This window comes from Erythrolamprus reginae, chromosome 4 (assembly GCF_031021105.1).
Source record: "Erythrolamprus reginae isolate rEryReg1 chromosome 4, rEryReg1.hap1, whole genome shotgun sequence".
Classification (NCBI taxonomy): domain Eukaryota; kingdom Metazoa; phylum Chordata; class Lepidosauria; order Squamata; family Dipsadidae; genus Erythrolamprus; species Erythrolamprus reginae.
Window position 1 is genome coordinate 47696297 of NC_091953.1, and position 492787 is coordinate 48189083.

Here is a 492787-nt window from a genome sequence, read left to right on the forward strand (position 1 = left end):
TCTACTTTTGTTTCTTTGATGACGCTTCTGTCTTTAAACTTGTTTTGCAACCCTTTTTGTTGTTTTTTTAAATAAATGATTTTGATGCTTCTTTTGAAACAGTATTAGAATGATTGTATCTCCCAATTGAGTAATTGCCTCTCCCCTGTGTTACATCCCCTCTGTTAGAAAATGAGGACCCAGATTGTTGTCGGCAATGTGCTGACTCTGTAGACTGCTTAGATAGGATTGTGAAGTGGTATATAAGTCTAAATGCTATTTCTATTGCTACCCACTCATGAGCTTTCACAGGAAACTAATTTGATGGATCCTGTTCCACTAAGGACCTTTTCAACAACAATCAGGCTATTAGTCCTTTTTGCTATGAATCCTTTTCTTTAGAATCTCATTTCCCCCAGAACTTAGATTGGCAATTATGCTTCTGGCCTTTCGGAAGGATTTGAAGACTTGACTTTGTCATCTTGCCTAAAGATCTTGTAGTTCACCCAGCTAAATGGCTATAACACAGGTAAATTGGATTACACACTCGGGAGGGGAGGACAGGGTGGGAGGGGCGGGTGGGACTCATGGAGTGCAGGACAAGGTGCAGGACAGGGTGGGAGGGGTGGGAGGGACTCATGGAGATCGGGAGGGGAGGGGGGTATGGGACAGGGTGGGAAAAAACGGGAGGGACTCAAGTCTCAAGGTGGGGCATCCCAGTGGCTGGCGGCAGGTTCGTAAGGTGAAAAAAGTTCGTAAGAAGAGGCAAAAAAAATTCGAACTCTGGGTTCCTATCTCGAAAAGTTCGTATGATGAGGGGTTCGTATCATGAGGTACCACTGTATTATATATATATATATCGTATATATTCTCTCTGTATCTCTTATATCATATATATCCTCTTCTTTTTTACTTTCTATCTTTATATATATTACTTAATGTCTATTCTCTTCCATATGTATTGTATATTGGACAAAGAATAAATAAATAAATAAATAAAATAAAGAGTATTTTTTATATAATGTGTGATTTCAATAGCTTTTATTGTTTTTAATGGTTGACTCAGCCTTTCACCTTCCCGAAGTCAGTAAAATGAGGACCCAGATTGTGGGAGAAATATGATGACTCTGTAAACCATTTAGACATCGCTATAAAGCACTGTGAACCAGATATAAGTCTTGCATTATTTTGATTATTTATTGAGTGCTTTAACTCTGTAAACTATACAATCACATCAGTCACTGAAGAAAGAAGCAAACAAATAAAGACATAGAGAAGGACAGTTTTAATTATTTACAGTATTTAGTTATTTGAATGGATCACTTTCTTAATATTTAGTAATTAGGTTTATGTACTGCCCTATAAAGCTTACAGCACTCGCTAGGTGGTTTATAATGTAGAAGCAGATTGCATATTGCCCTCAACAATCTTGATCCTCATTTTATTGATCTTGGCAGATTAGAAGGCTGAGTCCCATCAGGATCAAACTTAAAAGGTTGGAACCTTGAGCCCTGTCAGAATCAAACTCCAGTCTGTTAGCAGAGTTTACTCTCAATACTGCACTTTAATTAATGCACCAATAGTCTTTCTTGCTCTCACTTGATAATGAGGTATTTTGTAACAAAAGTAAAATTAGTAAAATTTGTAACTTTTATTGACAATTAAATTACTATTACCAATAAAGGAGGGGGGGAAATGTAGTTTAATGTTGAAATTTAGGGTCCTTGATGCTCTCTGAGAATGGTTGTTTTCTTGCAGATGCTTCATTACCCAAACTAGGTAACATCATTATCATCATTATCTAGTCATTACCTAGTTTGATAATGAAACATCTGCAAGAAAACAACCAAACTTAGAGAGCATCAAGGACCTCTCAGTTAAATTACTGACTTAAAATATAATATTTAAATAAGGATTTTTTTTTCTTCATCCTATTTCGCCCTTTCTATAAGCATTAGTATCAAATTAAGGCATATATTTATTTTTCTTTTCCACTTTTCAATATAACTTGCAATTCTGTAGGGCCAGAATTTGAATTCACAACAAGTCAACCACAATATTATAAAGGATTGTGAAAAAAAATCCTACAAGTTGCTTTCTGGAAAACTAGAAATGTGATTAGGAATTTTGTAAATTAGCTATAATAGGTTGTAAAAATCTAAATGTGGCTATTAGCAAAAAAACTTTCAGATTTTTTAAATAATAGTTTTACAGCTCTTTAGAGCTCTTTATTTATTCAAATAAATAAATTAAAATTAAAATTCCTCTGAGATTAGATAATACATAGTCTTCTTTTCAAATAGTGTCTCTACAGAAAAGCATTATGTGAAGGACATTGAAATATTTAATTTGTTATTGGCAGTAAAAATCTCATATATGATAAACAATAATTTCTACCACTAAAAGGATTAAGGAGGTTGATATGGGACATTATGAAACTGCAACAAATCATACTTTTTAATACATTATGAGACTTTTATATTTCCTTAAAGAAGAAAAATTCTTGTGCAATTCTCCCATCCCAGCATCGATTTGACTATTCTATGATATTATGTATTATGACTTAAAGATAACTCTTTAACCTTCTTAAGGCAGAAAAATGGCTTGAGAAGAACCATTTTTATCATCTCTGTTGAGAATCAGGAGAAAATAATAATGGGAATGAAAGCCTTTAAATAAGACCCTGTGGGAGAATCAGGGCTATGGAAAATAAATAAGAACAGTGGATACAAGCCCCAGTTGTGCCAGTCTTAATGGACATTTGCTTCATTAATCTCCAGGTGACAGAAACTATAGGTGACAGCAAAAAAAGTGACTTTAAGCAACTCAAGGAAAGATGACAACACTTCAGAAAGAAGATGAGAAGTGACAGGAAAGAACTAAGGAAAAATGGAAAGAGGGGGTGGAAACATGAATAGCAAAAGATGCAAATAGGAACTGACAGCAAAGTACTGCTTGAGATTTTAAATGAGCAAAGTAAAAAGAGAAGAACATTCATTGAGCTGGAACCACTGAATTATGGAATTAAGCCTCAGAACTCATAATAGCAATAGTAGATCAGGTCTCCATTTCATACTTTGCATACAATTCTGTGCCTCTCCTTGTAGGACCCTTGTTGTGGATGCTCACAGAAAAATTACCCACTTTTTGCTCCTTGTCTCTTGCTCTGTATCAAATTAGTGAGAAAATGTGAAAGTTTTCTTTTCTTGTCTACCTTCTTACTGACTTGATGACATACTTGGTGGTAATAGTGAGAAGATTTAATTCTTCAGTGTTCTCCTGTTGCCTTGGAAGCTGGTGGCCTTTTACAGGTGTTAATGTATTCTCTTTTATGCAAGTAATCAAACTCCAGCACGATTGCTTCCAATTGCGGCGCAGGCGGAGTAATAGTCGGACACAAGGTGTGGGTATAACGGGGTCACTTTTATTCAACAACTTAATTCTTAACTTATTAACTTATTTAAAACATTAACCCCACATGACCTGCAGGGTGCAAAATCAAATGGGGGCGGAATAACATGCCCAATTCAGACAGCAACCCTGGGGCGAAAACTCCTTGAAACTGGGTGCGGGTCATGTTGAACTACACCTACCCCCTGCACCCTTACTACGCCCCACCTGGCGTGTGGGATGGCTCGCTGCTGGTCTACGTTAAACTCCAGCCAGCGAGCCACAGGAGCGACTCACTCCCCGGACCCAGGCCGGTCGAGCCCTGTAATCCAAGAAGGAGCTCGCCCCTCACCTCAGTAGAGGTGCCCCAAAAGGAGCTCACCAGTTGCTATTTATTTTATTTTCCGCCCCCTATCGGCCCCCCCTCCCCCCCCAGTGACCCTAAGGGGGGGGGCACTAGATGGTGGGGCCACCCCCTAACCACACTCCCACGCACAGAGTGGAGTAGGCGAAAAAACAATCGCAGCTCGTCCAATTCTGCTGCGACTGCAAAAAATTCCTACTCGGCCCCCCGGAGGGCGACCCATCATATGCACCCTGTAACAGAGGGAGGGTGGGTGGGTGCCTCACGATGCTCCGGGCGAGACTGCTGCGCCACAAGGCAGCCCCCTCTTATAGGGCTGCCTCCACTCGCCCGGCCAATCGGTGCCCACGCACCGCACCACGTGGTCACGGCACCCGACGTGGGTGCCGTGACTCCGCCCCCAACATGGCGGCCTCCATCCCCCGCCGATCGCCGCAAACCCCACCGGCCGGTAAGTCGGCTGTGGGAATTGCGGCGCAGGCGGAGTAATAGTCGGACACAAGGTGTGGGTATAACGGGGTCACTTTTATTCAACAACTTAATTCTTAACTTATTAACTTATTTAAAACATTAACCCCACATGACATGCAGGGTGCAAAATCAAATGGGGGCGGAATAACATGCCCAATTCAGACAGCAACCCTGGGGCGAAAACTCCTTGAAACTGGGTGCGGGTCATGTTGAACTACACCTACCCCCTGCACCCTTACTACGCCCCACCTGGCGTGTGGGATGGCTCGCTGCTGGTCTACGTTAAACTCCAGCCAGCGAGCCACAGGAGCGACTCACTCCCCGGACCCAGGCCGGTCGAGCCCTGTAATCCAAGAAGGAGCTCGCCCCTCACCTCAGTAGAGGTGCCCCAAAAGGAGCTCACCAGTTGCTATTTATTTTATTTTCCGCCCCCTATCGGCCACAGCAGGGGGTGAAATTTTAATTTATTCCCCCTGCTCCCCCCCCTGCACATAAATGTGCAGGCACCTCTGCAGGTCGGCTATAAATCTATCGTTCCCACTATCGGTCAAGTGAACACCGTCCTGCCTGTACAAATCTATGAGGGATGCCCTGATGTCTGGATGGTCTATCACTCCACCCCCAGCCTGAATCACCCACTTCCTAACCGCTCTGTTTACCCTCTTTCTAGCCTTGTCCACTGCGCTAGGACTTCTAGCCTGCCGCCAACTCCTCCTGGGCAGGATGTTGGACCACCACACACACGTATCCGGCCACCGCTCCCAGATCACCTGTAAACTCTCCCAGATGTGCCACAGCAGCTCTACACCTGTCATCGCCCCTAGATCATTCCCACCAACGTGCAATACCAAACAGCCCGGCACCCCTCGCACCCTTCCACTGTCGAACAACAGCGGAAGAACTTCCCGCCAACGTAGGCCTCGTCGGCCCAACCACTGAACCACCGCTCGATCGATCTCCAAACTCGTGCCGGGCATCGTCTCACGGGCCCTCCGCTCGGCCCAGTACACCATGCTGTGGCCACATATCAGGATCCTGCGGCGCCGGTCAAGTCGTCGGGCTAGAGAAAGGGAGGAAGCAGAGCAGCATCAGACTGGCGGCCCGGCGCCTCCCCCCCCGCCCCGCCCCACTCACCTAGGGGCGGATGTACGTCCGGAAGGCCCCAGATCTCCAGCGGCCCACTGTCTTTATATCCAGCCTGCTGAAACCTTCGACTGCTGCCAACGACGCTGCACCTATTCTGAATGAGTGAGTCCCGTAACGTCTGGGGTCCAAGCCCAGCCTTGCCAGCGCCTTGGACGTGACAGCCCAGAACTGGTACCTGGTCAGGGGTTCCCCGGACACATGACAAAACAAAAAACCCGGCTCTACACCCCTGTGGGCCCAATACGCCGCCATAGCTGCCACCGGGCACACCCGCCGGTTGTTAGCCCGGGAAAGTTGGACCGTCACACCTCTACCCCTCTGGTCGGTCTTGGACCGTCGAAGCCTCAAGGACACCGAGCTACGACCTAACTTGATATCCCTAGTGGTGAACGCCTGGCCGGAGCTATCGGCCCTGGAAGCTGCTAGAACCTCGCTGACCCGAAAAGCCCCGAAAAACAAGGTCACCGCCGCGGCGTGGTACAATGACGCCTCATAAGCAGAGCGGCAGAGCCGACCCCACAGCTCGTAAAGCCCCATCAAGTGGGTGAGCTTGAGGGGACGCCTGCTGTCACCCCGGGCCTGACCTTTCTCCCTGATCCAACCCTCTAATGTCTTTCTAATCCTGAAATCCCCTGTGGTGTCCGCAAAGCCCCGAGACTTGGCGACGAAGGCCAGGCCTGCCAACTTGCCCCTAATCGTCCGGGCAGACAACCCACGGCGGCGGTCAAGCGCGCAAAATTCAAGTAGGTGTTCGACCGGGGCCGGCCAGAGCTGATCGTATCTCCTATCATGACGAAAAGCCCAAAATTCCCTACCTGCCCGCTGGTACGCTCTCCTGGTGCTGGGAGCTATGGACAAATCCATGGCCTTGCTTACGTCGGCCCTCCAATCAGCCACAGATGCTGTGGGGCTGCTTCCGGGTACTCCTCGGCCTGTGGGGCAAGCAGCCGGAACCTAGCCAACTGCCCCCTGGACAGAGCGTCAGCCACCCCGTTTCTCACCCCCGGAACATGATGTGCCCGGAAAAGCATATTGTTGGCTAGGCATCTCCTAACCATGTGCCGGACCAAACCCATAACCCGCTCGTTCCTAGACGAAAGAGTATTCACTACATGCACCACCGCCATATTGTCGCACCAGAAGTGGACTGTCCTACCGGCAAAACTGGATGCCCACAACTCAATGGCCACGACTATTGGGAATAACTCCAAAAATGTCAAATCCCTACAGATAGCCCCACCGAGCCACTCCCGTGGCCAGTCAGCCCGGAACCATTTGCTTTGCCACACCACTCCAAAGCCGGTCGTGCCCGCCGCATCGGACTTCACTTGGAAGTCCGCTTTCAGCAGCATATCCTGCCTCCACAATGACACACCGTTGTATCCGTCCAGAAACCCTTGCCACACCACGAGGTCCTCCCTAACACTCTTCGATAACCTGATCCTGTGGTGCGGTTTTGACACTCCAACCGTTGCCCTGTACAGTCTAAACATAAAGGCCCTTCCTGGCGCGATCACCCGACAAGCAAAATTTAACAGGCCAGCCAGCTCCTGCACCTGTTTCAAAGTCACCTTCTTTGCGGCTCGTGCGGCCCTCACCGCCTCCTTGAGTCTAGTCAGTTTGTCATCGGGTAGCCTACACGTTTGTGCAACGGAGTCCACCTCGATGCCTAAAAATGTCAGTTTGGTTGAAGGCCCCTCGGTCTTTTCGTGAGCCAAAGGTACACCTAAATCCGCGCATAAAGCCTGGAAACCCATCATTCCCTGCTGACAATCGACGGCGCCCGCCGGCCCCGCGAATAGAAAATCATCCAAATAATGTACGACAGACGCAAAGCCCGTACTCTTAACATGTGCCCACTCCAAAAATGAACTAAACTTCTCAAACAACGAGCAGGATATAGAACAACCCATTGGCAAGGCTCTATCAACAAAGAACCCGCCCTCGAACTGGAAACCCAACAAGTCGAAATCCCCCGGGTGAATGGGCAAAAGCCGGAAGGCCGATTTGATATCACACTTCCCCATCAGCGCCCCCACTCCGCACGCCCGGACCATCGCGACCGCCGTCTCGAATGGCGTGTAGCGCACCGAGCAGAGCTCCTCGGGAATGTGGTCGTTCACCGATTCACCAGGGGGGAACGACAGGTGATGTATAAGCCTAAACTCACCCGCGGCCCTCTTGGGCACCACACCGAGTGGGGACACCTGCAGGGAGGGCAGGGGGGGGCTCCGCAAAGGGGCCCAAAACCCGGCCCTCGCGCACCTCCTTCATAATTTTGTCCCGCACCACGTGGCCCATTCCTGCCACAGACCTCAAATTGTCCGCCACGCATGCCCTGCGCGGCCCCCCATACGGGATCCTGAAACCCGCGGTAAACCCTGCGAGCAGGAAATCCGCCCCCTTCTTGGGGCGGTAGCCGGTGAGCCAATGCTGCAACCTGTCCAATCTAACGGGGGTTGGGCCCCTTACCTTGAGCCCCCCCAGGCTGGGGTTTGGCGGGGGTCCCAGCGTCCTTGGAGCCGGCCCCACCGCGCCCCCTGTAACAAGCGGAGGTCGGGTGTCTGCCACTACACAATGAGCAGGTGTGGCGAAAACGACAATATGCCCTGGAACAGGCCCCTCTAGCGCCGTACTCGTAACAGTACGGCTGACCTCGAAAGGACGACCCAGCCGTGCTGCGTTGGCCGGAGGCCGGGGTCCCCGTCCCCACCGCCGGGCGGGGAAGAGTAGCCTCCTTGCCAGTGGTTAACAGTAAATGACCTGTGGGTGTTCGCCCACTGGCCGGAGTTGACGCTTGCTGCGTGGCCTGAAGCCACAAATCGTTATGCCGCATATCCCACGGCCAGTGCCTGTTGTGGGCGGCGAACCTGCGAAAATCCTCGTCATATCGCTTCCAAGCCTCCCCCCCAAACTCCTGATACGCTCTCAGAATCATGTTCATGTACAAGATGAGCTCATGTGTCTTATGGACATCATCTTCTACCACCACAGAGTGGTAGGCCAAAAATGCATACGCCCACGACAGAATTCCCTTGTCCATTTTGGTACCTTTTGGGTCCTCCGACCCCTTCTTGCCCTCTTTATCCTTCTCCTTCTTTGACTTAGGCGGTAGCAAAATCTGAAACATGTCCACGTAAGCGCCCCGCCAAATTTTACGTTTGAGGGACTGGGACATGTGCATACTGAGCGGAGTGTCTGGTAGGCCCGGCGCAAAAGGATTATCGCTGTCAAAAGAAGTACTGGTAGACCCCGAGGTAGTTGACCCAGAGCTGTCCCTCGAGGTATCCCTCTTCCGTTTGTGCCTCCTAGCCACCGTCTTTCTACGCCCCCGCCTCCAGACCTGCGCAGCTGTGCGGGGAGCGCCAGGTCCTCTGACCCCCATGTGTCGTGCGTTTTGAAGCCCGTAGCCGGCCACGAGGCCCTCTTGGGAGGGACCACCGGTGCCTAGGCACAGGGCACTCACCCCAGTGAGAGGAGTCGTCATCCGCCTCCTCAGAGCCGGATACCATCCTGCTGGCCTTCCTCCGCTTGGTCTTTGACTGCGCATGCCGGTCCTCATGGGATCTCTGCGGGCTCCCAGCCGACTCCGATGAGCTCCGAGCCCCATCCGCGCCGGCAGCTGGCGTGGCCCGGCCCCGACGAGACCTGCCCCGCTTCTTTGGCCTCTCTTCCAGTTTCTCGAGTAATGAAGACAGTATACGTGAAGAAACAGAAAGCGAATCCCTCGCCCCCTGCCCCCTTCTGGCAGGCCGTGAAGCAGAAGCCTCTGCCTCAGAGAAACCTGATTCCCTACCACTGAGAGGCCCCTCCTCAGCGCTGGAAAACTCCTCTGGGGCCCCCAGTGGGTCCACGGGCGGGGCCCGGCCCTGGCGGGGCCCCCTCGCCCCCACTGCCGCTCCCCTACGGCCCCTCGAGCGCCCCCTGGGGGTCGCCACCCCCCCTGGGGCCATCCTCGTTATCCTGCCTCCCGGCAGACCCTGCCCTTGGGGCCTCGCTCCACGCCCGCTTGGGCGCCCTCCTTCTTCCGGTGCGGCGGGGCTCCGTGGGGGGGGGCCCCCGGCCCTCCGGCCTGCCCCCCCGAGGCCCGCCGCCGTGCCCCCGCGCGACCACGTCCGCCCCCCGCCATGCCCCCCTGATCCAATGCGCCTCCAAACCCTGTGGGGGGTGTCGCCGAAGCGAACTAAGGCTCCAGCCGCCGCTCGCGGCTCTTCCGGCCTCGAAGGCCTGACGCTCCGGCGCTCCTCGGCTGCGCACCAGGCCTTCAGGCCTGTGACGCAGCTCGCTGGGGGGAAAGACAGCAGCAGCCTCGCCTCACGATGCTCCGGGCGAGACTGCTGCGCCACAAGGCAGCCCCCTCTTATAGGGCTGCCTCCACTCGCCCGGCCAATCGGTGCCCACGCACCGCACCACGTGGTCACGGCACCCGACGTGGGTGCCGTGACTCCGCCCCCCAACATGGCGGCCTCCATCCCCCGCCGATCGCCGCAAACCCCACCGGCCGGTAAGTCGGCTGTGGGAATAGTTCCTGCCTAGTTCTTACAAAATTTAAAAACAAATACCACTGAAAGTATATCAATGATTTCACATAAATCTCTGCCAGACTCAATGTATTACTACGTAAATGTGTCCAGCGAAGAACCATAAAAAATCACTGAAGGAACACACGGTTGAGATGGAGCTCGGTATTTTAGTAGTAATAAAAATAAGAAGCATATGTATAAACGCCCTTGAACATGAACAAAGAAGATGGCTATTATCAATTGAATACTTGGAGTCTCAACTTCTACCAATTTATTTTATGTTAAAGCTGATTTCAGTCACATAAATACAAACAAGAATGCTTAATGCTCATAATTCTTTCACAATGTACAATTATACTTATTTTTTTAATCTTGACATTTCTTAAAAGTGAAGAAATTCATTAGGTCTGCATCTTACATAATTGACTGAAACATATATTCCACTGCAATAAAAGCAACATGCCACTAAGCAGGCTCCCATAGTGCTGAATAGTTAACTGGATTTGTCAATTGTTGTTGAAATAAATTTAAGTCACATTAACAAAATATGGTTTATTTCCTATGCTACACTGCTAAAAAAAATAAAAGGAACACTCAAATAAGACATCCTAGATCTGAATGAATGAAATATTCTCATGGAATACTTTGTTCTGTACAAATTTGAATATGCTGACAACAAAATGAAATTGATTGTCAATCAGTGTTGCTTCCTAAGTGGACAGTTTGATTTCATAGAAGTTTGATTTACTTGGAGTTATATTCTGTTTAAGTATTCCCTTTATTTTTTTGAGCAGTATATATCAACTCTTATCTCATATTTTACTTTTAGAAATAGCAAGTTATTCAGAAGCTATGGGATAGTTTGATTTCTAGGAATATCATGCACTGATTTCTTTTTAACCAGTTGTTTTATGTACTGCTAACTATCAAGTAGATGCATTTTCAAAGGATCTATTTTTTGTTGTTGTTTATAATAAAATATAAAGTAAATATGAAGATTAGAAGCAAAAGATATTAAATCTATCTTGTGAATCAAAAGGTTAAATAAAATATTTGAATCTCTTTAGTGATTTGACAGATTTTCTGATTTTTTTGTGTCAGCATTAGTGCTTTGTTGTCCTGTAGCAAAGTTAAAGATAGGTTTGTTTGTTTGTTTATTTATTTATCTATTTATTTATTTATTTACTTATTTACTTATTTATTTATTTATTTATTTATTTATTCATTTATTTATTTATTAGATTTTTATGCCACCCTTCTCCTTAGACTCAGGGCGGCTTACAACATGTTAGCAATAGCACTTTTTTAAACACAGCTAGGCTATTGCCCCCACAATCCAGGTCCTCATTTTACCTACCTTGGAAGGATGGAAGGCTGAGTCAACCTTGAGCTGGTGCCTGCAGTACAGCACTCTACCTGCTGCGCCACCCCGGCTCATGAGGATGATATAATGAGCCTCTGATAGTGACATGGGTAGTTGTCAATGAATGTTATTATCTCTGTAGATCCCAACAATTTAGAAGAGCAAGGGGCAGTTCTACTCTTTTCTTGATATCTCACTATCCTTTTACAGTTTGGTATTTAATTTTTAATGTCAAGCTAACATCAGAAATGAATTTCAAAAATCCAGATAACCAGAAAATAGTAATAAAGGTTTTCTAAACTGACATTTATTTATTGTCTGAATTCTTGCACTCTTGATGTGGCATTTCTCATTTTGGGAAATATTTTATTTTGATGGTATAATTACACATTTATTAACCAGCTCATCATTTTTATATTAGTTTTTAAATGAATAATAAGATATCAGGCCATAAGAGTTTTAATTTATTAATTTAGCAATTCTATGTATATATCTTGTAAGTAGTGAACCCCACTGAATTAAATGAAACTGACTTCTAAGTAAGTAATGTATCTCTATGAGAGTTAACTTGAAAGTGAAACATATTCAACAACATTCTGGATAAATAATATGCTTATAATGGAATTTCACAAGCAGCTCACGTGTATATAGTAATGGCTTTTTACTGGACCTTTTTTAGTATGCAGCATAATGTTTTGCTACTGCTGCATATTTTTTAAGTATGAGAGCTTTCATTGAGATGACAGATAGTAGGAGTCTTTTGTGAGATCTGCCCTTGGATTAAAGGTTTCATATTTGTTCACAGTGATGTGATAAATGATAATGGTTATTGAATAACTGCTATTGTTTATTGTGTCTGCTGAGAATCTTTCCTTTGCAATCACTTTTATAACAAACACATATTAAATCACTACTGCAAGTTTTACTATAAACATATTAAGATTCAAAAGTATTTCTTCTTTGTTTCTTGAGTTTTTCCTGTAGTGGATGTTGCAGTTACATTACAACCAGTGAAGGGCTGCAATTTTTTTTTACTACCACATTGTGGGCATGGCTTATTTTGTGGGTGTGGCTTGCCAGCCATGTGACCAGGTGAGATTGGCTTGATGATCATGTGACCAGGGATGGCTTAAAGGTCATGTGATTGGCTTTAAGGTGACCGTAACTCACGTCAAGGGTTTGGGTAAGGATCAAGGTGCCTGGCCTCTCCTTGCCTCAAAGAGATACAATATCTATTTACTATTACTGAACATCCAAAATATACTATTTGATTCTATGTATATATGCCATATGTGTACATACATATTACACACAGGCACACAAAAATATACGTTATCTACTATATAAACTGTATGCTTATATATATATACACACAGCTGTTCTAAAATTATACACAGTCAACCTCATTTACTGTGATAGGAAAAACATACCTACACAGAAAGGGGAGCAAATCCAACAAATAAACAAATAAACAAACAAACAAACAAACAAATAAATAAATAAATAAATAAATAAATACCCAGAGCCCGGAAGGGGAAAAAAAGAAACAATTCAAAATTTTTCTACCAGTTCTGCGTATCTGACCATACCCATAGGAGCCATCACTGATTACAACATTTTAAACTGAATTCAGAACACAGATAACCAGTAGAGTATTGGTTAATGTGTTGGCTCCAGACCATGGAGATTCAGTTTCAAATCAAAACATACAACATACTGGATAACTTGGGGCTTTACATTCTCTCTCTCTCTCCCTTCCTCCCCCTCTTTCCCTATTCAACCTATTTTATTGAATTACCATTGAGAACATTAAGGAAATGCAATTCTAATATATTCCACTTTGGGAAGGAAGGAAGGAAAGAAGGAAGGAAGGAAGGAAGGAAGGAAGGAAGGAAGGAAGACCTGATTCATAATAAAATCTAATGCATCCTAGGTGCATGGTGAAAATTCACTAAACCGAATGTAAACTAGATGCTAATATCTACTGGAAGCTCATTAAAAAACTTTCTTCAACTGTTATTCTCAAGCATCCCATGTTTAAATTAAATGGCAATAATTCAGTAAATAGTATACTATCATTAAGCTTAGCTACTGACTACTTGATCCTCTACAAAGGTAAATAATCTTCAAACCATTTGAATTTATGATCAACCCCACATAGGATAGCAGCTAATAACATAAATTAAAATATATGCGGTGCAGAGAAGTAGTGTTTATTTGCCTCAATTCTGTATCCTGAGCTCCAATTATATGGTGAGCCTTAATTTATTTTTTAAAAAATATCTCTGCTAATGATATTGATATCTTTATCTTGTTCTCCTATATCTACCTTCACTAAACAAAGCATAAATTTTCCTGATAGACTTTTCTACATATTTCTTAGCTCTATTGTACAATAACCTTTTGTGGGGATAGGGTGATGCCCGCTACAAACAGCAATCTAAGGACCGGCAGGCCTGATATTTATTGTTCATATCTAATTTACATGTGCTTCTGTTGACATACCTAGGGTTTTGCAAGCAGTTTTGAGATGTTGGATCAGCTAAGATCTAATCTATTTTGGAAACTGAGATCTGATGGTATTGATTTGACATTCAGTATTCATCAAGTATATGGGTGAGATCCAGATTTGGTTTTAGTCAAATTGTTATAGCAAAGCCTATTATACTATTCAATTTCCCTATTGCTTGGTTCTGTATATGGAAGAATATCTGGTACACTGTTGCCAACATAAAATCTCAAATAAAAAAAATTGAATAAGTTAAGATAGCTTTTAATCAATCCATGGGACTTCAAATCAGTTCATTGTTTTAAAAATACAAATATTTGTCACCATCCTTTTGATATAATAAAAATGGTTCTAGAATAATTGTGTAGTAGTATCTAGCACTATGAAATAAACAAATCTACACAAATTACAACTGGGCAACCACAATTAGTGAGTCAACAATGACTTTTATCAATTAAGTTTGTTGAATACCATAGACCTTTGGGGGTAAAACATGGGGGGGTTAAAATTGTTGCTATGCACCCCTTTTTCTTTTTTCTCTGTTATTACCCAATGGAGGGGGGAGGAAGGGGAGAGAGAGAGAGAACTATTATTCAGTTATTTCTGCCAGTCTACCTTTCTCCACAATCATATATTATTAATGTGTGCCTGTGTAGTTTAGATCAGTTAACTCTCCCCCTCTCTCCATTTCATTGTCTTTTATTTTTCCGATTTATACTCATTTAAAACAGAACAAATGTATTCTTTCTTGTTTCAAATGTATGGTTCAGTATGTGTAATTAACTGTGAGGTACTGGGTTTAAGGTCAGATGATTGGCGCTTATTTTTAACATGCAAAATCCAAGTTCAGATTAGCTTATTGGATACATACATACATACATACATACATACATACATACATACATACAAACAAACATACATACATACATACATATATGAGAGAGACAAAAAGGAAGCTGTGATGCTCCTTCAATATATCAGGTTGACTCGACAAAAAATCACACATAACCCTTCCCTGGTACAAGCTGATGCAGGAGATGAGCCTGTAGTCTAATGGCTAAGGTCTCTGCCTTACAAGGCAGAGGCCCCAGGTTCAAATCCCAGTAAGGGTGTGGCTACCTGATGAAGGCAAATAAGCCCGAAATAGATCTATAGTAGTTTCCCTTCCTTTTCATTATCAGCCAAATATGTTACACACAAATACACACACACGTGCATAGGGAACTGAAGGCACTGGGGAGTTTGGTGCTATGTAGTGTTTCCTCTAAGGTGCATGGCCATGTGGCCGCGCATGCAAAAACAACCAACCACGTGGCCTTTTCCAAGGCTGTGCAATGGGGCGGGGCATTGGAGTTGGGTGCGGGGAGCGACAAGGAAGTGTGGAGGCCTGCTAAGGTTTTTCTTGTTAAGTATGTCATGTGTGCTTGTGCGCACACTCCCCATCCCCCTGCCAGTTCACCAGGGTGGGAGCAGGGAGGCCACAACTGAGAGGCTCGGCACTGGCCCAACCGCGGCAGGGGGGAGCAGCTCCCTTTCCTTCTCCAACCACCTATATCTACCACCAGCGCCTTCCGCCAAGCCAGTGGCCATCGCCGCGGGTTGCTTGGGTGGGAGCTGCCACTGGTGGGAGAAGGAAAGGGACTGGTGGGAGAAGGAAAGGGAGCTGCTGCCCCCTGCCGCAGTCTGGGAAGCGGTCTGGGAAGCCCAGCCAGGTGGCTGTAGAAAGTAAAGAGATTATTGCCGCCACGTCTGCCTCCACTCAGGGAGCCACCATGGTCAAGCTGAGCGAGCAATTATAGGGTGATAATTTGTACAAATGAAACATTAGATAAGTAATGATAAAAAGTAACAAAAGAAGACAATAGGACAGGGACGGTAGGCACAGTGGTGCACTTATGCACGCCCCTTACAGACTTCTTAGAAAGGGGGAGAAGTCAATTGTAGATAGTCTAAGGTTAAAGGTTTTGGGGTTAGAAGTTGAAACCACAGAATCAGGTAGTGCATTCCAGGCCTTGATTACTCTGTTGCTGAAGTCGTATTTTTTGCAGTCAAGTTTGGAGCGGTTGACATTTAGTTTAAATCGATTTTGTGTTCGTGTGTTGTTGCGGTTGAAGGTGAAGTAGTCGTTAACAGGTAGGATATTTTGGTATATGATTTTATGAACTATAATTAAGTTGGAATGGAGACAATGGAGTTGTAAGTTGTCTAAACCAAGAATTTCAAGTCTGGTGGAGTAAGGTATTTTGTTGTGAGAAGAGGAATGAAGGACTCTTCTTGTGAAATATTTCTGGACTCTCTCAATTGTGTTGATGTCAGATATGCAATGTGGGTTCCATACAGGTGAGCTGTATTCTAGGATTGGTCTGACAAATGTTTTGTAAGCTCTTGTTAGCAGGGTTTATAATGTTTGTTTGGGCTGTTCCTTCTTCTGTATCCACCCTCCTGCCATTCCGTATTTGCCTCCACCACTGATAGCCTGCTGTCACTAGCTTGTTCTCCTTTCTCTATGTTTCCTACTGAATGCCATGATAGCCATTGTAGGTATAAGTGGGTGTGCCAATAGTGTCCTTCTTATTTTCAAGCTACAGTATAACTAAGAAAAGGAAGTTGACATCATTGGTGACCCTTTCACAGATCAGACAAAATAATTGGTACCCAATGGCTTCCTGAAGACATTTGGAGAATTTCCTGCATCATTTGTTGGGGAAACTGCTGATGTGTGAAATATAGAGGTAGTCAGGATGGAACTGTTGATTCTTTGCACTTTCTTCCTTATGCTCCTCACTCTGGGAGTAATGTAAAAGAAAATGCAATGACAATTAAAGCACTAGTAGAAAAACTCTTGGTAGAAATCAGATTGTATATGGATTGAGTTCCATCTGAAGGCCACCTTCTTACAGTAGGAGAAGTCACTGAGAAGGCCCCCTTTTTTGCCTGTGCTCCATACGCACAAAAATTGTTTTAGTGGCTAGGAACTGTTGCAACACTGTTTTTTTCATTACTTCTCCTGAGAAATTTTCTGAGGATGTAACCATTTATTCAACTGAGTCCAGAATTCCCTTATTCCTTCCTTAGCATACATCAACATTTCCTAATCTCTGCCTGTATATATTGTCTAGTCTGTTGCATAATATTGAAGAAAAAGTATGTTTTGAATTCCTCTAAATGAGCCTCCTTTTCTGTTCTCTCATGCTCTAATCTCTCCTGTCTCACAGCTCTTTCCAACTTCTGTCTTCTTTCTGTAGTATTATTAGCCGGTACATTTTTATCCAGGGCACAGAGTGTTTCTCTTTTGATTTCTCTTTTCTTTTCTTAGTTCTAATTGAGGGATTCTGTTCACCTTCAGGCCCTTCTATCTCTGCAGGGATTTCTAATTTCTGTTCAACTTTCTGGATGTATTCTCCTAATGCTACAGTGATGTTTTGAACAGTCATTAGAGTTCTGGGTCCAATTTTTTTTATTTAACTGCGCAAATTACTTCTCTTCCTTATATGTATTATGAACCAAGCATAAATGTCTGGGCCTATTTAAAATCCCACTACCACTCCATGTGCTGGAGGGTGGAAAAAGCTTTCTATGCATGTAGACAGCTCCCCCCCCTATTTCTAGTGGTTTTAATGTGTGTGTGAGTGCACGCGCGTGCGCGTGTGCATGCACGCGTGCACATCAGTATTGGGTTCCAGTATGGGCCACTCTGTGTACCTGTAAAAAAACCATGATGCATGCATTTCAGTGAAATTTTCTCTGCATGCACAAGAAGCAAAATCTTGTGCAAGGTCACACGTGAGATTTCAACAAGTTTGTGCCCGCGCATGCTTGGAAGCCAAAAATTTCCAAAATCTCTCTTGTGCATGCGTCCTCTCACAAGATTTTGCCTCCTACACATGCACAGAAGCAAAATTTCACTGGGATGCACACACACACACACGCTAGTCATTTGGAGCTGCACACATCACATCGGTAGCGGTGGTGAGTAGAACCCCCGCCTGGTGCATGTGTGTGCTTGTATATGTTTGCAAATATGTATATGCATATTTTAAATTATAATTTCACTTCTGCATTCAATTCAGCCTGAATGAGGAGAAGAAAAAGAGGAATAAACAATTTGTTTCTGGGCATTTGAGTTTCTAGTCCTTTTATCATGCTGCTCTCACAGACCCAGGTGTAAGCCCGACCCTAAACAGTGGGTGGTGGTGGCAAGGGAGCTCATAGGCTAGGTCCGGTGGCTCTGCCGGGCATGCACGTGCAACCGGCACTTCCCTGGACCTACGCCTGCCCTGTCATGCCACAAGCACTGCCTTCCCCCCACAAGCCCTTTCCCTGGTGCAAGCCCTTTCTTCCCCTGCTGCGAGTGCTGCCTTTCCCCACTGCAATCCCCTCACTCGCCTCTCGCACTGGCTCCCCCCATCACCTGTGATTCTGTCATTCGCCATTCACCCCAAGAGCGAGAGACGAGTGGGCCGAACAGAGGTGAATGGTGGCAAGCGGGTGGGGGAAAAGCTGCCGCATGAGGTGAATGGTGGCAAGTGGACGGTGGGGGGCAAACAGCAGTGGGCAGCAGGCAGCAGCAAGCGGGCACTTACCTCTTTGCCCATTTCCAGGTTCTTTTCACTTCTGTGCATGTGCAGAAGCTGAATCCCATGCATGCATGCATGTATGGCGTGCGTGCCCCCGCACAGAGGGGGAAAGCAGGGGCACACTCGTGGCCCATTCCAGTAGGGCCAGGAATGGTAGCCCGCCGCTGCACAGACCTCTAGTCTATTTCTTTCCACCAGCCAGTTGACTTGATGGATCTTTCTCTTGGTTTCTGCTTGTTCCTGCTGGGTATCTACATAATCTGACCAATCTATGCCATACAATAATTCCAGTAATACCTCCATATCCCTTATGTAAACATCTACCATTTTCTATTTAGAAGGCAGACATGTCTGTATCAAGAGGACTCATTACAAACAGTTTCTTTATGCCACTAAATCTGATTTTAATCCCTGGAAAAATATCTTTAACCCTGAAACAATTCCATCATCCAATTCCATTAGGGCAATTCGCTCTGTCCAGTAAAGATGTGAGAACTGCTTTATATTGATAGAAGCTCTTTTTCTATTGTGATATTATAATTTAACTAACAATATGTAAATTTGGAATATTTGTCCTAGTTCACTTCACTATGCACAGGTTAGATAGAATGAATTGCATCAGTGTTTTCTACTTTGAAAATATTATCTAGATAATGGTGATTGGTACAGATTATTTTCTTAGATTCTAGATTCTACTTAGGGCTAACCTTTACATTTTAATGTACCCAATGTTGCTTATCTACCTTTAAAAATAAGATAAGATACATTTAAACCAATGTTTGTTATATTGTTTAAAAATGTAGATTTATATGGTAATTTCAAATCTGATAAGATGGGAGTAGCATAATAAAGCAATCACAGTCCTGACACATTGAGAAAATTAAATGCACTCTTGCTTCAAAACTGAAAAAAAACCTTCTGAGTATGGAAAATATGCAATATGGAAAACATTTCAACCAGCTATTATTTACTTGATACAGAGTACTATTAGTTTGTAATTCTGAAAAACACTCATCATGTATTTGTTGCTCATACTACCGACATTCTTTATAAGCCTAAGAATTGCTATAAGAATTGCTATGTTTTATTATCACTAGCATATGAGAATACATAAATAATATGGTTCATTCCCTATGTTTTAAAATTAATAAGACTTTTATTTTACCACATTACTTTTACCGCAGAATAAACAACATGTTAACATCATTATCAAAATTGTCAGACTTTACTGGACAGTCTCTAACTTAGCAAAAGCTTCTTTGAAACTTAACACAGTTAATTAAAAATGAATCTTTATTGTAACTAAAGCCATTTCCCTTATTTGTTTATCTCTAACAGTTAAGATTGTCCTACCACGTAACCTCTTGGCTTTAGTCAGTATCATTTTTCCCATATCTTCCGTGATTTAACAGTAATCCTGTTTTATGATTCCCATAGACTATGATAAAGGGAACAGCCGCTTCTTTTGAAAATTTTTGAATTCCGGTACAGGGAATTCTAGCATTTATCACAATCGTCAACAAAAATAATTCCATAGTTATTTAAATAGTTTATAAACTATTATCAGACTTCCAAAATGGAGTCTTCAAATATATACAATATATACAATTCCCTCAGTCTGTAGCATTATTATTGGACTAGGTAGAAGACCTCCAATGTCCCTTCCAACTATCTATCTATCTATCTATCTATCTATCTATCTATCTATCCATCTATCTATCCATCCATCCATCCCTCCCATATCTTCTGGGACTGTGTACTGGGACCAACGCTCTTCATTCTCTACATCAATGACCTTTGCAATTACATCAAAAGCAACTGTGTCTTCTTCGCCGACGATGAAAAACTCTTCAACACCACTAATAACACAACTACTTTCCAAAAGGTCTGAATTCTGTTTCTGAGTGGTCTGACACATGGCAACTCCAAATCTCAACTAGCAAATGTTCTGTCCTACACGTTGGGAAAAAGAATCTGAACTCCACATACGAACTGAATAAATTATCACAGATAACCCCACTCGGTTAAAGACCTCGATATACTAATAACAAAAAATTTACGTGCCAAAGCTCACTACAATAACAAAACCAAGAAGGCTTCAAGAGTTGTAAACCTAATCCTACGTAGCTTCTGCTCTGGCAATCTCTCACTACTTGCCAGAGCTTACAAAACTTTTGCCAGACCCATCCTCGAATACAGCTCATCTGTTTGGAACCCATATCGCATCTCACACATTAACAACCTTGAAAATGTCCAAAGATACTTCACCAGAAGAGCCCTTCACTCCTCCACTTGAAACAGAATACCCTATGTCACTAGAGTTTCAATCCTAGGCCTAGAAAGCTTAGAACTAAAATGCCTTAAACATGATCTAAGTATTGCCGACAAGATCATATGCTGCAAGATTCCTAAGAGGTCAGTAAGGGGCAAGTACAAGTGCACTAGAGTGCCTTCTGTTGCCTGTCCTATTGCTCTCCTATATCTCCTGTACCTTTCTTCTATTCCTATATCTCTTCTTCTATTCTTTCATTGGTATGTTTTATTCCTATATCTTCTCTTTTATTCTTTCTTAGATATATTTTACTACGAGTATATCCTCTATAACCTTCATTATATATTTTACCATATGTATACCCACTAAAACCCTCATTGTGTATTGGACAAAATCAATCAATAAACTTAAAATATCCAGAAAATTTACAAGAAAAAATTGCTGCACTGTTGGATAATTAGTATATATATTCTACTTCCTTTATGTTCTCTCTTTTGATCTAGCATATACTCCTGTATGGTACATTTAAATTAAGGTTTTGGGGTTTTTTTTAGATTTTTATCTCATCTTTTTTTTTTTCAAAATCAAGGTGGCAAACATACCAGTAATCCTTCTTCCTTCTATTTAACCCACAATAACAATTCTGTGAAATGAGTTGGGCTGAGAGAGAGAGTGACTATGTTTTTCATGTCTAAGGCAGAATTTTAAAATATAGTCCCCTGGTTTCTATTCCAGTATCCTGGCTGCTTCACCCAGAAGTACCACATGAATGGTTTTGTCCTTTATTTGGATCTTTCAAATATGAGAAAGCCAGCTAAAGTATATATTTTATTTTATTTTATTTGTTTGTTTGTTTTATCCAAAAACATAATGAAGGTTACAGAGGATATGCTCATAGTAAAATATATCAATGAAAGAGTAGAAATAAAGATATATGAATAGGAGAGAGATATAGCAAAAATTAAAACATTACAATTGGAGTTTACTACAGGCCCCCAAACCAAACAGATACAATGGACAACCTCTTTACAACCCAACTATCAGCAATATGCAACAAGCGCAGCACAATAATAATGGGGGACTTTAACTACCTGGCATTAACTGGAAAACAAACTCAGCACCAAGTGGAAAGTCGGACAGATTTCTCACTAGCCTCACCGATAACTTTCTAACTCAAAAAGTGGAAACAGCAACCAGAGGGACTGCAATACTAGACCTAATTTTAACAAACAGGGAAGAAATGATTGAAGGAATAGAAGGAGAAGGGACGCTAGGTGAGAGTGACCATACCACCCTAAAATTCAACATTGTGCAATCACTAACTACAACACCCAACTCAACTACAGTCCCAGACTTCAGAAAAGCAGACTTTAACAAGCTAAGAATGAACCTGAAGAATAAACCCTGGAAGGAACTTCTAAAGAGTAAATCCACACAGGATTCCTGGGAAGCCCTAAAAAACACTATCATTGAGGCCCAAAACAATTCAATCCCCACAAAAAAGAAAAGCAGAAAAACTAAAATGAAACCAGCATGGCTAAACAAGGACCTCGCAGACAACGCCCCAAGTCTGCGGAGAGGGGCGGCATACAAATCTGATTAATAAAACATAAAAGAAAAAAAAGCCAAATACAACAAATGGAAAGAAGGACTCATAACCAATGTTCCCTCTAATTTTTTTCGGTGGAAAAGTATAGTGTCTGACCGGCAATCCCTTTGGGACTGCATATAAGTATAAATAAATAAACAAACAAACAAACAAACAAACAAACAAATAAATAAATAAATAAGGAACAATTCCCTTCCTTTTTATTAAAAGAAATTAATAATAAAACAAAACCAAAATCTATTATTATTACTATCTTCTCCTCTTTTTCCATCCCTGTCTCCTCCCCCCTTGTGTTTGTGTGTATGTGTGTATGTGTGAACTCTTGAACCATTTCCAATAACAGGTGAGCTATTGGAAATGGTTCAAGAGTTCACACACACACACACACACACAAACGGCTGGGGGGTTTTTTCTCTGTTATTATTTGGGTGCTTTTTACCATATGCTTTAAATCAAGAGTCATTTGTCTCTCTTTATCTCTCTTTCTCTCTCCCCCTCTTGCTCTCTCTCTCTTTTTCTCCCTCTCCCTCTCTCCCTCTCTCTCTCTCTCCCTCTTGCTCTCTCTCTCTCTTTCTCTTTCTCTCTTGTTTTCTTTCTCTGTCTATATTGCTTTCTCTCTCACTCACTCTTTCTATCTCTCTTGCTTTCTTTCTTTTCTCTCTCTTGCTAACGCTCTCTCCCCCTTTCTCTCTCTCTCTCTTTCTCACTTTCTCTCTCCCTCTCTCTTCCCCCCCCTCTCTCTCTGTCAGCGAGGGGGCTGCGAGAGCGCTTTTTCAGAGCGCTTCGGATCCAAGCAACTACAGACCTATTAGCCTGACTTCAATACCTGGAAAAATACTGGAGAAAAATAATTAAAAAAACAGCTGTGGAGGACAGAGCATTTGCTGGTTGAGATTTGGAGCTGCCAGGTGTTAGACCAATCAGACACAGAGTCAAGGTTTTTTTGAAGAATGGCTCTGTTATCACTGGTGTTGAAGAGTTTTACATCATCGGCGAAGAGAACACAGTTGCTTGAGATGTGATCGCAAAGGTCATTGATATAGAGAATGAAGAGTGTGGGTCTCAGTACGCTATCTTGGGGAACACTGCTTTTAACAGGGATGGGGATGGATGCGGTGCTTCCTATTTTGACCACTTGTTGTCTGTTTGAAAGGAATGCTGTAATCCAGTTGTGGAGGGATCCTGAGATGCCGTAGGATTTGAGTTTTAGGAGTAGTTTGTCGTGGACCACTGAATCAAAGGCTTTACAGAAGTCGATGTAATTTGCATCTATGGATCTTCCTTGATCCAGATGAGTTGCCCATATGCTTTTGCAGTGGAGGAGTTGCAGGGTGCAGGATAGTTTTTTTTCCTGAATCCAAATTGTTTGTTATAAAGCAGATTATTAGTTTCAAGGTGGAGAGTAATTGAATATAATTGATTCCATGACTTTGCATGGGACTCAGCATAGTGATATAGGGCTGTATTTATCAATGAGACAGGGGTCTTCAAACTCTACATCAGGAACTAAACTCACAAATATTTACCTTTTAGATCAATTTTTACAGTGCATTAACTTTAGAGTTAGGATTAAGTTTATGTGTTAAATTGTTGCAGAATTGGATATTTAGAACCTATCAGGATACTGTATACAGTCCACTTTCATTTAAGATATAAGTATATTTATTCTTTCAGACAGAAAGATACAGAAGTTTGTCATATCATGTTTTCTTGTACAGCGTTTTTAAACAAGATATATGATGTTAAATATTTCTGAAAATTCTACAGAAAATTAAAACCAATATATGAGATTTACAGTATCTAGAGTATTAGAAAAACAAGAGAAGCTTTATAAGATTACCATAAAATATAGTGCATTATAACTACAATTAGGCAAGTCTGTGAACCAGTGGGTTTGAGAAATGTAGTGCAGTCTGGTGTGACCAGAATGAACAATAAATTTTAGACTGACAATTTTTTTACCTCTTTTAATCATATAAGAAGAATATATATTATAAATATATATCTTGTATATATATTATTTGAAATGTATTGGGCAACAAACTTTAATAATAGGACAATATTTCCTTATCTGAACAGAGAAACAGAAAGACCATGCACAGTCAAAAAGCAATGGAACTAAGAGTAGCTTCTGACTTCCTGCCAGCTTTCCCAATTACTTTGTTTCTACAAAATGGACGGGAAACATCAGAAATCATGATCATATGACTGCAGAGATGTGGCAATGCCAAAATTTCATGAATAGTACTAGCTTGAATAACAAGGGAGAATCATAGAGTCATAGGTTCTGGGATTTTCACACATTCTTAGATTAACAGATTTTAGACATCTTGATTCAAAATCAAAATATTAAAAAAATCAAAATTTGTCACGGTATAGTACACTAAGAGTAACATGTAGCATGTAGCCTACTCTTTCACTAAATTGACACTTCAGATGAAGATTTGGTATAAATAAAACCATTTCTTAAAATAAATTTCATATTTAGGAAGAAACATCAAAGCAGTATACTGCAAATGGAATATATAAGGGAGAATAGTCTTGTAAAGTATTGAAATGTTTAATTTTTCATTTGTTTTATTTCTAAATTTCAGTATATGTATTTGTGGTCTTGGCATCCTAGAAAAAACAAGATGCAAATAAAGGAAAAATGCTCTTTCCAGTTTGCCCAAAGTATCCTTCATCTACGTTTCAATTGATCATTTATTTGAATTCAGGCATGACCTAATTCCAAAAATGAACTAACCGATACATACTAATTTTAAAACATTTTTATTTATATTATATTTGTTGCTTTATAGATATTAAAGATAAAAATCTTCCAGAAAAAGGATTCACCACCTTAAACATAATTTAAGCAAGTAGAAAGGAATTCAAATTCTTACTTTTAAGAATAAATTAAAAATCTTTATTTTTAATTATTTTTAAATCTTGCATCTAGCTAGAAATCTTGCTAAGTTGGTAGGAATAAACTAATAAACAAACTGAAAAAAATCTCATAATATCGAACTATTCTGCATAACATTCAGTTAATTATCTGGAGTCTGGTTTTAAAAAAACTGGATTTGAGTAGAATGTATATTCTGTATATGCATAACCATAATATTTAAAATCTATGTACTATTAATAGGAACAGAAATAGCAATACCCTATGTCCCTTTGTGTCTGTATGAAGATACATACACAAAAACACATACACACACATACACAGACACAAGAGATGGAGAATAAGAAAAAGGGTGAGTAATAAAAGTTATTTCCACTTTATTGGCTAAAATATTAGGGAAACCGGCTTCCAAAACAAGAAATAAAACACATATTATTTTCCGTATGTTTCCATAATTATGACTATGTCTTCTTCATGGTATGCTCATTATAATGGAATAATTAGCTTCTATGTATCATGAAATGTGTAGCAAATGCCAAGTACTCTGGTTTTGTTAGCACATTCCTTTCTCTCTGTCAGCAAACATTCGTCTTAAATATATTTGTGTTCTTTGTGTATTTTCAGTATAAAGATTATCACTCAATATAGTTAATTAAGAAACTAACAATTCACTATTCTTCCATTTTTAACTCATAGTCAAGACAGAGAAAGTTTTGCTTGGCAATTATTTTGTAATTGAATGTCTTTTCATATATATTTCCTAGCACTCACAAGTTTAGCATGCAACTTCTCAAAAAGTTGTGTGCCTCATTATAGGACAAGCGATGAGTTCTTCATACAATAAAATAAAAAACCCACGTTTTGCAAGATGTTTTCCTGTGCTCTGAATTTTCATTAGGAAAAGAAAACCTCCACATTATTATTATTTTTTCATTAAGATTGTGTTGTAATGCAATACAACTTATAATTTAAATAACTTCAGATAAAGAACTTTATATATATATATATATATATTATTATGGGGTCCAATTAAGCATTGAATCATTTCATTGGTTTATCTAGTCAGTTTGGTCCAAGGGGTGGGCTACTGCACGGATGGGGGGGGAATGCAGTGGGCTAGCGAAAATGGAGCTGCACCCCTGAGCACCCAATTTGCACTGAAATATGTTGAAAGAAAATGCATAAGCCACGCCCACAGTGTGGTAGTAAAAATTTTGGTAGCTCTTCACTGGTTTGGTCTATGTACTTGGATAGGACTTTAGGGTCCCTTATAGCTTCATTCATTGTTTCAATCCTTGATTTGGCTGTACAGTAATACCTCGTCTTACGAACCTAATTGGTTCCCGGGGGAGGTTCGTAAGACGAAAAGTTCGTAAGACGAAACATTGTTTCCCATAGGAAACAATGTAAAATCAATTAATCCGTGCAAGGAAAAAAAACGCAAAAAACCCACCACTGCCTGGCTGTCACCTTTTAAAACAGCCGGGGGGCTCCTCAGTGGCCTCACGAACCTGAACTTTTGCAGAACTTCCAGGTTCAGGGTTCGGGAGGCCGCTGAGTAGCCCCGCCGCCCGGCTGTCACCTTTTGAAGCAGCCGGGGGGCTTCTCGGAGGCCTCCCGAACGCCGAACCTGGAAGTTTGGGTTTGGCGTTCAGGCTCAGGAGGACGCTGGGAAGCCCCCTCTCTGTTTCAAAAAGCGACAGCCGGGCGGCGGTGGGTTCGTAAGAATAAAAAAGTTCGTAAGAAAAGGCAAAAAATTTCTGAACCCCGGGTTTGTATCTCGGGTTGTTCATAAGACGAGGGGTTCGTAACATGAGGTACCACTGTATCCTTAAAAGCTTAAATCCTGATATGTAGTGCATATAGTTCATCATTAATCTATTTTTTTCTTATAAAATGACCTTATTTGTTTGAACTGTAATCAATGTTACCTTTGCATTCTATGAACAATAATTTAAGAATTTGGGTCATTAATATGAGAGAAAATAAGGCAATGAGTAATTGCAGGTCATTAACCATTAATTAATTTTCCGAGATCAAAACCTTTAATTAATTTTTTGAGGTTCTAATTGCAGAATCATCCTCATGGCCAGGTTTCAAATGTTCAAGATGGATATTCAAAATGTTTTTGAAGGCTCTTTTTCTAAAGAGCACTGCTGCTTTATGTCATATGGTTCCTACTCTTCTTTCAGCTAATATGAGCAACAACTTTTAAATGAATATAATCATAATCTATGTCTACTAGTAGAGTAGAAGGAACATTAGACTATGAATATGCAAGCAGAAAGCAGCAGGAAACCTTATACAAATATGACATTTCAGAGAAGAAACTGTGAATGTTATGAATCTAGCAGCAAAAATAAACAATGCAATATTAACATATACCAGATAAAAAGAGAAACAAAATATTGGAGCTCTAAGAAACATAAGTTTTAAACTATTTAAGCCATTGTGTACAATAAAATAGATATGATGTGTTAGCTGCCCATTATTCTGAAATAGTTATATGAATATTGGGATTGTATCTGCTTCTTTTTTTCTTTATCTCTTTTTTCATTTTTCTATTTTATTTTTCTCTTTACAGTTTTAAGATTTCATGAATATAGCAACATTATAGTGCAGTTATGTGATAATGAACACAAACCAAGAAGCAAAAATACTATAAAATTACAGTAATTCTTTAAAACTGTTTTAACTTGAAAGTTAGTAAATAATAATAATAATAATAATAGCCCAGTCAAATTAATAGCTGAATAAAAAAAATCAGCCTCATTTTTTTTTTGTAAGATATCAGATATTGTAATTTTGACTGAATGAGAAAAAACAAGAGATAGTCTTGGCACACTTTATTTTGCCATATATATTGTTTATAATTGCAGGAAGGTATGGTATTATTATTACTATTGACATAAACTTCAAAACATCTTACCGAGTGCCTTATATCTTTGAAATATAATGAAATTTTATCCTCAGGTTAAGAAATATAATAACTTTACTAATTCACTAATTTATCTTTGAGGCTAGTGCCAACTTTGAAAATTATATGGTGGGTGTGTAGTATGACAACATATATAATTTTCTCTCGTTCAATATAACACAACAGAATATTAGAAATGAATTGTGCAATGTGGCTGCATCTAAATATAAACTCTCTGGTGCTAAGAAGGCTAATTGAAAATGCATCAGAATACAGGGAAAATGTAAGGTCTGATTTGTTGTAGATTGGAGATGAATGATTTTTCCAGGATATTAAATTGGACTAATCTCAAGGAGGATTTAGGCATATTCAGTTCTGGCTAAGATTATCTTCTCTGGGGAAAAAAATCATAACATAGTTGTGTTATGTTTTAATAGCATGTATGTGACAGTTTGATGTTAAATGTTTACTTTTTAAGATAATTTTTAAATTAACTATTCTATTAATTGGCTTAGAAATATTTTATATGTTGTATCTTTTTTATCAAAATGTTGTAAACCGCCCCAAGTCCATGGAGAGGGGTGGCATATAAGTCCAATAAATAAATAAATAAAAAAAATAAAATAATGTAATTTTTAAAAAAGAAAAAAAATTACAACATAGAATTTGAATAAAATAAACTTTTACTAGGAAAGCTTTAAAAGACCATTTATCATTCATATAAACACTTGTTTCTGCTTAAATTTCTATACTGAGATCATTATCATATTATTATTATTATTGTTGTTATTATTGTTATTAATAATAATAATAATAATAATAATAATATCTGTCTGATTGTGTTCTGCATCATGTACTCATAAGTAATTTACCTTGAGTATAATAGATGGTAATTGCAGAGATAAAGAAATATCTATGAAAAAGAAAACATTGTATCGCTTAATATCATTTTTAGAGAAATACAGTATTAGTTGATTTCTTTTTGTTAAATATATATTTATTAATTTTTTCCTTTTTTTAAAAAAGTACAGAGTCATATTTACAGATGAATCTACATCGTATATACATTCCTATCGACATTGTCTTCTAATTACTTTTAGATTTCTTGATGTTTTATTCCATTGCTTCTTTTAAGTTTCTTTTTTTTGTCCATTGGTACCATTTTGTCCAGGTTTCATAATAGTCCGATTCTTTTCGATTATCTTCATCTCTTGTTTCTATGATGTTTTGGAATCTCAGAAAATAAGATGCCCTATCCATTTCTAAATTTATTAATTGATATTCGAGATCTTTTTGAGCTTTAATTGTTCCTTGTTCTATTTTTTCTAATTTTTTTTCATTACATTCTGTCTTGAATTCTACCGTTTAATTTGATCCTCATGTTTCTTAATATCTCCTCTCATCAATTCCATACTGGTATTTAACTTCAAAATATCTGATTTTAGATCGGTATGGTTCTGCATCATCATTTCCTGTAGTTTAACCATTGTTTCTTGTACCGTATTTAATGTTAAATTCATAGTTTGTAATAATGTTGTATTCTCGCTTTTCCCTGCTTTCTCTGATTTAAATATCTCCTCAATAGATTTTTGACTTGCTGGAGATGCACCTCCAGTGGCCCCTGTTATTTGCTGTTTTTTACCTCCTTTTGTAGCCATTGTGGTTGTATTGGTGGTTGACATTTCCTTCAATATTTTATTTTGCTTTTCTAATATATCATATATTCTATCCCAAACCACCATTCATCAAATCGTCTACACAATATTCTATTATTTTTTCAGCTTATAGCTATTAATATGACTAAACAATTTCTAAAATTATTTCTAATATAGTTTCTTCTTATAGTTGATTTCTAAAAGAACACTGAATTGCATTTTAAGATAGGAAATTGTGGAACACTCCAACCTCATCTAACTTATAAGATCCCAACTCATTGCTTCATAATTTTCCAAATCTATTAAAAAACAATAGTTGCAGTTGCCACAAAAATCAATATTTTGAATCTTATTTCAGCAATCTGTTGTTTATCCATTCTTTTCTTATGTCAAAATAAAATCCCTTATAAAAAAGATCAGTGATTCTTCCCGATTTACATTTTAGTTATCATGAAAATATCCTTTTAATAGATACTAGTAAAATTAATAACACATTGTTTTTTAAAAAATAATAGTTGGTGCCAAGGTTAAGCCAGATTGTGGAGATTGTGCCAATGGCCAGTTTTAGTATTTTGCAGCACATTGGAAGTTCTAAGAGCTGGATTAAGAGATGGTCTTCAATTCATTTTTCTCATTTGATTAGAATGTAGCTTGGAACAGAAACTGAATGTGGTACCTTGAACTCATTTCCTTGATAGGCCTGCTACTCTCCGGTGTGTTGTCTGTACTATCTACGTATTTTGTCCCTCAGACTAGCAGTTGGATGTCGAGATTACTGGCTGCCTTGGTTGTGTAGAGGAGTTGTGATACATGAATCAGCTATGGTGCTCTGAGTAGCATCTGGCCACATGGCAATGGAAGGGCAGGTGAGCAACACTAAAGTTTTTCATATAACTGGCATGGAAACAGTGAGCTTCAATGTATGTGCTTGAGTTTCCCAGGACCAAGGTTTTTCGTCTTTGATCTGGAGTAAGGTAACACTACTTCAGATATATCTGGTGCACAATTTAGGGATCCTCTTGGACTCACAGGTCATGCTGGGAGACCAAGTAGTAAATGTGCCTAAGTGGCCTTTGTGCATCTTCAGGCTGTGTGCCAGTTGTGTCCATTCCTGGTTTGAGAAGCTCTGTTTCCAATCATTCATGCCATTGTGACATCCTGCTCATACTAATGCAATACTCTTTACAGAATTACATTACAGAATGCAACTGCACAAGTTGTAAATGGTGTTGACTATGGAGGCTGCTTTGGCTGTCAGGTGTGATTCTAGATGAAATTCAAGGTGCTGGTTGACAGATTAACTGAGAGGCTGTCTTCTTCCAGTTGTTTCTACACCACAATCTTCTCTGGCAGTGTGGGTATTCCTTGGGGCTCTGTCAATCAAGGGATGTTATTTGGCAGGGACCAGGAAACATGCGTTATCTGCTGTAGCCCATGTCCTTGGGAAAATTCTCTTCCCAGATATCAGGATGACCCTGACCTTGCTGGCCTATTGGAAGGTTTTGAAAACCTGGCTTTGTGCCCGGGCCTGGGGTCCTGAGTATGTGAAGGGTTTTCTTTCCTGATTATGTTGACACTGACCTATTATAGATCCTCTTCGTTCCTGTCTATATTTAATTTCTTTTTTGCACTGTGTTTTAACTGACTTGTTTTTAATGATTGTTTGCCACAACTGAGACTGGTTTTAAAAGGGCAGATATACAAATTAAATAAATAAACATTAACAAAACTTTACTTGTTATTTTTACCTGCAATGTGGATGGACCTGACCCATAGAATGGTCAATAATCAGACACAGCTGAATCATCGTTATCAATTGTAATAATTGCTTCATTCATCTTAAATTTTATTTTATTAGAAATATTCCTAATAGTTTTAATTGTTGAAACGGCCTCAAGGCTCTTATCTGTGTGAGAAAGTCAATATATAAAAATGATCAATAAAAAGAATAAAGACATGACCTCTATCTTTTCTGTCTTTCTCCCTGCCAATTATATTCTTTCATAGCTTAACTAAAGGCCTGCTATGCCTAATATACAGGGGAAATATAATTATAACAAGGTAGGAAATTCTCCTTCCTACATGGATCTCTTTAAAAGTAGCATAAGAATAGAGTTAATTAGCCACCTTTTTAACCAAATGAGACATATTTTATTGTTAAGAGATATATCCAGCTAGAACTGCAGTAACAATGTAAAAGGGCCTACATATTTTATAAGCTAACATTTTTATCTTAAAGTTCAAAATTTTCATAAAGATGCTATTTTTAGGCTTTGCTAACTATTAAAATATTCCAATTTTGTGCTCAATGTGCAACCTTGTACAGCTGAAGCTGTATGAGAGTAAATGATGGGTGCTGATGCACTTTGCAACCGAGAGATGTATGAGATGATTGAATAATCGGTTGTACACAAACCACATAACCAATTTATAGGATTAAGAAAAACTGAACAAACTCCTAATTTTGACACTTAGAGAAATAAAAATTCAAGAACACTTCTTAAGGGAACACCCCCACCCAATATTAATTATAAATTAAGCCAATATTCCTATATAAGAACTAAACTTTGCTTCCTTTCCAAATTTCTAATATTTCATGTCTAAATTAGTTTCAAGCTTTTAATTGTACTGCTTTATTTTAAATAATTTCTTTTTAAAAAAATAACCAGTCACTATTTAACTATATTTTTTAACACCTTGAGTGGAATTCAGTTTGACTTTTTTATGACTAGCCACTTGTTGGATCTTAATTTCTGGAGATACAGTGATCCCCCGATTATCGCGAGGGTTCCGTTCCAAGACCCCTCGCGATAATCGATTTCTCACGATGTAGTGGTGCGGAAGTAAAAACACCATCTGCGCATGCGCGCCCCTTTTTCCATGGCCGCACATGCGCTGCCGCGCTGCGGAGCAGATCAGCTGTTGGGCGGCCGAAGGAACCTTCCCTGGGTCTTCCCGCCACCCAGGCAAAGGGGAAACCCCAAGATCGCTTGTAGCTTGACCGTTCGCCCGCCCGCCCGGCTGCTCGCTTGCCGCTCGAGAGCAAGAGGGGGAGAGATAGAGAAAGAAAGAGAAGGAAAGAAAGAGATGAGAGAGGGAGGAAGAGAGTGTGAGAGAGGAAGAAGCAAGATAGAGAAAGAGAGAGAGAAAGAAAGATGAGAAAGGAAGGGAGTGACGTCATCGGGTGGAAAAATCGCGATATAGCGTTTCGCAATGATCGAGATCGCGAAACTCGGGGGATCACTGTAGTTCCTTACCTAAGCAGAGGAACAGAATGAGCTTGATTGGACCAAAAATCAATGGAATTGAGATCAATTTCTGACTTTTTGTTGGCTCCTCCACAGAATTTGCTCTTAAGAAGCTGGCAGAGAAAATTGGATATAATGATCACATGACTGCAGGGAAGGTGCAATGGCTGTAACTAAAACAGATGTTATATTATAATACAGAAGTAGAGCATAATTCACCCATCTGAAGTATTGAAGAATTTTGCATTTCTGTAATTGAAAATCAAAAGTATGTTTCAGACATTCTGGAATATATGTCGAAGAAATGTAAACAAAGTGTTTAGCCTCAGAAAAATTATGCCATTAAATTCACTTGTGAAGGAATGATGAAATTAGAAAAATCTTGAATGGGACCTATTTGATAGCTATTTATTGAGAAAAGTGTTGCAGTTCAGTGAAAATGTCTATTCATTATGTAGTTGTGATATTATTGCATTTCAGATTGGAGATAACTAGTAAGATATTTGAAATAAAGCTGCCAGTCTCATTTGCCTGTATACACATGCCTTGTTCAGGGGTGAGTTCTGATTTCCTTTGCTGGTTAAAAAAGTTCTTTAAAAAGTTTCTGCACATGCACAAAAGCAAAAAACCCAGGAGGATGGCACCTAGAAGATCACCAGGATAACTGGATCGAGGGTGTGGCAGGCCTGGGACTCTGCCAGTTCTCTACCAGGCCACCAAGTTAATACCGGTTCTATAGTACATATACTGTGTAGTATATAATAGTGTAGGTAGTACTATAAATTAACTTCCAAATAAATACAGTACTACTTGAGAAGTCCCCACAGTCCCATCAAGGAATCAAATAAACAATGGAAGAAAATTTCCTTTATGGAAAATTAAAATGTTTTAGACTTTTTGCTCATAAAAATATACTAGGAATAAAAGGTATTTATAGCAAAGAGTTTCTCATCTCTGCCTCCCTTTTCCCTTTAAAGGGAAGGCGGCCCTACCACCTTCCTTTAAAGGGATTAGTGCGCCTTCTGCCGCACAAATCCCAGCGGCCGATCAGGTCGCACAGAGTTGGCCTTCTCCAGGTCCCGTCGACTAAACAGTGTTGTTTGGCGGGACCAAGGGGAAGAGCCTTCTCTGTGGCAGCCCCGGCCCTCTGGAAACAACTTCCTCCAGAGATTTGAACTGCCCCCACCCTCCTCATCTTCCACAAGACTCTGAAGACCTATCTATGTCGCCAGGCATGGGATAATTGATATATCCCATTTGTCTAATAAGATTAATGTGTGGTTATGATTGGGTAATATTGACTGTTTTTAATGATAGTGGGTTTTTAAACTATAGTTTTAATTATTCAATTTGTAGCATACTGTTTATTGTTGTTGTGAGCCGCCCCAAGTCTTCGGAGAGGGGCGGCATACAAATCTAATAAATTATTATTATTATTATTATTATTATTATTATTATTATTATTATTATTGGAAAAATTGAATTATGCAGCTAAATTGTTTATAGGAAATATGAATGATGAAATAAAATATTTTAATATAAAAAAATAAAAAAGTCAGATGGTAGAATCTTGTCAAGATGGCGATTTAGACATATGCTTAGTAAGAGAGTGGGAATCCAAGTTTGAAGAAAAACACTAAAAACATTGAAATCCCGGTGTTAGATTTACCTGATCACCATTAATTAGTTAGACAGATCTTTTTTAGTACCATTTAACTGATTCAACTATATCCAGAACCTACAAACAAACAAAAACCGTCCAGACATGAGGAATCTGAGACCTTCTGGACAAAGGTAAGACATCCTAAAAAGTCTGATATATCAGGACTCCAAAGACTCCACAGACCATAAGTGATCGATCCCTACTGCCCATCGTTTCCAACCCCAGCAAACTAATTTCTTATATTTAAACAGCCTAAAACTCACTGTAAGGCCATCCCAAATCTTCCAATTCAATGCCATCAGCCTCATTCCCTGCCAAGCCAAGCCTATCCAATCTCCTTCTGAACTGCCATTCCATGCTGGAACCACAACGGAGCCTGGCCGGATCCTCTGCCAAGCAAAGACTGATCCCCCTGGTGTGCCGGCTCAGGCATCCCTAGTTGAACGTTCCTTTGTAGAGCTCACGGAGATGGCGGAGGCATCCAGCCCAGTCATCTGAAGCCAGAAGCTGCAGCAGAGGCTACTGGCAGCTAAAGCTCCATAGGATCCATCCCCTGCTGTGCTCAGCAGAATACAAGGAGCAATCCAGCCAGTCATCCCCGATTACTAGAGGTGAGCCAGTCGACGAAACAAAGCCATTGACTAGGACTGGTGAGAGAGCCCAGTAGCTTTGCTGCTTTCCAGCTGATAAGTGCTAAAGCTCCACTGCTTTCCAGTTAACAGGCACTTCTAGCTAAAAGCAAAAGGAATTGGTAGGAGTGTGTCACAAGGGATAGGGCAAGGGCATGGGGTGAGTTATCATCAGTATGCCGATGATACCCAGTTAAACATCTCCACCCCATGTCCAGTCAACGAAGCAGTGGAAGTGATGTGCTGGTGCCTGGAGGCCGTTGGGGTCTGGATGGCTGTCAACAAGCTCAAACTCAACCCAGACAAGACAGAGTGACTGTGGGTCTTGCCTCCCTAGGACAATTCCATCTGTCCATCCATTACCCTGGAGGGGGGAATTATTGACCCCCTCAGAGAGGGTTTGCAACTTGGGCGTCCTCCTCGATGCACAGCTCATATTAGAGAACCATCTTTTAGCTGTTGCTCCAAATCATGGGGGAAGGGGCTTTTCTGAGCAAAATAACCAAATAAGCATCAATTTTTTCAGTTCAATTTTCATATCATTATGTTCAGAAATGTTCAAACTAGCAATCCAATCCAAAAGGATTTCAAAAAAATTGGAACTGGCAGGCTAAGAAAATGTAAAATGGCAATGATTGCACACAGCTGAAATGTGGTTTGGGCTTTCTGAGTGAAATAAAAATATTAGCAACAATTAGAAATCTTAGGGAATATTTTTCTGATGATCAGCAATGTTCAATGTAGTAAATCAATGCCTAGGGTGTTAAATATATTTCGGATTTGGATGCTTTAAAAAAAGTAAAGTGAAACTGATTGCACATAGCTGGGGGGGCTATTTCTGAGCAAAATAAACAAATAAGCATCACTTTTTTCAGTTCAATTTTCACATCATTATGTTCAGAAATGTTCAAACTAGTAATTCAATGCAAAACGTTTTAATAATATTTTGATTTTGGACCCGGAAATATATATAAATTGAAAAAATTGCACACAGCGGAGCGGGAGGACTTTTATGAGCAAAATAAACAAATAAGCATCTATTTTTTCATATCATTATGTTCAGAAAAGTTCAAATTACTATCCCAGTGAAAAACGTTTTCAAAAAAGTTGAAACTGGCAGGCTAAAAAAAAATTAAAGTGAAAATGATTGCACACAGCTGTGGGGGGAGGCCCTATTTATGAGCAAAAAACCCCAATAAGCATAACTTTTTTCAGTTCATTTCTATTTTTCTAATGATCAGGGATGTTCAAAATAGTGATCCAATGCAAAAAGGTAAAAAAAGTTTGAACTGGCAGCCTGAACTAGAAAAAAATGAACAAAATTGCACAAATATTCTTGGGGCGGGCTTTTACAAGCAAAATAAACAAATAAGCATTAATTTTTCCATCTCAATTTTACTTTCATTGTATTCAGAAAAGTTCAAATTAGTATCCCAGGTGAAAAAAGCTTTCAAAAAGACCAAATTTAAGTACCTAAATTAAACCTGTTTTGGTTTATACGACCAGAACAGAACAAGTGTGACTTTTTTGCCCAGCAAATCTAAGGCTCCCCCACCCCAAAAAATACTCATAGAAAGAACCCCTCAAATGATGCAAAGTTATGAAATTTCAAGTTTCAGATATGCAGGGAAATTTTTTTACAGGGTCTCAAACTTGGCTTCGGATCACATAAGACCGAAACAGAACAGCAGTTAAACATGATACAAGTATTGCCCACAAGATCATATGCTGCAACATCCTGCCTGTCAATGACTACTTCAGCTTCAACCATAACGAAACAAGAGCACACAACAGATACAAGCTTAATATTAACCGCTCCAAATTGGACTGTAAAAAATACAGTTGTCGAAGTGTGGAACTCGTTACTGAACTCTGTAGTATCTTCTCCTAACCCCCAACATTTTACCCTTAGACACAATTGACCTCTCCAGATTCCTAAGAGGTCAGTAAGGGGCATGTATAAGTGCACTAGCGTGCCTCCCATCCCCTGTCCTATTGTCTCTCCTATATCTCATATATCGTATCTACTATTCTTCTTTTACTACTCTCATAATATTCTTCTACTCTCTTATTGATATATTCTATTCCAATATTTTCACTTCTATTCTTTCTCTAATATATTTTACTCATGTATATCCTCTATAACCTTCATTGTGTATATTGTGCATTGGACAAAATAAATAAATAAAAATAAAATAAATAAATTCGTCACCAAAAGATAAAGAAATGACAACCATATTGGCATATTAGAAAATATGATTAAACTCACCAGTAGATGATTAAATTCTTGATGTGGTGCTAAGTATTAACAGTAACAAAGAAAGGTCTATTAAGTCCTTACTAGAACAAGTTGAGTTCTGAAAAATAATAATATGTTCACCCCTTTCCTTGTACAAAAATAGTTAGACTGAGAACTAATTTTGCTTCAACACTTCCTATAAGTATTAGCTTACTGCAAAATCTAACTGAAAGCATTTGATACACTTTGCTGTCCCTTCCAACATTTTGCTTTTGACATTCAGCATCTGTCAATTGAGGTGGCTCTTTATGTAATGGTAAGGCTTGCCCTCTCCTATTTATGCACTACCCTTGGTCACTTTGGGAAAGAAATGCTGGACTAGACAGGCCTGGCTTCAATCTAGGATAGCTCTTGTTAATGTCCAGCATTTTTGTTACTAGTTCAGTTGTGCTGCACTTCCATATCTCAGTATTATGTTTGACCTTTCAAATGTGACAGAGGCTCCATGTTTATTTAATTTGATACTCATACATAATGTCAAAAGGAGCCCTTAGAACCTTTTAATAATACAAAAGGCAATCTCCATTTTTGCTAACCTGCATTTTGCAATAAAAAAATAGAATGGAGTAAAATTAATTCTAAATCCAGTATTTTAGTGTATTTGAAACCATGATCCTAGGCAACCTTTTAATAGAAATACTGAAGGTTAAAGACACTGTACGGGAAAAAGGGACAAGTTAATCAAAATTTCAAGATGAAAAACTACTGATCCTAAGAAAAAGAAAGAAGAAAATATAATAAGCTTTAGTTCCTCTGCGGTTGGCCAATGAGTTTTCTATTTAATTTTCTTAAGCTTCACAAACAAGCTAACTACACTACTGATGTGGGCAACCTCTTACCAACATCCTCTTATATTTCTTGGCGATTTAAATCTACCACATATTAACTGGTCCCTAAACGAATGCACAACTGAACCCATCCACTTAACCCTCTACAATGCTATCACTAGTCTAGGACTAGTGCAACTAGTTACAGACAACACCAGACTCAACAATTGCCTAGACCTCATCTTCTGCAACAGTTTACACTCAAAGTAAGAGAACCCTTTTCCAACAACGACCACAGCACAATTGACTTTTGCCTTAATGTACTTCCTCAAATAAACAACCCCAAGAGCAAGACAACCAATTTCAACTTTAAAAAGGCCAACTATGAAAACATAGAATCTTATCTCTCATCTCTTGACTGGACCACAATATTCTCCGGATGTATCACTTTATATGACTATTACAATATATTTTTGCACAAAATCCAAAGAGTCATAAAATTATATATACCTCTAATATTCACCAAAACCAAGAAAAATAAATTACCCATAAAAATAAGAAAGCTACAATCCCCCCAAAAATATTACTCTGGCATAAAAATAAAACAGGCCATGTTGCAAACTTTAAAAACCAGTATAAAAATTTATGTCATCAAATAAAGACTGAATGTACCAACTTTAATCAAGAAGAAAATCTCCTACATACAAAATCAACTCATGCCTTCTATAACTTTGTAAACAATAAACTCAAAGACTCTTGATCCATCCCACCCTTTAAAGGACCTAATGATAAAGAGTATAACAATGACACAATTAAAGCCAACCTCTTTAACACCTTCTTCAGCTCTGTCTTGTTAACAGCAACGGCTCATGCCCAGCATTTCCGAGTTTGAATTTACAGAGAAAAATGTTAAAAAATTATTACACAACCTAAAACCTTCTCTTTCTATCGGACCAGACGGACTATGTGCATACTTCTTAAAAAAGCTCTCCTCAACTCTGGCTGAACCCCTAAGCATAATTTTCAAAATATCTTCTACAACTAGCTCCCTACCTAAACTCTGGTCTCTAGCCACAGTCATCCCTATCTTCAAAAAAGGTGACCCAAGCAACGTTGAAAACTACAGACCAATCTCCCTCACTTGTGTCACTTGCAAAGTCATGGAATCCATCATAAACCAATCCATTACACTTTATCTTGAAACTAATAACCTACTTTCCAACAAACAATTCTGTTTCAGAAAAAAATTATCCTGCAATCTGCAACTCTTACACTGTAAAAACATATGGACTACCCAACTTGATCAGGGTAAATCAATAGATGCAATCTATATAGACTTTTGCAAAGCCTTTGATTCAGTAGTTCATGACAAACTTCTTCTGAAACTAAAATCCTATGGCATCTCTGGACCTCTGCATGATTGGATTTCAGCATTCCTGTCCAACAGTCAACAAGTGGTCAAAATAGGTAATGCCATATCTAATCCTGCTCCAGTTAACAGTGGTGTCCCACAAGGCAGTGTTTTAGGACCTACTCTCTTTATACTCTACATAAACAATCTCTGTGACAATATCACAAGCAATTGTATTCTCTTTGCTGATGATGTTAAACTATTTAATACCACTGACAATACTTCTACCCTTCAAAAGGACCTTGACCATGTAGCTGAATGGTCTAACAACTGGAAACTTCAAATCTCTACCAACAAATGCTCCGTCCTACACATTGGTAAAAAGAATCCAAATACTAAATTCATACTTGGTAAAACTGAACTAACAGAGGACCCTCACTCAGTCAAAGACCTTGGAGTACTCATTTCCAATTACCTAAGTGCTAGAGCCCACTGTAACAGCATTGCCAAAAAGGCATTAAGAATTGTAAACCTAATCTTACGTAGCTTCTTCTCTAGAAACACTGATTTATTAACCAGAGCATACAAAACATTCGTCAGACCTATTCTAGAATATAGCTCACCTGTGTGGAATCCACACTGCATATCAGATATTAATACAATCGAAGGAGTCCAGAAATACTTCACAAGAAGAGTCCTTCACTCCTCCTCACGTAACAAATTACCCTACTCCTCCAGACTTCAAATACTAAATCTAGAAAATTTACAACTACGTCGTCTCCAAACTGATTTAACTGTTGTTCACAAAATCATACATCATAATGTACTCCCTGTCAGTGACTACTTCACCTTTAAAAACAACAACACAAGAGCATGTAATAGATACAAACTGAATGTAAATCGCTCCAAACTTGACTGCAGAAAATACGATTTCAGCAATAGAGTGCTCACTGCCTGGAACTCATTACCTTACTCTGTTGTTGCTTCCCCCAACCCCAAAATCTTCAACCTTACATTATCAACAATTGACCTCTCCCCTTTTCTAAGAGGTCTGTAAGGGGCGTGCATAAGTGCACTTTTGTGCCTAATGTCCCTGTCCTATTGTCTTATTATCCTTTCTATTACTACATTCTACTTATGTTTTGTTTTGTTATGTTAATATGTACTATAATACTATACTTGTTTGACAAATACATAAATAAATAAAATAAATAAACAAAGGTGGTCAAGGAAGAGAGGTTTTTTTTTAATTTAAGGCTGTCTTGTAGCCATGCTATTTGAACTATTTGGAAAGCTGTATTGTAACTGTGGAAGTATTTAGTATTTCTCTATTAGATTTCTCTTCAGCAATGTAGCTTTGTAACAGACCTTTCATAAAAACAGAGCCATTTAGCACGTTGCAGAAGGCAAGGGGCAAGCTGTGCCTTCAGCTGCTCATTCACACAGTCTTACCAGTACAATCAATGTAAGGTAATTTGTGCTGTGCTCTTGGGAAGGACATAGATCATGAAGGTATCTGAAATTAGTGCCATTTGGGTCAATTATCTCAGTAAATAGTTTCCAGAGACTGCTGCAGGGCATATACATCTGTTTCATGAGAGAATTGCTACTGAATCACATGAGAAATAATTTATTCTAACAGCAAATTTATTTCTGAATGTGAACATTTATATAAACAAAGTGCTTTTGTACACATATAGCATACTTGTAAAGACTCAAACTCAAAAATAAAACAAAATGTTTGTTCCTATGGGTACATTATAGGAACATTTGTATGTATGTATTTATGTATATATGTATGTATGTATGTATGTACAGTATGTATGTATGTATGTATGTATGTATGCATGCATGCAAGTATGTATGTATATTACTGGATATTAAGTATGCTGATTGGTTACAAACTGCTAATTTGATGTTGATAATGATGAAAAAGCTAGAGGTATAACAAGTAGGAAGAAGGAGATTATGATCCCGCTATATAGAGTGCTGGTGAGACCACATTTGGAATACTGTGTTCAGTTCTGGAGACCTCACCTACAAAAAGATATTGACAAAATTGAACGGGTCCAAAGACGGGCTACAAGAATGGTGGAAGGTCTTAAGCATAAAATGTATGAGGAAAGACTTAATGAACTCAATCTGTATAGTCAAGAGGACAGGAGGAAAAGGGAGGACATTATCGAAACATGTTAAAGGGTTAAATAAGGTCCAGGAGGGAAGTGTTTTTAATAGGAAAGTGAACACAAGAACAAGGGGACACAATCTGAAGTTAGTTGGGGAAAAGATCAAAAGCAATATGAGAAAATATTATTTTACTGAAAGAGTAGTAGATCCTTGGAACAAACTTCCAGCAGACGTGGTAGATAAATCCACAGTAACTGAATTTAAACATGCCTGGGATAAACATATATCCATCCTAAGAAAAAATACAGAAAATAGTATAAGGGCAGACTAGATGGACTGCTGCCAAACTTCTATGTTTCTATGATTGGTGGAAGTGGACTATCTGGAAAACAAGCCAAGATTGTCTGTGTTGCACTCTTTTTTCTTTTTTCCTTTCCTTTCCTTTCCTTTTACAATTCCAATCTTGAAATTGGTTTTAAAATTAAGAATATCTGTAACCTTAAAATGCAAGATCACAGGGACTTTCTAGAACAAATATGCAAGAGCACATCTATAGGTTAATCTGTGTTTTTAAAATATGGGATGCTTCAAAATGGTCAATAACATTCTCCATATTTTGTATTTTTTATAGAAAGAAAAAAAAGAAACTAAAGTATATAAAATATATATTATTCAAAGGGTGGGTAGTTTGGGTATCAAACACAACAATTGCTGCATAAAATTTCTTTGAGTAAGGCTGGGAAATTGCACAAGGAATTCTGGACGTTTCCTTGTGTAAAATTCCTTTATTTATATAATGTTGATATTATATTTTTCCCAGTTTTTTTGCAATAATGCATGGTAAAGCACTTGAATAAGCTTGCCATTCTGTTATGAATTGTTCTACAAATAGACTGAAGCTGGGTGTCTGTGATTCACATTAGCTTTCTTTCCCTCATCAGTGTCTGCAACAAAATTTATAAACATTGAAATAAAATTTCGTGTAATGGTTTAATTGTGCTAATGCACAATTATGTGCTTTCATCAGGATAGCTTATGAAAATATGCATCTTAGCATTTGTGTGATTATGTAATCACGCGGATGTTCTTTTCTCCTTCTTCCCCAGATTCCATGCTCTCTGCCCAAAATGTAAGTGAGATGGATTAAATCTACTGTTTTATAATAAAAATTTCACAAGCAAACTTCTTTATTGTCATGCCTACTTAGAAACATGAAAGGCAAGGCATCAATACTTGTTAGCTGATTATTATATACTATATGGGATCAAAGCAATGTGTGCTCTCTCTCATGGGTATGCCTATGTAATAATTAGAACAACAACAATAAGAACAACATACTTATTGTTAATGTTTTGCTTCCAAGTATATTAATTTTATTGATTGATTGATTTTGTCCAATACACAATGAGGGTTTTAGAGTGTATACACATAGTAAAATACATAATGAAGGTTATAGAGGATATACTCATAGTAAAGTATATCTAAGAAAGAAGAGAAGAGAAGATATAGGAATAAAACATATCAATGAAAGAATAGAAGAAGAGATATAGGAATAGAAGAAAGGTATAGGAGCTATAGGAGAACAATAGGACAGGGGACGGAAGGCACTCTAGTGCACTTGTACTCGCCCCTTACTGACTTCTTAGGAATCTGGATAGGTCAACCATGGATAATCTAAGGGTAAAGTGTTGGGGATTTGGGGATGACACTATGGAGTCTGGTAATGAGTTCCACGCTTCGACAACTCGGTTACTGAAGTCATATTTTTTACAGTCAAGTTTGGAGCAGTTAATATTAAGTTTAAATCTGTTGTGTGCTCTTGTGTTGTTGTGGTTGAAGCTGAAATAGTCACTGACAGGCAGGTCGTTGCAGCATATGATCTTGTGGGCAATACTTAGATCATGTTTAAGGCGTCTTAGTTCTAAGCTTTCTAGGTCCAGGATTGAAAGTCTAATCTCGTAGGGTATTCTGTTTCAAGTGGAGGAGTGAAGGGCTCTTCTGGTGAAGTATCTTTGGATATCTTGGTTTCTAGTAGAAATATGTGACTTCTATCATTAATCACATTGAGGTATGAGACAATACGATGGCTACAGTTAAAGAGTTTAAGTTCATTTTCTAGTGCAGCAACATTTCAAGCTGATAATCAAGAAAATGAGAGAAACTCTAAATAATTCCAGATTAGCTTGGTGAATGGACAGGTACAAGGAAGGAAGGAAGAAAAAAGGACTCTAAATTCTAAATTTTTCATCTTTCTAAGCTATATTTACCTTTTGTCAACATATTGATTTGTACTCCAGTTTGCATGCTAAAATATTATGGCTTGATTATTGGATACTCATAATGCCAGCTGAATAATAAGTCTTCTTTTTGATGTATGCCATTACCTTAACCAATCATAGTCACATTGACCTTAACCAATCATATTTACTTCTCAACACCTTTTTTTTTCCTTTTTAACTGTTACATATATAGTACCTGTCTGTGCTGACCCAGCTCCCCTAACACAGCAAATCCTCTTACGTGAACTCAAAAGATACCTTCATTAGGAAGGTCAGTAGTTCTGGCAAGAAGTTTATCTTATAGGCCAACAAGTCCAGCCTTTTATCCCCAGACCTAGGGTGGGGACTTGTTAGCAGCAGCGGCTCTTCCTTCCCCAGGATCAGCCCATGGCTTTCCACTACATTTCCCTTCTCAGCCTACTGTGCAGCTGTGCATCAGGCACTACACCTAGCTTATCCTCTTCTTCTTCTTCTTCTTCAACCACCTCCAAATCTGGAGGCTGTTGACTCTCCATTTGAGGGCTAGTGGATGACTCAGTTTCCACCTGCTTCCCTCTCTCTCTCTCTCTCTCTCTCTCTCTCTCTCTCTCCTTCCAGCTCTATTCCCTCTTTCCCCTCAGAGCTTCCAGGTCGCCCTGATACTAACTCTGACTCCCCCTCCCCGTCCCCCTCCTCCTCTGATCCAGCTGCTGGAGACATCGGTAGCTGACAGGCCACAACACTGTCATATGTCAAAATGATCCTTTTAATGTTCACATATTGTAATTTAGAACCATTGGAGCTAAGATAAGAACAAAATGTGCAGAAAAGCTGTACTGAGAATCACCGAGGCTTAGAGGCCTAGTGGCAGGCTGTGCCACCAGCCCTCTTACCTTGCTGCGTCACCCGTCTCGGCAGTCGGCAGCAACCTCCTCCCACCGAGGTTAGAGGCCTGATTTTCTTACCTTACCTGACGTCAGCTAAACAACCGTTTGGCTGCCGGAGGGCGGGGAGGAGAAAATCCAGGATTTAAGGGGCGGGGAAGAAAGCGGGCCTGCGATTGGCCACTTTGCACTTTGTTTCCTGCCTTTGCTTAAGGAACTGTTGCTGCCCTATGTTGTACAGCAGCAACCGTTCTGATTTCAAATTCCAGCGCGGAGGTCGGTCCTCTGCGCTAAATTTGAAATTCCCGGGCCGACGAGTAGAAACCTCTGCGCTATAGCGCACTGCGCAGCTTACAGGGAACTATGCTGAGAATCAGGTTTGACCGAATATATCTGTGGTTAAAAGTATCATTTGGGCCCATTTGGAGGCACTAAATACCCCTTTATAAATGTCTAGGTTAGTCTCTGCAAAAATATTTTGCCACTGTCACTCTGAGTAATGATTCTTTGTCAGCATTTTGCATAGAGTGAGGGAGATACAATCAAAGGCAACTGGGAGTAGACCCTGAAATGCAGGAGTTAACCTATTAAATAACTTACTAAATGTAGTGGGACAATGGGAATTAATTCAAGCCATCATTAGGGATAGGGAAACTTTTGTACACCTGCCTGCCTAAATGTAGCTCGCATCTCAAATCATATACAGTATATGAAAATAGGAGGGAATATGGAATGCATGTATTCAAAATAATAGTAAATCCTTCATCTGTGGAAGCTGATGATGTAATACACTATTTGAAATAAATGCTGCCATTATAGATTAGTTAATTTAACTTTTGTAATCAGGGATTTTACTATCCTGTAAGAGGTCAATGGGCAAATTTTATTCTGGAGTGAATTTAAATTTAATAAGAGACATAGGATAGGCGCTACTGAATTAGTTTCAATAATATTTTACTGACTTAATACAATCTCTAAGGAATTTTTAATAGAAGCGATGAGTCTTTTTCATGATTCATATCAGGCTAAACTTTTGTTCTTCTGATTCACAACTTTTAACATTATAAAAATATCTTTTTTCATATAGCTATTTCTGGGTTGTTGAAATAGGAACTGAAGATGATTTAAAAGCATTGACTTCAATTTACCCTGAATAAACTTAATCTGATATTACCATAAAGAAGCTACAGCCTTATTCTACTTGAAGACAAACTTTCACAGATATTTAATACATTAGATCAGTGTTTTTCAACCAGTGTGCCGTGGCACACTAGTGTGCCGCGAGACATGGTCAGGTGTGCCGCGAAGCTCAGAGAGAGAAAGAAAACAAGAGAGAGAGAAAGAAAGAGAAAGAGAGAAAGAAAGAAAGAGCAAGAGAGAGAGAAAGAAAACAAGAGAGAAAGCAAGCAAGAGAAAGAAAGAAAGAGAGAGAGAGAACAAGAGAGAAAGAAAGCAAGAGAGAGAGCAAGAGAGAGAAAGAAAGAGAGGGAGGGAAGGTGGGAGAGAGAAAGACATAGAGGGAAGTAGGGAGGGAGAGAGAAAGAGAGCAAAAAAGAGGAAAGAAGGAAGAGAGAAAGAAAGAGGGATGGAGAGAGAAAAAAAGAGGGAGAGAAAGAGGGAGAGAGAAATAGAGCGAAAGGGACGAAGAGAGAGAATTTTTTTGTCCAAACTTTTTTTAGCCCCCCCCCCCCGCCCCCCCTCAATGTGCCCCATGGTTTTGTAGATGTAAAAAATGTGCCACGGCTCCAAAAAGGTTGAAAATCACTGCATTAGATCACACAATTCTACCTTTTTTCTTTTTATATTACCAGTAACCTTCTAAATTAAATCATTTGTAGTAAATATAGCAATTAATGCTGAATGCTTAGTTAGTAACTATCTTTGTCTGCAAATCTCCCCTCCCCCAATGTATTATAAATTAGTGTCACAAATTTGGGTTGCAGCTGTGCTACCACTTTTGTCCTTTTTCTTCCTTCACTAATTATTACAGAGCTTTTCCAATTGTAGTACTTCAGCTCTTACTATTGTGTCCCTGCTGTTTCTCTCAGGACTTGAAAGCAAGAAGATCTTAAATTATCAAGCAGCTGGTAAGATTTTAAAAAAAATGCTGAAATGATGAAACACCAATAATAATTACCACTTTATAGTTATAATTGATTTTCCTCAAGGTGGTATAGAGTTCATTGGTTATTGAGTCCAGTGTCAACTTTTGGAACACTGATTGATTCTCAGCTTCCAGCATTAGCAGTTAAGACCTAAACTGAATGTTTTTTAAAAGACAGTTTTGTTGTAGAAACTCTATTTGGATGGTAACAATTGAATAGAACTAAAATATTAACTATATTAATTAAAACGTGAACATTTTGTAGCAATAAATTCTCTTCTTCCTCTCTGTCTTATTTTCCCTCAATCAGTGACCACAACCTAGATGTTTGTACTTTATATTAAATGTTAAATATCATTAGTATCCATTTAAACCCTTTTATCATTTTGATTGGTCTCAAGGCTTCCCCTCCCCATAAAAACATATTTCAAAAGTCTAAATTTGTCCTGTGCAAATACAGGGATCACTCTTGTTTTATTTAGATTAATTTATAAAGATTTAGATTTATTTAGATTAATAAAAAAACCTCTTGTTTTATTTATCTTGATTTATTTAGATTAATACAATAGATGTATAATGTCAAATTTGCTATTTCTGCACATTCCCCAAAATTGTTTTCCCAATCTCATATTGTTGGCAAAATTTCCAATGTTGTGCCAAATGTGTACCTGTCAGTCTATATCTTAAATTGTGATATTTCCCACTTATATTTTCAAAATTATACCTGATAAAATCTTTGTGGTTTCAATTAGAACTTTTAACCTTTATGAATATCTTTATGTATTTTCCCCATCTTTTTGAGGTGGTTTTATGTAGTCACTACATAAATTATCTAAATTTCAAGTACCATTGTGTTTAACACTTCAAAAAAGATCTGGAAAGCACTAACATGAATATAATGAATATAATGTTAAACTTCAGGAACCAACAATAAATATTCATGTTGGCAAATGAATGTCATTTGTTATGTTGTTGCTGCTGCTGTTGTTACTGTTACTGCTTAAACAAAAAAGCTGCATGTAGTCCTTGCATAGTGACCCTAACTGGGACCAGAATTTTGTTATTAATAAGCAATTTCTTAATCAACTCTCCTCATCAGAAACCTGCTGTGAAGTATACAAATGGCAATGACATGACTGTCAGGTATTGTGTTGGTTTAAATGGGAGGAATGGTTGCAATGTTACTTTTTCAGTGGTATCATAATTTCAAATGGTTACTAAGCAGGGCAGTTGTTAAATGAGGACTACCTATATACTATTGATGTTTTTATGGTCATCGTGTTGCAATGTTGGCCTTATGCAATTTTGATGGTTCACTTATATTTGACCCTATATTCATGAATTCTGATGTCCAGCAGCCACCACATTTTGAAATGCATTTTTAGGAAGCAAGGGGAAAAAGGCTTCCCCTCAAATAACACTCATGATGAAATTCACTGTTTAAAATTGGCATTTCTATAGCAGAAAAATCGGACCAGGATAGTTTTCGGAGAGGGGTGGCATACAAATCTAAATAATAATAATAATAATAATAATAATAATAATAATAATAATAATAATAATACAGTGTTCCATCGATTTTCGCGGGTTCGAACTTTGCGAAAAGTCTATACTACGGTTTTTCAAAAATACTTCGCTGTTTTTCCCCCTATACCATGGGTTTTCCCGCCCGATGATGTCATATATCATCGCTAAAATTTTGTCTGCCTTTAATAAATATTTTTTAATAAACTTTAATAAATAAACATGGTGAGTTATAATCTAAATAGTTACTAAGGGAATGGGAAATGGTAATTTAGGGGTTTAAAGTGTTAAGGGATGGCTTGTGATACTGTCCATAGCCAAAAATAGTGTATTTACTTCCGCATCTCTACTTCGCGGAAATTCAACTTTCGTGGGTGGTCTCGGAATGCATCCCCTGCGAAAGTCGAGGGAACACTGTAATATTATTATTATTATTATTATTATTATTATTATTATTATTATTATTCCAGAAATGGTACTGTTAAATAATAGAGATTTCAGTTCCACGATCAGTTTACAGTCCCATATAAAAGTAGCCAGCTTCATACGTCTGTTGGTTATAATGTTCACATCAGGATATGACAATTATTAGGGATAATAGTGCTATGCATAAAGCACTTCACTTTGGAAATCTCTTTGTTTTAACCAAATGGATGTCTACTTTGAAATTTTCACCAAATGCCAAATGAAGTCTCTGTTATTCCCTTAGGTGATTGCCTAATGGTTGAACAGCTATGTGTTGCGGCTGTCACCTTTCTTTTCCTGGGAAAAACACTCAGTGACCCATGTGATCAGCATGCTACTACCTGCAGTCTTTCCTTCTGCTTTGTTAGACAGCCTGATGAGAGTTGCCTATTGAATTTCTTCCTTTTCAGCATCAAAGAGACCATCCGTACCCTCCAATTTTTTAATAGATTCTATTATAGTGGAGACCACCAATTCATTTCACCAGAGATAGCTAGTCATTGTAAAGAGCAATTACATATAATGAGAATCTCATGGTTTGCAGTCATTCTTTTTAAAGAGACACACAGTGTTGGGCTTATCAAGACAAGTGAAAGAACTAATATATTGATAATAAAGCACAGTGCCCTTGAGGATAGTTGTGCTACCCATTTATACTTTATGAAGTTAATCAGCTTTCAGAAAGGTTCAGGAGTTTCTGTTATATTGTATTTAGAGAAGTTCAGAATATTGTCTGGTATTCATTGAATGTGGGAAAAGAATCTATGAAAATTCATTTCAGTTCTACTCACAACCTGAAGATGCTGTCTTGATCATTTCATCTGCAATTAGCCATTCTTTAATCTATAATAAGCAAGTTTATTATGAAAATACAGTGGTCCCTCGATCATCGCGAGGGTTCCGTTCCAGGACCCCTCGCGATGATCGATTTGTCGCGAAGTAGCGGTGCGGAAGTAAAAACACCATCTGCGCATGCGCAGATGGTGTTTTTATTTCCACCGCAGCAGCGAGGAGCCGAAGATTGGGTTTCCCCGCCGCCTCGCTGCTGCTGCTTGTCCGCGCGCGTGCCGCCCGCCCCCCCCCCGCTGTTGCTGGGGCCGCTTCTCAGCTGAGAAGCGGCCCTGGGGTTTCCCCGCGCGCGCGCGTGCCGCCCGCCCCCCCGCGCTGTTGCTGGGGCCGCTTCTCAGCTGAGAAGCAGCCCTGGGGTTTCCCCCCGCGCGCGCGTGCCGCCCGCCCCCCCGCGCTGTTGCTGGGGCCGCTTCTCAGCTGAGAAGCAGCCCTGGGGTTTCCCCCCGCGCGCGCGTGCCGCCCGCCCCCCCGCGCTGTTGCTGGGGCCGCTTCTCAGCTGAGAAGCGGCCCTGGGGTTTCCCCGCGCGCGCGCGTGCCGCCCGCCCCCCCCGCGCTGTTGCTGGGGCCGCTTCTCAGCTGAGAAGCGGCCCTGGGGTTTCCCCGCGCGCGCGCGTGCCGCCCGCCCCCCCGCGCTGTTGCTGGGGCCGCTTCTCAGCTGAGAAGCAGCCCTGGGGTTTCCCCCCGCGCGCGCGTGCCGCCCGCCCCCCCCGCGCTGTTGCTGGGGCCGCTTCTCAGCTGAGAAGCAGCCCTGGGGTTTCCCCGCGCGCGCGCGTGCCGCCCGCCCCCCCCCCCGCGCTGTTGCTGGGGCCGCTTCTCAGCTGAGAAGCGGCCCTGGGGTTTCCCCGCGCGCGGCGCGTGCCGCCCGCCCCCCCGCGCTGTTGCTGGGGCCGCTTCTCAGCTGAGAAGCAGCCCTGGGGTTTCCCCGCGCGCGCGCGTGCCGCTCGCCCCCCCCGCGCTGTTGCTGGGGCCGCTTCTCAGCTGAGAAGCAGCCCTGGGGTTTCCCCGCGCGCGCGCGTGCCGCCCGCCCCCCCCCGCGCTGTTGCTGGGGCCGCTTCTCAGCTGAGAAGCAGCCCTGGGGTTTCCCCGCGCGCGCGTGTGCCGCCCGCCCCCCCCGCGCTGTTGCTGGGGCCGCTTCTCAGCTGAGAAGCAGCCCTGGGGTTTCCCCGCGCGCGCGCGTGCCGCCCGCCCCCCCACGCTGTTGCTGGGGCCGCTTCTCAGCTAAGAAGCAGCCCTGGGGTTTCCCCCGCGCGCGCGCGTGCCGCCCGCCCCCCCGCGCTGTTGCTGGGGCCGCTTCTCAGCTGAGAAGCAGCCCTGGGGTTTCCCCGCGCGCGCGCGTGCCGCCCGCCCCCCCCGCGCTGTTGCTGGGGCCGCTTCTCAGCTGAGAAGCAGCCCTGGGGTTTCCCCCCGCGCGCGCGTGCCGCCCGCCCCCCGCGCTGTTGCTGGGGCCGCTTCTCAGCTGAGAAGCGGCCCTGGGGTTTCCCCGCGCGTGTGCCGCCCACCCGCCCACGCCGTTGCTCGCGCCTTACCGGGGCAAGAGGGGGAAGACCCAGGGAAGCCTCTGCCCGGCGGGGAAACTCCACCATCTACGCATGCGTGGAAGGGCACGCATGCGCAGATGGTGGAGTTTACTTCCGGGTTGAAAACTCGCGATATAGCGTTTCGCGAAGATCGAGATCGCGAAACTCGAGGGACCACTGTACTTTTCGTATTCTATCCTTCTCATTTTAGTCCTATATTACGTACTTCTATATTTCCTAAGTATTAGGAAATACTTAATAAATAAATATTATTTATCTGCCACCAGTTTGGCATGGGCTTCTGAAATTACTGCTGCATTTCCGCTGTTTATAATCGGTATAGCTTTTCTTGCCAAGGCATTTCCTGTACCTATAGATCTAGACAATTATTTATTATTTATGTACAGTGAACCCTCGATCATCGCGAGGGTTCCGTTCCAGGACCCCACGCGATGATCGATTTTTAGCGAAGTAGCGGTGCGGAAGTAAAAACACCATCTGCGCGTGCGCAGATGGTGTTTTTGCTTCCACTGCCGCCCGCCCTTCGCCCGCCCACCCCGTTGCTCGCGCCTGGGGTGCGCGCGCGTTTGGGGACTCCCTAGATCCGCTCCCCAGCTGGGGAGCGGATCTAGGGAGTCCCCAAACGCGCGCGCTTTCCCCAGCAACGCGCGCGCGGTGGGGACTCCCTAGATCCGCTCCCCAGCTGGGGAGCGGATCTAGGGAGTCCCCACCGCGCGCGCGTTGCTGGGGAAAGCGCGCGCGTTGCTGGGGAAAGCGCGTGCGTTTGGGGACTCCCTAGATCCGCTCCCCAGCTGGGGAGCGGATCTAGGGAGTCCCCACCGCGCGCGCGTTGCTGGGGAAAGCGCGCACGTTGCTGGGGAAAGCGCGCGCGTTGCTGGGGAAAGCGCGCGCGTTTGGGGACTCCCTAGATCCGCTCCCCAGCTGGGGAGCGGATCTAGGGAGTCCCCACCGCGCGCGCGTTGCTGGGGAAAGCGCGCGCGTTGCTGGGGAAAGCGCGCGCGTTGCTGGGGAAAGCGCGCGCGTTGCTGGGGAAAGCGCGCGCGTTTGGGGACTCCCTAGATCCGCTCCCCAGCTGGGGAGCGGATCTAGGGAGTCCCCACCGCGCGTGCGTTGCTGGGGGAAAGCGCGCGCGTTGCTGGGGAAAGCGCGCGCGTTTGGGGACTCCCTAGATCCGCTCCCCAGCTGGGGAGCGGATCTAGGGAGTCCCCACCGCGCGCGCGTTGCTGGGGAAAGCGCGCGCGTTGCTGGGGAAAGCGCGCGCGTTTGGGGGACTCCCTAGATCCGCTCCCCAGCTGGGGAGCGGATCTAGGGAGTCCCCACCGCACGCGCGTTGCTGGGGAAAGCGCGCGCGTTGCTGGGGAAAGCGCGCGCATTTGGGGGACTCCCTAGATCCACTCCCCAGCTGGGGAGCGGATCTAGGGAGTCCCCACCGCGCGCGCGTTGCTGGGGAAAGCGCGCACGTTGCTGGGGAAAGCGCGCGTGTTTGGGGAGCGGATCTAGGGAGTCCCCACCGCGCGCGTGTTGCTGGGGAAAGCGCGCGCGTTTGGGGACTCCCTAGATCCTTTCCCCAGCTGGGGAGCGGAGCTGGGATGTCCCCAAGCGCGTGCCGCCCGCCCGCCCACGCCGTTGCTCGCGCCGCCGCTGGGGTCTTACGGGGGCAAGAGGGGGAAGACCCAGGGAAGCCTCTGCCCGGCGGGGAAACTCCACCATCTATGCATGCGTGGAAGGGCACGCATGCGCAGATGGTGGAGTTTACTTCCTGGTTGAAAACTCGCGAAATAGCCCTTTCGCGATACTTGAACACGCGAAACTCGAGGGTTCACTGTATTTATTTCTAACCATGTGTTGGGCACTTTTCTTCCTAGCATAAGCTTTCCATACTTTCTTAAATAATGATCTAAATGATTAGAAAACCCAATAACACATTTCAATATTTTCGGTGAGATCATATTTATCTGCCTGTGATAATAGTATAGCACTACCAAAAATTTGGGAATGGAGTTTACTAAAAATGACTAATGGAGATCATAGTTCCCTCTAAGATGAGCAGTGAGCAATCGCTCACTTAAAAATCATCAACTCAGAGTTTTCCAAACCTGCCCAGAAGCCGAGAGGGAAAGAGTGAGAGGGAAGGAGAGAGAGAGGAAGAGAGGAAGAGAGAGAAACAGATAGAAAAAAGAGAGGAAGGAAAATAGAAAGAAAAAGAAAAAGAATGGGAGTAAGGAAGAGAGAAAGAAAATCAAAATCTAGTTTGAAACTAGCTCAACTATTTAAGTGGCATTTTGATATTGATAGAGTTGCCCTATTATGAGTGGCATTTTGATATTGATAGAGTTGCCCTATTATGAGCTCACTGTTATAGACACACAGTACAGTATTTTATTTTGAAATTCTCTGAGGCAAAACAGGGTGGGTTTTTTATTTATTTGTTTGTTTGTTTATTTATTTATTTATTATTTCTGTGCTGCCCAGTCCCGAAGGGACTGCCGCTCAGACATTATACTTTTCCGCCCCCCCCAAAAAAAAATTAGAGGGAACACTGATGGAGATACACTAAGACTAATATAGCTAGTTACTTACAGTAATTAACATCCTTTTTTGTTTTACCCTCAAAAATATGATTATCACATCATGCTCTCTATTTACATTTGATATATCATTTTGTGTAAACAGTTACAATTTATTTTTCTGTATGACTTAGAATACATTGTGAATCCTAATACTCTGCTGATTCAACCAATTATAGTTCAGAATGATAAATGCCTGTGACATTAAATCTGTGATAATCCATTGATGCATGCAAGTGGTCATTGTGTCCTATCATTATCAAGCATTGAACATGCCAAGGTAAGATCATTTTAGATAAAATGAGTCTGCTAGGAGTCCGCTAGAAAAAAGGCAGCCTATAAATTCGAAAATAAAATAAATAAAAGCAGATACTTGAATTATGTAATATATTTATGAATAACTGGTCAAGTTTTATTTATTTAATACAGTACAGTATATTCAAATACTAAATTTATTTTTCAGTAACATAAATTACTCCCATGTAGATAGGAATAATATTATATTTAATTGGTCACTGCTTTAAATGTGTAATAATAACAGAAGAAATGTTGGAAGACAAACTTTTATTTGAATAGAACACTCTAACTTTTATTTTAATGAAAAAAACAATCTTATGAAATTGTGGGGGGGGGGATCTCTCCAGTACTAGCAGGTATTTGGTTTCAAATATAGATGTTGCATGAATTATCCAATAGTAATACGTCATACAAGCAATGAGCATAAGAGATCCAATGTGCAGAGTTTTCCTCTAGAACAATATGCACCACCTTATTAGCAAACACCATTTTTGTGGATATACCTTTTAAATTCAAAAATTTAAGAAACTCAGCATACTCTTCAAATTCAACTAAAATTATCACAATCGGGTACTTTGAAAGCCACAAATGGAGCTATCCTGTCAGTAGTCAAAACAATGTTGTTATTTTCCACAGAAAAAGTTCCTGTGGTCAATGGAAAACCACTAAGCAATGATTTGTCATGCTGTGCAATTGAATGATATGGGTATAACAACTATTGTAACTTACAGTTTCAAATGGCTAGTGCATTAAACAGTACCATATGGTTGAATAGGGAAAAACAGTCTTTCAGCAGTTTTTCACCCATTATTTTGCAGTATAAAGGGCAAAAGTTTAAAAAAAAGACTATTAATAGTGATATAAAAGAATATTAATAGTGATACATATGCTTAGGATGCCTATGTGTAAGCAGCCTTTGACAAATAAAATGTTTTCCAATTTGTGTACATAAAATTTTGTATATGAAAATGTGGATATGAACTCAAGATTTTTATTAAGCTAAAATCCCAATTATAGCAATAGCAGCAGTAAGCTTAGAAAGAAAATGTCAAATGTGTTGCTGTTTTATTTCCACGAAATTATGAATTCCACACATATATCTCCCCCCAAAATTTCCTAAAAGAAAGCATTTAACAGTACTTAATAATGCCTTGCTACAAATGAAAGTGAGTAATATTAATACATTATATTTGATTGATTACTTCTGAATTGTATGTTCAAATCAGAGCTCCCTTTTAAGCTAAAGAAGATTGAAAAATTATTGCAATTATTTCATTTAATAATAAATGTAAATTTGATTTAGACTTGGTCTTTGTCACTGAATAGCACTTTCATGTCATGCCCTGTTTATCATTCTAAAGGACAAAAATATGTTAATATATTTTCTAGGAACCAGAAAATATGTCCAACTCCAGTTGGCAAGAAATTCTTTGGTGGTATTTTGTTGACGGGATGCTGTTTTCTGTGGATAAATGAGACTTACTAATTCCTCACTGCGATAACTGCCTTTGAAAAGAATATCTGGAAAATAAATGTATTAATTTTATTTTATTTATGCAGCCACTTCTAGCACAAAAATATTAGGGTTCCCACACAACCTTCTGAGGTACCTTGTAGGAATAAACCTTCCTACAATCCTTTTTTAATTGTTCTCCTAAGTTTGGAAATATACAACTTTTGAACTCCTGGGCAGAGATGTCTATAAGCTTTGCTGTATTTTTTCTTATTGCTTTCATTAACCGTATTTGCCTTGTTGGCCTTTCCCTTTAAGTAGGTAGGTAGCCCGATAGCTAGCTAAATTTTCTCTAACAGGAAACAAAGAAAGAACACAGTTGAAGGGCAATATTCGTCATTAAGTTTTTGCTGAGAGAAAGTATCTTTTCTCTCATTTACTTTTACTGCCTCAGATGTTCACACAGTTTTTAACTTTTTATATTTTTAAAAAAATAAAGGAGCTACTTATAATAGTATAAACATGGATTAATTCTCTTGCACATAAAAGCAAAATGAAACAAAAAACAACCAGTACTTTTTATCACATCTATAAAGTCAAGCTTTGAGAGAATTAGATCATATGATTGAGAAATTCATCTTACCATCACTATTTTAAGGCCTTTAATGAAATTAGTCATAGTGGCACAGTTAAGAATCACACTGTTTTTGTGTAAGTAAAATTTACAAATTGCTTGCACTAATATACAGCTAGAAAATATACCTGTAAAAATTGCCTATTTTTCGTAGCTATCAATGTAAGATAGTTCATACCAAAAATGAAATACGCAACAATATACAGATTATAAGATCTTGAGCTAAACATCTTTTATATATTATTTTTAATCATTATTTTTATGTACTTCAATATCTTTTGCTCATCTAATTATATTTATCCAATGACCACTTCAGGAATTCAGATGGAAATACAGAATACTCTTCAGCCTAAAAATCTAACAATTGGCAAAAATCCAACTGCTTCATAATTTGTTCAAATTAACAGTTTGAATAAATATTTTCCACCACTTATATTATAATGAACTTTTAAGAATATTCATGTCAGCTACTTGAATTTACCAGTAATCTTAGAAATTTCTTCACAGTTTCTCCACTATATCAATGCAGTGTCGGCTGACAATGAGTCAGTCAAGATGGCAGGGGCCCATGCTAACCCACCTGTGCGGGGTTAGTTTGATCTGGTGACACCTCATAAAGTGGACAAGGCCATTGGAGCTGTGAGTTCCACCCCTTGTATGTTGGACCCGTGTCCCTCCTGGTTGGTCTCAGCCTGCAGGGAGGTGACACAGAGCTGGGTCCAGGAGATTGTCAATGCTTCTTTGGGGAAAGGTTGTTCCCGGCTCCCTACAAGGAGACACTTGTGCACCCCTCCTCAAGAAGCCTTCCCTGGAGTCAGCTGTACTTAATAACTATCATCTGGTCTCCAACCTTCCCTTTATGGGGAAGGTTGTCGAGAAGGTGGTGTCGCTCCAGCTCCAGTGGTCCTTGGAAGTAGCTGATTATCCAGGCCCTTAGCAGTCAGGATTCAGGCCTGGCTACAGTATGAAAACTGCTTTGGTCCCGCTGATGGATAATCTCTGGCAGGCCTGGGATAGTAGTTTATCCTCTATCCTGGTGCTTCTTGACCTCTCAGCTGCTTTCAATACCATCAACCATAGTATCCTTCTGCGCCGACTGGAAGGGTTGGGAGTGGAAGGCACTGTTTTGCAGTGGTTCTCCTTCTACCTCTCCGGTCAGTTGCAGTCGGTATTAGTGGGGGGCCAGAGGTTGACCCCTAGGTTTCTCCCTTGTGGAGTTCTGCTGGAGTTGGTTCTCTCCCCCTTACTGTTTAATATCTACATGAAACCGCTGGTTGACATGGGGTGAGTTGTCATCAGCACACTGATGACACCCAGTTATATATCTCCACCCTGTGCCCACTCTTTGAAGCAGTAGAAGTGATGTGACGGTGCCTGGAGGCTGTTAGGATCCGGATGGGTGCCAACAGACTCAAACTTAACCCCAACAAGATAGAGTGGCTGTGGGTTTTGCCTCCCAAAGACAATTCCATCTGTCCATCCATTATTGACCCCCTCAGACAGGGTTCACAACTTTGATGTCCTTCTCAATCCACAGCTGACATCAGAACACCATATTTCAGCTGTGGCGAGGGAGGCATCAGCCCAGGTTCACCTGGTGCACAGTCGCAAAGAGTGTTTGGAAACTTCAAATCATGCAGAATGCAGCTGCATGAATGGTCATGGTCTTCCCAGGTACACCCATGTTTCTCCAACACTCTGCGGACTGCATTGATTGCCAATTGGTTTCTGGACACAATTCAAAGTGTTGGTGATGACCTATAAAGCCCTACATGACATCGGACCAGATTACTTATGGGACCGCCTTCTGCCGCATGAATCCCAGCAACAGGTTAGGTCCCACAGAGTTGGCCTTCTCTGGGCCCCGTTGGCCAGACAATGTCGTCTGGTGGGGCCTAGGGGAAGAGCCTTCTCTGTGACAGTCCCAGACCTCTGGAATCAGCTCCCTCCAGAGATTCACACTGCCCCCACCCTCCTTGCCTTTCGCAAGAGTGCTGTTCTGTTCGGGTCTGTGAGACCCAAAATCAAGGTTTGAGACCCTGTAAAAAAATTTCCCTGCATATCTGAAACTTGAAATTTCATGACTTTTCATCATTTCAGGGGTTCTCTCTATGAGAATTTGTTTGGGGGGGGTTGGGGGGTTTCTTTCTTGCTGGAAAAAAAGTCACACTTGTACTGTTCCCGGGTCACCCTGACCCAGACCAAAAACTCTTCATTTGAAGTGCTTATGTTTGGTCAATTTGAAAACCTTTTTCACTTGGAACGTAGTCTGAACATTTCTGCACACAATGATATGAAAATTGAACGGAAAAAATTATGCATATTGCTTAATTTTAATTATAAAAGGCAGACCCCCCCTTTATTTGTGAACATTTTTTCAATTTATAGATAGTTTAGCTTGCAAAATGTGTTCAATTTTTCTGAAGTTGGTGTGGGATTGGTAGTTTGAACATTTCTGAATATAAGAAAAATAGAAATGAACTGAAAGAAATTATTCTTATTGGTTTTTTAAAATCAGAAATAAGGCCTCCCCCCCCCCTTGGCTGCTTGCAACCATTTTCACTTTATATTTTTTTAGGCTACAAATCTCTAAGCAATTTTCCCCCAAAAGTTTTGATATACTAAATTGAACAATCCTGATCATAAGAAAAATAGAAATGAACTGAAGAAAAAAAAAGTTTCTTATTTGTTTATTTTTGGCCACAAAAGGGCCACCCCTCCCCCTTGGCCTTGCTGTGTGCCATTATTTTCACTTTTCACAAAAACGGGGTGGGTGGTGCACATTTTATCAGCAAAATAAACTAATAAGTATTAATTTTTTCATTTCAATTTTCATTTCAATGTGTGCAGACATGTTCAAACTTGTTTCCAAGTGAAAAAAGCTTTCAAATTGACCAAACATAAGCACTTCAAATGAAGAGTTTTTGGTCCGGGTCAGGGTGACCCGGGAACATAACATTAGGGAGTTTTATTGAACAGAACAGCAGGGTTAAGAATCATTTACGTTACAAGGCATGGGGAAATTAGATCAAGGCCCCCCCTCATTTAATAAATGAAATGTGTGGTTGTGAATGAATTGGTTGATTGATATTATTGTATTGGGTTTTTAGTTTGTTAATTTTTAATTGATTAGATTTGTTGCTGTATTGTTTACATTATATCCCGTGAGCCACCCTGAGTCTTCAGAGAAGGGCGGCATACAAATCTAATTAATAATAATAATAATAATAATAATAATAATAATTAATAATCCTCTCTTCCTTGTTGCTAAAAAGAAACTACTAAGCAAGTCTGACTTTTATGAGATGAATGATGCTAAAAATATTTTTACTGAACATTTTTCTCCCGTCTATGTATTTGGAGAAAAGAATTAAACACACATATTCCTACATCCATGTTTCCCAAATATATGTATTTCGTTTGCATTTTCTTATGCATAATTTATATTTGCAAGCAGCATTTCTATATTAAAATGTAATTTTATATATACTCTTCTCCAGTATCAACATTTTCTCTGGTGTATTTTCCCTAGTGGATGCATTTTCTGGATTGCCCTATTTTTAGAGTATAAGACGCATCTTTATAACGCCCCCAAAAGAAGGTGAAAATTAGGTGCATCTTATACACCAAATGTAACCCCACCCTTTGGCCTTTGCCTTCCAACAATTTACTTCCTTGCAGCAAACAATGCAGAGCCTGATTAGCAAAAGCATTTCATCCTCCTGATCCTCTGCTGTTTTTCGCACAGGCAGACCATGTGCTAGAACTAAAAGTGAAAACTAGCTGCAAGGTGGCAAATTACTGCAATATTGTACAGCTGAAACTGCAAGGAGGTAAGTGAATAAGTATAAATGTCTAGGGAATGTTCAAATTATTAGACTTATTTTTTAAAGACTGCTTTATTATTGTTCTAGACAACTTAACAAAATGAAGAAGCTTTTAAAAAATAAATGCTTCATCTGAAGAGGCCCATTGCCATTGTATTTTCTTTTAAAAAGCAGAGAATAACTATACTTCCAGAAAGCCACATCAAATTTAAAGATCTGTAAAAGTATAACCTGAAATGCAACAGTGTCCAGTTTAATAAGATAAGGCAGCTGACTTAAACCCTGACTTAGTCATATTTAAATAATTGGGAGAAGTTAGTGTGACTACATTTAAGAAAACTTTCTGGCATTAATATACTGCTATAATGTACATTTCTTCAATTCTTTGCTATTTCTATGAGTCTGACACATGTGCACAGAATTACAAAGCAAACAGTGTATATTATCTGTACTGTTTACTGTTTTTCAAATTGCTGGAAGGCAATTTCCTTGTTTCTTCCCCTAAAAATAAGGCATCCCCGCCTTATACTCCGGTGCGTGTTATACTCGAAAAATATGGTATATTTTATTGAAAAGTAAGCATTTGAAAAACTATTTGAAATGTATATTTTAACATGCACCTATGTATAAAGACATTCTTGTAAATATTTGGATTGTTAAAATCAATTTACTAATATAAACTTTCTATGAATTACTTTTCAAAAATTGTGAAGAGATGTAGTTTTAAAAGCCTTTCTACAGATAACTTTAAGTAACTTAGAAGTTTTTCAAAGGAATAATAATACTATTTACTTACTTAATATATCAATTAATAAATAATACTAAAGTGAGAACAATTGGTGTAATTTTTAAAGAGCTGGCCCAGAAACCTAGAAACTATGATTTTTAGGTTTTCTGTAGACATGAAAGGCAACATCTTTCAGCTGTGGCGAGGGGGGGCGTTTGCCCAGGTTCGCCTGGTGCACCAGTTGCGGCCCTACTTGGACCGGGAGTCATTGCTCACAGTCACTCATGCCCTCATCACCTTGAGGTTCGACTACTGTAACGCTCTCTACATGGGGCTACCTTTGAAAAGTGTTCGGAAACTTCAGATCGTGCAGAATGCAGCTGCAAGAGCAATTATGGGCTTCTCTAAGTATGCCCATATCACTCCAACACTCCGCAGTCTGCATTGGTTGCCGATCAGTTTCCGGTCACAATTCAAAGTGTTGGTGATGACCTATAAAGCCCTTCATGGCACCGGACCAGAATATCTCCGGGACTGCCTTCTGCCGCACGAATCCCAGCAACCGGTTCAGTCCCACAGAGTTGGCCTTCTCCAGGTCCCGTCGACTAAACAATGTCATATGGCGGGACCCAGGGGAAGAGCCTTCTCTGTGGTGGCTCCGACCCTATGGAATCAGCTCCCCCCTGAGATTAGGATTGCCCCCACCCTCCTTGCCTTTCGCAAACTTCTTAAAACCCACCTTTGCCATCAGGCATGGGGGAACTGAAACATCTCCCCCTTGCCCATGTTGTTTTGGTGTTAGATTGATTGTATGCGTGTTTTTTTAATATTCTGGGGCTGTTTTTTATGAATTTTTTAGTTTAAAATTGTAATTGGATTGGTGGGTATTGGATTTGTTATTATGTACTGTTTTTACCCTGTTGTGAGCCGCCCCGAGTTTGCGGAGAGGGGCGGCATATAAATCCAATAAATCTAATCTAATCTAATCTAAGTAGATGACTTTGGGCCACTTGGTCTCTCTCAATCCAATTCAGCTGACAAGGTGATTTTTCTAAGGAAGGTAAAAGGCCAGGGTATTAGATATGTTTGACATTCTGAGTTGAGCCTATATGGATTAAAATGTTATAACACATATTAAGAAATGATATGATGCATCTACTGCCTTAGAGGTCTGAAAGTTGTAGTATAGCTTTATGAAAAATATTGATTTATTTAATGTTAGTCATCTTGAGTAGTTACTAGGAAGGCAGGAAGGCAGGCACTCAGTCAGTCAGTCAGTCAGTCAATCAATCAATCAATCAATCAATCACTCAAACAAATAACAACCCATTTCATCAGATGAGATCCACAAGTGCTCATGCAAAAACAAATTAATCTTAAAGATGTCACAGTACTCTAGTGCAGTGTTTCCCAACCGGTGTGCCGCGGCACACTAGTGTGCCGCAAGACAAGGTCAGGTGTGCCGCAAAGCTCCTAGGGAAGCTCCAGCTGGGCGGGATGCTGCCGGCGCCCCTGCCTGAGTGTCGGCCTGTGGATGGTCTTGGGCTTCACAGTCGCTTCCTGGTTCCCTCTCCTCCCACTGCCTGTGTCTCCCGCCGTCACCTCCCACCAAGCCGGCAGCTGTTGCCGTGGGTTCCTCGAGTGGGAGCTGCCGCTTCCCTCCGGCCAGCCCAGCCACGCTGCGGTAGAAAGCACAGAGGTTATTGCCACTGCTTCTGCCTCCACTCAGGGAGCCACCGTGGTCACCGCGCCTTTTCCTCTCGCTCAGCTCAACCACGATGGCTCCCTGAGTGGAGGCGGCGGCAATAACCTCTGCACTTTCTACGGCAGCGTGGCTGGGCTGCCTGGAAGGAAGCGGCAGCTCCGGCCCGAGGAATGAGGCGCTGGCGGTAGACACAGGCGGTGGGAGAGGGAACCAGGAAGCAATCCCAAGACCAGCCACAGGACAACCTTCAGCCAGGGGCGCCGTGACTGCGCACAGCCATGGTGGGAGTAGCGTGAGAAAGAGAGGATTCCATCCCACGAGGAGACGCCCACCGAGCTGCAGGTCCCACTGCCGTCGCCTTCTTTCCCTCCGACTCTTTCTCCTCATGCAGCCTGAGCCCACCTTTGCGAGTCCACCTGGCTTTCACTTTGCCCCATGATTTCCCCGCAATTTCATCCAGGCCACCTCTTGCCTCCTTTTGAACTGTGGGAAAATCTGCGGGCGAAGCAAAAGCCAGGGCGGGAGAGAAGCGTGGGGGTGGGGAAGGAGGAGAGCCCCTCAGCGCTTCCCCTCCGCCAAGCTGCCTGCTTGTCCTCGCGCCTCATTGCTACCTCCTGCCTTTTTCCAGGGGCCTTTGGAAGGTACCCAGGGAAGGGGGGGGTTGGGGGTGGCTGCAGCGGCTTCTCGTCCTCCTCATCCAGCTGCTAACGCCCGCCCGGCCCCTCTTGCAGTCCCTTCACCGAGCGCTTTTTTCTTCTCACAACTGAGGCAGGATTTGGAATGTCGGGTGTGTGTGCATGAGGGCTCCGCATCCCCCTGCCACCCGGAACATTTAAAATAAGAAAAATCTTCGCCGGCCTCCGCAGAGAAGAAAGGAAGAGAGAGAAAGAGAGACAGAGAAAGAGAGGCAGAGAGAGAGAGAGAGAGAAAGAGAGACATAGCAAGAGAGACAGAGAGAGAGAGAAAGAGAGACAGAGAAAGAGAAAGAGAAAGAAAGCTAGCAAGAGAGAGAGAAAGAGAGACAGAGAAAGAGAGACAGAGAGAGAGAAAGAGATAGCAAGAGAGACAGAGAAAGAGAGAGAAAGAGAGAGAAAGAGAGAGAGAGAATGAAAGAGAGATAGCAAGAGAGGCAGAGAGAGCAAGGGAGAGAGAAAGACATATAGGGAGGGAAGGACGGAGAGAGAAAGAGAGCAAAAAAGAGAGGAAGAAAGAAAGAGGGATGGAGAGAGAGAGAAAGAAGGGAAGGAAGGAAGAGAGAGAAAGAGTGAGGGAGAAATAGAGCGAAATGGAGGAAGATTTTTTTTGTCAAAACTTTTCTTTAGCCACCCCCCCCGCCCCCCGTTCAGTGTTCCCCAGGATTTTGAAAATATGAATAATGTGCCGCGGCTCAAAAAAGGTTGGGAAACACTGCTCTAGTGTCTGCTGTAAAAGAATAATGTCACTAATTTTGAAACTAATCTTTTTATAGTATCTTTATGGGCAAAGTCAAGCATGAAATAAATAATCAGTAAACATTCCAATTAAGTATTTAAAATATCATAGCATCAGTTTAAACAATATAACATCTAGAATATTTTAAATTAAGCAAATATGCTTAATTGTTGGCCTATATGAAATGGTCAAATATAGGGATATCTATGAAAGCATTTTTAAACATTAATGACAGGCAATCTAAAATATCTTTATAACCTATTTAAGAGAGTAGCATCTCTTAAGCAGCTCAAAGTATGAAAAAATTGGTATGGATGCCAAAAGCAATACACATAATCTGATTAAAAATAGGTTTTGGTTTTAAAATCAAAAGCATCTCTGAACTTAACTCAAAAATGAATAAACTATCATTGTGAACGGTACCGTAAATATACAGTGGCCAAGAGTAAAAAAAAAATACCAGGAAACTATAAGCAAAAAAATGAAATGGAATGTGTTACTTTAATTTACCAAATATATTAAATTTTGCTTCCAATGTCCAGCTAATAACCAGCTGCAAACATAGATACATATTATCATTCATCTCTTGTTTTAGTTCATTCTTGCAGAAAGAATTCCATCTCTGCCCTCCAAATGTCTAAATAGGAAAAGGCTGAAGAAAGGTAAAGAACTGATTACAGCAGAAACAATAGAAAAGCACAAACAGAGTGAAACAGAACAAGGATGAACTATAATGGAAAGTATCTATAAGAGAAGGGAATTGAATTGCAGCAAAGGGAAAGAAAATGAAGAATTATAAAATTCTGTTTAGCTGCTGTGAAACCAACAAGGAGGTAAAGTGAGCAAGCAAGGGAGAGATGACACTTCAGATAATATGGAGCAAGAAGATGAACCTGAATAAAATGTAGAAATTAGGCTATTTCCACCCAACTTTTATGCCTTGCTCCTCCGGTCGATCTTGCACAATTCAAAAATTATTCTATTAAAATATATCTGTAATGACTGCAAAGCATGAGGAATATTGAGAACTATAGAGTGAATGCCTCTTCAATAGTGATGGGCGAACCCAATGGTGTTCAGGTTTGGCAAGTTCAGCCGAATTTTACGCAAAATTCGGCCGAACACGAACTCGAACCCGAACGGGGAATCCCTCCCATGAAGAGATTCCGGGGACAGAGTTTTGACGTCACCAGCAGGTTGCTAAGGATGCCAAGGTGATCACTTCCTGGATTCCATGGAATCCAGGAAGTGATCATCTTGGCGTTCTTAGCAACCTGCTGGTGACGTCAAAGCTCTAAACGCCGAACACGACCCCGAACTTTGCCCGAACTTTGGAAAAACTTCATGTTCGTGTTCGGCATACCGAACACCGCAAAATTCGGTACGGACCCGAATTGTGCGGGTTCAGTTCGCCCATCACTACTCTTCAAGAGCAAAGTAATATAGGTTATATACTACAAAACCTGCAATATTTCTGCAGGGGACAGGATTCTTTCCAAAGACACATAATAAAGGCTGAATTTTCTAATATTCTGTCATCTAGAATAATGGTGACTAAATCAATACATTTTGTACATAAAATAAGGTATTGCAGAGAAGCAGTTTATCTGTTTTTCCCTTTTTCCAGTGAGATGTACAGGTTTTTAGATTGTATAATCTTCAGCTTTCAAGAAACTTTAATCATATAATTAGAGTTTTGAAAGCTGGAATGGGGAAATGGAGGAAGAGTTTACTATATTTTTGGAATATAAGACACACCCTTTCCCTCTCTAAGATAGAATGAAAATTTGGGTGCATCTTATACTCTGAATGTAGCTTTTTTTGAAGTTTCTTTTTTCATAGCTCTAACTAGGTGCTAACAATCTTCCCAGCTCTTATCTTGCAGGCACTTTTATTGTTACTCTCTGCAATGAATGTTTTCCAACGCTAAGTCTTTGCAGGGTTTTTTCATTGCTCTTTTTGCTCTGAATGTTTCTATCCAGCCCTAACAAGGTGCTAACGATGTTCACAGCTCTTACCCGCTTTCAAGCTCTTTCATTGTTATTTTCTGCAAAGAATGTTTTTCCAGTCCTAAATCTTTGCAGGTTTTTTTCCCAATTGCTCTACTTGCTCCAAATAGATTTATTTCCAGTCCTAACCATGTGCTAACAATATTCCCAGCTCTTACCGGCTTGCAAGCTCTTTCATTGTTGCTTTCTGCTAATATGTTTTTTTAAGCCATAACCAAGGGATAAAATAATGTGCCGAAGCTGACCAGACTAAGTATGCTAGCCAGATGAATATCTGGAAGGCAGATTTCCCCCCCCCCTCTATTTTCCTCCCCCAAAACCTAAGGTGTGTCTTATACTACAGTGCGTCTTATACTCCAAAAACGTGATATATCTCTTCACTTCTTGGGTTGAAGGTGGGGTCTTTGACTTCCAAATTTGGGAGGGGGATGTGTGGTACTTTAGCTTTTCCATCTTTATATCTTTAAAACAGTTAAATCTATTTTGGAGACATATCAATTTATAATGTAAACTCTTAAAATAGTCCATTGTAAACACAACTTATTAAGACTGTCAGAATGTATGTATACTGCTCAAAAAACAAATAAATGGAACATTTAAACAACACAATATAACTCCAAATAAATCAAACTTCCATGAACTCAAACTGTCCACTAAGGAAGCAACATTGATTGACACATTCAACTTTGTACAGAACAAATATTCAATGAGAATATTTTATTTATTCAGATCTAGGATGTGTTATTTGAGTGTTCCCTTTATTTTTTGAGCAGCATCTATATATGTACACATGTATAAAATAGTTACAGTATGTATGTAATGTTTAATAATATTTAATTGTGGAAAGTAAACTAAAGTATAGTGTTTTCCATAAGTATGTAAGATCAGAAGAAAATGATATATCTGACTCCTAAGTAAAAGTACATAGGATAGAAACCAGGTTATGCAAAACTAAACAACCCTGAAAAAGGAAACACTTGCACATTATAATTATGAATACATGTAAAATCCCAAAGGTTCAGTTTTTTTCCTCTTCATATGACAAATTTCCCATTAAATATAAACATACAGCATAACCAACATTGATGAAATTTAAAATTTGTATTTTAGTAATCTATTAATGTCAATGAAACTAAATCATAAGATTGGAAGCTAATCTCACATTTTAAACTTTTATTCTGAAGGGATAGACTGCCATTCCAATATGAGAAGGTATAATAGGCTACATAACTTTCTCTCTTTATACAATTGTTTTTTCTTTCAGAAATTGTTTGAAATAGTAGCAATGGAATATAAACTATATCAGCTGGTCTGTTTTGGAGTATACCTGGTATTTGGCTAACAAGATACTGGATTGATCTATCTACCTTATAGGTTTCCTTTCCCTTCTGTTCTGAGCCTTCATTAGTCTTTATTTTTCCATATTTGGAAGGGTTTTTTTTAAAAAAAGCAAAGCACTGTTTTATCCTTATTTCACACTACAATTAGGTTTACTTTATAATATTTACTGTACTGTATGTTGCTTTTATTATAAGTTGTATAATAGAGTAACTATCTGAACATTTAAACAAAAGTCAGAAAAAAATAAAATAAAACTTAAAGACACTGCATTTTTGAGGTGGGGAAATTTTAAGTTTTAAGAAGGAAGTTTCATAATGTTTTTTTTAAAAGTAACAATTGCAATAATTTTATTGAACTTATTTTTTTTTTTACAAATAACTTCTGGTTTTTGAAATTTCTAAGAATGTAATATAAGATGTTGTGGTTGGCTCTGGCCCAGCTCTTGCCCCAAGGAATGTGGAGGTGGATGTGGGGGAAACATCCACATGCCACAGGCCTGTTTCGCTCCCGATAGAATCTCCCGACAAAGTCTCCTCTGACGAAGGAAGCGTGAATGGCAGGGAAGAGGGGAATTTGGCAGACAGCCCAGGAGGAGATTAATTATCCTTATCACCCCTGGATTCTGAACAAGAACTTATGACAAGAACTTATGATGCATAGGAGAGAACAACTGAAGAATTATTACAGGAGATAAGTGAGGCCACCTGTGGTTGGGTGGGGCTGCTGTAATTAGTGCTAAATAGAGCAGCGTGTTGGTTTAGCCTCATGGAAGTTTATCTGATTCACAGTTTCATCAAGATTGTGGTTTTGCTGTTTCCCTGTTCAAGACTGTGTGTGGCCTTTCTGGACTTTGGAATTGGACTCAATTTCCCAATTACTGGGTGAGAAATTGGATTGCATTTAACCTGTGCCTTGTGTGTACCAGAAAATACCTTTGACATTTATAAAGGGAGTTTTTTCTGCTTTTCTGTTGATAAAGACTTTTGGTTTTCCTTCTATTGTGTGGTGTGTGTCTTTTTGGACCAATTACCCTGTAATTACAGGTGGTTGGGACATGCCAGCAGAACAATAAGGTAATATGTAAAAAGTGTGTGTGGAAAGGAAAAGTATTTCTCTAATACATAACTTGTTCTTTATTTCCTAAATACAAAATATTTCATTTTTCTTCATTAAATTGGAAAAAAATGAGTATTTCAACAGCAAAATACCTACACATGAAGGTGATTTCATACACCTCTGCTTGGCTAGGTTTCTCTGAGGATAGGCTGTATGTCTTCTCCAAATGAATAATAGAAAGCTTTAGATTGGCTTTTACTGACTTACTAACTTTAAATTTTTCCTTCAATTCTCAGAGCAATTTAAGAGCCCCTTAAGCACTTGAAAAGACATGATTTGCATAGAGTGTAAAGCAGAAGTCTGAGAGAAGATATGACTAAAAGTGGGGTATACAAAGCTATATAGATAGCATTTTAAAAAAAAAGTAGGAAAAATTCTTAACAATGTTTATTAAGGAATAAAACAATCTGCCAAGAACAGTGATGGACTGTATCTCTGGAACCTTTCCAGTAGAGGTTCGATTGGAACCTTTTCGAGAAAATTCAGTGTATCTTTGCACTGAGCTGTGAATCATTTCTTTCCATCTAATAGAATCTCTTCTTCTGTGTACATCTAAGGACAGAAATTGCTGAAGCTTGTATATAATAAATGAGTGTATAGACTCATGAGTTCCTAGGGTTGTTGACAAGCTTAGTGTTCAAATCATATTTGCATATCATTGAAGAATCTATGAAACTGCTGCAGCATCACAATGTATTGCGGGTCCTGTCTTGGCAGAAATTAGTAGATGTTCTGAAAATTTGGGGTCCATTTAATATCTAGGGATACAATTTCTAACCTTTAAGATTAATATTGACTTGCCCTTTAATATGTTTAATGTGGAATATTTATGGAATCTGAATGTAAAATACCCACTTCAACAAGTATAACACTTTGCGGCTGATTCAGAGGATGGGTACATTTTGTTATGAAATGGGCAGATTCTTCTTAATACAAACATGTACCTTATATGCATGAGCAAAACTGTCCTTGAGCAGAGAGAGAAACAATGCTTGCTCCTATTTGTATGGATGAAACTTCTGAAATCTAGTACAGTGTTCCCTCGATTTTCGCGGGGGATGCGTTCCGAGACCGCCCGCGAAAGTTGAATTTCCACGAAGTAGAGATGCGGAAGTGAATACACTATTTTTAGCTATAAACAGTATCACAAGCCATCCCTTAACACTTTAAACCCCTAAATTGCAATTTCCCATTCCCTTAGCAACCATTTAGATTATTACTCACCATGTTTATTTTTTAAAGTTTATTTCAAAAAATATTTATTAAAGGCGGATGAAAGTTTGGCGATGACATATGATGTCATCGGGTGGGAAAAACCATGGTATAGGGGAAAAAACCATGAAGTATAGACTTTTCTTTTAATTAATATTTTTGAAAAACCGTGGTATAGACTTTTCGCGAAGTTTGAACCCGCGAAAATCGAGGGAACACTGTATAAGTAAATAGAAGCATAGGAGCTACTAACTAGAGCAAAATTTGCCTCACTTGTTGGATTAGCTGCGCTTGTTGATTGTTTATCCAGATCAGTTCTGTACTTCATGTTTTATTGACAATTTGATGCTGAATTTTAGCTGTAGTTTTCATACTACATTTTTCTTATTTTCCAGCTATGGTACCAAACCTGTATCCTTTTTTTCTTACTTGCCTTTATAATTGTTTTTGATCTTTCCCCCCCTTTTTTGTCTGTTTTTTAATTCAATTAGCTAATAAAGATATTTTTTTAAAAATAGAAGCATGCAGTCATGAGTTTAGCAATAAATGACTCAAGGGTGATCAGGCAAGTTGCATTTATTGCAGCTGTGATAAGGGGCCTTATAATTTAATACTCAGCTATTTGTATGACATACATATCACTTTGTATGACATGCATATTTGTATGTCACCTTTAATATTAATATTTTAACATACAGATTTGTAGGTCACTTACATCTCTTTATTCTATCGTTAAATGATAATAAACTTTCTGATACTAATTTGTGCACCATGGATTTGGAGAGTACCTTTTTTTGAGGGCGGGGAGAGTTATTCCTTCAGATCTATTAAAGTGTATGCTCCACTGGAGCATATAAATTGGGGGAAATCAGTTCAAACAGTACTTTGAAGACTATCATAATCAGAACAACATAAGAAACATACAGTTGGAAGTTGCCATGTAGACAATCAAATGCAATCTTCCATTCTGTATAGGAAATCAAGATGGAACAGCTCAAATAGAAGGCTGTCTAGTCTGTAGTTTAATGCATCCAGAATAAAACAATCAATACTTAGAAACATGTGCATGCAATTAATAACTATGATATATAAGCATAATTTTGAAAACAAAATTTGTGAGAACATTTATAAATAGCAATTCAGTTCAAACTGAGAAGAAGAGAAAGTTTCAAATGTTATAAGGGAAATCTTCCTGTCAGATTAGTAGAAATTGAATTGGATATTTTGTTGACATTCTTACTCATATAAGTGTTTCCTACAAGACTGTAACTACAAGGGGGTAGCTTTTTCAAAGGGCTTATTCCTAAAAGGATGTAAATATTGATTATATTGATGCCTGGTTAAAACTTTTTTATTTACTCATGTCTTTTAGTTTAAGTTATTTTAGTTTCACACACACACACAACACCAATCACAACTACACACATGGATATATATAGTTATGTGGGGCAGTACACTGTTTATCACTCTGAAAATTATTGGATAAATTGTAATGTGAAAATTGTTTCAACAAAATGAAGACATGGGGAAAAAGATAACTAACTCACCAGTATTTATTTCACCAGTATTTTTTTCTTCTCTTAAAATGTAATATGTCCTATTTAGAGGTAGGTCATTACCGGTAGCCCTTCCCAAATGTATTATGTAGAATTTGCTGCTATTTACCAAATAAGTTATTTATTTCAGGAATTCAGCTCTACACAGTAAGGCATTCATTTTCCTAAAGCTGCAAACAAAACATGTTGACAGCATCTTAGGAATGAATATTGGAGTCACCAAGCAATGATGCATGAGGTTATGTTTTATAGAGTTGAAAAACAAAATAATTTTATCATGCACAATATGGATGGTTATCATAAAGCAAAGATAAGCTTTTACATCCCTTAAATTTATGCAGTGCTTTTCATATGTAAAGAGTGTAATATATGAAATTCACAAGTATTTTCAAAGTACAACTTATATATAGATCATACCACATGGAATATAATGCATTGAAAACAAACAAGAAAAGTTTATAAGATGTAGAAGCAAAAATTAATATAACAGTTTGAATACATTTGCCACAATTTCTTGGAAAATAACTTACCTTGTACAACTGGTGATAACTTAGAGATAACTAATCATATCAACTCTCTGCTCTTGTTTCAAGTCCTAGGTCCTTCACCTTAGTGGAAGAACAGAAAATAATAAACTAACACAAAGAAAAACAAAATCCTACACAGTACCTGGGGCAATCCTATTCTTGGAGTGCTGTTCTAACCCTTCTTCATCCAACGGTTAAAAGACCAAATTGATTTTTACTTTTGGTTTTCTACAACATAGCTAAATTAAGGTAGATAACTAAAATTACCTCCCGGACTCTTGGAGATCTGAAAGTTAATCCTGTCCCTGAAATGACTTTATTTCAGAGTTCATAATATATAATGGACGTTTAAATGATCCAGTTCAATATGTTGGGCAAGTGAGTTTGTCAGATTAAATTTAGATTGGTATCACTCCTTTGCCTAATCTTCACCTTCCTGTGATGTTTACTAAGGAATAGGATATCATGTGAGAAAGTCAAACAACTGCCTGCAACTTCAGATACAGAAGGTTTTGTGTGAGATTCACTTTTGGTTATATTTATTTCTTAGGTAGATGAGGTAGCTATAACTCCTATATGAAAAGTCATGAGATTAAATTTGAGATTAAATTCAGGAAAAATAGTAGCAGTTTTAAGTCCTCATTAAACAATAAACTTAACAATAAGAATTATGACCATTCCAAAAAAGTACAATAATTCCTAATATAGTTAGTAGGAAGTGTTGATATTATACACCAATTAATTGATACTAACTTTTAAATACTAAGTTAATGCCATTCCATTAAAAGAATATTGACCAGAAAGTCTCTTTGAGCAGTACAATTCTGTGATCTTATCCACATTAGAACAAAACTGGAGAAGTGGCTTTTTTGAGCCTTTTTTTCTCTCTTTGTTGTTCAAAAGGAGTTTCTGTTGTTTCTATAAGAACTGTATGCAGAGATAACTAGGAGACGCAACTTAAAGCTATTTCCCTGGAAGATGCCATTTTAACTCCTAGTTAAGCTTCCCAAGAAAGTCCACAAACCCTGGTGACTTCTGCCTGAGTTGTTATCTAAATATTGTTGGTACTAATCTTGCGTCTAAATCAGTGTTCATGACATTTCTATCCAATACTGTTTGAAGTAATTATGGCAGTTACAGCATAATACATTCTCAGATATATCAAAAAATGCATACAACTCTTATTCCTACTCCCCATTTTTCTTTCCTTTTTGACTGAAGCAAAATATAGATCTAATAATACATATTCAAATTAGAATATTATTTAAAATGGCAGTGGCACCGAACCATTTGAGCATCAGGAAATAGTTCAGTGGACATTTTTCTGCAGACCAGAGGGGCATGGTTTTCCATGCTGCCTGCACCCCACAGATGGGGCTTTGCTTGTTTGTGTGACCCAGTTGCTGGCATACTATAGACTGGTGTCAGTCTATGGACTGGTGGTTGGGGATCCCTGCTGTATGGGGCACATATATAAATTCCAATTGTAATTTGCAGAGATTTTGTTTTTCTTAAAATTGTTTTGATAAGCTGATTGGTATTCTAATATATCATATTCTTGATCAAATATTGTATCTTCTAGTTTCAGAGTTCTAGCTGGTTAAGTTTAGGATCAAAAACGTTAGAGCTTTTATTTCTCCTTTACCCAGATTTTTTTCTCAATAGGTTGGAAGCAAATTAAAGTTGTCATAGTTTTCCTGTTTCAAATGTGCATGTATCCATCCATTCTCTCATCATCCCTCTTTAGCTTCTGCTGGAAAGCAAGCACTGGTATTTAATCTGATTTGATTTAAAATTCTCTTGTTAAGTAATCCCTTGATTTAAATACAAATATATATATATCTGGCATCTTGTCAAATTTATCCAATGTCTATGGAAGTATTTTTGGGATATTCCACTTCTGAGGTTAAGCTATAATTATTGAATGTTTCATATTTATATATTATATACTGATTTAAGAGATATTTTCATGGCCAGAACTGTGATATTTTACCTGTGCTTGTTTGAGCTGGCACAGCTACAAAATCTTGTGTATTAAACCTGAAGTTGCCTACATAAACCTGAAGTTACACAGGCAACTCTGAAATGAGACACTTTTTGTGGCCTGATCTGCTTCCTGATGGATGGATGAGGGGTGGATGGATCATCTTTGTTTGCAGTCTCCTTTCTGTAAGGCTTGCACCTCTTGCACTATTATCCAATTGATATTTCAGTATGTGCATTAAGGCTCTTAGTTAAGTATATTGGACAAGCCATTTCATTGTACTTCTTTATGAGAGATGCCTGAAACATTTTTATTGGGAAAGGTTCAACCTTTCTAATATTTGCTAATATCTATTCAATACATTTTGTGTTCTTCACATTTGCCAATATGCGCTCTGATAATATTCCATATTAAATTCAAGAATTCCAAAATATATCAAATGAATAGACACTTTAGTAATGTCCAACAGATAACTAAAATTGAAATTTTATTCATTTTAATAATATTCAGACAATTCTCTGACAAGACTTTACTGAAATATGAAGTGCAAATGGGAACCCTGTAGAATGTTGATAAAAATTGTACATGACATTTTAAGCGCCACAAAGTACACACTGAAAACTCTGAAAGTATATAAGCATAGCAACATGCAAGTGTCATGTACTTAACATTACAATATGCATTTTGTTCAGTAAAAATTATGAAATAATGAGAAACTGTGCTTCCATTGTCAGTGCTGCATTCTTAATTCCTCTGTATAGAATTAAGTGATGTAGTGTCCAAAACATAGCTGAAATTGCATGTCAATTACACTGTAGTTCTTAGGCCACTGTAGTCACTTTTCAGTTAGCTACCAACCTGGGGAAAGAGCTTACCAGTCCCATTGGTCTAGCAGTCCTGGATCAGATAGGACAGAAAATATTTTATGTGTTATAACAATGAACACTTATAAGTGGATTCCCCAAAGTTGAAAGCCTAAAATTGAAACGAATGGGGAATACTTTATAACTTGGCAGTTGTGGACCTCTTTCAGTAGGGCAATTGGAATCCATGAGCACCACCTTATTTACTCATAAAACACCTTTTCAGATTTGTTTTGGTTTTTTTAAGAAGAGATTGAAAGAAGGAAGAGATAATTGCAAAAGACTTTGAACATCCCAACTTTTGGTGAAACTATAAAGTGCATTTTGAATTGAAAATGCTGGGAAACTATATAGTGCATAGAGTTGTTGTTTTAATAGTGCTGCTTTCTCACCTATAAAATTGTAAGGCTGGTTATATAAAATGAGGATATGCTGAATTTGTACAAATTGTCTCAAAAGAAAGCAGTCCTTTGGCATGTCTGTATATGTATGCATGCACTTTATAGTATGCAAATGCAGAAAATATATAAAATATAATTAAAGTATATACATATTATTGCTAAATTAATCAGATGCTTACAGAAAGTGTATAATTAGATTATCTATGTTTCTAGAGTAAAAAAAATACTATATTTTACTTATCATGCATCATTATTTTATAAATATTTTTTCTAATGAAGACATATTTTCAGTTGAAAAACTATAAAGAAATATTAATGTATAGTGCATTTGGGATCAGTACAATTATTGTAAATGTGATAAAATAAAATCTTTTTGGAAAACGTTTATTTCTGGTCCTATTTGTTAATTGGGCAGTTTGTCTACATTCTAAAAAAAGAAAGGTAAAATAATTTATCTGAAAAGTTTATATAGCTGTGTTATGATATATTCAACTGGAATTTTCCAGGTTGGCTTCAGCTAACTTAAAGGATTGGGGCCAGAACTACCAGTGGTTCCATAAGGAATTCTCTTCTTTCATTCAGGTTTGAGCATATTTTGCAGGGAAATTATATGGAGATATGTTTATTGCATGAATCACTGCACATTGGATTGGAAAAATTGCCTTTCTTGCTGTGTTCTGTGTATTTCCACATATAATTTTTGAAAACTAGAATAATGCTCAAAATGAATATGTAACAATTTGTCACATATTACAGCCTTGAGATAGAAATAGTTTTGACAAGTGACTATTGTAGCATCAGTATCAATAATTATGGGATATTTTTAAAGTAAACAATTAAGTAATTATAACTACATATTTTATCTATTCTAAGATTAGGAAAACTACTTTATTTCTCTGGAGTTTCTTTGCTACCCTGTTTTTGTTCCTGATGCCTATGAATTATTATTCCTACCTTTCCCAAAACATTTCTATGCATTTTGGGCTCCTGAAAATGCTGTACAAAATGAAGCACATTAATAGTAATGAGTCGATGCACAGAAGCGGATTACTTGGAGATGGGTTTGCATGTTCAAATGCAGTTTGGACTGCAAATCTCTTGAGTATAATTGATATGTAGTCCATACTGAGCATACTTAACATTTTGATGTCCTTTCAGCTTTCTCTTTTCCACTTAGCTTGCCCAAGCATTTGTGCATCCAGCTGCTAATTACCTCTTTCCTATAGGATAATAAATAAGATAAAATTGGCCATTAGGAAGATTTACATAATATCTGCAGCAAAAATTGAACCTGTGGCTCTAATAATGTATTTTTAGCCTGCAGAATACATCTATACTATCTACTTTCATGCAGAACTTCGTATATGTATAATGAAGACAGTCAAGCAAGACTTTGTCTGACTTAGCAACGAATTCACTGTATGTAACTATAGAAGACTGTTATCTGTATAAATGGAGATGGGCTACAAATGTTCTAAGGGACAGAAAAGCTACACATTTTGCTTAACTGGCTCCTTTAGTAAAACTTCTTGTAAAGGGAATTGACAAAGAAAACCTAATGATACTTGAAATATCTGAAACCATTCAGTCATAGCATTTATTTATTTTTTTACAAAAGTGTAGTCGTATTTAGAGTATCACAGTTTGTGGTTGATACCTGCTTTAAAATTAACCAAAAGGAGGTGATTTGATAGACAATATTATTTTTTACTTTTTTCCTAATTTTTTTAGAACCCCACAAGGCAATGGGGCAATTGCTTGCCCGTCTTCCTTACAGTAGAAAATATTCCATTAACATTTTAAAAATGCTATTTATTTAGGAAAATTTTTGTTGGAAGTAACTTCCATTACTACTATTAGGTAATTATCAGAATGAAGAAACTAGCAGATAGCAGCCTAAGCTTTCAGTGTTGACCCTTAAAGCAGCTAATTTGTAATTTGCAATGCTTTATAGTGCAGTTAGCTGAGCAGCTCTCATCTGAAAGTAAAATGTATATGTATATATTATTTTAACAAATATAACCTTAATATTTTGTTTAAAATAATGGCACAACACATTACCTCAGTTGGCTCAATTGTGAAAAGTGAGGTGATTCAATGCAATCCTCTTGAGCAATCTGGAGACCCAAAGTGCATCAGTGCCATCAAATGATTCATGCTAAGATTATGGTATCTGGATAACCCAATATGGGATCCTTTGCATGTAAATTAGTCAGAAATCTCCATTATACAAACTATAGCACAATCATTCTGTCCTACAAGCACAGCAGATACATATACACTTACTGCAGCCTGATGTCTACAAAGTCAAAATCTTCAGATGATTAAAGAATCTCAAGATGGCAATAGAAGTACAGTTAAAAAAAACAAATTAAAACACCATCATTAATAGAAATAATAATAAATTTAAACCTCTGATTTATTTTAGGAATGTATTACAACTGACCAACAGAAACTAGGTTAAGTGATTCAGTAATGATAGTGCATCAGAGGACGACAGCTATGGCTGAAGTTTGGAAGCTTTACAAGGTTCAATTTCACAATATTTATCTTTGTGATTTTTTTTTATCTCACTACTTTAAATGCTTTTGGAAGCTCATGTTAGAAAAATGATGAAATTAAAAGAATTAATATTATATAAATTTGCATTTGTGGGGAAAAATAATGTAATGAGAAAAGACATTCTCTGCTGTTTTACGGAAGCATCTTGTACGCACTATGTAAGATTATTTGGGGTTATTAGGAAATAAACAGCAGAAGTTCCAGGTGAGATATTTCATTGAAATAGGGTTCAGGATATTTCTTTGGCTGTCTTTCCACTGCTCACGCTAAAAATACTAGAGCAAATGGCAACATTTCAGCATCTAGGAATGCAAGGTTCCTTCAAGGAAGACAAAGAGAACTAACTACCAGGTTTGGGTTAGATACAGATTTCTAAGCACTTCTGAGACCTTTCTGGCAGCAAAGGTATTAGTAGATAGAGGTCTTCACTCAAAAAAGTATTTAAAAGGAATCTGATTACATCCAAATAAAAAGGAAAAAGACCAAATGGATTGATGGTTAGGTTTTTAAAAATAACTCACAGTAAATTAAAGAATTAGGTTAATATGCATATTTAAAGATGACAGTTTTGCATGTATTGTAATAATTCATGATTGTAACTGAAAGCGTTTATCTTCTCTCTTATAAAATAATCAAAATTCATATTATAAACACATGTGTTTCCAATATCCATACAGAGAAAGCACAAGATACTTACATGTAAGTACAATGTAGTCACCTATATTTTTGCATAGTTTTAGCATGTACTTTGTGCCACTTAACTGAAAGCATTACTTGGATAATTTCTATTTCAAGTTTAGTCACATAATTTCTTAGTAGCTAATTTATTATTGTATAGGTGTTCACATTTATTATAAATCACTCTCTATAATGATTAAGAAGATATGATTTAAGAACATTTTGGAGAAAACTAGTGTGACCATGATGGTTCTTTATAATTGCATGTTTTGTTTTCAGTTGACTAGAATTGCCACTATTCAATTGAATAATAAAAGTAAGAGTTTTATATTCCTCTTGGTAACACTTTATAATAAGTGACACTAAATTACACAGTAACTGCAATGTTACATGGAAGCACATGTAACATATGTGATGATCAAAATGCCTAATGTATGTATAAATACATAGTAAGCAATGCTTTTACAGTAAAACATTATATAAGCTCTCATTGTTTCTTTTCACTGAGAGGTTCATCACAAATAGGTAGCCTACATTGGGAATAATTAATTCATAATGTCCAATTCTCTGGAATAATTTGTAATATGATTTTTCATATTTAGTTTTAATAACAGGAAATTTCAGAGTAAGATGGTTTTCCTTGTGAAAAACAGGTAAGTGGTTAGGGTTAGGGATAGGATGGCTCTAGAAACTATTAAATTTGTAAATGGCATTCCAGAATGAAAGATAACGGACCCATATATTCTGAAATGCCATCTTCTACTTTTATTTTAAAAACATAACAAATTATAATGATCGGAAAAGAGTAATCAGTAACAACTTGGTGTGCTGGATTGATGACAAAAATACATTCTTGGTGACAACTATTTTGGTTCAAATTTCATTAGTAGCTGTCTTCAGATCATGATTATTTATACCTGTCTTCTATGATAAAGCAGGCAATTAGATTATCATAAAATTTTAGCATCTTATTCTAATGTATTAGTCTAAACCCTGGATTTCCCAAACCTGGATTTAGTATGATATAATTATCTTTTTTTTATTATTCCTACAAGATGTTGAACACATGCATTTCTTCCTGGATGAGTAAAGCTTGTAAATGTATATGTCCCTCTTATTCATCCTATTACACTGAACATTCAGTTTGGAAAAGGCCATCTTCTAACTCGTCGAGTCTGCCAGATACATTGGCCTACAGCTTCCATCACCCTGACAACATGACTCTGCTATGCAGCAATCAGGAAATTGGTTAAGAAAAGAAAGGTTTATATTGAAGCTTTAGTACCTTAAGTACCCAAGAGCAAATATCTTGGCCAACATGAAATCTACCATGTCCTTTCACTACCTGGCTTTTCTGAACTGTACTGGTAGAAAAGGCACTGAAATAGGAAGCAGAATTATTTGGGATCTGCTCAAGTGCTAGTGCAAAATCAACATAATTGAAGGACACTGATTAAAATGAGGCAGCATTACTAGAATTATAGCTCCAAGTATAAGAGCTTTTACATGAGATAAGTAAATTCGGTTGGGTTCCATGCTGTATAATCAAATAATGGTAAAAAAAAATTGTCAGCATTATTTTTCAAAATAGTCTGATCTAATATTGCTATTTTATCTAAATGGGACTGAATACATTAAAATAGAAAAAAAGTGGAGAAAGATTAAGAGCCAAAAGAATTAGATTAAAGTTTTCTCATTTACAGAATGTATCATTTTAAATAAAGTATATTTTTTATTGTTCCAAAAACTTCCTTTGCTCTCAAATAAAAGATTGAGCGCGACTAATTTAACTGGGTGCTAGAAAGTGATATGCTAGCAGATTTTTTATTTTAGTGGACTTTCTCATTGCCCTTTAGCCTGCTGTACATTTCAATGTGCAAGGAAAGATTTATTTTTAATCTACTACAAGAAAAGCTTAACAGTTTAATTCCTATCTCTGTTGCAGAATTCCAGTGTTTTATGTATCCTACAGTGACTAAACATTTTGAAATGCTTATATTGAAAGATGCCTAAAGAAATCTTACTTCATAGGGATGAATAAGTAGGTAAGGTATTTCTATATAATTTAAACAAATAGAATTGAGAAAACGTATGAATGTGTAAATATAACACCAGTAGGTATATAATTTTAGTAAACATAATCCTAATGCAGCAAGGCACCTCAACACATGTTTTAGTGCATTGCTGGCTTTTACCTTAGTTCTACAAATCAGTTTTTGAAAACATGACTATGTTATAAACCTATACTAGCTTCAATGTGTCTAGTACTTCTACCTGATTCTCTCAAATTACCATACTAGATTATCATATTATTGCATTTTTTCCACAGATTTTTGAATGAACTGTAAAAAACAAGCATGCAATCACATCAATGCAGACGTACTTCTTTAAAATATCATACTGTATATGATTTATTATGTTAACACTCAACCACATCATATTATTTATGTTCTGTATACTTTGAAAAAGTGCTGCTTGATTGATGGTCTCTCTCTCGCTCGTTCGCTCTTTTTTTTGTTCATTGAAATTAACAAAGTATTTTTTCCTTTCTAACAAAAACAATTTAAAAACTACTATTGTCCTTAAAAGGTGTATAGCCTTCGGATAAATAATCTGACACAATACCTTTGATTTCCATTGACTGTGACACATGATGCCATATTCAAATGTTACCCACCCTCCTTTCATTCCCCACACAAAAAATAAACCCCAGGACTTAATTCTTTACAATAGGCCATTATGCTTTTAGACTTCACCAGTAATAGTTTCTATATAGAAATGTATTCCTCTTTTTTGTCTCATTTTTTTTAAAGTTTGCAGTGTTTTGGAGATAAATAAGAATTTCTACAATTTTAGTCAATTATTTACATGGAACCAGGAATTAAGAGCTTATCTGCTTATTTTCATTTATTTTTCTTTATTTGTTGTTGCCTTTTTTGGTCTGTAAGAGGAATATTTTATTTGGATTATACTTTTTTTTAAAAAAAATTATTATTATTCTAAGCTGTCCTTTTGCCCCACATTCAACATAATATCAAAGAGAGATTTTTTTACTGTGGAGCTAAAAGCATGGCATATATTCTTGATCATTCACCGTGACATAAGTTTGTACCTCACAAAATGCATAGACAGAAATTTAATATAAAGGATTAGTCATTTACCATATACACAAAACATAGAGAGTTGTTGTAGTAACATTTTCTGTTTGGGGTTTGGCAAATCCAACATTGATAAGCAGCTCTGGAACTGCCAAATTATATATTGAATTTTTTAGTAACTTAATATTTAATCATTAATGTGGTTGTAAGACAAAACCTGAGGCTGTGCACTGGTTGTTAGCTTAAAACTACTTTTCCATATAACATTGTGCTTCCATTGTATAACAAAGAGAAATTAACTGGAACTAGAAAAATTTGTTGCTGAACAGTGCTAGGACATACAGACAAAAAATACTAATACATGTTATCTACTCAGAATATTAATTTAAGTTATATCTAAAGGGATATAATGGACATTAGAAAATGCTTACTTGTGACTGACTTACCTACAGCCCCAAAAGTTAAATATGTATCAAATAATGTTTAATTGGATTTATTATATGCACTATATACAGATATTAAAATGCCTTGCAGTTTTGCCCCATGAACACGTTCAATTTGAGTAGGCAGATAGACCCACATGAAGCAAATAAATTAAAAGGAATACAAATTATAGAAATATATATGGAAGTCTTTACGATTCTAGGAGCAGTAAAAGAGCTGGACAACCATTTTCAAAATGGAGCTACATAATCCATCACCTTGGATTCTGTGTAGACAGGAATGTACGGTGTTGATTACCACACAGAAGTTGCTTTTAATACCAGTATTTCATTAAATAAAAGTTCTGTTCATACTCCTTTGCTGCCATTTGCAAACACACAAGAAATTATAGTAGAATGATTTCATTAGTGTTTCTTAGGGCATAATGTTTCAATGCTCGGCTGATTTTGAATTACAGACGATATATAAAACATTCTTTGTAAACCTCTAATCTTACTTGTAATGGTTTATGTAAGTACATTTAGGTCCTCACCTAAGAACATTTGCTATGAAAATGATCTGATGCAATATAGGTAAGGACCATATTAATAGAAAAGAAAAGGAACACTTTCTTTAAAATGTAGAAGAACCAAATGTGAACAGATGATGATTAAATTTGTTAAGGCTGTATATTCAAGCACTGTATGTTAAAAGAGCAATGTGTATGATGATTAGGCAATAAGAAATGTCCTGCATTATGAATGGTATCATAATTAAAGAAAAATTATGTTCATGGCTGATTGTTGGTACAAACTGGCAACTGAGAGCAATTATGCACTTTAACAAGGGTAGAAAGGAGACATGATAAATTAATTCATAGAGATGAGAGCCAGTTTTCTCCAAGAGTCAGCCTTGTGAGTAGTGGTGTTCAAAGAATCTAAGTCTGCATCTATATGAAATATTCTTTCTTCTCTTCTGCATTAACTTGGCTGCCTTCTGCATTGATAATGGCTGTATCCGCATCAGGTGCATCTTCAGCTCCCTTAGCTTCGTTTGTTAAATACGTTCCTGTAGGAAACAGTGTGATCAAAAGACAAAGGTTAGAAATGCAGGCAATTTTGATATTGCTTTATAGATGGGATTTTCTTACAGAAAATTAATTGGTCTGGCTGGGTGTAGAACAGGTTAAAGTCTATAGAGCATTCTATCATGAATTTTTCTAAAATTCAGTAATGAACCTCCTTATCATGAATCTGAATAGTATGCATGTTAAAGTAGTAGTAATTGTATAGTCCTGCTATCATGATAACTATCTATCAATTTCACAGAAAGGGTCTGTTGTACTATAAGCTGACAAAATTTCATTAACCAGAAGCTTTGGAGGAAAGGGCTTAATTAGTTTTGGATGCATTGTGATACAAAACATGGAACGTTTCTTCATTCCCTTCAGTCAATCAATCAATCAATCAATCAATCAATCAATCAATCAGCATGTCCTGCAATTTCAAAATTAGCACTTTTGCAGTTCTATTCCTTTAGCAAAAATGTTAATTGCACATAATAATTAATGCATCATTTAAAAGCAGCTACACTTTAGCCATATTCTTAGTGCCAATTGCATTGGAAATATTTAGATAAATATATTTATTGATATATGTGCCAGCATTTTTGCTGTAACCTATTTTGTTCTGTTACACAGAACTATCTCTATTATGTGGATTTATTTGCCAGTTTACCATATACACAACAGTAACATATTTATTTTTATTGAGGTTTGAAACAAGTCAGTTTCAATTAATGGGAAAGGCTGCTTGGTTTGGTAATTGGAACATGTGTTTTGTCCTCGTAAAAATTGAGACACTTAGATGTCTCACTAGACTTGTCATATAGCTAGAAACATAGAAACATAGAAGACTGATGGCAGAAAAAGACCTCATGATCCATCTAGTCTGCACTTATACTATTTTTTGTATTTTATCTTAGGATGGAAATATGTTTATCCCAGGCATGTTTAAATTCAGTTACTGTGGATTTAACAACCACGTCTGCTGGAAGTTTGTTCCAAGGATCTACTACTCTTTCAGTAAAATAATATTTTCTCATGTTGCTTTTGATCTTCCCCCCAACTAACTTCAGATTGTTTGCCTTGTTCTTGTGTTCACTTTCCTATTAAAAACACTTCCCTCCTGAACCTTATTTAACCCTTTGACATATTTAAATGTTTCGATCATGTCCCCGCTTTTCCTTCTGTCCTCCAGACTATACAGATTGAGTTCATTAAGTCTTTCCTGATACGTTTTATGCTTAAGACTTTCCACCATTCTTGTAGCCCGTCTTTGGTGCCAGTGTTCCCTCTAATTTTTTTGGGAGGTGGGCGGAAAAGTATAGTGTCTGAGCGGCAGTCCCTTCGGGCCTGGGCGGCACAGAAATAATAAACAAACAAACAAAAACAAATAAATAAAAAACCCACCCTGTTTTGCCTCGGAGACTTTCAAAATAAAATACTGTACTGTGTGTCTATAACAGTGAGCCGCCCCGAGTCTTCGGAGAGGGGCGGCATACAAATCCAAATAATAAATAAAATAAATAATAAATAAATAAATAAATAAATAAATAATAGGGCAACTCTATCAATATCAAAGTGCCACTTAAATAGTTGAGCTAGTTTCAAACTAGATTTTGATTTTCTTTCTCTCTTCCTTACTCCCATTCTTTTTCTTTCTCTTTTCCTTCCTCTCTTTTTTCTATCTGTTTCTCTCTCTTCCTCTCTCTCTCCTTCCCTCTCACTCTTTCCCTCTCGGCTTCTGGGCAGGTTTGGAAAACTCTGAGTTGATGATGATTTTTAAGTGAGCGATTGCTCACTGCTCAGCTTAGAGGGAACTATGTTTGGTGCTGTTTAATTTTGTCAATATCTTTTTGTAGGTGAGGTCTCCAGAACTGAACACAGTACTCCAAATGTGGTCTCACCAGCATTCTATATAGCGGGATCACAATCTCCCTCTTCCTGCTTGCTATACCTCTAGCTATGCAGCCAAGCATCCTACTTGGTTTTCCTACCGCCCGACCACACTGCTCACCCATTTTGAGACTGTCAGAAATCACTATCCCTAAATCCTTCTCTTCTGAAGTTTTTGCTAACACAGAGCTGCCAATACAATACTCCGATTGAGGATTCCTTTTCCCCAAGTGCATTTACATTTGGAAACATTAAACTGCAGTATCCATTGCTTTGACCATTTATCTAGTAAAGCTAAACCATTTACCATATTACAGATGCCTCCAGGAATATCAACCCTATTGCACATTTTAGAGTCATCGGCAAATAGGCAAACCTTCCCTACCAAACCTTCCCCTATGTCACTCACAAACATATTAAAAAGAATAGGCAATGGGTCCAGATGGCATCCACCCCAGAGTTCTTAAAGAACTCAGATTTGTCATTGCTACCCCCCCTGACTGATTTGTTTAACCAATCCCTGTTAACAGGAGATGTTCCTGAGGATTGGAGAATGGCCAGTGTTGTGCCTATCCACAAGATTTATTTATTTTTAATCATTCAAGTTCTTCTAAGACATCGACTTCTAAGATCACTGGAGCTGAATCTGTACAGCTGGAAGCAATGCTATATCCATCTATAGTATTATATTGTAAAGTGTCTTTTGAGAAAACTGAACAGAAGTAGCTATTGAAATGGTGAGCGATCTCCTTATTCCCATCAATGCATGTATTATTCCTGGTACTAAGTTCTGTGATGCTGCAGTTTTTCTTCTTCCTATCACTAATATATCTAAAGAAGGTTTTATCCCCCTTCTTTACAGATTTGGCAATTTCTTCCTCTTTTGAGGCTTTAGCAGCATATATTATCTGTTTCACCTCCTTCTGCCTCATTTTATACACCTCTCTATCAGCTATACTTCCAGACTCTTTATACCTCCTATAGGCAGCCTTTTTTTCATTGACTATAGCCCTTACATCATTGCTAAACCATAGCTGTTTCTTCTTCCTTTTACCTTTAGTTATTTGCCTTACATACAGTTCAGTGGCTTTTAAGATGGCCTTTTTTAATACAGTCCACTGGGTGCTTGCTCCTGCCATTTTATCCCTCCCCTTTAATTCATTATTTAAATATTCCCCCATTGCATTAAAATTTGTTTTTCTGAAATCCAATACTTTGGTTGCAGTATAGGATTGCTCACAATCAGTTTTTACATCAAACCACAAACATAGATGGTCACTGCAACCTAAATTTTCTCCCACCTTAACCTCTGAAACCCAATTCCCATTCATAAAGACTAAATCTAGAATATTCTCCCCTCTAGTCGGTGTCTTAACCAACTATGCCAGAGCTGTCCTGTAAAGGCCTGTATGTAAGGGCACTGGGAATATTCCAGTCAACATCAGGCATGTTGAAATCACCCATAATCACAATATCTCCCTTTACTGCCATTTGGGTAATTTCATCCACCATCTTGTTGTCATATTCCTCAGATTGCCCTGGAGGCGTTTAGATCACCCCAATTCTAATGACAGAACCTTCTTTATTTTGCATGCAAACCCAGAGTCTCCAGATCTTTACATGTATTTTGAATTAGTGTTGTTTTTAGACTTTCCTTAACATAAATGGCTACTCCACCCTTCTCTCTATTCTATCCTTCCTATACAGTGTATATCCTGGTATGGATATTTCCCATTCATTAGAATCCTTAAACCATGTCTCAGTTATGGCAACAAGATCCAAATTATCTCTAGATATTATGGCCATTAACTCACAGAGCTTGTTGCTCAAGCTTCGAGCATTCGTGCACATTACCCGAAGAACATTGTTTTCATTATTAGTTTGCCCCTTATCATCAACAACTACCGTATTTTTCGCTCTATAAGACGCACCTGCTGATAAGACGCACCTAGATTTTAGAGGAGGAAAATAGAAAAAAAATATTTTGAGCCAAAAAGGGGAGAGGAAGAGAGGAAAGAGTGAAAGAAGGGAGGGAGGGAGGAAAGAAGGGAGGAAGGAAAAGGAAAGCAAGAAATGGAGGGAGGAAAGGAAGGAAGGAAGGAAAGAAAGAAAGGGGCGAAGGGACAGGAACTGAGGAAGGAAGCAAGGAAACTTATGAAAGGGGAGAGTAAGAGAGGAAGGACTGAAGGGAGGGAGGGAGGGAAGAAGGGAGGAAGGAGAAAGAAAAGAAGAAATAGAGGAAGGGAAGGTAAAAGAGAGAAAGAAAAAGAGCAAGAAAGAAAGCAAGCAAGCAAGAAAGAAAGAAAATGAAAGAGAAATAAAAATAGAGAGGGGGAATGAAAGAAATGGAAGGAGGGAAGGAAGGAGAGAAAGCAAGAGAAAGAAAGAAAGCAAGAGAAAGAAAAAAGAATGAAAGAGCAAGAGAGCAAGAGAGAAAAAGAAAGAAAGAGAGAAAGAAAGAAAGAAAGGCAACTTCAAAGAAAGGCTCACTGAGCATCTCTCACTCTCTCTCTCTTTCTTTCTTTCTCTTCCTTTATCTCTCTCCTCTTCCTTTATTTCCTCTCTCTCCCTCCCTCTCTCTTTCTCTCCCCCTCTCTCCCCCTTTCCCTCTCTCTTTCTCTCTCTCCCTCTCTTGCTATCTCTCCCCCTCTCCCTCTCTCTTTCTCTCCCCCCTCTCCCCCCTTTCCCTCTCTCTTTCTCTCTCTCCCTCTCTTGCTATCTCTCCCCCCTCTCCCACTCTCTTTCTCCCTCCCCCTCTCTTTCTCTCTCTCCCCCTCTCTCTTTCTCTCTCTCTCCCCCTCTTTCTCTCTCTTCTTCTAACTTTCTCTCTCTTGTTTTCTTTCTGTCTCTTTCTGTCCCGGGCTCTCAGCAAGGGGGTTGCAGGAGAGGCGGGGCCGGCGAAGGTGATATTCAATGTCGGGGGCGCTCGGGCGGTTGCGCGCGCTCCCTATCTCCCTGCTAGCCCACTCGGAATATTCAAAATAAAAAAAACCTTCGCTGGCAAAGGCTTTTCTTATTTTGAATATTCCGAGTGGGCTAGCAGGGAGATAGGGAGCGCGCGCAACCGCCCGTGCGCCCCCGACATTGAAGACCTCCGCTGAGAAAAACCTTTGCCGGCATTTCCTCTCGGCGTCAAGGAGGCGCAGCGGCGGGCGGAGAGAGGGAAGGGGGGGCAGCGGCATCCCTCCTGGTCTTGGCGGGCCGCCCGACCCTCCCCACCTCCTGCAAATGCGGCGGGCGGCGGGGGGAGAGTGAGGAGCCGGTTCTGGCGGGCGCGAGGCTTGGCTGGCTGGCGGGGGGAGCGCCGCTGGTGGTGCGGAGGGAGACCCTCCTCCGGGAGGGAGGGGGCCAGGCAGCAGCTAGCCAGCCAGCCGGTGGGATGGCGCTTCCGAGTTCGCAGCCTCCCCCCCCCTCCCTGTCTGCATCTTCGCTCCATAAGACGGGGCTGATTTTTCTTCCTACTTTGGGAGGGAAAAAACTGCGTCTTATTGAGCGAAAAATACGGTATATCTATTTTATTTGCAGCTCCCTTTTCATAAGCTTCCAGAAACTGATTTATCCTTATCGGTCAGGGACAGAAATCATGCACATCAGTTACATCTCTGTCTCCTTTACATAGTAAATGCCTGTCCAAAAAAGTTATGAACTCCTCACCGAGCACCTGGGCACCTCTATATGATGGATGCAAACCATCCGTCTTAAACAACTCCCTATTAGACCACCTACTGACATCATGACTTACATAACCAAAACCTTCAGATTTACACCACTGCCTTAACCACACATTAAACTCTCTGATACAAGTTGTTTTATCCTCCTGGCCACAAACCGGTAACACCTCTGAGAAAGTCACTGAATCAGTTATTTTGCCCAGCTCCACGCTTAGACATTGGAAATCTCTTTTTACTACATTAACATTTCTCTGGGACAAATCATTTGTGCCAAGATGCACTACCACATCAACGTTATTACCTTTACTCACAGCCTTGACAATATTTGTAATCCGCCTCCTGTCCCTGCTGGCAGTGGCCCCTGGGAGACACCTCATCAGCTTCACTACATCCTTACTCTGTTCGAAATCAACACCTCTAACAGTCGAGTCACCCACAAGAAAATGTGTCCTCTTTTTATTTCTACTAACTGCACTTGATGGTTTGGTGACACTACGCACTTCAATTACAACAACTTCCCCTTGGAACATCCCCTCATTCTCTGTCTGAGGGGCCTCGCTAATATCTACAACATCCTTACCATTTAAATCCGCAAGAACATTATAGGATTTCGATACAGAGAGACCAAACTTGCTATGTTTTTGCTCCACTGCACGTAATCTTCCTGAACCAACAGTTGTCCACACAGCCCTCCTCTTCGGGGGGCGCTGTGGAAGTGGAGGCTGCACACATGGCTGCATTACAGCATGTGGCTGGGACAATCTTTCCACTTCTGACTGCAAGCTACAAACTAAGGACTGCAATCTAGAGATCTCACCATATAAACTAGACGTCCTTATGCAAAGAGGGCAGCACCCCAATTTCCACAAGGTACTATGGAACACAATAGCCAAACAAGTGTTTCACTACACCAAGCAAGACATCTTAACAATTTATTGAAATACAAGTACTTAGCAAGAAAATCAACAGCCTTTATCGCTACAAAACTTTGCTGATTTTGGTTTATAGTTATATGATTTGTGCACCATTAGGTGCGTGGGCCACTACCTTTCTCTCCTCCTTCTCTGTGATCTGAAAATGCAATTTAAAATGGCTTTTCCCTCCTTTTTATCCTTCCCAATCTAGTCCTGCCCCAGCCTAATCTGTGAGTGGTCTGTGCTTGAACTCAAACTGCCAATAAAGTTGTCCCTTACAGCCAGTAATATCTGCCCAACCTCCTTGAATTATACTTTTAGCTTATACTTTTAGTTTATTAAACTATTATCTGGAAGCTTATTTAAGTTATATAGACAATCCCTTCGAAAACCTGTGCCAGGAGTTTTGTTAATCTTCTAATCTTCTGAATTTCAAATAAATCAGGAATATTTATTCTAAAGGAAATAGATATTTCTACTTACAATGCAGATGGAAAGTAATATCTGTTTGGTAACATTTAATAGGCACTAGAATGTTCTTGAAAAAAGACTTGAAATTAAGTTAAATATATTTCAGTTTTGCAAGCTGATATTTTAAGCATGCTGTACATGCCAGTATAGTCTTAATAGCTGATAAAATTAGACATGGAGATTTTGTATATGCACATTGCAAATACATTCCCATATAAGACAGAAAGCATATACTATTATTTAAATAATGAACAAAGAAGTTGTCATCACAATTGCTTACTCCCTGTATATCTTATTGTAATTAGTGTCTTTGAGAACACAGAACACAACTTTTGGATGAGGCTGACAGACTACACCTAGACACAATGTGGTAAAAACAAAACTAATCACTATGATTTAGCGAGATCCACATAGCCGAATGTGGACTAGACATTTTCTATCATGTTTGATCTCTTTAAATATACAGTGGTACCTCTACTTAACAATGCCTCTACTTAAGAACTTTTCTAGATGAGAACTGGGTGTTCCAGATTTTTTTTTGCATCTTCTTAAGAACCTTTTTCTACTTAAGAACCCGAGCACGGAATAATTTCCCAGGAAATTTGAGAGCGGTACAAAGGCCCGGCCAGTTTCCTGCCATTTCCTCTTTAATCTTGGCCATCTCAGGCTTCTCTGGGCTGCCAGAGGAGCCTTTTGGTGGTGCTTAAGGAGGTTTTGGCAGCCCAGAGCGAATGAAGCATTTTCCTTTCTCTGGAATCTTGGAGAGGGAATAAACCTCTGCCAGCGTCCAGAGAAAAGAAACGCTCCCTTCACTCTGGACAGCCGCCTTTCAGTCAAAGGAGTGGGAGGTTACCCCCTCTCACCTGCCTGGGTTTCTCTCTCTGGCTCAATGTATGGGAGGCAGCCTTGTGCTGGGTATATGGGAGGCACGTGCTCCTCCTCGTCGCCTCAGAGTCCCTATTATTTTTAAGCCTTAAAGTTTTGGATTTCTTTTTATTCCCCTCCCCTCCCCTTCTTCCTTTGGCAGCGACTGTCGTCCCACCCAAATTCCAAGCTTTTATTTCTTTCCTAATGGGTTTACACACATTATTTGCTTTTACATTGATTTCTATGGGAAAAATTGCTTCTACTTAAAAATGTTTCTACTTAAGTACCTGGTCAAGGAACGAATTAAGTTCTTAAGTAAAAGTACCACTGTACTCATGAATCTGCATGTCTGTTTACCAGCCTTTGTTATGGCTACTTTAATATTATAGCATGAACCACATTTGAGAAGTGAATAAAGTGCTAATAATGCTTTAGTATTCATGACAGACATAGCATAAATTGGAAATATTAAAAATAAATAATAATAACTAAATCTAAAAAAATGAGATTATTATTTTCTCAGATAGCTTTCTCTAATCTGCTGTCACACAAATGTGTAGATTAATTTCCATCATCCTGCAGCAAATAGTTTAGTTTAGTTGTGGATGATAGAAATTGTAGTAGAAAAAGAACCCTTCTACTTGGCACCATCTCAAAGAAAGCTACTGTAACTAAATTAAGCTGATTTAGTTTTTCCAAGATGAAGATGTTCCTTATGATTCATTCATTCATTCATTCATTCATTCATTCATTCATTCATTCATTCATTCATTCATCTGACTTAAATGACACCCTTCTCCAAAGCCTCAGGGTGGCTCACAACATATAAAAGCAATGCAAAAAACAATTCTAAAGTCCAATTATAAAACTAATCTAAAAACCCTAAGGTATAAAACCATATAGCCACACTCATTCACCTCACAATCATACTACTGGCCAGAGCAGAGTGCTAGAGCTCAACAGCAATGATAATCTCAACAAGTAGAGAATCAAAATAATGATAAAGATAATGATAACATCATCATCAACAACAACAACAACAACATTTTGTTCTTGAACCATTGCAGCAATTAAGGGAATTGTCATCTTCCCACTGATTTCAGACTAGCTGTTTAAAGGTTATTAATTTGTCTGATTTGCTTATTAAAAATTAAAAGCTGCATTCCAGTTTTCTGATTGAATTTATGCTCTTGTAAAGAGGTCTAGCTGATTTAAATGGATTACTATCATGACAGAAAAGCAATGTTGCCTTTGTTTCATTCTTCCATTAAAATGTTAGATAAAATACACTAAACATCCATAATACAATTCTATAGCAGATGAAAATCACTATCAAGCATTCAAATGAATTTACTCTTAAGTTGGCATTAATGGCATACAATATTAATAGCCTCAAACCATATTTTGAATGTAAGTATCTACATCTAGATCTATTATATAATCATACAAAAGTGCAATAGAAAGCTGTTTGGTTGAATTTTGTATAAAACTTTCTGACCTTGGTTTTAAGAAACCCCTAAATATCTAAAAGAGGGAGGGGATCAAAAGATGTAAAATACCTTTTAGATAAAACTAAAAAAAGAATAATCTTTTTGATCAATGTAAATAAAAGTTGAATTGTTTGATGATCTGAATTTGCTAAACCATCTGTCAACTGAAATGACCAAGTTCATTCATTCATATTCACATATCTCTGAATGATAGTATATTTTTCCTGGAAATATTAAAAAGTGTAATGATTTTGAAATTATAATCAGTATTTTTGTCATTATGAGTTTTTGAACACATATTTCACGACACCAATTTATGATTGCTAGTGGGTTTTTAGGTGTTTATATACTTCATAAAGAAGATTGATATAACACAAAAGAAAGAAAACAAGTAAATATACAAACATGAAGGTCTGTGCATTGCACAAACCAATATCTCTACTGCCATTTCACTTGTCAGATCCTCTGAGTCACTGACTTCCAGCATGACCTTGAACAAGTTACTAGATATTATTTGCCACAAATAATCCATCTGTAAAATTAATGGATTTTGTAGACACCACAAGGATAAAAACAAGGAGCCTTTCTACAAACAAACAAATTCTAATGCTTCCTTATCAATGCTGAGTTTTCATGGGACCAAGAAAAGAAGATAAAGGTTAACTTCAGTTTGATTAAATCCATCCTACCTTTATGTCTTGCCAGATATCGACCAAGAAGAATTATAGAGCATAATGTGACAAAGACAACAACAGCTACTATCCCTCCTATAACAGCATGATCTGGTACATTTCTTCCAGCCAAAGTATTGGGATCTAGTGGGGGAAAAGTGACAAAAAGGTAGATTATTCATGAGGGTATGAAATGACCCAAGTATCAACACTGAAATTTAAAAGAACATGAGGAATTTTCTTTGTATGTATGTGGAAATGGAATATGGCATTTTAAGAATTCACAGAGGAGTTATTTCCCCATTCTTTTCTTATCACCAATACAGAAGTGCTTGTAGTCCCAGACTGATACAGCCCTCTGGACATCACAATACAAAAAGCAGGACAAAAAGAAAAAGAAGAGAAATCTGTATCAGAAGTTAGTAAATGGAAAGGTTTCTAGTTTTGTCTTCAGTCCTCTATAACTGAATATCTATCCATGGTTATTTATAGAAGCAAAAATAAGGAGCTGAGAATTGGAGATCAGATAAAATCAGTAGAATAGACTCTACATAATACATAATTTATAGGAATGAGTCTCAGAGGGAATTCTTTATATATTCCTTTTGTCATCTTTATCCTCTTTCTCTAGAAATAAAAAAGAGGAGAGTATAGCTGAGCAAGTCCCAGAGTTGACTGAATCTGCATGAATTGAACCAGATAAATGTAAATGCAGCCCTAAAGAATATGGTTCATTCTCAACTTTTGAATTTAAAACAGGCTTCTGATTTATGCGGGAACAAACTCAAATAGCTGTTAATAATCCATCAGTTATTTTACATTCAAAAACTTGCCACATCGACCATTTATTTTTGAGTACCTTGTTCTCAAGTACTAAAACTAGTATTTTGTCTATTAGTCTTAAAGGAAGCTTTCTACACTTGGCATTTCTTAGATATGTTGCATCTCCATTGCCAGAATTCCCAGCCAGGAGGATGCTATGTTGGAGATGATATCTATGAATATTGAAGTGAAAAAAGCAGATGATGTAAATGTTAAAATGTATTTGTTTGTACTGAAACAAAACTTCAACTCTGTAATGATACTGTTAAAATATACTGACATTATGCTAATGGTTACATGCATGGAATTAATGTTAGTAATTAGTTTGTAAATTTCTATGTATATTTTGTAACATCTGAGTATTGCAATCAAAGATTGTCTTTAATCCTTAAATTCTGCATATGGACCAACCATATTGGTTGGTTCCCATCAATCAAACCGAAATACATGCATGTTAGTTTCATCTTTTTTATAGCTCCATATCTTATCTCCTGTTCCTTACCTCCTATTTTATTGAATGTAACATAGATATTTGTATCAGCCAGGACTGCATTTTATCAAGGATATGCATTATGCAGGGACCATTACTTGTATTAAAGCAGATGGCAGTAAAACATCCTTTCAAATGTGGCATCAGAACACTAGGTGGGGGGAGGGGAGCTGAATGAGCATGATGAGAAGAATAGCAAATCAATTATGGAATTGTCTGGGGTGGAGGATTCCTCCGACCTTACACTATTCATATTCCATTTATGTGACAATATATATTAAACCTATTATTCAAAGTTGAAAAGAAAGAATCATAATAACTTTTCCATCATGGTTTTTTAAGATTCCCGTTCATTTTAATAATGATTTGGTTAATGCATGCCTTTATTTGTACTTTTTACTTGGACTAATCCAAAGAATATATGGGAGACGCCATGTGGAATTCATGTCATAAATAACAGTATATGAAATCATATTTTTGAAGCCAGAACTAACACAGCTAAGGGAACTTCTGCATAGTCACTATATTATAGGTTACATAGGTTACACTATAGGTTACAAAACCCTGACAACTGTTCTTGCCATGACCATTCTGCCATTTCATAATCTGTTTATAAATCAACTGACCCGCCCTCCACTCCCCCACCAGTTATCCCTAGAGAACACAGATATAGGAATCTGGCTGCTAGAATGTCAATTGTTCTTGTCCTAATTCCACCCTGTATTTGGTTTTGCTGCTGTTGTTACAGTTCAAAGAATACTAAGCCCAACTGAGAGGAAGGAGAGCCAAGAATATAAGACACAAATTCCTGCCAATAGAAGCTGCCTGGCTCTAAGCTCTAGGTCTTGTGTTCCAGAATTGAATTTCAACAATACCTCTTCTATTCTTGCTTCACAAGAAAGTCATTTACTAATACAACATGTTTGTTGTCAGTTCTTTTTTTACAACATTACAAGATGATCAATGTGTCTAAAATGCCCCAGTAATTTAGCTGGTATAATTATTTTATTATTCTAGTTGTTATTGTCATTATTAGCAATATTATATATGTCTGATTCTACAATAGAACACAGAAAAGCAACAAGAAAATAATCTGATAAAGCAAAAGTTAATAAGGTAATCTATCTTCTCAAAGGCAATTAAAACAAATATAAAATGTCATTAAATACTGTATGCATACTAATAGGATTTAAATACATGGTATAAAAACAAAGTTCTCTTCAAAAATGGTCTACAGATACAATCTCATAAATGCCTGGATAAACAATAATGTTTAAGTAGCTGTTTAAAACAAGAAAATACGATGCACAAGTGTATTTATTCTAGGACAGCTCTGAAAATTGGACACTGCTAATAGGACAATTTTATTCCTATTCAAAATACTACAAGCCTGATAGGTGGAACAAGAATCAGAGTATCTCCATATTAAAATATGGTTGGATGGTATTGGAGAAAGTGTCTTTTGTAATACTTGCAATGAAAGTTGTTTGGATTTTATAGACTCTAAGGAATACTGTGGAAAAGGCTAAGGATGTATTTTGAAAATAGGTACCAAGACATTGAATTTACCTGAAGGTAAACACACACTATACCAGCTGCAACATCTATGCTATATTTAACAGAGGTGAGTTCCTACTGGTTTGGACCAATTCACCTGAACTAGTAGTGACCGCTGGTGATGTCACAGTGATGTTACAAAAACAGTTTGGTCAGTACTGGCCCATGGGCACCACCATCATGGCTTTAATTTTTTTTTAAAAAAAATATCCGCCCACTACGGAGACTGAAGTTATTAATATCTAGGGGCCTGAGGTTATACATTCCTGGGCAAGTATGGTTACAGCTAATCCCCAAGCAGAAACTGGTATTGACCTACTTTTGCTGCCTATGAAGAATCAAACAAAGTCCCAGAATTATATGAAGAATCAAACAAAACCCCAAGAGTTATAAAACTCTCATTTTGAGATAAATACAACACATTATTCTTCGGTCTGAGAGCACATCCAATTCAATTATAATCACTATAAAACATAGGGATTTACACAGTTAAAATTAACTATTACTATTTATATTATTTTAGTACGGTACCTTCAAAAATATGAACTGAAACTGAGGCTTTTGTCATCTAAAAAAAGCTTTACAAATAATATGTGGCAAGTTAAAACACAATCACTGTTGTCAAACCATTAAGTATACAGGAATGTATTATGTACAGAACAATGTGTTATCTTGTTGCAGTTTTCTGATAAAAGACTAATCCCTTGAGTGAGTTACAAAAAGTAAATGCAGTTTTGGTTATCTGTTATCTTATACAATTAGTACTTTCCTGTTATGTTCTTCAGGGTGAACTAAAGATAGATTTTGATTTGCTTCACTCTCAATAGATTTGAAATAGTTTACATACATTTCTAAACATTTCTGAGCATCATTTAGACATAGGCAACATTGACACTATTACCAATGAAACATTTCCCCCCAAGTTCAGATAACAGAAAAAGAAAATTGAAAATGCTTCTTTTTTCGTACAGCAAATGAAAACCCCCTCCCCCAAAGTATATAAATACATATAGAAAAATATAGAATAGACTTTATAGAGTGATACCGATGAATATATACATAGATATAGATAATATAAATATAGTGATACCGATGAATATATACATAGATATAGATAATATAAATATTATAGACGATAAAGATGCAGAGATAGGTCCATTATGAATACATATATTCTTTACTGTCAAATGATAGATTGATATAGAGAACACAAAAACAAAGTTTCCTATATAATTTTCAAAAGTTTGCAAAGAAGAGTCTTCCTCCCTACAGTCATGCAATTTCAGAGATCAGTTTTTCAAGTAGAATGAATGAAGCTTGTTTCTTTCAAACAATGAATTCAAGTTTATAATCTTTTCAGGAACCTGAACATTTTAATTGATGCAGATTCTGGTATTATTTCGTATAATAAAGTTTAATAAACTTTACTAAGTTTATTAATATACTAATTTTGTGAAACAAAATTTATTATCAGTTTATCTCCTCCTATTTTCATGCTATTTTATTTTATTCTTGACTTTGCATTTTTTTTTCACAGATGTAAAGTCAGATATTATTTCCCCTAACCTTTATATTTAGTAGGTTAATAAACTTAATATACTACAGGAAACAAACATTATTATCAGTTTATTTCTTCATGTTTTTACATTAGCATTATATTCTGTTCTTTGTATGTGATACTTAGTAAATATATTCATGAAGTTTTTCTATCACAATATTTTTTTACCTAGCAGCTTCGGAGAGTTGCTAGAAACTATTTCTCTCAAATAGTTCTCTCTTTGAGGGGCAGTGAAGTAATATATTTATGCCAAAATGAAAAATACTTCTTTTATAGAAATGGAGGCCTCAGACACAACCTATTCCCCATTTTCATCCAACTTTTTCATCAGTCTTCAGGAAAATTAAGACCACTTGACAGGTTCAGCAGGAAACTACCCTTAACAACCCACCTAGGAGGATTTTCACTGATTAAATCACTCAGATCCGGGTGGACCTCGACTCCAATTGGATAACAGAGTCGACTGACAACGAATCAGTCGAGGTGACTGGGGCCCATACTTGCCCACCTGTCTGGGAAGAGTTTGATCTGGTGACACCTGATGAAGTGGACAAGGCCATTGGAGCTGTGAGTTCCGCTACCTGCTTACTGGATCCGTGTCCCTCCTGGCTGGTCTCGGCCAGCAGGGAGGTGACATGGAGCTGGGTCCAGGAGATTGTCAACGCTTCTTTGGGGAGGGGGTCCTTTCCGGATCCCTACAAGGAGGCACCTCCTCCTCAAGAAGCCTTCCCTGGACTCAGCCATTCTTAACAACTATCGGCCCGTCTCCAACCTTCCCTTGATAGGGAAGGTTGCTGAGAAGGTGGTGGTGCTCTAGCACCAGCGGTCCTTGGAAGAAGCTGATTATCTAGGCCCTCAGCAGTCAGGATTCAGGCCCAGCTACACCACGGAAACTGCTTTGGTCGCATTGATGGATGATCTCTGGCCGGCCCGGGACAGGGATTTATCCTCTGTCCTGGTGCTTCTTGACCTCTCAGCGGCTTTTGATACCATCGACCATGGTATCCTTCTGAGCTGGCTGGAAAGGTTGGGAGTGGGAGGCACTGTCTTTCAGTGGTTCTCCTCCTACCTCTCCAGTCGACTGCAGTCGGTGTTAGTGGGGGGTAAGAGGTCGACTTCTAGGTTACTCCCTTGTGGGGTGTCTCAGGGGTCAGTCCTCTCCCCCCTGCTATTCATTATCTACATGAAACCGCTGGGTGAGATCATCCATGGACATGGGGTGAGGTATCATCAGTACGCTGATGATACCCAGCTGTACATCTCCACCCCATGTCCAGTCAGCAAAGCAGTGGAAGTGATATGCCGGTGCCTGGAGGCTGTTAGGGTCTGGATGGGTGTCAACCGACTCAAACTCAACCCTGATTAGATGGAGTGGCTGTGGGTTTTGCCTCCCAGGGACAATTACATCTGTCCATCCATAACCCCGGGGGGATTATTGACCCCCTCAGAGAGGATGCGCAACTTGGGCGTCCTCCTCGATCTACAGCTCACATTAGAGAACCATCTTTCAGCTGTGGCAAGGGGGGCATTTGCCCAGGTTCACCTGGTGCACCAGTTGCGGCCCTATCTGGACCGAGACTCACTGCTCACAGTCACTCATGCCCTCATCACCTCGAGGTTCAACTACTGTAATGCTCTCTACATGGGGCTACCTCTGAAGAATGTTCGGAAACTTCAGATCGTGCAGAATGCAGCTGCGAGAGCAATCATGGGCTTCCCTAGGTATACCCATGTTACACCAACACTCTGTAATCTGCATTGGTTGCCGATCGGTTTCCGGTCACAATTCTTCCAGAAGTTTAATTACCCAAACTAGGTAATATCAGTGCTATTGCTTGCATCATCATCATCAGTGCTTTCTAATACAATCTATCATATACAATTGGAAATAAGAACAATTAAATGTCATCAGTATAAGGTAAAGTAACCAATTTAAAGATTTAAATCATAGTTTAGCAGAATAGCTATTGGCCTCAAACATCTTCAGTGTCCTTCAATATTTAAGTTTATTTTATTTATCAATCTACTTATCTTTAGATCATATACCTGAGAAGAGGTATAATGTATTTCTTAATTTAAGAAAAAATACTGTATTTTTCCGAATATAAAATGTTCCAGAGTATAAGATGCACATTAGTTTTTGGGAAGGAAAACAAGAAAAAACCCCCTCTCCTTCTGCCTACAAACATCCATAGGTATTCATTCATTAGTGTCCTTGCAGCAAACACCAGTTTGGTCAGCTTCAGCATGTCATCACAGTCCCGATGATTCAGCCCCGAGCAGCTTATTAGCAATTGGATTGGCCTCCTGGAATACCACCAATTAGCTGTTCCAGGTTGCAGGGATCACAACACCCCATCATCACCAACACGTCATGTTTTTGGCTTCTGCACGCTCTATTTTAGACCCATTCCAGGCTGCTGAGCACACCATACCACATCACTGCCAATCATTATTTCCACACATCACATATTTGGCTTCCATACATCACATTTTTGGCTACTTCCAGGTGGTGGGTGGGTGGGGTTTCAGCAGGAGCATTCCCAGCACTACTGGAATGGGTATGCCCGACGGCAATGGAGCAAAGCTACACACTCCATTTCAGCCACTGGAATGGTGTTCCCACTGTTCTGGCTTGTAACCAGTCCCTGGGTTTTGGAAACATTTGCTATATAAGATGCATAACATTTATAACCCCTCTAATTTTTTGGGGGGGAGTATATCTTATACTATGAAAAATATGGTATGTCTTGGGCCATTTTTCACATTATACTTTATATGTCAATTGGAGCCATACTCCAAACTAGTATCAGATATATCTCTGTTTCACTTATATTACACATAGATTATGACACTCTATTAAAGTATTTTTTAAAGGTTGTGGCATAGAAATGCATTTTGGTTTAAAGGTTCTCTGGACAAAAACCCAGCTTCTTCACAAGTATTTGAAATTCTTTTCCTAATTAGAGCATAACACAATTCTATTTTTTATCAATATAATGTAATTTTACTCTGAAAACATACGTTTTAATGCTTTAAAGTGGTCAGCTCATTGCCTGACTTTTATAATTGACAAAAGGATATTTCTGTGGAAACTATCTTGCTTTCATCTCTTGTTTTCTAATGTGTGGAAATAACTAAAAATATAATGCACATAAATTATATCCTGTGCTGTTTGTCACAATCCTCTGTGGATTCACAAGTATTATTAAACTATTTATAATTCACAAACAGACAAGGAAACAATTATAGTGGCAACAGAGGATTAAAATAGATTTGGTTAGACCTGGGTGGGAACTAAGTAATGAAATTGAAATAAAATAATGAGCAATTGAAGGTATCATGACCAAGATACAGATAGAGATCTATCCAGAAATATGGCACTTAGTCCCTTCCATAAATTTTAAGCTATAGATCCCACAATCTCTTGTCATAGCTAAGGTATCTGAGATTGACTTAAAATTTAAATGAAAAACTTCTGAAGAATATCTAAGCCATGGTATTTCCAGAAAAAAACGGAATAATTACCAATAAAAGAAAAGCAGATCATTCCTTGGGGTATGAGCAATGAAGAATATGTTTTCTCTACAGAACGAGACAGTACTCTGAGACTTCAACTAGATATAGGTCATGCCCCTGTTGGAGTCTGAATTTGCGGGGGAAGATGATGCTGGAACAAGAACTGAAAGTGATTGAGAGAGCAGCTCCATTGGCCTCGGAGGAAACTGGGGAAGGGCAGAGTCAGTCCAGGCAAGCGTTTTCAGAATTAGTACGGCCTGTAGGCAGGGACGAACAGAAGCAGGATGAAAATGAGAGGCAAAGCTCAGATGGGGAGTAAAAACCACCCCCTCCTGATGCAAGGGCTCATAAAGTGCAGAGAAGGCGTGATCAGTGCATAAGGAGCAGGCTACCTGCAAGGAGAGCATCATACCCATCTTCACCAGGTACATTGTGGGGAATGAAACTTAAGGAGAAACTGTGAGGAAGGGTATTTGTTGGGAACAAATGCTGAGTTCCTGAACTGTTGCGCGCCAATGTTTAAACTTGCATTCCTGTTGATGTTCTGGACTAATTACCTGAATAATTTGCTCTCTGAACTCCTTGATTTGCTTTTGTTTTGCCAAATATATTTAGGATTTATTGCTGTGCAGACTTGGTACTGACAGCTCTGGGCTGGGCTAATTGCAGGCAAAGGCTGGTTGAGGTTTGTGTGGGGCTTTATCACTGTGCTCTGGGACTTGATAAAAACATGGGAGCCTTCTCCGGGTCCCGTCAACTAAACAATGTCGTTTGCCGAACCAGCTCCCCCCAGAGATTAGAACTGCACCTACCCTCCTTGCCTTTCGTAAACTCCTTAAAACCCACCTTTGTCATCAGGCATGGGGGAACTGAGATATCTCCCCCGGGCCTATAAAATTTATGTATGGTATGTTTGTACATATGTCTGCTTAATAATGGGATTTTTAAAATATTTTAAATTTTTAAATTATTAGATTTGTTATGAACTGTTTTATTGTGTTGTGAGCCGCACCGAGTCTACGGAGGGGGGCGGCATACAAATCTAATAAATAAATAAATAAATAAATAAATAAATAAATAAATAAATAAATAAATAAATAAATAAATAAATAAATAAATGAATGAATGAATGCATGAATAAATAAATAAATAAATTTGTGGATATTTGGAGCAACACAGGGGCAGTTTGAACTGCCAGATGTGTCCTGGATCATCACGATATGCTTAATGCATACTATATATCTTGCCCCCCTTTTAAATTTTATTCACAAGCATTCAGAGTCATATTAGATCGATAGCAATAGCGCTTAGACTCCATAGTGCTTAATAACGAAGGATGGCCCAGGTGGCAAAATGGTGGGAATGCCATTCTGGTGGCAGAAATGCAGTGCGTAGCCTAGCTTCATTGCCTCCAGGTGTGTATGCACCATGCACATGCAACTGGCACAATTCTGGTAAAAAATTACTATTTTTTTTTGCTTCTGCAGATGCACAGAGGCAAAGAAATTGGCAATTTTTGTCCAAATCTTGCTGGCACAAGGATATCCACATGAGATTTTGGGGTGGCATGCAAAGGAGATGAACTTACTTAAGAATATTTTATATCAGTATCTTAGTTTTGTTTAATATAATCCTTTGCACGAGTTATATTCTCATGTTTTACTACTCAATTTTAGCTTATTATACTGCATTTTAACTTATTATTTATTCAAATTCCCTCTATTTTAGCCAATTTTACTGTATTTTAACCAGTCACAGTTTTATGATGACCGATGTGGTCCTTTTTCTTGCTTTGATATGGTCGATTGACTAATCAAATAAAGTTGATATTGATTGATTGATTGATTGGTGGGAATGCCATTCTGGTGGCAGAAATGCAGTGCGTAGCCTAGCTTCATTGCCTCCAGGTGTGTATGCACCATGCACATGCAACTGGCACAATTCTGGTAAAAAATTACTATTTTTTTTTGCTTCTGCAGATGCACAGAGGCAAAGAAATTGGCAATTTTTGTCCAAATCTTGCTGGCACAAGGATATCCACATGAGATTTTGGCTGCTGCACATTTGCAGCAGCCCAATCTCACTGTGGCACCTAAAGCAGCAGCTGTGGTCAGCAGCAACAGCGGTCCGGCCAAGCTCCAGCTACGTGGCCTGCTCTATGCTCTCCCACGCCGCAGGCATCTCTCATCTCCTGAAGGCCATAACTTGCTCAGGCCACCATCACCATGCCAAGAGATGCCTGAGGCATGGGAGAGCATTGAGTAAGCCACATTCCAGTAGCACCAGGAATGGAGGTCCTCCACTGTTTATAGCAATTTACAAGTCAGTATATTGCACCCAAGAATCTGATTTCTCATTTTACTGATCTTGGGAGGACGGAAAGCTGATTCTAAATCTTGAGTCAGTCAGGATCAAACTTCTGGCAGTTGGCAGAATCAAGCTGCAATATTCCATTCTATCCACTGTGCCACTATGGCTCAAAGCCACCGCATGAGAGAAAATAAGTTTCCCTTATTATTTTTAAATAGAAATTTCCACTGATGCCAGTGGTTGCCATTTAAAATATTGGTTTATGCATGTGGGGTGGATGGGAATCACAAGGATAAGAAAGGATAAATTAATTATACTCCTGCAGCAATAATCAAATTTTAATCAAATTATTTTTCCCTGTTCTAATAAAATTATATTTATTCCCCCCCCAATAAATTGTATATTATTTTTGGTCTTTCAACATTTATATTGTGAGCATTTGCTTTCTGAATTTTATATATCCATACAATATTATTAACAATATTTTTTTAAAAAAATAATTACCCTCCATTATCATTTCATTTTCAATACATCTCTCACATTTCTTTTCCTCTTAATACCTGTCCTTAGTCTTTCCCCCCTTTTATTTTATCTCTATTTTAATTTCAGCAAACAAAGATGTTGCCATTTCCCAACTTACGTATTTCTAATATTAGTATATTTTACTTCACTTATTTCCTAAAAAATAATTTTAAAAATTAACTTATAATTTCTTTATCCTCTTTTCCATCTCATTACTTTATCTATACAAAATATATTTTAAAATTGCATATTTCAATCTTTATATTTTCTTCTATTTTTCAATCTTCATCCTTTATTGTTATTTTATAACTTCACTTCTACATGTTATTCATTCATGTATTTTATCTTTATTATAATGAACAATTTATTCATACTAATGTAATATGAGTGTCAAGGCACTCCAGAAGTTGGTGATAAATTAAAGGCTTGCTACACTATCTATACAAGACCTGATGTTTGTGGGAGCTTGGGAGTGGTGAATTCCAGGAGAGAACAGATGCAACTACAAAGCATTATTTTGATTGCATAACACTAGGGCACAAGTAAAGAAAAGTCTGGCCATGCTGGCACAATCTGTATAGACAATGTGACAAGTTTGTGGGTGAGGGACAAGGGATGTGAACTTTCAACTGAGTAAGAAGTTCAGATGCAGGTTTCTCTATGTAGGTGCCAGCATGGCTCCAAAAATAAATTGGAACTCTGAGGAATGCTCTGACATGGATGTTGATTTAGTTCAGATATTATCTGGAACCTTGACAATGAGTAAATTGGTTAAACTTACACATTAACACTAATTTTTATCTCTTATAACCCAACACATATAATGTCATTTCTACATGTTTTCTCTATCATCAAACTTACATTCAAAAATATTACTTTTGTTTTCCCCCATATAAAACATATTTAAAAATTGCATATTTGTAATCTTCAGCTTTTCTATTATCAAACTTAGTCAAAAATATATTGCACATTTCAATCTTTATATTTTCTTCTATTTTCCCATCTTCAAATTTTCTTATATTATTTTATAACTTCATTTCTACATGTTATTCATACTTATATTTTAACCTTATTACAATGAATTTTTTTCATACTTATGTAATACAGTAATACCTTGTCTTACGAACCTAATTGGTTTCGGAAGTAGGTTCGTAAGGCGAAATGTTTCCCATAGGAAACAATGTAAAAGCAATTAATCCGTGAAAAAAAAATTCCCAAAATGGGCACCGCCACCTTTTAAAACAGCCAGGGGGCTTCTCGGCGTTCTCCCGAACCAGAACCCGAACTTCGGGAGGCTGCCGGGTTTGGGAGGCCGCCGAGAAGCGCCGCTGCCCAGCTGTCACCTTCTGAAACAGCCGGGGGGCTTCTCGGAGTTCTCCCGAACGCCGAAACTGAACTTCCAGGTTTGGTGTTCGGGAGAATGCCGAGAAGCCCCCCAGCTGTTTCAGAAGGTGACAGCTGGGCAGCAGTGCTTCTCGGCGGCCTCCCGAACCTGAACCCGAAAAGTTCGGGTTCGGGTTTGGGAGAATGCCGAGAAGCCCCCCGGCTGTTTTAAAAGGTGACAGCCGGGCGGCGGCGCCCGGTGGACCACCATTTTGTGATCTGCAGTGGGTTTGTAAGCCGAAAAAAGTTCATAAGAGGCAAAAAATTTCCGAACCCCAGGTTCGTATCCCGAGGGGTTCGTATCCCGAGGGGTTCGTATCCTGAGGGGTTCGTATCATGAGGTACCACTGTACTATCCCAACACCTATAACTTCCTTTCTATACACTTCTTCTATCATCAAACGTATATTCAAAAATAATTACTTTTCTTTTTTACCATACAAAACATATACTGCATAAAAGTTACATGTTTTCAATCTTCATATTTTCTATTATCAGGCTTATATTCAAAAATATTTATACTAATTTACATCTTTTTTAAAAATCACTTCTCTTTTACCCTGCTATTTAATCTTTTCTTTTTCTTTTTTGGTTGCCTTCCCCATATTTCTTTTAGTTCTCTTTTTTTATAGCTTTAACTCTTTTTTGAATATCGTCTCCATCTTTCTCTCTTCCCCTTTTTCCTATTTGTTATCGGATATTGATTTAATTTTTTCTATTTTTTTATTTCTTTCCCCTTTTAGCTTTCTTTTCCTTCCTTATCTTGCCCATACCAGAGAACTTCCTCTTTGTTTTGCTACCTTTTTCACCCTCTGTATTTCAATTATCTCTTTGTTGTTCTTTCTTGTTTCTTCTGTTTCTTTCACTCTTTTCATCTTTGTCTGAACTACATTTTTTTGCATTATATTTTCCAGTTTCAGTTCTATATGATCCATAAGTTGAAATATTTCTTCCATTCCCACACACTGCTTGTTTACAATAGTCTTAATATTCTGGGGTACACTTTGTACATCTTTATTTCCACTTCGTATCATTTTTGCAGCAAAGTTTAATCCACGTTATTTGTCCAACAAAAATAAAAGTTCCAAGATTTATTCCCTCTCTTTCCCCGAATGACATTCCTGCTTCAAATCAGAAATTCCTCTTCATTGTTGTGTGCTCTCAGTTCATTATTTTATATTTATAAATCCAGTATATATAATAGTCAATTTATATTAAGGTAAAGACAGCTTCCAATTCGAATATCGATGTTTTTTTCCATAAAATAGGGTATAATTCCACATCTTTTAAAAAATATCCTTTTAGTTTTCTTCCTAGTTCCCAAGCGTCCTTCCTCCCAATTTTAGCATGCTCGACATTTCATTTTTTTTACTTCTCCTCTTTGTTTTGGCGAGATTGTTTAAAAAAGCAAATAGTCCATTTTATCCCAGATTGTAAATCACTCACTTCTCCTACAGCTCAGTCTTTGTCTCCTTCAGCTTTATGGCAGCCATATTTACTGCCACAGCACCGCTCAATTGGCTTAGGGGCTTGCCAGTTCCGGGAGGGGAGATGGCTCCCCTCTACCCTCCTGGTGATCCACCTTTGCTTTGCCACCTCTATGGGGGTGGAGAAGGGAGCTTACCTCTGATTTCCAACCCTTAGGTGTGGAATGTTTGCAGGCAGTTGTGGAGGTCGCACTCCCAGCTTCCAATCTCACTGAAGGAGGAACTGGAAGTCACATTGATTTGTTTTAAGCATTAAATTCATAGTTTAACATATATTTTCCAGATAATCTGTAATAATTTCAGAATTATATTTAATTGTAGCCTATTTATAGTAATTTCTGTTAACTAAATTAAAGCAAGATGTTGATAAATTTAATCCTTCCTCCCTCCCTCCCTCCCTTCCTTGTTCTACCTTACTATTCAATATTAGAACAACTAAATGAACTTCAAATAATGTTAATTTGATTTAGGAGCTTTTCAAGATTGAGTGTGGTTTTCTAAAAGACTTTTATATGTATAATAATAAGCAACTTAGTTATTGGTTCGTGCCATTTCCTTACCCTCTCAGTGTTTCTTTCTCAGCAGGATTAATTATCCCTGTCTCATAATACTACTTGGAAAAAAATATCAGGATTAGTATTACCAGGTTGCATCTACATTAGGGTGCCACTGACAGATTCATTCCTGCTTTCTCTGGAGACAGTAATCAAGGTTTAAATGAAAAGGTTCAATGTAATTACTATGTATATTTCAGATTGAATAAATGTGATAAAAGCTACCATCTGGCAATTGATCAAATGTGCAAAGGGAAGCTGGTTTTCAATCACATATTAGAATATGTCATTTATAACAGTCTGTAATGTTATCCTGTGAACTACTTAACATTTGAGCTTGCTTGACTAAGGCATACAAATATATTACTTTCTTCTTAAATAGGAGAAAGTGAAATGTTGTCCAATCTTAAAGTGATTAGCCAAGACATTACAAAATAACGCAGCGGATTAATTTTACTAAATTACAATTCTACCAAAACAAGTTGAAGTATGTAAACACAATTGTGTCCTGAGCTGCAGTTTGAAGGTTACCAACATACTAAACAATGTCGCTTGGCGTGACCCAGGGGAAGAGCCTTCTCTGTGGTGGCCCCGGCCCTCTGGAACAAACTTCCCTCAGAGATTAAAATTGCCCCCACCCTCCTTGCCTTTCGCAAGCTACTTAAAACCCACCTCTGCTGTCAGGCATGGGGGAATTGAGATCCTCTTTCCCCCTAGGCCTTTACAATTCCATGCATGGTATGTATGTATGTATGTATGTTTGGTTTTTATATTAATGGGTTTTTTTAATCGTTTTTAGTATTAGATTACTATTGTACACTGTCTTATTGTTAGTGTTAGCTGCTCCGAGTCTCCGGAGAGGGGCGGCATACAAATCCAATCAATCATTCAATCAATCAATCAATCAATCAATCAATCAATCAATAAAAATCAGATTTACCCAGAGTGGGCTGCTAAGGTGGAACGGTGATGTGTGCTCACCCCCGTAACTCTGAGTGCTAGCGGAGTCCTGAACAATTATGCTACTGCACCTGGGCAGGTAGCAAAATCGTGCACGGACATCCACCTTAGCAGCCCACCTCTGGATTGACCATTCACATAACCTTTTGTAGGCTCCACTATTATGAATGCTTTCTATTTGCATCATAAATTTCAGGAATTCTCTATTTAGCATGATTAACACTAATAATTTTGGAAACTTGAAATCCATTCATCTAGAGGGCACTATGCCTGGAGAATTTAAAATATTCACAGCCATGGGATTATACACATACAGACAAATAAGCACACACCATTGACTCCAACATACCTGCCATGCCACTAAGTTAACTTTTATTCTTCATATATTCAACATGCTTCATTAGGAACAGATTCTAAAGGGGTAACAGAATTTGGAATATGCACTATTAAAATTACCATATTTTCCGGAGTATAAAACACATCGGAGTAGAAGACGCACATTAGTCTTTAAGGAAGAAAACAGGGGGATTCTGCCTACTATCCTTAGCCTGGTCAGCTTCAGCACAGTAGTTCATTCATGGTTTTGAGGTCGAAGATGACATAAGCTTCAGCACGTAGAATATAATTTTTTAGAATAGAATGACCAAGTGTGATTGGATACTCAAGGAATTTGTCTTAGTGCACATGCTCGCAGTGTACATAAAAGAAATGTCCACAGAGAGGGGCAGCATTAAATAAATAAATAAAAAATAAACAAATAAACAAATAAATAATAAATGATAAATTAAATGATAAATTAAATAAATAATAAATAAATAAAAGATAAATTCTCCAAGAATCATAAGTACAATACTCAATGATAGTCCAGGTACATATAAGTAATCAAATCGTATTAGGTACCAGTACATTTTCTTGTGTCTAATTGTTCAGGTATGCAGTGCTCTATAGCATCATTTTGAGGATAGAAGTTGAAGCAGTTTGTGTCCAGGATGGGAGGTGCTTGTAAATATTTTCACAGCCCCCTTTTTGACTCATGCAGTATACAGGTCCTCATTGGAAGGTAGGTTGGTATTGATTCTTCTTTCTGCAGTTTGCTCACTAGTTTTGGGGTTGGGGATGGTGGGGGCTATGCTTAAAAAGCACAGCTAATTGTTGGAGGGAGCAGCAATTAGAAAACAGGCAAAGCATAGAATATCGCTTAGCTCGCGTTTGTGTGAAAAACAGCTTCAAAAGCATAGCTGATCCTCAGAGAAAGCTCCAGTGACGCAAAGTGGGAAGGGATAAGGGAATAACATTTGGAAGCTGAAAATGCAATGCGGAAAAACACAGGCCATTCTCAGTGGCAATCTCTGCAGCCAAGAAGAGGATACATGGAGGCCGAAGGGTAGAGGGCAGCAAGTGGGCAGGGTTGTATTTAGAGTATGAGACACACATAAATTTCCATCCTCTTTTAGGAGGGAAAAGTGTGTCTTATACTCCAAAAAGTATGGTAGTTCATGTTTCCCAATATAGCCTTAGATATATTGAACTACAGTGATCCCCCGGTTATTGCGTCCCCGACCATTGCGAACGGGCTACATCGCGATTTTTCAACCCGGAAGTAAAAAACACCATCTGCGCATGTGCGCCCTTTTCCTATGGCCACGCATGCGTAGATGGTGTTCCCCGCCGGGCAGATCAGCTGCTGGGCGGCTTCCCTGGGTCTTCCCCTCTTGCTGGCGGGAGGGCGAGAAGCCCCCCCCAGCACGCGCTCGCCCGCCCTTCGCCCGCCCTTCGCCCGGCCACCCGCCATTTGCTCGCTGCTCGCCCGGCCACCCGGGTTCGTTTGGCTTCGGGACTCAGTTGGGAAGCAGCACGGGTGTTTTAAAAGGTCTCCGCCGGCATGGGGGGCTTCTTAGCACCCCCCAAACCCGGGTTGGGGGTTCGGGGGGGTGGTAGGAAGCCCCCCATGCCGGCGGAGACCTTTTAAAACACCCGTGCCGCTTCCCAGCTGAGTCCTCAAGCCAAGCGCAGAAGTTAGCCTTGAATCCCTTTGAATCCCGCCGCTTCTGCTGGATACGGGCGATGGGCGGGGCGAGCTGCCACAGCCCCTGGCTTCCGCGCCGCTCGTCCCACCCACCGCCCGTATCCAGCAGAAGCTGCTGGATTCAAAGTGCTGGGGTGGGGGGCTGCTGGGACACCCCCCCACCCCAGCACTTTGAATCCCGCCGCTTCTGCTGGATACGGGCGATGGGGGGGCGAGCTGCCACAGCCCCTGGCTTCCGCGCCGCTCGTCCCACCCACCGCCCGTATCCAGCAGAAGCTGCTGGATTCAAAGTGCTGGGGTGGGGGGCTGTCGGGACAAGCCGCGCACAAAGGCTGAGCAGGAGGAGAAGCCAACCAGCGAGGCGGTGGGCTGGGAGCCGCAGGCGAAAGGAGCTCGGGCATCGGAGCGCGGCGCCAGGCATTGTTCTCCGGACCCCGCCCGCTCAGCCCCGCGGCGGCCCTTTCCCTCTCCAGGCTGCGGGCGGGGTCCGGAGAACAATGCCCGAGCTCCTTTCGCCTGCGGCTCCCAGCCCACCGCCTGTCTCCTGCTGCCCGGTTTAGCCAGGACACGAGCGGCGAAATGACTTGGAGGAATGTGAAGCTGAAACCAGGTGGTTTCAGCTTCACATTCCTCCAAGTCATTTCGCCGCTCGTGTCCTGGCTAAACCGGGCAGCAGGAGACAGGCTTTGAGTTTTTGACTGCGGGGGGAGAAGTAGGACTTTCCTAACTCCCTCGCCCCGCAGCCAAAACTCAAAGCCTGTCTCCTGCTGCCCGGTTTAGCCAGGACACGAGCGGCGAAATGACTTGGAGGAATGTGAAGCTGAAACCGCCCGGTTTCAGCTTCACATTCCTCCAAGTCATTTCGCCGCTCGTGTCCTGGCTAAACCGGGCAGCAGGAGACAGGCTTTGAGTTTTTGACTGCGGGGGGAGAAGTAGGACTTTCCTAACTCCCTCGCCCCGCAGCCAAAACTCAAAGCCTGTCTCCTGCTGCCCGGTTTAGCCAGGACACGAGCGGCGAAATGACTTGGAGGAATGTGAAGCTGAAACCGCCCGGTTTCAGCTTCACATTCCTCCAAGTCATTTCGCCGCTCGTGTCCTTGCTAAACCGGGCAGCAGGAGACAGGCTTTGAGTTTTTGACTGCGGGGGGAGAAGTAGGACTTTCCTAACTCCCTCGCCCCGTAGCCAAAACTCAAAGCCTGTCTCCTGCTGCCTGGTTTAGCCAGGACACGAGCGGCGAAATGACTTGGAGGAATGTGAAGCTGAAACCGCCCGGTTTCAGCTTCACATTCCTCCAAGTCATTTCGCCGCTCGTGTCCTCGCTAAACCGGGCAGCAGGAGACAGGCTTTGAGTTTTTGACTGCGGGGGGAGAAGTAGGACTTTCCTAACTCCCTCGCCCCGCAGCCAAAACTCAAAGCCTGTCGGTGGCGGCGGAGAAGAAGAAGCGAAGGAAGCGCCGGAGTTTTGGTGTGGGGTTTTTTGGTCCCTTTCTCGAGGCGGAGCGGCAAAGAAGTGAGTGGGGGGGGCAGGGCAACCCTCTAGCCTGCCCCCTCCCCCGCCGGCTTCCTCGCTGCCGCCTCTCCCTTCAGCTCATGAATAAAAAGAAGCTTGGGAAGGGGGCTGGCTAGAGGCTGGACACACACACACACCCCTTTTCCCCTGGGGAAGAAAGCCGAAAAGCTCTCCGGCCCGGCCCGGGATTCCTTGGACAAGAATGCGCCGCCCGTTCTTTTTCTCCCTTTCCCGAGTTTCTTGCCTCCACAAAGCGGTTCCTTAAAATGCCGCTTCGGCCAGGGAGGGTGGGGGGACGCCGCATCCTCCCCCCTCTTCATGGGAACGAAAATTTCCCCGGACTTGCAACCCCAACCAACGAAGGAACCAAAAGTGGGGAAGGGGAGGAGCGCCCCGATTCAGCGGCTGGCACTGGGGCGCACACGCTGCCGCGGATTTCTCCTTCTCTCCCTTTGCCCCGGCTCGTCTCCTTTGGATTTTGTGCTACTTTGGGGGGTGGACATGGGAGGAAGGGAGGCTGCTAGGAAGGCGAAAAAAAGTGTGGTGGAGAGAGAGAAAATGAAAAACAACAACAATCCAGGGAACTTTCAGTCAGGCTGGGCGTGTTAAGGGAGCCCGTCCGGAGCTCGCCTCGCCTTTCTCTGCGCTCCCCACCCCACCCCGCCAGCCCCTTCCCAAGCTTCTTTTTAATCATGAGCTGAAGGGAGAGGCGGCAGCGAGGAAGCCGGCGGGGGAGGGGGCAGGCTAGAAGGACCCCCCCCTCCATTCCCTCCCTCCCCGTTTGCGCCTTCTCCTTCTTTTTTGCAAGGGCTCACCCCGAGAGATCGCGATCTCTCTCTCGCCTGGGGGGGGTGTCTCCCCCCGGTTTATCCCCGTCGCCCGGCTTCTTCTGGCGAAGTTGAGGTGGGGGGCGCCTTCCTTCCCTCCCACCCCGCCCCTCCCTCTCCCAAAGCCCGGGGTGTGGGGGAAAGGAAAAATCAGGAAGAGGCCGACGTCTGCTTTCCACCCCCGGGTGAAGTTCGCCTTTGGGAAACCCCATCTTCCGCTCCTTGCTGCTGCTGCGCTACCGAGCAGATCAGCTGCTCGGCGGCAGAAGGAACCTTCCTGGGGTCTTCCCCGCCGCCTACACGCAAACCCCACCATCTGCGCATGTGCGGCCATGAAAAAAGGGCGCACATGCGCAGATGGTGTTTTTACTTCCGCAGCGCTACTTCGCGAAAACCCGCTCGTTGCGAGGGGTCCTGGAACGGAACCCTCGCAATAATCGGGGGATCACTGTATTAGTATTAAAATTCCCAGTCAAAATCATGGGGTTCTGGTTATCCAATGTAATTAAAACATATACAAGCAATTTTTTTAAAAAATAATGCAAATTCTTTTTCATTTTAGATCATTTTTTATCTCTAAACCAGCACATTAGTTTTATTGAAGGGCTACCAAAATTTTTACTACCACACTGTAGCCGTGGCCCTGCATTTTCTTTCAACATCTTTCAGTGCAAATTGGGTGCTCTGGGGTGGAGCTCTGTGCCACTGCATCCCACCCACCCCTCATTTCTATCACAACCTTTGATTATTTTATAGAAATCATCAAAATCTATTCTCAGAATTTATAAATACACTAAATTTATATGATCTATTTGTTAATTGCACTGGATCATTCTAGTTGGCTCTTCCCCCCAATACATATCCATCATCTTTAAATCATTTTCAGCATAATTGTCTCTGAGTGAAAAGGCTATAGGTGCAGTGCTATATGTATGTCACCTAATCACAATAACTTTACTTAAACTAAGGCTATGTCTACATAGTCAGTGGAATGAAATGGTAGAATAGATTGCAGGATTTATAAAGTAAACCCAGGGCAAAACACAAATTTTCTTCCAGCATTTCTTTTAAAGAGTCACATTTATTTTTGATTGTTTGCTTGCTTTTCCTTTAAAACAAAACCAGCTCATGTCTCATTCATTATATTTAAATAATGTCACCTGATGGACTAGTGCAGGGGTAGGCAACGTTGGCTCTTCTATGACATGTGGACTTTAACTCCCAGAATTCCTGAGCTAGCATGATTGGCTCAGGAATTCTGGGAGTTGAACTCCACAAGTCATAGAAGAGCCATCTTTGCCTACCCCAGGACTGGTGCATTCCACGTATACCCCATAACTGATAGGTTGTATAAAAATCCTCTCTTAATAAAAAGATATGAACATAGTTGGAATAAAACTCCACCCCATGTCCAGCCAACGAAGCAGTGGAAGTGATGGGCCGGTGCCTGGAGGATGTTAGGGCCTGGATGAGTGTCAACAAGCTCAAACTCAACCCAGACAAGACGGAGTGGCTGTGGATCTTACCTCCCAACTCCATCTGTCCATCCATTACCCTGGGGGGAGAATCACTGGCCCCCTCAGAGAACGTTCGCAACTTGGGCGTCCTCCTCGATCCACAGCTGACATTAGAGAAACATCTTTCAGCTGTGGCAAGGGGGACGTTTGCCCAGGTTCGCCTTGTGCACCAGTTGCGACCCTACTTGGACCGGGAGTCACTGCTCACAGTCACTCATGCCCTCATCACCTCGAGGCTTGACTACTGTAACGCTCTCTACATGGGGCTACCTTTGAAAAGTGTTCGGAAACTTCAGATCGTGCAGAATGCAGCTGCGAGAGCAATCATGGGCTTTCCCAAATATGCCCATGTTACACCAACACTCCGCAGTCTGCATTGGTTGTCGATCAGTTTCCGGTCACAATTCAAAGTGTTGGTTATGACCTATAAAGCCCTTCATGGCACCGGACCAGATTACCTCAGGGACCACCTTCTGCTGCATGAATCCCAGCGACCAGTTAGGTCCCACAGAGTGGATCTTCTCCGGGTCCTGTCAACTAAGCAATGTCGCCTGGCGGGACCCAGTGGAAGAGCCTTCTCTGTGGCGGCCCCAACCCTCTGGAACCAACTCCCCCCAGAGATTAGAACTGCCCCCACCCTCCTTGCCTTTCCTAAACAACTTAAAACCCACCTCTGCTGCCAGGCATGGGGGAATTGAGATCCTCTTTCCCCCTAGGCCTTTACAATTCTATGCATGGTATGTATGTATGTATGTTTGGTTTTTATATTAATTGATTTTTAATCATCAATACCAAATTACTATTGTACACTGTTTTATTGTCGCTGTTAGCCGCCCCGAGTCTCTGGAGAGGGGCGGCATACAAATCAAATAAATAAATAAATAAATAAATAAATAAATAAATAAATAAATAAATAAATAAATAAATAAATAAATAAATAAATAAATAAATAAGTAAGTAAAACATGACACTGGTTGCTAAAAACATCTGTAGTTTTTCTTTAGGAGGTCAATTACAATGGAAAATGGATGGCTAAGATTTTCATCTAGTTTACTCATTCTTTATGCCACTAAAATTAAGATTAAAGCAGAGCAATTCTAATGGAAATAAATAATTGTTTTGGAAGTAGGTGAAAAGGAGCTTTCAGCTGGCTGAATGGAATTAACAATAAAAACATGAAATGATGTGTAATGAAACTGAAATGAGGGAATGCTGGAAATACAGTTTTAGAAATTTGTATGATAATTGCAATGACGAAGAGTAGAATTAAAACGAATTCTATATTTTTCTAAGTAAAAAACTAATAATGAAAAGAAAGTCATAAATGATATCTGCATGCTTAAAAATAATATGTTGCAGGTATATTGTACAAATTAGCATAGAATGTGGTTGTCTGATTTGTTTAACATGTGATAGAACCATAGAAGATTGACGGCAGAAAAAGATCTCACGATCCATCTAGTCTGCCCTTAAACCATTTCCTGTATTTTATCTTAGGATGGATATAAGTTTATCCCAGGCATACTTAAATTCAGTTACTTTGGATTTACCAACCACATCTGCTGGAATTTTATTCCAAGCATCTACTACTCTTTCAGTAAAATCATATTTTCTCATGTTGCTTCTGATCTTTTCCCCAACAAACCTCAGATTGTGCTTCCTTTTTCTTGTGTTCACTTTCCTATTAAAAACACTTCCCCCCTGAACCTTATTTTAATGTTTCGATCATGTCCCCCTTTCCTTTCTGTCCTCCAGACTATACAGATTGAGTTCATGAAGTCTTTCCTGATAAGTTTTATGTTTAAGACCTTCCACCATTTTTGTAGCCCATCTTTGGACCCGTTCAATTTTATCAATATCATTTTGTAGGTGAGGTCTCCAGAACTGAACACAGTATTCCAAACATGGTCTCACCAGCGCTCTATACAGCGGGATCACAATCTCCCTCCTCCTGTTTGTTATACCTCTAGCTATGTAGCCAAGCCTTCTATAGGCTTTCCCTACTTCCTCACTGCACTGTTCACCCATTTTGAGACTGTCATAAATCACTACCCCTAAATCCTTGATGGCACATACAGTATATACAAGAAAAAGTACAAATGCTACAGGAGAGATTAAACTACTTGGCGGACTTCTAGTCAACGGGATAGGGAAGGTAACAAGGAACCTTTGTAAAATACAGTAGTACCTCTACTTAAGAACTTAATTCGTTTTATGGCCAGGTTCTTAAATAGAAAAGTTCTTAAGTAGAAGCAATTTTTCCCATAGGAATCAATGTAAAAGCAAATAATGTGTGCAAACCCATTAGGAAAGAAATAAAAGCTCAGAATTTGGGTGGGAGGAGAAGGAAGAAGAGGCGGAGGACCGTCACTGCTGAAGGAAGAAGGTGAGGGGAAATTTTAAAAATCCAAAACTTTAAGGCTTAAAAGGCAGACTCCCATACACTGTGCCAGAGAGAGAAACCCAGGCAGGCGAGAGGGGGGAACCTCCCGCTCATTTGATCGAAAGGCGGCTGCTGCTGCTACCTGCTGTCTTTTCCATCTCATGCTGAAGGGCTCCCCTCTCCTCTCGCTCACTCGCTTTGTAGCCGGTGCCTTTCCTTCACAGTGGTGACTCCTCAGTTTGGCTGAAGCCAAGTTGATCTGGCCGGGGCCAAGCGCCCCCTTTTGCCTTTCAACATGCAGACACTCCGGGAGGCAACATCATGCCGGGTGTTTGGGAGGCAGTGCTAGGGAGTCACCACAGCGAAGTGGTTTATTCCCTCTGCAAGTGCCCATAGAAAGGAAAATGCTTTGTTCGCTCTGGGCTGCCAAAGCCTCCTTAAGCACCACTGAAGGGCTCCTCTGGCAGCCCAGAAAAGACCGAGATGGCCGGGATTAAAGGGGAAATGGCAGGATACTGGCCGGGCTTTAGTGCCGCTCTCAAATTTCGTAGAAAATTTTTCTTGGCTTGGGTTCTTAAGTAAAAAATGGTTCTTAAGAAGAGGCAAAAAAATCTTGAACACCCGGTTCTTATCTAGAAAAGTTCTTAAGTAGAGGCATTCTTAAGTAAAGGTATCATTGTTCTATGTGGATTCATGTCAACAGATGCATAGAGTTTTGGTCTTGAACAAGACATTGATAAATGCATCAGATAAATTTTACAATACAGTGATCTCTCGGTTAGCGCGGGGGTTACGTTCCAAGACCTCCCGCGCTAACCGATTTCCGCGTTATACTGGATGCGGAAGTAAAAACCACCATCTGCGCATGTGCGCCATTTTTTTCATGGCCGCACATGCGCAGATGGTGGAGTTTGCGTGTGGGCGGCGGGGAAGACCAAGGGAAAGTTCCTTCAGCCGCCCAACAGCTGATCTGCTCCGCAGCGCGGAAGCAGCGAGGAGCCGAAGATGGGATAAAGGCAAAGGGGAAACCCCATCTTCGGCTCCTCGCTGCTGCCGCGCTGCGGAGCGGATCAGGTGTTGGGCGGCTGAAGGAACCTTCCCTTGGTCTTCCCGCCGCCCAGGCAAAGGGGAATCCCCAAGATCGCTTGCCGCTTTGCAGCTTGGAGCCTTGCTTCGCCTCCTTCGCTGCAATAGGCAAGCGGCAAGCGATCTTGAGAAAGAGAGAGAAAGGAGGGCGACTTGCCAGTCCACGCCCCCCTGGATGAACAGCCTCGCATGGCCCCAGCGCCGGGCTCCGCTGTTGCCTCCGCCCCCATTCGGCTCTGCAGCTGAGAGGCCTTCCTGGCAGAGCCCTCCCCAACAGCTCCCGCTGCCAGCGCAAAAAAGAAAAGAAAAAAAAATCCCCAAAAGAGGCAGGCACAAAGCGGGGGCACAAGGGGAGCTGCCCGGCAGAGGTTGCTTTTTTTCTTCTTGCGGGCAAGTGGAGGGGGGGAGAGAGAAGGGAGGAAGAGAGTGTGAGAGAGGAAGAAAGAGAGAGAGAAATGATAGAAAAAAGGGGAGAAAAAAGAGAAATGAGAAAATGATTGAAGCATAGTGACAGGAAAGAAAGAGAAAGAGACAGAGAAGTGACTCTTGGTGATGACGTATGATGTCATCGGGTGGGAAAAACCGTGGTATAGCAAAAAAACCGCGGACTTATTTTTTAATTAATATTTTTTGAAAAACCGCGTTGCAGCGTTTCGCACTAATCGAGACCGTGCTAATCGAGGGATCACTGTAAAATTAATAGAACTAAATTATGTAAAGTTTTGTGAAGACGAGGAACTGAAAGTTAGTTGCTGAATACAGTACACAATGGAAACATAAAATGCTTGATGATTCATAGAATACTTAAAATGTTTCAGCATTGATCAGGGTGTAAAAGAAAGGATGAACAATGTCCCCTTACAAATTCTATGTAAATCTGTAAAGACTGCTTGTGGTGACATTAGCCTTGTTTAATTAAGAAAAATGTCAGAAAAATGATACTGTGTACACTTTTATTTTTTCAGAGTATTTATTGTAAAAGCACCTAGATTATTTCTAAAATAGGTAAGACATACTGTATGAGCTGTGGTGGTACAGTGGTTAGAATACAGTACTGCAGGCTGCTTCTGCTGACTGCAATTTAGCAGTTTGAATCTTCCCAGGCTCAAGGTTGACTCAGACTTCCATCCTTCTGAGGTGGGAAAAATGAGGACCCAGATTGTGGGGGTGATATTGCTGACTCTTTAAACCACTTAGAGAGGGCTATAAAAGCACATAAAGCAGTATATAAGCCTAAGTACTATTGCCACAAGCAAACCAAGGTTAGGATTCTGAAAATTGATGTATCAAAGATTTAACTTGGCATAGGTGATAGTAGTGAATATCTGTACCTTGACTGTAGGATGAAGCTGGAAACTCATTCTGAGCTAGTGGTTGGTTTTGAATATTTCATTCATTCATTCATTCATTCATTCATTCATTCATTCATTCATTCATTCATTCATTCATTCATTTATTGTTAGAGTTGAAAGCGACCATGAAGGCCATCAAGTTCAACCCCCTGCCCAAGCAGGAACTCTATAGCACACCAGTCAAGTGGCAGTTCAATCTTCTCTTAAAAATGTCCAGAGTGTTGGAGTTCACAACGTCTGCTGGTAGGTTGTTCCATTGGTTGATCGCTCTGACTGTCAGGAAGTTCCTCCTTATCTCCTTATTTCCTAAATTCCCATGAAGATGTTACCTAACCTGGTAATGAAACATTCAGAAATCTACGCATAAGCTCAGAGAATGAACATCCACCTTCATATTTGGTTTGGTTTACAGAATGCATCAAATAATTGAAGTTTGAACAACCGCAATAGGAACTGGAAAAATCATCATTAAATGGCATGATTACTAAGGAAGATATTACATGATTGAGACTTGTGACCTATCAACTTCCCCATTGACTGCTTTTCATAAATTACGTGGCAAGATTGCAAATAGCAATCATGTGGCTGTAGGATGTCACAACTGCTATAAATGTGAGACTGAGCATTTGGATTGCAATAGAGATGCATAGAGTTTTGGCTTTGAACAAGACATTGATAAATGCATCAGATAAATGTTACAATAAAATTAATAGATTTAATAATCTATCTGGAGTCTACAGAGAGTGCGGCATACAAATCTAATTAATAATAATAATAATAATAATAATAATAATAATAATAATAATAATAATCATCATCATCATCTCATGACTATGGGGATACTGCAATGAACTGGTAATAAGTTACTTTTTCCAGTACTGTCATAACATTGAATGGTTACTAAATGTGTTGTGGATTATCAAGGATTATCTGCATAAAAGGTAAAAATTAGAGCATGCAGATGAATTTCTTTATTTTAATAAAAGGTAAAGTATCTTATTTTCTGGCATTTAATTTCTTTTGCTTTCAATTTTTTTACTCCCTCCACTACTTTATATAAGGGGGCTTACTCCTTATTGATTGATTGATTGATTGATTGATTGGATTTGTATGCTGCCCCTCTCCAAGGAATTGGGATGGCTCACAACATATCAAAACAATATACAATATACATATCTAAAAAATCCAATTAATATAACTAAAAAAAATTAAAAACTCTAATAACATTTAAAACCATTCATTCCCATTCACACAATAAGACATACTACACTCATCTGCCAGGGGGGTAGGGTCTAATGGCCCCAAGCCTGGTGGCAGAGATAGGTCTTAAAATTTTTATGGAAGGTGATAAGGGTGGGGGCAATGCGAATCTCTGAGGGGAGCTGATTCCAGAAGGCTGGGGCCCCTATAGAGGAGGTTCTTCCCCTAGGTCCCGCCAAACAACATTATCTAGTTGACAGCACCTGGAAAAGGCCGACTCTGTGAGACCTAACCAGCTGCTGGGACTCATGAGGCAGAAGGCGGTCCTGGAGGTAATCTGGTCTGATGCCATGTGGGGATTTATAGGTCATAACCAACACTTTGAATTGCATCCAGAAACCAATCGGCAACCAATGCAGTCCGCGGAGTGCTGGAGAAAGAGGGGTATGCCTTAGAAGGCCCATAACCGCTATAGTCCATTTATTTATTATTAAACTTATATTATATGCATATACAGTATGCTAGTCCTACAGTTGGTGAATCTAGGATATTGGTCGAGCATCATGTTGCTTAGTTACTTAAAAATTGTGTGTTTGTGTGTGTGTGTGTGTGTGTGTGTATGTGTAAAGGGAGCTCCAATGATGTGGATAGGGAGCTGTCTGAAATGTCTATAAAATATGGTTGGATTTCTGCTTCTCTTGACTTAATTGGGCAACTAAGGAGAAATAATTTCCTAGATCTTGAAGATGATTAATCCTTCATTAATACTACCAGTGGCTTTGAAAGAAAAAATGATTTATGTTTTTTGATAGGGTGGCATTAACCTTGTAGGATTTGGTTATAACTTCAGTTCTTTTGAACTCATAGTTCTTGCTAGAACAGCAGCTAAAAGCTGTGGTTGGAGAGCTTTCTGCACCAACTGTGACCCTACTTAGAATGAGAAAACCATGTTACAATGACTGATGACCTTGTCATCACCCATTGAAAGTGCTGTAAGTAGAATTACCATAAATGTTCAAATCAAAATATGCTTTCAGACAGTTCCAGAAAAACCTGAAGTTTTCAAAGATTTGAAAATGGAAAAGTAAGAATTTTTGATACAGCATATGTGAAATGATGATAAGCACAACTACTACTGTAAATCAGAAAAACCAAATTACTTTCAATGGAAATAACTACTTAACATAATATTTCAAAATGTCATACATCTAAATGAAAAGGATTATATTATATATTATCTGGGAAACAAGCTATCTTATTTTGTTATAGTTTTTGAACTTCAAATTTATTATAGTGATCATTCAACACTGAAATTGTATTGACAAAGACACCGTTTCTTAACAGAAAAACTTTTTTCTCTTTCTGATATTCATAATTTTAGAATTAGTCTTAACACTTTATATGGAACATTTCATGCAAGATGAAGATAGCAACACTTTTTATTTTATTTTACATAATGCAGTTGACAGAAAGCTAAAAATAGTTATTTGATTCTTTAGTTCTTTATTTCTAGTATTTATCATATAAAAAGCTTGTAATATTTTAGAACATGAATGTGTTCTTTCTAAAATTCTTTGTTTTTTACTCAGAAACAGGAAGAGAGAAGGTATACTTACAGTATACATATATTTTCAATACGGTTAATTTGAAAATACAGTGTTCCCTCGATTTTTGCGGGTTCGAACTTCGCAAAAAGTCTATACCACAGTTTTTCAAAAATATTAATTAAAAAAAATAGTTCGCTGTTTTTCCCCCTATACCACGATTTTTCCCACCCGATGACATCATATGTCATTGCCAAACTTTCATCCATCTTTAATAAATATTTTTTAAATAAACTTTAATAAATAAACATGGTGAGTAATAATCTAAATGGTTTCTAAGGGAATGGGAAATTATAATTTAGGAGTTTAAAGTGTGAAGGGAAGGTTTGTGATATTATCCATAGCAAAAAATAGTGTATTTACTTCCGCATCTCTACTTCGCGGAATTCGACTTTCGCGGGCAGTCTCGGAACGCATCGCCCGCGAAAATCGAGGGAACAGTGTAATGTTTTTTCTTGAACATGTTCAGCAATGCTGAAAAGCACTCTTTTCCTTTATTAATTGCTCTTAAAAATGCAATGGAATGTTAATCAAGAGTTCCACTGCATGAATATGTAACAATTATTCTGATGCTCTTTTCCTCAAAATGAATTCTCTTCAATCAGATTGAAATATCAGAACTGAAAGATCCACTGTCATCATGCTCTATTTGAATTTTTGGGCAGTCCATAATATTTCCCATTTTTCAGGCATGATGAACTGCAAATCAGATTTTTAATGATTGATTGGAATATACATTTCTAATTATTATGTTAGAATATATAGTTTATTTCCAGTAAATGTAGCATGACCATAGAATTGAAAAACTGTTTGTTTTTATTTTAATTGAATACTGTATACAATTCTTTCCTTTCTGACTTTCCTATTTACAGGAGTTGTATAATGATATTGGACAGATTCCAGTTATACTCTTATTCAGGACAATGCATTACAATTGTGTGCAAGATTGTGAATAATTTATGAAAATAATGTTTTAAATAGTTTTAATATAAAGACATGATAGTGAGAAAAATGGGTGAACTTCAGTGTATAATCCAACATCTTGTGCTTTCTTGAATACAGCTGTATGTATATATATAAAATAATATAAAATGAAACTAGTCTTTAGCAGTTGGTATTATTCTTTTCATAATTTAACTTCACATAATTTATTTTCTGTTACAAACATTGATATTTATCTGTCATGTAGGATTGTCTAATGTGTGAGCATTTAGTATATAAAGTGAAAAATGCATATTTGAGTAATGGAAGCAAACAAAACAGACTACCTTAAATTTTTTAAAAAACCATTCCTTCCTTCCTTTTTACATGCATATTAAAAGCATGACAGCTGAACCAAACCACAAACATATGAATAATAAATTACTTGAATGTGGCCATAAACAGATGCTTTAAATCCCTAGTTAAGTAGTATTCAAATTTAAAAGTGAACCACCAGTTAATTTCTTCACAGCATGAATCATTACTTGAAAAATCTAAAAAAAATTCTCATTACTGGAGAAATGTAAAAAAAATATTCAACATTAAAAAGGAAGGCCATATGCTTATTTGTGTAGCCAACATCTTCTGTTCTTGTCACTGGAATCGATCCAGCATTCAGTTTTTGCCTGAAGCATGCAGTAGGTGTTCTTCAAATATAATGTGAAAATGCACCTATTTCTACTCAATTTTCTAAAAATATTCATAGTCTTTTCTTTATTATATAATATAAATGTTCACAATACCTTTGTGTGTAATATGGATTCAGTTAGGCTACCTAAATTCAAACTATAGAAGAGACTTGTGTTTTACCCAGACATTTGTTCTGTGGGATGGTTTCTACCCAATTAGCCCGGTATGATCAAAACAAATCTATGGGTTATGAAGAATAAGGCAGAATGGATTGAAATCAACAAGGTACATCTAAGAAGGATTACCATAGATAATTGTTAGAAAAAAAATAAAAATCTCAAAACTGTTATAATAGCTAAAAATATGCCTTCAAGATATGGTAGAAGATACAGCTGTAGATGCTGTATTGAAAATGACTGCAAATGTTCTGTAACCATGTCAGCAGCAGAAATGTTAAAGCTTTTATAATATAAAAGAAAGTGCATTTTAAATTAAATATCAATTATCCATAAGCTTTTGGGAAATTAAGGGTATGCCCATGTATATGTATATGCATATGCAATATGCAATATGTATGTTGATAGATAGATAGATATTTTATTCATTCATTCATTCATTTATTTTGTCCAATACAAATTGAAAGTTAAAGAGAATAAAAACGTGTAGTAGTAAATATCAGGGAAGGGATAGAAGAAGAGATATGAGAATTGAATACATCAATGAAGAGTAGAGGAAGGATATATGGATGGGAGAAAATATATATAAAATGTAGGAGAGACAATTGGACAGGGGACGGAAGGCACACTAGTGCACTTATGCTCGCTCCTTACTGACCTCTAAGGAATCTGGAGAAGTCAACCATGGAAAGTCTAAGGGAAAAATGTTGGGGGTTGACACCACGGAATCTGGTAATGAGATAGATAGATAGATAGATAGATAGATAGATAGATAGATAGATAGATAGATAGATGATAGACAGACAGATAGAGTGAGACATATAAAAGATTTGCCCAGTAGAAAAAATAAAATAAAATTTGGCAATTAAAAGTAACTTTTAGAAACACCTTTTATATTCCAAAAATGTGGAACTAGTTTTAAAAAATAGTAAATGATATTATCATTGTAACAGGGATGCACATAATGAACAGGTATATTTTATGATTTTATTTATTTCCAACATAGTGAAAAAGCTTAGATGAATACTCAATTTAGATCGCTTCAAGCAATCTTTATAGTTCCCGAATTCCCAATTGCTCTGACATAGAACCCACATGCAATTTACAGGAGACTTAAGAGCTTTAAAGTGTCTGTGGCCTTTGGGACCCATTAAAGCAGCTAGAGAAAAGTCAAAGCTTGGCAATTCCTTGAGTATTTCACTTATGTTATAGCCAAGCTCTTTACTGGAGTTATTATGGCAAGCAGAGGTCAGTATATAGAAACTGGAAAGCTTAGCTTCACCGATATAAGCATCCACAAATCTTGACAAATACTTCAGTAAATTACTTGCTAATAAAATCTGAAAATTTCCTTTTCTTTTAGGCATAACTTTTGTGTAAAGATTTATTGTAAAGGTATCAGGCCTGCTTTGTCCAGTTTGGTTATTCAGGCAGCTTCCTTCATAAACAGAATCTGTAGCACTATGAAAACTTGAGAGATGAAAAATGATGTAATTCTTATAAACTACAGTATTTATTTTGACAGAAACTACTGGAAATCTAGAATGTATGCTGTTCTTCTGTAGAAAAAGCAAGATATCAGAGTGCATATTAAGGAAAAAAAATATCTCTCTCCTTCCCCCTTCCTCTCTCTTGCCTCTGTCCATTATTCACAAAAATATTTGGACAAATCAGTGATTTTTTAAAAAAAATAGCAATGACATTTAACAGCTAATCCCTATTATCTGTTTTTCACAATGCAACAAGGAATATTATATCAGTTTTCAAGAAAAAAAGTTAAGTTCGAAATTTTTGTTTTCAATTCAGACCTTGCCCTCAAAGTATTTTATATGTTATCACTTATTTGTGTAGTTGATTATTAACACACATCACAATATTTTTGAGGTACACTGTTTCAGAACTTTTAAACATTTTGCAAATAATAATTCATATTTTTCATATGAATATAGGGAAATATAATTTTATAACTTCAAAGAGATTATTATTTTGGGCAACAAAAAAATGGACTTATATAAATCATCGCTGTACCTACCTAGCCTCAACATGAAATAACTTAAATAGGTAGTTTTCATTTCTTTCGCTGCAACATTCACAGTCACAATCTACAATAATTTTTGCAACAGTAAAAAAACTGTTTACTGTTATTAAGTGGGAATATAATAAATATAATAAAAATTACTAGCAAGCCATTATAGTGATTGGAGTTCAGTCAATTACACCTTAGGAACTTACTTTAATAAAACAATTCACCTTTGTTACTGAAGGAAATAACATTAAAAGTCAATATTTAGGTGACATAAAAGCTTTATTTCCATTTAAAAATTGCAGTTTTTCAGACCTTGGGTATGTAGGCAAAGTTTCTAGTTCTGTTTTTTACTGTTACTGACTTTGATAGCTAAAAAAAAGAAGAAAATACTTCTGTCCACGTTATTTTCAATGTAAAAAATGTTGCTTGTTTGGGTCTGTTGTGTTTGGGCCTGGGCCAGCCGTTGCTCCCACAGATGTGAGAGCCTGGCTGACAGCCAGGAAGATGTGGCAGACAGCCAGGAAGATGTAGCAGACAGCCAGGAAGATGCGGTAGAGACAGCCAGGAGGATTCAGCAGACAGCCCAGGGGATTTGGCCTGCAGTCCCTCGGACAGTTTGTCCTCGCTCAGTTCGTCTGCAAAGCAATATATTGATTTACGTAACCGAAGAGCTATGCAACAAAGGGATCGCTTTAAGAAGTATTATAAGTCATTATAGGAGCACCTGGGCTGGGTGTGGTTCCCTTAATGAGGGCTAAAGGGATAAAAAGGGAACAGGGGCCAAGGCAAACTGTGGCTGTTTGTCTGTGTTGTTTTGTGGTTCCTGCTTCGAAGTTTCTGTGCCATTGGAGTTTTCAACCCAGCTTTGTCAGACAAGTGGGAGGTGAACTCTGGGACTTGCTGTTCGCTTCCAAAGATTCAACAGGACTCCTGAAACATCTTTGTTCATTCCAGGTTGTCTTTGTTTGTTTTTCCCTGTGGTTTTTTTGTATGCAGCTGAAGTAAGCCTTGCATTGTTTTTCGGACATTAAGAACTGTTTTTTGAGTAAGCTATTTTTGTTTATCTAATACAAGTTTGCTGCTTAGCAAAGCACGTGTGTGTTTGATTTCTTTTCATTGGACTATTACGCATTGCTGAGCCAGTCAGGCAGAACAGGGTCCAATATATGTAAGAACATAAACAAACTGAAGTTGGTGATTAAGGCACCAGGCTAGAAACCAAGAGACCATGAGTTCTTATCGTGCCATAAATAATAAAGCCAGCAGGGTGACCTTGAGCCAATCACTCTCACAGCCATTGGAAGGCAAACTATATCCAAAATGTTACCAAGAAAACTTCAGGGACTTATCCAAGCAGCTGCCAGGAGCCAAAAATGATACAAAGATACCAAACAAAGAAACATTCCTGAGTCAATAATGTTTAACTAATTTGCAAGTGTAGTCACATTAGGAAAAACAAGATAGGATCAGAACTGTCCTTCAACTAGCCTTGCAAAAGTGAACAGTTCTAGTCATCATTTTAAGTAGTGAAATATTTTAATATACTTAGCAATAGTTCAAATGCATTACTACTGCTAGGTTATTTATGTTTCTTCTTCATTTTGACAAATTTAGTGTTAGAGTCAGATTTTCCTCATAGGTTCAGCACCTCTCAATTTATTTGGTTCTTTTGAAAGAATGCCATTTTATTATGCCAGGAAATAAAGCACTCATGTTTCTGTTTTCTTCCACAATTTGGCACTAATTTAAGCTTGGTCATAAGAATACTGACTAAATATGCAATTGTTACTTTGATCCATTAATGAAGCATTCTCTCTAGCGCAGGGGTCTCCAACCTTGCCAACTTTAACACTTGTAGACTTCAACTCCCAGAATGCGTCAGCCAGCTTTGGAGTTTGGAGGCCCCTGCTCTAGAGAGACCCACATACACACACTTTCTTCAGGAGGTGATTCTACCATGTCAGAGCTATTTCTGAATGCACTTTCCTGAATGTCATATGATAGAAAGAACACCAGCTTTTCTATCAGTCTTCTATAACATTCCATCCCAAATTAAATCCACCGATAGCTCAGTAGGACAAAAGCGTGGCATAGTGGCTCAGTAGGACAAGATGGGTGACAAACTAAATTTCATTGAGGGCTGCATCAGGGTTGTGTTTGACTTCAGAGGGCTGGAGGGTCATGACCAGGTGGGTGTGTCCAGGTGAACATGGCCAGCTCGAAGTCCATTTTGGTGGTGATGGCCTCCTGCAGTCCTTCGCCAGAATAAATAGAACTTAGGAGGAATGAGCACTCCTGAACTGTTTTTGCTGGCAGAGGGCTGCAGGAGGCCATTGCTGGTGGAAACGAAGCTCAGAATGGCCATGTGCAACCCTCCCAAGCTCTGTTTTCACTGGCAGAGCCACATAGGCTGTCCTTTATTGTTTCCAAGTCAGCCCCATGGGCCAGATCTAAGCACCCGGTGGGCCAGATCCAGTCCATGGGCCTTGAGTTTGATACCCCTGATTTTCAGGGTCAACTTGCAATTCCATATTGTTAAATAGGCTATATTTGGTCAGAGATTTACCAGTCTTAGAGCAAGTGGGTAGACAGTTCTGGTGTTATTACTGTTAGTTGGGTTAAAAAGATAACCAGCATTAACTCTTACAAATTTCACTTCAATATCTCAGTTCAATTAAATATGGAAACGAATGCTGGAAGGAAGTAGACATAGCATCAGCCATAACACTAAACCACAAAATACTCAAAATGGCATTAGATTAGGAAAAAAAGTTATTGCCTTAATAATAATAACAACAAAAAAGTTAGAAGAAACCCAACACTACTTCAGACAAATGGTTATCCAACATCTTCTTAAAAACTTCCAGTGTTGGAACATTCACAACTTCTGGGGGCAAGCCGTTCCACTGATGAATTGTTCTAACTGTCAGAAATTTGCTCCTTAGTTCTAAGTTGCTTCTCTCCTGGATTAGTTTCCACCCATTGCTTCTTGTCCTACCCTCAGATGCTTTGGAGAATAGCCTGACCCCTTCTTCATGGCCTTGATGTAGGAATTTCTCCACAGAAGGAAAACTAGCAGCTCAAGAAAAATCATAACTAAGCTGAATAATGGAAAATGCTCACAATAGCATACATTACCTAATGTTTTATTTTTATTTATTTTTTCAAGTACATATTGGTAGTATACAAAGAAACAAGTCTGTTTATATACATGATATTGGTACTAATAAGAGAAACACTTAGGACAGGGATGGTAGGCACGCTCATGCACTTATGCATGCTTCTTACTGACCTCTTAGGAATCAGGTGAGGTCAATAGTGGATAGTCTAAGGGTAAAGTTTTGAGCATTTGGTGATGAAACAACAGGGTCTGGTAGTTAGTTCCATGCATCAACTACTCGGTTACTAAAGTCATATTTCCTGCAGTTGAGTTTAGAGTGGTTTATTTTAAGTTTGTATGTGTTGTATGCTTTTGTGTTGTTGTGGTTGAAGCTGAAGTAGCCATTGACAGGAAGGACGTTGTAGCAGATGATTTCAAGGGCTATGCTTAGATCGTGTTTAAGGCGACGAAGCTCCAAGCATTCTAACCCTTGGATTTTAAATCTGGTTGCATATGGTATTCTGTTGTGAATAGAGGAGTGGAGAACTCTTCTCGTAAAGTATCTCTGGACACTTTCTAATGTATTTATATCCGAAATGTCCGTAGATGGACTGCTTATAATTAAATTAAACACTGCTTACAGATAGCATAACAGGTATCTCCTACTCCCAGAACTCAGTAAACTTCATTACTGATGTGGAACAAGAAAAGATGTGTGGAAGATATTGTCTATTTATGTCTTCAATAAAAGGTTATTGGGGCATCTTTGCTCTGGGAAAAAAGGAAATGAGGCCGAACTCTTAACTACATTTAACAATTAGAAAATTTGTTTCCTAAGATGTTGTTGCCAGAAATTCAATGATCACATCAGTTACAAGAGATTTGTTATGTAGCCAAAGCCCTTAAAGTCTTTAAATGCTCTCGTAAAATATTTGGCAGAATAACTAGTATTGTGGCAGAGATACAGCACTGATGACAATACATGATTCACTTATGTTTAGTTTGCAAGACACTCAAAATATTGTAATCAGATGTTTTAAAATAAACCAAGAACAAGAGATTTCAAATATTTTATTTCTTGAAAATACAGGTTCAGCAAATAAGATGCTACTATAATCTTAAAAGTCAATTATGTGTTTTGAATGTTCTGAGATGTCATGCACTATGTGATGGCCTATACAGTGGAATGTTCTAATATGAGCTATAAACAGCAAATAAACAAATGTAGGGTTGTAATAAGAACAATGAGAATCTTTTCATAATTGATTGAATCTGCACTTAACAAGAACAACGTTCATTTGCACGGATAGAATAAATGAATATTGTCTCTCTAACTCCCCCTTTTTTAGTGCAGGGACAGTTGCACTGAATGGCTAGCTGTATATCCTTTTGTTGAGGGAGGAATTTTTGCCAATTACCTGAATTTTGCTGGTAAAGTTGTCACATTGGCACAGTACATTGGGTTTGGATGGGGGTGGGGATCAGATTTTGGCTCAATCATCACAAAACTTGGTAGAGATGTCTGTTTGGGTTATTAACGTTTTCATCATTTATATTGGATGTTCTTCTTTATTCTTTATTCCATATTGAAGACTAGTACACAATTTAGATGAGTTTCTGGACTTGTAGTTCCAAGTCAAAAAAACAGATGCATAGGACTTTATGACAATTTTACCCTTTCCTTGACAAAAAATGCTCCTCAAACAATTGTTCATACCCTAGTTACATCACAACTGGAGTATTATAATGTAATCTACATGGCTCTGCATCTTCAATATGTTTGCAGAGTGAACTCACTCTAAGTCCTCTTACCTTGCAGGAACAAGGAAGCGTGCATTTTTTGTTGCCACTCGAGATATGAATGTCCTTGGTCCTTAAAATCTGGTTCTATTTTGAAGACTGAGATAAATGTATTTATTGATGAATTTGTGGGACCCTTATATTATTATTTATTTTGGTTATTTATTTCTGATTTCTTAATCATTTTTTATTGTTTGGGGAAATTGTAAGCCATACAGAATTTCATAAAATGTCATAGTGGTCACAAGAAATGCATGAATTAAATTGACATGAATTAAAAATATAGTATCTAATAAAATATTGGCTTGTTATAAATACGTAGTCTTTATCATTAAAACAAACGGGATTGTTAATGGTGTGTGTGTGTGTGAGAGAGAGATAGAGATACAGAGAGAGGTTAAAACTAGTGCCTTACAGGCAGACTACCCAGGTTCCAATTCCAGTAAGTATATGGCTAGCTGATGAGAGTAAAATAGCTTGAAATAGATCTATACTCGTCTCCCTTCCTTTTCATTATCAGCAAAAATATGTTACACACACATATATACCTCTCAGTGGTCTTCGATACCATTGACCATGGTATCCTTCTGTGACAATTGAAGGGGTTGGGAGTGGGAGGCACCATTTTACAGTGGTTCTCCTCCTATCTCTCCAGTCTCTCATAGTCGGTGTTAGTGGAGAGGGGCAGATATCTACCCCTCGGCCCCTACTTTTATATAACATTTATATGAAGCCATTGGGTGAGATCATCCAACAGCATGGGGTGAGGTATCATCAGTATGATACCCAGCTATACATCTCCACCTCATGCCAATTTAGTGAAGTGGTTGATGTGATGTGCCGGTGCCTGGAAGCTGTAAGGATGTAAGCCAACAGGCTCAAGCTCAACCCAGACAAGCCTGAGTGGCTCTGGGCATTCCCTCCAAAGAACTGCTCCATCTGTCCATCCATTGTTCTGGGGAGGGGAGACTCTGACCCCCTCAGACAAGGTCTGTAATGTGGGTATCCTCCTGGATCCATAGCTGAACCTTGAATACCATCTCTCATCTCTGGCCAGGGGGACCTTTGCCCAGGTTACAGCCCTATTTAGACCAGGAGGCCTTGTGCACAGTCACTCAGGCCCTCATCATATCCTATCTTGATTATTGCAATGTGCTCTAGATGGGGTTACCCTTGAAGAATGTCCAGACACTGCAGATAGTCCAGAATGCAGCCATGCAAGCTATTATGGATGTACCTCGGTATGCCCATATAACACCAACACATCGCGTGCTGCACTTGCTACCGATTCGTCTCTAGTCACAATTCAAGATGTTGGTTATCACCAATAAAGCCCTACATGGCTTAGGGCCTGACTATTTAGGGACTGTCTCCTGCCACATACCTCCCAGAGACCAATAAGATCACACAGATTTGGCCTTTTCTGGGTTCCATTGACTAAGCAATGTAGGTTGGCGGCACCGCGGGGGGTGGGGGAGCTTCTCTGTAGCTGCCCCAGCTCAATGGAATCAACTCCTCCTTGATAACCATACTACGCCCTGTCTACTGGTCTTCCAAATGGTGGTCAAGACCTGGCTTTGCTGGCAGGCCCGGGGGTCATGGATTTTAACATCTGACACAGCCAAGTCATGTTTGATTGGTATGCATATTGTTGATAGATTGGATTTATGGTTTTACAAGGGGGGATTAGAATATGGGTTTTATAATTGCGTTTTTAATAGTTTATTACTGATATTTGACTTCTTTTTATTACTGTATTATATTTGTATTGTTGCAAGCCACCCTGAGTCCTATGGGTTTGAGCGGCATAGAAATTGAATAAACAACAAACAAACAAACAAACATACACACAGATACACACACTATATTTTTCAGAGTATAAGAAGCACATCCCCCCCCCCAAAAGGAGAAAATCTGGGTTCATCTTGTACTCCGAATGTAGCCCCACATAGCCTATCAAATGTAAGGTTGATTTAATTGAATGTGGCTGTATAAAGACATTCTAAATGCTTTTTGAAGACATTCCAAAAAGGTCAAAATTCTTTTTTAAAAAAAAACTAGTGCTGTTCAATTAGAAAACTCACTGTTAAACCTATATATATAATCTCTTAAACTCAATGCTCAGTCAGACATTTAGAGAATGGCAGGGAAAAGAGCTGCCCAAAACATCTTGCTCTGTGCCTTTCTGAAAGAATACAAAGCCCCTGAAAATTATTTCTTGAGAACTGGAGAACCTGCAGAGTAGAGCAGATTATAAAATAGCATATAATGCAATGCTCCTTTTTCAAAGATATCTCTACCAAATTTTTGATTTTGCCTCTTCTAACTTAATCCTTGGTACCAAAGGCCATTTCAGTGTCATTCAAGTGTTGTGATGAAATGAATACAGATAGTCTTCAACTTACAACACAGGTGTCAAAGTTGCGGCATTAGGTTTCTATCACGTGATGTTTCGTGATGTTTTTTCCGTTTGTGGAGCTGCAGCGGTTGTGACCTGTGACAGACCCATGGGCTGTCAGTTTGACACCCCTGACTTGAAACTACAACTAATCCCAAGATTTCATTGTTAAGTGAATTTTGGCCCATTTTATAATCTTTCTTGTGCACGGTTGTTCAGTGAATCACCTCAATTACTAAGTTTGTAACACAGTTGTTAAGTGAATCTGGCTCCCCCAAATGATTTTGCTTGTCAGAAGGACACACAGCAACTGTCATAAATATGAATGAATTGCCAAGCGTCTGAATTTTGTTCACATTTCCTGGGGATGCTGCAATGGTCATAAGCATAAAAAATGGTTGTAAGTCACTTTCGCAGTGCTGTTGTAACTTAAAATGGCCACTAAATGAACTGTTATAAATCAAGCACTATCTGTACTTGCAATGGAATTTTTGTTTTTATTCAACTTAATTAGCTGAAATCATGAATTCAACTGTAAAATTGTAAAGTGTATTTAGAACTTAAATGTATATAACAACATAAGTTTGAGGTAAAGCAAGTGAGGGAAAGGGGAATGTGGCAGATTTCCTTTATATACTACATTTACTTTCCAATAATTTTCTAACATAAAATACATAAAATGTAAAGTAAATCCTCCAGCGAAGGTGGGAAATTATTGAACAATTCCAGAATAAGAAGTCCTATCATTTTGTTCAATAAACAAAATTATTAAGAAATTATACTAAAATCATTAATGAAACAGTTCTAAATAAATATATGGTTAAATACAAATATTTTGTACAAAGACAATATATTAGCAATAGAACACATATCCTCTAAAGAGATAGTGTTAATTTAAAATTAAGTAGGTTTGCTTCTAACACAAGTTTAATATGATAATCTTTAAGGAAGCAATTAATTAGGAAAGCAGTTAAAACACCCACCCACATTCATAAATGTCATTAGAGAAAATGCTGTTGAATCATTCACAGCTATGTTAATTGCAGGCAACCAAACTGGACTTCTTTCTTATCAAAACTAAAATGTGCACAGAAATGTCATTTTTCCTTTACCATTTTGATCAGTCTTTTAAGGCTTCTAGCCCTGTGAAAGGCTATTTATACTGTGATTTTCTGGCCATAACAAAGAAGTATACTGTACCTCCGGTGTTGATGGCTGTTGCCGATGTGACTGTGCCTATGCCTGTTAAGGCTACAGTGGCTGTGACTGTTGCAGTGGTAAGGGAGGGGATGACATTGGTGGGAAGCAAAATGTTGGAAACATCTGGTGAGTGGAAAAAAATATAACATAAAATCATATCATGCAAACAGAGAGAAGCAGCATAACAATGATTCAGCTTGTCAATACACATGTAGAAAATGTATCAATTAAAACATGCTTAGCACAGATCAACAAAGGTAAGATAACATACTTTGAAATTCTTGACATTAGATCTCTCATGTTCTCTTTCTTTCTCTCTCTTTTTCGAATGCTCAAATAGACTGAATTTTGGACCAACCAACAAAGGGATTTGTTCAAAAGAAAAGCTTTACAGTCAGAGAGTAAATCTTTATGACAAGAATTCATTTCTTTGCTAAGCCATTTTAAATGTCTTGTACGGTATAAAAGCAAATATGAATGGTATAACATGCTGTGTCAGCGTGGGAGATGACAAAACAACATCATCATGCTAAAATAAATACACGTGTTAAGTGATGGTTGTATGTTAAAACACCTACTTTTAGAATGGGAAAAAAATGTGAGCAAACGTCTACTAACTCTAAAAGCTGCTGGTTTTGGTTTGCTTGGCTTCTTCCACATTTTGTTAGAGACACAGTCATCTGCTAAGACCCAGAGCAGAAAACACATAAAAACCCCTTAACTTTTATAGGGTTCACTATCAGTCAACAGCGTTGGTGAATATTAAATGTATAACATAAAGAAATAGTTTATTAACCTTTTTTTATTTAGTGGGGTGGGGCAGTTTCAGGAGCTATTCACATCAATGTGCTAATTAAAAGAGAGATCTATAGAGGACACTTACCAGAAGAGAAACAAACAAGCATTATCAGCATTCAGATCATATTCTAAACCAAGAGCTGCTGCATGTCAGTCTAAATGTAATACTGATAATCATACCATAAATTTCCTGTTCCAATTGCATGTGTGCATATGCATGTATGGAAAGTATATATGAAATAGATACTTTAATTCTGAAAGTGAAATAAACAGACATGGGGGATGGACTTCATTGCCTAAAATATAAAATCTTCACTGCCTGAAGCAAAGATTGGGGGGGGGGGGACTTGTAAACAGAGTAAAAGAAACATTGAAGAAAACCATTGAAAATGTTCAGAAACTTGGCTTTAAGTGCTGGGTATCTAGGAAACCAGCCACATAGACAGAGTTAAAAACATCATTAGTTCAGGAATAGCTAATGATATCTGTGGAGGATAATACAAGTCAGAAATACAGCTTTCATTTTCTTTGAAAACTAATATCAGAGCAATATTTCTGTGGATACATGGTAAATAAATCAGCAGCATCCTATAGGAGGATTATTTTCAAAGCACAGAATCCTGAGGTTTAGAATATTTTATGTATACCAGCACCCTCCATTCACAGCTAATTATTCCATTAGACTTTTGGATTTTAGACCTATTCCTAATGTTCGTGCATTTCAAATTATATTGCCATTTCAAAAGACTGCATGTCTTTTCTCTAGTTAAGTCATTTGAGATATCCGAAAATGTCACTCTCCCATTCCCAATTAATTAGAGCAAATATTATTATTCTCTAACATTTGCTTTTGCAAAAATTTCACATAGGTATCTATATAACTCTGCATACATCCTTAACATTTAAAGCACTTCCTCAATAAGAGATAACCCTGGCTATCAAAATTAAGGCAGGCTTTTCAAAATTTAATGTTGCCACATTAATCACAAGGACAAACTACAACATTGCCTGGAGAGCCACTGCCATAACTATTAAACAGAACTGACATTAATCAACATTAATCATGAATGCTCTTTTTTTAAAAAAAAACCTTGTGCATTTCTTAGCATTATTATGTAAACCGCATAATTCATTTAAAAATGGATAGGTTAGCAATCATGCAAGAAAAAAAGGCTAGTATTTCAGAGTATTTTGCCTTACAATAAATATTTTACAAATTTATAATGTAAACGGGAAGAGTAATCACTGAAAACCAAGTGTAGATTCCTTGTCTTTGATAATATTTATTTATTTATTTATTCAATTTTTATGCCGCCCTTCTCCTTAGACTCAGGGCGGCTTACAACATGTTAGCAGAGCTAGGCTATTGTCCCCACAATCCGGGTCCTCATTTTACCCACCTCGGAAGGATGGAAGACTGAGTCAACCTTGAGCCGGTGATGAGATCTGAACCGCTGACCTTCAGATCTACAGTCAGCTTCAGTGGCCTGCAGTACAGCACTCTACCTGCTGCGCCACCCTGGCTCAATTTATATGGGACAAGACTAAGAAAAACAAAACAAAACAAAACAAAACAAAACAAACCCTGTACCATGAGTTATTTCTCTGGTTTGGGGAACAGTTGTTTTATGTTGATAAAAGTTTTCTCAACATAGCTATAATGCATGTACACTGTACTTAATCTTATTTCATAAAAAAAATACAACTTGGAAATGCTGTTATTTCAAATGGAAATGAAAAAACAATCAGCAACAGTGCAATAACTTTTTTTGGAGTGGGGAGAATAAAGTCTAACACTTGGCACTGATTTGGCACTGAAATTTGCTTGGATGTCCTGATAAATGAATTTTGTCAAGTGAGGTCTAAGAAAGTTATAATTTTATTCATTCTATTTAAACTCCTGGCCATGAAATCTACTCAAGCAAATTCCATGTGGTGGAATAAAAGTGTTTTCCCTTGGGAGGTTTTTTTTTTCTCTTTGATACATGACAATTGATTTTTTTTTTTTAAAACCTTCCTTCATGCTCTTTAATATCTTCAACCTCAGTTTTATGTAGGTCATGAACTGTAGTCTTCCTTGGAAAAGAATGGCCATGCTGCAAGATAATCTATAAATTGGATTAATGCACTGCATTTAGGGATGCAATTGAAAAAAAGATGCTTGCAGGTTCCAATCTTGGAAGGGCTCAGTAGTTCAACCCCAATTAATTTGTAAAAATGGAGCTATTTCACATCAACTACTTATAAGATGTCCTTCTCTCATACCATCCTTATTTTGCATTAACATCTTCAATAACCTAAGAAAAAAGTATCTTGACTTATTGTACTAATGTTATTTTCATTTCAGCACTAAATTTGTATACATATTCGATTTATAATTTATTTCTTTTTTATTAGCTGGTTGAATACTCTTATGCCTGTTATTTTATAAATAATGTAACAAATTATTATATAGCTCTGATGTGGTTTCATTTAAATTCAGCAGAAATCATCATAACTTGGATACGTAAAACTGTAAAATTGAGTTTACTTTGTAGAATAATCCTATTTCCACTTTCTCACTGGAATCAAATACAGTGATCCCTTGATTTTCGCGATCTCGATCTTCGCGAAACGCTATATTGCGATTTTTTAAAAAAATATTAATTAAAAAAAAAACCACTTCCGCGTTTGGCTTCGGGAGTCAGCTGGGAAGCGGCGCGGCTGTTTTAAAAGGTCGCAGCCGGCCTGGGGGGCTTCCCAGCACCCCCCCGACCCCCCAACCTGGGTTCGGGTGTGTGTGCTGGGAAGCCCCCCAGGCTGGCTGTGACCTTTTAAAACAGCCGCGCTGCTTCCCAGCTGAGTCCTGAAGCCAAACACGGAAGTTTGCCTTTGGCGTTTGGCTTCAGGACTCAGCTGGGAAGCAGCACGGCTGTTTTAAAAGGTCGCAGCCGGCCTGGGGGGATTCCCAGCACCCCCCCGAACCCAGGTTGGGGGTTCGGGGGGGTGCTGGGAAGCCCCCCAGGCTGGCTGCGACCTTTTAAAACAGCCGCGCCGCTTCCCAGCTGACTCCTGAAGCCAAACGCGGAAGTTCGCCTTTGGCGTTTGGCTTCAGGACTCAGCTGGGAAGCGGTGCGGATGTTTTAAAAGGTCGCAGCCGGCCTGGGGGGCTTCCCAGCACCCCCCGAACCCAGGTTGGGGGTTCGGGGGGGTGCTGGAAAGCCCCCAAGGCCGGCTGCGACCTTTTAAAACAGCCGCGCCGCTTCCCAGCTGACTCCTGAAGCCAAACGCGGAAGTTCGCCTTTGGCGTTTGGCTTCAGGACTCAGCTGGGAAGCAGCGCGGCTGTTTTAAAAGGTCGCAGCCGGCCTGGGGGGCTTCCCAGCACCCCCCCGAACCCGGGTGGCCGGGCGAGCAGCGAGCGAACTGTGGGTGGCCGGGCGAAGGGCGGGCGAAGGGAGGGCGAGCGGCGAACAGCGGGCGAGCGGGTGCTGGGGGGGCCGAGGCAGCCGACATTCAAAGCAATGTTGGCTTCCGCACTTTCGTCGCTCCCCACCTCCACCATCTGCGCATGCGCGGCCATGAAAAAAAAGGGCGCGCATGCGCAGATGGTGTTTTTACTTCCGCAACCCTACATTGCGAGAAATCGATTATCGCGAGGGGTCTTGGAACGGAACCCTCGCGATAATCAAGGGATCACTGTACATCTGTAGATATTCTTGAAGCTTGCAGACTTTTTCCAGAAGCTGGTGGTCTTGGAAAAGTAGAAATCTAAGACTTCATTTTGCCTGTCCCAGTTACAACAATTTAAGTCTGTTCTGCTGAATCCTGGCACGAGCCTTCAATTAAATGTAAAAGTAGCAAAAACAGACACACACACAGAACAAGGCAACAATAGTTTCTTTATCCAAAGAAAAAAGTCTATTAACTTATTGTACTAATGTTATTTTCATTTCAGCACTAAATTTGTATACATATTCAATTTATAATTTATTTCTTTTTTTATTAGCTGGTTGAATACTCTTATGCCTGTTATTTTGTAAATAATGTAATGAATTATTATATAGCTCTAAGTAATCCAGGATTATTTCAAAAATGTTCTAAACATAGACATGTTCTGATGTGGTTTAATTTAAATTCAGCAGAAATTATTATAACTTGGATACGTAAAACTGTGAAATTGAGTTTACTTCATAGAATAATCCTATTTCCACTTTCTCACTGGAATCAAATACATCTGTAGATATTCTTGAAGCTTGCAGACTTTTTCCAGAAGCTGGTGGTCTTGGAAAAGTAGAAATCTGAGACTTCATTTCGCCTGTCCCAGTTACAACAATTTAAGTCTGTTCTGCCGGCTCCTGGCACGAGTCTTCAATTAAATGTAAAAGTAGCAAAAACAGACACACACACAGGACAAGGCAATAGTTTCTTTATCCAAAGAAAAATAGAAGAAAAACCCTCTTTTGAATTCAAAGGGCTCACTTGTAAAAACAAACAAACTTGAATGCAGTGAAATAACAAAAACAACAAACTCAAGTCAATTAACCAGTAGCTGTGAATTCGTCACAGCTACTCCTCTTCAGACGTTGTAAACTCACTATGATTTATGGTCAGAGTCCTGAAATCCAAACACAAGGTCCTGGGAAAATCTGGAACGGCAATGCAAACTCCACAAGCATGATCAGATAATCTTCCGCACTGCAAGGCCAGCAAGCAGCCCATTTAACAGCAGCCCTAATTACTTGAACCCCACCCAACCACAGGTGGACTCCATTATCTCCTGTAATACCTGCGAAGCTGTTCTCTTCTATGCATAGCTCTACACGTGGGTCTATCACAGCGTCCTCATCAGAGTCTATCAAAGATAAGGAAGATGATGACTGGCTTCTTCCTGGGCTGCCTGCCAGGCCCCCCTCTGAAGGTCCCATCACACGATCACTCCCTTCTTCAGAGGATAATTCGCTGTCCGAAGCTGTCGGCAGCAAAACAGGCCTGTGACATTTGGATGTTTCACCCACATCCACTCCCACAGTCCTTGGGGCAGGAGCTGGGCCAGAGCTAACCACAACAAAGTCAGGCATATGTTTTCTAATGGTAGAGTTGCTGGTTGCTTTTAGTTGCTAGATGTTGTCTCTGACACACGATACGTTCCATTATAATTAATGTTGCTATTACTATTTTTTTTCTTTGATTGCCACCTTGAGTTGCTCATTGACTTTTGTGGCTATATAAATTGATCACAATAACACAAACCAAAAAGAAACTATTCAAAAGAGTTATGTCTATTTACTAATGCATTCTGCATTAATTTCTCGTTGCTACATTTAAACATGTTGTCATGTTGGACACACCAAATAAAAATCCTACACTTGTGTTCATTAAAAAAAAAGGAAAGGAAAGGAAATCCACAAAACTCTATAGAATAGAAACATAAGAGTTAGAATCCAGTTTCTCCAAGCAATAAAGAGACCTTGATGGATATAACACTGAAATGAAATGAATCAATTTTCATGCGTCCTTCTACACATTTTCTGTGATATAAGTCATTGACATGTACTTCCCAAATATCCTGTGATGAAATAAAGCAATAGGTTATCTAGTATTTAGGATGGCTTTACAGTACCTATATAAATAGTGGCATAAATAATTAAAACAAAATAGTTTAAACGCTAGACAAATAATGACTAATCGATTATATCCATATTTTTTGGAGTATAAGATGCACCTATCCCCTCCTAAAAGAGGGTGGAAATGTGAGTGTGTCTTATACACAGAATATAGCCATTTTTGCCTTCTCGAAGCCCTGACGCTGTGTCTCATTTTTGCGAACAATGGGCCTATTTTTCACAAAAATGCAGTGGGCAGAGGGTTTGGGAGGCTTGCAGAGTGCTCTTGGAGAATGGGGAAAAGCAAAATAATTTGCAAAAAATGGGTGAAAAATGGACCATTTTTTGCAAAAAAAAAGAGAGGGATATTTTTGTCTCTCCCTAGCCCCTAGGAGCACCCTGCAGGCCTCCCAAACACTTTGTACCCCCCACCTTTGCAAAAAATCCCAAAAACAAACGCCAGGTGAAAAACTAGCCTTTTTTTTTTTTTTTTTTTTGCAAAAATTGAGGCATTTTTGCCTTTCCTCAGCCCCTAGAGGCACTCTACAGGCTTCCTAAACTTTCTGCATTTCCAGGTTTTTGCAAAAATAGGTGAAAAATGGAGGGCTTGCAGAAAGGCAAAAACATGGTGAGGAAAGGCAAAAACATCCCCATTTTTGCAAAAAATAATGGGTAAAAAATCGGCAAAAAACAGGTGATTTTTTGCAGTAACAAGGACGTTTTTGCCTTCCCTCAGCCCCTAGGAGGCTCCTCAAGAAGCCTTCCCTGGGTCCAGCTAATTTGAAAAACTATCATCCAGTGTGTGGATGATAGTTTTTGGGTGTGGGTACTCACACATGTGCCATAGCGCACACCCATGCTCTTTTGGCATTAGAACACCTCTCAGCTGTGGCTAGGAGGACTTTTGCACAGGTTCGCCTAGTGCACCAGTTGCAGTCCTATCTGGATTGGGATTGGATTCTCACAATCACTCATGCCCTTATCAACTTTCAGCTTGACTACTGCAATGCACTCTACATGGGGCTACCCTTGAAAAGTGTTTGGACACTACAATTAGTCCAGAATGCAGCTGCATGAGCTGTTGTGGCTGTGCGTAGGTACACCCACATTACACCAACACTCTATGAGCTGCACTGGTTTTCAATCGGTCTCCAGATGCAATTTAAGGTGTTAGTTATCAGCTATAAAGCCCTACATGGCTTACGCCCCGTCTTCTGTCACATACTTCCCAGCGACCACAGTTGGCCTTCTTTGGATCCCATAAGCCAAACAAGGCCAACTTGTGGGACTGTGTGGAGGTCCTTCTTTGTGGAGGCTCCAGCTGTCTGAAACCAAGTACCCCCAGAGGCTCATACAACCCCCACCCTCCTGGCCTTCCAGAAAGGCCTTTTGGCCTTCCAGAAAACTTTGAAAACCTGGCTCTGCCCGCAAGCCTGGAGCCATTAACTGATACCCTCTAATTCCTGCCTAGAAGTAATGAATGCTTTTATCTGAGGGGTTTAAAATTGTTGTTGTTATTTTATTTTACTTGTTATATGCTGCTCAGAGTCCACAAGGAGTTGAGCAGCTTATAAATTAATTAAATTAAATTAAATTAAATTATTTGCACATCTTCTATGACCTATAAGTTTTATTTGCGTAAGAAGCAAGGGTTAGGGCAGCATGATTTTCCACTGGCTTCAGAATGGAAAGGAGTATAGAAAAAGAGCTGAGAGACACTGATTCTTCATAGGAGCTCCAAAGCAGAGTAGCTCTGGTCTTCTTATTGTTTATTTAAGTCCACTTATCAAAACACTTCTTTTTATTTGAAATCAATATTCCATAAGTTATAGTACAGACAATAAAAATTAAGAAACAAAAACATTTTAGAAACATCAAAGTAGAAAACAGAACAAAATGTAGTTTGCTTTTAAACTTTTTGGCTAAAGCAACTCCATTTTAACTTTTCATGAACTCTGGGAGAAAAGAAGCAGTGATAGTTAAAATAATAAGCAAGTGAAATCTGAAAATATATTTTATTTCTTGAAAACAGGATAATGGGGTCAGTAGCTGGGTATTTTTAGGTCATCTAGTGATTCATGGAATTGGTAAGCAATTCATCAAGATCAGACAGGGACTGGAAAACAGCAACTGGATATAAAAAAGTGAACAGTTAGCTGCCACATAACAAGTCACATTTGGCTTAGTAACCTTAACAGGACAACAAAAGGAAAAGGTGATGTCAAAAAGAAAATGTGATTGACCTGCTGGAGAAGACAGATTTCTGTTGGAAGTCTTCATTGTCTGAATCTCTATCAATCCTAGGCAGTTGTCTTCTTCAACAATCCAGGTCAAGTTTAATCAACTCAGTCATAGAAAGAAGCATATTTTTATATGAATGAGTGATTGTTATTCCACTCTTTTCTCCTTATAAAGCTTTATTATTCCCGAATCTCAATGTCTTGTGTTGGTCATTAGATAAGATTAAACTTTTCCAGAGATGGCAATCAACCACCCATTTACATTGGTAAGTCATAAGCCATTAACCATATATATATATAAAACAAATAGAGTAGTGCCTCTATTTACAAACTTAATTCGTTCCGTGACCAGATTCTTAAGTAGAAAAGTTTGTAAAAAGAAGCAATTTTTCCCATAAGAATCATTGTAAAAGAAAATAATGCATGTGCTTGGGAAAACCACAGGCAGGGTGGAGGCCCTGTTTCTTCCCAGGAGATTCCTAGAGAGGCCCCACGGAAGCTTCTCCCTGCCTTTTCCGGTTACAGTTTCAGAGGTTCGGGCTTGTAAGTGGAAAATGGTTCTTGAGAAGAGGCAAAAAAAATCTTGAACACCTGGTTCTTATCTAGAAAAGTTCTTTAGTAGAGGCATTCTTAGGTAGAGGTACCACCGCATTGACTCATAATAACAGATGAATTTACAATACCATTAGCATATTATTTCTTCATGTAAACACAAGCAGGAGTTAGCTTCATTTCAGCAGAGCAGTACAGAGAATACAGAGTAGAAGGAGCCACATCCAGCCTTAAGCTTAAGTTTTAGTTTTGATTTTCTGCACAGACTCAGAAGTGGCTAGCTCCCATTGGCTGACGTATTTGCTATGCCTATTCATTGGCTAACCTTGTTAACATGGCTCTCCCAGTTCATGAATATCTTAACAAATAGTTCAGGAAAAAATGCAGTGCTCCAAGCAGACCATAATATAGCCACAAATTACTTGTTCTCTGCTCCAAAAAGATTAGTTAGAAGTTTCAACTTATTATTACAGTGTAAAAGAAAATAATAGTGTAAATTGGATATCTTGACAGATAAAAAGATGAATACAACTGTAAGGTTTCTTATTTAATTTTATAAGTTGTACAGAGGAATAAAACTATTACACTTGTACAATTCAGAAAAAGTAAATAAATCTAGCGCAAATGGTTTTTTTAGAAATAGCTGCTACTTGACGTAGATGCTTCTCTATTTCCTGAACTTTCCCTTTGCTTGTGATTTCAAAATTTAATCTGAAGCTACTGGGAATATGAGATAAACTGTTCTTTTCCAGCTTTGGTTCAGCAACTTCTCCTGGAGATCTATTCTTTATTTTTAAAACTCTCTCACTTCCTAGCCTAGCTACCAGTTCTATCTGCCTTTATGTACAAAACAGAACATCTTTCCCTCAGGGGAATGTACATTCTGTATCTGGCCAGCAGCATGTATTACTGTAATGTCTGACAAGTACACACATCTAAAAGTCAACTATTGCAAGTTTTTTTTACAGAAAAAATAGTTGAAACATCTTATAGCATTAATATAATAATTGATCTGTGTCCCATATTCAGTGTTCAAATCTTCCATTTTCCCAGTTGGAAAAAATGTACAATATTTTAGCTAGGTAATACAACTTTAAGTATACTAATTATCTAGAACTGATAAATGACAATTTCCTAGATTTCAGTTTATATCTTTAGACGATTTCATTGATTACTTTATGCCAATGTGGAAGCATGATTTTAAATGTTGCACTATATAGAAAGTTTCTGTGAACCCGTTTTAATAATATAAACGCAAATCTTGACACCAGATATTTGGTTTTTGTAATTCTGTAAGTTATTTAATGGTTGTATCCCACTTTTATTATTTTTACAAATAACTCAAGGCAGTAAACATGTCTAGCATACTTTCCTCTTCCTATATTCCCAAAACAATAACCCTGTGAGACGAATTGGCTTAGAGAGAGTGACTGTTCCAGGGCCAACCAGCTGGTTTTCATGGCTAAGGTAGGACTAGAGGTCAGGGTGATAACCTTGTGCCTTAACGATTACAGTGATCTCTCGGTTAGCGCGGGGGTTACGTTCCAAGACCTCCCGCGCTAACCGATTTCCGCGTTATATTGGATGCGGAAGTAAAACCACCATCTGCGCATGTGCGCCATTTTTTTCATGGCCGCACATGCGCAGATGGTGGAGTTTGCGTGTGGGCGGCGGGGAAGACCAAGGGGAGGTTCCTTCAGCCGCCCAACAGCTGATCTGCTCCGCAGCGCGGAAGCAGCGAGGAGCCGAAGATGGGGTAAAGGCAAAGGGGAAACCCCATCTTCGGCTCCTCGCTGCTGCCGTGCTGCGGAGCGGATCAGGTGTTGGGCGGCTGAAGGAACTGAATGTCCCTTGGTCTTCCCGCTTGCCGCTTGCCAGTCCACACACGCCCCCCTGGATGAGCCGGCCACAGGGGCGAGGGGTGGGGATGAAGGGGCAGGACTTCCCGGGCGGAAGGCATGCTCGGCTCTGCCGCTCCAGCCCCTTTCGGCCGAGCAGCCAGGGAAGTCGAGCCAGGCGTGGCGGCGGCCTGCGCCGATGTTCCCCGCTGCGACGGAAGGCAGTCGCTTGGCTAGGGAGGCTCGGCCGAAAGCGGCTGGAGCGGCAGAGCCGAGCACGCCTTCCGCCCAGGAAGTCCTGCCCCTTCATCCCCACCCCTCGCCCCTGTGGTCGGCGGGAATGAAAGGGCAGGACTCCCTGGGTGGAAGGCGTGCTCGCTCCAGCCGCTTTCGGCCGAGCCTCCCTAGCCAAGCGACTGCCTTCCGTCGCAGCGGGGAACATCGGCGCAGGCCGCCGCCACGCCTGGCTCGACTTCCCTGGCTGCTTGGCCGGGGAGGCTCGGCCGAAAGCGGCTGGAGCGGCAGAGCCGAGCACGCCTTCCACCCAGCGATTGTTCCGCTGCCGCCAGCATGGCCTGGCTGGCAGCGGAAAATGTAACGGAGCCCACGGGGGATTCGCCTTCCTCCCACCCGCAGCCGAGACTGATTGTGGGCTCCTTCGCAACCTCGGAGAGCTTCCGGGGCAGGGAGGAAAGCGAATGCCACGGGGCTGGGCTCGGCTCCCCCCTCGGCTCCCCCCCTTACCAGCCCCGCCGCGGAAGGCTCCATTCTGTTCCCTGCCGGCCCGATTGAGCGGCCGGCAGTCTCCATTCAGGGAACAGAATTAAAAAAAAATTTTTTTTTTAAAAATTTTTTTTAAAAAAAAATTTTTTTTTTTAAATAATATTTTAATATTTTATTTTTTAAATAATATTTTTTGAAAAACCGCGTTGCAGCGTTTCGCGCTAATCGAGAACGCGCAAGTCGAGGGACCACTGTAGACCAAACTGATATGTTCACAAATAAAATACACAGATTATTTTTTCCAAAGTTCAGTTCCAGTTGCTTACACAACTGGATTTTGTCTTTTGTGATTGAATAAACTTCTCAGACATTCCCTGCTGTTGTTTCATCATCTTCATCATTGTTAGAACCTCAGTTTCAAAATAACTTATCAAGTAGTTTCTTAAATGAGAATGGTGTAAAATGTAACCTATACAATAGAATTAAAAATAATTTTAAAACTAATCCTTCGAGATGCAATGAGACAAATTTTAAAGGGTTCTCTATGCTCCTAACATGCTTATTACCTATCAGGAATAAATTAAAATATTTTTAAAATATATAATATTTCTATGTAAAATCTTTACAATCACAAATTGGAAAGTAACATTCATTTACTTTCAATTCAGTAAAACAATTCAGTAAAAATGCAAATTTCTCCATATCAAAACTAATTTCCACTAATTTGATGAAACTGGCTATGCTTCATATATAGTGTTAATGAAACAGTAACATACTTGATTCAAAAAGATGTAACATAGATGCATTTCATAGTGCTATCCATATTTTAAAATGAATATGTATCTTCTGCTATCCAAAAAGAGAAAAAGTGGGGAAATAGTGTGTGTGAGAGAAAATAATTAAATTATTTTTTTTAAAAAAGAAAATGTTTATAAATCTTCCAAATGTTTGGAAAACTGAAATATAAAACTTATATCTGAGCCAGGGATTTGGAAAACTTTTTTTTCTTAAAAAATAAATTCTCCAAGGGAAATAGCATTTGGAAGCCTAGATTTGCTTCAGATAACTTTTTTTTCCATTTGCAAATATTTCTAAAGACTCTTTAGCATAGTTTTATTCTAGAAGAATTGTTTTATCCTCTTATAAATTGAGTTGACTTATCATTAATTATAACATTAGAACTGTTCAAGATGCTTACAACAAGGGTTGATTCAATGCAAAAATAATATTTTAAAAGACACAGGGCTATTCAATATTAAATTAACTAGTTAGCAATTTTTTCTCTTACTCAGACTACAAGTTGAATTACCATCTGACTTTCAACCGTAAATCTGAAGTGTTTTACAATTTAAAGTGAGAAAGAACTCAAGTGAGTGAAAAGCACAAATATACTTTTGTGAAAGCTCCAAACACCACTATTTCCTAGTCCACTAAATCTAGCAATCTTTTTCTTCTCAGTTTGGAAGTGAGACAGATTGATAGATCGCTAGCCAGCCAGCCAGCCAGAGGGACTGACACATTTGTGTATGTGCATATATGATCTGTCACGGTTACTTTTATATTCCACATTTTAAAAAATCACATCATGAGATGCTAGAAAAACAAAATAAATATACACATACATTATGAATGGATATATTTTTCATTTAAACTCATAAGATTTCAATTCATTGTATACTGAGATGATAAACTAAGCCAATGGAAGGTTTACAGTTATTTTTCAAGTTTTCAAATTTCTAAAATCAAGGACAGAAATTAAGAACAGAAAAGGAACTAGTGAGAATGATGCTAATATTTAAGCCCTAACGGCTTCAATTTTTACCAATGTTTTACCAAACATTTTTACCAATGTTTTATTCTTTTATAGAAACAGATTGAGGCATAACTCATAATCATGTCACATGAATAACTGGAGAAAAGTAAAATGAAATGAAGTGTGTAGTCACTATTCTGCTGAGTTCCTATAAAAGTACTTAGCATATTTTGGAAGGAAACTATCTTCTTTTGGTTCTGTGCTTGGTATTCTTAAACTGAACTGTTATAGAGAGAAATGATTATCACAAATTGCCTTATCCAACTATAGTGCTTATTAACTCTATAATGGAAGAATGTATTAAATGATAGATACTTTTTTGTGCAAAATGAAGATAGTGGTATGTCCTCTATTAAAAGTCAAAAAGTTTTTCCCATGTTCACAATACAAAGACAAAAAAAGTCCTATCTGAAGCAGCCCACAAACTTATACTTATACTGTAATCTTACTGCTCAAAAACAAGATAAGAATAAGATATTGTCCATCTGTAACATCAAACTGTACTGAAAAAACATTTGACCACAAACACTGTTAAATAATGGAACTTTTAAAAACTCGGAAATAGCAGGAAAATCTTATTTTGTTTCCGATCACTCTAGAATTGCTAAACTAACACCCTTTCTTCCTCATCACAAACTGCAATTATCCTCTGTAATTCTAAATCTATATTTGCAGAAATTTAATTAGGGTTTTTTAGTAAAAAAAAAAATCTCAATTATCCACTACAGAAAGTGTCAGCAAGGTCAATACTCAGCTACATAATATGAAAGACTACCAAATTACAGAATGTGTCAGCAACTAGGCAATGATAAACATTTATCATTAAAAGGTAATCTTTATAATGACACTTTTTTTCTGATTCCCATTGAGCTAGATAATCAGATCAACAGGGTACAAACAATTAACTAGTAGCGAAAGGAAAATGATTTAATAAACAGTAATGCACACATATTTCTATACACCTATCATGCTATGGTACTAAAAAACCCCCAAAATATATTATAGGTTCTGAAAATTTCCTGGCCATTTTAATGGCAGGAATTACCGTATATGAACGGAAGCTTGTATGAAGGAATGTGTATTTATTTGTTCACTGATAATTTTTTTTCTGTATGATGAATAGTGACCAAGCCAAGGTCACTGGTACATGTGTTCTGATGGGTGGGGAGGGGAGTAGTGTGTGTGTATGTATAAACTTTACATTAAAATCAAAGACTTTTGAAAATCATTGGGTTGCTATTCCAAATTTTCTTACATAGTAGTTGTGTTTATATAGGTTGATCACCATAATCTTTAAGAAACATTAAAGAATTGCTTCACGCCACAGACATTGGATTAATGATAAAGTGTGATCCCATTAATTTCTTTGTAATTTTGAAGTACTATGTTAGCTATTGCCTCCTTGCTTCATTTTTTGTGATCACTCTTTTGTATTTTTTTTAATACTTGTTTATCTCTTGTAAGATATTCAGAATCATTGGTGAGCGGGCGGCCCTAGAAATGTCCCAAATATATCAACTAACTAACTAACTAACTAACTAACTAACTAACTAACTAACTAACTAACTAACTAACTAACTAACTACAAAATGTACATTTTCCAGAAAATAATCAGTTGAATTAGGTCCCTGGTTTTCTATCTAATTCATTATATGTTGTCAAACTTTTTCTAGATGTCATAATCACCTTATATATTTGAAGAACTATAATGGATTATATTCCCAAAGAGTATCATATGCCTGGTACCTCTTACTTTTTATATATTAGTCAAATGGACTTCGATGAAGCTAAGAGCCGACATAATATTTTATATATTACTTGTTCAGGGAGGGAGGACTTTCACGCTAGAGAACAATTATTAAAATTTGCTTTAAAAATCAAGGAAACATAAATAACTGAAACTTTTTGAAAATACTAGAACAACAACTGATCTATACACATAATCTCTACATCCCATATATCAATACCTTTGACACTAACTTAATGCAAATGTTGATCCCTGGGAAGATTCTGAAAATTGTAGTTCAACAACACAACTACAAATGTCTAATTAAATTAATGTTTATGTACCTATACCTATATATACAATGTAGCTAATAATCTTGAATCAACTGATGCAATAACTTTTCATAAAATTGATTCCATACCTTTACTAAACACATAAAGTTATTCCGAAAAATAAAGACTGCACATTAGTCTGCAGTGACTGCACATTAGTCTGCAGTGCATGAAAATCATTCATTTCATACATATCGCTTGTTCTTCATACCTCTTTTTCTAAATACAGAAACATTGTTTTATGGGGATATAAATTGTTTTTTAAATTTTAGATGGGACCTGATTAAATAGAATTTGGAACGTTCAGGTATAAATCATAATTTCATAGGTAAGCAAACAGATTCCATCATCATTTTCCATATAAAACTCCTCATCAATAAACAACACTTTTGCAGTTTTGAAAAACCTTTTCCTTTGCCATTTGAAGACATTCCACTTGAAACACTAATTTATATTTTGTTCAGAAGTTACAATTAGGTCTCCTTCACTGGCCCTGTTTAAGCACCCACTAGACAGTCATTTATCTTGAATACTTGTATTTGGATTTCTGCAGTCAATGATGCAGAACCTGAGAGCCTAAATGGCAAATTCTGTTTATGATTTCTCTCTCAACTTAGATGAAAACAACTTAGATCAACAATATATTCTACCCCTCTCTCTGTTACATATACATATGCTCTTCAACTCAAAACAACATTTAATACTTTTCCAAGTTTATAAATATTTTATAAATAAAATGTTTTAAAGCAGATGTAAATATGCAGTATCATATCAGTAATAAAGTACTCACCATGTATAATAAGAACATACTCTGCACTGTTTAGGCCAATAGAGTTTTCTGCTTCACATCTGTAAGTACCATTGTCCGTTCTATTTAGGGGATTAATGTGTAGCTCCCTACCATTGATAACCATTCTTTCTGGATCTGGTAATTCTCCACCATCCTTTGTCCATAATACTGGATCTGGTCTATAAACAAATAGGGAGGAACAATATTATTATTATTATTATTATTATTATTATTATTATTATTATCATCACTTTTATTCATTAAACATGAAAATCAATCAAATGAATATTTTAAAATGTATTACAAATTATTATTATTATTGTTACTGTTGTTGTTTAAGTTAATGTTTTTATTTATTTATCATAGATGATACAGTTGTTAAGATGCTGGCATTAGTACCACCTTAGGCATGAAAGCTCTCATCTGGTTGACCTCAACTAAATATTTATTAAATATATACTGAACTAACCCAAGAGAGATTCTTTATGCAGCAAGTGTAAGATCAAAGAGAGACTCATTCTGAGTAGTAGTTAAGGCACCCAGAAAGAAACAAGGTACAAAGCCAGCTCGATTGCTTAAAGCTAGTCATTCTATTTTGACAAAATAATCCAAATATCCTCAGCTATAGAATGTTTGGTAAAATGATTGTGCATCTATCTTTAAGACCAGTTGAATCCTGAAAGCTTGATAGACACAAAGCACCCATTTCAGTACCCTTTTTAATCACTGAAAGCACAAGGGCAGATTTCATTGATAGACTTAAATTTTGCTTATATATCTTATAGCAGGCCAATACCTCCCCCATTGTTCTCATTATTTGCTCTGCATATGAAAAACTTAGAAATTTTAAGTAAATAACAATCCTAAAACTAGGTTGTATTAAGGCACCTGATTTGATGTATAACTACAAAAATTTAGAAGTAAAATAACTGGTTCTATGTGTATCTATATCCTTAAACCAATCATGTTATATACAAATATGATGCAGAAATTTCTGATTGTGTACACACATACACACATAAGGTAATTAGGGAAAATGTGATATTAGAAGATTAATAGCATTCAAGATTTCTTGAAAATCATTTTTTTTCAAATATGAAAAAAATATTTTAAAACAGAGTGCAAAATTCATTCCGAGAAAAAAAAATACATTCCAAATATAACAGTGTTTCAAACTGCAAAGAAACATTTTCTTAATAAAGTGTTTCAATGCTTCATTTATTATTTTACCTATGCTGAGGTTGATTCTTCCGTCCTCTGGCTAACCTCCAAACCCAAAGCTAGAGGCTCAAGGGAAATTCTTATCTAGCAAACAGATGAGCTTTGAAGCCAATTTTGCACATGTAATTTAGCAGAAAACATTTATGTGCTTTTCTGCTAAAATGCTGACTTAACTTATTTCTTTTAAAGTATTGAAGAATGGGTGCTAAATTTAGCAGACAAAAATCTCTAATGATTTAAAACCAACTTTGTAAGATACATATTTTCTCATCTTAATGGCTCCTTTGCACATTTCAATGAGTTCTCCAAAGAAATATATAGGTTAATTTATCAAATATATCATAGGTTGTGAATACTGAATAATGGAAAGACAAACTATTTTAGAACTGCAAGCAATGTCCTGCATTATTTTTAAGTATTATACATATTTTCTTTCTTCTTTTCCTGGAAAAAGTTGAAAAAGGTGGCACTGATATGATATAGAAAATTGTGACATGACTACAAATAGCAGTTGAGGTGTCTGCAATTTTATAGTGCAGTTTTATCTTACAAAATTGTTCAGAGCTTAGATAGAAAAAGAATGAGAACACTGATGAGGTAAGATTCAAGAAAGAAAATAAAGGTGTCTTTTCCTGATATCCAACTATATTATGATATCCCTTCGTCTGCAGAAGCAGAATTATTGAACAAGAATTGAACATTTTAATATTCCCCTGTATTTAATTAGCATTAACAATGAGGATGTCAATTAATTTCAATAATTTGTAACCACCATTTGATGCATTCGCTTAAATGTTTCATTAGCTTGACACAGCTTACATTTGCATGTCTTGGAACATATATGCTAATAGCTTTAGTAAACATTATTCACATATTTTAAAAACAAAAACTTTATAATCCTATAGAATTTTTAATAAATATAAAAGGAAGGCCTTTATTGCTACATATTGTATGTCCTTTAAGGAACTGGTATGCTTGCAAACGAAATAGTAACTTAAAATTTAAAGTATAACTGCCCCTTTATTCCTCCTGGTTATATTGCAAAATGCTTTTAAATGTGAGGATAATTAAAAAGCTGACTAGCTAGTTCAAATGCAATGTGGGGAAAGGAACTACCATTCAGGGATGACAAGTTATGTCAAAGTGCCAATTCATCCTATATAAATAGCCGCATTGTCTCCCCTGCCGCCCCCCCCCCTCCAGAGCTCTTCTGGAGGCCAGAAACAACCCATTTCCCAACTTCTGGTGGGCCAGGTAGGCTTTTTTTCATCCTCCCCAGGTTCCAGAAGCTTCCCTGGAGCCTGGAGAGGGCAAAAAATGCCCTCCCTATCCCCCGGAGGCCCTCCGGAAACAAAAAAAAAAAAGCCCTTCCAGAGCCTCCGTGGAAGCCGAAAATCAGCTGGTCAGCATGCATATGCGTGCTGGAGCTGAGCTAGGGCAATAGCTTGTGTGCTGGCAGTTATGGCTCTCTGTGCCACCTGTGGCACCCGTGCCATAGTTTCACCATCACTGGTCTATACTATAAGCCAACCAAACAGAGGAAGTAGATGAACTTTTTGCTCATCAGTTAACTAAGGTATGTAGGAAGCATATCGCAATAGTAATTGGAGATTTTAATTACCTTGACATCAACAAACCTAGCAGACAAATTTGTTATCCAAAAAAGGAGACAGGAACAAGGGGATCAGCCATATTGGACTTAATTCTCACTAACAGAGATGAAATGATAAAAGGTGTTGAAGCTACAGGAACATTGGGGGCAAGTGATCATGCAATTTTGGAATTCAACATTATGCAAAAACAAACAGCAAAATAAAGTCAAACTAGAGTCTTGGACTTTAAGAGAGCTAATTTCAGCCTATCAAAAATAGCATTACAAAAAACCTATTAGGAACACAAGTTAAAACAGAGAAGAAAATGGTAAGGGAACACCTGTCTACCCTAGACAAATTCAAATTACCAGGATCAGATGGATTACACCCCAAGGTTCTGAAGGAACTGGCAGATAAGATCTTAGAACCACTGAAATATATCTTTCAAAGATCCTGGCACACCGGGGAACTGTCTGAGGACTGGAAAAGAACTGATGTAGTTCCCATCTTCAAAAAAGGGAGAAAAAAAACAGATCCAGGAAACTACAGACCTATCAGCCTGACCTCAATACCAGGGAAGATTTTAGAAAAGATAATCAAGCAACAAATCAATGAACCAACAAAATAATAATGTCAAACCAATATGGGTTTGTCAAAAACAGATCATGCCAGATCATTGCATTGTTTGACAACATGACAAAATTAATGGACCAAGGAATTTATTTATTTATTTATTATTTGGATTTGTATGCCGCCCCTCTCCGAAGACTCGGGGCGGCTCACAAAAAGTGAAAAACAATCCAATACAATCCAATTAATTAAAATATTATAAATTTAAGAAAATCCCCTATACTAACATACACACATACAGGCATACCATATATAACTTCAACGTGCCCAGGGGGAGATGTTTAGTTTCCCCATGCCTGACGGCAAAGGTGGGTTTTGAGGAGTTTACGGAAGGCAGGAAGAGTAGGGGCAGTTCTGATCTCCGGGGGGAGTTGGTTCCAGAGGGCCGGTGCCGCCACAGAGAAGGCTCTCCCCTTGGGGCCCGCCAACCGGCATTGTTTAGTTGACGGGACCCGGAGGAGGCCCACTCTGTGGGACCGAATCGGTCGCTGGGATTCGTGCGGCAGAAGGCGGTCTCGGAGATATTCTGGTCCAGTGCCATGAAGGGCTTTAAAGGTCATAACCAACACTTTGAATTGGGACCGGAAACTGATCGGCAGCCAATGCAGACTGCGGAGTGATGGTGAAACATGGGCATACCTGGGTAAGCCCATGACTGCTCTCGCAGCTGCATTCTGCACGATCTGAAGTTTCCGAACACTTTTCAAAGGTAGCCCCATGTAGAGAGCATTACAGTAGTCGAACCTCGAGGTGATGAGGGCATGAGTGACTGTGAGTAATGAGTCCTGGTCCAGATAGGGCCGCAACTGGTGCACCAGGCGAACCTGGGCAAATGCCCCCCTCGCCACAGCTGAAAGGTGGTTCTCTAATGTGAGCTGTGGATCGAGGAGGACGCCCAAGTTGCGGACCCTCTCTGAGGGGGTCAATGATTCCCCCCCCAGGGTAATGGACGGACAGATGGGATTGTCCTTGGGAGGCAAAACCCACAGCCACTCCGTCTTATCCGGGTTGAGCTTGAATGCTGTCAATGTGGTTTACTTGGCTTCAGTAAGGATTTTGACAAAGTAGATCATAACCTACTACTAGATAAAGTAGAAAAAATGTGGGATGGACAGCAACACCACCAGATGGATTCAAAACTCACTAACCAACTGTACTCAATATGCAGTGCCTAATGGAATTGCATCTACATGGAAGGATATATGCAGTAGAGTAACCCAAGACTCTATTTTAGGCTCAGTATTCTTCAACATCTTCATCAATGACTTGGATGAGGGGATAGATGGGGAACTCATCAAATTTTCAGATGACACCAAAGTGGCAGGAATAGCCAACACTCCAAAAGAGAGGTGGAACATATAGAAGGATCTTGACAAACTTGAACAATGGGCATTATCTAACAAAATGAAATTTAATGGTGAAAAAATAAGGTTCTACATTAAGGCAAGAAAAACAAAATGTACAGGTACAGAATATGTGGTACATTGCTCAATGGTAGTAACTCTGAGAGGGATCTTGAAATCCTAGTGGACAACCATTTAAATATGACTCAGCAGTGTGCAGCAGCTGCCAAAAAGCCAACACAGTTTATTTTTATTTTATTATTTATTTTATAAATTAGATACCCGAGTCTTCGGAGAGGGGCGGCATACAAATCTAAATAATAAATAAATAAATAAATAAATAAATAAATATGCCACCCTTCTCCTGGGACTCAGGGCAGTTCACAAGTAAATACTCTAAGAAACTTCAATACTAAAACATGTAAGGCAAATTCTAAAACCCCAATATTTTTTTTTTAAAAAAACCAATCATCCACATTTATCTTAACATTCAGTCATAGGACCGGGTAGATGTTAAAATTAACTGGTCCCGGCCTGCCAGCAGAGATGCATTTTAAAGCCCTTACAAAAGACTGGGAGGGTGGGGGCAGTATGAATCTCTAGGGGGAGCTGATTTCAAAAGGCTGGGGTCGCCATAGAGAAGTCTCTTCCCCTAGACTCTGTCAAATGGCATTGCCTAGTTGACAGGACCTGGAGAAGGCCAACTCTGTGGGATCTGGCCAGGTGCTGGGATGCATGAGGCAGAAGATGGTCCCATAGGTAATCTGGTCCAATGTCATGCAGGGCTTTATAGGTCATAACCAACACTTTGAATTGCATTTGGAGACCAGCTAATGAAGCTCACAAAGTGCTTGAGAAACATGGGTGTATCTGGGAAGGCCCATGACTGCTCGTGTGGCTGCATTTTGCACCACCTGTACTCTTTGAACATTCTTAAAACCAATGCAGTCTGCAGAGTATTGGAGAAACATGGGCATGTCTAGGAAGGCCCATGACCGCTCATTCAGCAACATTTTGCACAATTTGAAGTTTCTGAACACTCTTCAAAGGTAGCCCCATGTAGACAACATTGCAGTAGTCGAACCTCAATGTGATAAGGGCATGAGTGATTATGAGAAGAGACTCCTTGTCCCAATTTTCCTTGGTAAATACAGCCTGTCAATGTCACTGCGGGGGTGTAGTGCAAGATGGATCATCATTAATTTTCTGGTTTTCCTGTCCAGGTTGTCCAGCTCTGCTTGAGTCCACTTCACTATGCCAGCTGTGTATCTAATGACAGGTATGGCCCACGTTATTATAGCCTTGATAGGGTTGTCACCATTCAGTTTGCTCTTCAAATTTTTTCTGGTCCTCTGGATGTACTCTTTGCTGATCACAGTTTTCACGTGGCCATGCTTGATATTATCCAGTTGCAATATGCCCAAGTATCTGTAAACTTCTGGCTGGTGGCACTTGATGGTTTGACCATTTGGCATTTCAATGCCCTCACTTTCAGTGATTTTCCCCTTTTTCAGTGCCACTGTGGCACATTTATCCAGGCCAAACTCCATTTATTTATTTATTATTTAGATTTGTATGCCGCCCCTCTCCGTGAACTCGGGGCGGCTCACAACAGGCATAAACAAATCGTACAAATCCAAATAGATTCAAATAAATTTAAATATTTAAAAAAGTTTTAAAAAGAACCCCAATATACTAACAAGCACACACACAAACATACCATACATAAATTGTACGTGCCCGGGGGAGATGTTTCAGTTCCCCCATGCCTGACGACAAAGGTCAGGCATGGTCCATGCTGATGTCATTGCTGAAGATTCTCACAGTGTTGGTTAGTGACTGTATCTCAGTTTCTGATTTTCCGTACAATTTCAGGTCATCCATATACAGCAGGTTTGAAATTTTTGGTGAATTCCTAGCAGTTTGGTAGCCTAGGTTTGTTTTCTGTAGGATGAATGACAGCGGGATTATAGCAATGATGAATAGCAATGGGGACAAAGAGTCCCCCTGGAAGATGCCTTCTGATGTTGATCAGTCCATAGCTTTCATTCCCAACAAAAAAGCTCAGTCTTCCAATATTTCATCGCCTTTTCTATGAATTTCCTGGTGATGATGATGTTGTTGTTGTTGTTGTTGTTATTATTATTATTATTATTATTATTATTATTATTATTATTATTATTACAATTACACTCTTCCTGCATTTTGTGTTTGAAGCCTTTTATATTCCAACATAAGACTGATTCATCTATCAATTTTAAAAGATTTTATTTTTTAAATCTTCTTAATTTTCTGAAGATAAATGCTAAAGATCCAAAAATAGCAAAACCCAGACAAACAACCCAGTATACCAAATGAATCATGATTGAGATGAAGCTGACTTAAGTGTCAGATCAAAAAGATAAATCAGTGGCATATTGCATAGGAAGTGTACCAGGAAATCTGGAAATTAGCCAACAGTCCAAAAAACAGAAAATTCAAGCAAGATAAGCCAGGAACTTAGTCCAAAGTTAAAACAAGTCATACACTAATTTTGATCAGTAAATTCAAGGATGTCTGAATTTCTTACATGCTACAGTATGGGAATATTTTAATGCAATAGTCATAAATTATTAAGCTTTTTTTAAAGACCTCATCAATTTTATGCAAGCCTGGAAAGTAGATTGAAAGGGAAGGAATATGATTTGGTGTGACTGTGGTAAAGCCTTTTTTAGTCATAGTTTGAAGATACTACGTAAGTAGAAGATCCAGTTCTTAAATGATTTATTCATTTTCTTATCCATCTATATCTCTCACCAGGATTGATTTGCAGTCAGGAACAATGGATGAAGTCCACCTAGCCCCTGATAAAGAATGTTGTCCCCAATTTCTACTTCTCAGGAAATGAGAAGGCATTCTAATAGCAAGTGCATATGCTTTATCCTTCTTATTTTTGATCTTACATTAAACCCATGCTCATTCACATCGCCTCCTTTTAAGTAAACATGAATAGGAATGTTATCACTACCAGTTTATTTTCCTCTAGTTGTCATGGTTACCTGGGTCTTACTTCTTTATTGTCTTGAGTATTAATTGTTGTTGAAACAAAAGCAGAGTTTCACTAAAGCAAATGACAAATAACAAAGCATTTAGGAATAATTTCCTTGGGAAAAAAAATCCTGCATCATGGTCACAACAATCTGGATAGCACAAAAACACATTTTGCCTTTCTTTCTCATGTATTATTTTCAAATCCAAACCATTTTAACATGGGATATAGTTTGGCATAGTGGTAAGATGCTGGCCTTGAAATAAAAATCTAGTAATAGCAACATTTTAAGTGTTACTGGAAATTATTAAATCAGCATCATCCCCAGCATATATATGAGACATATTTAAAACACAGAAAGTGTTGATGTATAATTTCTGTATCTTAGGTATTACCATACAAATGCAACTATATGCTGTCTATAAAACATTCTGTAACATTTTTAAAGTTATAATGTTTAAAGTTATAATTTGATATAAAATACAGTGGTACCTCTACTTATGAACTTAATTGGTTCCAAGATCTGGTTCGTAAGTAGAAGCAATTTTTCCCATAGAAATCAATGTAAAAGCGAATAATGCATGCAAACCCATCCCAAAATTCACCCCCTTTGCCTTATTACCACTGGCATTCTGATCCTTGTTTGGGGGCGGGTGGAGGAGGCGGGGGGGAAGACAGCAGAGACTGGCCAGAGGGAAACGGCGACCCTTCCATAGAACCATCCTCTCGCAATGAAAACAGCCTTCTCCGCAGTTGATTCAAGTGCTGGCCGGGAAGAAACAGCAACCTTTCCATGGGACTGTCCTCTCGCAATGAAATCAGCCTTCATGCCATCCCTTTCCCACCTCCCACTTTTCCCTCATTCAGTCGGCTAAGAAATAGGTGGGGTTGCCTTTTCTTCCTGGCCAGCGCTTGGATCAACTCCAGTGAAGGCTGTTTTCATTGTGAGAGGACGGTCCCATGAAAAAGTCACCATTTCTTTCCCGCCAGCACTTCCCCTACCCTCCTCTCGTCTCTACTCTGTACATTTTCCCCACAGTTGATCCAAGCGCTGGCAGGGAAGAAACAGTGACCCTTCTATGGGACCATCCTCTTGCAATGAAAACAGCCTTCAAACTGTCCCTTCCCCCTCCCACTTTTCTCTCATTCAGTCAGTTCAGAAGCAGGTGGGAGTCACTGTTTCTTCCCCGCCAGTGCTTGGATCAACTGCGGGGAAGGCTGTTTTCATTGTGAGAAGACGGTCCCATGGAAGGGTCGCCATTTCTTCCCCATCAGCGCTTGGATCAACTGCAGGGAAAATGTACAGAGTAGAGCTGAGAGGATGGTAGGAGAGCCGGTCACCCCTCGCCGTTCCTTGCGCGAGAGGGAGCCGTAAAGAAATGGGGGGGGAAGAGAAAATGAGAAGGCTGGGAGAGCTGGTAATTAAACTTCCTTATGAAGTTTTCAGCGCTGCAGAAACTAAACAATTGTGCATCCCCAAACCAGATGGAAGAAACGCACTCCACCACCACCCTCAGAGCCCGCAATGCTCCAGTTTTGCTCCTCTTTAGTCTCTATCACCTGCACTTCGCTGAGGACCGGAGCTCAGCAGCTCAATCCCCTTAAGCGAAGGGGAAGGAAAGGAGACTCCCCCGGTTCCCTACCAGCATTCAGGGACCCCCACACACAACACCCAAAAAAAGATCCAGCCACACTGGCCAAGTGGAAAGCGGTCTGGATTCCTGCCTTTGTGGAGTGGACTCCTCATGCGGGCCCTTCTGATGTCCCTCACAACTTTTCCTCTCTCTTCTTCCTCAGCAGTTGGCAGGGAGGCATCAGGAAGGGTCCATGGAGATGAAAGGTGGGAGGAATATAAGTCAGCTGCTTTGGGCACCTTGAAGGAACTCCCCTGGAGGAAGCAGGTGCCAGACGCAAAGTGAGAGCCAGGGAGCCTTGTCTGAGGTCGAAGCGCTGGTCCTTGCCACAGCTGGGATTCCCTGTCTCCGGACTGCTGGTACAAGCAAAAGGAGATGGGGAAGCCCATCGGCAGCGGCAAGCAAAAGGGAAATCCCGCCATCGGCAGTTACAAGTCGGGGGAATTCCTGCAGCAGTAAGAAAGTGCATGCGCAGTAAGAGAGCGCACATACCTGGGCTTGGGTTTGTAAGTAGAAAATGGTTTGTAAGTAGAGGCAAAGAAATCTTAAACACCGGGTTTGTATCTGGAAATGTTTGTCAGTAGAGGAGTTCATAAGTAGAGCTACCACTGTATACAGTGGGTACAATAGAGTCTAGATGCAAAGCAACAACCTCTGGGGCCCAGGAAACCTATATGTGTGTCCCTCATTGGTTGAAGCTGAGGCCTCCACACAGGCCTACTCTCAAGTGGCAGCTTTATCATGCAGCTTGTCCAATGCCTTATGCTGACATGGCTCATCACTGCTGACCGTCTTGGAGGTCATGGAAGATGATGCCTCCTTCCTTGCAGCCTTGGATGGGCAGTCCAAGCCTCCAGATTCATGACAGCCCTTGTGACCCTTTTTAAAATCAGAACTTGCCAAGGTTGAGCTCCTGGATGCCATGATTAATGTTGAACAATAAAAAAGGGTTGCTGTCTGTGCCAAGGAATTAGGCAAACATCACGGGAAGGTTGGGACCAATGAGAACGTCACGGTTAATGTCCTGAGGTAGCCTGACTGACGAGATGCAGTAATTTGTAATGTCTTGCTTGGAATAGCATGGCTGCAGGCTAGAACCTTCTGCCATGCTCTGATGGAGTGTGGCCAACTGTGACTCATGCTGTGCTCTGGTGAATCATGGCACTATAATTTGCCTGCCTTGCTCTTGTGGAGCATGGCCTAGCTGTTATTGCCCATTCTGTGGCCTGGTGAGGCATGGCAAACTGCTAACCGTGAAGCTCCATTCAGCTCTAATTAGCAGCAGACCTGGGGCTTCTGGGAGGGGCTTATTTACCACTACCCACTCCCTCTCAGCAATGTGCACTCAGCACTCAGCATGCAAGAAGAGGAAGAATAATAGCTCCCTAGGCAGCTTAAAAGTCTTTTGAAGGCTCTATGAGGTATAGTAGAATATTAAAAATAAATGGCAATGCTCTCCTTTAAACAGATGCTCTTAAAATGGACACTGTCCCTTCCAAAATGGCCACTGCAGCTGCTGATCCTCTGCATGGGAAGATCACAGAGCCAACAACCTATCAGCTGTCAGAACGGGCAGAAGTCTTTGACTTGTGTTAAAAGCTGATCGGTTCAGGAGATGGTAATTTAAAAGTCCATTCCAGCAAACTCCAGTGCTAACTCTAACTAGAACAGCTCTCACAGACAGGCAATGATGTAATTCTGCCTGAGGTAGCTGGAGCCAAAGCTCAAGGCACTAGAGAACGTCCCCAATGTATTAAAGTTTGTTGCAGAAAAGTAAATTTTCAGAAGCACACACAAATGACTGTTTCAGTTGGAGTCATAAACTTCTTTATAAGCATAATAACAGAGGGATTTACAATACCATCAGCAGAGTTCTTTCTTCAAGTAAACACAAATAGGAGTTTGTTTCATTTCAGCAGAACAGACAAGCACAGAGAGTACAGAGTGGACAGAGAGCAGAGTGGATTTGAAGCCACGCCCGGCCTTAAGTTTAAGCTTTTAGTTTTGATTCTCTGCACAGACTCAGAAATGTTTAACTCCCATTGGCTGTCTCAGTTGCTATGACTATTCATTGGCTGACTTAGTTGCCATTGGCTGTCCCAGGTCCTGAATATTTAACACAATGTGATTTACAGTTTGCAGTCTCCCGATGGTAAATAATGGAACAAATGCACTCACACATTTCTCAGAGAATTATGACAGAAGCTGTACAGGTGAAACAGCAAACAGGAATAACTGAATTGTCACAGGAGGAATGGCTGGCACAACCATCCTTGCTGAGCGACTGTGTCAAAAAGCTATCAAAGCAGCAAGGGCGGGACCTGACCAGTTTTGACAGCTCAGTCCAATCAGCAAGCACATGGAGTTAACCCATTCCTGGATGCTATATCCACCATGAAGGAGAAGAGTATAATACACTCTGAGATTGTACTTGTGTTGAGTGTTCAATTGCCTGCCAGGTTGAACTAAGTCACCTAAGCTTGGAAAATATCAGATCTTCAATTTGTGTAAAATTTACTGGATGACAATCATCTGTATGTTTAACAAATACTGTAGTAGGTTTCACAATCATAACTGTAATCATACAATAATAACAATAACATTGTACATAGTTACTTGAGAAAAAGCAGGGTAAAGAATATAAAAGATTTATAAACTATAATCTTTAACAATTGGTTCCAAAATCTCTTCCAATAACTATTTTTATTTTTTAAAATAACTTTTTGCATTATAAGACTAAGCTCTGGAATGAAAAATTGGTTTTATAAATATATTCAAATTTAATGTATTTGTATGTTTCCCTAAAAACCGAATGCCTAAAGTTACCTTTGGTTATAATTCATAATTTTTCATTTCTCATGGAAGAGAAAGTAACTTATTGCACAGAATGTCACCATAGACATTATAATGTACTAAATGTAATAAATATAAAATGTATGTAGGTCCTTTATATTTTGCCTTATGTTTTATGTCTGCTTTTAATATTTGTTTATATTAAAATGATAATTTGTTAATCATATTAAAAATAAACAGATTCCTTCTCCTTGACTTGAGTTCTTGATTCCAGAATACTTTTTTCTCATTTTTGCCCTTCATATTAACCTTTAGATGGGGAAACTTTTGATTTTTGTATCTAGTTTAAAATCAAATGAAACAATGAAAAATCTATATGGAAGTCTTTCTACAGAAGATGCAATTAACACCTACCCTGTTAACAGTTAGCATGAAGAAAATATATTTTTGTACTAATGTTTTTTATATGCCAAATTGTAACCACTTTTTTTGAGTGATTTTATGTATCCTGTTATCTCCAGAATCTCCTTGGCTTATAAATTTGATACACTGGCATGAAAGATGTAAAAGTTGGAGAAGGCATTTGAACTTCCTGCCAACACTCTCCATTACGATGGATAAGAAGTCTATATATTGGCATTAGAACTCTTGAAATCATTAATGTTTAATGTCCTTCTGTTCCTTAATTAAATTACTTAGCAACACTGTATGACATTAGTTGGCCATTAAGAAGACTGAAATTTTGAATGTCCTTAAAAAGATGTACTGTGTAATCAACCTAAATTTAGGGTCGTATGTAGAGGTTATTATTTCTTTTAATTAGATATTTCATTTGAAAATCACTTTATTTTGCTTGGATTTTTTTTCTAAGATTAGAGAATATTAAAACTCATAATTTATAGGCAGTTATTTAGTAAAGTTCTCCAGTGTTGAATTAATGTGATATTTCAGAAGGTCAAGCTGTATATTTCAAGACTTCTGAGCAAAATGAAGTGGGCTAGAATATACAGACTGTCTCTAAGTTTGCATTTTGTTCTCTGGAACTCAAGATGATTTCAAAAGTAAGGAGATATCATATAAATAGCTGTTATCTAGTTCAGTGTTTTTCAACCAGTGTGCCGCGGCACACTAGTGTGCCATGAGACATGGTCAGGTGTGCCGTGGGGAAATTAAACATGGGTCCCCAAACTACAGCCCGCGTGCCGGATCTGGCCCACAGAGGCCATTTATCCGGCCCACCTCCATCCGCCTCCATCTGAACATAAACATTCCCCTCACAATCCCTCCAGCTAGAGTGGAGGCACAGGAAATGCTCACTGACCAATCACCTTCTAGGATTCATCCTGACCACTAGCGATGAACCAATAGCAGGCCGCCTCTCATCCACACCCAGGAAGGTCCCCGCTCGGGCTGCCATGCACTTGTGTGGCTGCAGTGAGTAATTGAAGCTGCTACTCCTCCCCATGGTCCCGATTTCTTATCCTGGTCAGGACTGGAGGTAAATGTTGCCACCACTAGATGAACCCTCAGCCCAGGTTTCACACTGAGTATAAATACATTTAGAAACTATATTATTAACTATATGTATAATATGTACTGTGTTAGAGTGTAATTTTGTGTCATTTTGGTTGGTGGTGTGCTCCAGGATTTTGTAAATGTAAAAAATGTGCTATGGCTCAAAAAAGCTTGAAAATCACTATCTAGTTTCCCAATGTCATGAAGTTCTTCCAGCAGTTGACCTCAGAGGCAGAATGAGATATTTTAGTGTAGTCCTTGATAGCTTACAGGCAACTAAAGACAAACTAACTATATTGTATTATATCTGAACCTGGCAAACAGATATTTCATTGATATGTCATGGAATCCAAGAAATCTGGACAACTATTTGATTAATCCTTTTTGATGAAATTTCAAAAGAACCAGTTCTGATTATCCTTGAACTAGGTTGCTGACGGTTCTTTGCATGGGTAGATTTCTAACTGGTCTATTTTTAAATATTTCATAGCTTGTCTTTGAACTAAAAATCTGTGAGATGTTCTTGCTGATGAAACTGATGAAGACACTTTTTGATTAGTTATGACCAGTATATACTTAGTGTGGTATAAAGTTGGGAACCATGTTTTATTGATTTTCAAACTGTCCTTTCTGTTGAATTTTTAAAATGTTTATAGAACTGTGTCTATGTAGTTACACCTGGTAATGGCTTTTAGATTATTTCTCTACCAGTATTCCAATAAGGTCTGTAAGATCTCCATGTAGGGTATAAACACATTTCTTGTTAAAAAATAGTTTATTTATTTTATTTATTTATTTATTGGATTTGTATGCCGCCCCTCTCCTTTGTCTTTCAATGCATTTTTATTATAGCTAGATTACATATGCATCTGATCTCATTAGCTTGTACAGCATTACAAATTCCAGAATAGTATCTTTCAAAAGAGTTATTGGTGAACTATAAGTAAACCATACAATTCAAAAATATCAGATTTCAAATAAAACTATTTTAGATTCCAAATCTACTTGCAAAGGTTAGGAACTTTTTCCCTGCTTTCTTTTCTTTTTGCATTTACTCAGATGATGATTATAGAGGCAGGGAGGGGGAGACAACATTAACCCTATCTTCTTTGCACTTCCACTGTTACATTGTATTTATGTACTAAATGGTAAAACTTCCATTGTGATCTTGCAACATGTGAGACCTTTCAAACCAGGCCAAACCAAGAAAAAATATTGTAGGAACTCCTGCAACTTGATTTTATTGTTAAAGCAGGGGTGGGTTCCTCCCAGTTTGGACTGGATCGCCTCAACTGGTAGTGACTCACTGGTGATGTCACGCTGACATCAGAGATCCAGTTTGGTAGGTGCTGGTCTGTGGGTGCCACCATCTTTTATTTGGATTTTTTTCCTAATTCTTTACAGTTTGGAAGTTTTTTTGCTTTGCTGCTACTTGAAAAAGGGCCCACCTGCCCCGAGGTTTATACTTACCTTTATTACTTCCCCAAAGCACAGATGATCAGCTTCTCAGCTGTGTTTCGGGCTGACGCTAGCTACTGAGCATAGGGGGAAGCAGAATTGCACAAAGGGCCACATGAGTGGAGCAAGCATGCATGTAAAAAATGTCGCGATGAGAACTGGTGGTGAAGGTAAGTGGAACTCACCCATGTGTTGTTGGGTGTAATAATAGGAAGCTTGGAAACTTGTAGAGATTTACTCTGCCTATACCAGTAATACAGAATCAAGACTTGGTTATTTTGATCAGGACTGAGATATTTACTGTCTGTTATCTGCTTATGCAAAGGCTTCTCCATTCCCTTGCTAGGTTATCTCTGCCTTTCTCTAAGCCACACTTTTATCATTTTAATGAAACTTCTGTACATGCCCATGATCTAGATGTCAAGGAGGTCCTTTCCAATGTTTTGCAACAGCATAGGTCAAGGTCAATACATCTTTATCTTATCATCTTTCCAGTGTCCATCTCAATTTCTTTTCTTTTCTTTTCCCAGATGCTAAATCAGAACCACAGAAAATACCCTATAGTTTTGGAGTTTTATGATTAACTCATTGCCTTTTTCTTATAACTTCACAATTAAAAAACAATATTATGGTAGTTTGCCTTAAAAGGTCACTGTGATAATTACATCTCAAAATTACAATTAAAAGATTTTGCCCCCATAGGAATTAGGTCTGAACTTGGCTTGACTTGTTTTGAGGACTTTTAAAATTATAGATATTATGTTGTGGCTGTTTTCAGAATTAACCAATCACATTCAAAGTGATTGTAGATCATATCAATATTCATCTGCCATCAATTAAACTGACTGATGACGGCTGTGTCAGCTGTGACAGCTCAGATATTATAGTAGGAGTTTTTGATATTTACTCTATTGCCTCTTACAGAAAAGCTATAGTCTGCAAAGAGCTTACAAAGCATCAAAGGTATCTCATTGTTGGAAATTATTATTCAACAGAAGAGTACAAAACTATTTCTGAGGCATTGGATATACAATAGAATACAGTGAAACAATCAACACATGGAGAAAAAAAATTACACAACAGTGACATTGCCAAGAACTGGATGTTTCTCTAAAATTGGTGAAAATACAAAAAGAGAACTGTTTCCGAAGACTTCCAAGATGTGTATAGCAACATTAAAGGATCTGCAGAAATTTCTGCCAAGTACTAGTTGTGTATTACATGGGGTGACAATCTTCCATATTCTTCATACGTCTGGGTTGTGAGGTAAGGTGGCAGGATGGAAGCCTTTTCTTATAACATCCAAGCCACGTTACATTTTGCAAAAGTGTACGTCAAGTCTGACAAAATCATTGGAAAAAATGTTTTATGGTCTCATGAGGCCAAGGATGAACTTTTTGGACACAATTCTAAAAAGTATGTTTGCACAAAAATAACACTGTGCATCACGAAAAGCACACTATATCCAAAGTGAAGCAGGGTGGTGACAACATTATGCTTTGGGGTTGCTTTTCTTCAGCTAGAACTGCTGTTTTAGTTCCAAATATTAATTAATTTTGCCCAAATCTTCAGGCTTTTGTTAATCTGATGAAGATGAAGAGAAATTTCACTTCAATACCACAATGACCCAATCAAAGAAAAGAATGATTTCACCAGAAGACGAGCAAGGTTTTGGAATGGTTTAGGCAGAGGCAGGATGCAAATGCAATTGTAAATCTGTGGGATAACCTGCAGAGGCTGTGCAGAGGAGATGCCCTTGCAATCTGACAGATTTGGAGTGCTTTTGCAAGGAAGAGTGGGCAAGGATTCACAAGGCAAGATGTGCCATACTCATAGGCTTCTTCACCAAAAGATTTAATGCTATCATAAAATCAAAAGATGTTTCATAAAAAATAGTTTAAGGGTTATGCAACCATATTATTTTAAGCTTTTTAATTCTTATTTCCCCACTGATGTTGTATTAAAGATATACAAAATTGTAAAGTAAGTTATCTTGGTCTGTTTTTTTAAAGCATCTCAAAAACCTGGCATTTTAACAGAGGTATGTAGACTTTTTATTTCCATTGTATGGAGCTTTTACATTAAAAAACTAGCACTTAGAGGTGTACCTGACAAATCAATGCAAAGCTTTCAGCACTGGTATTATGTGAAAATCTGAATAAATAAATCTAATAAATAAACTGCAGGTTCTAAGTTGCCTTTAAAGAGCCCCCCAAGAAAGTATATTGTGGTAATGTAATTGGCTATAAAATTATTGTTGCTGCTGTTGCTTTTTTGTCTTCTTATTGAATTACGGTAAATAGACCACTTTCTGAGTGAGAAAATCTGGACTGCAAATACCCTATTCTTTAGAAAAATAGCCAGGATGTATAGATGTCTTCCTAACACTTACAGTGAATTCTTCCATCCAAATTTCAAGATTGGTTACTCCATCGATATTATTTGTAAAAATACAAGTCCCCAACATGGCAGCATGTTGCCTGATGTGTAGTATGCAGGCATAACTAAATAAATTAAAAATTATGTGTGTTGAAAGCATCTAACATAAAACTGAGAAGTAGAACGTGATTCCATGGTAGGTGGATATAATAATGGTAGGTGGATATAATAATGTTCATATTTACTTAGTAGTAAATTATACATAAATTTTAAAATATATTCAAAAATAATTTAACATTTGTTGGTAAAAAAAATAAACATTCCTAATTAATTTCAAACATATTCATCTTCAGTCCCTTAATGCCATTTTAAAATTGGGATAGTTGAAAAGATATTTACATACATCACTAAATTTCCAATTACCATGTAAATGACAATTGAAAGAAGCAGGAGTTCAATGCTTTAGTTTAAAAAGTGTTGATTTTAAAAGCTTTTTTATCAGATGTGAGACTTTACTTTGAGAATATGTACCTATCATCAGTCTGATGATATGAACAGCAAATAAGCCTGCAATTTTTTCAGGTTGAAATAGCTTTCTTTAAAAAAAAATGCACAGCAGGAATCCTTTCCCAAGACTAAAATAAATTACAAAGTAAAAGACCAGTCTTCCATAGGCATTTAATGAAGACATGCTTCAAGGGATTTTCTGTAGTAGAGATCATTTTACACCCCAGGAAAAAAGAAAAACAGTACAGCTTTGCAGTCAGTAGCTGCAATCAAAGGAGAATAAAGAAAATAACAAAAACATATCGCTTGTTAAATCACTTACAATGGCTTTCCTTTGGATTCACAAATCAAAGTTATAGATAGTCCTTCTTCTGGCCACAGTGTGGAAGGTGTTATTTTAACTGAAGGAATATCTGGAAAAATAATATTTATAAAATAAGATTAAAATTGTATACACATTGTCCTGTGCAAATTATGAAAGCAATATCAGAATTCACTTGTGGATGAGTTAAACTTAGAATTTATTCAAGTTTATTCAGGTGGTTGTATGAATCTGTGCACTGTACATATTTTTAACATTGAACAGCACATGGGATCTCAATGCCATTACAATAAGATGATAAGATATATAGAGAAAAATATGGTCTAAAATAGATCTTACAGAATATCTTATATTCACAAGGCAGGGAGCGATGCAACAGTAAATTTGACCTGATGACAAGTAAGAATATTTGAAAAATTACACATGAACAGTCTTAGCCCTGTTGTGTCAGTTAAAATTATTTCCTGCATCATCTTTCTTCCTGCGGAAATTTTGCTGTTTGGTTCAAAACTAGTGGACTTTCATTAGTACATTGTGCATGAAATTTCAAAACCACAAATGACAAACATATCACATAGCTTAATTGCAGCATTAGTAATCTATGAAAAAAAAACTTTTAGATTGTTAGTGTAATTGTTATTTTGATTTTGTATTTGATTTTCATTTTTTTAAATTTAGGGATATAAATACTTTCATATGGAAGCACAACTTTAATTAGTTCTTTGCACTAATGATTGTAGTAAAATCCACTTCTTGCAATGACCTTGCTTTGACCTGTTTACCAACTAAAGTACAAAAAACAGTACTTAATTAGCCCATCAGTTTATGTTCTTATACACATGACTGCCTTTATTAGAGAAATCTATAACCAAAATGCCTGATGCCAGTCACTCAGAAATAGCTGCTCCATCCATTCCTAGTAGCCCTTTCATGAATATTTTATTCACGCCTGAAAAAGGCTTGATGCTTGAATGTAGCCCTTGCATTTTTATTATGTAAAGGACTGGGAGTGGAAAATGGTAAAATCTTAGAGTAGAATCTAAAATAAAATACTGAAAATATTCTTTTTTAGTAGGCTAATAGTGCTAAGTACATTTTTGAGAATATGAAAAGAGTTTAGACAAACTGTTCATCAAATGCAAACATATTGAATAAACAATTTGTAAAGAAGTTTAGATAAATGGCATTTTTGTTATGCAGTATGGAAAAAAGAATGGAACCTATGCAGAAGCAAGGCATGCAACACTACATTCATATCTTTTTGTCTTTTCTTTCTTAACCTATATCTCATACCATCATAGATTATATGGATTTCCATAGAATGCCCAGCAGGATTGGCTTTGCATTAGACAAGATATGGTAAAGTCCTAAGCTTCAAGGAATGGAGACAAAATATCTAATCATTCTTATCTTTCTGAGTGGATAACTTTATGTTGATAGTTGAACTAGAGGAATGGCCTGTTGATCAAGTCATGTTATATAAATGCATTGCAAACAGTACTCTTAAGCCTTCAAACAAGTTGAGATCCTACATGTATTCTGTACTGGTAGCATGGTGCTCATGCTGCTATTTTGGTGATTTGGTAACAAGCTGCATTGGAGAATTTGTTTCAGAATATAAATCAATATTTTGAGTTATGTCTATCAGGCTGAAGGGACACAAACATTATTCATTTTAAGTGGTCATATTTGTCATCATACTCTGTAACCTCATAGTACTTATAGAAGTTATTCATATAACTCCTATACCATAAGGAGAACCATACATTGTCTTGAAACCGTGCAATTAATTTGAGATTTAACAGTAGTTTATATATGAAATGAATGCAACCAGCATTCTAGTCCTGAATCAATTAACTTGGAACAGTTATAACTGTGGTAGGATGTAGCCATATGATAAATGATTTAAACCAAATACTGTAAGTGAATGATCCTGGAAAAACGAAGAAAGAATACTGAAAGATGGAAGAATAACCAATACAGTACAATTATACTGTTACATATGGAGACTAGAGCACATAGGCTCCAGTCAAGTCCGCTATTCTGGTGAGACGATACTCAAAGCTGAATGGTCGAGCAGTCTGACAGCTCCCTATAAAAAGGCTAACTCTCAGATAGATAGCTGCTGGATTGTACACAGTTGCCTTGATAAAGAGCTGTTATTGTTACTGAGCCTGATGTCTGCCTCATCCATTCACCCTATCTTACACTGGCGACAAAGATGGGATAAGAAGGCAGATAACGAAAAGAGCTGACAATTGCAATTTAGCCCAGGGCAGTAGGTATTCCACAGAGTGAACAACAAGAATCCCCACTTGACCAGAATGACAATGCACACACCACCAAGACACTATAACCCAGCATAGGAGCAATGAGACTCCTACATGACCAGATTTGAATGCTTCATGGAGGCAAGCAATCTTCTCGGCTTATCAGGCAACAAGAGAAGAGCTCTATTCCTAAACTACTGTGGGTCTGATTTTAATTTCCGGAACAGACAAAAAGCAGATTTTTCAGTGACTTAGTATTTTGCTAAGCAGAATTAGAGCTAAGCGCCTCTGTTTGAAAGAATAAAAATATCAAATTGGGGTGCCATGAATTGGGTTCTTAGGGTACATGGTAGATGGCTCTGAGATCCACCCCACAAATTCAAAAATTAAGACCATTCAGGATTCCCCCACTCCCTACAACCAGACTAAACTGCAGGAGTTCCTCAAACTCCTTAACTTTTGCAGCATTTTTCTATATCAGAAGGCGACTTTAACCAAGTCATTGCACAGAGTGCTTAGAAAGAAAGCAAAATGGACTTAGGACAGAACTGAAACAGTCAAGCAACTGCTATCAGCAGACAGCCTCCTGGTAAAGTACAACCATACACTTCCTTTAGTGTTGACCTGTGACACATCACCTTTCAATATAGGGGCAGTCCTCAGTCATTGTTTGCCTTACAGAACTAAAGCCCCAATCAATTATTACTCTAGGACCCTGACATCTGCAGTATGGAACTATAGCCAGTTGAACAGGGAAGCACTGGCTGCAGTGGCAGGAGTCAAGCTGTTCCATGACTATTTGTACAGTTTATTATTTATTAATTCAACTTCTATGCCACCAAATCCCGAAGGACTCAGGATTGGACTTGGAATTTTGACTTAATGATCACAAACAACTGCTTGGCTCTTGCCAGGGGATTGCCTGCATCTCTTTCACTATGAATAATTTGCTTGGCTATGACTACTGTTCTGCCGGGCTCTTTGGTATGAGTCTCCCGAAAATTTAAGGGTACAAATTTCAGACACACACACGTTTGAAAATTCAAAACAATGTTTCTTATCACAAAATTCAAAAGAAACAAAGCACCCTTTTTGTATTGCAAAGAGCACTCGTCCCAAAACAACCTTGTAGGCTGTACAATTCCCTTAATCAGTCTTTAAATACTTAGCTAGCAGCTAAGTGAAGAAACGTCATAGCCCTCCTTCTTCCAATGAAGTGAGACACACACACTTCGCTCCGCTTTGGTTTCAAAGGCATGAAAAATCAACAAACAAAGTCCAGAAAACAGCAAGGCAGGGTCCTAAAGAACTGTGATCAGATAATCTTCCACAACGGCCAAACCAACACGCTGCTATTTGTATCAGCAGCTCTAATTACTAGAGCCCTACCCAAACACAGGTGGCCTCTCTTATCTCCTGTAATATGTCCTCAATTGGTCTCTTCTACGCCTGTATGGGTCCAAGATTTCTGCATCCGAATCAACTGAAGATAATGGAGATTGGCTTCCTGGGCTGTGTGCCAAGCCCCCCTCTTCCAAATCACTCCCACCTTCTTCTTCGTCTGAGGAAACTGCACTACCAGCCTCTGTTGGCAATAAAACAGGCCTATGACATGTTGATGTTTCCCCTGTATCCACCCCCACATTCCTTGGGGCAGGAGCTGGGCCAGAGCCAACCACAACAGCTACCAGCTAATATATCACCCCCAGAAAGACTCTGGGCAATGCTGATGCTCTCAGCAGGTGCCTCCTGCCTGAACTCTTGGGTGATACTACACCTAAGATGCCTATTTTCCTAATTGACTGCCTTGAATCAGGGCCAGTGATGTCAAAAAAGCCACAGCTAAGGACAAACCATTGTCCAGGTTCTGCACTGGGTGTTGAGGGAGTGGCCCAAGGAACAGTTGGAATTCAAATTCAAATGTAATTCAGAGAATTCAAATCATATGAAACTAAGCAAAATGAGCTATCTGTATTAATGGGATGTCTTCTATGGGAGTGGGGGGACTGGGTGATTGTTCTACTCAAATTGCTTGTTGCAATATTAGAGGCTTTACATGTGGGGAATCTGGGGATTGTCTGGATGAAGGTTTTGGCCTGAAGTTATGTGTGGCGGCCTAATATGGATGGGAAAATCACTGAATGGGTGATAACCTGCAATCTATCCCAGGAATCCTGACCAGCTCCCCCAAAGCACTCTGGTCCAGGAAGCACATTGATTTTGAAGGCCCCACACATGGGGATAGTTGTGGATGCCTACATGAAATGGCTTGAGGTAGTTCTCATGAACACTACAATGGCAGAAGAGGTTGTCAAGGTACTATGGAGACTTTTCTCCCCGACGTCTTGGTTTCTGACAATGGGCCTCAACTCATGGCCATTAATTTTGAAACCTTCCTAACAGAGCAGGTAATCAGACATGCCCTTTGTTAGTCTTTCCATCCAGCCAGTAATGGCTAAGTTGAAAGAATGGTAAGATCAGCCAAGGAAGCAGTAACTAGAATGGGGCCAAGCTATTGGCAAACCTGCATATAAATTCAATCAATCAATCAATCAATAAATAAATAAATAAATAAACAAACAAATTGACAATTTTTTCCTTGTGAAACATATCAGGCCTAGAGCCACCACTGGTAGAAGCCCCTATAATGGGTTGCCAGCTAAAGTCCCCCGGGATTGGTTACATCCAAACTACTACTCTGTGAACTCCAACAATTTAGCATAGGGGACCACAACTGTGCTGGGAGTGGTCTCTGAGTTCCTGTCACAATTTTAGAAATCACCAGCTTTCGATCCTACAGACTAGACCTCGAGGACGATAGAAGCTGGAGAAGGCATATTGACCAACTTCAAGGCAGACTCAGCTGCTCCATGTTTAGGCAACCAGAAATAATGTTGTAACAAGAATGCCAAAAGAAGTAATCTCTCACTCCAAGATAGAAAACTCAAGCCTGAAAGAACCAGACGACTTACCTAGAAACGCCATTACCAGGGGGCGAGCTCTGAGCAAACTTATTCTTAGAGCTCCAGCCACATCCTGGGGAGGTTTCCAGACACTTCCACTGGTCAAGGCTGGGAGATACAAAGACTCAACCAACCTGACCATTAACTAAGCTCTAACTGAGCTGTGTGTCTGAAAGAAACATTAAATGTCCCGCCTACTTGTGTGACTATGTCACACATTGGATTGGCCCAACTAAGAGGGGAGGGGTGTTACATACAGAGACTAGAGCACATAGGCTCCAGTCAGGTGTGCCATTCTGGCAGGAAGATACTCAAAGTTTATTTATTTATATATATTTATTATTTAGATTTGTATGCCGCCCCTCTCCGAAGATTGAGCAATCTGACAGCTCCCTCTGTCTCCCTGTCAGATAGAGAAGCTGCAGGGTTGTACATAGTTGCCTTAATAAAGAACTGTTATTGTCACTGAGCCTGATGTCTGCCTCATCAGTTCAACCTATCTAACATATACATTTTTTAAAAAAATCTTGTTTTGTGCATTCTAATCTTCACACGAAAATCTTGCTTATTGTTAAACAGTATGAGTGCACATTATAAAAACTAAATTTAGTTCTTAGAAATAATATGAATTGGTGAATTCAATTAAATACTTTCAAAAAGGTAATATCTTTAATCTCTTTGTTATCAGCTTTCCAAATATTAACTTGAATGCTGAAAATGGTTAGCTATATTTCTGTTCTCTCTCCTATGCAGCCTTTGAGTATGAAAGCTTAGATCTATAGACATTGATGAAGTGTAGTTGTGTGAAGAGACAAAGAGAGAGAAGGAAGGGACATTTTCTTGTATATGATCTGAAAAATCTCCCCAAGCTTTCAAAAGCTGTGGGAGGAGAAGTGTTGAACAAGAATAACTGAGCTTAATTGGATGTATTCTGCAGAATTCCAACATAAATGTCCTTAAAAGTTCACACAGAGATCTATCTTTTTCTGTGGATTATAAATAAACTAATTAAACGAACACCCTAAAATAGTTTATAAATACATAGAGCAGTTCAGAAGAGCCTTGGTAGTTAAGATTTGGTCTTCAGATGCCTAATAATTTAATGAATTGGGATGAGCTAATAATTTAATTGATTGTTTGTATTTGATTTCATGTATATTGTGATAATTATGATATATTAATATGAGCCATTTTGGAGTATGCAGGTAAGGTAATAAGATGTAATAAGGCAATAAGATATAACAAGATAGATAGATAGATAGGTAGATAGGTAGGTAGGTAGGTAGATGGATGGAGAAAATAGATAGATGATAGATTATTTACATACTTTTCCTGTAAAAAATATTTCTCTTATTTTAGAAACTTAGATATGCATATTTTTCATATTGCTTAAAACTAGCAAATGTGTGAGGATATAACTTTTTATCAAAAGCTAGAAAGCTATGAAAGAGTAATTTTCATTAATATATAATAAGCATCACACAGAATAGTTTATTAACATTATGCTATGAAATCTTGAGAGTAAATGCTCTCCTATGAATGGGAGATAACATCTGCTAAATTGTTTCCCACACATGCTATGTATAAGTTGAGAGTTTGCCTAGGTGAATGATGGCTAACATTCCCCCCCCTCATGTGCTAAAAAAATGTGCATGCGCAAACAGTATGTGTGTGCATGCCACCCCCTAATGCAATTCACTCCCACACATGTGTAGATGACCCCCCGTACTCCCCCATCCCTCACACATTTACAGACGACTCCTCCCTAAAGCCCATTTTACTGCTAGAAGACTCAGGAGGCTTCAATGAGGCCTGCTAACACCAAAACGAGAGGAGACAATCCCCAATATCCCCATTGCTTTCCCCATCGCACTCTGGATTCCTCCCTCCTGTGCCTTCTCTGATCTCTCCAATTACTTTCCCCATCCCTGTTGGTTTCCTCCTGGCTTCCTCCCTCCTGTGCCTTCTCTGATCCCCCCAATTGCTTTCCCCATCACATGCTGACTTTCTCTTTGATTCCTCCCTCCTGTGCCTTCTACTATCTCCTCAATTTTTTCCCCTAGTGTGTGTTAGTTTCTTCCTGGATTCCTCCCTCCTGTGCCTTCTGCAATCCCCCCAATTGCTCTCCCCAGTGCAGCATGTGGAAATGCCCCACCCCTGTGCATGGACATGGAGACCAGCTGGCTGGCAGGAGGCATTAACATGAGATGACTCTGTGTGCCACCTGTGGCACAGGTGCCACAGGTTCGTCATCATGGTCCTAGGTCATTCTAGGTATCAATATTGCATTTTTTAAAGTTATGAAAAAGAAGACCAAACTTAGGCTATCTGACAGAGTCAACTCAAGTAGTTCAATGGAGACGTCAGGAGACGACATAATCATCTATTTAATTCATTTAAAATCATTGCCAGGAAATATGGCAAAATATCTCACTAGAATTATGTATGATTTGGGGAGCATAGTTTGGTTTGGTTCCAAACCAGGGTCCTGTTGTTATATTTTCTTAAAAACTACTTCACAATTTTCATAGTTATACATAAAGAACTATTATTTTGATTTATGGTTTGTGACATATCATGTGTTTACTAGTCTGATGTTTCATCTAATAAAAATAATGCTTCTTTCATCCAAATGAAGTTTAAACAATAAGGACTAGGTGGATTGTATAATGGGGCTACCTTTGAAAAATGTTCGGAAACTTCAGATTGTGCAGAATCCAGCTGCTAGAGCAATCATGGGCTTTCCCAAATATGCCCATGTTACACCAACACTCCGCAGTCTCCATTGGTTGCCGATCAGTTTCCGGTCACAATTCAAAGTGTTGGTTATGACCTATAAAGTCCTTCATGGCACCGGACCAGATTATCTCCGAGACCGCCTTCTGCCGCACGAATCCCAGCGACCGGTTAGGTCCCACAGAGTGGATCTTCTCCGGGTCCCGTCAACTAAGCAATGTCGCCTGGCGGGACCCAGGGGAAGAGCCTTCTCTGTGGCGGCCCCAGCCCTCTGGAACCAACTCCCCCCAGAGATTAGAACTGCCCCCACCCTCCTTGCCTTTCGTAAACAACTTAAAACCCACCTCTGCCGCCAGGCATGGGGGAATTGAGATCCTCTTTCCCCCTAGGCCTTTACAATTCTATGCATGGTATGTATGTATGTATGTTTGGTTTTTATATTAATTGATTTTTAATCATCAGTACCAAATTACTATTGTACACTGTTTTATTGTCGCTGTTAGCCGCCCCGAGTCTCTGGAGAGGGGCGGCATACAAATCAAATCAAATCAAATCAAATCAAATCAAATCAAATCAAATCAAATAAATAAATAACAAACTGGAAATATTTCTTCTCCTTTTTTTTTAAAAAAAGGCAAACTTTTAACACCTGCAACTCCCTTAAGAAACTAAATGTTTTAGACAGAGCATACTAATGTACCAAGTGCTTGTTGTGACTAAGATTTTAAAAATAATTTTCACAGCATTTCATATCCAGGAGTGCACCTGGTGTAATCTTGCCTTGCTAAACTCATTTGCCAATATATTTACATTCCTATTTAATTTTTGAAGACTATCAGCAATTCTTCTCTGTATGTATCTCAGAGTGTTTAGTATATTTTATTCTTCACATGGGGTGGGGGTGTTGCCAATATTTTATTCAAAAACCAAATTGAAAATAATTTTATAGCTTTATGATATAATAATTTATACATATTTAAAGTGTTAATATAGTTCAGTTTTTTCACAAAAATAAATGTTTCTGAACCACAACTCCAGAATATATCTTGAAAATAAAAAGAGCAACAAATTTCACATGACAGTAACATTATAGAATCAGTCTTGTTTTTCACTGGTTTCTTTCTTAATTTTTTGGACCGTATTAAAAATATATAATGTATGATATTCAAAGATCAACATAGAATTAATTATATATTATGTATTATGTACTGTACTGTTTTTTATTATTGTTGTGAGCCGCCCCGAGTTTGCGGAGAGGGGCGGCATATAAATCCAATAAACCATATAAATCCAATAAACCATATTATGCATAAAATGTTTTCAATACAAAATAACACTTTAGTTTTTGAAATTTGTATGAAATAAACCTGTAAAATTGATATTATTTTGGTTATATGAGAGTGATGGATTCTAAATCCCATCACTACCTGTTTGCGCGCGTGCTCGCACGCATGATGCTTTCACCCACATCCAGGTGGGTGGGCAGACTCTCCCGCCATTGCCACTACAGGTTCATAGAACCGTACCATACCAGTAGCAATCCACTGCTGTTATATTAACAAAGCCATAAAGAGATATAGCTAAGAATATGTTGCAGAGAAAATAAAGGACTGCTAGGTATTGCACTTTTAATAGGAAATCTCTATTCTGAAATAAGTATTATTTCTGCAAAGTTTATCACAATAGTTATTAGGCAATCTTTACCAGGCAATTACTAGGTATTTTTAGGTTATTTACTTTTCTATATGGTAATAACTAAATTTACCTTATTATTTGTTTTAATATCTATATCTTAAGAAATTTGAATATAGCAATGAATTCATTAGTTATGCTTTAAAAAATCCAACATTTTAAATAAGATACTTCTAAATTAGTTTTATGCCTTCAAACAATATGTTTCAAGTCACTGATTCCCTTTTAAATTACTTTAGTTATATTATTATGCTTAATTAAAAGAACCAGTATAATGTATATAGTAAAGAAGAAATCGTGGTTCATTCTAGTTCATGCATTGTGCCTTTGCTATAACAGATGCCTTCTCCTTTTTTTAGTATTAAAGTAAATGCAGTGAGCAGTGAAAACTAAGTAAAACCCACTGATTTTTCATGAAATGTGTGACATTGCCTGGAGGTGAACAGTATCTTCTATCATCCATAAAACAGAGCTAGAATTGATATCATTACTTTGCGCAGTGTTATCTCTTCTGAGACTTGGTAAAGTTCTGTGCTAAAACCACTTTTGTTTCCGCAATAAATGCAGTTTCTATGACCTCGATGACTTTAATATCAGTAAAGGTTAGCTAATGAATAAGAGCAATCATGATTTAAATTTAACTTACAGAAGAAAAATCAAGGAATAAATTGAAACACACATTTCTGGAAAATGATTGAGAAGTTTAATTTGAGAGATAGGGCAGAAATAATCCTTTCTCTGACTTATTCCATCCAAACTTGACAATTTCTATTTCTGCTCAGATGAAATAAATTAATGAAGAACCCGAGAAAAAAATGTGGTATATAAGACTATATATTCCTTCACCATCTGCTGCATCTCTGTACATAGGCTCCTTCATTATTCTATCATTATCACTTCTGTAACCTTCTCAATATATGTAAACACAAAATTGAAATAGCAAATACATGGGAAATTATTTTTGTAGCCCTTCAAAATGCAGAATTATACACAATGGTGCAGGAAAGTCTAGAATAGATTTTAGCCTCCTCAGAAATCGAAAATAAAATGTAAGATTAATATGAATCCACTGTACATTCTTTGCTATGAGATATAGAAAAAAGAGACCACTGTAACATTTTCTTTATAAGCTACTAACAATGTTCTTTTGCCAATATATCCCAGTGTCCGGTTAGATCCCACAGAGTTGATCTCCTCAGGGTCCCATCAACCGGACAATGCTGGCTGGCGGGGCCTAGGAAAAAAGCTTTCTCCGTGGGAGCCCTGGCCCTCTGGAATCAACTCCTCCCAGAGATTCGCACTGCCCCCACCCTCCTTGCCTTCCATAAGAATTTGAAAACACATTTATGTCGCCAGGCTTGGGGTCATTAGGCCCCAGGTTCTGCCCAATGAATGTATCTGGTGTGACAGTAGGTGTGTGACTTTTTGATTTTAAATGTTTAGTTTTAAGAATTTTTTTAAAAGTTATTATCCTATTAATTGGGCCAGAATGTTTTATCTATTGTATTTTTTATTAAAATGTTGTAAAATGTTGTAAGCTGCCCCGAGTCCACAGAGAGGGGTGGCATATAAATCCAATAAATAAATAAATAATAAATAAATAAATCTATATTATATTTTGTAGTGCTATTATTTCTAAAAAAATAAAAATAAAATTATTGAAAATAATCACACTGCTAAATTTGCTAATGGTTTTTCAAATTCTATTACAAAAATTATATCAATATCATGAATAAAAGCTGTATCAAATGCTTAAACCATAAGGATTATTTGGACCAGGTGTTTTATAACCAATCATTAAGTTTGTCTATAAACTTCAGGAAAGGGAGGACCAGTTACTGTATGCTTTAGTTTATAGCACAATCTTATGGATTTGTACTGTTATAATTTTGATAGTTTGAATACCGGTATATAAGATATAAGGTAATAAAATAACATGATTTTTATTTTAAAATAATTAAATATAACAGGTGTAAAAAGAATAGACATTTTAAAACAATAAATGTTTTTATAAGTAAATAATAAATGTCTATTAAATGTTTTATTTTTGAAAAGATAAGAAAGAAGTATAGAAATGTTAATGAGTTTTACATCAAGTTTTATTCCATTTTCTGAAACTCTATAAATATTGTGCCATATTTTACTACTTTATTTCAATCAAAATGTAATTTTGGTGGCCTTGGATTCATGACTTCAATATATAACTTGTTGGTTATTTAAAGGATGGATAAACCAAGTAGACATATTTTGTCAGGACTCATGAAATGTTCAAATTTAGGTATCTGAATATACAAGCATCAATATGATTTCTAGGTATCACAGTCACATGGAACTAATTTGCTTTTAACTGTATGAGTCCATACATACATAACTTCTATGGACATCTATGAGTCAACTGATAACTGTAGAAATGGCAAGATATGGACAATATTGTGATAGCTATTTAATATTAAATCCCCATTGTGTTACACACATTTTAAATATTTTTAAAAATTATTGCTATACAAGGAAAATGTAATTTGCTAAAATTCCAAATAATGAATGAAAACTCAAATAATAAATAATATTAATAATAGTTCATCATCCATACAACTCAGATACATAATACTTACAGTGTATTTCTAGGAGTTGCATTGCTATCTGAGGTGTAGAGTTCAACGATTCATGATCTACTCTGCAACTTACAACTGCACCATCATCAGAACGGTCTGCTCTGTAATTCATTGTGCTGCTAACGGTGAATGTTTTCCGATTTGCATCCTCTTCTTTTAAATATTTAACATCTGTTAAAATAAAGTTTGCTATAATTTAGCATTAAGGGCTGGCAATAAAAGGCTACAGAACATGAAATCATTTTAAAATACCAAATAAAAAAATGTACCTTTCATCATGTTTGCTTATTTTATCAAGGCAAACAAGTTCTATTTCCAGGCATTCCTTTGTCTTACAGAGCTACCCATGTTGTCATTCCCAAATGTACACAGACACAGATGGGAAATGCAATTTCAATAAGAACCAAAAGACAGAACTGTCAGAATGAGATTCTGCTACTCATTATCTTTAATATAATTAGATTGCAATCCAAATATTTTCCCATAAGACTATTTTCTTTCCTCACGCCTTTTTCTCTCTCCCTTTATCTATTGGTATTTTAATCATTGTCAAATTCCCTTTGTTTATCTTTCCTTTTCCTTTTCAGAATGCACAAACAATATTAAGTAACAAAACAGTGGAGATCTTAAAACTAAATAATCAGCTTCAAACTAAAACCTTTATTGTACCAAAAATACTTTGATGTAACTTGCACCAGTTTTTCCATGTTACTTTCAATTCTTGATGAAAAATCCAAATAATTTTACACTTATTAATAAGGACATTTGAAACTATTAAGATTATTTAACATTTCTTTCTTTTTTGCATACTTATTGATAAACATTACAGTGTTAACAATTTTGAATGAACACTGTATAAATACCATTACAATCCTCCATTATGAGCACAATTAAGCCCAAAGTTTTATTGCTCAGTGAGCCAGTTGTTAAATAAGTTTTTTACAACATACTTGTTCGGTTGTTAGGTGAATCACTGCAGTTGTTAATAACACTATTGTTAGTGCAGAGTTGTTAGATTGTTAAATGACTTATTGCAGAAGTTAGTAACACAGTGTGGGAAGAAATATCCATCTGGTTCAGCTCCAAGTTGGGAGAAAGATACTGGATACATGGAGGCTGATTGGAAAGATGGTTTAATGATGAAGCAGAACCACATGGGTTATGGGCAGCTGACAAAATGGAGTGGAGGGTTTCTATACCTTCTTTGAATCTTGTATATGAGCTTCCTGTTCCTGTTCAAGAATATGTATTCTATTGGCTGTTGACAGATTACCAGGGGCCATGTAGGGGTCATAGCTGGCTCTATAGGCAAAGTACAAATCCTATGTGTTTGTCTGAGTTAAGTTTGGTTGAAGTTTGGACTGCTCTGAGATGATGCAATGAAGGACTTGTGTTCTGAAAGGGTGTTGGGCAATTCCTATTGTGTCTTAATGGCTTTTGTTCTGTTTTGACTCTTGAGTGGTGGTATTTGCTTATTAATAAAGCTATCTAGATACTTGTCTTCTTTCAATCAGCTGTTTATCTCTTAAGTGCTGACATCTGCTATGGGATATTAAGAAAAGTATGGGTTGATTTATGCCTGTAAAAAACACGATTCTCCATTTGTCCCTTTGGGAAATATGTTAATCTGTCTTTTTAAATATTTCTCAAAATATTTTATTCTTCAAGGAGGGTGGGTGCTCACTTTTTACAACAGTTAAGTGAATTTGGCTTTGCTTATCAGAAAGTCACAAAAGGTGATCACATGACTCCAAGACACTGCAACCACCATAAAGATGACTCAGTTGCCATGTCTGAATTTTGATTACGTGACCATAGGAATGCTGCAATGTTATGAGAAAAATGTGAGAAGTAGGATTTTAGAAATCTACTAATTTGAAAAAGGTTTATTGAAAAAGCTATTTATTTTTCATTTGTAATTATACCTACGAAGCATTGCCTTATTTGTTTTCATGACAAGCAAACTACATGAGGAAATTAAAAGGAAAATAAATTGGAGAAAGACCATAAAAGAAAAAGAGATTTACAGTGATCTCTCGGTTAGCGCGGGGGTTACGTTCCAAGACCTCCCGCGCTAACCGATTTCCGCGTTATACTGGATGCGGAAGTAAAAACCACCATCTGCGCATGTGCGCCATTTTTTTCATGGCCGCACATGCGCAGATGGTGGAGTTTGCGTGTGGGCGGCGGGGAAGACCAAGGGAAGATTCCTTCAGCCGCCCAACAGCTGATCTGCTCCGCAGCGCGGAGAGCAGCGAGGAGCCGAAGATGGGGTAAAGGCAAAGGGGAAACCCCATCTTCGGCTCCTTGCTGCTGCCGTGCTGCGGAGCGGATCAGGTGTTGGGCGGCTGAAGGAACCTTCCCTTGGTCTTCCTGCCGCCCAGGCAAAGGGGAAACTCCAAGATCGCTTGCCGCTTGCCGCTTTGCAGCTTGGAGCCTTGCTTCGCCTCCTTCACTGCAATAGGCAAGCGGCAAGAGGCAAGCGATCTTGAGAAAGAGAGAGAAAGGAGGGCGACTTGCCAGTCCACGCCCCCCTGGATGAACAGCCTCGCATGGCCCCAGCGCCGGGCTCCGCTGTTGCCTCCGCCCCCATTCGGCTCTGCAGCTGAGAGGCCTTCCCGGCAGAGCCCTCCCCAACAGCTCCCGCTGCCAGCGCAAAAAAGAAAAGAAAAAGAAATCCCCAAAAGAGGCAGGCACAAAGCGGGGGCACAAGGGGAGCTGCCCGGCAGAGGTTGCTTTTTTTCTTCTCGTGGGCAAGTGGAGGGGGGGAGAGAGAAGGGAGGAAGAGAGTGTGAGAGAGGAAGAAAGAGAGAGAGAAATGATAGAAAAAAGGGGAGAAAAAAGAGAAATGAGAAAATGATTGAAGCATAGTGACAGGAAAGAAAGAGAAAGAGACAGAGAAGTGACTCTTGGTGATGACGTATGACGTCATCGGGTGGGAAAAACCGTGGTATAGCAAAAAAACCGTGGAGTATTTTTTTATTAATATTTTTTGAAAAACGGCGTTGCAGCGTTTCGCACTAATCGAGACCGTGCTAATCGAGGGATCACTGTAACTACATCAGCACTATTCACTATATTTTCCATACAATTTTATTCTTATATTTTATCCTACCTATCTATTCATAGAGGTTCGTAGATTACCTTTTGTTCAGTGGTGGGATTCAATTTTTTTTTACTACCAGTTCTGTGGCCATTGCTTTGTGTGTGTGTGGCATGGCTTGATGGGTGCGATTTGGTGGGCATGTCTGGGGAAGGATACTGTAAAGTCTCCATTCCCACCCCATTCCAAGGGAAGGATACTGTAAAATCTCCATTCCCTCTCCATTCCAGGGGAAAGTTATTGCAAAATTCCTATTTCCGCCCAATCAACTGGGATTCAAAAGGCAGAGAATAGATGAGGGCTGGGCCAGTCAGAGTGGTATTTACTGCTTCTCTGAACTACTCAAAATTTCTGCTACCGGTTTTCCAGAACTGGTCAAAACCTGATGAATATCTCCTCTGCTTTTGTTCTGTAAAGATATTTTTTATTTTGTAAATAATAACGAGGGAGAAGGAATCTCATCCAACCCACAATTTTTCTGTCTTTTTTCCCTCTTCTTTTAATCGCATATTAATAGAATGCATGAAGGCTAAATATTTTATATTTAATTTACACAAGATAGAGGTGATTCTGATAAATAATTTATGGAAAAATCAGTCTGTTTGAAATGGGACAATTCCTGCATAACATACTTATATTTTAATTGTATATATGGTAAAGAATTCAATATTTTCTTTGGTATTCAAGAGTTAATATGGCTTTAGAGAGTAGAGATGAAAAAATTCTTAAATTTTATAGTAATGTGCTTTTCTCTCTAACACTAGACCTCTGAAGTCCTAGAAGCACTTAATTTGAGATAATGCACTTAGTTAAATTTTAATCCTCCTTGGAATGCATGGCAATTAAAACCAAATGGGTATATTTTATAAAACCAGCTTGATTCCATGCTATTTTGAATTTTTTCATTGACAAGATTAATGTGAGAATCATTCATTCCATGGTTCACTGGCTATTGTCTCAGTCAGTTTACACCAAGTGAAGTGACATGACCCTTTTTTACTCTGTGATTATAATAAAAACAACTTCCGCAGTTATGTGCTGCTCTTTTGAATCTATCTGAGATAGGCAGTGTTCTGTATTATGTATTTCTTTGCTGCCATAAAAATGCATCTGGATCTGTAAAATCCAGATGATAAAGCAAAGACTATTGAAACCAAGATGTGGTATAATTGTTTAGTATAGGACAGAGCCAAAGGACATGTTAATGAATATTAGAAAATTGAAATGATAAAACCAATACAGAAATATCATTTCCTACTGAAACTCATCTTGTGATAGGAAAGGGAGACTAATAACTGTTGTGACATCAATACCAGTGGTGGGTTCAGTGATGGGCCACTACCAGAATGTTCAGGCACTCTGCTCAGGTAGCAATTTTTGGGATGTGCCCCTACATGAGATTTGGCTTCTGCGCATGCTTAGCAAGCGAAATGTCATGTGAAGATGCTCACATGAGTGCAGAAGCAAAAATATTGGCAAAAAATCACTGAAATCTCACTCACATGTGCATCCTCATGAGATTTCACTTGCTGCACATGCACAGAAGCCAAATCTTGCACCAATGGGCACAGACCACCTGACGCACGTGTACCCGCGATGGGGTATGGATAGCACCAAAGACGGCTGTCTTTTGCTGGGTGGGTTGCTACTGGTTCATCCCAGTTCGGGCAAATTAGTAGCAGCAGGAAGCTCCAGTCATCCACCTAGAGATCACCACAGAAATGCCACCTGTGCATGCACATTCACAGTTACGAACCGGTAGCGAAACCCACCACTGACCCAGTTCAGTGCCATGTTTCAGTTTCATAACCTATAAATCTATCATGATTGTGAAACAATAATTTAGGAAAATATAGACATTCTATTATACAGAATTCTAGATAATTCTTTCTGATATTTCATTGAATACTTGGCTAATTTACTAAAACACACACCATTCACAGTTTCTCTGAAATAAAACAGAACACTTATTCTATCAGAGGCACTACTGCTGCTTGCAAAAATCCATGAATTGATTTAGTAAAAAAAACAAACCATAAAAATTCATGGAATGCATTAATATTGAAATGAAAATTCTCAAGAGGAAATATAGTAGGAAAAAAGATGTGAGAAAAAAAAATCACCAAAGTCTAGATCAGTGTTTTTAAACCAGTGTGCCGCGGCACACTAGTGTGCCGTGACACATAGTCAGGTGTGCCGTGGGGAAATTAAACATGGGTCCCCAAACTACCATTCCTGCCAGGATATCCCTTTTGTGTTCATTGAAAAAGGCCCAGGTTTCACACTAAGTGAGTATAAATACATTTAGAAACTATATTATTAACTATATGTATAATATGTACTGCATTAGAGTGTCATTTTGTGTAATTTTGCTTGGTGGTGTGCCCCAGGATTTTGTAAATGTAAAAAATGTGCCGCGGCTCAAAAAACATTGAAAATCACTGGTCTAGATTACCTACTATATTACCAAAAGTTTTGCTGCTTCCAAAAATCCAGATTACTTATTGCTTCTTTGACATTGAAAGCCCTTTACTAATTTATACTACAATAAGTAAGTCAGATTTAGAATATTTTTAATACCTGCCTTTTCCAAGAAGATTCTTCTCTGTTAATTATTCATAACTATGGTAAAGTATGATACTATTTAAATTACAGAAAGTCATATAAGGCAGAAAAGGAGTTAGAAATGATAAAACAAATAAATTAAAATCATGAAATGAGAAAAAGTAAAGGCATCATAGCTCTCTAAATTATTCTATCCTTGTAAACCAGTTTTACTTCACTATTTTATACACAGCTTTCAATATTCTTTCGTTGTTGTTCTTTAAACCTCTCAGTGGTATCTATTTCAAGAACTCATCAAATCTGTCCAACTATAGCTTTTTAGGGTTCCTTTTTTCTATCAACATAATAATTTGTTCTTTATATAATCTTTCTGCATTTTCTCTATCAAAACATTGTATGCACTTGTTTTATTTAATTATATCTTTACTCAGTTTATATATATTTAGCAACCAAACATTCTTGACTTTGTTCTTGTTACATCATAGACACTACAACATACCTCATGATCCTGGCTATCCACTTCTCTATATCCTACTAAATCTATTAGATATATTAAAATCTATTCTACAAGTAGTTCTATCATCTTTTAAAATTACATTATACTGTACTGTTTTTAGTCTAGATTATAGTTTTTTCCCCTATGTATTTTGTTTAATTTTTATTTTCAACTACTTCCATGGTTATTCCTTTCTAAGCTGTCCATGTTCTTCAGCTCTTCATGAGATATGATTACTTAAGATTACTTGTGTGGCTTCATTTGACTGTTAAGGGATGGAAAGTTGGTGTTTCTTCCAGGAATGTAGTGTAGTTCATCCGTAGTGGTGGTGGTGATGATGATGATGTCTTAACTGCTGCTGCTGCTACTTTCTTTCTTCTGCTTGGCTCTTTGACATTCAGCTTATAACTGGTAAATTTCTTAATTACTTCTGTGGATTGGCTATGCAGTAAAATAGCCATCACTAGGCTGCTGCAGATTGTGTGAGTGAATAGATAATTAGATTAGTTCTTCAGTTCTGGAGACCTCACCTACAAAAAGATATTGACAAAATTGAACGGGTCCAAAGACGGGCTACAAGAATGGTGGAAGGTCTTAAGTATAAAACATATCAGGAAAGACTTAATGAACTCAATCTGTATAGTCTGGAAGACAGAAGGAAAAGGGGGGACATGATCGAAACATTTAAATATGTTAAAGGGTTAAATAGGGTTCAGGAGGGAAGTGTTTTTAACAGGAAAGTGAACACAAGAACAAGGGGACACAATCTGAAGTTAGTTGGGGGAAAGATCAAAGGCAACATGAGAAAATATTATTTCACTGAAAGAGTAGTAGATCCTTGGAACAAACTTCCAGCAGACGTGGTTGGTAAATCCACAGTAACCGAATTTAAACATGCCTGGGATAAACATATATCCATTGTAAGATAAAATACAGGAAATAGTATAAGGGCAGACTAGATGGACCATGAGGTCTTTTTCTGCCATCAGTCTTCTATGGTTCTATGTTTCTAGATCTAGTGAGACATTTTTATTGTTCCATTGAAGCTTTCAACACCTTCTTTTCAATCCACAAACCATTTGGCATCCCAGTTCAGCTTCTTGCCACTAATATATTATTTGCAGCACTTTGTTGATTCTGTTCATGTGACCCACTTATTCACACTGGGGTTTCTTGCTCCTGTCATTAGATCTAATTTCTTGATCCTTCCCTCTTATAATTTCTTGGCAACTCATCTTTTCATTTCTTCTTGGCCCTTCCTTAGTTCTTTTCTCTCCTTCAGGATCCACACTTCTTCTTTTCTTCACAACCCACACAATTTCTTTAACTGGACTCCTGTTTAAAAGGTCAACACAATACATAAGGGATAGGTAGAGCCTTAAAAAGAAATCAGAGAGGGAGGAGCATAGATGTTCTTTTGATTTTGTCTCCTTCCTTTCACAACTAACAGTTTCACATATTAAAATTCATTTATTACTTTATTGTTAGCAGATGCTATATCAAGAAACACAAATTTATCTACTTAATTTAGTTTTTTCCACTATTTATATATGATTTATATTTTACCTATCAAACATAGCTACTTTGAACTGAGATACAGGAAGTTTCAAATACATGCTGCTTTTATCATACAGTCTATTTCTTGGCTACCAACAGATTATTTGTTTTTAATGTACACTTGCATTTACATTTATGTCCTAAATGACAACTTTAATGCTACCACAGTCATTTATTGTTCATTTATTCTTAACTATATAAATAAATGAAAGTAATTTACACACTTTTCCTTAGTCTATTAATGCCAAGTTCACTAATGCTTATTGTTTATTCTTGTGAATTCTTTAGTTTCATTATATACTGTTCTATTGAATTGAGCAAGCGTTCTATTATATATGCATACAAAATATGAAATACAAGATTTAATTTCTATAAATAAACATATTTCTTCAGCAACATTCTTGCCAACACAGAGTTTCATTATAGTTTCTACAATTTGTTCATTGTTACCTCTTATACACTTAATCAGAATTCTGGTAATTATAAAAAAAATGAGCTTGACTGGCTTCAAAAAAGAGTTGGACCAATGAAGGAAACTCAAGAAGATCTAGTAGGTTCATCCCTGCTGAACTGATGAACCAGGAGTTTGATACAACAGGACACTGCTTATTTTCTTATGTTTCTGCTATTTTTGTCAAATATTAACCCTGTTGCACCATTCCTTTATACTTTCCACCCTTTGGAATTTGGAATAACTATAGATATGCCAAAGAGATGTGAGGGTGCAACAGTGTGATGATGTTTCCAACAGATACACCAGTCCATAAGCAAAACAGTTCTATGTTTTCAACCGACACACCAGTCCAAAAGTAAATTAGTTCTATATAACACAGCAATGATGTTTTCAACAGATACACTATTACACAAGCAAACAGTTCTATAGCAAATCAGTTGTATAACATTTTTCAAGTTGTATAATTTAGCTCTCAGCCTTACAATAATATTCTTATAATATCTTCTTTTTCATCATTTTTCTCATTAGTCTAAACAGTTTACAATTTGATATAAAATATTATTTCTAACAAATTATTTCACCATATTTTGTTTCTAAATCTATTCAGATTGTTGATAGTCTTTATCCAGTTCCAAAACATTTTCTTAATCTTAAATGTTAATTTCTGGTTTTGACTATAGTCTTTCCAAATATATTTTTCTCATTCTCAATTTTAGCACCAACCAATCATTTACTTGCTTTTCTCCTTCTGTCTACAGTCTTCTTCACTTCAGCTTTCCATCAAAGATCTTTCCCAATAACATAATTTTTGATGGAACCCTGAAACATAGTATTTTCAAACTGTTCCAAGTAGATTCTACATTATTTATTATCTCCAGTGTCCATTCGTCCAGTAGGGAATCATATTTTTTTTATAAAGGACTTACACTTTTTTCTTGCAGTCATTGCAATTTCAGTCATTTTTTTTCACTTTTCCCCATTTACATCCTCCCTCTCAACCACTATTGTCAATAGCAAAACATAATATATCCTATATTTAGAACTTCATATTACTCTTCTATCCTTCACTAGCCTGACTTTCATTTAAAACAATAACAAAATCATGTCTTACAAACATATTCATTCTAACCCAGCTCAATCTCTTAAATGATCAACTGTAGAACGCCTATAATATTATTAAATTGCCAAACATATAACAAACAACTATGAAGTATTCAAGTTTATTTAAGCAGTAGGTTTGAATTTTGAACTTGTTTCTTCTCTATATGCTTCTTTTTATTTTTATACAAGTAGATATTTTCCCCCAAACTAGAAACAATGTATTTATTTTCACATTTTCGCTACATTTTTCTCAAAAAGCAAAAAAACCCCAAAAAACCTTGAAAACTGAATTTCATTTTATTCATTAATTTAAATGACTGATTCTTTTTCACACTTGCTGCAAGTTAAGTATATCTTCAGTCTTTTCCATTGCCATTTGATCATAAGACTAGACTAAGGATATTCATTTTAATGAGATTCCTCTTTTAATGCCATACTCTGATTCAAATTTTTAAAATTTCTTATGGCAGTCGAGGTGACTGGGGCACGTACTTGTCCACCTGTCTGGGAAGAGTTTGATCTGGTGACACCTGATGAAGTGGACAAGGCCATTGGAGCTGTGAGTTCCGCCACCTGTTTACTGGATCCGTGTCCCTCCTGGTTGGTTTCGGCCAGCAGGGAGGTGACACGGAGCTGGGCCCAGGAGATTACCAACGCTTCCTTGGGGAGGGGAGTTTTTCCATCACTCTATAAAGAAGCGCTTGTGCGCCCCCTCCTCAAGAAGCCCTCCCTGGACCCAGCTGTGCTTAATAACTACCGTCCAGTCTCCAACCTTCCCTTTATGGGGAAGGTTGTTGAGAAGGTGGTGGCACTCCAGCTCCAGCGGTCCTTGGAAGAAGCCGATTATCTAGGTCCCCAGCAGTCGGGTTTCAGGCCCGGTTACAGCACGGAAACCGCTTTGGTCGCGTTGATGGATGATCTCTGGCGGGCCCGGGACAGGGGTTTATCCTCTGTCCTGGTGCTCCTTGACCTCTCAGCGGCTTTCGATACCATCGACCATGGTATCCTTCTGCACCGGCTGGAGGGGTTGGGAGTGGGAGGCACTGTTCTTCAGTGGTTCTCCTCCTACCTCTCTGGCCGGTCGCAGTCGGTGTTAGTGGGGGGACAGAGGTCGACTCCTAGGTCTCTCCCTTGTGGGGTGCCTCAGGGGTCGGTCCTCTCCCCCCTGCTATTCAACATCTACATGAAACCGCTGGGCGAGATCATCCAAGGACATGGGGTGAGGTATCATCAATATGCGGATGATACCCAGCTTTACATCTCCACCCCATGCCCAGTCAACGAAGCGGTGGAAGTGATGTGCCGGTGCCTGGAGGCTGTTGGGGCCTGGATGGGTGTCAACAGACTCAAGCTCAACCCGGATAAGACGGAGTGGCTGTGGGTTTTGCCTCCCAAGGACAACTCCATCTGTCCGTCCATTACCCTGGGGGGGGAATTATTGACCCCCTCAGAGAGGGTCCGCAACTTGGGCGTCCTCCTCGATCCACAGCTCACATTAGAACAACATCTCTCAGCTGTGGCGAGGGGGGCGTTTGCCCAGGTTCGCCTGGTGCACCAGTTGCGGCCCTATCTGGACCGGGACTCATTGCTCACAGTCACTCATGCCCTCATCACCTCGAGGTTCGACTACTGTAATGCTCTCTACATGGGGCTACCTTTGAAAAGTGTTCGGAAACTTCAGATCGTGCAAAATGCAGCTGCGAGAGCAGTCATGGGCTTACCTAGGTATGCCCATGTTTCTCCATCACTCCGCAGTCTGCATTGGCTGCCGATCAGTTTCCGGTCACAATTCAAAGTGTTGGTTATGGCCTTTAAAGCCCTTCATGGCACTGGACCAGAATATCTCCGAGACCGCCTCCTGCCGCACGAATCCCAGCGACCAATTAGGTCCCACAGAGTGGGCCTTCTCCGGGTCCCGTCAACTAAGCAATGTCGGTTGGCGGGCCCCAGGGGAAGAGCCTTCTCTGTGGCGGCACCGGCCCTCTGGAACCAACTCCCCCCGGAGATTAGAACTGCCCCTACTCTTCCTGCCTTCCGTAAACTTCTTAAAACCCACCTTTGCCGTCAGGCATGGGGGAATTGAAACATCTCCCCCTGGGCACGTTTAATTTATGCATGGTATGTCTGTGTGTGTGTCTGTTAGTATATGGGGTTTTTTAAATCTTTAAAATTTTAAATTGTTTGATTACTTATGATTTGTTTTTACATGTTGTGAGCCGCCCCGAGTCTTCGGAGAGGGGCGGCATACAAATCCAAGTAATAAATAAATAAATAAATAAAAATGGAGCATTAAACATAAAATGAAACATAAAATTTCTTATGTTAATTTTAGAAAAGAAAATGAGCATTTTTTCACATCAACTGCAAAGCAATCACAATTAAAATTTTATGTTTGCTTTTCTTAAAGTTTATTTGAAAGGTAGCCAAAAATTCTAGTAGTAAAGCAACATAAACACTTGTCTCTGATCAAACATCAAGTAAATCAAAACAATATTATACATACATACATAATTGACCTCTCCCGATTCCTAAAAGATCAGTAAGGGGTGTGCATAAATGTACCAGCATGCCTTCCGTTCCCTGTCCTAATGTTTCTCTTTTATTGGTATCATGTATATAAACATTGTTATATCTTTATATACCACCAAGACGTACTTGACAAAACAAACAAATAAAAATAAATAAACATACATACATATAAATATTTGAGGTGATTATCGAGGGAGAGATATTGCTAATTCGAATATGTATTATTATTTATCCTTTACTCTAATTTAGATAATTATTAATAAATTTAACCCAACCCATTTTACTGCCTAAAGAGAAACATGACAACTTTTTTACTATTTTAGCCTAAAGTATACAATGCTATCCAGATAAGTTTTCAATCAAGTTCGTATATTTTGGCTTTAGTTTTTAATCAAGTTCGTATATTTTGGCTTATGAATCATAAAATCATCCAAACTATTGCTGGAGAGACGGAGTAACGACACGGACACAAGAGCTGGATTTAAAATGGGTCATTTTTATTAACATAAATTTGCATAATTTGTTCATTAAATTTTCATATATTAGCATAATCAACTATGACCCGGAACTGGACCTGCAGGGTCAAACAAATACTTCCGGGGCGGAAATGACGTTAGGGCAAAAAACTTCCTGGGCAACTCATGGGCGTATCTCGATGCAAGTCCAGGTGAGGGACCACTCCATCACCTGCGACCCTGTCATGCTTTGCATGAGGGGGGTCCCACCGGCTAACCCTAATCCGGGAATTTAAAGGTGCAGGACCCAAAGACAGGTTCCCCCCAGCTGCTCAGGCAGTCGCTCCTTCCATGAGCTTGCAGAGAACCTGTCAATCATCCCCAAAGATGCCCAAGGGAGAACGCGTGGTTGCTAAACCACCCCCCAGTTTTCCGCCCCTAACCTGCCTACCCAAATGACCAAAGGTAAGCCAATTAACCTAATAAAATGCAAGCACCCCCTAACCGCACATCCATCTCCCCAGTGTGGAATGGGTGAAAAAACAGCCCGGCTAAGAGGCAGAACTGCAAAAAATTCCCATTCGGCCCCCTAAGGGCGACCCCTAAGCACACTGCAAAATAGGGAGGGCGGGCGGGTGTCTGCTCGTGCTGCTGTCCGGGCGAGAAGGCTGAGCCTCGGGCCTGCTCGCCCTTATATAGGGCAAGCTGGCCCGCCCGGACCAATCAGCAGCCGGGCCATTCAGGCCCGAAAATCCCGAGTGAAGTCTCATCACGCGAGACTTCGCTCAGGATCCAAGATGGCGGCCGCCATGAGGGTCCGGTGTCTCCCGGTCCCTCCAGCAAAGCCTGCTGCCGGGTAAGTCCGGCGCCGTCATTCTTTTTGTTGTTAGCGATATTGGTAACAAAATCCATCATTGATAAACAGAATGATTAACAATTCAAAATCAAACTTTCATAAAACATTTCAATATACAGACACATTGCTACGTCTCTAATTAGCATAAATAGTTAACAGTTTGCCTTTATAGCTTTATCTATTCCTAATTCTAAATCACATTTATTTGAAGCAATATTTAATCTGGTGGTATTATAAAAGGGCCGTAAAATTCACTTTACTGTCTGATTCTGCTCTTGCCAGCTATCTTAGTCAGTTGGAGTCAGCAAACCATTGGAAAGCATTTTTGCTTGCACGGCCATCCACTATGGCAAGTATAAAAATATATTATTGACTGAAAGACTCTGTTCCTGTGGTTCAGCAGAAATGGGAGACCATTGCTCACATACTCTATGTTCCTTATGTACAGAGATGAAAAAAAAAAATGCTTCCAATAATTGCTAGGTATCCTGGTTGTTCCAAAACTGCTTATTTCCAGTGGCTGCTTAAGGATGAATGGTCTGAAATTACAATGCAGGTGGCTAGATTCTGCACAGCAGCACAGGGGATTCATTGGAAACACATGTCTAATACACCATAGCTATTTTATACAATAAAGATTGCAAACCCTTTGCACTGGCTTATTCCTTTTCCTTTTAGCATTAAACTGACTTGGGCCACATAGTTTACGGATTATAACTTTATTATTTATTTATTTATTACTTAGATTTGTATGCCGCCCCTCTCCGAAGACTCGGGGCGGCTCACAACATGTAGAAACAAATCATAAGCAATCAGACAAATTTAAAATATTTAACTATTTAAAAACCCCGTATGCTAACAGACACACACACAGACATACCATGCATAAATTAAACGTGCCCAGGGGGAGATGTTTCAGTTCCCCCATGCCTGACGGCAAAGGTGGGTTTTAAGGAGTTTACGGAAGGCAGGAAGAGTAGGGGCAGTTCTAATCTCCGGGGGGAGTTGGTTCCAGAGGGCCGGTGCCGCCACAGAGAAGGCTCTTCCCCTGGGGCCCGCCAACCGACATTGTTTAGTTGACGGGACCCGGAGAAGGCCCACTCTGTGGGACCTAATCGGTCGCTGGGATTCGTGCGGCAGGAGGCGGTCTCGGAGATATATACCCCTAAATATACCCCCAAGTCTTTCAACAATCTTCTGGTAGATGTTATCATATGGGTATGGAAACACTTTGAGTGCCTGAAGAACTATAATTGCCCCAAGCTTCTACTAACACATTGAGAATTATATGGAGAGGGCTAACATAATATCTGTTGCACTTGTCTCTATATGTCCCTTCTATCTTTGTCTCCCTCTCCCACTCTCTCTCCCTCTCCTCCCCTGCCCCCTCTATGTGTGTGTATGTTTGTATGTAATGTATGTGTGTATGTAATAATGGAATGGAGTAGGCTGCAGCAAAGCAGAGCAGTAGTATACTGTATATAATTTTCATTTGGCAAATTGAACTGAATATTACTATTATTTGAGGGGTCTTTGGTGGTCTTTGATATTCTCTGAGCTTGGTTGTTTTCTTGCAGACATTTTACTACTCAAACTAGGTAAACAACAGCCGTGCACTGCACACTGCATTGATTATATTAGTTTGGGTAATGAAACGTGTGCAAAAAAACAACCATGCTCAGAAAGCACCAAGGACCCCTCATTTCAATTCTGAGCTAAAACATTCTCCTTTGTTAATATTAATTTTGTATAAAACTATTTTGCTACTGAGAAAGAAGCAAATATTTTGAAAAAAACCCCAAAGCGTTCAAGTACTAATTGGGATGGGTAAGGGTAGAACAAATATATTTTGATTTTTCAGGAAAAAGTAGAAGGCAAGAATGGGTTAATGGTTCCATTTAAGAGTGGAGAATGTCACTGTGTCACTTGTATATAGAACAAACAACAACAACAACAAATAATGTTGATATGCACAGTCTTTCCTGATTAGTTAACAGTTGTTTATTATAAATCAATTATATAATTCCAAACAATACCTTTCACTTCTTTGTCATTTTTGAACCATCTAATATCAGCAGCTGGCTTACTACCGGATGTTTTGCAATTAAGTTCCATCCAATCTCCTTCCATAATTGGTGAAATAAATCCACTAATTTGAGGAGTCTCTGGAACACCTAACAAAAGGCAAACAAATGAATTACAGTTTTGCTAATTTTTTTTTTCAAAAACTGGAGAAAGTAAAATGCTAGTAATCAACAGAACAATTGCTTTAGTAATAAAGTGTGTATTAACACAGTAGGGAAAGAATAATAAATGCATTATTTTATATATCAATTATAGGTTTATTACATAACTTATTCTCCCAAATCAAATACAGAAGATGAACTTTGAAAATATATAGGAGTGAAAACTAAACTTTTTTTTTCAGTTTTGAACCAATTATTCAATTTCAGTATTTAAGCAATTCATGCTGTGAAGATAACATATTCATTGAAACATTTTTCTTCAGTAAAATAACTGTTTGAACAGAAATTGTAAACGGAATGGAAATAATATTTTTAACAATGAGAAAAGAGCCATTGATAAAACCAAATTATATTTATTCCAATTAACCAGTTAATATTAAAACTGAATAATAAATTTCCCCATATCACTTAGTCTTTTCTTTAGACCACAGTGTTATTTTTGATTAAACCACATGGCCATCACTAGTGTTGGGTGAACCGAACTTGCATAGTTCGGGTCCGTGCCGAACTTTGCGGTGTTCGCCATATCGAACCTGAACCCGGACTTTTTCAGAAGTCCGGGTTCAGGTTCGGCGTTTGCTCTAAAACCGTGGTGGGCAGAAGGGGGAGGCAGGGAGGGTTCTGACTCAGCGAAGCTAGCTGAGGAACTCTGGGAGTTGAAGTCCACAAGTCTTAAAAGTTGCCAAGGTTGGACTAAACAAATAAGGAAGTTAAGGCCACGACACCGCCTTGCTCGTCTTGCAACCCAGAGCAATACTGATTGGCTGCTGAGCAGTAAAAAAACCCCAAAGTCTGCACAAATAGCCTGTTGCGCTCATTGCCCAGGGTAGCCTTAGCTCACCCAGTGCTCTTTGGAAAGGGGAGGAGGGCAGGTTCTGTGTTGACATGGGCCCCACCCTCCTGTCTTCCACCAAAGCAGCCTGCAGCCACCTGTCAGACAAAACCTTCGGGCGGCGCAGGCCCAGAAGCCACATGCGTGCCGATCTCCTTTTATTTCTTATGCAAAAGGCTCGGACGCCACAGCCGCATCTCCTCCTTTAATTTATTTTGCCACCGCGCGCATGATCATGTCAGTGAAAAAGCAGAAGATGGAGTCGGTGCTGGAGCATTGGTGGCCAATGATTGTGGTGGCTGACTCAGAGCCCTCCCTCCTCCCCCTCCCACCCACCACCTGCTTGAAGCTGCCGGCCAGGATCCTGAAGCACTGGGGGAGGTGTCAGGCTCCATCAAGCGGGCGATGGAGCGGGCGATGGCTGGTTCCAGTGCTTTGCCTCCACCGGGCAAGAGAGCTCAGGAGGCAGGTTGGCTGGCAGCTTCAAGTGGGCGATGGCCGGGAGGGGCGGGGAGCACTTGGAGGCTCAAGCCAGAGCCCTCCCCACCTCCCCTCCCAGCCATTGCCTGCTTGAAGCTGCTGGCTGGGATCCTGAATAGCCGACCAGCAGAACCTGCTTCCCAAGTCTGACACCCCCCTCCAGTGTTTCCCTCTCGCCAGGCAAGAGGGCTCAGGAGACAGGCTATGCCAACTGGCTATTCAGGATCCCGGCCGGCAGCTTCAAGTGGGTGATGGCCGGGAGGGGAGGGGAGCACTCAGAGGCTCAAGCCAGAGCCCTCCCCACCTCCCCCTCCCATCCACCGCCCATTTGAAGCCCGCCAGGCCAGAGGGGTTGGGGTTCGGGTTCGGCGAACCTACCCAAACTCCAAAGTCGAGTTGTCTGAGCCTGCCGAACCCAAACTTCAGCGGGTTCTCCCAACACTAGTCATCAGTTATATAATTTATCCTATGTAAATTATAAATTAATGGGAAATCAATTCACTATATTAAATTGAAGCCACAGTACATTTGCAGACCTGAACTTTTTGTATTAGAGTAGACAGTGAAGTTCAGAAAGTAGATGAGGTGCTGGTCTTAGTGCAGGAAACAACACACACCAGGCACAGTCCAGCAATTTCACTTTTTCACTTTGTCAACAATTACAATTATAATAAAATTCATCCTTTGCCCTCTTCCAATTGAGTTCTAGGCATCTCTTGATGGTTCACCACTCTCCATTTAATCTGTTTGCAGATTAGTTGGCTGTTTTGTAATGTATGTCTGTGGTGTAACATCCTGGGTTCTGGTTTGACTCCAAGTTTGTGATCTGGCTAATCTGCAAACATCAACTAAAACAACTACACAGGATGTCACCCCTAATCTGCAAACATCAACTAATCTGCAAACATCAACTGCATCAACTACTCAAGGTGTTATCCATCAACTAATCAAGATGTTACAATACAACCAACCAACCTGCTTACAGCAATTAAACCAGCACTCCCCAAAGCGCCATCAATATTTATAGAAAGACAGCAGCTCTGGTGAGGCTTTGTTCGCCTTAGCACGAAGCTGAAAATACAAGCCTGAAAATGACGAGTGGGATATATATTTTTTTGTTGGATCACCCTGGTATATTGAAAGAACGTCACAGCTCCTTTTTGTCTCTAGACCCAACCCAGGGCCGTTTCAAAGCAGTTAATTTATTCATAGCCAACAAACTATGTTCTGTATGTATCAAAAATATGTGATACATATGCGATACATATACATACATACATATATGTGTGTGTGTGTGTATTTACACACACACACACACACACACACACACACACACACACACATTCTTTAGTGAATTTATCAAACATATTTTGGCTCTTCTTCAGGTTTGTTTTTAAACCAAATAGTTCTGCTTTGTGCAACTATTGTATGTATCTTAGTAGCTCTTTTGGATGTTATGGGAAGAAAACAACTTCATCTGCAAATTTTAAGTGATTTAACTAAGTGTCATTGATTTTTATCCCGCTTTTGCCCAGTTTAGTTTGTGAAATGCTTCTTTAAGGCAAGCTGAGAAAAGGATAGATGATATTGTATTGCCTTGTCATACACTTCATTCTATGTTGATTTCTACTACTAATTTAAAACATACTTCGAAATAATGAATTATTCAAATTCTCTTTACATTTTGATTTTCCCACTTAAAAATATCCATATTGCAAAGAATTTAAGATATTATGCTATCCTAGATTTAATTTTTAAACATCTACCTATATCAACACCTAAAAAAGTGAAATATGAATTGGAAACAAATAAAAATAAATAAACAGAAATAACTATGAATTTGAAATAAGGAAATTAAAGATGAAAAATAGTTTTAGTGGTTCTGAGTTAAGGAAGCAAAATTAAGAGTTTGGAAAGGAAAGAAGTTAAAAAACTGAAGGAGACTTAATAACATAAAACAGTACTATTTTTTTTCTTAGTTCTGGAAATAGTTAGAAAAATTTGCCTCAACATGTAGAAATGACTGTCAGCTTCTATTTTGCATGACACACACATACGCACACACACATATCTCTGTGTGTGCATGTGTATGTGTGATGTTCTCTCATTCCAGAAAACTAGTATTATATACAGTAATACCTCATGATACGAACTTAATTGGTGCAAGGAGGAGGTTCGTAAGACGAAAAGTTCGCAAGACGAAACATTGTTTCCCATAGGAAACAATGTAAAGTCAATTAATCCGTGCAACCAAAAATCCCCCCGCAAAAAACGGCTTTCCGGCTGTTTTAAAAGGTGACAGCCGGCCTGGGGGGCTTCCCAGCACCCCCCCGAACCCGGGTTCGGGGGGTGCTGGCAAGCCCCCCAGGCCGGCTGCGACCTTTTAAAACACCCGTGCCGCTTCGCAGCTGTCTCCTGAAGCCGAACGTGGAAGTTCGGCTTTGCCGTTCGGCTTCAGGAGACAGCTGCGAAGCGGCGCGGCTCTTTTAAAAGGTCACAGCCGGCCTGGGGGGCTTGCCAGCACCCCCCGAACCCGGGTTCGGGGTTTGGGGGGGTTCTGGCAAGCCCCCCAGGCCGGCTGCGACCTTTTAAAACACCCGCCCCACTTCCCATCTGTCTCCTGAAGCCGAACAGCAAAGCCGAACTTCCGCGTTCGGCTTCAGGAGACAGATGGGAAGCGGCGTGGGTGTTTTAAAAGGTCGCAGCCGGCCTGGGGGGCTTGCCAGCACCCCCCGAACCCCGAACCCAGGTTCGGGGGGGTGCTGGCAAGCCCCCCAGGCAGGCTGCAACCTTTTAAAACACCCGCGCCGCTTCGTAGCTGTCTCCTGAAGCCGAACGCTAAAGCCGAACTTCCGCGTTCGGCTTCGGGAGACAGCTACGAAGCGGCGAGGGTGTTTTAAAAGGTCGCAGCTGGCCTGGGGGGCTTGCCAGCACCCCCCGAACCCGGGTTTGGGGGGGTGCTGGCAAGCCCCCCAGGCCGACTGCGACCTTTTAAAAGAGCCGCGCCGCTTCGCAGCTGTCTCCTGAAGCCGAACGGCAAAGCCGAACTTCCGCGTTCGGCTTCAGGAGACAGCTGCGAAGCGGCGCGGGTGTTTTAAAAGGTCGCAGCCGGCCTGGGGGGCTTGCCAGTAACCTCCCGAACCGAACCCGGGGTTCAGCCAAATTTTGCCTCTTCTTACGAACTTTGTTCGCGTTACGAACCGGCGTTCGGGAGGCTTATGGGAAGCCCCGCCGCCCGGCTGTTACCTTTTAAAACAGCCGCGCGGCTTCCCAGCTGTCTCCGAACGCAGATTCGTAACTCGAAAAAAGTTCGTAAGAAGAGGCAAAATTTTGCTGAACCCCGGGTTTGTATCACGAGTTGTTCGTAAGACGAGGGGTTCGTATCTTGAGGTACCACTGTATTCTAATGTTTTTGATTTAAAGAAAATCAATTGTCTCGATATTCATAATTCACTAATTAATCAAGGCATTTTTTCATTAAGTTGATCCTTATGAATTCTTCATTTTAAACACAACCAACTTCATACATTATATTTCATCATTTATCATCATCAAATCTATATTCAAAAGCCAGCTGTTGCACATTATGGCCAACAGCTCCCACTGAAAGGGCAGACTTAAGTAAGTATACTGAATTATGTGAAGCTATTGCTTATTGACTTTCATTTCAAACATAGGACAGATTATGTGTTATGCATTGTTATAACAAATAATGTTGGACATCTGCTTCAACAATTTCCAAACCACGGCTTAGAATATGCTAGTTAATTATGCTGGACTATTTCTTTGTAGGTTTCTTATTTTTGTAGTAAATCTGGCAGCAATTTTGCAAATGCATTGCTTATTGAAAAATTAAATGGCTAGAGTGAAGCAAAAGAATGAAAATCAGTTCCATCATGAGAGATGGAAAGAGAAAATGTTATTTATGGAGTGAATAAAGATGTGCCTAACATATAGCAGAAGGAAGCTCATAAAATGGAGGGCTAAATGGAAAGAACTAGAAAACAAAATGATTTTAATGATTAATATAGATGGAAAGTTAAATAGGACAGATTTGAAAGGAGAAGAAATAATTTACACATATAAGGCAAATCTTAGTGTGTAAAATTCAAACCTAGTCATGCCTTTTTAAGATATAAAACATGTAATATACAATACAGTGGAAGTCATGATAATAATTCAACTACAAAAAAATATTACACCATAATTATCAATTAAATTATTTAAAAGTTTTAAAAACATTAAAATATGCAATTTGGTACAACATTATGCTTGCCATAGCATAAATCTTGTTTATTCAATAGGATTTATTTCTAAATAAATATACTAAATGAAGGTCAGGTGGTTAAGCCAGATAGTTAAGATAGGAAGTTTGAAACTGGGAGATGGATGACTTCTATTCCAACCTTAAGCACAAAGCTAGCTAGATGATCTTGGGCCATTTACTCTCCCTCAGCTCTGGGAAGGAGCAAATAGTAAACCACTTTTGAAACTTTGCCAGGAAAACTACAGATGTGTCCAGACACTTGCCAGGAATCAACATTGATTCAAAGACACAAAAACAACAAAGAGCATACTGAATACAGTGATACCGTGTCTTACAAACTTAATTGGTTCTGGAACGAGGTTCTTAAGGTGAAAGGTTTGTAAGACGAAACAATGTTTCCCATAGGAATCAATGGAAAAGCGATTAATACGTGCAAGCCCAAAATTCACCCCTTTTGCCAGCCGAATCGCCCATTTTTGTGCTGCTGGGATTCCCCTGAGGTTCCCCTCCATGGGAAATCCCATCTCCGGACTTCTGTGTTTTTGCGATGCTGCAGGGGAATCCCAGCATCCCAAAAATGAGTGCTTCACTGGCAATGGAAATCCGGAGGTGGGGTTTCACAGCGAAGGGAACATCAATGAAATCGCAGCATCGCAAAAACACCAAATTCCTCGAAACCCCACCTCCGGACCACTGTGTTTTTACGATGCTGCAATTTCACTGAGGCTCCCCTCGTTGGGAAACCCCACCTCCGGACTTCTGTTGCCAGTGAAGCAATCATTTTTGCACTGCTGGGATTCCCCTGAGGCTCCCCTCTATGGGAACCCCCCCGGACCTCTGTGTTTTTGCAATGCTGCAATTTCACTGAGGCTCCCCTCACTGGGAAATCCCACCTCCGGACTTCCGTTGCCAGCAAAGCGCCCGTTATTGCACTGCTGGGATTCCCCTGCTGGGATTCCCCTGCAGTATCACAAAAACACGGAAGTCTGGAGGTGGAGTTTCCCATGTAGGGGAGCCTCTAGGGAATCCCAACAGTGCAAAAATGGGCGCTTCACTGGCAATGGAAGTCCAGAGGCGGGGCATCCCAGTGGCGGCGGTGGGTTGTAAGATGAAAATAGTTTGGAAGAAGAGGCAAAAAAATCTTAAACCCCGGGTTTGTATCTCGAAAAGTTTGTATGATGAGGCGTTTGTAAGACGAGGTATCACTGTATTATTATATACTGTAATCTAAAGAAGGAGGTGGCATACTTTTTACAATATTTTCAACTAGGGTAATGAGTTGATGTTTTTAGAATTCTGATATACATGCATTTTTATTATTAGACAAAGGATGAATATTATTTGACACAATATACTCATAAATAAATCTTTATAATAAAGATGAGTTAACACTTTGCATTATCAGAAGGACATGCAAATGTTGAACTTAACAATGTTGCAATTAATATTAATATTAACATATAATAATCTGAAATAAATTAAGGCATTATTCATTTCTAAGCCATTTAAATACTTCATGGATGATTTACAGTTATAATACCAAATATAAAATGAGTTGCTACATAGCTCCTGCATATTATTATAGACACTTTCTAGAAATATAATACATTACACTGAATTAAAAAAACCTAATTTTTAAAACATTTTTTAAAAAATTTAGATTAAAAACCAACTTGCATTTGTCTTTATCCCAGAAACTCTGTTTTCAGATGTTCCCTCTCCCTTTCAACATTAAACTGGTAAAATAGTCTCAGTGGAACTAGCAGAGGCACATATTTCATATCCTAGGCACAAAAGCAATTCTCTTGGTGGATTAAGTTTAATATTACTAGCACACAGAACATTTTACATCAGCCTTATTAAATTCAACTCTCACCTTATGGACAAATAAGAAAAGGCAAGGGAATGTGCCAAATTTTGTCAGTGAGCCTCTCAGAACACGATATACTTATGAACAATAACAGCTTACATAAAAGTTGCCATGTACAAAATTCTTCCCGTTACCACAATCACAGACAAAGTTCTGTATGAACACCGAAGAGAGAGGTCCCTATAGTTGATTTTCCATTCCATATAAACGATCACTCTCATTCTGGAAAAGTATTTGCATAGATACATAGACACATACACACAAATACATACAAAAAAAGTGATACCTAGAAAAGTAGTTCCTAAAAAAAGTTTGATATTTTATGGGATAGGGGAAAGAGAAGGGAGAAAGGGTAGGGGATAAGGAAGGAAAAGGAGCAGGAGCAGGAGATAGAAGAGGAGAGATGCTCAACAGTGTATGAATATAGAGCAGATTCCAAAATGGAGTCCTGACTGGAGAAATGTGCCAAATTTATGATCAACAAGGGGGAAATAATGAAAACTCAATGTGCCCTATGAAATCAAAGTGCGCAAGGGAAATAACTACAAGAGTCAGTATGAAGAAATATCTGAGAATCCTTCAGGCTGACAATATCAATATGCTGAAGTCAAGAAGAAGATTAGCAGTGAATACTGTATATCATGAGAGATTTTTAAAAATCGTAACATTCAATCACAATGATAGAAATATCTATACCTATAAAGTCCTTCATGGCATTGGACCAGAATATCTCCGGGACCACCTTTTGCCGCACGAATCCCAGCGACCAGTTAGGTCCCACAGAGTTGGCCTTCTCCGGGTCCCGTCGACTAAACAATGTCATTTGGTGGTAGCCAGGAGAAGAGCCTTTTTTGTGGCGGCCCCGACCCTCTGGAACCAGCTCCCCCCAGATATCAGAGTTTCCCCCACCATCCTTGCCTTTCGCAAGCTCCTTAAAACCCACCTCTGTCGTCAGGCATGGGGGAATTGAAATTTTTTCCCTTCCCCCTAGGCTTATAGAATTTATACATGGTATGCTTGTTTGTATGATTGGTCTCTTAAATTGGGTTTTTTTAGATTATTGTTTAATATTATATTTGTTACATTGTTTTCTTTATTGTTGTTAGCCGCCCCGAGTCTTCGGAGAGGGACGGCATACAAATCTAATAAATAAATAAATAAATAAATAAATAAATAAATAAATAAATAAATAAATATCATAAAGGCAATTAACAGGGCAGATTCAATTATTAGACATATTCAGCTGTAATATACAGACTGGACTCAACCAGAACTAAAAGCTCCGCATAGAAAGACCCAAAAAATAATGAAAAGGAATCATCCGCTTCATCCAATAAGTGATGTTGACAGACCCCATGAAGAAGCATAGGAAGGCATGGAATGTTTTTAAGTACACAAGACAATTGAAGAATTAAAAAGGGTAATATCTGAAGGACAGTGAGGAAGATTGGCTGAAGCCAGTACGCTATGAAATCTTACTGAATACCAAACCTGATGTTTAAGAAAAGCCAAATGAAAAATAGAAAAGATCATGGCCAATACATAAAAAAGGTCCTACTAGTAGACACAGCATATAAACATAAGACCTGGCAAAGGCTAAGAGAAAAAGATGGAGGGACTAATTCTGACTTCAGAAAATCAAACCTTAAAAGCAAGTGCATATAAAGCCAGACTTGAGAAGACAACAATCAGCAGCAAATGGCATCTCTGCAAAGAAGTTGAAGAAACAGTGGAACACCTAGTTAGCTGCTGCAAGAAGATTGCACAGACTGACTACAAATAACAGCATGACAAAGTAGCAGCAATGGCATGTTGGCAAATCTGCAATAAATGCCATTTGCTTCAAGAACTGTGGGGAATATAAAATTGAAAAAAATAATAGAAAGGGAATATTTTAAACTCTCTGGAACTTCAGGATTAAAGTAGGAAAGTATTTGAACATAACAAATCAGACTTAACTATGGTTGATAAGAAAGACAAATAATGCCGGGAGTACCAGGAGACAGCAGAATAGAAGGGGAAGAACTGGAGCAATGCACAAAATTTGAAGCTGTGCAAATAGAATGACTATAAAGGAAGCATATATGGTACGAATAGTAATAGTTTCTTGGGTGCAATACCAAAGCAACTGGAGCACCAATGTACACTGTCAGCACTGACAAAATCACCATCAGTGAATTGCAAAATGTAGATTTATTTAAAGCCACTTATATGAATGATGGAGAATCTATGGCACACATGCCAAAAGTGGCATGCAGAACCATATCTGCCAGCATGGGAGCCATTGTGGTAGATCAGCTCCACTGTATATGTGTGCTGGCCAGCTGATTTTCTATGAGTCTCCATGCAGCAACTTTGAGGTAAGAAAAGGCGGAGGCTTTGGGAGGGTGTTTCTGGCCCTCAGAGGGCCTTGTGGGGGGAAGCCGTTTTTACCCTTCTCAGGCCTCTGAAGCCTTGGGAAGACTGAAAGTCTCTGAAGCCTGGGAAGGATGAAAAATGGGCCTACTGTGCCCATTGTGCCATCACATGACAAAAGCAGGAGGAGAGGAAAGGGTCACATGCACATTCACAGAGATACACATTAAATTTATTTATTTATTTGTTGTTTATTTATTTATTTATTTGATTTTTATGCCGCCCTTCTACTTAGACTTAGGGCAGCTTACTACATGTTAGCAATAGCACTTTTTAACAGAGTCAGCCTATTGCCCCCACAATCCGGGTCCTCATTTTACCCACCTCGGAAGGATGGAAGGCTGAGTCAACCTTGAGCCGGTGATGAGATTTGAACCGCTGCCCTATAGATCTACAGTCACCTTCAGTGGCCTGCAGTACAGCACTCTACCTGCTGTGCCACCCTGACTTATTATGGATGTGGGCACCCACATGTATGACCTTTTCCCACAGTCCATCAGCTTTTGGCATGTGACCAAAAGATTAGCCACCACTGGCTTATATCCTGAAATGATATCTCTAATGCAATCAAACATCTGCCTTTTCCACTCAATAGGTGAACAAAATGCCAAATCCAGTTTAAACGTCTGATTGACTCTGTGATCAAAAATAATTTCTTAAATTACTGTTGCAGTCACAGAGAATCTGGGTGGCTTACAAACCAAACATTAAAAAAGAGAGAGAGAAATGGGGTGGTGGTGGTGGTGGTGGCAAGAATCAGAAATCTAGATAGGAAAAGGATCCACAAAAATTATCCTCCCTTCAGATGGCCTTCTTTTTCTTTGACATCCTAATAGATAGAATTTGGGTAGGAACAACAATAAACACACATTCCTGATCTGAGATTTGTATTTGAGATTTAGGTCTCAAGTACTTTTGAAAGTACAACAGTATTATTACTTGCTTCTTAATAACTGCGTAAATTTTGTGAAAAACAGCAGAATATTTAAAGAATCAACCATCCTCATAGAAATATTCAGAAGATATGACACAGTGGAATAAAGCAAATAAATATATGTAAGTTCTTTCACCATTTGATTCATGCACCAATGAATCCTACTGTCTTCTGGGGAAAAAAGCTTTTTAGAAATTGTGCATACTGTATACCTAAAAATAACTCCTGCTTCTTTGTGTTGTATAATGTACCACGGCCTTGACGAACATTTAGAAATGAACACATCTGTCAACTTCTATTTTGTTCAGTCTCTCATTATATAATCTTACAATTAATATTTCAGCAGTTATATTTGTTATATTGTTATGCTTATTTCTATTAATAAGTGATCTTTGGTAGAATTTATTATTAAATTAAATATGTATGCAACACTTTCATATGATTTTTATAGTATACAAAATTCTTATCAGTAAATTAATGTAAATTGTTTGTTTTCATATGCAGTATATATTTTTCTATAGATATAATCTATCATGTTAAAATTGGAATAAGTACAAATGTCAGAATATAATGTCCAAATTCAAAGTTTTATTTATTTTATTTATTTATTTATTTTATTAAATTTGTAGGCCACCCTTCTCCAAATAAACTCAGGGTGGCATACAACAATAAAAATATAAATAACAAAAATGCACTTAAAACCCCGATATAAACATTCATATATCAGTCATTCATAGCTACAGGGCGCAACACAGTATAACGCTCAACACCTTCCGGCCTGCTGGCAAAGCCATGTTTTTAAGGCCTTTTGAAAGGCCATGAGGGTGGGACCATGTGAATCTCTGGGGGAGAGTTGGTGCCAGGGGCTGCCACAGAGAAGGCCCTTCCCACAAGCCCGCCAGCCGACATTGTTTGCCTGATGGGGCTTGTAGAAGGCCAACTCTGTGGGCTCTGATCAGTTCCTGGGATGTGTGATGCAGGAGACAGTCTCACAAGTAATCTGGTCCTAAGCCATGTAGGGCTTTATAGGTAATAACCAACACCTTGAATTGAGTTCAGAGATCAATTGGAAGCCAGTGCAGCACACAGAATGATGGTGTTACATGGGTGTATTTAGGTACACCCATGACTGCTCGTGTGGCTACATTCTGGATAAGCTGAAGTCTCCAAACATTCTTCAAGAGTAGCCAGTGATGGGCTACCAAAAGTTTTACTACCACACTGTGGGCATGGCTTATGCATTTTGTTTCAACATCTTTTAGTGCAAATTGAGTGCTCTGGGGTGGAGCTCCATTTTCACTACCACATTGCATTCCCTCCCCATTACATATAAAATGTATGTACACACACGCACAGCTCTTCTAAAAGTATACACATTCAACCTCATTTACTGTGATAGGAAAACATACCCAGAGCCCAGAAGGGAAAAAAAGAAAAAACAATCAAATTTTTGCTGCCGATACTGTGTACCTGACCAAAATTTTACTACCGGTACTGCGTATCTGACCGTACCTGTTGGACCCTATCACTGAGAGTAGCCCCATGTTGAGCACATTGCAGTAATTGAGCATCTAGGTGATGAGTGCATGAAAAACTGTGAGAAGAGACTCCCTAGCCAATGTCTTATGTCCTACAACATTGCTGATGTTCTCCGTAAGTGTGGAGTAAGTATATTACTGCAAGAACTCTTGTGGAGTGTTAGCGAGTCTATTAGAAACTTTATTCCTTTCAAAGTATTTTTCAGTTTAGTCCAATATTTTCAGATTTTGATTAATAGCAACATTATAGTTTATTGGGGAAATATTTATATTATGCTATATATTGTTCTAATTAATAACAATAATGATAGTAATAAATAATATATTTATATTATATTTATAATAATTATATAAATATTTTTATAATAATATGATAAAATAAACCCAGTCTTGTAAATTTAGTTCAGTTTTTTCCCTCTGTATGAAATTTCTTCAAAATCCCATCATTCCTGTTTTGTGAGCAGAAATTTTCTTCATGTCTACAAAATTTAGAAATTTACTTTCTGTATTGTCTAGTAACCAGGAAAGTATATGCAGCACTCATAAAACTATTATTTAACACAACAAAAAGTCAACGATGGACATAGTGAATTCTGATACATAAAGCTAATAAAAATGTCAATTGGGATATATCTTCCTTATATATTTATTTGCTTGCATTCAACCCTGCTCGTTATACTCCCAAAATATTAGTATTTGTATTTGATATAGATTTTAGCACAATGCTTCCTTATTTCTCCCATCTTATACACCCTCTCTTTACCTTTGACTTTTCACACTTGAATACATCGAACAATTCAGTTCATGGTTTTTAAAAACCATATGTTAGCAAGTTCAGCCTAGATGACTTGTAATTAATTTCAATTATGAAGAGTGGAAACAAGCCAACTTTGAAACCACATTTTATGAAATGGATATGCTGTATTTTATCCCCTTTAATCACAGTTTGCTTATTAGGAGATAAATTGAATTAACAATTAAACTAACTGAAGTAGAACAAAAGATACAATTTCCATTTTAGTGATGACTGGAACTAAAAATGAAAGGGAAGGTCAAAGGGTAAATGAAGTTTCATCCTGGGGCTGAGTGCTATATCGATCTACAAGTATTTTTTGTTTTTAGGAAGTATTAGTAACCACGGAATATGTTCTTCCAACTTGCATTATGTTCAGTATGATATACTTACCTAGAACAGTAAGAAAAGCCTTAGATGTCTTGACAGGCATAGTAAATAAAGAGCAGGTATATTGCCCTTCATCTGATAATGAAACATCGGTGACTCTAATTGTCAGTTCATGCCATGAAGCTCGAAGCAGTTCAATCCTATTGTCCCTCAAGGCTGTAAAAAAAAAAGATAGAAATATTTATTTATAAATATATATGCATTTAAAATGGACAGTTTTAATTTGGAGATAGAAGCCTATCCTATGTGCAGTATAGTTTAACTTAAAAAAATGAATGTTGTTAACAAGCATAGCGTGCTATTCATGTAGACAATGTTTTATAAAAGACAATTTGAAAAATGAATCAATGTTCTAATACAAAAGTGGAAAGAAAAAGAAAAAAATAAGTTTTAATTTAGTTTTGTAAATAATATTTTTTGCAAGGCAGTGCATTGCTAAAATAAAAAAAAGCCTAGTCACTGTGAAGAAAGATAAAATACAAAGCTAATGTTCATTCCATTTTAATGTTATATTGTAGTCTTTTTTGAAGTATATGTATTTAAACTGCTTGCTGTTTATAATAACAATAATCTGGATTTTTTTTTTCAAAATAGAAAAGTCTTTCATTTCTTCAACAGGCGCAACTGCATGAAGCACTTGTGGATGAGCACAAGTCCTCTGTTTGTCTAGAGAAGAATCAGTCTACTGACCAGCTTCTTATTTCACTTTATCCCATTCTTTAAATGCGGCCATCTTCAATTCAGTCTTTGTTCCCTGGAAGTCAATATTTCATATACAGATAGTCCTCAACTTACAACCATTTGTTTAGTGACTGTTCAAAGTCAATAGAGCACTAAAAAAAATGACTTATAACAGTTTTTAATACTTGCAATCAATGCAGCATCCTTCATGGTAAGGTTCCTCCTGGTTCAGACCAGATCACCTGAACTGTTAACAACCCGCTGGTAAGATAATTTTGGCATCACAGATCCGGTTCTATCTATGCTGGTCCATGCTCACTGCCATTTCCCCCCTGTGAATTTTTGGCCAAATTCACTGTGTTTGGGTGGCTTCTCCTCATTCTGTGCTGTGAAAGAAACCCCCCTGCCTGCCTTTGGGTTTATTTATTTATTTATTTAGATTTATAAGCTGCCCCCCTCCTGATGGACTCAGGGTAACATACAATGACAAGATCAATTACAGAATTTTTTTAAAAAACAGAACAGCATACAACAGTAAAAAAAAAAAAGAATACAAAAGTTAAAACCTCAATGTAAAAGAAACATACAACAATCAATCATTTATACTATTGGCCAGAGCAGAAGGTTATTGCTCAATGGCCCCAGGCCTACCAGCACAACCATGTTTTTAAAGCCTTTCAGATGGCCAGGAGGGTGGTGGGCAGTGCGAATCATTGGGGGGAGTTGGTTCCAAAGGACCAGAGCTGCAACAGAGAAGGCCCTTCCCCATGGTCCCAACAGCCAGCATTGCTTGGTTGATGGGACCCAGAGAAGGCCAACTCTGCGCACTATGATTGGTCACTGGGACATGTGTGGCAGAAGACGATCCCGTAAATAATCTGTAAATAATCCTAAAACATGTAGGGTTTTATAGGTGATAACCAATACCTTAAATTTCATTCAGAGACAGATTGGAAGCCAGCAGCTCATGGAGTGACGGAGTTATATGGGTGTATCTATGTACACCCATTTATTTATTTATTATTTAGATTTGTATGCCGCCCCTCTCCGCAGACTCACATGGCTGCGTTCTGTACTAATTAAAGTCTCTTTAAATGTAGCCCCAAATAGAGCGCATTACAGTAATCAAGACTTGAGGTGAGGAGGGCATGAGGAAATGTGAGAAGAGACTCCCTATCCAAATAGGGCCGCAATTGGTACACAAGACAAACCTATGCAAAAGTCCCCACAGCTGAGAGATATTGCTCTAGCCTCAGCTGTGGGTATAAGAGGATTCCCAAGTTGAGACCCTCTTTGAGAGGGTCAACATTTCCCCTCCCAGAGTAATGGGTGGACAGATAGAATAATCCTTGGGAGGCAGAACCCACAGACACTCTGTTTTGTGGTGATTGAGCTTGAGTCTGTTGACACCCATCCAGACCCTCACAGCCTCCAGACACCAGGACATCCCTTCCACTGCTTCAGTGAATTGACACAGGGTGGAAATGTACGTCTTAGTGTCATCAGTGTACTGTTGGAAACTCACCTTGTGCCATCGGATGATCTCACCCAGAGGTTTCATGTAGATGTTGAACAGTAGAGGGAAGAGAACTGATCCCTGAGATACCCCATAAAGGAGGGGACTAGGAGCCAATCTCTCTCCCCCCACACACACTAACACTGGTTGCGACTGACCAGAGAGGTAAGAGGAGAACAACTGTAGAATAGTTCCTTTCATTCCCAGTCCCTTCAGTCAGCACAGAAGGATAATGGTATCAAAATGGTATCATGGTAATGGTAATATAATGGTAATGATAATGGTATCACAGAAGGTCAATGGTATCAAGAGCACCAGGTCAAGAAGCACCAGGATAGAGGAATAGTCAGTATGACCAAAGCAGTTTCAGGGCTATAGACAGACCTGAAACCAGACTGATAATTATCTTGCTTCATCCAAGGACTGCAGTTAGAGTGCCATCACCTTCTCAACAACTTTCCCTAAAAAGGGACGATTGAAGATGGGACAATAGTTATTTATTAAAATAGCTGGATTCAGGGAAGACTTCTTGAGGAAAGGGTGCACATCAATATCCTTTAAAGGAAGTGGGAAGGATGCCCCCACCCTCAAAGAAGCATTGATCACTGCCTGAATCCAGCATTGTGTCACCTCCCTGCTGGCTGAAACCAGCCAGGAGGGACATGGGTCCAATAAACAGGTGGAGGAACTCACAGCTCCAATGGCCTTGTTCACTTCATCAGGCATCACCAGTTCAAACTGATCCCTCACAATCGTACTAAGACTTGCCCCAGTCCTCTCAGTCGATACTGCCCAGTCAGAGTCCTGGTCTGTCTGAATCTGAATAACTTTATCCACAAGAAACTGATTAAACTCCTCAGCTCTACCCTGTAGGGCTTGTCCATTTCCCCCATATCAAGGAGGGCGCTGGTCACCCTAAACATGGCTCTGGTTGAGATTCCACAGATGCAATCAGGGTGGAAAGATGCAAACATTTTGCTGTTTTGATAGCCACTAGATAACTCCTAATGTAGGACATTAACAGTGTCTAGTCAGATTCAGATTTACTGTTCCTCCAATACTGCTCCAGATGTCTCTTCTGGTGTTTCATCTCCCAGAGCTCCTCAGTAAACCATGGAGCCTTCTTGTATCTACTGCCACAGAGAGGTCACAAAGGCACAATCCAGTCTAGAGCCCCCATTGAGGCCTTATTCCAGGCTGTTACCAGGGACTCTTCCGGACTGTGTATAAGCGAGTCCAGTATTTCCCCAAGCACACTCTGAAACCCTTCTGGGTCCATTGGGCATCTGGGAACCACCTAATCGGTTCTGCCTCTATGTGGTGGAGGATTGGAGCCATGAAGTCAAGCCATAGCAGGAAATGGGTCAATACTGACCTTTATTTCTTCATCCGAAGCACAGCTTATCAGCTGTGTTTTGGGCTGAAGGGAAAGCACGTGAAATGTCACAATGTGAACTGGTGGCAAGGGTAAGTGGAACTGGCATGTATTTATACAGTTTGGGATTATATAGTCACCTTGTGTGATCTGACAATAATCTTGTTACTAATTTAACAACTGCAGTGATTCATTTGCCAACTGTGGCAAGAAAGGTCATAAAATGGGGCAAAACTCCAAATAGCAACTGCCTTGCTTAGCAATGAAAATTTGGGATTTAGTTTTGGTCATAAGTCAAGAACTACTTGTATTTTTCAAATAGAAACCTTTACCTTAGTTCTCTGCTAAAAATATGTTAATAGTATCTTGAATGTTACATATTCTTCTTCCTTATTCTGAATCATGTTTGCCTGTGCAAGCTTATAAAACAAATCCTTTTCTTTACCCTAAAAGTTTTTTTTAAAAAAATAATAAAAATAAAAAATAAATGTGAGAAGAGTCATTAAAACTGCAAATCTAAAAGAGACTGGTAAAAGGCTCTTAAATACAAAACTTATCAGTGGGCATACTAAGTAAATTAATAATTAAATGAATCATTTATTATGGTTGTAGACCAACATAAATGAGTAAGCACACACTTGATTATTTGAGATTTATCAAGAAAACACAATTAAACCAATATCAGCAAAAACATATACTATAATCAATATTAGCAAAATAGTAGCAAAATTCTAGGAAATCCAGAGGATGATACCATGGTCTTTGGAGACTGAAGGATGCCAATGCAATGCAATTGGAAAAATATCACCAAAAATATATATCTAACCAATATCAGCAAAAGTGAAGGTAATTTCATATTTTAAAAACAGCATTAAAAAAGACACAGCAGAAAAGATTGCTCAGTAGAATTTATTCACATTGATTGCATTTATAACCTCCTCCTTTTGCCCTGGAACTATTCTACAATGCATGTAGGATATAATCAACATTATTTCCACAGTAACAATGAGGGAGATTGTAGTGAAAGTAAATGATAACTTCTTAATTGTTCCAAGATGAGAGTCTCAGTGAGTATTCTAATAAGGACTTCCTTGCAGCAGTCCAATAATTTAACTACTATGTTATATTTAATTCTTGGTCTTCAATTATCTGAATTGTGTCTGTGAAAGTGTAAAATATATGTAAATATGTAAATATTTCCAAAGCTGCAACGTGTAGGAGTGTGAAGAAAGCACCTTTTTTATATTAAGGCTTATAAAAAGGGCTGATTTTTGCAAGTTTCACAGAACATCTGCAAAAGCTGTTTATGTCTCTCTTTACATGAATGTTCATGTGCAGACAATACTTTCACAAGAACCACTAATGAAGTGAATATTCAGTTGCTATACAAACATAAAAACAGTTCCTGAAATATGTGCGTAAGTCTCATAAAAACCTGAACGCTTTAACATAATGGCAAATTGTACCTTCATGTTCTTTGCACAGGACAATAGAGTGCCATAATCCCAGTTTTATTAGCTACATAATCCTTTCTGTTTACTTTACCAAACATGTAGTGTCTTGTATTGCATTAAGAACGAAGCTATTTTAATAGGATGTATATTTTATTTGTTGACTGTGTTGCCTAAAGAGATTCATTATTTTTATAAAATAGTCTGCAATGAAGTTGGTACTTCCAAAATATTAAATAAGATTTGAAATTTAATCGGTAAATGTTAATCCAACAGTGTTAGTTAAGAATGCATATATGCTCTTTTATGCCTTGCTATTAATAAAGAAATAGAATGAAGAAAGATGAAGAAAATGTTAGGTAAAATAAAGAAGGAAATAATCCAATTTGCTGGCATATTTGCTTAGAACTGATTTCTCTTCTTTGCTTGCAGCATTTCTGTGGATACTCTTTCAAATCCGAGAATCGTCTGATTTAATAATGACCAGTGCTTATCTAAATTTATCCTGTAGTACTAGACGCTTTTCATCTTTGTATCAGTTACTATTTGCCAGTTGGTTCCTTCAGTGTACCAATTTAAGGTTGGAACCCACATCTCAATTTTTCAGACATTTTTGAAGACTTTAAAAAAATGCCCTGCTCTTTTCCATAATTAATGTCATTATATATGTCATTGTAATATTTCCTCTTGTCCATTTTAACAGCTCTCTGAAACACTTTGTTAAGTTATTTTCTGGTTAGTTTTTCTTGGATTTGGCTTCTCTCTTGTTCTTAAAATTCCATGGTTGGTTTTAACAGTTGAATTTGCTTGTTCTAAGTTTCTTCATCTTTCACAGTTATTTTTCACATTCATTTTTCTGTTTAAGTTCATTCTACAATTCTTCTGAGTCAGGTTTTCCATGGATGCCCTTACATTTTTCTTAAGTAGGGCATTTGTTATGACATTCATATTATGGAAATTGATTCAATTTCTTATTATTTAGTTTAGCTGAACACAAACAATTAATGTGTTCTGAAACCAGCATTTGACCATGTTAAATAAGACTTCTAGGTATTTAATCTGGTAGTATCCATGCATATAATTATAATTTTGGTTGTTTCAAGACAGCTTCCAATTACAAGTAGCACAGCTGCATTGCAATTTAACCTGACCATAAAACACATCAAACCTCTTCGGAATTGATGGTTGGAGCATAAAAATAGATGATTATCATATTAAATGAGTGTTTACAATATCTTAATAAATATTATTTGGTCATTGAGTCAAGTACAGTTTCTGTTATAAACATCCTAATTATAAGTACTGCTATTCTTTGTTTATAATAAACAATGTGATATTGTGGCTGTGCATCTCATTCACAGATACTTTAAATGTTGCTTTATATTTTCTAGTCTTTAGATTTTTCATTCTTGTGATTGCCTTGGTAAAAACAAGAGTGGTTAAAGTATTGCCTTTTCCTGTGCAGAATGGATGGATGCTATTCCCATTGTTAAAAAAAAAGACCCTTATAATCTTCATCCATATATAACTGCTGCCCATGTAGGTGCTTATTTTTTTTAGTTGGCAGCAAGGGTGACCTTCACACCTGGATGAATTGATGGAAATTTACACTGTTGGCATACATTCTTGATGTTCTTTATTTATCTCTTCTAGGCAAACATCCCACCACCACCATACAGGACTTGAATGCCATTGGAAGCTAATAAATTATCCACCTCAAAGTCAGGAAACTATGAGATGGTTGTTTATTGGGTGTTTGGGGTTTCCATAAATTTTATAAATCAAATGAAAGGAAATGTATTAAAATAAAATTATAATCAGTGAATTGAATTAGGATTAACCTTGTAAATGAAGACTCAATCATTCAGGCAAAAGGTATCTCAAAAGGTTAAATCATGACAACTCTACCAAATTTTATTAAAACTGAGATGTTTCATTACTCATTCAAGTAACTTCTTCAGTAAAAATGAAAATTTTGGATACATAGGGAATTAAAGAGTTGTGGGAATGAATAATCTCTTGCCCTATAGACTGCAGAGGATTTCTCCTAAAAATGAAAAGCAACATGTAAGTGAAGAGTCAATTTTAATAAACTTTGGCCATATTGCTAAGTTGCCATGATTTAAACTTTTTAGATATTTAGGATGAACCATAACTTATAATGTAGAGACACAAGAAAGGAAATGAGTTTTTACTAGGAATACATAGGCAGTTGACATAATTTTGTTATTTTAGTTACAGTTGCTTAACACTCTCTATGAAAACAAGTACCATTTTATTTAAGCTGCAACCTTTGGTTTTATTTCATTAACTTTAAAAGAGCAAAATTATTTTGTTCAGAATAACACAGTAAATAAACCCATCAAAGCCAGGCCAAAATTTCAGAAAGTGATCATAGGTCCAGATAGTAATATTACAACAATTTGAAATAGCCCAACAACAACAAAACATCCAAAGAGGTATGTACTTAGACCGGGCACTAGCAACATTGTGATCATCTAATATCTTGAATCAAAATAGAAATTTAAAGTTTTAAAAAAGAATGTTTAATTTTTAACCATGTGTATATAACAGAATTATAGAACTATAATTCCATTCAATAATAATAGTACCATTCAATAAAAAAACATTCACAATTATCTTGGATGTTTTTTTATCTCAACTATGTATTTTAAGTATATAAGAGGAAGGGAGATATGTACTTGTGTGCATACTGGAAAGTTTGTTAATAATGTAATGAATTCATTGCAAATCACTCTTACCAGCTATCTAAAACAATTTTAGAAAATTATTATTTGCAGTAACTATCTGGAATTAACAATATACAATATAATAAATAGTAGCTTGAAGGTAGGTAAGTAAATAAATAAGAAGGTGGATAGACTGATAGACAAAATCTTTAAAGACAAGCAGCATCCCAAAGCAAACTTGACAGACTTGACTGATGACATAATACCCTCTTCTTTTTATGATGGTGACATAAAAATGCCTAAGGACACAAAGCTGTCAGTCTCGTTGTTTATTTCCTATCTTAGACTAATAAAAGAATGTGTGTGATTGACAGGAGGTAGACACGGGCATGGTCTCAGGCACACAGTGTGCACTTATGTTTGAAAAAAGATATTGATGGTTTCAGGGTTTTGTTATTTATTATTGGCTTTTCAAATCTTAACTTTGCTTTCCTATTTCAACAACTTTTAGAGGCAACTTTATTGATTTTTTAAAATCCTGAAATAATCAGATTTTATTAACAATAGTGGTGTCTGAGCAATACAAAGATAATATTGCATTATGACAAGCTTGATATAATAATCCTTTTCTTTTCTTTTAATTCATTTGACTTATAAAGAATTGCTTTGGTAAAATGGGCACAGAAGTTGAATAAACAAATAAACTGTTTTTGCCGTTAATGGAATCACTAAGACTAAATTAAAATGCAATCATATAATTTATCTGTGATACTACCTTTATAAAGTTTCATACAACTTTGAGCCAAGAGCCTTAAAGAGTTGGGCAGCCTTCTAAATCAAATAAATAAAAATAAATAAGTAAGTAAGTAAGTAAGTAAGTAAGTAAGTAAGTAAGTAAGTAAGTAAGTGGGTGGGTGGATCAGAATGAGAGATGGATACAGAACTGGTAGTAACTTGGCGGCCTGGGTTGCTGGAACCGGCAGGAACCCAGGCCTGCTATGCCCCTGAGCTGGTTCTCTTGATGGTACCATCTTGTTTTTTGCTTCTGTGCATGCACAGAAGCTTTGTTTTAGCACTAAGCATGCACTTGCACCCATGTAGAATGTCCCTGAGTGAACCAGCAATGAAGAAAACTGAAACCCACCCCTGATCAGAATAAATGTGCACTGAAAAAAATCCATATAGTTTATTTATTATTTATTTATTAATCAGATTTGTATGCCGCCCCTCTCCACAGACTCGGGGCGGCTAACAGCAATAATAATACAATGTAAACAAATCTAATATTTAAGTTAATTTAAAAACCCCAATTTAGAAACCAATCATACATAGTGACATACCATGCATAAATTTTATAAGCCTAGGGGGAGGGAAAGTCTCAATTCCCCCATGCCTGACGACAGAGGTGGGTTTTAAGGAGCTTACGAAAGGCTAGGAGGGTGGGGGCAACTCTGATATCTGGGGAGAGTTGGTTCCAAAGGGTCGGGGCCGCCACAGAGAAGGCTCTTCCCCTGGGTCCCATCAAATGACACTGTTTAGTTGATGGGACCCGGAGAAGGCCAACTCTGTGGGACCTAACTGGTCGCTGGGATTCGTGCGGCAGAAGGCGGTCCTGGAGATATTCTGGTCCGGTGCCATGAAGGGTCATAACCAACACTTATAGGTCATAACCAACACTTTGAATTGTGACCGGAAACTGATCGGCAACCAATGCAGACTGTGGAGTTGTTGGCTTCCCTGGTCAAATTATGCTTCAGTGAATCTCTGAATGAACAAAATGAATTTCTTATATGCAGTTGTCTACAAATTAAAAATAAAAAAGGATATCCTCCTAATTACTACTTCGTAATATTTCTTTGACATGCATTTTTACAGAAACCAAATTTGGACTATTGCTAGAATAACAATGTGCTGGATAATTTCCAGTGAATATGGAGGTATATACAGCCAGTGAATATGGAGCTATATATGTAGTATATAAGTCCATACATAATAATTATTGTGTGTGTGTATTCAAATCCCAGCAAGGGTATGGCTAGCTGACAAGAGCAAATAAGCTTGAAATAGATTTAGTCTCCCTTCCTTTTCGTTATCAGCAAAAATATATTACATACACACACACACGGACACGCATATGCACATGCACACGTGCACACACACCCATATATGCACATGCACGCACGCACACACACACATATTGATATATAAGTAGTCCACTTTACGTCCAATTATCAAAGCTCAAAATCTGACTTATTCTTACACTATATATTCAAATTGTGATGTTGATGAGTAATCAGATTGTATGATCTGTCATTATATTTACTAAACCCCATCTTGAAGAGATGTGAGATCATCTCAAACATTATACAGAACATATTTTTAAAGCTGTGTTTACGAAAATAGCATATAACTGAGAACTGCAAACTATTAAAATCATATGACTTTTTTTAGTGGTATTTTAAATCCTGTCTCCAGGCAAAACTCCATTTAATTTGAAATAAAGGCAGCAAGAGACAGAATCCTGCTTGAAATGTGAGTCACTGTCACACATTCACTTATCCTACCCCTCCCCTGCAGAGAATGTTTAACTCCAGAAGGAAAATTCCCTGGCTGTGAAATGAGAATATTTGCTTTATGCCCAAGGGTACCACACAATTTAATTGACTAATGCCTTTTTGCATAGGTGAGATTAAGTGCTGAATCTGTAAAAGATGCTGAAATGGAATGACATGAAAAAGTATGAGGTAGTCACACAAACGCACACGTATGTTAGGCAAATGCAAGGAAATAACCCAAACTCAATAATGTTCTTTTGGAATACTGGAGTTGTGCTAAATGTATTAGTTCCCCTTGCTGTATGAATTCGTATTTTTAGAAATGAATTAAAAGTATTGAAAGGCTGTAAATAAATCATGCATGGTGTCAGCACTGATTATTTTAAAGATTTCATATCTCTTCCCGTTTTTAGTATGATGACGCATGAAAATAAAACCAAGCTTCTCTGAAAGAAATCAATAAAGTGATAGCAACAAATAAAAGGAGCATAATCTGAAAAACACACACACACACAAACAGACAGACCATAAATGTCTAAAATTGAAGCTTCTTTCAAACAGATATGGAACAGGAATTTCAAAATATCCAAATCAGTATCATATAAAAACAATTATTACAAAATGTTCTCGATATGGTATTTGACTCTGACATGATTGGCAAAGATATAACCAATTTGAATCCGACTTGCTGGCAATGTAAAAACGTTTAGGCACCTTCTTTCACATGTGGTGGTTGTGCCCTGACACCAAAAGATTTTGGATTAAAATGCACAAATGGTTGCAAAAGACCACACAATTTCAAATTGAATATACAGTGAAACTCCTTCTTTTAGGAATATTTTTTAAAAACCTTATCCTAAGAATATCAGATATATGATACTTCATATTACCATAGTGGCTAGAATCGCCTTTGCCCAATTCTGGAAAGATTCAGAAATTCCCCCAGAAAATACAATAATTAGAAAAATATATGAATGCGCAGAGATGGATAGATTAATGATCAATTTGCGAGGCTGAAAAATTTAGAACTTTGGAATTTGGGACAAATGGTATCAATGGATTCAGCATAGGAAAACAAAATGAAAAGAAAGAGCTAAAATTGGAGCACATTATGTAAATATATATACATGGAAATGCATAACATATAAGTATAATAGTATATAGAAGAGTACAACGTATAAGTATACAAATATTCAGCATAATAGTATGAAATATAAGTATATTATATATTTTATTTAAAAAATATTAAGTGTAGTGCAATTAAATGTATACAGTGGTACCTCGGTACTCGAACGCTTTGGTTCTCGTACATTTTGGATAACGAACAAAATTTTTGGCAAAAATTTGCTTCGGTATCTGAACAAAAATTCAGATACCGAACAGCCAGAGAAAATTTTGTTCATTATCCGAAATGTTACCGCCAGGGGCTGCTGCAATCTCAGCAGCTTCAGTGGGCTGAGGAACTCTCTAAGAGCTCCAAGCTGCAGGAAGGGTGGGGGCTGCTGCAATCCCGGCATATTCGGGGGGCTCCTTTCCTCATTGCTTCTTCTTATTACCTGTAAGCAGCTGCAAAAACTTTCTCCTTCCCGGCAGCGGCTTCCCTTCGAGTAGCAACAGCACTGGGAACGTCACGTGATGAAGGGAAGCCGCTGGAGCCATCTCAGCAGTGCCGCCGCTCCAGCAGCTTCCCTTCATTATGTGACATTCCCGGCGCTGTTGTTCCTCGAAGGGAAGCAGCCACCGGGAAGGAGAAAGTTTTTGCAGCTGCTTACAGGTAATAAGAGGAAGCAATGAAGAAAGGAGACCCCCGAAGCTGCCGGGATTGCAGCAGCCCCCACCCTTCCTGGAGATCTTATAGAGTTCCTCAGCCCCCTGAAGCTGCTGGGATTGTAGCAGCCCCCACCCTTCCTGCAGCTTGGAGTACCGAATTTATTTATCCCATTGGAAATAAAGAAAATAGATTTAATTGGTTCCCAGCGAGTTAACAGGGGCTGGGAACCAATTAAATCCATTTCCATTATTTCTTATGGGATAAATAAATTCGGTACTCGACCAAATCGGTTCTCAACCACACTTCTGGAACGAATTGTGGTCGAGTACCGAGGTACCACTGTATAAGTTTACACAATGTAATGAAGCTCAAAAGAAAAATATGCAATAATGTACCAATGCAGAACTACTTACTATATTTATTATGATTTTGTTTTGTTTTTTAATGAAAAATTAATAAACTTAATTTTTTTTAAAAAATTGGAGCTTCTTTTAACTTAAAGACCAAAGCCAAATGCCTCTTTACTGAACCTGGTCCTAAATAGAAGGTTAAAAATTATAAAAGGAGTTCAGAATGCATTATTTTAGTTTAGTTCTACAACAGTCTCAGATATATGTTACTAATAACGCAGAAAGAAAATGCATGTTGGTCAAAAATATTGTTTCCTTTAAAAACAAAATAAAACAAGCAGACAACTATTGATTTCTCTTTCCAGAGTTATTTTTATCCAGCTACCAAGCTCAAAAATTGACAATTTTTGTTTTGATAATGTCTAAGTTCTGGGCAGAGAGCCAATAACTTATGCATACTTAACAAATGATCAATAATCATATGAGCAAATTTGCAGATTGTTAGTAACATGCCAATTACTGAGTTGTATTCCAGGCTGCAAGAACTGTCATTGTTCCTTTAAATATTACCTGGGCCAACATATAGGAAGCATTTGTAATAAGCTATAATGCAAGGTGTTTTATTGAAGTTTATGGAAAATTCTTTTTAAATTCTTTAAAAACAATAACCCCTTGCAGATTTACTGTGACATAATCCTCAAGCACATTAAGTAATCACAATGTCAGTTTTCTATTAATAGAGATTTTTGAGTGAAGGAGCCGCTCTTCCATTGTAGAACTGCAGAAACAGCAAGATCACATTGTTAGTATCACAAATGCTTGATCCAAATAAACTATAAAAAAGCACTTTGAAATAAAATATTATTTTTTAAAAAATCTGAATTTTTTTTTAAAAAACAGTTTCCTAAAATTTGAATCAATTGATTTGATTCATTTTATTACATTTATATGCCGCCTGTCTCCTCACAGGCTCAGGGCGGTGAACGATAATAAAATACAATACTAAAAGTTAAACCCCATAGTAAAAAACATTCATCTCACAATCATACAACAGTCAGGCTGGAGCAAGATGTTGGTGCTCAACAGTCTTCCTAGGCCTGCCGGCAGAGCCATGTTTTTAGGGCTTTTCAGAATGCCAGGAGAGTGGGGGTCAGTACAAATCTCCAGAGGAAACTGGTTCCAGAGTGCTAGAGCCACCACAGAGAAGACCCTCCCCCATGGTCCCACAAACCAGCATTGTTTGGCTGAAGGGACCTGGAGGAGGCTGATTCTATGGGATCTGATTAGTCACTGGGATTTGTGAGGCAGAAGGTGGTCCCATAAGTAACCTGGTTCTAAGCCATGTAGGGCTTTATAGGTGATAATCAACACCTTGGATTGCATTCAGAGATTGACTGGAAGCCAGTGCAGCTTGCAGAGTGTTGGAGTAACATGTGTTCCTTAGGTTCTGCTATGCTGGCCACCATTTTCAGTATACAGCCCCCCATTCAGGCTGGTATCAGGCCCATGGATATTCACAAAGATCATAGCCATGCTGGAAGCTTATCTGAGGTCATTGCCTATCTGCATCCAATGCTATCTCAACTACCTCCTGATTCAGGCATCCTCCCACCTTCAGGTGGAACAGAACTTGGACACCACAATCCAGGTCCTTAAGGACCACAGGTTTTCTGTGAACTTAGGCAAGTACCACTTGGTTCCATATATAAGGCTAGTGTATCTAGGAGCACTTATTGACACTATGACCAGACAAATCTTCCTATCCCAGGAGTGGCTGGACAATATCAAGAGTCTCAAGATTTTCAGAGATGGAGTTGCTACCTTACTGTCTCTGTCCAACTTGTGGAAAAGTTGATCTCCTGCATCGACACTGTACCTTGGGAAAGCTTCCATGCAAGACCACTCCAGTGGTTTATGATCAGAGGCTGGATTGCAGCATTTCACAGACATGGGTGCTTATGCCATTGGAAGTGCTCCATTCTCTTCACTGATGTGTGTGTGGGTTCCGGACCATGTTGCAGGGCTGCTCTTTCAAGGAGCAAGACAGACTGATGATAACTACCGATGCTAGTCAATTTGGCTGGGGGGAGGGGCCTCATTTGGGCTCCAGGGTGGCCCAGGGTCAGTGGACCTGACAGGTGCTCCAGCACAACATCAACTGGCTGGAGTTTTAGACAGCCTGGCTTGCACTCAGAGCCTTCAGTGAGAAGGCTGCAGGTCAGCACCCCCCCCCCCCCCCTGCTCACAGACAATGTGACTACCATGGCACATGTGAATAGACAAAGGTGGACCAGGTCGTGGGCCCTAATGGTGGAAGTGGAGTTTCTGTGAAGGTGGGAAGAAACTCATTTATTGTCAATCAGGACAGCTCATTTGCAGGAACCTCCAACATACAGGCAGAATTTCTGGGCAAAGCCACAGTGGACCAGAGGGAGTGGCAGCTTCATCCCCGCTTGTTCCAGGACATGTTTTACCAGTTCGGGCATCCTAACCTAGACCTCTTAGCTTCTCTATTGAATGCCCATGTTCCCAGCTTTTTCTCAAAATTTCTGATCCTGGGGGAAGATGGTGTGGATGCTCTGCAATGCCCCTGCCCGAAGAGACTCTTGTATGCATTCCATCTTCTTCCCATTTCCATCTCGGGGGTGGTGAGGAAAGTTTTGTCGGAGAGGGCAGAGGTACTGCTGGTGACTTCCCATCAGCTGTGGTTTTCCGACCTGGTTGGCCTGTCCGTCACCAGATCAATGAAGATTTCCCCAGATAGAGTCTCCGTCAGCCAAGGTCCAGTAATACATCCAGAGCCTCAGTGGCTCCAGCTGACTATTTGGAGGTTAATCAGAGGTTCCTGAGGTGGGAGAAATTCTCTACAATGATAAAGGCAGCCAAGTGGCCTATGACGAGGCACATCCATAATGAGACATGGAAGACTTTCATGGACTGGTGCATCACAGTCTGCTTGGACCCCAAGGGAGGGGGGGCAGTGGAAGACATTCTAGAATTTATTATAGGAAAGGTTGTACAAGGGTTGTCTCCTAACACCTTGCAATGCCAGGTTGCCGCATTGTCCTTGGTATTGCAGATAGGAGAGTTAGCCTCCGTATCCCATCATCCCAAGGTAAAAGTCTTCCTGCAGGGCATCCAACCTCCTGTTATCCACTATTATCTCATTTGTGACTTGACTAGGGTTTTATAGGCCTTTACAAAAAATCCTTTTGAACTGCGGAAAGCCAGCTTCCATCTTCTTTCATGCAAGGTGATATTCCTGGTGGCTATCACATCTGCCCAACGTATTTCAGAGTTGGTGGCTTTATTGGTGCGAAAGTACCTATGATTCACTCGAACAGGGTAGTTCTGAGGTTGGACTCTGCCTTTCTTCCAAAGGTCAATTCCTTGTTTCACCAGGCACAGGAGTTAATCTTCCCAGATTTCTGTCCTAGGCATCGGCATCCCGTATGGAATAATTTGTTAGACTATTAGGTCTCTATTTTCTAGGTAAGTGGATAAAGAATCCTTTTATACTTCACAATTATAAGAATAATGGTCACCATCTATATTTCTGAACTATATATGAACAAGAAAACATGAAAATATTGAAATCCTATATTATTAGGGCTAGTGAATCAAACCAACAATCTATTTTCTCCTCAATCCTTCCAAACTCTTCTAATTGTTACCCTGTAAGAATTGTATATTATCTCTAAAATATTATTTTGGCAGATATGTCCTCAAGGAACCTATCAACCCCTTCAAAAACCATTGTCATTCTCAAAGGCTGTTAAAAATATATACAAACAGATATTTAGAGATGTATTCTAATAACACATACTTCAACTTGGTTTTTTAATTGTTTAACAAAGATAGACAAACCCCCGGCATCGAAATTTCCACCAAAACTTTAGATAAAATTTTGATAGGACAGGTGGATAGACAGATTACTAAAATTTACCAACAATTCCTTGAACAAGACAGAATGGAAGACATAGTCAAAAATCCTATGATAGCTTGGGCTAAAAATATCCAACACAATATACATTTAGCGGATTGGGATAGATCATGGAACACAATCTCTAAAATCACACTTTCAGCAACACATAAGGAAAATTTTTATAAACTTTTCTATAGATGGTACATGCCCCCATCAAGGTTAGCAAAGATCTACCCGAGACTACAAGACACCTGCTGGAAATGTAAAAAACAAAAAGGTTCCTTTTTTCATATGTGATGGTCCTGCCCTATACAGTGATCCCTCGATTATCGCGACGGTTCCGTTCCAAGACCTATCGCGATAATCGATTTTTCACGATATAGCGGTGTGGAAGTAAAAACACCATCTGCGCATGCGCACCCTTTTTCCATGGCCGCGCATGCGCAGATGGTGGAGCGACGAAAGTTCGGAGGCTGGCAATGGTTGTTTTTCATGCCAGCCACTCCCCCCAGCGCCTCCGGGCTCCTCGCCGCTACCCCCCGCCCGCCTGATTCGCCCCTCTCACCGGCTTTCTTGGGGCACGAGTCCTCCTTCAGCAGCGCTTGTGGCAACGGCTTCTCGGCTTTTAGAATGCCCGCCTCCTTCCCTCCCTCCCTCCTTCCCTCCCTCCTTCCCTCCCTCCTTCCTTCCCTCCTTCCTTCCCTCCTTCCTTCCCTCCTTCCTTCCCTCCCTCCTTCCCTCCCTCCCTCCTTCCCTTCTCTCCTTCCCTCCCTCCTTCCCTCCTTCCTTCCTTCCCTTCTCTCCTTCCCTCCCTCCTTCCTTCCCTCCCTCCTTCCCTCCTTCCTTCCCTTCTCTCCTTCCCTCCCTCCTTCCCTCCTTCCTTCCTTCCCTCCTTCCTTCCCTTCTCTCCTTCCCTCCCTCCTTCCCTCCTTCCTTCCCTTCTCTCCTTCCCTCCTTCCCTCCCTCCCTCCTTCCTTCCCTTCTCTCCTTCCCTCCCTCCTTCCCTCCTTCCTTCCTTCCCTTCTCTCCTTCCCTCCCTCCTTCCTTCCCTCCCTCCTTCCCTCCTTCCTTCCCTTCTCTCCTTCCCTCCCTCCTTCCCTCCTTCCTTCCTTCCCTCCCTCCTTCCCTCCTTCCTTCCCTTCTCTCCTTCCCTCCCTCCTTCCCTCCTTCCTTCCTTCCTCTCCTTCCCTCCCTCCTTCCTTCCCTCCCTCCTTCCCTCCTTCCTTCCCTTCTCTCCTTCCCTCCCTCCTTCCCTCCTTCCTTCCTTCCCTCCCTCCTTCCCTTCTCTCCTTCCCTCCCTCCTTCCCTCCTTCCCTTCTCTCCTTCCCTCCTTCCTTCCTTCCCTCCTTCCTTCCCTTCTCTCCTTCCCTCCCTCCTTCCTTCCCTCCCTCCTTCCCTTCTCTCCTTCCTTCCCTCCTTCCTTCATTTCGTAAAAAGCACTTAAACAATGACAGAATAAAAACCCCAAGCCCTCACCTGTGTTTGAATTTCATTCACTCAGTCATTCATTCATTCTTCTGTATGCCACTCAGTCCCAACACTTTCAACCCACAAATTACCATTTCCCATCCCCTTAATTACTGTGCTGTACCTCTACCTGTACCTGTACTGTACACATTGAATAACACACTTAGTCATCCTGATAGAAATAATAACAATATTTATTTACATTTTTACATTTTTTGGGGGGGGGTTAGCATAACTAGGATAACTCGGCATCTTCTTCTATCACCATGTCTACAATTGATGCTGCAGGTGATGGTGTGACAGACCTCTTGGTTTTTGTGACAAACATAGTTATGGGCAGTTGTTGGCGCAGTTTCTTTTTCTGTGCTAACATGGCTCTGTATGGTGCAAAGGTGTTGTCAAGGGAGGCCTTAAATTGTATAGAGCGAGTCATGTTGGGATCCCAAAGTTCCACCATGCGTTGTACATTTGCAGCAGCTCTGTTCAGTTCTGCAAGCCGCTCAAGCGTTAGGCCAACATCTTCTTCTTCCTCAGCTTGTGTTCAGCTTCTGCTTCCTCCTCTTCTTCACTCGCTGACCTGGTCAGCTCCTCCGGATCTTTGTCTGTCAGCGGTAGGCCATGCTCATCAAGCAAACCATTGACTTCCTCTGGTGTCATGTCAATGAAGCCTTCTCCACCCAGTGCCTGTGCCAGCTTCACAGAGTTCTGGACTGCAGCATCTTGAATTTCTTCGGGAGCAAATCCCTTGTAATCATGCACCACTTCTGGCCACAATTTCCTCCAGCAGGCATTCATTGTCTGTGACTTCATATCCATTAAGGCATTCTGAATGTTCTTCAGACAAGATGCAATTGTGTACTGACGCCAGTAGGCCTTCAATGTGAAGTTTTCATCAGCATCCATTGCTTCCACGATGCTTCCAAGAGAATTGCGCGTGTACAGTGCCTTAAATGCGCGGATAACACCTTGATCCATCGGCTGGATAAGCGATGTGGTGTTTGGTGGCAAGAATTCGACTTGCACCCCATTATGTTCATGTGCCAGGTCATCATGGCCTCCAGCATTGTCCATTAGGAGAAGCACTTTGAAATTGAGTCCTTTGCCAGCCAAATAAACCTGCACCTGTGGGATGAAGCACTGATGAAACCAGTCCCGCGTGAGGGGTTTTGTAATCCATGCTTTAGGATTATGCATCCAGTACACTGGCAATGCATTCTTATTTCTGTTCTTGAGGGCTCTTGGATTTCGTGACTTATAAATTAGCAATGGCTTCATCAAAAAGCCTGCTGCATTCCCACACATGATCAAAGTCACCAGATCTTTCATGGCCTTAAAGCCAGGGGCTTTGGCTTCATCTTGCATCAAGAAAGTCCGTGAAGGCATCCTCTTCCAGAACAGGCCTGTTTCGTCCATGTTGAACACCTGTTCTGGAAGGTAGCCCCCTTCTGCAATTAGGTCTTTAAACGTGCGCTGGACGAAGTTTTCGGCTGCACCTGTATCTGCTGAGGCAGCTTCTCCATGCAATGACACACTCTTCAGGCCATAACGCTGTTGAAATTTCTCAAACCACCCTTTGCTTGCTGTGAATGTGGCTGGGGCTGAAGAAGCAGAAGATGTTGATGGCTGGGGGTCTTCAGAGTCACCAGCACCTTCATCTACAGAGAATGACAGGAAAGGGAGAGAGAAGTGACTTGAATGAAAGCATACAGTCCTTCCTTCCCTCCCTCCTTCCTTCCCTTCTCTCCTTCCCTCCCTCCTTCCCTCCCTCCCTCCTTCCTTCCCTTCCTCCTTCCTTCCCTTCCTCCTTCCTTCTTTCCCTCCTTCCCTCCCTCCTTCCTTCCTTCCCTCCTTCCCTCCCTCCTTCCTTCCCTCCTTCCCTCCCTTCCCTCCTTCCTTCCCTCCTTCCTTCCTTAAAAAGCACTTAAATAATGACAGAATAAAAAACCCCAGCCCTCACCTGGGTTTCCCTCATCTGCATCACCTCCTTCTGTGTTTCCAAGACGGTTGTACAGTTGCTGCGCCTTGGTTTGTATAGTGTTCGTATCCAAAGCAATGCTCTTTTTGCGGCAGTCTTGTACCCACACGGACAAAGCAGCTTCCATCTTCATAAGGCGTTTGTTTCTAGGCATCACCATTCTTTTTGCAGCATTGTTGAATGTTATCTGAGAAGTTTGCCTTATCTTCTTCTCCTCTTTCCTAATGTATCGCACAGTCGATTCGTTGATCCCATAATGCCGACCAACATCTACATTAGAACGTCCCGCTTTCAGCATGTCCAAAAGATCAATTTTCTCCTTAATTGTCAGCATCTTCCTGCTCTTTTTAGCGTCGCCGCCTCCACTCCGTGTGCAACGTTTAGGAACCATCTTCCAACAAGTCTTAACAAGTTCCAACAGTTCCAAAAGTTTCAAAGCACGCTGAGCAAACAAAGCTGATTGGCCGAGATTTCGGCCAACCAGCAATGGCAGACGTCAGTTTGGTGATGACGTGTGACGTCATCGGGCGGGAAAAACCGTGGTGTAGAAAAAAACCCGTGCACGTATTTTTAATTTATTATTTTTTGAAAAATCGCGATATAGCATTTCGCGAAGATCGAGCGCGAAAATCGAGGGATCACTGTAATTCAAAAAGTATGAAAATCAATCCACAGATGGCTTACAAAAATTATAAAATACCAGAGGGTATGCTCTTAGGAATTTGGAAAAGACATTACTCCAAGCAAACACTTTTTCTTATGACACACATAATCACCGCAGTTAGAATATCACTGGCACAAATGTGGAAAAATGTTCAGACCCCATCGGAAAGCTTAATTATTGATAAACTATATAGATGTGTAGAGATGGACAAAATGACAAACTCAATCAAGGGAATAAAATATAAAGAATCTAAAGAATTATGGCACAAAGTAACAATACAAAGTATCAGTATATATAGAAATAAAAATAAATACCTCGTAATATTAATGGAAATGAAATAAAAACATGGGATGAATGACTACTCTATTACAGAAACTTAAAAAAATGTATACTTACTAATATCTCTTTTCCTTTCCCACCCTCTTTTAATATTATGCTTTACACATGATATCTATATTTGAATGTACATAATTTAACAAAGTATATAAAGAAATGAATGATATATTTAAATTGTAACAGAAACGGATTAAGATCTGTAAAAACAGAACAAAACATATGAGAAATATTCTTTTTAAAATCAATAAACTTTTTAAAAAAATGTTTAAATGTCAACCTTCTAAGTAATGCTCTCATTATAGACAGAACTTCGAGGCAGGTTGGTTCCTCAAAGAACAGGTTTATTGGGAAATATCATCTTGGCACACAGCTGGTGGAAAGCCAAATCTAAATGTTCTGTTGCTTTCCACCACATTAAAAGTAAAACTGTTCTGCTTTTCCAAAACAATGAACCACATTGCCCAATCCGAATACTAGCTTATTGCCTGGTTATGTCTCTCTGCCTCATCTGGCCAGCCAGTGGAATATCCTTGATGTATTGCAGAGCTATGTTGTTTGGCTACAAACCCACACCTACCTTTACCCCACACCTTCAGCTCCAGGTTGTGTCAGCCTGAAGCTGTTCCAACCTAGGCTTCCTGATTAAATAAGACAGCACAAACGGCATCCCACAAACCCCTTTTATTTGTAATGGCTGATAATTATTTTTATTATCAGCTGTATTAAGTCAAAACAAAGGAAAACAAGTCCAACTACACTCTTTCAGGGCAAGGCAGATAACGCACACAAAACTTGCTCTTCTTTGGCAAACTTCCCAGGACTTATTTGCAGGAAAACTTAGCAAGTCAAAACAGAAACAGAAACAGAGTCCGAGATGCATAGATGAGAGCTAGTGACAAACTGTGTTGCTTCCTGCAATGCACTCTTTCATTTTCTCCATTCATTTATGTACGTGTTTGTTTGTTTGTTTATTGATTGATTGATTTATTGGTTGATTGGATTTTTATGCCGCCCCTCTCCGGAGACTTGGGGTGGCTAACAGCAATAACAAGACAGTGTACAATAATAATCCAATACTAAAAACGATTAAAAACCCATTAATATAAAAACCAAACATACGTACAGACATACCATGCATAAAATTGTAAAGGCCTAGGGGGAAAGAGTATTTCAATTCCCCCATGCCTGGCGGCAGAGGTGGGTTTTAAGTAGCTTACGAAAGGCAAGGAGGGTGGAGGCAATTCTAATTTCTGGGGGGAGTTGGTTCCAGAGGGCCGGGGCCGCCACAGAGAAGGCTCTTCCCCTGGGTCCCGCCAAGCGGCATTGTTTAGTTGACGGGACCCGGAGAAGACCCACACTGTGGGACCTAACTGGTTGCTGGGATATATAGCCTATGGAAGGGGCCAATTATCTCAAAGCCTTACTACTGAGTAGTCCTGCTCCTCTGTAACTGTTTTGGCCTTCTGGCACCTCTGTGCATGCGTGCATTGAGAATAGGCTCTCCCTGTTCCTCTCCTCTCTCAGGTCAGCCACTAGTGGTTCTAGAGGCAGGACAGACCTTCCTAATTGCCCTAGCTGGATCCCTGACTCTGGCACCAGGCCTTCTCACAGACTCCAGACCTAGCCCAGGTTCCTCCCCAGCCTCATCACTGTCCAACTCTGCTTCCAGCCCTGCAGGCCACTGGTGGACCATAACAGAAACTTTTGGGTTAAGAAAAGAAAGGACAGGAAAAAAGACTCACCCCCACATAGAAAAGAAAATGGGCCAGTCAAAAATGGGCAAGTCGATTTCAGACTTGACATATATTATCTGATATATATGCAAATTAACCATGTTTTGTGATGTCTTGATGTTTAATTCAAACATTTCTGCAATAAAGAGACATAGAATGCTGCCCAATTATGAAGCATTTGTTTTTTGCAGGCCAGACAAATATTGGAAAACAAATTATCCAAAGCAGATCTGGACTTTTGCTTTCCTGTCAGTAGCTAATTCTCTAAAAGCAGAAAAGAGGTGGACTAAATTTGGTCCTCTGAATAAAACTAACAAAAGAAAAGTAAGGTTGAAAATTGTCAAATGCAACTAAGAAATTGAATAGAAAAATGTTTAGGTAAATATTGGAAAAAAATAAATAATTGGTTGTGTCAAATAACAAATACAAAAATAGAATATACGCCAGAGTTTTTTCTACTGGGTATTATGAGAGGTACCTATTCTAAAAATGTAAAATATTTAAGCTTGCATATTACAACAGCTGCAAGGATTGTATTTGCACAGAACTGGAAAAATCTGCAAATACCTGAAGACAATGAGATCATCAAGAAAATATACGACTGCGCAGAGATGGACAGATTGAAAATGGAACTTAATAATTGAAAAGAATCGGACTATTATGAAACCTGGACAAAATGGTACCAATGGACAAAAAAAGAAACTTTAAAGAAGCATTGAAATAAAATATCAAGAAATCAAAAAGCAATTAAAAGACAATGTTGATAGGAATGTATGTATGATGTAGATTCATCTGTAAATATGATTATGTACAGTAGTCCCTCGCTATATCGCGCTTCACCTGCCGCGGCTTCACTTCATCGCAGGTCAGCTTCATTTGAATGATTTTACCACACAAACAAGCGCTAGAATCCCCCAGCGGGACTCCCAAATGATGAGCGGGGCGGGGACTAGGCTCCGGCGGAGGCCCGTCCCCTCGTTCAATCCCCCTCGCCAGTGCCCAAAGGAAAAAAAAGAAAGGAACGCGACGCGGCGGGGATTTCCAGACTGGGCTCGAGGATGGAAGAGGAAGTGCTCGAGGGCGGAAGAGAGAGAGAGAAAAAAAGAAACAGCCGGGGCAGCTCACCAGGGACTTTACAGCCGGGGCAAGGCAAAAAACACAACATTTGGCCGAACTGCTGCAAAGAACAGAGTAAGTAGTAGTGGGGGGGAAAGGTTAGCCGGCCGTTGCTCGCCTCCAGGCATCCGGAGCTGGTGGGAAGGAGGATAAATTCCCCATCGCGGATTTCACCTATCGCCGCAAGGTCTGGAACGTAACTCCCACGATAGGTGAGGGTTTACTGTACTCTTTTTTTAAAAATGGAAAAATTTAATAAATATATATTCAAACAAAAAAGGAAAATGTTTAGGAAAAACATATAACACAGTAGGGTGGCAACTCTAAACTTATCTCCTCGTGGTCACATAATCAGAACAATGCATATGGGTGTGTGTTGTGAATACACACACACACACACACCATGTTTTTCAATATGCATATATGTATAGAACAAGAAGGGACGCCATATGCACAAATGCATCAACTAATTCATTACTCAGAAGAAAATACATCCAACGGGAGTCTGAACATTATTTAGTTAGCTACCTAAAATATTTATAGTGCATTCAGAAAGTATGAGTGAACCTTTTTCACTTCGCTGCAGCCTGATTCTACATTGTTGATAAAAAAAATTTTCCCCCTCATTAACATACACTCAGTAACCCATAATGACAAAATGAAAACAGAATTTTAGAAAGGTCTGTAAATTTATTAAAAAGAGAAAAAAATGAAATATCACATCGGCATAAGTATTCAGACCCTTTGAAACAATACTTGAAATTGGTGCCTCCTATTTCTCTTGATCATTGCTGACATGTTTCTATGCCTTGATTTGAGTCCATCTGTTGTAAATTAAATTAATTGGACATGATTTGGAAAGACACACAACCCTCTCTAAAGAAAGTCTCACAGCTGACAATTCATTCTGCAGCAGAGTAAAAGCCAAGATGCCAAAGAAACTGACTGCAGAGCTCAGACATTATTACAAGGCACAGATCTGGGAAGGGTTACAATAAAAAATTCTGACGCACTGAAGCTTCCTAAGCTCAGTGGCCTCCATAATTTTCAAATGGAAGAAGTTTGGCACAACCAGGATTCTTCCAAGAGCTGGTAGTCCAGTCAAACTGAGCAATCAGGGGAGAAGGGCCTTACTAAAGGAGGTGACCAAGAGTCCGATGGTCATTCTGACTGAGCTCTAGAGATAGAATAGAGTTTCAGAAAGACACCATCATTAGAACCCTCCACTGGTCCAGGCTTTATGACAGAGGGGCTAGACAGAAGCTTCTTCTCAGTGCAAAACACATAAAAGTCTGCATGGAATTTTGCAAGAAAAATATCTGAAAGACTCTCAAACTGTGAAGAAAAAGATTATCTGGTCTGATGAAACAAAGATTGATCTGTTTGGCCTTAATTCTAAACATACATTTATGTATGTATGCACTCTGTGTGTGTGTGTGCGCGCGCGTGCGTATGTATGTATGTAAATTTGTATGTCGCCCCAACATCCTAAGGACTCTAGTTAAACAATTAGAGGAAACCAGGCATCACCCATCACCTGCCCAATATTATCCCAACCCATGAAGCATGGTGGTGGCAGCATCATGTTGTGGGAGTGTTTTTCAGTAGAAGGGACTGGAAGACTCCTCAGGCTTGAGGGAAAGCTGAATGGAGCAAAAAATAGGGATAACCTTAGCAAAAACCTGTTCCACAGCACCTCAGCCTCGGCCAAATGTTCATTTTCCAACTATCCTGAGCCCACAGCCAAGATCACACAAAGAGTAGCTTAGAGACAATTCTGTGAATATCTATAATAATAATAATAATAATAATAATAATAATAATAATAATAATAATAATAATAATAATAATAATTATTATTATTATTATTATTTATTGGATTTGTATGCCGCCCCTCTCCGTAGACTCGGAGCGGCTAACAACAATAATAAACACAACATGTACAATCCAATAATAAAAGACAACTAAAAACCCCTATTATAAAACCAAACATACACACAAATATACCATGCATAACTTGTAATGGCCTAGGGGGAAGAGCTATCTCAACTCCCCCATGCCTGGTGGTATAAATGAATCTTCAGTAGTTTACGAAAGACAGGGAGGGTGGTGGCAGTTCTAATCTCCGGGGGGAGTTGGTTCCAGAGGGCTGGGGCCGCCGCAGAGAAGGCTCTTCCCCTGGGGCCCGCCAAACGACATTGTTTAGTCGACGGGGCCCAGAGAAGACCAATTATCGTGGTCCTGCCAGAGCTCTGACTTGAACCTTATTGAACATCTCTGGAGGGACCTGAAAATGGCTGCCTACTGATGGTCACCATAAAACCTGACTGAGTTTGAGAGGATTTGCAAGGGAGGATGGCAGAAAGTCCCCTAATCCAGGTGTCTAAAGCTTATCACATACCCAAAAACACTCAAGGCTGTAATTGATACCAAAGGTGTTTCAGTAAAGTACTGAATTGACTGTCCAAATACTTATGCCAATGTGATATTTCAGTTTGTTCTTTTTAATAAATTTACAGACATTTCTAAAATTCTGTTTCACTTTGTTATTATGAGATATTGAGTATAGAATAATGAGAAAAAATGAATTTCAACAACTGTAGAAACAGTTGACAAAAATGAAGGGGGTCTGAATACTTTCTGAATGGTTGCCCAATTCAGTGAACATGACTCAATTTAACTCAACTCAAAAAATGTGGCATAGGGAAAAAACAAAAATAGAAAATTAAATGAACAATGCAAATCAAACATACCATTAAAATTAACTAAAGAAATGGTAAATATGGAGGAAATCTACTATAACTTCAAAGAATGAGGACACCCACACATCATCTCTACTCTGTAAAATGCACAGTTTCCCAGTAGGTATTTAGATGCAATTAATGGTGATAAATTATCACCTACATGGCATAGGATCATGTTACCACATTCTCCTAAGTATATTTACACATTCCACATGTGTGGTCACATTCAGGTCCTTCAGGTCCCTTCCTGAAAACCTAGTGAAGAGCCACATCCTGCAGGATCAAAGCCAGATGCATGTCATGATAAAGATAATTTCAAAAGGTAGCTCACATCTTCTGTGTCTCACAATTTGACATTGTTTCAAGGGACCTGAAGAACTGAATATGTCCTTCTATCAACATGTGTGATGGATCAATATTCTTAGGAGAATGTGGTAATTTGATTTTATGCCTATAGGTGATAATCTGCACCTTGATTTCATCCAATTGCCTACTGGGAGAGAGTACAGCCTACTGAGTAGAGATGTCATATGGGTATAATAAAAATACCCATAACTATTTCAGTCCCTGAATTCAGCCTAGGGATGATCTTGTAGAACAAGTAGAAGTGGTTCAATTAAGAAGTGAATCCAGGAACAGTTGAAATTGGTACACCAAATAATGTAATGAAAATTCCTCCCCCTCCCCTTCAGTCCTGGGGCCCAATTTAGTCTCAATCTAGCCAGTTAATGACATTTTTTGAAAGTTGTGTTGAGATGAAGTATAATCATTTTTGTCTATAGTCCACCATTGTGGTGTAGTGGTTAGAATGCAGCATTACAAGCTAACTCTATTCATTGTCAGGAGTTCAATCCCGACTGACTCAAGGTTGACTCAGCCTTCCATCCTTCCAAGATTGGTAAAATGAGGGCCCAGATTGTTGGGTGCAGTATGATGACTCTATAAGCCACTTACAGCTGAAAAGCCTTATAAAGTGGCATATGTGAAAGCCCCAGATCTATGAAACGAGCTCCCCCCAGGGAATCGTACTGACCCCACTCTGTCTGCCTTCCATAAAGCTTTAAAGACCCATTTCTGCCAGCAGGCTTGGGCCATTGAAACTTTGATATCTCGCTCTGCCCTATGAATCAATGTAGGATGTAAGAGCTTTGGTGGTGCAGTGGTTAGAGTGCAGTACTGCAAGCTACTTCTGCTGATCATCGACTGCCAGCAGTTTGGCAAATCAAATCTCAGCAGGCTCAAGGTTGACTCAGCCTTTTATCCTTCCAAGATCAGTAAAATGAGGACCCAGATTGTTGGGGGCAATATGCTGACTCTCTGTAAACGGCTTAGAGAGGGCTGTAAAGCACTGTGAAGCGGTATATAAGTCTAAATGCTATTGCTATAGTAATGTATGAGGTATGAATCTGTTTGTCTAAATTTTAACTATGGGGGATTTTAGAAGGTAATTTTATTTTGATTTCTAACATGTTGTAAGCAGCCCTGAGTCTCAGGAGAAGTGCGGCATAGAGATCAAATAAATAAATAAACAAACAAACAAATACCACATACATTAAAAATGTAGATATAACGTAATAACAAAAATGCTTCTATATCAGAAACTGTATTGGATAGAGCAAAACTAAGCATATTTTTGAAATCAGCACATCAAACTCCATAAAACACACATATTACCTTTTTTTGTGTTGACCAGTGTAATTTGCCTCACCAATAATTTTCTGAGAGGGAAATAAACTCTACATCAAAGAAAATATAAATGATATATTTAAAAAAAAATCCTATTCCAATCAGGCTCTGACATCACCCAATTGTTGATGGCAGCTCTCAAATATGCCATGAATTTTTTTTAAAAAAATTTCACCCTTAAGCCAAAAGAAGTGCAAAGATTCATTAATTGGTGAATAGCTGTAAAGCATAAGAAAAACTTAATGTTAATATCTGATGTGCTGGAACCTGTTCTATTGATATTTGCTGCTTCTTTCTCCTTTTCTACTGTTATTTATTTATTTTTTTTAATTTGTTTTCTTTACCTTGCCACATTGTTCCACTTTATTCTCCTGTTTCCTATTCATTCTCTCCAAAAGAATCCCCTCTTCATAACATTATTGTGTATTTAATAGTTTATTTTCTGTTTTCTCCCTCCTTCCTTTACTTCTTCTCAGTCAACCTGGAGAGAAATATATTATAGGTAACATCTCCTGCTGGGGACCTATTTAGTTTGGTTTCATATCCTCTTTTAGGTCTTTCATTACTTTACAAGTTTAAAGCTCCCACTGTTTTCAGCAATTGCATTTTTCTCTATAACAAGCTCTCTCTTGAGAGGATTCTGTTGTTCTCTGCAGAAAGGAGATTGAAAAACCTTTCCACCTTTCTAAGAGTTAGTTTTATGATCCTTCACATTTGATCACATTATACCTAGTCAGATATAGTTTTATGATCCATGTTTAGAGAGAATGGGGGACAATTTAAAGGAATACTCTAGAACGATTGAAATTTTTTGCAGTGATAAATTGACAAAAGCAGCACTGCTGAGAAAAAAAGTTTCTTGGAAAGCATATATTGAAACAGAGGGAAGAGCAGGGGTGATATTCCCTACTGGTTCGCAAATGTGAGCATATGTATGAGTACACACGCACCACCTCCGCGTATGCGCACAGCCTTTGCACATGCACACAGCCTCCAAAATGAGGATAAATGGGACATCATTATGTCTGAGTAGGTGGGTGAGTAAGTGGGTGGCTGAGTGGGTGTGCCCACTCACAGTCAGCACCAGTGGTAGACAGATAGAACCAGATAAATACCACCTCTGGGAAAAAGCATATATGCATACATACAGACACACACAAAGTATATATGCTATATATATACAGTGATACCTCGTCTTACAAACGCCTCGTCATACAAACCTTTCGAGATACAAACCCAGGGTTTAAGATTTCCCCCCCTCTTCTTACAAACTATTTTCACCTTACAAACCCACCGCCGTCACTGGGATGCCCCACCTCCGGACTTCCATTGCCAGCGAAGCACCTGTTTTTGCACTGCTGGGATTCCCCTTAGGCTCTCCTCCATGGGAAACCCCACCTCCGGACTTCCGTGTTTTTGTGATGCTGCAGGGGAATCCCAGCAGCGCAAAAATAGGCGCTTCGCTGGCAATGGAAGTTTGGAGGTGGACTTTCCCAGCGAGGGGAGCCTCAGTGAAATCACAGCATCACAAAAACACAGAGGTCCGGAGGTGGGGTTTCGAGGACTTCTGTGTTTTTGCGATGCTGCGATTTCACTGATGCTCCCTTCGCTGGGAAACCCCACCTCCTGACTTCCATTGCCAGCAAAGAGCTCATTTTTGCGATGCTGGGATTCCTCTGCTGGGATTCTCTTGCAGCATCGCAAAAACACAGAAGTCCATAGGTGGGGTTTCCCATGGAGGGGAGGCTAAGGGGAATCCCAGCAGCACAAAAATGGGGGCTTTGGCTGGCAAAAGGGGTGAATTTTGGGCTTGCACGCATTAATCGCTTTTCCATTGATTCCTATGGGAAACATTGTTTCATCTTACAAACTTTTCACCTTAAGAACCTCATCCCGGAACCAATTAAGTTTGTAACACAAGGTATCACTGTATATAATTTATTTATAAATCAAGTTCAAACAGGCTAACACAGAATGTGAACTGTGAGTTACAGTAAGTTAACAATAAATATAAAAGAGGAGAAAAAAAGAAAGTAAATCTTATATGGACTGTTCTGATTAGGCTCAGTGTCTTCTAATTATGACTGCAATTTGACAAAAATTTAATTATCAAACATTTCCACTAATAGAATCTTGTTTAGGCATTTAAGAGCCGTGCTGGCGCAGTTATTAGAATGCAGTACTGCAGGTCATTTCTGCCGCCTGCAATTTGGCATTTGAAATCTCACTAGGCTCAAGATTAACTCAGCCTTCCATCCCTCTGTGGTGGGTAAAATGAGGACCCAGATTGTCAGGGGCAATATGCTGACTCTGTAAACCACTTAAGAGAGGGCTGTAAAGCACTGTGAAGCAGTATATAAGTCTAAGTACTATTGATATTGAATAAATAACAGCTGAAAAATCCATTAGCAACTAAAATCAGAAATGTGGACTAAATTGACTCTAACTCATATGGACTTTTGTATGTGCAGAGTTCCTAGAGAAACCAACTATTAATCTGCTAATCATTACAAGCCAATTGCTGTATAATCCTAAGGACCTTTATTATGATTTTCTTGTTTGGATGGTGCAAGTGGAACAGCTAACCCCAGGAATGCTTCCATTTCAGTTTCACTGATTTGACTCAATTCCTTAATACAGGATATGGATGAAATTAGTCGACTGGTTTACTGATTACTGCCTCTTGCAGCTGATAAGGAGTCTCTGTAGGTAATACTTTTAATGCATGTCAAATGCTCATATGACAGCAACCGCTAGACCATATTCCCATTTTCCAAGAAGTAAGTGAGCTACGTTTTGTCCCTTATATAATAAAATAATATTTTATTATTTTATTAAAATATTTTATTATTTTATTTTAGAAGTAAAATAATAATTTCACTTTTATGGCGAGAATATCAAATATGTTCTCACCAAATTAGATTGCTATTGATTGATTTATCATAGCATTCTTTGTTGTTGGGCCCCTGTTGTTGGGTTTTGAGTTTGTTATTTACAAAGTTATAGAAGGTGTGGGTGGATTTGGTGTGCGGGAGGTTTGCCTCTTGTTTCCCGTGATAATTGAAGCATTCTGTCTTTAATAATAATAATAATAATAATAATAATAATAATAATAATAATAGTAATAATAATAGTAATAATAATAATTTATTAGATTTGTATGCCGCCCCTCTCCGAAGACTTGGGATGGCATATATTTTTATGGTGGGCTTTGAAGTTGGCTACATAGCCTGTTTTGTTTTTTAATCAGAAGGATTTTTTTGGGGGGGGGGGGTTATAGTTTCCTTATTGATATGGGTAGTTTATTTTTCTTGGTTTGTTTGTTTGTTTACTCATTCGTTCATGCATTCATTCATTCATTTATTAGATTTCTATGCCGACCTTCTCCTGAGACTCAGGGTGGCTTACAATATAATTGGTAGTTGTTAGTGGTACATGAGGTCCAGTGATGGGTTACCAAAATTTTTACTACCACACTGTGGGCATGGCTTATACATTTTGTTTCAACATCTTTCAGTGCAAATTGGGTGCTCTGGAGTGGAGCTTCAAATTTTGCTACTGGAACTGCATTCCTGACCGTTCCTGTAGAAGCCCACCACTGGTGTAGTCTAACAGTTCTTTTGACTTCAACCAAAAATATGTTGTAGAAGTCACTGGAAGTGTTACAGCTAGAGAATAGAATTTGCCAGTCAATAATTGAGATATCAGCATCTATGGGTTCATAGTTGGCTTTTTTAAAGTTATACTTGGGTGTCCATTGGTGATTCTTGCAATGGTATAGATTGAGGCTAAAGTCAATCATACTGTGGTCGCTGTTGGAAAAGGCTATTTTATTTCTAGTCCATAAATTGCACTTTTGCTGTTGCAGAATATGCGGTCTAGGCAGTTGTTGAGTCTAATATTGTTCGTCATTAGTCGGTCAAGTCCCAGATTGGTAATAATGATGTAAAGGTTTGTATGGGTGGGTTCAGTTGTGTATTCGTTTAGGGTCCAGTTGATGTTTGATAGGTTGAGGTCACCAAGAAAGATAATAGGGTATGGGCAGGAGGCTGATCACCTTAGTAGTGAGGTTAATTTGTTTGCATGGGTGATGTCGTAGTCAGAGGCTCTGTAACAAAGTAGCCATGTTTTACAGACAAAGGTAATGTTGAAGGTGTTGGTGTTGAGTAGTAGTAGGAATTCAGACATCTTGTTAATTATGCTTCTTGTATTGAATGGTTTGCATTTGAGATTAGTATTTGAGTAACAGGTGTGCTTTCCTAGTCTTGGCTGATAGTGCATGAGATGTTGACTTATTTGGGCAGGCAGGTCAGTTGGATGATGTAGGACAGTGATGGTGAACCTATGGCATGGGTGCCATAGGTGGCACACGAGCAATATCTGCTGGTACACAAGCTGTTGTCCTAGCTCAGCTCCAATGTGCATGTGAGTGCTGGTCAGCTTATTTTTGGATCACATGGACACTTTGGTAGGGCGTTTTTGGCTTCCAGAGAGCCTCTGGTGGGTGGGGAAGGGCATTTTTACCCTCCCCCGGCTCTAGGGAAACCTTTGGAGCCTGGGTAGGGCAAAACATAAGCCTAATGGGCCCAGCAGAAGTTGGGAAACAGGCCATTTCCAGTCTCCAGAGGGCCTCCAGGGGCCAGGGGAAGCTGTTGTTGCCCTCCCAAGGCATTGAATTGTGGGTGTGGGCACTCACACATATGTGATAGCACATGCCCATGCTTTATTAGCACCCGAGGGAAAAAAGGTTCACCATCACTGATGTAGGATGTGTTGCGGGTCTTGTTTTTGATGCATTCAGCATCAAATGTATAAGTTTGTTTTTCCTAGATCCAGTCGTCTCTTGGGTTCCGTATGGAGTTCACGGGAGCAGATTCGTTGTAATAAAGATAGATCTGGTCTGGATCTATCTATTTGAAAACATTCTATCTATTCTATTACATTCAACCTATCTATTTTAAAACATTCTACAGAAGGAAGCTGAGTTTTGCTCAGACAAGATAGTTGATGAATCATGTACTGATGTTAATAATTGCTTAATTATTGCTTCTAGGAGATATCGGGCTGATCTCAGGATTTTCACTGAAAACAGGCAATGTTTTTGAATGCAAATTGATTGAAATTAAGAATTTACATTCTAAAGGTTTAGTACTGGTTCAGATTGAACTTGAGATTTTCATATTGTAATTCCAGGGCATTTTATTTTCAAGTGTACTCTAAAATAGACTTGGGCATTTGTGTAGTGGTTAAGGCACAAGGCTAGAAAGTGGGAGATGGTAAAGTCCTATCTTAGCCAACTTTTGGCTAGTCCCTCTCTCTCAGTCCAACCCATCTAACACAGAGATGGGTTCCTCCCAGTTCCTCCCAGTCACATGACTGCAAAGCCACTCCCTCTTAGTCTCATTACTGCCAAATAACTCCCATACAGTCACATGCCCTTGTCACATGTCAATCAAGTCATACTTACAAAATAAGCCATGCCCTCAGAACGGAAGGGGAAAAAATTGGAACCCACCCTTGATCTCACAGGGTTGTTGTGAGTAAAATAAAAGGAGGAAAAGTTTTTCATGTGGTTGCCACCTTGAGTTATTTATAAAATAATGAAGACGAGATACAAATAAAAATAACTGCCTTGCTGCTTTAAAGTATGAAATTTTGCTAGAAAAACTGAGGTTTAGACCCTGTAAGATTATTTAAGAAGTGTTTGTTTCTCAGCAAACATGTGATTGTGAGTTTTTGTCCTTAGAACACTCTGGAAAAAGAATTGTAAGCAAAAAAAATAAAAATAAACAACAACTTATTTTATTCAATAAATGTGCACATTTTATCTAGGCATATTATTATATGACATACAGTGAACCCTCGAGTTTCGCGTCCTCGAGCATCACGAAAGAGCTATTTCGTGAGTTTTCAACCCGGAAGTAAACTCCACCATCTGCGCATGCGTGCCTTTTTTCTATGGCCACGCATGCGTAGATGGTGGAGTTCCCCAGCTGGGAAGCTGGGCGGCTTCCCTGGGTCTTCCCCCTCTTGCCCCGGTAAGACCCCAGCGGCAGCGCGAGCAACGGCGTGGGCGGGCGGGTGGCACACGCGGGGACACCCCAGCTCCGCTCCCCAGCTGGGAAGCGGCCCCAGCAACAGTGTGGGTGGGCGGAGCGCGCGCGCTTGGGGAAACCCCAGCTCCGCTCCCCAGCTGGGAAGCAGCCCCAGCAACGCGCGCGCGCTTGGGGAAACCCCAGCTCCGCTCCCCAGCTGGGAAGCGGCCCCAGCAACAGGGCGGGCGGGCGGTGCGCGCGCGCTTGGGGACACCCCAGCTCCGCTCCCCAGCTGGGAAGCGGCCCCAGCAACACGCGCGCGCTTGGGGAAACCCCAGCTCCGCTCCCCAGCTGGGAAGCGGCCCCAGCAACAGCGTGGGCGGGCGGTACGTGCGCGCTTGGGGACACCCCAGCTCCGCTCCCCAGCTGGGAAGCGGCCCCAGCAACGCGCGCGCGCTTGGGAAAACCCCAGCTCCACTCCCCAGCTGGGAAGCGGCCCCAGCAACAGCGTGGGCGGGCGGGCGGTGCGCGCGCGCTTGGGGACACCCCAGCTCCGCTCCCCAGCTGGGAAGCGGCCCCAGCAACAGCGTGGGCGGGCGGGCGGCACGCGCGCGGGGAAACTCCAGTCGCGAGCAATGGGGTGGGCGGGCGAAGGGCGGGCGGCGGTGGAAGTAAAAACACCATCTGCGCATGCGCAGATGGTGTTTTTACTTCCGCACCGCTACTTCGCGAAAAATCGATCATCGCTTGGGGTCCTGGAACGGAACCCTCGCGATGATCGAGGGACCACTGTACTATCATAAATATATCCAAATCATTATTAGTCTGGTTTAATCCGAAATTAAATAAATGAATGAAATAGAGTGAATAATGATATACAGTGATCCCTCGATTATTGCGAGGGTTCCGTTCCAAGACCCCTCGTGATAATCGATTTTCCGCGATATAGTGATGTGGAAGTAAAAACACCATCTGCGCATGCGCGACCTTTTTTTTCATGGCCGCGCATGCGCAGATGGTGGAGTTTGCATGGGCGGTGGGAAGACCCAGGGAAGGTTCCTTCGGCCGCCCAGCAGCTGATCTGCTCGGCAGCGCCGCAGCAGTGAGGAGCCGAAGATCGGGGTTTTCCCGCCGCCCACGCAAAGGGGAAACCCCGATCTTCAGCTCCTCGCTGCTGCGGCGCTGCCAAGCAGATCAGCTGCTGGGCGGCCGAAGGAACCTTCCCTGGGTCTTCCCCGCCGCCCACGCAAAGGGGAAACCCCGATCTTCGGCTCCTTGCTGCTGCCCGCCCGCTGCTCGCCCGCCCGCCGCTTGAGAGCAAGAGGGGGAGAGATAGAGAAAGAGAGAGAAGGAAAGAAAGAGATGAGAGAGGGAGGAAGAGAGTGTGAGAGAGGAAGAAGCAAGATAGAGAAAGAGAGAGAGAAAGAAAGATGAGAAAGGAAGAGAGTGACATCATCGGGTGGGAAAATATTTTTAATTAATATTTTTTGAAAAATCGCGATATAGCGTTTCGCGAAGATCGAGATCGCGAAAATCGAGGGATCACTGTATCTGAAAGAGGAGTTTGCACAATAATAATCCACAAATCAAAGAAATAACAACATTCGGTGTAGAGAGTATGGGAGCTGACCTTTACAAAGATATGCAAAAAATTGTTACAAAGGGAAAGAGAGCTGAAATATTTTTAATACCTAGGAAGAAAGGTTATGTAGTGACTCAGACAAGCCAAATGTCTCCCTGATTAATTGTGGTATAAGGATAGCAAGTAAAGCACAATCATACTTGCAAAATTATACTATTATAATGTAACTCTATAAAGTTTTTTCTATTATTATTTATTTAGATTAAATTTTTAAATTCATGATTCAGGGAGACTAACAAAAGTCAAAAATATCACATAATGCATATCTTTAAAAAAACCCCAACATACCCATAATCAGCAGCCAAAACTCAACAAACTGAAACACCAACAAAATAGATAGATAGATAGATAGATAGATAGATAGATAGATAGATAGATAGATAGATAGATAGATAGATAAAACCTTTGCATGGGCTCTTCCACACATCTAGACCTCCAAGCTGAGTGACAAAGTTTTGTCTTTAAGGGCTTATGTGAAAGGCTGGGGCAATTCAATTTTTGAAGTGTTGATATACCAAAGGGCAGGCACCATTACCGAAATCAGGGGGCCTACCTGATAACATGAGCCATCCCGAATCTACGGAGAGGGGTGGCATTCAAATCAAATCAAATCAAATCAAATATAAACAAACAAACATTCCATAATAGATGTATCGAGAACCTGACTCACCTGCCAGTCCTAATGGGATGAGTAAATATGAATGGAGAAAAGCAGTCCCTCAAATAGCACAGCTCTATGCAATGAAATGCTTTACAGTGATCCCTCGAGTATCGCGAGGGTTCCGTTCCAAGACCCCTCGCAATAATCGATTTTTCACGATGTAGGGTTGCGGAAGTAAAAACACCATCTGCGCTTTTTTTCATGGCCGCACATGCGCAGATGGTGGAGTTTGCGTGGGCGGCGGGCGGCACCCAGGGAAGGTTCCTTCGGCCGCCCAGCAGCTGATCTGCTCCGCAGCGCAGCAGCAGCGAGGAGCCGAAGATGGGGTTTCCCCGTTGCCCAGGCAAAGGGGAAACCCCATCTTCGGCTCCTCGCTGCTGCCGCGCTGCGGAGCAGATCAGCTTCTGGGCGGCCGAAGGAACCTTCCCTGGGTCTTCCCGCCGCCCAGGCAAAGGGGAAACCCCAAGATCGCTTGCCGCTTGCCCGTCACCCGCCCGCTCACTTGCCGCTTGCCTGTTCACCCGCCCGCCCGGCTGCTCGCTTGCCGCTTGCCCGTCACCCGCCCGCCCGCTCGCTTGCCGCTTGCCTGTTCACCCGCCCTCCCGGCTGCTCGCTTGCTGCTTGCCCGTCACCCGCCCACCCAGCCACTCGCTTGCCGCTTGCCCGTTCACCTGCCCGCCCGGCTGCTCGCTTGCCGCTCGAGAGCAAGAGGGGGAGAGATAGAGAAAGAGAGAGAAGGAAAGAAAGAGATGAGAGAGGGAGGAAGAGAGTGTGAGAGAGGAAGAAGCAAGATAGAGAAAGAGAGAAAGAAAGATGAGAAAGGAAAGGAGTGACGTCATCGGGTGGAAAAATCGCGATATAGCGTTTCGCGAAGATTGAGATCGCGAAAATCGAGGGATCACTGTATATCACTACCAACAGTATAAACTGAATATGGAAGCATATTGGCACAGTGCTTGAGGCTTGGCTTGGCAGCATGCTGCTCTCCACTGAGTTTGGACAATGGATGTCTCGTGGCTGCTCTTAGTGCTGCTTGGAGGGTAAGGGGAACAGAGCTCTCTGCTGAGCGAGAACTTCTGTCCTCCTCATCTACTTTGGCACAGTTAAGTGGCGCACAAAAGGTGGCACACATGAGATTTGGCTTTTGCACATGCACGGGAAGCTGAAGTGTACACATTAAAACACTGCCGCTGGGAGCAGTCCGGTAGCACTGGCGAGTGACAGCCTGTCACTGCGTACACATATGGCATATACTGTATTTTTCGGATTATAAGACAAACTGGAATATAAGATGCACCTTAGTTTGTGGGGAGGGAAATAGGGAAAAGAATCTGCTTGCCAGGTATTCATCTAGCTAGCGTCCTTAGTCTGGTCAGCTTCAGCACATTATTTTATCCCCTGGTTAAAGGCTTAATTTTTTTTTAATTCTGAGAGGGTAACAATGAAAGAGCTTGCAAGCCAGTAAGAGCTGGGAACATCATTAGCACTTGGAAAGAAACAGTTTGAGCGAGTAGACCAATGGAAAAAACCTGCAAAGACTTAAGGCTTGGAAAACATTCTTCTTTGCAGAGAATAACAATGAAAGAGCTGATAAGAGCTGGGAACATTGTTAGCACCTGGTTAGGGCTGGAAAGAAACATTTGGAGCAAGTTAGACTAATGGGGAAAATCTGCAAAGACTTAGGGCTTGGAAAACATTCTTAGCAGAGAGTAACAATTGAAGAGCTTGGGTACATTAATAGCACCTGGTTAGCGCTAGAAAGAAATATCTTGAGCATGTAAAGCAATGAAAAAAACCCTATAAAGACAGGGTTTGGAGTACATTCTTGGAAGAAAGTAACAATGAAAGAGCTTGCAAGCCAGTAAGAGCTGGGAACATTGTTAGCACCTGGTTAGGGCTGGAAACAAACTTACTCAGATCAAATTAGAGTAATGAAACAAACCCTGCAAAGACTAAGGGCCTGGAAAACATTCTTCACAGAGAGAAACAATGAAAGAGCCTGCAAGGTAAGAGCTTGCAAGATAAGAACTGGTAAGATCGTTAGGGCTGGGGGGGGGAAATCTACATTCAGAGTATAAGATGCACCCTAAGTATCAGCCTCTTTTAGGCAGGAAAAAGGTGCGTCTTACACACTGAAAAATACGGTATATATAGGATTAAATAGCATATTTTGGATGTTCAGTACTAGGAAATAGACAGGGAAATTTTTTCTTGTTGTGGCCTTTGAGGCAAGGAGAGGGCAGGCACCCTAACTCTAGCCCCTGATGTGAATGAAGTTGGCCATGCTCACCCAGTCACATGACCACAAAGCCACTCCCATCCAGTTACATGACCAAACCTCTCCCACCACTTTACATGACCATGAAGCCATGCCCACCATCACATGGCAATCAAACCATACCCACAGAGTAGTAGTAAAAAAAATTGGAACCTACCCTTTTTAGTTTGTAACACAAAGTTGTGCAAAGGTCCTTCTAATCATGGCTGCCACCTGTTTCTCAAAGAGGAGCTAGAATCTAGGAAGACTCCTAAGCTCTTCACAAGTTCCCTTTGTGATAAAGTTACACCATCAAAAACAATAAATGGAAATTTCCCAGAACCAGTGGACCCAAATGCCCAAATCCCTCAGGCATGCTATGGCTAAGCTGAAACCCATTGTTCGCCACTCAAACCACCACACCCTCTAGGATAACATCTATACATCATTATTTGATTATTTAGGAATGTGTATAGAATTCTGTATATCACAAATGGTACTTTATTCTGTGTTTTGGATAACTTCACCTACCAGCTTCATAAATATTTGGAACAGGAGCATACAATAGATTAAGACTAATGAAACTTCACAGAGCAGGGGCTGAGATTGTAGCTCTCCCTCCCATCAGCACTAACTGGAAATGTCCTAGAGAAAGAAAGAGTAGAACTAGCACAGGTGTGCTACTCATTTCCAGCTCCCAGAGGCATTTCAAAAAATAGGACAAATTGTGCTATAAACAGCTGCCAATACCAGGATGAGCAAACAATTCTTCCTTTCCTGTGAAAATCATTTTATGGTTTGGTTTGCCCAGTGGGTTGATATCATTGCATTTTCAATGTGTACAAAATATAGAATTATTTTTATTTTGCATGGCTGTGTTAATACATTTATTATGATATAATTATATTTAAGTCATACATATCTTACTCTTTAACAACATTTATTATAAATTTTGAATATAAATTGTATAAATAAACATACAGAGTTATAGACATATCATTTCTTTCTATTTCACATTGTCACTGAAAACCTCAGAGAAATGATAGTTTTGAATCCAAAGTTAAGTATGACTGCCCTTAACTAGATCTAATGTAACTGAATTAGCAGTTAAAGGTATATCTGGGAATGCAATCAGAATCAGACTAAGTTAAATTACTACACCAACAGTAGTAAAGTCAGAGAACTTTGAATTTGGAAGCTAAAAAATAATATGCATTTTCTTTTATCAAGAACAACTGGGTTGCTAACAGCTGGAAAAACAATTTACTGGTGGTCTGAAAAACCATCAAGTTTTAAAAACTTAGTTTCATTTTTAAAAATGAAAATTTAGCTCGCTTTAATTTTATTGATAATTAACATGATATAAAAATTGTAAAACAAAATTAATATAATGAAGGCAATTTGTTGAAGGTACCAAATAACTAAACACACACACACACACACACACACGCATGCATGCATACAAGATATAGAGGAACAATGTATTCTGGACATTTAGGCATATGTTGGGCATTTTCAGTCTGGCTCAGATATTACTGTTCTCTTAATGTCAGCTGTGTCCAGGTGATGAGCCAATATATTCCTGGCATTGTTTCTATGCATAATGAAATCCTAGCCAAAGTCATATTTTCTTGAAAAGGCTGCAGAGCCTATGGGCAGTATATTTCCCCAAAAGTAAAGCCTCTTGTTTTATTCCATTCCCTTTTCACCACTGGCGAGAACTCTTGCATCAACCCATTTCTTGGTTCTTTTCATTCACTATAACTTTTTATCCATATTTTGAAATCAAACTATACCGATAATTATAGGTTTGCCTTTTAATGCTTGTTACAGTTCTGTGACTGGAAACATTGATGAAAATACTGTGAATGAGCTTACAAAAGGCTCATTCAATTTCATTGCACACATGTTGTGCATTGACAATAAAATTTTGATCTGATTTGACGTGCTCTTCTTTTCAAGATCATTTGTTATGTATGTGTATAACATTTTTAACAAAGAGAAAAAAGAATAAATGATATAATAACACTATTTTTACTGTGAAATAAGGTTTTATAGAGAACTCAAATAGTCTCTATCTGAGGTCTCAATCAATATATATTTTTTCACAATTGCTTAGAAGTTTAAACCTACCAGAAAATAGCCATAAAAATCATATGGTTTATTAATTTCAAAATTAATAATCAGAAACACCTAACTTTTAATATTTCTTCCAACAAAGTTACACATTTCTTAATATGTCTATGGAGAGTCTCAGTCATTCAGGTCATGGTTATCTCAAAGTTGTTTTTTTTTAAAAAAAGCAAATGGATTTTCTTGTTTTTCCTTGAAAATGTTTTGCTTATCATGTAAAAAGTTGCTTTCTGACTGAATGGTGGAGAATGGAAAGAGTTATAGTCCTTGCAGTAGGAAGGGTTCTGGATTGTTACTACTGGTTCTCTCAGGGATGCAAAGGCATCCACAGTACTAAAAAAGGACTTCTGCGCATGCACAGAAGCAAAAAAACAGGCACTGTGGAGACAACCAGCATGGCAGGCCAGGATCGCTGCTGCTTCCAGCAACCAAAGCCAAGTTATACTCCCTATTCTATAGAACTGGTCTGAAATTGTAGGAACCCACCTCTGCCTTACAGTCATCTGGTTGTTAGCACTTCTTCTGAAAGACGGTGAGGCCACTTTGAGTTTTATCTGTGCCGTCAGAGTCATCTGAATAGTGCAAATGAGTGTGGAACCTTCTAGGAATTGCTGAAATCACTGCAATATAAATAAGAGATAAATGGTCATTTCTTAATATGTTTATGTTGTGGTTCAGCCTGAGTCAGATGAAAGACCAGCTGCGCCTCTGCTGGCTCCATGCCCGGGGGAGGATGAGAGCGAAGAGGAGAGTTCTGGGCAGTCGGACAGGGGAGATTACAGTCAGGAACGTGACGAGGAAGAAAGGCCTGGGAGCCCTCTCTCAAGCCAGTAGCTTGGAGTCTCTGGAGTCATTGGATGACGAAGCACAAGCTATCATTAGTATGCGACAGAGACGCATAGATCAAAGGAGGAATCAATTGAAGAAATATTATCAGCGTTGAATGAGGAACACCAGGGGGTTGGGTGTGGTCCTCATTAGCAGGGAAGGGTTTATAAGGCAGGCAAACTCTTTTGGCAGCGTGCTGTTATCAGAGTGGAGTTGCTGTTATCTGCATTGTCTCTCAGCGTTTCTGTTCCTGGCTCGTGGCCCAGCAGTCTTGAAGACCCGTGGGAGGTGTATGTCTGTTATCTCATCAGCCTCGTCTTGGCATTAAGGATTCTGTGTTTTTGTATGAACAATTGCCTTCATGTATCTATTTGGAGTTTTCCTGATTTGTAAGGACATTTTCTGTTGGCTTCTTTTCTCTTTACCATTATAAAACTGTGTTTGGATTCTACCGGTGTGTCTGGATTATCTTTTTGGGTTGGTCATAGCTTCCGGAGTGACCCAGACAGAACAGTTTATAATGTCTTTTATCCTCAACAACTGTTGTCATTTACTAAATTGTTTCACCTAATTAATACCATCTATATCAGGGATCTCCAAGTGTAGCCACTTTAAGACTTCTGTACTTCAACAGCTTGCTGGCTGGGGAATTCTGGGAGTTGAAGTTCACAAGTCTTAAAGTGACCGAGTTTGGAGACCCCTGATCTATATAGTGAATCCAATTGTGCTAAAATGCACTGGATGAAGTGATTTCAAGTTTCAGGAGTGGTAATACATATACAAATATATCAGGAAATCTACAGCAATATTCTGACAGTTATAGATCTGGTTCAATTCTTGGTTCGAGTTAGCATCATTTCCAGTGCTGTAAATAAAACCATAGCTTAGAACTATTATATCAAAATATAAATGGAATAAAGCATAACATTATCTTGAGGTGCAAGCCATCTATTCCGCCCTTTCATTTAAGGGGCTTTTGAAAATAAAATTATATCATAATTCAAATGTGCCAAACCATAATTTCCACAAGGAATGGTGGATAGATTTTAAAACATGTGAAACTCTTCAGATTTGAATTGAATGTTGTATTTGTCCAAGCGTGAATATACACCCCTAAAAATTGTCTCCATTTGCAGATTTATGAAACTGATTAACCTTAATGAAAGTTAAGTTAATGTACTGCTCTAAAAAAATAAAGAGAACACTTAAATAACACATCCTAGATCTGAATGAATGAAATATTCTCATTGATTACTTTGTTTTGTGCTAAGTTGAATGCAGAACAGCATGTGAAATTAATTGTCGACCAGTGCTGCTTCCTAAGTGGACAGTTTGATTTCACAGAAGTTTGATTTACTTGGAGTTATATTGTGTTGTTTAAGTGTTCCCTTTATTTTTTGACCAGTGTATTTAACTGAGTTTCACCCTGATTTTTGAGTAATAAAATAGCTGAGAAATATATCTAAGGCAAAACAGAGGCAAATAGCTCTACTATCTGTGTTTTGCCAAGTGTCAGGGTAGTGATCAGCCACCCAGTTAATTACCATAGTTCTTTTGAATCCAGAGACAATGAATACCCCAGTAAATAAATTCATTTAAACATTTATTATCAGTTCAAACAAATATAATAAATAAATAAATAAATATAGCAAAGTTCTTCTGCATTGCCACTGCAATATGTCTGCCTGCCTGTCTACCTGCTTATCATCTATGGCTTTAAAAACAAAAATACAGAAAATGAGGTTAGGATAAACCTTTTTTTTAAAAAAAAAATCTATATACCGTGTTTCCCCGATAGTAAGGCAGTGTCTTACTATCTTTTTACCCCCAAAAGCCCCACTGTGTCTTACTTTGGGGGTATGTGTTATATTGTCCCGGGCACCGGGGCCGGCTCGTCTTCGGGCTTCGGCCTGGGCGAGGCCTCTTCTTCTCCGGGCGGGCGGCGTTAGGCGGCGTTGCGCGGCAGGCGCGGCTGCCCGTCGGGCCCGGCCTCCATCCCTCCTGCGCCGTGGCGGGGCCGGTCCGCGATGCGCGTCCTGGGGGCGCCCGGCTGGCCGGCTCCGGAGGCTGCGGCTCTTCCCGCTGCTGCCCAACGCCGAGGATGCCCCGCGCCCAGCCCGGCTACGGCAGCAGGCAGGCAGGCAGCCCCAGGCGCGGCGGGGACAGCAAAGGCGGCTTCGGCCCGGGCGAGGCCTCTTCTCCTCCGGGCAGGCGGTGTTAGGCGGCGTTGCGCGGCAGGCGCGGCTGCCCGGAGGAGAAGAGGCCTCGCCCGGGCCGAAGCCACCTTTGCTCTCCCCGCCGCGCCTGGGGCTGCCTGCTCTCCCCGCCGGGCCGGGCCGAAGCCGCCTTTGGTCTCCCCGCCGCGCCCGGGGCTGCCTGCCTGTCTGCTGCCGTAGCCGGGCTGGGCGCGGGGCATCCTCGGCGTTAGGCAGCAGGCAGGCAGGCAGCCCCAGGCGCGGCGGGGAGAGCAAAGGCGGCTTCGGCCCGAGCGAGGCGTCTTCTCCTCCGGGCGGGCGACGTTAGGCGGCGTTGCGTGGCAGGCGCGGCTGCCCGGAGGAGAAGAGGCCTCGCCCGGGCCGAAGCCGCCTTTGCTCTCCCCGCCGCGCCTCGGGCTGCCTGCCTGCCTGCTGGCCAACGCCGAGGATGCCCCGCGCCCAGCCCGGCTACGGCAGCAGGCAGGCAGGCAGCCCCAGGCGCGGCGGGGAGACCAAAGGCGGCTTCGGCCCGGGCGAGGCCTCTTCTCCTCCGGGCGGGCGGCGTTAGGCGGCGTTGCGCGGCTGGCCTCCATCCCTCCTGCGCCGCGGCGGGGCCGGTCTGCGATGCGCGTCCTGGGGGTGGCCGGCTCCAGAGGCTGCGGCTCCTCCCGCTGCTGCCCAACACCGAGGATGCCCCGCGCCCAGCCCGGCTACGGCAGCAGGCAGGCAGGCAGCCCCAGGCGCGGCGGGGAGACCAAAGGCGGCGGCGGGAGTAGCGGACGCCTCCCTCGCTTTTAGTACCGTGTTTCCCCGAAAGTAAGACATATGTCTTACTTTCGGGGTATGGCTTATATTAGCCGACCCCCCTGAAACCCCCCATATGTCTTACAATCGGGGGGGGTCTTACTATCGGGGAAACACGGTAGTTAATAGTAGTTATAATACCTTAATTAATAAGGTACTTGTTTATTATTTATAATGCTGTAAAACAAGGTTACATATACTGAACATTTTAATAAGTGATGAGTAAATAGATAAACAGAATGCAGAAGAAAGAAAAGCAAATAATCCACTGTCATAATAGTGAGGGAAAAAATGAACCATGTTTCTTATTTAGGTTGGCAGTAGAAAACAAGAAGTCCAGGTTGTCTAGAAGTAATACTGCAATTTCAAAAAATAAAAAAGAGATGCAGTAGAAGTGTCATAACAATAAGGAAGAAAGGAGATCAAAATAGAGAGTAGTAGAGGAAGTAGAAACTTATTTTACTTCATTTATTCATTTATTCAGTTAGTTAGTTAGTTAGTTAGTTAGTCAGTCAGTTAGTCCAATACACAATGTAGGTTATAGAGAATATACACGTAGCAAAATATATAAAAGAAAGAATAGAAGAAAAGATATAAGAATAAAAAATTTCAATGAAGAATACAGGGAAAGATATAGGAAGAAAAGATAAATGAGATAAGGAGAGACAATTGGGCAGGGTATGGAAGGCACACTAGTGTGCTTATGCACACCCCTTACTGGCCTCTTAGATACCTGGAGAGGTCGATCGTTGATAGTCTAAGGGTAAAATGTTGGGGGTTAGGGGTTGACACTATGGAGTCAGGTAATGAGATCCACGCTTCAACAACTCGATTGCTAAAGCCATATTTTTTACAGTCATATTTGGAGTGGTTAATATTAAGTTTGAATCTGTTGTGTGCTCTTGTGTTGTTGTGGTTGAAGCTGAAGTAGTCGCTAACAGGCAGGACACTGCAGCATATGATCTTGTGGGCAATACCTAAATCATGTTTAATGTGTTGTAGTTCTAGGGTTTCTAGACCCAGGATTGCAAGTCTAGTTTCAGAGGGTATTCTGTTTCGAGTGGAGGAGTGAAGGGCTCTTCTGGTGAAGTATCTTTGGACATTTTCAAGGGTGTTGATGTCCGAGATGTGGTATGGGTTCCAGACAGATGAGCTGTATTCGAGGATGGGTCTGGCAAAAATTTTGTATGCACTGGTTGAGTAGTGTGAGGTTGCCGGAGCAGAAGCTATGTAGGATCAGGTTAACAACTCTAGAAATCTTTTTGGCGATATTGTTGCAGTGGGCTTTGATATTAGTATTCCAAGGTCTTTACTGAGTGGGGGTTATCTGTGAGATTATGTTTATTTAGTTTGTATATGAAGTTCGGATTCTTTTTGCTAATGTGGAGGACAGAGCATTTGTCGGTTGATATTTGAAGTTGCTATTTGAAACAGAGTCAACGTCTTTTTGGAGAACAGCTGTGTTGTCAGTGGTGTTGAAAAGTTTTACATCGTCAGCGAAAAGAACACAGTTGCTTGTGATATGATCGCAGAGGTTATTGATGTAGAGAATGAATAGAGTAGGTCCTAGTACGCTGCCTTGGGGAATGCCACTTATAACAAGGACGGAGGTGGATATGGCGCTTCCTATTTTGATAATTTATTGCCTGTTTGATGGAAATGCAGTAATCCAGCTGTGGAGGAATCCTGAGATGCCATAGGATTTGAATTTTAGGAGTAGTTTGTCATGGACCACTGAATCAAAGGCTTTGTAGAAGTCAATGTAAGTTGCATAGATGGATTTTACTTGATCTAGGTGGGTAGTCCATATGTTTTTGCAGTGAAGTAGTTGCAGGTTGCAGGATAATTTCCTTATGAATCCAAATTGTTTGTTAAAGAGTAGGTTATTAGATTCTAAGTGAAGAGTAATTGATTGGTTTATAATTGATTCCATGACTTTGCATGAGACGCAGCATAGTGATATTGGTCTGTAGTTATCAACGAGAGAAGGATCTCCTCTTTTAGAGATGGGAATGACTAATGCCTTGGACCATAGATTGGGGAGTGTGCTGGTCCTGAAGGAATTTTGAAAGATATTGCTTAGTGGTTCAGCTACAGCAGAATAAAGTTTTTTTAGGAAGTATGTGCAAAGACCTCTGTTTAGGGTTACACACTCCCTTCTTAACCAGGGGAGAGTTGGGGAGCCCTTGCAGAGCAATGCCGAGGATTTTAACACATTTTTCGCTGATAAATTCGCTCGGATCCGGATGTTCAAGATGTTTTTGCCTCTGCTTAAGAACCATTTTCTACTTAAGAACCCGAGCCTGGAAAAATTTCCCAGGAAATTTGAGAGCAGCACAAAGGCCCGGCCAGTTTCCTGCCATTCCGCCTGTGTTTCTCTCTCTGTATTGGAGGCAGCCTCGCACCGGGTGTATGGGAGGCACATGCTCCTCCTCGCCGCCTCAGAGTCCCTCTTCCTTTTTCTTAAGCCTTAAAGTTTTGGATTCCTTCAGCAGCAACTGTCCTCCTCCTCCTCCTCTTCCTCCTCCTCCTCCTCCTCCTCCTCTTCTCACCCAAATTCCAAATTTTTATTTCTTTCCTAATGGATTTGCATGCATTATTTGCTTTTACATTGATTCTAATGGGAAAAATTGTTTCTACTTAAGAACGTTTCTACTTAAGAACCTGGTCACAGAATGAATTAAGTTCTTAAGTAGAGGTACCACTGTATTATGTTTAAGAATTAAGCATTAATTAATTAATTAAACAAACAAACATCAATTCAGTTTTTTACTGTCCAATATTTATTTTAATTTTAAAAGAACAGTAAACATGAAATATAAGACAGGTAAGTTGTGAATAGTGAATAGACTTTCTTTACAAATATGAATTTTTTTAAAAATAGTTTTTTTCAAATTATTTTATTTAAATACTTAATACATGAAAGTACTATATTTTCCCCAGGTCAAAATTGGAGGCATTGCAATTTGTTTTGTTGCAAAATTTAGTTATATTTCATTAATAATTGCTAAACGAACTAGATAAACTCCCCTGTTTGTTTTAGGTAGATTTGTCTTGTATGTTACTGTGGACGTGATTTAAATTTGTAAATGCAATTAAAGATGAAGGTATGAGTATGTTATGATACAAAATCACAACCTTTTTGCTTTTATAAAGCATAATAAAAGAAGCAATGTGGTGAAGTAAATTTTACTTAGGCTTTGTACACCTGAATGCCTGCTCAATTAGAATCAGTAAATGGACTCGGATAAATTATTCTTTTCTTTATATAAAATGATAATTTAATAATTAGCTATATGACATTTTAAGGCCAGTAAAGCAAGGAGAATAAAATAATTTACATGGTAACAGCGTTATTGCTTCTATTTCTAGCATACATCTGTACTCTGTGACTAGACTTGCAAGCAATAGGATTTGCTCTATTATTAGAACTTCATTCCGGAATTTTCAGTAGTAACAGCGAACCTCTCTGGACTGATCCTTCTAACTCATTTATTTTTAAAAAATGAACAAAAAAAGTGATGCAAATTAGTGAATGAGAACAAAAATTGACAAGTAGAAATGGCGACAGTAAAGGAAGAAATGGGGAAAGTGGTTTTTTATATATATATATATATATATATATATATATATATATATATATATATAGTATGTATGTATGTATGTATGTATGTATGTATGTATGTATGTATGTATGTATGTATGTATAGCTTGCTACATATTATCTCAGAATGGCAAAGCTGTTGTTTAAGTTTTAAGAATCAGGACTTAAACATATGACACGCTGAACCATATAAATTTATTTGTCAAAAGATAAGTTTCAAGTATATTTTATGCATGGTATGTTTCTATGTATGTTTTGCTTTTAAATAAGGGGTTCTTAGATATTTTTAAATATTAGATTTGTTACTGTATATTGTTTTTATTATTGCTGTGGGCCGCCCCGAGTCTGCGGAGAGAGGCGGCATACAAATCTAAATAATAATAATAATAATAATAATAATAATAATAATAATAATAATAACAACAACAATAACAACAACAACAACTGGTGGCATCATAAGCCCGAAAAAGTGGTCGAAAATGAGCAAACAAAACTACTGTGGGACTTCCGACTTCAGACTGACCGAATTCTGAAGCATAACACACCAGACATTGTGATCGTGGAGAAAAAATAAGTGTGGATCATCGACATTGCAATCCCAGGAGACAGCAGAATTGAGGAGAAGCAGCTAGAGAAATTAGTGAAATACGAAGATCTAAAAATTGAGCTGCAACGACTCTGGCATAAGCCAATGAAAGTGGTCCCAATGGTACTTGGCACGCTGGGTGCGGTATTAAAGGATCTCAGCGGACATTTGAAAACCATCGGAATTGACAAAATCTCCATCTGTTAATTTCAAAAGGCCGCTTTACTGGGATCGGCAAACATAATTCGCCGCTACATCACACAGTCCTAGGTGCTTGGGAAACGCCCGACTGGTGATGAAATATGAAATCCAGCATAGTGATCTCGTTTGCTGTGTTGTACTGACATAATAATAATAATAATAATAATAATAATAATAATAATAATAATAATAATAATAATTTCTAAACTTCTCATATTCCAACAGGAATGTCTTTTGGTTTGTTTTCTTTACATCCATTTTCAGCTGAGTATTTCATAAGCTTCAACTGCTTAAATATAGCTAATTGATGTGTTAGGGTTACAGTCAGGGGTGGGCTTTTGCCCAGATGGGGGGGAAGCAGTGGGGTAGCAAAAATGGAGCTTCACCCCAGAGCACCTAATTTGCACTGAAAGATGTTGAAAGAAAATGCAGGGCATCTTGCATAAGCCATGCCCATAGTGTGGTAGTAAAAATTTTGATAGCCCTTCACTGGTTACAGTGTCAAACTGGGCTGCTGGGACTCATTTATCACCATATCACCCAGCAATGGCAAAGCTAGTCCCAATCACTGTTGTAACCTGAGTACTACTTGTACTGAGAAACTTGATTGATTTTGAAATTCTTGTAATATTGAATGCTTGTTGCCAATATATATATATATATAATTTATTGATCCAATACAACTCAGAACAAATAAGAAGTTGTATGATTAAATGAATAAAAAAATTCAAAGATAGATATAGAGATGGAACAATGAGAATTTCAATTGAAACAAAATACATTTTCATTACCTCGATCATTATACTTAGAGAGAATTGGCATGTTGGTATGGTAATTGGTATACTGATAGTTTTCTTCAATCAAAAATTGCTTAAATGATTAATAACTTTTCTGTGAAATGGTAGAAAAGTAATGATCAGATTAGATCCTTCATATGTGGAAGCAATATTGTAAGGTTCAACATTATTATAAACTTATTCATTATTGAATGGGAAAGGTTTTGAAAGCTATAATCTCATTTCAAACTAAACTATTTTATTTTACTTTAGTGAAGAAAACATTCTTTTAAATATACTCAACTGGAATTTTACCACATGTGTAAAAAGCTACAAGGATCTTATAGATCTGAACTAAAAAGATCTTTGATCCCATTGATGGCAGAATGGCTAACTAAATTGTGGGACTAGGCTTCAATGTCTACTATAACATCATGTTTTAAAAGGAGATCTGAGGTAGAATTTAATTCTTTATGGAGGAACACATGGAATTATGCCACATCTAAAATTTGTGTATCCTTTTATATTTAATCTACATAATATTTACAGTATTCTCTTAAACTATTGTTATTATCTATGGGTTTTTTCTTTTCCTCATAATGACTCCAAGTGTGTTAACTAAGTATCTTAAAGTACAATAGAGAGATAATTTGATTATAAATTGGATATTTATTTATTTTATTTATTTATTTATTTTGTCCAATACACAATGAGGGTTTTACTGGGTATATATCTATATACACATAGTAAAATACACGATGAAGGTTATAGAGGACATACTCATAGTAAAATATATCTAAGAAATAATAGAAAAGAAGATATAGTAATAGAACATATCAATGAAAGAATAGAAGAAGAGATATAGGAATAGAAGAAATGTATTGGAGATATAGGAGAGCAATAGGACAGGGGATGGAAGGCACTCTAGTGCACTTGTACTCGCCCCTTACTGACCTCTTAGGAATCTGGATAGGTCAACCGTAGATAATCTAAGGGTAAAGTGTTGGGGGTTTGGGGATGACACTATGGAGTCCGGTAATGAGTTCCATGCTTCGACAACTCGGTTACTGAAGTCATATTTTTTACAGTCAAGTTTGGAGCGGTTAATATTAAGTTTAAATCTGTTGTGTGCTCTTGTGTTGTTGTGGTTGAAGCTGAAGTAGTCACCGACAGGCAGCATATGATCTTGTGGGCAATACTTAGATCTTGTTTAAGGCGTCTTAGTTCTAAACTTTCTAGGGCCAGGATACCCTAGACTCGTAGGGTATTCTATTTCGAGTGGTGAAGGGCTCTTCTGGTGAAGTATCTTTGGACATTTTCAAGGGTGTTAATGTCTGAGATGCGATATGGGTTCCAAACAGATGAGCTGTATTCAAGGATGGGTCTGGCAAAAGTTTTGTAAGCTCTGGTAAGTAGTGTGAGTTTGCCAGAGCAGAAGCTACGTAGGATTAGGTTTACAACTCTTGAAGCCTTCTTGGCTATATTGAAGTCTTATTATCCAGCTTTTACTGATTTTATTATATATTAGCTGTATCATGTTGTATTTCTGTACAGCATAAAGTGCTTTGCTATTGGATGTTGATGGGTGAGAAGGCTAGGTACGAGTTAAGGATAAGGCTGAATGGGAGGGAGCTGGACTTTACCGCCACTGTATCACATCCCAGGACTCTCTTCCTGTCACTTTAGAGCACAGCAACAGGCAAAGATAACCGAGGTCTGAGATCAACAACCCTTTCCCTGGATTAATGAATCTGAGGTTCATACTGAAAACCAAATAAATACTTATCAGTCGAAGGCATTGGTTTCATTTGTGACTGATTAACATAGGGGTTATTACATGTATACTTTTTTTCAGCCTATCTACTGACTTGGGCATGGGCTTGAGCTTCATTATACTTGTATACAGCTTCCCTTACTGTGTTTCCCTAATCACATTTGTAAATCATTTTCTATGTTTTTTACATCTTTTCCTTTTCCTGTTACAGTAAAAGAAACAGATTTGTCTGAACTGAGGAGAAAAATAAGAGAAAAATCTGCCTCTGTCTACAAGGATCCATGGGTATTCATCTGGCTATATACAGTTGCAACTGGCTATATACAGCTTGTACTTTTATCACCTTTAATTTTTCACTTGAGAAATTAAAATCCTAAATTCAATAGGTTTTTGTCAGTTTTGAATTAGTTCACATTTGTCTGAATAAGCCTGTATTCAGTATCTGTATGTCACAAGAATAACAAACAATGAATCAGGGACATTGCATCATTGTTATTTGCACAGAAGCTTATGCTATATAAGGTAATGAAACAGGAAAAAAATCAGCTATCTAGTGTCTAGTTATAACTACTGATGGAATTAGAAAATCTAGTTAGCTTTATGCACAAAAACTATGAAAAATGCCAGATTTATCAGATAAAGTTTAAGTTTAATTGGATAAAGTCCTGACTCTTATAGCAAATTATAAGAGGGGGAGAGAGAGTCTGGTTTTATTTTTTAAAAATGGAACAAATACCACATCCTATACATTATTGCAAAGGGTTATGATATCTAAGGGTTTCAAAAATCTGAATAATCATTAAGAGTAGTAAAGAAATACAGAAAACACTAACTCTTTACTGCCATCCAGTGATTGCCCTCTCAGAGGATATGACTGGTTTGTGGTAAAAGTAAAGAAATATATTTTAAGAAATCTATATTTTGAATTATTGAATATGACAGCCATATAATGAGTAATACCTCATGAAAAATCCTTGGTCCAGCTATCCTCATTGGCAGCACCTTGTAAGGGCACCTTGTAAGAGTTACAGGAGAAGATGGTCAATGGTTTAGAAGGTGGGAGAGGGCTCTGTCCCAATGGTAGATAAAGTGGCAAAACCATCTTCTAGGAGAAGGGAAACTCTGACTGCAAACCTCCATTGCCTTGTGGCTATATCCATAATTGGAAAAGGCTTCAGGAGTAAACCTTGAAGCAAAATCTGGAGCTGGAGTCCTGGAAGCGTGTACATCCATTTTTCTGATAACTCCTGCGATGTAGCTGGAACCAATCGTATTGGCTTTGCCATTCCATTGGATTATTTCAGAGATGTGGAGAGGGGTGATCTGCTGCTTGGATAACAGTCTATCCTCCATACTAACCTACTCAGGCCTCGTGCTCTGCAGAGATTACTCCAGAATACAGTATTCTGAATATAGCATTTTAGGAACTCTTTCCAGAGCATGATACCATAGTCCTTTGAGCCTGAAGAATGTCAATGAATACTGTATGATCAAGGCAATCACAGAGATTTAAAAGAAAAGAAAAGTTGCCTTCCATTAGTTCTGTTTAATGCATCTGGACTTCTAAATATTAGTGCTGTAGATACCAATTCTAATTTTAGCAAGTTAATTTATCAAGAAAAATAATGAACATAAAAATGTTTTTTTTTCATAAAAGAATCAGTTGGCTATATTGCTGGGGTAAGGATTGAAATAAGTTCCTTCAAAAAAAGACTGAATCAAAACTCAAGTAAGCAGTCCACAAAACTAATTAAACCCGATACAACAAAAACTAAGGCATTTTGATGTAATTTATTAAATGAAAAGACTGTGAAATTAACAGCAATCAAAAACTAATTAAAGCTGATGCAATAGGAGCAGCCAAAGAATGCCAGATAGCATTCATTGAGCCAGAGAAACATGGCTGTCAAGTTAAACAAAATCAACCACATTCTGTTTTTGAATAGTAGTGCAAAGATAATTATGCCCTGGATGACACACTCTGAATTAGATTCAAATCATTACCTCAGAAGACAATAGGATTGACACGAAATACCAAAGTGCCTCCACAGAAAGATCTTATATTTAAAAGTTTTTAAAATTCCTATGTCTTGTGTATGACTCATCAATTAAATATATTATTCCATTGTTGCATTATGATAACCATTAATTAAAAACTGACATCTGCGATAATGGTATTGCTTACAGGGCATTTTAAAGTAGGAACTGAGAGTTAGAAACCTTTTTTCGAAAGACCTTAATATTCCTACCTATTTTTCCATCAAGCATCACTTATTTTAGACCCTATCTCAGTGATGGAGAACTTTTTTTGGTTCACATGCCAAAAGGATATGTGTGGTTGTGCTAGCATGCGCGCATGTGCCCACACCCCTTCCCCCATGCATGCACCCATCTCCCATGTTGCCCCATGCATGCGTACAATCCTCCCCCCCCCCCCCAATTCCCAGGCATGTACAAAGGCCTCACTGAAGCCTGGGCCATGAAAAAAAGTACTTCTGCTTTGCAAAAAAGGGCAACAAGAATGATAAAGGAAATAGAGCACCTCCCTTATGATACTAGATTACAATGCCTTGGTCTCTTTAGCCTTGAAAGACGGTGCTTAGGAGGTGACTTGATCGAAGTATATAAAATCATGCATGGGATAGAAAAGGTGGATAGAGAAAAATTCTTTTCTCTATCACACAATACTAGGACAAGGGGTCACTCCCTAAAGCTCATAGATAAGAAAGTGAGGACAAATCAAGCGAAATATTTCGTCGGTTTATGGAATTCACTTCCAGACAGCTGTCAGCCTTGATAGCTTCAAGGCAGGATTAGGCAGATTCATGGATGCCAAGCATATAGATGGTTATTGAAATGGATGTCCAAGTGCTACCTCTATGTTGGTTGAGGCAGCCAGGATTCCCTTGAGTACCACTTGCTGGGGGTCAAGGGAAAGGGAGGGTCTTGCCTTCTCTTTCTGCTCAAGATCCCCATGGACAATTGGTGGGCCACTGTGTGACACAGAATGCTGGACTCGATGGGCTTTGGCCTGATTCAGCATGGCTCTTCTTATGTCCATTGTGCTGTTTTTTGCACTCTGGGGCTTCAGGGAAGTTTCCTTAAAGCATCCGGAGGGTGAAACGGCCTTTTCCAAGACAAAAAATCAGCTGGCCAGCATGCACATGTGCACTGGAGCTGACATAAAGCAACATCTTACGTGCCTTTCAATATGACTCTGTGGGCCACCCAATACATTCTTCCCAAAGCATGGAAAGAAAACTTACAAAGTTTTATGTGTGATCCAGCCTTATCTCTGAAATTTGAAGCTGACAGCTGGGAAAGAAAGAAAAGAAAGAAGGACAAATGGGAGGACGGAAGAATGAGCAGATTTTTTTCTAAGATGTAGTTAGTTGATTCTAAATAAATATTAAATTGAAATTTAATAAATCTTTGAAATTGTTGAAATTAATGAAGTCAGGTTTAATAATTATTGTACTGTTTCAATGGCTATGCGTATGATAAAATGGATTCATATTAATCAAGGATTTCTGAAATGTGGAGTAGATTTTTTTTAAAAAAAATTGACAGACGTTAGAATTTACTCTTATTTTGTCTAGGGAATATTTGCAGGCAGAGTGGGAAGAAAGTCTGAAGTAAATTTTGTCAGTATTTTGTCAGATATGTTTGGCCAACAGTTTTATCTGGATAAATATCAATTCTTGAGATTATTGCACAGAGAAGCAATTCCTACTTGTCACACAGGAAAACTGTCATATACAATTGATGGTGAATTTGCCAATGATGATGGTGTTTAAGTGATGTTCCAGTTGTTTTGGGTTTGCATCAAAACTTCCTATTACTCTTGGAACTACCTTTGCTTGCTCCTTAGACAGTCATTATTCTGTTTCTATTTGGAGGTATTTGTATTTTGTTTTCTTCCCATTCCTTCTCTTTTATTGTGCTTCAGACACTGTCATGTCCACAATGCAGACTGATCTTGTTTTTCTTATTGACAATTGGTAAGTCTTTCATATTATACAGCAGATGCCTGTCTGTTTGAATTCTAAAGTCCCAGAGTTCTTTAGCTTCTTCAATTTCTACTATATTACTGTCTCTATTTTATTGTCCCACAAGTTCTTCCAGGCAAATAATATTTCTTGCAGATTTTCCAATACATCATTGTTGGTATTTTGTCATGCCATTGTTTGTAATCAGCCTTTGCAATCTTTCTGCAACATGTAAGAAGGTGGCCCACTGTTTCTCTAGCTTCTTTCCAGAAGCAGCACTTGCTATCTATTGTTGTTTTCTCAATTATGGGTCTGTATGTATTTGTTCTTAAGGCTTGGTCTTGTGCATCCAGAAGTAGTCCCTCTATCTCTTTCTTCAACATATCTGCTCTTAGATGTTGCTGTGTGTGTCTGTGTGTGCATGCATGTATGCATGTATATGATTTGGCACTATATGTGTGTGTGTGTGTGTGTGTGTGTGTGTGTGTGTATCACATGTTTTTGCTGAATTTTTAAAATTAAGGGATATATATGTATATATATATGCTGATTGTGAAAAGGAAGGGAGACTAGTATAGATCTATATCCAACTATTTTGCTCTCATCAGCTAGTCATACCCTTACCATACCAATAGTAATTGGTATGGTAAGGGTAATAATTATAGCTGTAATTATATTCAGTAATTCATTTGATTATTATTATTTATTATTATATATTTATTTTATTATATATTATTTATTTTGGGGAATGGACAAATTTGTTCAATATTATACTGGGGCTAAAATTGCAAAGTATGACAAATGCTGTATTAAGCCATGGTTGATGTAATATGTATTGAATAAACTAAAATTGGTTAGTTTCCACAATACACCACAAAAATCAAATAATATTATGAGTTTACAGAATGTATGAACTAAATTCTCAGTTTTGTATCATAGCCAATAGAGTTATAATACAATCTTATATTTTTCTTTTTTCAGATACAGCGTTTCAATATGTAATTAGTTTGATCTTTATAGTGTATATGTATACTATTTAGCAGAGCAGCCTACTTCAGTTTCAAATTATTAAACAAAAAAGTAAACAAAATAACTTGATAATTAAGTTGTGATTTCTATGGAAACTGGTCACTGTGTAATATAATCTGCACATAATCATTTTAAGTATTATTTTTCATAGTGGTTTTCCCTTCAGCAATAAAAAAGGTAAATTCAAAGTTATCTTTGTGGGTTTTACCTCCTTAAGTAAAGAGACTGACTATAAGGGGCAATGTTCAACTTCATTTCTTAAGCCAAACACATGTTGTAGTTGTTCACTATTGTGGGGCCAATTTATAAAAGAAAATTCAAGACCGCATTGGTTGAAACATGCAGAAGAGGCCTTCAACCTGCAGTGAATAGACTAAAATAATGAAGTAGGTTTCACAACATTTTTCAAGTTCGGATGTTAGCACATCATAAAGAATAACAAAATAATAACATGTCCCATTTTAATCTTGATTGAATACTGTGTTCCTTCCTTTTGTGTTCCTTCCTTAATCCAGTAAGATAAGTGTTAATTCTTTTCTTGAATTTCTTCAAAACTTTAAAATCCACTTTTCTAAGTCCATCAAGAAGGAAGTATTCAATTACTCTCTAGGATTCACATTCTTATTTCCTAATTAATTTTTAAAGCCTCATCAGTTGTTTTATACGACTAAGGACAAATGCTTGTTCACATTCCCAGATAGATCTTATTGCAAATCCCTTTCTATTAGAGCTTTATTTGAGAGCAGACTGTTCCTAAGAAAAGACAACAGAGCTGACATCAATAATTCAAAGTCCTGATACAATTCGTCAAAGTGTCTCTGAACATCATTATAACTTGCTTAGCTTGCTATATATTTTGTTATGTTTCCAGTACTGAAAAAAGGTTTTACTTTTCCACAAAAAAAATATTTAGAATTAATTTCAGTCTTAATATTCAAAATCAAATCTTCCAAAATTTTCAGAGTTCTTAATCTTGTTTAATTTTTTTGCATTCCAAATTTTGCCTTGCTTTTCTATTTTTTCAAGCTTTTAAAGAAACAATTTTATTTTATTATATTAAATATTAAAGCAATCACTGAATGTATTTACTGTAGTCTTCTTGTTTTGAATGAGTCTAACTTTTAAAAAGTAGTTAATAGATAATTTTCAAAATGTGATTAGCAAAGAAAGTGCAAACTTAGTATCCTTTGAAGGCTCCAAAGAAAATATGGCAGTTCCTATTCTCACATCCTCCACAGATCATTGCCTTACAGCCCTATATGAAATCAACCATATAAAATATAGCTTGAGCAATCTTGCATCTTCTCTGGTTCAGAGAGACTTGAGGGAACCAGTCTGCTCATTGACTTAGTTTTAAAAGCTTGTGGATTGGTTTCTGAATGTTTCGTTACCAGGCTTCATCCTTTAACCTCAACTATTCATTTCACTTGATGGAAAAATAAACAGGTTTGTTTGTTTGTTTGTGTATGTATGTATTTATTTATGTATGTATTTATGTATGTATGTATGTATGTATGTATGTATGTATGTACGTACGTACGTACGTATGTACTTACTTACTTACTTACTTACTTACTTACTTACTTACTTACTTATTTTGCTGCCCTTCTCCTTAGACTCAGGGCGGCTTACAACATGTTAGCAATAGCACTTTTTAACAGAGCCGGGGTGGCGCAGCAGGTAGAGTGCCTTACTGCAGGCCACTGAAGCTGACTTGTAGATCTGAAGGTCAGCGGTTCAAATCTCATCACCGGCTCAAGGTTGACTCAGCCTTCCATCCTTCCGAGGTGGGTAAAATGAGGACCCAGATTGTGGGGGCAATAGCCTTGCTCTGTTAAAAAAGTGCTATTGCTAACATGTTGTAAGCCGCCCTGAGTCTAAGGAGAAGGGTGGCATAAAAATTGAATAAATAAATAAATATTGTCCCCACAATCTGGGTCCTCATTTTACCCACCTCGGAAGGATGGAAGGCTGAGTCAACCTTGAGCCGATCAAGAGATTTGAACCGCTGACCTACAGAACTACAGTCAGCTTCAGTGGCCTGCAGTACAGCAGTCTACCTGCTGCGCCATCCCGGCTCATTATTACTTCATTAATATCCAACTGTATATTTAATTCATAGTATATATATATATTGAAATATGCATTATTTGTGAATATACTTTCCAAATATACTGTAAAGATGCTGAATTTCTTACAACAGGAATGGCGAACATATGGCATCCATGACACAAGTGACATGCAGAGCCATATTTGTGGGCATGGAAGCTCAAGTCCAGTGCACATGCACATGTCAGCCAGCTAATTTTTGGGCCTTTTGGGACCACTGGGTGTGGAAGAATATGCTGTTTCCAGTCTTGGAGGGGGATGGGGAAGGCCCTTTTTTTTTTGCTCTCCCCAAGCTTCAGAGCCTTTCTAGGAGCCGGGGAAATGTGAAAACAGACATTCTGGATGCCAGAAACTGTTTGCTGATTTCCAGTTGGGTTGGAAATCCTGTGTTTTTTTCCCTCTCCCCAGGGATCAGAGTCTTTCTACGTGCCTGGGGATGTCAAAAATGGCCTCAGGAGGCTCCAGAGGCCAAATATAGCCTATTTGGAAGTCGGAAAATGGAACATTTTTGGCCTCCATAGGGTCTCTGAAGGTGGGGAAGGCTGTTTTCTCCCTCCCCAGGCTCCTAGAAAGGCTCTAAAGCCTTTAGAGAGGGAAAAACAGGTGTACTATCATATAGAATGTGTGGGAGATGGGGGTCACATGCACAAGGGGTAGATGGAATTATGGGTGTGGGCATGTGCATACATGACCCCCCCTTCCAGTATTTCCCTTTTGGCACACGAATCAAAAAGGGTTCACAATCACTGTTTTATAACTTTCAACAATAGACAATCAACATATAAATTTATTGTCTAAATTAGACATATAATGTTAAAAATAAATATTTTTAAAGGTTACCTGATTATTACCATGTTTCAAATTATATGAAATTGTGTAATTTTTTTCTAAATATTTCTTCCCTTGTTATAACTTATTTTCATTATACATTATATTTTATACTACTTTTCTGCTTCCTGGCTGCTTTCATCCTTATTTGGAAAAACTCCTTGACAGGAAGTTATGCTTTGTGATTAATTTAAATGTCTCATAGGAAGTCAACCTTTTGTAGGTGTATGCTGTGAATGATTTGACATTCACACAATTTTTCTGGTGATTCATTTACCTAAACTTTATTATTTCTATGTGGAAAAAAATAAATAAAAACAAAACAAAACAAAACAATAATTTCTACCAATGAAAATATTGAAAAGAGAAAATATACCAGAATAAATTCTCACTGCAGTACTTTATATAATGTTGTATAAATTGATTAAAATAGCATGCCCCATTTTAATACAACATTTTATATTGACATGAGAAACATTTATGCTAAAGTCATATTTTTTACAGTCATGTTTGGAGCGGTTAATATTAAGTTTAAATCTGTTGTGTGCTCTTGTGTTGTTGTGGTTGAAGCTGAGGTAGTCGCTGACAGGCAGGATGTTGCAGCAAATGATCTTCTGGGCAATACTTAGATCTAGTTTAAGGCATCTTAGTTCTAGGCTTTTTAGGCCCAGGATTGAAAGTCTAGTCTCGTAAGGTATTCTGTTTCGAGTGGAGGAATGAAGGGCTCTTCTGGTGAAGTATCTTTGGACATTTTCAAGGGTGTTAATATGGGTTCCAAACGGATGAGCTGTATTCGAGGATGGGTCTGGCAAAAGTTTTTAAGCTCTGGTAAGTAGTGTGAGATTGCCACAGCAGAAGCTACGTAGGATTAGGTTTACAACTCTTGAAACCTTCTTGGCTATGTTGTTGCAGTGGGCTTTGGCACTTAAATATTTTGTTATTTGTATACCGAGGTCTTTAACCAAGTGGGGGTTATCTGTGATAATTTGATTATTCAGTTCGTATTTGGGGTTCAGATTCTTTTTCCCAATGTGTAGGACAGAGCATTTGCTAGTTGAAATTTGGAGTTGCCATGTGTTAGACCACTCAGAAACAGAGTTCAGGTCTTTTTGGAGAGTAGTTGTGTTATCGGTGGTGCTCCACATGTAAATATTCAAGTTAAGTCCTAAAAGCAACTATTCTGATTCCAAACCTTGTGATTCCCTAAAGGCATTGTGTATAAAAGCCTATTAGTATAAACTGTGTGGATGTGTCTTTTCCTCTACAAGAAGTCATGATAACCATACCATGCCATCAAGTAAGCCAGAATCACAATTGTAATGTAAGTGTGCTGGGTAGTCTAGAACAGTGATGGCGAACCTATGGCAAGAATGCCACAGGTGGCACGCGGAGTATATCTGCTGGCATGCGAGCCGTTGCCCTAACTCAACTCCAACATGCATGTGTGTGCCAGCCAGCTGATTTTTGGCTCTCACAGAGGCTCTGGGAGGGTATTTTTGGCTTCCAAAGAACTTCCACGGGGGGATGAAGGAGGGCATTTTTACCCTACCTCAGCTCCAGGGAAGCCTTGGAGCCTGGGGAGGGCAAAACACAAGCCTTCTGGCCCACCAGAAGTTGGGAAACAAGCCATTTTCAGCCTCCAAAGGGCTTCCCAGAGGGGAGCTGTTTTTGTTCTCCCCAGGCATTGAATTATGGGTGTGGGCTCTCACGTATGCATGATAGCGTGCACACATACTCTTTCAGCACCCGAGGAAAAAAAGGTTCGCCATCACTGGTCTAGAACATTCAAGTAGAGGAAGTTATATGATCATGTCTACTAAAACAAGAACAAATGTACTATAATGTTTCATATTTATTGCATAATTCCTCCTTATACTAGTATTTATTTCCAATTGATATATGGATGTTGAACCCTTTTAAACATGTTTAAACTTTGAAAACAAAAAGAAACATTTTAAGGAAATTTGATGACCACATTTTTATTGTAAAAACTGAATACTTCAATCCATAGACAGCAGATATTTTCATATTCAGTTAACCTTACTACTTCCTAACATTCACTTTCATTTAAGTTCTATTTCACAAACACCAGATGCAAACTGAACACAAATTCTGGCATATTTTCTTAATACATCATGACTCACAATGCTACTCTGTTAGCTATCATCAAAATAAAATACTTCATTGCTAAAATATAAAAATAAACAATACAATTATATCTTTAAAAAAACCCTAATATATGCCCCAAATGAAACAAATTCTAAAGTATTTGTGATAATTTTATTTTCAACACTTCTTTCCAATTTTATTCTAATTAGAAATTATTATTTTTCTTTCTGATTCCTTTCCTGTATTTCCTTTTAGTAATTTTATAATGTGTACACAAGAACAAACAAACAAACAAACAACTTTAGGTGTGTTTTTTTTTAATGTAAGAGTTGATCAGGATTCAAAATAGAGCTATTTGAGGAACTGCCAATTTTATTTTAATCAGACATTATCTATATTAAAGATATTGATGCAGATGGTAATATTCGTAATTATTCCTAGATTTGTTTCCTTTGAAAAAAAAACGAAGTTCATGAAAATATTTTTTGTGAAACATTTATAGCAAGAACTGAATTAGTTAAATTTGAAGCATCACAGCTTTACTTACATGTTAATAACTTGACAGCTGTACAAGAGTGACCTGTGGACCTGAAATTGTACTTGCATATCATTGTTTATGATGAACCACAAAGGGATGGCCATCTGCAAAATACTCCTCACATATTGAATGAATACTACAAGAAAGTTAAGATCTATAGACACAGATATGAGAGCCATCCTTCATTACTGCATGTGTTAAGTTCCTTTGTTTTTCTTTTCTGTACTAGGCTGTCACTAATTCTTTAAAAACAAGTACCAGTTAATCTCATTCTCCATTCCTCCGGTTCTTTTCAGTGAAAAACATAAAACGTTTTATGCTTTCTCAATTTTGTATCACTTCTTTGGCACACACAAATTCATTAATATATTAAATCTCATATGTTTTTAAGATGATTGACAATAGTGGTAAGAGCCTTTCAAAAAGAATACTTTTTGCAGCACTTCAACGTTTGCTAGCCAAAGTCCTTATTCAAAGTGTCTTCATCTTTTCCATGAATGAAGAAGTTGGACATTTACAGGCCCTCAGGGAGATTAACCTCAGGATCTGAAGAATAAAGTTACTCTTTATTCTTACTATTAAGTTAAAAATTAAGCATATGTGGGATATCTTTGGGCCTGTTAGTCTTGATAAAATGTAGAAGGTACTTGGAGCTGTTAGTAGGGTGGAATGGGGATTTGTTTGGTTTTTAGTTGCAATATAATTTGGGGTTGGGTTATTTTTTGTAAACCACTTTGAATTATATTTACCTAAATAGTGAAGGAAAAAAATAATCTAAATAAATAGACATTGAGCAATTGCATTAACATATTTAATTATACTTTCCTTATGCTATTTTGTTATCCCTCATAGCCTTCTTACCAGCTTAGCACACTTGTGATTGTTTTCTACCTTTTTCTATGGTTTTTCAGTTAGTGTTGTAATTTCTCACATAGTATTACTATTTTGGGAGCTGCATTGGTTCTTAGCAGGCTTCTTAATTTCATTTATGGTGTTGATTATCATTATCATTACTCACAAAGCACAAAACTATATAATATGCGGGATCACTTGTCTCTGATTATTTCTGCCCATCTTACATGTTGTTACTGATTGGATATGAATTAAGTTTGTTCTTGGGACAATATTATTTGATGGTGCTTAGGAAGTGTCCTCCTTCTTGTGCATTATCTTCCCTTTAATATGTTTGCCTCTTTCTGTCTAACAGAATAGCCCTGATTTTTTTCACCCTCTAGATTTAAAAAAAAATTCTCATTTTTGTTTTTGGGTGATACTATATTTGCAGTTAGTTAGGAGAAGCTTATTTGATGTATAGCACCCAAAGTAACAGCTACATGAGTTATGCAGCTATACAAATCTTGTAAATAAATATTGAACACTTGTAGTAGCATGATTAATTATACTTATTTCTAACTGTCTTTCTGCAAGGTGCATTGTTCAAAGTACAAAATGCTTATTGAACATTCAATTTTTTTATACTGGTATAAAATTAATTACTGAGATTTGGTACTGACCATTCAAATTGAGGATTTGCTAAAATCCATATTTGCATATTTAATTTAAGAGATTTTGTCAAGCTTATTCTACCTAAACAAATGATGCATTATGGGTCTGTTTTAGATCTGAACAGACAAAGAGGCAAATCCAGGCTGCTTTATTCCACTCGTCAGTGGAATCAAAGTAAGATAAAACATAAATCTATTTTTAAGTAATAGTTGTTTTCTTTTCTTTAGCTCATCTAACCTGATGTTTTATACTAGCCTTTTTACTGATTTATTGAATGTTAATTTGATCTTAATAATTTTTTTTGAAATCTCAAATTAGCACAAGAAGCTAACCCAATTCATAGCGATAATTTCAAAGATCTAATGTCACCTTGACAATGTCAATGATTTAATGTCACCTTGACATTACTAAAATAATATTATAATATTTTACTATTAGAAGCTTATAAATTTGTTTTTCTTTCTTATAATATATAATATTATCTTATATAATAAAAATAACAACAGAGCTGGAAGAGGCCTTGGAGATCTTCTAGTCCAACCCCCTGCTTGGGCAGGAGACCCTACACTACTTCAGACAAATGATTATCCAACATCTTCTTAAACATTTCCAATATTGGAGCATTCACAACTTCTGTAGGCAAACTGTCCCATTGATCAATTGTTCTAACTGTCAGGAATTTTCTCCTTAGCTCTAAGTTTCTGCTCTGCTTGATTCGTCCACCCTTAGGTGCTTTGAAGAATAGCCTGACTCCCTCTTCATTGTGTCAACCCCTGAGATATTGGAACACTGCTATGATGTCTCCCCTAGTCCTTCTTTTCACTAAACTAGACATATCCAGTTCTTGCAATTGTACTTCATCTGTTTTAGCCTCTAGTCCCCTAATCATCTTGGTTGTTCTTCTCTGCAGTCTTTCTAGAGTATCAACATCGTTTGCCCAGGTTCGCCTGGTGCACCAGTTGCGGCCCTACCTGGACCCGGAGTCACTGCTCACAGTCACTCATGCTCTCATCACCTCGAGGTTCGACTACTGTAACGCTCTCTACATGGGGCTACCTTTGAAGAGTGTTTGGAAACTTCAGATCGTGCAGAATGCAGCTGCGAGAGCAATCATGGGCTTTCCCAGATATGCCCATGTCACATCAACATTCCGCAGTCTGCATTGGTTGCCGATCAGTTTCTGGTCACAATTCAAAGTGTTGGTTATGACCTATAAAGCCCTTCATGGCATCGGACCAGAATACCTTCGGGACCGCAATCTGCCGCACAAATTCCAGCGACCGATTAGGTCCCACAGAGTTGGCCTTCTCCGGGTCCCATCGACAAAACAATGCCATTTGATGGGACCCAGGGGAACAGCCTTCACTGTGGCGGCCCCAACCATCTGGAATCAATTCTCCCCAAAGATTAGGACTGCCCCCTTGCCTTTCGCAAACTCTTGAAAACCCACCTATATCACCAGGCATGGGGAAATTGATTCCCCTCAGCTGCTCTGTTTTATGTATGATTTGTTTGGGTTGTATGATTGTTTTTAAATTAAGGATTTTTAACTGTTTTGTTGTTAATCATTGGATTTGTATTATGTATTGTTGTTGTGAGCTGCTCTGAGTCTTCGGAGAGGGGTGGCATACAAATCTAATAAATTATTCTTATCCTTATCCTTATCAATCATTATCTGTTTTGCATTGTAGTGACCAAAACTGAATGCAGTATGTCAAGTATGGCCTTACCAAGACATTTTATAATGGTATTAACACTTTATTTACTTACTTACTTACTTACTTACTTACTTACTTACTTACTTACTTACTTACTTACTTATTTATTTATTGTAAGAGTTGAAAAAGACCATGAAGGCCATCAAGTTCAACCCCCTGCCCAAGCAGGAACCCTATAGTACACCAGTCAAGTGGAAGTTCAATCTTCTCTTAAAAATGTCCAGAGTGTTGGAGTTCACAACGTCCGCTGGTAAGTTGTTCCATTGGTTGATCGCTCTGACTGTCAGGAAGTTCCTCCTTATCTCCATGTTGAATCTCTCCTTGGTCAGCTTCCAGCCGTTGTTCCTCGTCTGGTGCCCTGAAGAATAAAGTGATCCCCTCCTCTCTGTGACATCCCCTCGTATACTTGTAGACTGCTATCATGTCCGCTCTGGCCCTCCTTTTCTCTAGGCTATCCATGCCCAGTTCCCTCAGTCTCTCTTCGTAAGTCTTGATTTCCAATCCCTTAATCATCTTGGTTGCTCTTTTTTGCACCTTCTCCAGAGTTTCAATGTCCCTTTTGAAGTGTGGTGACCAGAACTGAATACAGTACTCCAGGTTTAGTCGGACCAGGGCGTAGTAGAGTGGTATTAAGACTTCCCTGGTCTTGGAGTGTATTCCCCTGTTGATGCAGCTTAGGATTGTGTTGGCTTTTTTAGCTACTGCTGCACACTGTTGGCTCATGTTTAGTTGATTGTCCACCAAGACTCTGAGGTCTCTTTCGCAGTCGCTACTGCTAAGAGGGGTTTCTCCCAGGTTGTATGTGTGTCCAGGGTTTTTTCTGCCTAGGTGAAGGACTTTGCTCTTGTCGATGTTAAACATCATTTTGCTGGTGTGGGCCCACTGTGTTAGTCTGTCTATGTCTTTCTGTAATTTGAGCCTGTCTTCTAGGGTATTGGCTACCCCCGCCAGCTTGGTGTCGTCTGTGAATTTGATCAGTTGCCCTTCTATTCCCTCGTCCAAGTCATTGATGAAAATGTTGAAGAGCAGGACTGAACCCTGTGGTACCCCACTGCCTACGTTCTTCCATGTGGATTTGGAATCGCTGAGGACAACTCGTTGGGTGCAGTTGGTCAGCCAGCTATTGATCCATCTGCATGTGTTGTAGTCTACTCCGCTTTTTTCTAATTTGTTGATTAGGAGATTGTGGTCGACTTTGTCGAAAGCTTTGCTGAAGTGTAAGTATATGAGGTCCACCGTGTTGCGCTGGTCTACTGATTTGGCTATGGTGTTGAAAAAGGATATGAGATTGGTTTAGCATGATTTGCTTCTGACAAACCCGTGTTGGCTGTTGGATATTATCTTGTTTGTTTCCAGGTAGTGGCAAAGCTGTTTTATTATTATTTTCTCCAGTATTTTTCCAGGGATTGAAGTCAGGCTAATAGGTCTGTAGTTGCTTGGATCCATCTTTTCCCTCTTTTTGTGGATGGGAACTATATCTGCTCGTTTCCAGTCTTCTGGTAGGTATCCAGTGGCCCAAGATTTTTGGTAGATGAGGAGAAGAGGTTCCGCTATGGTGTCTGCCAGTTCTTTTAGGACTCTGGGCTGGAGTCCGTCAGGTCCCAGTGATTTGTACTCATTAAGCTCCCTCAAGTAGTCCCTAATTCACATGATATTGATTCAATCCCTCTTTTAATGCAGCATAGAACTATGTTATCTTTTTTGGCAGCTTTTGCACACTGCTGGCTCATATTTAAATGGTTGTCCGTTAGGACTCCAAGATCTCTCTCATTTACTACTCTTGAGCAAGGTACCACATATATGTACCTGTGCATTTTGTTTTTCTTTCGTAAATGGAGAACCTTTTTCACCATTAATTTTCATTTTGTTTGAAAGCACCAATGTTCAAGTCTGTCAAGAGCCTTCTGTATCTTGAGCCTGTTTTCTGGAGAATTGGCTATTCCTGCCGGTTTGGTTTGATTTGCAAATTTGATGAATTCCTCATCTATCCCTTCATTAAAGTTATTGATGAAAATACTGAAGAGTACTAGGCCTAAAACAGAGCCTTGAGGTATTTCACTGCATGCTTCCCTCCATTTGACAATTCCATGCAGTTCTGTTGAGTTCCGTTGAGCACTTTATGTTGGGTGTGGTTGGTTAGCCAGTTTTGAATCCATCTGGTGGTATTGCTGTCTAGCCCACATTTTTCAACTTTATCCAGTAATAGGTATGATCTACTTTATCAAATGCCTTACTGAAGTACAAGTAAATTAAATATACAGCATTCCTCTGGTCCTCTAATTTTGTAACTTTGTCAAAGAATGCAATAAGATTAGTCTGGCATGATCTGTTTTGGACAAACCTATAGGGGGTTGGTTATTACTTTGTTTCCTTCTAGGTGTTCATTGATTCTTTGCTTGATTATCTTTTCCAGAATCTTCCCTGGTATTGAGGTTAGGCTGATAGGTCTGTAGTTTCCTGGATCTATTTTTTCCTTTATTGAAGATGGGAACTACATTAGCTTTTTTCCAGTCTTTTGGCAGTTCTCCAGTCCTTCAGAATCTTTTAAAGATATAGTTCAATGCTTCTGAGTTCTTGTATGCCAGATCCCTTCATGGCATTGGACCAGAATATCTCCGAGACCGCCTCCTGCCGCACGAATCCCAGCAACCGATTAGGTCCCACAGAGTGGGCCTTCTCCGGGTCCCGTCAACGAAACAATGTCGGTTGGCGGGCCCCAGGGGAAGAGCCTTCTCTGTGGCGGCACCGGCCCTCTGGAACCAACTCCCCCCGGAGATTAGAACTGCCCCTACTCTTCCTGCCTTCCGTAAACTCCTTAAAACCCACCTTTGCCATCAGGCATGGGGGAACTGAAACATCTCCCCCTGGGCATGTTTAATTTATATATGGTATGCTTGTGTGTATGTCTGTTAGTATATGGGGTCCTTCTTAAATCTTTAAATATTTTAAATTGTCAGATTATTTATGATTTGTTTCCACATGTTGTGAGCCGCCCCGAGTCTTCGGAGAGGGGCGGCATACAAATCTAAGTAATAAATAAATAATAAATCCTTCAGAACTTTGGGGTGTAATTCATCTGGTCATGATAATTTGAACTCGTCTAGTGTAGTAAGGTGTTCCCTTACCATTTTCTTCCCTATTTTAATTTGTATTCCTGATATTTTTATTGTGAGGTTGTTTTTTCTCTTTGTGTAAAGACAGATGCAAAAAAAAAAGTTAAGTATCTTTGCTTTCTCCCTGTCGCTTGTCACCTTACCACTATCTCCCTGTAATGGACCAATTGTTTCCTTGACTTTTTCTTCTTTTAAATATGTTGGAAGAAGCTTTTTCTGATTCTTTTCCTGTATTTCCTCTTATTAATATTATAATGTATAATGTATATATATCAGAACAAACAAATCAATATAAGAGTTGGTCAGGATTCAAATTAGAGCCTGGTTATTTGAGGAACTGCCTATTTAAGGCACTGTTGATTTCCCATTGTTCAGATGCTTGGCACAATGGAACTCAACTAAATTTGGACACTGCATAGGACTAAAGAAGCATGCCCTCTCTATCTATGCCCTCTGGAAAAGCATCCCCTCAAATTACAAATCACACCCAGTCTCTTAAGGTTCTAGAAAATTCTTATGATTTAGCTCTGTTCATGCATTGTGGAATCCCTGTTATGTTTTTATTGTTATTGTTGCTTTAGTCCAGGACACTGCATTTTATTTCATTTTTGCTTAGTTTTAATTGTGCATTTTGCTACCCATATTTTATTGGAGCAGGTGATCATAATCAATGTAATTAATTAATTCAATAAAATGCAATTAGAATTATACAATTAGAAAAAATGCAATTCTATGAAGATATAAGATTTTTATTTATAATCAAATATAATTTAGTTACTAAGTTTCCAAAGCTGCCCAACTCAACAAAAACTTTGTGTGGGTTTATTATAAACAGTGAAGGGCTACCAAAATTTTTACTACCACACTGTGGACATGGCTTATGCAGGATGCCCTGCATTGTTTTTCATTTTTCGGTGCAAATTGGGTGTTCTCCATTTTTGCTACCCCACTGCTACCCCCCAATCCGGGCAGCAGCCCACCCCTGATTATAAACCACCTTGACAGAACTCAATTCAGGAACAAATGTACACAAACATATCCTAGGGTCCAGTGGAAAAGAACAGGCCTACAAGCCCTGTGGAAAGGATAGCAAAGATGGGGTTGGGATACTGTTCCATAAGTCGGACATCATAATATGTGAATTACTATAAAGCTGTTATTTTTAATGAGTTCTGTTGCATATATTGCAAATATGGTCAGGAAGAAATGCTATAAAAACGATGTTAGAAAAATGATAGTATATTCAGCGGGTATATTCATATTGCTCTAATAATTTACAGTGAGAGAGAGAATATTTACCTGTGTTTATATATGTTTGTATATGAGTGGAAATACAGTCCTCTGCACTCCTCTGCAAGAGCTACTGAATAGCACTGCAGGAATACTGACTAACAATGTGGGAGTATCACCCAGGACATGGTTATTACATTATTAGTAAATCCCATATCCCCCTTGCTCCCTGCTTTCCCATCCACTCATCTTTTATTCTCATTATTTTCTTTTTAATTGTTTATTATATTCTTCCAATAGTTTGCTACTGTTACATTTACATTTGTTTTCATTGTTGTAAGCCCCCTAGAGTAGCTTCACAGCGAAATAGTTGGCAAATAAATTTAACAAACACATACGTCAATGAATAACATTTGAACAGTTACAAGAAAAAATATTCCTTTATCATCTCACAAAAACTATTGAAAATTATTAAAGAAAACATTAAAACAATACTAAAAACTTTAAAATTCTTCTCAAAGGCAGGGAAATTGTAATTTTTGTTATTGTTTTTTGAATGTGACTAATGGATTTTCCAATTGGTGAATGAAATTTGATAGGTTAATTCCATATTTAGACAATTAGAATGAATAGATTTAAATAAAGAATTTTTGTATGCATTCATATATTTGGAAAGAAAAATGTGTTGGTTAGGAGAATGAACATTAATAAACTTACTGGTTACAAATGTCTATATATCAGGGATGATATTCCTTTATAGAAAATATTGTATACGTGAGAGAGAGAGAGTATCTCACTTTCTATATCACACAATTCCTCCTCTTCCTTTTCTTTCCCTCCAAAGTACTCTATGTCAGAGAAACTATACACTTGCTATATCACGTTTACCATCTTCTCTTCTTTTCCCTCCTCCTTCTTCCTCCCCCTCACTTCTCCTATTTTTCCTCTCTGTTCTTTCATTCTTTCCCCAAATCTTTTCTCAGATCAGATATAAGGTGTAAACTCAACACAAGATTTTTTTTTTTTTGTACTCCTTAGAGCTGCATAATAGGACTGATACAAGGACAGAACAATCAAGTCAATGAAAGGAAACATAGAAACATACATTTTTTCCTTGGTAGGACACATGCTAATCCCCAGATCAAATCAAAGACAATGCAACACTTACAAATAGTGATATTAGGCTGAACCAGCATTTATTTTGGCATACAAAGATAAAGGTTTCCATGTTTCCATAATGCAGGACGGGTACAACTAAATGACCAAAAAACCCCAACTTTGTGTTCTGAAACACATCCTTGATAATGAACTGACAATGGGACTGCTTGCTATTTTTATGTACACATGTTCATGTCATGCTAAATTATATCATAATGCAATCACCATGATTATGTACTTGCTTCCTGATATATGACATAAACTGCATTTTTGTACGGTGATGTTATAACAAACATTTCTACCCTTTTTCCTTGCACGGAAACCCATGGTATTAAATGTTGTACCTGTATTAACCTGTTTAATCACACTTCTAGTATTAAATCTCTATATTTAGTGAACACAGATCATAATCACATCTTTAGTCAGCAATAAAAATAGAGAAGAAATGAAACAATTCAAACTTTTTTCAAATTAGTATTAATATTGTATAATTTTACAATCAAACAATAATATTCAAATTACACATTTTTTTAGCCTGAGGATAATGTAAAATATAATGTAGAGTGTTCAACCATTATTTAACAGTAACATTATTATTATTATTTAAATAATCAATTGAGGACAAAAAAAAGTATATTCACCTTTCTTGTCATCAAAGTACAAAGTTTGTTGAGCTGGATTTGACCACTGGAGGGAGGTGTTATCATTTTGATCCACTCTACAAGTCAGTGTTGCTGTTTCACCCTCAATAACTGTAACATTCTGTGTGAGTGGAAACTGGCCTTGGCTGCCTGGGGAGGACATTAAAAAGAAAAAGAAATTGTACCATATTAACATAGAAACATAGAAACATAGAAGTCTGACGGCAGAAAAAGACCTCCTGGTCCATCTAGTCTGCCCTTATACTATTTTCTGTATTTTATCTTAGGATGGATATATGTTTATCCCAGGCATGTTTAAATTCAGTTACTGTGGATTTATCTACCACGTCTGCTGGAAGTTTGTTCCAAGGATCTACTACTCTTTCATTAAATGCTATAAGGATAGAGCAATATCTGTTACTTTCCCAAAAACGTGTTCAGCAAGTTCCTGTTGTATTATATTATTCCAGTAAGAGGGGAACATATATTTTATAGTAAAGAAAGGTCACAAAATCCATAATCCATTTCTCTGTTTGGGAAAAACATAATTAAAGGCAGGCTTAATTATCAAGAATACTTTAGCAAAATGCTGAGAAGCAGCTTCTGAGCTGAAACGTATCTTAGGACAAATTCCTATCAAAAATTCTAATTCAAAGATAATATGAATAGTCTTATCAACATTTATTTCTTATTTTTTAAATCTAATTTAGCCTGATTGGGTTTTCCCCCCCCCCAGATGTTTAAACGGGAATAGTTAAGATATTCTCAGAGTTCAAAAGTAACACTAAAAAAGAGCAATTTTGTATTTTGCTACCATAAGTGACTAAAATCAGATGACTGCCCCCTGTTTGGAAGAATATGAATTATATAACATTCCAAAAATTAATATGATATTTTATTTTTATTTAAGTAATACAGAAATAGCTAGTTAAAACATTTAAATAAACAAATTTTAAACAATGTATAATTTAGAAGTTGCACATAATTTAGTCATTATTTGTTGAATTTATTCTTTGCCATTATTTTCAATCATTAAGATAAATCCTATATTAGGAACATCCAAACGTCAAAATGATGATAGACAGATAGATAGGAACATAACATCCACTCAGAGAATCAGAAATATTTAAAAATGGTATTGGCAGATCTTTTCCAGTAGAAGCAACGTATTTGTAGTGAGCCTTCTGTAAGCCAGTATTATGAAGAATACTCTTAAATACTTAAAGCTAGTCACTTCTATTTTATAGCCATTAATGCTCAATAAATGGAACTTTTATTGAAACAGAATATAATTTCACTCGGGAAAATAAAGAAGCCTACAAATTTATGTTGAAATTTGTTCCTGTCAGCAATCAGAACATGGGTAGTCAACGAATCTTGCCTTGGTGACTCAGTCAGCCAATCAAAGTGAAGTGTTGACTGAGCATGTCCAGAAACTGAGGAAGAAAAGCATGGTTTAGCCAGTTCTCCATTGTACTTTGTTGCGAAAATATATCTTGCCATACGGTCTGTGAAATAACATTTGGTATTCTAGAATTTTTTTGTTATACTTAGAAAAGGTTATTTGAATCAGCAAAAGATAGTCATTTATGAAGCTTCTGATTTAGTTTGGTACACACAGTGCAACATTTTAATGCACACAGATCTACACGTTTCCTAATTTTATTTCATTGTTTTCTTAATTATATTCCACTTTTCTTCAAGAAATAAAAGAAAACATAGACCAAATGTTATGCTGGGTTTTTTTAAAGAACAATTGGTGAATTTAGTTTTGCTGAGAGATACTAGTCCAGAGACTGAATTTACTATATACAGTACCAGAGATTTATAAAATAACACATAGTGTGTTTGAGATAGTGATTAGTACTTTTTTCTTTGAGAATATATATAAAAGAAATGAAGCCAGATGGTAGAATTCTGATAGATAAAAGAAAACAGTTATTCACAAAGTATTTGCCATATTTATTATAAACTCCATCCTCCCATAATAGTTATTGAAAACATTTTTTTCAACTTCTGGTTTTATTGCATTAGATTAACTCACCATTTCATTAGCTTGCAATAACTTTCTCTTTTCCAAGGATTTCTAGCTGACATTTGTTCTTTTCATGTTTTACTTACTCCTGTGCATAATTATTTCATCTTGAAATGTTATCCTTCAATAGTATAGACTTAGAATCAGTATTGTAATAATTTCACAGTATTTAGTCTCCTTTAGATAGATCTCTATGCAACACTACACTTTAATATGCAAAACTGAAATAAGCTAGGGTAAAGAAAATATTGAACGTGTTGACGTGTTTGTATTTGCCTTCAAAATATCTATAAAAATGGCCATGCTCATTGCCTGAGATTCTCGTTGATGAATTATTTCAACAAGCTGCTCATGAATCTTAGCAGACGTTCAGGTTGTCTAAACCAGTGAGAACCTTATGGACCCTTTTTTTCCCTCCTCCCTGAAACAAATTTTAACACAAGATCTGGAAGCAAGCATGCGTGTGATAGCATAGAGAGTGCATTATCACATAATGGATGCATGAAAACTTACTAATAGTATTGGTTGCCTGGTTTTAATAATCTGAACTCAAAATCAACATCTTTTCCTATTCACTTTCCTTTCTCAGTAGAATTTTTAAACATTGTGCTGTGCTTTCTACGATACCAAGACAACTAAATAACAAAATAACTCAAATAACAAAAAATAAAAACCCAACAACCTTCTATCATTAGTCACAGGTTAGTTTCCTAATTTTATTTTATTTTAATTTTTGTCATTTGAGGGAAAGGTTGTGCATAAGAAAAAAAGTATTTCATAATAAATGGGAATAATGATTACAGAGCAACAAGAACAGAATCAAGGATATACTTTTTTAATTTGAAAAAAAGGGCTTATGCAATTAAAAGGATATTTCTCCATATGTATGCTACCAGAAATGTATTATTTGCTACTGTATTTCCCCCAAAATAAGACCTTGTCTTATATTTTTTGGAACCCTGAAATAAACCTTGGCCTTATTGCCATGCACTCAAAATCCCAATTAGTAAGAAACGTTATATCTGTAATTGTGAAGCAAGAAAGATGTACTAGTTGTGATTCAAATTAGACAGTTTACCACCATAAATATTAAATTAAACAGTACAATGATGACAAAATTAACGGGCTGGACCAATTGATCTATTGTCATTTGTTATTGCAATTTAAACCCAAAATATTCTCTTTTTTATTAATATTTTTATTGATTTTTATAATATAAAACACACACACAACATATAACATATAACATGTGCTCAGTGATCCCACCACCAGACAATCAATCATTCCCCACCACCAGTTGGGGGTATTTCTTGTATAAATAATTTAAACCAAGAGTGAAATATTTCTTTACATATTATAGAGTGATTCCAACTTGTTTCTTATAGCTTGGTCTCGGATCCTACTCGCCATATATCGTCTTACCTTGTCCCATTGCCCCATCAGCTGTTGCAAATCAGTTTCATTAATCGAATTCATCTTTTTATCCATAATCTCGAATTGAATGTGGTCCACCATATACCTACACCAATTTTGCATTGTCCGTTTTGTCGTATCTTTCCACCCCAAGACTATTACCGCCTGAGCGCTTTCTATCGCTGCTTGTTTAATTTCACTGTATTGTCCCATGTCACTATTTTTTACTAATACTGCCATTTCCTTAGTAATCATCCATCTTATATTTAATATCCTATTAATATCCTCTTGCACTTTTTGCCAAAAGTTCTGCACCACTGGGCATTCCCAGAGCATATGCATAAACACTCCTTTCTCTTGGCACCCATGCCAACAGATACCTTTAACGTTCTGCTGAAAGTGTGCAAGTTGAACGGGTGTGTAATACCACTTATGTAATATTTTCCTTCTCATTTCCCTAACTCTTGTATTCTTGATTTTGCTTATATTCTCTACTGTATTTTGCATCTCTTGCACCTCTACTTGTATCTCATTTTGCCACCATTTAGTCAATCGTATGATCACATCCCCGTCTGACTTCACTAACATCTTATATATATTGCTTGCTTGCGCCTTAGTACCCCCAGTTTTTTCTCTTATTATTTTCTCTAACTCTATCTCCTCCCTAAATAGTTCTTCTTTATTATCCCTTTAATACATATATTTACATATTGCATTTATTTGTAGCCATCTTCCTTTACCCAACCACCATTCTATACGATTTCTACTTGGCCTCCCATCCTTCTCATATAACTATTCTATCTTAGTTATCCCTCTTGCCTTCAACTCTCCTATACCCCTATTTAAATTTATTTTATTATCTTTATTTATTACATAAATCAATGACCGTTTTGATTTATATAATCCTATTTTCCCCTGCCATTTTTTCCAAATTTCCATAGTTTCTTTCATGGGACCTATTAGTTTATTTAAGTCGCTCCTATTCCACTTTATAAAGATTAATTCTCTATTCTTCATCCCGTTTATATGTTTTTCCAGTTTCACCCATTTATTCTCGAATAATTGCAACTCCATTAATCTTTCAATTTGAAATGCTTCCCTATACAACTCCAAACAAGGAATTCCCCATCCACCCTCTTTTTCGTTCACTATTAACCACTGTTTTCTTATGCTTGGTCTCTTATCTTCTTCAACCCAGTAATTAGGTTTTTTGTCCCATTCTCTAAATTTGGATGCTGATAGCCCCCCTGGCAGTACCAGAAACGGATACATCATTTTGGAATTATCATCATTTTCAAAGCTCATTTTAGAAATTCTCCTTAGCTTTTTCTCTTTCCAGCTCTTCATCTGTTTCAACATTTTCCTCTATATTAATCTATAATTCACCTCCTCAATTTTCCCTGGATTTCTCAATAACCAAATTCCCAGATATTTAATTTTCTTTAGTCCTAACTTCAACCCTGATTATTTCCTGATTACTATCTGCTCTCTCGGACCTGTATTTAAACACATAATCTCTGATTTTTTTCCATATTGACCGACAATCCTGATTCCTGTTTAAACTTTTGTAGAATATTTCTTATACCTTTAATCATCTCCATGGGGGTCTGGGTCAATATAATTGCATCGTCTGCAAATAGGATTAATTTCATTTCTATTTCCCCTATTTTGTATCCTGCCCAAGTGTTATCTTGTCTTATCTTATTAGCTAACATCTCTATTGCTATTACAAATAACATTGGAGATAAAGGACATCCCTGCTTGGTGCCATTTAGTATTTTAATTTTCTGCGTTCTTTGTCCATTCACCCTTATATACGCTTCATTCCCTTTATAAATCTCTTTTATAGTTTCACAAAATATATCCCCCATATTTAATTCCTTACATAGTTTATATAAATAACTATGGTTAACTTTATCAAAAGCTTTATAAACATCTAATTTCAGAATTCCTAATTTCCTTTTAGTAACGGTAGCATGGTGCATCATATTTATTACATTTCTAATTGGTTCACTTATTTTCCTTCCCTTCACAAATCTGTATTGATCCTCTTCAATTATTTTTGGTAAAATATTTTCAAGTCTATTTGCCAATATCTTCATAAATATTTTATAATCTTGATTTGCTAAGCTGATAGGATGGTAGGACCCAGGCTCTCTTAAATCTCAATCCATCTTCTGAATAGTAACAATCTCTGAAAGCTTCCATGTCTGCGGGATATCATGAGTTAACAATATATTATTAAACAGTTTCCCCACATACAGCAACAATACAGTCATATAAGTTTTATAAAATTCCCCTGTAAACCCATCTGGGTCCGGTGCTTTGGCTTGTTTGGCTTTGCAATTTCTTCTTGTGTGATTTCTGCATTCAATATTTGTTTGTCTTCTTCGGTTACTATTTTCCCAACATTGCGGACTCCTATATTAACCTGCTCCTCTTTATACAAATCCTCATAATATTTTCTCATTATCTTCTCTAGCTGCTCTTTACCATATCTAACCTCTCCACTAGGGTCTCTCAGTGCTAATATACATGATTTTTCTTTCCTCTTCTTCAAAAATCTTGCCATTTGTTCCATTGATTTTGTCCCCCAACTCAAAGTTTTTTGTCTCATCATCACCTTATCTTATCTCATCATCTCATCTTATTCCATTGGATCTCATCATATGCCATCAATTGTTTCCTTTTCGATTTCAATAAACTATTCCAATCCCTACTCTTAGTTAATCTTAGCTGCTCTTGTATCAAGTCTATTTCCCTTACCTTCATTTCCCTTTCTCTACCCCACCTTTTTCTAATATCTGTTTCCATACATATACATTGTCCCCTCATAAAATGTTAACATGCATCCCACACAATTGATTGTTTAATATCACCTATATTAACATAACTCTGTCTGAAATTTATCTTTATCTTGTTCACTAGCAGTTACAACTGCATTATATCTCCAAATTCTTTGGTTGCATTCCTGACCTATTTCCAATTTTGCCAGTAGTGGGGCATGATCTGACAACCAAATACTTTTGATATCTACTTTTTTAACTTGTATATTGCCCACACTATTCAGTAATATATAGTCAGTGCAACTAAATGCATGATATCTTGCTGAATAATAAGTACCTCTATTTGGAATATCTGCATGGAGATCCACCATATTAAGTCTATTTAAATGTAACATCCTACTATTTCCGATCCCATTTGTTAATTGCATATTAAAATCTCCTGCTAAAAATGTTGTGCCCTCCATAAAGTTATCTAGCTTCCTTTTTGTATTTATTATAAATTGTTTTATTTTCGCATTCAGGGCATAAATTGCTGCCAATGTCAACTTCTTATGATTAATTTTCCCTTTAACAAACAACCACCTCCCTTCTCTATCTTTCTGAACTCCAACTTCTTCAAATAAAACCCTCTGATGAATAAGAATCACCATACCTCTACTATTTTGCGTTCCTCGAAATTCATATATCCATTTCCAATTTCTATCATTAATCAATTTATCCCTTCCTCCCCGTCTTTTATGTGTTTCTGTCAAAATCATAATATCCACCTTATTTTGCTTAGCCATTCTCAATATCCTGTAATGTTTTAAATAAGATCCCAAACCATTTACATTTAAAACCATTATATTACACTCATTCATAATATACAATAATATCCCTTTCCTCCTCTTGTTTCACTCTTGGTTTGCTTGTTTTCTCCTTCCTTACCCCAGTTACCCCCCCCCAAAGTGCCTCCCCTCATGCTCCCCCCACCAAACAGGGAGAGGACAAGAAAAAACCTTATCGAATCATGAGGCACTACTCCGGATTGGGTTCCCACCCTACTGAGCTCCACTTTCAACCACTTTTAAATATAATTAAAGAGAAAAATTCCTCTCCCACTCTCCCTTATCCATTTAAATGATTCCTTCTTTTACTTGTTTTTTAAACTTCCTTTATCTTTTTCTCTTCTCCCATCAACAAAAATAAGAGTTAACACTGCATTCCAGAAACGTCTCTGACGAAATCACTTCTTCACTTTCTTGTCCCGCTAGGCTCTCGTTATTCTCTGCTTCCTTGTAATGGCCTCCACCTGCCCGATTAACTCCTTCAGCTCTTTCTCCATTTGCCTTTCCTCCTCGTCTGGGGTACTGCGACCGCTAAAATAATCTTCTCCTCCTTCTTTTTCTTCAGCTCTTTTTGGCTCTACAGTCCCCCCTCCTTCTGCTCCTCGTGGCTCACTCTCTTGAAACTGAATACCCAGTTGATTCAATAATGCCTTTCCCTCCTCCGGTGACCGAGCTCTGAACACCTTGTTCTCTTGAAACACCAAAACAGCACCTGGAAAACCCCAAGTAATTTTTTTTCCACTTTGATACAGGCGGCTTGAAATTGGGTGTAAGGCAGCTCTCGCTCTCAAGGTTTCCCAAGAGAGATCTCTCAGAATTCTTATCTCGTTCCCATCTTGTTTAAGGCTGGCACAGCTTTTCAAATATTTGTAAATGTCATCAGCTTTTTTCTCGCTGACCAAAGCCATAACAATGTCTCTTTGCCTCTCCCGGTTTCTACGTGGGGCAGCCCAATGGACACGTAAAATATCATCAGAAAGAACCTGAGCACCCTGCGCTTGCATCCAACCTAGAATTGCTTCATTTAATTTTGAAACTGAAGCAAAATCTGGTCTAAATCCACGCAGACATAAATTTCTTCGCCTTCGGCAATCTTCCAAATTAGCAATTCTCTAATTCAATTGTTTAAAAGTCTCCTCCTGAATTTTAGCTTGTTTTTCCAAACTTTGAATTTTTTCTGCCACCATCTTTCCTTCCTTCTTAACTGTTTTAAAGTCTAAAGAAAGATTTCCTAAAGCCGATTCCACTTTCTGAAACCTCTGTTCAAAGCCTGAAACAATTTGTAATAGCTGATCCAGCTTTGTCTCGATTTTGCCAAGGCTAGGTTCAGACCCTTCAGCCATTTTATTATAATTGTACTCACTCGTAATAGCGAAAAAAGTCCCATCTTCCTTAGAAACTCAGATCTTAGATTATCTTTGATCTCCTCTGCTTTCCTTCAAGAAGGATTTATTATGTTTTAAGGAGGAATTTCACCTTTATTTAATAAATCATAATTAGAGCTCGAAAATGAGATGCATCTAGCTTTGACGCATGCGCAATCTCAACCCAAAATATTCTCAATGACATTTTTATGCATTTGACATAAGAAAATGACTTTAAATCCTCCGCAATACCAAAATCTCCATCACTCCACTGACTGTATTGGCTGCCGATTAGTTTCTGGACACAATTCAAAGTGTTGGTTATGACCTATAAAGCCCTACATGGCATTGGGCCATATTACCTCTGGGACCGCCTTCTGCCGCATGAGTCCCAGTGACTGGGTAGGTCCCACAGAGTTGGCCTTCTCCAGGTCCCACCAACTGGACAATGTCGTTTGGTAAGACCTATGGGGGTCCCGGCCCTCTGGAGTCAGCTCCCTCTGGAGATTTGCACTGTCCCCACCCTCCTTGCCTTTTGTAAAAGCTTAAAGACCTATTTATGCAGCCAGGCTTGGGGCTGTTAGACCTTATCCCACTGGCTGACGAGTGTAGTATGTTTTGCTGTGTGAATGGTTTGAATGATTTTAAATCTTATTAGTTTTTTAGTTATATTAATTGGATTTTTTAGATATGTATATGATATATTTGTGATATGTATATGATATATTGTTTTTGATGTGATCCGCAGAGAGGGGCAGCATACAAATCCAATAAAAATAAATAAATAAATAAACAAATAAACAAACAAATAAATAAATACACTAAACGTGTTGTATTTACAGTCACCAGCAAATGCTTCTACATAGCCCATAAGCAGATTGTGTAGTGAATAGGTTTTTCTAGATATTAGAATATAACCCCATCCCCTTTGGTACAAAAACAAAACTGGCTATGTAGCTAACTTCAAAAGTCTCTACAAATCCTTATGCTGACAGATAAGGGCAGAATGCACCAATTATCAGAGCAAACAAGAAGAAAACCTACTATACACGAAATCCACTCGGGCCTTCTATAATTTTGTAAGCAATAAACCTAAAGATCCATCCCACCACTAAAAGAGCCCAATGGGAAAGACTGCAATGATGAAAACATAAAGACCAACCTTTTCAACACATTCTTCTGTTCAGTCTTTGTAAACAGCAACGGAACTTACCCCACATTCCCCAATTGTACTACAACTAATCACAATGATCTACATGTTAATTTCACAGAAGATGCCATTGAAAAGGCACTATGTAACCTAAAATCATATGTATCTAATTGTCCCTGATGGACTATGTGCATTTTTCTTAAAAAAGCTCTCAACCACCATAGCAGGACCTCATAGCATAATCCATGAAATATCTTTCAAAATCAATTCCTTGCCTAGCATATGTCAACTAGCCATCTGAAAAAAGGATGACCCCAGCCTAGTTGAAAATTACAGACCAATCTAATTATGTTGTATCACATGCCAAGTCATGGAATCAGTCATAAACCAACCCATTACTCTCTATTTAGAGAACAACAACCTACTCTCTAATAAGCAGTTTGGCTTCAGAAAAAAAAATTCTTTCAATCTGCAATTCTTATACTGCCAAGACATATGGACTTCACAACTTGACCAGGGTAAAGCAATAGATACAATTTATATAGACTTCTGTAAAGTCTTTGATTCAGTAGTATATGACAAACTACTTCTAAAACTAAAATATTATGGCATTTCTGGATCCCTACATAAGTAGATAGTTGCATTCCTATCAAACAGGCAACAAGTGGTCAAAATAGGGAATGCCCTATCAAACCTTGCACTAGTTAACAGCGGTGTCCCTAAAGAAAATATTTTAGGATCCACACTCTTTATACTTTACATAAATGACCTTTGTGAGCAGATTATAAGAAACTGTGTTCTCTTCACTGATGATGCAAAACTATTCAACACCACCCACAATGTTGCTATCTTACAAAAAACTTGACTATGTGGCAGAACAGTCAAACAATTGGCCAATCCAAATCTCAACCAACAAATGCTCTGTTTTACACATTGGCAAAAAAATAAATAAATCAGAACACAAAATACAAGGTACAACCTCATAGATGACTTTCATTCTGTCAAGGACTTTGGAGTAATCATCTCAAATGACCTAAGTGCCAGAGCTTACTGTAACAGCATTGTAAAAATGCTAAGAGTATGATACCAATATGAAAATCTGCAAATAAATTAGAAATGTATAAGTGATAACACATAAGGAAAGAGAGAACAAGGTCATCTCTCTTGTTTTTAAAGTTGTGTGTATATTTTTGTTTGCTACTTATATTTGTATATAAACTTACTTTTTTCTAAAATAGTAAAATGCTAAGAGTTGTTAGCCTAATCTTACATAGTTTCTTCTCCCATAATATTGAGTAGAGTAGATAGATGTTCTCTTACAATTTTCCAGTCTATTTTGACTTGCATTCTAATTCTGTCTCCTATGGTGCTGTTTTCAGTAGGTCGGACTATTTCTTCCTTTTATGTGAAGGAAAATGCAATGTTATAGATTTTCCTTTATAATTTTTATTAATGATTAATTAATTTTAATAATTTTAAGATGGTTTCCTTTAGTTACAATATCACACTAGTATTGCAGTTCAAGGAATGATGATATCATTGATGTTATATAATCTGATTTATAAGCCCTCTTCTGAGTGCAATCATGCATGTATTACATTTAGACATTTCAATATAGCATTGCTTTGCCAGTCTAATTTTAATTGAAATGTTATTTTGAATATGTGAATTTCTTTTTCAGCATTCCACTAAGCTATTCTGAAACTTTAACAAGGATAGAACTGTGTGGATTAGAAGAATATTGCACTGATGTTTCATTAGTAATGCAATTTTTAATGCTGTTTAAGATTATTAAACTTTTTATAAACTTATGGCTGAAAACAAAAGGAAACAATAGCAAAGTATAAGACACCATAAAATATATTGATAACTTGCATTAACCCAATTTTCTGAATCAATGAACCCATATCTGAAATTGCTTTCCACATTAAAATGTCATTCTATTTTTTATACTTAATAATATTTTAGCTTAAGGGTTTATTATGCAACTTTCTGAATAAGAGGCAACCTGGTACTTAATACACAATTGCTAGGAGAGAAAGCCAGTGCAAGAATAGCGCCGGTCGACTTACCGGCCGGCAGCCTTTGCCGGAGGGACCGGGCAGACACCGGACTCCCTCATGGCGGCCGCCATCTTGTTTTCGGCCGAAATCTCGCGAGATGAGATTTCGGCCGAAAATCAGGCCTACGAGGCCTGACGTTGCTGCCGGTCAGGGGCGGGGCTTGCTGGCCCTATTTAAGGGCCTGCAGGCCCTGGGCCAAGCCTTTTCGCTGGGACCGGCAGCTGGAGCAGACATTTCATTTTGTTTTGCTCCTGGCAGCCATTTTGTGGTGGTCTCGTGTTGCGGCCGCCATTTTGAATCTGGCGAAGAGGCCTTTCTTCAAGGCCCAGCGGTGCCTGAGGACTTCAGAACAGCTTGGATCGGCGGCGCTGGTGTCCTGGTCCCCCTCGGGCCCGAGGGGGAGTGGTGATTCGCTCCCGGCTGGGAGGGTGGTCTGGTTGGGCCTTGCCCAGGGTTCAGGGGGTTCTTGGCCTTGGGGTCTACAGGGGTTCCTGGGGTAAGGGGCCCTGTTGCTGCTCCAGGGGGGTTCTATTGTTTTAATCCCCCAGGGTGATTTTCCTGGCTAGGTTTGGGCCTTGCTAGAGGGGTTTTTTGGGGAAAAAGGGGGGTTTTTTTCCCCTCACTTCTATTTTTTTTTTTACAAAGGTGGCATGGCCCCAAAGAAGAGGCAAGCCAGGGCCCCAGTGGTCCAGCCTGCGGCTACGCGCCCCAGGAGGGCCCTTAGGCCTTCTGCCCGGGCTTGGGCAAGTATGGAGGGGGCCCCTGGGGTGGTGCCTGCGGAGGGGGCAGTGGGTCCTTTACCTACAGCCCCTCACTCTGATGTTTCTCCTGCCCTTTCTTGGGCTAGGGTGTTGGAGAGGCTCGATGAGCTCGAGCAGTGGCGGAGCGGCTCGGGCCCTTGGGGGGCCCTCAAGCAGGTGTCAGCGGCGTTGGGAGGAGCTCCATTGGCAGCCCAGGCTGGGCAGACGGCCCATACCGGGCAGAGGGCCCATACCGGGCAGGCGGCCCAGTCTGGGCACTTGACGGCTTTTCCGGGCCCCGCGGTAGCGGGGCCCCCTTGGATGTCTTCAACCCCGTACGGGGCAGGTGAGGTTGCACCACACAATACACCTTCTTCATTTCTCCCCTTGGCTGGTGCGGGTTTTCCCCCGACGGGGCTGGGGAACGAGGTTAGCTTTGGGGGGCCCCAGGCGGGCGCATGCGGGCAGGTCTGGTCGCCGACGGCCCCGTTGGCGGGGGCGCCGGCTCCTGGCGCACCGCCGCCGCTCGGGCTGGTGGTGGCTGGGGTGCCCGGGGTGGGGGGTTGGACCCCTACAGCTCCTGCTGTTATGCCCCCGCTTCCATTGATGGCCTATCCCCAGGGGTTTGGGGTGCTAGGGCCGGGGGCCACCACGGTGTGGGACCCGTTCGCCAGTATTAAGGCGGGGGCCATTCCGTGTGGTCTGCCGGCCACCCCGTTAGGGTACCACCTCCACCCATCCGTGAAGGAAGCCATTTGGAGGGGGGAGTATGTGGACCTTTATTCATTGCTCAATCGGGAGGTCCCTAAACAAGAGAAAGACGTAGTTCCTGGGGAAAAGCCCAAGAAAACAAAAGTCACCAAGTGTTTCAGCTCCTGGCTGTACGCTTTTCTGACATATGCGTCAGTGGTGATTCAGAGGCAGCCAGCTATGGCCTCGGCGATGCTTAAGTATATTGATTTGATCGCCAGGGCTAATTTTGAATACAAAGGCACCATATGGCGCCATTATGATAAAGGGTTTAGGATGAGGATGGCTGTGGAGCCCAACCTGCCATGGGATATGGTGGTGCCGGACCTTTGGTTCAGGGCCACGCATATGTCTGGCAAGGAGGGGTGTGAGCGGACCGACAGCGGTCATTTCATGGAGGAGGAGCCTGCAGTGGCCACGCCGGCCAAGGTGACTCCTGGGGTAGCTGGTAAGGGGGCCTCACCCGCCTGTCATGAATTTGCTGTGAAAGGGGCGTGTTTTCGTCCCTTTTGCAAATATAAGCATGCCTGCGGGAATTGTGGAGGGCCCCATGCATCTTCTGTCTGCCCCCGCCCCAAGAAGGGGGCGGAAAAGAAGGGTGGGGGTCCAGGAAAGCCTCCCGCATCAGCTGGGGGAAAAGGGGCCCAGCCCAATTAATGTCACTGTGCTTGAGGGTTGGTTGGTTGACTACCACCCTCGCTCGAGAGCGGCTGCTCTCTTGCTAGGTTTTTCCAAGGGGTTTAGGATCCCTTATGTGGGGGTCAGGAAGGCTTTCATGTCCGATAACCTTAGATCGGTTGTTGGACATGAGGACATTGTTAGGGCCAAGATTGGGAAGGAGGTGGCCGAAGGCAGGGTCCTAGGGCCTTTCCCGGAGCCGCCTTTTCCGAATCTTAGAGTGTCCCCTTTGGGGGTGGTCCCCAAAAAGGCGAGTGGTGAATTTAGGTTGATTCACCACTTGTCTTTTCCCAAGGGGGAGTCAGTGAATGATTGCATTCCTGACGAACTGTGTTCGGTGCGGTACGCATCCTTTGATGCGGCCGTGACCATGGTTAGGAAGTGTGGGGTTGGAGCCCTTATGGGCAAGTGCGACATTAAGTCGGCATTCCGGCTCCTCCCCATACACCCGGACGACTTCGGGCTCCTGGGCTTCCATTTCGAAGGTGGTTTTTATGTGGACAGGGCATTGCCAATGGGCTGCTCTGTCTCATGCTCTCTTTTTGAGAGTTTTAGCACCTTCTTGGAGTGGGTGCTCAGGAGGCGTAGTGGCCTGGGCTCGGTCGTTCACTACCTTGATGACTTCCTGATGGCAGGGCCTGCGCACTCGGAGCAATGTTTTGCGCTGATGCGGGACTTCGAAGCCCTTTGTGCTCAGCTAGGGGTGCCTTTAGCCTCTGAGAAGGCCGAAGGCCCTGCCACCAGGATTACCTTCCTCGGTATTGAATTGGACTCAGAGGAGCAATCTTCGAGATTGCCCCTGGACAAGTTGGTTAAAATCAGGTGCAAGCTGGAGGCGGTCCTGAGCTGCAGGAAGGTGACTGTTCGGCAGCTCCAGGAACTGGCCGGGATCCTTAATTTTGCCTGTCGGGTAGTGGTGCCGGGCAGGGCTTTTTCTAGACAGTTGTATGATGCGATGAAGGGGCTGCGTTTGCCCCATCATCGTACCCGCTTATGCGCAGGAGTCAGGGCTGACCTCTGCGTGTGGCGGGAGTTTTTGGAACACTTTAATGGGTTGTCTTTTTGGAGGCACGAGCTTCTTTTGGAAGCTGAGCTGCAGCTTTGCTCTGATGCTGCAGGGACTTGTGGTTTTGGGGTAGTGCTAGGTGACCAGTGGTGCTGGTCGGTGTGGCCTCCGGAATGGAGTGCCTCTTCTCTGGTTAAGGACCTGACGTTCTTGGAGCTCTTCCCCTTGATAGTGGCCTTAGAGCTTTGGGGGGAGCAGTTTAGGAACAAGACTGTGCACTTTTGGTGCGAAAACCTAGCGGTTGTCCATGTTGTTAATGCCCTGTCCTCTAAGAGTGACAGGGTCATGCGGCTTGTCCGCCATTTTGTGCACAAGTCCTTGTCCCTAAACGCCTTGTTTCTGGCTAGACATGTCCCCGGGCTGGATAACGGGGTGGCTGACGCCTTGTCCCGTGGTCAGTTGTCCAGGTTTCGGACCCTGGCCCCGTGGGCACGGGTGTCGCCAGAGGTATTTCCAGTCCACCTTTGGAGCCTGGGCGGGCTCCCGAGCGCTGGAGAGACGAGGCCTCCAGGGCGATCGCCCTTTCGGTAGCACCGGGCACCCTGCGGGCCTACCAGCGTGCAGGTAAGGAGTTTGGGGATTTCAGGCAGGGTAAGGGTTACCCCCATAGTTGGCCTGCCCCAGTTGAACACCTGGCAGAATTTTGTGTCCTGCTGAGGCAGCGTGGCCTTTCAGTTAGGACTATTAGGTCCAGGTTAGCCGGCCTCGCCTTTCTGTCCAAGGCGGGGGTTTTTAGTGATTTTTCTGGTGACTTCCGCATTCGGAAGATGCTGGAAGGCTGGGTGAGGGAGCGACAGGGGGTCCCTTCTGACACTCGTCAGGCCCTGACGGTTCAGCAGCTGTCCTTGATTAATCAGGCCTTGGACAGTCTGTGTGCCTCTCTGTACGAGGCCCGTCTTTTTAGGGCAGCCACTTGTGTCATGTTTTTTGGGGCCGTTAGGGTCAGCGAGGCAATGGCCTCCTCACAGGCTGACTTGTCGCTCCGTGCCTTCCAGTTCACTGATCTGGCCTTTAGACAGGGGGGTGTCTCACTTTTGGTGAGACATTCCAAGACAGATCAGTTGCACAGAGGGGTTAAGATTGAGCTTAGTGCAGCCACCGACCAGTCTGTATGCCCGGTGGCTGCTTTACAGCAATTTTGTGGCTTAAGGGGGTTAGGGCAAGGGTACCTTTTTAAGCATCAGGACGGTACCCCCCCTGACCCGTTATCAATTCTGGGCTTTAGTGTCTAAAGCAATGGCTCAGGTGGGCATGGATCCCGCCAGATATGGAACGCATTCGTTCCGTATTGGCGCCGCCACCAGCGTGGCGCTTTCTGGTTTCCCGGCCCATCGGATTCGGGAGATCGGCTGCTGGCGGTCGGCGGCATATTTGCCTTATGTTAGGCCCGCCGAGGATCCTAGGCAGGGCTTAGGCTAGGTAACCTCTCTGTGTGTGTCCTCTTCCAGGTCCCCATGCCAATCAGAAACCGAAGGCGCTGCTGTGTGGCCACAGCATGGTATTTTGGGCCGGCCGCTCAGCAGCCAGAAGTGCCATCGGGACCCAGTTGTCATTGGGACGGTGGGTCAATGTTGTTTGGATGGGCCGAAGAGGTATGCGGTGGGAGGGGCTCCTACCGACGTTGCTGGGAGGGCAGCATCTCAGGGCTGTACCCGGCGCTGCTGAGTGGGCGGCTTCCCAGGGTCGCGCTCAGATGGGACTGGGTGGTCGGCAGGTCTTGCACCTCGGTGGCAATGACCTATGCCTGCTTGGTGGTCTACCGTTGATCATCCAGGCGCGCGAAGACCTGCGGTGGCTTCGCACGGTGTGGCCAACCACGCAAGTGGTGTGGTCAGAGATCCTCCCAAGGATCGTATGGAGGGACGCCATTTCCCTTAGGGCCATTCACCGGGTCAGGCGTAGAGTGAATAAGGCCCTGGGCAAAACAGTTAGGGAATTAGGTGGGGTTGTAGTGGCCCATCCCCTCATCACTGTAGATCGGCCGTGGCTTTACCGGGCCGACGGCGTTCACCTGTCAGAACAGGGGAACGCCATTTTCTTACAGGACCTGCAGCGGTCTCTGCGTGAGCTGGCGCAGCTAGAAGGGGGAGTCGGGGGGCCAAGATAGATATCTGACCCCCGCTCCGTGGCAGGTTAGGGGCGGAAATCTGGGTGGTGGTTAGCAACTGCGCGTTCTCCCTTGGGCATCTTTGGGGATGATTGACAGGTTCTCTCCAAGCTCATGGTGGGGTGCTACCTGAGCAGTTGGGGGGAACCTGTCTTTGGGTCCCGCACATTGAAGTCCCCGGGTAGGGGTGCGCCGGCGGGACCCCCCTCATGCGAGTGCATGGCAGGGTCTCAGGTGAGGGAGAGGTCCCTCACCTGGACTAGCATCGAGCTACGCCCATAGTTGCCCAGGAATGTTGATTGCTACGTCATTTCCGCCCCGAAAGTATTTGTTTGACCCTGCAGGTCCAATGTTTGGGTCATAGTTAAGCATGTTGATTTTATGCTAATTTATGCTAATTTATGCTAATTTAATTAAATAAATTATGCAAATTATTCTAATAAAAATGACCCAAGTTTAAATCCAGCTCTTGTGTCCGTGTCATTACTCCGTCTCTTCGGCAATAGCGCCGGTCGACTTACCGGCCGGCAGCCTTTGCCGGAGGGACCGGGCAGACACCGGACTCCCTCATGGCGGCCGCCATCTTGTTTTTGGCCGAAATCTCGCGAGATGAGATTTCGGCCGAAAATCAGGCCTACGAGGCCTGACGTTGCTGCCGGTCAGGGGCGGGGCTTCCTGGCCCTATTTAAGGGCCTGCAGGCCCTGGGCCAAGCCTTTTCGCTGGGACCGGCAGCTGGAGCAGACACCCGCCCGCCCTCCACTATTTTGCAGTGTGCTTCTATTGGGTCGCCCCTAGGGGGGCCGAATGGGCATTTTTTGCGGCTTTGCCCATTAGGCATAGCCGTTTTTTCGCCCATTCCACACTGGGGAGTTGGATGTGCGGTTAGGGGGTGCTTGCATTTAATAGGTTGATTGGCTTACCTTTGGTCATTTGGGTAGGCAGGTTAGGGGCGGAAATCTGGGTGATGGTTAGCAACTGCGCGTTCTCCCTTGGGCATCTTTGGGGATGATTGACAGGTTCTCTCCAAGCTCATGGTGGGGTGCTACCTGAGCAGTTGGGGGGAACCTGTCTTTGGGTCCCGCACATTGAAGTCCCCGGGTAGGGGTGCGCCGGCGGGACCCCCCTCATGCGAGTGCATGGCAGGGTCTCAGGTGAGGGAGAGGTCCCTCACCTGGACTAGCATCGAGCTACGCCCATAGTTGCCCAGGAATGTTGATTGCTACGTCATTTCCGCCCCGGAAGTATTTGTTTGACCCTGCAGGTCCAATGTTTGGGTCATAGTTAAGCATGTTGATTTTATGCTAATTTATGCTAATTTATGCTAATTTAATTAAATAACTTATTCTAATAAAAATGACCCAAGTTTAAATCCAGCTCTTGTGTCCGTGTCGTTACTCTGTCTCTTCGGCAATGCAAATTACATCAACTTCTGTAATAATATATAAATCAAGATACTTTTGCCAGAATACATTGGAGGTACTAAATGATTCTTCAACAACCAAATGACCATCACCAGATAGAATACACAGAAATCAATTTGACTACATATTAGACAAGAGAATTGGAGAACTCAATTATAACAATGAAGATTTATCAGTGGCTAATTGTAGAATTCACAAACAGCTCATGAGAAATTTCAGTTATGACAAAGAATAAAGATAGCCTGTATCAACAATTTAATATTGAACATACAATCACCACTTTTGAAGAAAATATATTGGGAATTGTCCTGAAGTCATGAATATCATTAATTGAAGGAAGTATGGAGTGAAATCCTAGAAAAGGATTAATATGAAATGAGCATAAGTAAGAAACTGTAGGTCAGCACAAATGGTGGAAGTTGTGAATAACAAAACAAAAGTTAAAATCAAGAAAGTCAAAGATATCAAGAATGAATTTAATGAAGACTTTCAGAATAATAATAATAATAATAATAACAACAACAACAACAACAACAACAATAATAATAATAATTTATTAGATTTGTATGCCGCCCCTCTCTGAAGACTCCGAAGACTATTAGAAGAGAGGTGGTACAGTACTGCAATGACATCTGTAAAGATATCAAATATGACAACAGACAGAGAAAAACAAGGAAAGTAATCCAAATCATCAGAACACAGAAAGTTTCCAACTTCAAATTGCTATGTTATAGGATGCTGGAAGACAAGCTATAATTGATTCAAAGAAGATCAGGGATGAAGGAGAATACTGAAATTCTGTACAACGAAGATGTTAACATCTAGGGTATATTAGGAGATACTCCCTATTTCCAAAAAGATGAACTTAGATCAGCATTCTGCTCATTATCAAGTGAGAATGTCACAGTAAATGATGAAAATCTGTAGATATATGTAGGCATCAGAATAATCTGATGATTATTCACCGAGATTCACGGTGGCACAGTGGTTAGAGTGCAGTAGTGCAGGCTACTTCTGCTGATCACTGGTTTGGCAGATCGAATCTAATCAGGCTCAAGGTTGACTCAGACTTCCATTTTTCTGAGGTGGGTAAAATGGGGACCCAGATAGTTAGGGGCAATAAGGCTGGTTCTGTAAAGCACTGTGAAGCCAGCAAATCTGAAGAGTGACATGGTGGCCAATTGGAAGAGGTTTATCTACATACTGTACTAATATCAAAGATATAAGACGCAGTAACTGTCACATAATATCCTAATTCACATCTTACTAAAATGTTTAGGATTTCCCTACGTGAAAAGGAAATGACAGATATTAAAGCTGGTCTTAAAAAAGGGAGAAGAGCAAACGACAGTATTGGTAATGTGCACTAGAGAATTGAGAAAGCCAAATAATACTAGTATTATTTACATATCTTCTTTTCTCTTTCCATACAATTGTTTTCAATTCTCAGAGACTACCTAGACATGTTCCTGCAGTTTTCTCAGTAAGGATTTTCAGAAATAGTTTGGCATTTCCTCTTTCCTTGGGTAGAGAGAAAATGACTGGCTTTGTGTCAACAGGACTTGAACTCATAATCTCCCAAATTATAATCTGATTGTATCAACAATGTCAACCTATGGAACATCCTTAATAAAATGGGAAACCAGGAAAATTTCATTGGGATGAAAAACCTATACAATAGGAAGCTAAATTCTGGATAAAATACAGCAAAACAAACCAAGTCTAGGTCAGCAAGGAAATGAAACTAGATTCTCTCCTTATTTATTTAACCTATAGACTGAATACATATTGAGGCAAACTGTATTGGAACAAGACAGAGAAATAAATGTCAGTCATTTGTGCTATATTTATCACATTTTCTGAAAATGCACTACTAATATGTTTTACTAACACAATAAAGGGCTTCAATTAAATACAAAGATCACTAAACTAATGACAACAGGTATGGCAACTAGCTTTGGAATTGATAATGAAATTAAAGGTAGATAGTTTCTGCCTTTTAATATTAATTAAAAGAACCAACACTTGAACAATTCGCTTGGTAAGGTATCGGCCTACACAGTTCTGATTTTTAAAGTATGATGTATCATGTGCCTTATATAATCTATCTATCTATCTATCTATCTATCTATCTATCTATCTATCTATCTATCTATCTATCTATCTATCTATCTATGATTTGATTTGATTTGTATGTCACCAATTCCCGAAGGACAAGGACAATTGGTTTTTGCTATTCCAGTCAAGAATGAATCTGCTGCTACTTTTCACTAAAAGCAGGGACATATTCCTCATACAGATTTAAACTCTTGCATATGGATTTTGAAAATTCTTTTGTCATGTGTGATCGATCAGAATCATATAATTAAAAGAAAAATAAAGCAACAAAACATGTTATAATGCAATATGCTATTTAATAAAGGTACAAATAAGATAGGTATAGGAAAAGCAATAGTACCTGCAGATTTAGTCAATTAAACACAGAGATTTACAAAGCTTTATAAAATGGCAACATATAATTCCATTCTAAGTGCATGTTGTGCTTTACAGTAATAAATTGCTTTATATACATGTTGTTTTTGTGCTTAATATTCTAGTAAATAAGACTGCAATACCAATTAAACTAATTCAGTGACTTAAATACATATAGGTTAATTAAAATAGTAGCTTTGGCTAAGCAATAATCATCTAAACCAAGACACCTCTAGTTTAAAAAAACACTTGATTTAACAATAGCTTAAATTTAGCAGCAAATTCTGTATCACCTACATTTCTCAAAAATACATAATCTATCAATTGATTGTGACGACTGTACTTAGCACATTGTGATGAAGTGTTACACATACTAATATATCTATAAACTCAATGTAATATATATTTATGTGCAAATAAGACAGTGTTACAATAAATACACACATCTTGTGTAGATTGTGATTTTTTATACTATTAAGAATTTGCTAATCAACTAACAAAACTTTTAACAAGACAATTGACTTTTTCAGATTTAGATGTACACATATTCACATAAAATACATTAGAGGAGAGGCAGAATTGCAAAATTGATAATTTTATAGCAAACCTTTAAATTCAATTTTTACAAAAAACTGAATGGGATTAAAGCTAGCCTATGTAGCATAATATGTTTTTTACTAGGTATAATCTATGGTCAGTAATGACACTTTAGCTGCCAGGAGTGTAGAAAATGAACATAGCTATTCAATTTTTACTGATTATTTATAAATCATCCCTTCCCCCCAAAAAAGATTGTGATATACAGTACTCTGGCTCCTTTTCAATAAACACCCAATAATAAATAAAAAGAAACATAGCAACAAAAGTAGACTATCAACTCTACTATAGTCATATGGCTATTTACAATCTTCCTAAATGCCAAGGGTCACTGGAATAAAATAGTTTTAAATAGTGGCAGGTCTGGAATGTAAGGACATTTGAGGAGTAGACAAATCTATGGAGTAATCAAATTCTACAATGTTAGAGCCAATATGAAAAAGTCTTGTCTCCTGACCTCATTCTATTTACCTTATAATTTTGTAAAACACCCCAAATGGATGGGCACAACTATGCTTGCAACTCTATATTGGTATAGTGTTCAATATGATGTTGTTTTATCCCATTTGGCTTTTCATAATACCGAATCTGATTTGGCAGTGTTCCTAGAATTGCAGCTGTTATTAGAACAGCAGATTAAAAACTATTGCTGGGGCTTTTCCAGGTACTACCTGGAACAATAAGGTAATGAGCTCAATTTAACATCCTTGAGGCACCAATTACAAACCTGTTGAAATTGGCATGTGACATGTCCTAGCTGTTACTTATAAAATTGGGACAGAAACAAGTCTTCCAGGATCCCATATTGAAACTTTCAAGTGTGCACAACTTTAAAACAGGACAGCTTAGCACTAGGGCGGGGGGTTACCCACAGTTTGCTACTATTGGTTCGTCCAAACTGGTCCAAACTGGCTGAACACCACCTCTGCATCTATCAGAATAACAAACACTGTTTCTATCCTGGAGCTGAGTGTTTACTGGCTGCATGCCCTTCCTATCACCAATGCAGAGTTCTCAGCAGATAATTACTCATTGTGCCCAGTAAAAGAAATATCAGCCACTCCCTAGGATTGAACTCACATGCTCTTAATTTTGAAGCAAGCAGTCTAGGAAATGCACCACTCCCATTAACTTTATTTACAAATAATCCCATAATATAGCCTGACAGTCTGCTGCACTTTATTTTATGTGTCCTTTCCCAAGGATCTAAGTTATCTTAAATAGAGCTACTAGTGTTTGTCACATTGAATATTGACAGCCTCTCAGAGACATTCAGTAATGAAAGAGTTAACTGTGTGTGCTTTATTAAGATCCTTCTATTATGATGCAATATCCTGCCAATTATCTCTAAGCGTTATTCCTTCCTTCTTCTTCAATTCTTCACTCTCTTCTCTCCTATCTTCCATTATGTAAAGACGTATATTTGAGTTGTCCCTCGAGACATGTTTTATTTCTGTTTTTACAATAAATATATTTTGTTTGAAAAAAGGACTAAAGGCTTTTATCCATCGACTCCGCGGGGTTAAGGTTCTAACGGACTTTAATCACTCACAAACCATGACAGTGTTGTGGTCTGTCAGCGCCTGTCTGAGTCTGCTGGCAGCAAAGTCAGATAGCGAGGAAGCTGGGGAAGAAGCTTGGAGTCTGGAGATGGTTTGGTGCCAGAAGCAGGGATCCAGCTAGGCCATTAGGGAGGTCTGTGCCACCTCAAGAACCACCAAGGCTGATATGAGCAAGGTAGAAGAACAGGGGAAGCCTGTTCTCAATGCACACATGCACAAGGCTGCCACAAGGCAAGAACCATTCCAGAGGAGAAGGATTACTCGGGAATAACGCTTAGAGATAATTGGCCCCTCCCATAAGCTATATAGGTGGATAACACAAAAGGGTTCATTGCAGGAAGCAACTCAGTTTATCTCTAGCTCTCGTCATTGCAACTAGGACTCTGTTATTTCTGTTTGGAGTTGCCAAGTTTCCCTGCAGATTAGTTCTGAGCAGTTTGCCAAAGAAGAGTAAGGTACTTGTGTGTTATCTGCCTTTCTCTGAAAGACTGTAGTTGGACTTGTTTTCCTTTGTTTGGATTTATTATGACTGTTAATGAAAATAATTACCACTATTACAAATAAAAGAGGTTTGTGCTACACCATTTATTTAATTGTATTTATTTAATCAGGAAGCCTAGGTCAGAACAACAAGTCAGAAGTCCATAGTTTACAAAACATGGGGGGGGGGGAGATACTTCACTGTTCTTATCATTTTAGGTAGGCTTGATGCAGTGGTAGGTTGCTCCTGGTTTGGACCAGTTCTTAGAACCAGTAGCACTGGTGGCGGGTCATCATGCGTGCAAGCGTATGCATGAAATAGTAGCAAAAATATTTACCATCCACCATTGGTTTGATGGTGAGTTCATATGAAATTGAAGTCATGTTCATTTTTTATTTTAGGCCATCATTGTTTCTGGCTCTTTTTAGCAGCTTCATCTCATATAGCTCTTTAATAAATAAGGAGCTGCTTCCGAATGCCAACTGTGAAGAGGCCATATGAAAGCAATCTCATTCCGTGACCTCTGATTCAGACTCAACCCAGTACAAAATGGAATTGCTTAATAAATTGTCCTGAAAAAATCCCCAAACTTGTTTTGAAAATCTTCTCTGTCCATCATGCATCTTAGTCAGACCCATTCCAAGAAATTTTGCAGTTCAAGGTGCTAAAAATGTGCCACAAGAAAGTGACACTTTCATACTGAAAAACATGCTAATTCTCCATAGCCAAGTGACACACCTAAACGACACCTACTCTAAAGTAAAGATTACATTAGCCATGTTTTGGTGTTCAGTGTGTAAGTATTAGCTGCTCTTATTTGTGACATCCAGTTGCCACGGAGACCATGAACTTAGAATTCACTTAGAAATCCCCCACGACCAGACAGGCCTAACGGGTTCTCGTATCCATCCTGAAAGGACTTCCAGGAATTCATGAAGGACAGCTGTTGTTAGCTAGTAGTCAGTAGCTCTGTACCACTCCTAGATTATCTGTGGCTTAACTTAATACACAAGCAGTCACAACTATAGTCTGCTGCAGTGCCACTAGTAATAATATATGGTTCATCAACAACTACAGAAATTCACTCTTCCAGCTCTTGACATCTTCTGTTGAAGATCTGAAGTACAGAAGGGCAGATTTTTGACTAGGTCATATCACCATTGCTGTCCAACCAGATTTCAATATATGCCAATATGCACAGTCATCCCTGCCACATTGTGAATAAGTATAATCTTTTCACAGAGACTTGACTCTTGCCAGTAGTGGTGTGAATACAAGGTTCGACAATTTAGCCCACAGCAGGAGTCATTGGCATAGCAGAACAGACATGTATCTCCCTTTTATCCTGTAAAATATTACCCAATGTCCCTTCCTATACTATCTTCTGCCCATCAAAATCACAATTCCAGTTTTGCCCCCAGCACTGGGTCAGTATTTTTCCTCATTCTTCAACAAATGGAAATGGTGACATTTCTCTGACATACTTTCACTCTGAAAGTCACACAGGGATAAGAGTTTGCCTTCTGGTCTATTCACATATGAAGATATTTAAAGTTCCACTCAGCATAAAAGTAGAATGAAAATTAAATTAAAATTGAAACATGAATTTCCTACTTTTTGTACAGTTCCATCTTTTTTTCTCAATCTAATATGTGATCCTCTATCAGTCATTCTTAAATTTGTCTATTCTTTTCCGAAATTCTATCCATATCCAGAATTCTACTCACTACTAAGCTATCCAACTCTCAGGACTCTTCTATAAAATTAATTACACTGTTTCTTAAATTCCTTACTGCAAAAACTATCCCCCAAAAAGAGAAAGAAATCAACGGCTGGTGAAAGATTTAAAAAAAATACAATTAATAAACATAAACTCAACAAAAAATGCTACATTACATACCAAATATTTATGAATAATTCTGTATCAGATGCAAAAGGCCCTCTCCCAAAACAGTTACAGTGATGCCTCGTCTTACAAACGCCTCATCATACAAACTTTTTGAGATACAAACCCGGGATTTAAGATTTTTTTGCCTCTTCTTACAAACTATTTTCACCTTACAAACCCACCGCCACCACTGGGATGCCCCACCTCCGGACTTCCGTTGCCAGCGAAGCACCCGTTTTTGTGCTGCTAGGATTCCCTTGAGGCTCCCCTCCATGAAAAACCCCACTGCCAGACTTCTGTGTTTTTGTGATGCTGCAGGGGAATCCCAGCAGGGGAATCCCAGCAGCGCAAAAATGGGGGCTTCGCTGGCAATGGAAGTCCGGAAGTGGGGTTTCCCAGCGAGGGGAGCCTCAGTGAAATCGCAGCATCGCAAAAACACGGAAGTCCAGAGGTGGGGTTTCCCATGGAGGGGAGCCTCATGGGAATCGCAGCACGGGCGCTTCAGCTGGCAAAAGGGGTGAATTTTGGGCTTGCACGCATTAATCGCTTTTCCATTGATTCCTATGGGAAACATTGTTTCGTCTTACAAACTTTTCACCTTAAGAACCTCGTCCCGGAACCAATTAATTTTGTAAGACAAGGTATCACTGTACTCTGTGGAGAATATTTTAATCAATATACTTACACTACTCAGATAAAACTTTCTTACATAACAAGGCTACAATGAATTTCATTTAGTATGTGACTGCTTTTGAGGAAATCATGTACACAGTGGTCAGTGATGTTGAATATTTCTGCTTTAACAGATTTCCTGCTTTGATGTTACTCTGTGAAATCCCAGTAGCAGGAATCAGACTTTCTGTTCTTAGCCAAGTAGCTTACAATATGTAGCAACTTTGTATGAACATTTCACACCAGACATTTTTTTCTGATAAGAGTTGCTTAGATATTTTGCACAAAATTTATCCTTACTTAGAAGAAAAAGTCATCCTAATTTTTTAATATTATAGGTTCATCAAAGAAAATCCATTTCTTAGAATGGCACAAAATAGGAAGATAGGAATACTAGCAACATAATAGTTTCTAGATTTCTTTTCTTCAGCCATTACCTTCTTTTTCCTTATCTTTATCTCTACTTGCCCACAAATAGAATGGAAAATTTCAAGAGAGCACTTGAACTCAGATTTTATTACATTGACCTGAATCTATTAGAATGCCTGTATGAGTCCAATCATAAGCAATGCTGAGTATGAGAGACAGGGGTATTAGCAATAAATATTGTCTTGGCTGTTTTGTTTCCTTAAATAGAATTGAAATAGGTCTATATTCATAGAACACATTGTACAAGACAAGACCTTTAACTTGTATTTATGATGAAATCTTTCATTAACATAATGAAATATGTTAATATTAATATATGAGACAGTTATAAATTTTCAGAGAGCTCTTCAGCTGCTATGGATGCTGTGGACTAAGAATGTCAAACTCACATTGTCACATGACATATCATGACTTTTTTCCTTTTGCTGAACTGGCTGTGCATGGCTAGCGCATAATGCATCTGGCTCGTGCGCTGGAAGTTTAACACCCATGCTGTAGACAATTACAAAACACCAAAACTGTTGTCTATTTCAGTTTATATTTGCATTTCATCCGATAATCTTCCAAACAAGCTATCCACCATATTGATTTTTTAAAAATAAATTATTGGGATTTCTGTGGCAGTTAGAATTTGTTCTTGGAAATAAATATGAAGCTTAAAGATGATTATTTTTAATCTAAAATAAAATCAAATGTTGTAAGGGGTCTGCTAGGTAATAAAGGAAGTGGCAGTTAATCACTGACGGTTCACATTTAAATTAATTCTTTATCTTTAAAAACACATAGTATTTTTGAATATGACAAATATAATGTGACAAAAAACAGAAAATAATTGTCATTCTAAAAAGATTGTCAAAATACTCAAAGAAACTAGGGTATAAAAATATTTAACTAGGATACATTTAGAAATTCTGTTTGTCAAATCTCATTCTTTTGGAAGGTACCAGATTGCTGACCTTTATAACTAACATAAAGGCCACCCATGTGAAAGTAATGAGAACTTAAATATAGTTTGTGCATAGCATCTATAGTTCTTAACTTGTTTCCTGATGAGTCTTCCAAAAATTAAATACTTCTCTGACAATGTTTATTAAACATTAACAGGCTTGTCATAATTTAAATAATAGCTTGTAAATTTGACAGACATCTAGGACTTTAGAATCATTGTTAAAAGTAGTATTTGTTTTAAAATGATGGTATAACATTTTATTTTATTTTTTAAAAGAAGAGAAATAGCAGGAATTTATTCTGTGTCTTAAAATATTTCAGGTCCCTAGGACTTTACTAAATTTACAGAAAGATCTTTGTAGAGTAAGGGAGTGCGCAGATTCTGTTGCTTCATTAATAGAGATACATAAGTTCTTTTGAAAAAGACTTATTTTCACATTTATAACGAATTAAGAATTAAGATATGGATTTATTTTCAGCCTTGTCTTTTACATTAACATGCATTTAATGGGTATTCAGTTTGCATCTTTACTGCTGTAACAATTATGAATCCAACAGTGACATAAACAAGGTTATTATTAATTCATAAGAAGTCCTACTGAATTCATTCAGACATAATCCCATGAAAAAGTATATGTAGGATTACAGCTTTATATATTTTGTTATTTATTATTTTTGATGTTTTCGGTATATATTAGTTAATTTCACTTTTCAAATTACAATTCCAGCTGTATTTTTAATTTTTATTTATTTGTATCCTACCTTTATTATTTTAGAAATATTCAAAGCAGTGAACATATCTAACACAATTTTGTCTCCTGTGCAATGATTAAGATTTGTAACTAGGACTACAGAGACCCATGTTCTAGTCTTAGTCATGGAAGAATACTGGGCCACTCAAAATTGTTGGCATTGGGGAGGGGAAAGGATGAAAAACAAATGCAATGTATGCTCCTTTGAGTTACTATCGGAAAAGTATGATATAAGTCTATAATATAAGAAATAAAATACATCATAGTCAAGAAATAAATATGGGATACTTCATGGGGACATTCAACAATTTGTCATTCTAATGTTTAGCGGGTTTTAATTTGTTTGCATAGTGTTGCAATGTTCACAATCATATTAGCCAAATATTTTCAGAAAATTATGCTAAGGATCAGTGATCAGGTCTTTGCTTTTCACTTAGATTATATTTCTTTATTAATGCAATCACTGATGAATATCACTTGGAGTTGTGGAATGATATGCAGTAATTGGTTTGAATTTCATTTTGTCCTGTTAGATCCAAGATTCCCTGTGTTGCAAAATGAGTAGTCAACTGTGTAACATTTCTTGATGGTCTGCTGATTCTGTACCTTGTATTACTAGACACTAAGCTCAAATTAGAATGCATTATGTTTCTGCTTAGACAGTATCTTTTTATGTAATTAAACAATGGTTTAAAACATAACACAATGTCAAAGTCAAAGCTCTTCTTTATGACACTGATATTAAATCAAAATCTGTTTCCTTCTTTCTAACTGCAAGGATATTGTGATAAGAAATAATGTTTTCAAACATCAATTGGAGGAAGAATAATATTGTGTACTTGTATACTGGTGCAATTGATAATGTGATGTCAAGTTGGAGTTGCCTCTTAGTGAGCCTATGGGTCTTCCAAAGATACATCTGTTGCCACTGCAAACGAGTCCATTCACCTTTCTGTTGATCATCTTCTGTTTCCTTCTATTTTTCTCAACATTATATCCTTCTCTAAAAAGCTAGGGTTTGGCATAATGTGTCCAAAGTAACACAATTTGACACCAGCCATTTATGTCTTGAGTAAAAATATGTGATTAATTTCTTCAATGACTTCTTTGCTTCCTTGGTTATTCATGGCATTCTCAGAATATTTTGTAAATATATTTTTTGAAAAACATTTATATTGGATTGGGAAGCCTGGTTTCCAGTATAGGCCACAAGGCTTTTTAAAAATCTACTTCTGATAAACAATCTCATACGGGTAGTTCTTGACATGCAATTACACTTAAGCCCAACATTTCTATTGCTAAGAAAGACAATTGTTGTTCTTTTCCATTTTGTCAAGTGAATTACTGCAATTGTTTAATTAGTAACATAGTTGTTAAGTGAATCTGGTTTCCCAATCTGACTTTGCTAATCAGAAAGTTGAAAAAGGTGATTACATAAGCCTGGGACATTGCAACTATCATAACTATATGCCAATTGCAAAACGTCTGAATTTTAAACATGTGACCATGGGGATGTTGCAAAAGTTTATGTGTGAAAAATGGTAATAAGGCCATTATCAGGCCAAAATCACCAGGGTATGTAAACTTATGAGCACAGCTGTACATCTGAATAGGCACACATCGCAGTTTAAAATACAAATTCATAAACAAAATTGTTGTTAACATATGCATCTACTGTATAAGGGTGATTTTAGAATTATAGAACTGAAGTATTTTGCGATGATGCAGTAATACATGAGAGTTTAATGTGGAACAGAAAGGAAGTGTAGGCTTGTGACAATGTAGTAAGGCAGTACAGAACTTCAAAAGATACTTTATTTCAATAAAGGTTAAATTAAAGTGTCTCTTCAAAGCACTTTGAAGAGAGAAGCACCCGTCTGCTTTAAAACAATGATTTGCTTAACATGTGCAAGAAACCACTTCTTTGAAAGCAAATTGACCAGTTATTTCTAATCATAAAGTCAAGATGGAGCATGTTGCCTCGAGATTCTGTTCCAGGTGAGGATATAAAATTGTATAAACATATAAAAAATACACAATTTATTTGTACAACTCTGCCATTTTTCATGGGATGTCTCCGAGATAAAGAAAAAATGCTTCATGTATTCTTTTTAAGCATGTTTCTGCTAGAACAAATGAAATACCAGGATAATTATAAAACACCACAATATTTGAAAAGATTTAGTTTTCTGAAATATTTTATCTGACTTATAAAGATTATTAATTATATTACACATCTTAAACATCTAACCCAAGCAAGATGAGCCGGGGTGGTGCAGCAGGTAGAGTGCTGTACTGCAGGCCACTGAAGCTGACTGTACATCTGTAAGTCAGCGGTTCAATCTCATCACCGGCTCAAGGTTAACTCAGGCTTGCATCCTTCCGAGGTGAGTAAAATGAGGACCCAGATTGTGGAGGCAATAGGCTGGCTCTGTTAAGAAGCGCTATTGCTAACATGTTGTAAGCCGCCCTGAGTCTAAGGAGAAAGGCGGCATAAAAATTGAATGAATGAATGAAATTGAATGAATGAAGATTGCATACACAGCCCTCGCCAGCTGGAACGAGGTAATGGTGCTGTTGCAGAAACTGAGCGGGCTGAAGCAACATGTTTTGGCAGGCTAAAGCAACATGTTTTGGCAACTAGTGGCTCTTTCTTTCCCCTGCTATGGCTTCCTGTTGGCAGAACCCACCAGTGGCTGGCCCAGCCACTTACCCTCCTCACCAGCCTGAGAAGGGAAGAGGGATATGGAGATTCAGGCAGGTGTTTCTTCTAGGCCCTGTTGGTGCTCCATGTACTGGGTCTCTGGGGGAGATGCACAACTTCCTCTAAGGCCTGAGATAATGGCCAGGCCTGGCCATTTCTCTCTGCTATTGTTGTTAGCGCCTCCATAGCCTGCCTGCTGTTCTTGCAGTGCAGTTAAATTTAGCATACTTCACAATAGGGGAGACAGCATCCCTTTCTCCTCCTAGAGCCTATTATGTCACAGAGGATCAGATGCAGCTGGATCGGGTGAGTGTCTTGGGTTGGAAAGCAGGTCATGCATCTGCCCAAGAAATAAAATGTGTCCAGCACCAACAAAGACCAAAGAAATGTCCATGAGAGCCAGAGAGCATCAGACAATCAGAATGACACAGAGAGATAGATGAGAGAGACAGACAGAGAGAGAGACAGAGGGGGGGGGACAGATGAGAGAGAAAGGGGGGAAGAAAGAGAGAGAGGTGAGAAAGAGAGACAGACAAAGATAGGGTGTGTGTGAGAGAGAGAAAGAGATGCGAGAGAGACAGACAAAGAGAGAAAGGGGTAGAGAGATGACAGGGGGAGAGATGAGAGAAAGGAATAAAGAGAGAGAGGAGAGAGAGAGAAGATAGACAGACAAGGAGATAGGGGGAGAGAGATGAGAGATCCCGTGTTTTATTTTCTTTGGGAAACAGAAAATGGCTGTTTTGATTATTCAAATTTTCAAATGGCTCTTTGAGTGTTTAAGTTTGCAGAAACAGATGGCCAAGCTAAGTGCCTGAAGGACCCCATCCCATCACTGGGAGTCCAGAAACCTCAGCAAGTGGTGCGCTGGATTAATCTAGTGGTCTGTGGGATTTAAAATTATGAATTTAGTGGTCTCTGAAGTTCGAAAGGTTTGTGACCCCTGCTTTATCAAGTGATGGAAATTAGGGGTCATTTTTCATATATCTTTCTTCAATCTAAGGTTGATGTGAAAATCCAGTGTAAACTGTGGGTAATGTGACTTGAAAAAGCTTCACAGCTCAAGTCAAGTTCAATTTATATGGAACCAAAATTTAAAAATAACAAACTTAGATCTATATTGTAAGATTTTCAAGGAAATTGAACTTAGAATGTAATTATATATTATTGTGAACTGAAGTGTTTTTCCCACTAATTTTTGAATTGCCTTAGATTAGGCATAGAGTAACAACAATATTGTTCTATTTTTTGTTTTTATTGTCAAAATCCAGTTATGTTATATAACGTTTATAGTTTGGTTTGTACTATGCATTTAAAAATACTGATATAAAAAATAGTTAAATGGGACATTTTTATGTCCCTAATTAAGGGAAGATTCCAAGCTGCAAAAGAAACCGAAAATGCATTTTATGAGAGAGTTCTTCCTGGAATAATTTAAATTCCTTATTTAATTCCTTTATACAAATTGTTCATATTCTTTCAAATATTACATAATTTAAAACACACACACAAAAACCTTTCAGGTTTTAACAACAAACATATTTGTTAAAAGGAGAGATTGCTGTACAGGGAAATGATTTTTTTTTAAAATCTAATTCTTTGGAATTCCCTCTTGGCTTCCCATATTAACAGTCTTCATACGTAAATTGCTTACTCAAAGTTGGGCCTTACAAATAAAACCAGATATCACATGGATATTTCTACTAAATTAATCCCCTAGGCGTCTTCTGAATTTATGTTTTTTTATTTACCACTTTCTTATTGCTTCCTTTCTGTGTCAGATACATAATGTAATGTGTTATATCCTCATTAAATTTCCATTTTTTAAATTTTAAGTAAGATGGGTGCAAAAATTAAAGAACCAACTCAAGATTAATTTTTGTTTTTTTAAAAGCTAAAATTCAAAAAGTGTATGTAAATTAAGTTGCTACTGTCTCTGCTGCTGAGCAATTATTTCTGATTTTCCATGCCCTAGTATATTTAAGAAAAGACAGAGAAATGGCAATATTAAAGGAAGAAGAAGGAAAGAAGGAAAACTTCTTTCTTTAAATCCTCATGAATTAGCCAATCTTGAAATAAATATCATAATTCATTGTTGATCTACTAATAAATGGGATTACATGAAGCAAAATGAAGGTGGCAGAGGGACTGGATAGAAAAAATGTTTGAGTGGCTAAAGCTTTTTCCTTTCTCTTACAACATATTCTTATTTTTGTTTAAGCCCTTAAAATATGAAAATATCTATAATCAATAAATTCTCTTTCAGAAAGGGGTTTTTTTGTATCTTGGTTCTCTGATACATGGCTGAGAAATTCTTAATGCCCTGTAGTTGTTAACTTTCCATCTGTCTCCATATTAAGTGAAGGTTTTCATATTATGTAACTCTCCCAACAGAGCATATGTCAACATTCTTCTCATTTCTTTCTGCTTGACTGTTTGTGGTTAGTTAAGTCTATCTGAAATTGGAAGCTCAAATTGTATCATTCTTGTTAGCCACAAGATATGATCAGGAAGGGAACAAGGCAGTGGGAGGCAAGGGAGTTGAAACTATCTAAATAAAACAGAAAAGGTCTGTACTATTGAAACACTATACTGAGATGAAAAAAACGTGCAAATTTAGTTTAGCTTCAATGCTCTAATCAGGGAGTCTCTGGCAAAAGCATATTTATTGTTCTGTGTTGCATAAATAAAATTTACGTGTTGGTATTGTGGCTGATGTTGCTGATGGTTCAATATTTCTGTGGAAGGAGGTACAAGAAAATAGCCATAGCCATTGTTGCCACCTCGAGGCTTGACTACTGTAATGCTCTCTACATGGGGCTACTTTTGAAGAGTGTTCGGAAACTTCAGATTGTGCAGAATGCAGCTGCGAGAGCAATCATGGGCTTCCCAAGGTACGCCCATGTTACACCAACATTCTGCAGTCTGCATTGGTTGCCGATCAATTTCCGGTCACAATTCAAAGTGTTGGTTATGACCTATAAAGCCCTTCATGGCAGCGGACCAGAATATCTCTGGGACCGCCTTCTGCCGCACGAATCCCAGCGACCGGTTAGGTCCCACAGAGTTGGCCTTCTCCGGGTCCCGTCGACTAAGCAATGGCATTTGGTGGGACCCAGGAGAAGAGCCTTCTCTGTGGCGGCCCCAACCCTCTGGAACCAGCTCCCCCCAGATATCAGAGTTGCCCCCACTTTCCTTGCCTTTCGCAAGCTCCTTAAAACCCACCTTTGTCGTCAGGCATGGGGGAATTGAAATTTCTCTTCCCCCTAGGCTTATAGAATTTATACATGGTATGCTTGTATGTATGAGTGGTGTTTAAAATTGGGGTTTTTTAGATTGTTTTTAATATTAGATTTGTTTACATTGTCTTTTTATATTGTTGTTAGCCGCCCCGAGAGGGGCGGCATACAAATCTAATAAATAAATAAATAAAATAAAATATTATTGGTCAAGATGCTGATATTATCAGCTAGAAAATTGACAGGTTTGAAATTTGAGTGCTGTACAATGGGGTTCAGCTCAGTTATCCTCCTCAACTACTACTAAATTAGCAATTCAAAAGCATGAAAATGTGAATGGATAAATAAGTTCCAATGTTACTGCTTTCTGCATCTTTCAGACAATGAAGGCTCCCTTGGCTGAGAATCAGAGATGAGACCTTCTCCTTGAGTCAGTCATAACTGGAGAGGGGAAATCTTGAACCTTTGTTGAAGTGATTTTCTATATTTCACTAAGCAGAATAATTAAGGTTATAAATATTTACTTCATTTAAGTTCAATTATGATAAGGCAAACTATAAAAATCTAATATTAGAAAGTAAATGGAAACCATTATCAGCTCTATGGTGAAGTCAACTTCATTACTATGCTCAGGTTATATAATAAGGTCATCAGGTTATAATAAGAGAGAAAAAGAAGCAAGTACTCCATCAAATATAGTGGGATTTTCCTCCATCAACAGTAGCCATTGTTAAACAGAAACTTTTGTTAAGAATGCAATCCAATGGTTTGCAAAAAAGTTGCAGACTTAAATTTTCAATATTAAACTAGTTGTGTAAACTAGATTGTAAGACAAACGTTATTTGTTGAATGGATGTTCATTTACTAACTTGATATTCAGTTCATAATTTCTGTTTCATTTTTACCATTGGTATGCATTTGTCATTTTTATGTCAATGGAAATATTTATTTAATTAGGAATGATATTTAACAAACCTGGCAGCTGTGTATATTTGGTGTATAAACTTTAACAATGCATAAACTTTAAGGTTATACAAATAAGATAGACGTCATGCTTTTCTTGCAATCTAATTCTTCTAACTTGGTAGCAATTTCCTAGAAATAAAACAAGTTGCATATTTTAAGATGCAATTATTGTTTAGAAATTCAGAACTTTTAATTTTTCTCAAAAGACCAAATGGAAATGCAAAGTACGGTTCAATCGAAAATGAAAGGGAAATATCCATGCCTTCAAATTTCCAATGAAAACATGCAAATTTATTGATATATGCAAATTTTCTAAATTTGCATGATTAATTGTAATCATAATAAAAATAGGTTGCTGCAAAGCACATGCAGTGCAAATCAGGCATAAAAATGAAAACTCACCTTTAGCTTTGCTTTTTGAAGTAGCCACTGGGACCAAGGAAAAGATTGCAAGAGGAGAAGAGAACAGACACAGGTTAGTCAGACGTTCTGATGAAAGTATAGAGAAAGTTTCACTAGTGGTATAGGACTAGTAAAAGTTGGTTCAAATACAGTATCTGTGTTATGTCACAATGTATATTTTCCAAGATATAATTTACCAAAATAAATGATGTCTATATTATGCATTCTACATTGATGCCAATGTTAGTTGAAATAGATGACTGGCAGCAGTAATTGCAATTAGCTATGCACCAAACTGCCATACAATTTGTAATTTAAATTATTTACCTTTTTTATTTTTTTAAAAATCAACATTTCAGTTTATCTATAATCTATAGATATATTTGCATTTATTTGCCACCCATTTCATTTGGATTAATGCGTAACAGGTAGATTACACATTAAAAGCATCAAAATCATAAAATATTTTATGGTAAGGTTTTGATCTTATATGGCAGAACATTTGGATATTTATATTGTTCCTTCTAAATATGCTCATAACACCTCATAGGTTTGTATAAATGTTTCATATATTGATAGGTCAGGAAAACAGAGTCACAAAGATGATAATAATAATGATGAAGCAATTATTTATTGCTGCAAGTTAATTGGATGATTTAAACAAAAAACCCCCTGAGATTAGCTCATAAAATACAATTGTGGTCCTTACTCACTTAAGAGGGAAAGAGGTTCCCATTATATTATTCTGAATTTCTTTAAAAAAGGCAAAATATAATACAGAAACTAAATTAATAAAAGAAAAAAATATCTACAATATCTATTTAATTCACTTCAGCATTTTAAAATAATAATGCTAGAATTATTTTCTATGAATAGTTAAAATATAGAAGAAAAGCCTTTATGAATTATAGGGCAAAGAATAATAATACTGAAACTGGGAGACTGAATTCTAATCCTGCCTTAGGCACAAAGCCAAATGAGGTAAAAACGGGGAAAAAACTCTTCTTTGATCACTGGTACCACTTTTAATACTAGTTTATTACTACCACTTTATTTAAAACTAGTAATATGAATAGTAGATCACTTTTACAATGTGCAAACAGAATCAAAGTAGAAAACCAACTCTGAAATTTTGAATTAACTATGATCCAGCAGAAATAAAGCACCTAATGATTTGTACATTTGTTGTTTAATTAGAAGTAAAATTGGAATTTGGAAACAATTTTAGATGTCTTGGGAAATGGTAAGATTTAAAAGCTTATTGTGCTGCAAAACCTTGAGAATCAGTTATAGATTGTTGTTGTTGTTGTTGTTATTATTATTATTATTATTATTATTATTATTTGGATTTCTATGCAACCCCTCTTCGAAGACTCGGAGCGGCTTACAACATAGATAGATAGATAGATAGATAGATAGATAGATAGATAGATAGATAGATAGATAGATAGATAGATAGATTATAATTCTTTGCTGACAGAAAACTCCTTTACTTTACTTCACATTAGAGTTACAATCTGCCCTTGGGCTATACTGTAGGTATCATAACTGAAAGCTCTATGAAAATAGATTGGCCCTTTGTATTTTTCATATTTCATACAAGATGCAACCAGTATAAGAGGACATCCTCTCATAAAACATTTAATGAATTCCCTAGGAAACATATTTTCTTGCCTAGAAATGATCACTTATGTTGTGTAAGTGCTCAAGAACAAAAGAGTAATAATGTACTATGCTGAACAAAATAACTCTTTTCTTATACTTGAAATGCTAAAATGATAGAAGAACTGCAGCAAAGGGATCAAACCAACAAGTTCAAACCTGTCTTTGAAACAAAATATATTATGGATCAACAATAAAGAAGAACATGAAGAAAAAAGTCTTGCCTGATATTAAGCAGACAATCAGGCCAGAGGGTTTTTATTATTATTATTATTATTATTATTATTATTATTATTATTATTATTATTATTATTATTATTATTAAATGTATTCTACAAACAAAACCACACATTTATGCAATGCACATAGTACAAAGTTGAAATAATGATCAAAAATTCAAAAGAGCCAAAAAAAAGTGCAATTTGCAAAGATTTCTGGAGGAAATAAGAATGTTGTGAACTGACGGCTTGCTGAGTTTTGTGTACACGTGCACTTTGTGTGCACTTTATTCACATCAAAATTTATTAGCACAAGTATGTATAGATTCTTAAACATTTATTTTAAACTCAACTTTCAAAACTCTACAGACAAATAAAAGAATTTTGGAATTGCCTCTAGTGTCTGTCATAGGGACAATGTTCACCTTCTCACACCAGCCACAAAATATTATCCAGGTGGCATCATAGGTGGGGTAGTGGAGGGTCTCCTAGATGCCTGGATGGTCCTAGTGACCCTGGAGATTAGATTATCCTCCCTCAGAATGCCCCACCCAAGTACCAGGTGGTCAGTTGGAACCCACTGAAGGTCCAGATGGACCAATGACCCTTGGCTGAGGGAGACACTGCTCTGAGGGAATCTCCAGGGTGGAGATAGTGAAAGCTAAATAGGTCTGCAAACCATGGTTTTCATGGCCAGTAAGGAGCTACATGAAGGACATCTGCCATCTCCATCACAATCTTCCATATGACCCAAATGCTGAGTGGGAGAGGGGAGAAGATCCTGGGGCGATGGGTATGGAGAGCATTGGTCCCTTCTGCTCCTGGCATCGCAACAGCAGTGAAAATTTAGTAAATACCTGAGGTGCTGAAGTCCAAACAGCATGCTATGTATTGATAATGGGCACCAGCCAATTGGAACTTGAAGTATTGTCTATGCAGCAGAAGTATTGGCACATATAAATATGCCTTGGTAAGGTCAATAGAAATGAGGAAGTCACTCTCGCTAACATCCTCTAGGATTGTGAGAAGTGAACCACCAATAAATGATACAGTGGTTGAGCCTTTTGAGATCAAGAATTGCTCTCCACCCCCCCCCCCTGAGGTTTTTGGGACCACAAACAGAATCAGGTGGCATAAATATTCAGCAAGTGCAGAATAGCTGTCTCCATGAGGACCTTTTTAGCCAGGTGCCTCTGATCCAAGTGTCTGAAGTGGACTCTTGCCTTGGTCTGCAAAATAGACCTCCAATCAGTTACAGTGGCCCCCAATCAGCTACAGGAATGCATTCACTTGGGGCATGAATGCCTTCCTCCCCCCTCAAAAAGTCCATTTAGACCTAAAAGGGGAAGCCCACTCTGGACAATCTTGGGATTGTCTCTGCTGCTATGCATGGAATCCCTGGGATCTGCAGAGCAATAAGATAGCTGGCAGAAATAGGATGAGGATCTATACTTGGCCCATTTAGCAATGGAAGACAGCACTTTCCTGAGGTCCTTAAACTTGGCCAGCAAGTGGTCCAGATTTTCCCCAAATAAATGATCTCCTGCAAGGGGGGTCATTGCCAAGCACCATTTATGGTGAGAATCCGCCTGCCAGTTCCTGAGCCAGAGCATGCATCATACTGCCACAATGGAACTGATTGATTCTGATGAATGGGCTGCATTAAGGGTTGCATGGGCTGCATTAAGGGATGAATGGGCTGCATTAAGGGTTGCATTCAATGACAAATGTGTGGTGGGGATGAATTTATTCACATCCTGATGCAATTGGATGTCTATGGTCAGAAACCTGTCCTGTAATTGGCAAAGCCAGATAGGTAGGTTTGGGTTAAAAAAATGGTGCAGATCATTGGAGTTCAAGGACTAGGTTGGATAACCCGACATGGTAGAGGAAGCATGCAGTGCTGCCACTGGGATGTTTATTGACAGAACCTGAAGGTCTTTGATCAGGTCTGGTGAAATATTATATAACTTTTTGTATGTAGATGAATGGTTTGAATCCACACCATGGGAGAACCATTGCCATTTGATATCAATAAACAGCTTTGGAAAAGCAATTACCTACCTCTTCCTACAAGGTGTGTTCCAGAAAGAGTGGATCAGTCAAGTCCTGATCCAACTGCTGTTCTGGGTCCAGAGCCAATGGTGCTAACTCTGTAGCAAAGTTTGCCTTATATAGTAAGTACTTTAAAAGATTGGTTTGAAAGAGTCCCATAAATTAAGGCTGATTGGGCCGCATACTTTCATCCTCTGAGAGGTCAAGGTCTGGTGGACCTTCATCCTCTGAGAGGTGAAACTGATCTTTTATGGAGGAGTGAGTGGACCCCTGCTCGAATGTGGTAGTCAGGTCTCCCTGTGGAATGGAGCCAGAGTAGCACCATGGATTGAAGAGACCATCAGGTCCAAAGAACTAGCCTGTCTGGATTTTTGCAGGCCAGCAGATATTCCCTGTCTTATTCCCTCAACAATGATGGCCTGCATGTTTTCTGGGATGATCGCAGTGGACTTCTTCAGTGGTCTGAGGCCGGCGGCCGTGGAGGTAAAGGTGGCCTCTGGCACCATCTTAGCTCTGCTTATGGAGGGCTGGGGAGCTTCTATTTCAGATTGTTGCTCAGGGACTGAACCCCACATTTAAGCTTTTGAGCTCTGAATGCAATATCAATTCTGGGGTTAGACGGTGGAAAGATCAGGGCACACCCTTCACTGGCAGCCTTATCACAGAGTTTGTTGAGTGCCTTATGGCAATACGTTTCCTCGTTGCTGGCAGCCTTTGAACCCCTAGAAGAAGAAACTCCTTTTCCAGAATGTTGGAAGTCCTTTTACATCCTTTTGCCTTTCTTGACCCCTGAATCAGGGGTATTCCTGGCTGAGGCTGGAGCCCTGTTGAGGGTTTGGTGTATGACCAAAGGCATCAGTTATGGAGAGATTGTCTCGGGGGGGGGGGGGGGACTCTGGGTAGAGGTGTAGGGAGGTGCTGTCTATGCCAAGGAAGTGATGCTGGTAATATCAGAGAGCATACTAGCTCCACAATCATGGTCTCAGTGAGGCCTTTGAGCAATCCAAGTCTCGGATGTTCCCTGGTGGGGGTTCCGTAGCTGTTAAAGCTGGGAGCGCAAGAGCTCCAATGCAGGCTGGGAAATGTGTCCAATGCCCCAGCAAGCCTAATTAATGCCTGTGGTTGCTGGGAAGTGGCTTAGGGGAAGTTCTAAGCTTCACAGTAGAAGGGGTACTTAAGAGTATCTTGCATCCATCTCAGTTCTGTCAGGAATGAGGTTCCAAATAAGGAGAGGAATTTCCCCCAGGAACAGTGAAGCCCTGGGCAATCATGAAGCAAAGCTCTCACTCTCTCTCTCTCTCCTTATATGCCGCCCTGAGTTTTCGGAGAGGGGCGGCGTATAAATCCAATAAATCTAATCCAATAAATCTAATCTAATCCTCCCCCTGCTGTGGTTGAATCGGCTCTGATTATAATAAACCGGTTGCAAAGTCGTGTTTGAGCTTCAGTCATCACAAAATGGCCACTGAAGCTGCCACTTTTTAAAATGCAAGGAACAGAGCTATTGCAGATTGGGATCTGGACCTTACCAGCTGTTAATTTGGACCAGAGCCCTCCCTTGCTGGCCAAATATCCCAAACAGCCCTCAGAAGAACTTCCAATCTACTAGTAAATCCTTGAGATATTAACTTAGTTAACCAGACTGCCTGAGAGATAAGAATGGAGATCAGAGCTGAGGATCTGGGGGAAAAGCTGTATCAGCAACTGTCACTGCAGACACACTCTACCAATAGTTTGGGAGTCAAGCAGGTATCACTCAATGGTTGGAGATGGGATAGGAATATAGCAACCAAGAATGCCTCAATCGTTGCATATGAAGAAATGTTTGGTACAAATATCCTAGCTAAATGATTTAGTCAAAAAAACTGACAAGGACAGCTACAGCAGCAGACCCTAACCAGCTTTGACAGACTCAGTCCAATCAGCTTAGTAGATAGAGTCAACCCATTCCTGGATGCTATATCCAGAACAAAACAATCCCCTTTCCTTCTTTGGCAAAATATATTTACTTCTGATTCAGGAATTGACTACAAAAATTTTGCTGTTGCCTAATCATAATAAGCATTTAATGCTTTACTGAGTTTGCAATGGTAAAATTTACTATTTTTCAAGAATCAATCTGTGTAGTAATTATTTTGCCTGCTTTCTATCATTCAGAAGATATAGGAGAAACAAATATAATCACATTATTACAGAAGAAATTTATAAAAGAAGAAAAATCAGCAGAATAACATAATACATTCTGTGTAGTTATAAGGTATTAAACATCCTTTATAATAGGTACAAGCCTTCCTCAGCCATGAATGATGGACATACAAAAAACATTTCCATTGGTTTCAGCTTTAAATTGATCACAAAAATTATTTGAATGGCATCATGTTTCCACCTCTTCACAGTGACTAGTGTTTAACACATACTTACTAAATTACTCATTTCAAGTTGTTTTTGGACTGCTTTTAAGTGTGGATGATTTCCTTTGAGATTTTCCCCCCAGATATTCTTTAGCCTGTTTGCTAGCTAATTAACATTTGTGCATTTTTAAATTCTTATTCAAAACCCCCCCAAAACTTTTCAATTTGTTTTCTAAATAATGGTACTTTTTTCTTAGATTAGTTGTATATTGCTTTGAAAGAATGGAGGTATAATGCACTGACTGTGCAATAAATGCTGAGAGTCCTCGATGCGTATGATCTCAGTGTAATATAGAGTTCAAAAGAAAAATATTTCACTCATGAGAAGTATTTAAGAAATATGAAATTCACAAGGTAAGGTGCAACTATTTAAAATTAAATAGGTTATTTATATTCTTAAATACAATAGAAGTAGTCACTAGGTAACTTAAACTCTTTACAATGTCTGAAACTTACTAGATAAATTTTATTTTTCTACTTTTATATAATGTTCACAATAGAGAACTGAATCAACTCTCAACACTGCACAACAGCAGCTATTCATTCGTTTAAGAGTACAGGGAAACTCTGAAGTCTTGCTTAAAATGCAGATGAATGAATTCGTGTTGACAGCTCTAACTTGTTTCTTGGCAACTCTGACAGGATGTGGCATTTCCCCAGTCTTCTAATCATGAAAACTACTTGAAGGAAACTAAACCATGCCAAAACAACAAATTCATTAAAAAAGAACATACAATAAAAATATTAATAAATATTATTTAACTTAGTTCAGTTTTGTTTCAGAGAGATCATTCTAAAGTACCGTTCAAACAGATCTATCTTGTGAGTTTGTGTGTATCTATCTCTGTGTATGCCTGTATGTGACTGAAGACAAGTGACACCTGTTTGCAACCATCTGCAGCTACGAACATATGCTCAGTGATATTTAACCAACTGCATAACTATTATTTTGGGGTAGGACTTTAAATTATACTAATATAATCATAGAATACATTTGTATTGAGCATATACATAAATATGGCATGAAATGCTTTATAGAGTTAAGAAAACGTAAAGGAAATGAGAACAATGAATGGATTAGGCTTTCCTTATAAAAATATGTGTAATATGACGTCTCTCTAGAAAAAACCTCAATACGTGGAACAAGTTTCATAAGGAGGTCCTGATTAAATAGTATGGCATATTACAATCATGCCAAGAATTGCACCTACATCCTTAAAATATTATTATCTACCGGTATATTTTCAAGTAGATTTCTAATAATATTTATTTATTTATTCAATTTTTATGCCACCCTTCTCCTTAGATTCAGGGCGGCTTACAACATGTTAGCAATAGTACTTTTTTAACAGAGCCAGCATATTGCCCCCACAATCCGGGTTCTCATTTTACCCACCTCGGAAGGATGGAAGACTGAATCAACCTTGAGCCGGTGATGAGATTTGAACTGCTGACCTACAGATCTACAGTCAGCTTCAGTGGCCTGCAGTACAGCACTCTACTTGCTGTGCCACCCCGGCTCATTCTAATATATTAAATAATTCATAAAATTTCATATTTATATTCTAAATATCCCATGAACCTCTCTTCAGCAAATATATTGTCAATTTTGCTATGTGTGGTATTTCCACTTTTCTCAAGCCATTATATTCACATTTAAAATTATTCAGAAATTGAAGTGTAATTTATTCCAGGTATGGTTAAGCTAAAAATAATTTATTTTTAAAATTACTCAAATTAAAAGATGAATAGGGGGAAAAAAACCAAGTTAAAATTTCACAAAACTCTATGGCAATGTTCTCAGTAGTAAAACTTTCTATGTCTTGAATAAAATAGCCCTAGTTACAATTTCATTAAACAAACCAACCAGGTGTTTAATTTAATATGTGGGCCAATATTATTAACCTCGATTTAGTATACTATGCAATTTTGTAACCTGATATCAAACATGCATTAAAGTTACAATCATTTATTCATTTATTTTTATTTAATTTGCTTCATGTTGCTCATTTCTGAAGTCTTTTGGCAGCTAATAAATAATATAAATAATGGCCTCAGAAACACCCAAATTTAATATGTTTGGATGGGCTGACGCACGTAGGGGAAGCTATATTCACATATAAATATTTGGAGCTGTGAGAACCAACAACTTGACTTACATCAAAAGGCAAAGATGTAATCAATGCACCTTTTGAACCAGTGAGATCACCCAAATAAATCAGGATTCCCCTATGACTGTTTGGGCAAATTTTTCAATGTTTTTCATGTTTTTTCAAGGGCAACACTATGTAGAATTTTTAACAGGACTTAAAATATAACACAATTAGGCTTTGAGTAATTGGAGTGGAGGCTGGGAGTCCAATAAAAAGCTGCACAAAAACTCTCCTAGCCCAAGCAACCATCTGTTCTTCAGAAGAACTCAAACAGCAAAAACTCCAATCTGTGGACCACATTTGAATGGGATAATGCAAACCAATACAAAATCATGTACAGACATCCCTGGTATCATTGGGATTTCTAACCCCAAATCACTCTTAATTTCTTGGAAAAATTCAACTGGATCAAGTAGGTCAGAAAATATTGTACAGACACAAATAATAATTTATTTAATTAGACAAAGTGCTTGTGAGAAAGAAATGATGTGGTTTGGCTTCATAGTCTCTAGATCTGAACATAATTGAATATCTGTGAGGACGCTACAAATATGCAGTGCATGCAATGGACTAAGAAAATTTCTGAGCTAAAAGACTTTTGCAAGGAAGAGCAGGAAGGATATAAAACTTAGAAAATTAAATTAAGAATACAGAACACTTAATTGGCTATATGAAACATTTGAAACTCTTATTTCTGCCAAATGAAGTGCCATCTGAAACAGTTTCCAAAATTTGCACCTGCAATATTCATTCTTTTGTTCCTTTGAATCTCTAAAAACTGGCACCTAGATAGTAAGGATGTATTTAATATGAAGAAAGACATTGTGCTTAAGTTTGTAAAATGTATAATCAGTGTCAGTTTTTGTTCATCTACACTAGCATAAAACTACATTTGACTACCCTATTTCAACCCACATTACTTCAGGATAAAAGTTGCTCTTTAGAACAATAGCAAAATAAATGTAGAAGTAATAATAATGGTAATAGCCAAAGAGTACATATAATATTAAGTTTTATATAATCCAAAAAGTAGTATTTTTAAAATGGATTTTAAATAGTCTAAAAACCTCATCTCACATATTATATAATTTCTTATTATCATTTTTATACATCTGTTTCTATTATAAAGTGGTTGCTATGAAACAGTGTTTCTACTACTGTCTAATTAATGGTTAGTACAGTAAAAGATGTCAAAGTATAGATTTAACCAGGAGTCTCCAACCTTGACAACTTTAAGACTTGTGGATGTCAACTTCCAGCTTTGCTGGCTAAGGAAGTCTGAGAGTTGAAGTCCACAAGTCTTAAAGTTGCCAAGGCTGGAGACCCCTGGATTAAACAATAATAGTATGCAATTAATGACAGCATTATCTCTTATTTTGCAAATCAAATGCACACAAATCAAACACATCTGAAAGACAATGGATTTACCCGGGTAGCAAAATAAACCAAAATAAACCAAAGTAATCTCTTAAAGAAGTGTAGGAATATGTGGTTTTCAGAAGAGAAAGTGAGAAGATGTTCAACTAAACTTTCCAAGAACTTAATCAGTATGGCTAAATTCAGAAGTTCAGAAACTTCTGCAGGGCCATAGGTACTAAATCACTACTTTCCCTTTAACAATAGTCTACAAATAAATGTGAGGTGCTTGGAGAGATGCAAAGAAAAAAATATACATCATCAGGATAAACCTATATTGTTCTACTTTAATTAATTTGTGAACTTTTGTACCTGATGTTAAACTAACAAGGATAATTTATTATTGCAAGATAGCTTTCATTTTGTTATAATACACTGTTATGCAAATATATAATGCAAACAAATAATGGAGGTGAAATTTATTTTCTGTGCCAGAGAAATTAAGACAAATTAAAAGCAAATGTGTGTACTATATAAGAATACAGTGGGGGATAACCAGTAGAATAGAAATATTACACATGGTTGAGAATGTGAATATTAATGAACTAAATCACTGGATAAGAGATGCATAACATATATAGCAGGAGACACTGATTAAGGCAGATGGAGAAAAGTGATTATCAACTTTAGACCCCTGGAGCAGCATAAATGAAATCACATCCTTGTGTTCTGGGATATGAAAGACACAACTGGATATAGATAAAGAGACACTTTAATTATCTAAAAAAACACTGGGACCTACCTATGATAATTCGGATGTGGAGGTATTAAAGAACACAGTATAAAAGTAATTCAGAAATGTTTCTTTAAAAACATCAACAGAAGGGTTTAATAGCATTCACAATGTATCAAAAATGAGTGAAGCCCTCAGACAGATCATTGAACAAATGTTTAGATTAAAAATAACAAATTATTATTATTATTATTATTATTATTATTAATAATAATATAATATAATAATAATAATAATATAATAATAATAATAATAATAATAATAATAATAATAATAATAATAATAATAATAATAATTATTATTATTATTATTATTATTATTATATTTGTATGCCGCCCCTCTCCGCAGACTCGGGGTGGCTTGCAGCAGTGACAAAAGCAATATACATTGACAAATCTAATAATTCAAAATCTAAAATAACACTTGTACATTTAAAAATCTAAAAGCAAAGAACCCCAATATCATGCACTAAAACTACATAGGCAGGGGGAGATATCTCAGTTCCCCCACGCTTGACAACAGAGATGGGTTTTAAGGAGTTTACGAAAGGCAAGGAGGGTAGAGGCAGTTCTAATCTGTGGAGGAAGCTGATTCTAGAGGGTCGGGGCCGCCACATAGAAGGCTCTTCCCCTGGGTCCCGCCAGACAACATTGTTTAGTCGACAGGACCCGGAAAAGACCAACTCTGTGGGACCTGACCGGTCGCTGGGATTCGTGTGGCAGAAGGCGATCTCACAGATATCCTGGTCCAGTGCCATGAAGGGCTTTATAGGTAATAACCAACACTTTGAATTGTGACCGGAAACTGATTGGCAACAAATGCAGACTGCGGAGTGTTGGAGTAACATGGGCATATTTGGAAAAGCCCATGATTGCTCTCGCAGCTGCATTCTGCACGATCTGAAGTTTCCGAACATTCTTCAAAAGTAGCCCCATGTATTATGCCTTTAATCGTGACATCCATGTTAACAGGTTCTAGTTTCCAAGAAAAATAGGTGGGTGTGGATTGTTGCAAGTACATTAGATCAGCGTTTCCCAACCGGTGTGCCGCGGCACACTAGTGTGCTGCGAGACACCGCCAGGTGTGCCGCGACAGCGACAGCTGGGCGGGGCGCTGCTGGTGCCTCCGACCTCCCGGCTCCTGCCCGATGCCGCGGTTTCTGGCGCTCTCCTGCTGCGCCCCAAAGAAGGAAGGCAGGAAGAAGGAGAGCTTCATTCTTCATGCCTTTTTCCCGCCTTCCCTGGCATCGGCGGCAAGTGTCCTTTGGGACCCGGCGGGAGGGCACTGGCAGCGGAAACAGGCTGCCGGCTGCAGCGGCCCCAGGCACCATTCCCTGTAGGCTGCGCACGCCAACGCACCCCAAAATGCCCCCCGCGCACCCTTTTCCAGGGGCGCGCAGGGAGCCGCGGCCACCCGCCCACCTGCCCGATTTCCCTCCGCGCGGCTGGGGATGCGGATCCACCGCCCTCACCAGTACGATCTCCCTCCACCCGGGTGGGGAGGTGGATTTGCCGCCCCCGCCAGCCCGATTTCCCTCCAGTGGCTGATCTCCCTCCGTGTGGGGGGGGGGCCATGAACCGACGACCGGGGGCTGTCCGTCCGTGTTGGGTGGTGCAGGGCAGGCACAGGCAGCCCCAGGGGAGAACAAGGGAGGGAGAGAAAGGAGAGAGAGAGAAAGGGAGGGAGAGAAAATTGAATGAAGGAGGGAGAGAAAGAAAGAGTAAGAAGTAGAAAGGATAGAGAAAAAGGAAGAGAAAGGGAGGGAGAGAAAGGAAAGAGGGAGGGAGGGGGGAGAGAAAGAAGATATGAAGGAGGGAGAAAAAGAAAGAGATAGAAAGGAAAAGAGGGAGAGAAAGGAATGAGAGAGAAAGGGAGGGAGAGAAAGGGAATGAAAGAGGGAGAAGGGGTGAGAGATAGAAAGGATAGACAGAAAGGGAGAGAAAGGAAAGAGAGAAAGAGAGGGAGAGGAAGGAAAGAGAGATGAGAGAGGAAGGAGGATACAGAAAGAGAGGAAGGAAGGAAGAGAGAAAGAAAGAGAGATGGAGAGAGAAAGAAAGGAAGAGAGAGAAAGAGGGAGGGAGAGAGAAATAGAGCGAAAGGGAGGAAGAGAGATTTTTTTTGTCCAAACTTTTTTTAGCGCACTCCCCCCCCCCAATGTTCCCCAGGATTTTGAAAATATGAAAAATGTGCCGCGGCTCCAAAAAGGTTGGGAAACACTGCATTAGATGACTAGAGAAGAAAAATGGTCATTGGAAAAATATATCAATGACAGTGAAGGAGTTGCACTGAAGCTAGTCTTCGGAGAGGGGCGGCATACAAATCTAAATAAACTAAACTAATATACCAGAAGGACAAAACTGGCATATAAGAAAATTAAATTAAATACTCAAATAAGGCATAGGAGGACAAAGTACTACACAGCAGACAAAGCAGATAATAACAAGACCTAGCAATGGCTAAGAGCAGGAAAATTGAAAATTGAAGACAGACTGAAGCACTAATTATACCTGCAACTCCCAAGACTTAAAAATAAATGCATACAAAGACAATTGAAATGATGGCAACAGGCAGCACATGCTGTTTCTGCAAGGAATATGAAGAAACAGTGAATCACCTAGTTAGTTACTGTTAAGAAAATTGCGCAGACTGACATGAAGATTGCAACAATGGCATGACAAAGTAACATCAACTGTTTGTTGGAAGATCTAAAAAAAGATATCATTTGCCTGCAAACAATAAATTACTTGGAACAGCTTTCATCCTGCGACAAAACTATTAACATTATCAAACAACGATATTTGCCTGTCACAGATCTTTCAAAAAGACTTGATAGGTGAATAAATATGCCAAATCCCGTCTAAGTATCTGATTAACTATGTGACAAACTATAATAGCAAATTCAATGTAAATAGCTGTCCACAAATCAACAGTTCAAATCAAGTCCCACTGATCATTCAAATATTCTTAATCAACTTGCAGAAGGCTAATAGAGAAGGTATTGGGCATACATCTAGGGGCACAACATTTCATGATATTTGGACTACAACAGTTGATGATTGCCTATAGTGTCCAGATATTGTTAGGATTTCCACACTATTTCCCACCTATCTTTGAATGGTCATGTAAAGTAATGTGGAATGTGGTATGTGGAAATTATCTTGGGACCAGACAAGAATTAGACAAATAAAAGTTGAGACCAGAGTACAAAAGTGGGCAAGAAAATATTTTAGAAAGAAACCTTTGTATTCTTAGACTTGCAATATTCTGTTAATGTAACATTTACTATAAAGATAGACAGTACGGATGGGTGTTCTTCTTGTCTAAGCTGACAAATAACATCCTCTTTATTGATATTTAAATGTGTTTGAATTTGTATTTTTTTCATTCAAAATAAGACATTTCTGAGAGATTTCAGTTATTTCTAGAACAACATCAAGAACCAGAAAGTTTCAAAAGGAAGTCACTGATATATTCATATTTATATTTATTTCCATAGCTAAATGCTCAGGGCAACTAACTACACTATAGTTTTGTTTTATTGTATAAAATAAAATCTTTTAAAACACAATTAAAATCTGGGAGGATGACTTTGGAATAAAGTAACTGTCGTAGAATTATGTTCTTTCACACACAATGGAATTCTTTCATTTATTTCTGCTCTGAGAATTTTTTATATCAATCCACTGAATAAATACACACACACACAATTTATATATTTATAATAAGTACACATACACACATACATTTATAGGGATTAAATATTATATTAATTCATCTGAAATTCATAGTAACAATTTAGATAAATACATTTAAGATCAAATTACTAAACTATACAATTTCCCTTTTTTTAAAAAACACATCTATATTATATTTAATTGATTTTGACTTGTTTATTGAAGACATAGTAAAAAAGCATGTAGCTGTGGCTTATATTAATAGAATATTAAGATTTTAATAAATCTAAATGCAAAATATGGAGATGCTTGTATAGTAGCTCTTTCGATAAATTATTTTACAATTGTAACATATTTTACCAGTTGTTTCTGCTGCTGTATGGAAGTAAAAACACAGACGCAAATCAGTTTCCATGACATTAAAAACAATGTACAATTTCAAACCTGAAGGTCAGCGATATCACTCTTATTTATTACCAAACCTGAACATGAGTGATCAGCATGTAAAAGGCTATAATCGTCAGCAGAGGTAAAAACAACTCATGAAATATTAGATATTGTACACACCAGTAAATGACAGTTTGCTGTAAGAAATAATATAGCTTGCCTATTTGTAACAAATAGATTGACACAAAGCTATAAGAAAATAATACAAATCCTTGACTTGTCCATATTGAATATAGTACAAAAGCACATGTGTTGCTGGAATGCAAAATAGAATTGCAATGAATTGTACATTAAATACTTTTTTCCCTTAAATATACATTTTGTTGCCTTTATTTTTATTTATTTTTGAAATTACTTGCTCAGGCCCTAGGCAGTTGATTGGCCATTCCTGAGCCCAACACTCTGCCTAGCAACAGCAGTGGCCATTTTGGCTGTGAGCAAATTCCAGTCCTTGCTACATTGCACTGTGCTTTGCCTCAGTCACCATTTTGTGTGAGGGCACTTGCCCCTAAGTGGCCTCTATTACACAACTTCATTCTGGCGGCTATTTTAGTGCCTGTTTTTTCTCCTGTTCTTCACAGCCATTCATTAAGAAAGGCTTGTCCTCTCAACATTCGCAATGGCAGGGAAACAGGAGCAGAACCACCGTAAAACAGTGCCCCCATTTCTAACCCTCAAGATGCTGAAGAAAAATACTATGCTCAATGGTATTGAAGGCCCCTGAGAGGTCAAGAACTACAAGGATAGAGAAATAACTCCTATTCCGGGCCCACCAGAGATAATCCTTCCGTGTGACCAAAGCAGTTTCCATGCCGTGACCGGTCCTGAAACCAGACAGAAAAGGGTCAGGATAATCAGCTTTATCCAAAGACCACTGGACTCAGAGCGTGACTATCTTCTCTACAACCTTACCCAGAAGAAGGGTAGGTTGAAGACTGGCCTAAAATTTTTCAATTCTGCTGGATCCAGGGATGGTTTCTTGAGGAGGAGTCATACAACTGCCTCTTTCAGCAGCTGCAGAAAAGACCCCTCGCTCAAGGAAGCATCAGTCAATGCCTGGATCCAGCCATTCCAGAAACCTACAGTGGTTTTTATTCCTGTTTCAGAAAGCTGGACACACCACGTCTTCAGCCAAGGTATCACTTCTGACAGAGGTTCGCTAGTCCTTTGGGTGGTGCGTCTCCCCCACTATCTGTCAAGGCATCTACTTCAGAGAGCCCACCAGAATTGTCGTCACCACCGACACCAGTCTCCAAGGGTGGGGTGCACATTGTCAGAATTGTTTTAGTTATATCTTGACTGGAGTGGAAGATCACAAACATCAGGTCTGTTTCTCAGTCCTTACATAAAAGGGGTACACTGGTGCAGGCAGAGATAAAAATTATAACAGACTCAGTCCTCATTGGCTGGTTGGACAGTGTCATCCCATACTTGGATGTTGACTCCACCCTAGCAGAAAGAACATATCAGGTGGGAACCAATTAGCCTTTTCAATACTTCCCTGATCGTTCTTGTTTCTGGGTGATATTTCTTTGGTCTTCTTGTTCTCTAGCTTCAGCTTAACTTTTACCTTTTTTTACCTTGTTTGTGTCTGATTTCAGCCTGCTGCTCTTATTTTTTAGCCTGATCTTCAAATTTGGTAGATTTAAAAAAAAAAAACATTTTCCCCTTCTTTGTTGATTTTGCTTGTTTGTTTCTTGTAGTGAACTGGTGCTTATATTTGGGGTTACATTGTTGGCATCTTTTATTGCGTCTGCCAGCTCTTTATTTGGAACTAGCTTCAATACAGGCAATTTTATTCTGCTGTTTTTGTACAATTCTAGATGCTAAATTATTCTTTGTTTAAATTCAACTTCTTCAAGAGGTTTTGTTTTTTCTTGAGGAAGAGGCAAAGAAGTGGTGCCTGGCTTCTTCTACAGCCAACTTCTCCTGGTTGACCCTACAGTCTGAGTTACTACTTGATTTCTTTTCTCAGAGGAAACCTTTGCATTTATTCCAGTTCTGCTTCTATTATTACTTTATATCATATTATGAATCAATATTAATCTACTAGCTTCTGTTTTCTTATTTCTGATCCTGGATGTTGTACTTTCCAGAACTGATGCATTTGTTTCAAATTCTTCTTACTGGATTTGATTTGTATCAGCAGATTATTATTTCATTTTCTATTTGTATATTTGCAATGGATAAACACTATTTTTTCTAATAATTCAGCAGCAACTTTCCCTGGATGCTCAGCCAATAGTCCTGAGACCTATGGCCCATTTTTCACTAGATGTCCAGAAACTTCAACCTGTGCAATGAATGACCAAGCTAGTATGGCTTTCTGCAAATTACATCTCACCATATTTTGTTATGGGAGAGACATCCTTTGTCTGACTCCTCTGATGAAATTTGTCCAGTATGGTTGAAACTCTGGCATAGCTCTTATCTTCCTCAGAGTTCAAAAGTCCCAAAAGCACATCAAGGCAGTGCCTCACAGGAGGATTAGTAGTAGTAGTAACAATAGTTGTAAATCATCAGAACCCATATTGAAGATAGGAAGCAATAGTACTTCGGTAACTAAAGAATCATGATCAACCAAATACTTTATTTATAGTCAGAGATCAAGTATACAAGATATTTATTAAGTAAGCAAAATTAAAAATAACCTACACACAATTTATTATTCTTAGAAATAACTCAAAGCAATGAACATATCCCACATACATTTTACCTTCCACAACAACAACCCTGTCAGGTGGGTTGTGCTGAGTAAGAGTAACTAGCCCACAGTCACCCAGATGGCCTTCATGGCTAAGGAGGGGGTTGAAGCTGACCAAATATTTGTTAGTTGAAAAATCTGTTCATGATCTGACAACAAATGTACAGTGATCCCCCGCTCGTTGCGAGGGTTCCGTTCCAGGACCCCCCGCAACGAGCGGGTTTTCGCGAAGTAGCGCTGCGGAAGTAAAAACACCATCTGCGCATGTGCAGATGGTGTTTTAAACTTCCGCAGCGCTAGCGAGGAGCCGAAGATTGGGGGGCGGCGCGGCTCTTTTAAAACATCGCCGCCGACATGGAGGGCTCGCTAGCACCCCCCCGAACCCCCAACCCGGGTTTGGGGGGGTGCTAGCAAGCCCCCCATGTCGGCGGCGATGTTTTAAAAGAGCCGCGCCGCCCCCAATCTTCAGCTCCTCAGCGGCGAGCGAGCGAGCGAAGCCAAGCCGGCAGCAATGTCGCCGCCGCTGCAGCCAACGCGCGCTACGATCTTCCGGGCCAGCCAGGCTCAGTCACGGAAGGCAGCCGCTTGGCCCGGGATGCTGGGCCGAGAGGAGCCGGGCTTGATCCGCTGAGCCTGGCTGGCCCGGAAGATCGTAGCGCGCGTTGGCTGCAGCGGCGGCGACATTGCTGCCAGCTTGGCTTCGTTCGCTCGCTCGCCGCGCCGCCCCCCAATCTTTGGCTCCTCAGCGGCGAGCGAGCGAAGCCAAGCCGGCAGCAATGTCACCGCCGCTGCAGCCAACGCGCACTACGATCTTCCGGGCCAGCCAGGCTCAGCGGATCAAGCCCAGCTCCTCTCGGCCCAGCATCCCGGGCCAAGCGGCTGCCTTCCGTGACTGAGCCTGGCTGGCCCGGAAGATCATAGTGCGCGTTGGCTGCAGCGGCGGCGACATTGCTGCCGGCTTGGCTTCGCTCGCCGCTGCAGCCAACGCGCGCTACGATCTTCCGGGCCAGCCAGGCTCAGTCACGGAAGGCAGCTGCTTGGCCCGGGATGCTGGGCCGAAAGGAGCCGGGCTTGAAGATCGCAGTGCGCGTTGGCTGCGGTGGCGAGGGCTTGCGATGGAGGGTGGAGGAAGCGGCCATGGGAGGGCGAGCTGCCTCAGGGAGGAGGATCGGGCGGGACCAGGTGGGGGCTGGAATTTCTCCGCCAGGGCGAAGGGCGGGCGAGCGGCGAAGGGCGGGCGAGCGGGTGCTGGGGAGGGCTTCTCGCCCTCCCGCCAGCAAGAGGGGGAGCGAACGGCGTGGGCAGGCGAAGGGCGGGCGAGCGGCAGCGAGGAGTTTGCGTGGGTGGTGGGGAAACTCCTCGCTGATGCCAGCAAGAGGGGGAAGACCCAGGGAAGCCGCCCAGCAGCTGATCTCCCGGTTGCCATCTACGCATGCGTGCCCATAGAAAAAAAAGGGCACGCATGCGTAGATGGTATTTTGACTTCCGGGTTGAAAAATCGCAAATTACCCTGTTCGCAATGGTCGGGGACGCAATAACCGGGGGATCACTGTATATCATTATAATTAATACAATGGAGCTACTATATCTCCATTCATTGCATCTTGAACTTCTTTCAAATGCAGACACTTTTTGAAAATGTCTGTGAGCTGTCTAAAAGCTGTATCACTTTTGAATTAGGAAAAATAAGTATTTGAAAGTAATGCTTAGATAATAAAATGTTTTCAATTTTCTGCATAGTGTCATATAATAATATTTTTTATTGAATGGTACATTTTATTTATTTATTTATTTATTTAATTATTTATTAGATTTGTATGCCACCCCTTTCCGTAGACTCAGGGCGGCTCACAACATAATAAAACAATTCATAACAAATCTAATAATTTACAATTTAAAAGTTTAAAGTAGTTAAGAAAACCCCATTTTTTAAGCAGACATACCTACAAACATACCATACATAAATTATATAGGCCCGGGGGAGATATCTCAATTCCCCCATGCCTGACGACAAAGGTGGGTTTCGAGGAGTTTACGAAAGGCAAGGAGGGTAGGGGCAGTTCTAATCTCTGGGGGGAGCTGGTTCCAGAGAGTCGGGGCCACCACAGAGAAGGCTCTTCCCCTGGGGCCCGCCAACCGACATTGTTTAGTTGACGGGACCCGGAGAAGGCCGACTCTTTGGGACCTAATTGGTCGCTGGGATTTGTGCAGCAGAAGGCGGTCTCGGAGACATTCTGGTCCGATGCCATGAAGGGCTTTATAGGTCATAACCAACATTTTCTTGGGATATTATGGTTCATTCTGAAATTATATTGCGACATTCAGATAATCTACCTAATTGTAATGTGAGTTTTATGAAGTTTTATGAACTCTAGAAACCATATAGCATTTATTCTAATTTTGCCAATAATCTGCAATCTTGTGTCTATCCCATTTCCAAGAAACATTTCATTTTGGGAATTTTTTCAATATTCATAAGAATATATTATTTGAATACAAACAATATTCTTGTTAAAAGCCACCTGTCTATGTAATATAACAATTTGAGCAAAGCTTTTAATTATGGATATTATCCTTCTTTCACGCTAAACGTAGAGACAAGATGCCACCGCCTAATGCAATAATTGAAAGGAATGCACCTTTAGTAAATTAGAGCATTACTTTACATTAAGCTCAGTCAATAGTGGCACACATTACTCTGGTTCTGAAACATAATTGTCCACTTCATTAACTTGTCTTTAATTGCTTGATGCACTTGTATTTTCATTTAATTAATTCAGACCATTATTATCTGTCTAAAAATGATGAAAAAAAAAGAAAGGATGGAGAGAGAGAAAGAGAAAAGCTACAGGGAATAATGACGAAACTAAAAAGACAAATTTCATTTTGGTTTGTTAACTTCAGCTTTAAGGTTTGCCAGTTTTTGAGAAAAACACTTCATTTCACTGTTTCACATTGTTAGTATTAAGGCCCAAAAGTAACACACTTATTTTTTTAAAGTAATTTATTGAACAGATTTGCACAAACACTTAAAATTCTTCAAAGTACTATCCTTGGGCCTCTACACATTTTTTCCAGCAACTCCGCCAAGACCGGTACGCGCCCTGGAAGGCATCTTTGGGGACCTCTCACAAGGTCTTCATCACGGCTGATTGAATCTCTTCTATGGACAAAAAAGGGGTTCGTTTCAGGGCTGTCTTAATCCGAGGGAACAAAAAGAAGTCTGCTGGGGTGATGTCAGGACTATAGGGGGGGCAGTGTTGGCACCTGATGTTTGGCCAGGAACTTGCGGACTTGTAGCACGTTGTGATGGAGTTGCCGGGTAGCAGAAATGTCTTTCTCATCCTGATGACCCTTTTTCGGAGTCTTTCCAGCATATCCACATAGTAGGCAGCATTAACTGTCTGTCCTTGAGGAACAAACCCCTTATAGACCACTCCTTTATGTTGAAAAAGACAATAAGCATTGTTTTCATTTTTTATTTGCTCATTCTTGTCTTTTTGGGCTTGGGGGACAGGTTGATGTGCCACTCAGAGCTTTGGCATTTTGTTTCTGGTTTGTATTAAAAAATCCAGGTTTCATCACCAGTGTTGATGTTGTCCAAATAATCAGGTTCAATTTCAGTTTAGCACAAAACTTAATCATGTAATGTTGCTCGATCGTCGATTCCATTTTTTTCGTGACATGGTTGGCACGCAGAGGTTTACAATAACTGACGTCCTGCCATTTCCACAGCTTGGAGAACACTGAGAGCAGTTTCGTGGCAAAGCTTAGCATCCCCCCCCCACCTACTCCAAGTGCTTCAGTCCCACTCCGACCACTAGGAGCGGTGCAGGAAATTCAATTGCATTACTTTTGGAACACACCCTGTATGTTGCATAAGTAGATGATCTGGCTTAGCAACTAATTTAGAAAAGTCCAGTAGGTTAGTCCTTTATTTTTCTTTCACATATGTCAACTATTATAATTAATTATAACTACAAAAAACCCATCCTCTCTGTGTGAAATTTGGAAAAGAGTTTACAATGTAGGGACTCTTATTACTACAAACTTAAGCATATTCTATATAGCACCTAAGTTCTGTGGTGTTGCCTCATGATAGTGATGGGGTATTCCTGGCAGGGGTAAGCAAAAGTGTTGGAAGTAAATGTTCAGATTCCCAGCATGGTTACCCAAGGCATTAAATCACCCCAGGCAACAACCTACAGTGCATTCAGAAAGTATTCAGACCCCCTTCACTTTTGCCAATTTTGTTAAGTTGTAGGCTGATTCTATAGTTGTTGAAATTATTTTTTCTCATTAACATACATTCAGTATTCCATAATGATGTGAAAACATAATTTTATAAATGTCTGCAAATTGATTTTTTAAAAACCCTGAAATATCACATTGGCATAAGTATTCAGAGCCTTTGCAACAAAACATGAAATTTAGTTCTAGTGCCTCCCATTTCTCTTGATCATTGCTGACATGTTTCTACACCTTGAATGGAGTCAACCTGTGGTATATTAAATTGACTGGGCATGATCTGGAAATGCACATACCTCTCTATAGAAAGCATCCCAGCTGACAATGCATACTGTAGCAGAGCCAAAGCTATGAGGTCAAAGACACTGCCTGCAGAGCTCAGAGACAGGATTATTGCAAGGCACAGATCTGAGGAAGGCTACAATAAAAATTGTGCTGCACTGAAGAGCACAGTGACTCCATAATTTTCAAAGAGAAGAAGTTTGGCACAACCAGGACTCCTCCAAGAGCTGGTCACCCAGTCAAACTAAACAATCAAGGGAGAAAGGCCTTAGTAAAAAAAGTGACCAAGAACCCAATAGTCACTCTGTCTGAGCTCATAAAGCACATAAAGGTCTCTCAGACTGTGAGGACAAACTCTAAGTGGGCTTTCGTGTTTCGGGTAACTCAAGGACTATTTATATGTGTGTGTGTGTGTGTATTTGTACTGTATGCATGCATCCAAAAATGTGATTTAAAAACCTATTAAATTTTCCACTTGACAATTAAGTTTTCATTACATAAAAAAACAAGATAAAAAACTATTCAAAATGGACAAAATCTCTTTTGAAATGGAAGCAATAATTAAAAGCTGTTATCGTAAGTCAGAAATAAAACAAATATAAATTTATGAAATGTGGGTCAACTCTAAAACAATATACAATAAATTATTTTATAATGAGGATTTAACTTTTCCAAATGGAATCCAGTTATGTCACCAATATATTTTGTTTGTAATGACAATTATAATCAAACAAACGTATATTTATATTTACAATAAAATGCAACTATAGTGATACCTTGTCTTACGAACTTAATTGGTTCCAGGACGAGGTTCGTAAGGTGAAAAGTTCATAAGATGAAACAATGTTTCCCATAGGAATCAATGGAAAAGTGATTAATGCATGCAAGCCCAAAATTCAGCCCTTTTGCCAGCCAAAGCGCCCGTTTTCGCACTGGTGGGATTCCCCTGAGGCTCCCCTCCATGCGAAACCCCACCTCTGGACTTCCATGTTTTTGTGATGCTGCAAGAGAATCCCAGCAGGGGAATCCCAGCATCATAGAAACGGGTGCTTCAGCTGGCAACGGAAGTCCAGAGGTGGGGTTTCCAAGCGAGGGAAGCCTCAGCGAAATTGCAGCATTTGCAATGCTGCAATTTCGCTGAAGCTTTCCTCGTGGGAAACCCCACTTCCGGACTTCCGTTGCCAGCCGAAGCGCCCATTTTCACGCTGGTGGGTTTCCCCAGCTGGGATTCTCCTGCAGCATCGCAAAATCCGGAGGTAGGGTTTTCAATGGAGAGGAGGCTCAGGGAAATCCCACCAGTGTGAAAATGGGCACTTCAGCTGGCAACAGAAGTCCGGAGGTGGGGCATCCCAGCAGCGGCGGCGGGTTCGTACGGTGAAAATAGTTTGGAAGAAGAGGCAAAAAAATCTTAAAACCCGGGTTCGTATCTCGAAAAATTTGTATGACGAGGGGTTCGTAAGACGAGGTATCACTGTATTGTACTTTGCACAAATATAATTTGTTGCTATAATAATATGTGCAAAGGGAGTAAATCAAGTTGTGGAATATGGGTAATTAATAAGGCAAATGTTGGTCCTATTTTATCAATGCACACATACATGCACGTGTACACGTGTGTATGCATGCACATTCATAAACACACAGAAGATGCAGTTATATTAAAATTCCAGACCAACATTTGTTTTAAAGTTATGTCATTTAATATTATCTTCCAAAATAAATCCATAGTTTTTAATATGTCAAGTTGCACTTTTCTTCAACATCGTTGATTCATTAAGTTATTGCAGTTGATTCTCAACTGCAATAACTGACAAATCAGACAGGTTGCCATTACCTGTAACAATGTAAGTTGAAACTGGGCTTTCTAATTATTTTGTCAAGTTTGCATAGCTATGTTTGTAAAATGAGTCATTTGTGTTATACACATAATGAATAAAACACCCCCTGTATTTTTATTCAATAGCATAAATAATTTTGTGGATATATAAATGAATTTATTTGATATAGTAAATATGCCACTCACACCAGCAAGATTGCTTTGAAAGGTTACTATAAATACAAGTAGTCAAGGAATAATACAAAAAAAGTCATGGACTTAAGAGCAGGCTTTGGGCAAGAACTGCGGCAACAGCGGCTTTTCCTCAGGCAGATGAGGGGCCACAGAATGGCTTAGGTGGCAGCTAAGGCAGGGTCCTAGCGGTAGTCAGGAGCAGATGCAGTGTTGAGGCATCAGGGGTCCTTAGTTCTCAGCTAACGGTTTTTCACCTTTTTGATTGACAGTTGGAACTGTCTCATAGAATACCACCAATCAGCTGTCTGTTGCCACCCATTGTCACCATTGCTGCCATCACACAAACTCCCCCTCCTGCAACAGTCTATAAGTTGCACCCAGTTTTTGACCCTTTTTTTAAAAGGTAAATATATGTGTCTTATACTCCAAAAATATGGTATGCACATTTTTTTGCTTAAGCAGACTTTTAATATAATTTTAAACATAATTATAAACATCTCAAGTTCTAGTAGCTGACATATAAATATGTATAAAACATAATGTGTTAATTAAAAAGTTTTCACGGTAATCTGACATCCAAAATCAATGTTTTGTATTCTACTTTTATTTCAGTGTCAGTAGTGTGTATTTATTTGAGGGCACTTCTCAACAAAGAAGAAATTATTCAAATTTTGACTAGAATTAATTTGTATCTTTATAAAGTTTTGTTTTGAAAGATGCTTTAGTTTACTAGATTTTGCACTAGCAATTTATGCAATAAAATTTATATAATAAAATATTATTTATTTGAGGTCAAGTAAAAATTCATTCAGCTAAAGCTATAGCAGGGATACAAAACAGCCTTCTGTAAGAACTCTCTCTAGAGATTTAAAAGCTGTCAGACTTTTACTGCACAATTACAATAAATGTTACTGTTTGTGTAATAGTCTATGTAGACATAATGAAATACAGTGGTCCCTCGATTTTCGCGATCTCAATCTTCGCGAAACGCTATACCGCGATTTTTCAAAAAATAATAAATTAAAAATACGTCCGCGGTTTTCTCTCTTCCTTCCACTCTTCTCTCTCTCTCTTTCCTTCTCCCCCCCCTCCACTAGCCCATGAGAATAAAAAAAGCAACCTCTGCCGGGCAGCTCCCCTTGTGCCCTCGCTTTGTGCCTGCCTCTTGTCCCTCTCTTTTGGGGATTTTTTTTTCTTTTCTTTTTTCGCCTTTGGTCTCCCATTACTGTAAACCTGCCGCTTGGACGCCGCCGAGGAGAATGCGAGGCATGCGAGGTCCCTGCAGAGCAGTGGGGGTGGCTGAGGCGGCGGAGGCGTAGCGGCGGCGGCAGGCGAGCTTGGAGCCTTGCTTCAAGGGGGTCAGACGCAGCCTCGGCGAGCCGAAGGTTTCCGCGGCTCTGACCCAGAGCAGGAAGGGCTGGTGGGGGCGGCGAATCCACCTCCCCAGCCACCGGCTCCACCATCTGCGCATGCGCGGCCATTGGAAAAAAGGGTGCGCATGCGCAGATGGTGTTTCCACTATATCGCGAAAAATCGATTATCGCGAGAGGTCTTGGAACGTAACCCTCGCGATAATCGAGAGATCACTGTATATAAATGATATTCCCAATATGCATAACTTGTACTATATGTAATACAAGAGACAAGATGATTGCTTCCTCCTTATTGCATAAATTAGAGATAGAGTATAGAAAACTTTTTTCTCAATTGTTCTTTAATAATAAACTAAGAAAAAAGAAAAAAGTGAAATATAAAGATAATGATGCAAGTACACGTAACATCAACATAACATGTCCATAATATCTTTTTCTACTTTTAAGTTCAGGAGAACATGTCACATGTTAGGTAATATTTATGCAGAAATATTACAAATCCAAAAGGATTCACAGCTATTAAGTACCAATTTATGTAGCCGTGCCTGTATACTAGAAGTGGTTGCTCCTGGTTCGGACTGATTATTAGAATTGGTAGAGCCAATGGTGGAAGGCTCTGCCCACCTTCCCGGGACACTTCTACGCATGCACAGAAGCATCACACGCACGCACACACAAGCACGCACACTAACAGGTAGCAAAATTATTTACAACTCACCACTGATATATACATGTACCATTTCTTGTTAGAAACATAGAAACATAGAAGACTGATGGCAGAAAAATACCCCATGGTCCATCTAGTCTGCCCTTATACTATTTCCTGTATTTTATCTTAGGATGGATACATATTTATCCCAAACAAGTTTAAACTCAGTTACTGTGGATTTACCAATCACGTCTGCTGGAAGTTTGTTCCAAGGATCTACTACTCTTTCAGTGAAATAATATTTCCTCACATTGCTTTTGATCTTTCCCCCAACTAACTTCAGATTGTGTCCCCTTGTTCTTGTGTTCACTTTCCTATTAAAAACACTTCCCTCCTGAACCTTATTTAACCCTTTAACATATTTAAATGTTTCGATCATATCCCCTCTTTTCCTTCTGTCCTCCAGACTATACAGATTGAGTTCATTAAGTCTTTCCTGATACATTTTATGCTTAAGACCTTCCACCATTCTTGTAGCCCGTCTTTGGACCTGTTCAATTTTGTCAATATCTTTTTGTAGGTGAGGTCTCCAGAACTGAACACAGTATTCCAAATGTGGTCTCACCAGCTCTCTATATAATGGGATCACAATCTCCCTCTTCCTGCTTGTTATACCTCTAGCTATGCAGCCAAGCATCCTACTTGCTTTTCCTACCCCCGACCACACTGCTCACCCATTTTGAGACTGTCAGAAATCACTACCCCTAAATCCTTCTCTCTCTCTCTCTCTCTCTCTCTCTCTCTCTCTCTCTCTCTCTCTTTGTGTGTGTGTGTGAAAGAGAGAGAAAGAGTACGTTTGTGTAAAATTTCTTCAGCAGAAAGTAAAACTATTCCACTTTAAAACACCCATTAACTAGTTCTTGCTCATATTGCAGTAACTTAGGCTTTATGCGAAATGCCGACATATCCCGTCCCCCATCATTTCAACTGTATAAACTGTAATTTTAGCAAATGAAGCAAAGAGCTAATCAACTTTTGATTTGGTAATTACTTCTCAATTTGATTAAAGCTGGCAGCTAATCATCTCAGGAAATGTAAAGTCAATATGCCTTTACATGTTGACTTGGCAAGACAGAACTTTACTGTGATCTTATTATAAGGAGGCACCATATATTCTTAACCACTATTTCCTTTAGCATTTCAATATTTTGAGAGTATTAGCCATTTTTACATTTCCGTAAACAAACTGAAGAATAATACATTGTTGAATCCTAAAAGCTTCTACAAACTAACCAAAAATATCATTTTTGGAGCCCGCAACTAGTGCAGCACATGCTACATTAAACAAACATAATACAATTCTAAAGCACACCTGGATTCATGCAGACAAAGGTAATGGCAACAAAGGGCATATTGCAATAATGAAAGACTTAAACGTTATTTGTTCAACTGAACATTTTCAAACATGTCAGACTCTACAGAAGGAAAAATAAAACATAATAAAACTTTACACTTTTGATGCAGGCAAAATGAATATTATTGAAAAGCTTACATCACATATGTATAACTGTAATAACTTGTTTGCTACTTTTTTGTAAAGACTGTTTTTATCCATATCTGAACCATACCATCTGCCTTTCTTTTCTGATAATTCAGGAATTTGGTGGATATATAATATTTTGCTGAGCTTGTTTCTCAATACAGATCAGAGTAATTATAGTCCTCTACCATTACTGTCGACTAAACAATGTCGTCTGGCGGGACCCAGGGGAAGAGCCTTCTCTGTGGTGGCCCCGACCCTCTGGAACCAGCTCCCCCCAGAGATTAGAATTACCCCCACCCTCCTTGTCTTCCGTAACTTCTTAAAACCCACCTCTGTCGCCAGGCATGGGGGAACTGAGACATCTCCCCCAGGCCTATACAGTTTATGCATGGTACGTTTCTGTGTATGTTTTCTTTTAATAAGGGTTTTTTTAGTGACTTTTAATTATTAGATTTGTTATATATTGTGTTATGAGAGGTGCGGCATACAAATCTAAATAATAATAATAATAACAATAATAACAACAATAACAACAACAACAACAATAATAACAACAACAACAACAACAACAACAATAATAATAATAATAATAATAATAATAATAATAATAATAATAATAATAATAATAATAATATACTAAGTAGAACAGTTGTCATTTATGGAACATTAATTTCAAAATGTAATAATCCTTTATTATCAGTGAAAAGAACTAACATTTTTAATTGCTATCAGCTTCTTCTTCTCATTCTTTCTCTTTTCCTTCTTTCCAATTGTGTCTAGAATATAATGGCTGAACTTGGGTTTTACCATGTTCAGTTCAACTCTCTAATCACATACATTTCTTCTTATTTTTCTTTTTGTAAAATATCTAATTAACCCACCCAATTAATTAGTTTTATAGGTATGTACACAATCTTGTTCTCTGTCTGACACTAACATACAAACAAAATTAGGTATTTCTCATGTAGATATTTATTTCTTCACCGTTTATTATAAATTTATCTAAAGAGCAATGAAAGTAATGTGTGCCTCAGCAGGAAATTTCAAATTAATTGGGCTGAAGCTTTTACTATTATTGGTTTTAGAGAATTCAAAAGAGTGTGTACTCAAAGGATATTTGAAGTGTTTGCACATTAGCTAGACCCTAAAGGAAGAAAAAAATTGAGTGAATAATACAAAGTAATATGGAATTGTAAAAGTAGAATCAGGAAAGGGGTGGAAATAGTTCAGTTTACCTCATGGATTAGTAATGATTTTGTAAGCCTTACTTACTGAACATTGTTTTGAATGGAGTAATTTCATTGGGTTAATATAAATATTATTTTACCTTAACAATGGATAATATTTCAAAGTTGCTTTTTCTTCAAAAGGCAATTGCACTTTTTTTTCTTTGAAGATGAAAAAGAAAAGGTTTGTCTTCTCATCCAAGAAGCTTTATCAGTTCTGATGATTGAGTGATGGAAGCACTGATACTGACATTTTAGACTGGAATGTGGTCTAATTGTCACAACTGACGCCATTGTCTAGTCTCAACTGTATCTACCCCACGGCCAGCAGAACTGATGAAGCTTCTTGGATGAGAAGTGCAATGTTTTCTTCTTCTTCCTTAAGGAAAAAACAGTCCAGTTGCATTTTGAAGAAAAAAAGCACATTTGATACAACTATGGATGACTGAGAATCTCCATAGACAATAGATAATATTATTCTACACCAAGATTTGACAAACATTATAAATAAGATTGTTTATCTGCAGAATTTTGAAGGGTGAATCTATCACAGAAGCAGAGCAAAACCTATTTTTCAAACTGTGGCTAGTTAAAAATATTTGTCCAGTACCTTCAATTCAGCCACACAAATCCACATCACTACTAGCTGAAACTAATAAACCAGTAACTTGGAAAAAAATGTGGAATGATCAGAGACTCCACAGCTTAACACAATACCTGCAGAACACAATACCTGCAGAACAAAATTCCAAGAACACTTATGTATCAGTTGCATCTTGATAATATAAATCGGGTACCACTACACACTTGAGTCAAGAATGACAAGCTTTTCAGTGCCATTTAATTGTCATTTGGTTAATAGGACAACAGGCCATGAATAAAAATAAACCATAGGATAGAATGGGGATATAAGTACTGTTCTAGCATACATTCTATATGGTAGGAGTACACTAGCAACAGCTTTTCCCACAGTAGTTTCACTGAGTTTTCACTTCGGCTAGAAAGGAACTGTCTTCTTTGATATATTAAAATACTACAAAATTCTTCTTCTTCTTCTTCTTCAGTGTACACATGAAAATTTCTAGTACAGTCACTGACATATATGTTCTTTCACCCTGCGCTGATCCGAGGCAGATTTTATGTGTCCCATTTAAAGAGATTTTCTAGTAGAGGCCATGGATTTCATTTATCTCCTCTCCTTTCTAACTATTTGGATATATCTTTACAGTTTGCCCAATTCTTCATTTCTATAACTACTATATGCATCATCCAAGGTTTCAATATTTACATAATAAAAGATTGATCTGATTATGTTCCACATGTTAGTTATTTAAATAATCAATAACTGCAGGGAGATCAACACAACCTAATGCTGATTTGAATGTTTTAAGGAAATGCTACAGGCATAGCAAAGACGGGACTTTGAAATGGGAGGTAGTCTAGCAACAATAGCTATATAAATAAAGTCCCCCCTTTTCTTTTACAAATAGAATTATTGCAAAGAGCTGTGTTGACACAGTGGTTTCAGTACTACTGACTGCTGGCTGCCAGCAGTTTGACAGTATGATTTTTACCAGCTCAAGGTTGACTCAGCATCCCATCATTCCAAAGCAGAAAAAATAAAGACCCAGATTGTAGGGGCAATATGCTGACTCTGTAAACCACTTAGAGACGGCTATAAAGCACTGTGTAGCAGTATAAAATTCTAAGTGCTATTACTATTGCTATAATCATGGTTACTCATAAGGAAATTCATATGTGCAAAACAGTAATACCTTTAGAGGCAGCTTTTGTCATTAATTACATTGAATTATGATGTGGGGCCATGGGGGAGGTCCTTCTCTATGGCAGCCCCAGCTCTTTGGAACCAACTACCCCCTGATGTCCGTACTACTTCCACCCTACTGGCCTTCTGAAAAGTCTTGAAGACCTGGCTCTGCCGGCAGGCCTGGGACTCATGAGAGTTAATATCTTAGTCCTGTCCGAATCATGGTTCAATTGGTATGTGAGTCATTCCATGTAAAGTGGGCCAATTTTAAAGATCATCCCCACCTTGCCATCTCAGATTTTGATGAAATTTGGCACATGGTTTCTTTATGATATAAAACTATGTTGTGCAAAATTTTAGTTGAAAAGACTAAAAATTGGGAGTTCTAGGAGACCTCAAATAAGGGTTTGCAAAATGCTGAGCCAGCAAAAATGACATTTTGGGCCAACTTCTAGAAGCTGTAAATGTGGCAGTTTCAGTAGTATGTTGGAGATATTTGGAGAACCTGCACACCTTGTAAGACTTTATAAACTAGCAAAACCTCATGTACCTAGTCCTCTTAATTGTTACATGGTTCAGGCACAAACATTGCAAACCCCCCCCCCCCCCCCCCCCGAAAAATGAATTTACAGCAATCTTCAGGCTGCTGTAGTTTCAAAACTACTTGGCGTTTCAGGTTGATTTTTGGCAGGTGTATTAAGTACATGGCTGCAATGAGGACTTCCAATTTCCTTCAAGTTGTTGAAAAAATATAAGAGTTCAAGGGGTTTTGCCAAATTTTATATATCTTTGATGCCCTGTCTGATCCAGTGGGACAGCTTCAATCCTCTTCAATTGAACACTATTAGAAATAACAGATTCTATTCTTTAGGAATATATTGTTTTAAGCCACACATTCAAATTCATTCAACCACAGTCCTACATTTACAATATGAGCCAGAGCAAGATGTTAGTGCTCAATGGCCCCAGGCCTGCCAACAAAAATGAGCTTTTATGACTTTGCGAAAGGCCAGGAGAGTGGGGGTAGTGTGAATCTCTGGAAGGAGTTATTCCAGAGGGCCAGTGCTCCCACAAGGAAAGCTCTTCCCCTAGGTCCTGCCAGCCAGCATTGCTTAGCCAATGGGACCTGGAGAAGGCCAACTCCATGGGACCTGACCAGCCACTGGGATACTTGAGACAGGAGATGGTCCCATAAGTAACATGGTCCTATAGGGCTTTATAGGTCATTACCAACATTTTAAATTGTGTCTGGAGACCAATCGACAACCAATTCAGCTCATGGAATGATGGTGAGATGTGTGCATGCCTTGGGAGGCCCAAGACAACTCGCATGGATGCATTTTGCTCCAACTGTAGTCTCCAAACATTCTTTAAAGAGGACATTGCAGAAGTCAAACCTCAAGGTGATGAGGGCATGCACGACTTTAAGAAGAGACTCCATGTCCAGATAGGGCTGCAACTGGTGCACTAAGTGAACCTGTGCAAACATCCCCCTTGTCATAGTCGAAAGATAATGATCCAAGTTCAACTCTGGATCAAGGATGCCCAAGTTGCGGACCCTCTTTGAGGAGGTCAAACATCCACCCCCCAACATAATGGATGGACAGATAGAATTGTCCCTGGGAGGCAAAACCCACAGACACTCTGTCTTCTTGGGATTGACCCTGAGCCTGTTAACACCCATCCAGACCCTAACAGCCTCCAGACACCAGCACATCACCTCCACTGCTTCACTGAATTGACACAAATATTCATTATCATACAATTTTATATTTCCTTCAGATATTTCAGACATAGCAGTGAAGATAGAACCACTCTATGAATAATGTCTGAGAATGAAGGATCTGAATCAAGATAAATAAAAATTATGAAGAATTTTTAGCAATCTTGTATAATGTGCACTTAATAAAATATGATTTTCAGGAGAAGTCAAATGCTAGACAATTGGAGTTAAATGACATAATTTACTTTCACAAGAATTTAAATTTAAATTCATTTGCATTACTTTGCAAGAGGACAAACTTGTAAGAATTGAGTAGATCCTTGGTGAAAATCATGTTCTACTACCTCAAATACAACACAAATTATCATTTTGTATTTTCCAAATTTCAGAATAAGAAAATTAGCTTATTTCTGATAGCACACAGCTTTCTAAAAACAATCCAAATGGTTACTAAATTAAGCTATTTCTGCCCTCCCCCCACCCACCTCTTTTCATACACAATAGATACACACTTAAATTTTAGAGAATCAGAGACAATATGTTAATTTTCCCATGGTTTCATTATAGTCTTTCATAATGCTTATACAGTAGTACTGAGCTTCAAATCCTAGATAGAATCACATATACACAGATGATGGATTTGGCAGCTAGTCTTCCTCTTGGCAACACACTGATATTTTATAGTCAAGTAAGCTAAATATATTTCTATAATAAGAATAAAATACCCCTCCAGGAATAAACTCAGTTCTGTATTATGCTATTCAAGAAACATGTTATTACAGACAAAGTTAATTACACAAAGAGTTATTTTGTAATGATACTTCCAGCATGAAATTTGTAAAACACAATGTCAAAATGCCCAATGATCCTTAATGTTAATCTGTAGTTTTGTAGTTTGAACATCTACAAACACAACATCTGCAATATTTGCTATTCCTGGTAACTCTTAATGAACTGATCAAGACTCATGAATTTTTTTTGTACGTAAGAGATAGAGCAGTGTTTCCCAACCTTTTTTGAGCCGCGGCACATTATTCATGTTTTCAAAATTCTGGGGAACACTGAAGGGGGGGGCGGGAGGGCTAAAGAAAAGTTTGGACAAAAAAAATATCTCTTCCTCCATTTCACTCTATTTCTCCCTCCCTCTTTCTCTCTCTTCCTTCCTTCCCTTCTTTCTCTCCATCCCTCTTTCTTTCTTTCTTCCTCTCCTTTTTGCTCTCTTTCTCTCTCCCTCCTTCCCTCCCTCTATGTCTTTCCCTCTCCCTCCTTCCCCCCTTTCTTTCTCTCTCTCTCTTGCTTTCTTTCCCTCTCTTTCTCTTGCTTTCCTTCTCTCATTCTCTCTCCCCTCCTTTTTCTCTCTCTCTCTTTCTCTCTCGTTCACCATGCCAGCAACAGAGAGAAAAAGAAAGAGTGAGAGAGAGCCGGAGAGAGAGTGGAGTGCGCAGCAGCCATCAGCCTCCTCGCCCTCCCAGACGTCCCCAGCGCCCGGCCTCGCGCCGCCTCCCGTTAGCCCGGCCGAAAGCCACACAGTCCCGGACTCCCGGATCGCTCGCTTCTCCGGCCAGCACGGCGCTTTCCTGGGCAGATGGCTTTGCTGACCGGAGAAGCGAGCGATCCGGGAGTCCGGGACTGTGTGGCTTTGCGCCATGAAGAGAAAACAGCAGCAGGGAAAAGTCGGCCATTTTCTCTTCATGGCGCAAAGCCACACAGTACCGGACACCCGGATCGCTCGCTTCTCCGGCCAGCATGGCGCTTTCCTGGGCAGATGGCTTTGCTGACCGGAGAAGCGAGCGATCCGGGAGTCCGGGTCTGTGTGGCTTTGCGCCATGAAGAGAAAACGGCAGCAGGGAAAAGTCGGCCGTTTTCTCTTCATGGCGCAAAGCCACACAGTCCCGGACTCCCGGATTGCTCGCCCCAAGGCAGGAGGCGGCGGCGGAGGAGAGTGGGCAGATTGGGCAGGCAATGGGGCAGGGTGGAGAAGCCAGGGGCGCGTTTGGCCGGAGGCACCGTGGGGAGGCAGGGGCAGGGAGGTGCGGCAGTAGGTGCCTCCGGCCAAACGCGCCCCTGGCTTCTCCGCCCTGCCCCATTGCCCGCCCGATCCGCCCACTCTCCTCCGCCGCCTCTCGCCGCGGCACACCTGACGGTGTCTCGTGGCACACTAGTGTGCCGCAGCACACCGGTTGGGAAACACTGAGATAGAGTATGGGAAGAACAGACACTTTGTTGTATTTGAAGATAAGGCTATAAGATTTCTTTTTATTGTTTTAGAGATATTTATTTGTTAGGATTTTAATGTTTTAATTAATGATGCATACCATCCAAAGTTATTTCATTACAAGATGGGTGATAAATAAATGAATGAATGAATGAATGAATGAATGAATAAACAAACAAACAGACTACATGTTCATACATTCATACATACATACATACATACATACATACATACATACATACATACATACATATTCGGCTTTATTATTTTTTTCTTCCTTTTTATTTTTCTATATTTTATTTTCTGCCTCCTCATTTTCTTTTTCTTTTTTTCTTTTTTATTTTATAGTATTTATAATCTTATATAAATTTTAATAAAATTACTATAAAAATATCTGTGACACTTTGTAATGAGTGGTGCTGCTAGAAACAGGAATACATTTTATCTTGGCTCCTTGTAGGTATTCATTTTAGGAAATGAAATACTTTTATTTCGAACTACCTGCACTGGTTAATTCTACTTTGCGTTGTCACCAATAAAAGTACTGCATTTAGTGAACAGCACAGCTACAATATGCTAAATAATTTGGATTTAGTCCACTAAAATAATTTGCAATAATCATAACATAGCTGAGAGCCAGACAGCAACTGAGCCATAGTGTTTGCTCATAATGAAACAATATCAATTCTTAAGGAGTGTGATGATCACATGGACTATATTTCTTAGAAGGGGCATTGGTATTACCTGATATGCCTCTTCACAGAGGATGTAGCTAACCTCCAAGAATGGGAATGACACCGTCCCTTCTGCCAATGAGGACTGTGTCTGTCAAATTGTGTATCTTCGTCCTTCTACCTTAATTTCCCCTCTTTGATGAAGGATGATGGATAGGCTCAGCGTATATATCCCAGGTCAACCAATATAGAAGAAAACATTTTGCTGTCCTGAAGGCCAGACCAGACTAACTTTGGGCAGGATTGGAGGTTAGTTACATCCTATGAGAAGAGGTGTATTAGGTAAGATCAATGTACCTTTTCTATAGTGGATGGAGCTAACTTCAAAGGATAGGACATACCAAAGCAGTCTGTCCATTGGGAGGGCTAAGTCTGGCTGCTATCCCCAGTCTGTGGTACTATGCGTTGCAAGACCAAGCACCACCTCAGCCAACGCAAAAATATCCATTTTGTAGTGGCGGATAAAAGGAGTGCAAGCTTCCCCTGGCCATTGATCACACGAGTACAATTACAGTCTATCCAAATCAGAGACATTGATCATTAGAAACACTGTCTGGCCAGACTTCTACACCTTACAAAATCAGAAGCGAAACTTGCCCTCCACTGTTGAGCAATGGCCCTTGGCTCGAGGCATGGCTAGTGGGAAGAGCCAAAGCCCTAGCTGCTCTCCACCAGTGTCTTTGATGAAGTCAAGTCATCCAGGGAGAATTTACAGTGCAGAACTCAATGACCTATGGTGTGAAAAAACCTCTGAAGAACGGGAGCAGTAAAACATGTGTCCTATTCAGGCTGACAACTGAGTCATAGGGGGAATTAAAGCAGGAGGATGAAGAAACACAATTTGACAGATGCAGTTTTCATTGGCTGAAGGGACAATGTCATCCCATTCTTGGAGGTTAGCTCCACCAACTATAGAGAAATTTAATAAATAAATTCCAACCTAGTAGCAACAAATTTGCCTTAAAAATATAGAGTAGTGAAATAATTTCTTCTAGACAATGGCAGCCTCAGAATAATATATTAATTAATTAATTAATTAATTAATTAAGACGTCAAAGCTCTCCCTATGGAATTCCCTATTGGGATTCCCCACCTCCTTTCCAGCCTCCAGATCGGCCGAAAATGCTGGGTGGCAGCGCCCAGCGGAGTGCCATTGTACGATCTGCGGTGGGTTCGTAAGCCGAAAAAAGCTCGTAAGAAGAGGCAAAAAATTTCCAAACCACGGGTTCGTATCACAAGGGGTTCATATCACGAGGGGTTCGTATCAAGAGGTACCACTGTATTTGTATTAATGGCATAAAATAAAGATCAATCATCAAAGACAGTATGCATTTTGTGTAGCATTCTGTGTTGTCAAAACACACTTTCTTCCCATTTGCTGTTCATCTTTCCTACACACTAGAAAAGTGGTGAAGTAAGTCATCTGAATTGCCTTGGAGAAAATTAATTTGGTATTCTCGAAAATGGCAAATAGGTTAACTACACTATATCCACAGAAAATATGGATGTGGATATAAAAGGTTTTGGACAGTTAGTTTAACTAAACATCTCAGCAATATAATTTGTGCAAGTTAAATAAAATGGTTTAGATTCATAACAAATACCCTGGTGAGAGAAACAACTGATTAGTAGAGAACTACTTCAGATGTATCCATTTACTGTAGGGATCTTGATTGGCCATTCCGATATCTTTCACAGATGTTAATATCATCTTCGGATGTATGGTTAAGCCACATCTTGGTCTTTTCAAGGATATGTAAATATCCCTAACTAGCCCATTTCACCACGAAAGAAAGAAAGGAAAGAAGGAAGGAAGGAAGGAAGGAAGGAAGGAAGGAAGGAGAGGGAGGGAGAAGAAGAGAGAGGGAGAGAGGTAAAAAAATATGCAATATTTTTTTTTAGACTTTCCACTTTCTTAATTTATTGAAAATAGATGGCAAGAAACTTCAAAAGTTTGCTAGAAAACTTAAAGGTATGAACTGTCACGTATCAATATCATTTTTAGCAACAACCACATTGCCATGCTATTTTTCTATTTCTGATGCTGATAAATTCATCACAGTTCACAAAAACAATATCAAGTGGCATTCCATAAAAATGCACTTTTTTAAATAACAAAAATGGAGTTTGATATTGTCCAAATGAATATAACTGATCATATAATCTTTCAGACAAACTGATTAGAAGATAACCTCTTCTTATCTCACCTAAGTTATTTTTATTTTCACTCTTGTAACTTTGTAAGAATTTTCTTCCAATTGTGGTCATAGTTTTGACTAAATTGATCCCACATCTCTTTATATTGCTTTTGGAAGACGTAACATATTAGCCATGTTTTTCTATTGTTTACTGCTGGTACTGTACTAGGTTTCTTTGACTTTTTGTTAGCATGATTGGAAATATTTCTAATTGGGCAAATACAATTAAAGTGCTGTAATTGTGAATGTGCATCATACAATTTTCAGGATAAACCTTTCACAATATAGTCCAACTGAGCTGATGGACAAATGGACATGAATATTTCTGTTTTAATACCAAATTTCAGTTTTCTCATTTTATGATTCAATCATAGATAAAGAGGATATGTTGGTAATCAGGAGAACTAGAAAAGAAAACATGGCAATGGGACATTAGTCTGGGTATATTAATCAGCAAGACTGACATCCAGTTGCCCAAAATACAAGCCTCAGGAAACAGATCAATTCTTTATTTCTGCCTGGAGTCTGACTTGGGAGCATAGCACTTGGTACTCAGATGCTAGTCATCAATCTTGACTATTTTAAAAGAGAAAAAGGAAAAAATTATGTGAGGCTTCCAGTATTCTGCTGTTAAATACTACTTATTATGGTTTCTCTTTCCCGATCCGATCTTCTGTACCAGCTTTATAAAATATAAAAATATTTTTGTGGCAGTTTCAGTAAGGAATCTATTCCTTAGGCATTTGTATACATGAAATTATCATTTTAAGACTGATTAAATAAAGATTAGTACCAATGCTTTACTTATTAGTTTGTGCCTTCATCTGAAAATGATAGTGTAATTTATGTGGATAACTAGTTTACAGTCTTTCCATTCCACAGAGTAAAATATCTGTAAGAGAGAATTATTTTGAAAAATTTTCAGCAACTCTCCTGTACAAGAAAGTCATCCATTATATAATGATACAAGCTTAAAGTGGCATGTATCACTGCTGTTTGATTACTGGTGGGAAGATGACTTGTATTCCCCCTTATAGACCTCTATCAAGATCCAGCAGTGATGGATTGGATTTCCCTTGCTTCAGCCCAATGATGGATAACTTAGCAGGAAGGATAAGAATAGTGGAATGTGGTCTGAAATTAATTAACATCACAAGTAAAAGTTGCAGGAATTGATCTACAGCACGATTTAGGATTGATGGGCATTGCCAGCAAAATGCTTCTAAAACTTGAATGCTTTAATCTTGGTGTCTGGCATAATTAAAATACTGACATGCTAAAAAGCAGCAGGGAGAAGAAAAGGGGAAAGTTGGATTAAAAATAGAAATTTAGCATCTAATTTTCAAGACAAATGTTAATTAAAAACTACTACTACTATACTACTATTCTTCTAATGAAATGTAATACTACAAAACTATGAGCTCTACTAGAGAAAATATCTATAATGTTGCTAAGATATACAGTGATCCCCCGTTTATTGCGTCCCCAACCATTGCGAACAGGGTACTTCGCTATTTTTCAACCCGGAAGTCAAAAATACCATCTACGCATGCGTGCCGGGCACGCATGCGTAGATGGCAGCGGCTTCCCTGGGTCTTCCCCCTCTTGCTGGCGTCAGCGAGGAGTTTCCCCACCGCCCACGCAAACTCCTCGCTGCCGCCCGCCCTTCGCCCGCCCACGCCGTTCATTCTCGCCGCTTTTGAGCTGAGTCCGGGAGCGAATTCGCTCCCGGACTCAGCTCAAAAGCGCCGATAGCAAGCGGCAAGGAACGGCTTGTCTCGGCGCTTTCGAGCTGTCAGCTCGAAAGCGCCGAGACAAGCCGTTCCTTGCCGCTTGGTATCGCCGGTTTTGAGCTGAGTCCGGAAGCGAATTCGCTTCCGGACTCAGCTCAAAACCGCCGATAGCAAGCGGCAAGGAACGGCTTGTCTCGGCGCTTTCGAGCTGAGTCCGGTCAGCTCGAAAGCGCCGAGACAAGCCGTTCCTTGCCGCTTGCTATCGGCGCTTTAGAGCTGAGTCCGGAAGCGAATTCGCTTCCGGACTCAGCTCAAAAGCGCCGAGAGCCAGTGCCCCCGGACCCCCAACCTGGGTTTGGGGGGCTGCTAGGAAGCCCTCCATGCCGGCGGCAAACAGCCGCCCCGCCCCCAATCTTCGGCTCCTCGCTAGCGCTGTGGGAGTAAAAACACCGTCTGCACATGCGCAGACAGTGTTTTTACTTCCGCATCGCTACTTCGCGAAAACCTGCTCGTTGCGGGGGCTCCTGGAACGGAACCCTCGCAACGAGCGGGGGATCACTGTATCTAACTTTAGGCTTTCACATTGCATTCCTGCCTTTTCTTCCCCTGGCATTATTTTCAACTGCTCATGATATCTAAAATAAGAAGGTAATGACTAACCACAGTTCCTTTATATGTGACATAATGAATGAATGAATGAATGAATGAATGAATGAATGAATGAATGAATACTGCAGATGGTTATTATTTTCCTCTTCCCTATAAATACAGAAAGGATAAAAGGAAATGTGAAAACTTACACATTGTTATCTATAAAATATAATCTAAATTCTATTGACTCCATTAGAATTGTAAACCAGTTTGCTTTTGAATTGTATATACAGTGGTCACTTGACTTTCGTGGGTCCAATTTTCGCGGAAAGGCTACACCAAAAAATATTAATAAAAAAATACTCCACAGTTTTTTTGAACACCACGGGGTTTTGTGCGGCCGCCCGATGTACAATACTGTGCGTTTTAACTCTCCTCCTCCCGCCCCACCCCAGCCATGTTGCTTCTTTAAATAAAAGCTCCACTTCTGCCCCAGCCTCCCAATCCCTCCCCTTTAATTCTCGGAGCATTGGTATACTCCACTTGAAGCTGAGCCTTACTGCCACCCACTGCTGCCGCCTCTTCTTCCCCCACCCATCTAAGCCATCTCCCTTAGCTACCACTAAAGGAGACAGCTTAGGTGGGTGGGGGAAGAAGAGGCAGCTGCGGCTCTGACCTCCCAGCTGACTGGCCTGGAATCCCAGCTTCAAGTCCTGGCTTGGATCCCTCTTGCCTTGAGCTTCCCCTTCTCCTGCCCTGACCCTGAGCACTGGTGCTGCCACTACCACCAGGGGAGACACTGGCAGCGAGCGCAGCAAAGCCCCCAATTTGCCGCTCCATTGCCCCTGTTGTTTCTGGGGGTAAGTAAAACCAGAAATGGAGGAGGGAGGGGGTGGAAGGAAGGGAGGAAGGAAGGGAGGGAGCATCTCTACTTCGCAGAAATTTGACTTTTGCAGGCTGTCTTGGAACGTATCCCCTGCAAAAGTCAAGGGACCACTGTATAGTATATGAGTACATATATTATATACAGCTGTAGGGTACTAGCAGGAACACTAAATTGTGCTGGCCGCCACAACTCGTAAGTGCTTGTGGAGACAGCGTGATTTTGCTTCTGCACCTGTGGAGGTAGCAAAATTGCGCACATAGCTGCAGGTGCGCAATTTTGCTACCTCCACAGGTGCAGAAGCAAAATCACGCTGGCTCCACAAGCACTTACGAGCCGCGGCGGCGAGCACAATTTATCGTTCTAGCTAATAATCCACTCCTGATTATATATACTATTTATATAAGACACTTAGTACTGAACAAGGCTAAATCATATTAAGGTATTAACCACTGTACTGGCAGTTTAACTATAATCGACAGGGCAGATATATAATCTCATTCAATGCAATGGAAGTTTCTGCAAACTTTTATCACATTATTATTTAACTATTACTACTGAACAATATATATACACATATACATATGGATCAGTGGTGAAATCCATTTTTTTTTTACTAGCGGTCTGTGGGCATGGCTCGCTGGGCATGGTGTGGCTTGGTGGGCGTGGCTTGTTGGGCATGGCAGGGGAAAGATATTGCAAAATCCCCATTCCCTCCCAACTCTGGGGCCAGCCAGAGGTGGTATTTGTCAGTTCTCTGAACTACTCAAAATTTCCATTATCACTTTTACGAACTACTTAAAATTTCTTCTACTGGTTCTCCAGAACCAGTCAGAACCTGCTAGATTTCACCCCTCCGCACAAACCTCTTAAAATATCAGGTTTTGAGGAAAATTCAGATTAAGATAAATTATTTCAGATTTTTTTTCTACCTTTAATATATAGACAATATAATTCAACTGAAAACCAACTGAAATCCTTCGGGGGGGGGGGGGTTTAAAAAAAACTTAAACTAAAGGTTTGATGGATTTTTTAAAAAGTTTATGGCAGTATTCAGTTTTTTGAGGTAGGAGAGCTTATCATCTCTTTAGGTAGTTGGTTCTATTACAAAACTGCTCTTAATATTAAGATGTTCTTTTTTTCACATTCATTCGAATTCTGTCTTCTGGTGACTTATAGAGCATATACAAAGTCTACACACTCCTGTTACAATTTTGGAAATGTTAAAAAAAAGAAAAGAAAGATCAGATCAAATCACTTCAGAATTCTTTCCCTTTAAATTGTACATATAAGCTGTACAATTTAATTTAAAAAATATCTGAAAACTTTTAGGGGGAAAATAATTTTTAAAATTACAATACTGAGATTGCATAAAGATGCACCCCTTAATGTAATAATTTGTTGAAAACCTATCAGTATGGGACATTCTCCTTTGGGAATCTTTGCCCATTCTTCCTTGCAAAAGTATTCCAGATATATCAGATTTTAAGTGCATCTCCTATAAAGAGTCTTCTTCACCCAACAGATTTTCATTTGGATTCAGATATAAGCTCTTGATAGGCAATTCAAAAACTTTGATCTTCTCATAAAGCTTCTTATTTTTTTCTTTTTCTTTTTTGTGAACGGGCAGTATGCTTTGGGTCATTGTCATGTTGAATGGTGAAATCCCTCATCATCTTCAGCATTTTAGCAGAGGATTGAAGGTTTTATGTGAAAAATTTTATTTGGAAGTCTCAATTCCAACTGAAATAAAGTAGCCTCAAAGCTGTGACAGTGATGCACAGTGTTGTTTTTCAGCCAAACATACTTTTTGGAATTAGGGCCAAAATGTTCAAACTTGGTCTCATCAGACAATAACAAATTGTCCAACATTCTTTTGTCAGACTTAATGTACCTATTTGCAGACTTGATGTATCTATTTGCTTGGATATTTTTCCTTGCCACATTACCCCACAGCCCAGATATATGAAGAATATGGAAAATTGTTGTCACATGCAGTCCACAACCAATATTTGCCAGAAATTGGCAAGTTGACTATCTTGGACCAGTTATCTTCATTGTTTTTCATCAATTTATATGGACAGCCAATTCTTGGAAATGTTAATATTGTGCCATATTTTCTCCATTTGTTAGGGACTGTCTTCACATGGTATATCCAATGCCTTGGGGGGAAATTGTATTCTTTTCTGACTGATATATTCCAATAATAATATCCCTTTAAAGTTTTGTAAGCTCTTTGCAGACCATAACTTTATTGTAAGAGGCAACCTAGAAAAATTCCACTAGAACAACTGAATATTATAAGACTTTGAACATAATCACTTTAATTGATGGCAAATGTGTACTGTTTAACATCAGATTGAATGTGATTGGTTAATTTTGGACAAATCCAATACCTACTATAAGGGAATGTGCATACTTATACAATCACATTATTCTTAGTTTTTTGTTGTTATTTCTTTCCTTAAAATATTTCAGTTGTTGTTTTTTTAATTGAATGTATACCTTATATCAGGGTTCCCCAAACTTGGCAACTTTAAAACTTGTGCACTTCAACTTCCAGAATTCTCCAGCTTGCATAGCTTCTGGGAGTTGAAGTCCACAAGTCTTAAAGTTGCCAAGTTTGAAGACCTCTGCATATTAAAGGTAGAAAAAAAATCTGAAGTGATTTATCTTGGTTTTACATCTCAAAAATCTGGCAGTTTAAGATGGTTACAGGCTTCTTTATATCCATTGTATAAACTGTACCTATTTTCACAACAGCAAAAGAATGATGTTTACTTATAAACATTTTATTTATAATTAATATTTATACTTTCAAGTATTCTTTCCACTGTGTAAAATAAACTGATAATTAGGATCATCAGTGATATTTAAATATTAATGTTTATAGCTATATAACTAACTTTTCTCTCTTTCTCTCTTGAAAATCAATGTTCTGAAACAACTTGAAAACCAAAAATGCCTTATTAGCAGAAGCAGGAAAAATAGGTTTACATCTTAACAGTTTGCCTTAGAATATGAGTAATTACCAATACTCTGCAAATGAAATAAATTGTTGAGTATTTTGTTAAAAACATTTGCTATAATGTAATCTCAGAAAGCAAACAAAACAGAAATTAAATCAAAGGATGTAGCATTTCAACTAGCAGGAAGGAAATGCTGTTCTTTGAGAGTCAATTTGCATGCAAAAGAAAACTGCTGAAACAAAGTAAAATCCCAGGAGCCACTGACGGGATTGAATGAAAAAGGCAAATCCCAAAGAAATGAGTCATTTCCAAAGAAGAACTAAAGAAGAAAAAGCAAGTAGAGCCTAAAGTGCTTGTTAGAGAGAGAAAATCTGTAAATTCTAACAAGATGCCAAAATCATCAAATAAATGGTATAACTAAACTATTCTAGTGAATTAGATGAGTTATAACATGTATGCCTATATGCACAGTAAAAAAGCAATACACAGAAATGGGGAAAATATTTGCTTTGTAAAATGGATGAGAAAGAAACCCAATATATATACCATATTTGTGTGTGTGTGTGTGCGTGTGTGTATGTCTGTCTGTCTCTCTCTCTCTCTCTGTGTGACACATGTGACACATACAGAATATAGTTTGTCGGCTATGGATAAATTAACTGGCTGGGAAATGGCCCTGGGTTAGGCCGAGAGGCAAAAACGAAGCTGTGATGTTCTTTCAATATGCTAGGATGATTCAACAGAAAAAACATGTAACCCTTCCCTGGTACAAAGCTGAAGGGATTAGATACTGTAGCCTAGAGGTTAATTCCCTGTTTTAGGATGCAAGTTCAAATCCCAGTGAGAGGGTATGGCTAGCTGATGAGGCAAGAACAAGGCCAAAATAGATCTATCCCAGTCTCCCTTAATTTTAAAATTCAGCAAAAACATGTGACACACACACACACACACACACAAGTATACATACATACATGTGCATATTCATATGGATATACATATACATATGCATATACATATACAGATATAGATACAGATACAGATACAGATACATAGTGCTTCATGCTTGGATACCAATATTTATAATATGAGAACAAACACAACCTATTGGAATTTTTAAAATGAAAATAAAATTATTGTTTATCATGACAATTCTCAATGGAATATTGGGGCAGGATTACTCTTAACAAGTGCAAAACAAAATTGAGAAATTCAACATTGCAAGTTTACAAAATTATAATTTTACTACTATAGTATAGATCTTGTGTGAGTAGTGCCTACATGTTCACATGCTCAATTTGCATAAACAGCAGGTGTGTGTGCATGCTGTTCGCTCGCACTTACTGGCCACTTACACAAATCATCTGTTCATGATACATGATACAACAGTGATTGGTCTCATTCAAGATGATGAATCTGCATACAGACAGGAGATTGAACAACTAGACTTATGGTTCTTGTGAGATTGAACTAAATACACACAAAATGGGAGGAAAAGGGAAAAGAAAAGGGAGGAGAGTTACAATAACAGGAGTAGTATTAATACAGGATAATAACTAGCACTAATTATGTTAGGCATTATAAGGAAAGACAGTTGAAACAACAAAAAGTTAAAATCAATAGATTAGGGAAGATTATCACTGAGTTCGATAGTGGAAGATATTTAGAATTAGGGATAATATATAGATTAGGGAAATATATAGATTAGGAAAGATTATGGCACTGCATTTAGCAGTGAAAATAATTAGAATAGGGAAGATTATTGCACTTATATGACAATGACACACAGATTAGGGAAGATTATTACACTGGGATTGGCAGCAGGATTTATAGATTAGGGAAGATTATCACACTAAGAATGGCAGTGGAAAATATCTAGACTAGGGAAGAATATTAATACTTTGGTCTTTTTTAATGAAAGATACTTTTCGCATAAAATAATGGAATAATAATTATTTATATTTATATTGATCTGTTAAAGTAGAAATGATATACTGATATAATGAAACAAGTGAAATAAATGAATTGAGTAGGAAATGTATTTCAAAATTTCTAACAACAACCCTTCCTCCTATGTATAGATTAAGATACGATATGAATAGTATTTTTCCTTTTCTTTTTCTTTTTTGATCTTCTTTTTTCTTTCCTTTTTTCCTTTATTCTTTTTAATTTTTTTTCTTTCCTTCCTGAGCTATTAAAGAGACGTAAATTTGGATATTTTCTATTGTTAAGGGCAGTTATGATAAAATGAGGGGGTTTTCAAATGCTGGAATGGAACTGAAGCACGATGGCATAGTTAGGAAAAATAGCAAATAGCCAAGAGAAATTTAGATAGCTACAGCACTGAAAGCGAAGAACATTATCTAAAATCTGGATTATAGCATTTGGAAAGGAGGTAGCACAGGATGAATGATATATACCAGAAATAATTGGATAAATAATTAGATAAAATTGATTAATTTGATTAAGAATTTGGCATTTGATATTGTATTTTATTATATTTCAATTGGAGGTATGTAAATTGGAATCTCTATAAGGTGTGAAAAACAATAAAAAAATTATACCCAGAACTGCAGAATAAACAATTGCTACCAACCTGCCTTCCATTGAGGATCTGTATACTGCACTAGTCAAAAAGGGAGATGTGAAAATATCTACATCCTAGACATAAATTGTTTCAACTTCTACCCTCAAAAAGATGTTATAGGGGAATACACACCAGAACAGCCCATGATAGCTCTCGCAGCTGCATTCTGCACGATCTGAAGTTTCCGAACATTTTTCAAAGGTAGCCCCATGTAGAGAGCATTACAGTAGTCGAATGTCGAGGTGATGAGGGCATGAGTGACTGTGAGCACTGAGTCCCGGTTCAAATATGGCCGCAACTGGTGCACCTATACTATAACCATGTTGCTTGTATCTTTCAATTATAGTATTTTTATTTGTTTCCTAGTATGATTTGATAGATTATTAGTAACCTTGACTATCACTAAGTTTTTTTTAAATTCTTGATTAATGTATTTTATTCTCATTATGTACACTGAGAGCATATATACTATATAATATAGATAAGAAGAGTGATGCCAAATTGGGCCAAAGCCCATCGAATCCAGCATTCTGTGTCACATAGTTGCCCACCAATTGTACATAGGGATCTTGAGCAGAAAGAGAAGGCAAAAACCTTCCTTTCCCTTGACCCCCAACAAATGGTCCCCAAGGGAATCCTGCCTGCCTCAACCAACATAGAGGCGGTACCTGGACATCCATTTCAATAACCAACGATACACTTGGCATCCAGGAATAGATTTAGCCATAAAACAAATTATGCAAATGAAACTAGAACTATCTACAGCTATCAAAGATAAAAGAGTTTTTAAAAATTCATTAGATCTAATTAGTTCAAATTTATGTAGACCATTAATCTGGATTCCAGAAATTTTGCTTGACAGTTTAAAATAATTTTTTTGAAATATCCTTTCACATAGGTTTTAAAAAAGGTGACTTTTGGAAGAAGTGAACTATGTTGCAAGAAGCAATAATGTATTTTAAAGAAGCCTTAATTTTTTTGCAGTACTTCTATAGGAAATGAATATAAAGAAAAAGAAGCTGAACAATATCCAAATAAATATGACAAATAGATTATCCATATCTTAAAACAAAATATTGCAGCAGAAAGGAAAAACAGAACAAAGCAAAACAGAAACATATTTTTAAAGCCGTATATTGAGCCAAGTAGTGATGATTGAGACATGTTTGTTTATAAATGATTTTAAAAAATCAAATACTTCTTCAACAAGAAATGGGACCTAACTAAGTAATAAGACTTAGAATAGTATTTCTCCAAGATGTGTATGTTTGTACTGTATTTTAAGAAAAAAGAGCCGTATAAATTGTAGACATGAAAGTTTTAATTCAGTATGAATGGGGATGCAAGACGCAGATAATTCTAGATCATAGATTCTAAAAAGGCAGAAAATGTTAATGAAATATCAGTAAGTATCATTTAGAGAGTCCAACAGCAAAAGCAATGGAGTGACAGTGAAATCAATAAGATTGGGCTGTAAACCAGAAACAAGCCTCCATTCTTTAGAATACCTTTCTCCCAGAGGCCAAGATCGAAGAACATTGATTGCATTTTTAAAGATAGTTTGGTCTTGTTTAATCATGCTGTTGGCTTTCTTGTTATCTGGGGTGGGAAATAAGGAATGGAAATAACCAATAAATAAATTTATAAAATTGATATTGCACTTGCATATACAGTACATACTGAAATTATTTGTACACTCTTTACCTCACACACAACATATACACACAAAAAGAAAAAGTATGGAAATATGAGCTTATACTAATCTTATACATGTTCATTTTGTACTAACCCAATTGAATTCAATGGCTCATATTTCCAGGTCAGTAAACAGAGGTGGCTATTATGCTGTTGAATGCATCTTGGGAATGAAAGTTGCAGAACATAAATCAAGATTGAAATTGAAGAAGAGTTGCTTTGAAAATTGAGCAGTTTGTTTCCTCTGGTTTTTTTTTCTTTTTCTCCATTGCAGAAAAAGATTCGACAGGCACTTTCATTTTTATCTATTCATGATTACTTTGCACCATGTCTTTTAAAGTGTTCAACTCCTACCCTCAAAACGTCGCTACAGAGCACTGCACACCAAGACAACTAGACACAAGAACAGTTTTTTTCCGAACGCCATCACTCTACTAAACAAATAATTCCCTCAACACTGTCAGACTTTCTACTAAATCTGCACTTCTATTCTACTAGTTTTTCTCATCATTCCTTTCACCCATTTCCTCCCATGTTGACTGTATGACTGTAACTTGTTGCTTATATCCTAAGATTTTTATTAATACTGTATTGCTTCTCCATTGCTTATTTGACCCCTATAACAATCATTAAGTGTTGTACCACATGATTCATGACAAATGTATATTTTATTTATGTACGCTGAGAGCATATGCACCAAGACAAATTCTTGTGTGTCCAATCACACTTGGCCAATAAAATTCTATTCTATTCTTATTCCTAAATAACGTAAGAATAGTTAGTGAAGTTTCAGTAGCATGCTAACCCTATTTTTCTTTCATTTTTTTTCTCAATGTACAGGCTGAATAACCACAATATAGAGGTTCTTGGTCCAGAGAGCTTCCATCATCTGATTTTCCAGATCCCCCCTTTAGTGTTAGCTTAATATACACTGCTCAATAAAATAAAGGGAACACTTAAACAGCACAATATAACTCTAAGTAAATCAAACTTCTGTGAAATCAAACTGTCCACTTAGGAAGCAACACTGATTGACAATCAATTTCACATGCTGCTGTGCACATTCAACTTTGTACAGAACAAAGTATTCAATGAGAATACTTCATTCATTCAGGTCTAGGATGTGTTATTTGAGTGTTCCCTTTATTTTTTTGAGCAGCATATATAAAAATCTGAACTGCACATATTATCTCACAATGCATAGATTTAAAAAGGAGAGAAGGCAGACCTATTTTGTGTTCTAGGAAAATATGAAAGCAATTTTTACCACATCTTTCCCAATATTATCTATTCATTATATGTTACATTATATCATATGATACATTATATTTGTTCATTCAAATATAACAATCCCTTTACTATTGATAGGTAATTACTGAAGAGTTTAAAAATTTCACATTCCTTTTAGATAAATAGGGTTTTCAATTTGCTTTATTTGACTTTCAAATATTGATGATTCATCAATATTTGAATATGCAGTGATTATTTATATTTGTAGCATTGTTCTTTCAATTTCCATTTAACAACATCTGCAGCAATTACACTAAATGTTATTTAAATTTCTACTATCACAACTTGGAGCATAAAGACAGAGAGAAAAAATAAAAGAGCTTTACATTTAAATAATTTTAGGAATGTAATCATAATATTGATTTGCCCTACTTTAATATTACGTTTTACAAAACAAAAACAGAAGAAAAATTAAAGATGCAGATAAATATTGGCATCAACAGCTTTGTATAGCTTTAATACATTATTTTTTTTAGATAATGAATTTTAATCCTCTTTTTCTATATTGAAACAAAGACCAAATAACCAAAGAAATAACAACAAATAAATAGGGAGGGAGGGAAAGAACCACAAATAAATGGAAGGGGCGCAGGTAAACAAAGAAAATAAAAGATTCAGATTAAGCAATGCCTAAACTTATTAAAATAAATAGATGTTTAAGTACTAAAATACTTTTAAATAATTTAAAATATCTATATCATCAAATCCTGCCATCTCAGTTTATATATGTTAAGCATAATGTTTTAATTTTGCACTGAAATAAATTAAAGGCAATCTTCTCAAATCTGGATACTTTATTCACACTGACAGAGAAAATTATTTTCTAAGTTTTATCATTTTAATTCTTTCCTTATATTTTTTCATTACCAAATAATTATCTCTCTTTTTTAGGGAGACGAGAAACTAAATAAATCTAGGGCTACTACGCAGTCTTTATAATGATTAAAAAATTACTTACAGTGGTGTTATCTTTGAAAGGAAATACAAAATATTTTTGTATTTTGTATCCCTTAATTTTAAAAATTCAGTAAAAACATGTGATATATAAGAATATAGCTTGTCAGCTTTGAACAAATTAGCTGCCTTGGAAATGGCCCTGGGTGGGGCCGAGAGGCAAAAAGGAAGCCGTGATGCTCCTTCAATATACCAGGGTGATCTGACAGAAAAAACATATCACCCCTCTCTGGTACAAAGCTGAAGGGATCAGATCATGTGGCCTAGAGGTTAATTCTCTGCCTTTCAAGGCAGAAGCTGCAGGATCAAATCCCAGTAAGGGTATGGCTAGCTGATGAGGACAGAAAAAGGCCGAAATAGTGCTATCCTAGTCTCCCTTAATTTTAAAAATTCAGCAAAAATGTGTGATACATATATATAATTCTTTCTCCTATGATAGATGATTTTTTCTTTCTAGCTAATTCTGGAAAGCTGAGTGATTTACCAGAAATAATCAAATACTGTACAGAGAAGAAACATTCACCTTGGCTTTTATCCAACCTAAATTAATTGTGACTTAATCCCATTAATTTCTAAGATATAAGTCACCCTGTAATTAATAATAAAGTACAATAAAACCTCAAATCCCAATCTATATGAACTTTAAAAAATCAGCTAATAAAACAATCGTTTAAAAGTAGCATTCCAATTAAAAGTAGAAGAAGTTAACACAAAAGATATTATAAGATATTCTAAATATTACAGAAATAAAAACTACCCTAACCCTAACCATAATAGGGTGGAAATTACCAAAGTAATGAAACAGATGCTAAGGAGATTTCTCTGAGAAAATCTGAGGAAGAATGACTACTAAACTTTCAATATCGAATTTTAATAAAATATTGTCTAAATAAGTATACATTCACAGATTATCAAACAAGGGTCTCTAGATAATGGGCACATTCAAATCACATATCAATATTTATATTCATCATATGAGACCTTTAGTTGTGTTAATGTTTTGGATTGAATGACAGGTGACATTCCATAGGTACAAATAAAGTAAGTAAGTAATTAAATTAAAATATTACTCCACTAAAGTATAATGAACTATTAGCATAATAGATATATTTAACTTGTTATTAGCATAATAGATATATTTAACTTGTAACTAAAAAAAAGGAGCACTAATGTGAAGAAGGTGTTATGAATGACATTTCCATATTATTGTAATAGGTATATAGTACTACTTGTAACTTATGAATTCTTATATGCAAGAAAACATACTGTTGGAAAAATAAAGTTGTATTAAAATGTTACTTGAAAAGAATTTAAATGCTTTCTAGTATTTACTTTTTTTTTCCAATTTTTGTCAAAATAAACAATTTCCTTCCTCCTTTTCCAGTATTGGCAGGTTGGTTGTTCCCAATTCAGGAATGATAAATGGTAAAACAGACATCTGTTTTCTTCTGAGAAAATGGTCCCTATTACATTATATGTTAAAAATCTCTTTCATGGATATGTTTCTTCTGTTCTAGTGAGAAAACAATGAGAGCCAAGCTCTTGTGTTACAACCAAACCTCCTTTTACATCATTTTCCTTCGAGGCAGACCATTGTATATAGTCACTCTGGAATAGCTTTTAGAAGTTTACTCTTATGAATATGGAAAGAGGAAACAGAGGGGAAGTTAATGGAAAGGACATAATTTGCTAATTTCTCAATTTTTCCCAAAATAAATATTCTCTTCCCTCCTTCTTTTCCCCTCATTAAAAACTGATACACACAGATCAAATAGTGTTCATCCATATTAACAAGGTGGATGCAAAACTGATTTTGGAAGGATGTTGTTTTAAAGAATGGGTGCCGTGACTCAGTAGGCTCGACTTTATAGTCCATAAAGAAGTCCATAAAACAAAGGATTCTGAAAGAACCATCCTTCTCAAATTTCTTTGACGGAAAGAAGAAACTCAATAAAGGCAGGTCTCATCAATACCTGTATCCTATACCAAGGAGGGCTCTAAGGGCCTCAAATATTACCTTAAATTGCACTCAGATGCAAACTCAATTCAGCTTTTGAAGTTTTGCTGTGGAAAACCTCAGATGTTTCTTTCAGTATTTTCAAGATCAGATCCAGCTATAGAAAATTGTCATCAAAAAAAAGAAAAAGACTAGGGCATGTCTGTAAGCAGTTCCAATTTATTGAAATTTGCAAAATAAAATAAAACTTACAGTACAAATGTGTTGCAAATGTATACTGATAAATGTTTATTGGTGTTTATTCTTTCAATTGATTATGCAATCTAGTTACATAATCTAAAGATAAATATGTATAACATTTCATCATTTTATAACATTTTATCATTTTTACAAGCTACCCAATTTCACATTGATTTTTTTCACTTCTCTTATATTGTCAATATTATGCACTTTTAGTTCACAGAGGCCAGGCCAAGAGCTCCTGGCTGGGACCTGAGACCTAGTGAGAGAAGGAGGAGAAAAAGGTAGTGTTTTTTAGCAATTTTCTATATCTTGAATTAAAAGAGGTTGGGAAGATACTACTGGCTGGGAATGAAGAGAAAGGAAGGAAAGAGACAATTTCATTGGCAGTTTGAATTCAAACACAGACCATTCACAGATTAGGATGGGGGGGAACTACTGACTGGGAAGGAGAAAAAAGAAGGGAAAAGCCATTTTCAATTGTATTTTCAGTTCACAGAGGCCAGGGCAAGAGCTCCTGGCTGGGACCTGAGACCATATAACTACAAACTAAAAACAGCAGGAATCCTGTAGCGACAGGGGTTGTTGATTTTCTTGCTAAGTACTTGTTTTTCAATAAATTGTTAAGACGTCTGGCTTGGTGCAGTGTAACACTTGTTTGGCTGTTGTGTTCTGTAGTACCTTATGGAACTTGGGGTGCTGCCCTCTTTGCATAACGACATCTAGTTTATATGGTGAGATCTCTAGGTTGCAGTCTTTCATTTGTACCCTGCAGTCACAAGTGGAAAGATTGTCCTAGTCATGTATTATAATGCAGCCATGTGGGCAGCCTCCACTTCCTCAGAGCCCCCCGATGAGAAGGGCTGTGCGGACAACTGTTGGTTTAGGAAGATTAGATGCAGTGGAGCACAGACATAGAAATTTTGGTCTCTCTGAATCTAATTCCTATAATGTTCTTGCAGATTTAAATGGTAGGGTTGTTGCAGACATTAGCAAGGCCCCTCAAGTGGAGGATGAGGGTATGTCCCAAGGGGAAGTTGTTGTAAGTGAGGTGCATAGTGTTACCAAACCATTAGGTGCAGTTAGTGAAAATAAAAAGAGGACACATTTTCTTGTGTATTGTGCTTGGCTCTGGTCCAGCTCCTGCAACGGGAAATTTGGATGTTGGCTTAGAAGTGTCCTCAGAGACTTGTCTTACTGCCATCAGTTTCTCACAGTGAGGATTCATTGCCAAGGTCAGATGCTATGGGAGAAGAATCAGATAGAGAGATGGATGCAGCCAGCCCATTAGTTAATGACCCCATTAGTGGGTCATCAGACTCTGAGGAGGAGGATTGGTGGATAGATGCCAGAATGTGCAGGCTCATAGCTAGAAGGGACCAACTGCGCAGGTATCATTGAAGATAAGGGAGAACACCTGTTGCTGAGGCAATTAGGCTAATGGGGTTGCTGATAAATTACCAGTGTTGCAGAGAGTGCATGTGGTAGTTTATCCATTTGAAGAAGGATACATCATGCTTGCTTTGTTCCTGGACTTTCACAGACTTGTGAATCTTGTGGATTCACTCGAAGAGGTGGCTGTGATGCTCTCACAGTTGCTCTTATCTGCTCTGTTTGTTTTTGTCTCTCACAGCTTTCAAGGACGGTTATCTCTGTGTGAGCTAAATTGCTCAGTTTAAAGTGCATGTGCACAGCTTTATTTTGGATAAACAGCATTTCTGTTTACTTTACAACAATGTGTGTGTTTGAATTTACATTTCTGACTTAATTGGGGCTCGTAACGTTAAGCCCGGCATAACACTGTGGATGACTCGATTGTTAGAGGTGTTGATTTGGGACAGAGTAATGATATGGTGAAGCTGATGAATTGTCTCCCAGGAGCCACTACCAGCAGGGACAGGAGGCAGATTACAAATATTGTCAAGGGTATGAGGAAAGTTAATAATGTTAATGTGGTAGTGCATCCTGGCACAAAATATTAGTCCCAGAGAAATGTTAATCTAGTAAAAAGAGATTTCCAATGTCTTAGCATGGAGCTGGGCAGAATAACTGATTCAGTGACTTTCTCATAGGTGTTACCAGTTTGAGGTCAGGAGGATAAAACAACTTGTATTGTAGAGTTTAATGTGTGGTTAAGGCAGTGATGTAAAGCTGAAGGTTTTGGCTATATTAGTCATGGTGTTAGTAGTTGATCTAATAGGGAGTTGTTTAAGAGGGATAGTTTGCATCCATCATACAGAGGTACACAGGTGTTTGGTGAGGAATTCAGAGCTTTTTTGGACAGGCCTTTAAACTAGGTAAAGGGGACAGAGATGTAACTGATGTGGATGACTTCTGTCCCTGACCAATGAGAAAAAATCAATTTGTTGGAGTTTATAAAAAGGCAGCTGTAAATGAAATAGATGTAATTGTTGATGATAAAAGGCAAACAAATAATGATAATAATGTTCTTCATGTAATGTGCATGGATGCTCAAAGCTTGAGCAACAAGCTCTGTGAGTTAATGGTCATAATATCTGGAGGTAATTGGATCTGATTGCCATAACTGAGACATGGTTTAAGGACTTCAATGAATGGGAAATATCCATACCAGGATTATTATTATTATTATTTATTAGATTTGTATGCCGCCCCTCTCCATAGATATTGAATAGGAAGGATAGAGTAGAGAGAAGAGGAGGTGGAGTAGCCATTTATGTTAAGGCAACATTAATTCAAAACACATGTAAAGAGCTGGAGACTCTCTGGGTTTTCATGCAAACTAAAGAAGGTTCTGTCATTAGAATTGGGGTAATATATAGGCCTTCAGGGCAATCTCAGGATTATGAAAAGATGGAATGATGGAAATTACCCAAATGGCAGTTTTGGGAGATATATTGTGGTTATGGGTGATTTCAACATGCCTGATGTTGACTGGAATATCCCTAGTGCCCTTACATGCAAAAGTAAGAATATAGTAGAGACCCTTACAGTAGCAGCCCTGGCACAACTGGTTAAGACACAGACTAGAAGGGAGAATATTCTAGATTTAGTTTTTACGAATGGGAATCTGGTTTCAGGGGTTAAGGTGGGAGAAAATTTAGGTTGTAGTGACTACCTATGTTTGTGGCTTGATGTAAAAACTTATTGTGAGCAATCCTATACTACAATCAAAGTACTGGATTTCATAAAAACAATTTCAATGAAATGGGTGGATATTTAAATAATGAATTAAAGGGGAGGGATAGAATGGTAGGAGCGAGCGCCAGTGGACAGTATTAAAAAAGGCCATCTTAAAAGCCACTGGATTGTATGTAAGGCAAATAACTAAAGGTAAAAGGAAGAAGAAACCACTATGATTTAGTAATGATGTATGGGCTATAGTCAATGAAAAATAGTCTGCCTATAGCATAGCTGTCAGAGAGGTATATAAAATGAGACAGAAGGAGATGAAACAGATAATATATGCTGCTAAAGCCTCAAAAGAGGAAGAAATTGCCAAATCTGTAAAGAATAGGGATAAAACCTTCTTCAGATATATGTGATAGGAAAAAGAAAAACTGCAGCATCACAAAGCTTAGTACTTGGGATATTAATACATTGATGGTAATAAGGAGGTCGCTGACCATTTGAATAATTACTTATGTTCTGTTTTCTCAGAAGACATCTTACAATATAATACTATGGATGGATATAGCATTGCTTCCAGCTGTAGGGATTCAGCTCCAGTGATCTTAGAAACCGATGTCTTAGAAGAACTTGAATGATTAAAGATAAATAAGGCAATGGGTCCAGATGGCATCCAGCCCAGAGTTCTTAAAGAACTTAGAACAGTGATTGCTATTCCTCTGACTGATTTGTTTAACCAATCCCTTTCAACAGGAGATGTTCCTGATGATTGGAGAATGGCCAGTCTTGTGGCTATCCATAAGAAGAGCAATAGAGAAGAAGCTGGTAACTACAGGCCAGTTAGCTTGACATCAGATATAGTTAAAATGATGGAGAGTCTACTCAAAAAGAGGGAAAATCAGCACCTAAAAACCAATAATTTATTGGACCCAAACCAGCATAATAATAATAATAATAATAATAATAATAATAATAATAATAATAATAATAATAATAATAATAATAATAAAAGATTTATTAGATTTGTATGCTGCCCCTCTCTGAAGACTGGCTTTACTGAGGGCAAATCATGTCAGACTGATCTCATTGATTTCTTTGATTATGTCCCAAAGGTGTTGGATAAAGGTGGTGCCGTGGATATTGCCTATGTGGACTTCAGCAAGGCCTTTGATATGGTTCCATATAAAGAGCTGATAGATAAATTAGTGAAGATTGGACTTAATCCCTGGAAAGTTCAGTGGATTTGCAGCTGGCTGAAGCGTAGATATCATAGGGTTGTTGTTAATGGTGAGTATTCTGAACAGAGACTGGTTACAAGCGGTGTGCCACAAGGGTCTGTTCTGGGTCATATTCTTTTTAATTTTGTGAGTGCCATAGGGGAAGGTCTGCCTATTTGCAGATAACTCTAAAGTGTGCAATGGGATTGATATTCCTGGTGGCGTCTGTAATATGGCAAATGATTTAGCTTTACTAGATAAGTGGACAACGCAATGGAAACTGCAGTTTAATGTTTCCAAATGTAAAATAATGCACTTGGGGAAAAGGAATCCTCAATCTGAGTATTGTATTGGCAATTCTGTGTTTGCAAAGACGTCAAAAGTGAAGGATTTAGGATTAGTGATTTCTGTCAGTCTCAAAAGGAGTGAACAGTGCGATCAGGCGGTAGGGAAAGCAAGTAGAATGCTTGGCTGCATAGCTAGAAGTATAACAAGCAGGAAGAGGGAGATTGTGATCCTGCTGGTGAGACCATATTTGGAATACTGTGTTCAGTTCTGGAGACCTCACCTACAAAAAGATATTGATAAAATTGAATGGGTCCAGAGATGGGCTACAAAAATGGTAGAAGGTCTTAAGCATATAACTTATCAGGAAAGACTTCATGAACTCAATCTGTATAGTCTGGAGGACAGGGAAAGGGGGGACATGATCGAAACATTTAAATATGTTAAAGGATTAAATAAGGTTCAGGAGGAAAGTATTTTTAATAGGAAAGTGAACACAAGAACAAGGGGGCACAATCTGAGGTTAGTTGGGGGAAAGATCAGAAGCAACGTGAGAAAATATTATTTTACTGAAAGAGTAGTAGATGCTTGGAACAAACTTCCATCAGACGTGGTTGGTAAATCCACAGTAACTGAATTTAAACATGTCTGGGATAAACATATATCCATCCTAAGATAAAATACAGGAAATAGTATAAGAGCAGACTAGATGCACCATGAGGTCTTTTTCTGCCTTCGATCTATGTTTCTATGGTATTTTTTTTTAAGAAATTCATTTTTAAAATTAGAAAACAACATAAAGACATTAATTGTTAACTAGTTTGTAAAAAGTATTTTAGTAGAAGAAACTGAGGTACAGTAGATTGAGTCTTCTGAAGTTAGAAAATACAGTTGAGAAAGATATAGAAGACTATTTCCCAAATGATGATATTGCCGATATCTATACTATTCATTACTTACTAAGAAATTTAACTCATATGTACAAAAATATGTACAAAAATTAATATGCAGCATAAAAAATATTCTGTTGAGCACTGTCTCGTACACACACATTCTCTCTCTCTCTCTCTATCTCTATCTCTGTCTCTCTCTCACACACACACATACACTTAATAAAACAATATAGACATCTTTATAGTAACATAAGACAACATCATATGACAAGTGCTAATAGAAAACAAATATTTTTCATAAACCTACAATATGTACATTGTCATTTTCACTTGGATGCCATAGCAACTATTTCTACAGTGGCAATGGGACATTCAAAAGAGCTGTTTACATAGTAACTAATCTACCAGCTGTGTACAAGGAAATCATACAAATCAGTTAAACCTGAGGATAATGTCATACAGAATATATTCACTGGAATACTTTATGAAGCCTAAAGGTGTCCTTTGTTTAGAGATGTCAGGTACACATCATTCCGACTATCTCTCAATGCAGCTAAAACTGGAACATATCCCATTCTTTAATTTGCACTCCTCCCAAATTATAGCATTAATATAAGGGATTCATGTTTTTTTTAAACAAAGCAGGATCTATTCCTTTTAATTGATCCACTCTGAAAGATTTTACAATGTCAAAGCATAAATACTTAGACAAAGACAATTTATTTAATGTAATAATGGTAAACAATGAAACATTATGGAAAATACTGTGAACAATATTAGCAAAGTTAACAATGTGAACTTTATTATAATTTAACACATTGAATTTACCACATTAACTCACAGGACAAGCTATTTAAGATGGGTAGTTGATAAAGTTAGAGCTAGAGATTTTAGAGAAGAAATAGAGAAGGGAAAGAGAGTAGAGAGAAGAGAGAAGAGAGAGAGAGAGACAGAAGGAGACTATTGAATGATTGCAATAGACAGACCCAAATCAACTATGGGTTAGTACGAATTCATATATATAATCATCTTCAAAAATTCATTATGGAAATCATTTTCCATCAAAATATACCGAAAAAGCTTTAACACATAATCAAATTGAAGCTCTAACCAACCAAAATAATATACTTATGACCATAATTCATCAGGCAATGGCACTACAAGCTGTTTACAAATTCCATTTTAAAAATTGGAATTTTTAAATTCTATAATTTAAATTGACATAAAGTAGCAGGTATAGTAACGTAACTAACGTATTGCACAACTTCTCAAAATATAATCAAAACAAGCTAATAATAATAACAACCATAAAGTGAAACTTGGAAATTCTTGGAATTGTGCTTCCAATTCATTCACTGAAGAGTAGAACATTTGAAAGTTGTAAGTCAAACAACTATTACTAACTGAAACAGCTAACCAAAATAATCAGATATAGAATAATTTTTATTCTTTGCAGCTGTGAATAATAAGGAAAAAGATTTAAATAAAACAAAAAAAATTGAAACAAGACTGCTTTGTTATATCTCTGTATGTTTAATATCTACAAAATATACAGTATTTTTTCTCTGATAGTTGTTTTTCTAAAGCAAGCAGACTTATGTTAAAATAACACTGATATTTAGAATTTTCTACACTGTTTAATTTAAACACAACACACGATCATATTTGAATTCTAACATCTTACAGTGCCAATTTGTAATTTTAAAAATGGGAAAATGTAGGCAAGAGCTCAATTAATCCACAAGCATCCTTGATGTGTCATACCACTGCCTATCAAAAACATCCTTTAACTCAGGAATTGTTTTCTCTGCATAAATGGAGATGAGAGCAACAGAGGAGGTCTTTATTTTATTCTTGATGGATAACGTTAGCCCAATTGTGAATACAGGAAGGATGGGATGCTTTTTTCAATGTATATAAGGAAGCAAGGAATATCACTTCATTTTCTACAACTGCCTTTCTTGATGAGTATCAGTGGTGGGTTGCTACCGGTTCACCCTGGATTGGGTGAATCAGTAGTGGCAGTGGTGGTGATAGGCTCTGTGCATGTGCAGAAGTCCTATGTGCACGTGTGCATGCATGCGCTCATGATAGCAAACTGAAAGCGAAGGTAATTGAAACCCACAAAAAAATTAACACAATTATGAAAGGACTAGTAGCTGGATACCCATGCTTCATTATGAAACTATGTAATCGGCATGTAAACAATGTAAACTTGATAAATTGACAGTTAAAGCTTGAAAATTAATGGTGATTGGCCTCTCCTCTCCCCTTCTCTTCCTCAGACTTGCAAGCTGAATTCCTTAGCATGGAGTACAATATCTAAACTCCCAGCACACAGGCCAGTTGAGTAACAAAGTTCTTTTCAGGTGGGGAGGAGGAGTAGAACATCTAACTCCTTAGCATCAGAGCATGCCAATAATAGTATAAGAAATAATGATCTTATGGGATTTAAAAAAATCCTTTCTTAGCAATCACCTAGAAACCAAGAGAAACATACGTGCCAAGTTTCAAGTTTGTAGTTTTACATTTCTGGAAATTTCATGATGATGTGTGAGTGGTACTTGGCGTTTATATAGATTTCTTTCTATCTCCTGTTTAACAGAAAATTATCATATATGAGCGGCTTCATCATTTTCTTTAGCAATGAATAAGAAAACAGAGCAAAAAAATAGTCCAATAGCTGAACCTAGTAAGAAGACTTGATAAATATGTTTGTCTGAAAGAGTGTATATACAGTATTACCTAGCTGTTTCTAGAATCGCTATGCAGGCTACCATGGCACACTCAAATCTATCCACATCCTGTATAAAGGAATTTTTGAGTGGCTATATAATAGATTATTTTATTGTTAATTTTATTTGCTTTACATTTTAGATTATTATTTTACAAATAGTGTTAGATATTTATTATATTATTCTCATACCTTATTTTCATTAGGGTCATTTCAATTAATTTAACATTTTGTTTATTTATACATTTAATCATATCTATAGAGCTGACCATTTCACAAAATATGAATACACAGTGCACAATAAAAAATAAAAAATGAAGGCAATCAACAGTTAAAATTAATATTACAATTAAAAAAGGTCAGGAGAAAGCAACATATATCAATGGCCACTTCAACAAGTCACTATTCCCAGCCCCTCCAAGCCTAAGGACAAAAGGACTCACAAAAGCTAAGAGGGAGAACCAAGCCTGGGAATGATTATGTTTAGGAAGCTAAGCATTTTTTTTTTTAGAATTATGCAATAATCAATCAATTTTAATGTATATCTAATAATTACATTTGGATTTCATTATGATAAACAGATAATATACCTGAAATTGATTACCTTCTTTAGGTCAGATTATATTGCAGGATCTTTTATTAACTTACCTAAAAAACAAAAAAATTAAAAAAAACCAGGTTAGTTTCAATAAAAAACATTTAGAAAAAAAATCTATAATAATATGCCACATGTAATTAATCGGAGCAACAAACTAGTTTAGAAATTTCAGTGTATCTTCATTTCAATACAGTGACATTTGCTTCTGTTTCAGTGATACTTTCACAGACAGATGACAGAAAAAAGAAGACCTTATTCCCACAATGTCCAAACAATATCACAGAGAACTACATGACACTACAAGAAACTCACCAGGATGCCATCGGATAATTTAAATGTTTGTGAAGTCCTTTTGCTAAGATGATTTTATATCTATTGGCAATGTTATATCTTTGCAGTGTTAAGGAATCTATGAGCCAAGGAGGTTTGGGAACCTCTGTCTTATACTGACTGGAAATTTCAGCTAACTTTGAGATCTATTAACGTGTTTCTAACTTGCAAGCCTGTAATGGGGCAGAAATTAACTGAATATGTACCAAGAACCAATGTTTCCTCTAATTTTTTTTCGGGGTGGGCGGAAAAGTATAGTGTCTGAGCGGCAGTCCCCTTGGGACTGGGCGGCATAGAAGTATGTATGTATGTATGTATGTATGTATGTATGTATGTATGTATGTACAGTAATACCTCATCTTAGGAACTTAATTGGTTCCAGAAGTAGGTTCGTAAGGCGAAAAGTTGGTAAGACGAAACATTGTTTCCCATAGGAAACAATGTAAAAGCGATTAATGCGTGGAAAGGGGGGGGGGAAATCGCAAAATGGCGCTCCGCTGGGCACCGCCGCCCAGTGGTCACCTTTTAAAAGAGCCGGGGGGCTTCTCTGTGTTTTCCCGAACCCGAACCCGAACTTTTCAGGTTCGGGAGGCCGCCGAGAAGCGCCAGCACCCGGCTGCCACCTTCTGAAACAGCCGGGGGGCTTCTCAGCGTTCTCCTGAATGCCGAACCCAGAAGTTCGGGTTCTGGAGGCCACCGAGAAGCACCCAGCTGTTTCAGAAGGTTACAGCCGGGCGGCACTGCCCAGCGGAGTGCCGTTTTTGCAATCGGCGGTGGAATTTTCAGCCGATCTGGAGGCTGGAAAGGCGGTAGGGAATCCCAATAGGGAATTCCATGGGCGGAGCTTTCACGTCACGAAGACATCCTTCCTGGAGGCCACGTTTCGGCCTCCAGGAAGGACGTCTTCGTGACGTCAAAGCTCCGTCCATTGGAAATAAGAATGGCTTTCACTTTGACACATTTTTCAAAGGCACTGGTTTGCCAATGGACCTGTGGACCCCAGACCTGTGATGGAATCCATCAAGTGACTTATTTTATTGTTTATTGTCACCATGGGGGAGGAGGGTCTTGATTTTTATTTTTTTTATATTTGCTTTTTATCTTTAAAAGCCACGAGGAATCACTGAGAATGAGTTGGGCGGCCATATAATTTTTATTAAAATGCTTAGCATTTTTACTAACTTTAAAAAAAATATGGACAAGCAGTTTAAAAAGTATTCATACAAATCTAATAAATAAATAAATAAATTCAAATTTACATCACTTTAGTATGTTTCATAAAGATCAATAATATACTCAAACCATCCAAGGCACAGTGCCAGTATGGTGACCTGGGCAAGATGTTCTCTCTCTTTCTCAGACCTAGGAAGCAGGCAATAGCAAACCACTTACAAAAAAGTTGTCAAGAAAACTGCTGGAACTTGTCCAAACAATTACCAGGAGTCAAGATGGAATCAAAGGCTCCCTATCCCAAATATATATGTGCAATCAAGATTCTTTACATATATGATGAAGTTTTATCTCTATAACTGAAAATGCATTTCAATATTTTCTGGAGAATTGTGGCCACAAAATGGTGCCGCATGCAAAATGGCATTCACGCCAAAACAGTGTGGCCAGCAAAGTTCAAGGAGATGCCTGCACAGTGCTTCCAAGCTAGTAATACTTAGTAATACTTAGGCTTTCTGGAGATGGATTGTCCCACTGGAAGAACAGCAGGAAGAGCCACAATAACAATTCAAAAGGGCAAGCCCTGTTGCAGCTGAACCCGACACCACTGAAGGGAATGGCTTCTGAAAAAGCGGAGGCATTAACATTAAGAGCCAATCTTTCTGAGCAGATGGGTCTGAGCCTCAAGAAGAAGGAAATTGTTAACAGCTCTGCTCCCTCATGCATACCAGCCAGCCAGCCAAAACAGAAAAGGAGAACAGCCCACTTGGCACTGTCAGATGGACACTCACATACAATCCAAAAGTAGTCAAAGAAGCAAAGAAAATGATCATTCCAGTATAGGTAAAAGGGTAAATAAAAGTCAGGGAAAGTCCAGGATGAATTAAATGCAATTGAACAACCCAAAGCTCAAATGAACTGAAGGAAAGTGTCCATGAGCTGAGGACTGAGTTGAACAACTGAGAAAATGTCATCAGAGAGGTGGATCCTCAGAAATTTCAACCCAGTCCATGGAGCTATGAGGCTAGAGTAACCCATCCTGGACTCTTCCTTCAATGTGAGGGAAAATAGTAATAAATAAATAAACAAATAAACAAACAAACAAACAAACAATAAGCACTGTTATCCAGATGTTTAATGCTGTCACTTTGAACAATCCTACCAGCTTTCAGTCTAGTAACTAGCATATTTTGAACTCCACAGAACCCCATCAATATACAGTGGTACCTCAACATAAGAACTTAATTTGTTCCATGACCAGGTTCTTAAGTAGAAATGTTCTTAAATAGAAGCAATTTTTCCCATAGGAATCAATGTAAAAGCAAATAATGCATGCAAACCCATTAGGAAAGAAATAAAAGCTCAGAATTTGGGTGGGAAGAGGAAGAAGAGGAAGAAGAGGAGGAGGAGGACAGTCTCTGCAGAAGGAAGAAGGTGAGGTGAGGTGAATCAAAAAAATCCAAAACTTTAAGGCTTAAAAAAAAAAAGAAGGACTCTGAAGCGGCGAGTAGGAGCATGTATCTTCAATACACCCGGCACGAGGCTGCCTTCCATGCACTGCCTCCCATACACTGGCTGCTGCTACTACCTCTTCCTTCCCATGTTGAAGTCCCCCTTCTCCTCTTGCTCGCTTGCTTTATAGCCGGCACCTTTCCTTCACTGTGGTAACTCCTTGCCTGTCCAGAGCGAAGGGAGCATTTATTTTCTCTGGGCGCTAGCAGAGTTTTATTACCTGTCCAAGTGCCCAGAGAAAATTCTTTGTTTGCTCTAGACTACCAAAGCCTCCTTAAGCGCCACCAAAAGGCTCCTGTGACAGCCCAGATGGCCAGGATTAAAGGGGGAATTAAAGGAAACTGGCTGGGTCTTCGTGCCGCCCTCAAATTTCCTGGGAAATTTTTCTGGGCTTGGATTTTTAAGTAGAAAATGGTTCTTAAGTAAAGGCAAAAAAAATCTTGAACACCCGGTTCTTATCTAGAAAAGTTCTTAAGTAGAGGCGTTCTTAAGTAGAGGTACCACTGTAATTGCTGTTTACTCCACTAGAAAACAAAAACTTCATTTCTCATTTAGCAACATTAGAAATAATGTTTTATTTATTTTATCTTTGTGTTAACCACCAATATTTATACCAAATGATATTTAAAGATCATATTGCTTTTTAGATGAACACATCATTACCAACAGCTATTAATTTAAATGATTGTTTTATTCATATGTTCCCAGCAGCTATTCTTCAAAGTAAGAATATAAACCCAACTCCCATATGCATCCCAATAGATCTTTGGTTGAAAGTCAATATTTCTGGGGAGTAAACCCAGTGAAGATAAGGCTTCTTTAATATATCCTGGAGGTAGAGTAACAACACATGTCAGCAGAAGCACTGATCTCCATAATGATTTCATCAACTTAACAAAGACATTGTTGTGACATCATGATACAACTGTCCCTGCTTTCATGTGTATGCCAATTTCCACTTGCCAGTCTATAGTAATAATTTATTCAGCAAAGTAAAGCAGAAATATATATTTGCTGCATGAAGCAGAAAATAATACAGGGTTATTCAAAAATAATGAACCAATTTCATGACGCATTGCTTCAGTTCTCAAGCATGATCAAGTAATGAGTCAGTAACCATATAGATTAGGAGTTATATAAGTTTTGAATGGCTGCAAGGGCAATTTAATCAAGTCGTTCTTCTGGCAATGTTGTTTGTTTACCCTCAAAATGGTGAGTCCTCAGGAAAATGCATTCTGAATTGGGGGGCCCAAGACATTGTTATTTGTGCTTGGTTTGCAAGATCCCCAGATTTAACAGTGGTTTTTTTTTTCTTGTGGGGATAAGTAAAAGATCATGTTTATGTGCCACCACTACCCACTAACCTTGATGACCTTAAAGACTGAATAACAACAGCGATCAACTCACTGGATTGTGATATGTTGATACACGCCTGGGACGAATTCTGCATTGATGTTGCCCGTACTGCAGGGGGTGGCCACATTGAATACTTGTAAGACAGGAAATAAAAGTTGGTTGTGAGTAGAATACTTGTGAGTTGGCTGGAGTTTGTATTACTTTTTCTTAATAAAATATTGTGTCATGAAAATAATAATAATAATAATAATTATTATTATTATTATTATTATTATTATTATTATTATTATTTTATTAGATTTGTATGCCGCCCCTCTCCGACGGGTTCATTCTTTTTGAATAACCCTGTATTTTAAAGCAAAACAAGCCCCTTATCTGTTCCTCTTTTTAGGAACTATCAGTTTCTGTTTTTATCTAAAAACAAGTTGTTTCTTTTCACATAAACACAAAATTACAGTTTCAAATTTTTAAGATTATGCTTGTATCTCTTATTAAATATTCAATTTTTCTTTTCTATAAATATTTCCATGTGTAAGTACTGTATGTTCAAAATGGCCCAACAAAAGTCAGAGACCTAATCTTATCAAATTTATTTTGATTTATTTCAGTAAATCTATTCAAATCTAGACACAAACATATTCATCATGTTTTTAATAGGAAATGGTTATAATATTACTGACTATGACAGGGTGCGAAAATTAAGTGATATATTCACAACCAGTTTGCACTATGTATACACAAGTGGTTCATTGTTGACATAAGTAGTTGATTAAGTCATAAATGTTACATATTAGATATGTTGATCTATTACCCTGATTAATAGTAAGCTTTCATTTCATTTCCATCTTTGCCCCTGGATAAGCTCAACTATTCCCAAGAAGAAGCATTGATCAAGTACATTTGTCATGCAGGCAAGTGTAATAAGGTAATTTATCATGATCTGTCAAGTGTTTTATTCCAGAAAGACTGTCACATTTTTATCCTTACTTAAAAATTTGCTGTCACTCCAACTGAAAAATTTGGTAGACATTTTGGACATGTTTAAAACCCATTCCAAACTGATAGTGGCATATAATTAAGTTATCTGCTATCAAAGTCACTTTTGCTCACTAAAATTGAATGGTTATGAAATCCTAGACTGTTCATTGGGTTTGATCATAAGATTTCTATCAGTTTTCACTTTTTTTAGAATTTTATTTATATTAAACATGCATCTTCCTGTACTTTTTGTATTTATAAAACTGAACAATTACCAATGTGTTTGCCATAGATTCTTTATTCCGAACAATATATAAATGTTGTTTCATTTTGAACTCAACTCCCAATTAAAAGTAAATAAGTTTATAAATTAATGAAATGTCTTTATTTCTGTTGTGGCCCATCAGTTGCCAGCAGAGCTGGCAGCCAATTCAGACAGTGAGGAAGTTGAGAAGGAGCATCAGAGGCAGTAAAGGGGCTAAGGCCATCTGGTAGTTCACTGTTCTACAGGTAAAACATTGCGAGCATGAAAACAGCTGTTCTTTGATAAACTCCCTGGTTTTCTAGCTGGATATTGTCTTTGGGGTTTCTTAGGATGTTGGCTATTTTTTTATCTGTACCAAAGGCTGTCTTGATGTTGTGTTTGCGGAGAATTTTGCTGATTTTATCTGTAGTGCCTTTGATGTATTTATCAAATACCGTGTAAAATCTGCTCAGCCACATATATTGGACAATCTAACAGGATGTGTTGCAGAACATAAGAATGCATTAAGGAAAAAAGAAAAAACCTCCTCCCTTTTCCAACACTTCAAAACTACAGGACATGAAATTGATTTTGACAGTACTAAATTAATTTCCAAAACAGAACACTACATCAAAAGAATAATCATGGAAGCCATTGAGATAGAAAAACATCCCCAAAATATGAACAAGTGGGATGATACCTCCCGCCTACCAGACATCTGGAAATCAGCCCTTATTAACAAACGTATCCCAGCTATAGAAACTGAAACCAGACTCAGAACACATCTTGCAAAACAACCAAGTAGTCTGCAAGCTCCAACTACTCAGGATATCACGCCTAATCCACAATCATTAACTAATCAGCATACCTCAGTTATATCAACTGACTCACCAGGAAGTTTCTACACAGCAGGCAATTGCTGAGCCATCAAACCACACCCAGCCACCAGTATTTATAGAAGGAAGGCAGCTCAGGTCTCGCTGTGTTCACCCTAGAACAAGGACAGAAGCACCAGCCTGAAGATGACGAGTGGGACCTCATCGAAACATCGCCAGAAATTTCCAAATCCTACACGGGAAGAAACCCGAATATGCCAAAACCGTCAAATAAATAAATATATATATTTATATATCCCTGGTACAGAGCTGAAGGGATTGGATACTGTAGCCTAGAGGATAATTCTCTGCCTTACAAGGCAAAGGTTGCAGGTTCAAGTCCCAGTGGGTATGGCTAGCTGATGAGGCCAAAATAAGGCCGAAATAGATCTATCCTAGTCTCCCTTAATTTTCAAATTCAGCTTAAACATGTGACATATATATATATATATATATATATATATATATATATATATATATATGTCAAATGCTTTTTTATATATATATAATGTTTTGTTTTTGTTTTTTATGTCGGATCACCCTGGTATATTGAAGAAACGTCACAGCTCCTTTTTGCCTCTAGGCCCAACCCAGGACCATTTCAAGGCAGTTAATTTATTCATAGCCGACAACTATATTCTGTATGTATCAAATGTTTTTAGCTGAAATTTTAAAATTAAGGGAGACTAGGATGGTACCATTTCGGCCTTGTTCTGGCCTCATCAGCTAGCCAGTAAGGAAGGGTGTGGCTAGCTGATAAGGCCAGAACAAGGCCGAAATGGTACCATCCGAGTCTCCCTTAATTTTAAAATTTCAGCAAAAAAACATGTGACATATATATATATATATATATATATATATATATATATATATATATATATATATATAGAATATGTAGATTGTTCTGAGTTCGGGTTTTGCCCTGTGCAAAACCCGAACTCAGAACAATCTACATACATATACCCGTGAAAATTTACGAAAACAAACAAATATATATATATATATATATATATATATATATATATATATATATATATATATATATATATATATCTCCTAGTGCTTAGGAACTATTTCTCAAATATAAATTTTATATATATATATATTTAATGGTCAAATAACTTTTCTCAAGAAAAAAAATCAATATTTAGGGAACAATAAAACACTTGTCAATGTAAAACTCTTTGACCTGTTCATCACAAACTAATAAATTAGGGTGTTAAAAACAGCATAGTGTTGTCAAGATGAAATTAAAACACTCAGGATATACATATCTGAGTTAAGAAAAAAGTAGTTTCCACTTTTCAAAAAAAGTACACTTCCATATTGGGTTTATGGAGTTATTGCAATCTTTCCACTATCATTCATTTTAATTATGCCTGACATTTTTATCTATCATATAAGCTCACTAGAGAAAAAAGAACATAACCTCACTGTATAAGAGGAAAGAACAAATGTAATAGAAGGACACAAATGTAATTATATTACAATCTTCTGAACTTTAAAACCCAATCAGTAACTAGTATTAAAACTCCTACAATTACTGTTAGGAATACACAAATAGTTTAATTAGCCTCTGAAAACTCACTAATGCAATCATAACTGTGAAGGTTTGATTTGAATACTTGATACTAACTGTAAAATTAATATCGCCTGAAATATTATCTTTGGATTCCGGTATCCAATGAAAGCTGTGGCTTATTTTTGAGGTTAAATCATTATTTATGAGAAAAAAAATTTCCATGAAAAGGATCAGTATGGTACAGAACAGTACTCACAATTTTAGCAAGCACATTCTATTCAGTTTAAAATTTTACTTCTAAATGACTTGTTTTGTACAGCTTTCCTAGAGTTGAATGAAGAGACACAAAATGTATCTTTTTATTAGAAGATGCAACATTATTATGTTTTTTTCTCCATGCTTCACAGTGTCAGAATGTGAACAAAAATGGTCATTCTACTATAAATTTTATAATCCATCAAAATTTGAATCCCAAAACTATTGTTTTAATTTTCATTATAATGGCATATTACTTTAAAACGGGTGTCAAACTTGTGTCATCATGGTGGGAAGGTGGGGTGTCTCTCAATCTTGGCCGCTTTAAGACTTATGGACCTCAATTACCAGAATTCTCCAGTCAGCTATGCTATGGCTATTCCTCAGCTATGCTGGCTGAGAAATTCTGGGAGTTGAAGACCACAAGTCTTAAAGTGGCCAAGATTGGAGACCTCTGCTTTATAGAAAAAAAAAGAGAAAGGAAGGAAAAGAGAGAAAGAAAGAGGGACACAGAGAGAGAGAGAGAGAAAGAGAGGAAGGAAGAGAAGGAGAGAAAGAGGGAGGGAGAGAGAGAGAAATAGAGAGATATTTATTTATTACTGATTCATTTTTTTCTCATGAATTTATGAATTTATTTTTATTTTTAAACACAAAATAAGATAAAAAAATAAAGACATTTGATAACATTGGAATGTTTTTGATGCAGCCCAGCCTCACCCAGCCTCTACCTCCAGCGGACCCCGGGTAAAATGAGTTTGAGATCTCGGACATAGATTATGAACAAATATCAGAGAAAATTGCTATAAGAATGATTGCCTAATTTGCTTAGGTTAGTGCTTTTAATTTCTATACCTTTAAAGAATTAAATTTCAAGAAGCATAAAAAGTTATTCCTTTTCTACATCTGTTTGCAACTTACTGTAGCCATATAGCTTCTGTACCTTTTTTAAATCAACCATAATTCTTTTCATCTGCATTGTCAAATTTCAACCAGATACAATTTTCATTGAAAAAAAAAGTGATGCTGAATGAAACAATGGTGCACTCATACCGAGTGATTTGTCACAGATTAATAAAAAATTCAAAATCAGTATCACTATTTCACTTGAGTTTCATCTTTTACAAAGCATTCAGTGCTTTTGATTTGCTACATTGCACCAGATGGCATAGTTCCCTCTAAGCTGAGCAGTGAGCAATCGCTCACTTAAAAATCATCATCAACTCAGAGTTTTCCAAACCTGCCCAGAAGCCGAGAGGGAAAGAGTGAGAGGGAAGGAGAGAGAGAGGAAGAGAGGAAGAGAGAGAAACAGATAGAAAAAAAAGAGGAAGGAAAAGAGAAAAAAAAAGAATGAGAGTAAGGAAGAGAGAAAGAAAATCAAAATCTAGTTTGAAACTAGCTCAACTATTTAAGTGGCATTTTGATATTGATAGAGTTGCCCTATTATGAGCTCACTGTTATAGACACACAGTACAGTACAGTGGTCCCTCGATCATCGCGAGGGTTCCGTTCCAGGACCCCTCGCGATGATCGATTTGTCGCGAAGTAGCGGTGCGGAAGTAAAAACACCATCTGCGCATGCGCAGATGGTGTTTTTATTTCCACCGCAGCAGCGAGGAGCCGAAGATTGGGTTTCCCCGCCGCCTCGCTGCTGCTGCTTGTCCGCGCGTGTGCCGCCCGCCCCCCCCCCGCGCTGTTGCTGGGGCCGCTTCTCAGCTGAGAAGCGGCCTTGGGGTTTCCCCGCGTGCGCGCGTGCCGCCCGCCCCCCCGCGCTGTTGCTGGGGCCGCTTCTCAGCTGAGAAGCGGCCCTGGGGTTTCCCCGCGCGCGCGCGTGCCGCCCGCCCCCCCGCGCTGTTGCTGGGGCCGCTTCTCAGCTGAGAAGCGGCCCTGGGGTTTCCCCGCGCGCGCGCGCGTGCCGCCCGCCCCCCCCGCGCTGTTGCTGGGGCCGCTTCTCAGCTGAGAAGCGGCCCTGGGGTTTCCCCGCGCGCGCGCGTGCCGCCCGCCCCCCCCGCGCTGTTGCTGGGGCCGCTTCTCAGCTGAGAAGCGGCCCTGGGGTTTCCCCGCGCGCGCGCGTGCCGCCCGCCCCCCCCGCGCTGTTGCTGGGGCCGCTTCTCAGCTGAGAAGCGGCCCTGGGGTTTCCCCGCGCGCGCGCGTGCCGCCCGCCCCCCCGCGCTGTTGCTGGGGCCGCTTCTCAGCTGAGAAGCGGCCCTGGGGTTTCCCCGCGCGCGCGCGCGTGCCGCCCGCCCCCCCGCGCTGTTGCTGGGGCCGCTTCTCAGCTGAGAAGCGGCCCTGGGGTTTCCCCCGCGCGCGCGCGTGCCGCCCGCCCCCCCCGCGCTGTTGCTGGGGCCGCTTCTCAGCTGAGAAGCGGCCCTGGGGTTTCCCCGCGCGCGCGCGCGTGCCGCCCGCCCCCCCCGCGCTGTTGCTGGGGCCGCTTCTCAGCTGAGAAGCAGCCCTGGGGTTTCCCCCGCGCGCGCGCGTGCCGCCCGCCCCCCGCGCTGTTGCTGGGGCCGCTTCTCAGCTGAGAAGCAGCCCTGGGGTTTCCCCCGCGCGCGCGCGTGCCACCCGCCCCCCGCGCTGTTGCTGGGGCCGCTTCTCAGCTGAGAAGCAGCCCTGGGGTTTCCCCCCGCGCGCGCGTGCCGCCCACCCCCGCGCTGTTGCTGGGGCCGCTTCTCAGCTGAGAAGCGGCCCTGGGGTTTCCCCGCGCGTGTGCCGCCCACCCGCCCACGCCGTTGCTCGCGCCTTACCGGGGCAAGAGGGGGAAGACCCAGGGAAGCCTCTGCCCGGCGGGGAAACTCCACCATCTACGCATGCGTGGAAGGGCACGCATGCGCAGATGGTGGAGTTTACTTCCGGGTTGAAAACTCGCGATATAGCGTTTCGCGAAGATCGAGATCGCGAAACTCGAGGGACCACTGTATTTTATTTTGAAATTCTCTGAGGCAAAACAGGGTGGGTTTTTTGTTTGTTTGTTTGTTTGTTTGTTTGTTTATTATTTTTGTGCCGCCCAGTCCCAAAGGGACTGCCGCTCAGACACTATACTTTTCCGCCCACCCCCCAAAAAAATTAGAGGGAACACTGCCAGATGGTACACCCTCAGACAACGGTGAGACAATATTTTTGTTTTGTTTTGACTAATCTTATTTAATGGATTAATTTGCAGAAGATAGACTTGAGATTGATGAAAAAGAAGGCAATAATCTCACCCCGGCTAAACCTCATTGGCTATATTACTTTAATTTAACTTTAATGTAAATTTATCCTTTATTTTATTTTAAATTCTTTCCCACTATCCAACTAGGTTTCTCAAGAACTAAATTCCATCCAGCTCACTTTTGTATTCAGTCCATATTTACCCATCTTCTATTTATTCTTGCTGCTACTTTGTGTTTTCATATTTAAAAATAGACTATACCCAATGTATTCCACTTACTTTAACTTAATTTTAAATTCACTTTGCTTTAATTTTAGTTCATTACATTTGTATCCCATTATAATCTTACAACTCTTAGAGACTTGTATAGCATGTTGCCCCTGATACATTAAATTCTCACTTCTGTATAACAAAGGAGGCAAAAGCATTCTATAAAACACATTTTATTTATTGCCAATTAACTTTCTTTCATTTCTTATAACATAATATTTTACCACCTAGTTTTATACTTATACTTTTACTTATCTCATTTTTTTTTATTTTTCAAAAACAAAAACTTTCTTACAAAACAATTCAATGCATTTTAGAAATATTTTTTCAATGTTAATTGTATAATTGAAACAACTTTATATTTATTAACACCTTAGAAATTACATTTAAAATGTATGTAACCTTTTTGTTCAATTTAAAAATTCACTATTTCTAAAAGTCTCTACTGTATAAATACTACTGAATTTATACAGCAGAAACTATTCTACTTTTGACTGGGGGAATTATTTCTATATTTAGTAAATATTTACCAATATAAATTAGCTAATCTACTTCTTCCAGTGTCATTAATTTCCTTCAGACTTCCTCTAAATTTCATTAGTTTTAAGATCCATAGTTCATATCCATCAATGCTGTAGTCATTCAGTTTTTAGCCTACATGGGATTATCTACATAAAAAGCACATGCACATTTACTTACTTACTTTATTTAAGCATGTACAAGGTAGTGGGTATTGGTACAAACATAAACATTAGCAAGGTAGATACAGGTAAATTAGGCAATAGGACAGTAGGATAGGGATGGTAGGCACAATAGTGTGTTTATGCACACCCCTTACAGACCTCTTAGGAATGGGCATGGAAGGCAATTAATATAAGCTTTTACATTTACCAATAAATACTATATTAAATAAGAAATAGAACAATACATATTTATCTTATGTAATAATATGTAATGATCTTGGGAGACAAGAGGAAGAGCCACAGACTGGACAACCAAATCAAAAAGGTATTTCTGCCCAGAAGGAGGAAAGACATGAAAAACATTTCAAAAGAGACTCTACTAGTTTTAGATAGTAAAAGGAAAGGAGAGGAGAGATACTTTCAGACTTTAAGATTTTTAATGTAGCCTTACAAAAGAGTTAGAAGTCCTGGTTTTGCTTTCTGTTTACCTCATAGGACTAATATCTCAATCCCTATTCAATGTTGAACAATTCATATTCTTTTTATTGAGATTCATATTTTATTTCTATCATGTACTACTCCTAGTATACAGTGATCCCCCGCTCGTTGCGAGGGTTCCGTTCCAGGAGCCCCCGCAACGAGCGGGTTTTCGCGAAGTAGCGATGCGGAAGTAAAAACACCGTCTGCGCATGTGCAGACGGTGTTTTTACTCCCACAGCGCTAGCGAGGAGCCGAAGATTGGGGGCGGGGCGGCTGTTTGCCGCCGGCATGGAGGGCTTCCTAGCAGCCCCCCAAACCCGGGTTGGGGGTCCGGGGGGCGCTGGCTCTCGGCGCTTTTGAGCTGAGTCCGGAAGCGAATTCGCTTCCGGACTCAGCTCAAAAGCGCCGATAGCAAGCGGCAAGGAACGGCTTGTCTCGGCGCTTTCGAGCTGACCGGACTCAGCTCGAAAGCGCCGAGACAAGCCGTTCCTTGCCGCTTGCTATCGGCGGTTTTGAGCTGAGTCCGGAAGCGAATTCGCTTCCGGACTCAGCTCAAAACCGGCGATACCAAGCGGCAAGGAACGGCTTGTCTCGGCGCTTTCGAGCTGACAGCTCGAAAGCGCCGAGACAAGCCGTTCCTTGCCGCTTGCTATCGGCGCTTTTGAGCTGAGTCCGGGAGCGAATTCGCTCCCGGACTCAGCTCAAAAGCGGCGAGAATGAACGGCGTGGGCGGGCGAAGGGCGGGCGGCAGCGAGGAGTTTGCGTGGGCGGTGGGGAAACTCCTCGCTGACGCCAGCAAGAGGGGGAAGACCCAGGGAAGCCGCTGCCATCTACGCATGCGTGCCCGGCACGCATGCGTAGATGGTATTTTTGACTTCCGGGTTGAAAAATAGCGAAGTACCCTGTTCGCAATGGTTGGGGACGCAATAAACGGGGGATCACTGTATTCATCAACTAACCTTGAGCTCCAAAGCTATGCAAAGGATGACATAATTCAAGCACACAGACATATAATATTTCTCTATATGTGTAGAGAGTACAGTGATCCCTCGATTTTCACGATCTCGATCTTCGCGAAACGCTATATCGCGATTTTTCCCACCCGATGACGTCACTCTCTTCCTTACTTTCTCATCTTTCTTTCTCTCTCTCTTTCTCTCTCTTGCTTCTTCCTCTCTCACACTCTCTTCCTCCCTCTCTCATCTCTTTCTTTCCTTCTCTCTCTTTCTCTATCTCTCCCCCTCTTGCTGGCGGGCGGCGGGCGGCGGGCGGGCGAGCGGGGGCATCAGCGAGGAGCCGGGATTTCCCCTTTGCGTGGGCGGCGGGCAAACCCCGATCTTCGTCTGCTCGCTGCTGCTGCGCTGCCGAGCAGATCAGCTGCTGGGCGGCAGCAGCAGCAGCGAGCAGACGATGATCGGGGTTTCCCCGCTGCCCACACAAAGGGGAAAGCCCGATTCGGCTCCTCGCTGCTGCCGCCGAGCAGATCAGCTGCTGGGCGGCCGCAGCAGCAGCGAGCAGACGAAGATCGGGGTTTCCCCGCCGCCCACGCAAACTCCACCATCTGTGCATGCGCGGCCATGGAAAAAGGGCGCGCATGCACAGATGGTGTTTTTACTTCCGCAACCCTACATCGCGAAAAATGGATTATCGCGAGGGGTCTTGGAACGGAACCCTCGCGATAATCAAGGGATCACTGTATACTGTCTTTTTGGCATTCACAAGTTCACTCAGTCAACAGTATTCTGCTGAAGAACAAAAATATGGCCTTCACATTTCCTTACACAATATACAGTCATATTGTCCTTCTTGTGTTTTGTCATGTCTTTTACCCTTTCAGTCATAATTCTACAATACATTTACTTAGGCACTTTTCTTAAATGAATTACCCTGTGATTTATGTATTTATTGTTGCTATTTTTTCTTTGTATACAGGCAGATAGGTGATATATTTTCAATAACAGACATACACTTTAAAACAGTGGGATAAAAATCATTCTAAAATCATTTCATAAACATCTTATATCAATACCATATTTTATTTCCAAGTACATGTATACATTTATAGGCCTGCCATTTTCAATGTCTTTACACCACTTATTATTTTATTTTATCATTTTATACATAGATTGTCTTTAATTACATTTTTCAGCATAACTCTTACATTCTCATATAAATGTCTAGCTAGTTTTATCCCAAATAAAACTCTAACATGAGTTTCTGGTCCACATAAAATTATTCATGTTTAATAAATTTTAGTCACACTTAACTTTCAAATAATTTAATTTTCATTGAATTCATTGAATCCATTAAAAGTTATGGACACCTAAGAAACTGGATTGAAGTCAGATGTACCATTTGTTTCCAAATGTGACACACCACATTCAAATACATGTGATAATTTCATCTCACCATTTTCCCATTTCTTTTACTGTCATGATTCATATGTTATATCCAGTTTTTAAAATAAATAATGCATTAGTGCCTTTACATTTTCAATAACTTTCTATTGGAATATTTTCTACTGTAGATAGTGGTGTCTCTGGACCAGCACAGACAGAACCGTTTTCATGGTGTCATCGTGACATCACCAGTGGTTTGCTACCAGTTCTACAGAACCAGTGCAAACAAGGAAGAATCCACCCTTGGTACAAAAATTAATGAAGATTATAAAATTTTAAAAATGCAATTGCAGTGCATGATGACTTAGTGGTTAAAGATGCTGAGTTTGTCAACTAGAAAGCTGATAGTCTGAATTCAAGATCTAAGTCAGGTGTGATGGAATGATCTCCCACTACTTATCCCAACTCCTGCCACTTACAAGTTCAAAACCATGCAAATGTAAGTAGATACAAGGGTACTACTTCGATAGGAAGGCTTCCATGTGTCTTTGACATGCATTCAGGTTGGCCACCTGAATATGGAAATATCTTCAGACAATGCTGGCTCCCTCAGCTAAGAAATGGAGATGAGCGCCACTCCCTAGAATTGGAAAGTACTGGATAGGGGATCCTTTTTACCTTTAAAATGGCAATTGCTTGTAATAGATATGCCCTTCCCCATCCTCATTTCCCATGGAGTTCTTGGAAGGTTGCCCAGAAAGCAATGCACCACATTTTTTCCACCTCAACCTACAGTAATGGTACAAATGCAAAACTTTAGATATACATTACAGTGATACCTCATCTTACGAACTTAATTGGTTCCAGGATGAGGTTTGTAAGGTGAAAAGTTCGTAAGACAAAACAATGTTTCCCATAGGAATCAATGGAAAAGCGATTAATGCGTGCAAGCCCAAAACTCACCCCTTTTGCCAGCCGAAGCACCCGTATTTGCTCTGCTGGGATTCCCGAGGCTCCACTCCATGGGAAACCCCACCTCTGGACTTCCGTGTTTTTGTAATGCTGCAGGGGAATCCCAGCAGGAGAATCCCAGCAGTGCAAAAACGGGTGCTTCGCTGCCAACGGAAGTCCGGAGGTGGGGTTTCCCAGCGAGGGGAGCCTCAGCGAAATTGCAGCATTGCAAAAACACGGAAGTCCTCAAAACCCCACCTCAGGACTTCCGTGTTTTTGTGATGCAGGATTCCCCTGCAGCATCGCAAAAACACGGATGTCCAGAGGTGGTGTTTCCCATGGAGGGGAGCTTCAGAAGAATCCCAGCAGCACAAAAACGGGTGCTTTGCTGGCAACAGAATTCCGGAGGTGGGGCATCCCAGTGGTGGTGGCTTGGGTTTGTAAAGTGAAAATAGTTTGGAAGAAGAGGCAAAAAAAAATCTTAAACCCTGGGTTTGTATCTCGAAAGGTTTGTATGACGAGGGGTTTGTAAGATGAGGTATCACTGTATTTGAATTGTCAGGAGTGCATGTGTAAATTGTGCATTTCTTCAGACAGATACCGTACCTGCAGCAGTGTTTTGAAATGGCATCTGTAAGTGTTGTATGTTACAAGCAGTGTGTTGTCATTGAATTTCTCACTACAGAGAAAGAAATCGTTGGGAACATTCACAAATGTTTGTGTACAGTTTATGGAAAATCTGCACTTGACAGAATTACGGTTAGTCGCTGGTCACAGAGGGTAATGCCCTTAGAAGACCAGAACAGAAGAACAGAGGGTGAGGCCATTAAAACAAGGAGTGGTAATGACAGGGCATACACACCCTTGTATCTCGCTGGAGGAAGGCCATGGAACGGGATGGAGATCACGTGGAAAAATAGGGAGTGTAGAAGAGATATCATTCTTTCTTGGGTGTAAGTTTCATTGTGTCCAAAAAATAATTGTTCAAGAAAAAAATGTGGTGCGTTCCTTTCTGGGCAACCTTTGTACAATGTTTTGCAATGTTCTTGGTATTTACTAGCAAAATTATCTACATTACCGCAGATAATGTAGCAAATGCTTAGTGGAGCAAGTTTTCATCTTCATTGTTTATTTCCTGTCTTCATTACTCCCATTTTCATGGATTGGGGGGGAGGTGAATAAAAGCCATGAAACCGTCTTTCTTTGTTTATGCCTCCTTGCCTCAATTTCGCCAATCTGCAATCAATTATCTCATAACACTGTATTTTCAGACTTCATTGAGGTCATCAGAAATTTCTTATTAAAATTAATTGAGTGCCTTGCTTAGCCCTTGAATTTCACAGTTTGCAATTGTTCTTCTGGACAAATTGTTAAATGCAGTTCTAAACTTCAGCATTAAATCTCATTATTCTGTACTTTGTCCTTCAATCAAGATTCTAATAAGCTTCTAAATGTTATTTCATTCTGGATTTAAAAATGATTCATCTACTTTTGCCTATATAACAGTTCACACATATCACACATATTGTATTTTTCGGAGTATACAATGCACCTGAGTATAAGATGTACCGTACGTAGATTTTAGAGGTGGAAAACAAGGAACCAAATGATGTGTGTGTGTGTATATATATATATATATATATATATATATATATATATATATATATATATATATATTGTTTTCGTAAATTTTCACGGGTATATGTATGTAGATTGTTCTGAGTTCGGGTTTTGCCCTGTGTAATATTTTGCATGTCTATGCGACGTTTCGGTGAAATCACATTCACCATCATCAGGCTGAAGTTCCAACGGGAGTTAGAGTCCACAAGGCTTAAACTTGCCAAGTTTGAATAGCCTTATATCCCTAATCCCTAGTATTAGAGTCTTCAAATTTGACAGCTTTAGGATTAGTGGACTTCAACTCCCAGAATTCCTCCTTCAGTCATGCTAGATGAGGTAATTAGAAGGCAAAAACAGCCCTGTTTTTCACATTTTTGCCAGTTTTTTCCCTGGAAATAATTGGATGGGGAAAGAGTCTGGGAAGCCTGCAGGGAGCTCCTGGGTGCTGGGGGATAGCAAAAATTGCCCCGTTTTTGTGAAAAATGGGCTATTTTTCCACAAAAATGGGATGGGCAAAGGGTCTGGGGAGCCTGCAGAGAGCTCCTGGAGACTGGGGGAAGGCAGAAATACCTCAATTCTTGTGAAAAAAGTGACAAAATATGGCCCGTTTTTCATAAAAATCAGCCTTTGATTTCATGCTACCCTAGAGGTTCACATGCACTTTGGCAGTAATATTGGCAGTAATATTGTCGGTCATCATAATGACCTGCCAGTACAGACTGGAAATGGCGAAGAGCAAGGTATATTGCCTGAAGCTCCACCTAATTTATTCTCTCCATCCTCTGAGGCTCTTGGGACCACAAACAAAACTGAATAGAAGCCCTGTCAGCGTTGATCCTCTGGGATGACCTCTATGGCATGTATCCAGTAAATGCTAAATAGCTGACTCCATGAATCTAGAGACCAGACAGTGGATACAAAACCTCAGAGGAACGGAGTGGAATTCAATTGAGAGACCTGATGTAATGGTGTCTCGCACCCAAGCATCCGTAGTAGACACCTCCCATCAGTTTGCCTAGTAGGCCAACTGGTCTCCACTGAGGTTCTTGGGTTGGCATTTACTGGGGCACCAGAAACATTGACCTCCTCCTCCTCAAAAGGACCATTTGGATCTAAACCAATGACCCCTTTCTGGTCAGTCTTGACACTGGTGCAGTCCAGCCTTGAAAACCGGTATGCTGACAGCCTCCAAATGAAAAGCAGAGCAGATCAGCTGTAAATTACAGGTGTGATTACTGCGAGGTACTTAAAATGGTGACTGGAGGTTTTAAAATGCCCACTACAACTGCTGATCTTCAAACACTGCCAAATTTGAAAGTCATTAGATCCCAAAGAGCTATCAAAGGGGCTGAAACCCTTCTGCCTTGCCCAATTGCTAATTAATCAACCCTGATGAAATGGGGATGTTGTGATGCAAAAATGGCACTCCAAATGAAGTTTTGAAACCACAATGTCAAATACTTTTAAAAAAGGAACCTCGGGAGGCTTCCATAGTCAGGCAGCAATGGCAGGCTGCCTAAGGAGGCTGGAGTCACCCCCAAGCTCCTAAATCAAGTCCCCTAACTTAGTTTGTTGTAAAAAATATAAGCTATTTATACTGCAGGAGGAATGACAGGCACAACCATCCTCGTTGAGTGACTGACTGAAAAAGCTGACAAGCATAGCAACAAGGCTGTAACCTGAACAGCTTTGACAGACTCAGTCCAATCAGAGAGCATTACCCATGACTGGATACTATATCTACCATGAGGGAGAACATGTCTATATCTTAACAAATCAAAGAAAATAATAAAGCATATATAAAGTAGAATATACCCCCTTTCAGTTATCCACTCATAGCCCAAATAAATGTTTTATGCCAGTTTTTTTAATTTTTTTAATTCAAATGGTAAACTGGGAATATAGTGTAATTCTGTTTCTTATATCATAGATAGTATTCCAATATAATAAAAGAAGAAAAATAGAAGGGTTGATATTAACATTTAAATCCTACAAATATGAAATGAACTCGGTGAAAGAGAACTAGAAAAAGTGAAGAATTAGCTGGCCAAAAAGATAAACCTAGGCAATTTTGACACTTAAAAATATTTTATTTTAATATAAATCATGAGAGCTGGCAAAGATGATTGGAGAGAGTGAGTGTTATTCTGCTGATGCCTTGCTAGTTGGAGGTAATTCAAAATCTACAATACATATGAATTGAACTTTGGAAAACATTGCCAAAGACACATAGATGAGCCACACAAGGACAGCTGGTAAAAGTCAAAGGATCTTTCCACACAAGGCAGCTGGTGAAAGTCAAAGGTGATGAAAGTGCAAAGGTTTTATTAACTGAAGTCATTTGCCAGCTTGAGATAGAGATGGAAATTTTGTACTAATTTCTGTAAGCTTTTCCTTAAGTCTAAATTCAGAAGTAAGTATGACATGGAAACAGGGAATTAACATATATATTAAGCCAACACTATGAAGTGCATATTTATCCATATAGAAAATGCTAATACTATATAATATCAAGTACAGTGAAAAAAGCAGTCAGTGCTGTTTAGAATCTCAAGTGGCTGTGTTTTGCCTTCAAATAAGCAGAAGGTTGGAGAGCCCAGCTTGGCACCTCTGTAAATAAATATTCATGATAGCTCACTAAGGAATGTGGCTGGGAAATTGAAAGTAACTTATTTGCTTCTTTTAAACCCAGTTGATTAAAGGAAAAACAAATCTGAAACACTGTTTGAATCACAGGACTGGAAGGGAGAAACTGAAGAATATCCTAGCCACTAATTAACTGAGAAAATTTAAAGAACTTTTATCTTTAACAATTAAGATTATTGATTGTGTAGAATCCACCAGAAATGCCCGACCGGCGGCTTAAACCGCCGGCCAAAATTGCCCCCGGAGCAGGGGGACGCTGCTGGCGGCTCCATTGAGCCCCGAACTTCTGGTTTCCGGTGAAACCGGAAGTTCGGCTTTTGGCAGCGTGCCAAGTAGGTGCGCTGCCTTCTGGAGGCAAGGGGAGGTCCTTGATTGCCCTATTTAAGGGTGATCCAAGCAGGACCTCCTCCTTGCCTGGACTGCCCCAAAAAGCGAACACCCACCCGCCCTCTGCTATCAACAGTGTGTCCTTAGGAGGTCACTTCGGGGCCGAATAGGAATTTTTTGTGGCCTCCCCTTTAGAGGCGGCTGTTTTTCCACCTATTCCACACTGACGGTGCGGATGGAATGGTTAGGGGGTGCGGTGCATATAGATTTTAGAATAGGCCTCCCTTTGGTCACTGGGGTTGGCAGGTTAGGGGCAGAAATGGGCAGTAGAAGCGACTGCACATGCTCCTTTGGGCATCCTTTTAAAGGGTGATGGACTGCCTCTCTCCAGGAACTAGAGGTTAGAACAACGTCGGGGATTGGAGAAAGGATGTCCATGGGAATCACCGGATCCAATTTCTCTTGGGGATTGGAGGGTGAGCTTCTCCCACACAACAAAGAGGCATGGCTTGGATCCAGGTGAAGGTGGCTACCTTCACCTGGTTCAGCAAGGAGTTATGCCCAATGTTGCCAAGGAAGTTTCTGGCAGGAATTTCCGCCCCGTTAGTTTTGGCCTCTGCAGGTCCTTAGTTATAGTTGAATTTAAATATTTAAATTTACGTATTTAAAGTTACGTTATTTAAATTTATGTTAATTTAATAAAATGACCCTTTATTTAATCCACAATATGTCTCAGCATCTTTACTCCGCTTCCAGGGCAATATGAAATGTATTAAGGGCATTTTCTTGTTCAAAATATATATCTATTCTTCTTATGGCCCTTTACAATGAAGAAGATGCTATTATAAAAACCTCAACTATAGTGTAGGAAAGGTGGTTGAAAATAGAAAAGGGGAAAATATATTCATATTATTCTCACATCTACTAAATATCTGCTCTACTGAAAGTATAAGACTGACAGAACTGAACATTATGACTGCTAGAATAAAACTTGTGAATGTTACTATTCAAATGAATATAAATTTAATATGCAAATAAACTGAAAGTAAATAATCCTTTAAATATCTCATTGTGAAATTAAAAGTGAAAAATAAAATTTTAACAATGTGAAATATGAAAAAGATAAATCAATATATTAAATAAATAGCCAAGTAAACAAATATTTCTTGTCTTGGGTTCAAGAAAATATAATAATGAAATGAATAAAAGTACAATAAAATATTACTTTATGTAGGAAAGTATTGACAGTTCTTGCATAAGATAATGATAAGAATATTTGTATGATAAAGATTAAAATAAAACAATGAACAACTTTAATATATGGAAAGTGTTAAAGCTGAATATTAAAAATGAATAACAGGAGGCATATAGACAAAAGAAAACAAGATATTACAGATTTGAAGATAAGAGTACTATGAACTCCAAAACTTGGAGGGGAAAGGGTTTGAACAAGTAATGATTGTTTCAGAACTAAAGACACATTATTGCAGAAATAACTTATAATTTTGTAAAGAAAAAAAGTTGGCTTATTTCTAACAGTATCCGGGGCAGGGATTAAAATTAATAAATTAAATTGCACACAATCACTGATCTATCTTTTTTTAACCTGCAGTGTACAGTATGCAGTCTGTAGGTCGTGATGTTTTTTCCTCAAAGGTAAAGTGATTTTGTTTTGTTTTTTGCAGTATGTCCAAAAACAATGCATACTTTCTGGAATGGATTTCTTCCCCTCCACAACCTGCACTTCTTTAACTGCACTGTACTCATTAAATTTTAGGCAGAAGAAAAAGAAAGACGACGAAGATATGCAGACCGTAGCCTTGGCCATGACCACTTATTAGCATATAAATGGAAGAGCCAGATATTTACAGACTTTGAGGTGTGCTGGTCTCAAGTCATTTTCTTATATATATATTTTTATCTTGTCCCTTTCCCAGACAGCCAAGGCATAACTATGAGTCATGAAAAAGACAAATGTCACTTCTCATTGTTTTTGAAATTATTTGATTGAATTTTTAACAAGAACTAGCAGTCTTTTAGAATTTTTATTTCCTTGCCATATCCTGGTCTTCCTTACCACTTCATCTTCTCCCAATTTTCTTTCAATTTTTCCATACACTAAATGACATAAATTCCATTTGAAAAATCTATGATTTAGCCATCATCACCCTGTCACTGTCCTTGAAGTGTCTCTCAAACTCAAATGTATATTTTGCTGGATTTGCAGAGCTACTAAGAAGCCCAGGAAAATTCACAGCATCTTTAAGAAGTTGCTAACACATATAGCTTATGTGATAGATGCAACGTGTTTCACACTTCTGATCACAACACTGTACATTTCTAAGGCTTTTCAAACATAAAGAAACACAACTATTAAACATTCCTAATACCCTTAAATATTTAAGGTGTCCTTAAATGCTGTCTAATACACATGAATTTAAGAGTTGTAAATTTAATTTTGCGAAGCTTTTTTTCTGGAAATATTGTAGTGTTAATTAGAGCTTATAAAACTTATGCTAGACAAATCTTAGAGTATTGTTCAAGTGTTTGGAATCCCCACCATATATCAGACATCAGTACAATCGAGCGGGTTCAGAAGTATTTCGCAAAAAAAGCCTCGCACTCTTCTGTACACAAAATAATTCTCTATGCTACTAGGCTCGAAATTCTTGGTTTGGATAACTTAGAAGTGCGACACTTGTGGTCAGACCTAGGTATTGCATGCAAAATTATACATAGTAATGCTTTACCTGTAAACGAGTTTTTCTGTTTTAATTAAAATAATACGCATGCAAACAACCACTTTAAACTCAATGTAAATCGCTGTAAACTGGACTGTAAAAAATATGATTTCTGTAATAGAGTTGTCAAAGTCTGGAATGCTCTAAGTGATTCAGTTGTCTCAGCTGCAATTTTTCACAGTTTCTGTCACAAATTGACTTCTGCGGACCTTATTTCATACTTAAGTAATCCAGTAGAGGAAGCGTTCTTAAGTGCAGCAATGTGCCTACAGTCCTTGACATTGTATTTTTTTCTTTTATTCTTGTTTTTTTATTTTTGTTTAACAAATTCTAACACACACACACATAAAGTATATTTTATGATATCCTGCTTATATGAAGCAAAACTTTTATTTTATTCTATTCTAAACAAATTCTAATCACAGAATACTGAAAGTGGCAGTTAAATTTAATTGACAACAAAAATATTTTGAAATATTAGTACAAATCAGAAAAAAAATTGTGTGGACCATGAAGTACTAAAGCTTCAAACACCAATATATATTAGTCCTTGGGCAACTAATGACACATTCATTTTTAAATTATTTCTGCTGTCCATATTGCAAGGTCCCTGTGCCATCCATTACTTCTCAAATGCTACATGTGAATTATCAAGAAATACAGTAGTACTAAATGGCACCAACTGTTTGTGTCATGTTGGGAAGTACAAACTGGTACAAGGAAAACTCTGAAAACAAAATAAAAATTCTTTAAAAATTGGTCAAGTACACGTTTCTCTCACTTGGACATATTTTTAAATTCCATGTAAGTGGAGATGGAGAAGTGGGTGTATTCTTACAATTAAGAACTGTATTACCATACTTATAATCTTTTGTTTCTAATAATGCAAGTTTTCCATACAAGTGAAACTTAAAAAATTAGAATATAATGCAAAAGTTCATTTTTTTCAGTAATGCAATTTAAAAGGTGAAACGTAATATATGAGAAACTCATTACATGCAAGCAGGGAGGGGCCAGGGGCCAGAATGGCGGAAATGCTGTTCTGGTGCCACGTGTAGCTTAGCTCCATTGCCGCTGGGTGTGCAGGCGCCATGCACGTGCAACTGGTGCAATTCCAGCAACAAAAATTACTCCAAGGTCTTTGACAGAGTGAGGGTCATTCACAAGTTCATTTCCTCCAAATTTGTATTTTGTATTCTGATTCCTTTGGCAATGTGTAAGACAGCATCTGTTGGTTGAGATTTGAAGTTGCCAATTGTTTGACCATTCCGCTACATGATCAAGGTCCTTTTGAAGAGTAGAAGTGTTGGAGGTATTAAATAGTTTAACATCATCAGCAAAGAGAACACAGTTGCTTATAATGTATCACAAAGATTGTTTATGTAGAGTATGAAGAGTGTTGGTCCTAAAACACTAACTTGAGGGAATCACTGTTGACAGGAGCAGGATTAGATATGGCACTTCCTATTTTGACCACTTATTGTCTGTCAGACAAGAACCCTGTTATCAAATCATGTAGTGGTCGAGAGATGCCATAGAAGTAGTTTGTTGTAAAATACTGAATCAAAGCCTTTACAAAATCATCTGTCTCATCCCCTCTTCCTTTTCACATCTTTTTCATGAGGAAATATACAAACTACAAAGCACAAATTGTGGTTCATTATCATTGTCATGAACTACTGAATTAAAGGCTTTATGTAGATTGTGTCTATTGCTTTATCCTGATCAAATTGGTTGGTCCATGTGTTTTTGAAGTATAAGAGTTGCAGATTACAGGATAACTTTTTTTCTGAAACCAAATTATTTATTGGAAAGTAGGTTATTAGTTTCTAAGTGGAGTGTAATGAAGTGGTTTCTAATTCATTCCATGACTTTGCAAGTGATGCAAGCCAAAGAGATTGGTCTGTAATTTTCAACGTTACTTGGATCTCTTATTCGAAGATGGGGATGACTGTGACTATTGACCAGAGTTTGGGTAAGGAGCTAGTTCTGAAGGCATGAAGTGCTCCAAAATCTCCTGGTAGACAGCATTGACCCTGGACCTAATGAGGCACACCAGCAGATGACATAGCTTACTAATTAAATACAGACTGTGGAAACTTCACATTTGACTTCAAGCATCTTGCAACTTCATTCTTCCTCCATACTCTGGGTCCTTGGTTTCCAAATGAGATGCAAAAGTTTCCACAGTCTGTGTTGATTTGGAGAGCCATGTCATCTGCTGGTGTTGGACCACTTTGCTGTCGCTGCTGCTGCTGCTTCTGCTTCTTCTTCTTCTTCTTCTTCTTCTTCTTCTTCTTCTTCTTCTTCTTCTTCTTCATCACCATCATCATCTCTTCTTTTATTCATTAAACATGAAACTCAGTCAACTGAACATTTAAAAAGGTGTCACAAATATCACTAACTGGTGCTAATGGTTGATACAGGTTGCTCCATCGTCCTGGGTATCAACTAGGAAACTTCTTAAAATATACAATGCTCCAAATATGCAATTCCACTGGTGTTATTGTAGCAAGCTGCAATTTCTTGATGTATTTTGTAAAATTCTTGAACATGGTACCAAGGGCCCCAATAACAATGGGTATCATTGTCACACGTTTCATCCATAGTTTCAATAGTCATGTCACAATATTTCATGGTTTTTTACAGGGTTTTTTCTTCAGCTAGGTATCTCCTGGTACAGCAATATCAATAACATTGTATGCTTAAGTTTTCGAAAACTGTGATATCTGGCATATTGTGTTTCAAATGATGACTTGTCTATATTCAAAAGTCCCACAAGATCTTCACCTTCTCATTTCAACAACTTTTTCTAATTTATGTTCCCATGGTTTTTTGGATACAGGTAAATCATATTTTTATATAATAACCAACGGATTAATTAAGCAACTTGATTATGTCTATTGGTTATGTCTAGCTTTGTAATCAGTTTGCGCGATTTTGCGCAATGTGAAAAGTTTCAACTTCATCATTGAAAAGTCCACAGTTTGGATTATCAGTGGATTTTTGTATCTTCACTTACATTGCATTAGTTCATAGTGCTTGTTCTTGAACAGTGAGTACTAAACCTTCCATTTCTTTCTTGATTCTTCCCATTTTAACGCCATGCCCATGTCAAATTGTTATCACATTTTCCTTCAATGTTTTTCAAGTGCTGTCCATGCAAAGCTTTTCTATCCATTTAATCTGTCATCCAGCTGTTTTTCCTTATATTCTGCCTTTGTTTCTGTTGTTTTTATAATGTTATGCATTTTCACAGTGTAGCAATTTTGTACTTAGATTCACATAATCATTCAAACTTTGTTTTTCTTCTTCTACAGGGATGGATTTCCAATAGCCTCTGCCACCTATTCTTCTTGGGTACAAACTGTCGATGTCATTTGTGGATGTAAACTGTGGTACATATTCAAAATTATTATTATTACTAGTATTATTGTTGCTGTTGTTGTCATTTTATTGTTGTTATATTGTTATTGTTATTATTAGTAGTTGTAGTAGTAGTATTTAGAATATTGTAATAAAATAAATTTATCAGAAGAAAGGCTGCACTATGTATCATTCAAATTCATCAACTTAATAAGTTTTAATATCCTCTTATAAACACAAGAAAAGTTTGGGAAAAGCAATATTAAGCAGTCATATAAAGGAAATAGTTAAGCAGCCCTTTCCCCTGATTCCATTATCCACTCAAGTCAATAATATGTGTTTGTTTGATGATTAAAAGTTTGATTCATATATTTCTCATGGACCATCTAGTTTAACCCTGGCCTAGAGGGGACTTTAAAAAACATTTCTGATAAGTGAAGTACATAAAAGTACTTCAACTCTTAAAAAAGAATACAATTATCTATAAAAAATTGGGCTCTGATCCAGAGAGTTTGCTCCCACAGGGCCCTATTTCACATCTCTTGAAAATTTAATGAGACACAGAATAGCTAGAGAAGGAATGGTAAATGCAAATGTACAAAAATCCAAAGGGGCACGACAAAAAATAGGTCAGGTTGTGCTAGGTGGCAAGTGAATTACCATTTCAAAGGCATATTTTGGCAGAAAACATACACACACACTTGGTTTTATTTTCTTGGGTTTTTATTATCTCATGTGATGAAAATTTCATGTAAAAAAAATTATTTGATTTCCTAATTTATGTGTATTTTGTAGTTACTAAACACACAGCTAAGCTATTCTTAGCAGTTCCCAAATAGATAATTCGATTTTAACAGTAATTTTATAATCTTTTAAGAAAAGGAATAAAATTTTTAAATAATAAGTAGGAAAAAATAGTTATCAAAACTGAACAAAATGCCCTGTAGAAACAATTATATAGAAGTTAAGTAAAATTATAAAAGTATAAAACTTTCATATAAGATGATATTGCCAATAGTTGGATTAATATATTCTTTTCTTCTTCTCCACAATCTCCACATTTTCAGTGTACAGTACAATGAATTGCAGATCTATGCCTGGCTTCTAAGCACAAGTCCTCCTCACTCAAGGATCCATAGTCCACCCAGACCCTCAGTGGTGGAGACTTGCAATGTGGCGATTGAAGGGGAGAGATTAAAGAAGGAACAACTCCCGGATAGAGTTATCAAAACCATCCAGGCTGCCTGTAGGCCCTCTACAACTCGTATTTACCAGGCCACGTTGGCAGCCTATTGTCTTTTTTGCATTAAATAGGGATTGCAACCACAATCATCCTCGGTCATCCATGTCCTAGAATTTCTACAGAATGGTCTGGACAAGGGGTTGGCGCCGAATACCTTGCGCAGGCAGGTGGTGGCCATAGCCATGGTTCTGTGGCCTGACCCCCTGTGTTCCATTTCACATCACCCATCGGTGAGGGACTTTCTCCGAGGCGCAGCAAATTTGTCTCCACCTGCTGTTCATCGTTTTCCATACTGGGATCTCCCCTTGTTTCTACAGGCGCTGACAGAACCTCCATTTGAGCCTTTAGCGGAAGTTTCTCTGAGCATCTTGTCATTTAAGGTTGTTTTTCTGGTGGCCATTACTTTGGCTCGCAGGGTCTTGGAGTTGGCGACATTGTCAGTCCGTCCAGACTTGTGTGTTTTCCATTCAAACAGGGTAATACTGAGGTTGGACCCTGGTTTCTTACCTAAGGTTAACACCACATTTCACAGGTCTCAGGACATTGTTCTCCCAGATTTCTGTACACAAGGTACTCAACCACTACAGATAAAAGGACACATGGTAGATGTTCATAGAGCATTGGAGATATATGTTAATCGCACTAAGACATTCAGGAGGTCTGAGACCTTATTTGTCTCATTTCTCCCATCTTCCATGGGTGCAAAGGTTTCTGCAAGAACTATTAGCAGATGGATACGACCTTGTATTATGGAGGCCTATAGAGTGAGTGGTACCTCGTTGCCAACTGGGGTCACGGCTCACTCTACTAGGAGCGCAGCTACTTCCACTGCTTGGACTACTCAGATTCCAATTCAGGAAATTTGTAGGGCTGTGACCTGGTCAGCGCCCACAACGTTTATACGACATTATCGTTTGGATTCCTTTGCCTCAGCAGAAGCTGAATTTGAACGTAGAGTGCTGCAAAGAGTGTGTGGTTCGGCGCCCCCGGTCCAGCCTGTCCACCCTAATTCACTGGCTTGAGTATATCCCACGTTGGACTCTCTGAAGCAGTGCAGTGGAGAAGAACCGTTGAACTTACCTGAATGGTCTTCTTGATGCACTGAGAGGAGAGTCCAAACCCTCCCGGCCTAATTTGGCCCAGGAATACAGGTTCTGGTTAGAGTGTACATTATTCAGTTGGTTTTACTGTTAATAAAGTTTGGCTGTTTTTACACTATTCCTTCGTTTTTATTGACTGGCCTGGAAGGCCAGCTAGTGGGCGGGACATAATTTTATATATGCTAATTTTTAACTCAGTCCCTGCCAATAAGGCTGAAGAATAACCCACGTTGGACTCTCCTCGCAGTGCATCGAGAAAACCGTTCAGGTAAGTTCAATGGTTCTTTTAAGAACTTTGGACAGCTCCTCTTATTGAATATCTGCATGGAGGTTTATAGAAGAAAAATGATCAGAAATTATTTTATGATTACATTGACATCAATGGCTAAAGCAACAATAATTTCTAAGGTTGTTTATAAGACAGTATAAAATGTGCAAGAAAAAATACAAGATCTTGGCAACCACTTCAATATATTTGCTTTTCAAAGTGAAATGTGGAATTAACTTACATTAGCACCTGAAATTAAAGGTTTGCTCCCAAAATCATGTATGACCATGATTAGAAGATAAGAATCTTACAAAAGTTATCTAGTCATTCTCACTTACAAACAATAACTTTGCAGAGACACTGAAGCACACCCACCTATCTCTTACCGTCCACCACATCCTTCTCCTGCCAGGTCCCCAAAGGCACTGGATCTGCTTTTCCTATGCCTTGCTTACCTTCTAGAGATCTGCATAATTAAGTGTTATAGACTGTTCTTACTGGGCCACATGAAGAAGCTGTTTGCAAAATCACCTCGGCTAAGCAGCAATTCCCCTGCCTTATGCTTTTCGACATAGCTTCTTCAATTCAAACCAGGATAATGAATCATACACACATTCACATTAGTATTAGTTGCATCCATTACACATGAAGGTAAAGATAGAAATATGATGGTGCATAATAAATTGTCTAAGACAAAGTTGTGATATAAGCTAGCAGCTAAGCAACAGATGTAGCCACTGAAAAAGAGAAAAACATTTTGATGTATATACTCAAACAGATTTGGATATAAACGTATCATAAAATGATTCTGGAGATTGTACAATTTTTTGTCATTATTCTAATTGTGTTTCATTATTTACAGGAATAAAAAAAATTCCTAAGATTAAACATTAATACATGAAACACAAATTATATTTCCGGTATATTGGGAAAGAGAGTGAGCTTATTCAATATTTAATATCCTTAGGTAAGTTTGTGAAGACTGATGAATGAAGCACACTAAGGAAGCACTCGTTCAAACCTTTTGTCTATGTAAGCTATGACCTGCATAAGATAACATTAATAAGCACTAAGAGGATCATGATTCTTCTAAGATGCCTTTTAAAGTCAATAATACATTAAAGTAATGATGTGAAATGGGTTGGTAAAGCATCATACAGCTAATAAGATAGAAGTAAAATTACTAAATCGATAAAAAATATCTAAAATGTCTAAAGAGATGAATTGCAAGGCATTCAATTTGTATTCTACTACAGTGTCAGTCTCTATCTTTAAAGCAGATACAGTTCCTGTGAAATATTAATGATGCTGAAAATATTCCTCCTAGCAAATCATTATATTATTCAGTACATTTTTCAAAATGGATTCATTTTATATCCTTTTTTTTTCATCCCAGAAAGCACATCAGTATGAATTTGATTTGCTTACTCTTTTGCTGAGGGGAGAAACATTTTTTCCACACAAAGTTCATGTCCTACAGCATAGAGATTTATTGCCTCACATGATACACACTGACAAAAAGATTTACAGTTTTTGATCAGAGCACTAGTAGACGCATAGACATCCTGTGGAATTACTTCAAAGTCATGGCACATTTTAAGATGAATTGGTCCTGGAGAAGACCTCTGGTGAGCTACCAAGATCAAACTATAAAGTCACAATTTGTTCTGACATTTTATTTCATTGCTTCAGACTGACTTTCCATTTCATATAATATAATAGCACATTAATACACTTTTTTTTGCTTTTTTTCATTAGACTATGTGTAATGGATGCAACTAATACTAATCAGTATTTTCTTTACAAAAATTATTCTACTGTAGCCCATAAATAGAAAATATATATAATATATTGCACCATGTGCAATATAAATTCAATGCACACACATATGAATACATTGTAAAATAAAATATACACCAAATAATTGCAAGTACTTCCTTAGATCTTCTCAAGAGTCTCAAGGTTATATTTATGTGAGATTAAAAATGTAAGTTTTCATAAAATAGAAAAATCATGAACACATCTGAAAGTTTTGGAAATAAAAATTCTCAAAATAATATGGAAAATCATTTTTTATTCAGTAACATAAATATATTGTTTAGCTAGTAGCTCAAAATATTTATTCATTCATTCATTCATTCATTCATTTATTTATTAGATTTGTATGTCACCCCTCTCCACAGACTCGGGGTGGCTCACAACAATAATAAAGCAGTATATTTACTTATTTGTAGTATTTTTGTCACAAATTCATCCATTAAAATTTAATTACAACCATTTTCTCTATTAGTTTCTATAGAGGAATAACTAAGTTGGTTCAGAGCTTCCTCCCCTCCATTTGTTCAAAAGACTATTGAACATTTTTTTTGTAATGAATATAAATTCAGAGATTTGTAGTCTTATCTCTAGATTATTATCATTACTTGTCTGTAATGCATCTTACTGAATCTTTATTCTTTTCGTAACAGCAGGATTAAATAGAAAATTCTTTTCTAAATCAAACAATATATAGTTAATAATTAAGGATTAAATAAAATTATTCTTTTTATATAAATTTAGTGATAATTAATGTACATCCAAGAATTTGGCATTATTTGTATAAAAGGTGTAGTATTTTTTCTGTCAAGATTGATTCCTGGTAATTTCTTGTGCTATCCTTTGAATAAATATCCAATTAGAGCTAAACTGGATTAAAGAAATGGTTCTTTTAATGGATTCACTAGTCAAGCATAAAGGACATGATTCAGCAAAAAACTAAACATACCTAAATCCGACTTGGTATAACTGGATTACTATTTATCTGAAATTTATCTGAACTTTGGGTTCATTGGTATAAATCAATTCAGCTGTGCTTTAGGAAAGTCACAGCTTCTTAGACTACCTTTGGTATCTTGATAGACTTCAGCATTGGGCCCTATTCAACAAGATGCACTTAGTAGAGAGAAAAGCAAAGTCCTGCACTTTGGCAGGGAAAGCTAAATGCTCAAGAATAGGCAATTCCTGACTCAACAGTGGTGCCTGTGAAAGGAATTTATATGTCCCGATAGACACTAATTTAATATGAATCAGTAGTTGCAGCTTCCAAAAAAACCCAATGCAGTTCTAGACTGCAACGACAGATGAATAGCACAACTGCAGATAAATTTAGCTTTCAATGTTCATTTGAATTTAGGTTTATGACAGATATTAATCAATGTTTTATAGTATTCTAAAATTATGACTAAAATTAGGACCGAAAGGAAAAGATAAAATAGGTATGTAAAGGGCTTTAAAAGAATTTAAATCCTTAAGATACTAAGAACAGAATAAAGTAAGTGAAACACACTACTGCCTTTAACTGAGTGAAACACTTCATCATGGGGTAACAAATTTAACTAAGATACCTCAAATGGGCTATCTTATAAAATGTGTCTAAAATCCATGCCCATGACTCCTAAGGAAAGAAATTTGGAGAAGTTGTGATTCCTTTAGTGCTAGCATTAGCTATAGCCTGCTGCTGGGGTCATGTAATCTTGATTTTTGATGTTCCATGAAGTTTCCCAGTCACTTTAGCAGCCCCTCTCTCCCTTCTGCATCCATCTGAAGCCACCTAATACCAAGGGAAGGGAACGCAAGAGAAGGGAAGGGAAGGGAATTTTCCAATAGTATTTCCTCTCAGATTTCCACAATCTGAATTCCATAGGGAATTCACAATTTATTGCTATTCAATATATGGAGACAATCTATCTCGCCCAAGTTTCTTTTAATCCATACAGTAAAATGGCACCAGTAGTTTCATTGCATCTGATGAGGTAATTATTCTTTATGCTAACAGAGTACTTAAATTCTAAGAGTTGAAGACATTATGTATACGAGTTTAGTCTGAAATACAAAATATACTAAAGAAATATACATATGCAAAATCTGCTGATAAATACAAGTAGCCCTTGCTTTTTTTCCACAGTCCAATAATACAGGTAGTTTAATTTTATTAGATTAGTACACTCCTGTATTAGTCTACATATAACACACACACACACATACAGCAGAGTACTGTATTACAAATTGCAAAGCTCATCCACTTTGGTTGCCAAGGTAAAAAATAAAAAATATATAAATATTCTTTTTCAGTCTGTCATTGATGATAAACAGCATTAACTATTTGGCAGGCATTAATGTTGCTATCTGGGGAACACAGACATCACCAGGAAAATTTTACAGCTACACTAATCATATCCTTGTTTGTCAAAGAATATCAAACAAAATCTCAATAGGAAACACAATAAATATTAACATTTCTTATCAAAGGAATGTCAATAGAAACATAAAGATCTGAAATTAAAAGATGCATCAATATAGTAATAAGAACAGCTTAGGATGAGATTGATTGCAAATAAACTCCTTTCTCAATTTATACTTTCCAAATAATCTTTTCTTTTCTTTTTCCTTTTCATTTCCTTTGCTTCCTCCTTCCTTCCTTCCTTCCTTCCTTTCTTCTATAAACTTTAATATAAAATTAACAACTCTCAAGGTAGCAGGCTCCTGTTGAAGTCCCAGTTGTTCAACTATTATTAGAAAATAATTTCTAACACAAATTGATTTTACATAAGATGATGTTGGAAAAGCATTACACAACCTAAAACCATCTCTATCGATTGGACCTATCTGTCTATGTACATATTTATTTTAAAAGTTCTCCACAACCATAGCAGAACTTCTAAACATAATTTTGGAAAAGTCCTTCAGGACTAGGCTCTTACCCAACTTATGGTCACTAGCCCAGTCACCCTTATCTTCAAAAAAGGAGATCTAAAATTACAGATTGAAAATTACAAACCGATCGCTTCATGTTGCGTCACCTGCAAAGTCATGGGATCAATCATAAATCAATTCATCACCCTCTACCTAAAAACTAACAACCTACTCTCTAACAAACAATTTGTTCTCAGAAAAAAAAAACCTGCAACTCCTACACTTCAAAAACATAGGGACTTCACAACCCGATCAAGGTAAATCAATAGATGAAATTTACACAGACGTTTGTAAAGCATTTGATTAAATGATACATGACAAACAACTTTATAAAGTAGTCTTATGGCAACTCAGGTCCCCTTCATGATTGAATAATTGCGTTCTTGTCAAACAGACAATAAATTGTTAAAATAGGGGGTGCCCTATCAAATCCTGCACCTGTCGACAGTGATGTCCCTCAAGGCAGAGTTCTAGGATCAATGCCCAACACTATTTATTCTTTACATAAACAACCTTAGTTATCATATTATAAGTAACTGTGTTCTCTTTGCTGATTATGTTAAACTATTCAACCCCACTGACAATATTTCAAAAAGGCCTAGAGTAATACCATGTATCACAATGGTCGGATAACTGGCAACTTCAAATTTCAACCAATAAATGTTCTGTCTTACACAGTGCCAAAAAGGATCAGAGCACAAAATACAAACTTCGAAGACACAACCTTGTAGATGACTCTCACTCTGTTAAGGACGTTGAAGTACTCAGATCTAATGACCTAAGTGCACAGCCCATTGTAACAACATTGTCAAGAAAGCACTAAGAGTTGTTAACCTAATCTTGCATAGATTCTTCTCTGGCAATATGCTAACCAGAGCATACAAAACATTTGCCAGACCAATCCTTGAATACAGCTCACCTGCCTGGAATCTGCACTGCATATCAGATAGTAATACAATTCAGAGAGTCCAGAAATATTCCACAAGAAGAGTCCTCCACTCCTCTGCTTGCAACAAATACCTTATTCCACCAGATTTGAAATTTTGGGCTTAGAAAACCTAGAGCTACATTGCCTTCAATCTGATCTAAATGCAGTTCATAAAATCGTCTACCACAATGTCCTACCAGTCAATGAATACTTCAGCTTCAACTGCAACAACACACGGGCACAAAATAGATTCAAACTCAATGTAAACCATTCGAAACTGGACTGCAGAAAATACAACTTCAGCAACAGAGTGATCAACGGCTAGAATACATATCTGACTTCTAATCACTATCTGAATTCTATCTAAATTAAATCGGATTGGATTACAATGATGAGAAAATCTTTAGAAATGTAAAGGATAATAATTAAGCCATAGGACTAGGAAATAACTTGTTTTAAAATGGAAAATTCCAAGCATTTTGTATAATCTACAGTAAAGCCTTGTGGAATAAAAGACATTTTGTCTAGTTGCCAATATTCCTTATTAAAATAAAAGCTAGCAATGACTTGTTCATTTTGGGCCCAAATGATAAGATTGCACTGACCACTGAAAACACACATTCTTAGAGTGCTTGCTTTTCTTTCACAAATGCTTCTACTTTTATGAGATGCTGGCACAGTCAGCTCTGCATCACATCATCTGTCATTGTTTCTTTCTTCACACAAAAGCTTTTACTTTATTAAACATGTACAACCCTTGGATTTAAGGCTTTCCACTTCAAAGGTATTATTACACCATTATCTTTATTGTTCAATTTTCTTTGTGCAGTATGTGCTACTGAGCTGATATAGAATGAACACAAATAATATACTCTGTGCTACTATATTTGGTAATACCAAAGAATCAAATTAACACTTAACTATTCCAAGACCTGACTGCTTCATGAATAGCTCACAGGTTTCCAAGAATACAATCTGTCTGTCTCTCCCTCCCTCCCTCCCTTCCTCCCCCTCTCCTTTCCATTTAAGGAATATGTTTATTAAATGACATTATCAAATTTTCTCAAGGTTCTGTTATGTTAATCAACCCTGACACTTTCATTGCTATGGCTAGTAGGATATTAACCATTAATAATCATCCATTAAAATATTAAGAAACAGCTTGGAATAAATTACCATTTGCATTTATAAACTGAATTAAAAAGAAAAACCTCCAGTTTAAATATTTTAAAAGTCATTTCAGCCCCAAACTGCAAAACTTTTAAAATGCAAACTACTGGATTTGTCCCCCATCATTATTGGTAGATTATCAAAAAGTACCACTTTGTTATTTGTGGTGTACTGGTGTTTTTTTAAACAAAACAAAACAATTTTTACCTCTTTCTAATCAATATGAAAATAAATTATATCAAATAACTATTCTAACAGACATGTTAACTATACTGTCATGTGTATTATATAAAACATGCAGTTCAGTCCATTTCTGGTAGTTTGTACAAATGATACTGACAGCGATTGACATAGTGTGAGCTTCTGATTCCTCACCAAGAGGAAAAAACACACAAAAATCTCAGCTGGTGTGTAATGGGCCACAGATTCACAATCTGTTTTGAAAAACAATCTGTTTCAAGATTACACAGAATAGCTGGAAAATTTCTTACAGAATGAAGAAGAACAGCACTAGGTAATTAACCATCATGATCATGTATAGTTTTAAAATTAGATTATAACAAGTATTAGAAGCAGTGGTGAAATCCAATTTTTTTTTACTACCAGTTCTGTGGGCATGGCGTGGTGGGTATGGTGTGGTGTGGCTTGGTAGGCGTGACTTGGTGGGTGTGGCAGGGGAAGGATACTGCAAAAGCCCCATTCCTTTGCCATTCCTGGGGAAAAGATATTTCAAAATCTCCATTCTCACTCTACTCTAGGGCCAGCCAGAGGTGGAATTTGCTGGATCTCTGAACTACTCAAAATTTCTATTACCAGTTCTCCAGAACCTGTAAGAACCTGCTAGATTTCACCACAATTAGAAGGTTTTCTGAATAACTTATCAGAACCATGATACTAAAGGTTTTAATTTAATATCACAAAAACAAACGCCAGTACTTAGTGATTTCAAATTTATTTAATTGAAATATTTTGATTTATCAGAACTATCTTATATATTTATTATTTTGAATCAAGTCATATTTTGTTTTCAATATATATAGATAATGACTTTTTCAAGTGAAAATTGACTCTTCTTCATGTAGCATTTTTTTCTTTTTATATAGTAATAAAAACATGATTTGTCACTCTCTTCTTCTGATATTTGTGATGACTTCTCAACATAGCCTCTAACCTTGGAAGTCCTTGTATATTTTCTATCCATGTATTTACAAAATTTAAAATCCTAAAGTTAGGACTGTATGGGCCATTATAAATTAAAATAGAAAAACAAGCATATTTCTTTTTAAAGAAAAAAGAAAAAGAAAAACAAGCATATTTCTAAAGTATTGTATAAGTCAAATTATTGCATACTGATCTTCTCCAGTAGTCATATATAAACATAAGGTCAGAAGTAGGTCAAGAATCATTGTGGAATTTCTATCTAATTAACCATCAGGGGAATTAAAATTCCAGGCTCAGTTTTGTTTTCAGGTATAGAAATAAACTCAGAATATCTTGGACTGTTGCTTCAAACTACAGTTCCAGATACTGTAAATAAGACTACTTGCCTGAATAACTATGACATCAGATGTGACAATTATATAAATTGTTCTTGGAAAATAGTATTTATGTTTAGGTTTCTGTGCCAGAATTATAAATAGGATTTATGTAGTAAAAGATCGATGAAGAACACAAACTAATACAGACTACAACTCAATGTAAAGACCAAGCTGGTATTTTAGTAGCTTTTATACCTATCATGTTCGTGCTATTTCAAATGAACCCCATCTGCATAGTCTGTACAAGAACTGTTTGTCTGATATGAGCTAATTAAACTATTGACATTTAATTCATTTGAACAAAGTAGTTTTATCAGTTTCATTTCATGTGGCATCACTGTGTCTAACTACACTAGTTACAAACCAAATTATGGCAGTGCAATTACAAGAATCATATATCTAAACTTAGTTAACAGAAACTACTTGATGAATACCTCTAGGGAGTATTGCCTAAATCCTTTTGCAAATTGGAAACTATATTTTCCCCGTTACTCTAGAATGCTGACATACAACATGCTAACAGGTGCAATACATTGCTGGTTGGTTTATTTAAAGTCCTTCATGACAAGGTGCTGGATTATTTTCAGAAATGTTGTTTCCATGTATCTCATCAGATCTGACAGGAATAGAGTGCTAAGAGTTCTGACAATTAAGAATATCATGTAGTAAGACACACAAAAAGTGAACATTTTCTATCACAGCACCTGAGATTAGATTGGCCCAAACATTGTGAGATGTCTGAAAAGTCAAAGGCATGGGATTTGAAAGATTACTGGACTCCCTAAGGTATTTTAGATTATTAGATCTATTTTTAATTTAGTTTGTGCAGTGTTATTTTGTATGGCACTATAGTCATTATCTACCCATGGCAGCAATGGTGAGTTATATAAATCCAATAATATAATTCAACTCAACAAATATAATTTGAGTTATATTTTATCTCAAATATAAATTAAGTATGTACAAGCCTCTTGTATTTGTTTCAGCTAGCTTTAATTTTATCTATGAAATTGGAAACCAAATGAACACCAAAATTTATCAGAGTACTTTGTTTTGCAAGCACTCTGCCAGTGAAAATGGAGCTCAGGAAGGACGCAAGTGGCCCTCTAAAGCTTCATTTTGCAGCTATCCCAAGCGCTCTTTGTGTTGTGAAGACCTCCTGCCAGAGGTTGTGACTCAGCAGGTTCTGATAAGTTCTGGAGAACTAGTAGCAGAAGAAATTTTGAGTATTGGAAACTGGTAAATACCACCTCTGAATGGCCTCACTCCCATTTATTCTCTGTCTCCCGAATCCCAGCTGATCAGGAGAAAATGTGGATTTTGCAGTAACCTTTGCAGTAATCTGGAGTTGGAAGGGAATGAAGATTTTATAGTATTCTTCCTCTGCCAAGTCCATCAAGCCAGGCCATGCCCAAGCCATGCCCACAGAACCGCTGATAAAATTTTTTGAATCCCACCACTGTCTCCTGCATCACTGTGTCAAAAAAGATGGAGCTCAGAAGTCACAGGTAGCAAACCCCCCCCCCCCAATGCTCTTTTTGCACTGTGATAACCTGCTGCAATACTCTGCCAGGAAAAAGGGAGCTTGGAAGGGGCATAGACGGCCCTCACATTTTCAGCTGCAACCACCTGCTCTAGCACGCTGCCAGTGAAAATGGAACTTGGAGGGGCCAGGCTGAGGCAATACAGGCCAGTCATTTACTATTTACAGAGGAGCCCCACCAGCCAGATCTAAGTACTCCATGGGCCGGATCCAGCCCTGGACCTTCAATTTGACACCCCTGCTCTAAAAGGACACAAATGACCAGCTGTCTGCAAGGAATATAAATCCTTCCATTCCCCGCTATCTTGTCAGAACTGAAGCAACTTCTTAGATGAGAAGTGAAATGTCTTCAAAGAAAAAAGCAAAAAAAGTCCCATTGCTTCCTGAAAAATCACCTTTGGGACAAACAGTGACCTGGATGACTGAGAATCTCTACAGACTTTTAAAAGCTAATAATTCTGAATATGTATTGAATTATATCATTTATTTTTCCACTTCCGAACTATTTTCACCTTACGAACCCAAGCAGCTGCTACTGGGATGAAGGGGTTTCTTTTCCCCCCTTTTTTTTAAGAAAGAAAAGGGAGGGGCAGCTTGGAGGAGTAAAGATTTTGCATGCTTGCAAAGGCACTGAAACGGTGTCTTTTTAAGAAAGAAAAGGGAGGGGCAGCTTGGAGGAGTAAAGATTTTGCATGCTTGCAAAGGCACTGAAACGGTGTCTTTTTAAGAAAGAAAACGGAGGGGCAGCTTGGAGGAGTAAAGATTTTGCATGCTTGCAAAGGCACTGAAACGGTGTCTTTTGAAGAAAAGGGAGGGGCGCCCCCCTTGCCTTTCTTCCTTCCCACTCACCCTTTAGCCTAGCCTTGCTTCTTCCACCCGCCCCCTTTAGCTGCTCCTCCTGCCCTCTGTTCGCCTCCCTTCTAAAGTTTGGGATTTTCCTGAAGGATTTGCACGCATTATTTGCTTTTATATTGATTCCTATGGGAAACATTGTTTCATCTTATGAACTTTTCACCTTACGAACCTCCTCCTGGAACCAATTAAGTTCGTATGATGAGGTACCACTGTATCTTATATCAACGTAAATTCCAGAAAAAGCTTACAAATCAGGAGAAACTATTCTTTCATGATACAGTAGAACCTCGACATACGAGTTGCTCTACATGCGAGTATTCCGAGATACGAGCCGCGACGAGAGCGAAATTTCTGTTCGACACCTGAGCTCAAATTCGGGATACGAGCCGAACTTCCGCTCTAGTTGGCTTCCGGTTTTCTCGGCGCGAAAAAAAGTCTCGTCTTGGTGGTGTCAGTGTTTAGAGCGACTACTGTATAGAGTTTTGTGCATGGCTCCGAAAAAAGTGTCCGGTAGTGCAAAGGCCGCTGAGAAGAAGAAGATGATGATATCCATAGAAGCGAAGCAGGAGATAATTAATTTGCACGATAAAGGGACTCGTGTTATTGAACTTGCGAGGATGTTCAAACGCAGTACATCCACCATTTGTACAATCCTGAAGCAGAAGGACATCCTTAAAGGTGTTAAAGCAGCAAAAGGTGCGACGATAGTTTCCCAACTTAGGACATCTGTTCATGAAGAGATGGAGAGGTTATTGTTAATTTGGATAAAAGAAAAGGAGCTGGCCGGAGATACAATAACAGAGGCGATCATCAGCGAGAAGGCTCGTGCGATATTCTCCGACCTAAAGAAAAATGAACCATCCTCATCGGGAGATCCAGATGAGTTCAAGGCAAGTCATGGGTGGTTTGACAGGTTCAGAAAAAGAAGTGGCATTCACTCAGTAGTTAGGCATGGGGAGGCAGCAAGTGCAGACATCAAGGCAGCGGAGGAGTTTGTTATGCGTTTTGCTAGCCTGGTTGAAAAAGAAGGCTATGTCTCTCAACAGATATTTAACTGTGATGAGACTGGGCTGTTTTGGAAGAAAATGCCCCGTAGGACTTTCATTACTGCCGAGGAAAAGCGCATGCCAGGACATAAGCCCATGAAGGACCGTCTAACCCTTGCATTGTGTTCAAACGCGTCGGGTGACTGTAAAGTAAAGCCACTTCTCGTGTACCATTCTGAGAATCCTCGCGCGTTCAAGACGCACAAAATCCTAAAGGAAAAACTCCATGTCATGTGGCGCTCCAATGCAAGGGCATGGGTAACGAGGCAGTTCTTTGTGGACTGTGTAAATCTTGTTTTTGGTCCTACGGGGAAGAAATATCTTTTGACTAATAAACTCCCCCTACATGCCTTACTGCTGCTCGACAATGCTCCAGGCCACCCACCTGCTCTTCAAGAGGACATCCTTCAAGAATTTCAGTTTGTAAAGGATTTCTTTCTCCCACCCAACACGACTTCAATCCTGCAACCAATGGATCAGCAGGTCATAGCTAACTTCAAGAGGCTGTACACGAAGCATCTGTTCCGCCGATGTTTCGACGTAACAGAGAACACCAACTTGACACTGCATGAGTTTTGGAAGGATCATTTTAACATCATTTCTTGCCTTAACATCATTGACCTTGCCTGGCAAGAAGTGTCAAGGCGAAACTTGAACTCGGCGTGGAAGAAGTTGTGCCCTGCTGCTCTTGCACCAAGGGACTCTGCTGAGCCCGAGGGCGAGACCGAGGACGTCACTGAGACTGACACCCCGTTGGAGGAGATTGTGTCACTCGGTAAGTGTATGGGTCTGGAGGTAGACGAGGGTGACATCAATGAGCTTGTCGAAGAGCATGAAGAACCGCTCTCTACAGAGGACCTGAAGGCGCTCCATGAGATGCAACAGACGGAGATGACCCAAGAGATGAGCAGCAGTGAGGAAGAGGTACAGGAACCACAGGAAGTCATTCCTACCAGTGAAATAAAAGCAATGCTAGCGCAGTGGGAGAACGTTGTTAGTTTCATCAAAAAAATCACCCAGAGAAAGTAGCCACGAGTCGTTCAGCAGCACTTTTCAATGACACCTCATTGACTCACTTTCGCAACATTTTGAAAAGCAGGCAAAAGCAGATGTCATTGTATAAATTTCTTATGAAAAGAGCTGCTCCAAGTGAAAGTGCAGCCAAAAAGGCAAAAACAGATGATTAGGCTACTGTGTACATATGTAAATTTAAAAGTTTAAGAAAGTTTACAAGTTAAGTGAAAGAAACTTCATTATTCATTTATATGTACATATATATTTCTTCATTAAAAACATGTCTTTTTTCATAATTTAGACTAACTTTGTGAGTTTTTTGAGGGCTGGAACCAATTAAGTTGTTCGAGATACGAGTTTATCGACTTAAGAGCCCAGGTCCGGAACGAATTAAACTCGTATGTCGAGGTACTACTGTATCTTTTTTTAAATCGCTGTGCAAAGATAATAGTGATTTGAGAAGATTCTGACGGATTCAAGTATTAGGTATATTTTTTTCATAACAAGTAGATTGAGTGCAAACTATTCAAGGAAAGATGGAATTGACCTGATAAGCAAAGTCTCATCCATTTGGGGGGGAAATGTGAATGTTTTATTTTACTATGTGATAAAATGACTGCAACAAGATATGGTTACCTGTCACAGCCAATCTAAGTAGAAGAGCAGTTATGCAGAAAAAATATCTAAGAAAATATGCTATTGAAGATATGAGGGTTAGAGATAATAGAAAATTCAGTTCTTTTTTTAAGTGGACAATCTGACAGAATAAAGTATGTAAAATATTTGAGAATTGGCTAGTTATAAATTCTGTGCTGATTCCAATTTGCTAACAAGTTGTCATCTGGTTAAAGGTGTATATTCCTGGAATGCAGTAAACATGTACTGTTAGCTACATTCCTCATAACGTCTGTGAAAGTCTTCTACACAGAAAGGTCAAAATCAAGAAGGGTTTGAGTACAAGGGGCAAACAGGCCTCTGAATGAAGTTAGTAAATATATTGAGCTAAAAGTAATAATGAACATATGGATGTTAGGCAAAATCCACTTGAATCAGGCTGAAAAGAAACAAGAAGATCTGCAGATTTGGACTATGTTCCTTATGGGTCTGGAAGCCTTTAAAATACTTTTTTTCCAGGATTGTGTCCTTTCTGGATGACGAATGTTAATTTTTCATACCATGACTTTATTTACTATTGTTTAAAATTTCAGTTACTACCAGGAAAATTAATCCTGATAAAATGAATTCAAATGATTTTTTCATTGGTTCATATATAGGAAATAATGGAAAGAAGCCCACTTGTCATCCAAAATTAGAAAAAGGCCCAATTATTCTCATAAGATAACAAGTGTTTCTATTTTTTTGGAATTTTTTAAAGATTTATTCATTCAATCAACATTGAAAGATTTTTTTTTACTATAAATGCATAGTTTAATATTACCTATAATATATCATACCTTGCCTGAAACTTCTTTTTATATTCTTAGACAATATTATGCTGGAAGTCTACCAATTAGTTAATCTCTGCAAAAAATTATTTGTGTTCTATTTATTTTACTTTATCATGAATCATGATCAGATTCAGTGTATAGTTTGGGGCCTTCCTGGACTCACAGCTTCTTCTCAAAGAACTGAAGGTCCATTATCACAGTTTTATTTTGTGCATCATTTGTGCTTGTGCCGGATCAAAGGAACCCTCATTGTTGTAAAATGGGACTATCCTTGAAAATCATCCAGAAGTGCAACTGGCCTACAACAGGTGGGTAATAATGGGCGTGCCTCAAGGCAGGGGTGGGCAGGAAGTGGAACGGCGTGGAACACCATTCCACCGACGGAAATGGAGCTGCGCACGCAACTCCATCACTGCCAGCAGTGCATGCAACATGCATGCAAGATTCGCCTTCTGTGCATGTGCAGCAGCTGAATCTTGCCGCCCTAGCCAGCAGAAACAGCGCCCCCCTGCTAGGTGGGCCCAGAGTGCGCGGTGCTCATCCAGCAGGCGTGGGGCACCTCTTTTGCTGCTGCTGCAGCTGATTGAGTCCTGCAATGAGTGGGAGCAACGGTGGTCAGTCCTGGCCAGAAGCCGCCAGCGGGGAAAAATCCTCTAGGAAAGAGAGAAATTCATCAGGGAGACTCTGTCAAGTGGGCAACGGGGGTGACGGGGAAGCATCATCTCCCTGATGAGCTGCTCTCCTTCCTGGAGGATTTCTTCCCACTGGTGGCTCCAGGCTGGGACTGATCGCTGCCACCGCCATTAAGCCTCACAGGTCCCAGTCCCACGGCTGCCCTTGCAATGGGCCCATGGCACTCATCTGGTGGGTGTGGGATGCTTCTGCCACTGTTGTTGCTGCTGATGTCACCGGTGGCCACAGGGATAGGTCATGCAAGGCGCAGTGACGGCGGCAGTCAGTTCCGGCCGAGAGCCATCAGCAGGAACAAATCCTCCAGGAAGGAGAGCAACTCATCAGGGAGATGACACTCCCCCGTCACCCCTGTCGCCCATTTGCCAGAGTTTTTCCGATAAGCTGCTCTCCTCCCTGGTGGATTTGTTCCTGCTGGTGGCTCCCAGCTAGGACTGCTTAAGGCCACAACTCTGCACATGCACACACACACACACACTAGAACATTCCAGTAGGGCCGCAAATGGCTGCCCTTTACTGCCTTAAAGGCATATAGCACTTCTACTATAAGCTATTTTAGATTCCTACAGGCTGTTGATTAGCAGTCACCATTTTTTACTTTGAATTTTACTTCAAGTTACCCAATTGTGCACTCATCACTAGCATATTCAATCCATACACAGTTGCTAGTTGTCTTCTCTTTTCTTTATCTTTCCACCTTTCAACCAGTCTTTTCCGGAGAGATAGGTTTTCTCATAACATGTCCAAAGTAGGATAATTTGAGCCTGATCATTTGTGCCTTAATTGACATCTATGAATTGATTTGTTCAATGATCCATCAGTTTGTTTTTTGGCTGTTCATGGTATTCTCAGGAGAGTTTTCTAACACAGGTATCAATATATGCAACATATGGTATTTAATTATTTTATATTTTTCTAGTAATATTGTAACGTTTTGTTATTGTGTTTAATAATTTTGGTACATAATTTATGGTCACATTAGTCATTCATTGTCATTATTCATTTATAGTCACTATTTGAATTAGTCACCAATATTTATCTTATGAATAAATAAAAGAAATAACATAACCAATTTCCATCAAATTTGGAAGATCTTACTGATAACCAGAGAAGGAATGTAGAAAAGAATTTTAATAACCTAGTAATACACAAAAAGAAAAAAAATAGTGACTTTTTGATAGGAACAGTTTTGTCAAAAGCTTCAGAATTTAGCCTTGACAGGGTTTTAAATATCAAATGCCGCACTTTAGAATTGTATGAATTCATATCTACAAACCAAGATGATAAATGGCCCTGCTGTTTTCCTTACCTTATGAATGTGTCAGCAATAAAAACTCCAACTCTTTAAGACGGCTGATGAATACCAATGAAACATCAATCACAAAACACCAGTTTTACTTAAATACCATGTAGGCTCTTCTTACCTAAGGTCAGAATCATAATTTTTACTTATTGCATTTCCAGTTTAATCCATTTTTGAGTACAAAAAGTCAATGATGTTTCCATACACTTCTAGACCAGTAAAAATGCTACTATGTACTTAGAATGAATTAAAAGTACTGTGTTTTATCCTAATACATTTTAAGCTCTTCCAAAGGAGTGATATAGTATGTATCCTTACAATCTACCAGTATTCTAAGGGCCAAGTAGCTCAAGTATTTGAAATGTCACATCCCCTTTAACCTCTATGGATGCTGACATTCAAATACAGTAGTCCCTCACCTATCGCTGGTGTTACGTTCCAGACCTGGCCGCGATAGGTGAAATCCGCGATGGGGAATTTATCGACTGATAGTACTTATTTAAGTATTTATATTGTAATTGTTTGGTAAGTTTTCATTGTTTTAAGTGTTTATAAACCCTTCCCACACAGTATTTATTTTAGATACAGTATTTAAATACAGTATTTACAATTTTAGATTTATTTATTTTTTTAAAAACCTGCCGGTCGAGTTCGACGGGCTGTTTAAATCTGCCGATCGACTTCCTCAGAAACCCGCGATGAAGTGAAGCCGCAGTAGGTGAAGCACGGTATAGCGAGGGACTACTGTACTTAGAAGTATTTGAGTACTTAGAAGTGCTACTTCTAAGTACTCAAAAGTGCTTATCACTTAGTACTTAGAAGTACTTAGAAGTGTTTATCACTAAACATGCATTCAATTCCGCTGCCAGTATTAATTCAGTATCATTATGACTACCATCATCATCACCACATTTACTTTGAAACTGCTTTTGAAATGGCCCCTCTGTCAGAAAATATCTGCTGTGGATATTCAACGCATGGAAGTAATATGTATTTCTACTGGAAAGAATTTATTGTTGTAACACACCCAGTAAGGGTTCCTATACCTTTCAATGTGTAAACATATTAGGCTGTTTGAGAAGCTTCATATTCAGTAGTTGGCAGGCCTTCAAATAAGTGAATTCTTCAAAGCTGATTCCTGAACTGAAGAAGAGACCAGCTTCAAAACAACAGATCAAATACTTTGGAGATTTGATGATTGATTTGTGCTGGTTTGAGAAAAAATATTGAATACACAATATTATATTTATATAAAGAGAACCAATGGAGGTTGAGGGGTATGATAGGCTCTCTGAAAAAGACATCAGTGGCTGAACAAAATAGGTTTATCACCCTATTAAATTCAGCCTACTGAATCTCTTTTTAAGTGGAAAGGTTAACATTGGTTTGGTTGGGTTTCATTTACTTTTCTCTTTATGTTGGCAAGGTTAATATTACTTCAAGCTTCATTCAATTTCTTTCATATAACCAGCACTTCACTTTAGCCTTTTTTGCAGTTATATAATGTATGCTTCAGTGCTGGTTCTGTCAGCCTAGAAATCCAGGTCATTTACCAGTACTCAAATATAAGACAATTGTCCAAACATTTTAACAAAGCAAATTCCAATTTCTCTGAGTCAATCTTGTTTTATAAAGTAGTCCTAGTTCTACTACTTTTGCTAACTACCTAACTCAAAGTCCAAATCATAATCTCTGATGCAACTAAGTATTGATAGTGGTTCTTTCCATGAAAAGCAAAACATGGCAACTCGCTCTTAATGGTTTTTTCACACCACAGAAAATAGAGACTATAAAGCTACACCATATATTATAAGGAGATGTTCAGGGTCTTTTTTCCCCAGCAGCTCCTGCTTGAATGTATCCATGATTTTCAAAAGTGCCTTATCTAATTTGGCATAGAGATGAAAGGGTGCTTTTATCAGAAGATAACAAACCTGTGATCCAGCTATGTCAGTCTTTCTGGCATCCTAGAAAACTTAAACAAGCTAGGAAAATGTAGGAACTTTCTCTCTCACACACACAGAGAGAGAGAGAGAGAAAGAAAGAGAGTGAGTGAGAGAGATTGGAAAGAGACAGACAGACAGACAGACAGACAGACAGACAGACAGACAGACAGACAGACAGACAGACACAAGGGGTAAGTTCTAATTTACTTCACTGCCAGTTCATTTCCTTTCACTCCATGGATGGGTGCACACGAAGCACATGTGCACATGTACAGTGCTGAAAAAATAACCCTCCCTTAAAAAGCCAAAAACAAGATGGTGACCAGGTACAGTGCCAGATATTCAGCTTGTGTGCATGCACAGAAGAAAAAACCCAGAAAAAAATTTCCATTTTTTTTCAAACCCCTCCCCCAAAAAACAAATTATTTTAAAAATAAAATATGGCAGTGTCCACAGACCAGCCCTGACTGAACCCGTTCTGTGATGTTGTCGTGATGTCACCAGCAGGTTGCTTCCAGTTCAGGCAAACCAGTCCAAACCAGGAGGAACCCCCCCCTCTCACACACACACACAGAGACATATATACACAGAGGCTCTTTTGAAACTTTGGTTTTTAAATTGGAAATAATAATAATAATAATAATAATAATAATAATAATAATAATAATAATAATAATATATTAGATTTGTATGCTGCCCATCTCCGAAAGTTCGGAGCAGCATAAGAAACATGCCTAAGATTGGCAATCCATTATAGGAAGCAGCAACTAAACACTACACTATAACACTACACTAAAAGAATTCATTAAGTGTTATCTGATATCAGTTGTCTGAGCTGGAATACTGTATGTTAGAAGGACCTGCATAGAGAACTGCATTTTTTGCAAGTGTCCCAGTTATATTTTTCCTTAGAATAATAATGAATGGTGTAAGATGTACAATATATAATAATAGTAATAATAATAATAATCATCATCATCATCATCATCCCAGGGGACAGCAGAATTGAGGAAAAGCAGCTAGAGAAATTAATGAAATACGAAGATCTAAAAATCGAGCTGCAACGACTCTGGCATAAGCCAGTGAAAGTGGTCCCAGTGGTAGTTGGCACGCTGGGCGCAGTGCCAAAGGATCTCAGCGGACATTTGAAAACCATCGGAATTGACAAAATCTCCATCTGTCAATTGCAAAAGGCCACTACATCACGCAGTCTTAGATGCTTGGGAAGCACCTGACTGGTGATGAAATACAAAATCCAACATAATGATCTCGTTTGCTGTGTTGTATTGACATAATAATAATAATAATTTATTATATTTGTATGCCACCCCTCTCCAAGGACTCTAGTAAAGAGTCCACTATTTCAGCAAACATATCTATTCTTTATGAAATATTAAACAACAAAAGAATATTCCATTGACAATTAATCAGCATCTCTATCTCTGTTCTAAAAGAAGTACTGTACCATAAAGGGAAATATTAAAAGGAAAACCCCAAAACTAAAACTTGGCAGAATTAATGTCTTTCAAAGGGTTTAATATTCATATCATTTTCATTTTATTGAAAGTTTTCAGTGCAGTTGGTTACATTTTATCGTCAGGCTTTCTTCTCATACATGAAGCAGATAAATGCTAGCAATTTTTTTTTCTTTGAAGGGTGTAGACATAATTCAACATATAGAGAATAGAACAAAAATAGACTAGTTAATACCAGCCTCAACAGCAATAACTATAAGAGGGATCTAGGAGTCCTTGTAGTCAGCCACTTAAATATGAGCCAAAAATGTATTGCAGAGAAGCAGAATCAAGATCACATGAAATGTTAGCACTTTTTTTATAATGCCTGGGTAAGGCCACACTTGGAATATTGCATCCAGTTTTGGTCATCACAATACAAAAAAAAAAATGTTGAGATAAAAAAAGTGCAGAAAAGAGCAACAAAGATGATTAGGGGACTACTCAGTTCAAATCTCCCCACCAGCTCAAGGTTGACCCAGCCTTCCATCCTTCCCAGATGGTCAAATGAGGACCCAGATTGTTGGGGGCAAATAAGCTGACTCTATAAACCGCTTAGAGAGGGCTGTGAAGCAGTATAGAAATCTAAATGCTATTGCTAAATGCTATTGGCTAATCTGTGAGCACTGTCTTTTAAGAATCTCTTAAGGCTTTGCAAAGGGAGGAGAATCTGCCAGGAATTCCATCAGAAGACAGGAAGGGATCTGGCACTTGAGAAGAGAAGGTGATTTAGAAAAGTGGGTGAGACAAATAGGGTCTTCAATTGGCCAAGATCAGACCCCCCCCTCCACCAGTGGTCAGACCCCAAAGCAAAGCCAGCAGGAAGCAGTTCAGAGAGTGCCTTTCCCCCAGGCGAGGACACAAGCTAAAGGTGAGGATGCCGTTTCGGTCACCAGCTGGGCTGCCTCCTTTGTAGCAGCGAGCCCAGGAAACCTCGGCCGGGACTGAAGCAGGAAAGGCAGAAGGGGCCGGGATCCCAAAGCCCTTGGAATGGGGCGAGATGAGCCCCGTGGGGTGGCTGGAAAATCTGGCAAGAACCTGGGCTTTCCCGCAGCATTCCCGACAGCAGTTCCGCAGCCATGAGGCCAGCCAGAGGTGGACAGGGCCTGAGTCCTTTATGCCAGGCAGAGAGGGGTGCCATCTGGCTGGACTTGGCAGGGTGTTGGGGTTGCTGCCCAGCGCCGCTGCTTGGGGAGGCTGAAGTTCCTGATGGGCACTGTGTTCGAGCTGGCAGCCTGGCTGGCCCTTCTGCCCGCTTCTCCCTGGGCCCTCTGGCTGGCAGGGCCCATGGAGGAGCCGGTCAAGGAGATGGTGGGAGTCCCCCTGCCCGACCCTGCCCGTCACATACACGAAAAGAAACCCAGGACACACCAAACTTCACCTCTAGCCTTCAGGGGGGCGGGGAGGTGGGAAGGAGGAAACCAGGAAAGGGAATGAGAAGGGAGGGGAAGGGGGGGCTCATCTCTAGCATCATCTTTTGCTGCATCACGCCAGGGTTTTTGAAAAGGGGCAAAGAGAGCCGGGGTGGTGTAAGTGTGATCCCAAAAATTGGGACTTTTTACAAATTGTTTAAAATTGTGACTGTCCCGCCAAAAGCGGGATGTCTGGTCACACTACTTTAACTATCTTTATAGCTGTTACTGCCTTAATAGCTGTTGTAGTAATATTGGTTCACATCAGAAGAAAGCAATAACTATCATCACAATAGTAAAATGTTATGCTTGTAGATCATCCAGAACTGATTACTTAAAAATGTTAATAATAAAATCCCGATCAGATATTTCATGCTAAAAATAAATAGCCTTTCCACTTCTCAACTACTTGCTCAACTATTTGGTGTGAGAAAAGAAGTAGAGAGGAGGAAGAAAAGAGATGAATATAATTTTCTAATTGGACACAATTATATTTACTTGTGTAAGTGAATTTTGCTTGTAGAAATGAGATTCTCTCCAATTACATAAGCCAAATGTGTAACATCCTAGCTAAACTAGATCCCAATGTCAAGGCAGAAATGGAAATTGATAGCCTGCAATTCTTCAAAATAATCACCTTTACAGTTAGGTCATCTTAATGACCTAAAGCAGTGGTTAGTGACTTGGAGAGCCTTTTATAAAATTTGGCACATATGCCAACTGCAGCTGGGATCAAAATATTTTTGTGACATTTATCCTTGCTTTGATAATTTCCTGGCAGGATTATTGCAATACATTATATATGGCACTGCCTTTGAAAATAGTCCAAAAACCTCAGCAATAATACTAATGATGACTGACAGATATGATCAATGATTCATCATATCTACTGCCTTCCAATCCATTTTGAAGCTTCATTCAAAGTGCTAAAACTAAGTAACTTAAGGAAATGTCCTGTCATAAATCATTACCTATCTAGCTTTTTAAGCCATAACATTATCAAAAATGTTTTTTCGGGTTTCTTCATAAAATTAGAATATGGGTGTCAGCACATCTGCCATAATCATTAGGTAAAGTGAAGTAATGATCTTATGTGACAGATATCACAGTACAAAAATAGCAAGCAATGTGCCATGTGGTTTAACCTATGTTCCCTAATCTAAATTGCTCGTTTAGATATGTGATTTTTTTTTTAAGCAATGTTAAAGAAAGTTCAATTGCAGTCCCTCTGGCTTCATAATATAAGGGACATCATTTTTTTCTTCACATCGGGCAGCAAAGTATCTTTAAAAACTGTAAGTGGTGATATATAAAACATGAAAAAGTTAATCTAGTGTCCTTTTCTTGTAATTGTTCAGTACCAAAGAGACACAGTCTTCCACATAATTTTATCCCATTTCCAGGTTTGTTAACTGTTAGCTTTTTAGTATATATACTGTTACTATTTATTTTCTAATTTGTTTATTTTGAACACAACTGCATACTTAACTCCTTTGTACTGTTGCCCAGAACCAGTTTGGTGAAGTGATAAGGCACCAAGAAATTGATTTATAGTCCTACCTTAAGTATAAACAGGGGTGGGTTCTAACTTACCTCACTGCCAGTTTGTTACCTCCTGCACCACATGGGCGCACCCCCGTGGGCGCATGCATGTATACACAGTGCCAAAATATCCATTTTTTAAAAAAATCCAAAAACAAGATGCCAAACACATTCACAGTGCCAGAAACTCGGCTTCTGCCCATGCTCAGAAGACGTGCATTTACTCTTATGTTGCAGAACATAAGAATGCATTAAGGAAAAAAGAAAAAACCTCCTCCCTTTTCCAACACTTCAAAACTACAGGACATGAAATTGATTTTGACAGCACTAAATTAATTTCCAAAACAGAACACTACAGCAAAAGAATAATCATGGAAGCCATCGAGATAGAAAAACATCCCCAAAATATGAACAAGCAGGATGATACCTCCTGCCTACCAGACATCTGGAAACCAGCCCTCATTAACAAACGTATCCCAGCCATAGAAACTGAAACCAGACTCACACATATTGCAAAACAACCAAGTAGCCTGCAAGCTCCAACTACTCAGGATATCACGCCTAATCCACAATCATTAACTAATCAGCATACCTCAGTTACATCAACGACCCCAGGTGTTACCCCACTGACTCACCAGGAAGTTTCTACACAGCAGGCAATTGCTGAGCCATCAAACCACACCCAGCCACCAGTATTTATAGAAGGAAGGCAACTCAGGTCTCGCTGTGTTCGCCCTAGAACAAGGACAGAAGTACCAGCCTGAAGATGACGAGTGGGACCTCATCGAAACATTGCCAGAAATTTCCAAATCCTACACAGGAAGAAACCCGAATATGCCAAGACCGTCATACCTGTACCCGTGAAAATCTACGAAAACAAATAAAAATATGTAACTCTTCCCTGGTGCAGAGCTGAAGGGATTGGATATGTAGCCTAGAGGATAATTCTCTGCCTTACAAGGCAAAGGTTGCAGGTTCACGTCCCAGTGGGTATGGCTAGCTGATGAGGCCAAAATAAGGCCGAAATAGATCTATCCTAGTCTCCCTTAATTTTCAAATTCAGCAAAAAACCATGTGACACACATATATATATATAAAATGTGGCGTTCACAGTCAGTCCTCTCTTTCAATCCTAGGAAACAGGCAATTGCAAACCATTTCTGAAATCTTGCCAAGAAAACTGTATGGACATGTCCAGACAGTTACCAGGAATCAACAATTATCTGAAAGTTTGCAAACAAAAATGTTCCCCAAGTTCTAATGACTATAAGATAATTAATGAGATCAAACACATTATTTTATATTACGTTAGTTTATTTTATAGTTATTGGTTTATAAAATTTAAAACTACAAAATATTTGCATAGTATGAAGCCCAGAATGTCATACTTAAATAAACAAAATATTTTCAAATACAAATATAAGAATGGCAGTTAATTATATTCAATTAGTCCAAAGGTTTTGCCACCATTTTTAACATAGAACCTGTATAATTTTAATATATTCTGCTTCACCACACCATTTACATAGGGAAACATTCATATATTCTCTACAATCTCTTCACATATGCACATATTTTTTCTTCATCAAAACTTGGATAATTTTTGCTAGATTTTATCCATGTTACACTATTTGCTTAAACTTATGTCTAGAATGCTTGTATGTAATTTATTCAGAGCTAGAATTATTATAAGACCTGCTGTGGTGCTTATCTGCATAGGATTATAACTAGATCAAGTTGTTATTATCAATTTGGAGATACCTTGATCCTGAAATGGAAACTTAAATTAAATGTTTTGACTATAGCTGCACTGATAGGTCCATAGGATGTATCGCCCCTATTATAGACACTGCTATGCAGCCATACATGCAATACACAACCATAGTTCCCTCTAAGCTGAGCAGTGAGCAATCGCTCACTTAAAAATCATCATCAACTCAAGAGTTTTCCAAACCTCCCCAGAAGCTGAGAGGGAAAGAGTGAGAGGGAAGGAGAGAGGAAGGAAGAGAGGAAGAGAAACAGATAGAAAAAAGAGAGGAAGGAAAAGAGAAAGAAAAAGAATGGGAGTAAGGAAGAGAGAAAGAAAATCAAAATCTAGTTTGAAACTAGCTCAACTATTTAAGTGGCATTTTGATATTGATAGAGTTGCCCTATTATGAGCTCACTGTTATAGACACACAGTACAGTATTTTATTTTGAAATTCTCTGAGGCAAAACAGGGTGGGTTTTTTATTTATTTATTTGTTTGTTTGTTTATTTATTTGTTTATTTATTTATTATTTCTGTGCCGCCCAGTCCCAAAGGGACTGCCGCTCAGACACTATACTTTTCTGCCCACCCCCCAAAAAATTAGGGGGAACACTGTACACAACTATAATTTTATATTGAAAATGTACTGATTATTGCACATATATGGTATATAGTTCCAGTTTTTATCAAATATAAATACAAAGACAGTGTTCCTAACCATGCCTTATAGTGAAATGCTTAAGAAATGTTTAAGTTTATTGGACAAATATTCACAGCATATTGGTCCACAGAGTAATTTATTACACAATAATTAACACATTAAAAGAAAATGCCAATAATTAATGTCAGTTTTTGAACTGGAAATTAAAGATTTTTTTCTCAGTGGAAATATCAAATAAATATAACTGTCCTCAAAAACTGAAACCACTGGCAGAATCAGTAAGCTTTCTAGGATGCTCTTGTGGTTGTCTAAAAACAACTATTATTGAATGAAACAGTTTCAAAAAGAGACTGCATCATGAAAATGCTGAATTATACAATTTTATCCATAAACCTGAATCTGAATTGAAGTAGGATTAGCTGAGTTTAATCACCCAAAGGTGTAAAGATAATTAAGAGGCTGTAGTAATCTCAATTACTGCTATTGGAAAACGATCACCATCTTATTTCTTCATATATTGTATTAACTTTACAAGATAAGCACATTATTTTCATACAATCTTTTATTTACAATTTCTCATTTTAAAGCTGCATATACATATAGTGGCTGGGTGGCAGAAACACTCCACATATATAGTAAAAGGGACTTCCAGTTTGTGCTGCAGGGACATCTCAGGGCTTATTCATACCGTCTAATTGTTTACTTACCAGAATAGGAATAGCAACAGCCTTCTGCTGCACGAATCCCCACAACCGGTTAGGTCCCACAGAGTTGGTCTCCTCCGGGTCCCGTCAACTAAACAATGTCGTTTGGCGGGACCCTCTGGAATCAGCTCCCTCCAGAGATTTGAACTGCCCCCACCCTCCTTGCCTTTCGTAAACTGCTTAAAACCCACCTCTGTCGTCAAGCGTGGGGGAACTGAAACATCTCCCCCTGGCTATGTAGTTTTCTGTGTATGATATGACTGTATGTATGTTTTTTATATATTGGGGTTTCTTGTTTTTTAGACTTTTTAAATGTATTATTGTTATTTTAGAGTCTAACTATTAGATTTGTCATTATATATTGTTTTTATCATTGCTGTAAGCCGCTCCGAGTCTACAGAAAGGGGCGGCATACAAATCTAATTAATAATAATAATAATAATAATAATAATAATAATAATAATAATAATAATAATAATAATAATTTAGATTTATATATTGTACTGCTTCACAGTGCTTTACAGGTCTCTATAAGCAGTTTACAGAGTCAGCATATTGCTCCCAACAATCGGGGGCCTCATTTTACCAACTTTGGAAGAATGGAAGGCTGAGTCAACCTTGAATCCATTCTCTGAGAACAGAAACTAATTACACCAGATATAATTTTCCTCCTTCCTGTCATAAATTTGTCCTCCCGTGTGTTTTCCTGATGTAGTTTGAAATTATTATCTATTCTTTAGGTTACCTTGAGTGCTATTGTCATTTTAGCTGAAGCACTTCTTCAAATGCCAAACTTAGTAATGCATTCATTATTTCATAGAAAAAGGGACGTCTTCACAGCTGAGACATAATTGTCTTGTACTACTCTCATTAAACAGAATAGTGGCTGAATTGATTTTTTGTTCTTCTTATAGCTGTCAAGCTACTAAAGGACTTAAAAAGTACAACATTCCAACATTTAGCTTCACCATTTTGATTTTCATATTTAGCTGAGGGCCTTAAAAACTACTACTACAACAACACTAAGTGCAAAGTGTTTCATCATTTCACTAATGATCACTTGAGATAAAAGGTTTAGTTCAAGTGAATGGAAACAAATGAAATATTTTAACATGGCATTAAAAATAAGGCTCTCAGTGAACTAGAGAAAGCTAGCTATATAGTTTGAAGAAATGAAATGTTCATCATCAACATCATCATTATCATCATCAGACTGAAACCCCACAAATGTCAGCTTGGTTTTCAATCAGCAAACTCTTCATACTATAGGAGATAAAGCATTTCATCACAGCACTATTTGTAATGAAAAGGAAGTTTAGAATGTGAAGGAACTGTCAAGAAGTTATTTTTAGTTTTAAAATGTGTTGACTGCATATACATTTTTATGCTTTGACCCTATAAGTATGCAGAAACTATTTCAAGTTATTACATAAAGAAGTTACTTGACAAATATTTAGAATTAGAAAATTTTGCTAACTAGACATTTCAGGAGGATCAAAAAGTATCAGTCTGAATGCCAATAATTACTAAGCTCACATTAGAAATCTGAAATAAACAATAAAGATGGAGTTGAGCTAAGAAATAATTTGAGCAAAGGCTAGCTACAATAATACTATGTGGAAGTACTATGCTTGTTATTACTTTAACAACAAGTGCATTTTCCTTCAACTCTATTATTATATACAATATTATTACACTCAATAATAATATTCTTTTTATTATTATTTAATATTATTTTTATTATTATTAATTTAAATTTATCAGCCACCCAAGTTTAATTGACACTATGCGAAGCTAAAGTGAAAACAGGATTAGCAGTATTTAATCAAGCAATCACAATTTTATTTAATGTACACAATATGCCCATTTATTGTGTATCACAGAATATACATAGTTAACATTTGAAAAAAATGCATCATGATTTACACTAATGAAAATTCAATCTTCCAAATTAATATTCTTTATAGCATACTCTGGACGTTTCCTTCAGAGAAATGGTGCAAATATTTCATGTTAATATGATTTATTCAACACTCTAAAAAGAAGTCTCTAAGCAGTACACAACAATAAATGCTATAAAAAATAAAAAGAATTTTTAAAGATCCTTCCATTGAGGACCTGTATACTGCACGAGTCAAAAAGAGGGCTGTGAAAACATTTACTGACCTTTTGCATCCTGGATACAAAGACAACTAGACACAAGAACAGTTTTTTTCTGGAACACCATCACTCTTCTAAACAAATAACCCCCTCAACATTGTCAAACTATTTACTAAGTCTGCACTACTATTACTAGTAAATTTTCTCATAATTCCTATCACCCATTTCCTCCCACTTATGACTGTATGACTGTAACTTGTAGCTTACATCCTCAAGATTTTTATTAATATTGATTGTTTCTTCATTGCTTATTTGATCCCTATGACAATCATTAAGTGTTGTTCCTCATTATTGACAAATATATATTTTCTTTTATGTACGCTGAGAACATATGCACCAAAAACAAATTCCTTGTGTGTCCAATCACATTTGGCCAATAAAGAATTACCGTATATTCTATTCTATTACGTAGAATTAAGAAAACCTCTTTGTTATGTTTCACTGGTTTAAAACACCACATATGTTATTCAGCATGTCTAAAAGATCACCATCTTTGATTTGTTGTTCTTTGTTTTTAATATAAAAATTCTCAGTCACAAAAGAAAAGGTTTTAGATGTATTTTCAAGGGAATAAATATCTTTGAACTTAATTTACTAAGTGTAATTTATTTCTAAACATTAATAGGACTATGTTATGGGAGCTTAATAGAAAATAATTTGCATATCTAAAATTATAGAACCCTATACCAAGAGTTCAACAGTTACAGAACCTACTAAGATATCTAGACCATGCTAGAATGAGAGTGATAGCTCAATACATACATATCTCCCACACTGGATTAAATACTTTCATTCTCAACACCTTGGAGAAATAAGCTCTTTATTAATATATACTTAAATCCTGTGCACAGTTAGGCTACTTAATTCTCTGTGGGATCAATGGGATTTAAGCAACCAATGTGCAGGATTGCAGCCAAAATCAATATAATCTGGATGGCTGCTTGTTCTATTTGCTGACTCTAAAGGATTAAGCATTAACAATACTAAATTGTTAAAATTCTTGAATGCTAAATTTCAATTTGTTCAGGTCTCCCAGTGTTCTATAATTATAAGGGTTTGTATAAAATATTCAACCAAGAGTAGCATTGGGTTGTTGTAGGAAATACATACATGGAATCATTCAAAAATATATAATGACCTCATTCAGTTAACAGGAATAACAATAGACATATTTAAATGGGTTATTTAAATAACTGCAAATATTTATTTTGTAGGCCACTTATTTCCATAGCCTCTAGGCTACTAACAATAACAACAATAGCCCACTGTTTCTAAATGTAAATACAACTACAGTTGTACTTATATTTCCTGTGCATATAAATACCAATCATTATTGTAAATACCTATGCATATAAGTATAAAAAAACAAAAACTAAAATCTCCTACCAACAAAATAAAATACTGTATAGTGCACTTGTAATCTAAACTTCCCAAAGAACACTCTCCTCCTACACAAGACTGTACAGATATATAGACCATGACAGAATGAGACTGTAGACACAACAACACTACACAATTAAAAGCAATATCTCTTACAACAGTTTGCAAAATCAGCATTACCAATTAAATGGTGTGATGTTAGTCCAGCTAGTAATTCAAACTTGGACCAGTATACAACTTACCAACCACTCATTCAGCAACTGTTCAATGTTAGGACAGTGCTAAAAAAACACTTTACCAATTTATATCCATTTAAGACCAAGCGGTGGCCTGCTCCCGGTTTGGCTTGGTTCTAAGAACCGGTAATGCTGGTGGGGTGGAGATTCTGCCCACTTGCCCGGGACGCTTCTGCATATGCACAGAAGCATCACGAGTGCAAACCCCACTACTGCAGAGACATGTACCTTGGTTACCATTAGAGTCAGTGTCCCTCATTCTATCTCTAATCTGTGTATATTTTCTTCAGGTTCACTGAAAGGAGGGGGACAGAAAAGGTTAATTTTCTTCAGACCTCGAAGCCTCCCAACATGGAAAAACATAGGGTACTTAACTAGCACAACCTAAACCAGCTGGCCATTTACCATTATATACATAATAGTTGCAATTCAGAACATTGAACAGTGACTCAGAGGGTGGTTCCAGGAGCAGTCACACGCAATATAGTATTTTTTGTAGTTCCTAAATTGGAGTCAGTATATGATGTCTGATTTTTTTTATTTGTTTCTGTCTGTCCTTTCAGTTTTGACATGATCCATCTGAGAATTGAGGTTGATTTGTGTGTTACTATGAGGTCATGTTGGTCTAGTAGTCTTACTATCATTTTTGAGACATTCTGTATATAGGGATTGTGATTCGTCTGATTGGTGTCATTCCTATTGTATTTGCTGTACAGCTTTGAGTGTTTGTATTGTTTGTATTGAAGCATCTCTGGATGAAATTTCATTGGGTATCACTTTCTCTTGAACACTTTAGGTATAGGTATTTGTTCTACTGATCTGGCTTCCATAATATTACAATGGGATGGCGCTCAAGGAGGCAAGATGCACGTATCATGCCGCCTTGATTGCATCAGCGGAATCTCGCCCGGCCGCTCTGTTTAGGGTGACTCGCTCCCTTCTTAACCAGGGGGGAGTTGGGGAGCCCTTGCAGAGTAGTGCCGAGGACTTTAACACATTTTTCGCTGATAAAGTCACTCAGATCCGACATCGACTCCGATTGGATAACAGAGTCGACTGACAACGAGTCAGTTGAAGTGACTGGGGCCCGTATTTGTCCATCTGTCTGGGAAGAGTTTGATCTGGTGACACCTGCTGAAGTGGACAAGGCCATTGGAGCTGTGAGTTCCGCTACCTGTTTACTGGATCTGTGTTCCTCCTGTCTGGTTTCGGCCAGCAGGGAGGTGACACGGAGCTGGGTCCAAGAGATTGTCAATACTTCTTTGGGGAGGGGGTCCTTTCCGGCTCCCTACAAGGAGGCACTTGTGCGCCCCCTCCTCAAGAAGCCTTCCCTGGACCCAGACATTCTCAACAACTATCAGCCAGTCTCCAACCTTCGCTTTATGGGGAAGGTTGTTCAGAAGGTGATGGTGTTCCAGCTCCAACGGTCCTTGGAAGAAGCCGATTATCTAGGCCTTCAGCAATCAGGATTCAGGCCCGGCTACAGCACGGAAACTGCTTTGGTCGCATTGATGGATGATCTCAGGCAGGCCCGGGACAGGGGTTTATCCTCTGTCCTGGTGCTTCTTGACCTCTCAGCGGCTTTCGATACCATCGACCATGGTACCCTTCTGCACCGGCTGGAAGGGTTGGGAGTGGGAGGCACTGTCCTTCAGTGGTTCTCCTCCTACCTCTCCGATCGGTCGCAGTCAGTGTTAGTGGGGGGGTCAGAAGTCGACCTCTAGGCTTCTCCCTTGTGGGGTACCTCAGGGGTCGGTCCTCTCCCCCCCGACCCTCTGGAACCAGCTCCCCCTGGAGATTAGGATTGCTCCCACCCTCCTTGCCTTTCGTAAACTCCTTAAGACCCACCTCTGCCCTTAGGCATGGGGGAACTGAGACATCTTCCCCAGGCCTATATAGTTTATGTATGGTATGTTGTGTGTATGTTTTTTAAAATATTGGTTTTTAGTTTTTTTAAAAATATTAGATTTATATTTTACATTGTTTTCTACTATTGCTGTGAGCCGCCCCGAGAAAGAAAGAAAGAAAGAAAGAAAGAAAGAAAGAAAGAAAGAAAGAAAGAAAGAAAGAAAGACAGACAGACAGACAGACAGACAGACAGACAGACAGACAGAAAGAAAGAAAGAAAGAAAGAAAGAAAGAAAGAAATTCCCTAAACAGTGCTTCACCAGCAACAGCTGAAAAAGCCATGTCTCACATGGGCACAGGTTTACCTCTTGTTTAATAAGTTAAGAATCCCAAAGATATCCAAAAGTTGTATGACAATAACTACCTAGGCAAATGTTTTTCAATCAGCACTTTATCTGAGCTGGTTACTTCCTATAAAGATCAATCATTCTAACCTTTATTGTGAAGAAAGAGAGGGGGAGGGAGGAAGGGAATCTGCTTTCTCTAGGAACTTCTGTATCTGATTTGCCACCTTTGTCACAATCTTTCCCAAAAAGAAAATGATGGAAAACAGATGAGCACTTATTAGAAATGGATCCAGGAAAATATTTTCAAGAAATGACATACTGCTGCCCCGTTTAAGACAAGCTGCATTCATCCTCTACTAATTTTCTCCAAGAGCCAACTTTTCATGCCACATCCAGCTCAAGGTTAAAGATAGCAGAGTTAGAGATAATGCTATTTTCCTATGCTCCAAGTTCAACATTAACCAAAACTATTACACAATTTCAGCCATCAACATTATGGGCTCAGCTCAAATGACAGTCATTGCAGAACAGGTATCAGCAGTTTTGTTATTAGTATTAGAACCCACAATTTTTTCCAGTGTGCCTACAGGTGTTTTATCAGGGTTTTATTTCTTTGAGCATTGTGATATGTGACAAACCAAAAGGTTGGCAGCTTGTCGTTAGGTGAAATTCACTTTTCTCCAAATATCTTTGGTGTGCACAGTTTCAGAGGATAAATCAGAAAAGTGAACTTTGAAATCCCTCGGGATAAGCACATTTATGTTTTGTTTTGTTTGATTTTCCTTTTTGGGTCAGTGTCAATCAGTTTCAATATGATTCGAAATGCAGATTTGAAAATCAAGAAAGACATGATTCATGTTAAGTTGTTATTCAAGTTTCAAGGGCAACCCAATTTGATTAAAGCAGCTTTGAGATTTGCTTTGGGGGGAGGATTTGAGGGAATCACACAATAAAAGTGGAACACTTCAATATGCCAGAAGCTGTTCCATTTGGAGCATAAAGGAATGAAAAGACTAGACATGGCCAGACCTGTTAGGGGACATGATGTTTTCAAGTTCTTACTCCAGTAAATATTTGAAATATTCTTCCTTATGTCTTTTAAGTCTGAAATAGCAAGCATAATAAAAATGACTATAACAGACTCAGAAATGGCCACAAAGAAACTAGAGAGCTATAGCAAGTGTACTAGTCAAATTAAAAATGCAAAAAATATTCTTTTACAGTATTTGCTTTTTATGGATTCTAGGATTAGAACAATACAAAAAGAATGAATATTGACTTTTTTAAAAAAGAGATAAGATAACTTTGCTTCTTCTGATCTTTCTGATTAGTAGAGAAAGTGATTTATCCAATTCTAAAAATACAAATGTTAAACAAAAATTAACAATCTCTCACTGTTTTCCTTGCTTTTCAGAATTGCCTGGTGTAAATTTTCTGCCTCCAATAAGTGGCTTTGGGGCACTATGAGGCTTGGCACAACTAGTTCACAAGCTTGGCTCCTACTGGAAAAGGGCCTCTTCATTACTGTTAGTTTTTGGTTAGGTCATAGTTGTTATTCATTGGTAAAATGCGCGGCCGGTGATTAATCCCCGGCCCAGATTTGCTGCAGGGCCAGGGAGACACGGGCCTTGGTGCAGCCGCCATTTTGAAGGCCGGGATCTCACGAGATTTCGCGAGATCCCGGCCCATTTTGTGTCATCAGCCTAGGCCGATGACGTCGGCGGGGGCAGAGCCTGCCAGCCCTATAAAAGAGGCTGTGCAGGCTTGGGGCCTCCTTTTCACCCCGACGATGACGAGCAGCAAACACCCGCCTGCCCTCCATATCTTCCAGTGTGCCATTGTGGGTCGCCCTTAGGGGGTCGAATAGGAATTTTTGGCGGTCTCGGTATTTTCTGCGACCGTTTTCTCGCCTATTCCACACTGTGGTGACGGATAGGCGGTTAGGGGCTGCTTCGCCCCCCGATTAGGCTAATTGGCTTACCTTTGGTCATTTGGGTAGGCAGGTTAGGGACAGAAAACTGAGTGGTGTTTAGCAACTGTGTGTTCTCCATTGGGCATCTTTGGGGATGATTGACAGGTTCTCTCCAAAGGCTCATGGTGCCTTTAGTTCGATCTGAGCAATTGGGGGGAACCTGTCTTTGGGTCCCGCCCATTTCTATCCCCTTGTAGGGGTTAGACGGCGAGACCTCCCACATGCAGGTGCATGGCTGGGATCCAGGTGAGGGCGGGGCCCTTCACCTGGATCAGCATGGAGCTACGCCCATAAGTTGCCCACGAAGTTCTTATGATGTCATTTTCCGCCCCGGAAGTAATTGTTTGACCCTGCGGGTCCTTGTTAGGTTTTTAGTTAAATTTATACTAATTTAATGAATAAATTATGCAAATTTAATTAATAAAAATGACACAGTTTAAATCCAGCTCTTTGTGTCCGTGTCGTTACTCCGCCTCTGCTACAATACTCAGATGCCAAACACTAGAGTGAGCTATAAGAAGCTGACATAAGACAAATGGCATTTGTAGTCTTACTCACTCACCCTATTTTCACCATAGTATTACTACCTGTCAGACATTGGATTGGTATCCATCAAACCACCTTAACATTGCAGAATTTCTAATTAAGGGCAGTTTTGAGCCCACATTTAAAATAGTAAGAACTTTAGCTCAGCCCCCATCTATACTGGCAAGAAAGGTACAGAAATGTGTTCCATTTCTCCACTGCAGAGCTAAATTTAAATATGTGACAGGGCATGTTAAACAAACTGGGAGATGAAAAGGTTATTGAATATTTGTAGTGTTAGTATTACTGAAACACACACACCCCTCAAAAATATAACTTGTTGAATTTAAAGTGTTATAAAAATGTTATGGTCATTTTTTCTATTTTTCCATAGTCAAATTCACCTTTCTTGACAAATAATAACAAATTTTAATAATATACGGAAATGTTCATTTCAGTAATAGATATTATCATAGTTAAAATCATAAGAATACTCAGTTAATTCAAGACTGACCAACTATGTGACATTTTCAGATGACACACAGTTTTCTTGTACAGCATATAGGACTCAATTCATGTCATATTGCAAAGATTAAAGCAACTACTAATAGGAATTATAATGGAAAGTTAGATATGAAACATAGATCAGCATGCTTAATAAATAAAAAAAGGAATTGAAGGAATAGAGTTAGTTATGCTTATTGTATAGCATTGTATATTGTATAAGCATTACCTATGCTTATATAATAGGACAATTCAGGATTTTTTTAAAAAAATAGCAAGCATTTAAAATTACTAAAGTTGATTGTAATGTATATTTACGTCAGGCATGAAGTTTCTATTAAAAGTAGTGTTGGTCCTTCCTGAACATCTTTTCTTAGTGTAGGTTGCAAGATAGGCCAGGAATGGATGGTGGCTTTATCCTTCTGCCTGGAGACAGAGTCATAATTTTATAGCCATGCCCCATTGCTTTTCTCTCTGGCTCCAGTTATCAATGAAGGCACAGCTGTAACAATAAAATCTTATCTAGAGGTTAGTTTCCTGACCTCACTCATACAGATACAGATCCTACAGTCATTTCAGGGTGGGACTGGCCTACCCTGAAACCCACACAAAGAAAAGGTGTTCAGGTAGGATCAATGCTCCTTCTCCAGTGTGGCTGCAGAAGAGTCAAGGAACGGGACATACCAAAGCTAGCATTCCTAAGAGTGAGTCTCCGTTGGGGCTAGATCTTTTGATGTTCGGAGAACCGGCTGGAGCAATATCCTGCTGAAGTAGTCTCAGCCAATGCAAACAAACCTAGCCAATAATGCCAGATAAATGGGATAGATGTCAGGTAGCTGCCATGCAGATTTCTTCCAGGGAAACCTGGGTAGACCAGGATGCAGTGGATGCAGCACTTCTTGTAGAGTGAGTGGTGCTGGGTTCCTAGCCCAAGGCAAAAGGAAAAAAAATTCCACAGTACAAATTCACCAGGTAATTGGGCAGTGTTTGGGGCAGATCCAGGGTAGCCTGATCATGATTAGAACAGCAGATGAGCTTCACATGGCCAGTCAGCTCAATAAAATTAGGTAATTAATGGCAGATGAAAGTGGGTGGTAGCTGAGGGTAGCCTGCTTCTGATTAGGGAAGCCTCAAACAGTCAATGCCAGTTATTAAATATCACAGGCAGCGTCTGGAGTAGACCCAGGGTACCCGGCTCCTTATCTATCAGGCAAACAATGCCTCAAGTAGCTGGGCAGGCAGATAATAAAGTCAGCTGTTTGGTGGTTAAACAGCATCTGGGACAGATCCAGGTCAGCTGGCCCCATTTCGCTTCAGGGAGATTCACTCAGTAGTCAAATTAATGCCAGCCAGTAATAGCCACAAAGGGCAGCGCCGGACTTACCCGGCTGGCAGGCTTTGCTGGAGGGACCGGGAGACACGGTCCCTCATGGCGGCCGCCATCTTGGATCCCGGGCGAAGTCTCGCGATGCGAGACTTCGCTCGGGAGATCCGGACCTGATTGGCCAGGTCCCTGATTGGTCCGGGCGGGGCCTGCCTGCCCTATATAAGGGCGGGCAGGCCCGGGGCTCTCCCTTTTCGCCCGGACTGCAGCACAAGAGCAGACACCCGCCCGCCCTCCACTATTTTGCAGTGTGCTTAGGGGTCGCCCTTAGGGGGCCGAATGGGAATTTTTTGCAGTTCTGCCTCTTAGCTGGGCTGTTTTTTTGCCCATTCCACACTGAGGTGCTGGATGTGCGGTTAGGGGGTGCTTGCATTAATTAGGTTAATTGGCTTACCTTTGGTCATTTGGGTAGGCAGGTTAGGGGCGGAAAACTGGGTGGTTTAGCAACCGCGCGTTCTCCCTTGGGCATCTTTGGGGATGATTGACAGGTTCTCCGCAAGCTCATGGAGGGAGTTTCTGCCTGAGCAGCTGGGGGGAACCTGTCTTTGGGTCCTGCACCTTTAATTCCCCTAGCCGGTGGGACCCCCCTCATGCACAGCATGGCAGAAAAAGGTCACAGGTGACGGCCTGGCCCTCACCTGGACCTTGCATCGAGATACGCCCATGAGTTGCCCAGGAATGTTTGTTGGCATAACGTCATTTCCGCCCCGGAAGTATTTGTTTGACCCTGCAGGTCCATTTCCGGGTCATAGTTGTTTATGCTAATTTATGCAAAGTATTTGAATAAATTATGCAAATTTATGTTAATAAAAATGACCCAATTTTAAATCCAGCTCTGGTGTCCGTGTCGTTACTCCGTCTCTCCAGCAAATGGTTGTCACAGTGTTTGACAGCATTAGAAAAACACTAAATTCAAACCTGCAGGTGGAAATTTTGCAGATATTTAGTGCTGAAGGCAGTAGGAGAGTTCTGAGAATTGGATGACTCCTTCTTCTGCCTGGACACTAAGTGAATCATGTCTCTCTGGTAAATACTGAGTCGATAACTGAAGCCAGAGAGGCAATGGGGCATGGCTATAAAATTATGACTCAGTCTCCAGGCAGAAGGACAAAGTTACCACTCATTCCTGGACTATCCTGCAACCTCACTGGAGAATTATTTATTACCACTCATTCCTATACATAGGAATTTACTAATGGTGAGGTATTTGAAGTACTGTACATTAGAGTCAATGGAATTCAGGGAAAGTTAGACTTAGTCTGTTTGTGGCTACCAATGACTCTAAGCTGATTTCTCTCTTGATTACACCCACATTTGTCATTCCTTCTGTTACATCCAAGAACTTTTATAGCAAAGATCTAAAAAAAATACTAATTCAAGAATGAGATACTATAAAGAGGACTACCTTCAATTCTAATCAGCCTGAGCCTGATGCCTGAGGAAGACATGTGTTTTTGTTGTTTTTCTAAAGACCTAAAGGATTAAGCCCAGTTGAATGCTAGGTGAGGGCAGAGAGATCATTCTAGAGATCAGGCACCACTCTGGGAAAAATATAACCTGTAAATTCCATAAGAAAGCATTCTACACAAACATCAAATTTCACATGACATGCAGGCTCAAGAAGCAAAGTTTGTGTTACTGTCTTCTTTCAATCATATTTCTTTTAGAGCTAATATGACAGGTCACAAGATAACCAGCATTTATATTCAGATTATGCATATAAATACAAACATTGCCTGAAGTCAGAGAGTAATGAACTTTATCATCTTATACAACAAGCAGGCAAATGTTATAGTGAATGAATAAAGTTTGGTTAGCAATATTTTAAAAAAATATTGCATTATATTTCTTATATCTATCATTTGATACTTCACTTTATTAAAATTTAATTGCAATTGATTATATGTACCATAATCTTGGTTACTTGACAGTTGTTTTTGATTTATGTAGATGTCTTTTCCAAATTCCTCTATTTGTGTATAATTTGATCTCATTTTATTAAGTGAAATGTTACATGTTTTGTATAATTTATTCTTTATCACACGAACGTATTTTTAACTATTTTGAGTGGAGCAGTTTTGTGAATTATACATTTGAACAGTAACTAAAATAACCAGTCAAATCTACTTATTAACCAATTGTAGTAAATTCTAGGATATGTGATAACATTTCATCTCCTAGATCTTTTCAGATTTGACTGTGCAACTGGAAACAATTCTTCTATGTATTTAGTTTCAAAACCTGTAAAACTTTCAAGCAGGGAAAAATAGATAGGTGATAAATCTATCAATACTATCATATTTTATGCATGCTATGTCAACTTGGTATGTGTTTCAGACATATTTACAATAATTAATCCAAATTTAAATCCTGCATTGAATATAAATATTTCAAAATTATATCATGCAACAAATTATAAAGTCATGTAACCTGTCCTTTATAACTGTAGTTTTTCAGAAATATAAATGATTTCTACTATTATAAGCAGAGATCAAATAATCACTGTTTCTTTTCAAAGCAAATGAGTGCTTACACTTATAACTTGACTATACAGTAAAGCCCTTAATAATTCCGTGTCAAGATAGTGCCTATTTATATCGTGCTTAATGAACATTTCTTATTTTATATGCAGGGCAACACTTAATTTCATTATAATTTATTCTTGCATTAATCAAGTTCCCCAAAATTAACCCATCAGGTAACTTAATTATTTCAACACAACACTCAATATTATACTAGCATCAAATGCTTCACCCTTCTAGTTAAGTTAACTTAGGCATTTAAAAAATTTTCAGTACTACATGGAGCCCTGACACAAAGAGATTTTCATGACAAAATTATGAATGAGACTACTGTCAAACTACCTTGGGTACAATAGATGCTAGTTGGTGTTTGGCTTTACTTTTGTGACCAGATGATAAACCAGCTGCTGATGTATAATACATAATGCTTCTCAAGTTATGTATAATCAGTTGTAATATGTATTACATTCATTATCTTAAAGGAATTGGAAAAGTTCTAGATTTAATATGAAATATTTATTTCTTCAATTTATAAACATTTTGTAATGCAATTATCCAATATACATCTTGAATAAAATTCAATATTAATATTTTAATTTTACATAAAGGATCTTCCTCCACGCAATCTAAATAGATTTCTTTTCCAAATATTTTCAGAAAATGTTGAAATAATTGTACAATAAACTTAATTGGAGAATGTAGAGATTTTTATACCCATTTATAACAAATATATTGATGTTTTCATACAAAGATAAAGCCAGAATTACTGACAATTCTAATAAGTACAGGCTAGTGCACTCAACATACCAGTAATTGGTATACTGTAACTTGCTTCTCTAGAAGTAAGAATAGCTAAGATAATTTTAAAAAATTATCAGCACAGAATAGGTTAATGTTATGTCATATATAGATCCCGGTTCATCGTTCTAATAAACCCAAATCTGTAAACCAATGTCAATAATGCCTCGTAAATAATAAATATGTACATTTTAAAAAAAGGAATAAAAATGTAGATCCACCAAGTCTTTTTAAAAGATTCACATTCCTTTCTTCTCCAAAATTGATAAACTATTTTATTTTCAATACTTATTACACATTACTAACTAACTATACTTAAACTGTATATTGCAAAATACTGAATGTTAATAATAATAATAATAATAATAATAATAATAATAATAATTTAATTAATAATTTATTAGATTTGTATGCCACCCCTCTCCAAAGACTCGGAGCAGCTCATAACAATAAACTCAGCATATGCTGTATATTCATAATTTTATTTCAATGTTATAATACTTTTAAGGAGAATGCTTGTAAATTAGGAATTAAATAAGAAAGCAAAACATGTATTTGATACAAAGAGAGATTAACAACAATCTTTTCATAGAATGAAACAAACCAGTATTAGCACAGTGTATTGTTGATGCTAAAGATACCGAAGTTACTGCTTTCCTTACCATCAGATATATTACTGTGGGTAAGAATCCATCAGAAGAAATGGAGCCTTCATAATCAATAAACGAGTAGGATAATCCCCAAAATGACAGAATGGTCTCAGTTTGAATTCAAGGCAAACCATTCAACATCACAGTGGTCCAAGTCTGTGCCCCAACTACTGGTGAAGAAGAGGATGAAGTTGGCTGGTTCATTGAAGCCCTATAATACCTTATAGAATTAACATAAAAAATGATGCCCTTACCATCATGAGGGATTGGAATGCTACAGTATGAAGCTAAAAGATAACCAGAATAATAGGCAAGATTGGCCTTGGAGTACAAAATGAAGCAGGGCACAGGTTGGTAGAATTTTGTCAAGAGAGTACGGTGATCATAGCAAACACTGTTTTCAACAACCCAAGAGATGACTCTACACATGGATATCAGCAGACGGTCAACACAGAAATCAGATTGACTATGTACTCTGCAGCCAAAAAGGGGTAAGCTCTGGACAGTCAGTAAATACAAGACCAGGATCATGAGATTCTTACTGCAAAATTTAGACTTCAATTGGTAGGGGAAAGTACTAGGCCACTCAGGTATGAACTAAATCATATCCCTGACAAATATATAGTGAAAGGGACAAATAGTTTTAAGGTATTAGATCTGATAGCCTGCCTGAAGAATTATGGACGGAGGTTTGCAACACAGTACAAGAGGTAGCAAGTAAAACCATTCCAAAGAAAAAGAAATGCAAGAAAGCAAAATGGCTGTCTGAGGAAACTTTGCAAATAGGGCATGAAAGAAGGGAAGCAAAAGGCAAGAGAGAAAGAGAAAAATACACCAAACTGACTGAAGAATTCCAGAAAATAGCTAGAAGATTTAAGAATGCCTTCTTATTCAAGTCTGTCAGGATCCTTTTCTCTCTTAAGCCTATCTATTCTGCCATCTTAGTGTCATCTGCAAATTTGATGAGTTTCCCATCTACGGCCTCATCTGAATAATTGATAAAAATGTTGAGGAGTACTAGGCCTAAAGCCCCGCTGCATACTTCCCTCCATGTAGATCCAGTTCCACTGAGGACTACACGTTGTATGTGGCTTGTCAGTCAGGTATGAATCCATCTAGTGGTGCTGCTGTCTAACCCACATTTTAATATCTTATCAAATAGTAGTTGTATACTTTTATCAAATGCCTTACTAAAGTCAAAGTAAATTATATCCACACCATTCCTCTAGTCCACTAATTTTGTCACTTTGTCCAAAATATGCAATAAAATTTGTCTTGCATGATCTGTTTTTGACATACCCATGTTGGCTTTTGCTTATAACATTCTTTACCTCTAGGTGTATGCTGATTTGTTGTTTGATTCTCTTTTCCAGAATTTTCTCAGGTTTTGAGGTCAGGCGGATAGGTCTGTAGTTCCCTGGATCTTTGTTTTTTCTCTCTCTCTCTATCTTTCCTTTTTTGAAGATACACAGTTTGTGAAATCTTCTGCTGAAAATACTAACTGTCTCAAAATAAGTGAATTGTACCTTGTTTTTAAGTATTATGATTACCTGTATTTAATATTATCCATATTAAGACAAACTGTCTGTCTCACAATCAAATCATCTAATTTTTTTTTCTCTTGTCAATTCATGTACTGACAGATTTTACTTCACATGATGCAGATTTCCTGCATCCCTGACTGGCTTGTCATTAAATCTGTCACCGACTAATTATTCATGTACTGTATACCCATTTATTAAAGTAGCAAAATAGTTACCCCCCACTGGCAACTTCTTTTATATGTCAATGATTTTTTAAATGAAGATGTTAAAAAAATCTTCTCTGATATGGTTCTCTATTCCTTTGTATAAATACTCTAAATCAAACTATTCTTTTCTTTTACACTGTACCATAACTAAGCATGCTCAGACAAGAAAAATAATTTTAAAGGAAACAGATAAATGTTTTAGAAATCTTATGCCCATTAATGCAAAACCAAAATGTAAAGACATGCATTATTTATTTTAAAAAATCAAATCTCTAGAACTCTGATTAAATAGTACTGGAAATGTATTCAAAATAATAATATGAAATAGTAAAGAAAAAAAGCAGCTAGATTTTTCCAATGACTGTTTTCTCCAATACACACACACACATACCTATTCACTAGATATACCTGCAAGAGCAAATTGTATTTTCAGATGTTTCATCAAAAGTATAAAAATACACATGTATTTTATTCCAATTTGTCTCCTGCACTATAGAAAGCCACAATTTTTCTAGGCATAACACATATGAAATTGGAGTAGATTTGTGTTTAAAGAATTTGCAGCCATAGAAAGGTGATGACTGGTGATCTACAGCAAATGCAGCTTTCTCTATTTGTTATAGATCATCTGATAGACTTATATAAGGAATCTGGGAAACAGGAAACAATTCTGATAGGTAATAAATCAAAATAACTATAACAAAATAACATGTGCATGCATGCCAGACTGCGAGAAACCTGAACACCAGCTGGCCAGTACGCATCCCCAGAGAGAGGGTACTGCATGCCACCTCTGGCACAGGTTCGCTATCAGGGGTTTACTAGGACTACTAGGACTCCAGGATTCCTCTCACAGATACCACCATTAAAGAAAAAAAAATACTGTGTTACAGCTAATTGAAGGAAATTGACTGATAATTAATATCAGAAGATGATAAAAAGACTTAAGAATAATGGAAGCATCCAATTTTGTAAACAAGCAAGTTAAAAAAGAGAACTTGTTTTCATTATGTGAAGAAATTCAAAACATTTTGAATGCAAAATTAAATTCACAGAATATAATTAAAACTATAAACTATAAACACTTGGCCTATTCCAGTTATTTAAAAAAAATAATATCCAGTTATTAATCGAGCTGGTTTACACAGACTTGATAAGAATAAATCTTACTTTGCCAGAACTAATGGTAGGATGGAATATCTATCCACAATAGTAAATAATGGAGGAAGAGGAATACACCTTAAATAATTTTGTGAGGTACAATAACTAGTGGTAGGATTCAATATTTTTTTACTACAGGCTCTGGGCGTGGCAGGGGAAGGATACTGCAAAATCTTCATTTCCTCCCCAATCCAGTGAAAAGTAACTGCAAATTCCCATTTCCTCCCAATCAGCTAAGACTCGGAAGAGGGCCAGTCAGAGGTGGTATTTACCAGTTTTCCGAACTACTCAAAAGAAACTGGATGACCTTGGGCCAATCATCATCTCTTAGCCTAGATAGGAAGCAAAAGCAAACCACTATTGAAAACCAACAATCAACACTAACTTGAAGACAAAGTCATACATACATACATACATACATACATACATACATACATACATACATACATACATTGGATTTGTATGCCGCCCCTCTTCGTGGACTCGGGGTGGCTTTCTGGATGAAATATAGATGTATATACAGGAAGTAGCAGGTGAAGCTATGAAAAATCACATCAGATACATGTACAATTAGCACAGGTACTACCCAACGCTATGTACTCTCACCACTTCTCTTCTCTCTATACACTAATGACTGCATCTCAAACGATCCATCTGTTAAACTACTGAAGTTTGCAGATGATACAACAGTGATCAGACTCATTCGAGACAATGATGAATCCGCATACAGATGGGAAGTTGAACAACTATCATTCTGGTGTGACTGAACACACTCAAAACCGTAGAAATGGTGGTAGACTTTAGGAGAAATCCTTCCACACTTCCACCTCTCACAATACCAGACAACACAGTATCAACAGTAGAGACCTTCAAATTTCTAGGTTCCATCATATCTCAACACCTAAAATGGTCACCTAACATCAAAAATATCATCAAAAAGCACAACAAAGAATGTTCTTTCTGCGCCAGCTCAGGGAGCTCAAACTGCCCAAGGAGCTGCTGATACAGTTCTACAGAGGAATCATTGAGTCTGTCATCTGCACCTCTATAACTGTCTGGTTTGGTGCTGCAACCCAACAGGACCGACACAGACTTCAGAGGATAATCAGAACTGCAGAAAAAACAATTTATTTATTTATTTATTTATTCATTCATTCATTCATTCATTCATTCATTCATTCAATTTTTATGCTGCCCTTCTCCTTAGACTCAGGGCGGCTTACAACATGTTAGCAATAGCAACCAACCTGCCTTCCATTGAGGATCTGTATACCGCACAAGTTAAAAAGAGGGCTGTGAAAATATTTACTGACCCCTCGCATCCTGGACATAAACTGTTTCAACTCCTACCCTCAAAACATCACTACAGAGTACTGCACACCAAGACAACTAGACACAAGAACAGTTTTTTCCCCCAAACGCCATCACTCTACTAAACAAATAATTCCCTTAACAATGTCAGACTTTTTACTAAATCTGCACTTCTATTCTACTAGTTTTTCTCATCATTCCTATCATCCTTTTCCTCCCACTTAGGACTGTATGACTGTAACTTGTTGCTTATATCCTAAGATTTTTATTAATATTGATTTTTATTAATATTGATTGCTTATTTGACCCCTATGACAATCATTAAGTGTTGTACCACATGATTCTTGACAAATGTATCTTTTTCTTTTATGTACACTGAGAGCATATGCACCAAGGCAAATCACACTTGGCCAATAAAATTCTATTATATTTTATTTTATATGTGTATGTATGTATGTATGTATGTATGTATGTATGTATACACACAGAGAGAGACAAATGAACACTCTGAGCAACTGAAATAAGTCAAGTAGAACGTGCACCTAAAATATCTAATAGCTGAAGGCCTATTCGAATATTTAACTTGTTTCTGGTATGCAAAAAGGAATGCAGCTACTTGTACAGTATTTCCAAGTGAAAGGTATGTGAGAGAACGGAAGGTTCCACCAAGAAGGCCTGTCCCTGATCTACACTCCATATAACTTGTAACAAAAAAAACACCCCACTTCTAGCATATCTAGAATGGCCATACCACGTTGGGTTTCTTGACTATAGCTTTCATGGAGTTGCAGGTAGCAACCGTGTGAACAAATGCAACTATTTCTGTGTCATTTGAACTTGACAATGGTTATAAATATATACCTTGGCAGCTATTGGTCTTGATTAATGCAATGCACTCTATTTCAAATTCCACACTAATCTGAAAAGTGTCTTTGCACTTTAAATGGTACTAAATGTTGTAGGCTGGTAATAATTGATATAAAGTAATTGATATAAAGTAATTGATATAAAGTGTAGTATAATTTGCCTTGAGTCTTTATTTAAGCATAAAGGTGGGATTATTCATGTGATAAATAAATTTATGTTTTGCCAAAACCTATTTTAGGTCATATCATTGTGGGGGAGGTGGTGGTTTCCAAAAATAAATCCTCTAAAATGGACAAAGTTCAAGGTGTTCTGAGACTAGTCTGGCCCAGAAACATATCTGTTTCATTTGTAGCACTCTATATCAAGTGCCTCAAATGACTTTCAATTCTAAAGATAAATGTCCTTAGAACTGAACTTCCCTTGTAATATCCAGGATAAAATTCATATGGTACAAAAAGAAATATAATATTCTGGAATTTTCCAGAATGTTCAATTCCTGGATTCTAACCTTAAAATTAATTAAGGTGAATGTTATATCAAAGATTTGTAAAAACCCAGAGTAAAATATCTGTCTCTGGTTTTAATTCAATTTATAAACCTAGAATTTGTCCCTATAAACCTCAATTCAAAAATATTTTCCATCATCCACTCTGGAATGTCGACAACTCAATATTCACATATTGTATACAATGTGTACTTCTATAATTCTTTTCATTTTGTTAATGTAGATAATGCTAAGGAAATAACTAATATTTGCTAATTAGTAGTTTCATCTAATTTAAATTTTTCACAATGTGCATTTCCAAGAAATGTTAGACACCAGCCTGATACTTCTGAGTTCAGTTTTTATAATCCTCCTTTTCATTCATCTGGTTCCAATGGAAAATAATTATTGAATTACATATCTAAACATCCAATGTTTACTATGAATAATTATCTCTCAATATATTATGTGAATTGCTGTTATTAGGATAATTATATAGAATTATTGTAAGAGTTTTGATCAGAAATATTTTAAATTTTGATTTCTTATTCAGAATCATTACTAAAAATTACTGACAGTTTTATTTTAATACAGAAGTTAATATGAGTAGGTATACATAATATTACAAACAAAGTTACAATTCTATGATCAATGTATTTAATGACCTAAACATGAAATTCAAAAGCCTTTGAACTTGGAACTCATTCAGCCTCCACTTCTATTGAATAGGAACAGAAACGGAAAAAGGAATAGTGCAAGTCAATGCATTGCACTGTCTTTATGGGACCATGGTCTGAGTTATATAGAAGATGCGCTAGTGGCATAAGAAGGTTACACTTTATAAGGATTGATTAAAAAAAAATGTTTGGCCAAAACATGACAAGCTTGAGTAGGGGACCATTAAATGGAAAACACATTTACAGTTTTGATAATGATGAAAAAGTAACTTTATGATCAATCTTTACATCTATGACCATAGCAGATCAATAAAGAAAAGGAAAGCTGAAGATCATACGCACAATCATGATTTAGCAACCACTTTGCTTAATAACTGAGTGGCCAATCCAAATGTGGTTACTAAATGAAGAACTATAATTGAGATGTTCCTTAATAAATTATGGTAATTAAAGAACATTGAACACAAAATTAAAACTATACATTAAATTCCACTTCCCAGTTGAATACATATAAATATAATTTATCAATAATAGTTGTTTCACCACCTTGCAAAACATGTCCATAATAAATTTCTCCATCTATATTTGCAAAATGCTCTATAACTTTTTTTAAAAAAAAACCACACATACAGTATATAGAAATCTATTATAAATAAAAATATAGAAATCTACTTTCTGCATTATATTACCTAGGAATTTTTAATTCCTGACACACCTTCCAATATCTTAATGCAGAACTACGTAACTTGTTTATCAAGGCGTTACATTTGCATACATTTAGATTGTTGCATTTACCTTCTTCATATACACATATACAGTACATCTCTTTTAATCCATCCGGATATTACAAGTTGTGTTACGTTCTGTACTTTAAACTCAATATACAGTCTTAATTTTGTTGGCTTTCTGTACCTTCATTTATTTCCACAATTATACAAGATTTGTTTCCTGTTTTTTTTACAATATTAACATTCTCTTAATATCTTACATACCCCAAATCTATTACTATACATGACTTGTTCAGGTCATTAAACACCTACATGATCAATACTTCATCTTTTGCACATACATAAATATCATCACCATATACAATTATCTTTATATTATTGTTTTCATCATTCTTGGTATATATACATGTATCAGCAGTGCTGCGCCTAAACCTCATTCAGATTAATCTTTCATTTATATATGCATTCCATTGCTCACAGTCGCTCATGCCCTTATCACCTCGAGGTTCGACTACTGCAACGTTCTCTACATGGGGATACCTCTGAAAAGTGTTCGGAAACTTCAGATCATGCAGAATGCGGCCGCGAGAGCTATCGTGGGGCTTCCTAGATTCGCCCATGTTTCTACAATACTCCATGGCCTGCACTGGCTGCCGATCGGTTTCCGGTCACAATTCAAAGTGTTGGTAATGACCTTTAAAGCCCTTCAGGGCATTGGACCAGAATACCTCTGGAACCGCCTTCTACCGCACGAATCCCAGCGGCCGATAAGGTCCCACAGAGTTGGCCTTCTCCGGGTCCCGTCAACCAAACAATGTCGTTTGGCGGGCCTCAGGGGAAGAGCCTTCTCTGTGGCGGCCCCAGCCCTCTGGAATCAACTCCCCCCGGAGATTAGAACTGCCCCCACTCTCCTTGTCTTTTGCAAGTTACTCAAGACCCACCTATATCGCCAGGCATGGGGGAATTAAGACATCTCCCCCAGGCTTTCTTATATTTTATGTTTGGTATATATGTGTTGTATGGTTTTTAAATTGTTGGGGTTTTTTAATGTAATTTTATTATTAGATTTGTTCCATTGTTATACTGTTTTTATTGTTGTTGTGAGCCGCCCTGAGTCTTCGAAGAGGGGTGGCATACAAATCTAATAAATTGAATTTTAGGAAACTTCTTTAACCCATATAGAGCTTTGTTCAATTTATACATTTTGGAATTTATCTTTCAATTCGAAACCAGGTGCTTGTTTAACATAAACATTTTGTCTTACATCAGCATTTTACATCAGCATTTTACCAACTATCAGCCAGTCTCCAACCTTCCCTTTATGGGGAAGGTTGTCAAGAAGGTGGTGGCACTCCAACTCCAATGGTCCTTGGAAGAAGCCGATTATCTAGGCCCTCAGTAGTCAGGAGTCAGGCCCGGCTACAGCACAGAAACTGCTTTGGTCGCGTTGATGGATGATCTCTGGCGGGCCTGGGACAGGGGTTTATCTTCTGTCCTGGTGCTTTTTGACCTCTCAGCAGCTTTTGATACCATCGACCATGGTATCCTTCTACACCGGCTGGAGGGGTTGGGAGTGGGAGGCACTGTTCTTCAGTGGTTCTCCTCCTACCTCTCCGGTCGGTCGCAGTCGGTGTTAGTGGGGGGTCAGAGGTCAACCTATAGGCTTCTCCCTTGTGGGATGCCTCAGGGATCGGTCCTCTCCCCCCTGCTATTTAATATCTACATGAAAACCGCTGGGCGAGATCATCCAAGGACATGGGGTGAGGTAACATCAGTATGCGGATGATACCCAGTTGTACATCTCCACCCCATGTCCAGTCAACGAAGTGGTGGATGTTAAATGGACCAGACAAATCACCATATACCAATTCAAATGGTTTCTTAGTTATACGTGTGCTAAAATCTGGAAAAAGGTATTTCTTCACTTTTACACTATTGCAAACTGAGCAGTCTAGAAATTTTCTGCAGTCTTTTACCTTTTAACCACAATTCTCTGTTACTTTTTTCACAGCACCAAAATTAGCATGACCTAACACTCTATGATAAAGGTTGGTTTACAATACAGATAGTGTTTCCTTTAACAAATATTATTGTTAAACAATACTTCTCACGAACAGCAACAGCACACGGCTAACAGCGAACAGACAGAGAGAGAGAGAGCATGGAGCTCTTGCCTAGTTAAATACTTTTCACATAATTGCTAGATTGCTGCATTCTTAACTGAGGCCTACTTTCTGCATTATATTACCTAGGGATTTTTAATTCCTGACATATAAAAATCTATTATAATTAAAAATATATAAATCTATTATAAACCAACCAATTTCCCCTACCATTTACAATTATTATTTATTAAATTTGTATGCCGCCCCTCTCCCTAGACTCGGGGCGGCTCACAGCAGATAGCCCCAACAACAAAGCCAAACTTTCAAGATGTCTATTAAAAATATATTATTGTATTTAACTTACAGAAAAGAAGTAGCCTCTAATATCTCATAAACCCACTGCAACCATTGTCTCTGATCCATCCAGGATAAAATACCATCGACTGTTTCTTGATTTTTTTTAAAAAATCATTTTTTTAAATTCTGGAAATTAATTAAAAATATGAAAAAAGAACATTTTGTGTGCCCTGATCTTTAATGTTTCATTAATTATCTGAATAAAGCTGCAAACAATTGTGAAAAAGTCTATAATAAATTTCTGGTTGATCTTGCTAAATTGTTATTTTGGCTGTCAGTAACATAATTTAAGAGACTCAAATGCAACTTATTTTTTTAGAATAGAAAAATAAAATTCAAAGGCATAAAGTAGCAGGTATCTGGCTTGGTAAAATTATTTTCTAGAAATAACTTGTAAAAGTAATTAATTGCAAATTGAATATAAATAGCTGTAAAGAATGTGAATTTAATTTTTGATGCATATCAAAAGACGTAAAATTTTCAATGTAGAGAAAATATTTTTACTCTGTTTTGTTCAGATGCCATCTTGAGTTCCATCCAATTTGGAGACTACACTGTAAACAGGGATTAAAATAATTTGAAACAGATTCAAAGAGCGACACAAAAAATATCAAGCCATTATAAACTAAATGTTTTGAAGGAGATCTCAAAGGTGGTAGATATGTTAATCCTTGTCAAAGTCAACCAATGGAGATATTATTAAGTCATGGGACTGACTTCTTGAACATTGTTTATTAAGCAATTCTCTCAACAACAAGCAAAATCCTGTCTACAGCCAACTCTTTTATAGGGAGCTGCCAGACACTTTAAGCAATAGTATTTGAGCATTCTTCCCACTCAAACACTGGACCTGATTGAAACCACTGTATTGTCAATACACAAGAGATATGATAGCATTACTCAAACATATAAAACATATCAGATAGAACACAATATATTTTATTATCTCAAAATGTCAGAACTGGATTTTAGTTACAAGGAAGCAAATTTAATTTAATAACACATCTTACCATGCAACAATGGAACTAATTATTCATAACATGGTGCCTCTTTCAGTGATGCTTTAATCTGAACATGTGCATCCAGCAGAGGGCTCTGTTTGTTGCTAAATGTTGTTTAATCAACAGTAGAAATATTTGGCATGGCTGAAACACAGCATTACTCACATGTGATGGTAGTTTTCATTTTAGAGGTCATAACTGATGCTAATGTTTAAGGTTGTTTGCAATTCTATGCCATATGATCATATTTAAGGGAGGATAAAAACCTGAAAGTGCAGCATAAATTATGCCATATATTCTCTCTTAACTTTCCTAATTTCTAAGTAAAATATAACCTAGGAACATGATTCAGCGACATTTTTTCTGAAGTTATTTCTCCGTTAAATTTCCTGATCACACAATGCCTTTTTTAAAAGTAACATGAAAATTACATACAGAGGTCTATGCTTTTTGATTATGATTGAATGTTTAAATATTTTGTACAGTATGGAAATAATGGCCTCTTGACCTTCTAGTTTTTCCCATTAGTCCTTGCTCATTTGGCAGTCTATTAGAAATGTATATTTCAACAGCACTATTAAATAACTATTACCACTTAAATGTATTTGTAATCAAACTGGGAAAATTACACTGGCAACTCCAGTCTATGAACTGATTAGTAATTGACTAATGACTGGATTGGATACATCTGCAAGGCTTTTCTTGTTAATTTACATAAAATTCTTTACATAATCAGAATGCTACCCTTTCCCATTTGAAATGGCTAATCACAAAATCAAAATGCATTGAAATTTTTGCTGGTCAACTAAGCTAACTGTATATTAGCATTGCTAAGGCATGGCCGATGTCCTTATTAGGCACTTAGTCACATTATAAGCAAGCAATTACAGGAGCAAGTTGAACACAAATAGACAAGCACATTCCGCCACTTCAATTCTAATATTCTTACAAGTTAGAAAATGCATTTATTATGTTACTTGTTGGATTCTGTATGGCAGGGGTGGGTTTCAGATTCTGCTATTGCTGTTTCGCTCAGGGACGTGGGTGAGTGCAGTACTAAAAAAAAAAGCTTATGTGCATGCAATGAAACAAAAAAAAACCCAAGATGGTGGTGCCTATGACACTACTTAGAGAACCTGCTTGCTGCCGGGTCCAGAGACCTAGGCCCAGGGGTGGGCTGCTGCCCGGATGTGGGGGAACACAGTGGGGTAGCAAAAATGGAGCTCCACCCCAGATCACCCAATTTGTACTGAAAGAAAATGTAGGGTATCCTGTATAAGCCAAACCCACAGTGTGGTAGTAAAACTTTTAGTAGCCCTTCACTTCCTAGGCCTCCAAGTTACTAACGGTTCTATAGAACCAGTCCAAAACTATAAGAACCCACATCTGCTATATGGCCAATTATAATCAATTTACCCTGATATCTCTATAAGTGAAAGAAGTCCACCCCCTTCCTCAGGTAATGCCATAGTTATACAGTTTTTAATCTCTGGTTTTCTTTGTGTTTGTCTGTGGCTATCACTTTGCCTGAATGAACTTTCATATTTTCTTCTATATGATACAATTCAGTGAGGAAGAGTAAAATAAAACATGAATCTTCTTCCAGGTTTCTTTTTAAATGCAAATTATCTCACCATGGAAATCAGAAAAAAAATTAACAGATACGGTACTTTGCTGCTATGCAGCTTATGCAGAACTCCTACATGCATTATTACATAAGCTATGCAGTGATTAGGCTATTATTATTTAAAGATACTTAACAAATGGCATGTTAATTTGTTAATTTTCTTAGCCACCTAAAATAGAAAATTGTGATAACCAATGTTTATATGGTAAATTCTATGTGTTTCAGTCATAAGTCTAGATCACAAAATCAGTATTCCAGTTGTGTCCAGCTCTAGACTAAAAAGCCTGCTCCGCATCATTTACACCTTAAACACCATTTGATTGGAGTATTGCAATGTACTCCACATGGGATTGCTCTTTAAAATCATCTAGAAGCTTCAATTGGTGCAGAATACAGCAGTGCAAGTATTTATGGGTACATCTTGTCACGCCTACATAATCCCACAACCTGCATTCACTCCTGATAGGCTTCTGGGTGCATTTAAGGTACAGTTGTTTATGTTAAAAAACCTACATGGCATTGGACTAGAGTACTTGAGAGATTAATTTGTCTACAGAGCATATGTCAGCTCCCCACAGTAGAACATGTTCCAACTGCTTCCTTTTATGACTTGTCATCTTACTGAACCTCATAAGTAGGCCTTTATTGTGGTTAACATAATGAAATGCTGTCATCCAATATACAATAGAACTCAAGTCTCCATCTGTGTATACCACAGTATATTGTATATACCATGGATCATGAACTATCAAATCTTGAACAGCTACAATATAAAGTTAGAATAAATAAACATATATACATGCATGCATGCATGCATACATACGTATGCATGTATGTATGTATAATACACACACATACACACGCACACACATACAGAATACATATATATTGTATGATGTACCAAATTGGTTTATTTGTTTATTTTTCAATAACAGAGTAAGTGAGTCATCCTATTCTGTTATTAAAAAATAAATAAACCAATTTGGTACATCATACAATCCACAAAATGTAGGCAAAACGTGTTTAAATAAGAAAATATGTTTTATAGTAGCAATCATCTCTATTCAACTTAAATATCCAACAATTTAAATATGTTCATGAATGAATCAGAGAGTATAAATTGGAAGTATATCAAATACTGTCCCATTCATATTTTCTTCAAGCCAGGTTTTTAAAAAGTAACTATCACTGTGCAATCAACAAAGCAGGCTTTATTCCAACTAAAGAGTTAACTAAAGCTACCGTTTAAGAAATGCAGATCAGCAGTGTTTAGAAAACCAGCTGTGCTGTACAACATCTGCTAATCATAGAAACAGGGCAATTATCTCTTCAACATTTCAAAAACTCTCCTTATGAGACTACTTATTTTATATAGCAAATAACATTCACATTTACATTTTTAATGCTTAATAAGACAAAAGTTCATCATTTAAAGCCCCTAGGCTAAAAGGACATATCCAAGTGGCTATCTGTATTTATAAATCAATAATACAGTTACTGAAGTAATATTTAAAAATCAATTATATATTTCTGCTTCTCTAATTGTTAGACCCTAATAAAGATTATTCACTTCCTAACTGAATGAGAGAATTGGATAGATCAGCAGTCAATAAATTGTTTTGCTACAATATCATCTATTAGCATCTGTTTGAATATTTATGAAATAACATGTTCTAGTTGGAAAAAAGAAATTAAATACTGTGGACAGCTCAGCAAATACTATATGTAAAAATGCATCTGATACTTATTAAATGTCAAACAAACAAACAAAAAAAGCATCTGAGAGAATAAATCAACTTTCACGTCTTATTTCTTTAGCGTAGAGTCACATTTATTAACAAAGCCAATTTGGATTCAGCATGCTTCATTCCAATTTAAGGTCCCTTAAGATTACATCCAGGTCAAAAGCTCATCTCCCATCCCCACACCCACAAGTGCAATCATGAGGACAAATCCGAGGCAGAGATTTCTAATTCATTCCTGTGTTCAGTTACTTTGGATTCTGCATAAAGGAATGTGTGCTATATGGCATAATCTCTCACTCTCCTGTGGGGTTTTTTTTTCTTACTACCAAAACTGTGTCGGGCCAACCTTTGAATTCACAATTTAACCTTGGGCCTGACATTAAGTATGAATTAACAACTGATTAATATATTGCCAAGACTGGTAGTCAAGTATTATAAATTACTATTAAAAATGAAAACAGTCTGATTATTTCCTAGTATTACCAAGCAAATCATAAGACAATAAAAAATAAAGATAATTAACTTAAAACTCAGTTATATATTTTATAAATAAAAATATTCAAGAAAAAAATTAAGATGGAACTATAGATTCACGTTATGGGTTATTAGTCAGTTTCTATAAGATTTCAACCCAATCATTTTGAAAAAGTAATAATTAACTAGTCAAATTTATCAGACTTTAAGATGAACAAGTTAATATAAAAATTAAATATTTCAGGTTTTGGTTTGTTGACTGTCAAGAAGATGCCATTAAATTACTTTATTGAAATGTGACTTTTATGACTTAATTGCATTTTCCCTTCCATTTATTCCATTATAAGGAGTGGGAATCTTTTCCACAAGATACTTACTGTAATTTACCTAAACTTAAATTGGTTTTACCCAAATGAAGGTTACATTGATTATTCAGTTTTTAGAACAGTATTTTACCAATATGTATGCTATGTTGTTTCCAACCTGCCATATAAAACAGTGTACCTCCAATTTACTCAAAAATAACTGTAAATATTAATAGAGTGATTTTGAAAAGTTTATTTAGTATTTATATTCTAAAAAGCAAAATGCAGGGTACTGGAAAGAATGCTATCGTGGTATTAGCTCCTTTGAATGTAATATTGTGTCTCAGAACCCTAACCTTTGGAAATCATTACAGCCACTAGTCTTTTGAAGTAAGATGTGACAAACTTGCATGCCTGTATTGAGCAGTTTGTTACCATTCTTCCTAGCAAATCCTCTCAAACTCAGTCAGGTTGGATGGTGACTGTCAGCGGACAGGCATTTTCAGGTTCCTCCAGAGATGTTCAATAGAATAGAATAGAATAGAGTGGAGTACAGTAAAGTAGAGTAGAGTAGAGTGTGGTAGAGTAGAGTAGACTAGAGTAGAGTAGAGTAGAGTAGAGTAGAGTAGAGTAGAGTAGAGTAGAGTAGAGTAGAGTAGAGTAGAGTAGAGTAGAGTAGAGTAGAGTAGAGTAGAGTAGAGTAGAATAGAATAGAATAGAATAGAATTCTTTATTGGCCAAGTGTGATTGGACACACAAGGAATTTTCTTTGATGCATATGCTCTCAGAGTGCATAAAAATACATTTGTCAAGAATCATGAGGTATAACAATATTAATATAAATAGGGTTAAAGTCAGGACTCTATGACATAGCATTTAGAATTGAGAAAATAGTTCAATCATGGTTTCATCATACCACAGAATCTTGTTCCTCACAGTCTGATTCCTTCACTCTTTTTTTTTTCAAATTCCAAGTGAGTTTTCGTGTATTTTGTACTGAGAAGAGACTTCTATCTAGCCATTGTGCCATAAATCCCATATTAGTAGAGTGCAGCAGTGATGGTTGTCCTTCTGGAACTCTGTGCCATCTCCACACAAGATCTCTGGACTTCAGTCAGAATGACTAATTGGTTTTTGCCCACCTCTCTTACTAAGATTCTTTTCCCCAGGTTGCTTAGTTTGACCTGGCAATCAGCTCATAGAAGAGTTCTAATTGTGCAAAACTTCTTCCATTTGAAAATTATGGGGCCACTGTGCTCTTAGGAACCTTCGGTGCAGCAGAGATTTTACTGTAGACTTCCCCAAATCTGCCTTTCAATAATTTTGTGTCTGAGCTCTGCAGGCAGATTCTTTGACCTTTGGCTTTTGCTCTGCTACTGTTTGCATAGTCTGCATTGTTAGCCTTCTATAAGAGGTGTGCATCTTTTCAAATCACATCCAATCAATTTAATTTACCAGAGGTCAACTCCAATTAAAATGTAGAAGCATATCAGCAATGACCAATAGAAACGGGAGGCACCAGAACTAAATTTGAAATGTTGCTGCAAGGGGTCTGAATACTTATACCGATGTGATATTTCCATTTTTGTTTTCTTTTTAATAAATTTTCAGACATTTCTGTAAATTCTATTTTCACTTTGTCATTATGGATAATCCTGTGATTAAATATCGATGTAATGTTTAACAGAGTTTCATGAGAATAAGGCACAACCTTTAATAGGTTAGAAGACACAGGCACTAATTTAAATGTATGGGCTTACTGATATGATCAGAGACCATATGATCATCAAAAAGATATAGACATTGCTCTGTTAGGCATTAACCCTTTTCAAGAATAGATTACACTTGAGTTTCTTTTCCTTTTCTAAATCAATTTTAATTGGTATAAATTGCATCAATAATCATTGCAGATTATGCACTAAGAATCTTGAGGTTTAATCTCAAAGAAAATGTTTTCATTCTTTCATTAACCCAAAGATGAAACAACATCTTAGCACACACGCTAAGAAATGAATTCACAAATGAATGCTACAAAACAATCATATTCAACAAGATGGGATGCTATGAAAGTTTTTTAAAAAGGTGATGGTATAAGCCATTTGACCATGATAAAAAAAACAGACTATATTGTTATACTGTTTTAGAAGATATAATTTAAAAATCCCATACAAATCTTATATTTAAAACAAAACTACTATGAATTTGATGAAAATACAAGGCTCTTTGTAAAATTTAAGTAAAAGAAAAAGGAATTGGTAAGTCTTAGGGTTCCAATGTCTTAACAAGTGGATTTTATAACAAGTTAAAAAAAATGTTGACCCTGCAATTTTTAATGAGCAAATTATTGTGCCATAGATAGACTCTCCCATTAACATGGCCAATATCCAAAGTAACTTTAATCATGCAAGAGGTAAAGATTTACAAGAAGTATCCTCCTAAAGACCTATAGACCTACTTAACGGGTTGTAAATTATTCACGAAGATTTTAGCTAATCATTTAAATTAATTGTAGAAAATTCATACATCAAGCAGGATTTATCCCTGAAAGGAATATATCAGAGCTCATTAGGAAATTGTTGAATATCATTAACCATTGTAAAATTAATATATTATCATTATGCTCACTAGACATTCTCAAAGTTCTGGATTGTGTTGAATGAATATTTTTAAAGCAAATATTGTGGAAATCTGATTTTTGTATTTATTTCTTTAACATGTTAGATAAAATTTATAATTATCATTTGGTCAAATAAGAATTAATGCCTATGATCCAGAAGAATTTATACTTTCAAGAGGAACAAAAAAGGGTTACTTTTTATCACCAGTGATATGAAAATATTAATGGTAGTGTTGTGTAATAACAAGGAAATTAAAAAAGTGAAAAAGTTGTTTTTGTTTGGTTGTGAAAGGAGACCATTCATGTCATAATGCCAGTGCTTTCAAGCACAGTACTGGGCATTCTACAAAACATATTGGAACTGGAGAAATCTATAGAGTCATTGGGCTTACTGGTAAATTTCAGAAGACTCAGTTCATGGTTTTTACCCACTTATTAAATTGCAGAATGAAGCATCCAATAAATTAAAACTACTGTATAAATGTATATTGTATAAATGTTTTAAATATTTAGGAAACAATGATGCTAAAAATATTAGCAATATTTAAAAATAATATTCCTATTAAAAAAAATAAAACATTTCACAAAAACATTTAAATGTACTACGTCAAATTATAACTATTACAATGATGACATTTTTTAAAAAAATCCAAGGCTTACCAATTTAAATTTCGGGGGGGTGGTAAAAAACTGAAATAAAAATGAGGTTTTTTAATGTGAAAAAGGGTTAGGGTCATAATCAATAGCGGGCTGCTTTATGGATGGTTTGGTACGTAGTCCCGGTTGGAAAAATGAAAATGCGTAGGCATCTGTTTCCCTGATGCATGCACATGCACGCCTGTACGAGATTCAGCTTCTGTGCATGTGCAGGAAACCAAATCTAACTCGAGGATGCTCACACATGTGAGATTTCGCCAATTTCTGGCATTTTTTTGCTTTTGTACATGCGCGGAAGTAAAGTAATTGCCAAAAATCAGGAAAATCTCACACGTGCAAGCATCCTCGCATGAGATTTCACTTCCTGTGCATGCACAGAAGCTGAATCTCAGGCCATCACATTCACACACCACATGTGCGCACGTCCGCACCAGTAACCAAGAGCGCGTTAAGAGCGCCGGTGATGGGAAGCTCTTCACTGGTCATGTCACAGAGACAGAAAAGATGGGAGATACCATTTTCAAAATTAATACTATAAACCTGATCATTAGGACATGTGATTAAATGTACAGTATATTTGAAGACAGAATTAACAATGGATGGGTGGAAGGCATACAAGAGTTTGATATATGAACTAAAGGATCTTATAAAAGTAATCAATATAAAGAATGGATTTGCATCAGGTATATTTCAAGTTTGTAGGAAGAGAAGTTCAGATTGATTCAATTATTTCCCTTAATGGTACATTTTAATTTCTATGACACATCCAGGGCAATTCAAGTCAAGCTATGGGGACAATGATATTTATACAGAATAAGAAATTTTTAAAACAAAAATTTGCTATATAGTAAGGAAAAAATAGTAAAAAAATCAAGTACCATAGTTAATTTTAGTTAATAATAAAGTAGTTAGAGAGATGGCAAATTAACTTTTGATAGATTTTGAGAAATCAATAATTAATTATCACACATAACCAATAGGAACAATTTCCAGAATATACACTGGAGACAGAGATAGATAATCTCCCTACTGCATTATGAGATGTGAGTTATAGATTTGGGTAAACAAAAAGAAGACAGATGTTAGAAGATTCTAAGAAAATCAAAAATATATCTATTGGTTATATGCAAAAACTGCAACTGAAGGTAAAATAGTTGAATGGCAAATTCAGGCTTAACATCAATGTGACAACTTTCCTTCCAAATTCTGGACAACTGCTACATGGTCATTTTGCTGCTATAAATTTGTAGAACATTTTATAAACCTTGAGCTATAGACTTTTTCTTTCTAGCACATATATAGATCCCAATAATAAATAATTCTAAAAATTAAAATTCATAGAATTTCTTACCAGTATTAATCAATCTTTTTTTAATCTTATACAACATATAATTAATAAAGTAACAATTACAATAAAATAGGGAAATATTTTATTGTAAAATAAAATTATTAATCCTAGAAATTTACAATTAAATTTTACAACAAATAATTTAAATGCTATAAACTAAGGCAAATAATTATAAAATGAAATGAGTAATACGACCTACGGTTTATAAAATATCCAGCATTTTTTTAAAAATCAAAAATTAAAAATCTTATTTGATTAAATGTAACAGCATTTTATTCTAGTGATAGAAATCTTTAAATATTTGGATGCTATACAATCTCCTATCTGCATCACAAATCAAATGAATGAACTGAAAAGCCGAGTTACAGTGAAATAATAGTTTTATTGGCTTTCCAGCTTAAGTTTCTGTCAAAGTTTTATTTAAAAATGGCAAGCTGAAAACAGACTAATATGCCATAATTTGGCTATATATTTCCTGCATAGCCATTTCTATTGATAGGAAAAATCAAGCTTGTAGGAATGGGCAGTGTGCAGCAAGCATGTTTTCTTTTACATGATAAACCATAATTAAGTACAACTTGATTTATTATTATGTAACAAGTTGTATAAATGAAGTATAAACCTTAAAAAAATAACTTAAGAAAATAAAGCAGAGATTAGAGGAGCAGATTTAATGCATGTGGAATAATTCAATTCTGAAATAAGTACTGTATATTATTTGTTATCTTCATTAGTGTTTAATCTCAGAGTGCAGCCTAATTAAAATTGAAGAACCACAGTTAAAAATGAACCTGTAAAGGTTACAGCTTTCCATTGTCAGGAGGAAAATCTAGAATTAACTTCAGTTCCCACCCCTCATCAAATTAAAAGTTTTTTTTTTTAAATCATTCATCAAAATGCAATTTGGCATTACATCAAGTTATTTTTGACACATGTTGAAGCACCAGTAACATTTATGATAAATATTCTCTAGATATGCCCAAATTAAACCATGAAGTGAAATCTGTTGGAAACTTGAAGTTACTATTTTTTTCCAGCTAAAATTTTAAAACTAATAGATTCTAGTTTTTCTTTTAAACATTAAAATATTGAACTCCAAATAAATCTTTATAATTTAATATTTTAAACTTGTTTGAATTCAATATTTTAATATTTCAAATATTGGTTTCTAATTATTTCCATTAAACAATTAAGTAGTATAACCAAATGTGCATTTAATGACATTAGGAACTACCTCCAGACTTACTATACATCCAAATAAAAGTATATTATCACCCTTATTTCTCTTCCAAGTCAAAGACAATGTTGTTATTTGATTTTAAAACAGCTAAAACAAACTCTTGCAATAAAATACTAACCGCACTTAATGAAACAAATAAACCAATCAGTACAATATATAAGTCCTTAGTTAAAAATAAAGAGAAATAAATGAATAGGAATAGGATTGAAAAATTCAGCCAAGAAACAAAATGAAAGAATAGCACCATCTACTTCCCTCTCTAAAATAGTGATGGGATTTACTTCCAAGAGAACACACTGCCAATAATTGTACAATTTACAAACCCTGTATCTTGTAACATCAATATATATCCAACAATAAACAACATTTTATTATTTAATACAAATATAGAAAACACTATTAAAATCAAAATAAAGTCAAATATATAATAAAATGGCAGCAAAATGATCATAGAGCAGTTATTCAGATTTTGGTAGCAAGCTCTGGTAACCCAAAAGAAATCTCTTCCCTAAACTTATGAAAACATAGGTAATGTAAATGTCTTAACTAGACTTTTTTTAAATTTAAAAGGGCAATTTCCATATCTAACATGACCAAAAGAAGACATAGCAACACAATTCCAATTAAAAAAAATTGATCCTGAATACTACACATTTCTCTCAAAATTTTGTCATTATACATGACATGCAGAAATAGATTATAAATGTAGATATAAAAAAGGAACGTTGATTTACCTGAACGTTTTTCTATATGTGCTGCAGAGAATCCAACATTGTAAAGGGACTGAGATAAAAATAGACATGGTCACGCCCAGTGATGGGCAACCAAAATTTTTACTACCATACTATGGGCGTGACTTATGCATTTTGTTTCAACATCTTTCAGTGCAAATTGGGTGTTGTGGGATGGAACTCCATTTTTTGCTACCCCACTGCGACCCCCCTCCCATCCAGGCAGTAGCCCACCCATGGTCACGCCTCTTTTGTTCCCCTGGCTTTGATCTGCCTCAGTTCCTTTAACGCAGGCAGAGACCTTAAGACATATTCAATCAGTATAGATTAGTGCAAATCAGTCAAAGCCCAACCCTGGGCCTAAGTCAGGGTGGGTCTTGGACTCTCCGCAGCGCAAATAGAAGAATGTTCAGGTAAGCCAACAATCCTTCATCTGTGTGCTACTTGAGAGTCCAAGCATGGGAGATATGACAAAATTTAATCCCGATTGGTGGGATTAGCTAAATATAGGATATTGTAGGTGGAACAGATTATTTGAAGGACCAATATCCAAACAATGCCTCAGATGAGGCAAACAAGTTCAGATTATAGTGTTTCACAAAAGGAAATGGTGTAGACAACGTCGCTGCCCTGAAAATGTCTTCCACGGACGCTTGTGTGGCCCACACAACCAAGTGGCCACACTGCTAGTGGACTGAGCTGTTAAGCGACTATTGGTTGGACCTGACTTTCATAAAACACCTTAATCCATCTGCCTATCGTTGAGGGGAATACTTCCTGTTACAAAGATTCAGGCTGAAATGAGACAAAAAACACCTCAGTATTTCTAAATGATGAAGTCCTTTTTAAAATATATCTGGAGAGCCCTCCTAACTTATGCCACTGATGCTCCAGGCAATGTTTGGGATTGGAGAAAAAATCTGGTAGAATAATCTCCTGGACCTGATGGAACTAGGAGTTTACCTTCAGATGGAGAATGACCCTATTATTGTGGAATATACACAAATCCTGATGGATAGAAAGGGGCACCAAATCCTATATCCTTTTGGCTGAGATGATAGTGACCATGAAGGTGGTTTTGAAATACAAGAACTGAAGATTAATTGATCTCAACAGCTCAAAGAGAGAATATGTCAGTATCTAAAATACCAAGGCGAGATCCTAGGAATAACAGTAATGAACTACCTGAGGTCTCAAATTCATAGCCTCTTTTAAGAAACCCCAAACTCTCAGATAATGGGACTGTAGATTATCAATATGAATGACAGTCGATAAAGTCATCTGCCTGCATAGTGTATTGGGTGCTAACTAGTAATGGGCAGCCAAAATTTTTACTGCCACTCTGTGGGTGTGGCTTATTTTGTGGGTGTGGCTTAATGGTCATGTGACTGGGCAGGAGTGGCTTGCCAGCCATGTGATCAGGTGGGAGTAACTTGAATGATCATCATCGTTCAAGTGAACTGTTAAGTCCTGGATTTACAACCTTACCAGTGTCGCTCGCTGGAGTGACAATTTGCTTTGCATTTTCTGCGCTCTCCTTCCTGGATCACCCCTTCCCCCACTTCAGGCTGGATAGCTAGGTGAACAGGTGCTGCCAGAAGCATAAATGCTGCCAGCGGCATTTCCACCCATGCCTTCTGGTTGCACCTCAGGTAGGAGGTGGCCACATGAGGTTGGATGGTGTTCTGCCGGGTTCTATGGTATGAGTCTCCCGAAAATTCAAGGGTACAAATTTCACACACACACACACACTTGAAAGTTCAAAAACAATGTTCTTTATCACAAAATTTCAAAAGAAACAAAGCACCCTTTTTGTATTGCAAAGAGCACTCGCCCCAAAACAACCTGGTAGTCTGTACAATCCCCTTAATCAGTCCTTAAGTATTTAGCTAGCAGCTGTGAAGAAACATCACAGCCCTCCTTCTTCCACGAAGTGAAACACACACACTTTGCTCTGCTTTGGTTTCAAAGTAGTGAAAAATCAACAAACAGCAAGGCACAGTCCTGAAGAACAACAATCAGATAATCTCCCACAACGGCCCAAGTCAGCACGCTGCTATTTATGGCAGCAGCTCTAATTACTGGAGTCCCACCCAAACACAGGTGGCGTCTCTTATCTCCTGTAATATTTCCTCAATTGCAGAGAACAGGCCTTCTGTGGGGATCAAAACCAATAGATGAGGGCACTAGAGCATCTACTGCTTCCATATTAGCTGTTATTTTAGCTTTAGATAAAAGGGTCTTAAATAAGGCTGGATTTAAAAGGTCTTTAAATATAGGTTGATCAGGGATTAAACCTTCATCTTCTGACAAACCCATGTCATGGAAAGACCCCTCAGCCATCACTGACTCTTTCCTTTGGGTCGAGAATTGTGGTGAATACGTAGCCTATGATCAGTCCAGTTGTCAGTAGTGGGAACCTGATTGACTGGGAGAAGCCATCTCTGCTGAAGCCCCATTGTGAGATCCTGTATGGCCGAAGAAATGATATCCCTGATATCCTGAGGGAGTTCTCTGGGTTGACCCTCCCCTGTGTAGAGCTCCGCAGAGGTAGGAGTGAACATGACCTTTGGGGGGGGGTTAGATGTGGGAATAGTGGTTCGTTGATCTGCCACCCACTGAGGACCTACAAACCTATCTGTGCTCTATGGACAGGAAACATGGTCAGGGAACCAATCCTGTATATCCCCAGGGGAAGAAACTGGCAGGTTTTGGGTCTCCTCTTGCCAGGTTACTGCAAGTGATTTAGCCAACCCCAGTTGACACTGGGCTTTGGCAAACTCCATTTAAAGAGCTCTGAGGTGGCATTCAGAATCTTTAAGGGCAGTTGAGGAGGCCTTAGTGGGATTCATTTTCTTGGCCTTAGATAGTCTGGGGCGGTGTCAGTATTAATCCCCCTTCCATCTCACTACCAGCCGATGTAGATGCCAACTCTGCAGATGCAGATGGTCTGGAAGTTATGAGGGCCTTTGATCTGGATGAATCCCAATGGAGAAGATTCTGTATCTGGTCACACCGATGCTGACATCTGAGCCCAGGTGTTCTGCTGGAACTCTCCTATGAAGTAATACCTCTGAAGATATTAACTCTGGTATCTCTGTTCAAGGGGAAAGACTGTCAGGTACAGAGGTTGCATAAAGGCTCCTGCAGAGACTCATAAAGGCTGTTTTAAAATATAAATGGTAGTGCTTGTCACTCAGATCCCTGGGGATTCTCACACTCGCCTCTAGAGTATTTTCCATTTTACAGGAATGAAGCTTTAGTATTAAGCTGCTGCAGCTGCTGCCAAAATGCTTCATTCTGAGAGGAGAAATGGTTATTACAATAGGAAACTCCTCCCCTTTCTCCCAGTCAGACAGTACAGAATTTGCAAGATGAGCTGCCATGCTGTCGTAATTGGCATGAAACCTTGGTGCCCAAAATGGCAGCCATTAATAATTAATAATAATAATTTATTAGATTTGTATGCCACCCCCTCCGAAGACTCGGTGCGGCTCACAATAATAATAAAAACAATGTTACAGTGGAACAAATCTAATATTAAAAGAGAAAAAACATATAAAACCCCATCATTTAAAACCAAACAACACATACATACCAAACATAAAATATAAAAGCCTGGGCAAGGTGTCTCAGTTCCCCCATGCCTAGCGATATAGGTGGGTCTTAAGTAATTTACGAAAGACAAGGAGGATGGGGGCAGTTCTAATCTCCGGGGGGAGTTGATTCCAGAGGGACAGGGCCACCACAGAGAAGGCTCTTCCCCTGGGGCCCACCAAACAACATTGTTTAGTCGACAGGACCCGGAGAAGGCCAACTCTGTGGGACCTTATCGGTTGCTGGGATTCGTGCGGTAGCAGGCGGTTCAGGAGGTACTCTGGTCCAGTGCCATGTAGGGCTTTAAAGGTCATAACCAACACTTTGAATTGTGACCCAAAACTGATCAGCAGCCAGTGCAGGCCACAGAGTGTTGTAGAAACGTGGGCGAATCTGGGAAGCCCCACAATGGCTCTCACAGCCGCATTCTGCATGACCTGAAGTTTCCGAACACTTTTCAAAGGTATCCCCATGTAGAGAGCGTTGCAGTAATCGGACCTCGAGGTGATGAGGACATGAGCGACTGTGAGCAATGACTCCCTCTCCAAATAGGGCCGCAACTGGTGCACCAGGCGAACCTGGGCAATTTTAATGCACCAATTGGTTCTGCTCAGCAATTGGGATCTGGAGGTTTCCCCTGCCAGCAGAAACAGCTGATCCTTTAGTGATAGCCCTGAGGGCAGTGACTTCAGCTGTCGAAATAATGTGGAGTATAGCCCAGGCAGGACCGGGACTCCAATTCAGAATTCTAGTTTCAAAGCCTCTCGACACCTCCGACAATAAAGAGACTTATAAATCAACCACTTCCAGCACCTCTCAGCTGATCGTAAGCCCCCTCCAGTGTATAGACCACTGAAGGTAGGGACTCCCTGCTGCTCATGAATAACTTTAACCCCAATTGAGAGTTTAAGCACTTTTGTAGTTGTTAAGGAAGCAAGGAGAATAATTTAACTATAATTTAATGTGTCCCTTGTGTCCCTTGTTTCGACTGAGTTAAAAGAACTGAGGCAGATCAAAGCCAGGGGAACAGAAGAGGCATGACCATATATATTTTTAACTCAGTCCCTTAACAACGACAGAAGTTAATGTCCCATGTTTGGACTCTCAAGCAGAGGAGTAGCATGCAATTTACTGGCAGGTATCTACCAATATGCTATTCCATTGTCAAAAAGAAAAACAAAACAACAGAAGATAAAAACAGCCTATCATGGTCGCCTTGCTGCTGGGTTGGTGCCATGCAAAGGCTGCAAAGCTCCTGACCTGCCAACAATGTCTGTGGAAGTAGAATAGACAAAATCTGGCCAGAGAAAGAGAGGGGGGGAAATTGCAGTACTTGTCTTAGAGCAGCAGTACTGAATTTGTAAATTTATTTTCCAACATTTTAATTTTTTTCATTTATAGTTTGATTTTCAAACTATATAGATTTTTATAAACAATCAATGTTTATTTTTAAGTGAAAACATGGATGCAACATTAAGATACAGTATATCTATCTGAAATACAAGCAAGGCAGTGGATAACTTTGGAAATAAATTGTACCTCAGCACATTTTGAAAAACCTTTTCTGAATCAAATCTGCTATGGAAATAAACTGATATTTTTTCTATTTTATTCTGTACACATATTCTTCTTTGACACTATTATGAAAAGGTTCTACCAATTGTCAAGTTTTCTATGGAATCTGTTAAACTGAGATCAGAAAGAGTTTGTCAGGAGAAGTGTCCTGTTTTTAAAATATAAAATCCTAAAAAGCAAATTTTAGAGACTTATATACACATTTTACATTTAGAAGACACATTTTGAAACCTCTAACAATTAGCTGCTAGGAGACACAGTTCCTCTTGATAAAATAGGTATGGTGATGAATGTAGCAATCATTCACTCACCATGACATAAATCTGTACCCTGGACTTTAGATCAGTGGTTGCCACCTTTTTTTGGCCATTTGGCCATGCCCCACCAAAACATCTCTAAAATCCTGATCCCCCCTCCCCCCGGGACCATAGTTCCCTCTAAGCTGAGCAGTGAGCAATGGCTCACTTAAAAATCATCATCAACTCAGAGTTTTTCAAACCTGCCCAGAAGCCGAGAGGGAAAGAGTGAGAGGGAAAGAGTGCCGCCCAGTCCCGAAGGGACTGCCGCTCAGACACTATACTTTTCCGTCCACCCCCAAAAAAAATTAGAGGGAACACTGCCCGGGACATATAATTCTTACTATTCAAAAAGTGAACTCCTATTCCCATCTAAAAGATGATTAATTTGATTTAAACAAGGTTTCAATTGCTCCTCTTAAAAATCAAAATATCCCCCTGTGGGGCATGGTTCCAAGTTGGGAACTACTGTTTCAGATGTTTTCCAAATGCTACCTCTTCCTCATATGCCTTTGTTTCCCAGAAAGCAGACATATTCCCACCCAAACAATTTGGCTACATTCTTTTCTAAATATTCCAAGGGCCTGTATGAAAGCCAATATCATTTCTATAATGAATATTAGTGATTTCTCTTATTTTTTTAATGATTAAAATAATTGTTTTCCCTGTATGAGATCTAATATTCCATGACTAATAATGTTCAGCTGTTATTCTAGAAGGTAGAGTTGAGATTCCTTCAGTTATAAATACAAAGGGAGAAAAAGAGAACATCGGAAGGATTTCCTTGAGTATTCTGTTTTAAGTACCTAGTGATTTATGAGCACTCACTACTTGGGATCAGAATAAGTAATCAGCAGATTAGTATTTATTCCTATTCCCTTCAGTTACCTTATCTTAAGGCTAGTCTGCTTTCACAGCCTGTAAAAAGGATATCAGAAAAGAAGAATATTGATAAATTATACCTAGCTGTCAGAGGATTTTTATAAACTCAACACTCTTGGCAAAAATTGCAGCATAAAAGCAATATACAAATGAATGTATGTCTACTTCAAAAACTGATTTTTTTACATTCCAGAATAACCAATTGTGTGTTTTTCTGTTAGGAAATAGTTAGAGAAATCTCTTGCCATATTGCATGGCAAAAATAGAAGCAGGTCCTCTAATACAGAGATAATCCAGAAGATGTAGGTCAGTTTGGTATTTTCCATTTGTTCAAATATTTATCCCTAAGCGTCCACTGATACTGAGAGGTAATTTGTCCTTAAAATTCCTATAAGCTGTCAGACATTTTTAAGCTGCTGGAGCAGAATTTTTCTAAGTAGAAGTAGATCTGAAGCTCACAAATACAAAAAACAAGGCAAATGCATATGAAATTCTAGAGAAAAGAATAACAAAAGCAATTAAAATCATTGTTAACCTGACACAGTAAATTCATGGTATAAATGGAAGATGTAGAAATGAATGCATTGCCCAGACATTAATTATTTAATATATAGCATATTCCTATTTATTTCTCATTTTCCAATTATTGATAACAGTTATTATGATTCCTTTCTAACATTTTGTGGCTATATCCTAAAGAACAAATTATTAAATTTTCTTCCATAAGCAACAGACCTGGGAACACCTGGAAACAAGAAAAACTATTACTACAAGTCAATAAGGCTTTGTCAAAAACAGATCATGCCAGACAAACCTTACTGCATTCTTTGACAAAATGTCTAAATTAGTAGACCAGTAAAATGCTTTGGACATAGTATACATGCTGAGTATTCTTAGTATACCTTTTGAAAAAGTAGACGACAGCCTACTTATTGATAAGACAAGTTGTAACTGGTTGATCAGCCTCACTCAATGTATAGTCACCAGTGTTAACTATGACTACATGGAAGGCAATTTGTAGTGGAGTGACAAGATTTTGTCTTAGGCTCAATACTCTTCAACGTTTTCATAAATGATTTAGATGAAGGGATAAATGGGGAATTCATAAAATGTGACACAATTTTAGGTAAATAGCCAATCCTCCAGAGGATAGGCTCAAGATATATAAGGATCTTGACAGACTTGAACACTGGGTCATTTGTAATTAAGTTATGTAAATGTAAGTTAATATAAATTTAATTGTGAAAAAGTACGGTTTACACTTAGGCAAGAAAACCGAATGAACAGGGATAAAATTGGAGGTACATGGCTCAACAGCAGTAACGGTGTCATGTATCCAGAATCCTAATGGATAATCACTTAATTATAAGCAGCAGTACGCTGCAACTGACAAAAGGACCAATCCTAGGATGCATCAACAGATGGATAGCCTCAAGGTCACATAAAGTACAGCTTTGCACTGTGCTTGGAAGATCACATTTGGAGTACAGTGTCCAGTTTTGATCACCATGCTACAAAACTGATTTTGAGCAGAGAAGAACAAAAAAATGTGATTGAGAGATGGGAGGTTAACAGTGAAGATTTGTCTAACAAAAGAAGAACCAATGATGACATCATAGTAGGCTTCCGATATTTGAAGGAGTCAACTTATTGTCCAAATAGAGAGCAGGGCAAGAAGTAATGGATGGAAGCTTAACAAAGAAACATTCAACCTAGAATTAAGAAAAACATTTCTTGTCACTGAGAACAACTAATAAGTTGTTCTTTTTGTCTCTAGAAGTGGTGGATGCTCCATCACTGGAGGTTTTTAAGAACAGATTGACAACTTATTTGTATGTGGTCTCTGCTTGAACGATGGGTTAAACTAGAACATCTCCAAAGTCCCTTCCAATTCTATTGTTCTGTAATGTTGTATATCAAAAATCGTTAAGTTTTTAAAATTTGTTTTTATTTAGTTTTTAATATTATTTTATGTTTACATTTCAATTTTACTTTGTGTTTTAGTTTAACTTTAGTTTAGTTTAAATTCAAGTACATAGTGGTCTCTCTTATTTTATTTTTATCATTGCGATCTTAAGACCTATTCAATCCAACAATTATGTAATTGACTCAAAACTATTTCATGAGTTATATTTTAAGTATAAACATTTTAAAAATGTCTACTTGTGTGTTCAGGTTTGTTTTACAAAAATGTTATTCAGGACTCTGAACATATGGATTCAAAGACTACATTTTCTTAAAATAAGATTATCAAACAAGTTAAAGACACTCTGAATGATTTTTTAAAATTAAAATCATAGTAATGCATTTATTTTTATGGATGAACCATGACTGTATATGTGCACTGAGAACCATACACTCAGCAGGAGATTTTTTCTAATCTACTCAGGAATTGAAGAGGAAAAGCTTTTCAGTTTAAATTTTATTTAGAAAATGACTATCCTCTTTATCATTTAGAGAAAAAAAAGATTTGTAACTACAAAAAAATGTGATTTAATGAAAAACAGCATCTTTTAAACAAATGCTTTAATGAAGTTTCACAAAATTTAAAATACATGCAGTGTTTACTATCTTGTACAATTTAAACTGAAATGAATTATATAAAAATGTACCATTATGCAAAGATTTAAAAAAAGTAGTGCAAAAAGGTTTGGAATCTACTTAGCTATCTCTGCATGTCTGGGCAACTATTTGCATAATGTAATTAAGGAGTAATAATAAATTTAGATATTCAGATAGATTATAAGCACATAAACATACACAAAAACACCTGTTTATTTGTTTTATAACCATCCTAACAAAAATATAATATGGAATATAATATTAATAATGTTTATCACATATTTTCTCTATTTTTCTTCATTGAAACGATGGAAAAATATGAGGCAAGTAAGAATAAGGGGATTCATGCATTTGTTTTAGAATGCCTTTGCAGCAGAAATAAGGTATTGGTAAAATCTTGAAATATCTTTTATAGTACTGTATGCTACATTTTAATCCAGTTCAAGTCCTAAAAGATCATTTGATATTAACTACACACACTCAGAAGCAAATAGTCCCAAAATACCATTTCCCCAAAAAGTTATTTGGAGTTTCTCCCAAACTGTATTCAACTGTGTCCAGACACCAGTGAAATTACTATTTTGGGCAAGTATATTTTCCTCCTTCTTGTTGCCCTACTCTGCTCCACAACTGCTCTCTAAAGTTGAGGATTAACAGAATCAGATGCCTATGTAGAAAATATGAAAGAAAGAAAAAATCCACTTCTATAACACTAGATGTCACCCTATAAAACAATCAATATTCAAGACATTTTTTAAAAACCACTTTGTTGTGCCCATGTCTATAATCTAGGTTTCATTTATCTATAATACAACAACCATAGTCACCCCAATAAAAAATGAGATTGAAGACAGAAAAATGAGATAGAGGAATATTTACAATGGTATCAATACCTACTATAGATCTGTTAAGACATAAACAACATATTAAGATCATGATCTCTACCCTGCTGGATTAATTAGTTCTAAAATTTCTCCATGTCTTCTGATAAATCTTTCCATATGACTAATATTATTTGTACATGCATATACAAATATGGATTATACATTTGCTACAAATCACGTATCAAAAAAGGATTGGGATCAACATAAAAAGCATTAAATGTATTAATAAATACTAATTAAAAATAATTGCTTATTTAAAAAATATTCCATTTATAAATTAGTCAATCATATATTGTCTGTCTGTGTCAACTATTCGGTCTCATATTTAGTCTATTCATATGCATGTAAACACAATAAACTTTACACAAATATCTCCTCTCTCTTTAAAAAGAAACAGGAAGGGGAAAAAAGAATGGGAAGGAAAGGAGGCAAGAAAAAGCAGTGGTTATAGTGTGAAGTGAAAACTTTTAGAGTGAAACAGACAACTGGACAGAGATTCAAAGTGTTCGTTATGACCTATAAAGCCCTTCATGGCACCGGACCAGATTACCTCAGGGACCGCCTTCTGCTGCATGAATCCCAGCGACCAGTTAGGTCCCACAGAGTGGATCTTCTCCGGGTCCCGTCAACTAAGCAATGTCGCCTGGCGGGACCCAGGGGAAGAGCCTTCTCTGTGGCGGCCCCAGCCCTCTGGAACCAACTCCCCCCAGAGATTAGAACTGCCCCCACCCTCCTTGCCTTTCGTAAACAACTTAAAACCCACCTCTGCCGCCAGGCATGGGGGAATTGAGATCGTCTTTCCCCCTAGGCCTTTACAATTCTATGCATGGTATGTATGTATGTATGTTTGGTTTTTATATTAATTGATTTTTAATCATCAATACCAAATTACTATTGTACACTGAAAGGAAACAACAAAGAAAAGGCATTGTTTCCATAAAACTTTCTGGGTTATATTTCAACCTAGGATAGGTTTTAAATAAATGATATTATTATTTTCACTGTTGGAAATCATATTATTATTTTTATACTATTTAAATTATCCAGTCTACATCAGTGTGTTTTACTTAAAATCTTAAAGTATAAAAACCTCCCAAAACTTGTTTTTAAAGTTACAAAGAATGATTAGCGCATGGAGCTAGGTTTCTTGAGTTTATCAGCTGATGTGGCCAATGGCTTTGCAAATATTTTCTGATCTCTAAAAATTTCATTCTGGAAAATAAAGAATTTTATTTAGTTTTCTAGAACTAAATAAAAATATTAGTTCTGGGAAAATAAATAAAAATTTAATTCTGGAAAACTAAATAAAAATTTTAGTTCTGGAAAACTAAATAAATAGTTGCATTAGAAATAAGAGACTGTAATTATTTTGAGCTAATAAAATAACTTATGAATGTCTTGTTTCAGCTTCAATTAGCATTGGAATTGTCTACAACACTAAAATAAAATCTAAGAACTTTTTGTTTAAATATCAAATTCCCCAGGGGTTTGTTGTTGTTGTTATAAAGCAATTCATATTACATCTTCTGGTCATATACATATGATCTAGCACAACGATGGCGAAACTATGGCAAAGGTACCACAGGTGGCATGTGGAACCATATCTGCTGCCACACGAGCCATTGCACAGCTCAGCTCCAAGATGCATGTTTGTGCTAGCCAGCTGATTTTTGACTCACACAAAGGCTCTGGGAGGGTGTTTTTAGCTTCCAAAGAGCCTCCAGAGAGATGGGGAGGGCATTTTTACCCTCCCCTGGCTCCAGGGAAGCCTTTGGAACCTGGGGTGGGTGAAACATGAGCCTACTGGGCCCATCAGAAGTTGGGAAACAAGCCGTTTTTCCAGCCTACGGAAGGTGGGGGGAAGCTGTTTTCGCTCTTCCCAGGTATTGAATTATGAGTATGTGCACCCAAGGAAAAAAAGGTTTGCCATCACTGCTCTAGCATCACTTGAGTATAAACCTGGCCTGAAAAAACAAATAAGAACACATCCTTCCCCATATTGTATCATTGGTTCACAACTTTTCTACAATATGAACAGCATCCTGAAACAGGTTTAAACTACTCACAAATTGTATATATTAAGTTTCCTTCAAGAAATCATGAACTGGTCATATGAACATATTTTTCATTGAGTTTGGCTCAAGGTAGGGAAACATAAAAAAACATTTAAAAACATAGCAAGATCACAGGAAGATGTACAGCTTGATGCAGTGATTAAGGCACCAGACTAAAAACTGTGAGACTGACTTCTAAAAGATAAAGCTTCCCCTCTCACATACGTGCTAGTCGTTCCTGACTCTAGGGGCCAGTGCTCATCTGTTTCTAAGCCAAAGAGCTAGTGCTCTCTGGTGGTGATTCCATGGTCATGTGGCTAGCATGACTAAAGGTAAACGTCAATACCTTCCCACCATTTTTCTATTTGTCCCTATTTTTCTATTTGCATTTTTACATGCGTTCGAACTGGTAGGTTGCTTTGTGTTTAAGACTGACTTCTAGTCCTGTCTTAAACACAAAGCCAACTGTGGACTTTGGAACAGTCACCCTTTCTCAGTCTCAGGCAGTGAGGTCTATTCGTCCTAGTGGTGCTGCTGGATATTGCCCACTAGGGCGATGCTGAGCTGAATACAGACCAAACTGATGTTAGACTCAGGAGGCAAGTCAGTCAGACATGGGTTTTTTGGTTCTACACCCATGTCCAACTGAGACATGACTCAGATGCTGCACTTGATAATGGAGGATGTCATTTGTTGATCTGAAAAGCAGATACTCCTTTGGTGGGAAAAAACATTTTTCCACCAAGGAGGAGGATGGTAATGACTCCTCTCTCTCAGTCCCATAAAGATGACAATGGCAAACCACTTCTTAAAATCCTTGCCAAGAATACCTCAAAGACTTGCCCAGCAATTGCCAGGAGCCACCAAGGAGGGGGGGGGACCCTGACTTGAAGGTAATCACAGAAGCCTATAAACAGAAGTCAACATTATAACCCAGTGGTACAATTACTGCAAATGAAGTCTTTCATAATACATTTGAGAAACTATAGGCTAAAACTTGATGGGTATAGTGGAATAAATAGATAACCTTGAAGAAGGAATACAGGAACTATTAAGGAAAATAAGTATTGAAAAAAGAAAAGGCATGAAAAAACCCCTCAAAATAACTGAATGTGTTTGATATAAGAGGAAGCAAAGGGAAATTGTCAAGCTTTCAATATTATTATATACCACAATAATTAAGTTTTATAATCATTGTAGTTTCTTTTCACTCTTCAGTGAAAAATATAAAAAATAATAATCAAAAATTCAACTCTTAAAAACAAACTGTCTCCATATAAGATTAACATTAAATAGAAAGAAAAAAGAATATGATAGAAGAAAAACATCCAAACCACAAAAGAGAGATTTTAAAATTTTCATGTATATTTCATGATAAGTAATTCTATGTTATGTTTCTATACATAAATATTATTATCCACATATGGCAAAAATAATGTTTTATAGTTATTTTATTAGTACCATTGTACTGTGTGAAATATACACATTAATTCAACAAAACTCTACTATTTACATTGAAATTATCATCTACATTGGTAAAGCTTATTTCTAAGACATTTGTTTGAATGCATTAATATACTTTTTTATTATCCTGTAAACATATTTCACAAAATTATTGTCATGTTCTGAAGCTAATGCCTGACTTTAAAAAAATATTAGTGTTTAAGCTTGTTAATAAATAGAATAATTACTGTTTATCTGGAATATAGTATTTTTAATATATGGAATTTGTAAATACACAAATTTGAGATTTTAAATAATTTTAAACCACTAGTTATGTTCAAATTATACATTATAAAATGATAAAATGGATAATCACACCTTTTCCTAAGCAGGTGCATTTTATGGAAGGGTGTTAACTGGTATTCTGTCTTACACTAGATCAAAATATAGTTCTATGAATCAGTTTGTACTAACATGGCAGCCTTAAGGTATTATTAGAATTAAGTATTGGAATTTCCTAAAATCAGAACAGCCTGGTGTTCTAAATTTGTCATCTTGAGTGTCTGGGTGCATCAAGTTTTGGAATGTCTTCCTAACTTAATAAGTCTCATATAAATATTGAGAGACATTTTAAATATGACCTGAGTATACCTTATTTTGACCAAACTCTTGATGTTTTGTAACACAACATTATTTATAGCAAAATCATTGTCTTATCTTTAACAGGCTAAAAATATCCAACATTCTAATTTATATACTTCTGAGCACATGTTTTGAAAGAGTAATAAAATATTAGTTAGTCACCTACTGACATTTACTAATATTAGTTGTATGAGAATATACTTTTCTTATAGATTAGCAATCTTTTGATGAGATTTTTATTTCAGTAAGACTATAACTGATCTTTAAAGTATTTATTCTGTGTTACTGAAATCCCAATTAACTTTTTAGAAAAAAAATATATAGTACTTTCTATTTTCAGAAAGATATAGCAGCTTAAATCATTGGATGCTATTTGCATTATCTCACAGCAGGGGGCTATAGCAGCTACAGTTCTGGGCCAATTCTTACACCTCTATATACTTGAAGTAGAGAAAAATGTTTATTACCACAATCTTCACACTGTGTATGCAATACACGTTTTTAAAATATATTATTTTATTTATGATTAGTTTTAATCCCCACTTTTAACTGGTTTTTGAAGGACTGATAAAACATCAAACAATTCCATGTGTTTAGCTTCTAAAAATTCCCAGATAAAAGTAATATAATGTAGTATATTAATAAATAAATATATAGGCATATAATGGCTTATGCAAGATTTGTCGGTTAGACTATTAACATTAACTGGGAGCACTTTTACTATATCTAGTAGAAAGCTAACTTGAATTTATTTTTAAATCTAGGGGGAAAACATATATAGCCTGATGAAGTAAAATCTTAATTTACCTTTTCACTGCCATTAATATCTTTATATATTTATTTTGTACAAATATTTCTTGCTCTTATAAGGTAGTGTCAATCTCCATACAACCTGATGATCTATTATCTCCTTAAAATATTCTGGATTTTTGCAGCTGGCCTTCTGGTTAAAACAGGTTATTACAACAAAACCATATTCCTGTACAAATTATATTTATTACCCAGCCTGAATTCTAGATAAAAATAGATTTCATCTGCCCATTTATCTTTCCTTATTTTCTTAAATCAAGTTAAGATCTCATAAATATTGCCCATTGCAATTAATACAACCATCCCATACAAGGAATGTAGGTACCAGATGATTTATATTTCAAAAGATTTATATTGTCCACAATAAAGAAATGAAGCTTTTTCTAAATATTGACTAAAAATCTTGATTTTCAATTTATTATTGTAGTTTCGTTGTTTATCTACAAATTAGATAAGGAGTGTGGGTAGGGAAAATATGTGCATTAAAACAGACAAAAGTTGAGAAATGGTTAAATTGGATGAACTAAGTTTTTCCAAGCAGGTTATTTAATATGATATAACAATATTAATGACTAATGGCCAAAATAAACCCATGTATAGTTATTAACATAATAAGAAATTAATGTGTTTAAAACCATATAACTATTAAGAATAGCCTACTTATGTTATAAATGCTTCTTATGACTTCTTATCATTTCATTTCTGTCATATGAAGAGACAATACGATTCTGAATGTTGGAAGAATTCAGTCATTTAATTTTTAATTATAAGAAACAAATCAGGGAAAGTATTTTACTGAGCACTTTCTCAGTTAGACCTGCAAGGGTGACTGTTTGAACTCTTATTTTCATCAAGGGTTGCTGAAAAACCGACAAATGTAAACCAAACAGAACACCCCACTTTTTACAATATAGGTCAAATACCAGGTATGTGATGTAAAAAGAAATAGTCTGTTCTTTATCTGACTGGAAAAGGACCTGTATGATTACCTTAATAATAGCAACAGCAAAAAGCAACCTCTTGCATGGCATTTTTCTTTTACCTGATGCTGCCTGCAGTGGTGCATTTTTTTCCTTCCTGGCACAATCACTAAACTGCTGTGTTTAAAAAAAAATACACGTATCTGGGCAGGCAGACACAATTTTACACTATTAGTTTACTCTAAAATACAATGTGCAAGGAATAAGCCTAAAACATATCAAGTTTTTTTCTTCATCAGAAGCAAGCGTGATTACACTGATGGGGGGAAAAATCAATATAGAGAGCTTCCCCCTCCTTTTGCAGCAAAGAGAATTGACAGTTCACATGGAAATGTAACAAGAGAGGCAACCCCCTACATGTGCCACCTGCCAGATTCCTCAATAAATAATCCCATAGAGCAGCACAACAGCAGCTCCTTGTATTGTGACATTCCCAGCAGTTCCCAGAGATTAGTAAGAAAAGCAAATAGCCATATAAAATCATCTCAGTTCCCAAACGTATTACACCTCTTTTCGGCACTGCCTTTAAAACTCAAAAAATAAACCTGGGAGTTTATGCAGATTCCCAAATCCAGCAGAATCAGACTCACTTAAAAGATGACTTCCGCTTTGGGGATATAGGGAGAAAAGGTTTCCAAATCCTTCTCCATGGACCTTATATCATACTATGGCAATTACACGGAGGCATGTAATACCAAAAAGAAGAAGAACCAACCAACTTTACACTACCACTCCTTGCAAAGAGATGATACCATAGGTCTAGTCTACATGGTACCACAAGGTCACAACTGTTTCTTAATTAGAGAGCCTAGAGAGACTGAGGCATATTTTTGGACTCAGACAACATGATGGTGGGAAGAGAGGCAAATGCCAACCATCCTGAAGAAAACATGGAGAAGTTGCTGGTGCTTTCTGACCTCATTTGAAACCTCCAGAAGCAAACTGGATGGTTGTTAACACTCAAGGATGCTTCATCCTGACACATTTGGATTACATTCTCCCATTGCCTATGGGGGGAAGGAGAAACAGGCAGCAAAAGGACCCTCTAACCACACTCAAACACTGCAGCCATAAAGACATGCACACACAGAAAGGGAGACACACACACACACACACACATACATCCATTACCCTTATTGCACATTCCAGTACCACAGCCACATTCGCAAAGGAACAACAAGGATCAACGGAATCCTTCCCTGGATTCCTTAATAGACATTACCATTCACCACTTATCACAATTTTACAAAGGTAAAAGAAGCTGTGTTGGAAGCTTAAATTAAGCTGCCGTGCTTTCTACTTCTTATTTAACAGGCACGTATTTTCAGAATTCATTCATTTACATGAGCGGAATACCTTACACGTTTCTCCCATTGTAATTTCTGCATTTCACTTACTGGATTAATATCCGTGTAAATTAGAAAGAAAACAACGGAAGAAATAACGCAAAACAAAGAACTGAGGGGAACAAGGGGCTTAGAGAATGCACTACAGTATATATTATATAGGTTATGGCGGGAGGAGAGGGGGGGAATTCAATATTTCGCTTTGCTCATCTTTAAGACAAGCCACACTTTTGTAGTCTTATTGTCTGTGCCCTCGTCTCCCCCCCCCCCCCAATTTTGAGCTTTTATCCTCCTGGGATGATGTTGCGGTGCACGCGCTGTTCACCTCACTGCATTCCCCTTCTCACTTTCCCAGACCTATGTGATGGGGTGAAAAAGAGTGGCAAAAGGGGAAGGTTGCAAGGAGTTGAAAGGGAGAATGTGAGCCTCCAAAGGGAGGGAGGGATGGAGGGAGGGCACGAGGGAGAGACTATTAAGGGCGGGCAGGAAAGGATTAATGTTTGTGCAGCACTTTAAAGACGGAAAGCGCTACCCAAGTGGGGCTTCTGTATAACGCCGGAGGGTGAAGGGATGAAAGAGACGGGAGGGAGAGAGGGAGAGAGAGCAAGGAGACCCCACAGCTAAAGATGCCAGGCATGTGGGAGAAGGGAAGGGGGAGGGTGAAGGAAGCAGAGAAGCAAGAGACGAAGACAAATGGGGAACAGGTTGAGGGCAAACCTCCAGTGGGGGTGGGGGGAGGAAATAAGGTCAACGGAGGGATCCTTATGAAGCAGCTGTGGCCTCTTCAGCCCTGCCGACTCCCCCCCTCCCCACCTTCGGACGCACACCATATCCCTAAGTTGGAAGAGAGCGGGGGCCAACGAGGGGGGCGGGCGGGGGTGGTACCTTGTATAAGGATCCCGCAGAGGCTGTATAAGCGCAAGACGACGCTCGGTTTCAGCCGCATCCTAGAGGTTTCCCTCCGGCTGGCTGGACGTGAAAGCCAAAGAATCCCGCGGCGGCGACTGCTGCTGCTGCTGCTGCTACCCACCGCAGCTTCCTCCTCCTCCTCTTCTTCTTCCTCCTCTTCTCACCCGGCTCGTCGTTCCCTCGGCAAAAACCAACGCCGCCGCCGCCGCAGTGTCTCCCTCAACCTATCCAACTGATAACCACGAGAACCAGGCTGGCGCGGGCGTGCAGCGGGGAAGAACTGCTATGGTTTGGCTTTCCTCTTCCCATCAATTCGTCCTCCAGCCCTGTCCTTATTTTTTTTTTTCCCCCTACGGATGGGCAGAATTGCACCCTCCACACACACAGAGAGAGACGCACGCCTCCTTTCTTTCGCGGAGCCTTCTATCCGTTCCTTGCGAATGTCGGCACGAGCTGCTCTTTCCTCTTCGCCAGTCAATCCGACTCTAACGAGATGGGGTGGCGGCAGTTGCCCTCTTCTTCCTTACGGCTTCGCACACGCTCACGCTCTCTCTCACCTCGGCTAGCAGGGAGAGTGCTCCGCTACCCAAGCCGCTTTTCCAGCTCTAGACACAAGGGCAATCTCAATGCTCGCGCCTCCTCCTCCTCCTCTCTCTCTCTCTCTCCCTCCCCCCTCCTTTCTCTTCCAAGTCGCCACCCCCTTCCAAACCACGCTTTCCTTTCTGAATAGCCACGCCTCTAGATTTCCAAGACCACGCCTCTCCCAGGGATTTTGATAAATTTCCCCCCTCTCCGCCCGCCCCCGTTCGCATAGCCATGCTCTCCTTGACAACCGCCCCTTTTCATGCTTAGTACGTGACAGACAGTAGCACCTATCCAATAAAAAGGACACACTCTGTACATTTTGACTATTAAAGGAAAGCAATAGGAATAAGAATAAAAGAATAAGAGGAGAAGCAGGAGGAGGATCTTAAATATTTGAAAGAGACTTACCAGCTTCCCTGCCTCTACTCCAGACTGGCAAGTACTTAAGCCTATTAAAATTACAACTAGGCATTACTTATAAGCCAATGGAAGAACAGACAAAAGAATAAAAGGTGGGGAAGATCGGAAGTAGTAGAGACGCTGTGCAAAGGTAATCCTGAAAGTGGCTGGCTTTTTCTCTCCCCTCCCGCCTCCATTTATTTATTCATTCATTATTAACTTGACAGGTTGGGAACGAAGCAAGTGCCCAGCGGCCTGAAACAGCGCCCGTTTGAGAGCAGTTGAGAAGCAGAGAGGGAACAAGCGAGCGAGTCTGGGAAAATGGGTCACTGTGCAGGCAGCCGGGCAACTCAAACTGAAAAGCCTGATTTGCTATGTATGTAGTCTGAGAAAAGAGGATGGGAAGATTATCGAAAAATGATTGAGGGAGAAGAATGGATGAGGAGGGAGGCAGTGACAAGTGACCTAAAATAATAGCCACGTGTGGAATGATCGTTGAAAGAAGAAAATTCAAGGTTTCATGAAAAACAAAAAGTGTAGGATTTAAATTAAGATGGTTCTTCACATCTCAGCTGTGTTCATTTTTTTCCCTTTTCTTTTCAGATCAAGGATATAGACACATAGCCACTGTCACCACAATGCAATATCACAATGATACCTGGTCCTGAATGATCTGGCTGCATGACTCCACCTGCACCCTGTGGTTTGCCCATTTCTGAGAAATCCTATGGCTCATTGTGCCTTTTGACGTAGCAAGATTGAGCTTTCAGTCACTGTGCAGCACTGAAGATATAATTTAATTTTAAGAAAATCATCTGCATTTCAGCTACAAAGCCGTCTACTTATTCAGTATATGCCCACTTCATAATCTGACCCTTCTAGGTTTTTTAACTATTGTGGTAACTGGTCCAGCAACTGTAACGCCCTGTTCATCAAATGTATTTCCTGCCATCATATTCTAGTTCCTAAGGAATGACCATTTAATTCCCAAAGTTTGTGGCAGAAGGCTACTGGTCATCATAACTCTAGATACTCTCAGCATTCAAAGGTATTTTAAGTAAACTTTGACCAATAGTGTGTTATGAATGCTCCCCCCAACCCATTGTTAGCTGTGGCAGTTTATTTGTGAGAGACTTTATACCTAAGAACTTATATTTGGAGTTACAATGCTTTTATAGCTTTAAGCCTCTTTGGGGAAGTGAAAACTAATAAAATTAAAGTGTGGGAAGAACTATAAGTGCCCATTGAACACAATTTCATTGTGTTATTCCTAGAAATAAGCAGCTATGGTGGTTTTGAACTGTTAATGTACTGGACAGTTTCTCGTTGATCTTTTATGAAAACTACCATTAGTGAACCAGACTTTTTTGCAGCCTGATTTTCTAGAATAGAATAGCATTTTTTATTGGCCAAGTGTGATTGGATACACAAGGAATTTGTCTTGGTGCATATGCTCTCAGCGTACATAAAATAAAATATACATTTGTCAAGAATCATGCGGTACAACATTTAATGATTGTCATAGGGGTTAAATAAGCAATGAAGAAGCAATATTAATAAAAATCTTAGGATATAAGCAACAAGTTACAGTCATACAGTCAACATGGGACGAAATGGGTGAAAGGAATGATGAGAAAAACTAGTAGAATAGAAGTGCAGATTTAGTAGAAAGTCTGACAGTGTTGAGGGAATTATTTGTTTAGTAGAGTGATGGCGTTCGGGGAAAAATTGTTCTTGTGTCTAGTTGTCTTGGTGTGCAGTGCTTTGTAGCGACGTTTTGAGGGTAGGAGTTGAAACAATTTGTGTCCAGCATGTGAGGGGTCAGTAAATATTTTCCCGTCCTCTTTTTGACTCGTGCAGTATACAGATCCTCAATGGAAGGCAGGTTGACAGCAATTGTTTTTTCTGCAGTTCTGATTATCCTCTGAAGTCATTTCCCCCTCATTTTCCCCTATGGTTCCATTGCTCCATAGCTGCATGATTCAATGTTCATATTCAAGTCCCACATAAAGCAATGGCTGGTGCAGTGATAATCCCAGTAAAGTGCTGCTGTGGAATTATATGGTGGAAAAACCAAACCATTATTCTCCTGGGTTCTGGGACAACGCAAAGTCCAGAAGAAATTCCAATTTAAACTTCAAAACTCTGAAATGTTTGACATAAAATATGGCATAAAATGAAGGCTAGGGGCTTTCCACTTAGTAAGAGAGTAGAACAAAATCAAAGGTAATCAACTGGGTATAGTAGACGAAAATGGTAGGGTGATCGTACATTCCATCCCATGCGGAGTGGCTTCATAGTGGCTGTTATAGGTATATCTCGGTATCCCCATATAATACCTATGATCCACGAGCTGCACTGGCTTCCTATTAGTCTCCGGGCACAATTCAAAGTGTTGGTTATGACCTATAAAGCCCTACATGGCTTAGGGCCAGACTATTTACGGGACTGTCTCTTGCCACATACCTCTCAGAGACCAATAAGAGCACACAGAGTTGGCCTCCCCCAGGTCACGTTGACTAAGCAATGCAGGTTGGTGGGACCGTGGGGAGGATCTTCTCTGTGGCTGTCCCAGCTCTATGGAACCAACTACCCTCTGATGTCCATACTTCTCCCACCCTCCTGGCCTTTCGTAAGGCCACAAAGACCTGGCTTTGTGGCAGGCCTGGGGGCCATGAAAGATGTACAATTCATAGTCCAACTGTATGAATGGATACAGATCAATAATAATAATAATAAGTCGAATATAATATCTAAAACTATAAAACCCCATAATTAAAAGGGCCCATTAATTATAAAAGTTATAATCACATGCACATGCAATCACTTTTATAATTATTATTATTATTGGCCTGGGGGCCATGAAAGATGTACAATTCATAGTCCAACTGTATGAATGGATACAGATCAATAATAATAAGTCGAATATAATATCTAAAACTACAAAACCCCATAATTAAAAGGGCCCATTAATTATAAAAGTTATAATCACATGCACATGCAATCACTTTTATTATTATTATTATTATTGACCTGTATCTATTTGTATTTGTATTTATATTATTATTGTAAGCTGCCTTGAGTCCTTTTGGATTGGGGGGGGTCATAGAAGTCGAATAAATAAAGAGGGTGGACACAACATCCACAGCCAGTGTGGTTGTTTCCAGAGTTTGCTCCCATGAAAACAATAATCAATTACTGCTGGTCTTTCCAATATCTCCCAGAGCTCAGTGAAAGATTCTTCTCAGAATACAGAAATTGGTGGTGGGGAACTTTAAACAGTATCCCATTAGATGGGGCAGATAATTGCCTGATCTACACTATCCTGATGCTAAAAAGCATAGCACTGGAATATTCCTTTTTAGTTTTATGTTACATTAATACACATTTGGCCAGTTATATGAATAGCAGTCCCAGATTATCTATGGCTGAACTTATTATACAAGCAGTTACAAACACAGTCCCAGCAATTGAGAATTATAATCTGGGTCATACAGGAAGAGTGTGCAAAAGCGATTGGCAGCCACTGTTGTCAAGTACTGGCAAATTTGTGCCTTAAAAATGATTGAATCAATGATAACCCACTTAAAGATGGATACGTTTGAGAAAATTTTGTGTTGGTTCTGATTGGTCATGAAATGTATGGAAGGGGAATATAATAGCAAACACAATCCCTGGCATGCTAAGATTTATGACTATCAGAAAAAGAACACTAAGCTTATGTATTTAAATAGTCCATATCTACTGTTCAAAGTGGCAAAAAGTTGAAATCAGAATTTTCTACCCTGACCCTGGAATGAATTGCTATAAAATAGTTTATGATATTATGATATTATAGTCACAGTGTTACATTATAGTGAAGTTCAGAGACATTCACAGCAAACAGAACAAATTTCAGGAAAATTACAAAATACTGTATATATTATGATGTTACAATGATATGTTCATACAAATTCATTTAAATATGTAATTCACATACAAAAAGGGCAAGGTTCATATCGTAATGCTGCAAAAGACGGGAAGGAAAGGGTGAATTGGTACTTATTCAGCAAGATATCATACATTTAGTTGCATTGACTATACAGTATATTAATGAATAGGGTGGGCAATATACAAGTTAAAAGAGTAGATATGAAAAGTATTTGGTTGTCAGATCATGCCCCACTATTGGCAGAATTGGAAATAGGTCAGAAATGTATTCAAAGAATTTGGAGATATAATGCAGTGGTAACATCTAATGAACAAGATAAAGATAAACTGCAGACAGAGTTATGTGAATATTTTAGAATTAATGATGTAGGCGATATTCAACAATCAGTTGTTTGGGATGCATGTAAGGCTTATATGAGGGGACAATGTATATGTATGGAAGTAGATATCAGAAAGAGGTGGGGTAGAGAAAGGGAGAGTAAGATAAGGGAAATAGATTTGATACAAGAGCAGTTGAGATTAAGAGTAGGGAATGGTATATCCTATTGAAATTGGAAAGGAAACAATTGAAAGTGTATGGTGCGATCCAATGGAATAAGATGAGACTGACAATGCGACAAAAAATATTGAGCTGGGAGACCAAATCAATACAACAAATGGCAAGATATTTGAAGAAGAGGAAAGAAAAATCATGTATATTAGCATTGAGAGACCCTAGTAGAGAGGTTAGATATGGTAAAGAGCAGCTAGAGAAGATAATGAGAACATATGAGGATTTGTATAAAGAGGAGCAGGTAAATATAGAAGTCCTTCATGTTGGGAAAATAGTAAGTGAAGAAGATAAACAAATATTGAATGCAGAAATTACACAAGATGAAATTGCTAGAGTAATTAAAGGGTTAAAACAAGCCAAAGCACCGGGTTTACAGGATAATTTTATAAAACCTATATGAATTAATTGTTGCTGCATTTGGGGAAATTATTTAATAATATATTGTTAACTCATGATATCCCGCAGACATGAAAGATTTCAGAGATTGTCACCATCCCGAAGATTGGTCGAGATTTAAGAGAGTCAGGGTCCTACCTTCCTATTAGTTTGGCAAATTAAGATTATAAAATATTTATGAAGATATTTGCAAATAGACTTGAAAATATCATACCAAAAATAATTGAAGAGGATCAACATGGGTTTGTGAAAGGCAGGAAGGC

At 38.6% G+C, this 492787-nt stretch overlaps 1 protein-coding gene across 5 annotated transcripts; it reads right to left on the reverse strand.

Moving 5' to 3' along the window:
- Positions 1-80643: 80643 nt before the first annotated feature.
- On the reverse strand, positions 80644-487314 carry CADM2 (cell adhesion molecule 2). 5 transcript variants are annotated; one of them, XM_070750253.1, is made up of 11 exons: positions 486638-487310; positions 316779-316805; positions 281269-281418; positions 209773-209925; positions 196041-196178; positions 180889-181059; positions 168616-168706; positions 150194-150372; positions 133799-133921; positions 92838-92963; positions 80644-82847 (listed from the first exon to the last, which is right to left on the reverse strand). In XM_070750253.1, the coding sequence occupies exons 1-11, from the start codon at positions 486696-486698 to the stop codon at positions 82729-82731; spliced, it is 1338 nt and encodes a 445-aa protein (XP_070606354.1). In that variant the 5' UTR covers positions 486699-487310; the 3' UTR covers positions 80644-82728. The 5 variants fall into 5 exon arrangements, with proteins under 5 accessions (XP_070606354.1, XP_070606356.1, XP_070606355.1 ...); XM_070750255.1 differs by lacking the exon at positions 133799-133921 and having other exon boundaries at positions 486638-487314; XM_070750254.1 differs by lacking the exon at positions 316779-316805 and having other exon boundaries at positions 82469-82847; positions 486638-487312.
- Between the last annotated feature and the right edge of the window lie 5473 nt (positions 487315-492787).

Excerpts from the sequence above, each read along its gene's own strand:
- CADM2 (XM_070750249.1), bottom strand. The coding sequence starts at position 486,698 with ATGCGGCTGAAACCGAGCGTCGTCTTGCGCTTATACAGCCTCTGCGGG. Across the intron at positions 316,806-486,637 it reads CTGCGGGATCCTTATACAAG|TGGCTACTTCAAAAAGCAAA; the intron begins GTACCACCCCCG and ends CCTTGGTCCCAG. Across the intron at positions 281,419-316,778 it reads TTCAAAAAGCAAAGCTAAAG|GCAGCCAAGGCCAGTTTCCA; the intron begins GTGAGTTTTCAT and ends TGTCCTCCCCAG.